At 57.1% G+C, this 538,483-nt stretch overlaps 49 protein-coding genes, 3 long non-coding RNA genes, 1 other non-coding gene and 1 pseudogene across 108 annotated transcripts in view; 23 read left to right on the forward strand and 31 right to left on the reverse strand.

Moving 5' to 3' along the window:
- The window catches only part of MRPL9 (mitochondrial ribosomal protein L9), a 4,069-nt gene extending 3,320 nt beyond the window's left edge, over window positions 1-749 (reverse strand). Inside the window, exons 1-2 of the mRNA XM_055697152.1 lie at window positions 594-749; window positions 1-33 (exon numbers count right to left, since the gene is read on the reverse strand). The exon at window positions 1-33 is cut by the window's left edge and continues 127 nt beyond it. Of these exons, the coding sequence (XP_055553127.1) occupies window positions 1-33; window positions 594-674 (114 nt within the window). The 5' untranslated portion in view covers window positions 675-749. The remainder of the gene's footprint in view (window positions 34-593) is intronic.
- A 384-nt stretch (window positions 750-1,133) lies between these two features.
- Window positions 1,134-5,399, reverse strand: TDRKH (tudor and KH domain containing). Its single transcript, XM_055697265.1, has 13 exons — window positions 5,295-5,399; window positions 4,875-5,010; window positions 4,476-4,582; window positions 4,174-4,363; window positions 3,830-3,969; window positions 3,473-3,758; window positions 2,952-3,118; window positions 2,683-2,855; window positions 2,373-2,437; window positions 2,136-2,287; window positions 1,894-2,013; window positions 1,676-1,772; window positions 1,134-1,444 (listed from the first exon to the last, which is right to left on the reverse strand). Exons 2-13 carry the CDS (start codon window positions 4,996-4,998, stop codon window positions 1,389-1,391), a joined length of 1,677 nt encoding a protein of 558 aa, XP_055553240.1. The 5' UTR covers window positions 4,999-5,010; window positions 5,295-5,399; the 3' UTR covers window positions 1,134-1,388.
- A 355-nt stretch (window positions 5,400-5,754) lies between these two features.
- On the reverse strand, window positions 5,755-10,666 carry RORC (RAR related orphan receptor C). 6 transcript variants are annotated; one of them, XM_055697277.1, is made up of 10 exons: window positions 10,098-10,661; window positions 9,655-9,779; window positions 9,002-9,370; window positions 8,640-8,761; window positions 8,389-8,521; window positions 7,783-7,953; window positions 7,600-7,710; window positions 6,907-7,016; window positions 6,161-6,763; window positions 5,755-6,106 (listed from the first exon to the last, which is right to left on the reverse strand). In XM_055697277.1, the coding sequence occupies exons 2-9, from the start codon at window positions 9,665-9,667 to the stop codon at window positions 6,605-6,607; spliced, it is 1,188 nt and encodes a 395-aa protein (XP_055553252.1). In that variant the 5' UTR covers window positions 9,668-9,779; window positions 10,098-10,661; the 3' UTR covers window positions 5,755-6,106; window positions 6,161-6,604. The 6 variants fall into 6 exon arrangements, with proteins under 6 accessions (XP_055553252.1, XP_055553253.1, XP_055553254.1 ...); XM_055697278.1 differs by having other exon boundaries at window positions 7,783-7,890; window positions 10,098-10,657; XM_055697279.1 differs by having other exon boundaries at window positions 7,783-7,890; window positions 9,655-9,796; window positions 10,098-10,181.
- Window positions 10,667-18,077: 7,411 nt separating this feature from the next.
- S100A10 (S100 calcium binding protein A10) lies at window positions 18,078-20,255 on the reverse strand. The gene is made up of 3 exons (XM_055696540.1): window positions 20,075-20,255; window positions 18,738-18,877; window positions 18,078-18,434 (listed from the first exon to the last, which is right to left on the reverse strand). The coding sequence occupies exons 2-3, from the start codon at window positions 18,867-18,869 to the stop codon at window positions 18,273-18,275; spliced, it is 294 nt and encodes a 97-aa protein (XP_055552515.1). The 5' UTR covers window positions 18,870-18,877; window positions 20,075-20,255; the 3' UTR covers window positions 18,078-18,272.
- Window positions 20,256-20,769: 514 nt separating this feature from the next.
- On the forward strand, window positions 20,770-22,192 carry LOC129734213 (translation initiation factor IF-2-like). Of its 2 annotated transcripts, none has more exons than XM_055696538.1 (2): window positions 20,770-21,330; window positions 21,812-22,192. In XM_055696538.1, exons 1-2 carry the CDS (start codon window positions 20,936-20,938, stop codon window positions 21,936-21,938), a joined length of 522 nt encoding a protein of 173 aa, XP_055552513.1. In that variant the 5' UTR covers window positions 20,770-20,935; the 3' UTR covers window positions 21,939-22,192. The 2 variants fall into 2 exon arrangements, with proteins under 2 accessions (XP_055552513.1, XP_055552514.1); XM_055696539.1 differs by having other exon boundaries at window positions 20,770-21,326.
- On the forward strand, window positions 21,382-34,163 carry DEDD (death effector domain containing). 3 transcript variants are annotated; one of them, XM_014282715.3, is made up of 6 exons: window positions 21,382-22,536; window positions 27,300-27,511; window positions 27,968-28,346; window positions 31,686-31,793; window positions 32,340-32,486; window positions 32,571-34,163. In XM_014282715.3, exons 3-6 carry the CDS (start codon window positions 28,022-28,024, stop codon window positions 32,945-32,947), a joined length of 957 nt encoding a protein of 318 aa, XP_014138190.1. In that variant the 5' UTR covers window positions 21,382-22,536; window positions 27,300-27,511; window positions 27,968-28,021; the 3' UTR covers window positions 32,948-34,163. The 3 variants fall into 3 exon arrangements, with proteins under 3 accessions (XP_014138190.1, XP_055552511.1, XP_014138189.1); XM_055696536.1 differs by lacking the exon at window positions 27,300-27,511 and having other exon boundaries at window positions 21,382-21,946; XM_014282714.3 differs by lacking the exon at window positions 27,300-27,511 and having other exon boundaries at window positions 21,383-22,536.
- LOC129734214 (uncharacterized) lies at window positions 30,582-32,655 on the reverse strand. The gene is made up of 2 exons (XR_008729882.1): window positions 32,550-32,655; window positions 30,582-30,790 (listed from the first exon to the last, which is right to left on the reverse strand). It is a non-coding gene; the product is annotated as an uncharacterized LOC129734214 (long non-coding RNA).
- Window positions 34,066-36,561, reverse strand: NIT1 (nitrilase 1). Its single transcript, XM_055696537.1, has 6 exons — window positions 36,451-36,561; window positions 35,517-35,958; window positions 35,315-35,418; window positions 35,107-35,240; window positions 34,838-34,963; window positions 34,066-34,641 (listed from the first exon to the last, which is right to left on the reverse strand). Exons 2-6 carry the CDS (start codon window positions 35,753-35,755, stop codon window positions 34,363-34,365), a joined length of 882 nt encoding a protein of 293 aa, XP_055552512.1. The 5' UTR covers window positions 35,756-35,958; window positions 36,451-36,561; the 3' UTR covers window positions 34,066-34,362.
- Window positions 36,562-36,607: 46 nt separating this feature from the next.
- On the forward strand, window positions 36,608-37,663 carry PFDN2 (prefoldin subunit 2). The gene is made up of 4 exons (XM_055696943.1): window positions 36,608-36,706; window positions 37,017-37,105; window positions 37,190-37,313; window positions 37,410-37,663. The coding sequence occupies exons 1-4, from the start codon at window positions 36,641-36,643 to the stop codon at window positions 37,587-37,589; spliced, it is 459 nt and encodes a 152-aa protein (XP_055552918.1). The 5' UTR covers window positions 36,608-36,640; the 3' UTR covers window positions 37,590-37,663.
- A 761-nt stretch (window positions 37,664-38,424) lies between these two features.
- On the forward strand, window positions 38,425-42,936 carry LOC102060150 (V-type proton ATPase catalytic subunit A-like). Its single transcript, XM_055697002.1, has 14 exons — window positions 38,425-38,515; window positions 38,711-38,839; window positions 39,176-39,390; window positions 39,492-39,629; window positions 39,720-39,871; window positions 40,458-40,620; window positions 40,694-40,802; window positions 41,021-41,143; window positions 41,254-41,368; window positions 41,444-41,507; window positions 41,576-41,779; window positions 42,372-42,466; window positions 42,533-42,704; window positions 42,775-42,936. Exons 1-14 carry the CDS (start codon window positions 38,434-38,436, stop codon window positions 42,865-42,867), a joined length of 1,854 nt encoding a protein of 617 aa, XP_055552977.1. The 5' UTR covers window positions 38,425-38,433; the 3' UTR covers window positions 42,868-42,936.
- A 695-nt stretch (window positions 42,937-43,631) lies between these two features.
- On the forward strand, window positions 43,632-58,283 carry NECTIN4 (nectin cell adhesion molecule 4). Of its 2 annotated transcripts, none has more exons than XM_055697149.1 (9): window positions 43,632-43,686; window positions 52,754-53,107; window positions 53,735-54,025; window positions 54,582-54,696; window positions 55,321-55,484; window positions 56,268-56,415; window positions 56,496-56,574; window positions 56,834-56,923; window positions 57,189-58,283. In XM_055697149.1, the coding sequence occupies exons 1-9, from the start codon at window positions 43,635-43,637 to the stop codon at window positions 57,447-57,449; spliced, it is 1,554 nt and encodes a 517-aa protein (XP_055553124.1). In that variant the 5' UTR covers window positions 43,632-43,634; the 3' UTR covers window positions 57,450-58,283. The 2 variants fall into 2 exon arrangements, with proteins under 2 accessions (XP_055553124.1, XP_055553123.1); XM_055697148.1 differs by lacking the exon at window positions 43,632-43,686 and adding an exon at window positions 49,296-49,573.
- Window positions 47,951-48,861, forward strand: LOC129734303 (lens fiber membrane intrinsic protein-like). The gene is made up of 3 exons (XM_055697150.1): window positions 47,951-48,139; window positions 48,306-48,440; window positions 48,607-48,861. Exons 1-3 carry the CDS (start codon window positions 48,025-48,027, stop codon window positions 48,672-48,674), a joined length of 318 nt encoding a protein of 105 aa, XP_055553125.1. The 5' UTR covers window positions 47,951-48,024; the 3' UTR covers window positions 48,675-48,861.
- A 247-nt stretch (window positions 58,284-58,530) lies between the features above and the next one.
- ARHGAP30 (Rho GTPase activating protein 30) lies at window positions 58,531-64,923 on the forward strand. 2 transcript variants are annotated; one of them, XM_055697145.1, is made up of 12 exons: window positions 58,531-58,864; window positions 59,332-59,434; window positions 60,581-60,725; window positions 60,818-60,900; window positions 60,981-61,088; window positions 61,176-61,303; window positions 61,390-61,543; window positions 61,758-61,858; window positions 61,970-62,047; window positions 62,294-62,761; window positions 62,851-63,053; window positions 63,369-64,923. In XM_055697145.1, the coding sequence occupies exons 1-12, from the start codon at window positions 58,756-58,758 to the stop codon at window positions 64,842-64,844; spliced, it is 3,156 nt and encodes a 1,051-aa protein (XP_055553120.1). In that variant the 5' UTR covers window positions 58,531-58,755; the 3' UTR covers window positions 64,845-64,923. The 2 variants fall into 2 exon arrangements, with proteins under 2 accessions (XP_055553120.1, XP_055553122.1); XM_055697147.1 differs by lacking the exon at window positions 58,531-58,864 and having other exon boundaries at window positions 60,585-60,725.
- Window positions 64,924-65,238: 315 nt separating this feature from the next.
- USF1 (upstream transcription factor 1) lies at window positions 65,239-69,964 on the forward strand. Of its 2 annotated transcripts, none has more exons than XM_055697191.1 (11): window positions 65,239-65,392; window positions 66,343-66,412; window positions 66,627-66,676; window positions 66,935-67,053; window positions 67,296-67,397; window positions 67,476-67,668; window positions 67,767-67,854; window positions 68,089-68,147; window positions 68,881-68,975; window positions 69,071-69,199; window positions 69,288-69,964. In XM_055697191.1, the coding sequence occupies exons 2-11, from the start codon at window positions 66,405-66,407 to the stop codon at window positions 69,375-69,377; spliced, it is 933 nt and encodes a 310-aa protein (XP_055553166.1). In that variant the 5' UTR covers window positions 65,239-65,392; window positions 66,343-66,404; the 3' UTR covers window positions 69,378-69,964. The 2 variants fall into 2 exon arrangements, with proteins under 2 accessions (XP_055553166.1, XP_055553167.1); XM_055697192.1 differs by having other exon boundaries at window positions 66,941-67,053.
- A 722-nt stretch (window positions 69,965-70,686) lies between these two features.
- On the forward strand, window positions 70,687-75,391 carry F11R (F11 receptor). Its single transcript, XM_055697187.1, has 10 exons — window positions 70,687-70,824; window positions 72,829-72,885; window positions 73,185-73,298; window positions 73,392-73,535; window positions 73,717-73,919; window positions 73,997-74,099; window positions 74,554-74,658; window positions 74,742-74,751; window positions 74,945-74,993; window positions 75,286-75,391. Exons 1-10 carry the CDS (start codon window positions 70,752-70,754, stop codon window positions 75,319-75,321), a joined length of 894 nt encoding a protein of 297 aa, XP_055553162.1. The 5' UTR covers window positions 70,687-70,751; the 3' UTR covers window positions 75,322-75,391.
- A 194-nt stretch (window positions 75,392-75,585) lies between these two features.
- Window positions 75,586-83,203, reverse strand: KCNJ10 (potassium inwardly rectifying channel subfamily J member 10). The gene is made up of 2 exons (XM_055697186.1): window positions 83,067-83,203; window positions 75,586-78,182 (listed from the first exon to the last, which is right to left on the reverse strand). Exon 2 carries the CDS (start codon window positions 78,180-78,182, stop codon window positions 77,040-77,042), a length of 1,143 nt encoding a protein of 380 aa, XP_055553161.1. The 5' UTR covers window positions 83,067-83,203; the 3' UTR covers window positions 75,586-77,039.
- A 1,326-nt stretch (window positions 83,204-84,529) lies between these two features.
- KCNJ9 (potassium inwardly rectifying channel subfamily J member 9) lies at window positions 84,530-87,394 on the forward strand. The gene is made up of 3 exons (XM_055697184.1): window positions 84,530-84,665; window positions 85,600-86,495; window positions 87,016-87,394. Exons 2-3 carry the CDS (start codon window positions 85,613-85,615, stop codon window positions 87,330-87,332), a joined length of 1,200 nt encoding a protein of 399 aa, XP_055553159.1. The 5' UTR covers window positions 84,530-84,665; window positions 85,600-85,612; the 3' UTR covers window positions 87,333-87,394.
- A 4,837-nt stretch (window positions 87,395-92,231) lies between these two features.
- On the forward strand, window positions 92,232-99,773 carry LOC102059303 (sodium/potassium-transporting ATPase subunit alpha-2). Its single transcript, XM_055697282.1, is given in 23 exon segments — window positions 92,232-92,311; window positions 92,403-92,507; window positions 92,590-92,649; window positions 92,999-93,055; window positions 93,058-93,204; window positions 93,684-93,797; window positions 93,892-94,026; window positions 94,196-94,313; window positions 94,394-94,662; window positions 94,866-95,064; window positions 95,322-95,431; window positions 95,546-95,680; window positions 95,764-95,953; window positions 96,492-96,667; window positions 96,790-96,926; window positions 97,001-97,151; window positions 97,554-97,722; window positions 97,806-97,960; window positions 98,042-98,165; window positions 98,645-98,790; window positions 99,252-99,382; window positions 99,463-99,564; window positions 99,641-99,773. Coding segments are annotated over 23 exon segments (3,081 nt in total). The 5' UTR covers window positions 92,232-92,257; the 3' UTR covers window positions 99,738-99,773.
- Window positions 99,774-102,292: 2,519 nt separating this feature from the next.
- On the forward strand, window positions 102,293-107,032 carry CASQ1 (calsequestrin 1). The gene is given in 12 exon segments (XM_055697200.1): window positions 102,293-102,532; window positions 103,289-103,373; window positions 103,699-103,799; window positions 104,031-104,142; window positions 104,693-104,766; window positions 104,848-104,893; window positions 104,896-104,977; window positions 105,934-105,979; window positions 106,107-106,161; window positions 106,249-106,349; window positions 106,455-106,529; window positions 106,738-107,032. Coding segments are annotated over 12 exon segments (1,176 nt in total). The 3' UTR covers window positions 106,897-107,032.
- A 676-nt stretch (window positions 107,033-107,708) lies between these two features.
- PEA15 (proliferation and apoptosis adaptor protein 15) lies at window positions 107,709-111,848 on the forward strand. The gene is given in 5 exon segments (XM_055696526.1): window positions 107,709-107,828; window positions 110,614-110,787; window positions 111,388-111,426; window positions 111,429-111,542; window positions 111,656-111,848. Coding segments are annotated over 4 exon segments (390 nt in total). The 5' UTR covers window positions 107,709-107,828; window positions 110,614-110,615; the 3' UTR covers window positions 111,721-111,848.
- A 1,388-nt stretch (window positions 111,849-113,236) lies between these two features.
- DCAF8 (DDB1 and CUL4 associated factor 8) lies at window positions 113,237-128,940 on the reverse strand. 5 transcript variants are annotated; one of them, XM_055696513.1, is made up of 15 exons: window positions 128,791-128,940; window positions 127,919-127,980; window positions 127,013-127,132; window positions 122,809-122,879; window positions 122,053-122,726; window positions 121,214-121,354; window positions 120,783-120,877; window positions 119,020-119,130; window positions 117,508-117,580; window positions 116,703-116,760; window positions 116,398-116,505; window positions 115,791-115,921; window positions 114,373-114,492; window positions 114,157-114,273; window positions 113,237-114,050 (listed from the first exon to the last, which is right to left on the reverse strand). In XM_055696513.1, exons 4-15 carry the CDS (start codon window positions 122,855-122,857, stop codon window positions 113,937-113,939), a joined length of 1,791 nt encoding a protein of 596 aa, XP_055552488.1. In that variant the 5' UTR covers window positions 122,858-122,879; window positions 127,013-127,132; window positions 127,919-127,980; window positions 128,791-128,940; the 3' UTR covers window positions 113,237-113,936. The 5 variants fall into 5 exon arrangements, with proteins under 5 accessions (XP_055552488.1, XP_055552493.1, XP_055552489.1 ...); XM_055696518.1 differs by having other exon boundaries at window positions 128,787-128,847; XM_055696514.1 differs by lacking the exon at window positions 127,013-127,132.
- Window positions 128,941-129,206: 266 nt separating this feature from the next.
- PEX19 (peroxisomal biogenesis factor 19) lies at window positions 129,207-131,896 on the reverse strand. Its single transcript, XM_055696525.1, has 8 exons — window positions 131,715-131,896; window positions 131,206-131,297; window positions 130,937-131,102; window positions 130,285-130,370; window positions 130,041-130,202; window positions 129,783-129,959; window positions 129,645-129,689; window positions 129,207-129,546 (listed from the first exon to the last, which is right to left on the reverse strand). Exons 1-8 carry the CDS (start codon window positions 131,767-131,769, stop codon window positions 129,484-129,486), a joined length of 846 nt encoding a protein of 281 aa, XP_055552500.1. The 5' UTR covers window positions 131,770-131,896; the 3' UTR covers window positions 129,207-129,483.
- Window positions 131,897-132,009: 113 nt separating this feature from the next.
- On the forward strand, window positions 132,010-136,906 carry LOC102058614 (Fc receptor-like protein 3). Of its 6 annotated transcripts, none has more exons than XM_055696522.1 (10): window positions 132,010-132,406; window positions 133,271-133,519; window positions 133,807-134,053; window positions 134,152-134,436; window positions 134,664-134,933; window positions 135,042-135,350; window positions 135,449-135,529; window positions 135,929-135,950; window positions 136,041-136,174; window positions 136,261-136,906. In XM_055696522.1, exons 2-10 carry the CDS (start codon window positions 133,427-133,429, stop codon window positions 136,395-136,397), a joined length of 1,578 nt encoding a protein of 525 aa, XP_055552497.1. In that variant the 5' UTR covers window positions 132,010-132,406; window positions 133,271-133,426; the 3' UTR covers window positions 136,398-136,906. The 6 variants fall into 6 exon arrangements, 4 of the variants coding, with proteins under 4 accessions (XP_055552497.1, XP_055552494.1, XP_055552495.1 ...); XM_055696519.1 differs by having other exon boundaries at window positions 132,011-132,406; window positions 133,790-134,053; XM_055696520.1 differs by having other exon boundaries at window positions 132,013-132,406; window positions 133,790-134,053; window positions 136,041-136,168.
- Window positions 136,907-137,211: 305 nt separating this feature from the next.
- FCER1G (Fc epsilon receptor Ig) lies at window positions 137,212-139,174 on the reverse strand. Its single transcript, XM_014282723.3, has 5 exons — window positions 138,985-139,174; window positions 138,526-138,617; window positions 138,300-138,341; window positions 137,954-137,974; window positions 137,212-137,563 (listed from the first exon to the last, which is right to left on the reverse strand). Exons 1-5 carry the CDS (start codon window positions 139,040-139,042, stop codon window positions 137,507-137,509), a joined length of 270 nt encoding a protein of 89 aa, XP_014138198.1. The 5' UTR covers window positions 139,043-139,174; the 3' UTR covers window positions 137,212-137,506.
- Window positions 139,175-139,608: 434 nt separating this feature from the next.
- NDUFS2 (NADH:ubiquinone oxidoreductase core subunit S2) lies at window positions 139,609-145,451 on the reverse strand. The gene is made up of 14 exons (XM_055696523.1): window positions 145,341-145,451; window positions 145,122-145,225; window positions 144,085-144,275; window positions 143,266-143,386; window positions 142,959-143,071; window positions 142,774-142,848; window positions 142,533-142,610; window positions 142,213-142,298; window positions 141,730-141,849; window positions 141,453-141,582; window positions 140,777-140,872; window positions 140,455-140,538; window positions 139,879-139,936; window positions 139,609-139,776 (listed from the first exon to the last, which is right to left on the reverse strand). The coding sequence occupies exons 1-14, from the start codon at window positions 145,442-145,444 to the stop codon at window positions 139,739-139,741; spliced, it is 1,398 nt and encodes a 465-aa protein (XP_055552498.1). The 5' UTR covers window positions 145,445-145,451; the 3' UTR covers window positions 139,609-139,738.
- A 2,686-nt stretch (window positions 145,452-148,137) lies between these two features.
- On the forward strand, window positions 148,138-152,569 carry ADAMTS4 (ADAM metallopeptidase with thrombospondin type 1 motif 4). The gene is made up of 9 exons (XM_055697058.1): window positions 148,138-148,306; window positions 149,648-149,971; window positions 150,159-150,291; window positions 150,388-150,558; window positions 150,649-150,935; window positions 151,015-151,201; window positions 151,317-151,492; window positions 151,564-151,739; window positions 151,828-152,569. The coding sequence occupies exons 1-9, from the start codon at window positions 148,175-148,177 to the stop codon at window positions 152,237-152,239; spliced, it is 1,998 nt and encodes a 665-aa protein (XP_055553033.1). The 5' UTR covers window positions 148,138-148,174; the 3' UTR covers window positions 152,240-152,569.
- A 103-nt stretch (window positions 152,570-152,672) lies between these two features.
- Window positions 152,673-155,479, reverse strand: LOC114016777 (uncharacterized). The gene is given in 9 exon segments (XM_055697202.1): window positions 152,673-153,237; window positions 153,313-153,442; window positions 153,521-153,593; window positions 153,784-153,898; window positions 154,075-154,175; window positions 154,276-154,346; window positions 154,481-154,539; window positions 154,693-154,718; window positions 154,720-155,479. Coding segments are annotated over 9 exon segments (1,263 nt in total). The 5' UTR covers window positions 155,241-155,479; the 3' UTR covers window positions 152,673-153,070.
- Window positions 155,480-155,589: 110 nt separating this feature from the next.
- Window positions 155,590-158,257, forward strand: B4GALT3 (beta-1,4-galactosyltransferase 3). The gene is made up of 6 exons (XM_055697061.1): window positions 155,590-156,055; window positions 156,291-156,526; window positions 156,621-156,811; window positions 156,893-157,015; window positions 157,200-157,304; window positions 157,382-158,257. The coding sequence occupies exons 1-6, from the start codon at window positions 155,800-155,802 to the stop codon at window positions 157,872-157,874; spliced, it is 1,404 nt and encodes a 467-aa protein (XP_055553036.1). The 5' UTR covers window positions 155,590-155,799; the 3' UTR covers window positions 157,875-158,257.
- Window positions 158,167-161,080, reverse strand: PPOX (protoporphyrinogen oxidase). 2 transcript variants are annotated; one of them, XM_055697060.1, is made up of 12 exons: window positions 160,925-161,080; window positions 160,710-160,844; window positions 160,146-160,261; window positions 159,937-160,069; window positions 159,707-159,851; window positions 159,429-159,619; window positions 159,279-159,339; window positions 159,086-159,204; window positions 158,877-158,990; window positions 158,643-158,792; window positions 158,518-158,560; window positions 158,167-158,440 (listed from the first exon to the last, which is right to left on the reverse strand). In XM_055697060.1, the coding sequence occupies exons 1-12, from the start codon at window positions 161,009-161,011 to the stop codon at window positions 158,304-158,306; spliced, it is 1,431 nt and encodes a 476-aa protein (XP_055553035.1). In that variant the 5' UTR covers window positions 161,012-161,080; the 3' UTR covers window positions 158,167-158,303. The 2 variants fall into 2 exon arrangements, with proteins under 2 accessions (XP_055553035.1, XP_055553034.1); XM_055697059.1 differs by having other exon boundaries at window positions 158,167-158,560.
- A 305-nt stretch (window positions 161,081-161,385) lies between these two features.
- On the reverse strand, window positions 161,386-166,541 carry USP21 (ubiquitin specific peptidase 21). Of its 4 annotated transcripts, none has more exons than XM_055697032.1 (13): window positions 166,437-166,541; window positions 164,640-165,453; window positions 163,634-163,693; window positions 163,257-163,380; window positions 163,048-163,159; window positions 162,823-162,960; window positions 162,680-162,744; window positions 162,480-162,583; window positions 162,318-162,404; window positions 162,159-162,237; window positions 161,910-162,017; window positions 161,722-161,832; window positions 161,386-161,605 (listed from the first exon to the last, which is right to left on the reverse strand). In XM_055697032.1, exons 1-13 carry the CDS (start codon window positions 166,520-166,522, stop codon window positions 161,451-161,453), a joined length of 2,043 nt encoding a protein of 680 aa, XP_055553007.1. In that variant the 5' UTR covers window positions 166,523-166,541; the 3' UTR covers window positions 161,386-161,450. The 4 variants fall into 4 exon arrangements, with proteins under 4 accessions (XP_055553007.1, XP_055553006.1, XP_055553011.1 ...); XM_055697031.1 differs by having other exon boundaries at window positions 161,387-161,620; XM_055697036.1 differs by having other exon boundaries at window positions 161,394-161,605; window positions 161,722-161,836.
- A 219-nt stretch (window positions 166,542-166,760) lies between these two features.
- On the reverse strand, window positions 166,761-167,878 carry UFC1 (ubiquitin-fold modifier conjugating enzyme 1). Of its 3 annotated transcripts, none has more exons than XM_055697045.1 (6): window positions 167,714-167,874; window positions 167,530-167,597; window positions 167,342-167,405; window positions 167,189-167,265; window positions 167,031-167,121; window positions 166,761-166,956 (listed from the first exon to the last, which is right to left on the reverse strand). In XM_055697045.1, the coding sequence occupies exons 1-6, from the start codon at window positions 167,834-167,836 to the stop codon at window positions 166,885-166,887; spliced, it is 495 nt and encodes a 164-aa protein (XP_055553020.1). In that variant the 5' UTR covers window positions 167,837-167,874; the 3' UTR covers window positions 166,761-166,884. The 3 variants fall into 3 exon arrangements, with proteins under 3 accessions (XP_055553020.1, XP_055553018.1, XP_055553021.1); XM_055697046.1 differs by having other exon boundaries at window positions 166,775-166,956; window positions 167,388-167,405; window positions 167,677-167,878; XM_055697043.1 differs by lacking the exon at window positions 167,031-167,121.
- Window positions 167,879-168,128: 250 nt separating this feature from the next.
- LOC106631391 (apolipoprotein A-II-like) lies at window positions 168,129-168,627 on the reverse strand. The gene is made up of 2 exons (XM_014282686.3): window positions 168,379-168,627; window positions 168,129-168,299 (listed from the first exon to the last, which is right to left on the reverse strand). The coding sequence occupies exons 1-2, from the start codon at window positions 168,579-168,581 to the stop codon at window positions 168,182-168,184; spliced, it is 321 nt and encodes a 106-aa protein (XP_014138161.2). The 5' UTR covers window positions 168,582-168,627; the 3' UTR covers window positions 168,129-168,181.
- A 1,611-nt stretch (window positions 168,628-170,238) lies between these two features.
- TOMM40L (translocase of outer mitochondrial membrane 40 like) lies at window positions 170,239-172,845 on the forward strand. Of its 3 annotated transcripts, none has more exons than XM_055697038.1 (9): window positions 170,239-170,509; window positions 170,775-170,842; window positions 170,950-171,042; window positions 171,244-171,355; window positions 171,459-171,564; window positions 171,639-171,761; window positions 171,883-171,959; window positions 172,156-172,258; window positions 172,331-172,845. In XM_055697038.1, exons 1-9 carry the CDS (start codon window positions 170,254-170,256, stop codon window positions 172,344-172,346), a joined length of 954 nt encoding a protein of 317 aa, XP_055553013.1. In that variant the 5' UTR covers window positions 170,239-170,253; the 3' UTR covers window positions 172,347-172,845. The 3 variants fall into 3 exon arrangements, with proteins under 3 accessions (XP_055553013.1, XP_055553012.1, XP_055553014.1); XM_055697037.1 differs by having other exon boundaries at window positions 171,244-171,345; XM_055697039.1 differs by lacking the exon at window positions 171,639-171,761 and having other exon boundaries at window positions 171,244-171,345.
- Window positions 172,821-175,661, reverse strand: NR1I3 (nuclear receptor subfamily 1 group I member 3). Of its 4 annotated transcripts, none has more exons than XM_055697041.1 (9): window positions 175,578-175,661; window positions 175,117-175,350; window positions 174,535-174,665; window positions 174,018-174,190; window positions 173,728-173,936; window positions 173,507-173,652; window positions 173,305-173,421; window positions 173,120-173,225; window positions 172,821-173,044 (listed from the first exon to the last, which is right to left on the reverse strand). In XM_055697041.1, the coding sequence occupies exons 2-9, from the start codon at window positions 175,287-175,289 to the stop codon at window positions 172,915-172,917; spliced, it is 1,185 nt and encodes a 394-aa protein (XP_055553016.1). In that variant the 5' UTR covers window positions 175,290-175,350; window positions 175,578-175,661; the 3' UTR covers window positions 172,821-172,914. The 4 variants fall into 4 exon arrangements, with proteins under 4 accessions (XP_055553016.1, XP_055553017.1, XP_027666072.1 ...); XM_055697042.1 differs by having other exon boundaries at window positions 175,165-175,350; window positions 175,558-175,641; XM_027810271.2 differs by having other exon boundaries at window positions 174,018-174,067; window positions 175,558-175,641.
- Window positions 175,662-176,239: 578 nt separating this feature from the next.
- Window positions 176,240-177,668, forward strand: PCP4L1 (Purkinje cell protein 4 like 1). The gene is made up of 3 exons (XM_055696929.1): window positions 176,240-176,317; window positions 176,538-176,592; window positions 176,947-177,668. The coding sequence occupies exons 1-3, from the start codon at window positions 176,309-176,311 to the stop codon at window positions 177,081-177,083; spliced, it is 201 nt and encodes a 66-aa protein (XP_055552904.1). The 5' UTR covers window positions 176,240-176,308; the 3' UTR covers window positions 177,084-177,668.
- Window positions 177,669-179,106: 1,438 nt separating this feature from the next.
- On the reverse strand, window positions 179,107-205,095 carry MPZ (myelin protein zero). Its single transcript, XM_055696506.1, is given in 7 exon segments — window positions 179,107-180,111; window positions 180,262-180,322; window positions 180,435-180,570; window positions 180,652-180,865; window positions 180,959-181,125; window positions 181,683-181,801; window positions 205,085-205,095. Coding segments are annotated over 6 exon segments (948 nt in total). The 5' UTR covers window positions 181,750-181,801; window positions 205,085-205,095; the 3' UTR covers window positions 179,107-179,808.
- On the forward strand, window positions 182,859-193,943 carry SDHC (succinate dehydrogenase complex subunit C). The gene is made up of 6 exons (XM_055696509.1): window positions 182,859-182,991; window positions 186,867-186,923; window positions 187,738-187,839; window positions 188,635-188,696; window positions 190,874-191,037; window positions 192,970-193,943. The coding sequence occupies exons 1-6, from the start codon at window positions 182,972-182,974 to the stop codon at window positions 193,072-193,074; spliced, it is 510 nt and encodes a 169-aa protein (XP_055552484.1). The 5' UTR covers window positions 182,859-182,971; the 3' UTR covers window positions 193,075-193,943.
- VSIG8 (V-set and immunoglobulin domain containing 8) lies at window positions 198,378-201,814 on the reverse strand. Of its 4 annotated transcripts, none has more exons than XM_055696505.1 (7): window positions 201,709-201,814; window positions 201,092-201,267; window positions 200,472-200,673; window positions 200,198-200,362; window positions 199,891-200,013; window positions 199,593-199,728; window positions 198,378-199,130 (listed from the first exon to the last, which is right to left on the reverse strand). In XM_055696505.1, exons 1-7 carry the CDS (start codon window positions 201,755-201,757, stop codon window positions 198,959-198,961), a joined length of 1,023 nt encoding a protein of 340 aa, XP_055552480.1. In that variant the 5' UTR covers window positions 201,758-201,814; the 3' UTR covers window positions 198,378-198,958. The 4 variants fall into 4 exon arrangements, with proteins under 4 accessions (XP_055552480.1, XP_055552479.1, XP_055552476.1 ...); XM_055696504.1 differs by having other exon boundaries at window positions 199,593-199,746; XM_055696501.1 differs by lacking the exon at window positions 201,709-201,814 and having other exon boundaries at window positions 199,593-199,746; window positions 201,092-201,433.
- Window positions 204,369-213,357, reverse strand: CFAP45 (cilia and flagella associated protein 45). 2 transcript variants are annotated; one of them, XM_055696499.1, is made up of 11 exons: window positions 213,000-213,357; window positions 209,864-210,000; window positions 207,693-207,834; window positions 207,027-207,197; window positions 206,587-206,765; window positions 206,229-206,358; window positions 205,794-205,940; window positions 205,589-205,702; window positions 205,134-205,327; window positions 204,684-204,908; window positions 204,369-204,502 (listed from the first exon to the last, which is right to left on the reverse strand). In XM_055696499.1, the coding sequence occupies exons 1-11, from the start codon at window positions 213,333-213,335 to the stop codon at window positions 204,379-204,381; spliced, it is 1,899 nt and encodes a 632-aa protein (XP_055552474.1). In that variant the 5' UTR covers window positions 213,336-213,357; the 3' UTR covers window positions 204,369-204,378. The 2 variants fall into 2 exon arrangements, with proteins under 2 accessions (XP_055552474.1, XP_055552475.1); XM_055696500.1 differs by lacking the exon at window positions 213,000-213,357 and adding an exon at window positions 212,105-212,970.
- A 166-nt stretch (window positions 213,358-213,523) lies between these two features.
- TAGLN2 (transgelin 2) lies at window positions 213,524-217,216 on the reverse strand. The gene is made up of 5 exons (XM_055696508.1): window positions 217,058-217,216; window positions 214,508-214,708; window positions 214,259-214,433; window positions 214,077-214,179; window positions 213,524-214,001 (listed from the first exon to the last, which is right to left on the reverse strand). Exons 2-5 carry the CDS (start codon window positions 214,685-214,687, stop codon window positions 213,860-213,862), a joined length of 600 nt encoding a protein of 199 aa, XP_055552483.1. The 5' UTR covers window positions 214,688-214,708; window positions 217,058-217,216; the 3' UTR covers window positions 213,524-213,859.
- A 2,156-nt stretch (window positions 217,217-219,372) lies between these two features.
- IGSF9 (immunoglobulin superfamily member 9) lies at window positions 219,373-231,481 on the reverse strand. Of its 3 annotated transcripts, none has more exons than XM_055696497.1 (20): window positions 231,164-231,481; window positions 230,782-230,973; window positions 226,715-226,867; window positions 226,425-226,576; window positions 226,083-226,200; window positions 225,764-225,905; window positions 225,414-225,559; window positions 225,089-225,231; window positions 224,871-225,011; window positions 224,592-224,708; window positions 224,073-224,151; window positions 223,810-223,933; window positions 223,541-223,716; window positions 223,170-223,420; window positions 222,942-223,026; window positions 222,312-222,482; window positions 222,042-222,087; window positions 220,258-221,637; window positions 219,814-219,959; window positions 219,373-219,646 (listed from the first exon to the last, which is right to left on the reverse strand). In XM_055696497.1, the coding sequence occupies exons 1-20, from the start codon at window positions 231,219-231,221 to the stop codon at window positions 219,444-219,446; spliced, it is 4,023 nt and encodes a 1,340-aa protein (XP_055552472.1). In that variant the 5' UTR covers window positions 231,222-231,481; the 3' UTR covers window positions 219,373-219,443. The 3 variants fall into 3 exon arrangements, with proteins under 3 accessions (XP_055552472.1, XP_055552471.1, XP_055552473.1); XM_055696496.1 differs by having other exon boundaries at window positions 224,073-224,223; window positions 231,164-231,480; XM_055696498.1 differs by lacking the exon at window positions 220,258-221,637 and having other exon boundaries at window positions 224,073-224,223; window positions 231,164-231,479.
- Window positions 231,482-233,619: 2,138 nt separating this feature from the next.
- DUSP23 (dual specificity phosphatase 23) lies at window positions 233,620-235,126 on the reverse strand. Of its 3 annotated transcripts, none has more exons than XM_055696510.1 (4): window positions 235,037-235,126; window positions 234,362-234,634; window positions 233,964-234,145; window positions 233,620-233,794 (listed from the first exon to the last, which is right to left on the reverse strand). In XM_055696510.1, the coding sequence occupies exons 2-4, from the start codon at window positions 234,629-234,631 to the stop codon at window positions 233,770-233,772; spliced, it is 477 nt and encodes a 158-aa protein (XP_055552485.1). In that variant the 5' UTR covers window positions 234,632-234,634; window positions 235,037-235,126; the 3' UTR covers window positions 233,620-233,769. The 3 variants fall into 3 exon arrangements, with proteins under 3 accessions (XP_055552485.1, XP_055552486.1, XP_055552487.1); XM_055696511.1 differs by lacking the exon at window positions 235,037-235,126 and adding an exon at window positions 234,936-234,960; XM_055696512.1 differs by lacking the exon at window positions 233,620-233,794 and having other exon boundaries at window positions 233,960-234,145.
- A 277-nt stretch (window positions 235,127-235,403) lies between these two features.
- On the reverse strand, window positions 235,404-237,703 carry LOC129734207 (serum amyloid P-component-like). The gene is given in 7 exon segments (XM_055696507.1): window positions 235,404-235,744; window positions 235,746-235,854; window positions 235,857-235,923; window positions 235,926-235,978; window positions 235,981-236,205; window positions 236,785-236,874; window positions 237,413-237,703. Coding segments are annotated over 6 exon segments (687 nt in total). The 5' UTR covers window positions 236,816-236,874; window positions 237,413-237,703; the 3' UTR covers window positions 235,404-235,542.
- Window positions 237,704-238,021: 318 nt separating this feature from the next.
- LOC102056224 (serum amyloid P-component) lies at window positions 238,022-239,072 on the reverse strand. Its single transcript, XM_005442589.2, has 2 exons — window positions 239,009-239,072; window positions 238,022-238,760 (listed from the first exon to the last, which is right to left on the reverse strand). The coding sequence occupies exons 1-2, from the start codon at window positions 239,070-239,072 to the stop codon at window positions 238,141-238,143; spliced, it is 684 nt and encodes a 227-aa protein (XP_005442646.1). The 3' UTR covers window positions 238,022-238,140.
- Window positions 239,073-242,371: 3,299 nt separating this feature from the next.
- CADM3 (cell adhesion molecule 3) lies at window positions 242,372-267,969 on the reverse strand. 9 transcript variants are annotated; one of them, XM_055697083.1, is made up of 12 exons: window positions 267,752-267,861; window positions 265,883-266,125; window positions 253,537-253,677; window positions 253,190-253,342; window positions 252,834-252,971; window positions 252,425-252,595; window positions 251,722-251,812; window positions 251,158-251,327; window positions 249,049-249,171; window positions 247,811-247,936; window positions 247,251-247,309; window positions 242,372-246,749 (listed from the first exon to the last, which is right to left on the reverse strand). In XM_055697083.1, exons 2-12 carry the CDS (start codon window positions 266,010-266,012, stop codon window positions 246,738-246,740), a joined length of 1,314 nt encoding a protein of 437 aa, XP_055553058.1. In that variant the 5' UTR covers window positions 266,013-266,125; window positions 267,752-267,861; the 3' UTR covers window positions 242,372-246,737. The 9 variants fall into 9 exon arrangements, 8 of the variants coding, with proteins under 8 accessions (XP_055553058.1, XP_055553054.1, XP_055553056.1 ...); XM_055697079.1 differs by having other exon boundaries at window positions 247,244-247,309; window positions 267,752-267,860; XR_008729948.1 differs by having other exon boundaries at window positions 246,667-246,749; window positions 247,244-247,634; window positions 267,752-267,865.
- Window positions 267,970-273,277: 5,308 nt separating this feature from the next.
- LOC114016775 (uncharacterized) lies at window positions 273,278-292,285 on the forward strand. Its single transcript, XR_003561439.2, has 4 exons — window positions 273,278-273,403; window positions 288,456-288,542; window positions 289,684-289,865; window positions 292,193-292,285. It is a non-coding gene; the product is annotated as an uncharacterized LOC114016775 (long non-coding RNA).
- A 56,049-nt stretch (window positions 292,286-348,334) lies between these two features.
- On the reverse strand, window positions 348,335-366,631 carry LOC106631396 (uncharacterized). 9 transcript variants are annotated; one of them, XR_008729881.1, is made up of 9 exons: window positions 366,541-366,631; window positions 365,738-365,789; window positions 365,078-365,276; window positions 364,588-364,707; window positions 362,303-362,360; window positions 362,011-362,117; window positions 359,355-359,499; window positions 351,011-355,730; window positions 348,335-350,211 (listed from the first exon to the last, which is right to left on the reverse strand). It is a non-coding gene; the product is annotated as an uncharacterized LOC106631396 (long non-coding RNA). The 9 variants fall into 9 exon arrangements; XR_008729876.1 differs by lacking the exon at window positions 362,011-362,117 and having other exon boundaries at window positions 351,011-355,706; window positions 359,359-359,499; XR_008729874.1 differs by lacking the exon at window positions 362,011-362,117 and having other exon boundaries at window positions 359,359-359,499.
- Window positions 353,658-353,731, forward strand: TRNAR-UCU (transfer RNA arginine (anticodon UCU)). The gene has a single exon. It is a non-coding gene; the product is annotated as a tRNA-Arg (tRNA).
- A 13,723-nt stretch (window positions 366,632-380,354) lies between the features above and the next one.
- LOC129734318 (olfactory receptor 14C36-like) lies at window positions 380,355-381,365 on the forward strand. Its single transcript, XM_055697203.1, has one exon. The coding sequence runs from the start codon at window positions 380,355-380,357 to the stop codon at window positions 381,363-381,365; it is 1,011 nt and encodes a 336-aa protein (XP_055553178.1).
- A 12,738-nt stretch (window positions 381,366-394,103) lies between these two features.
- LOC129734319 (olfactory receptor 14C36-like) lies at window positions 394,104-395,090 on the reverse strand. The gene has a single exon (XM_055697204.1). The coding sequence runs from the start codon at window positions 395,040-395,042 to the stop codon at window positions 394,104-394,106; it is 939 nt and encodes a 312-aa protein (XP_055553179.1). The 5' UTR covers window positions 395,043-395,090.
- Window positions 395,091-412,409: 17,319 nt separating this feature from the next.
- Window positions 412,410-413,345, reverse strand: LOC129734345 (olfactory receptor 14C36-like). Its single transcript, XM_055697270.1, has one exon. The coding sequence runs from the start codon at window positions 413,343-413,345 to the stop codon at window positions 412,410-412,412; it is 936 nt and encodes a 311-aa protein (XP_055553245.1).
- A 39,501-nt stretch (window positions 413,346-452,846) lies between these two features.
- Window positions 452,847-453,803, forward strand: LOC102050001 (olfactory receptor 14C36-like). The gene has a single exon (XM_027811212.2). It carries the CDS (start codon window positions 452,868-452,870, stop codon window positions 453,801-453,803), a length of 936 nt encoding a protein of 311 aa, XP_027667013.2. The 5' UTR covers window positions 452,847-452,867.
- Window positions 453,804-486,300: 32,497 nt separating this feature from the next.
- On the reverse strand, window positions 486,301-487,341 carry LOC129734320 (olfactory receptor 14C36-like). The gene has a single exon (XM_055697205.1). It carries the CDS (start codon window positions 487,309-487,311, stop codon window positions 486,301-486,303), a length of 1,011 nt encoding a protein of 336 aa, XP_055553180.1. The 5' UTR covers window positions 487,312-487,341.
- A 17,341-nt stretch (window positions 487,342-504,682) lies between these two features.
- Window positions 504,683-505,616, reverse strand: LOC129734291 (olfactory receptor 14C36-like; annotated as a pseudogene).
- Window positions 505,617-538,483: the final 32,867 nt, after the last annotated feature.

The raw sequence follows: 538,483 nt of genomic DNA on the forward strand, positions 1-538,483 counted from the left end.
GACCTGCCACCACCGCTCCACCACCACCGTCCCCTGGCCCGGGAGGCAGGGATGAGCCAGGGCCGAGCAGCTCCGGAGCTTCCCGGCCGTGAGCCCGACTCCACGCTGGGCAGGAGCGACCAAGGCGAGGGGAGACTTCCCCCCGCTACTGCAAACTTGGCGGCCACCCCAGCTGTCCCCACCCGGCACCAGAGCCACCCCTCCTGCAGGGACGAGGGGGCTGCCCCCTCCAAAACCTCCCCGGGTAACCCCCAGCCCCCCCGCCGCCCCCCCGTGTTTTATTAAGCGCTCCCTACACCCATGAATCCTACACCCCCCGCCACCCCCCGCTCCAGACACCCATCGCCCCTGTGCGGCCCCCCTGCTCCTCAGCCCCCCGCTCCCCGCACCGGCACCCCCGCACCCCCCAGACCCCTCGATACCCCCCCACTCCCCTCACCGACGCTCCCGTAACCCCCAGACACGCCCCACTCCCCTCACCGACGCTCCCGTACTCCCCCAGGGCCCCAAGCGCGTACCCAGGTACCCGGACAGCCCCGGCAGCCCCCCGCAGAAGCCCCCAAGGCCCCCGGTGCCCCCCCCCCGGCCCTCACCCGGCTGTGGCTGAGGCTCAGGGCCCGGCTCGCCGCCCACACCAGGCGGCCGCAGCCCCCCGCCGCCCCCCGGCCCAACATGGCCGCCCCCGCCGCTCTCCCGGCGGCGCCCGAGGACCCCGCGGCCGAGGACCCCGCGGGGCTGCCCACAGCGCGCCTGCGCCCTGCACCGGGCTGCCCGCGGCGCGCCGGGCCCCAGCGCGCACCGGAGGCTGCCCCGCGGCGCGCCCGCCCCAGCCCGCCCGGCAGGGAGCCCGGCAGCCCCCCCGGCGGGCAGCCCCCCCGGCGGGCGGCCCCGACCCCGCGCCCCGGGCTGTGTACCCAGCACGGGAGCGACCCCGAGCCGGTGACTCCCTCCCCCGCGCCGAGCTGGGGTTTTTCCCCGGTCCCAGCGCTCCCCCGACTGGTCCCAGTTCACTGGCCAGCCCCCACTGCTTCCCCGTGGGAGCACAGGGGTAACGCCCCCCGGGGCTGGGGGGGTCCCTGGGGAGCATGGCGGGGGGGCTCTCAGGAAACCAGGGCACGGAACCGACAGGGAGCTCCAAAACCTTCCATTTTATTGAACCGGGACACCAACGTGGTTCCTGCCCCTCGCCACGAAACTGGGCTGGGGCGAAAACAATCCAACTGCAACCAGAGGGAGCCAGCTACCGGGAGCGCGGCCAGCCGGGAACTCCCGGAGAGAAGAGATACAACCGGCAGCAGCAGCCGTGCCATGCGTCCACGAGCAGAGACCCCTGTCTTCCCACTCTGCCCTCCCATGGGTCTCTGCCCGGACAATCGTGCTCACCGGTGTCACCGGGAGCTCCTCTCCATCACGCCGCTATTCTCGCCGCTGCCGGAGGCACCGTCTGCATGGAGCAGGGGGTCAGTGCCCGGTTTGGGGGACACCATCCCACCCCGGGGAGCCTCACAGCCTCCGGGCAGCGGTGCAGTGCCAGAGGGAACTGACAGCTCCACGCCACGGGGGCCAAAAGGGGTGCGAGACCCCCCAGAGGCCCCGGACCAGGTGTTACCAGCGTAACCAGGTGCATTCCCACCCGGCACCTCCTCTGGCACAAGGGGTCCGTGCCCAGGCTTACTGGAAAGGCTGACGCAGGACAGGGTCAGGGGCGTCTCGCCGGGACTTTTCCGGGACTCCGACAGGAGGCTTTCGAGGGAGATGCAGGTGACGCTGTCCTGTACCGGGAAGAGCTGGATTAACCGTCCCCAGCGCACCATTCGGGGATCCAGGGCTGGCTCCCTCCAGGGAAGCTGGGTGGGAGAACAAGCCATGCTCTCCGGTCCCGTGTCTGCTCACCGGCGTCTCGGCCGCAGCCTCCTGTGCTGGCTGTGAGGGGATGTCCTCCGCCACCTCTTCCTCCTGGGGACAGGGGACGGCATAGCCCAGCCGCACCAGCTCTGCTCCCACATCCAGGTTCTGCATGGAAACGAGATGGGGCCGGAGAAGCCGGCAGCTCAGGAGAGCCGGACAGGTGGGGAAGCGCCAAGGAGGGGGCCGGGGCACCTCTGAAGGAGGCAGGGAAAGCGACAGGAGCTCACCTCTCCATGGTGGACAGCGTAGAGCCTGACATTCGGCCAGGTGCCCAGCCCAGACTGGACGTAACTGGAAAGCTTTGCCACCACAGGTTTCCACGTGGCACAGTGGGTGAGCCGGTCGAACTCATCCAGGGCTGCTTCTGCCCAGCCATCTCCTGCAGGAGACGGGCCACTGGGTGAGGTGGGTGCCAGCCGTGGGGAAGGGGCACAGCCAAATGCGGACCCCCTCCCCGGACTCACCAGCAGGCATGATCCCAGCCAGGCTGCACTCGATGGCCTGGAAGGGAAGGCTCAGGAAGTCGCTCCTGGCAGGGAGAGAAAACCACAATGATGTCACGCCGCCAGCCCGCCTCAGCCGCAATCCCGGCTCCTCGGGGCTTTCCGCAGCGCTTTACACCACAACCACTTCACAAAACACCAAAGGGCCTCACCGAATTCCTCTGGTGCCACAGCTGTGAGCCCTACCGCAGCCATGCTGCCAGCTTCCCCGGGAAACGTTAAACCACAGCCCCACTGTCCCCCCGAAACCACCAGCAATAGCCACGCTCACCGCAGGGCTCGCAGCGCCTCGCAGGGGGCCTCCCCGTTGTCCCCAAAATCCACATAGTAAAGGTCAAAGTTGCCGTTCTCCAGAGTGCCCAGGACGCGGGCCCGGTACCAGTCTCTGCCATCCATGTAGGGAGCAGCCACAATGTCCCCTGCTTGGACAGCCGGGAGCTCTGCCTGGGGAGGGGGGGACAGGGCAGGTGACATCCCTGGGATAACGGGAACCCACCGGGGGTGGGGGGAACACGAGGCTGGTGCCCCGTGGGGTCTCACCACACGGTCACTGCTCTGGTAGTACTGCCGCATCTCGGTGGTCAGCTTGTCCAGCTGCAGGCTGCGGTGGCCGATGATCTGGATCCAGAAGTGGTTGGGGTTTTCAGCGGCCGAGACATAAACTTCCAGGTATTCATCAGCGTGGAAGCTGAAGTCAGGGCTGGGAACTAGGGGAGAGGGGTGGTGAGAGCCAGGCAGGGCAGCCGCGGGGGCCCCCAGTCTCCCACAGAGATGGGGAGAATGCGAGACAAGTCGAGAGCAGAAACCAACCCGCAGAGACGCATCTCGGACCATTCACAGGGTAGACGACCCCCGTGAGAGCCCAGGAGGCAGCTAAGCTGGCCTCGGCTCCAGCCACAGAGCAGGGACAGAGGGACCAAGGCCAGGGGACACACCCGCAGGCAGCCCGGGGTGAGCCAGTACCATTCAGGTGGCTCCCGACGCTCTGCAGGCTGAGCAAATATGCTCCCCGGCGCAGTTTTCCGGTTGCACCCAGGGGACGACGCAAACGCTTCTCTTACTCTCAAATTTTGGCACTGCTGCGTCAGGCCCTGCCACCAGCTCCTGCAGCTCCTTGCTCTCATCCTTCAGCTTCTCTGCCTCCTCGAAGGGAGCCTGGCCCAGGAGGGAGGTTTCACCCCAGGACAAGCCCTCATCCTCTTCCGTGTGCTCTGGCACCCTGGGTGGGAGCGGCTCCTGCTCCCGCCGGATGCCCAGGGGCTGCTTGCGCTGGCACCGCATCACTGTCGACTGTGCCAGCTCCTTGTGGAAAGCATTGTCTTCCATCAGCTTCTCCATGATGAGTTTCTTGCGGGGAAAGAGAAGAGCATTGGGCTCGGGGGCCGAGCCATCCCCCAGTCCCTCTGCCTCCCGCTCACCTTGGCGGCTGCCACCTCCTTCCGCGTCCCCAAGAGTTGGATGACCCTGACTGGGGCCAGGCCGGTGTCGGCCTCACGTTCACAGAGCACCTTGGCACCCGACCTGTGGCAGATGCCCCGCACAGTCTCACCACCCCGGCCTGTGGGAGACAGAGCCCCGGGAAACTGAGGCAGAGCAGACTCAGAGCAGGAGCCAGCCTCCGTCCCAGAACCAGAGCAGCTTTCCTGCCCCGACACACTCGCACCATTGGGCCTTTGGACAGCAATTTGCCACTGCAGGCACTGACCGGGTAAATCTGTGACACCGCCCACCACCCCTGCCTCCCCAGGGTGGGCAGAGGTACCGATAATCCTGCCAACGGCTCTCTGGGGCACGCAGAGCTGCTCCGACACCGGGGTGCTCTCTGCCACGATCTGGTGGATGGCGGCTTTTGCCTGGCAGACTTGGCTGGGGGAGCCCGAGATCAGCAGCGCCGTCTCCTCATTCTCATCCTCTCCCTCCACATCGATGTAAGCCCCTGTCTCTTGGCTCAGCTGCGGGAACAGGGCAGGGGGACAGCCCCCAGCTGCCACTTACTGGGGCTCCCAGTAAACTCGGCCTTTCCCCGTCATCCCCACAAGCCAGGTGGCCTCTGGCATCGCTCACCTTTTTGATGGTGGCTCCCTTCCGGCCGATGATGGATTTCACAGCCGCCCGGGGGACTCGCATCTCGATTTCCAGTTCCTCGTCTCCCACGAAGACCAGCCGCTCCTCTGAGGGAAAGCAGCGGAGCGATGGCAGTGGCCCCCCACAGCCCCAGCCACCCGCGCAGGGCGAGCGAAACCCTCGGGGGGCTACATACAGCACAAGGGGAATTCAAAGTGGATAAAGCTACTCCAACAGCCTCTCCAGCCCCAGGGAAGGGGCCCACAGCAGCTCTGAAAATCCCAGGGGTGTTCCCGAGCGCCTGGGGAAGGCGAGGGGAGGGTGGGTGCGTGGGAGGCGGCTGAACACTCAAGCCCACGCGTGAGGGGGCGCGAAGGGCACGGGGGCTGCGGTACCCACCACGGCTCTCCCGGTACCGGCGGTACAGGATGTAGAGGACGGCGGCACCGGCCGGGACCCCCAGGACCACCGCAACCTTCTGCAGGGTCGTCAGGTGGCTCCAGTAGCCCCGCTCCGCCGCCATCTTCCCCGCGGCCTGAGGACGGAGAGGTTTCACCGGGAGCCTCCCCCCACCAGGCCCCTGCGTGAGGCGGGGGGGGGCCCAGGCCGCGGCCCCCCAGCCCCGAGGCACCCTCCGCCGCCTCAGCCCGGCTCCCAGCCGCCGCAGGAGGCTCGGCCAGCCGCCGAGCAGGCGCCCAGGCTCAGCCCCGGCCCCGCCGGAACAGGCCGCGGCTCCCGGCGCCCCGGGACAGAAGCCGCGGCGGCGGGTGGGCGCTGACCCCCGCGGTCGCACCGCCTCCCGGGGCGGCCTCAAGCTACCTGGGAAGCCCGGTCGCAGCGGCGCAGCCCCCGGGCCCCAGCGCCCGGCGGGTCCGGCTCTCGGTGTCGGTCTCGGTGCCGCCCCGGTTCCCCCCAGCCCCGCCGCCCCCCGCGCCCAGCGCCGCCGGCCCCGCCCCTCCCGCCGCCCTCCAATCGTAGCGCCGCCCCTCCCCGCCCCACCAATCACCACCCGCGGGCGGTGGCCAATCGCCGGGTTGCCTCCACGGGAGGGGGCGGGAGGAGAGGGGTGAGGGGGCGGGGCATAGCTCCGGCCTGGGAATAAAGAGACTAATCCGCGCCGCGCGGCGGCCGGCTGGAGCCAGTCAGCGAGCAGCGGAGGGGCTCGAGCCTGCCCCGAGCGGTGAGTGACGGGCGGGGGGGGCTCCGCCCCGCCGCACAATGCCCCGCGTGGGCCCGGAATCCCCGGGACACCCGGCACGGAGCCCACGGACGCGCCGTCCCCAGCAATGCCTTTATTCGCCTCGGTACAGCCGTCCCGCCGCTCGCCCCCGCCGCCCCACCGTCGCGCGGCGCACGCGTGGCTGCCTGGGCCGTGGGGGGGCCCGGGGATGGGGGCGGGGCCACGGGCTGGGGTGGGGGGCGCCCCCGCGTGACGGGGCACCCACGTGGGATGGCGTGTCACCGTGCAATGAAGGCCACTGGGTAACAGACCCTCCTGGGGGGACAGAGCCGGGGGACGGAGCATCACTGGATGACGGGGTGCCACCGGGTGATGGATCCTCCATGGGTGACAGACCATCACCAGGTGACAAGATCTGGCTGGGTGACAGAGTGTCACTGGGTGTTGGATCCTCCATGGGTGACAGACCATCACTGGGTGACAGACTGTCAGCAGGTAACAAAACCCCACTGGGTGACAGACCATCACCAGGTGACAAGATCTGGCTGGGTGACAGAGTGTCACTGGGTGTTGGATCCTCCATGGGTGACAGACCATCACTGGGTGACAGACTGTCAGCAGGTAACAAAACCCCACTGGGTGACAGACCATCACCAGGTGACAAAATCCCACCAGGTGACAAGAACGTCACCAGGTGATGGATCCTCCATGGGTGACAGACCGTCACTGGGTGATGGGGTGTCACCGGCTGATGGATCTTCCATGGGTGACGGAGCATCAGTGGGTGACAGACCATCACCAGGTGACTAGATCTTGCCAGGTGACAGACCATCACTGGGTGTTGGGGTGTCACCGGGTGATGGATCCCCACGGGTGCCAGGGCCCCTCGGGGTGCGGGTGCCGGCCCGGCCGCGGCAGCACCCCGGTGCGGGGGGTCCCAGGCAGGGGCTCAGCGGGCAGCACCGGGGGTCTCGGCTTCGCCAGCGAAGAGCTCGCGGTAGAGCGGCGGGAAGGCGACGTGCAGCGCGGCGGGGCACAGGCGGCGGAAGGCCTGGAGCTGCTCCACGTGCTGCGAGCACAGCGCCCGCAGGTGCCCGGCCGGCGGCAGCTGCCCGGGGACACAGGCCGTCACACGCCTGCTGGGCGATGCCACGTGCTGCACACGTGGGGGGCCGCGCGCGAGGCACCCACCCACCCTGTCCCTCGCTGTGCCCCCCACCCCCATCCCCCGCCGCGCCCCCCGTGCCGCACCCTGGCCAGCAGCCCCTCGCGGCGTGTGCGGCGCAGCAGCAGGCGGAAGGCGACGTCCAGGCGTCCCTGCAGCCGTGCCACCTTCGCCGGCTCCTGCAGCCACGGGCGGCCTCGGGACAGGGACAGGGGAGGGTGACGTGGGGACGGGGGAGATGGGGGGTGGCATGGGGATGGGTCTGGGTTGGGCTTGGGGACAGGGGTAGCACTGGCATGGGGACGGGGACTGTGTGGGGACAGGGATGGGGAAGCAACAGGACAGGGACGGAATATAATGAAGACAGGGATGGGATGGAGATGGGGACGGGGACAGGGATGGGATGGGATTGTCATGGGGACAGGGATGGCGGTGGACAAGGATGGGGACAGGAATGGGGACAGAGGCAGGACTGGGATGGGATGTGGACAGGGATGGGGGGGCATCGGCACGGGGACAGGGATGGGGATGGACAAGGATGGAGACAGACAGGACAGGGATGGGGTGGGATTGGCCTGGGGACAGGGTGGGAACCACACCGGGACAGGTCCAGGAACAGGGCCAGGGAGCAGGGCAGGAGAGGCTCAGGGTGGGGACACCACGGGGACAGGGTGGGGGACAGCAGAGGCCGGCTCAGGACACCCCAGCACCCATTTTAGGACGAAACACCAGGGGTTTGGGCAGACCCTCGCTAGGGCTGGGGGGGGCGGGGGGCTCACTGGCGTTGATGAGGACGAGGGCGCTGAAGAAGGCCACCTCGCTCTCCGAGACGTGCAGAGCGCAGAGGCTCTGGGCGAAATCGAAGATGGAGCCGATGAGCTCGTGGCAGCCTGGGGGGAGTCCTCGTCACCACGTGTCCCCCCCACACCCCCCGTGTGTCCCCCCCCCGTCCCCAGCCCTACCCAGGGATCGGAAGAGCTCGGTGCTGGCGTACTTGCCCTCGAAGAAGACAGTCCGGTTGTCGGAGTTGAAGGCTCGGCACATGCGCACCAGCACCACCTCCATGGCACCTGCCACCGCCCGGCAGCGGGACGGGGACGGTGGCACCGGGGACGCAGGGGCCCACGGTGCCACTGCTGCAGGTTGGGTCGGTGCCCCCGCAGCACCAGCCCTGGGGTTTGTCACCTCCCCGGTGGGGTTGGGGTGGCCCTTGGGGACTGTCATCTCCCAGGTGGGACCCGTGGGACTGTCACCTCCCTGATGGGACCAGAGCGTCCCATGGCCTGGGGACACCGGGGCGGGGGAGATGGGGCAGCAGGGACTGTGGGGCTGGGGACGTGGTGGCCCTGGGGCTGGGGACAAGGGGACACAGTGGACCCGGGGCTGGGAACAGGGGACAAGATGAGCCGAAGTCTGGGGACAGGGGGACATGGTGGCCCCAGGGCTGAGGACAAGGGGACATGGTGGCCCTGGGGAGGAGGACAAAGGAATGAGAGGAGCCCAGGGCAGAGGACAAGGGGGGCATGGTGGCCCTGCGGCTGGGGACAGGGGACGTGGTGGCCCCGTACCCGCTTTGAGGAGGACGATCTGGTCGTTCTGGCAGAGGTCCATGAAGCCACGCAGGCGTTTGGCGAACTCCACCACGTACTGGATGGCCTCGGTGATGCGCCCGGCACAGCACTGCCACATCTCCTCCATCGACTGTGGGACCGGCCGTCACCCCCGCCACCCCCAGAAGGTCCCCATGGCTCCGCATCGGAACCCCCAGCATCGTCCGGGTGCCCTGGGGACACCCCTGTCCTCTCCCCGGTGGCCTCACCTTCTTCTGGTAGGCGCAGACCTCCTCGCGGGAGAAGATGTCCCAGCGCCGGAGCTGCAGGTCCTCGGCACGGAGCTGGCACGTCTCCCGGTACGACTTGAGGACATTCTGGGTGAGGTGCTCTGCAGGGGACAGGGGCTTGGGGATGGGGCAGGCAGCCCCTCCCGCATCCCCCATGGGCAAGGTCCCACCGCCATCCAGCACCCATGGGTGGTGGAGCCCAGCCCTGCTATCCAGCACCCATGGGTGATGGAGCCCATTCCCACCACCATCCAGCACCCATGGGTGATGGAGCCAGGTCCCACCACTGAGCACCCATGGGTGACAGACCCAGACCCCACACATGGCACCCAGTGACTCACCGATCTCCAGGCCGGAGGATGTGGGTGACTCCAGGAGGCTGCTGACATCGGGGTGGGGGTAGAAGTCAGGGTCGTCCCTGTCCCCCTCCCCGTCCCTGTCCTTGTCCGGGCTCTGCTCGGCCCCCTCTGGCCGCCCCAGCTCTGCCTCCACCATGGGACCAGCCCGGCCATCCGTGGCACCGTGACGGGTGCCGGGGCACCCCGGGGTGCTGGCAGGGGTCAGCGGGTGGCCCCGGCGCCCCATCACCTCTGGGGGGCTGGCAGCCGCCCCCTCAGCCGCCCGCTCCTGCTGCCGCTGCTCCAGCTGCTGCTGAACCTCGGCGTGCAGCCGCTCCCGCTGCTTCTTGGACATGCGGCCGAACTTGACGGCTGCGGGGCGAGACGGCGGGACACACGTGCCACACACGTGCCACACGTGCTAGCACCAGTCCGGCTCCCCACCACCCACATAGCTGCGGCCATGGGGCTTTCTGCCCCCCGAGCCCACCGCGGCAGCCCCCCACAGTCCCTCCCGGGGACACGGTGGCCCCCCGAGACGCCCCCTGCTCCCTGTGTGTCCCCTGGCGTGGCAGCCACAGCCCCCACGGGTGGGAGCGGGGCTGTGCTGGGGTGCACCCTGTGTGGGGAGGGGCCTGCGGGCGGTGGGCACCCACCGTCGCGGGACATGCCGAGGCGCAGGCACTTCTGCAGGCGGCAGTGCTGGCAGCGGTTGCGGCTGGCCCGGTCGATGGGGCAGTTCTGCTGGCGGCTGCAAGCGTAGCTCAGGCTGCTCTGCTGGCTGCGCCGGAAAAATCCCTGCACTGGGGGTCACCGCCATGCCGGCGCTCCCTGGCACTCACCGGAACCCCCCAGCACCCCCCGGTGCTCCCTGGCACCCACCCGAACCCACCGGCACCCCTTGGTACCCACCGGCACCCACCCGTGCCCACGAGCATCCCTTGGTACCCACCAGCGCCCACCAGCACCCATCAGCACCCCCTGGCGCTCCCTGGCACCCACCAGTGCCCTCCCCAGCACCCACCAGTGCCCCCCTGGCGCTCCCCAGCACCCATCGGCACCCACTGGCACCCACTGGACCCCCTGTGCTGCCGCCCACCTTGCAGCCCTCGCAGGTGATGACGCCGTAGTGGATCCCCGAGGATTTGTCCCCACAGATCTTGCAGGGGATCACCTCGATGTGGGCTGTGGGGGGAGGGGCGGCTTGGGCACCCACCTGGGGTTCAGTGGGGGCTCACAGTCCCCCCGGGCCCATGTGGCACCCACAGGACCGGCCATGCTGCCTGCAGCCTGGTGTGGCACTCATGGGACCAGGTGTCCCCTATGGCCTCCTGCGTCCCCTCTGCCTTCACATGGCACATGCAGGCCCGTGCGCCCTGGTGGGCTCTGCTCACACGTCCCCCGTGGGAGACTGTCCCCTCGGTGGGCTCTGCTCACACGTCCCCCGTGGGACACTGTCCCCTCGGTGGGCTCTGCTCACACGTCCCCCGTGGGACACTGTCCCCTCGGTGGGCTCTGCTCACACGTCCCCCGTGGGAGACTGTCCCCTCGGTGGGCTCTGCTCACACGTCCCCCGTGGGAGACTGTCCCCTCGGTGGGCTCTGCTCACACGTCCCCCGTGGGACACTGTCCCCTCGGTGGGCTCTGCTCACACGTCCCCCGTGGGACACTGTCCCCTCGGTGGGCTCTGCTCACACGTCCCCCGTGGGAGACTGTCCCCTCGGTGGGCTCTGCTCACACGTCCCCCGTGGGAGACTGTCCCCTCGGTGGGCTCTGCTTACATGTCCCCCGTGGGACACTGTCCCCTCGGTGGGCTCTGCTCACACGTCCCCCGTGGGAGACTGTCCCCGATGGCCTCACGTGGCACCACACGGGCCCATGTGGCCGCTGTGGGCTGACGTGTCCCCTGTGAGGTCCCGTCCCCCACAAGCCCACACGTCACCCTGCGGGCTCCCGTGTCCCCACTGGGCTCCCACGTCACCCCACGAGCCCCGCGGGACAGCGTGTGCCACCCACACTCTCACCAGGACCCCACGAGCTCCTGTGTCCCCTGCAGGCACCGGCGTCCCCCATGGACCCACACGTCACCCAGGGGCTCGTGTGCCCCCAGGGGCTCACCCGGTCCCTATGGATTTACATGTCCCTCGTGGGCCCCCGTGGCACCCCGTGGGCTCCAACGTCCCCACAGGGCTGGGTGCCCCCCAGGAGCCGTGGGTGCCCCCCGGGTGTCCCCCCGTGGCCGCCACGTGGGTTGGGCCCCACCAGGCACCGGGGCTGCCGAAACCACAGCGGCAGCGAGCACCGGCAAAGCCACAACTGGGACACGGCCCCACCTTGCAGGAAGGCGCCCGCTGCACCGGCACAGCCCAGCATGGCACCGGCATGGCCCTGGCATGACACCGGTGCAGACCAGCATGGCACCAGCACAGCCCGGCACAGCACCAGCATGGCTCTGGCATGACACCAGTGCAGCCCAGCATGGGACTGGTGCAGCCTGACTCAGCACAAGTACAGCCCAGCACAGCACTGGCACAGCCCGGCATGGCACCAGCATGGCCCTGGCATAACACCAGTGCAGCCCGGCACAGCACCCGTGTGGCCCTGGCATGACACCAGTGCAGCCCAGCACAGCACTGGTGCAGCGCAGCATGGCACTGGTGCAGCCTGGCACAGCACCAGTACAGCCTGGCACAGCACCAGTACAGTTCAGCATGGCACTGGTGCAGCCCAGCATGGCACCGGTGTGGTCCTGGCATGACACCAGTACAGCCTGACATGGCATCGGTACAGCCCAGCATGGCACCAGTACAGCCCAGCATGGCACCAGTACAGCCCAGCATAGCACCAGCACAGCACCGCTGCACCCTGGGTGGGCCAGGGACCATGGGGTGCAGTCACAGGGATGGGAGCACCAGAGTGGTGAAAGTGGGGGACACCGGGGGTGGGGAATGGCTGAGCACAGGGGGACACCAGAGCCAGGGGGAGACACCGGAGCTGGGGGGACACCGGAGCTGGGGGGACACCGGAGCTGGGGGGACACCGGAGCTGGGGGGCCAGGGCAGCAGAGGGACACCAGAGCAGGGGGACGGTGTGGGGGGGACACTACAGCCAGGGTGACCCCAGCCCCGGAGCTGCCCCACAGCCCCCCAGAGACACGTCCCACCCCCCCACTTGTCACCCCCCCCCCCCGTGCACGCACATGCACATCCGTGCGCTGTTCCATGTGCTTGTGCACACTCAGATGCACCTGAGCCAGCTCCTGCCTGCTCGGAAGCGCTTGCACACTCACACCCATGGATGGGCACGCTTGTGCACATGCGCATGTGGTCATTCAAGCACAGGGATGCCTGGGGGGCTGATTGCACGCTTGGGCATGCTTGGGCACGTGTGGGTACACGCACACACCCGCAGCCGCACATTTGGGCACACCTGCCTGTGCTTGTGCACATTTGCAAAGTGTTGTGCAAAGCTGTGAACGCTCGCGCTTGCCCATGCTGGCTGCTGCACGCTTGCCCATGCTTGCGCACATTCACGCCTTCTTGCACACGGTCACAATCGCTAGTGCACACCCTTGTGAGCTTGCACACGCTAGTGCACACCTGCGCCTGCTCACGCACGCTCAAGGGTCTCGCACGAGCTGGTGCATGTCTGCCGGAGCTCCTGCGTGGCCTCGCACCCTCGCCTGTCTGCCCGCAGCTGCTGCATCAGGTGTGCACACGCGTGCACACGCGTGCCCACGCCCGCACACCTCTTCCTCTAGGGGCCAAATTCGCTTTGTCGGCTTTTTCCACCCGCCCCAGTTGTGGGGCCCGGCGGCCGCCCGCGCATCCGGCGGCCGGGCACCGGGGACCCCCGCAGTGGCGGCCGGGGGGGGGGGGGGGCCGGGAATTCGGCGCTTTGAGTCACCCCCGGCCCCGGCACCCACATTAGTCAACGGTGCCGGCGCCGGCGGCTGCCAGGAAGCACCGGTTTCGGTGCTGGTGCTGCTCCTGCCGGGAACCGGTGGCAAGAGGTCGCCGAGGTCTTGCCTGGCCCCACGCCTCCCCGCCGGCACCCGCCGCTCCCACGGCACCTGCCAGCACCACCGGCACCCGCCAGCACCACCAGCGCTATGGGTACCCACCAGTACCTGTCATCTCCACCAACATCCACCAGCACCCACCAGCACCCATCATCCCCACCAGCACCCCACTAGCACCCACCGGCACCCATCATCCCCACTAGCACCCACCAGCACCCATCATCCCCATCAGCACTCACCAGCACCAAGAGCACCCACCAGCACCCACCTGCCCCACAAGCCCCAGGGACACCCACTGATACCCATCATCCCCACCAGCACCCATCATGCCCACCAGCATCCCTCAGCACCCACCAGCATCCCTCAGCACGCACCAGCTCCACCGGTACCCACCAGCACCCATCATTCCCATCAGCACCCATCATCTCCACCAGCATCCCTCAGCACCCACCAGCATCCCTCAGCACACACCAGCTCCACCAGTACCCACCAGCACCCATCATCTCCACCAGCATCCCTCAGCAAGCACCAGCTGCACCAGCGCCCACCAGTAGCCACCAGCCCCACAGGGACCTGGAGGCACCCACCAGCCCCCCCAGCACCCCACAGGGACCCACCAGCCCCAGGGCACCCATGGGCCCCCACCAGCCCCATGGGCACCAGCCCCGGGGACACCCACTGGCACCCTCAGCCCCCCCAGAACCCACAGGGATCTCCTGGCACCCATCGGCACCCACCATCCCCAGGGTGGGGGCACAGCCTGGCACTCCCAACCCTCCTGGCACAGTGTCATGGCAAAACACGCCACGCCACGGGCTGACACGTCACGGCACAGGCCAACATGCCATGACGCAGAGGGGAAGGAGGGGACCCCAGCCACAGCACCCAAGGGTGCTGGCACCCCTGTCTCCGTTTCCCCAGTGCCAAAGTGGGGGGGTTGCGGGGAAGGGGGGGGGGGGGGGGGGCGCTGGAGTGGGGCCACCTGTGTGTCCCTGTCTGTGTCCCCGTCTGTGTCCCCATCGGTGTCACCTGCGCCAGCCCTTCGCAGCTGCCAGCCCCCACCACATCTGAGCGCCAGCACCCAGCCCGCAGGTGCGCGGGGGCACCCATGGGTGCTGGGGGGCACCCGCACCCCCTGCCACGGGCGCTTGCAACCACAGGTGCAGACACGGGGGTGGGAAACGGGGCTGCCCAGCACTGCGGCACTGCCGAGACACACAGCAACATGCAATAACACGTATGCATGCCCTGCAACATGCAGGCACATCACACTGCAAGCACAGCCACCTGGAGCCGTGTACAACACCTGCACATGCTGCACCACCCTGCGACATGGGCGCATACACCATAACATGTGTGCATGTGCTGCTACAGACCATAACACACGTATACATGCAGCAACATGCTGTAACATGTGTGCATGCATAGCAACCCACCGTGACATGCATGCACAGACCCTGTAGATTGTGCAGATGCAGTTACAGAGCCGTCATTACACGTGTACCCCAAAACATGCCTGCACACACCACAACACACGTGGCTGTGCTGGAACATGTGCCAACACACCTGTGTGAGCTGTACAACATGTGTGATGCTGCACCATGCTGACACACGCAGCCCCTGTGCCCCAGCAGCTCCCAGTGCTCTCTCTCTCACACACACACACGTGTGGGCAATCTCGTGTGCAGTCACACACGTGTCCACATACCTCTGTGTGCTCTCACGGGTGTGCACGGGTACAGTTGCACACGCGCCTGCCTGCACCCTGCCTTGGCACCCACACACATGCACACACACGGACCAACATGCTCACACACACATGCACATGCACCCAGCCGTGCCCACACATGTGCACACACACACGCACACCCGTGTGCTCCCACACCTTTACACATCCACCTGCTTGCATGTGCACCCGTGCCCACACACAGCCCTGTCCCCCCACATCCCCGCACACACACACACGCATCCCCTGCTTGCACACACGCATGGATCCTCCTGAGCACCCCTGCCCTTGCACACCCACTCCTGCCTGCTCCCCCTGCTTGCACGCCTGCTCCACACACCACCTCACCCTTGCACATGCACACACACTCCTACAGGCTCCTACACGCCTGCACGCACACGCGTCTGCTCTCACGAGCTTCCACTGACCGCACACGCACACTCGTGTGCTCCCATGGCCTTGCACACACGTGTGCACACCCCAGCGCACTTCCATGGCCTTGCACACACGTGTGCACACCCCAGCGCACTTCCATGGCCTTGCACACACGCATGCACACCCCAGCATGTTCCCAGCTGCACGCATACCCACTCCCACGTGTGCACACATCTGCTCTCACATGCTCCTACACTCTTGCACGCTCCCACACGTGTGTGCATAGCACACGGGCACTCCCGCCAGCTCCCACCCTTGCACACACATGTGCCCCCTCCCACCCTCTGCCACGCGCAGCCCCCACTGCCCTGGCCATCCCAGGCAGCCCCCCGCCAGCTCCCCCCCTTGCACACGTACGTGCCCCCCACGAGCCCCCGTGCCGGGCCCTACCTCGCATGGCGGCGGCGGCGGCGCGGGTGGCGCGGGCGAGCGTTATAAGGGCGCCTGGGCCCCCCCGGCATCCTGCCCCCCCCCCCGGCATCCTGCCCCCCCGGCCCCACGCACTGGAAATTTCCAACTTTCCACAGCGCAGCTGGGGGGGAAACTGAGGCACGGAGGGGTAGCGCAAGGAGTGGGGTGGCCGGGGGTGCCCCCCCCGACCCCCTGACCCTGGTGAGGTGCAGTGGGGGTCTGGGCGGGCACTGTCACCCTCATCCCCAACCCCCAAGGGGGCTCCAGTACCCCCAGGCCCTGCAGGACCCTGACATTCCCAGCTGTGGGGTGCAGCCATGGGACCCCGACGTGCCCGGGTGTGGGGTGCTGCTGTGGGACCCCCCGGCACCCTGATGTGCCCACCTTTGGGCACAGCTGTGGGACCCCCCAGCACCCTGGTGTGCCCACCTTTGGGGCGCAGCAGTGTCACATCGACACATCCACCTCTGAGGTGCAGCCGTGGGACCCCGTGGGACCCCAGTGTGCCCACCTTTGGGCACAACCGCAGGACCCCGAGGTGCCCGGGTGCGGGGCACAGCTGTGGTCCCCCCGCCCCAGGTGCCATTGGGGGTTTGGGCGCTGCCAGGCCAGGGGCAAACCTGACCCCCCCGCTGTGGCCACTCGGGTGCAGGGGTCCCCAGGTCCCCCTGCCCGGCCCTGCGCCCCCAGTGTCCCTTGTGACCCCCCCCCGTGTCCAGTGTGTCCCATGTCCCCCCACAGTGTCCCTTGCCCCCGGCCCCCAGCTGCCCCCAAGGAGGCGCCTGGCCCCACCCCGGCCCCGCTGTTGTAATGGTGTGACACCCGGTCACTGCGGTCACAGGTGACATCACACCCACTCTCGGGGGGGGGGGGGTGTCAGTGATGATGTCACACCTGGTCGCTGCTGCTGGGCAGTGATGTCACACGCTGTCACCGGCCCTGGTGGTGATGTCGCACCCTGTCAGTGCCGCCAGGCTGGAAGCCAGCAGTGACATCACCCCAGCAGTGACGTCACCCCAACAGTGACGTCACCCCAACGGTGGCGGCACTTACAACAGTGACGTCATCACAGGAGTGACGTCATCACAGCAGTGATGTCACTCCCAGCCGAGGGTGGGACAGTGACATCACTCCTGACGCCCCCACCCTGGGACCCCAGCAGGGTCAAGGACAGGGGGACCAGAGGTCAGTCCGCTCCCGACGCCCGGCCCAGGAGCGCCCCCCGACCCCCACAACCCCCGCCCCCCGCTGCCGCGAGGCCCGGGCGCCGCCAGGGGGCAGTGCGGCCACCGCGGCCACTCTCACGTCACCGCCGGGGCGGGGCCTCCGCGGACCCCCATGGACCCCCTACAGCCCCCATGGACCCCCTACAGCCCCTATGGACCCCCTACAGCCCCGCCGGACCCCCTACAGCCCCTATGGACCCCCTACAGCCCCGCCGGACCCCCTACAGCCCCTATGGACCCCCTACAGCCCCGCCGGACCCCCTACAGCCCCGCCGGACCCCCTAGAGCCATGCGGACCCCGCCCCGTGCGGCCCTATACAGCCCCGCCGGCCACCCCCGCGGGTCGATGCTACCCCCTATAGCCCCTACACACCCATAGGCAGCTTCACACACCCCTACACAGCCCCTATGGCCCCCCTATAGATACGGATACCCCCCTACAGACCCCCCCACAGCTCTATAAAGCCCCGTACAGCATCTATACGCCCCTATGCAGCCCTGCGCAGCCCCTACAGATGCCCTGTATGCCCCTATGCCACCCCATACAGCCCCTATAGGCCCCCATATGTCTCCTGTGGTCCCCCATACGGCCCCTACACACCCCTATGCAGCCCCGTACAGCCCTGATGTCCCCGTGCAGCTCTGCGGCCCTATAGCCACCTCACGCGTACGTATATAGCCCTGGGAGGACACCTACACGTGCCTATACAGCCCTCTGCAGGCCTTACGCCACCCCGCCCGCCCCGTATGGCTGCTTGCGGCACTCGCAGGTCACCTATACATCAACGTACACCCCTGCAGGGGTCCTATGGGCCTCCACACCCTATAGACCTCTGTACAGCCCTATACCCCAACGTACCCTATAGACCTCCGTACAGACTCCTATACCCCCCCGGGGGCTGCTGCAGGCCCCTCTACAGCCCTGGGCGGCCCCTATAGGAGCCCAGTGCCCTCCCTATACAGCCCCCCCAGCAGCTCTGGATGCCCCCAGCCCCCCTATGGCCCCACCCACCCCTACACCCCCCTACACCAAGTTGGGGGACCCACCTCACCCACCAGCGGCAGCGTTAGGCAGCTTGAGGGGGCTGGGATCACCCCATGGGCAGGGCTCGGGTGGGCAGGGGGCTGGGGACCCCAGGGGGCTGGGGACCCTGGGGTGACCCCAAGGTGACCATGGTGGGGCTGGGAACCCCAGGGTGACAGGAACCTTGGAGTAACCGCAGGGGGCTGGGGACCCCCAGGAACGAGACAGCTCCAGCGTTAATACAAAACACCTTTATTGGGGTGGGGGGCAGCAGGGAGTGGCAGGGCAGCGCCCATGGGTGTCAGAGCAGCACCCAGGGCAGGGGTAGCACCCACGGGTGGGAGCAGCACCCATAGGGAGGCAGCAGCACCCACGGGTGGGGGAGCAGCACCCGCGGGGGGGGGGGGGGGCAGCACCCACGGGTGCTGCTCTCACTTCCTGCCCTTCTGCTTCATGTGCAGGACAAAGTAGTCGTTGCAGGCGATGGTGAGCCCGGCCACCAGCGAGAAGAAGCCCTGGAAGCCCACCTTGCCGTCCCGGCACTGGTCCAGGTCCTTCATGATCTTGTCCAGGGCCATCGGGTCCTGCTGGTTCTGCGGCACAGCCCCCGCCTCAGCACCCCGCACCAGGGGGGCTAGGGGTGACCCCGGGGTGCTGGGGAGCCCGATCCCGGGGTGCTATAGTGCGTGCTCCCAATCCTGGGGTGCTATAGCGCGCGATGCTGGCGCGCTATGGGGTGTGATCCCAGGGTGCTGGGGGGCCCAGTCCCGTGGTTCTATAGGGTGTGACCCTGGGGTGTATAGGGCCCGATCCTGGGGTGCTGGGGGGCCCAATTCCCGGTGCTATAGCGCCCAATCCCGGGGCGCCGGGGGGCCCGAGACCCGACCCCACCTCACCTCCAGGAAGCCGGGGAACTCCTTCTCCATCAGCGCCCGCAGGTCCTCCTTGCCCAGGTGGTTCTTGTCACCCGCGTACTTGTGGAAGGTGAACATGAGGGTCTCCATGGCGTGCTCCATCTGGGACGGCATGGTGGGGGCTGCGGGGGCACACACAGCTCAGGCCCGCCGTGCCCGCGGGCTGAGGCTGGCACCGCTCATCCCATGTGTGAGCGGTTTTCCAGCCACCAGGAATGACTCAGCTCCAGCTGCAGCCGCGGGTGGGGCTGGGGGACACACACACACACACACACATGTCCCGCAGGCGTGTCCCGTGTGTGTCGCCCCCCCCCCCCCCGGCTATGGGGTGCCCTAGGGAACCCCAGTGAGTCACGGGGGGGGGCATTGCGCAAAGCCCCCGGTCCCCGCCCGCGGCGGAGCACGCCCTGCCTCAGTTTCCCCGTGTGTGTGTGGGGTCACAGGGGGGGGCAGCCCCATAGCAGGCTCCCCCCCACCAGGGGTTACCCCCCCCCCCCCAATTGCTGGAGGGAGGGGTGCTGGGGCCTGGCAATGATGGAGGGTGATGGCAGCATGGGGACACGCCTGCCCCCCCTCCCCTCGATGTTTCCCCCAAGGGCTCTGGTTGGGGGGTTTTGGGGGGGGGGGGGTTGGGGGGAGTTGGGGGGGGGGGGCGGTGCCACACCCTGGCGCAGCCACTCGCCGCCGAAACAGGAACTGGCTCAGCCTGTGGCTTCGCCTCCCAAAAACTGGGGGGACCCCGAGGGGGGTGGCAGAGCTGCCCCCCCCCTCCTATTCAGCACCGGGATCACCAGCAGCCCTGCCCCAGCACCCCAGCCTGCACTTTGCCCCTCCCCCTCCCGGCAGGATGCGGCCCCCCAAGGCACAGGGGCATCTCTGGGGGAGACACATATCCCCCCCAACGTTCCAGGGGTGCTAAGGAGGGGGGAGCAGGACATGGGGAGGGGACAGGGGCCCCCATGACAGGGACATGGCCCCGGGGCCCCCTCCCTGGCGGTGCAGGGCTGCGCTCCCCCCCGGGGGGGCAGGAGGGGTGTACCCCTAACGGGAGGGGCAGGAGCGGGGTCCTCCACGCAGGGGGGATGCCTGGGGGAGCCCCCCTCTAAATGAGGAGTGCAGGATGAGCCCCCCACAAAAACGGGTGCGGGACACCCTGCAGGGTGGTGTCTCGGGGGGGAGCGGGGCAGCCTGGGGGTCCCCGGGGGGGTCAGGACGGGGGATCCCCGGGGGGGGCTGGCAGCCCGGGGGATGCCCCGGGGGGTGGGGGGGGCAGCCCGGGGGATCCCCGGGGGGTGGGGGGGGCAGCCCGGGGTACTCACGGCGCGGTGCGCAGCGGGCAGCGGCGGGGCGGGCAGTGGCGGGGCGCGGCGCCGCCCGGGATAGGCACGGCGGGGGCGGGCCGGGGGGGCTCGGGGGGGCCGGGGCGGCCCCGCTGACTCACCCGCTCCCGCCCGGCCGCGTTAACCCCTTCCCTCCGCCGGCTGTCCCGCCCTGCCCCCCCGGACCCCCCGCCCGGACCACCCGGGATCCCGCCCTGCCCCCCCCCCCCCCCCCCCCCCCCGTGACACCCCGGACCCCCGTCCTGTCCCACCGGGACCCCCATTCTCACCTACGGGATCCTCCCCGGGACCCCCCCGGATCCCCGCACCTCCCCCTCCCCCGCACTCCACCCTGCCGCCAGCTCGGCGCGTGCCGGCTAATTACAGACTAATTGGGTGCCGCGACCGGGCCCCCCCCCGCCCCAGTCCCCTACTCCAAAGCGGTGCAGAGAAGGAGGGCGGCGGGGACCCCCACCACCCATGGGGTCCTCCACCGGGTGCCTCTTCCTGGGGAGGGACCCCCCCGGACCCCCCTCCCCGTCCCCAGGGGACGCCCTCAGCCCCTCCAACCGACCCCCGCCAAGCACCTCCCCTTCCTCATGGCCCCTCCAAGAATCCCCAGGGCCCCCCAGAATCAAGACACCCCCCCCCCCTCAGCCCCAGGAAGACCCCAAGGCCCCCCCGCAGCACCGCGCCCTCTTCCTGTCACTTTGCCCACAGCCAAGATGGCGGCGCCCCTCATGGCCCGCAATCGGCGCGAAGCCGCGGGGGACGGACCCCGCCTGCCCTCTCACAAGATGGCGGCCGCGGCCCCACGTCTCCTAAGGGCGTGGCGGCCTTGCCAGCTTGCCCTCAGCCAACATGGCGGCCGCTCGCCCACGCTCCCGAGGGGCGCTGAAGCCGGCGGCCGGTGACCCGGATGAGCCCGCCCCGCTGCCCTCACACAAGAAGGCGCCGCGGTGCCCGGCTTTCCCAATAGGAGTGAAGGTGGAGAGGTGCGCGTGTCCCGGATGTGGGCGGGGCCGCGGCCCCGGATGTTGCGTCACGCTGGAGCCGCGGCGGCTGCCTGCGAGCGGGGAGCGGAGCGGACGGAGCCAACATGGCGGTGCCGAGCCTGGGGCGGCCGTGAGGGGCAGGCCGCGGCGCCCTCAGCCCGGGCAGCCCCGCAGTGCCAGCGGGGCCCGCACAGCGCAGCGGCGGCCGAGCCGGCGGGCATGGCGGGGGCGGCGTAAGGGAGGCCTCGGTGGTCCCTGTGGGTGAGGGGCCGGGCCCAGGCTATCCTCCCCCCCCCCCCCCCCCCCCCCCCCCCCGCCACCTCAGCGCGGCCCGGTACCGGGCAGGGGCAGCACAGGAGCAGGCCTCGGGCGCTCGGGGGATGGGGGCCTAGGGGGGCCCGCAGTGCCGTGCGCGGGGCCGAGCCGCTCCTCGTGGAGCCCCCTGCTCGGGCCGGCGGCCCCTCGCCGCCCTCCCCGCCCCTGCCGGCCCCGGGGCCGTGCAGGGCAGGACGGGGCCGGCCCCCAGCGGCGGCTGCCGGACTTTGGACCGGGAGGCTGCGAAGAGCCGGGCGCCCCCCCGGCTGCGGGGGGCCGGGGCCGCTGCGGCATGGGCCGGTAGCGTGGGGAGCAGAGCCGAGCGGGGCCTTCGCTGCCTTCGGGCAGCCCTGTCGGCTGATCCCGCGCTGTATTTTTCGGGAGCTTGAAGTTTAACAGCTGGGAGAGCCCAATTTTTATTTTTCAGTGTTCAACAGGGACGCAGGGCACCGCGGAGGCCGCGACGAGCCTGGCTTCTTGAGCAGGCTCCCCCGGGAGATACCCTAGTCCTAGGGAGCTGGTGGGGAGGAGACGAGCGCTGTCATTGTGAGTGAAGGCGAAGGTATGGGCTGAATTCTCAGAGAGTAACCCAGTTCAGATGACCTTCTCTTGGCTTTTTTTATTAAGGTTTATCACTTAACCCGGTCCCGTTTCTGGAGGAGGTGCTACACTAAAAAGGCCAATCGAGGTTTAATGTGTTCTGAGCACCCTGCCTGCTGCCTGGGTTTGTGAGGGCGGCGTTCAGTCCAGCTGGGAAGAAGGGAACAGGGGAGTTAGTTCTTCAGGAATGGTATTTTTAAAAAGAGAATGACCTAGGGAGTGCAGGGTGAGTTCTGGACTTTACTTTTCCTCCTCCCTGTGTCAATAAATTATTGAGTAGGGGGGGAAAAAAAAAAGGTTTTTTTGGGGAAAAAAATTAGGTGGCTTCTGGCAAGTCGACCAGCTTTAACACTGACCACCGATACCCGACGCTGGAAGTTTGGCTTCCGTGCTACAAGAGCCATACGTGACACTCTGTAGGAGCTTCCGCGGTTTTATTGGGTAGTTTATTTAAAAAGTCAAGGAGAAAAGGGGATAGAAGATTTAAAAACACTCTCTTGGCTGCTGTTCAAATCCTGGATATAAGCAAGACCAGAAGAGCTCCTCGCTAAGGTGGGTGTTCCTGTACGTGTATTTATTTTTTTTTTTCTAATGCACTAATGATTCACCCATGCCTCCTCTCCCGTAAGGAGCTGCTTGTGGGAGCCTCGTGTTGTTGAGACGGATCAGGAAAGGCTCAGTCCTCTGCACGCGGAGTCCGGCCTTGCTGATTTGTATCTCGGGTCGGATGGGCGCCTGCCTGTGTTAATAACTGTGTGGTTGGGCTAATTGTCCTGACTCAGAAAAGTTTGGGAAGCTTGGCTGCAGGTAAATCCTGATCAGGTGTCTTTTTGGTGTTGGTGATGGAAAGGGCGAGATTGGTAAAGCCGGGTGCGATCCAGGGCTCCGGCAGGCACTGCCTGGCTGACGTCGGTGCCGGCACATCCCCTGCCTGCGCTCCTGTTTCCATGGCTTGAGCGTTGCGTGCGGTTACGTGCCAGCGTAGGGGAGGCTCGGGGAGAGCAGCTTTGGGATTTTAGGTAGGATTTTGCTCTTTCCCCGCCCCACTGGCACGCGGTGGCTCAGGTGCCAGTCCCAGGGGGCAATGTTTGGCTCGGCACCCCAGTAGTAACCCGAGGGAGTTGTTCTTGTGGGGTCCATTTGCTGGTCAGCACAGGCGTTAGTGGCATTGGAAATTAGATGGGGAGATGAGTTGAAGTGAAAAGCAGTTTCTGCACTTAAAAATAAAAATCCCTCTCCCCTGGCTAAACCCATGCACCAAAAAAAAAACCAACCCCAAAAAGCCAAACCCCGGTCCTACCCCAGCACAGCTGCTAGCAGAACTGTGCGTCTGGCTCGTTCTCGTGGGCTTATGAATACTTTGTCCGGTGACGCAGCGTGGCTGAGCACTTCCTCCTCCTCTTCCTCCGGCCTTCCCTGCTGTGGGGTGGCTGGGGATGGCTGGGCATGCTCATCTTCTGCCGGTGAAACCAAATGTATTTTGCTGGACTGGGACTGGTGGGTTTGCTGTAATTGGTGGTGGACTTAGGATTTTTGTGTGCCTTATAGGTGTTATTGTACCAGCTCTGTCCCCTTGCCAGTGCTGACACAAAGTGCTGCAGGGGGGAGGTAAAAAAAAAAAAATTCTGAAGAGGACAATTAGGGATTAATCTTACTTCTCTGCTCCCTTTGATCAGTTCATCCTCTGCACAGCAGGAACCGTTTCTCCACTTTTCTCATTAATCTGTCTTGTCCTGTAACGATTTTGTCTGCTGAGTTTACCTGTCCCGTGGGCGTGATGCTTTGGGATGACGAGTAGGCTGGGACAGGCACTGGGGCAGCCGCACCATGGGCAATCTCCCATCCATCTGCCTTCCCAGGGATTGGGAAGATTTGCTGACCATGTGGCTGGGTATTTGGTCCCACGAAAAAGCAGCAGCCAAGTGGCCTTGGCACACGGCTCCCGAGCTCGTGGCCCATCCAGTGCTGTCCCAGGCTCCCAGGAGAGGAGCCAGCTGCAGGTGGAGGTTTGGGGCCAGGGCTGCCGTCCCGACGGTGGGATCCGTGCCCTCCACTCGCTGTGCATGCACGGCTAGCTGCGGGGTGGCTGAGCTCTTTCCCGAGGAAGGAGAGGAGAAGAAATGCATGCTCGGCGTGATGCTCAACTGCAGAAGCTGTTGGGAGGAGAGCTGGGGCAGCCGGAATGACTCCAGACTAATTGCTCTTTGCAAAGGCAGTTTCAGGTTGATGGCGTCTGAAGAGGAGAGGAAGAAATCTGGCTAACTGCTGCCAGGGCAGTGAAAGCAAAGCGTTGGGCTGTTTGTTTCTGTTTGCGTTTCCCTCTCTTTGGAAATCCAGCGTGTTGGGAAAGTTGGTGTTTGGGGTCTGATTCTGCCTTGGGCCTCGGGTGTCTGCCAAGGCTCCTTGGTGCTGTTCAGCCGGCTCTGCCACAGCCAGGCCTCACCGAGTCGAGCAGGATCAGGTCTGGTCTGCAGTGAAAACGCGACTAGGTGTCTCCCTCGCAGCGCACCAGACAGGGCTGGGATAGGGCTGTTCCAGAAAACTCGTCTCAAAGCCAATTTTTGACTTGAAGCTGGTATTTGTGACTCCCGCGCCCGCCTGGGCAGGACTGCGCTGTGAGGCGGTGGGTTTCTGTGGTACTCAGCCGAACTCCAGTGGCAAAAATCCCCACCACCCGCGTGGGTGAAGTCAAATGTCCGAGTAAGGCTTGGATTGATTAGCTGCGGTAGGCACCAAAAGCTGGTTTTTCCTGTTCACCTTCAATTATTTTCATGATCTTGGAGCGCTGAGGGAAGTCTCCTCCTGAGGAAAATCCACTCCTAGCGGGTGCGATCTGCTGCTGCCGAGGGTGGGCAGGGGTCTCTGCGGACGCATGTGTGGGGTCTTGTCACTTCTGCCACAGTGCCGTCGGCTAGCCGGAATACCGGCAGCTCCTCGCCCTCTGCCCGGAGATCGTTCCTGCTCCCTGCGCTCACAAGGGGGCTGTTACTTGAGTAAAATCAAAGGATTTCAGGTTTTTTTAATGTATGTGTGCAGCAAAGCGCTCCAGCCTTCCGATCCTGTGGGTTTAAGGCGGGAAGAGAGCCAAAGGCGAGGGGAAGCAGGGATCTCTTCCAAGTAGCGGCTGCTGGAATCCCCTGCTTGAAAATAAATTTAACAGCTTTTTGTGGCTTTGGGTGGTACAGCTATAAGGAACTGCCCCCCGGGACTCAGCACTTCCCCACACACATGAAGCCCGTCTCTGCTCGGTCTCTTCTTGTTGTGTTTAGGCAGCACAATGTCAAATTGCGCTTTTTTTTTTTTTTTTTTTTTTTGCTTTTTTTCCCCCTCCTCCCTGGAATTAAAAATGCAGTGTAATTCCAGGGTGGTTGCTACTAAACAATCAAAAGATAGCATCTGCCGAATTTCTGCCTTGGGTTTCTGCAGTTGGGTGCTGGGTGAACCCGCGTGCGGAACAACGAGCCGCTGGGAATGAAGCTGTTATAAAAGCGGGTCCTGGAGTACGGCGCCGGGCGCTGGTTCCTGCCCAGGTTTGGGTGGTTCCTCCCGGTTTCTCAGTGTCGGGCAGGTGGAACAGGTGCTGCCTTTGGGGACAGAGGTCGGGTTTCTGGCCATGATGCTGTAAATATCCAGGCAATTAGCTGATAAGTGGGTGTGTGGGTTTAAGTTCATGGGTTTTTATCTTGGGGCTGCTTACAGGATGCTGGGAAGAAAGCAGAGACATTGCTTTGCACCCCGTGTCCTCATTTCTTGTGTGTTTTACTCTGTGCAGGAATATTTGTAGCTGCCGCTGCAGAACCCCAGGTCAGAGCGTGTGCGCAGCCCCTACAAAACCCGGCCACAGGCACGAGCTGAGCGGGGCTGGCTGCTGCTCGAGCCACGGGCTGTAAAACCAGCGGCACGTGGCTTCGTTTACCAGTCAACACCAGTGCCACGGCACCAAAACCGGTCTGGACGTGGCCGAGGAGTGCTGGGCACTTCACTGGCAGCAAACACTTTGGTTGCTGTTGGTGTTTTTTTTCCATTCACGACAGCGATCGTCAAGACTAAGGATGGTTTGTCTTACTGGTTTTTTTTTTATGCTTTTATTCTGTGTTCACGCAATTGCTGCGTGCTGCCTGCTGGTTGTCTGTTGGATGCAGCCGCAGCTCCCGGTAAAGGCCTCTCCATCTGCCTTTTGCAAGGTTTACAAGACCGGAGAAATCTCTTTGCTCTCTGGGATGTGCTGGACTGCAGCCCAGCATGCTCCGACTTCCCAGTGGAGATGGTGTGGCTTGGCTGCTGGGGCAGGGGGAGCGGCTGGAGAAGAACCAGGGTGCTTCATGCTGATTTTTCTCCCCTCTGTCTGGCACGGAGATGGCTGCAGGCTGTTCGTACCAAGAAATAGCTTCAGCAGAGTCTGCATTTACACGACTTTTCTACTTGGTATAGGGAAGCTACGTAGTATGTGGTGCCGTCTCCTCTGTGGCCAGAGTAGTCAGACTGTTTTCAGAGCAGCAGTCACTCAACACGTTTTTAATTGAAGCTATTTGCATTTTAACGATAGGAATTGAAAAACCTTCCATGGGGTTCTGGTGGCCGCTGGAGCAGAGATGGGCCCCGTCGAGGTCGAGGGCTCCCTGTTCCTCCGCGTGCCTGGGGCCAGAGCGTGAGTCACTGGCCGTGCCGGGAATAGACGGGAGATTCCTGCTGGTATCCCGTGTTTACGGGCGCCGCCGCCTCTGTTTTGGGAACTGTAACTAAGGCGGGCTGCTCCGCTGGGTGAGCTCGCTGGAGGGGTCAGGGGGCCGGGGGTCAGTGCCGCACGGAGCAGAGCGCCGTGGGCTTCAGGGCTGGAGCCTGCCTGGAAAACCGCAGGGGTGGGCTCGGACTGCAACCTTGGCGCTGCAGCCCCCAGTCCCGCGGGGGGGAGGGCTCTGGAGCCGTTAACCTGGGAGGGCCGTGGTTCCAGGGCATCCCCCGCAGCGTGTGCCAGCACACCGGGGTGCCCAGGGCAGGTGCCTCTTTGCCACCCAGAGCCCGAGGTGGGCTGCGGGGGTTGAAATATACCTGGGGGGGTCCAAAGCTCCCCCAGGCAGCTCTGTGGGAGCTCCCGGCAGGCAGTGAGTGCACTTTACTCCTAACCCGAGTGACTGGCATTGCCGAACGGCTTGTCACCGGCTCCCGGCGTGTCTGGCAGCTGACTCTGTGCAGTGGCACGGTGCCATCCCCAGGCGTGGGACACCTTAATGTCACCTGCTTCACTGTGACACCACTCGATCCCCAAAGGAGGCTGGCCACGGGCTGTGATTCCTACGGGTTCCTCCTCTTTTCAGCTGGGTGTGCGGCTCCGTGTGGCTCCCAGTGAAGAAACGAAGGTGTCGGTGCCGCTGAAGGAGAGCCGGGCGATGGCAGAGCTACAAGGAACTTCCCCAGGGGGGGCCGTAACCGGGCAAGAAACCTGCTGAGGCGAGGAGGGTGAGCCCCGAGTCAGCTGCTGAAGCCAGTCTGACAAGGCTCGCTCGTCTCCGACTTTGAAGCTGAACAGGTCGGGGGCCTGCTGGGTGGCTGATTTCCTTCTCCCTTGATCTTTCAGCACGATACTGGTGGCTGCGCCGAATGGCTTCATGCAGTCAGTGCCCACCGGTGCAGTGGCAGAGGGTTTTGCTGGGGCTGCCGAGCTGCCTGCGCAGCTTTTCCAGGCGATGTGGGGACTCGTTTTGCTGGGGTGGAGGACATCGGTCCTTGCCTGCTTCACAGTCTGGAGCCCTGTGGCTTGCAGGTGTCTCTGCCAGACGGTGTTTGGGTTCATGAGTTAACGTGGCAGGGCCCTGTGCCTTTAGTCTGGTACCCAGCCCTTGATTTTTGGTGTAAGATGCTCCAGTGGAGGAGAGGACGAGTTGCTGCCAGACATGGAGATGTGGTGGAGGGATGCAGAGTGGTGTTTTTTATCAAGTATCAGCAAGGAAGGGATTAAATGCTGTTGGCCATCTCTGTCTTCTAGGGTTGCAGCGCTGAGAGGAGGCACCGGCTCGGCACGTGCCGGCAGCGGTGGAAGATGGCCACCTTCAAACGGAGCCGAGCGCAAGCCTGGCCAGAGGAACGGGGCGACCGGGAGCACGGGCTGTACAGCTTGCACCGCATGTTCGACATCGTGGGCACCCACCTGACCCACCGGGATGTGCGGGTGCTCTCCTTCCTCTTCGTGGACGTGATTGATGATTATGAGAGGGGGATGATCCGCAGCGGCCGGGACTTCTTGCTGGCGCTGGAGCGGCAGGGCCGCTGCGATGAGACCAACTTCCGACAGGTGCTGCAGTTGCTGCGGATCATCACTCGCCACGACCTGCTGCCGTACGTCACCCTCAAGAGGCGACGGGCTGGTAAGTGGCGCCGCTGGCAGCCTGGCCCACTTTGTTATTCAGCCGCCTCCTGTTTCTCCTCACTGATGCCCTGGAGTTGCAGCGGTTAAAGGGCTCTGAGGCTTGTCAAGACAAACGGCTGCCAGAATAGCAGGGAGATGCAGGCAGAGAAGGCAAAGGGGGATTTTGTAGGGTTTTAGCAAACGCCCACACATTGTTTCGCGGGGGGGGTTTAAACCTCACTTGGTTTCTGGCCAGCGCTGAGGTCTCGTCCTTTCTTTAGCAGCAGGGACTTGGGCTTCCTGCTGCCTGCTGTGCAGTTCCACGACTCCCAGCTCTTCCCAGCTCCCTGCCTGCGACTCCCAGCTCCCGCTGCTGGTCTGGAGTTTTTAGGGAAATGATCCTTTCAGCCCGAATTCCAGCCTGGGGTGGAGTGCCATGGGTGATCCCAGGGCTGTGTCAGGAGCAAGGAGCTGGGTGGGTCCAGGGAGACTCAGGGCTGCTGCGCTTGACATGCTGATGGCTTCAGGGCAGACCCACTCACCCTCTCGGGGCCAAGGCAAGTTTGGGAAGGTGACCTGTGTCCTCCCTGAACTGTTGCTCTCAGTCCTGTGGTGTGCAGGATGCAGAGAGGCTGGAGTGAGAAATGTCCAAATTCAGATGGTTTTTTCCTCACCCATTTTTTTATTGGGATGCCCCAAACCCTTCATTTTTGGCTGCCTCGTTTCCCCTGGTTCTCTCCTGGCTTAGCGTTTGGCTGAGGCCCTAGCAGTGACCTGGCCCTTTGGTAATCTGGTGTTTTGGTTGCTTCGTGGAGCTGTCAGGCTGAGCTGACCCCCTGCCCTCCACCAGCTCCGGCCTGCACCTTTTGTGTTGTGTTTTTTTTGTTTCTTTTTTTGTTTTTTTTTTTTTTTTTTACCAGAACCCTCAATTTACAGTTCAAAGAACATAAGCCAGATCAACCAGAACCAGAGGAGTTGTGAAGGAGAGAGCACTTGTTGCAGGGGCTGTGTAAGGCGGCCGCTCCAGCAGGATTCAACCTCTGAAATTTGCATCTTTGCTTTAAATTAGGATAATTGGGCTTTCTTGGCAGTTTCAGGCTGCTGAGTCTCTTTGGTTTCTGCTCACACCATGGGCAATGGTGCTGTTCCCTGCCAGCGCTTGGGAAAGCGGTGAGCGCAAGTAGAGGCAGGCATTCAGAGCTCCCCGTTTTTGGGGGCGAGAGGAGGAACGGCAGCGCTGCTGTGAACAAACCCTTTGAGCTGGGAGCATGATCCGGGGCTGCCTGTGGTTCTGTCCTGCTGGGGGGAAGCTGGAGCAGGTGGCTTGGAAATTAACAGGTGTTTGTGTTTGGTTGGTTTTTTTTTATTGCTCAGTTGCTTCTTCACCAGCATCGGGCCAGGGAGGGGATGGGGACGCTCCTTTTGGTAGCAGCTGCTGCCTTGTGCCACCCCAAAATGCCAGAAATTTCCAGCCCTGGTGGAGCCTGAGCACGGGGCAGCCCTGCCCGCACCTACCCCCGCACCCGTGCAGGCTCAGACCAGATGCCGTGAGGATTTTCCCATTCTCCAGCCCCTCCTGGGAGCCTGCTTTCTGCCCTGTGCGCCACTCGTGGATGTGTCTGTGCCAGGGATGGACCCCAGGCTGTTCCCTGCTGTCGCTGCCCGCTTGGCCGCACCGCGGAGCCCCTCGCAGGGCAGTGGCACCGCGGCTCGGCCTGGGCAGGGGTGTAGGAGGCTGTTTGCCGGTGTCGCCTTCCAGCGCTCTTCCCCTGCACCAAGCCAAGAAAAACCAGAGGAAAAGGGAAAGCAGCGGGTGGGTGCATTACGCAGACCACTTATGTGGTGCCTGCACTGGGGGAGTTTTCCAGTGATGTGGATTCCATGGGGCACGTGGGTGACCCGTGGCTCCGTGTCCCCAGGTTTGTGTAGGGTTTGGGGCCTTCGCAGGAGTATTTTTGTTCTTCTTGAGCAGCTTTTTGCTTGTTGGGTGCAGAAATCCAACCTGGAGGGGCCCTTGGCTGCTGTACCTCGGCCAGCTGAAGCTAGGTGAGCCCTCCCCATGTCAGGTTTTGGCGTTTTCAGAGTGTGAGGGATGGATTGATGTTAAAACGTGGTACCCGTGTGGTCGGGGAGCTGGAGGTTGATGTTCTCGTCTCCGTTGTGCGAGGAGCGATGCTCTGTACCTGTGAGATCTTGTTCTTGTGATGTCTCCAGCTGCGCTTGGGTGGAAATGGTTTAATTAAGTGTGCAAAAATAGCATTTCAGAAAGCTTTATTAAGAAAGGCACCTTACATGTGGTTTATAATGTGCAGCGCTTTGCATTCAAAGAGGAGGGATCGATCGGTTAAAGGAAGTCTCCTCCAGACTTAACGAGTTGATGCTTGTTTCTGGTTCCCATGTCCTTCCAGGCCCCACAGCAGCCAGGAGGTCTCGTCTCCTTCTGCCTCATTCTTATTCATGGCTCTGAAAAGGAGTGAAACTCTGTCCCAGCTTAGCTCTGCGCAGCCAGTGCTGGCTGGACAAAGGCGGAGAGCAAGGGGGGGGGGCCGGGGAGACCCACAGCCTTGGCCAGCTTCGGTCCGGCGGGGATGGGAGGGACCCTGCCCAGGGATCTGAGCTCACCAAACAGGACAGAAACAACCCACAGAAAATGTCCCAGCCCTCAAAGGCAGCCTTGTTTCACCCTGTAATCTTTGCTCAGCGGCTGCTTCTGCTCAGCAGCCTGGCTCGGTACAAACCCCTGTGTCCTGCCAGTGTGTTACTTAAAAGCTTTGATTTGCAAAAGCTGTATAAATAATGTAGGCTCAACGTTTCGGGTATACACCAGTTTATCCTAAAGTGCTTCAAGCAGCTGGGTCTGTCCCGTGGCTCTGCTCCGCAGGGATACGGAGGAGGGGGAGCAGTGGCTGCACCCCCAGACCTTTGGTCAGGCCAACACGAGCCACAGGAGCTCATGTGGGACCACGGGACAGATTCAGGGCTGGTCTGAGTGATCACTGGGTGCTGAGTGGCAGCAGCATTGGAAGCGCTGCCTGCCTTGGCCGGGGTTTCTCCCGGGGGGATTGCATGTGTGCGATGCTGGCGGTCTGCTCTGAGTCCGGGTGTTGGGATTATCTATGGAAACGGCCTTTCCTGTGCTGCGGGTGGGAAGTCTTGGCTCCCAAACGGAGATTTTCCAACAGGACTGGCTGGAGAAACGGCTGCTGGACGTGCAGCTGAGCGGGGGGGGTGCAGAGCAGCTGAAATGTGCGTCAGCACTGGGGGAGATCCGCCCTGGCCTCTCCAAAGGCACCCCTGTTTGTGTCCCAGCCCCCCCGACGCCTCCTCAAGGAACCCCTGTGTCCCCTCTCTCTTCCAGTGTGTCCAGATCTGGTGGACAAGTACCTGGAGGAGACATCCATTCGCTACGTGACGCCCCGGGCTCACAGCGAGGTGGAACACGGGCTCGGCCACCCCCATAAATCAGGTCGGTGCCACTGCCAGGCTGTGGGGTTTGGTCTGGGGGGATCCAGGCTGTGGGAATTCATCGGGACCGTCCTGTTTTCTCCTTGTCTGCTCCCACTGGGAGTACAGGGACTTGCCTCTGGCTGCTGGTGACTGTTGTGTCACTGCTGAAGTGACATCTGACCCTCCTGCTGCAGGCCCTGTAGTTTGGGGGACGATCAAGCACAGAGCTTGACACCCCATAACCATGGTGCTGCGGGGAGACTGTTGGGTCTTGGGGTGTAATTTGGGGGTCCCTTCTCAGGGCTTGCACGGGTGCCAGGTGCCCCTTGGGACAAATGCCCCAGGATGGGGGGGCAACTTGGAGGTGCCGGTGCCGTGGGAAGGGGGGGAGGGCTGGACCCTGGTGTGGGGGATGGAGCAGAAGCACCCAAGTGCAGATTTGGAGCGTGAGCAGCCCCAGGAGCTTCGGCAGGGCCAGGGATGGGGAATGGCTCCTCCGAGGTGACCCCGGGCAGGGTGCCGGGGGGGATCAGTGTCCCCTAAGCCCCCTCCTCTCCCTGTGCAGTGCCTCCCCACCACCCCGTGGTCTGCTGCTCCTCCGCGGGACCCCAGATCTGTACCAAGAGGCCCGGCCGCAGCAGGACCCTCCTCAGCAGCCAGCGCAAGAGGAGGAAGTCGGCGACGCCGGACCCGAAGGAGAAGCAGACCTGTGGTAAGAGCCTCTGAGGGGGGGGGGGGTGCCTGGGGGGTCCTGGCCCCTCACCGGAGCACTCACCGCCCTCCCTGCTTCCCTCAGACATCCGCCTGCGAGTCCGAGCCGAGTACTGCCAGCACGAGACGGCGCTTCAGGGCAACGTCTTCTCCAACAAGCAGGACCCCTTGGAGCGTCAGTTCGAGCGCTTCAACCAGGCCAACACCATCCTGAAGTCCCGGGACCTGGGCTCCATCATCTGTGACATAAAATTCTCAGAGCTCACCTACCTCGACGCGTTCTGGCGCGATTACATCAACGGCTCTTTGCTGGAAGCCCTCAAGGGCGTCTTCATCACGGACTCACTCAAACAAGCCGTGGGCCACGAAGCCATTAAACTGCTGGTCAATGTGGACGAGGAGGATTACGAGGTCGGGCGCCAGAAACTCCTGAGGAACTTGATGCTGCAGACGGCTCCCTGATGCCTGACGGCTGCTCGGTGGGATCCAAGCTTTCACCTTCTCCTTATGTTTTTTTCTTTTTTTTTTTTTCTAAAAGAAAAGGAAAAGATGATTGAAACCCCCGCCCGGTACTACGTAACTCTGGGTTCGGAGCCGGGCTGGAGCCGCGGGGAGCACCGGAGGCTTACGTGATTCCTCACCCCTATCCTGTCCCGTCACCTCCTCTCTTGCTTTGTTTTCCTTTTTTTCCTCTTTTATTTTATATCCATTAAAAACAGAAAAAGGCAAAAATCCCGCCTGGGGCACCTCCGTGATGGGGCTGGGTGAGCTGGGGGGCGCTTGGCAGAGGTTTGTACCAGAGTGGGCTTGGCCCCGTGGTGCCTGTGTGAGGGCGGCTTTGCCCCCCTCCTGCCCCTGTGTCACTGTCTGGGGGGGGGGGGGGGGGGGTCTCAGCGTGCCCAGGGATGCCCCTTGGGCAGTGTCCCCCCCATTTCTCCCTCAAGTAATGTCCCCCTTGCCTCAGCGGGTTTCTCAGGAGTAAAACCACCCCAGTGGCATCCCCTGGACCATGTGCCTTCGTGTGCCCCTCCCCTGCAGGGGCCGGGGGGGAGGACCAGCGCCGAGGGATGCCCCGAAATCTGTTGTTGGTTGTCGGTTCCCGCCGCAGCTGCCTGGCTCTGTCCCTCCCCTCTCCAGTTGGCAACTGGGATAAACTGGGATAAGGGGGCAGGTTGGGGCATCCTGATCTGCCTGTTGCTGGCAGCAGGCAGCCCAGCCTCTGCCTGCACATGCTGAAGGGTGGCCAGCAGCGTGTGGTCTTTGGTGGCCACCTGCCCTGCGCCCTGGCTCCCTGTCCCGGGGGAGCCCCCAAAATGGCTGTTCACCCCCCCGCAAACTGCTGCCTGTGGCTCCCCAGTGTGTGTGGGGGGTGTGGATGGTTTGGTTTTGTTGTTTTTTTTTTTTTTCTAGCTCCATCCTGGTTTTGTGGTTTTTCTCCCTGTCCCTGCTCAGCTGCTGGGGGGTGCAGACCCCTCCCAGGGTGTGGGGCAGCCCCCCAGGACTCATGGTGTGTGTGGCCCCTCCCTGGGGCACACAGCCCCCCCACCCCTCTGCTTACGGATGATTCTGGCACAACTTGGTGTAATTTCTGTGACTTCTGTATTTTTTAAACTTCAATATAACGGTCATATTCCCTGTGTAGCTTTCGGGTTTCTTGAAATAAACATCTACCACAGCACCTGGCTCCTTCTTTCCATGCTGGGGGGGCACCCTGCCCCCCCCCCCAAGAGTGCAATGGGCACCCAGAATGCCAAGGGGACACCCAGCTGTGGCACGGGAGAGCCCTGAGCACATCACGCTGCTGTGTTTTGGGGAGAAACTGCCTGAAATGGAGTAAATCTGACCCTGCTACAGATTCCACTGTGGCAGGGAGGGGCTCATGGTGCCGGCACCAACCCTGCGGCCGCCACGGTGCCGTAGAGGTCGGGCCGGCGGTGACCGTGCACTGGGATCTCCCGGCGGATGCGGTGCAGGTAGTCGAGGTCTATCTCAGCGTAGCAGAGCCCGGGTCCCTCGTGGCACTGGGCCACCACAGCACCCCAGGGGTCCACCACCAGCGCGTGGCCGTAGGATGTCCGGCGCTCGTGGTTTTTCCCAGTCTGGGCGGCTGCCACCACGTAGCACTGGCTCTCGATGGCCCGGGCCCGCAGCAGCACCTGTAGGGGGACGTGGGGCTTGGACGGGGCCACTACAGCGGGGCTGGCTGTGCCACCTGGCCCTTAAATACCAAAACAAGAGGGGTTTTATCTTAAATTTGCCCCTCTCAGCTGCAGGATTTGTCCCTGCCAGCTTGGGGCTGCAGGCAGCTGGCGTGAGGGCTCAGCCACAGTGTGTCCCCCGCCCCACGCTCACCTCCCAGTGCGCCGAGCCCGTGGGAACAGTGAAGGCCGAGGGGTAGGTGAGGATCTCGGCACCAGCACGCCGCAGCGCCAGCGAGATCTCAGGGAAACGCAGGTCGTAGCAGATGGAGAGGCCGAGCTGGTGGGGACGAGGAGGGGACGTCAGTGAGGATGCAGTGCCCAGCCCTGGCAGAGGTTAGGGGACAGTGGAGGGGTCACTGTGCTGGAGCCAGGGGAGCCCCCCACCCCACAGGGACCCCAGAGGTGCCGTCTGTCCCCTACCTTCCCCGCTGGCGTGCTGACTGGGGCCACAATCTCGGTGCCAGGGTTGGTGAAGCTGCTCTCCTTCATGGTGACACGTCCCTCCAGCTCCACATCACACAGGTGGGTCTTCCTGTAAGCGGCCACAAGGCGACCTGGGGACAAGGGGGTGTGAGGGGGGCACATCCACGGAGGCCTGGGACCTGCGGTCAGCTGCGGGGGCCCTCACCTGTGGGGTCCAGCAGCACGTGGCAGTTGTAGATGCGCTGCGTGGTCAGCCAGTCCTGGCCGCGCTCGTGGAAGCCACCCAGGGACAGCCACACGCCACAGTCCCTGGGGACAGGGACCCAGGGTCACCTGGCTCTGCTGGGGATCATGCAGCCAGTGCCCCAGCGTGTGGGATGAGCACAGGGGGGTGTCCCCGCGGGTACCTGGCCAGCCCGGCATAGCGTCCCATGATGTCCCCATCCAACCCCTCGGCCAGGCTGAGGGTCTCTGCCATGTTGGAGCCGATGTAGTCGAAGCCTTCAGGGAGGAAGACGAGGCAGGCGCCACGCCTCGCCGCCTGCCGCACCAGCCCAGCGCAGGCCTCGAAGTTCTGCTCCTTGTCGGGCGTGGAGGTGACCTGGCCCACGGCCACCAGCGGCTTCAGCCCTGGGGGACCCGCCATGGCGGCGGGGGGGGCAGCTGCAGCACAGCGCAGTCAGTCCCAGAGCTGCGGGCAGCCCCCAGGGACCGCGGGCAGCCCCCCGGGGCCAGCACGGGTCACCCCCCGCGTGCCCGGGGTACCTGCCCGGGGTGCTGGTGCTGCGCAGGCATCCCAGGGGGGCCGGGAGCAGGCGGCGCAGCAGGGGCTGGGGCAACACTCTCAACCTGGGGCAGGGGTCCCCGGGGTGGGGAAGGGGATGTCACGGCCGCTGCCTGGGCCCTGTGCCGGGGGGACACAGCCCTGGGGGGGCCCATGGCTGAGGAGACAGCACCGGCCGGCCCCCACACAGGTGCCTGGGGCGGGGGGCTGTGACCTGCCACCCCCTCCTGCGCCCCGCCCCCCAGCCCCCAGCCCCCAGCAGCACCCAGGGCAGACCCCAAGTGCCCCCCCAGCACCCCCCAGGCAGCCCCCCTGCACCCCCAGCTCTGCCCCAGTTCAGACCCCAAACTGCCCCAGCACCCCCAAACCGCCCCCGCTCCGCCCCACGCCAGACCCGCCTCCCCCCAGGCCCCTTCAGCCCCCCTCAACGGCCCAATTCGGCCCAAAACTCGCCCCCGCACACCCCAATACGTCTCCTGCGCCCCCAGCTGCCCCCCAGCCCCTGCACGCCGCTCCCGGACCCCCCCTGGACCTCCCAGACGCCCCCCGAGCCATACATGACCCGCGGAGGCACCGAGGGGATGCGGGCAAAGTCCCCTCCAGCCGCGCCCTCAGCAAAGATGGCGCCGGTATCGCCTCACCGGGAAGCACCGCTGCCCTCAGCAAAGATGGCGCCAGGCCGGGCCCCGCCCCGTTTCCGGCCAGGCCCGGAAGGGGCGGGTCTATGGCGCGGGAAGGTGGGGGAAGATGGCGGACAGCACGAAGGGGCGGCCGGCGGCAGCGCCTGGTGGGAAGGCGCTGACAGCGGAGCAGGTCCGGGCCGGGAAGCGGTGGGGGGCCCGGGCCTGGGGCCTTGGGAACTGGGGGGGCGCCCGGGCAGGGCCCTGGCAGGTGTGTGGGGGATCCCTGGCACCAGAGGGCCTGGGCAGGGCCTTGGCTGCGGGGGGGTCCCCTGGCCTGGGGGGGGTGGCTTGGGCAGTGCCTTGGCAGCGGGGGGGTGTTCCCGGGTACCAGGGAGGTGCCAGGCACCAGGGAGGTCCGAGGCAGGCCCCTGCAGTGGGGAGGGGGGGTGTCACTGCCACCGGGGGGGGTCCCAGCCCCGTCACCGTCCCTGTCTGCACAGGTGGTGGCCCGGTTCAACCGCCTGCGGCAGGAGCAGCGGGGCCTGGCCTCGAAGGCGGCCGAGCTGGAGCTGGAGCTGAACGAGCACAGGTGGGGTGGGGTGGGGTGGGGAGGGGGCCGGGTGGGGTCTGGGCCGCCAGCGCCTTTGCCACCTCACTCTCCTCTTCCTCCCAGCCTGGTCATCGAGACGCTGCGGGAGGTGGACCCCACACGTAAGTGTTACCGCATGGTGGGCGGCATCTTGGTGGAGCGCACAGTCAAGGAGGTGCTGCCAGCCCTGGAGAACAACAAGGAGCAGGTGAGGGGCGGCCCCGGGCCCCCCGGCCCCCCCAGCCCCTTCCCTGTGCTTCTTCCTGACCCCGCTTCCCCCTTGCACATTCCTGCTTTTCCTCAGATCAGCAAAATCATCGAGACGCTGAACCAGCAGCTGCAGGCGAAGGGCCGGGAGCTGAACGAGTTTCGGGAGAAGCACAACATTCGCTTGGTGGGGGAGGACGACCCTAAGCAGCCCCCCAAGGAGGGGGCCGAGGGGGCGGGGGCCAAGGGCAGCTCAGCCGGTGTCCTGGTCTCCTAGCTCCCCTGCTCACCCCGCTGTCCTTTAGTGTTGCTTGTGTCATGTTTTTGTTAAATAAATGTCTTTTTTCTTTCCTTTGGTCACGGGCCAAGCATGGGCACGAGGGTGGCTGCTGCTTCCCAGGCTCCGGCCTGGAGGGGGTGGGGGGGCAGGAAAGGGGAGTGCGGCCCCAGGGGAGGCCAGAACAGGGCCAGACCCTCGGCTTGGCTCGCCACAGGGTGACCCAGTGACACTGGTCCCCTCCCTGGAGGAAAGTGGCACATCGGGCAGGGGCAAGTGGTGGCTTGTGCTGGCCTTGGCTGCTGTTTTCTTGCTCTGGCCACTGAAAATGCTCCGTGCTGATTCCCTGGGGGTGGGGGCCACCAGCCTGGCTTGGGTGGGGGCACCCCCTGGTCCCCCCGCCAGCAGCCATGGGATCGCAGCCAGTGCTGGAGCTGCTGCCACAGCCTCGTGCAGGGCTTCAGGGGAGGAGAAACACACACACCCCAGCGCCTGAAACTCTGCAGCAGGCTAGAACTGGGGTGATGGGTGTCACAGAGGGGGCACAACCTGAAAGGCAAGGACAGGGGATGCAGCAAGGAGGCAGGGACCCCAGCGCATGCAGCCAAGGGGGCGGCCCGGTGGTTGGCACCGGGGAGGGAGGGTGTCACTGTCACCCTGAGCGAGGCAGAGGTCGGTGTGTGCCGGTGTGTGCCGGCGTGTGGCACCTGGGGCGCGGTGGGGGATGGGAGGGGACGCGGGGTTGTTGACTGTACACAGCGTCACCCGCTGCCAGGCCTGGCCGGTTCCCCGCGGCTGCCGGCCCCATATAATGCGGGTGACACCGGGGCTGGCAGGAGATGCCATGGAGGGGGCCAGGGGACCACGGCTGGCGGAGGCCGAGCGGGAGAGTCTGCTGGGCTTCGTCCATGGAGTCTCGGGGCCCGGTACCGCTGCAGGGACAGGGGGACCCCAACAGCCGCCTTGTCCCCAAAGCAGGGCCTGGGGAGGGGACAGGGGACCTCCAAGGGCAGGCTGTGGAGGGGGGATTGAGGACCCCCGGGGCAGGCTGTGGGGAGGGGCCCAGGACCCCGGTGGGGAGGTTGGGGCCAGGTGGGGATGATGGTGACGTGTCCCCGCAGTGGTGACGGCCACCCGCATGGCGGGGGCGGCCATGTACGAGCTGGTGCGTGTGGGGCACGCGGAGCTGGTGGGGGAGATCATCCGGCTGGAGGGGGACATGGCCACGCTCCAGGTGTACGAGGAGACCTGTATCCTGCCAGCACTGCCTCCCCCGGCCCCGCCACCTCCTGTCCTCCCCTGGCCCTCCCATCCCCCTCCCCACCTACCCCTGGCCCTCTGGTCCCCCCGCCCTGTCCCTGCCATCGTCCCCTGTCACCTCCCTGGCCCCCCCAGCCCTCCTGGCCCTTCCCTGCCCCCCTACTCTGTCCTGTTCCCTCTGTCCCCTGCCATGTCCCATCCCCTCGCTGTCCCCTCCATTCCCTCGTCCCTCCATCCTGTCCTGGCCCCCCTGTCCCCTCCCTGTCCCCTCTGGTGCCCGTCTCTGTCCCTGCCTGGCTGGTGGCCTTTCCTGAGCGCGGGGGCAGCGGGGGTGCAGGTGGGGGACCCGGTGCTGCGCACAGGGAAGCCGCTCTCAGTGGAGCTGGGGCCCGGCATCCTGGGCTCCATCTTCGACGGGATCCAGCGCCCGCTGCGGGACATCGCCCAGCTCACCCGCAGCATCTACATCCCGCGGGGCACCAGCGTCCCCGCGCTGCCGCGCCACCTCTCCTGGGACTTCGTCCCCAGCAAGGACATCCGGGTGCGTGTCCCCACGTGCATCCCAGGGATGCAGGGACACCCCTTCTCCCAGCACCGCCGCTGGGATCCCGCATCCTCATGGCCACCCTCGCCCCACACCAGGTTGGGAGCCACATCACCGGCGGTGACATCTACGGGACGGTGGCTGAGAACTCACTCATCCAGCACAAGATCATGGTGCCACCGCGCAGCCGGGGCACCGTCACCTACATCGCGCCCCCCGGGCACTACGGGGTCTCGGTAAGGTGGGTGGTGGGTGCCATGTGGTGGGTGTCGGGGTGGTGGGTGTCCCCTGTCACCGCTGCCTGTCCTGTCCCTTGTGTCCCGCAGGATGTGGTGCTGGAGCTGGACTTCCAGGGCAGCGCGGAGAGGCTGAGCATGCTACAGGTCTGGCCTGTCAGACAGACCCGGCCCGTGGCCGAGAAGCTGCCAGCAAATCACCCACTGCTGACGGGCCAGCGGGTGCTGGACGCCCTCTTCCCGTAGGCACCGGGACACGGGCAGGAGTGGGGGGCAGGAGTGGGGGACAGAGACAGGGACAAGGATGGGGACAGGGACAGGGACGGAGATAGAGCTGGAGGTGGGAACTGGGGACAGGGAGAGGGGATGGGGACAGGGATGGGGACGGAGATAGAGCTGGAGGGGGGAACTGGGGACAGGGAGGGGGACAGGGACAGGGTTGGGGACAGGGGTAGGGATGGAGGTAGAGCTGGAGATGGGGACTGGGACAGGGAGGGGGACACGGGATGGTGATGTGGGACAGGGATGGAAGTGGGGATGGGGCTGGAGATGAGAATAAGGGACAAGGATGGGGGACTGGCACAGGGCTAGGAACACAGGTGGGGTTGGGGCTGGGGACAGGGGTGGGGACAGCCCTGCTGTGGAAAAAGGGGATGGGGGGGGACACTGGTGCAGTCACACTCACTGCAGACAGTCCTCAGGAGGGACAGAGACAGGGATGGGGACGGGGGTCCCTCCTGCCTCCATGGGGATGTAGTGGGCAGGGGGAGGGACCGTCCCCCTCCACAGCTGTCGGTCTCAGCTGTCCCCACGCGTCCCCATCCCCAGGTGCGTGCAGGGTGGCACTACGGCCATCCCGGGTGCCTTTGGCTGTGGCAAAACCGTCATCTCCCAGTCCCTGTCCAAGTACTCCAACAGCGACGTCATCGTCTACGTGGGCTGCGGCGAGCGCGGCAACGAGATGTCTGAGGTCCTGCGGGACTTCCCCGAGGTGGGGACGGGCGGCACAGTGCTGGGGTGACACGGGGCCAGTGGCTGGGTGGTGATGGCGGTGTCGCCCCCAGCTCACCATGGAGGTGGACGGGAGGACAGAGACCATCATGAAGCGCACGACGCTGGTGGCCAACACCTCCAACATGCCGGTGGCTGCCCGTGAAGCCTCTATCTACACCGGTGAGCCGGGGACCACCATGGCAAGGGGGTTGGTGGCACGTGTGAGCGTGCACGGGCACGTGTGAGTGTGCACGGGCTTGTGTGAGCGTGCACACATGTGCACGCGTGCCGCGAGGCTGCTCGTGTACCTGGCCACGTGGCACAGGTGGGCACGCGCAGGCAGCCACGAGCTCACCGGGGTGCACGGCGAGCGTGCGAGCCATGTGCTGCCGGCGCAGGCATCACGCTTTCCGAGTATTTCCGCGACATGGGCTACCACGTCAGCATGATGGCCGACTCCACGTCCCGCTGGGCCGAGGCGCTGCGTGAGATCTCGGGGCGCTTGGCTGAGATGCCGGCGGGTGAGCTCCAGTGCCAGGGTGCGGCGGGAGGAACCCCTCGCCCCTCTCCCAGCCCTGAGGCCACGGTGAGGGGCTCTGCTCCCCCCCCGGTGATGCCACGCTTCCCACAGACAGCGGCTACCCGGCGTACCTGGGCGCCCGTCTGGCCTCCTTCTACGAGCGCGCGGGGCGAGCGCGGTGCCTGGGGTCCCCGGCCCGCCAGGGCAGTGTCAGCATCATTGGCGCGTGAGTGCGGGGGGCTGGCAGGGGGGACCCCCGCCTAGGCACCCCACTGAGCCCCCCGCTCGCTGTCCCCTGCAGCGTGTCCCCGCCAGGAGGGGACTTCTCAGACCCTGTCACCTCGGCCACGCTGAGCATCGTGCAGGTGACTGGTGCACACTGGGGTTCCCCCCATCCCAGCGCGGCCCCCCCTGACCCCCCGTGTCCCCCCAGGTGTTCTGGGGGCTGGACAAGAAGCTGGCGCAGCGCAAGCACTTCCCCTCCGTCAACTGGCTGATCAGCTACAGCCGGTACCTGCGGGCGCTGGAGCCCCACTACGAGGGGCTGCACCCCGAGTTCCCTGCCCTGCGCCGCCGCGCCAGGGAGATCCTGCAGGAGGAGGAGGAGCTGGCCGAGATCGTCCAGCTGGTCGGCAAGGTGGGACGCGGTGTCCCAGGGTGGGGACAGGCTGGGATGTGGGATGGGGATATGGGATTGGGACAGGGGACAGGGATGGGGGATATGGGATAAGATTGGATGGAGCTATGGGATGGAGATGGAGTGGAGATACGGGACAGGCGTGGGATGGGGATGTGGGACGGAGGTGGGATGGGGATATGGGATGTGGGATGGAGATGGGATGGGGATATGGGATGTGGGATGGAGATATGGGATGGAGATGGGATGGGGATATGGGATGTGGGATGGAGATATGGGATGGAGATGGGATGAGGATATGGGATGGAGGATAGGCGATGAGGATGGGATGAGATGGGGTATGGGATATGGGATGGAGGATTTGGGATGGAATTGTAGGGACAGGGATGGGGATATGGGACGGGGATGTGATGTGATGGGTGTGGGATGGGGGATATGGCTGGAATTCTGTTGGGGGTGGAGATGAGGATGGGGATACGGGATGGGAGGGGGTAGGGACATAATGGATAGGCATGGGGAAGTGGATGGGGATATGGGATATGGAATGGGATGGGAATGGGGATAGGAACACCCCGGACCCGCCCCCCTGCAGGCGTCCCTCGCTGAGGCTGACAAGGTGACGCTGGAGGTGGCCAAGCTCCTCAAGGATGACTTCCTCCAGCAGAACGGCTACTCCTCCTACGACAGGTACCACCAGCCCCCCAGCCCCAAAGCCCCAGCCCTGACCCTCCCTGACCCCCACTCACCCCCCAGGTTCTGCCCCTTCTACAAGACCGTGGGGATGCTGCACAACATGGTCACCTTCTATGAGCTGGCACGGCATGCTGTGGAGGCCACCGCGCCGGGCGAGCGCCGCGTCACCTGGGCCACCATCCGCGAGAGCCTGGGGGACATCCTCTACAAGCTGAGCGCCATGAAGTTCAAGGTGGGTGTCAGGGGGGGGCTGTGACCCCCGGTGGTGGTGGGTGATGCCACCGCGTGCCACATGTCCCCAGGACCCCGTGAAGGATGGAGAAGCCAACATCACGGCAGCCTTCGCCCAGCTCAATGAGGAGATGCAGACGGCTTTCCGCAACCTGGAGGACTGAGGCGGGGGCAGGAAAGGTGGGGGTGCGGGATGGGGGGATCCCCCTGGGACCCCCCAGCCACCCAGTAAAGGGCCTGAGGCATTGCTCATTCTCCAGGTGTGGTTTCCCTGTGGTGAATGGGAGCATCGGGTGTCCCCCTGTCCCCCCCCACCTGCCGGGTGCTGGCACCAGATCCTTGCCGGGGGGGGCCCGGGGGGGGGGGGGGGGCGGCTTTTCCTGCTCCAGCCTGGGAAGGACAGAGGAGGAAAGCCGAGGCGGTTGAGGGGGGCAGCACCTTTGGGCCCTGGGGGGATTTTTGGGGGGGTTGGCACGATGGTTTGGGGGTTCAGCTGCCCCCTGGCAAGGAGCCACCTTTCCCCCGGCTGAGACCTGGGGGATTTGGTGCATGTGTGGGGCACTCTGGGTGGGCAGTGGTGGGACTTGGGGGTGACGGTGATCCCCCCAGGCCAGAACTGCTGTGACAAGGGGGGGACACAACACAGGGACTCGGGGAGGGGAGGATGCACAGTGGGTGCATTTGGGGGCCACCGAGGCAGATATCGGGACGGTGCCGTCCGCCACGTGGCAGGATTGGTCCCTCTTGGGGCAGTAGGGGGGTCCCTATTTGTGTCCCCCCGCCGGAGCTGGCAGAGTCTCTCCGGGTTCGCCCCACGCCCCGGGGGGGTCCTGTGTCGTGTGTCGTCCCCCCCCCCCCGGTGCCGCCCTCGTCCGCCTCCTCCTCTGCCCCGTCCCGCCCCCGCCCCCCCCGCCGGAGCCGCCGCCCCGAGATGTGGGTCCTGCTGCTGCCCCTGGGGCTGGGCTCGGCCCTGCTGCCCCCCGGTGGGTCCCGCTCGGAGGGTCCGGGGGTGCTGGGGGGGCCCGAGGGGGCTGGAGGGGCCGGGGTCCGGGAGGCGCAGGCGGGCCGGGACGTGCCGGGGGTCCGGAGGGGTGCCGGGGGATGCCGGGGGGTGTTGGGGGGTCCGGGGTGTGCCGGGGGTCCGGAGGCGTGGGCGGGCCGGGAGGTGCCGGGAGTCCAGGGGGTGCCGGGGGTCCGGGGGGTGCCGAGGGGTGTCGGGGCACCGGCAGCAGCGGGGGGCTGCGGGAGACGGCGGGGCTGGGGGCCGGGGGAAGAGATGTCCCCGTCCCGGTCCCGGTCCCTTCCCACGCCCGTGTCCCCGTCCCCGTCCCGGTCCCTTTCCACGCCCGTGTCCCTGTCCCGGTCCCTTCCCACGCCCGTGTCCCCGTCCCCGTCCCGTTCCCTTTCCACGCCTGTGTCCCTGTCCCGGTCCCTTCCCACGCCCGTGTCCCCGTCCCGGTCCCGGTCCCTTCCCACGCCCGTGTCCCCGTCCCGGTCCCTGTCTCGGTCCCTTCCGCGAGCCGTGCCGGTAACGGCCCCGGGGGTCCCACAGCGGCGAGTCCCCGGCCCCCGCAGCAGGGTCCCCACGGCCACGGGACGGTGGCGGTCCTCGGGTCCCCCCTCTGGCCGCACCACGGGCGGGTGCCGGTGCCACTGACACACACCCCCCCCCCTCCTTGTCCCCAGGCCCCCCGGCGCCGCCCCCCCGCCGCGGGGACACCCCCGAGGGCTGCCGGCCGTGCCGCAGCCCCCACCGGGGCCGGGCGCAGGCCAACGGCACGCTGGGCGCCGCCGTCACCCTGGGGTGCCCGGTGGCAGGAGCCCCCCTGGGCCGGCTGCTGGCCACGCACTGGCGCTTCGAGGGGGCGCCCGGGGGGGCCGGGGCCGCCGTCTGCAGCCGCCCCCGCGGCCGCCCCCGCTGCGACCCCCGGTACGGCGGGCGCGCCGAGCTGCCGGCGGCCGGGGGGGGCGCGGGGGGGCTGGTGCTGCGGCGCCTGCGGGACGGGGACGCCGGGACCTACAGCTGCCTGCTGGTGGGCGAGCGGGACTGCGCCTGCGGCGAGGTGGAGCTGCGGCTGGGCGGCGGTGAGCCCCTCACCCTGGCGTCGGGGCGGGGGGGGGCGGGGGGAGCCCCTCACCCTGGCGTCGGGGCGGGGGGGGGCGCGGGGGGCCCCTCACCCTGGCGTCGGGGCGGGGGGGGGGCGGGGGGAGCCCCTCACCCTGGCGTCGGGGCGGGGGGGGGCGCGGGGAGCCCCTCACCCTGGCGTCGGGGCAGGGGGGGGCGCGGGGAGCCCCTCACCCTGCCTTCAAGTAGAAGGGAACCCCTCACCCTGGCATCGGGGCGGGTGGGGGGCGTGGGGAGCCCCTCACCTCGGCCTTGGGGCGGCGGTGAGCCCCTCACCCTGGCGTCGGGGCGGGGGGGGCGCGGGGGGAGCCCCTCACCCTGGCGTCGGGGCGGGGGGGAGGGACGGAGGGAGCCCCTCACCCTGCCTTCAAGTAGAAGGGAACCCCTCACCCTGGCATCGGGGCGGGTGGGGGGCGTGGGGAGCCCCTCACCTCGGCCTTGGGGCGGGGGGAGCCCCTCACCCTGCTGGGGGGACGGCGGGAACTCCTCACCCCGGTCTTAGGGCAGGGGGGAGCCCCTCACCCTGGCATTGGGGATGGGGGGAGCCCCTCACCCTGCCCTTGGGGTGGGGGGGACAGTGGGAGCCCCTCATTCCGCTCTCAGGGCAGCGGGAGCCCCTTGCTCTGGTGTTGGGGATGGCGGGAGCCCCTCACCCGCCCGCGGGGCGGTGGGAGCCCCTCACCCTGGTGTCAGCCCAGTGGCAACCCCCCCCCTTTCCACAGGTGCCCGCTGCAGCCCCTCCTGCTCCGGGTCCCCCCCCCTCAGCGACTTTGGCCTCAGCCTCCTCCTGCTGCTGCCGCTGGCCCACAGCCTGTGAGCCGGGGAGCGCGTGTGCCTGTGCACACGTGTGCGCACGTGTGTGTGTGCCTGTGAGCCTGTGAGTGTGCATGTGAGCGTGCGGGGGTGGGTGAGGCTGCGGGGGTTGCGCGCACAGGCACAGGCGTGAGTGTGTGTGTGCACACGCATGTGCGCAGGGACGTGCATCTGTGTGTGCATGGGGTGTGTGTGCAAAGGGTGTGCACATGTGTGCAGGGGTGTGCACACACATGTGGGGGGGGTGCTGAGGGTTTGTGCCTCAGCGCGTGCACAGGGACGCTGTGTGCAGCACATGTGCCCCCCTGTGTGTGCCACCCAGATGGTGGCACCAGCGGACAGCCCCAGCTGGCACCTCCTTCGCCACCCCCCAGGCCTCACACTCCCCGTGTCTCCAGTGGCCCTGTCCCCAGTGTCCCCAGTGCCCCTGCCCTGGTGTCCCCAGTGTCTCCCATGTCCACAGTGTCCTTCTCCCTGGTTTTCCCCCCCAACCCCAGTGTCCCCCATGTCCCCAGTGTCCCCATCCCTGGTCTCCCCAGTGTCTGCCATGTTCCCGATGTCCCCCATGTCTTTAGTGTCCTGTCCCCAGTGTCCCTGTCCCCTATCTCCCCAGTGTCCCCAGTGTCCTGTCCCCAGCACAGCCAGTGCTGCCCATGGTGTCCCCTGGCTGCTGGAGGGGACCCAGGGTGGGACCCCAGCTGTGCCTCTTGCCCCCCCGTGGTGCCACCCCGGGGGCTGACGCTGGCGGGGACAAACTTCTGCTGTGTCAGCACCTGGGTGGCAGCAGCACCCAGAGCTTTCCCCGCATTGTGTCCCCAACAATGGCAGTGCCACGTGCACCCGCGGCCTTGAACCCCCCCCCCCCCCCCAGAGGCCCCTGTCCCCACCCCAGAGGGACAGAGGGACAGGAGGCCATGGGACACCCAGCTGGCGGGTGCTGAAGGCAGGTGAGTGGCCAGGGGTGGGTGCCGGGGAGGGGGGGTGTATGTCCCCAGTGTCCCCACCCACCTTCCAGAGGTGCCACCCCTGGGTGTCCCCTGGAGAAGCCACCCGTGTCCCCCAAGGTGCCACCCCACGAGTGCTCTGATGTCCCCAGAGGTGCCATCCCCGGCTCCCCCCACATCCCCCAGAGATGTCCCCATGGGTGTCCCTTGCATCGCCTCGTGCTGCCGCCTCCGGGTCCCTTCATGTCCCCATGGGTGTCCCCTGCATCCCCTGGTGCTGCCACCCTCAGGTCCCCCCACACTCCCCAGACATGTCCCCATGGGTGTCCCCTGGTGCTGCCACCCCCAGGTTTCCCCATGTCTCCCACAGATGTCCCCACAATTGTCCCCTGTGCCCCCTGGTGCTGCCACCCCCAGGTCCCCCCACCTCCCCCAGACATATCCCCATGATTGTCCCCTGCGTCCCCCGGTGCTGCCACCCCCGGGTCCCCCCCCCGAGGTGGCAGCAGTCCCCACAGCCCCTCCCCGGCACAGGGGGATGCCGGCGGGCGGGGGGCTGCTGTGTGGGGCCAGCGGTCTGGCCCTACTCCTGGCCGCCACCGCCACCCACTTCTGGCTGCAGCGCCGGGCGCCCGGTGGCACCGCCAGCCTCGGGCTGTGGCGCACCTGCCTCGGGGGGCACTGCCGCCCCCACCCCAGCACCCCAGGTAGGCACCGGCTGGGGTGAGCTGTGCCCGGTCTCTGTGGGGTGGGATGGGGGGGCATCAGTGCGCTGAGCGGTGCCCGGTCTCTGTGGGGTGGGATGGGGGGGCATCAGTGTGCTGAGCGGTGCCCGGTCTCTGTGGGGTGGGATGGGGGGGCATCAGTGCGCTGAGCGGTGCCCGGTCTGTGTGGGGTGGGATGGGGGGGCATCAGTGCGCTGTGCCCGGTCTGTGTGGGGTGGGATGGGGGGGCATCAGTGCGCTGAGCTGTGCCCAGTCTCTGTGGGGTGGGATGGGGGGGCATCAGTGCGCTGTGCCCAGTCTCTGTGGGGTGGGATGGGGGGGCATCAGTGCGCTGAGCGGTGCCCGGTCTCTGTGGGGTGGGATGGGGGGGCATCAGTGTGCTGAGCTGTGCCCGGTCTGTGTGGGGTGGGATGGGGGGGCATCAGTGTGCTGAGCGGTGCCCGGTCTGTGTGGGGTGGGATGGGGGGGCATCAGTGCGCTGAGCGGTGCCTGGTCTCTGTGGGGTGGGAGGAGGGGGAGGCATCGCTGCGCTGTGCCCAGTCTGTGTGGGGTGGGATGGGGGGGGGGGGGATCACTGTGCTGAGCTGTGCCCGGACTCTGCGGGCAGGGTGTGGGGCAGTGTCCTGGGCATGCACTCGCCCAGGGTCCTCTGTCCCCCCAAGTGTCCCCAACACCGGTGTCCCCCCAGCCTTATGGGAAGCCACGCGGGTGCTGATGCTGCTCTCGGTGCTCGCCGCCGCTGCCGGCCTCGCCTTGGGGCTCTCTGTTGTGGCCAGTGGTGCCCGGCGGGCGCGTGCCCGGGGGGCCGGTGTCACCCTGCTCCTGGCTGGTAAGTGGGGACAGGCTGGGGGGCAGCGGGTTGGGGCACACGAGCCTCGGGGACTGTCCCCAGGGGAGTAACCGGTGCGCTGAGCTGTGCCCGGTCTCTTCCTGCCCGGCTGGGGCCTCGCAGGCTGGGCTGGCCCGTGCCACCGACCCGTCCCCTCTGCCCGCAGGTCTGCTGGCACTGCTGGGGCTGGCGGTGTACACGGCCGGCACGCTGAGCCTCCTGGGGCCGACCCGTGCCACCTGGCGCTTCTCCTGGTCCTACATCCTGGGCTGGGTCGCAGTCGTCCTCACCGGCTCAGCAGGTACTGGTGCCCGCCAGGCCTGGCCACCGCTGCGCTGAGCTGTGCCCGGTCTCTGCAGGGCTGGGCCGGGCCTGGCCACACACCACGGGCACCCACGGGTGGGGGGCAGCAGGGAGGGCCCCCAGGCCCACACTGAGCTGCCCCACAGCCTTCTCTCTCCCCCCAGGGCTTTTCCACCTCTGTGCTGCTGCCAAGGACCCGTCTCCAGAGAGCTCCGAAGCGGCGGGTGCCTGAGGGCACCTGGGGGGGCCCCGCTGCCACCCCCCCTCCTCCCCGCAGGAGCCGGGTCGGGGCACGCCGGGGTGCGGGGCACTGCTGTGCTGAGTTGTGTCGGGTCTCTGCAGGGCTGAGCTCCCCCTGCTCTCCTGCCCCCACCCGTTTTGTCCCCTTTACTACCCCCTGAATCCTGCTGTGCCAATAAACTGCCATGCTCCCCCTCGCGGGATGCCCTGTGGGATTTGGGGACCCCAGATTTTTCGGGGGGGGGGGGGGTGGGTCGGTGCCAGCTCCCAGCTGCCTCCAGCTCAGGGTTTGGGGGGAAACAGGAATGCTTGTGGGGTTTCATCCTGGGGGGGGGGGGGGGGTGGTGTCAGAGTAGGAGGGGTCTAGGGGTTAATGGGAGACCGCGAGGGGCATGAGGGTGACGGGGAGGCACGGGGGCGGGGGATGGCCGTCACCGGGAGCCACCCGGGAGCCGCTGCCCGACGCGGGGCGGGGGGTGTGCCCCACCGCTGACATCGCCACTTTAAGGCCGCGCCCTCGGCCCCGCCCCTGCCCCGACCTGCCGGACCGGTCCGCCCCGCCCGGCCCCGCCCCGCCCGCCCCCGGCCCCGCCCCGCCCCGTGTTGGCTCGGAGCGGTGCAACACCGGCCCCTCCGCCGCGCTCGGCCCGGAGCCGCCCGGTTCGGCCCGGTTCGGCCCGGAGCGGCCCGGTGCAGCCCGGCAAAGTTCTGCCCGGTCCGGCCCGGTGCAGCCCGGTTCCGCCCGGTCCGGCCCGGTTCCGCCCGGTTCGGCACGGATGGTGCTGGCCGGGGGCCGAGCAGCGCCGTGACCCGCAGGTGTCCGCATGGCCCCCCGCGGGATGCGGCCCGGGACGCCCTTCCTCCTCCTCTTCCTTCTCCTCCTCGCTACCGGTAAGGCACGGCCGGCACCGGGCAGGGGCCGGGCGGACCGGGGCGGGGGGGAGCAGGACCGCGGGGTGGGGAACCGGCCCCAGCTGCTCCGGGCTGGGGGGGGTGGGGGGGGGCGGGGGCGGCCGGGGGCACCGGCAGTCCCGGGGCGGGGGGAGCGGGCAGGGCCGCGGGAAGCGGGGCGCACACGCGTGTGCACTGGTGGAGCGGGGGGGAGTGTGTGCGTGTGTGTGTGCGCACACGCGTGTGTGTGTGCGCGCACACGCGTGTGTGCGTGTGTGTGTGTGCGCGCACACGCGTGTGTGCGTGTGTGTGTGTGTGCGCACACGCGTGTGTGTACGTGTGTGCTTTCGCGTGTGCACCTGTGGCTCCGCGCACCTGTGTCTGCGCGTCCGTGTGCGCGTCCGTGTGCCCGGCCGGGGTCGCGCCGTGCCGGGGGTTGCGCCGTGGGCGCCGCACACGCGTGTGCGTGCACCCTTGTGCGTGTCCGTGTGCGCGCACCTCTACGTCCGCGTGCCCCCCCCCACGGGGAAGCTAGGCGGGGGACCCTTCTGGGTACACGCGACACGCACACACGACACCGTGGGAACTCGGTACAGCCCACTGGGGACAGTGCGGGGACACCGGGCTGCCTGGGGGGGTCCGCGCTCCCTCCCACGCTTTGGGGGGTGGGCTAGCACCCCCCCACCGAGCTGTGCCGCGCTGGGTGCCGCACCCAAGGGGGCGGGGGGGGGGGGGGGTGTCAGCTGCCGGCCTCACCCCCGGTGCCGTGCCTCAGTTTCCCCAGTGGTGCAGGAACCGTGGGAACGGGCTGGGTGACGTCACCGCAGGGGGTGCTGCCCCCTCCCCCCACCTCGGGGGGGTCGGGGGCACGGAGCAGCATCGTGCCCATCGCTGGGTGTCAGGCTTATGGGCCCCCCGGGTGTGTGTGCGTGCACACGCGTGTGCACTGCGCGTGGGGCAAGGACGCGCGTGTGACCCCTTTGCGGGGGGGGTGTGTGTGTGTGTGTCCGTGAATGCGCGTGTCCTGGGGGGGCTGCACACGCGCGCGTGCGTTCACGAGGGGCACAAGCGTGCACACGCGTGTGTGTCTGTGTGTGCGTCTGTGTGTGCGCACAGCCGCAGGTGCCAAGGGGCAACGCGGGGCCGCGCACACGCGTGGGCGTGTAGCCCCCGGGACCCCCGCCCCCCGGGACCCCCGCCTCCCCGATGCTGATCCCGCGGGCGCGAGCCCGGCCGGGGCGTGGGGGCCGCGGGATCCGGTTGAGCCGGTTCCCGGCTCCGTTCCCACGCGCTCGGCCCGGTTGGGCGGGGACGCCCCGCGGCGGGGGCCACCCGCCAGCCCCGACGGCAACGGCCCCCACCCCGCCGGGACCCCCGGCCCCCCGTCGCCACGCAGGGGGAAACTGAGGCAGGGCAGGAGCAGCGCGGCTGTGACTCACGGGCCGGGCAGCGCCGCAATTATTTAATTAATCCGGCGACTAATCGGGGGGGGGGAGTGGGGTGGTGGTATGTAATTAGGCCGGGCACGGCGGGGGGCTCGGTGGGGAGGCCCCGGGGCCGGCGGGGGCGGGAGCCCTCCGCAAGCCGCGGCAGCGCCCGGCATCCGCGCCAGCCGGTTGTTCTGGCCGCGCCGGCCCAGCCGCTTCCCCCGGCGTCGCCGAGCGGCTGGGTGGGCCCCAGCCCCGCCCCGACACCCGCCACCTTGCACGCGCGGCCAGCACACGGGAGCGCGCCCGGGAACGTGTGAGCGCGTCAGAGCGAGCATGAGCTGCCCTGAGTGTGTCTGCGTGTGTGCAAGTGTGCACAAGTGTGCCCGAGCACAGGTGAGTGTGGGGTGCATGTGCCTGCCTGTGGGTGCCTGAGTGAGTGTAAGAGCATGCACAAGCGTGTGTGGATGTTAGCGTGTGTGTGCGAGCATGCACAAGTGCACACGTATGTCTGCAAGTGTGTCTGTGCCCGTGTGAGCGTGCCCAAGTGTGTGTGAGCGTGTCTCTGCTGGCACAAGGATGCCCCATCATACATGAGCATGTTTAAGCATGCCTGAGCGTGCAGGAGTGTGCACAACTGTGTCCAGGGATGTGCAAGTGTGCTCAAGCATGATGGGCATGCGTGAGCACACCCAAGCATGCATGGGTGCTTATGGGCACACGAGTGTGTGTGAGCATGTCCAAGCACACATGAATGCATCCAAAGGTGTACACGCATGCATAAGAGTGTACGAGTGTGCTTTGGCAGGCAGGAGCGTGCTCAAGTGTGCATGAGCATGCCTGTAAATGTGCAAGCTTGCCTAAGCAGACATGAGCACATGTGAGCATGCCCAAGTGTGCCAGAGTGTGTCCAGGTGTGTGTGAGCACGCATAAATGTGCTGAAGCGTGTGTGAGCTCATCCAGGTGTGCATGAGTGTGCGGAAGCTTGCCTGAGTGTGCATGAGCATGCGCAAGCACACCCAAGTGCACCCCGGTGTGCATCAGCATGTATATGAGAATGTCAGAGCACACAAGTGCGCACGAGTGTGCAGGTGCACCCAAGCTTATATGAGCGTGCCCAAGCGTATGCGACTGTACCTGAGTGTGTGAGTGTACTCAGGCATGCAGGCACAAGCGTCCCCAAGTGTATGTGAGAGCACCTGGAGAAACACACGGCCATGTGGAAGCACAAGGGTACGCGTGCCGGAGTGTGCGCAAGTGTGCCCAAGCATGCCTGTGTGCATGTCAGTCCACCCAAGTGTGTGCAAGCGCAAGCGTGCGTAAGTGGGGTTAAGGGTACCCAAACTTGTGTGAGTGTGCCTGAAGAAACGTGTGGATATGTGCAAGCACAAGCATGTTCTGAGTGTGCCAAAGTGTGCACAAGCATCCCCAAGCATGGCTGGATGTATACGAGTGCACTCAAGCACATGTGAGTGTGTGCAAGCACAAGTGTGTGCAAGCCTGCCCAAGTGTGGACGTGTGCAAGCACAGGCGTGCTGGAGTGTTCCTGCATGGGTGTCGGTGCCAGCACAGGTGTGCACAAGCGTGCCTGAGTGTTCCTGCACAGATGTGAGTGCAAGCGTGTGCCCAAGTGTTCCTGCGTGGATGTGAGTGCCAGCACAAGTGTGCGCCAGCACGAGTGTGCCCGGGGAGCGCGCGGCGGCGGCACAAGTGTGCCGAGCGAGCGCACGGTGCCAACCTGGGTGCCCGCAGGCTGCCGCTCCGGGGTGGTGGAGGTGGAGCGCAGCGTGACGGCGGTGCTGGGCCAGGACGTGGTGCTGCCGTGCCGGTACCGGGCGCAGGAGCAGGAGCAGGTGGTGCAGGTGACCTGGCTGAAGCGGGGCCCGACGGGGGAGGGCGCCGAGGTGGCCGTGCTCAACCAGCAGCACGGGGAGCACGTGCTGGAGCCCTACGCTGGGCGGGTGCTGCGGCGGGCGGGCGGCGCGCTGGAGGACGGTGCCATCATCCTGAGGAACGCTGTGCAGGGGGACGAGGGCGATTACGAGTGTCACCTCATCACCTTCCCCCTGGGCAACTTTGAGGGGCGGCTCACCCTCAAGGTGCTGGGTGAGTGCCCGGGGAGGGGGTGGTGGGCAAGGGGCAGCAGGCATGGGGCGGGGGGTGATGAGGATGGGATGATGGTTGTAGGGCAGCAGACAAATGGTGATGGGCACGGGTGGTGGGCAAGGGGCAGCAGGCACAGGGTGGTGGGGAGTGGGCAGTGGGGTGGCGGGCAAGGGGTGGTTGGTATGGGTGCTGGGCATGGGGTGGTGTGCAATGGGCAGCAGGCACAGGGTGATGGGTGGTGGGCAAGGGGTGGGTGGCATGGGTGATGGGTGCAGGGTGGTGGGCATGGGGCGATGGGCTGGTGGGCAAGGGGAGCTGGGTATGGGGCGGTGGGCAATGGGCACAGGGTGGTGGGCAAGGGGCAGCAGGCATGGGACGGTGGGTGGTGGGCATGGGGTGATGGGGCAGTGGGCAAGCAGTGTTCGGCACGGGGTGGTGGGTGATGGGCGTGGGGCAGCGGGGGTGGCGGTACAGAGCGGTGGGGTGATGGCTGTGGGGCGGTGAGCAATGCCTGACGGGCACGGCGGGTCTGCAGTACCAGGCGCCCATCGGCTGTGCTGGGGACGGGGTTTCGGGCCAGTGGCTCTGGTGTCACCAGTGCGGGTCTGACGCCGGTGCCGCCTGCAGTGCCTCCGCTGCCCATCCTGAACCCGGGGCCACCACTGGAGGAGGGGCAGGGCCGGACGCTGGCGGCCTCGTGCACGGCGGAGGGCAACCCAGTGCCATCGGTGCGCTGGGAGACGGAGGTGCGGGGCACCAACGCCACGCGCCGCTCGGCGCACGCCCGCTCCGCCTCCGTCACCAGCGAGTTCTTCCTGGTGCCTGGGCGCAGCATGAATGGCAAGAGCCTGACCTGCGTGGTGGCCCACCCCGGGCTGCGCCACGAGAAGAGGATCACCCACCTCCTCAGCGTCGCCTGTGCGGCACCGGGGCACGGGGGGTGTCGAGGGATGCGGGGGGGGCATTGGGGACATGGAGGGCACTGGGGACATGGGCAGCGTTAAAAGATGTGGAGGACATGGGGGATGCAGTGGGCGTTGGGGACATGATGGGTGTGGGGGGCATTGAGGGAAATGGGGGACGCGGGGAGAGGCGAAGGATGTGGGCGTGTTGGGGACATGGAGAGCGTGCGGAAGGTTGGGGGACACGGGGCATTGGGGACAATGGGCATGGGGGACATTGAGGGATGTGGAAGACATGGGGGGCGTTGGAGACATGGAGATCATGGGGGGCACCGGGGACACTGGGGACAGGGAGGGCTTTGAAGGTCACAATGGGCCTCGGGGAGGTGGAGGGTGTTGGGGACATGAAGAGCATGGGGAGTGGGGACTGTGGGTGGCGTGGGGACATGGAGGGCAGTGGGGCACATTGCATGGAGGACTTTAGGGACATTGGGGAGATGAAAGGCCCAGGGAGCGCGCTGAGGCCATGGGAGCTGTCCCTGCTTGTCCCCTCACTGTCCCCTTGTCCCCAGACCTGTCGGACGCCTCTGTGCTGGGGCACACGGAGGAGTGGCAGGAGGGCATGGAGGGGGCCACGCTGACCTGCCTGGGGGATGGCAACCCCCCGCCCGCCTACAACTGGACACGGTGAGGCCACCAGCCCTGCTGTCCCTCCTATGCACTTGGTGTCCCTGCCGTGTCCCCGTGTGCCTCTATCCCTGCCAGGCATCCAGAGCATGTTCGTGTCCCTCCTGTGTCCCCTGCCCATGTCCCTGCCGCATGCCCTGCCCGTGTCCCTGCTGTGTCCCCCCTGCCCATGCTGGTGTGTCCCCTGCCACATCCCCTGCCTGTGCCTATGTCCTTGCCATGTCCCATGTCCCTGCTGTGTCTCCCCTGCCCACGCTAGTGTCCCCTGCCATGTTCCCTGCCTGTGCCTGTGTCCCTGCCATGTTCCCTGCCTGTGCCCCTGTCCTGGTCACATCCCATGTCCCTGCTGTGTCCCCCCTGCCTGTGCTCATGTCCCTGCCATGTTGCCCCGTGTCCCTGCCGTGCCCCCCCCGCCACGTCCCCACCCGTGTCCCTGCCCAGGCGTGCCTGTGCCGAGGGCCGCGGCGGCGGCGAGCGCGGCAGGTGGTGCCATGCCCGGGCAGGCCCTGCCAGGGCCGGGGCAGGGCGTCAGCCGTGGGAACTGGCAGCCCCGGCTTTGATGGCGGCGGCGCTGCTGCCGCCCGCCCGGGCATGCCGGGGGCTGATGGTGCTGTCGTGCCGCAGGCTGAACGCCCCGCTGCCCGCTGGCGTGCGGGTGAAGGGGGACACCCTCGTCTTCCAGCGGCCCCTCGCTGCCGCTGACGCTGGGGATTACGTCTGCCGCGTCTCCAACCGTGTGGCCACCAAGGAGGCGCGAGCCAACGTCAGCATCAAGAGCAGGGTGGCAGGTGGGCACCTGGGGGGCGCCGGGGTGGGTGCACTGGTGGCGGGTGGGCATTGGGGTGGGGGTCCCAGGGTGGTGCCGGTGGGAGCCTGGGGGGTGGGGGGTGCCGTTTGGTGCAGCTTGCGCCAATCTGTCTGTCCATCCCAGGGCTCTCCTCCACCTGCCTGCCCTTCCTGCCACCCGCTTGTCCGTCTGTCCCCCCCCAGGTTCTTCCTACACCCATCCATTCACCTGTCCTTCCCCAGGTGCTCCTCTGCCTCTTCACCCATTTGTCCGTCTGTCTGCCTGCCCATCCATCCTTCTGTCTGTTCTCTTGGCTGTCCAGCCGTGCACCCACCCCACCCACTCTGCCCACCCAACTCTCCCTCCATTTCTTCATCCATCCACCCATCTGCCCACCTGTCTGTCCATCCATCCATCCCTCCTCCCCCTTTCGTGTCTCATTCTCCATTTGTTCGTCCGCTGTGTGCCCGTCCATACACTCATCTGTCCCCTCAGCCACCCGTCTGTCTACTCATCCGTCTACTCATCCACCCACCCATTTACTCATCTGTCTACTCATCCATCCATGTACCCATCCATCTGCCCATCCATCCCTCTGGCACCTCTGTCCATCCATCTTTCCACCCATTGTTCATCTAACCACCCATCCACCCATGGACCCATCCGTCCATCCACATACTCATGCATTTACCCACCCATCCACATACTCCTATTTCCGTCTATCCACCCCCCATCTTCTTGTCCCCCCCCGCCATGCCTTCCCACCCCACGGGTGTCCCCGCAGACAACGAGGTGCGCAGGGTGGACCTGGTCTCAGCCTCGGTGGTGGTGGTGGGCGTCATCGCCGCTGTCCTGCTCTGCGTCCTCGTCGTTGTCGTTGTTGTCATGACCCTCTACCACAAGCGCAAGACCAAGCGCATCTCCGAGAAGTAGTAAGAGGCAGGGAGAGGGGCAGGGGGTGGGGGGGGACATGGGGGACCTGTGCTGAGCGTGTCCCTCACTGTGTCCCCAGCGAGGAGGAGCTGACGCTCACCCGGGAGAATTCCATCCGCCGCCTGCACTCCAGCCACAGCACCGACACACGCACCCAGGTGGGGTGCCCAAGGGAGGGGGTCTTGGGGTGTCCTGGGTGGTGGGGTGCCCGGGGTGGTGGGCAGTGGGGTGCCCAAGGTGGTAGGTCTTGGCGTGCCCTGGGTGTTGGGGTGCCTGGGGTGAAGGATGCTGGAATGCCCCAGGTGCCGGGTGTTGGGGTGCCCTGGGTGCTGGGTGTAGGGGTGTTGCAGGAGGACCGGGGAGTGGGAGGCATGGGGGCCCGGCTGTGGGGGGCTGGGTCTCATGGGGCTGTTTCAGCTGGAGGAGACGCTGCAGCTGCGTGCGGAGAGCCGGCAAGGCAGCCTGCGTGGGGACAGCCTGCGCGGCACCAGCATCTGCTCCGCCATGGTGAGTGCCACAGGGGGGTGGGGGTCCAGCTCAGCCCCACACCCAGCCCAGGGCTGTGGCTCCCGGAGTGTCCCCTCCACTGCTGGCATGCTCCCGACACACCCCTGTGCTGGGTGTGTGAAGCCCTCCCGCCTGCAGGCACCTTTGCGTGCCCGTGCGCTGAGCCCTCGTGCACCTCCCTATGCCCCACGGCAGCGCCCCGTCCCCATGAGGGTCCCTGGGGGGTTCGTCCGTCCGCAGTGACGCCTGTCCCTTGTCCCTGCAGAGCGAAGAGCCCGAAGGGCGCAGCTACTCGACGCTCTCGACAGTGCGGGAGATCGAGACGCAGACAGAGGTGCCGGCAGCACCGCTGCTGCCCACCCTGGCAGGGAAGGAGCCGAAGGAGGAGGAGGAGGATGGTGGCGGCAGTGGCGGGGACGACCCCATCAAGCAGGCCATGACCCACTTTGTGCAGGAGAACGGGATGCTGCAGGCCAAGCCCACCACCAATGGCATCTACATCAATGGCCGCGGGCACCTGGTGTGAGCCGGGCAGGGCCGGGGGGGACACCCAAGGGACCCCCGTTCCCCCCTGTGGCTCCCCCGGCTCTGCCTGCCCACCGGGCTGGCTCCGGTCCCCGAGCGTCACCCTGCTGCTGGCACGGGGTCAGGGACATGCACCGTGCCCCAGGACAGGGCTCCGGTCCCCGAGCGTCACCCTGCTGCTGGCACGGGGTCGGGGATATGCATCGTGCCCCAGGATGGCTCCAGTCCCCGAGCGTCGCCCTGCTGCTGGCACAGGGTTGGGGACATGCACGTGTCACCTTGCTGCTGACGTGGGATTAGGGACATGCACCGTGCCCCAGGGCGGGGCTCCAGTCCCCAGGTGTCACCCTGCTGCTGGCACAAAAGTGGGGACGTTCACTGGTGGCTGGCCAGAGGAGGTGACGGCAGCATCCAGGACCCACGGGTGTGGGGACACCCCAAGGACAGGAGAGGGGCAGGAGCCCCCCGGCTGGGATCGTTCGGACTCTGGGTCGGCTCCTTCCTGCGCGGTGCTGGGGACACGCGGCTGTCCCCGGCTCAGGATGTGGTTTGCCGGTGGCACTTGGGACGCTTGTGTCCCCTCTCCCCACCCCCCGGCCCTGAAAAAAACCCCAAACCCCCATCGTTGTCCCCCACGCTGCTGAGGGGACCCCCCCTGGGGCCGGGGCCCCCAGGCGTGGGGCTGGCAGTGGGGGTCCCCGGGGGTGCTGCAACCGATGTGTACATACCTGTATAGGACAGGGGGCCCCCCCACCCCCCCGCTGCTGCCTGGCCGCGCTTGTAAATAAACCCCCGCGCGGGACCCTGGGGCCCTGTGTCAAGTGCGTCTGGTCTCAGCTGGTGCACGCTGCAGGCACACGCGTGTGCAAGGACAGCCACACCTGGGCACTCCACACATGTACGCGGCGGGCGCGTGGGTGAGCCATGTGCGAGTGCCCGCACAAGCGTGTCAACGTGCGCACAGCCTCATGTGAGCGTGCCTGAGCAAGCGCACACGAGCGTGCCCCGGCTCGCACAAGCGTGCGGAAGCGCACACGAGCGTGCCCCAGCTTGCACAAGCGTGCGGAAGCGCGCAGGAGCGTGCCGCCTGCGCCCTGCCCTGCGGTTTCGACGCGCCGAGGAGCAGGAAGCGGCCTCGAAGGCGGCCACCGCCTTCCTGCTGCCGCTGGCGGACGCCCCAGGCCTCGAGGCTGTGCCGGGGCCCCCCGGGCTGCCGCGCTCCCCCCCGGGGGCTGCTTCCGTGGGCCTTGGGGTGCTCGGGCCATGGGCAGGGCCTGACCCCGCTGCCGGGGGTCCGCGCCGCCTCCATGTCGCTGGCGCTGAAGGCCCGGCAGAAGGCGAGGCGCAAGGGCGGCACCAAGGAGCGGGTCTTCGGCTGCGACCTCCTGGAGCATCTCCAGCAGTCAGGGCAGGACGGTAAGCGCCCACCGCCCGCGCCCCGCCGCCCGCTGAGCCCCCCAGCCAGGGGTCGTGCCCGTGGCTGCCAGAAGGCAGGAGGGTGCCCAGCGGTGCCGCAGGGAAAGGACCGGGGTGACTCACCCCACAGAGTTGCATCACCAGCCGTTGAGCAAGCGCTGCAGCCGGGGCGCCCGGCGAGGCCCCTCCGAGATCTGGGGGGTCCTGGTGTCTCCGCACGGCTCCAATCTGGGAGCCCCACTGCGACCCCGAGGGGACAGAGGGGTGGCCACAGCCCTGGGGACTCAGTGGCTCCAGTCTGCCGGGATGTGCCTGGTGTGGGGACCGGCCACCCCAGGGAGACCCCGTCACCAGGTCCCTGGGGGGTGGGTGGCCCTGCTCTACTCTGACGCCCTCGACTCCCGACAGGAGTGGAGCTGGGGCTGGGGGGAGGTGGGCGGTGGCGGACCTGGGGTCCCATCCTGCAGTGCCCCAGGTGCTGAGGAGCTGCACCAAGTTCGTGGAGCAGCATGGGGTGGTGGACGGCATCTACCGCCTCTCGGGCGTCTCCTCCAACATCCAGCGGCTGCGGTGAGCGCGGTGGGGCGGGGATGGGAGGGGGCTGGACGGGATGGAGATGGGAGCAGGTGGGATGGGGATGGAAACCAGACAGGATCAAACAGGAGGGAGATGGCTGGAAGAGAGGGATGGGATGGAGATGGGAGCAGACAGGGTGGAGGTGGATGCTGCTGGGACATGGGAAGGGAGGGAGGTGGGGAGGGGACAGAGCTGGGACCAGGTGGGATGGAGATTGGGAAGAGGACAGGAGGGAGGTGGGACCAGAAAGGGTGGAAATGAGGATGAGATGAGATGGGACCGGGATGGGCTGGACGTGAGATCGGTGGGATGGAGGCGGGACAGAGCCAGGGCGGGATGAGATGGGACCAGACAGGAACAGGACAGGAGGGCGATGGGGTGGGACAAGGCTGGGACCACGCAGGAGGGACAACTGGGACGGGGACCGGACCAGCCAGGCAACAGGGACAGGAGGGGGAGGATGGGCCACAGCCTGTGCAGAAGCCGACCCCGGCGCTGAGTCGGCTGGATCCAGCCCCTCGGCCCCTCGGGCGCTCCGCAGCCCCTTCCTTCCCCATCCTGCCCCCCCGCAGCTCCCAGCTCCATCCTGCCCTCGCCACTTCAGCCCTTCTTCCACTTGCTCCTTTTCTTCCTTTCCCCGCGCGCCCCCCCCCCCCCCCATTTATTTTCTTTTTAATTCTTTCTTTCTTTTTGTCTTTCATTCTTTCCACATTTGGTTCAGGTGTTTTTCACTCCTTTGCTCTCTCGGTTCTTCCCTCGAGTGCTTCTTTCCTCCCCTTTTCCCATGTCCCCAAGAACCCCAGCACTGCCAGTGTCCCCAGGGTCTGCAACGTCCCCAACACCCCCACATCCCCGGTATCCTCGTACCCCCTGTGCTCCCCACCTCCTCGTGTCCCTGGCACCCGCAGCATCCCCCAGTCCCCAGCAGCAGGACCTGGCTGACGAGCCCACCCCTTGGGGCTGCGTCGGGTCCCACCACGGTCCTTGTGCATCCCCCCAGCCCTGTGGGGACCGGCCCAGACACCCTCCCCACCGCCACGGGGACACGTCCCAGCCCACCCTAGTGGAAATCCCCCAAGCAGGGCCGGGGAGGGATCCACGTAGCCGCCCCCCATGCCAAGCCGGCCACCTCGCTCGCAGGCAGGAGTTCGACAGCGACCGCTGCCCCGACCTGCAGAAGGACGTCTACCTGCAGGACATCCACTGCGTCAGCTCCCTCTGCAAGGCGTACTTCCGCGAGCTCCCCAACCCCCTCCTCACCTACCAGCTCTATGACAAATTTTCCGTGAGTGTCCCGCCCCTGCCCTGGTGCTGCTACCTGTCCCCAACCCCAGAAGGTGGCTGGCACTTGTCACCTCATCCTCGTCCCCCGGGCAGGACGCGGTGGCTATCCAGATGGAGGAGGCTCGCCTGGTGAAGATCAAGGAGGTGCTGAAGGAGCTGCCGGTGCCCCACTACAGGTAAGGGGGTGCGGGGGGGAACCCCAAAGCCAGTGTCCCCCGTGGGCACCACTGTCCCTGATGCACCCTGGTGCCCGCAGGACGCTGGAGTTCCTGATGAGGCACCTCCTGCACATGGCGTCCTACAGCAGCCAGACCAACATGCACGCCAGGAACCTGGCTATCGTCTGGGCGCCCAACCTGCTGCGGTGAGCGCTGGGGCACGGGGGGTGATGAGCATCCCCCCTTTCCTTGGGGGGAGCCTGAGAGAGACCCCCCTGGTGTCCCCGCGGCAGGTCAAAGGACATTGAGGCGACAGGGTTCAACGGCACGGCAGCATTCATGGAGGTGCGGGTCCAGTCCATTGTGGTGGAGTTCATCCTCACCCACGTCGAGCAGCTCTTCGGGGACGCGCCTCTCCGTGGTATGTCCTGGCCTGGGCTGGGGGGACACACGTGGCAACGGGGGGCCCCCGGTGCGAGCCTAACGCCCTGTCCTGGTGGCCCGCAGGTGGCGAGTCCTCCCGGCGATCCCTGCTGCTAGGCGGGGGGGGGCCGGGGGATGGGCAGCCCCCACCGTACCATGTGCCGGCCGTGCTCAGCCAGGGCGATGGGCCCCCCCCGATCCGGCCCTACCACACCATCATTGAGCTCAGCGACCACAGGTGGGACCTGCCGCCACCCCCTCCCCAGGGACCCCACGGCGACCCCCACGGCCTGGGCGGTGCACGCGTGTTCTTACACACACAAGCGTGGGCACACGCTCTCTTGCACTTATGCCTGTAGGCGTGCACGAGCTCTTGCATGTGTCCAAAGGCACCGCGTGTGCTCCTTGCACGCACGTGTGCCCGCCGCCCCTGACACCCTGGGGTCCCACAGGAGGAAGGGGTCCCTCAAGGCCAAGAAGTGGAGGTCCATCTTCAACCTGGGCCGCTCCAGCCACGAGGCCAAGCGCAAGCTGGTGAAGACAGAGGAGAAAGGTGGGGACCCCCGGTGCATTCCCACCACAGGGGCCAGAGGGAAGGACCCCACGCTCAGGGGACGATGTGTCCCCAAACCCAAACTCCCCTTCTCCTGTCCCCCACCCTCAGATGACAAGTGCGGTAAAGTGAGCTTGCGGCCAGCCAAGAGCATGGACTCGCTCAGCTCCGTCCCCTTCGCCAGTGACGGTAAGAGGGGTGCGCGGCGGTGCTCCGTGGGAACTGTCCCTGTCCCCAAGGCGGGATCATCAGGACAGGCCTGGGGATGGAGGGGACACGGATGGGGACGGAGGGCACAGCACAGGGATGGAGAGGGCAGAGCGGGGATGGTCCCCCAGCTCAGCAGCTCCCATGGTGCTGACCAGCCAGGTCCCCGGTGTGGGGAGGTCTGGGGACAGGGGCCACCTCCATGCCCTGACTCTTCCTCCCCGCCAGGTGCAGATGACCCTCGGCTGAGCAAGAAGCGGTCAGTGAAGCAGCCGCTGCAGCGCCGGGAGAGCTTCGACACCTGCCCGTCGCCACGGGAGAGCTGCCCCGAGCTGGATGAGAGTCTGGAGGACCAGCTGAAGGGGAAGGAGGAGCAGTGGGGCCCTGAGTCGGAGGGTGAAAGCAGCACCAAGTCAGAGCCCACCACCCCCAAAGCCGGCCAGGCCTCACTGGTGGCCCCCGGCCGCTCACCCAAGACCACCCGCAGCCGTGCTGAGAAGTGTGCGGGGGTCCACATCTCTGGCCCCTTCTCCGTCACCGTCCCCTTCCACATCACCTCCAACCTCTCCCGCCTGACGCGGGGGCTGCCGTGCCCAGTGCTGGCCCAGGCGGCCGTGGGCAGAGAGCTGCCCGCCAGCCCCCCGCCGCCCCCCCGCTGCTCAGCTGGGGAGCCCGAGGCACCGGAGCACCACAGTGGTGAGAAGCAGCCCCTGGGAGCAGCCGCTGCGGGACCCCTGGGGCGCCGGGGGGACACTGGGCTCAGTCCCCTCTGTCTCCTTCCACAGGGGAGGAGAAGGCGGACGCAGAGGAGACCCGGCTCTCCCTGGAGCTGCGGGACTCCTTCGCCTTCCTGGACAGCCAGGAGACGTGGCTGGAGGGCGTCGGGGACATGGAGCCAGCGGCACGGTCCCTGCTGTCGGACACTGGCCCCGGGGACGGCTCGGGGTTCCCGGCCATAGAGGAGGGGATGGAGAGCGCGTTCATGAACGTGAGCCGACAGCGCCGTCGCCACGCTTTGGGGGCGGGGTGGGAGGGCTGGGGGCAGGCAGAGGGTCACCCGTCTGTCCCTGTCAGGGTGGGGACAGAGGGGGTGCAGTGGGGATGGAGGGGACAGGGCTGGGCTGGGGTATGGTGGGGAGGGGGTGGGGATGTGGGATATGGTGTTGGATGATGGGGAACAGGGTGGCAACACCCCCTCCCGCCCCAGCGTGGGATCTCGGGGCCATGCAGTGCTCCACACCCAGGTGGGGCTGGGGGGGGTCTCCGGCGTGGCCGTCACCATCCCGCCCATCCCCGTCCCCAGCCAGGGGAGCCCCCTGTGGAGCAGCCTGCCAGCTACCTCTCCATCGAGGAGTGCATGGATGAGGAGATGTTCTTCATGGCTCCCAGCGGCTCCGACGCCGAGGACCCTGCCGGGGATACTGACTCGGATGACATGTTCCTCAGCGCCCATGATGACCTCAGCCCGCTGGTGGTGTCACTGGAGCCCCTCGACCAGCTGCCAGGCGAGGGTACGGCCCCAGAGACCGCATCACCGCCCCAACCCGGTGCTGACAGCACCGTCGTGCCACAGGACAAGTCTCCAGCGCCGGGGCCGGCAGGGACATGCCCCGTGGAGGAGGATGCTCCGGGTGAGGGGGAGCACCCCGGGGACCCTGCTGGGGTGCCAGCAGAGGTGGGGGCACCAGGCACCGGGCAGCCCCCAGGGGAGGGGAGTGGAGGGGAGGGGGCTGCGGACAGTGGCTCCAGCCCCAGCAGAACTGACTCCAACACTGAAGCCAGCCTGGAGGGGGAGGCCGGAGGAGTTGGCAGCCATGTGGGAGCAGGGCTGGTTCCCGACACATCGGCTGGGGAAGTCGAAGAGGATGGAGCTGGCTCTGGTCCCCCCACCTCAGAGGAGCCTGAGGAGGACAAACCCCAGCTTTTTCCGGCGTCCCCTCCAACCTCCTCCCTAGAGGAGCCCCCCGAGGAGCCAGAGCAGCCCCCATGCCCGGGGCCTGTCCCTGAGGCTCTCCCACTGCCTGCAGCCAGCGCGGCAGGGACCAGTGCCACCCCGGGGGGCAGCCCCAGGTCCCCCTCGCTCTCCGCCTCGGCCCCGGAGCTGTGCGGCACCCCCCCTGAGGGCCCACAGCTGAGCCAGGCCGAGCCCCCCGGGGGGCTGGGGCACGCTGAGCCCGCGGCTGTGCTGCGCCGCGACGGCAGCGCCCCGGTGCGCCTGGCTGCCCGCACGGTCAGGGTGCAGCAGGCCCGCTCCGTGCCCGTCGTGCCACCCAAGCCGCAGTTTGCCAAGGTCCCCCCTGCCCTGCAGCCCTGCGCGCCCCTGACCGATGGCGCAGCCCTGGCCACGGCGGGGGATGCAGCCCCCCTGCCCCAGCGGCTCCCCAGCCCCACGGCGCCGGAGGGGTCCCCCCAGCAGCCCGGGGCTGGCAAAGCAGCGGCGGGGGCAAGGAGAGCAGGCTGGCGGGGGGGCGGCAGCATCTCATTTGACGCGGCGGTGGCCATGGCTGCCGAGCAGCAGCTCGCCCAGGCGCCGGTGAGGAGGATCCAGACCTACGGCGGGGGGGAGCTGGTGCCTGCCGCCCCCAAGGCCCTGCCCTTCCACCAGGCCCCCCTGAGGCCACGGCTCCTGCGGCCCCTCAGCTGCATGGCGGCCCCTGAGGGCGAGGCGCCAGGGAGGAGCCGGCTGGGCCTGGCCCGGCCGGCAGCGCAGGTGGAGGGGGCGGCGCTGTCGCAGCTGCAACAGCCGGTGGGCACTGAGGGGGCAGCGGGTGAGCGCTGAGCTCTGGGGAAGGGCGGCGGGTAGGCGTCCGTGCTCCTGCCGGGGAGGGGGGCACGGGGTTAATAAAGGCAACGATGGGCTTCGTGTACTGCTGTGACCTCCTTCAATGCAACATGGCAGCGCCCAGAGCGAGCCCGGGCAGGGCGGGGGGTTCCTTCCCCCGAGGCGGCGGCGAGCCGGGCCGCTTTTGGCGAGCGGGGTGTGAGGAGCGGGGCGCGATGCCCGCCCCCAAAATGGCGCTGCCCTCATCCAAGATGGCGCCGGGCAGAAGCGCCGCGCTTCGCCGTCTAAGATGGCGCCCGCGAGGCCGGCACGCACTGAGATGGCGCCGGCGGGGAGGGGCGGGGAGGCCGTGCCCGGCGCCAAGATGGCGGCGGCGGCGGCGCACTGCGCTACGCGGCGCCCCTGCCCAAGATGGCGGCGGGGGTGGATGCGGGGCGCGCTTCCGCCCGGGCCCGTCATGGCGGGGCGGCGGCGCCGTGCGCATGTGCGGAGCTCCATGGCGAGACAAGGGGCCGAGCGCGCGCAGGGCGGCCCGGCGCAGCGAGGTAACGGCGGGGGCGGCGGGGCCGGGGCCGGGGGCTGCGTGGGGCCGGGGGCGGCGACAAGGGCCGGGCCGGGCAGCCTCCCCCCTTTCCCCCGCCCGCGGGTCGCGGGGCTCGGGCGCGGTGGCGGCCGTCGGTGGGCGCGGGCCCGGCCGCGGCCCCCGGGCCCATCCGCCGCTGCCCCCGGCGGGGCGCGGGCCCCCCCTCTCCCTCCCCCGGGCCCCGGTATCCGCCGCCTCCCGCCGCCCTCCCCCGGGCCTGTCACCGCGGCCGGGCCCTGCCCGGCCTGTCAGCCGCGCTGCTGCCGGCCCGGCCCGGCCCTGTCACCCCCGGGAGGGCCGGCCCGCCGCGCCCCCGCACCTGACACCCCCGTTTCCCGGCCCGGCGCGGGGGTACCGAGTGCCGGGGGAGCCGCGCCCGCCGTGGGGGGGGACCCGGTGCCGTGGCTGGGCGGAGGGTACGCGGGGCCGAACCCCGCGGCGGGCTTGGGGCGGCGGCGGCGGCGGGGGGGGAGCGCCGCCGCCGCTGTCGGTGCCCCCGGTCCCGGCTGCCGCGGCGGCCGCCGCCGGGTGACAAAGGACCGGGGGGAGCCGGGTGGCGGCGGCCGCCCTCGGGGTCCCCGGCACAGGCCGAGCCCCAGCGTCCCCGGAGAGCGGGGTGGCCGGTGCCTGCGGGGACAGCCGTGTCACCCGCGGGGCGGGACCGGGGCGGGGGCGCCCGAGCGCGGCGGCCGGTGTGCGGCTGTGGGGCCGGGACTGCCGAGACCACCGGGACCCGGCCTCGCCTGCATGCCTGCCCCGGGGCCCGGTCCTCGCTCCCGGGCGCCAGTGACAGCGGGGGGATGTCCCTCCCGGGCTGGCGCCGGTTCCGCTGCGGCGCAGAGCGGCAGGTCCCGGGCAGGAGGAGGAGGAGGGGAGGCTGGGGCGCGTCCCTGAGCCCCCCTCTCCCCGCAGGGCTGTGAAGGCCGGGAGGCTTCATCTGCGACTGCCCCGCTGATGCCTGTCGGAGCGGAGCGATGAAGGGGTGAGTGCCGGCATGCCGGGGGCACCGCGACCGTGCCGGACCCGCCGATCTGCTCGCCGGCGCCCGCCTCACGTCTGGGCTTTACCACGGTGACGGGGCCGGCCGGGCTGACGCCGGGCTGGTGCTGCTGAGGGGGCTGGGGGATGGCCGGGTGGTCCTGGCTCCGCGGCGGTGGGGGACCCCAGCCCTCACCCACCTCCCCTCGCCCTTGTAGGCAGCAGAAAGCAGCCGAGACAGAAGAGGGAACGGTGCAAATCCAGGAAGGTGAGTGGGGACCCCTCTCCACGCTGGGGGGGCTTTGGGGCTCAGGCTGCCCCACAAGGAAGCCCGAAGCCCCAGCTGGGCCCAGTTCAGACCCAGCAACTGGCGCCTTGTGGCTGGAGGCACGTGCTGTGACAACGCCGCACCCTGTTCTTGCCCCTGGGAGAGGGTATGGCGCTGAGGTCCCTCGGCAGCGTGGGGAGCCCTGGCCCTGGCCCCTTCCCGTCATGGGCTTCCCGCCCCCCCTCTTCTTGCCTTAAGGTGCAGTGGCCACAGGTGAGGATCCCACCAGCGTCGCCATTGCCAGCATCCAGTCCGCGGCCACCTTCCCTGACCCCAACATCAAGTATGTCTTTCGCACAGAGAACGGCGGGACGCAGGTACGCAGACCCTCCAGCTGGGCTCCCTCTGGACGGAATGCCGAGGGGCTGGGAGGCTTTTTGGGGTCCAAGTGGGTTTCAGCTCTGCTGGAGCGCCCGCTGGTGTCGCAGCCAGAGGGGGTGCGGGGAGGGAAGCGCCAGGGCTTGGTCCGGCACTGGGTGGGTTGGATGCCGGGGTTGGTCCTGGGCAGGCTGAGCCGCTGCCTCGCCGCCCGTTCCCGCAGCCGCGGCTCTCTCGGTAGGTGATGTACAGGGTGATCCAAGTGGCCGACGGACAGCTGGACGGACAGACAGAGGGCACCAGCGCCATCAGCGGCTACCCCGCCACCCAGTCCATGACTCAGGTGGGTGCTGGTGCCAGATGGGAGCAGGACCATCGCCTTGGCTGGACGCGAGCACCCGCTGTTGTCCCTCCCCTCCAGGCTGTCATCCAGGGCGCCTTCACCAGTGAGGATGCGGTGGAGACTGAGGCCACGGCCACCGAGACTCATTACACCTATTTCCCCACCACGGCCGTGGCTGACACCAGCACCTCTGCCGGCGCGGGGACCACAGCCACCGCTGTTGTCACCACGCAGAACTCGGAGGCCCTCCTGGGGCAGCCCACCCCCACAGGTACGGCCATCGCGGGGAGGGGCGTCATGTCCCTGTTCCTCGTGGGGCCTGTCAGGGTGCTCCCCACCTGATCCCCTCTCTCATTTGGGGCCGTTCAGGGCAATTCTTCGTGATGATGTCACCCCAGGAGGTGCTGCAGGGCGGAGTGCAGAGGTCCATCGCCCCCCGCGCCCACCCCTACTCCCCGTGAGTACCGGACCCCTCCCCAGCCCCCCTGAGCACCGGCGTGTCACAGCTGCCCTTTGCTGTGCCAGCACCGGTGCAACCAAAAGGAGGGATGTTCTGGTGGTCCAGCAGTGGGTCACCCCCACCTGCTGTGGGAGCAGGAGTGAGGCCTCCCCCGTGCTGGCACAGGGAGGCTGGCACGCAGCCGGATCCCTGCCGGTGTCACCGGGACCGACGCTGCTGCTCTTCCCACAGGAAGTCGGAGGCGCCACGGGCCACCCGGGATGAGAAGCGCCGGGCGCAGCACAACGAAGGTGTGGGCAGCAGGGTGGGGGGGATCATCCCGTCCTTGGTGCGGGGTGGGGGGGGCTGTGGCGTGCAGCAGCGTGGGGAGCTGAGCCATCCCTGGGTTAACGCTGTCTGTTCCCACCTCCTAGATGGAAAAGATCTTAAGGACGTTTCATAAAGCTCTTGTCAGTTAAGGGTAAAAACCTTTTTGGGGAGAGCTGTAATTAGCAGCAGCAGGGGAAGCCAGAGCTCGCAGGATTAAGCTCAAACCTCGGGGAGCTCGAGCACACCCAGGTAAGGCACCCAGGCGGCCCCTGGCTCCGCCATCCCGGGCCAGGAGGAGACGGCACAGGCGGCCCTGGAAGTGCTGGGCAGCGTTCTCCCTCCTCCGGCTTCAGAAACGGCTCCTCGGAGATGCCGAAACGGGGTGTCAGCCCGGTTTTACCAAAAAAACTGGCGGTCCTGTCCTTGCCCCCCAGGCGTGGGCAGAGCTCGGGCCGTTTGGGTGCTTTCCCAGGGGGCTGGTGCTGGGGGGGGGTGAGCCGGGCAGGATCCGTCCCTGCCCACCACGCCTGCCCCTTTCCTGGGGGGGCCGGGCTCGGCGCAGTCAGGGATGGTGGCCCCCAGCCCCACAGAGGAGGGAGCTGGTTTGGAGCAGGGGGGGGTGCTGGGCTGAGGATCTGGGGCCCTGGCATGAGGCTCGGGTGCCTGCTGGGGGTCTTGCGATGGTGCTGATGCTCCCCCCGCTCCGCCTCGCAGTGGAGCGCCGGCGCAGGGACAAGATCAACAACTGGATCGTGCAGCTCTCCAAGATCATCCCCGACTGCTCCATGGAGAACACCAAGTCGGGACAGGTAGGTGACCCCCTGGGGGGCTGCGGGGCTTGGGAGAGGCTCGAGGGGTGCCAGTGCCCCCTGGCCTCACCTGCCTGCCGTGTTCCCCCGCCCAGAGCAAGGGTGGGATCCTCTCCAAAGCCTGCGACTACATCCAGGAGCTGCGGCAGAGCAACCACCGCCTCTCCGAGGAGCTGCAGGGCCTCGACCAGCTCCAGATGGACAACGAGGTGTTGCGGCAGCAGGTGAGGCGTGGGGGGGGGGTCCCTTTCGGGGGTGCTGGGGGGTTTCTGTGCTCGCCCTTGTCCCCCCAGCACCTGTGTCCTGCGTCAGGTGGAGGATCTGAAGAACAAGAACCTGATCCTGCGGGCGCAGCTCCGCCAGCACGGCGTGGAGATAGTCATCAAGAATGATAGCCACTGACGGGGACGGCGGGGATGGGGCCTGGCGGGGGGCCGGGGGTCACCCCCCCTACGCCTAACCCCCCCTGCCTAACCCCCCCGGCAGCGAGCACCTCCCCGGCGTGACATGAGGACCCTCCCATTTGGTTTGTGCCCCCCGCCCCGTCCCCACCACCACCTCTCCCATCCCAACCCTTTGCCCCCACCCTGTGTCCCTGGGGGTCCCCGTGCTCCCCCCGGTCCCGTCCCCCGTTCCCCCCCCCCCCCCCCAGCGCTTCGTGCACACGCTCTCGGCCAGGCGGGCGCCGGCCCCGCTGCCCCCCCAGCACTGCCTCAGTCTCCTGGCCCCCCACCTGCGCCCACGACGCCCCCTGCTCCCACGGGGCCCACCCTCCCCGGGGGACTGTCCCCTCGGGGGGGGGGGCTGTGGCGACTCTTGCCCCTCCCTGCCGGCCTCGGGCACCCGCTGGGGGTGCGGGGGGTCCTGGGGTGCTGTGGCCCCCCCCTCCCTGCCCGCTGTGGCTGGCCCGGCCTAGTGGGGCCAGACTTTTTTTTAAAACTATGACTTTAAAAAGCGAAAATAAATAAAAATAGTGATTTGTTTTTCCAGGTCCTACAATTTATTCCCCCTCCTTTCCCCCACTCCAGCACCCCAGGCCCCCCCCAGGCGTTGTGGGGGCTCCCAGCAACCCCAAATCTGCCCTTTCCCCCCCCCCCAGCCACCTTGCAGCACCCAAGGGACCCTCTGCCATGGGGCCGGGGGCACCCAGAGACCCCCGGCCCCTTCTGCCTCGGGGCCCTCTATTCCCGGCTGAGCCCCCCCCCCCCCGGGATGGGACTTCGTGTCCCTGCGGTGTCACTGGCGTCATGTCACCGTGGTGTGACAGCGCGGTGCCACGATGGCTCCGTGGGAGCAGGGGAGCGTGGGGGGTGCGGAGGTGTGCTGGGAACATTGGGGCCGTACTGGGAGCCCGTCGGGGCCCGAGGAGGCCGCGGGTCCCGTCGCTATGGCAACGCCCGGGTCCCGCCCGAGGGCCGCCGTGAAGGACGCAAAGCGCGCCCATTGGCCAGAAGTTAAAGTGCTTCCCCTGATTGGCCGGTGAGCCTCGCTTTCTCCACACCTGTCGCGCGCGCGGCCACTTCGCCTCAGCCAATCGAGGCGGCGTTGCGGGGCCGAGCCGGCCAGTCGCTGGAGCGGGCCCGGCCCTTTGGCCGAGTTGACAGGCGGCGCGGCCAATGGGGCAGGGGCAGGGGCGGTGTCGCCCAGCACCTGGCGGAGGGGCAGTCCCAGGTTGGCCCAGCCCCCGTGGGCGGGCCGGGTGGGCGGGGCCCACCTGGGCGGGGCGGGGCCACACCTGGGCCGGGCGGGGCGCGCAGTGCGGCGGCGGTGGCGGTCATGGCGGGAGCGGCGCGGCGGGACGGCCCCGGGCCCCGGGCCCCGGTCCTGCTGGTGCTCGGTGCGGCGGCCGGTGAGTGCCCGGGGGGGGCGGGCGGCCACGAGGTGCCTGGACAACGGGGCAGTGGCGGTACCGGGGGGCCGCGGGTCGCTCTGGGGGCGCCGGGGCGGTTGCGGTACCGGTACCGGGGGGCCGCGGGTCGGTGTCCGGAGACGGCGGTGGGCTGCCTGGAAAGGGTCCCGGTACCGGGCGGTGGTAGCCCCGGAGCCAGCGCCGTGTGTCCCGCTTTGTTCCCGGGCGGGGAGCAGGTCACGGAGGGGCCCCGGTGCCGCCGTACACCGCGATAACGGGCTATTAATAACACGGCCGTGCCCGCCCGCCTCCCGCGGGACCTCTGGCCCCGGAGCGGCGGGGGGGCCGTTAGAGCCCGGAGCCGCCGCTGCCCCGTTATTTACGGTTCGTGGTTGATTTTATGGGTGCACAAGTTTTTCACCACCCGGGTCACCCCACCGGGGAGGGGTCGCCGGCCCCGAGACCCCCCAAAGGCCCCCGTGGCCGTGACGCCCGGTTGAGCCCGATGGGCGGGCAGGAGCTGGCCCCTGCTTTTGGCCAGACATGGGGCAAGAGCTGTGCTGGTGTCACCGACTCCATCCTGGCACCTCTGTTCCCACCGACCCATCATCGCTTGTCCCCGACACCTGGTAATTTGGGAGGGGGGGGGCTTCAGGGTACCGGCGGCTCGGCGGGGCCAGGGGTACGGATGCAGCCGCTTCCCGGAAACCCGCTGTGGGAAAACATCCCGGCCGAGGGCTGACGGCTTTCTTTGTGTCACGGGCTCCGGTGAACCCCCGCCGGCGGTGGTGGGGTGTCCCGGTCCCACTCCCCACAGGGCAGGCATCGGGACATGCCCCCCGCCCCAGGTTAAGGAGCAGCCGGGGTCACCGACGGCCGAAGTTACAGGGTTCATCATCGTAGGCTCACGGGCTGGGCTGGTGGTGGCCTTCCTGTCGGCCCTGACGTCCCTCCATTGTGCTGGAACAATCCTGGAGTGGGCTGGGGTTAACCCCATCCCAGCTGATTCGGACCTGGAGCTGGCAGCGCCTGTGTCCTGGTGGCAGCACCCACCCCGGCAGCCTGTCCAGCTCCCCCCAGCACCCCCACGATGATCTCACGAAGCTGCTGGGATGGCACCTTTCCGCTGTTTCTGCCCCAAATCCGCCCAGACAACCCCCAGATCCTTTTCCCCTCCTTGCTGCGCTGTGGTGTGGTCCCGTGGCACGGCTGTGTGGGGGTCCGATGGCATTCCCAGCTAGCGCTGTGCCACTGCACCGGCCATCAGGAGTGGTGCCAGGCCCCGCGCTGGGAAGCGCTCTTTGCCTGCGGACACCAGATGCCCCGTTCCCCCACCATTTTCCCTCCAAAATCGCTATTTCTGCCCCTACCCACCCAGGTTTCGCTTGGCAGCGGTTTGCGGTGCAAAGGTGCAGGTGGGTTGGGGACAAGGCCGTGCCACTTCCCGGTCGCCTTCCCCCGTGACGTGACTCACCGGCCGGCGTCACTGCCTTCCCCAGGCCCAGAACTGGGAGCCGGGGTGGCCAGGCTGGGAAGCGCCGGCTTTGAGCGGCCTTGAGGACCAACAGCACCAGCCCGTGCTGCCACTGCCATGGCCTGGCAGTGGTGACAGCTGCCGGGAAGGGCAGGAGACACGCGTGTGTGGGCTGTGACGGGGCATGTGCGGAGAAGCGGGGGTGTCTCTGTGTGTGTGCGCAGAGGGCAGGGAGTTGCGAAACGTCCTGGCCAGTTTCTTGCGAAACCAGGCAGAAACCGGGCAGGGCAGGAGGTGACGTGACAGCACAAGCAGCACCAGGAGCAGGCAGGACAAGATTTTCCGGCTCCCAGGGCCGTGACATGCTGGGCAGCACAGCACAACATGCCATCACCCCTGCCAGGGGAACGTCACCGCTGCCTTGGGGCTCCTGGTGACCTCCCTGACCCAGCCACAGCTTCCCCTGCTTCCTTCTATGCCATCGCTGGGGCCCCTCTGGATTTCTTAATGGTGTCCTTTCCCCCCTGCAGTGTCCCTGGTCGGAGCCCAGGTCACCTCTGAGAACAGAGAAGTGCCTGAACATAAGCGTGAGTGCCCAGCTCCGGCCCCAGCACCCCCCAGCTCGCTGACGGTCCCCCCTGCCCCGATATACCAGTGGGCCATGGCCAAGCTGCGGCCCCTGGCACCTCAGCACTGCAAATGGGCTTCACCCCGGGGTCCCCAGCCTCCTGGGGAGCACAACACCTGAGGCTGGGGGTGGATTTCCCGTGTGGGGCTGGACCAGGGAGGGTTTGGGGCTTCCCGGATTGCCGCCCACGGTGGGATGCAAGCGTGCTGCTGCTCCAGCGCGCTGGCATGCACCCACAGTGCCGCTCTCCCCCGGCAGCTGCTGACATCCCCTGCTCAGCGTATCGGTTCGGCTTGAGCAACCCCCGCATCGAGTGGAAGTTCCAGAAGGGCTCCTCGCTGGTGCTTTTCTACTATGGGGGGGAGCTGACAGGTATGTCCCCGGGGACCCCCCGGTGTGGGGCATCCCACCCATCGGTCCGTCTGTCGGGGCCGGTTCCCAGCCCTGTCTCCGCTTTCTTGGCAGACTCGTACAAGAACCGGGTCCAGTTCTCGCCCAACGTCATCCACTTCAGCACGGTGACACGGGAGGACACAGGGAAGTACATCTGCGAGGTGGTGGGGAGCGGCAACCAGATCGCCAAGTCGGAGGTGAACCTCATCGTCCAAGGTGCGGCCGCCCCCTGAGCCCCCTGCCCTCCCTGGCCCCCGTGTGGCTCGGCTGCCCCAGGACCCGTTTCTCGTCCCCGTAGCTGAGCCCATCCTTGTCCCTGCCATCACGTGGGGACAGCCAGCCACGGGGAGGATGCTGGCACCGCTGTGCCGTGCCCTGACGCCATGCTCTCCTGCAGTGCCGCCTGCCAAGCCGGTGGCCCATGTCCCCACCTCGGCCACCATCGGCAGCAAGGCCGTGCTGCGCTGTACCGAGACGGATGGCTCGCCGCCCCCCACCTTCCGCTGGTACAAGGACAGCATGCTGATGCCTCCCAACCCCAAAACCAGCCCGACCTTCAGGAACTCCTCCTATACCCTGGACCCCGCCACGGGGGAGCTGGTGAGTGCCGGGTGCTTCAGATGTGGGGACCCCCAGCCTTCCCCCCCCCCCTCACTCATCTCTCTGCTACCATCTAGATCTTTGAGCCTCTCAGTGGCTTCGATACTGGCGACTACTACTGTGAGGCAACGAACAACGTGGGATCCCCGCAGAAATCGGCCGTTGTCCACATGGAAGCCAGTAAGGAACAGCAGCAGAGACCGGTGCCACGGGTGTCCCCCCATCTGGCCCCAGTGTGGGGCTTTTTCAAGCTCCGCTTGGGCTGCTTCTGGCACAGGTCATGCTCTGGGGGGTGCCAGTGCAGGGCGATGCTGCCCTTCCAGGTTCGAAGACATTAATTAGCTGTGACGTTAATGATACTGCTGTAGTCTCCAACAGCCCGGGGTTAAAGAAGCCCTCGGAGCGATGCTGGGGGGTGGGAAGGGGGAAAGCCGCCCTTGGGGTGCGTAAAACTCGACCAGGCAGCCCGATCCCCCTCTGAACCAGATCCAGCTTTGCTGCGGCCCCACTTGGAGCGGAGGCTGGGCTGGGGGCTCGCTCCGGCCTCTTTCACGCTGGGATTTCTGCGGGATCCAAGCTGGGGATTTCCGTGCCGGCGTCGGCCACCCTCCAGCGTCCTGGTCCCTCTTTCCAGGTGAAGTCAACGTGGGCGGCATCGTGGCTGCAGTCGTGGTGCTGCTGATGGTGCTGGCGCTCATGGCCTTCGGCATCTGGTTTGCCTACAGCCGCGGCTTCTTCAGTGAGTACCGTGCCAGCCGCCTGGAGCCGCTCGCCCCGGTGCCCCCCGCCCCTCCCTAAGCCCCCTGTTCTGTTTTATTTCAGAGAGAAAAGAGTAAGTGAAGCTGTAATGCTGCTGCCTCCCTTCCGGCTGCCTCTTCTTCCTCTGCCAGCGGGGACGGGTGGTCTCTCCCTCCACCAGCCCCTGCCCGCGGGCTGGGAAGGTGCCTGCGGTGTCACCGGGTGCCCGGGGTGGGGACGAGGGGGACTCTGGGCAGTGTGACATCTACCACCCTTGCCTTCCGCAGCACCGCCGGCAAGAAGGTGATTTACAGCCAGCCCTCGCACCGCAGCGAAGTGAGTACGGGGTGGGACGGGTGGGTGGTGACAGTGCCACCAGGCTGTGTCACCTCCCAGCAGGGTGTGCAAAGCTGGGTGCCCAAAGGGGGTGAACGGAGACCCCAGTGCCCCCATGGCTTGGCAGGTGCCACCCCTGTCCCCAGCATCCTTTGTCCCTGTCCTGCTTGGAGCAAGCCAGGCTCCTTGGGGACTGTGACCTCCCTGGGGACAGTGGCACAGCCAGCCAGCTGCTCCCCGCTTGTGGCCCTCATTGCACCCACCACCATTAATGTCCCCCTTCTCCCCACAGGGAGAATTCAAGCAGACGTCCTCCTTCCTGGTGTGAGGCTCCCGCGCCGCCAGCTCTTGTAAATGTTCCCCAATTACTGTAGCTACACCGTGATTTTTAACTTTTTTTGTTGTTGTTGTTTTTTAAGTATCACCCAGTGCCTTTGCAGTCACTTCAGATGTTTTGGGGGGGGGGGTCAGGCTCCTGTCCCCTCCCCAGCAGGACCCGGGTCCTGGCTGTGCCCCCACAGAGGGACTGCTGCCCTTTGGGGATGTCACCGTGTCCCTGGGGGAAGTTTCTCAGCCACGTCCTCAGAGGGGACAGGTTTGCAATGGGGGCTGGTATAACCCTACACCCCCTGGCCGTTCCGGGGGGTGGGAGCACATCTCCCCCAGTGCCAACCCCAGCTGCCCAGTGGTCCCAGTTGCCGCCCAGTATGGGGGCGGGGGGGGGGGGCCGGACTGAGTCCGCGGGTGACGGCTGCGGGTAGTTGCTGCTGGAAATAAACCTGTGTCTTTGTACCAAGCACCTGGTGCCCTTTGCTGGGGGGGAGCACAGGCTGGGGACGGCTCTGCCCCCCCCCCACCTGCTGCTGGGGGCTGAGGGGGACCCTGGGGTGACACAGAGCCCCCGCGGCGCTGGCGCAGGCAGCAGAGCCCTTCCCCACCATCAACGTAACCTTTATTTAGTAACTGCTTCGCCTTTTCTCCCTCCAAATTGAGGATGAGACCCCACAGCGCCGTGGCGACAGCGGGACTTCAGCGAGCCAGTCTTTCCGGGGGGGGGAACCTTCCTTCCCCGTTATATATATATAGATTAGTCGCACTATATATATATATATATGTATGTGTATGTATCACCTGGCCTCAGCACGGTGAGGGGGGGCAGCCGGGGCCGCACGTTAATAGCAGAGCTCTATGTTAGCAGCAGCGACGGGCTCGAGTGGGGCTGGGGGGATGCCCGGCCCGGGGGGACGCAGCACCGCAGCCGTGTCCGATTATCGGTGACGCCCCGGTGCGACCCGCCCCCCCCCCCCCCCGCCACGGCCTGGAGCAGGGGGTCAGCGCAGGGAGGAGGGCCTGGCTCTGGGGGGTGGGGGGTGTGGAGGACAGGGGGGTGGGGGGGCTTCTCCTGCCTCAGTTTCCCTTGTTGAGTGTGCGGTGACCCTGGACATGGGGGTGCCCCCGTGGCCCCCGGTGGTTTGGGTGCTGGGGGGAGGGTGCCAGGGGCGGATGGCTGGGGAGGGGGTTGGCATCCCTGGCCTGAGCCTTCCCAGGGATGGGGGGGTCCCATGAGCAAGGGGAGAGGTCCCCCGAGGTCAGAGCCTCCCGCTCCCCAGCCCAAGTGTGCAGTGAGCGGCTCGGGTCTCGGCTCCAGCCCACCAGGGTGGGATCGGGCAGCGGGACAGCTCCCGGCTGGCGAGAAGTGGGGGCTGGGGGTGGCCGTGGCCCCCCTAGGACAGCATCTCCAGGCAGGATTGTGTCCTGCAGCGGGGCTGGGGGTCTCTGGCTGGTGTTAGAGCATGAGGTGAGGGGGCACAAGGACAGCCCTGTCCCCAGGTGGGCGGCTGGGGGGACAGACAGCCACCTGCGGGTGGGCAAGCACCCACAGGGCTCCCCGAGGGAGCTGCCCCGTGCCACGAGGAAAATGGCCCAGGAGGATGGGATGGGGGAAGAGCCGGTAGCACCTCCAGGGTGGGTGGCACCTCCGGGGCTGGTGGCACCCCTGGGCCCTGGTGGCACCTCTGGTGGTGCTGGCGGCATGCTGGTGGGCACTCAAACATTGCTGATGCGGACACTCAGGGGTGCTCCCTCCCGCTCCCGCTCCGCTGCCTCCCGCAGCGACTCCTCCAGCTTCACCTTCTCGGGGTCCCCAAACCGGACGGTCTCGTGGAGACAACAGGGCGCCGTCACCTTCACCACCTGGTCGAAGAGGCTGAAGTCGGCCACGTACTTGCCGCTGGCTGAGAGGGAGATGGCCGGGGTGAACTCGTAGCCCCAGAGGATCTCCTCGGGCAGGTAGGAGGTGCGGACCTGGCACGTGGCGCTGGTGGACTCCACCGTGCCACTGAGGATGACCACCAGCTCAAAGTCGCCTTCACCCGTCCGTAGGGCCATGTCCCGGAAGGGGCTGGCGTCATCCACCACGTGGTAGAAGGTGAGGGGCAGGATGAGGAAGGGGCTGTCGGAGGAGGTGTCCACCTGAAAGTCCACGTTGACCTGGTTGAGGCGGACGCTCTCGCCCTCCTTGGTGAGATGGGTCTGCAGGAGCTTGCCCGTCACCTGGCAGCCAATGAGGAGGCTCTTGCGCATGTTGGCCACGCGGATCATCAGGCAGGTCTTGCCATTGTGTTGGGCCACCACCGCATTCTGGCTGAACTTGATGGTCTCAGCGCGTTTCTTGGGCCGGGCGATCTTGGCCAGGAAGGTGCCAGTGATGAAGATCTCCATGATGGTGGTGAGGACCAGCTGGGTGATGAGCAGGACGATGGCGAGGGGACACTCCTCGCTGATGTAGCGGAAGCCATAGCCAATGGTGGTCTGGGACTCCAGGGAGAAGAGGAAGGCGCCGGTGAGGGTGTGCACCTGCATGACGCACGGCGTGTGGTTGGCCGGTGGGTCGAACTCCAGCAGGTCCCCGTGGACCACAGCCACCAGGTACCAGATGACACCAAAGGCGAACCAGGTGCCGGCAAAGGTGGCGGAGAAGAGGACCAGCTTGTACCGCCACTGCATGTCGATGAAGGTGGTCCACAGGTCCTTGAGGTACAGGAAGCGCTTGTCGGCGATGTGCTCCATCCGCACATTGCTGCGGCCATCCTTGGTCATCACCCGGCGCCGGCGCAGCCCCGAGCCGATGAGCGGGCGGCTGTCGGTCTGCGTGGTCTGGCTGTAGTACACCTTGGTGGCAGATGTCATCTGGGAGAGGTGATGGGGGGTCGTGAGTCAGTGGGTGGAGGGAGGGAGGCGTGGGTGTAGAGGAGGGATGGGTGGGGAGATGGGTGGAGAGGATGGAGGGATGGATTGAGAGGAGGGATGGGTAGGAACATGGATGAAGAAGAGGGATGGAGAGGATGGATGGGTGGGAAGACGGAGAAGACAGGATGGATGGAGAGGATGGGCGGATGGAGAGGATGGATGGATGGATGGTGTGTGCAGAAGGATGGGCGGCTGTACCTGAGGGATGGGTGGAGGGACAGGATGGACGGGGGCGAGGACGGCGTTAGCTCGTTGGGCAGGTGGGACGGAGCTGAGGCCAGTGGAGAGGAAGGACACGGGGGATACGGATAGGTGTGTGGGTGCACTGGAGTGTGGGTGGGTGGGAGCACTGGGAGGAACCCCCCCTTCCACCCCTCCCCAGGGCTCCCACCAGCTGTGCTGCCTCCCACCATGGCAGCAGGCAGGGGCCGAGGCCGGGAGGATTCATCTCACGTCACAGGGGCACTGGGGGGGCTCACACAGAGCCCCCACACACTGTCCCCAGGCAGTGCAGGGACATGGGGCATGTAGGGGACCCAAGGTGACCTGACGGACTGGTGGCACTTCAGTAGTGGCAGGGGCTGCTAATGCTCCCACCTCTCCTGCAGCCTCCATCTGTCCGTCTGTCCAGCCTTCCACCAGCCATCTGGTTGTCTGTCCCTCTCTGTCCCCTACTGATTAACCCGCCCACCCCCCTGTCTGTCCGTCTGTCCTCCCGCCTCACCACAGACCATCGTCTCACCCCTCCCACTGTCCATCCACGCACCCATCCCTCCAGACTCAACCCACCTGCCTGCCCATCGCTCCTCCCCAGCTGTCTGTCCATCCACCCGCTGATCCCTTTATCCACCCGCGTACACGGATCCATGCACCTGCCTGTCCACCCCTGCGTGTGTCTGTCTGTCCAGCCGTCCCTCTGGCCATCCTGCCACCCGTGCAAGCTCTCACCCACCTGTCCCCCATCCCTGCAGAGGCACATCCACACAGCTGGCTGGCTGTCCGTCCATCCATCCATCCGTGCACCCACCCACCCACCCACCTGTCCGTCCTCCGTCTGCGTGTTCGTCCCTCTGCGAACTTGTCCCCTCTGTCCCCTGGCAGCTCCTCCCGCGCCCCCTGTCCCGTCCCGGGGAGGGGACCCAGGCGCCCTGGCCAGGCGGGAGGAAGAGGAAGGAGGATGAATGGGAGGTGACAGGGACAAACGGCTGGTGGCAGCGCCAGGCGCGTTTCCGTCCCCGTCCCTGTCCCCAGCCCCTGCCAGCCCCGGCCACCGCCGCCGGCACTGAAAGGGCCTTTCAGCCCACGCCAGCGTTTGGCCTTGCCATGGTTTCCGCCACGGATGCGGCAGGGCAGCGTGCCGGGGACACCGGGGACACGGTGGCACCATGGGGGGTCTCCTTGGAGCCTGGTGTCCCTCTGCTCGCCAAAGCCAGGGGATACAGGTGGCACTGCCACTGTCCCACCGGCGCTGTGTGCCCTCGTGGTGAAAGGCACTGCAGAGGGGACGGTGACACTGGGAACGCCAAGGTCACAGACCTGTCCCATGTCAGCTGAGCTGCTGGGGGTCTCCAGAGCAACCATGTGTCCCCAGAGCCACCATATCCCCACAGACACTGCGTGTTCTTGGAGCTGCTGGAGGCCCCCAGAGCCTCTGTGTGTCCCCAGAGCCACCACGTCCCCAGACCTCTGCCTATGCCAGGCAGTGACGGGGACTGGCACATCCCCAGGGGCACAGTGGTTCCTTCAGCCCCTTGGGGTCGCTGCACCCCCCAAAGTCCTTCTGCTCCTCTGGGGTCCCTTTGCCCACCTCCCTGGGGTCCCTGCACCCTCCCTGGGGTCCGGGCACCCCTCTGTGGGGGTTTTCCACCCCCAGGGTCCCTCCATCCATCTTTGGGGGTCTCTTCACCCCCCCGGGGTCCCCACACCCCACTTTGGGAGTCTCTGTGCATGCCAGGGTCCCTTGCACCACTTCTGGGGGGTCCTGACCCCCCTCTTCAGGGACCTCGCGCCCCTCCTTGGGGTCACTGCATCCCATAAAGCCCCCGTCAGTGGCCGCGTGCCCCTGTGCCCCCCGGCCAGGTTCCCGTGCTGGGACACGGGTTGTGACAAGCCGGCGCTTGTTCCCGGCTCAGGGACGGTGCCCGCGGGCAGAGCTGCTGCCGCCACAGCCGGGCCGGTTACCCATTAACCCCCCTCGCCCCCGTGCCTCGGTTTCCCCCCGGGGATGCTCGGCGCTGGGGCTGAACGCAGGGGTCCAGCCCTGCCTGGGGGGTCCGGTGTGGGATGGGGGGGACACGGGGGGACGTCCCCCCCTCGCCATGTCCTGCTGGCACCGCCAGCCCTGGCACCATTCCTGTGCCCGCACGGTGCCAGCCATGACCGGGCTTCCTGCCAGCAGCATCCCCCCCACACATCCCAAAACTGGGGCGCTGGGCTCCATGGTACTGGTGGCCACCGGGAATGGGGGAGATGGCACCCCATCCTCACAGTGGGGTCGGGGCAATGGGGGGCCGTGGCGTGGGGCAGGTCCCGTGGGGCTGGGGGTGTGGGGCGGCGGCGCAGGGCTGGCGGGGGGGTGGGGGGGGGACGGGGACAGTGGGGCCATTGTGAGCCCCGGAGCAGAGGCCTCAATGGAGCTGGCGGGGCACAAAGGCGCTTTGACGAAGCCCTTCGTTAGCATGCAGGGCCCTGCGTGCCCCGCAGCCAGCACAGCCCCCGGTGGGGGTCCCGGGGGGCCCCCTGCCACCCACCCTGCTGCACCGGCGGCCACTGGGCCCCGGATGCCTGGATCCCCCCTGCCACCCCCTCCTTGCCCAGCGGACCCCCCCGCATCCTCCCCTGCACCCTGCTATGGAGGCTGGACCAGTCTGAGCCCAAACTGGGGGCTGGTGGGGGGCCCTCCGGGGGATGACCGTCCCCGCACCCTTCACGCTGCCACCCACACCCGGGAAACGCTGGAGGAGGCATGAGCCGCAGCCCCCGCCCTGGCCATCGAGGTGATGAGGACCCCCATCCCTCCCCACAGATTGGGGGGATGCCAAAATGATGGGTTTTGATTCCCCACCCCCCTCACACCCAGTGCTGCCCAGCCCTTGGCAGCCATCAGCGGAGCTCGCAAACTGGGGCAAAAAAAGCCCCTTTTACCCGTTTTTCGAGCTGCCCCCCCAGCACGCCCGACGGGTCCATGGGCGTGGGGCTCCCACGGGACCCCCGCAGCCATGGGGCAGATCAGGGGGGCTGGAGGTGGCGGCGGGGCGTCCCCACAGCCACTCAGCTCCCCGGGGGGCGGCTGGCGCCGGCGTGGCGCAGCCCTCGGTAGCCATCGAAGAAGCCATCCACTGCACCAGCCCCGGTAACTGCAGCGCCGGTAATCCCGGTAAACCCTAGCCCAGTTAACCCCGGCCCGGCTAACCCTGTGCCTTGGTAACCTGCCAGCCCAGGCAGCCCACAGCCCGTCTCACCCCCAGCCCAGTTAACCCCCACTGGTTATCCCACAGCCTGGTCAACCCACAGCTGGGCTAATCCACAGGCAGGTTACCTTGCAACCAGGATAACCTGCACCCCGGGTAACCCACGGCCCAGCTATACCAGCATGGCTAATCCAGCCCAACTAACCCACAGCCCAGCTAATCCAGCCCAGCTAATCCAAACCAGCTAACCCACAGCCCAGCTAATCCAGCGTGGCTCATCTGTGGCTCCACTAATCCACATCCCAGCTAATCCAGTGTGATAACCCACAGCCCAGTTAAACCCACAGCCTGGTTCACCCACAGCCCAGTTAACCCACAGCCTGGTTCACCCACAGCCCAGTTAATCCACAGCCTGGTTCACCTGCAGTCCAGTTAACCCACAGCCTGGTTAACCCACAGCCCAGTTAACCCACAGCCCAGCCAGGGTCACTAACCCAGAGCCTGGAGGTGCCCCTTGCCCACCACAGGGGCCTGGGGAGGGGGATGCTCCAGCCCCCTCCCCCCCAACGCCCTTCAAACACCCTGTCCCTGTGGACCCGAGCCCACGGAGGGGCTGGGGGGAGCTGAACATCCCCAGCGCCAGACTGAGACCACCCAGCATCGTTACACCGGTGAGGGGACCCAGGAAGAAGGAGGTGTCGGGGGGGGGGCGGCTATTTGGGGGTGACATCCTGGGGTGGGGAAGGGGCCACCCCCGGGGCCTCAGGCCTCATACCCTGGGCTGTGGGGACATCTCAGGGCTCAGGGACAGGTGGCCCTGGAGATACCTGGCAGGGGAAAGTGGGGTGAGCACAGCTGGGGGCTGCAGTGCCCCTTCATCCACTGTCCCTGCGGGTCCCAGGGGAGAGAAGGGGGACACCCACAGGGAGCAGGGACATGGGAATACGTGACATCGGGACTTGGGGACATGGAGATACAGGGATATGGGGACTTGAGAACGTGCAGAATGGGGACACAGGGGCATGGGATACATGGGGACACAGGGATGTCATGATATGGGGATACAGGGACATGGGGCTATGGGGACATGGGGACATGAGATGCAGGGCTGGGGTGTACCTGGGACTATGGGAACATGGGACACAGGGGCACGGGGCTATAGGGGATGCAGGGAGATGATGGGGACACAGGGATGCAGAGCGATACGGGACACAGGGACGTGGGGCTGCGGGGGACACAGTTCTATAGGGACGTGGGGCTGCACACATGTGGGGTTACAGGGTCCTGGTACTGGGGACTGCGGGGACCCGGGGAACAATGCAGGTCCAGCAGTGCCGGCAGGTGCTCGCAGCCCTCGGGGCACCACGGAGGGAAACAGGGGACCCCCGGGACCCCCCCCCCCGGCCGCCCTTACCTTGCTCGGGGAGGGCCCCAGGGCACCCGGGGTCCCGGCCTCGCTCAGCCCGGCCGCCGCCGGCTCCCCATGGGCTTTATGGCTCGGCGGGGCCGGCAGCGGCGGGACGGGACGGGCCCCCCCGCCTGCCCCCCCCCCGCCCCCCCACCCCCCCGGCCCGGGCCGCCTCGCCGGGGCCCGGCTGGCACCGATTGGCGGGGCCGGGGAGGGGGCCCGGGGCGGGGAGGAGCCGCCGGGGGCGGGACGGGGGTTAATGGGGTGGAAAACGAGCCGGCCCGCACCGGGTCACGTTACCGGCCACGGGGGGGGGGGGGGGGGGGGGGGGAGGGCGCGGGGACCCCGCCCGCAGCCACCGGCATCGGGCAGAGTCCCCCGCCCCGTCCCAGCAGCACCCACCTGGGTGGTCCCCGGGCATCTCCCGGCACCCCCCTTCCCCGCCCCGGAGCATCCGTGTGCGAGCGAGCGTGGGGTGACAGGGGCCCCGTGTGCACGGACACGCACACGCGGTGACCCCCCCGCACCCCCGTGGGGGCAGCGCCAGCCCCGGGGCTGCCACCGATGGGGCGCAGCGCGGGGTGCGGGGTGCGGGGCCGTGGGAGCGTGGGCCGTGCCCCCCCCCCGCACAAGGCCCCGCTGTTCCCGGGCCGGGGCCGGTTCCCCGGGGCCGCGGCACAAAGCGCCTTTGTCCGCCCGGGGGGGCCGGGGGGGCAGGGCTGCGCGGGGTTCCCGGAGGCGGCCTCAGGCACCGGGGGAGGACCTGGCCAGCGATGGGGGTGGCTAGTGTCGCAGAGCCCGGGCTAGTGATGGGGGTCCTGGCCAGGGCAGGGAGGCTCTGGGCTACCGATGGGAGGGCATGGGCTAGTGAAGAGGGGTCCTGGGCTACTGATGGGGAGTCCTAGGCTAGCGATGGGGGGGGCCTGGACTAGTGGAGGGGGACGGGGCTAGTGATGGGGACCCGGGGCTAGTGATGGCGGGGGCCTAGACTCGTTACGGAGACACCGGGCTAGTGAGGGGGGGGGCCTCTGGGCTAGTGATGGGGAACCGTGGGCTAGTGAGGGGGGCTCTGGGCTGGCGGGGAGGGTGGGACCTCGTGTGCACCCCCACCCGCCGTGCCCTGTGTCACCCCCCACTGCGCCCCATGTCACGCGTGCCCCCCCCCCAGCCCGCAGCGCACAGGTGTGCGCACCTGCCCCCCCCCGCGCCCCTGCACACACGTGTTCACACGCTGGTGTGTACGTGTGGGGGTGTGTGCGCTTCCACACGCGTGTGCACCGCACCGCCGCCTTCCGGGTCCCCGCCCGGGGCGGGGGGTCACGCGTGGGGGGCCGGGGGGGGGCGGGGGCCGGGGGCGGGCGGGGCCGGGGGGGGGCGGGCGCTGGTCGGTATTTTTAGCCGCGCGCTCCCGGGGCGCAGCCGTTGCCGGGGAACGGCGGGAGCGCGAGGGGGGGGGAAGAACGGGGAAGGGTGCGGGGGGGTTGATCCGGGAGCGGGCCGGGCCGGGCGGGAGCGGACCGGACCGGCGCTGTGCTCGCCCTGCGCCATGCGCGCAGCGCACCGGGGCTGCGCGGCCCGGCGGGAGCGGCGGCCGCGGGGCGAGCGGTGAGTGCGGGGAGGGGACAGGGGACGGACACGGGCACGCACACAGCCTGGGGGGGGGGTGGGCCTGCTGTCCTCCCATCGCCCCTGCTCCCCTCCCCGCCACAGCACGCGGGGGTGGCACCGGGATCCCCCCCCCCCCCGCCCGCCGCACACACGCGCTCCGCGGGTGGGGGGTGTTGGGGGCACGCGGGGGCCCGGCCTGCCTGGACGGGGCTCCCCCTGCACAGACCGCTGGGGATGCGCCCCCCCCCCCCCCCCGGCAACGTTCTGCCCCCAGGCTGGGGGGGGGATCCATCCCCACGAACCCGTGTGGGAGTGGGGTGCCCCACACTGGATGGGGGGGGGCACAGTGGGGTGCTGCAAGGTCCCCCCAGGCTGGGGGGGGGAGGCCATAGGTGGAGGAGGAGGAGGGGTATGCATGTGTGCGTGTGCAAGGAGGAGCTGTGTGCGTGTGCGAGGCCTGGCAGGCGTGCATGCGTGTGTGCATGCAGCCCAGCCCATGTGCATGCGTGTGCCACCAGGGGCCTGGTGCGTGTGCGCAGCGTCGTTGCACACCCTGTCTTGGGGACACGGGAGCGTGCATGGAGCCCCTCGGGGGACACACCTGGGCCTGCACATGCTGCATGCAGACGTGTGCGTGTCCCCAGGGGTTGTGCGCTTGTGTGCATGTCTGCTTATGCGTGTGCGCCAGGTGTGCGTGCTCTGGTGCTGCATGCACACGTGACTGCACGCGTGTGCATCTGCAGGCATCCGTGTGCAGGTGTGTGCTCCTGGGTGCTCCTGTGCCTCAGTTTACACCACGCTCTCACTGGGGCCCCGGGGGGGGACCCGGGCATCTGGGCAGGCCCCCCACAGCTGGTGCCATCATCCCTTCCCAGTCTCCCCAGTCTGGGGGGAGTAAGTGGCACCATTAACCCCTTCCCTCCCCCCCCAGCCTCTGAGGGGTGATGGCGCAGGACAACGCCGCCTTTTGTGGGGTCCCTGGGGAGGCAAAACCCCCCCTGGTGCCCCCTCGACGGTGGGGGGCCAGCGCCCGCAAACGCCAGCGTTACGTGGAGAAGGACGGCAAGTGCAACGTGCAGCATGGGAACGTGCGGGAGACCTACCGCTACCTCACCGACATCTTCACCACCCTGGTGGACCTCAAGTGGCGCTTCAGCCTCCTCGTCTTCATCCTTGCTTATGCCGTCACCTGGCTCTTCTTCGGCCTCATCTGGTGGTTCATTGCCTACTGCCGGGGGGACCTGGACCACTTGGAGGACCACGCCTGGACTCCCTGCGTCAACAACCTCAACGGCTTCGTCTCTGCTTTCCTCTTCTCCATTGAGACAGAGACCACCATCGGCTATGGCCACCGTGTCATCACTGACAAGTGTCCTGAGGGCATCGTGCTGCTGCTGCTCCAGGCCATCCTGGGCTCCATGGTCAATGCCTTCATGGTGGGCTGCATGTTCGTGAAGATCTCCCAGCCCAACAAACGGGCCGAGACCTTGGTCTTCTCCTCCCACGCCGTGGTCTCCCTGCGGGATGACCGCCTTTGCCTGATGTTCCGCGTGGGCGACCTGCGGGACTCGCACATTGTGGAGGCCTCCATCCGTGCCAAGCTCATCAAGTCCAAGCAGACGCAGGAGGGCGAGTTCATCCCGCTGGACCAGACCGACCTGAGTGTGGGCTTCGAGACGGGCGACGACCGCCTCTTCCTCGTCTCGCCCCTCATCATCAGCCACGAGATTGACGAGCGCAGCCCCTTCTGGGACGTCTCGCGGCACCAGCTGGAGAAGGACGATTTCGAGATTGTCGTCATCCTCGAGGGGATGGTGGAGGCCACAGGTAATGGGGATGCCACCAGCGGCTGAGGGGTGGGGGGCGGGAGGTACTTGGGGACACCTCATTTCTGTGGGGACACCTCATCTCCATGAGGATACCTCCATGGGGACACTTCACCTCCATGGGGACATCTCACCTGCATGGGGACATCTCACCCCTGTGACCCACAGTGTGTTCCTGCCTGGTCCTGGCTGGGAGGTGACCCCCCAATCCACCCTCAACCCCAAGTTCAGCCTGGACATGGGTGTCCATCCCCCCCCAATAACCCCACTGCAGGATGGGGGAGGGGGGAGCCTTCGCCCAGCCTGGCCCCGCGAGGGGACCCTGATGGCTGTGACAGCCCCAGTGCCCCAGCCTCTCATTGAGGCGTCCCAGGATGGGGGTGCCCCTCGCAGTGGGTGCTGCACAGCCTCCCCGGCCGGGGTCAGGGCGCACCTTGCACCTCCCCATTGCCGGGGGCACCCTGCCTGTGCACCCCCGACCCCGGGCTGGGCAGGGGGTGCCCAACAGCTGCCCGGCACAGGGATGACGTGCCAGGCTCGGAGCTCATACCTGGCGGACGAGGTGCTGTGGGGTCACCGCTTCACCCCGCTGCTGAGCCTGGAGGAGGGCTTCTACGAGGTGGACTACGGGGGCTTCCACCAGACCGTGCCGGTGCCCACCCCGGCCTGCAGCGCCCGGCAGCTGGCGGCGGCGGCTGCCCGCCGTGATGCCCATCTCTACTGGTCCATCCCCAGTCGCCTGGACCAGCCTCTGGAGGAGGCGGCGGTGGCGGCAGGGGGGGACCCCGACACTCCCTGGGAGAGCAATGGCACCCTGGCCAGCCCCGAGGCGCGATGATGGGCTGCAGGGGTGCTGAGTGCCCTGCTGCCCCCCGCCGCACTTGCTTTTAATAAACCACCCGCCCCTTCTGATGGTGGTGGTCGTCTTGGGGTGCGGGGTCTTGAATTTGGGGCATGTGCCTGGGTTTGGGGGTGCCAATCCCGTGCCCGCGGGGGAATTCCGAGTGAGACAGGGGCTGGGGGCTGGCAGGAGGGACAGAGGGGACAGTGAGGAGTGGCACCGCGCACCCTGTGCTTCCCCCCCCCACTGTATTGCGAGCCCCGAAGCTCTGCAGACACGCAGACCCCCAGGGTGGGCAGGGGGCTCTCCACGGACACGGGGACCCCCGGGGTGCGCAGGTGGCACCAAGACCCCCGGGACACCAAGGGCGTGGGGTCACTAAGGCGGCCAGGGGGTGAATGCAGAGCCACGAGCCCCCCCTGCCCCCCCCAGCAGCAGGGGGGTGTGCTTGGGGAAGCGGGCGGGGCCGAGCCGGGGCTGAGCGATCCCCCCGCCCCCCGCCCCGCCCCCAGCCCGGCCGGCGGCCGCCCACGACGCGGGTGAGGCGGGGGAGCGTGGAGCTGTGCCCGCACCCCAGACACCGTGCGTGGGTCCCCGCGCCCCCCCCATCCGGAGCGGGGCGGAGCCCGGCCCCCCCCGGGGCTCCCGGGTCCCCACGGGTGTGTGTGCACACGCGGGTTGGCAGGGGGCGGGGGGTGTGTGTGTGCGCGCACACGCGTGTTGCCGTGAGCGGCGGGACACACACACACAGACACACACAGAGACACACGGACACACACACACACAGACACGCGAACACACACACAGACACACACACACAGAGACACACGGACACACACACACACAGACACGCGAACACACACAGACACAGACACACACACACAGACACAGACACACGGACACACGGACACACACACGGACACACGGACACACACACACACAGAGACACACGGACACACACACACACACGGAGACACGCGAACACACACAGACACACACACAGACACACACACACAGACACACACACACACACAGAGCCCCCCCGTCCCCCGTGTCCCCATGTCCCCCCGGCTGCCACATTCCTCCCGCCCACGGCAGCAGCTGCGCAGGGTGGGGGCGGCGGGGCACGGTCCTCGGGGGGGGGGGGGGGGGGGGGGCACACGCATGTGCATGGCGCCAGCCCCCCCACCCCCCACCCCCCGCTGGGGTACCCGCCACCGCTACCCCCTCCGGCAGGGAACCGGGGCAACTGGGAGGCCGGGGCTGCAGCGGGGGGCGGCGGGGCGGACCCCCGGGACCCCCGTGGGGCCGGGGTGGGGGCGCGGCACGTGGCGCCTGCTCCCGCGTCATCTGTTTGCTCAGCTTGGGGGACAGCGGGGGGGGGGACAGCGGGGGGCACAGGCCGGGTAAACACCCCCCAACCGGCCTCGGCATGCCCGGCCCCTGCTGGGGGATGGGACGATGGGGGGGCTGGGATAAACTGGGGGGCGCGGGGGTGCTGGGGGATATTGGGGCAGACTGGGGGGACTGGGATGGATTGGGGGCACTAGAAGGAACAGGGGGACAGGGATGGACTGTGGGCACTAGGACAGACTGGGGGCACTGGGATAGACTGTGGGGACTGAAGGTGTTGAAGGATTTTGGGGCAGATTGGGGGGACTGGAATAGACTGGAGGCACTGGGAGGTACTGGGGCAGACGGGAGACGGGCAGAGAGAGAGGTGCTGGTGCAGATGTGTGGGAACTGGGAGAGACTGGGGTGGACTGCAATGGGTGGGGAGGTGCTGGGGGAGATGGCAGACTAGGCAGTAGTGGGACAGACTGGAGGGGCACTGGGACAGACTGGGGCAGGCTGGGAGGTACTGAGACAGATGGGGTGCTGGCATGGACTGGGGGGGACTGGTCCAGACTGGGGATACTGGGTTATACTGGGAGCGTGAAGCTGGACCAGGGGGCCTGGTGCAACAGACTGGGACGTGGAGATGCTGGGTGCACTGGTGCAAACTAGTGGCACAGGCGTAGAGGGGCTGTGGGCCCCACAGCCATTGCCCCCCCCCCCCCCCCCAGTGCCCTTGGGCTGCCCTTGAAGGTTGCCATGGCGACTAAGCCGGACCCTGGGGGGCCGGGGGGAGAGCGTGTGAGGGGGTGCGTGTTACTGGGAGGGGGCCCTGGAGCAGGACTGGGGGCACTGGGGCTGCGGGGCAGGGCTGGGGGGCACCAGGGTGGGCATGGGGGGTGTCAGGACGTGTCCCCAGGCACAGCCAGTCCCCGGGCACAGCCGCATCCCCGGGCACAGCCGGTCCCCGGCACAGTTGTCCCTGGTCACAGCCCCCCCCCCGGTACAGCCCCCCCGGGCCCTGGCCTTTCCCTGGCTAATTTTAGCCACCCCGCGTTCCCGCTTGCTGCCCGGTGGCACCAGCGTCCCCGTCAGGGCAGCAGCATACGGGGAGAACTGGGGACATGCTGGGGTGGGGATCAGCACCCCCTCCAAACTGTCCCCCTGGCGCCACCCCCTGCTCTGGAAGGGGGGGGGGGGGCCTTCAGGGAGGGACCCAGGTGTCCGAGCAGCCCGTGACCCCCCCGCTGCCACCCACGCCGTGGGGTCTGCGTGGGGCACCCGGACGTCAGGGTCCCCCGCCACCCCCCAGCAGGTGGGGGGGGGTCAGAAAGGGGCACCCCCCGGCCCGGACACCTGGGTTCCCAGCGCTCAGCCGGGACCCCCCACTGCCCCGGCCGGCTGGGTCCCACGCGGGGGGTGTCGTGGAACGGGAGGGACTCGGAGACCCCCAGCACGGCCGGGGGGGGGGGGGCGGGAAGAGCCCACCCCCCATAACCAGGGCAACCGGGGCGGGGGGTCCGGGGGCCCGGCCAGGAGGGGCCGGGGGGGGGCAGGCCCGGCCAGGGGGCGGGGGGCGGGAGCGGGGGGGGCCGGCCCGGGCGGGGCCGGGAGGGTTTTTCTCGGCCGCCGCCGCCGCCGCCGCCCCCGAGTGCCCCGGGCCGAGAGCAGCGACGGCAGCGCCATGGGCAGAGGGGTGAGTAGGGGCGGCCCGGGGCGCCCGCTGCCCCCCCCCCCACGCCCACGCGGGGCGCACACCCACGCGGGGCACACCCCCCCTCCCCCACATACATACCCCCCGGAGCGCCCACCCCTGCGGGCACCCGCTTGCTGCCACCCGGCACCTGGCCCTGGCGCCCACCCGTATCACCCACCTGCTGGCAGCCGGCACCTGCCCGGACGGGACCCCCCCCAGGGCGCCCACCCAGCCGCTGCCACCTGTGGGTGCTGTCCCCATCAGGTGCTGCCCCCCGCACCCCACCCCAGGGTCCCATGGCCACTCTCCCCTCCTCGGTGCCACTGGCACCCACGTGCCCCCTCACCGGGGTCCCACTGTTCCCCCGTGACCCCCGACAGGGGTGGGCGGCTGCCCAAACGTCTGAGTCCCCCCCCTCGCTTCGGGGAAGGAATTTGGGGGGGGGGGGCGGGGCGGTCCCCCATGGTGGGGAAACTGAGGCACGGAGCCGGGGTGCCCCCGTGGAGGATCCCCCCGCGCCTGTCCCCCACTCGTGCCCGTGCCCCCGTGCCCGTGGCCCCGGCTGCTCCGCGCCAGGGTCCCGGTGCCGTGGCAACGGCCGCGGGGGGGCCCCGAGCCGAGGCTGGCACCTCGCCCAGCCCCCCCCGTCCCACCGGGCCCCCCTGTCCCGCCTGGCACAGCCGGGACCCCCCACGCCGGGACCCTCCGTTCCTTGGGCACCCATGCAAAAGTGGGGAGACGCCAGAGGACGTGGGACAGCGGGTGTCGTCGTGTCCCCCCTCCCCGTGGGTGTCCCCAGATGGGTGTCCCTCCGGGCAGTCTGTCCTCAAGGAAACGCCGGGGTGGGGGAGGGCGGGGGGATGCACATACACACCACCCCCCCACCCCGCCCTGTGCCACCCTCCTGCCCCCCCGAATCCCGGGATGCCCCTTCAGCCCACCCCCAAAGCCAGAGTGGCCCCGCGTGGAGGGCTGGGGCGCCCCGTGTCCTGGGGGAGCGGGCAGCAGAGCCCCCCCCCGCCTGGGAGTGCCCCGTGGGGGGGTGTGTGGAGATGGGCACCCCCGTGTCCCCGTCCCCGCGGTAACACGACCCCTCTGCTCCCGGCCGTTGTTCTTGGCACCGGGGCCGTTTTCCATGACCGCATCGGCCCCCCCCCGGCCCCCCCGGCCCCACGCTGGGGCACCCGCCACCCCCCCGGCCCCTTCCTGCTCCTGCCAACCTCTGTCCCGGCCAGCAGAGCTGCCGCCAACGTGCCACCGGGCCCTGCCAGCCCTGGGGGACCCCCTGCCGCCAGCCGCGCGGGGGCGGGGGGGGGGGGGGAGCTGTGTCACCCCCCCCCCAGGGAGAGTGGGCAGGGAGTGTGTCCCCCGCCTGCCTCTCCCCAACACCTCGGTGCTGGCGGTGTGTTCTTCTGCCTGGCTTGTGGGGACCCCCACGGCCACAGGGACCCCCCAACAGTCACAGTGCCATTCCCATGGCCCTGGGGACCCCCCCCCTCCTGGCCACAGTGCCACCCCTACAGCCCCAGGGACAGTGCCACCCCCATGGCCACAGGGCCACTGCTGTGGCCACAGTGACTCCGCCGTGGCCACAGTGACACCTCCACTGCCACACTAACACCCCTGTGACCACAGTGACACAGCCCCCCCGCCCATGGCCCTAGGGACACCCCTACGACTGCAGTGAACACCCCCCACCCCCACCCCCCAGTCCTGGCGACACCCCCACAGCCACAGTGCCACCCTCACCTTTGCTGCCACCCCCCCCCCATGGTGTTCTCCCCCACCCTGGGACACCTCCCCCACTCCCTGCCTGTGGTGCCCCCCATGCCCACGCTGCCACCGGTGCCTGCAGTCCCCCCCGTGCCCATGGTGACGCCCCGTACCCTCGATGATGCCTGTGGCCACGGTGACCCCCATGCTGGCGGTGACATCCATGCCCATGGTAATGCCCGTGCCCACGGCGAGGGCTGTGCCGCCGGCAGTGCCAGCCACACCGGCGGTGCCAGCGTGCCCACGGGGTCCTGCGCCCACAGGCCGGCCGGGAGTACTCACCCGCTGCCACCACCTCCGAGAATGGCGGTGGCAAGAGGAAGCAGAAGGAGAAGGAGCTGGATGAGCTGAAGAAGGAGGTCAACTTGGTGAGGAGGGGACCAGGGGGATGCAAGGGACAGCTGACAGTGCCACCCCAGCCAGGGTGACATGGTGATGTGTGCCCGACAGGATGACCACAAGCTGTCCCTGGATGAGCTGGGCAGGAAGTACCAGGTGGACCTGTCCCGGGTGAGATGTCCCCATGTCCCACCCTCGATGCCATCACCAGCATCCCACATCCCTCCCATGGGTGACACCCAGCTGTGTCCCATCACCTCTCAGCATCCCTGTCTCCATGGGTGACACCCAACTGTGTCCCCTGCCCCCTCCCAGCTCCCTGTCCCCATGAGTGACCCCTGGCCATATACCCTGTCCCCTGCTGTCCCTGTGGGTCCCCCCAGCCATGACCCCCGTAGCCCCACATGCTCTGGCCATGGCACCCTGCTCTGCTGGACCCACAGGTTGTCCCTTGCCCAGGACCTCTGTGTCCCCCAGTGTTCCCCCCAGCCCTGGGTGTCAGCGTGTCCCCGCTCCGCAGGGCCTGACCAACGCACGGGCAGCCGAGATCCTGGTGCAGGACGGCCCCAATGCCCTGACACCCCCCCCCCCACCACGCCTGAGTGGGTCAAGTTCTGCCGGCAGCTCTTCGGGGGCTTCTCCATCCTCCTCTGGATTGGGGCCATCCTCTGTTTCCTGGCGTACGGCATCCAGGCTGCCATGGAGGACGAGCCCTCCAACGACAACGTGAGGGCACCCCGGGGGGCACGGGCACTGGCGGGGATGGGCATCACGGGGATACAGGTGGTGTGGGGGTGCACGAGCATGGTGGGGGGCATAGGCGCTGTGGGGGCACCCTGAAGGACACGTGCATTGCTGGGCATGGGCACCATGGGGACATAGGCACTGGAAGGGCATGGGCACCCTTGGCAGGGGCATAAGCACCCGGGGCAGGCGGGGCGGGGGGGCACAGGCATCATGGGGACAGGGGTGTTGTGGGGCTGATGAGCGGTCTGGGGTGCATGGGTGACGTAAGGAGAACAGGCATTCTGGGGGCTCGGGGGTCCCCGCCACCATGTGCCAGCTCTTGCAGGGTCTGGATGTGGGGGGCAAGTGGGTCAGGCTGGCACAGGGGTCCCCTCCCTAGCACCCTGCCCTGGGGCGCCTGGGGGGGTCCCACTCCTCACCTCAGGGTGCTGGGTGCTGAGGTGTCACCTGGGTCCCAGCTGTACCTGGGGGTGGTGCTGGCTGCTGTCGTCATCGTCACCGGCTGCTTCTCCTACTACCAAGAGGCCAAAAGCTCCAAAATCATGGACTCCTTCAAGAACATGGTGCCCCAGGTAGGAGCCCTGGGTGGGCACCCGGCTTGGTATGGGGGTCCCGGGTGGCGTGGGGGTGCCTGGGCATCCCTCAGGGTGCACTGTGCCCTGGCAGCAAGCACTGGTGATCCGCGAGGGTGAGAAGATCCAGATCAACGCAGAGAACGTGGTGGTGGGCGACCTGGTGGAGGTGAAGGGGGGGGACCGGGTGCCCGCTGATATGCGCATCATCTCCTCCCATGGCTGCAAGGTGAGCAGGCACCAGGACTAGCATGGGGTGGGCACTGGTGGTGATGTGGGGTGGGCACCACAGGTAGCACAGGGTGGGCACCAGGGCTGGCATGGGGACAGCCAGGCTGGCCCAAGTGCAGCTGAGCCTGGTGGTGCCCGCCGGCACCCACCCATGCCTGCGGTGCCAGGTGGACAACTCGTCGCTGACGGGGGAGTCAGAGCCACAGACTCGCTCACCCGAGTTCACCCATGAGAACCCGCTGGAGACCCGCAACATCTGCTTCTTCTCCACCAACTGCGTAGAAGGTGGGTCAGCGGGGGGTCCCTGCCCATGCCGGGGGTCCCTGGTGCCCCCTGGGGCTGCATCACCCTCCCTGTCCTGCCAGGCACCGCCCGTGGCATCGTCATCTCCACGGGGGACCGGACAGTGATGGGGCGCATCGCCTCGCTGGCCTCGGGGCTGGAGGTGGGGCGCACGCCCATCGCCATGGAGATCGAGCACTTCATCCGCCTCATCACTGGTGTTGCCGTCTTCCTCGGCCTCTCCTTCTTCATCCTCTCCCTCATCCTGGGCTACACCTGGCTGGAGGCCGTCATCTTTCTCATCGGCATCATTGTGGCTAATGTCCCTGAGGGGCTGCTGGCCACTGTCACTGTAAGGGCCACCAGGGGAGCAAAAGGGGTGGCATGGGGTGTGTGTGTGGGGCACTGGTTTCACTGGGAGGGAGGTGGTGAGCACTGGTTCTGCTGGGCCGATGCTGGTGCACCCAGCCATGTGTGGTGCCTGGTGCTTGCTGACACCTGTGGGTGCCCTCCGAGTGCCATGGGTGCCCACTGAGCCCGGCGGTGCCCCCCCAGGTGTGCCTGACGCTGACGGCCAAACGCATGGCACGGAAGAACTGCCTGGTGAAGAACCTGGAGGCGGTGGAGACGCTGGGCTCCACCTCCACCATCTGCTCTGACAAGACCGGGACCCTCACCCAGAACCGCATGACCGTCGCCCACATGTGGTTTGACAACCAGATCCACGAGGCTGATACCACTGAGGACCAGTCGGGTGGGTGACCGGCACCCTGACCGCCGGCACTCTGACCCCCTGAGCACCCCGACCCCAGGAGCACCCCCTTTTCTTACCCCTGCACCCAGATGTCACTGCCCTGGCACCCCTTTCCCCTGGGCACCCCCTTTGCCTTCAGCACCCCCTTCCCAGGGCACCTCCTTCCTTGGATCCCCAGGGCCCCTTGGGAGCACAGGAGGTGTCCCCAGAAAAGATGAGGGGGCCCAGCACAGCTGATGGGGCCGGGTGTCCCGCAGGTGCCACCTTTGACAAGCGCTCGCCCACGTGGGCAGCACTGGCACGCATCGCTGGGCTCTGCAACCGCGCCGTCTTCAAGCCGGGCCAGGAAAACATCTCCATTTCCAAGGTAGGTGATGCTGATCCCCCAGAACACCCTGAATCCTGCTGAGAGCCAGGGTGGTGCCCACCCTGGTGCCCCCCTTGGCACCGGCATCACTCTGAGCATCCCTCCTCACACCAGCGGGACACGGCAGGCGATGCCTCGGAGTCAGCGCTGCTGAAGTGCATCCAGCTTTCCTGCGGCTCTGTGAAGAAGATGCGGGACAAGAACCCCAAAGTCACCGAGATCCCTTTCAACTCCACCAACAAGTACCAGGTTTGCCAGGCTGCTGGTGGTGGTGGCGACCCCGGGGCAGTGGTCAGTGCCGCCTGGTGCCAGTGTGCCCGCCGTGCCTGCAGCTCTCCATCCACGAGCGGGAGGAGGATCCCCAGGGGTACCTGCTGGTGATGAAGGGGGCCCCCGAGCGCATCCTGGACCGGTGCTCCCGCATCCTGATGCAGGGCCAGGAGGTGCCACTGGACCAGGAGATGCGAGAGGCTTTCCAGAACGCCTACCTGGAGCTGGGGGGGCTAGGCGAGCGGGTGCTGGGTGAGGACGGGGGGGTGCAGGGAATGGGGCAGGGGTGGGCACTTGGGGGCACAAGTGCATGGTGGGCATGGGGTGGAGGCACATGGGGGCACAGGGAGGGGTGATGGATGCAGGGGGTGGGGTGGGAGATGTGACGGAAAGGGGATGTGAAGGGTGTGCGAACAAAGGGACATGGGGACACGGCCCTGCAGAGGACAGGGACATGGCAGGGGTGTGGGCATAGGGACACGGGTGCGGGATGATAGAATGTGGGGACACAGACATCATGGAGGGACAGGACACGCAGAGGCTGGGGGACGTGAGGCATGGAGACCACAGGGTGGGACCATGGGGACACAGGGGACATGGGAGGCATGGAATGGGGTCACCGGTGAAGGGGACAGGGGAGGGGGATGAGCGCTGGGGGGATGTGGGGGGCGCACAAGGGATGGGGGGGCAAAGATGGCACCGGGGGGTCGTGGCGAGGATGAGGGGTACCGGGTGAGGGAAGGGGATGCCCGTGGGTGCCCGCACCTTGTCATGTGCCGGCGACCGCCAGGTTTCTGCCACCTCTACCTGCCCCCGGACAAGTTCCCCCGTGGGTTCAGGTTTGACGCCGATGAGGTCAACTTCCCCACCAGCAATCTCTGCTTCGTGGGCCTGATGTCCATGATCGACCCGCCCCGTGCTGCTGTCCCCGATGCTGTCGGCAAGTGCCGCAGCGCCGGCATCAAGGTGGGACCCCCAGCCCCCAGCTCCCCCAGCACCAAGGTCAGACCTCCCGTGCCCCCTCTGACCCCTGCTAAGCTCTCCCCTGAGCAGGGGTCATCCCTCTGTATATGTGCCCCCCCCACAAGGTGATCATGGTGACGGGGGACCACCCCATCACGGCCAAGGCCATTGCCAAGGGGGTGGGCATCATCTCGGAGGGCAACGAGACAGTGGAGGACATCGCTGCTCGCCTCAACATCCCCGTCAGCCAGGTCAACCCCCGGTAAGTGCCGGTGCTGGGCGGGGGTGGGGTCCCGGGGGGGTCCAGTGGCCCCTGCTGAGGCTGCGGTGCGGCAGGGAGGCGAAGGCTTGTGTGGTGCATGGCTCCGACCTGAAGGACATGACATCGGAGCAGCTGGATGAGATCCTGAAGAACCACACCGAGATCGTCTTCGCCCGCACGTCCCCCCAGCAGAAACTCATCATTGTGGAGGGCTGCCAGCGCCAGGTGTCCCTGTCCCTGTCCCCGTGTCCCCTGCTGCCCCTGTGCCCCATGGTGTCCCCTTCCCTGTGCTTCCCCATGCCCTGTCCCCACCCCTTGTGGTGCCCACAGCCCTGTGCCTTGTCCCCTTCCCTGTGCCCCGTGGTGTCCCTTTCCCTCTACCCCAAGGTACCCTGCTGTCCCCATGCACCGTGGTGTCGCCATCCACACTCACCATGGTACCACCACCCCTGTGCCCCATTGTGTCCCCGTCCCTGTGCCCCACAGTGCTGCCATCCCCGTGCCTTGCAGTGTCCCCATGCTCTGTGGTGCCCCATCCCTGTGCCCCATGGTGTCCCCATGCCCCACAACACCCCCCTCCCCATGCCCTGTCCCCGTTCCTGCAGTGCCTGACCCCCCCATCCCCAGGGTGCCATCGTGGCAGTGACAGGGGACGGGGTGAACGACTCCCCCGCACTGAAGAAGGCCGACATCGGCATTGCCATGGGCATTGCTGGCTCCGACGTCTCCAAGCAGGCAGCCGACATGATCCTCCTCGATGACAATTTTGCCTCCATCGTCACTGGCGTGGAGGAAGGTCAGTGCTGGCCCCTCCGTTGCCCTCCAACCCCCAGACAGGTGCCCCCCGTCCCCGTCACCCACCGCCCCCCATCCCCACAGGGCGCCTGATCTTTGACAACCTGAAGAAGTCCATCGCCTACACCCTGACCAGCAACATCCCCGAGATCACCCCCTTCCTCCTCTTCATTATCGCCAACATCCCCCTGCCCCTGGGCACCGTCACCATCCTCTGCATCGACCTGGGCACCGACATGGTGAGCATGGGGGGACAGCAGGGGGTGATGGGTTTGGGGGTGGGGGGGTGACAGTGGCTGACAGCCCTCCCCACCACCCAGGTGCCCGCCATCTCCCTGGCGTACGAGGCAGCCGAGAGCGACATCATGAAGCGCCAGCCCAGGAACCCCCGGACCGACAAGCTGGTGAACGAGCGGCTCATCAGCATGGCCTACGGGCAGATCGGTGAGGAGGGGGATGCCAGGCTCCCCTGGGTGGCCGTGGGGGCAACGGGTGCCCCTAGGACCCACCGGTGACAACAGGCACTCACTAGAAACACCAGGGGACATGCCCCCAGCTGGCACCGTGGCCACTGGGTGACACCAGGGCTCCCAGTGGCACGCCAGGGCACCCACTGGGGCACCCACTAGTGACACTGGAGGAGCCCATCTCTGATCCCAGGGGTGCCGGTCCTGCTGGTGACAGTCCCTGCTCTGGGGGTGCTGATCCTGGGATGTGGATCCCTGAGCCTGGGGTGCTGATCCCTGCTCTGAGGGTGCCCATGCTGACTGTAGGGGTCCCAGTCCCCGATCCCAGGGTGCTGATCTGTGATCCCCGATCCTGGGGGTGCTGATCCCCAATTCTGGGGTGCCAGTTGGCAATCCCGGGATGCCGATCCTGGATCCAGAGTGCCGGTTGGTGATCCTGGGGTGCTGATCTCACAGGGATGATCCAGGCACTGGGTGGTTTCTTCACCTACTTTGTGATCCTGGCGGAGAATGGGTTCCTTCCTGGCACGCTGGTGGGCATCCGCCTGGCCTGGGACGACCGCTCTACCAATGACCTGGAGGACTCCTACGGCCAGGAGTGGGTGAGTGGGCCCCTTGCACGCCCCTTGCACGCTCTTCGCACGCCCACCCGGCTCTGCTTTGCAGAGCCTGCAGAGTGGCTGCGCGTGTGCAAACCTACGCCTCAGCTCGTGCAAAGGCTTGGCAGGAGTGTGCATGTGTGTACACATGTGTCTGTGGCGTGTTTGCACGTGCCCTCACAGCCCTCTCTGACTGTGCATCCCTGTGCGCTCCTGTTAGTGCACCTGCCTTTGCACGGCTGTTGCTTGTGTGCACGCGCTCGCACGCACTTGGCAAGTGTGCCCTCCCGTGCTTGTGCTCGTGCAGAGCCCTTGCACACACATCCTTCTGCACATCCCCCTTACACACCGTTCGTGCCCCTGCCCCCACATGGTGTGTGTTCACATGTGCCCTCCCACGTGCCAGCGTGCACTGGGGGGCACGTGCGGCTGCGCTGAGGCCGTGCCCCCCCCCCCCCCCCCAGACCTACGAGCAGCGGAAGGTGGTGGAGTTCACCTGCCACACCGCCTTCTTCGCCAGCATCGTGGTGGTGCAATGGGCCGACCTCATCATCTGCAAGACCCGCCGCAACTCTGTCTTCCAGCAGGGCATGAAGTGGGTGCCCCCTCGTGCCCCCCCCAGCACCCATGGGTGCTCCCTGCCCCCTGCCTTGCACCCACGCAGCTTTCCCACAGGAACAAGATCCTGATCTTCGGGTTGCTGGAGGAGACGGCGCTGGCGGCGTTCCTCTCCTACTGCCCCGGCATGGGGGTGGCCCTGCGCATGTACCCCCTCAAGTGAGTCGGTGGGGGGTACCCTGGCCCTGCCCCCCCCGCCATGGGTGCCCCCCCCACTAACGCTGCCCACCCACAGGGTCACCTGGTGGTTCTGCGCCTTCCCCTACAGCCTCCTCATCTTCGCTTACGATGAGGTGCGCAAGCTCATCCTGCGCCGCTACCCCCGGCGGTGAGTGAGACCCCCCCCACCGGCAAACGCCCCCCCGGATGTTTTTCCCCCCAGGATGGGCATTGCTCTCCCCCTGAAACCCCCCAGTATGGGCTTTGCCCCCCCTAAATCCCCCCTTTTTGAACACGCCAAAGTCATCACGGCCCCCCTGCAAGTGGTCACTGTCCCCCCGCAACTAGCACAGCCCCTTGAGTCCTCCCTCTGGCCCCCTCTGCCCGCCCACCCTCCCCTCCCAGAGCAGGGGCTGCCCCCAAAACCACCCTCTGGGCTGGGGCACCGGCACCCCTGGGGGCTGGGGGGAGACCCAGGGAAGGGGGGGGGGGCACCCAAGAGGCATGCAGAGCCCCCACAGGGGTTGGGGGGCACCCAGGGAAGTGGGAAGCCCCCATGGGAGAAAGGGATACCTAGGAGATGTGGGAGGCACCCAAGAGGGGTGGGAAGCATGCAGGGGGTGGGGGGGACACCCAGGGGGTGGGGGCACCCCCATCTCGCTTTCCTCCCCCCACCAACGCCTCCCTTCTTGCAGGCTGGGTGGAGAAGGAGACCTACTATTAGACGGCCGCATGGTCCCCCGACCCCCCTCACCCCAGTCCTGCACCCCCTGTACTAACCCCGGGGGCTGACGCTGCTGGGCATGGCAGGGGGGAGCCAGGAGTGTGGGAGGGGCACCCACTGCCCACCCCCCCCACCCCCCCGGGGCACGCAGACACCCCCCACCATCTTCAGAGCAATAAAACGGTTTAACCCCGTTGTGCTGTTGTCTGTACGGGGGGGGGGGGGGGGGGAGCACTGTGGCGGGGCGTGGGGACCAAGGTGGGGACAGGATGAGGGGCACAGGGGGAGGGATGGAGCCTGGCTTCCCTGCCCTGTCTCCATGTCCCCCATGTCCTCTGGGGTCCCTCAGTACCCCATGTCCCTCCCTTGTTACCCAATGCCCCCCCCATGATTCCCCCTTGTCACACACCCCCCCCCCGATGCTCTCATGTCCCTACGTCTGCAAGCGTAGGGGTGCCTGCCGCCCCCCCCACCCCATGCCCACCCACCCCCCCAGTGCAAGGCACATCCTCCTGGGTCCCCGTGGCGGGGGGCTGGGGGTGCCCCGGCCCTGCTGAGTCAGCAGTGGGGGGCAGGGCGCGGGGTCCGGCCGCTCGGGTTTCGCCGACGGTTTCGGTGTCACTGGGGGATTAAAGCAGAGGAGTCAGGGTCACCCGAAACCAAACCGGGGCTGGGGACAGGGACACCCCCTGTGCCCTCTGGCACCCCTGTTGTGAGGGTCCCAGGCACGCTGTAACCCCAGCGTAGGGGTCCTGGGCACCCCAATTCCCGGCACACAGGAGTCCTGGGCACCCATGGCCGTGAGAATGGGGGTCCCGGGCACCCACAGCCCTGAGTACGGGGAGTCCCGGGCACCCACTGCCCTGGGGGTGCTGGCTCCCGTGGCTTCTTGGCTTGAGGGGAGAAGCCCCCCATCCTTGGGGGTGGCCATGAGTGGTCTGGTCCCCCCAGCCCGGGGGGGATCCACTTCCCAGTGGTCAGCAGAGCGGGTGGTCACCTAATCCCAGGGGATGGAGGTGACAAAATACCGCGTGTCCCCCTCCCTGACTGAGCCAGGCAGCTGGGGGCTGGGGAGCTGGGGGGGTCCCCGCCGACACCAGCCCACAGCTGGGCCCCCTCGGCCCTGGGCTGGGGGGCTGTGTGCCCAGCCCCCCATCCTGGTGCCCACTGGGCCAGCTTTGCTGTGCCCCTGTCCCCAGCTGGGGGTCTCGGGGAGATGGGGACCCCAAGGCTGGTGTGAGAACTGGCCACCCGGGGGCCCCCAGCACCCACTGGGGACTGACCCCCCCAGGCCCCCCATCCCTGTGGTGTCCCCGGGGCCCAGCGCTGGTGACCCCAGCCTCGGCTCCTTATTTTTAGCTCCTGGCCCCCCCCTGCCCTGCCGGCTCCTCTTTCCTTGCTTAATATAGAGCTGGAGCGGGGGCTGGCGGGGGGGGTGGGGAATGGGGCTGAGCCCCCCTCTGCCGGGGAGAGGGGGATGGAATGGGGGGGGTGCAGGGGTGGTCAGGGCCCTTCTGTCCCCTCTTTGTGCCTTCGGCCACTTTGGGGCTGGGAGGGGGCCGTGTCTGTGTGTCCCTGGCTGTGTCTGTCTGTCCCCTCCTGGCAGGGTTGGAAGGGGCCGTGTCTGTCCATGTGTTCCCCCCCCCGGGGGCCGTGTCAGTCCGTCCTCCCCGGGTCCGGGCAGGGGCTGTGTGTCCAGGGGCAGCTGGTGCCAGCCAGGCTCTGTCTGTCCATCTGTCCGTCCCCCATCCAGACGGGAAGCGTCATCTGGCTCTCCCCCTCCGGCCGCTGTCCATCCCAGGGGCTGGCCGTCCGTCCGTCCGTCCGTCCCCTGGTGCTGTCTGTCCGCTCCCTGCCTGTGTGTCCATCATCCGTGAGTCCCATCCCCGTCGGTCTGTCTGTCCATCCCGCCCTGCAGGTCCGTGTCTGTCCGTGGGTCCCGTCCACCCACTCACAGCCTCGTCCGTGTGTTCGTCCCCATCCGTGGCTCTGCCTGGTGACCCCATGGGGGCCTGGGGGTGGGTGCTGGTGCTGCTGGTGCTGGGGGCTGGGGGGCCGGGGGGGGCCGGGGAGGGTCTGGACTTCCCCACCTACGACGGCCTGGACCGGGTGTTGCCCGTCACCCTGAAGAACTACAAGGCGATGCTGAAGCGGTTCCCGGTGCTGGCCCTGTTCCACCATGGCCCCGGGCAGGGTGGCCGGGCCGCCCAGCGCCACCGCGAGATGGAGGAGCTCATCCTGGAGGTGGGCACGGGGCACGGGGGGCGGCAGGGGGACCCTGCGTGGCGCTGGGGACACTGCATGGACCAGGAGATGCTGGTGGGATGGGCAACTACACCCATATGGCAGTGGGGACACTGGTGGGGACCAGGGCATGATGGTGGGACAGGCACTGGCATTGGGGCGCCATCACCTATGTGGCACTGGGGACACTGGTGGGGACCAGGGAATGATGGTGGGGCAGGCACTGGCATTGGGGCGCCATCACCTACATGGCACTGGGGGTACTGGTGGGGAGCAGGGGACACCAGTGGGATCAGGGGACAGTGGTGCCACAGACAGCAGTGCTGAGGACACTGGTGGGGACTGGGGGACACTGGAAAGACAGGCACTGGCACTGGGGCACCAGCACCTGTGTGGCACTGGGGCCACTGTGGAGGGCAGGACAGCCTCACTGGGAGGAGACAGGGGCTGGGCGTAACAGGGCTTGGGGCACCCCCACTTATCTTTGCCCTCTCTGCACTTGGGCTGTGGGGAAGCAGCTCCTGCCCCCCCCCCCCCCCCCCCCCCAAAATAGAGCCCAGCCTGCTGCCAGTGTAACCGGCTGTGGGGACCCGGCTGCAGGGCAGGGGGACACCTGCCTCCATGAGTGGGCACCGTGGGGGGAATGGATGGAGGGGGGGCGGGCAAAGCCATGCTGGGGACCTTGGGGAACCCTTGGCTGGGGGGGGACAGCACAGGGCTGGTGGCAGGGTGCCCACAGCACAGTGTCCCCCCCAGCTGGCAGCCCAGGTGCTGGAGGACAAGGGGGTGGGCTTTGGCCTCGTCGACTCTGAGAAGGATGCAGCTGTGGCCAAAAAGCTGGGTAAGGCTGACCTCCCCGCCCCGCCCCCCCCTCACTGAGACCCCTCAGGCACAGTGACAGCCCCCCTGATCCCCCTGCCTGGCACAGGTCCCCCCTGAATCCCCCACAATGAGGCACAAGGACACCCCTGGACCCCCCCACCTGGCACGGGGACCCCTGTATCCCCCAGCCTGAGACAGGGACCCCCCTGTGTCTCCAGCCAGCCACAGGAGCCCCAGGAACCCGAAACCAGGCATGGGACCCCCCCAGCTGCTCCCAGTCAGGCACAGGGTTCCACCAGGACCCCCAAATCTGGCACAAGCTGAGCCCCCCCATTCCCCCCCAGGCCTGACGGAGGAGGACAGCATCTACGTGTTCAAGGAAGACGAGGTGATCGAGTATGATGGGGAGCTGGCGGCGGACACACTGGTGGAGTTCCTGCTGGATGTAAGAGCTCCCTCCCCCTGCTCAGGAATCCCCATCTCCAACCACTGTGCACACCCACCCCCCACCCCCCACCCCACCGTGATATCTCAGGAGGGAACCCAGGCATCTGGGCCCCCAACCCTCCCTTTGCATGGCTAGGGAAGGACCTGGGTGTCCTGTCCCCCCCACCCCAGCTGTCTCTGAACAAGGGGGGTCCCTGGGGACCCCGGTGCTGCCCCCCTACTCCCCCAGGTGCTGGAGGACCCGGTGGAGTTCATTGAGGGCGACCACGAGCTCCAGGCCTTTGAGAACATTGAGGATGACCCCAAACTCATCGGCTACTTCAAGAACGAGGACTCAGAGCGTATGTGGGGCTGGGGCAGCCCCTCTGTATTTCTCCCGTGCCCCCCCCCCCCCCCCCCCCATCCTTCCTGTTTTCCCTGGCACCCCAGCCACAGCCCCAGTCCCCAGTCCCCAACGCATTCTTCTAACCACCCATTTACTTATCCCTCCCTCCATCCTTCCCTTCTTCCATCTCTCAGTCCCTCCGTCCCTGCATCCCTCTGTCCTTCCTTCTGTCCATCCCTCCCTGCATCCCTCCATCCCTCCGTCTTTCCATCCTTGCATCCCTCTGTCCCTGCATCCCTCCATCCCTCCGTCTTTCCATCCCTCCATCCCTCCGTCCCTGCATCCCTCTGTCCATCTTTTTGTCCATCTGTCATTCCCTGCATCCCTCTGTCCATCCCTCTACGAGGGCACCAGGGACTGACTCTGGACATGTTTGGGATTTGCTGGTTCCTTCTGGAGCCGGAGCCACTGGATGGAGCTGGGCTGGGGGTGCTGGTGCTGGCATGGGCCCAGTACCCGGTGTCGGTACCTGATGCCGGTGCCAGGACCCATCCCTGCTCCCCCAGACTTCAAGGCTTTCGAGGAGGCGGCAGAGGAGTTTCACCCCTACATCTCCTTCTTCGCCACCTTCGACAGCAAGGTAGGGGCGAGGGTCCCAGGGGTGTGGGGTCACCTGGTGCCAGCACCCATGGGTGGCTCAGGGACCCCAGCCTCACCCCAGGTCGCCAAGAAGCTGACCCTGAAGCTGAACGAGATCGACTTCTACGAGCCTTCATGGAGGAGCCACTGACCATCCCCGAGCGGCCCAACAGCAAGGAGGAGATCGTGGCATTCGTGGAGGAGCACAAGCGGTGGGGGGCCCAGCACCCCCTGCCCTGCCTCGGTTTCCCCAGCGGGGGATGCTGGGGGGCTGGGGGGAGCTGGTTGCCATGGGGACGTGGTTGCCATGGGAGGTGGTTGCCATGGGGACACGGTTGTCATGGGAGCTGGTTGCCATGAGGAGCTGGTTGCCATGGGAGCTGGTTGCCATGGGGAAGTGGTTGCCATGGGCAGATGGCTGACAAGGGGGGATACTTGCCACAGGAGACCGTTGCCATGGGGAAGCGGCTGCCATGGCAAGGTGGTTGCCGGGGGGGGGGGTGGTTGCCAGGGGAGGTGGTTGCCATGGTAACGAGTTGCCATGGGGAGGTGACTGCCAGGTCAGCCGCAGCCTCAGGGATGGGGGATTCCCGGGGTGCAGGGCGGCCCCCCACTCCCCCCTATGCCCTCCCCTTGCCCTGGCAGCCCCCCTTCCCCAACACCACTTTGCTGGCGGTGGCCCCTGGGGTGACACGAGTTTACAAGGCCCCAGCAGCCGGGGGGGTTGGTTGGGGGTGCCTGCCCCTAGGGGTGTTGCCGGTGGGCTGTGGGGCAGCCATAGTCCCCCGGGGGCCGGGGGTCCCATGGGGGTGGGCAGGGCAGGGTTAAGGACTTGGCTCTGCCGGGATGTTCCCGCAGCCTTAATCCCCCCCCCCGGATCAACCTGCCCCCCCCGCCGCGGCCTCAATCCCTGGGAGATGGGGGCACCCTCCACAGCCCCCCCGACGTGCCAGCAGTGTCGGGGGGGGGAACTCAGCCCCGGCCCTGTGCCCACCCACCCAGGGCCAGCCCCCCCTGTTCTGCCTCCAGGTGCTGCACCCCTGTCTGAGCAGCCCCCCCCAGCCGCACAGCAGAGCTCGGGGAGGGTGGGGGGGTGTGTGTGGGGGGGTGGCCAGCTCTGGGGAGGTGGGTCTGGGGATGCCCTTCACCACGACCCCCCATCTCACAGGGCCACTCTGCGCAAACTCAAACCCAAGAGCATGTATGAGACCTGGGTGAGTGCATGGGAAGAGGCACAGAGGGGTTCTGCCCCCCACATTGCCTCGACCACCCCTCAGGGAGCCCCCCACCCTGGGGTCCCACCCCCCCCCCCACTGGTGACACCGATCTGTGTCCCCCAAGGAGGATGACATGGATGGGATCCACATTGTGGCCTTCGCAGAGGAGGATGATCCGGGTGAGGGAGGGGGCCAGCAGAGCTGGGGGTGTGTCAGGGGGTCCACGGGGGGTCCCAGCACGCCTCACCCTGCCCCATCCTGCCCAGATGGGTTTGAGTTCCTGGAGATCCTGAAGGATGTGGCCCGAGACAACACGGAGAACCCTGACCTCAGCATCCTCTGGATCGACCCGGAGGATTTCCCACTGGTACCGCTGCCCCCCCCCCCCCCCCGGGGGGCACACACCCCACCACGACGCCCCTGTCACTGTTGGGTGGGCCTGGGAGCGCTGACCCATGTTCCCCCCCACCAGCTCATCCCTTACTGGGAGAAAACCTTCAACATCGACCTGTCCAGGCCCCAGATTGGGGTGGTCAACGTTACTGACGTGAGTGTCCCCCCCGGAGCCCCCCACGGGGGCTGAGTACCGATGGGCTCATCACACGGGTGGGCCTCAACAGCAGCCCCTGGGAGGAGGGGTCCCAGCCTGTCTGGTCCCCTGGGGGTCCCACACCTCAGGGCCGGGAGTCCCCTGCCCCCTCCCAGGCAGGTGCCCCCCTCAGCCTGTCCCCCAGCCCCCATGCCGGTGTCCCTAGGCTGACAGCGTGTGGCTGGAGATGGTGGACGAGGACGACCTGCCCGGCATGGAGGAGCTGGAGGAGTGGATCGAGGACGTGCTGGCAGGAGAGATCAACACTGAGGACGACAATGACGACAATGACGAGGACGATGATGACGATGACGACGACGACTAGGCCTGGTGCTGGGCCTCCACTCCAGTCCCATCCCTGTGCAAGCCATTAAAGTCCCCGGAGAGCCAGGCTGTGTCACTGGGGGGGACGACACAGGGAGGCTGGAGATGCTCCAGGCACAGGCAAGATCCCCGTGTGAGATCCCTCATGCAAGATTTGCTCTTGTCACCCTCCCCGTACACAATCCGCCATGAAGCATCTGGAGGGATCAATGCCTAAAAGCGCCCCCCCCCCCCCCCCCCCCCGGGAAACCCCCCATGTGAGATCTGGGGAATCTCCCGGTTTGAATCTCCCCTGTGGAAAGCCCTGTGCAGGATCTCCCCAGCTCGAGACCCCTCCCCATGATGCAAGCCCCGTCCCACATGAGCTCCCCTAGGAGATCCCCCGTGTCTGATCTCCACCGTGAGATCCCTGTGCGCTCTGTGCTGGAGAGATCACCCGTGCCAGATCCCCCATGTGAGATCCCCCATGTGAGATCCCCGTGCAAGATTCCCCCATGCAAGATCCCCATGCAAGATCCCCGTGTGAGATCCTGTGCCACGCGCCGGAGGGGAATTTCCCCGGAGCTTCCTGGGAGGGGACAGTGACACACACGGAGGACTTGGACACTCGTGGGTGCCCCCCCCACCGCGGCTCTTCCCTGGGGCGGCGGCCAGGTGTCCCTGGGGGGGACCCCAAAGAGACGGGGGGGGGACACAGGGGACCCCGCCCTCCGGGACGGTGCGTGGGTGCCCCCCACGGGTGTCCGCGCCGGCCCTCGCCCACCCACGGTCCTCGCAGGGCGGAGCCTCCCGCCCCGGCCCCGCCCCGCCCCCCCGCCCCGCTAAGTCCCGCCCCCCGCCACACGCCCCGCCCCGCTGCTCAGAGCGGCAGCGCCGAGACACCGAGCGGTCGCACCGGCACAGCCACCGCCACCGGCACCGCCCCGCCGGCCGGTAAGTGTGGGGCTGCGCGGGGAACGGAGCCCCGACCGACCACCGGCACCGGCACTGGCACCGGATGGAGGCGGCCGCCTCCATCCGGTGCCGGTGGTCGGTTCCTTCAGCCGGGCAGGGGGCCGCGGTGGTAGATCCCTCCCCGGTCCTAAATACATCCCCCCCGGTAATACACCCCCTCCCCCCCCCCTCCGGTAGAGGCCTCTGCCTATGATGCCCCTCCTCCGGCACATCCCGCCGCGGCCAGGAAGGGGTTAACGGTCCCGGTGTTACCGGCGGTGCCACGACCACCACCCCCCAAAACCCGACCGGTGCCGCCCCCTCCCCCCCCCCCCGGTGCCGCCCGCCCCTTCCACTTCCCCTTTCGCTCTCCTGGGGGGGCCCGAACCCGTGACCCGCGGAGGAGGGGGAGGCTGGGCCCGCCGGTCCACGCGTTTCCACCCGGTCCCGGTCCCCACCCGGTCCCGGTGCCCCTTCCCCACCCGCTCCCCGCGGTGCCAGCGGGTCCCCCATCCCCACCCGAGACCCGCCGTGTCCCCCGTGGCTGCCACCGGGTCCCCATGGGGCACGGGGTCCCCCCACCCGTGCCGCGTCCTCACGGTGCCGCCCAGTGCTCCTAGTGCCGCCCAGTACCAGCGGAGCACCGCGATGCCACCCATTTCCCGGGACAGGGTGTCGTCCGCCCCCCCCTCCCCCCCGCGGGTGGGTGCCCTGGGGAGGGGTGTGTGCGCGCGCGTGGCCGGATCCCACAGGGACACGAGTGGGAAGGGGCGCGTGAGGGTGGTCACGCGCCCCGGGGCCAGGCTGGGCCCCACTGGGCCGAAACTGGGGCCAAACTGGGCCGTGGCGGCGACGGAGCCGCCTCTTCCGCCCCGCGGCCCCGGGATGGGGAGGGCTGGGGAGGGGGGGCCACGACTCATCGTCCCCCACCCCCACCGCATTCGGCCCACGGAGCTGCCGCACGGCCCCGCGTGGGGAGCCTTTGGCGCGGGAGGGGCGGTAGACACGCACCCAGATGTGCCCCAGATGTGGGATGCGCGGCCCCGGGGATGCTGCTCCGGCCGTGGGCAGGGAAGGCCCCCCCGGCACACGGGTGGCCCCCCCGGGACAGGGTGGTCACCCCGGGCGGGATGCTGCTGCTGCCCACGCCGCAGGATGGTGCCTCTGGGCACGGGGGGGGGTCCCACGCAGCAGTGGGGTGCCGACGGGGCGGTGTCCGCGGGGCCGCTCCGTGTCCGTTGGGGCCAGGGTCGTGACTCGGTTTCCCGGGGGGGGGCCGGGGGCGGCTGCGCGGCTCCCCGCGCCACAGAGGCCCCTTGTGCCCCGGGCTGCGGGGGGCGGGGCGGGGGGGTCCCTTCTTCCTGTCCCGAGATCACCACCCACCACCAAAATCACGGTGGGGGGGCAGTGATCGGAGGAGCCCCCCCGCTGCCCCCCCCCCCCCCCCCCACCCCGCACCTGGCCGGAGCGGGGGAGACAAAGGCGGGAAGGAACAGACCCACCCGTGTCCTGCCCCCCCCGCCCCTGTCCTGGTCCCCCCCGCGGCGGGATTACGCGCCCCCCCCAGCGCCCCCCGCCTGCTCTTGTGAATGGGCCCCGTGGGGCCACGCCCCTCGTGCATATTCATGAGGCGCTTTGCATGGGAAGCGTGAATGAGGGGGGTCGGGGTGGGTCCTGGTCATCCGCCTCCGGGGGGCGTTGGGGGACCCAGGAGTCCGGGGCTGGGAACGGGCAGAGGGCCACGGCGGGGGTTGGGGGGGTCCCTGCCCCCATCCCCCCCCCCCCCCCCCCCCGCCCCCCTGCCCGGAAGGACCCAGGCGTCCGGGCCAAGGGCTGAGTCATCGGCTGCCTTAAAGGGGCCGGACGGGGCTGGGACACGCGTGTGCGCCGTGGGGGGGCACGCGGGAGCGTGTGAGTGTGACTCTGTGTGTGCGCGTGTGAGTGTGTGACCGTGTGTGGATGTGGGCGCACGTGTGGGTGCGGGTGCAGGGTGGGGGTGGGCGCCTGCGTGGGCAGGTGTCTGCGTGGGGGGGGTGTGTGTTTACGAGCGTGCGTGGGGGTGTGTGTGTGTGCAGGGTGCGCATGTGTGCACGTGCCGGGGGTGAGCAGCCTGGTGGGTGGCGGCGTGTCTGTGTGTCCCCCCCGCCCCCGTGCCTGTGTGGCCCCGTGTGGGGTGCCCAGCTCCGACCCCCCCAGCACCCATGGGTGCTGCCACCAGGGAGGGATGTGGGGCAGCTGGATGCTGTGATCGCCCCAGCAGCTGCATCCCTGGGGTGGCAGCGGTCACCATGGTAACTGAGGAGCAACAGGAGATGGGGGACAGGGCGTGACCCCCCACCCCTCCCTTCCCCACCCGGAGCTGGGGGACCCCCACCCCAGGGTGCCACTGCAAGGTTGTGTGCGAGGGGGGGCTGTGCTGGGCCAAGGGGGTCAGACTGTGCGGGGGGGGGTCAGTGCCAGGGCAGGGTGCATGTGAGAGGGGGGGCACTGCCAAGCCAGGCTGCGTGTGCCAGCAGCGCTGTGCAGTGCCGGGGGGGGGAAGGCTGTGCAAGGCCAGGGTGTTTGTGCGAGGCCCCCACCCTCAGGGGGGGGCCACATGCAGCAGAGCAGCCGCCACCAGCGCCCGGCAGGTCCCGCCGTCCCCAGTCCCTGTCACATCCCGTGAGCGTCACATGAGTCACGGGCCAGCGGAGCCCGGCTGGCGCCTGGGGGGGGGGGGGGGGGGGGGGGGGGGGGGGGGGGCAGCGGCTGAGGCTGGGCAGCTCGTGACACGGGTGGTGCCCAGCCATGGCCGAGTACCGCAGCTTGCTGGAGGAGCTGGCCCAGAACATCACGGCCGAGGACCTGGAGCAGCTGAAGTCAGCCTGCAAGGAGGACATCCCCAGTGAGGAGAGCGAGGCCATCGCCACCAGCCACCACTGGTTCGCCTTCCTTGAGAAGCACAGCAAACAGGACAGAGGTGAGACGCCCCCCAGGTGCCCTGCACCCCCCCATCCTTGTCCCTGGCCCTCCCCTGGTCCCCCAGCCCCGGCCGCTGGCCTGATCCTGGTCTGTCCCCTGGTGCGGTCCCCATCCTGATCCCTGTTGCCGTCCCTGTCCCCTCTTCTGGTCTCTGGCTCTGTCACCTGTCCCCTGGGGTGGAGGACACCATCCCTGTGCCCTGGGTCCCTGTCCCCTGTCCTGGTCCCCATCCCAGTCCGTGACCTCCCCAGCCCTGGCCCTCCCCTCTTCCCCATCCTGGTCCCCATCACCAGTCCCTTACACTGCTTGCCCTGGTCCCCCTCCCTGTCCCCATCCCGGGTCCCTGTCCCCACTCCTCATCTCTGTCACCTGCTGCTGGCCTGGCTCCTGGTCCCTGTCCCCTGCCTTGGTCCCCACCCTGGTTCCTCTCATGTGCCCCAGTTTCCATCCCAGCGCTTGTTCCTGTCCTTTGTCCCCTCTTCCTGTCCCCAGGGATTGTCATCCCTGTCCCCCCACTCCCACCCTCTGTCCTGGTCTCTCCCAGTCCCTGTGCCCCCACCCCCGTCCTCGGGTCCAGCACGTGTCCCCGTCCCCGCAGACAACCTGTCCTACATCGAGCACATCTTTGAGATCTCGCGCCGCCCGACCTGCTGACCATGGTGGTGCAGTACCGCACCCAGGTCCTCAAGATCTCCGAGGAGGACGAGGTGGACACCAAGCTCACCCGCATCCCCAGCGCCAAGAAGTACAAGGGTGAGCACCCCCCACCCCGGGGCAGGGCCAGTGTCCCTCTGGCTGGGGGAGGGGACACAGGGAGAGGCCCCGCTGACCCCCGCCCCACTGACCCCCGCCCCGTGTCTTGGCAGACATCATCCGGCAGCCCTCAGAAGAGGAGATCATCAAATTGGCCCCCCCACCCAAGAAAGCCTGAGGAGGGGTGAGGAGGAGGAGGAGGAAGGCTGTGTCCCCCCATCCCCGTCCCCCGTCCCCCTGCCACCTCTCCGGCCCCTGGGGCGCGGGCAGGTGGGGGGGGGCCAGCATGGTCACTAACAAGTCTTAATGCCCCCCCCCCCCGAGGCTGGGGCTGGGGGCTGGGGCGGCTCTGCGTGTGCGTGTGTGTGCACGTGTGAGTGTGCGTGTGTTTGGGGCAGGGGGGGCGCTTTGCTATTCCCAGGGACCCCCCACAAGCCCTCACTGGGAGGGGGGACAGCAGGAACAGGGGACCACTATCTCCCCACACCAGTTCAATTTGTGGCTGGGAAGGTGACAGGCACCGGGACCACCCCCCACCTCAGTGCTGGGGGGGGACAGGGCTGGGGACAGGGACCCAAGTGAGCGGCGCAGGGGGGTGCAGGGATGAAGGACAGGCACGTCAGGAGGGAAGCGAGCAGCAGGGCTGAGCAGGGGGGGGTGTCTTTGCTGACCACCCCCCCCAGACAGGCTGGAAGATGGTGTGAGTTTGTCAGACCTCAGCCCCCGTGGAGGGTGGGGGCACATCTGCAGTGTCCCCCTCCCAGGGGCTGCGGTGGGTAGGGGGATAAGGAGGTGACATGGTTGGGGGGCAAGGCAGTGGGAGCCTCTGTGCAAGGTGGTGATGCTCAAGGGGGGGACCCCCGAACTCCCCAGGTATTGGGGAAATTTCTCTTGAAAGGGCTGCTCCCCCCCAAATCCCCCACTTTAGTTGGCGGGGGCAGAACTGACAGTCCCCCAAAACCAGCCAGACTGATTTGGGGGGGGGGGGTGGGTGTATCCTTCCAGCCTCCCCCAGTGCCACACTGGGAGGGAGGGTGTACTGGACTGGGAAAACAGCACAGCCCCCATTTAGTGTGTGTGTGGAGCGGGTAGGGATGTCTTTGGGGTTCAGCTCTAGCTACTAACTGGGGGGGGGGGGGAAGGGGCTAGCGAGGGGGGGCACTGGAGAGAGTATATGTTAATATATTTTATTTAATAAAAGCTAAAACCCGCAGAGCGCCTGTGTGCAGCCACCGGCTCTTGTGTGTGTGTCCCCTCCCCCCCCCGCCTTTTATTGTCTCCAGGCCTGGGACCACATTCATTTCCCCCCCCCCCCCAAAAAAAAAAACCCTGTGTTTTTTGTTGAAAAATGACTGTTTGGGACACACCCCCCCCCTCCAGTGAGCTCTTGAGAGGGGGGGAATGGGGACGGGTGACACAGTGTTGTCCCCCAGCCCCAGGGGGGGCCCCCCCGCTCCCTCTCCCCCCCCCATCTCCCCCGACCGTGCTGACTGTGTACAGATCTCTCATAAACAGATGGAGATGAAAGCTGCTCTGGAGGGTTGCGTGGCTCTGTGAGGAGGGGGGCGTTTTGGTGAAAACGCGGCAGAAAGGGAGAAAATACAGCCCTCCAGAAGGGGGGCAGGGGGGCAGGGCTTGGGGACACACTGGCCCTGGAGCTGGGGACATGGGGAAGGGGACACGCAGCCCTCCGCCTCTGTCTGTTGGTTTTTATTGCATTTATATATAATATATATTCAAACTTTTACAATAATTTTAACTTGATAACATCCAAGTTCGATTTGGTTTTAATACATACAAAATTAGGCCTCTAACAGTGATGGGGGAGCCCTCACCGCTGCTCCCCCCCAGAAGAGATCTCCTTAAAAGTAACAGAAAATTAAAGGACCTTCCCGGCTCCTGGGGGCTCCGGCCGCTGCCCCGGGAGGGCCGGGGGAGGCGGGGGCGGAGAAGGGCCAAACCAAGTGCAAATCACTGATATGTACAAACTAGACAAGCATCTCTCTGCAAACACCCCCGGGGTGGGGGGGGGAGTGGGGGACACATGCCCCCCGGGGGGGCCGGAGCCCCCGGGGAAGGGGGAGCCCTGAAGAGCACGAGGGCTGGCACAGGGGAGGAGGTGGGGGGCCAGGTCCCTCCCTAGAAGAGCAGGAGAGGGGACCAGGGGGTCACGTTAGTACAAAATTCCCCCGGCAGCCCCATCTCTGCATGTGTCCTGGGGAGGGGAGGGACCCCTGGGCCATGGCTGTGCCACCTCCAGTGGGCTGGGGGGGGCTGCAAGGATGAGGAGGGAGGGAAGTGGGGAGGGAGGGGTCCTTAACAAGTCAATACAAAGCTCAAAGTGTTAGTAGGGATGATGCGTGCCCAGAGCCCCCCTACCCCAGCGAGGGGGGCTCACGACGGCATGCACTGCACCCGGTCCGGCCCTTCTTCCTCATCGTCCGAGGTGTCAGAGGAGCTGGGAGACTCGTCCGAGTCACCGTCCGGCGCTCCTGGCTCTCTTCGGCGCTGCCGGGGAGGTGGGGGAGGCAGAGAAATGCGGTGAAGGGGTTGGGGGAGCAGCAGGAAAAGCGGGGGGACGTATCACACATGTGGAGGGGACCCCAGCACCTACCCGGTGGTGGCGTCTCTGTCGCAGGTGGTGCATGAGGAACCAGAGCATGTGGCTGTCGAACATGTCGGTGTGGTGGAGGCTGTCCTCGTCCCGCTCCAGTTTGTTCTTCTTGATCACCTGGGGCCAGTGGATGCAGGGGGGTCAGGTGGCTGGGGGGCCAGGGGGCCGAGGCTTGCAGCCCCCTAACTGCCCCCCACCTCGCTCTCTGGATCTCACCTCCTTGAGGCCAGCCAGCTCGGTGGGATTCTCCGCTGTGGGTGCCCAAATCTTGACATCGTGGTCGAGGCCACTGGTGGCCAAGACGGGGAGGTGGGGATGGGGCTCCAGGCAGTTCACCTGGGGGTAACAAGGTGGGGGGTGTCACCCTGAACAGGGCACTGGGACCAACCCTGGCACCCACAAGCCTTCTGGTGACCCTCCAGCCCATCACCCTGGCCTCAGGTCAGGGTCTCCCTGTGGGACACTCCAGCAGGGAGAGGGGCTGCCTCCTCTCCAGCATCACCATGCTCTGGGAAAGGGGGACATGCCACCTCCCACAAGCAAACCCCAAAACGCAGGGTGTCCCTGAGAGGCAATGCGTGCAGCGCAAGTGGGGAACCCCAGCCCTAGCAGCAAACCCAAGCGGGAAGGGGCCACATCCACCCCAGGGCACTGAAGCCTGGCTTCAGCTTTCAGGGAGGTCCTGGGGCTGGATCTGGCCCCACACCGGCTCTGCTGACTGGGGGGTGGCGGTGCCAGCAGCCGCCAGGAGCTGGCACAGGGCCACGGCCACCCGGACAAAAGGCGACTGTGGGGCCAGTGGAGGAGTGGCACAGCGGGGACCGGCTCGGCCGGCAGCGGGAGGGAGCAGCGGGCACGACTCTGCCACCCATCCCCACGCCAGCGAGGCACCTGCCATCCCCTCGACACCCACCCGAAACCTGTCCCCGACCCAGGAGCCACTGGCATGTCCCATCCCTCCCAGCCCTGCACCCACGGGGGACAGGTACCCACTTGCCGGGGCGGCACGTGAGACCGAGCGTCTGCCGGCTCCGAGCCAAAACCAGGCACGCATCCCCTGCCAGCGCCGGCAGCCGCTCGGGACCTGACCGCTGTCGGCTGGAGCCTGGGAAATCCAGCGCAGGGCTGGCCCCACGGCAGCCGCGTCCCTTTCCTGGACGCGCTGGGTGAGGATGCAGCTGCACGCCCAGCAGGGAACGGGGCCTGGAACCGGCCCGCGAACACACAGCTCTCCCCACCGACCCATGCCGACAGGGGGAAGGGTAGGGGGCTGCCCCATCCCGGTCAGCAGCAGCTCCCATGTCCCCACCCCTCCTTCGGTGACAAGCACCCCGTGGGCAGCCAGGTGAAACCCCCGTGGGATTCTGCACGCCAGGAGACCGCTGAGGTGCGTGGCCCTGGCCGCCTTGCCTCAGCCCGACATCCCCGCTGCCACCCCCTGGGCAGGAGCAGCACAGAGAACCCCACACGTGGGCCATGGGGTGCCCGCAGGGACCCTGCTTGGCTCATAGTAAAAAATGCACAAAAACGGTGGCAAATTTGTGCAGGCACGTGGGATTGGCTTGAGCTGGTGGGGACAGATCCTGCCGGCCCACGGGGCAGAGGAGCGGGGCAGCACGGCCACAGGGACTCACCACTCCTCCCTTGTCACCCTCCATGAACTGCACGATCTGGCAGGACGATTTCTCCCACAGGAAGATGTGGCCGCAATCGCTGCCGCTCACCACAAACTCGCTTTTCGGGCCATAAAAATTGACGCCTTTCACTGAAAGGAGAGAAACAAGCAGCCCGAGGCTGTCAGGAGCCGGGCAGCGCTCCCTGCCATGAATTCACTTCCTGCCTGGCAGCCAGCGAGTTTCCAGGGTTACCGGTGTGGATCTCTTCCGTCCCCAGACACATAATAGCTCATTCTTTGCAAGCCCGAGAGTTTGTGTTAAGGGTCTTTGAGAGGAAGATGAAGAACTGGGAGCAGCAGAAACAAGCTAAAAGCAGGCAGTTATTCTTCCGGGTTGCTCTGGGGACGGCCCCCCACCTCCTGACGGCCCTGAAGCCTGGTCGCAGGTGCAATGAGGGGAAGCCACGCTCCACGGCCCCCCAGGGTGCAGGCAGCGAGCTCAGCCCTCCTCGCTGCTGGCAAAGGGGACATGGTGGCAGCAGGAGCTCGACAGAGACTTGGGGAGAGCCTCCGAACCCCCTGCTGTGGGGTGATCTGCTCCAGCACCCATCCCAGCTGGTCCTTACCAGTGGCATTATTGCGATGTCCCTTGTATCTCTTGATGTACTCCGCTCCGTCACTGTGAGAGGAGTTGAAGAGATAGATATCTTCATCGTTGTAGCTGGCCAACAGCTCTGGGGTAGGATGGAAGAGACGGGCATTAGCAGGGGGTACACAGAGGCAATTGTGCTGCAAGCCCCCCCCGGGCACTCCGTCCCACCGTGCTGCAGTCCCGGACACCCGTGACTTGCCCATCACCTCTGCGGGTTCCCGGCAGGCGCGGGATGCCGCAGTGCCTGTACGGCCCCCAGCCCGCAGGATGGTCACTCACCCGAGCCGTCGTGGCTGTAGACGAGACAAGTGATGTTGGCTTTGGACTCACTGTTCACCTAGGGGAAGCACAGACAGCTCTGCTCCCACCTCCTCCCACACCTACGCCAGCCACGTGCCCGCCCGGAGAGCTCGGCGCGCAAGTGACTGTTCTGCAAGGGCTGTAAAGTCAGAGCGTAACATCGCTGCCTCTTCCTACGCCAAGATGGGACTTTACGGACAGCGGAGGACTTGGGTCAAGACAAAAAAAAAAACCAAAGCCCAGGCAGTTTGTTCACCCACTGGAGCTGTTTTCCAGGCAGGAAGCCTGCGAGAGGCTTGGCCAGCGAGCGCTTCTCGGCTGCTCCTACTTGGGGCTCCCAGGGGAGTGCTCTGCGGATCCGGGTGGAGAGGCCGGCCCAGGCCCCATCCCAGGCTCTCTCACTCCAAAATGAAACAAGCACCGCTGGCACCAGCCCGGGGCGAAGACCGGTCCCACTGGCGAGGCTGGCACAGGCAGCGCCGCTGCCAGCAGGAGACCCGGCTGCCTGTCACTCACCCAGCAGCAGGCACAGTTCCCCCCTCCCTCAGTTTACCCACCCTGCCCGCACCAGGCTCAGCTTTGCTCAGTGCCGGCACACAGGGCATGCGAGTCGCAGCGCTGCGGCAGAGCTGCCACCCACGCAGGTGGCCAAGAGCAGACGGCCACCATGGGATGTCCTCTGCCGGTCCGCCCACCCACCACCTCTCCCACACCACGTCCTCACGGGGAAGGGACCCCCAGTGCTGCCCATCACACTGGTACGCCACAAAATTGAGCCGCTTACCAAGTGGTGAGGACAGAACTTCTTTAGTACACCGTTGTTCTCATTCTCATCTATTTTCCGCTGGTCGTAAATCCTGGGGGAAGGATGGCAGGCATTTGGCACTCGCTCGAGACACGAGGGATGCTGAGCCGACAGGCGTGGAGGGCCAGCGCTGCCCGCCTCTGCGGGTCAGGGTAGGAGAGCGGCGGAGCGGCAGCTCTCCCCAGCTACGCTCCGAAACAGTGACCCGCCCTGACGCGGGCCGAAGGCTCTGTTCCTCGCCAAGGGATCTGCAGAGCTGTGAGCAGCCCGGACTGGCAGAAGTCTCGGCCAAAGCAGCTTAATGTCACCTCTTATCATGTTGGAGGCGTTGCTCAGTGGCGCGTGACAATGGCAAAGCCTGCGACCTGCATTCGGGGCTCTGTCAGCCTGCAGACTGCTCTGCGAGGAGGGCGCGACTGCCACCATGCCTGTCCCTTGGCTGGCTTGGGCTCCTCAGGGTCCCCAGCCTCCCCCAGCCTCCCCGATGCGCGAGCCCACCAGGAGCTGCCCAGTGCTAGGGAAGCCAAGGAGAGAGGAGGCACTTGGATAGGGGCAGAGGGCAGAGCGAGCAGCAGCATGTGGGAAGGGGGGGAGGCTGTTTCAAGCAACGATCCTGGGCTCTTCTGAAAGCTACCAAACTAGCGAGACACTGGCGCTGCTGTCTGAGCAGTCTGCGAGCCCATGTGTTAAGTGTTTCCACGCCTGGCACCCCAGGAGCTGCTGCCTGCACGCCCGCCAGACACCTGCATGGTTGGCTCTCTGGGGCGCCAATGCCGCACAAGTGATCCCGCAGTGGAGCTGCAGCATCCCTCCCGCTCCCCAGGAGCGGCCCCTACGCATCCCCAGGGAGCCAAGCGATGCCGTGGCTCTGCTCACTCTCAGGGAGCTGGAAAGTGGGCAGGCCTGGTGCATGCACAGTTTGCCTCTGCCCAAAAGAGATGCCACACGATTTGCACCTTAAAATCCACCGGCTACGGCGCAGCTCTGCACTGACGCAGGAAGCCGAGAGGCCAGACACACGGACACAGTCCGGTCCCACGCCAGGGGCTGCCCTGAACATTTTGAAGGCCAGGGTGGCTTGCATTTGTCACTTAAAGAGCTCAGTCCTGCCAAAACCAAGACCATCCCGAGTCTTAATCTCATCTCCAGTGCCCACTGGGGACTGCCCGCCGGTGGGGAGCTGAGAGGAGGTTTATCAGAAGCTTGTTAAGAGCACTGCTAATTCCTGAGAGAAGGATCTCCCAGCTTTGGGGCAGGCTGGACAGTGGATCCCAGGGATAAACCTCAAAGGACCCAAATCCTCCTCTATTAATCCCCCTTGCGTTCCTGCCGTTATGGGAGAACAGGCTTTGGAGACATTAATGATTGAAGCCACATGCATTTCTGCAGGGAAAATCAGATTTCAAAGCTCATGGGGGGAGCAACTGAACCCCCACAGGGATGTTCAGTTCCACTCTGGGGGCTCAATCTGGGCCCCCAGCACAGACTCACCGGACAAACTGATCTCTGCCTCCCACAGCAAACTGGTAGGTGTTGGCTGGGTTCACATAGATGGTATACAGACCCACTTTCTTCTCCTTTTCCTTTGTCACAACCAGTTTCCTTTAAGAGATGAGGAATAATAATAAAAAAAATAAAAAAATCCACCTCCAATTCAAAACAGGGTCCAGATGGGAAAAGCAGGAGCTGCGCGAGTCTCTTACTCACTCCCAGAAAAAAAAAAAAAAAACCAACCACAACACACTAACAACAAAAAAACCCACCACCCAACCATTTCAGCCTCCCAGCTGAAGCGAGCACATGTTCCGTCTGCGACTCAAACGGCAGAGTGAAATCATTCCCTGGCATTTTCCTCCAAAACGTCTGAAGGGTTTCAGGGCCTGAACCCGAGCCCGAAGGTGCCGGACAGGCAGCGGCAAAGGCAGAATCAGATTAACTCCAGAGCAGAAATGCTTTGCCGTTATTCTTCCCCATGTAATAAGGCCCAGATTTAACGAAATCTGACACACACACCATCCCCCCCTCCCCCAGGAGCTCAATATTCGGCTTTGCAGACGCGAATACAAACTGAGGCAGCATCCTCACGAAGGAACAGCCAGCTCAAAAGCTTGTCTTTCTTCTAATTATACCGTTCGGCTTAATGAAAGATGGGAGCTGCCTACAGTCTGCCTGCAAACCCTGCCTCCAGAGCGGTTTCACACTCACAGGGTGACAATTCCCTGCGAGCATCAAACCGAAACAGCAGCGTGGATCCTCACGAAGAAAGAGGGGGAACAGACCCACGCCAGCCCACTGACCAACAGACTCCTCTCCAAATGGACCCAGCAAACGGCGGGGGAAGCGGGGACGAGGATTAAATGCGGCTGTTTTGAAACAGCCCGACAGTTTTTGTCCTGGTTATGAAACAGATGGGTTTAAGGCTGTAGACAAAAGCACTCGCATGTACAAATAAAATCAAACCACTGGGCGACGAGTGCCAAAGCCCTCAGTCTTAAGCAGGATCATCTTCAAAATAATATGCCGCTATATTGGAAAAGTACCACGATACCAAAACCAGGCGTCTGTTTGAACACCTGCCATGGATTTATTTTGGAAGCTTGTCAGAAACGACAGATCTCTCAGCGATACGGGTTAAGATCCGGCACGCACCACCCGGCTGCTTGCTAATTATTGTTTTTCAATTAACTGCAATAGCACTCATGCAATGAGTGAGTCGGGCCAACGGCGAGCTCCGAGCTGCTGCCAGCGTGGAGAGATTTCAGTGCCGTGACTAATCAGCCACTTCACTGCGCAGAAGGAGCGCAGGACCCTCGGCACTGCCCCCGGGATGGGTAAGCAGGTGCCGGTCAGGCTGGCACACCCGCCGCACAGGTATTATTTCCGTTTCCTATTAGAACAGGGCCCCATCTGGGGCGGGGGGACAAGGGTTCAAATGCACTTGTCTAATTAGCAGGGTTCATACCCGTGCCCTCATGCAAAACAGCCATCCCGGGACCAGCCACCAAAAAGCTCTCTGGTCCCACCCTGCACCTCAGGGAAGACAACACTGCTTGAAAGCCAAAACCCATCTGTTTTTCCCACTTTATGCCAACTGAACAGGCATGTGCTGTCATAAAAATGCAGCAGCACAAGCAGGACCCTCAGCCCTACACAGCCGAGCACCGTGTGCTTGCAGGGGAGCCCCCTCGAGACCCCGGATCTCCCTCCAGAGCTTCCCTGGTTCTGGCAACAGGAGCAGGTAGAGAAATACTCACGAGGCGGGCCGGTCTTGTCTCAGATCAATGGTGAAGACTACAGCATCTTCACCTGCTGATAGGAAAGTGCACGGAGAATCCGGTTCTAGGGCCAGCTGGAAGATAAATACTCAGGCATTGGTTCCCTTTTCACCCAACAAAGTGGCCAGACCCCTTTCTCCCAGTAAACCGTTGGCTGTTGACAGGAGCTGATGCAGCACCAAGCCCTCTACACCCTGCAGCCGCGTGCTCACATCACTGCTTCGCAAGGCAGAGACCCTCCTCATCACCCTTAGAGGTCACAGCGATTTTAAAGCATATAAGAATCAGTCCCTCCACAGCAGTGGCTCTGCCTTCACTATTTCTGGCAGCCGGTGAGCCAGGACAGCTCTTGGGCATTTCGGGGGTCCCCAGCTGCTGCCCACCCCCTCCGCAGGCTGGTCTGGGCTCACCTTGTGCGACGCTCCTTTGTGCTGTGCCACACGCTTGGTGTTTTTGCAGCACTGAGTGGCGGAGAGCTCGGCCACCCGGACCTGGCCGTCCCGAGCACACATAGCCAGAGTGGAGTCGCCACTGTTGGGGAGGAACTTGGCCTGGAAGAGAGCAAGCAGAGGGGCAACTTTCAGTGCCAGGGCAGGGGCTTGCGTACACATGGATGGGAACGGGAGAGAAGTCAAGGCAGCACCCCTGTCAGACCCCAACGAGCCCCACATGCTCAGATCTGCAGGCAGCGACTGCAAAGCCCCAGCTCAATGGGCCGAGCTCTCCAAGCAACCATCCGGGCCCTTTTGGTAAGCACAGAGAGCTGGGACCCAGTGGAGGTGCTGGTGGTGCCAGCATCCCTCCAAGTGCAGGCTGTGCCATGTTGGCAAACAGACCAGCCCTCCAGGCCCCTCTGGCTGTGGCGGAGCCGTTGCTCATGTGCCGGGCTGCCTGCCATGGCACAGCCTCCGCTGAGCCCATGTTCAGCGGGCTCGGAGGAGCAGCAAGGAGAAGCTCCGCAGGGCACGGGGGCATCTCACCGTGCAGTCCCCAGCCAGGGCTCCACAAGATCTGAGGGTGCACCGGTGGGTTCCAGCGGTTAGCTACCACCACACAGTGGCTGGACTCCAACCACAGCGCTTAGCTTTCACAACACTTTTCTCCTGCCCCGCACAGCATCTTCTGGCTGAAATGACGTGCTTCTGCAGCAGGTACCTGCCCACCACAGAGGCTCTTCTATCACCCCCAGCCCAGAAAGACCAGAGCATGACAAGAGTCACCTGCCAGGATCTCCCCACACCCTCCTCACCTGGAAGACATTGCTTTTGTGGCCGCTCTCGAACTCCAGCACTGGCTGCCTCCTGACCCAGTCCCACACCACCACTTTGAGGTCATCGCTGCCGCTGGCCAGCCACGTGCCGCGCTGGTTAAAGTGCAGGGTGTTGACGCAGCCCGTGTGGCCCTCCAGGCCATGCTGGAGGCGGAAGCGTTGCACAAAGACCCTGGCCCCGCAGGCGTCGTAGACAAAGCGGGCACTGGAGCCCAGCTCCCTTTCCCGGAGGGCATGGACCGCCTGCCAGCGGGGCTGGGGCAGCGCCGTAGTCTCCGAGGACACCCAGTCCTCCAGGGCCTGCTCGTCATCAGAGGAGTCTTGGTCGTGGTTGGCACGCTTGCGCTGGGCACGGCGGTGGGACCGCTGCTCCTCCTCTTCATCATCCTCCTCTTCCTCCTCCGAGTGTGACCGGTCGAGGGCACGGTTCTCCTCATTTATGGAGTAGTGGCCCGTGTCGTCCATGCTGTCCGAGTCCTTCTCTTCTCCCGAGCTCTCTGTGTCAGTGTCCCGACTCTCCGTGCTGGTGCGGTTGGGCCCCACATCATCTCCCGTGAGGCTCAGGCTGAGGTCAGACGCCTCCACCTCGATGCCAGAGGAGGTTTCTCGGCCCTCCTCAGCTGACATCTCCTCTGGGCTGCTGGACAAGCTGCCTGCGTAGCGCAGACAACGCCGTGAGCCTCTCCAGCAGGAGACCCCAGGCGCAGGGAGACTGGTCCCCACCAGTACCCTTACCATTCACTATGTCTGTCTTTCCATCCATGCTGCTTCCTTTGTCTGACATCACGTTTTCCAGAGTGCTCACCCTGCATGTGAGAGAAGGAGAGAGCAGAAGCTGGAGCATCCCTGCCACAGCCAGTCTGCTGAGACAGGGACATGCTGGCCTGTCCCCATGTTGGTGGAGCCACACACACCCCCACGGCATCACGGGTTGGTCTGGAGAGCACTGCTCTCCACGGGAAAGCGCAATCAATCAGCAGAGGAAGCGGCGCGCACACAGCTACGGCTCAGTGACCACAGTCGATGCATGGCACCAAAAGCTCATCAGCTATTGCTGAGGGCAGAGCGAACGGTAACGTCCCTCGGTCTCCACCACGGCACCCACAGCTGGGTAACGAGGCCACTTGCTGCCATCGCCTGAACTCCTCTCCAGTTTCTAATTTGCTCAGACGTTGTTGACTTAGCAGGGAAGCAGATCAGCAACACATCACGCTGTCCGTCCTCCCGCCTGCGGGATGGCTGCCGGCCCCCACCGCCTGCACCCGGCCCCCGCTTCACCTCTCGCCATTAAAACAGGTGCTTCCCGCTCGCAATCCCAGCCAGGCTGAGTGGGAGGAGGCAGCACAGGCTCCAGCGATCGCTATGGCAAGGCAGCTGCACAACACATGGCCCTGGCTCATGGCAGGCAGGGAGACAGGAGCGGGGCTCGGATCACAGGCAGACAAGGAAAGGTGGCTGGGGAGGCAGCAAGTCACAGTATCGAGAAACTTTTTGGCACCTGTAGACAGCCAGTTAAAAACTGCTCAAGAGGTTTTTTTAACCCCAGCAACAGATTTTTCAACACCTTCCCACACGCAAAATCCTGCCAGATTTGCAGAGGGGCTGTTTTCCTTCACACCACGGACAGGACAGCAGCCCTGGAGGACTGGCCAGCCCAGCTGGCATCCCCCAAGAGCAAGCTTTGGCCTTTGGGACCCCCAACGACCCTGCTGCTCCAGGGGAGCAGGCAAGAGCAAAGCCACGCAATGAGGCCAGGAGCTTCCCAGCATTTCCAGTTGCTCCAGAAGAGGTTCACCAATTCCTCACAAGTGCATGGAAAACCACAGGCCAGCACGTTTTTGGCTCCCGGGCATTTTCCAGGCCTTGCTTTGGAGAACCATCTGCTGCAGGGAGAGGCGGCACAGGCTGCAGGAGCAGTGACGGCCCCGCTGCACCCAGGGATAATGTCCAAAGCGGCCCCAGCTTCCACAGGGCTGTGGCTGCAAAAACAGAGCTGCCTCTGTGCCTGGGGGCTGCAACCCCCCCCAGGACCATGGTACCCATCGCCCACCTGCCGACAAAGCTGCCTTGCTGGGTGACACCAAGACACGGGAAGAAAACACGCCAAGTCACGAGCAGCAGAGGTTTTGCCAAGGTGGAGGGGAAAAAAAAGTTATTTGTGCTTTGCTCGTTCTCTACTTTCCTTCTATTTTTAGTCAGACTTTTTCATACTTGGTTTAGTTGTTTGCTCTTAACCAGTGTCAGCGAGTCTGCTAAAAGTTCCCCATCGACATGCAAGGAAAAGCCGAAGCCAGCATATCATTAACTCCGATTATGGCAAACACTCTGGAGACTAATCCTCGTTAGATGGGGAATTAACACCAGCAGAGCCCCAAAGAGCCGAAGAAGGTGAAAGGCTCTGCGCAGGCTGGGTCTGTCACTGCCAGTCCGAGCCTGGGCAGGGCTCCCCTCTAAGAAAGGGGTGATTTCGGAGGCAAGCCAGGCTCGCTGAAGCTGCCGACCCACAAGTACGGCTGCAGGGCGACGGCGGAGCAGGGGCCGCCGCCACCGCCTGAAGGCACTGCAGGGCTGCCAGAGGAAGGCCTGGGCAGCCGGGCTGGCTCCGGCTGGAGCGTGAGAAAAGCTCTTACAGCGTAGGAGCGTTTATAAGGAAACAAAGTTTATGCAACTGAAAACACCATCGAGCTTCAGCCAACGGCAGCCACTTGCTCAATAACACGAGTAGTAGCGCAGAAGAAAAAGATAAAAGTGTTTTCTGCAGCTTCAGTTTTAGTGATCCCCCAGCAGAGCATCACGTTAGACCCACTGATAGTGTGGAGAGGGGGGAGGAAAGGGCTGAAAAGCAAAGCGGGAGATGAGAGCTGCCCCCAGAGCCTCAGCCCTCCACGTGCCAGACCTCTCCTCTGTGCCAGTGGCCAGACACGGTGCTGAGCCCATCCCTCAGCACATGAAAGCTTCATGGCAGCGGAGCGGCAGGGAGGAGAGCGGGTGTTCAGCTCCCACAAAGCGCCACGGCTCAGCCCTGCGAGGGGATTACAGATTACTTACTCGCCACCGTGGCAGGGGCGACTCATGCTCGCTCAGCCACCGAGTCGTGACGCCACCGACAGCGCCCCACGCCCGCTCAGGTCTGTCCCTGGGGGCTGCGGGCAGGACTAGTTTTAATTTACTGCTCTAAGCAGCAAGGCAACTCTGTCCCTCCTATGGCACCTGTCCTGCCAGATAACTAAGGAACAGGCTCAAAACACCGCAGAGCTCCGCTACAGCTTAACTCCTCGCCACTCAAGACATTGGGAGATCGAGAAGTCCCTCAACAGGTTGATTGTCACCAGTTATCATGCCTTCGAAGGCATTATTAATCCAAGGGGCTGGGAGAGCCTTTGCACGTACAAAAGGAACTGGGTCTGGACTTTGTTCTTCTGTAGTTATTTTCCTCTGCCAAATTACCTATTCAGATTGTCATTAACACCCTTTCACCGCAGCCTTTTCATGAAGGTGAAGAACAAGAAACACTCTTTCAGAGGAAAGGAATCCATTACCGAATAATTAGCCTGACTTCATGCCTCATCCACCCACACTGGAGGACCGTAACCTTGTTAAAAATTAGGCAAATTGAGGAAAAAAAAAAAAGCCCACAGCTGCCTCGGCAGAGCTCATGGCAGGGACAGATGTGGCCTCTGCTACTGCCACGGACGTCATGGGGGACACTGGGATCCCCAGCCATCTTCTATGCCCAGGAGCATGACACCAGGCTGTGCTGGCTGCCTGGCACCGATGCATAGCCAGGCCGGGCACTTGGCTCCAGCAGCTCTGCATCAGCCTCCCCAGCCACCCACCAGCTCTGCAGGCAGGCACGGAAGCCGTTCATGTGGCAGGGAGAATAAAGCGTGCATCGACCAGCAGCCCCATGGCACGGCACGGCACGCTGTCCACCTTTGAGGGCTCGAGCAGGGACCAGCCAGCATCGAGCGGGCACGGGGATCCCCGCATTCGAGTTACCAGCGGCTGGAAACACGGACGGCACCAAAGGTATCGCTTCCACCTCCCCAAATCAAGGAGCGCTGGCTGAGGGAAGCAGTGAGACACCGCTCGGTGCGGACCAGAGGGAGCTGGGATGTGGTCAGCCTTTCAGAGAGCCCCAAGCCCTTGCACAGAGATTTGAGCCTGTCACCGAGCCATGCTGGGTCTCCCTGCCAAGGCAGCAATGCCTTAGGGCACACAGCCAGAGCCAGCGAACCCAGCACAGCTCCAGGGCACTGCATGGAGCAAACATGGGTTTTGCAGTTCCCTGAAGTCAACATCTGGACAGGATCAGCACTCCCAGCTTCACATGCTCAAAGCCTAACTCTTCAGCACCCTTGCAAGGGCCCTAAAAATATCCCTCCACGTGCCACAGCCTCTCAGCTGCCTCCACAGCCACCAGGATTGAGCTGTGGGTGCTGCCACAGCATGCCAGGCTCACACTGCTGTGCCTTCCTGCTGCCTCACCAGGCTCAAAGCCCCCAAACTGGCACAATACCAGTCAGCAACTCCAGAAGATGGTCCTTTCCATCCCAAGCTACTACCCAATCTGTACCACCACGAGCTGGCAGGGCACAGGCCATGCTACACGTGGCAGCCAGCTCCAGCCCCTTCCTGCCGCCCAAGATCTGCCATCCACACACCCTGGCACTTAGTGCCTCTCCACAGCATCCACAGGACTCATCCATGTGCCGTGGCATCGTGAGCCCAGCTACTTTACAGCTGGAATCGTAGCGCTCATAGCTGCATTGTCCGTGAACAATTCGTCATTAAAATATTTACACAGCTACATAAACCCCCGAACAGGCAGGCTCCACAGGCACTTGGGCAACTGGGCCATGTTCAGGCTACGTAAAGCAGAGAAGCAATGGGCCAGAAGCAAGCATAGGGCGTTTTCAAGCCACTGAGAGCCCCTCACCTTGGTTTCCAATGCCCTGGCACACTGAGAGTTTGCAGGACACTACGGCGTGGCCTCGTGTCTGTGTTTACACCAGGTCCCTCCCGCACACTTGTTGTGCTGCACTTGGCTGAGCCTCTGCTATTTAAGGAAAGTTTTCTCATCAGATCTGGACAGCGGCAACCTCGTTTGTACGCTGCAGAGGAGCCCTCCTTCCCCCTGAGATGGTGTTGGGGATTTTTAAACCTCTGGTTAAACCTCCTGTGACGAGTGGGTTTCCACCATGAATGCCCCTCACAGGGCAGAGGCCAGCCGGGCGCCGCTGGTTTGCCGAGATGTGGGCAGACACCCATCAGCACGTCACATCTGAGAGAGCCTCGGTTAATTACAAACCTACCCAGGAGCCCAGCAGGTCCTAGTGATGATGCTGATTAAGCAGCTTCCCATTTGCAACTACATGGAGGTCTGCAATCCCCATCTCTGAGCATCCTGGGCACAGCAATAGCTCTTCTGGGGATGTGGCACCCACCTCCCTGCTGCTTTTCCCAACCATCCCACAGCACAGCCATGGGGGATGGAATGAACCTGCTCCCAGGATGGGCAGGGCCTAATTAACTGTGGCTAACAAGCACTGGCCGCCTCGATACACAGCACCGCCCCTTCCCTATCCAGCACCAGGGAGGACAAGGCTCCCAGCTCCTCAGGGAAGTGCAGCGGTCCTGAGGCTGAGGAAAGCCAGCCAGCAGGAGAAATCCTACAGGCGCAAAGCGGGGAGCAGCTGGAGCAGGCCAAGACCACGCCACCAACATAAATAATTTGGCGTCACAACAGAGACCAAGGTAGATGAAGCCCTAACCTCCACCTCTGCAGCACACAGGATGGACGGACATGAGGCAAGTGTCACCGGACCTGGGGTGTGCCACTCACCTGTGCAGCAGTGGTGACGTGGGCAGCGAGCGCTGAGGCCGGGGCTGGAAGTTCACTGGCAGCTGACAGAAACAACAGGTTAAAGCCCGGCAGCACAGGGTCTGGCAGGGATCCCCCCCTCCCCGGGACTGTCCTGGAAGGCAGAGCGTGAGGAATGCCCAAGGACAAGGAGGTTTAGACCTGGAAGGGGCAGAAGGGACCCTCAGCTGAGCTTCCCCCTGTGAGTAAGGCAGTGGGACTAGCTCTAGGGCTGGCAGGGACCCTCAGTACCTCCTCAAGGCACCGTGACACCACAGGGAAGGAGCCCAGGGGACAGGCAGGGACCCTCAGTAGCCCCCCAAAGCAGGGCAACACCTTGCGGATGGCAGGCGATGGCCCTGGGGATGGCAGGGGTACCCTCAGCATCCCCCCCAAAGACACGATGACACCATGGAGGTGACAAAGACCAGCCCCGGGTGCAGAAGTGACCCCCAGCCCCTCCCTAAAGCACAATGTCCCCACAGGGGCCGCAGGGACAGTGCTGGGAGCAGCAGGAACACCCTCCTCAAAGGCACAGCGACCCTCTGGGCACAGCTGGGACCCCCCCACAGCGCCCCCCCCAAAGGCGCAGGGACCCTCCGGTACCCGATGACCCCACGGGGGTATCAAGGCTCCCCCAGCCGTTCCCAAAGGCCTGGTACACGGGCGGGGGCGACAGGAGGCCCCAGGCTGGGCCCCCCCCGGAGGAGTCGGCCCGGCCCAGCCCGGCCCCGAGTGGGCCCCGCCCCCGGCCCCGCCGCCCGGCTGTTGGGGGAGGGGAGGGCCGCCGGGTCGGGGAGCTAGAACCGCCGGTCAGGGCGGGGAGGGGGAGGGAGGGGAGGCCTCGCACCGACCCGACTCCCGGCAGCTCCCGGCCGTCGCTCAGGCGCGGGCCCCGCGGCCGCCGGCTGCTCCTCCGCCGCCGGCTCCGGGCCCAGTCGCCGCCATCTTAGTGCACCGCCTCCGCGGGACGCTTTACGGCGCCGCGCCGCCGCTTTACGGCAGCGGCCGCTGCGCGACACCGCGCGACAGCGCCGCCCCCTCCCCGCCGTCGCCATGGCAGCGGCGACCCCGACCCCCGCGTCACGGTAGGGTCGCCCTGGGCCCCTGCGCCGTGTCGCTGCAGGGTCTCCTTGTGCCCCCCATGTCACTGCAGGGTCTCCTTGTGCCCCCTCCCCCGCTGCGTTACTCGGGGTCCCCCCACGTTCCCCCCCCTCAGCAGGGTGCCGCCGGCCGCCCCTGCCTCAGTTTCCCCAGGCGGGAGCCACGGTAGTTGCCAACACCTTTATTGGAGACATCGGGGGGACATACGTGCCCCCAGGCCGGGGGTCCCTGCGTCCCCCACCCCCTGGCCCACCCCCCGGTGCCGGATGGCAGAGCTGCCACGTCCAGCCCCGCTCCTCCGCGCTGTGGCCCCAGCTCTGCTCGGCATCCTCATCCTCATCCTCATCCTCGTCGGGGGCCTCAATTAGTCTGTAACGAGGCAGGGGCTGCCCCTGGCAGTGCAGCGCTGGGGGGCCGTGGGCACCCCTGTCCCATTGCTGGCGCTACATGAGGCAGCACTGCTCGCCGCCCGCCGCGCCCGGCAGCTCCAGGTTGAAGCCAGGGGGCTGTGGGGAGGAGGGGGGAGTGAGCTGGGGGACCCAGGGGTCTGGGGGGGGTCCGGGTGGGGCCCCCGCCCCCCCAAGGGGCTCCCGGTGACACTCACCGACTCCCCGGCCAGCTCCTTGGGTGGATGTCCCAGGTCCTGCAGCTGAGGGGGAGACACAGGGGGTTAAGCGTGGCATTGGAGGGGGGTGCAGCTGGCACTGGGGAGGTCAGGGGTGTCTGTCCCCTCACTACTCACCTGCTGCATGAGGTCGAGGAGGGTCTCGAAGCGTGCCCGCCGCTCCTCCTCGCCCTCGCCTGGCTGCTCACCCTCCAGCTGCCGGCAGATGCGGCCCATCACGCCATGCTGCGCCCGGTACCGCTCGTACTGCTCAGCTGGCAGCGCCTCAGCGTGCTGCCGCAGCCACTCGGGGTACTGTGTGGGGACGGTGGCAGGTCACGCCAGGACTGCCACGTGTGTCCCATGCCCTGGCACTGCCAGACACCCCCCACACACCTTCTCGGTGATTTCCTTGAGCGAGGGGTAGAGCACATCCTTGGAGAGCAGGCTCTGCATGATGCTCTGCATGACAGGCAGGACACTGCCCTCGCCGTCGCCTTCCTCCAGCCCCAGCCCCTCCAGCGCCTTCGCCAGCTCCTCCTCTGAGGCCGAGGAGCTCTGCAAGGACATGGTCAGCACCCCCCTGGGATGGGGTCACCGCCGGGGGGACCTCGCTTGGCTGGCGGGAGGGCGGCTGTACCTGCAGGTCGGTGGCGTTCTTGGCTAGGCCGCTCAGCGTCTCCTTCAAGCAGGAGGTGAACTCCTGCTGTGACGTCGCATCACTGCCTGCAGGGACCAGGAGATGCTGGCTGGGGAGGGGGGGAGCCCGAGCACCCTGTGCCACCCCGCACGACAAGGTCTTGTCTTGGGGACCCTGCTCCCAAATGGGGGTCCTGAGAGCCTGCAGGACCGAGGTATCCCCTGAAAGCCCCCCAAATCTTCCCCCCATCCTGCTCCACCACGGCAGTGGCTGGCGGAGCTTGGTGAGCCCTGGCACTGCACCGCCAGCGAGGTGCCAGCCAGCCCCAAGCTGAACCAAACCACCTCGCATGGTGGGAACCCCTCCACCGCCAGTGCCCCCAGAACCCCATCCCACCCTGGGCCGGCACACGCTGCTTGCTCTGCCGTGACCTCGGATCTCTGGCTGCCGGCAAGAGGTTGCTGGGGCCGATTCGGGTGCTGCCACGCTGCTGGCACAGCAAGGTCTCAGCAGGCTGCAACACGCCAACCCTGGCGCAACCGAGCCAGCAGCCAGGGAGGGCGGCCGCCGCTTTGCCGTCTTGTTAAACCCACTGGCAACAGCGCTGAGGGGTTGCGCCCGGCGGGGCCGCCCGCGTGCCGGCCCCACTCACCCACTCTGCCCGCCGCTTCCGACAGCTTCTGGAACTGCTCCACCAGGTGCGGCTCCTCCCGGGCCAGCTCCTGCATGGCCTGCTCGAACTCGGCCGCCGCCTGCGAGGCCAGCTCCCCCTCAAACAGCTCCTGGAAGAACCTCTCCTGCGAGGCGAAGAGGGAGGCCTGGGGAGAGGGGCACGGTCAGCCCCCCCCACCGCGTGTCAGTGTGTCCCCCCTCCCTGCGAGCTGGGGCGAGGGCGGCGGGCGCATCCTGGCAGCGGCGCACCTTGGCGGCGGCGCTGAGCGAGGGCTGCGCCCCGGCGGGGGGCGGCGGGGGGGGGGCGGCGGGCCTGGCCTTCTCGAAGTCGTCCAAGGCACCTGGGGAGGGGCTGGGCTGAGGGGGGCCGCCGGGCACCGCTGGCCCAGGGACCCCCCATCCCCGGAGTAGCTCCTGGCACCCCACAATGACCCCCACCCTGTGGCACAGGCTGGCCCCCCCTGCCTTGCTCTGCCCCACGGACCCCAATGCCAGCCCCGTCTTGGGGGGGCTGCCCTGAGACCCTCACACTGCTGTGCCCCAGTAACCACCCCAAAGACCCCCTGCCCCACTGCACCCCCCCAATAAGTGCACCCCAAAGACCCCCTGCCCCACTGCACCCCAATGACCCCCTGCCCCACTGCACCCCCCAATAAGTGCACCCCAAAGACCCCCTGCCCCACTGCACCCCCCAATAAGTGCACCCCAAAGAACCCCTGCCCCACTGCACCCCACAGACCCCCGGCCCCCTCTCTTACTGTCGAGCAGCTCCTCCAGCTCCGGGTCGGGGCCCGGGCCCGGCTCCGCCGCCATCTTGGCGCCGGGTCCGCCTCCGCCGGGAGGCCCCGCCTCCTGCCAGCGAGCCCCGCCCCGCGCGGCGCCGTTCCCCACTGCGTCCGCCAGGCGGCGCCGCAGCGCCCGGGGCGTGGCGTGAGGCCCCTCAGTCGGGGCGGCGCGACCACCCCGTACCGCGGAGCCGGGGCAGCCCACGGGGTCCCGGCCCTGGGGTCCCGGTCCCTCGGGTCCCAGCCCTCGGGATCCCGGCCCTCTGGGAGTCCCAGCCCACGGGATGCTGATTCCTGAGGTCCCAGCCCCTCGCGGGTCCCAGCCCCTCGGGGGTCCCGGCCCCTCGGGGGTCCCAGTCCGTCGGGGGCTCCAGCCAGGGGGGTCTCAGCCCTTCATGGGTGCAGATCGCCCACAGGGCCACTTGTGCCCTGTGTCCTTGGTGGGTCCCAGTGCCCAGGGGGCCCCTTGGGCGACGGGGTCAGAGGCCCCTGCGGAACCCGGCTGGCCCCGGTCCCTGCTACACCGCACCAGCCACGTGTGCCCTGGGGCTGGGGCAAAGGCGTGGGGACGCGGAAGCAGCGTTCCTTCCCCTTTCCCCAAAAAGCCGCTATGCAAAGGGCTGGCAGCCACGGCATGGCCAGGAGCCTGGTGGTGCTCCTCTGGGGTGAGTGCTCGGGCACGGGCCGTGGGGCTGGCAGGGGACCTGATGCCATGGGGATGGGCGCCTGGATCCCTCCCTGTTTCGGGAAGCAGTGGGTTGAGGCAGAATCCAGTGGCACTGGCCAGCCCGTGGCAGGGAGCGCGGGGTGGCTGCGGGGTCCCCTGAGGTCCCCAATGCCAGCAGAGCCAGCCCACGGGGCTGCACGCCCAGCATGCCCAGCATGCCCAGCATGCCCAGCACTGTGGGCTGGGGTGGCCAGTGGGAACAGGGCGGTGGGGATGGCAATGCGGGGACAGGCGTTACAGGGGTGGAGGTGTGGGGACTGACACCATGTGGCTGGGGTGCCTGTGGGGGCGGGGACATGGGGATGGGGCTGTGGAGATGGGGACATAGAGATGAGCACTGTAGGGATGGGGACATGGGGACGAGCACTGTGGGGATGGGGACAGGTGCCATAGGAATGGGACCATGGGGATGGGGCCATGGAGATGGGGCTGTGGAGGGGGCAGACACGTCCCTGTGACCTGTGCCAGCTCGGGGTAGCCATGGCACACAGATGTGATGCATGGGTGGCTCTGATGCAGACATGTCCCCTGGGCTCTGCTGGGTGCCCTGGGGGACCATTCCCATGGCCTTTCCCATGGGTGCCAGTGACCCCATAGGGACAGCTTGGGGACAGCCCCCACAGCCCTGTCCCCTGAGTGCTGGTGTCCCCGTGGCAGCAGTCCCCACCCAGCCCCTCTTCCCTTCTCCCTTCCAGCCCAAGCCCTCGGCCTCGCTGGTGAGTCCTCGCTGCCGGTCCCCGACCCTGCTGTCCCCAGGCACCCCGGGTGGCCTGGCAGCCTGGCATCCCCTGTCACCCCGCAGGCACCCAGCTCAGCCAGCTCACGCTGGATCCTCCCTGGACGCCGGTGTTCCAGACTGAGACGGTGATGCTGACTTGCCGGGGCTCCAGTATGCCTGGCCCCACTTACTGGTACATCAACAATATGCTGTGGTGGCAGGAAGGATCTGACCGCATCCATGCCTCCAAAGACTACCCTGGCAGCGGCAGCTACCAGTGCCGCGGACCCGGTGCTGAGCTCAGCCCCCCCATCACCCTCAGCTTCTCAAATGGTGAGGGGCAGGATTGGTGCTCTCGACACCTGCAGGTGTCCCCAGGGCTCTGGGTGGGCTCCATTTCACAGCCTCTTGCCCCTCATGTGACAGGAGCCCATCCTGTGCACCCAGGTGCATCCGTGTGCACACTGGCTGCATCGCTTGCGCATCACTGGGTGCAATCCCCGTGCATGCTGGTGCATCCCCCTGCACACCAATGCCTCCCCATGCAATGGGAGCCCACTGGCTGCATCCCTGTGCACCAGCTGCCACAGCCTTCTCTTGCAGACTGGCTGATACTGCAGGTGCCGGCGCGGACGCTGCTGGAAGGGGACAGGCTGCAGCTGCGCTGCCGGGGCTGGAAGGACAAGCACATCAGCCAGGTGCAGTTCTTCCATGAGCGGGATGTGCTGAAGGATCCCACCCTGGGGGCTGAGCTGTACCTGCAACCCCTGCAGCTGCACCACAGCGGGCACTACCACTGCCAGGCTGTGGTGCAGTACTTATTAGTAGGGTGGCAGAAATCGGCACCGGTAATGGTGGCAGTGCAAGGTGAGCACCCACTCCCCTCACCCACCCAGTGTGGTGCAGCCTCCCTGCCCCTACCTAGCAGGCTCGGGGTCACCGTCGCCCCCCCGGCTCCTTCCCAGAGCTCTTCTCGGTGCCAGTGCTGCGCCTGGAGGGCCCGGCTGAGATCACCGAGGGAAGCCCCCTGGCCCTGAACTGCTCCAGCCACTCCAGCCCCCTGCGGCCCCCTGCCCACCTCCAGTACATCTTCTACAAGGACAGGGTGGTAGTTGGGGGGCCCCAGGGCTCCCCCCAACTCCAGCTGCTGGCTGTGGGGCTGTCTCACTCAGGGAACTACTACTGCGAAGTGTGGGCAGAGACAGCCAGCGTGTGGAAACACAGCGCCCCGGTCACTGTCACCGTGTACAGTGAGTGTGCAGGAGGGATGGGGGTGTACCGGGCCTGGGTAGCCCCCCCAGGTCCCCCCATCCCTTCCCAGGTCCCTCCATCTCTCACCACATCCTTCTGTCCCTCCCTGGGGTCCCCCCACCCCTGCCTGGGTCTCCACTCGCTCTTCTGGCCCCCCCATCCCTCCCTGGGGTCCCCCCTCTCCACGGGTTGCGGTCCCCTGTGCCTGCCCATCTCCTCCCCGCAGGGGTCCCAGTCTCAGGGGTGTCCCTGGTGGCGCAGCCCCCCGGCGGGCAGGTGGTGGAGGGCGACCGCCTGGCGCTGAACTGCTCGGTGGCCGTGGGGACGGGGCCCCTCTCCTTCTCCTGGCACCGGCAGGGCTCAGCCACACCGCTGGCCGTGGGCCCCCGCTACGAGCTCCACGCCGTGGGGCGCCAGGATAGCGGCCGCTACCACTGCTCCGTCACCGATGGCAGCACCACAGCCGACAGCCCGCCGCTGCGGGTCACCGTCCTGGGTGAGCAGGACCCTCCGGCTTGGGGTGCCCCCCACCCGCAGCATCGGCTGGTCCCACGCCGGGGAGCAGCCGCTGCTCTGACCCCGGCACTGTCCCCCTGCCTGGCAGTGCCGGTGGCCGGTGCTGCCATCGCGATGGCAAGGACGGAGCCGTCCGTGCTGGCGGGTGAAAACCTCAACCTGAGCTGCTCGGTGCGGGCAGGCACCGCACCCGTGAACTTCACCTGGCTGCGGGACAGGCAGGAGCTGGGCTGGGGGCCCCTTCTGTCCCTGGGGGCCGTGGGGCCTGAGCATGCCGGCACCTACGAGTGCCTGGCCACCAACAGCCTGGGCACCCACCGCGTCTTCTGGGCGCGCAGCCCGGTGCTCACCCTCTCGGTGGTGCTGCCGGGACAGGGATGGCAGCATCAGGGCACAGGTGGGGGTCGCCCTCATCCCCCCCCTCCCCGGGTCCCTGTGGGGGTCCAGCCCCCCGGCGTCGGGGCTGACACAGGCTCATCTCCGCTCTGTCCCCAGCCATGGCCACGGGGCTCAGCGTGCCCCTCCTGCTCCTGCTCGCTGCCGTGGGCTGGCAGCTCCGGCGCCGGCATCGTGCAGGTGGGTCACCTGCGCTGGGGGCTGGGGGTCAGTGGTCCTGGGTGGGGTGAAAGACTCCCGCACCAGCTGGAGGAGGTGGATGGGGCTGCACCCCGTGTCCCCCGTCTTGGCTGGGGCTGAGCCCCCCAGTGCTCTTAGCTCCGGGGTGCTGGGGGGTAGTTTGGGGGTGCTCCCTGCTGGCAGCCCGCGTTCCCCCATCTCATCTGGGTGTGCAGGGCTGAGCCCCTGGTACTGCCAGCCTGGGGTGCCAGAGGTCTAGGGGTCTGGGGGGGGGTCGCCTCTCCTTCCTGGCCATGCAGGGCTGAGCCCCAGGGCCCTTGGCTTGGGATCCCGGGGGTCCCTCACCACTGTCACCCCGGGAACCCCCAGGGCCATTAATGCCCCTCTCTTGCCTTGCAGCCACCAGGAGAAGCCAGGGCAGGTGAGTGAGTGGGCAAGGGGGTCCAGCTGCAAAGCCCCTTCCCCCAGGGCTGGGACAGCCCCCTCCCCAGACACCCCATTGTCCCCGCAGGGACCCCACTGCCCCCCCGGAGCCTGAGGGTCACCTGCCAGAGCCCGCAGCCCACCCCAGGGTGCTGAAGAACAAGGAGGTGGAGGACGAGGAGGTGCTGTACACCCATGTTGTGGTCACCAAGCAGGGTGAGTGTGAGTACAGTGAGTAAGGGGACAGGGGACGCCACCCGCGTGTGCCACCACCCACAGCCTGCGCCCCTGAACCGATTCTCTTCCAGGCACATCAGCATCTCGGCCCCCCTGGGGCTCCCCCCATCCCCCACCCCCGTGGGAGCCACCTGTCACGTACGCGGTGCTGCCGGGTCCCCATGCGCAGCCACAACTCCCAAGTGACATCTACGAGAACATCCCGTGACACCAGGGACGCCGCCCCTGCACTGGTGCATGCTGGTGTCCCCACCAGTGGGCACCCACGGGTGTGTCCCCCCCCACATACCCTGGGAAAACCCCTGGACACAAACCCCACGGCTGCCATGGGGCGCCCACTCGGCTCGGGGCCCGATCCGGATCAGCAGAGCCCAACTCAAGTTGGGGGGGGGGGGGGATCCTGTGTGGGGCTACACAGTGACCCCAGTGCTCCCCCTTCCCCCTCCCAGCACCCTCAGGGGCTCCCCGTTCCCCCTCCCAGTCCTCCCCCTTCCTGCCAAGACTCCCCAGTGCTGCCAGCAATCCCCTGCTCCCCCTGCAGCGGGACCCCCAAAGCCTGAGGAGCCCCCAGGGCCCCCCCCAGGCTCAGAGGTGCTGGGTTCTTGCTACTGGTCCCCTCCCCACCGAGGGTGCTGGGGGATTCTTTGCAGGGCCACAGCAGGGCACAGGAGCAGTTCCCATGGTATTGCCCCCAAAATACAGGTTTTTTTAGTTAAATGGGGAAATGGTGGGGTTTTTCTTCCACAGAAGCATCTCCTCTGCCCAGAAACACACAGCAGCTGCGGCTGGGCACTGGTTTTACCATCTCCAGCCCCACCGTCCCCCTGTCCCCATGGCTCTATCCCCATCAGATGGTGCCACCATCCCCAAGGGGTCCCTGTCCCCAGCAGGACACGGTGCCACTGTCCCTGTCGAGCACCCAGCCCTGCTGGCAGCTGCCATCATCACTGTCCCCACGCCGTGTCCACCCCCACCAGCAGCCGGTGCCATCGTCACCGTGCCATTACAACACACCCTCCTGCTCTGTTTACACTGGTGCTGCTTTACTGGGTGAGGGGACACAGCACCATGTGCCCCAGGCAGCTCCAGCCCCACACTGGCTCAGGAGGTCCCAGCACAGCAGCAGTGCTCAGGCTGTGCCAGTGCCTGGTCGGGAGGCAGTTCAGGGCCAAACCCAGCCATTTCCAGGGGGGAAAAGCTCCAGTTCTCCATCACAGTCCTGGGGGAGGGAATGGGGGGGGGGCCATAGGGGCGTCCCCAGCTGCTGGGGGGGGATAGGGCAACGAGGAACGTCTGTGGCGCGGCAGCAGGACACAGTCAGGAATGTTTCATCTGGAGGGTTTCATACATCTCCTGGCTCTCACCGCTGAGCCCCTGCATGGGAGAGGGGGTTACGGGGTGCTCACCCCCACCTCACGATGGCCACCCCCCTGCAGGCTGTCACCCCACTATGGGGGCTTCCCACCCAACATCTGCCCCAGGGAAGGGCCCTGGGCTGTTACGGAGTGGGGGGCTGCACCCAAGGTGGGTGCTCCCAGGGGGGGAGTGGGGGACAGGGCACCCTCCCCCAGGTAACAGCGCACATGGGATACAGCACCAGGGTGAGGCGTCCCTACGGGGCGGGACACCCAGTGGGATACAGGCACCCCAGGGGACACGGCACCCCACCAGGGGACATGGCACCCCACCAGGGGACACGGCCGTAGGTAGGGCCCCCCCCAGGACAGGACCCCCCCAGAATGCATCACCCCCAGGCTGACTTACTGCATAGACAGCTTCTTCCTTCTGCTCCAGGAAAGAGAAAGAGAAAGAGAAAGAGCTGAGGGGGGCCAGGATGAGGGACATGGACACACAGACACCCCTGTCCTGCTCTGCCCTCCCCCCCCCCCCCCCTCTAATCCCTGGCAAAGTGGGGGGAAGCCATGAGGTTTCCTGGATTTCTTCCCCTCCCAGCCCCAAGACCACCAGAGCCCTCCCCTCAGCCAATTCCCCTTTGCTTTCCCCTTCCATGGCTACAGCATCAGCTAGGGTGGGTGCTGGCTGAGGGGGCCCGTCCCTCCCAGGGTACCCCAGCCCCAAACCACCCAGAGTCCTGGCTGCCCTTTGCTACCTCCTTGCCGGCTCCCCGCTGCGATGCTCGGTGAACCAGGAACTGCAGGGGGGCGAAGGGATTGCCCGAAATAAAAAATAAACAAACAAAAGAAATAAGAGGAAAAAGCCTCAGCGTAGGTGGGGAAGCCCTGGGAGCTCTGGCCTCCTGGGGGTCCCCCCCCAAAAAACAGGGTGTGCCAGGGGTTTAGCTGGTCCCTGAGATGAGGCCGGATCCTGGCACTCACCTTCAGGCGGCAATAGAGGACGGTGAGTACAATGCCATAGAGGAAGAGGATGGCATCCAGGACATAGCAGATCTCCGGCTCCATCAGGGCCTCTGGGGACAATGGGAGGGTGGGAGGGTGTCCCGGGTCAGCATGGCCCCAGGATGGGTCCCGCACCCATCCTGGCTGCTGAGAGCTCAGCTCCGCCACCTCCAAGCATCACCACTTTCTGCATGCTGCCAACAGCAGAGGGTCCCGGGGGATCCCAGGTGGCACCAACACCCCCTTGGATGGTGTCGGAGAGCACTGGAGCCCACCAGGACCTTCCCTGGGGCGCCCCTCCCTAACACAAGTACCCTGGGAGGGGCCTTCGATGGATCCTGACTCACACCAAACGGCGAGTACGCGGTTGAGAGCGCCAGCCCAATGGCCATGCACCCACCCAGCTGCTCCCTATCCCCGCAGGACCCCCATCCCCACCTGTGGCTGGGGTCCACAGCAGCAGCAGGGCAGTGGCGAGCAGCAGGCGGGTGCCCATCCCTCCACGAGGCCCCGCGCGAGGTCCGGCCGGTCGGGGCTATCGTGCCGCAATCAGCAACTGCGGAGCCAGCGCCACCGCCACCCCCTCCCCGGCCGGCTCGCACCGCCTCTGCTGGCTTCCCCCCTCCTCTGGCCCTGGGGAACTGGCCCGCGCAGCCGTCCCCGCTTCCCACAATGGGCGGTGGGGATGTTGCTCAAGGGCCCAGCGAGCTGTCCCCGCGGTCCCCACGTGCCACCCGCCGTCCCTGTGCCCAGCCCACCCTGGCCCTGGTGGTACCGCAGCTCCCTCAGCCCTGCTGCGGTCAGCCACAGGGGCTGCAGGAGCACCCACCAGCCCCGGGGTGGACGAAGGCTGTCGGAGAAAGCCTGCAGGAATCAGCAGCACCCAAACCTGGGCTGCTGCAGGTGAAACTCTGTGGGTCCCCCCGGGCTCCTCCCGGCCATGGAGGGGCCTGCCACCACGGGAAGGGGAAGCTCTTGACCACAAGCCTCACATGGGAAAGGGAGGAGGGTTTCACCAGGCTTTGGCTGGATAAGGGAAGAGGCAGAGATGGGGCACTGGCCTGGAAGGACCCAGTTTAGTCTTTATTTGACTCAGATGAAGAAGGGTGCACGCGGAGGGGGGGGGGCAAGGGGGACCCTTCCGCCCAGAGCAGCACACACAGCAGGAGATGGGCACAGTGGGGCTGGCACCTCACCGATCCACCTCCCCGAAGACGATGTCCTGTGTGCCTGCAGGAGGGAAAGAGGGGTCATAGCATGACCAGCCCCCCACAATGGGGCAGAAGCCCCCCCGGTAGCCATGGGAGCCCCCAGTCCAAAGAGGGAACATACCAATAATGGCCACGACATCTGCCAGCATGTGGCCCTGCGACATCCGATCCAGACCCGCCTGAAGCAGAGCACAAGGGACCCCCATCAGTCCACAGCCCCCTCTCCAGAGCCCCCCAAGCACCCACCACCCTGGCCCCAGGCCTGCCCAGGCAGGCAGGGACAGCTCCGCTTCCCGGGTTTGCAAAACAATAGTGACCACACAGGGCCTGGTGGGGCTCACTGCTTCCGGAGCGAGCGGGTGCTGTGGTGGCAGAGGGCCCACCCCCCCCCCACCCTCGCCCGTGGTGGATGGGCAGACAGGGGAGGGGGTGCTGCCCCAGCCAGCGTGACCCGCTGGGGAGGAGCTGGGGGAAGTGGTCAGTTATCAGCAGAAAAAGGAAACCAGCTCTAACGGCAGAGGCACGAGAGGCGAGCTGGAGTCACAGCAGACGTGCTGGGGCTGCGGCGGAGCAAGCCCAGCAAGGAGAGCGGGAAAGAGCACTCATCCCAGGCTGCACTTGTCCCCTCCAGCCCAAATCCCACCCGCACCGCAGGTACCAGCATGGTGATGCCACCAGCCACCCCAGCCTCTCCTACCAGGTGAGCGAATCCAGGTGCTTTGATCTTGCAGCGGTAGGGGCGGCTGCTGCCGTCTGAGACAAGATAGACACCAAATTCGCCCTGCAAGGACACAGGAATGGGGTTGGTGACATGGTGACGCTGCTGGGGGGCTGAGGCTCTGCATCCCAGCCGCACTGTCCAGCCCTCAAACATCAGTCTGGTACAAGAGCAGAGTCTTGGGGACAGGACAGCCCACCCAGTCAGTGACACAAGCAGCACGACGTCCCCAGAGAGTGGCACGGGACACCTTTCACCACAACAGAGCCCACTGTCCCCGTAACGCTATGAGAAGTTGCACCTTGGGGGCCTCAATAGCTGTGTAGGTGGCTCCAGGGGGCACCTGGTAGCCCTCCGTGTAGAGCTTGAAGTGATGGATCAGGGACTCCATGGACGTCTGTGGAGAGAGGAGGGCGCAGTCACCAAGGGCGAGCAGCCCTGTGCAGGCAAGAAACGCTGCCCATCTCCTGCCTGCGCCTCGGCGGCTGGTGACAGAGCGCAAAGCGTGGGAACCAGGGTGGTGGCCACGTTCATATGGCCACTGGCCATAACAAGCATGTGGAATGACGAGGCAGGGCACTGCCAGATCTCTTCCATGCCCGCTTCTGCTCTGCCAGCACCTGCCCTCACCAGAGTGGCTTTTTGGCCAAGCTGGGCTGGGCAAGGAAGAGCCAGGGCAGGGAGATTCCCTTCTGCTGCACGGGGCCAGGCTGCTGCAGAGCTCAGGCGCAGCTTCAGCAGGCAGCGAACCCTCCCGGCACAAAGCCGTGCTCCCTGCCCAGATGCTGCCAGACCCGGCAGGGACAGCACACAGCAGGCCAGGCAGTCCCCAGCTGAGCCGGGGAACAGACGCAGCAGCAAATAACATCAGCAAAAGCCTCAGCGGAAGCATCTGACATGCCCAACAGCGTTTCCTGCTCGCCAGCACCAACACGCAGCCAGCAGCGAGGCCCGGTGCGGGAAGGCAGCGTGTTTACCTTCATTTCTGCCCGCTTCGGAGGGGAGACTTTGGCATCATCTACTTTGATCTCCCCCTCAGGCATCTTGTTGAGGCACTGGAGGATGATACGGAGGGACTGTCGCATCTCTTCCACACGGCACAAGTACCTGTGGGACCCCCACGCTGCTCAGGACCCCACGCCCAGCATAGTGGGCGCCCCATGGGGAAGCCGCAGCCTCATCACAGCCCCACAGTGGAGGTGTGACCCTGCCAAGGCCTCCCGCAGCCCCCGGCAGAGACAGCACGTGGTTTACCTGTCATAGCAGTCGCCCCGGGAGCCGATGGGGACGTCGAACTCCACCTGGTCATAGACGTCGTAGGGCTGGGTCTTGCGCAGATCCCAGTGGATCCCCGAGCCCCGGAGCATCACCCCACTAGGTGGAGGGAGGTGGGTGAGCAGCCCCACGCCAGCTCCCGGCCCTCCCCACACCCCAAAATGGACCCCGACACAGGGGAAAAAAGCAGCCACATATCCCCCGCCTGCACACTCCCCACAGCCCTGAGCAGCAGCCACAGGATGGTGGCTCAGGGACATCAGGCGAGTAAAGCCAGGCAGGACACAGTGTCACAGCTCTTGCCAAGCTGTGGTCGCCGGAGAGCTGCCATCAGGCCCTGAGGCAGCTCCAATCAGCCACGGGGACGCCTGCAGTCAGGGCTGAGACCTTCAGACACAGCTGGGCAGGGGCAGGAGGCTGATCCACCCCCTGCCAGGCATCCCTGGGAGCCACTGGACCCACCTGAACCCATAGTTGAGAGCCTCCTCTGCCGTTATCACCCCAATGTCAATGGTGCGGTTCTTCCAGATGCGGTTGTTTGTGAGCATCTGCAGGCAGCAAGGTGTTAGTCACCCGTCCCTCGCACCGGCTGCCCTCCCCAGCTGCACACCCCCTTTCCTGACCTGTGTCACCTTGTCACTACTGCCACAGGAGGAATAACCCCGCGCTGCCCGTGCCCAGAGGATAGGCAACGCAAGACTCCAGCCCTCAGAGTGCTGGGAAATGGGGACTGTCCCTCTCTCCCAGGTTTCAAGCATAAGTCTGGCTCCCATCCTGCTCACCTCCTCCACCTCATCTATCCGCATGGAGAAATTCTTCACAAACTCATAGATGTCATCCATCAGCCCCAGGGGCAAGTCCTGCACAGGAAGAGAGGGACGTCAGCCCACACACAGCCAGCGGCACTGGGGACACGGGCAGGGAGGCAGGGGAAGGGTGGTCATCCATCCAGGGACACCTCGCACATCCCCGCCAGATGGGAAGGGCTCTGCAGGAGCCACGGTACAGCACAGCCACCCTTACCTGGTGCACCCCACCGGGGCGGATGTAGGCGGCGTGCATCCGTGCCCCTGAGACCCGCTCGTAGAACTCAAACATCTGTGAGGACAGAGGAGAGCCCACTGCTCCACGGCATGGCCCCGCGGGCAGCACCGAGCCACAGATTTGCCCCTATGCCAATCCCCCGGTGTGGCTGTGCTGCACTTTACCTTCTCCCTCTCCTCAAACATCCAGAAAAAGGGGGTCATGGCCCCAATATCCAGTGCGTGTGTGGTCACAGCCATGATGTGGTTGAGCAGCCGGGTTATCTCTGCGAAAAGGACTGGGGGCAGAGAGGGCACAGGTGGCTGAGCACCTCGGGCCTTGTGCCCCCTCCTTGGGGAGAGCAAACAGGGGCTGAGCCCCTAGAAAGCCGAGAGCTATGAGCTCTCAGCAGGGCAGGCAGGAGTGCCTGCCTCTGGGATGGGAGCTGGAGCCTCACAGAAACAGTGTGGGGACGTGCAGGTACGCCCTCACCTCGGATCCACTGAGCCCGCAGGGGCGGGCGGATGTTGAGCAGCTTCTCTACGGCCAGGGAATAGGCCTGCTCGTTGCACATCATGGAGACATAGTCGAGACGGTCAAAGTAGGGCAGTGCCTGCCAAAAGAAATGTCCCTGAGTGGCAGCAGCTGGCACCTGCAGCCGGGTAGCAAACACCCAGGACTGATGGAGAGCACTCAGAAGCTTCACCGCAGCTGGGGAGTGCTGGGACGCAGCCACCAGGCGCAGTGTCCTCCCAGTTCAGGGAGCACCAAGCACGACAGCAGCTGTAAACGCAGCCCAGAAGCTCCAGCTCCAGGCTGGAGTGGACACATGGACAGCCCTGCCTTGGGATAAGGCATGAAGGAAGACAGAAAACATCCCTCTGCCAGTTTTCACAGACACTGCAAGGGCCCCAGTCCCTTGTGCATCCTCAGCTGAAAACTGTCACTGCCACACAGCTGAGCGTGGGTGCTGTCCTGAGCTGCCGCAGCCAGCCAAGGCAGTGCCCCCCCGACCAGTCCTGAGCTATTTCAAGCTCCATTTCTCCTGCCAACAGAAAGATTAAAATCCAATCAGGATAATAAATCAGTGGGGCTTGTTTACAAACCCTGCTGCAAAACCCAACAGGCAAATAATCCCTTCCCAGTGCACCAAGGAAACTGCCGATGCATCCAATCAGACAGCTGCAGACAGATGGACACCAGCAACCCCTCAGCTCCTAGTTTTCTCACCCCAAAAGAACACCCCTGTCTCTCCCCAGACAGACACCAGCCCCTGGGATGGGGAAGCGTTGGGAGCCCACTGTACCTTACCTGGAGGTACGTCTTGTACTCTATGAGCTTCTCAGTGCCTCGGTGCAGGAGGCCAATGTGGGGGTCACACTTCTTCACCGTCTCCCCGCTCAGCTCCATGACCAGCCGCAGGACCCCATGGGCAGCCGGGTGCTGAGGCCCAAAGTTTATGGTCAAACTTGAGACTTTCTTGTGAGCCAGAGGGTCCCTGTCTGCTCAGGGAGCAAAGAGGAGAGTCAGACAGGGAGGAACATCCACCCCCAGAGGCACCACTGCCCCCAAGAGTGCTCGGCCTTTCCCAGCAGCACAGGCACGCAGAGCGGATGCTGGACAGACGTTCAAGCCGAGCTCAGCGCTTGGCCGGACATCAGGAACACAGCGTCCCGACCGCCAGCTCCAGTCTCAGCTCAACGCAAGACCCCTGGGCCAGGTCCAAGGGCCTCCTGGGAGGCTCAGCCTGCGCTGACCGCTCTCCCCGGAGCGCAAGAAGCCAGGGAGGAGCCGGGGCTGCAGCAGAGACCAGGCACGGGGAGTTTTGCAGAACCAGCAAGGAGAAGCAAGGAAGGAGAAGCTCAAAGCCCGTCACAGGAGCCCCTTGCAGCAGCTTAGGGGGGCACAGGTGGGGCTAAAGCTCCCAGCGGACTCGCCCCCTACACCCACATCCCTTGAAACCTGGGCACCCACGGGACACGCCGGAGAACAAGGCAGACCTGAGCCCCACTGAGTCCTTGCAGGGCACTCCCCAGCCCCACGTAAGCCCCACTGGGCCCTGAGCACACCCCACGCAGACCCGAGCACCCACAGGGCATCCGAGGAACGCCGGTCCGGCTCTGGAGCCCACTGAGCCCCCCCGAAGGCCCCCAACACCCCTCCAGGGCTCACCCGCGGCCCCTGACACCCTTCCAGAGCCTCCAGATCCCCTCCAGGCCACCCGAAGGGCTTCAGAGCACCCCCAGAGCCTCGGCTCGCTGCCCCGGGCCCACCCAGGGCCTCAGCCTCTCTCCCCAGGTTTTCCCCCGGGCCCAAGAGCCCCGGCCTCCCCCGCCAGGGCCCCTCACCGTTCCAGGGCGGCGGCACCCACTTCTCCGTCTCCTTGCTGGGGTACATGACGGCGCCGGCGTACTGCTGGGCCCACTCCACATCGGGCTGCCACTGGTGCGCCCTGCGGGACGGGGACAGGCCGTGAGGGGGGGGGGGGGGGGGGGGGCCGGCCCTGCCGCCCCCAGCCCCGGCCTCCCGCCGCCGCCCCCGGCCCCCCGGCTCCCCGCCGCTCTCACCGGGCCGGGGCCAGCCCCAGCCGCGCCGCTGCCCGCAGCCCCGAAGGTGCCCGCAGCCGCCCGAGCGCCCGCAGCGCCGCCATCTTGCCCTTGGCACTGCGCATGCGCCGCCCCCCCCGCGCCGCTGCCAGGGGGCGGGGCCGGGCGCCATGCTTGGGGAGGGCAGGCGAAGCCCGCAGCGCCGCCATATTGGCTGCGGGGGGCCCCGCCGGCGCTGGTATTAAAGGCAACAGGAAACGGCCGTGGGCGTTGCCGCCATCTTTGTGTCGGGCAGAGGCTGATGCGGGGCGGGGTGGCCTCGTGGGAGGGGACGGAGGGCACTGCGGCGGGCACGGGCACGTGGACGGAGGGGATGGAGGGGGCAGAGGGGACGGGGTGAGCAGTATGTGGCGGGCGAAAGAGGAGCACGGTGTCTTGGCGTGATGGCGGGGGGACGTGTGTCCCCAGACCCCCCTGCTCAGGGGCCGCTGCAGCTGGGGGTGGCCCCTGCCGCCTTCTGTGACACCCACAGTGTCCCCGTGCGGGTGCTGGGGGGACAGGTACCGGGCTGCCATGAGGATGCTGGGTGGGGGTGACCAAAATAGTCCCGCATCCACCCGCGCCAAGCACACCCCCACCCCCGCCGTTGGGGAGTTCCCAGACTCTGGCATCTGGACTTGGCCCCCCTGCCAGGGGACACGGGGACCATCCCGCTGTGCCAGGACCCCCCATGTCCCCTGTGCCCTCCCCCCCCGTGTCCCCACAGCCGTGGGGTCGTGCTGGTTCCCGTGGCCTTCTCCTGCATCACTGTCCCCAGTGACGTCAGCAGCCAAACCCACGTCAAGGCTGTTCCTGAGGTCACGCAGCGCAGCGTGAGTCATGGCGGCTGTGCAGGCTGATGCTGCCCAGATGTTGCCCACTGGCTGCCCCCCCTGCCCCTGGCACGGGGCCACCCTGCTGGGGCTGGGTCCAGCCTTGGGCAGGGGAGCTGGGCCAGGACGAGCCCCTGATGCTGAGCCCTTGCCAGCACCCAGGGGTGCCCCATGGCTCAGACAGCAGGCCTGTGGGGGATGCTGGAGCTGGGGATACTGAAGCTGGAGAGATGCTGGAGCTGGGGATACTGAAGTTGGGGGGATGCTGGAGCAGGGGCTGCTGGAACTGGGAGATGCTGGAGCTGGGGATACTGAAGTTGGGGGGATGCTGGAGCAGGGGCTGCTGGAACTGGGAGATGCTGGAGCTGGGGATACTGAAGTTGGGGGGATGCTGGAGCAGGGGCTGCTGGAACTGGGAGATGCTGGAGCTGGGGATACTGAAGTTGGGGGGATGCTGGAGCAGGGGCTGCTGGAACTGGGAGATGCTGGAGCTGGGGATACTGAAGTTGGGGGGATGCTGGAGCAGGGGCTGCTGGAACTGGGAGATGCTGGAGCTGGGGATACTGGAACTGGGGGGATGCTGGAGCCATCAGATGACAGAGAGGGTGGATTCTGCATGTGGCTGAAGGTGGCGGATGTTGGCCAGAGCAGATGTCAGACCCTGGGGATGCCAGCTGTGCCGGATGCCAGAGGCAGCAGATGCTGCAGCCCGTGGGATGCTGGCTCCGGTGGATGCTGGCTGTGGCAGATGCTGGAGCCTGGCGGATACTGCACGTGCTGGCTGCTGGCCACGCAGGTGCCAAGGCCATGGCGAGCTCTCGGTGGGCTCCACGTTCCCATGGCGGCACTGTTCCCGCACACGGGTGGGTGCTGGGCAGGTGCCGTCCCAGCCAGGCCCGGCTGCGGTGCTGGCGAGGTCCCGTGGGTGCAGCCCAGCACTGCTGGGGCACCAGCACAGAGGCTCTTTGTGCGGCAGCGCCGAGTGCCACCGGCTCCCTTTGTGCCAGGCCGCGTCACCCTGTTGTTCTCCTTGGGGACGGCGGGGATGGCACCGGCACCAGCACCCCTATGGCAGCACCCAGGGGACCCCCAGACAGGAGTGCTAAGGGGTGCTGGGGCAGGGAGGGCAGCTGGGCCCTGCCCCCTCGTTCCGAGAAGGGAGGAAGCAGGATGTGGCCCATGTCCTGCCCAGCTGGGCTGGGGGCCAGGAGGTGACTCCGGTGTGACACACGGGTGGCCCTGCTGGGAAGTGCGGACATGGGGAGGGGACAGGCGGGCTGGCACCGGAAGGCTGGGATGAGGGGACAGGAAGGGATGGGGGGCATAGGGATGAATGAAGAGGATGAGGATGGATGGGGCAGGAGTGGATGAAGAGCATGAGGAAGGATGGAAGAGACAGGATGGGAAAGGATGGAGGGGATGGGCAGGGATGGAGGGGACAAGGTGGGATGAGGAGGATAAAGAGGGATGAAAGGGACCAGTAAGGATAAAGGGGACAGAGCAGTGGGGTGTTAGGGGGCAGCGGGTGCTGCAGGGTGGGAGAGCACCCTGGGGTGCCCCCAGCCCCGTGCCCACCCTGGGCACACCAAGGCTGCCCCCAGCAGACACCTGCACTGCCCCTGGCCCCTGCTGCCCTGCGGGTGCCCTGCAGCAGTTCCGGAGAGAGGGTCCCGGTGAGGGGACCCCAGCAATGGGGTCCTGGTGAGGGGGTCCCTGTGCAGGTGAGGGCGTCTTGGTGCAGGTGGTCCCAGTGAGGGGGATCCCAGCGAGGGTGTGTCGGTGAGGGGGATCCCCCGGCTCGGGCCAGCTCCCTGGGGACCCTGCTCTGCCTTCCCGGAACGACGGGGGGGGGGGGGGGGGGGGGCCGGGGCTCCCTGCCGCGCTCCGCCCGCCCGGGGCCGCCTCTCTCGCCCGTTAAAAGGAGGCGGCGGGGGCAGAGCCGGCGGGGACCTGTTGTCGCGGCGCTGTCGCGGTGCCCGGGCCATGCGCCGCGCGCTCCTGGCGCTCCTGGTAGCCGCCGCCGCCGGTGCCGCGCGTGGACCCGCCTGTCCCGTAACGGCACCGGACGAAGCCGGGGCACGGTCCCGCGTGGGGCCGGCCCCGAGGAGAGCCAAGGTACGGCTGGGCCGGGACACGGCAGACCGGGATGGAGCGGGACTGACCGGGATGGGATGGGATGGACGGGGACACACCGGACGGGGACTGACCGGGACGGGCTGGGATGGACGGAGATGGGACGCACCGGACCGGAGTGGAGCGGGACTGACCGGGATGGGCTGGGATGGAGAGAGATGGAACACACCGGACTGGAGTGGACTGGGACTGACTGGGATGGGATGGGATGGACTGGGACACTCCGGACCGGTACTGACTGGGATAAGCTGGGATGGACAGAGATGGGACACACCGGACCAGAGTGGACCGGGACTGACTGGGATGGGATGGACTGGGACCAGGATAGGCTGGGATGGACCGGGACGGACCAGACCGGGACGGACCGGGACTGACTGGGATGGGATGGACCGGGACGGACCGGGACTGACTGGGATGGGATGGACTGGGACCAGGATAGGCTGGGATGGACCGGGACGGACCGGGACTGACTGGGATGGGATGGACTGGGACCAGGATAGGCTGGGATGGACCGGGATGGACCAGACCGGGACGGACCGGGACTGACTGGGATGGGATGGACCGGGACGGACCGGGACTGACTGGGATGGGGTGGACTGGGACCAGGATAGGCTGGGATGGACCGGGACGGACCAGACCGGGACGGACCGGGACTGACTGGGATGGGATGGACTGGGACCAGGATAGGCTGGGATGGACCGGGACGGACCAGACCGGGATGGACCGGGACTGACTGGGATGGGATGGACCGGGACGGACCGGGACTGACTGGGATGGACTGGGACCAGGATAGGCTGGGATGGACCGGGACGGACCAGACCGGGACGGACCGGGACTGACTGGGATGGGATGGACCGGGACGGACCGGGACTGACTGGGATGGACTGGGACCAGGATAGGCTGGGATGGACCGGGACGGACCAGACCGGGACGGACCGGGACTGACTGGGATGGGATGGACCGGGACGGACCGGGACTGACTGGGATGGGATGGACCGGGACGGACCGAACAGTGGTGGGCTGGGACCGGGATGGACCGAGACATAGCGGACCAAGACGGACCGGGACCGGGATGGGCGGGCTCTGGGATACTTCGAGCCGAGATGGGCCGGGCCAGGGGCGGGCCGGGGCGGGCTTCCCCTCCGCCTCCAGGGGCGCGGCCGGGACCCGCCCCGAGGGGGCGACCGGGGCCGCGGGCGGCCGGACTGGGACACGCTGGTGCAGGGCCCAGAGACACCGGGGTGTGCCGGGCTGGCACGGGCACGGTGCTGGGGGGCACGGGCTGGCGCCGGTGCCCTGCCCCAGCGCCCCTCTTCCCGACAGCGCTTCGCCTCGGTGCCGCGGTACGTGGAGATGCTGGTGGTGGCGGACGAGTCGATGGCCCAGTTCCACGGCGCGGGGCTCCACCGGTACCTGCTGACGGTGCTGGCGGCGGCCGCCCGGTCCTTCCGGCACGGCAGCCTGGGCAACGCGGTGGAGCTGCGGGTGACGCGGCTGGTGGTGCTGGGCCAGGGCACCCCAGGGCCCCCCACCACCTCCAACGCTGCCCAGATGCTCCGCAACTTCTGCCAGTGGCAGAGGGGGCTCAATGTCCCCGACGAGGACAGTCCCCTCCACTTTGACACCGCCATCCTTTTCACCCGGCAGGTGTGTGTGGGGTGAAAGCTGGGGGGTTATTGTGGGGGTACTGCAGGGCTCTTTGGGGTCCCTGCAGGGTGGTCGTGAGCTGGCAGGGTCCCTGGGTGCCCCTCAGATGGGCCCACCCCAGAGAGTTTGGGTGCTGGCTGGGCTTGGGGTGCCCTGGAGCACCTCCCCATGCTCTGCCTGCCCCCAGGACCTGTGCGGGGCAGCCACCTGCGACACGCTGGGCATGGCTGACGTGGGCACCATCTGTGACCCCGAGCGGAGCTGTGCCATTGTGGAAGACGATGGGCTACAGTCGGCATTCACAGTCGCCCATGAGCTGGGTGAGCAGCGGGGGCCAGCATGGGGGGGACACACACAGCACACCTACTGCCACCCATGAGCCCCTCCAGGGCTGACACCACTGTCCCTCGGCACAGGCCACATCTTCAACATGCTGCACGACACCTCCCAGCCCTGCCAGGAGCTGAATAGCCGCTCTGGAGCCACGCGCCACATGATGGCCCCTGTCCTCTCCTCGCTGGATCCCGGTGAGGTGTGGTCCCCCTGCAGCACCCACTTCATCACTGACTTCTTGGACAATGGCCACGGTACGACCCAGCACAGGGGATCCTGGTGCAGCCACATCCCATCTCGGTGCTCTCAGGGACCCCTGGTGTAGCAGTGCCATGTCCCCGCAGGTCACTGCCTCCTGGACAAGCCCCTGGAGTGGCTGCAGCTGCCCTCAGCGCTGCCGGGCAGCACCTACCCAGTGCTGCAGCAATGCCAGCTCACCTTCGGGCCCCACTCGCGGCACTGCGGTGACCTGCAGCCGCCCTGCGCCTCGCTGTGGTGCACCGGCCACGTCAGTGGCCGCTCTGTCTGCCAGACGAAGCATTTCCCCTGGGCCGATGGCACACCGTGCGCGCCGGGCAGGGTCTGCATGGATGGGCTCTGCGTTGGCACTGGCCGCCTGCAGGAGCTCACCGTGAGTCCCGGAGAGGCGGCGGGGTGGGCACTCACCCACCAGCTCAGGTTTGACACTCCCTGTTGTTTTCTGGCTGCAGACACCTGTGGACGGTGGTTGGGGGCCATGGGGGCCATGGGGCAGGTGTTCACGGACCTGCGGTGGTGGCGTCCAGCTCTCCCACCGCAACTGCACCGCGCCGGCACCTCGCCATGGTGGCCGGTACTGTGAGGGGAAGCGCACCCGCTTCCAGTCCTGCAACGTGGAGGAGTGTCCCGGCAGCACCCGTGAGTGGGGCTGGCCAGGGGTGGGGAGCAGGGGTTGCACCGGTCCCCGGTGCAGGTTATGGGGGCAGGCTGGGGGCTGCTGCCGGTGCCGACTGTGCCACACTGCTGCCGGCAGCCCTCACCTTCCGGGAAGAGCAATGTGCCGCCTACAACCATCGCCCTGACCTCGTCAAGGGGCTCCCAGCCCCCCTGGACTGGGTGCCGCGCTACAGTGGCGTCTCTGAGCGGGACCAGTGCAAGCTGACCTGCCAGTCCCAAACCCTGGGCTACTACCATGTGCTGCAGCCAAGGGTGAGTGTTCCCCTGTCCGCCAGGCACCCCAGGGTGCCGCCGGCAGGCGCTGAGGCTGTGCCATGCCACAGGTGGCCGACGGGACGCCCTGCTCCCCTGAGAGCACGGGGGTGTGTGTGCAGGGCCGCTGCATCCCTGCTGGCTGCGACCGCGTCATTGGCTCCAAGAAGAAGTTCGATAAATGCATGATGTGCGGTGGCGATGGCTCCAGCTGCACCAAAGTCTATGGCTCCTTCACCAAACCCCGGTAAGCACCCCAACGGTGGCGGTGGGACTGGGGGCATGCCACCTGCCGGCTGCCATCATCTCCCCTCCAACCTCACTGTGCCCCACAGCTATGGCTACAACGACGTGGTGACCATCCCGGCAGGTGCCACGCACCTCCTGGTCCGGCAGATCTCGGCGCAAGGCGGTGAGGATGTCTTCCTGGCACTGAGGCAGCCGGCTGGCAACTCCCTCCTCAACGGTGGCTATGTCCTTGTGCCTTCCCCGACTGACGTGGTGCTGGCGGGTGGTGCGACCCTGCGCTACAGCGGGGCCACGGCAGCCACCGAGATGCTGGCAGGCCGGGGGCCGCTGCGTGAGCCCCTGGTGCTGCAGGCACTGGTGGTGGATGAGCGGCGCCCACCAAGATTGAAATACAGCTTCTTTCTGCCCCGGGCGCAGAGAAGCCCATCAGCAGCCTGGGAGAGGCAGAAAGCCGAGATCCTGGAGATCCTCAGGAACCACCGGCACAAGCAGCAGTGACACAAGCCCATCGGGGCTGTGGCTCGGCCAGGGAGCGATCCCAGCGGCACCGCAGCTCCTATTTATTTGGTTATTTATTGTCCATTGGCAGCCAGGACACTGTCCATGGAACGGCATCGGGCAGCCCCTCAGCAGAGCTCCAGGGGCTTGTGCCACGCAGGGGACAAACCCCGGTGCAGGTAACCGCATCTACCTCAGCCCTTGCATGGGCAGAGTGGGGTGGCCCCCTGGGCAGGCCCCAGGGGTCCCCGCCCTGGCTGCAGTCCCCCCTGGCACAGCCACTCAGCTGTGATTTATTGCATTGCTGTTATTTAAAGCTATTTATGGAGCTGACTAGCGTGGCGTGTGGTGATCAGTGCAGCGGTACCAGGCACAGCAACAACGCTCGGGAGCAGCTGTGGCTGCATTGACCCTCCCTTACTGCTCCCAGCATCTTTCCCCCACAGGGTGCTACTAGCAGCACCCCCGCTCCCCAAGAACAGGGGACCACCAGCCTTGCCCAGAATGGGACTTTATTGGGTGCTGCTGCATGCAGCCTCTTGGGGCAGCTGCAGCTCTGTACCTGTCTCTTGAGGCGGCAGCTGGAGCCGTGGGTAAGGCAGCGTCCAGCCATGCTGTCAGCCTGCCCCTAGACATCCTGGGGTAGAAAATCCCACACCTCTGCACCCCAGGGATGGTGGGGCTAGGCATCCGCTCTGCCAGGGAGCCCCAGGACCCCACCGCTGCACTGGATCAGTGCTGCCAGGTGGGTGCCCAGGCTTTGGGGGCAAGATTCACCCCCGGAGGGATGGCAGAGGGCTCACTGCCAGGCACCGAGGTGCTGAAACGCCATCACGGCTCTGGATCCCGGTGTGAAGCCACTGTCAGCATGTTTCCAGCATCCTCCCACGTGCTGGGCGCGGGGAGGTCAGAGTAGGGGATGGGCAGCGGGCTGTACCCAAGGTCTGTGCCCAGCGGGGGGCTGCGGCTCCAGGGGAAGAGCCAGCAGAGCACAAAGCCTGGCCGGAGGGAAGGGGAGAAGCATGAGCCATGCTGGGATACCTGGCCCGACAGGCCTTCCCAGCCCCACGCACCCTGCCCGAACACCTCCTGCAGCAGCACCAGTTTGGGTTTTGGGGGGCACAGCTCCTCCTGGTTTGTCTCCTTCAGTCCCTGGTTACAGATCTGCTCCAGGGGAGTCTCATCCATGATGATCAACATAACCTGGGGTGACAGGGACATCACCGTCAACATGCTGCCACCCCCACTTGCCCCAGTGCCCCATGCCGCTGCCCCACTAACCTAGTCATAAAACACAGCAGCGACGAAAGCCCCAAAGAGGAGAGACTCCAGCAGCAGGACGATGCAGTGAGCTCTGGGAGGGTGGCCACGGGTGAGAGTAAGACCATTGGCTGGGGCCAACGTGGGGCAGCCCAGAGCCCGTTCCCACTGCTCCCAAGGCAGGCCCAGGGTCCCACCACGGTGCCACCACCCAGGCCCTCCCCTCTCAATGCAAGTTCCTCTACACAGGAGAGAGACAGGACCCCCGTGCTAACCCTACTTACGTTCGGACGTGGTTGCTTGCCATGTCTCCTCCTGCCGCCATCCCTGCTGGACTCCTGCCTGCCGGTCCCAGCCAGGCAGCCAGCACCAGCCCTGTGGCGTAGAGACTGGCGAGCCCTGGCACAGAACAAGCAGTGAGCTGGCAGATAGTGAGCATCCCCCCTACACACACTGCATCCCCTGGAGCTGCCTATTGCCATGGGGCTGGGCACCCCAACAGCCCCAGAGCCTGGCCAGGGACCCAGGAGTGGGGCTGCCCCATGGGGAACAGGGACCTCCATGTGACCACTCACCCGTGTAGAAGAGGAACTGGATGAAGTATTTCTGGTTTAACTCCCTGATGCAGTTGTTGATCCTATGGGTGGACAGATGGGTGACAGGGGTCTTACTGTCCCTGGTCCCATCTCAGAGCACACTCCAGTGCCCAGGGACGGAAATGACCCATGGCAGAGCCCCTTGGACTTGCAGTGTGGGGCCATACCAGAGGTGCCTACCAGGGGCAGTGGTGGGCACGGGGCGGGCGGTATGCCTCGCAGCAATTGCACACTGTCCAGTCCTCCTGGCTCTGCTGGGACGGCACTCAGCAGGGACCAGCTACCAGGGCTGCTCCCAGCAGTCACAACGCAGCCCCTCACCCCCATCTCACCCCACCGGGTCCCCTGGCCACCCCCTCAGCGCCCTGGTCTCACTCGCTCAGGCTTTCGCCCCACTGTGCAGGACAGAGAAGTCGACGGTGGTGTTGGGGAGGGGAACCACACCTGGGGACGGACGGGGCAGGGGGTGACACGTGAGACCCCACCTCACCGGGCCGCCACAGCCCAGCTGCCCCCGGGCAGGGGCTGGGCACCCGCTCCCCGCCATGGCAGTCGGCCGGTGCCGCGGGGGACACCCGGTGGCGGGGGGGCGCTCACCAGGGTCGGCGAGGCCGGCGCGCGCGGCAGGCCAGCAGCAGAAGCACGATGAGGTTGAAGGCGGCAGCGTGGAACGGGCACCAGGACGCGGGGAGGTGGGGGCGCGGGTCAGGGCGGCACCACGGGGGCCCGACCAGGACGAGAACCCTCCCCCGGCCCAACACCTTCCACACTCCCGGGAGACCCCTCGGGTCCCCCCCCGCCCGCTCCTCCGGGGCCCGGCGGCACCTGCCGCGCAGGGCGGTCTGCGGCAGGACGTGCGCCAGCACGGCGTAGTCGGCGTAGCCCGCACCGAAGTAGCTGAGCAGCGGGCAGAGGGCGCCGCACGCCTCCCGCCCGCAGCGCCCACCGCCGCCATGGCGCCCCCGCCGGAAGTGGCGCGGAGCTGCTCCCAATCGGAGCGCGACCCCGTGGTGACGTTGCAATAGGGGCGGGACAACACGCGGAAAAAGGGGGGGGAGGGGGGGCCCGATGGCGTGTGCAGTTGCCGCGGCGACGGAGCGCGGGCGGAGCTTGCCTTGGGCACGCCCCTTGCGGGGTGTGTCCATATTGAGGCCCCGCCCGCTTCCGGAGGGTTGGGCTCCCCCGGGTCCTGCCGCCCGTCACTCCGTATTCCCACCCGGGACCCCGCCCCCCGCCTGAGCACCCTCTGAGCGCCTCGGCACCCCGCCGGGCCCCCACTCGCTCCCCTCCAGGCACCTGCGACCGCGTGTCCCCTTGGCACCCCCAGCCTGCCCCAGGAGCCCCGGTGCCCCCGCCCCGGCCCGATCTGACCGGGAGGAGACCCTGCCCCTGCCCCCGCCCCCACCCGCTGCAGCCGCTGCGCGGGGCAGGCACCCGCTCCCGAGCGGCCCCTTTAACACCCACTACGTCCGGGGCTCCGCCCCCTACGCCCCGCCCGCTCGCTCTCTCTGTTCCAAGATGGCGGCGGCGGCCGGGCGGGGCTGAGGCGCTCCCGCCGCCCGCAGGTACCGGAGGGTCCGGCAGGGCACCGGGCCCGACCGTGACCCCGATCCCGCTGCGCCCGCGATGCGGCCCGGCGCCCCCAGCCGCCCGCGGTGATCCGGGCCCGCGACGATCCGGGCCCCCGCCGGGCCGGGCCCCGCCATGCTGCGGCGGCTGCTGGAGCGGCCCTGCACCCTGGCGCTGCTCGTCGGCTGCCAGTTCGCCTTCGTCGCCTACTTCTCCCTGGGCGGGTTCCGCAACCTCACCTCCCTCTTCGGCCGCGCCGCCGGGCCCGTCTTCGACTACTCGCGCACCCAGGACGTGTACGCCAACCTGAGCCGGCTGCTGCCGCGCCAGCCCGCCCGCCCCGACCCCGCGCAGCCCCTGCCCTTCTGCCCCCAGCGCTCGCCTCTGCTCGGTGAGTCACCCGCCGCGATGGGGCAGCCACAGCGGCCGGGGGCGGCGCGCCGGGGGGGCGGCGGGGCACGGAACGGCAGTGCCCCCGGGGAAGGAACCGGTTCCGCGGCTCCCAGCCCGGACCGACCGGCTGGACCGGGCTGGGGCGGTGGCGAGCGGCCCCGGGGACCCGCGCACCCCTGCGGCGGGCGCCGCCCCCACCGCCCCACGCCAGCCTCCTGCCTTCCCCCGTGCAGTCGGGCCACTGACTGTGAGCTTCAGCCGGGTGCCCACGCTGGAGCAGATCCAGATGAAGAACCCGGCGGTGCGGGAGGGCGGCCGGTACCAACCTGCCACCTGTGAGCCCCGGTCCCGCACCGCCGTCATCATCCCCCACCGCAACCGCGAGACCCACCTGGGCCACCTCCTCTACTACCTGCACCCCTTCCTGCAGCGCCAGCAGCTGCAGTACGGCATCTACGTCGTGCACCAGGTGAGTCCGGTGGGTGCCAGGGGCTTTACCGTGTGTTGGGGCCTGTGCTGGGCTTGTGCCGAGGGTCACAGCTGCCAGCCCCCTCTCCCCGCAGGCAGGCAACTCCACCTTCAACCGTGCCAAGCTGCTGAACGTGGGGGTGAAGGAGGCGCTGAAGGACGAGGAGTGGGACTGCCTCTTCCTCCATGATGTCGACCTCATCCCTGAGAACGACCATAACCTCTACACCTGCGATCCCTGGAACCCCAAACATGTCTCCATTGCCATGAATAAATTCGGGTACAGGTGGGTGATCACAGCTGGGGGCGAGCCAGGAGCGAGGGGATGGCCCTGGCCCTGGCTCAGTATCTGCCCCCTCTCTTGCAGCCTGCCGTACCCCCAGTACTTCGGGGGGGTCTCAGCTCTCACCCCTGACCAGTACATGAAGATCAATGGTTTCCCCAACGAATACTGGGGCTGGGGCGGTGAGGACGATGACATCGCCACCAGGTAGGACAGCGCAGGGATCTGCCAGTCTTACCCTTCCCCATGTTTGTCCCCTGCTGGGAGGCACTGGCCACTCACTGGGCCCTGGGCTGGCATCACTGTGCAGGACAAGCTGCCCCACCAGCGGGGACACAGGCAGTGTCCCTGTGCCCTGGCACCCTTGGGTGACGTGGTGGCTTGTCTGCAGGGTGCGCCTGGCTGGCATGAAGATTGCCCGCCCGCCCATCTCCATCGGCCACTACAAGATGGTGAAGCACAAGAGTGACAAAGGCAACGAGGAGAACCCCCACAGGTCAGGGGGCTGGCAGGGGGCGTGGGGGTCCCACGGGCAGCTTGGCCGTGACATTCCCCTTCCCTTGTACCTTCCAGGTTCGACCTGCTGATCCGCACACAGCGGATGTGGACACAGGATGGGATGAACTCCCTCACCTATGTACTGCTGGCCAAGCACCTCCACCCGCTCTACACCAACCTCACAGTGGACATTGGGATGGACCCTCGTGCTGGGAGGGGCCGCAGGGGGCCAGTACCGGGCCACGAGGGACAGAGGTACCGCAGCAGCACCAGCCTTTTCCGGGAAGAGATGCTGCGCAAGCTGCCCCGGGATGCTGCAGGGTGGGGGGGCAAGGAGATATCCCTGTCCCCCCAGCTGCCCACAGCCACCCTGCAGCAGCCACTGGCAGGTAATGGCACCCAGGGTGGCACCAGCTCCCCACCGGCACCAGGGATCACCCAGCACAGCCCCGAGGCTGCTGGGGAGGGTGATGCACACCTGGGGGGCAGTGCAGGCATGGCTGTGGCACAGGAGGAGACCCTGCCTGCCCATGGGGACAACCAGAGCCTGCTGCAGGGTGCCCACTAGCCACTGGCTACTGTGGACCCCACATGGACTCTTGCTTGCTGTGACCCAGCACCAGGGTGCACAGGGTGGAGGAGCTGCAGCCAGGCTGGTCGTGCTGTGGCCTTGCTGGAGAGACTCAGGGGAGTGAGCCCTAGTGCCAATCACATAGGGAGCTGCTGGCCATGGGGCCGGTGCCTGGTGCTGGGGGGCACCCCCCAGGAAGGGTTGCAGGCAGAGCTGGGGTGAACCAGGGGCTTGCCTGGCCCCATCTCCCTGAGGGCCATGGGTGCCCAAAGATGGTCACAGGCTGTGCTGCCAGCACACGGTTATTTATTCTATTTATGAGCTGCTCCCTGGACCTTTATAAGGGTTTTTCAATAAAAAAGAAACCACTTTGTCCTATGGCCATGGGACTGCCTGGCGCCAGAGGGGACCCAGGGATGCTGGGGGTCAGTGCAGCTGCCCCAGCAGACGCCCAACAGCTGCTTTGGCACTGGCAATGCAGTCGTTGACCGAGACGCCAGTGTAGGAGGCCCCAATGAGGCTGAGGGGCAGCTGCTGCTCTGCCAGGAAGCGGCCGATGCGCTCTGCAGGGATGGGGATGGGTGGTGGGTGCCTCTGTGGGGTCCAGGGGAGGACCCCCTGTGCCCCAGCTTCCTCTTACCTATGCGCTGCCAGTGGCCCAGTGTGTACTGGGGAATGCAGGCCTGGGGGGCAGAGCAGCTGGTGAGCCCAGTGGGAGCCCCTGGAGCCCACCCCAACACCAGCCCCCCCAGTGCCATCACCCACCTGGTGCACCTTAACAATGGAGCGGGTCGGGGCTGGCTCCAGGCCCAGCTGCTCCCGCACTGCTGCCTGTGCCCGCTGCAGCAGCAGCGCTGGCGCCACCGCCGCCGGATCCCCAAAGCTCTGTCTGAACCAGGCACCTCCCAGCATCACCTACATGGCACCAGCAGCATCATGAGCCCCCCCCAGGCTCTGGATCATCCCTGTCCCCCACAACATTCATCCCCAGCCACTCACCGTCAGCCGCACCGAGGTGGCTCCTGTGCCGTTGTGCTGGGGGAAGGCCACCGAGTCGTAGACGATACCCAGAAGGGAGGCATCCTCGGAGGAGGGCACCAAGTGCCCAAAGCCCTGGGCAGAAGCAGCAGTGGGAGTGGGATGGGGTGACCCGTGGGTGCTGGGGTCACCCGTACATGTTGGGGCACACCTGTGGGTGCTGCTCTTACCGTGACAGGCAATGTGATGCCCTCGTACTGCAGGTTCACCACAGCCACAGACACAGCTGGGATGCGCCGCAGCTCCTGTGCCAGTGGCTCAGCCTCGGCTGGCAGCACCTCTGCCAGGGCTGAGAGGAGAGGGGACATCACGGGGGGGATGCCACCATCCTCCCTGCCCTGGTGCAACCCAGGGCACACCTACCTGCGGCCGGGAGGGCACTGACCACATGGTCAGCTGTCACGGTGCTGTCTGCCAGGATGAGCTGTGGGAGTGAGGAAAGCAGTGTGCCAGGGGGAGGCACTGTGAAGGGGACCCAAGCGTCCTGCCACCCCACCCACACCAGGGCCCTACCTGCCAGTGGCCACTGGGGTGCCAGCGCAGGCGGCGCAGGGGTGCATGGCAGTGCAGCTCAACCCCACGTGGGCGCAGGAAGGCCGCCAGCGCCTCGGCCAGGCTCTCCATCCCACCCCGCAGTGACCACTGGCTCCAGTGCTCGGCCCGCGCCCGCTGGCTCAGCCTTGACTCAGCCCCACGCTCCTTCCCTGCAGATGACAATGCTGGTGTCCCCTCGTGTCATAGAGGTGGCACCAGGGCGTCCCCACCTTGTGTCCCCCAAGTCCGGCGCTCACTGGAGCCCAGCGCCAGCCCCAGCAGGACAGATCGCCGGTGCCGCTCGGCCTTGAAAAGCGTGGGGAAACAGGAGCGGATGCTCAGTGCTCGGCAGTCCCCAGCAAACACACCCCGGCACAGGCTGTCCACAGCAATGTCGGCCACCTGTGGGGACATGGCAGGATGAGGCTGGTCCCCGCCTGGCCCCTGCCAGGCCCCGATAAGGCTATCACTCTGTGCAGACACCCACCTCCTGGCCGAAGCGGCGATGAACAAAGGCGTACACGCTCTCATCAGGCTCCGTCCCGGCTGGTGCCAGCAGGTCCCGCACCCCGCTCCAGAGTAGTGCCCGCGAGAAGGGGGGCACTGGCCACAGCAGGCCCCTGTAGACACCGAGGGCTCAGGGGAGGGTGGCCCACACACAGGTGGCACCGGGTTGGCACTGGGGCAGGCACCTACTGCAGGCCTGAGGGCAGTTTGTGCAGGGCTCCGCCGGTGTAGAGGAATCGGTTCCTAGAAGCCGGGTGGTCTCCAGGGACAGGCAGGACGTCACCCTCCAGGCCGAGCTCAGAGACCTGCAGGGACGTGGCAGGGACGAGCACGGCAGAGGGCACAGGACCTGCCCCAGGGTGCCCTCAGCCAGGCCCCAGCACCCAGGCAGGAACCCCCAGACCCTTGCACCCACCCAGGGACCACCTACAGACCCCAGCACCCAGGGACGCCTGTCCCCCAGCACCCTACGCCAGGGCCACCCCTGGACCACTGCACCCTGGGAACCCTGTGCCCTCGTGCTCCCAGACACCCCCAACCACCCAGGGAAATCCCACAGACCCCAGGAGCCACCAAGCCCCCCCACCCCCAGACTCCATCACCCTAGACCAACCCAGGGACACTCCAGCCCCCAGGAGGCACTCAGGGACCCCTGACTCCAGCACCTCGCTCAAACACCCCCCACCAGACCCCAGCACCCTGGAACCCCCTGGCACCCCGAACCACGCGCCAGGAACCCTCAGCTCCCCCTACCATGTGCAGGGTGTCGGTGCCCACCACGCCCCCGGGGCGGATGCCCCGGGGCCCGTGCTCGAACACGGCCCCGTCGGCGGTGCGGGTGCTTTGCAGCCACCCCCCTAGGCGGGCGCCGGCCTCTAGCAGCAGCACCTGGGGGACGCCACGGTCACCACGGGGACACCGCGGCCGGGGTCCCGGCCCCCCCGGGGGACTGCCGGCCCCGCGCTCACCTTGGGCGGGCGGGCGCCGCGGGCCAAGTGGTAGCAGGCGGCCAGGCCGCTGATGCCGCCCCCCACGACGGCCACTGTGGGCGGCATGAGGGAGCTGAGCTGGGCCGAGCCGACCCCCGGGCGCGGCAAGCCTCGCCCCTTCTCGCCGATAATAAGGAAGAGGGCGGGGACAGCGCGACGGCGCGCCAATGGCACTACGCTGTCCCCTGACGGACAGGCGCGGGGCCCGCCCGCCGCCCTGCTACGGCGGCCGGGCCGGGCCAAGGGGCGTCGCAGAACGGCCAGCAGTGAGCCCACCCCTTCTGCCACTAGCCCCGCCCCAAAAAGTATTACCCCGCCCCTTACTCCATAGTCCCGCCCCCTGTTTCAGCCCCGCCCCTCCCTCAACCACCCCCCCCAGCAGAGCACCGGGCCCTGGCCAGGGCCAACCCTTCACACCTCCGACCTTCACCTTTTTAGCTTTTTTTTTAATAAATTTATTCACAAAAGCCACGCCCGGGGCAGCAGCCACCCCCGCCCTCTGTCTTCATGCCACCCCGGGGGCTCGGGGGCCGCAGCCCTGGCCCAGGGAGGGGGCAGCCCCGCACTTCAAGGTCCGAGGGGGCTCAGGGCCTCCTGCCGGGGGGCTCCTCCAGCTCATAGAAGAGGACGTAGCCCTCGCTGGACGGCACCTGGTTCTCACTGATGGGTGAGACGCTGCGGCGGCACCCTCAGCCTGTGCCCACCCCAGCTGGGCAGGGGGGCACAGGGCCCAGGCGAGGGGGTGGTGTGGGGGTGGTGTGGTGGGGGTCACCTACCGGGAGTCATTGTAGACACGCCAGCCAGCCGGGTCCCGGCAGAAGGCGGTGTAGTGGCCATAGTGGACACTGCCCGAGTGGTTGCAGAGGGCGTAGAGACTGTAGACAGGGCTGCCTGCAGCAGGAGGCTGGGCTCAGCGCTGCCCCCCCACCGCAGCCCCCCACCGCAGCCCCCCGCCACACCTCACCTGCCTTCTCGCTGGCAAACTCCCGCAGGTTGAGCTGCTGCAGCGGGAAGTCCACGAAGACGGAGCACTTCTTGATGGAGTAGCGGGTGGTGGAGAACCGGTTCAGGTCTGGGTACCGTCAAGGGAAATGTGGCCCCAGGTGGCTGGAAGGACAGCAGCCCCCTCTGGTCAATGCCCCCCCCCCTCCCCCCCAAGCATCAGCAGCTCCGGGGGTCCCAGGCTCCCCACCCTCTGGTCCGTAAAGGATACGAAGCACCAAGATGCGGGGGAAGCGCTGGATGGTCAGCTTCTTCGTGCTCCGCGTCCGCTGCCGGCACTTGTCGCAGACCTGCCGGCAGCACGGCACCAGTGAGAGGGGGCTGGCGGTGCCGAGCCAGGGGTGCCGAGCCACCGGCTGCAGCCTCTTACCGGGGCATTCTCCGAGTCCAGCTCCTCCTCCTTGGTGAAGAGGCTGAAGCAGTCATGGAGTGAGACCTTCCCCCCAGCAAAGCTTTTCTGCAGAGGGAGAGAGTCAGGTGGCGGGGACCAGGGAGCAGCTGGGGGGGCCGGGGGGCTCTGCCCTGTCCCTACCTTTGGGATGGGCAGGGAGAGATCGCAGAAGACCTCAAAGGTGGTGGAGCGGTAGCCGCAAGCCTGGCACTTGAGGCAGCTCTTCAGTTGCCCCACAAAGAGGTCTGGGGGTGAGGTAGGGTGTGAGGCTGGGCAGAGAGGGAAACCTGGAGGGTTTTGGGGGTCTGGGGAAGGTGTCACCCCTGCCCAGCGGTGCTCACCCACAATCTTACTGTCCTCCCTCTCCAGGTATCGCTTCCACATCTGATTGGCGCGTTCGTCGTCGCTGCAGGGAGAGGTGGCGGGTTGGGCTGCATACTGTGGCCACCCACCCAGGACCCCTGGGGACCCCTCTGCCCCTCACCTCAACATCTCAGGGTCCTCCAACGCGGGGGTCCGCCGGGTGTCTGAGAGGATGCTGGGGGTTCTGCGACCCTTGCGGTTGATCTCCACATGCAGCCGATCCATGAAGAACTTGAGGAACTCCTGTGCATCCTGCTGACTGCAGGGGGAAAGAGCCATCGTGCCCACCACTGCCTCCAGCCCCCCAGTTGCCAGGGGTGCCCCAGGGCAGAGGGTGAAGCCTCACCTGTATCCGGTGAAGGAGGGGACGTATTTCTGAAAGACAGCCTTGAAACGCCCGGGGTTGACAGCCTCAGAGGAGTCAGGGTGCCAGAGGGCAGCGATCACATCAGCGAAGGCTGCGGGGACGGGGACGCACGGGGTGTCAGTACCAGCAGGGTTTGCGTAAGACACGGGACGGGGGGTGGGTGTAGGTGTGAGAAGTCCCCATCCCACCTTCGGTGAGCTCCTGGGGGGCACGGGAGCCAGGAGGCTGCTCCTGTTGGAAGTCCCGGCGCAGGCAGTAGTCCCGCAGAGGCTTGGTGCTGCTCAGGCACTGCAGCACGGCGTTCATGAAGCACTGCCGAGAGAGCAGCAGGGATGCAGTGACACCTTGGAGGGGGGCCGCTGGGCCTCAGCATGTCCCCCACCATCCTCTGCACTGCTGCATGTGCTCTGCTGTGCCACAGGGACCACCGAGGGGCTGGGGGATCTCCAGGGACACAACAGCCCTTGTGGGAGGGAACCGCTTCGCTACAGCTGCTGCAAGCCCGTGGTCCCCTGCACACCCCAGGACCGTGGGACAGGGGGGCTTGGGGGACGCGGGTGCTTACCGTGTTGCCCAGGTTCCTGAGGCCGACGTGGCCCGAGCCCAGCAGCAAGGTGTGGTGGGTCTGTGGGGACACGAAGGGACAGGAGTGAGACCTGTCCCCACGGAGCAGATACCTCCAGCCGCCCCTCAGCTTCTTACAGCTGGCCAGCCCCCCCCCCGGCCACAGAGGCTTCACCTCACCACGGACGAGCAGCAGCCCCATGACAGCCGTGTGTATCACCGACTCGGAGATGTCGGTGCCATGGCCCTGCAGCTCCCGCTTGGTGAGCAAGGTGCGGTGCAACTTGCGTGGCAGCTCCACCAGCATGGCTCCCTGCAGCCCTGGCATGGCTCTGGCACCGCCTGGGTGCCAGGACGGACTGCGGCACCAGCATTGCTGGGCCCCCTCCACCTCCCTAAGCCACAGCTCATTAGCTGATCCGATTTCCCCTGGCTATTCTGGGCCTTGCTGGAGGCTCATCTCGGGGGGATTAATTAGCAGGAGAGCCACCTTGGGGACAGTGGGCATCCAGAGAACTGGGAGCAGAGGCAAACACACCCACCTGCTCTGCACCATGCCGACAAGGTGCAGAAGAGCGGTGCAGGGAGCAAGGTGGCTCAGCAGGGCCAAGGGGCAGCCCTGTGCCACTGGTGGGGAATGCGCCTTGGGGACCAAGCCATGTCACCGTCCCCCACCAGCACAGGCCCAGCCCCGGGATTTCAAGGTACCTAATCCTGACACGTGGCTCAAGACGAGTGGAGGCCAGGGCCCAGCTACTCCGTGGGGCGAAGGTGGATGTGGAAACAGGCACTGTACTGGCCAGCACCCCTGGAGCCAAGGCAACTCCACCCTTTTGCAGCTGGGGTTCCCCCAGGAGGAATGGAGCAGGGAGAGGTGAGACTGGCACCACCATCCCACCCCAGTGCTATCACCGACCCCGACAGAAGCGAAGCTGCTGCCCTGCAACCAGGAGCAACATGAGGGCCAGGGCATGTCCTGCTGGTGGGACAAATCGTGAGGCTCTTACGGCTGCCGCCTTCTCCTCGGTCCTGCCGGGTGCCGGGACTCTGCCCAGGGCGGGGCTGCCGGGTGCTGGAACGTTGGGGCTGTGGGCGTACGGGGGGTCGGGGGCAGTACGAGTCCTTGGGCAGCCCTCAGGCCGGACAGACAGCAGCGGGGTGGCCGGCTTCCCATCCAGCCCTGAAGAGACGTTGACCCTCCGGAGAGAGGAGCTCCTCTTGAGAGCCAGCGAGCCAGCACTCAGCTGATGGCTACAGTCCCTCAGCACCAGCCGGCTCAGCACTGCCGCCACGTCCTCAGCACGGCCACCACCACCACCACCACCACCCTGGCTCAGGTCCCCGATGCTGATGGATTTTGAGCGGGCCAGGTTGCTTCGCCGGCGTTCTGCTTCGCGCCCCGCCAGCGAGGCCCCAGCAGGCAGGGAGAAGGAGGCGCTGCCCAGCACAGCACCTGCCTGGGGAGAACCAGGCACACGCACCGCATGGTCTGCCTTCATGGGCCCCCGCCGGCATGCCGAGCTGCGGACAGCCTCCCCCCGTTTTGAGGCCCGACCCCGGTCCAGCTCCAACTTCTTGCCGCGGTCGTCCAGCGAGCCAGGCCGGGGTGGCAGGAGGCGAAGCTTGGGTGCCGGGGAGAGCCCGTTGGCAGCGGTGGCAGAGGCCAGGGAGGCAGCATGGCGCTCCTGGCTCAGGGCCCGGTGCCCGCTGGGCAGCTTCGTGGCAGCCTTGGGCTGTGAGGTGATGACAGCATGGTCCCTGGCCCGGCCGATGCGGTGCTCCGAGGCTTGGGGCATCGTGGGGACAGCCAAGAGGGGAGCCCTGCAGGGAGAGGGATGGGCTGATACCCACGGCATCAAGCCGGTGTGCAGGGGCACCGGGGCATGCACCCACCTCTCTTGCCGCGCCTCCTCCCGCCAGCACTGCTCACAGCCCGCCGTGGCCAGCGGCCGGCCGGAGAGTCCCGTCGGCAGGGGCCCTGCGGCACAAGGAGAGATGCTCCAGGTCACCGGACGGGACCAGGGGGTGGCACACGGTCCCGGCGAGACCCCACAAACCCCCCTCATACAGCTGCCGCGGCACCGACGGGAGGCAAGCGCTGTGCTGGCGGGTGAGTCGCAGAGGTGCCTGGCACCACCGGGATCGGGGCCCTCCTGCCTTCCTGCTCCGCGTTCTGCCGAGATCCCGCTCGGAGCGGCCGGGCAGCCACTCCCCGGCTCCTGCTCCGCAGGGGCACCTGGCACCGTCGCGGGCTGGGGGGGGGGGGGCGCAGGCCCTGCGCAGGGCCCGCCGGTTCCCAGCGCCGGCCGGGGAGGGGCTGGGCCGCGGCGGCTGCACCCGGAGAAGGGCTGGAGTGGCCCCCGGGGGAGCTCCGAGCCGCTGAGCACCCGCCAGCCCGGCTCCAGCGGGTGGACCCGGCGGGAGGGTCCGCGGTGCGGCCGCGGGGGCTGCGGCACGGCGGGAGCCCCCAGCCTGCGCGAAGGGCTCCGCGGGGCCAGCCGCGACAGTGGCGAAAGCCCCCCGCCCCGCCCGGCCTCTGCCCCTCGCCCTCCCCTCCATCCCGGGCACCGCGCTGCAGAGCCCCGCGTCCCACCCCCTGCGCGGTACCGGGGGGCACTGCGGGGGAAGGGGGGGGGGGGGGGGGGGGGGGCGGGGGGGCGGCGGGCGGGCGATCCCCCCCCCTCTCGGCCTTGCTGCCCGCCCCTCGCCCCAGCCCCGCAGAGCCCCTCCCCTACCTGCCCCCCCCCCCCCATCCCCCCGCTGCCCCCCACCCCCGCGGGGCCACCGCCCGCCGCCACTGTTACCTCCCGCGGGCCGCCATGGCAACAACTCCCGCAGCACCCGCCGCCATCTTTGCGCCTCCCGCCCTTCGCCCCGCCCCCGGCAGCATCGCGCGCCGCACTGCGCCTGCGCCGCCGCAGCGCCACGCCCCCCGCCCCGCGCCACCGCGTCGCTATGGAGACCGCGCGGCGTCCCCCGCCGCTCTTAAAGGAGCCGCCGCACCCCGTCTTCTTAAAGAAACAGCGCGTTCCGGTGAAGTGTTACTGTAGGGTCGCGCTGGGCGGCTGGACCCCCGAGGTCTGGGGGTACCCCCGCTAGGACCCCCAGAGCAGCAGGCAAGGGCAAGGCTGGAACTGAAGAGTTTATTGAGGAGCAGCAGCGAAGTGGCAGAGGGGCAGTGGGCGCAGCTGGGGTGGGGGTGGGGGGCGGGCGCGGTGCTGCACCGCACCAGCGCTCCCCTCCAGCCACCGCTCACTTCTCCTTGTGCTGGATGATGCCTTTGGCGACGAGGTCGGGGATCTCCACAGCCAGCCACGGGCCCAGCTGTGGGGAAAGAGGGTGAGCAGCCCCACAGGGACCACCCCCCAAACGGGGACACCCCCCCCCCCGCGACTCACCCCCAGCGCCATCAGATGGGCCAAACCGAATTTGGGGACGTTCCTAGCCCAGAGGGGCTTGAAGTGGTCGCTGAGGCAGATCTTGCCGCCCCTGCAGGGAGGAGGCAGCTGTCAGCTCCCCCCCGGCCCTCCTCGGGGCGGCAGCGCCCTTCACCCACCTGTACATCTTGGCTGTCTTCCCGTCCAGCTCGGGGATGGCAATCTCGGGGGCGGTGGAGGGGTAGGTCACCGGGATCTGGGGTGGGCAGACGGGGGTCAGCGGCCCCTCAAGCCCCCCGGCCCCGCGGCCCCCTGACCCCTACCCCACTCACATCAAACTCGATGGCAAACTCATACTTGAGCAGCTCATGGACGTACCAGCACTTCCCGAACCACCTGCAACACACGCGGGAGCGGCCCCCGCCCCCCTCAGTCCCGGGACCTCCTCCGCACACTGAGGCGGCCCGGGGGCGGCGGGAGGCCCGGTCCGTGCCCCACCCTACCGGCCCCGTTCACCCACCGGGTGCCCTCGGCGTTGGACTCTAGACGGAACCAGTCGTTGTCGGCGCGCTTGTTGTTCTCTACGTACTGGGGGGCGAGCGGGGGTGAGCGGAGGGAACCGGGGGAGAAGCCGGGGGGGGTGGGGGGTGGGAACCGGGGGACACACCGGGGGAGCCTGACCGGCGGGGCTTGGCCCGGCACACCTGGATGAGGGCGCGGTACTCCTCCTTCAGGCGCGGCGCCCAGCCCTCCCGGTCCCGCGGTCCCGCCGACGTCCGCAACAGCGGCAGCTCCGCCACCGCCCGCCGCGCCGCCTCCTCCGCCATCTCCCCGCCGCCGGAAGCGGCCCATCTTGGCTCGGGGCGGAAGTGACGACAGCGGAAGCGCTGGCCCCGCGCCGCCATCTTGCTTGGGGGCGCGACGCGCGGCGACAAGGGCGTGTAGCAGGTTGGCGCCGCCATCTTTATTAGGGGCACGCCCGGGGCGCGAAGCTGCTTTGGCGTCTTTACCTGTAGTGCTAGCAGCACTGAGTTTGTGGGGTCTCAGCCGCTCCCGCACCTCCTCCTTCCCTCCCTCCCTCCCTCCCTCCCCTGGGCTTTCCCCCAGCACCAAGGACGCGGCAGCTCCAAGACTTTATTGTCACAGGGGTATGGGGGTTGCCGTGGCAGGGCTCAGGGCTGCCCCTCACCCTTGCCCAGGTCCAGCAGTGGTAAGAAGAGGCTGAGGACGTTGCTCTGCAGCTCCTGGGCCAGTGGGGCCAGCTGCTTGTTAGCCCGGTCCAGGTAGGCCCTGGTGGAGAGACAGGCCATGAAGGGGGTGCCAAGGGGCAGCTGAGGGGAGGCCCCATGCCCACTGCTGCCCCCCATACTCAGCCTGGCTGTGCAGCTCCTCTGCCTGCAGCTTCTGCGGCAGGTCTTTGGTCATGAAGCTGGAGAGAGACAGGAAATAGCGGCTGAAGAAGTCATCGATGGCCGCAGGGACAGCCTCCTCATCCGGAGTCTCGCGCCTCACCAGAGCGGCCTGGAGGTGGCAGGCGCAGAGCAGCACCAGGGCGGCCACCAGCACCTTCATCTCGGCAGGGCTGGGGGTCCTGTGGGGCTGGATCAGCGGTGGCTGGCGTGTCCCATGGCTCTACCATCCCCTTCTGCCCTGCAGCAGCTTCCCACCCCCCTGCTGCTGCTGCAGCATCCCCATCGTGCCCCATCCCACCCCATGGAACCTCGGTCCCCCTCCTGCCCTGCAGCACTGCCCCATCCCTGCCCCACAGCTCCAGTATCCCCACCCTATGGCCATGGGCCTGTCCCAGCCCCACTGGCATCACCCTGCCCCACTCCTGTCCCATCCCACCCCACGGCATTATCCACCCTGCCCCATTCCAGCCCCACAGCCTTGTCCTGCCCAGGCGCTGGGTGCCAGATAACACTCACCTCACAGGACTGTGGGGGTGCCCTCTCGGGGACTGCTTATATTCCCCGGGCCAGCTCCCGCCCCTGGGCCAGGGAGGCCATGCCGGCCCCTGCCACAGCCTGGGTAAACACGGTGGGGGTAAGGGTCACTGCAGGGGGCAGCCCCTCCTTGTCCTCACCAAGGGTGGCCCTGCACCCTGGGGCCCTGTCCCCCTGGGCAGGACATGGATAGTGGGTGACAATGGCCCAGGGGTTTTGGCTGCGGGGGAGACATGGGAGCTGGGGCTGCCACCATGGGGGCTTGGCTGATGTCCCTGTGGTGTGTGGTGGTCCCATGGCACTTGGTTGCTCTGTGGCATGTTGGAGCCCTGTGGCAAGTGGTAGCCCCGTGGCACATTGCAGTCCCACAACATGCTGTACCCATACAGCATAGCGGGACCTCCAAAGCAGTCCTACCTGCCCCCAGCCTCAGGCCCCCTCATGCTCCAGCTGCAGCACTCACCACCCCTCTGCCCCAGTCCTGTGGGTTCAGGTGGCTGCTCCACTCTGGGGTCCTGGTTTGGTGGGGGCGGCCTGGGGGGCTGCGCACCAGCCTGCCCCGGCATCTGTGGGGCAAAGGTTGTCACCTGCCTTATCGCTGACCCTTGGCTGCCAACGTGACAGTGTGACTCAGCATGGGGCAGTGGGGGGCTGTCCCTGCTGACTCCTGGTGGCAGCACCCATGGGGGGGGAACCTGGGGACACCCCACCACGGGGCCCAGCCAGGGGCCAGCTGTGGCGCTGTTTGGGCACACACGGCCAAAGGGCACCTGTGTGGCACCAGGGACAAAAGCTCTTCATTCCCTGGGCTCACCCGTGGGGCCACTGGGGCCCCTTTCCCTCTGAGCCCCTGCCTACACCAGCTGTTTCCAGGAAAGCTGCAGGTGACGGCAGCAGGGACAGGGGACACAGGGAAGGTCCAGGGACACAGGGCAGAGGGCAAGGAGTGGGATGCAGGACTGAGGATGTAGAGCAAGCAGGGGGACGGGATGTGTGTGGGAGGGGGCACAGGGAGGGGCCGCGGGAGGCAAATGGAGGGGAATTGAGGCACAGCTAGCAGGGTCTGGGGGCGCAAGGAGGGGATGTGGGACATGAAGGGGTGCAGGGAGGAGGGACAGAGAGGACACAGGAACGGAACGGGAGGGGGGAAACAAGGTGAGGGGGACACACAGGACGCGGCGGGGTGGGCGCGGGGCTGCACCGGCGTGGCGGAACGCGGCAGCACCGGAACAGCACTGCGCGGGGCCGGGGCTCCGGGGGGGCTCGGTGGCTGCGGCCCCGCCCCGCCGGCTCAGCCAATGGGCGGCGAGTGCTGCCCGCCCCAGCAATGGCGGCGGCGGCCTCGGGCGGGCGCGTCCTCGCGAAGCCGCTTCCGGCAGCGGCGGTGCCCGCGCCCGCGATGGCGGCGCCCGGCGGCGACGAGGGGCGCGGGCGGCCGTAGAGCCGGGCCGGGCATGGGCAACGCGCTGGGCCCCGCCGCGCCCCGGGCCCCGCGCCGAGGGGAGCCGCTCGGGAGCCCCGGCAGCTTCGATGAGCTGCACCGGCAGTGCAAAGGTGGGGCTGGGAGGCCAGCGGCGCCCAGGGGGTGGCGGGGCCAGGCCCTCGGGTGGCCCCGGCGGCGGTGGGGGGTCCTGGCGGCGTGGGTGGACGGGCTGGCAGCGGGGGGCACGGCGGTGCCGGTGGGGAGGGGCGTGGGTGGCCTTCGGGGCGGTGGGCTGGTAGCGGAGGCTGGCCCCAGGGCGGGGGGCTGCCTGGGGGGTCTGGCCGCGGAGCGGGGAGCTGGCAGCGGGGCCCCCGCTCAGGCCCCTCTTTCCCGCAGAGGTTTTCCCGCAGCAAATGGAGGGGGTGAAGCTGATCGTCACCAAGACCCTGAGCAGCCACTTCCAGGTCAGGGGCACCACAGGGACTTGCGGGGGGGGAGGACTGTGCTGCGGGGGGAGCGGCTGCCCCCGCCCCCGGCTGCCCCCCGGTTCCCTGACATCCCGTCCCCGCAGGTGACGCACACGGTTCACATGAGCACCCTTGGCCCCTCCAGCTACCACTTCAATGCCACTTTCGTGGGGGACCGCCAGCTCGGCCCCACCGAGGTGAGATCCTGCACCCTGGAGTGAGGGGTGCCCTCAGGGTGGCTGCATGGCCCCAAGATGGGGGGTGAGGTGGCACGGGGGTGTTATGAGGGTGGGTGGGGGTTATCTCAGGGCAAGGGGGCCCCACCCTGCAGCTCAAGTCAGGATCACGGGAGGCAGGGGGTTCCTGTCTCCCCAGCTGACGCCCTGCCTCGTCCCCAGGCCTTCCCCACGCTGATTGGGGACATGGACAACAGCGGCAGCCTCAATGCCCAAGTGCTGCACCTTGTGGCCGAGCGCATCCGCACCAAAGCTGTCTTCCAGGTGGGGCCAGGTGGGAGATGACCCCGCAGTAGTGGGTGCTGGAGGGTCTCTGGCACCCCTAGCCGGCGGCAGGGGCGATGGCAGTACCTGCCGCGGTGCCTGTCCCTTCACAGACTCACCAGACCAAGTTCGTGACGTGGCAGTTCGACGGCGAGTACCGGGGGGACGACTGCACCGCTACCCTCACGCTGGGCAACCCCGATCTCCTTGGCGAGTCTGGTGAGCAGGGTATTCCCCCCTCTGGCTGCCAGGCCCGGGGGGGCTGTGTGCTGAGGGCCGTACTGTCCCCACAGTGATCCTGGTGGCCCATTTCCTCCAGAGCATCACCTCCCGCCTTGTCCTGGGTGGGGAGATGGTTTACCACCGGCGGCCAGGGGAGGAGGGAGCCATCCTCACGCTGGCGGGCAAATACACGGGTATGCAGGCGTCCTGCGCTTGAGGGGGCTGCAGACACAGCCCTGGGGGTCCTGCCTGTCGTGCTGGCCCCGGCGGGATGCCCCGGCTCCCCTCGCCCTCTGCTTTACTTCTCTCTTCCAGCTCTAAAGTGGGTGGCAACGCTGAACGTGGGGTATGGTGGTGCCCATGCCAGCTACTACCACCGAGCCAACGAGCAGGTGAGTGTCCCCTGTGTGTCCCTCTCCCCTGTGTGTCCCTCTCCCCTGTGTGTCCCTCTCCCCTGTGTGTCCCTCTCCCCTGTGTGTCCCTCTCCCCTGTGTGTCCCTCTCCCCTGTGTGTCCCTCTCCCCTGTGTGTCCCTCTCCCCTGTGTGTCCCTCTCTCTGCCCCAGGGCCTCAGGTTTTCCTCCCCCCAGGTGCAGGTTGGGGTGGAGCTGGAGGCCAACACCCGGCTGCAGGATACCACCTTCGCCTTTGGCTACCAGCTCAACCTGCCACAGGCCAACATGGTCTTCAGAGGTGAGCGAGGAGCCGTACCGGCACCTGGCAGCCCCAGCGCTGGCCAGGCCCTCATCCTGTTCACCCTCGCAGGGCTCCTGGACAGTAATTGGAGCGTTGGGGGCGTTCTGGAGAAGAAGCTGCCCCCCCTGCCCGTCACCCTGGCTCTGGGTGCCTTCCTGAACCACTGGAAGAACCGTTTCCACTGCGGCTTCAGCGTCATTGTGGGCTGAGGGACCGCAGGGGTGGGCGGCACGTGCCACCGTCCTGCTCAGGGAGCTGCTGTGCGCGGCACCAGCTGGGCCCTGCATTTGTGCCAGGGTGTCAGGGGAGCCGATGGTGTGGAGACCTGGTCCCTTGTGGCCGGGGGACACTGTGTGACAGCACGTGGCTTGTGTTAGCACCTTTGGGCTGAGGAGCAGCTGCTGCTTGGGGCCTGGGGGCCTCCATGGGCCCTGGCGCTCACCTGTGCCGCCCTCCTCGCCCCAGCACCATGCTTCCCTCTGCTCCCACCCCTGCTCTGCCTCGGTTTCCCTCCAGCGGCGCAGGGGGTGGCTCTGGGCGCACACATCTGCAGAGCCTGGAAAAATAAAGGAGCTTTACTCTGCCCTGTAAAGTGCAGTGATAGCTGTTGAGCTGCGGTGCCCACAGCTGGGGGCTGGAACATGTTGCGGGCTCTAGCTGATGATTTCGGAGAGCAGCGGCGTCATGGAGGACAGGTCCTGGATGTGGAGTATCTGCCGCGTGTTCTCCACCTTCAGCGTCTGCAGCTCAGTCAGCAGCAGCAGCAGCTTTGCATAGAGAAACCTGGGAGGTGGGGACGGGATGCCTGGCTCAGACCCAGAGGGGACCGAGGCCGTGCCCACCCTCCCCTGCACGTACCTGCCCTCAGGCATGGGGTGCTGGTGGTCGATGTAGCTCTTGAGTGTCAGGGCCACCTTCTCCTGGAACTGATCGATGAAGTCCCGCTGGGTGATGCCGGCGTGGTCTGGGGGCGCAGGGTGAGTGGGTACCTGTCAGCAGGGCCAAGGGGACGCCCCACTGCTGCGGCCCCCCGCAGTCCCTACCTGGTGAGAAGAGCAGCATGGCCTGGAGCAGGACGTACTCTGCCTCGTGCAGATGCAGCTTCTTCAGGCTAATGTGGAACTTGAGCAGTGGCTCCAGGTAGATCTGCTGAAAGCCGGCTGGGGGGAGTGTGGCGGTGACAGGTGAGCTGGGATGGGGACATGGCTTACCCCTGCTCCCCGGTGCTGCCGCGCTCCACCTCACCCAGGGCTCCGTCCTGGATGGTGTAGCAGTGCTGCCCGCACTCCCAGGCATTGGTCTCTGCGTTGAAGACAGTGTTGAACTGGATCTGGCAGATGTCCAGGGTGGCCCCTTTCAGCAGCGAGATCTGGTCATCGATGGGCAAGCTCCTGCCGGGGGGTGAGGGGAGGCATCAGGGCCAGGGTGGCAGCGGGGGGCCCCTGCCCATGCTCCCCCTTGCAGACCTGAAGGCTGGGATCTCCTTGGCAAAGTTGATGACTTGCTGGATCATGAAAGTGCTGAGGTCGGCAAAGTGGGGCAGCATGGAGAAGACATCAGGCAGCACTTCGTCGTCCAGGCAGTCTGGCTGCAGGGACGGTGGCCATGCAGCAGGGCCACCTGGCTCCGGTGGGCTCTGTGGCTGCGGGCTGGGAACGTAGAGTCGCACAGCAGGCTGCGGTGAAGGCAGCCAGGGTGTCAGCGCCGTGCTGGGGCACCTGCAGGGACAGCCGGGTTCCAGGGGCTCCCCACTCACCCAGTAGTGTGTGAACTGGGAGAAGCTGGAGTCGAAGGTGTGCTGGTGGGCTGCGATGAGGATGCCGATGAGCTCCTGCTGCTCCGCCGTCAGCCCCACCGGCTGCTCCCGCGCCAGCCGCCGCTGGCCCCACAGTGCCCGCCGCCGCCGCAGAGCCTCCTCGGACATGATCACTGCCGCCCCACCGCCACCGTCACCCCCAGCCCAGCGACCAGAGTCACTGGTGGCAGGGGGCGCCGGGTGCTCGGAGATGCCAGCACCTCATGATCCACTCTCCCCGAGGTGGTCCCCCTTGTCCCCTCTCTCCTGTGCCCCCCTGCTGTCACTTCTAAGCCTCTGTCCCTTGCTGTCCCCTTGCCCCTGGGCTGCCCCATCCCCTCTGCCCCCATGTCCTCCCCTGCCACTCCACCTAGGCTGGTCACCTCTGCCCCATGTCCTCACCCTGTCCTCCCACCCAGTCTTCCGTGTCCCCCTCCTCCTCCCCAGGTCTCCCCTGTGTCCCCGCCACCGCACTCACTGTCCTTCCGCATGCCCACATCGAGGCACTTCTGGAGGCGGCAGGCCTGGCACTGCCGCCGCTTCGCCTTGGTGATGGGGCAGCTCTGGGTGAAGGGGCAGGTGAAGCGGATGCCCTTGTTGATGGAGCGCCTGGAGGGACATGGGCCCAGCCATGAGGCCACAGGGACTGTCACTCTGTCCCCGGGGGGTGGGCAGCAGGGGCTGGGGGACAGGATGTCCTAGGGCAGGGGCCACCTCCAGCCCCCCGGACCCCATCACCACTGTGCCCTGGAGAAGCCAGGTGGCCTGAGCATGGGGTGGCAGCTGTTGTCCTGTCTTGTCCTACCCAGTCCCTGTCCATGGGACCATCTTGTTCCATCCCACCCTGCTGTGTCTTGTCCCAGCCCATTTGTCCCAGCCCGTCGTGTCCCATTTCAGTCCATCTTGTCACATCCCATCCTGTCCCGTCCCATCCCGTCTTGTCCCTCCCCATCCTGTCCTGCCCCATCCCATCTTGTCCCCTTCCTCAGCCTCATCCCACCTCGTCCCTCATCCGGTGCTGCAGAGCAGCCGTGGATCCCCCCGCGGTGGCAGCCCCCACCTGAAGAAGCCCTTGCAGCCCTCACACGTCATGACGTGGAAGTGATACCCGGTGGCACGGTCCCCGCACACGGCACAGACTTTCTCCTCCCTGGGCTCCGCGTCCTCCCCCTCGGGGCCCTGGGGTCCCAGCAGCGGGCAGGGGCTTCTGTCCGCATCTGAGGTGCTTGACATCAATGTGGCCAGGGACGCGGGTGATGGCACCCGAGCAGGGCAACCACAGCAAGGACGGAGCCTGCAGGCCAGGGTGAGTGTGCGGGGTGTGAGCATGTGCACACGCATGTGTGTACACACGGTGCAGCTCCCGCTTGAGCAACACCTGGCACTGTGCCCCGCAGGGCAGCTGCTGCCCCGGCACCGGCTCCTGCGCCCCGTCCCCTACACGTCCCCCAAAAGCACAGTGTCCCACCCACCCCACAGCGTGCTGTCCTCATGCACCCACCTGCCGCTGTGGCCCCTCACCTCGGCCACCACCGAGCCACCACCTGGCACCCTGAAGGTGACCGGTGCCCCTTGGTGCCAGTGCTGGGACCTGGTGTCTGCTGGCGTAGCTGGTGCCCGGTGCTGGCTGCCACAGAGCGCGGGGCCAGCTGGCCCCTGCCCGTCCCCACCGCCGCCTGGCCAGAGCCTGTGGAGTTTGAACCTTGAACTTGAGCGAGGCTGCAGCAGGCGGGGACAGGCAGCATGGGAGGGGCAAGTGGGGACAGGCAGGTGTGGGCATGGCGGGCACAGGGGACAGGCAGACATGGAGGGGACAGGCAGGGGACAGACAGACATGGGGCCTGGCAGGCAGGGGACATGCACATGGCTGCTGGGGGGGTGTCTGAGCAGTGGGGAGACCACGGTGGCAGCCATCCCGCCATTGGTGACCCTGGAGGAAGGTCCCTGTCCCCAGCCACTGCAGTGACACCTGGTCCCAGGACCCTGGGCAGCTCCTGTTGCCCCCCCCGCATGTCCCCCTCCACAGCACCTCAGGGGGGTGGCAGCAGCCATGGCCCCCCCTGTCCCCTTGGGTGCAGCTCCGCGGGGCGTCAAGGCTCGGGGAGTGGGGTGACACGCGGGGGGGCGGGTTCCCACCCGGCCCCGCCCCCGCGCCCCATTGGCTTCCCGTGGCCGTCACTCAGCTGCGCCCCTATAAAAGCGGTGGCGCGCGCGGGGGACCGCACACCGGGAGCGGCGGCACCGGAGCGGCCATGAGCGAGGTGAGGGGCCGGTGCCGAGCAGAAAAAGGGCTTTTTCCTTTTTTTTTTTAGCAACGGGCCAGGAGAGGAGCTGCCCGGGGCGGAGGGGGGGGGCTGGAGGCGGGGGGAGACGCTGGTGGCCGTGGGGGGTCCCCAGCAAAATGGAGTCCGTAATCCTCCGTGGTGCGGGTTTGCTGCCAAGGACCCCGTGTCACCCCCGGGCACCCCCTTCTCTCCACAGCGCAGCCCCCATGAGTCCCCCTCTCTGGCGGAGGCCCCCGGCAGGCAGCAGGAAGGTGAGGACCCCTGACACCGGTGGGGTGCACCCCGCAGGATGCCCTGGCACCGGTGTCACCTCTGTCCCATGCCCTCCAGGGATCCCCGGTGGCTGGGACCCCACTAGCTGCTCCTGTCCCCAGAGCCTCTGGAATCTGTGTCCGTGGAGGGGGGTGTGTGTGTGACACCTGGATGGATGCGGGGACCTGCTCTGTCCTTCCCCTGTCCCTTGGCAGGGTGGCAGGGTGCCACCCTGGGTGCTGGGTGAGTGGGGGGTCAGGGTGCTCACTGGATGCTGGGGTGAGCCTGGGGATGCCAGGCTGTAACCAGGGCAGCCCCTGTCCTGTCCCCCCCCCCCCCCCCCCCCCCCTCAGCCAAAGCTGGTGACCCCAAGAAGGAGGAGGAAGAGATCGACATTGACCTGAGCGCGCCCGAGACGGAGAAAGCTGCACTCGCCATCCAGGGCAAATTCCGCCGCTTCCAGAAGCGGAAGAAGGAGTCGGGGCCCTGAGCTGCTCTGGGGTCCTGGGACTCCCTGCCTGCGACGGGCACCCTGCTCTTGCACGTGGGCATGGTCCCATCTTGACCTCTGCCATGCTGGGGCTGCCCCATCCTCTGCGAGCGGGGCTAGGGGGGGCTCAGCCCTTCCCTACCCCTCGCCCACCCCTGAGCCAGGACCCTGGGTGAAGCTGGGGAGCCATCGTGGGGGGAACACAACCAAGTCCTGTGCCCCCTGGAGTGGAGGTGGCCCTTGTGTGAAGGGGTGGCATAAAAATGCCCTTTTTCCTGAGGCAGCCTCCTTTTCCCTGTCCATGGCGATGATGCTGGCTGCTGGGGACACTAAGGGCAGGGGGAACGGGACTGCTGTCCCCTGAGCAAGGGAAGTCCCTGTCCTGTCCCAGGAGGTGCAACACTGCAGGGGTGATGGGTCTTACTGCAGGCTGCAGCCCACCGCAGGAAACCGGGGCTCCCCCTGCACAGTGCTCCCCATCCTCGCACTGTCCCCTCCTCACGCTTCTGTCATTGTCACCATCCCCTGTCCCCTCCTCTGGGGGGGCTTTTAGCATGTGTAAAAAATAAACCATTGAGAAGAGGAGCTGGGGTGGTCTGTGATCTGTGGGAGGCAGTGTGGGGGACAGTCCCTTGCTGGCTGGGACCCCCAGGTCCCCCTTCTCCCCAGGGGAGCAGGTGCAACCCCCTGATAGAAGCAGCCCCAGGGATCTTGGGGGCTGGGCTGTCCCTGCCTGAGGGGTGTGGGTGGCCCCCAGATAAGGGTGGAAGGTTCCCCTGTAGGGATGGGGCCCTTCAGCCAGTGCTTTGGGAATGGCACCCATCACCACTGGGACCTCCTGTCACCCTCCAGTTTGGGGTTTTTCCCATGAAATCCCGCTTAATTTATCAACCGCTGGGTCTCAGCCCCTGGAGCTGTGGCCTCATTTCTCATCATGCTGCTCTGTGCAGTGGCAATGAAAGAGGCTGCTGCCTGCTCCTCTTCCTCAGGGGACGAAGGCTTTGCAGTGCCATGGCCCTCCAGGCATCAAAGTTTTGCTCAGGGCTGGCTTTGGCAGTGGTCCCCAACCCCAGCTCCTGCTGCGGCACCACCAAGAGCAGCCACAGGAGGTACCAGCTGATGATGAGAAAGTGCTTTGGGGTGGTTAAACTAAAGCCATTTGGGGGATTTGCAGTGGGATTTCTGTGCGCTCAGATGTGAGGCACCTGTGAGGGCTGGTCCCTGTGGCGCCTGAGGCTGCGGGCGGACCGGGGACAGTGGGACCCGGTGCAGAGCTGTGGCATGTTGGCAGAAATAGCTCCCTGGAAAGAAAAACAGCACCGGTGGCCAAGGGAAAGGCAGGGCCCAGGGGACGTCCTGAGAGCGCTGGGGTTAGGTTCAGCCCCACTTGCTCTGCAGACTTATTAGGGAAAAGACAATTATAGCCCCGGTGATGGTGCAGAGCTGGATGGTGCAGCAGCGGGATGGGGCTGTGCGCTGGCACCAAGTCCTGGGGCAGGAATGCTCTGGCTCCACTCCAGCACGGAGTCAGCCCAGTGCTCCAACTGCCTCCCCACCCCCAGTGCCAGAGCTGTGGTCCATCCATGAGCCCCACTGCCAGGACGATGACAGTCACTGCTGGGTGAACAGTGGACCCCTGCCCGCCCCAGAGAGACTCCTGCCCACTCCATGGCCGTGCCTGGTGCTGTGCACCCAGGGCAGGACTTGAGGCTTGGCCTCTGTGTTAATTGGAGTGAGCTTTAATTAACAGCTGATGGGGATGAGGGGGAAGGTGGCCCTAGGGTGGGGTGTGGCCATAATGGGTGGCCTCAGGGACAGCCCCCACTGGCTGAGGGGGTCCTGGGGTGCCACAAGGTCACCCTTGAGACATCACCTCACCCCTGGGAAACTGTAGCACAGCAGCAGCAATGCCCCTTTCCCTATGGGAGCTGGTGAGTCTCCGTGCAATGAGTTCAAAGTGCTCAGCCCCCAGCCCGCCCCCCCTCAAACAGGGAACAGCGATGAGCCAGGGCAGACGCTGGGCTCCTGGAGATGTGAGTTTTATTAATGGCGCCATGGGGATGACGGGGACATGGACAGGGCGTAGAAAAACACATTGGGGAGCGGCGCCCGGCTCCAGGGTGATGGGCACCGGCAGGTCCTTCAGCCCAGACGAAGCCTCTCCTCCTCCACGAGGCTCCGGCCGATGCAGGGGGCTGGGGGTTACAGGGTGGGAGGGTTAATGCGGGATGGGAGCAGTATGGAGGGGACAGGGCGGGAGCCACCCCACGACATCATTTGGGCTCAGTCGCAGGGAGAGACGAGAAAACGGCCAGAAAAGGAACAACAACAGGGGCCGAGAAACCCTCCTGGAGACTGGTTTTGGGGGGGTGGTGTGTGATGGGGAGAGATGGGTGCAGCACGGTTCCGCAGGGACCCTGCAGGTCCCTGGGGAGGGGGGACCGAGGCAGCCCAGGGGGGACAGAGCCAGAGTTCAGTTGTTGCATCTTCAAATAGAAAAATTACATCAGTGCCCAGGGCTGGGCAGGGCAGCGGTTGCGCAGAGGAAGGTACCAACCAAGGGGCTTTGGGACAGGGTTGGGGGACGCCGGGGCATCCCCGAGGCCAGGGGACCCAGGGCGAGGACCACACCCTGCTCCTCGCTGGGTCCCATGCCATGGGGTGGCTGCTTCCCGGAGCTGGGGGGGCCATGTCCTGGCCCCCCTGCTCCGCTGGTGGCTGGGTGTCAGGTCCCCGAGTTTGGCTTGATGATGTGCATCAGGGCGCTCTTGAGGCTGCCCTTGCTGGGGGAGCGGACGGCAGGTGAGGGGCGGGTGGCCTCAGCGGCCTCCCCCCGCAGCTCCATCTCGATGGTCATGACGACTTTGGGGGGCCGGGTGGCCCCGGCGTCCGCTCCCGCGGTACCTTCCCTGCCCGCTAACCGCTATTTCTTATCCTTGCGGGAGTCCCCTGGGGCTCCCTTGGCTTTCTTCTCGCTCACTGCCTTGGTGCTGCGGCTGTGGTCCAGCATGGCGTAGAGCACGGGTGCCTGTGGGGAGGGGGCAGTGTCAGTGCTGCGGCACCCCCTGACTATGAGGGCTTTGCCCCACAGCCTCTCCTCCCACCCCAAAAGGTGGGAGAGGGAATTGCCCCCACCCCAGCCAGGCTGTTTTGCCCCCCCTAACCCCTTGGTGCTCACCTGCCGGCTGCGCTTGGATGCGTCCTTAGCTGATCGCTGCAGCTTCCCCTTCTCCATGGCACTGCAGTTGGGATGGAAAGGCAAACAGGCAGCTCAGAAAGGCCAACCCCCCCAGCCCCACCCGACAGCCCCGTTTTTGGGTGGTTTTGTCCCAGTTGGGCGGTGGGGCTCACCTCAGCCGTCGCTGCAGGGCTGCCTGCCGCCGCAGCCAGCAGTAGCGGATCAGATAGACGAGGGCCACCACCACGACCACCAGCAGCAGAGCCCCACCAATGATGGAGCCCAGCACGATACCGTAGCGGGTGGGCACTGCGGGGACACCAGTGCCCTGTCAGCCCCCCTGGCCAGAGCTGGGAAATGGAGGTGAGGAGGGGACTGCCAGCACCATACCTTTCTCAAAGACGTAGAGTGTGACTTGGGAGGACTTGCCCACGATGTCAGGGGGGTTCTTGACGTCGCAGGTGAAGGTGCCATTGTCGGTGTAGTCCAGGTTGTGGATGACGATGGAGCCGTCCTTGCGGTGGGGGTTGCCCACCCACTCCATCCGCTCCTTGAAGCTGCCCACGTCATCGATGTAGGGCTGGCCCTTGGCATAGTGGAATATCTAGCGATGGGGACAGACACACGGACATCAGGGTCACAGTGGCTCTGGCCACGGCAGGGCAGCCCCCAGCCCCAAAGTGGAGTGGGTGCTTACGGAGATGCTGTCACGGGAGCCCTCAGCTTGGAAGTGCCATGTGATGGAGATGTCCTCGGAGATCCACTCACTGGACCAGAAGCTGCAGGAGAGGGTGACGTGGGAGCCAACGGTGCCGTGCACCTCCCGCTGCGTGTACACGTGGATGGATGATGTCGGGGATGGCCCTGCCAGGGGGCACAAACTCGTCAGCCCCACAGGGGACCCTGGCATGGGGACGGTGCGCATCACTGGGGCCACCGGCCAGTCTGTGCCCCCATGCTGGCCCCATGCTCAGCCCCATGCTGTCACCAAAGGGCTTTTGGTAGCCCCAAAGAAAGCACAAGGGCTGGTGGGGGACAGTGGCTTTTTGTGCCCCCGTGGATGCCTTTGCAGGGAGCCTACACCCTGGTGTCCCCATGGCTGGCTCAAAGGCGACCGTGTCCCACTGCCTGGGGACACCAGCAGGGCTGGGTCCAGCACCCAGCACCTGTCACCTGTCCCCAAGGAGGTGGCTATTGCTGGGACTTGCCTTGCAGCCTGGCGACAGGGACCAGGGCATGCCAGCAGATACGGTCCCACAGTATTGCCACTGCCAGTCCCAAAAGCAGATGTGTGGGTGGCCACCAGTCCCATGGCCACCTCCCAGGGGTTTGGAGCCCCCTGGTACCCCCCCCCCCCCAGCATCCAGGATGAGGACTTTCAGACCAGCAGTCCTGGTCCCCTGTCCCTGTCCCCAGCTTACCCAGTGCCCAGAGGAGCCCAGCAAGGAGGAGGAGGAGGCTGCCGCTGCCCCTGGCACCCTGTGACATGGTGGCTGCCTGTCACCAGCCGGCTCCGAGCCTCATGGAGGGCTGGCGGTGCACGGGGCCCGGCGGTGTGCTGAAGGGTGCCGGTGGGACGGGGGCTGAGGTTTAAGAGCAGGCAGCCCCGAACGATGCCGGCGGTGCTCCGGCCTTGGGCCAATGGGCGCCGGGCAGCCGGGGCGGTGGGGGGCCAGGGGGTGCTGGCTGCCCTGTGCTGAAAGGGGGCATTTAGTTTGGCCATGGGCGAGGAGGGGGAAGCATGTGGTGGGGGTGCTGGGCACACAGCGCCCTTTGTCCAGCCACATTCCCGCTCGAAGCGGAGGCGGCTCAGCAGGAATGTGGCTGGAGCCAGAGGGCACTGGCACATGGCTGCGGTGCACAGTTGGTCCCAGGGATGGACCCACCCGGCAGGGCTTGGGGGTCTCACGGTGCCAGAGCTGCAGGCTGCCAGCATGTCCCCTCCGGTGCCAGCTGCCTGCACCCCCAGGCGCAGCCCCCGGCTCCAGTGCTGCAGGGGGGGGCTCCCCAGCCAGCACTGCCAGCTCCGGCCCAGCATGCTCCTAGCAGCCTCTGCTCCAGCTCCATTTTGGGGTGAAAACACAGCTTTGAGGGGCCAGTGATGGACCAAGGCCTACCCCTCCCTGTGGGGCGAAGAGCCAGGGACCACCAAAGTGCCACTTTTCACACCGTGGCCTCCTGGCTGTTTTACCACCAGCTGAGGAGCAGGTTGTGTTTTTTGGGGAAAAGCTCCGAAGTGGGGTTTTCCTCAGGCGGCTTTTGGTGCAGACAGCTTGCGCTGGGGAGGGGGGGACAGGGATGGGGCTGGGACCAGGGCCTGGGCCGGGGTTGGGGACTGGGTTGGGGGCAGGGATGTGGATGTGGATGTGGATGAGGATGGGGATGGGGCCAGGACATGCCCAGGAGCTGCGAGATTTCCCTGCTTTGATGTCGTGCAGCTGCGGGCAAAAGGTCCCGGTGGGCTGGGAAGCCCGTGCCCGTGCCCTTGCCCTAGCAGCGCTGGGGGGGGGCAGGGGGGGACCGGCAGCTCTGGGGATAACGGGGAGCTGGGGGTAACAGCTCTGCAGGGCAACGGGAACCCCCGGCGGGGTGGAACGAGCAGCGGGGGGGTAACGGGCAGCCGCTGGGGGGAACCGGGACTAACGGGCACCCCCGGGCGACAGCGCCGGAAGTGCGTCACGGCCGCTTCCGGCGATCGGGGCGCTCCAAGATGGCGGCGCTGGCGTTGAGGTGACTTCCGGGGGGGGCCGAGCCGGGCGCCGTGGTGGGACTCGTGGCCCCCGGAGCGGCTGCGCGGCGCCGTAGGTGGACGGGTCGGCTGTCCCATCCCGGCGGGGCCGGGTGGCGCCGCTCGGCCGTGCCGCGGTGCTGCTGGCGGGGACAGCCCGGCAGGGAGGGGCGTCACGGGGCCGGGGGCGTCACGGGGCCGGGGGCGTCACGGGGCCGGGGGCGCCCCGGAGCCGCGCACGGAGCCCCGGTTGGCCCAGGCTGGGACACGGGCTCCTGCCCCCGGCCAGGCCGTGGGGAAAGGCCCCCGGTGCGGGAACGGGCCGCGCCGCCCCACCCACGCCAGCCCCAGGGCCCGGTCCCTCCCGGTCCCGTCCCTGCGCTCGGGCGCAGCCGTTTCCCTGCGGCTCCGGAGCGCCGGTGCAGTGTGGCTTGTCCCTCGATGTGTTCGGGGCGGAGGACGGGGCCCACGACCCCGCGCTTGCCGCCCCCCGCCCTGCTGGCAGCCGGTGAGGCCTCTGCCTCGGCCGCAGCGAGCCCCCGGGGCGCGGGTGCTGAGGTGCGGGCCTGGGGCAGAGCAGGAGCCTGGACGCCCCCGGGCTGCGGCGGCCGTACCGAGGCCTGAGCGCTCGGTGGGCTGCGGGCCAGGCTGGCGGTTTGCTGGGCCAGGGAAAGGCAGCCCTGTGCCTTCCTGCACCCTGTGTGCAGCCTCTGCCCAGCCCTCGCTCCTGTGGCTTTGATGGCCTTGACTGGGTGGACAAAGCCCATGTTAGCACCCAGCCAGGGCTGGGGGGTGTCCCCTGCCTCACAGGGCAGCCCACCAGCTTTTAGGAGTGCTGCCTCACAGCAGCTCCCCTGCCTCACAGGAGTCCCACCAGCTGAGTAGGAGCTCAGTGGGCCCCTGCGGGAGTGTGCTCTGCTATGCCTGTGGTGCTGAGCAGCAGGGGGGAAGGGTATTGTGTTTGCTTGGCCTGAAGGTGCCTCTTCCCATCTACCACCCCCACTGCAAAGTTTTGTGCTTTCTTGAGGCTGTGAGCATCCCCCTTCCCAGCCACTGTTTCTGACGTTCTCCTCTTTGATATCAGCCTGGAGATGGCATTTGGGATTTCATTCTCTTAAAATATTCTCTTTCTAGCAGCAGTTGGAGCTGTCACGCTTTTGTGGAAAGCTCTTTGTTGCGTGTGCGGGTTTGTTTAAAGGCAGGATCTGCCGGCAGCGGGAGAGGCGGGGGGCTCCCATACCAGGCGCCCCGCAGCTGCTGCTTGAAAAAGAAGAGAGAAGGCACTTGTTCTGGTTTGGAGCCTGCACCTGATAACTTCATCTCATGTCTGCATCTGCTTGTCAGATAAAAAAGCATATATAATCACTTCTCATTTGCTTTCTCCATGGCAAAATCTGAGTGATTTTTATAGACCTGTCTTGCAGGATAAATGTTAATGATGTCTATCGATGTGACACTGAGCTGATGCTGTCCCCCGCTACTCCCAAAATTCTCCTCTTGAGCTAAGGAGCTGTGTGGTTGGGTGTGTGCAGCTGGGTGTTTATGAATCTCTCTCGTTTGAGTTGCTGCTTTACACTTGTCCTTCTCCAGCCCTGTGCGAGCAGCTGGGCTCTGTGAAGTCCCCAAAAAGTAGTACTGTCTGGTGGCCCCCCTAGTCTTTGCATCCTCTTTGGGCGTGGGGCAGGGTGGGAGCTGGCTGGGATGCTGTGGGAAGCTCTCGGCTGGGGTCCAGAGGATCCTCTTTTAGGGCTAATTCTTTTTAAAAAAACATGTTTATCAGTGATCTGGAAGAAAATGCAAGTTAATGGAGGAAGAGCTGGGAAAGATGCAATAACTTAGGGAATGATAAATAATTAAGAGGACAGGTTCTTGGTACAGAGTGACCTTGATTGCTTAGCTGGAGGGCTGTGTTTTGTAAGCAGTAGGCGTTCCACTGAAGCAAGATGTAATGCTTTGCATCTTACAAAAAATATTAAAATTGAGCCAAGAAGATGGGGAGTTCTTGCTGGGGAGTTTAGCTTTGAAAAAATGCAAACACGTTGTGGATTTTATTCTTGTTTTGAATTGTGTGAGATTCAAAGCCAGCCTTCCCTCTTCCATTGCCTCAGTCCTGAGGAGAGGTATGGAGTGGCTTCTGTGCAGAGAGAGATTAAACAGATCGGGCCTTTTAACCTGGAAAAGAGGACTGAAGGGGGGCGTGAGTGAGGTGTATAAATCATTAATGGTCTGTGGGTAGAGATTTATTGTTCACCTCCTTTCCCCTGCCCAGGAACTGGGAGATGGTGGCTGGCCCATCTGGTCTGGGGGGCTTGGGACAAGCAGGGAGCAGGTTCTCTGTGTCTGACTAAGCTGTGAGAATTTGTGTGGAAAGCTGGCGGGGGTCTGGAGGTGGCAATGTGATTTCATGGTGGAAAAGGCCACTTGTTATGGACCGAAACCCTCTGGCTTGGGAAGTGCATGAGCTGTGCAGGGTGCTCCCCCTGCGCAGTTTCCTGAGACTTTTCTTTGGGGATCCATTGTCAGATGCTTTTGGTTGTGATGGTGGGCTTGGTGGAGGTTTGGCTGGGCTCAGCCCCTGCTGTGTCCTCATGAAGCTCTCGACCAGCTGTCAGGCTGTGCTTCAGAGAGGGTGCTGATAGACTCAAGACAGTTCAAAGAGGGTTTTCTAGTGGAAATGTTGCACTGCAGCATGGAGTGGATTCTGCATTGCCAAAAATTCATGCACCCAGCCGGGATGCCTTCCTAAAAACCTGCTGTGTTTCAAGTCTAGCCTTTGAACACAAGGGAGGAATTTGAAAGGAAACGTCCTAATGATCATTTACACAGGAACTTGGAGTGGTTAATAATAATGACTTTTGTTTTGCATTTACACCTGGCGAAGAGCTGACCTCCAGATGTTTTTCCTTCCACGTCCTTGAGACTGGCTGCAAGACAACTGAAGAGCAGCAGAGCTTCGTTTATCTACTGCTGTTAATGAAACAGCAGGAGATGCTGGTACAGATGCTTGTGCATTTGAGAAGATTAATTAGTGTTTGTCGCTGTGCTGCAGATGAGCATGTCAGACGTTATTGCACACCTTGTTCTCGTCGTCCTCCTGACGAAGGAAAGGCAGCGGTGCCTGTTATGCTTTGTCCTGGAGAGCAGCAGGCACTGCAGATTCCAGCCCGCATCTGCAGACACTCGAGCTGCCCTGGGCTGGGGGCCTGTTCCTTCCCATCCTGGAGAGATGCCATTGAATGTCAGAGTTGCAGTTGCTACAATTGCTCTGCAGAGAGCGGCTCCCACTCCTTTGGGCACCACAAAATCCCTTTTCACCTCCTGCCCCAAGCCTCGGTGCAGCTGAAATGCTGCCTGCGCTGGACTGTGACAGAGACCTCCCATCTTGCCGGTGCTTGGAGCTTAACGAATGGCAGTGGTGAAATGCTGTGATGAGGCTGAGTGTTTGGAGGAAGGGGAGGCGATGTCTTCATCTCGAATGCACGGAGAGCAGTGGCCTGGACTAGCTCTTCCCTTGTAGCTCGGCAGATGTGCCTGGTGCCACCCGCCCTGATAATTGCTGTAGTGAGAGTGAAAAATGAACTGCCTCCGTGTAGCTGTGAGCTTAGAGTGCTGTTTATGTCTGACTTACAAAGTGTTATAGCTGAGCAGACTAATTACAGGGTGTCATAAAGAACGAACCCCTGGGCAGAATCTACAGACTCTAGTATAGTAGATCTCAGTGTAGGTGAGAGAAGATTTGTTGAGGAACAGCCCAGATTCTCTCATATAAAGATTGATTTTAAGATACGAAGTGGCGGATCCCCTGCCCAGCTGCATCTTGCTGGCATTTGCAGGTGTTTATTTGGCACTCACAAAGCCTTTCTGTCTTCTCTTGCAGATGTGTTGGTCAGCGGTGCCTGCTGGCTCGGCTTGGTCCCAGCCTTTCTGTGAGACAGTGAGTCCAGGATTTTATTGAGAGTAACAGGATTAAGTTCTTCCCCAAGGGATCCCATCTGAGGCTTTGGTGTGCTCCATCGGCTTAGTAATTCTAGTCAATCAGTGCCATGTGTTGGCTGGGCATCTACCACCTCACGCCACCGTGAAAGCACAGCCTATTTATGAGGGGGCTGGGGCTTGTGGATGAGGATGAATGGAGAGCCTGGCTGGCTGCTGAGGGGGGCCTGGGTCTCTCACGGGGGCAGCAGTACCCCTGTCACCCCTCTGTGCTGCTCTGCATGACAGCGTTGCACCTGAGGAGAGCTGGGAGCCACAGAAACTCTCTTGTTCCTGTGCCTCCTGCTGCTGGGCTTAAGGAGAAATAGTTATTTTCTGCTAAATTGGGCTGTAAGTGTAATTGCTGTGTAATCTTGGGATTGTTAAATTACAAGCTCTTTATTTGGTACAGTGTGCAATTACTGTGGCAGTAAAGAGCAGGTTGCATGTTATCAGTATTATATAACGTGTTATCTGATATCCTGATTTGGGTGGTGCTGGGGGTGGGGGATGGGGGGTGGCTCAGCTCTGCTGGCTGGGTGGATTCCAGTGCAGCAGCTTCCCATCCTGCATGTTGTTGTTATTCACTCGGGAGAGCTGGCAGCAATCCTCTCCTCACCTGGCTCCACGCACAGCTGGGGCCTTCTTTGTGCTGCTGTAGTCAAGGTCAGCCAGGAGCTCATGTCCTGCAGGATGGAAAGCTGCTGCCCGGTGGAGCAGGCAGTGGTAAACCACTGTCCATCTCCCTGCACCTCCTGTATCCTCTTCTTTTGCAGTGTAGTCCCGATGGGAACAACAGCCAAGGAGGAGATGGCCCGCTTCTGGGAAAAGAACACCAAGTCCAATCGTCCCTTGTCCCCTCACATCACCATTTACAAGTAAGAGCCTCTTGGCCTCCTCAGCTTCTCACTGGCACACTCTAGGCTCTGGCATGCAGCAGCTCCATAGCTGGAGGCACCCTTAGGTGGGAGGGCTGTGGACGTCTCCACTGTCACTTCAGACAGAGGACGGGAAGACCCTCTGCATTGTGCTGTGATCTGTCTGAGCTGTGCGTGGGGAATCACAGTCTCCCCCACAGAGCTGGTGACACTCGCTGTTTTCGGACGGGGTGTTGCAGAGGGGTACAGTGTCCCTCAGAGCCATGCCTCGGGGTGCTTGGGCAGGGCAGCATTTTGTTGAAAGGCAGCTGCCTCCGCAGAGAGCAGTTGCGTAGAATGGCGTGTCCCACTGTGGAGCTGGCGGTCGCCAAGGGCAGACACAGGAGGCCAACTCTGGGCTCTGGTTCCCTCCTCAGAGAGCTGACTGCTTCTTTGGGGCCACCTCTGTCACTTTTCCAGGTTCTCTCATTTATGCCCAAACCCTGCTGTTATTCCTAAACTGCAGGAGCCTTACAGTCTTCTCCTGCTTCATCTCCCTTTAAGCTTTCTCAGCAGACGCCCTTCTCCTTCTCAAACCCGTGCCAGTGGCATTTGCCATTCCCAAGCTGCCTCTGCAAATTCCCCCATCTCTCCCCTTTTGCTCTGGCTGGATTCCTTGAATAACTCTGAGTGCAGAAATACCCGCCCAGCAGCACAGAGCTGTCTAGGAATAGACGGACTGTGCTTTGTCCTGCAGCCTCAGAGGTCTTCCTGGTGCTGTGCCCTGTTTTGCTGACAAGGTTGGTTGTTTTGCAGGTGGTCCCTGCCCATGGCGATGTCCATCACGCACCGGGGCACTGGCGTTGCGCTGAGCTTAGGTGCGTGCATCTCCCACCCGCTCGTGGCGACGGAGGGCGAGGGCTGCAGAAGGGAACACCCCTCTGATTCAGAGATGTGACTCCAGATGGTTTTCTCCCCTCTGTCCCCAGCTTCAGCAACAGGTTTTCTTCTGGGAAACCTGCGCTTTGTTCTCTGCCTTTCTCCATCCCCTAAATATCTCCCTGTCCCCATTTCTCTGTCCCTGAGTCCTCTTGGGGTGCGAGTGGCTCCAGTCCTGCAGAGGCAGCGATGCTCCCCTGTATGTAAAAGCCTTTGAAGCCTTTGCAGCACTTAGCTTGGCCTGGCTGCTTTCTTCTGGGCCTCCCCCAGTCTGGAAAAAGGCTGACCAGCTGCTCTAGTTCTCAGCCCTTCTCTTCCGTGGCGGTTTTTTGCTGGTTTATCCTTACAGGAGACACTGTGTGAGGGAAAGGCAGATGGGCAGGCAGAGCTGGGAGAATTTTGTTAGCACAGGTGGGGTTTTTCAGCTTCCTGGGAGTGGCTGCTGTGTTCCCTGAGATGCCAGTGGGGGAGAAGGCAGCACCAGCAGCAAAACTCCCCCCAGCTGTTTTGACCCTCCAGTTATGTTTGCATGGTTTGACTAAGTGATAGCACATCTAACTGTGAGAGGCCGTTTTATTTCCATTAATGCCCTCTCATGGCAGCAGGAAGGTGCTTCTCTGGTAGCTCCCTGTTGCATGGGGGGAGGCGGGTTGGTGTTTGCAGAAGATCAGAGTGTGAAGGGACTCAGAAAAGATGTGCAGAACTGAGGACTTATGCTCACTCGACAGAGTGAGAGGGAGCAGCGAGGGCTGCAGCCTGCCCTCAGCCAGGCCTCCCGTGAGGGCCTGGGAGTTGGGCTTCAAGAGAAGGGCACCCACGTTCCCTCCTGCTCCTATACAGTGCAGCCCTGGTGAGAGCTTGGCTTTGCTGCTCCCAGGCCAGCCACCTTACGCCCAGCTCTGCCTCATGAAGAGTGGCATGAATCCTCTGCAGGAGAGCAGCTGACAGCTGCCCACTCTGAGCGCAGCAAGGTGACTTTGCCTGCATGCACACTGTGAGCCCAGCTGGCTCCTGGGGTGGCTGTGTGCTTGCTCCGTGCCCAAATCCAGAGCATTGCGTGGCAGCTGTGCTGGCATCACCCCACTTTGGGATCTTATCACCAGGAGCTTGGGACGTGCCTGGCCCATGGGCTGCAGTCCCCATCCAGCTTGCTCTCAGGTGGGCCAAACTGGCAGGTTCACTGTTGCCTTTCCGCTCTGATGTACCACCTGCCGGCGGGGGAATCGTCCCCTTCTTAGGCTGATCGAGCAGGAAGGAACATCACTTTGTCATCCACAGCTCAGCAGCCAGAAGGAGGGAGAAGTGTTCAACTCCTCTCTGTCAAGGCCTTAATTTACAGGAGCCTCTGACTTCCTGTGCTTCTTGCAAGGCGAACACAAAGGCCATTGAGGAGATAAGTGGCTGAGTGAGGAAGCAGCTGGTTGACTTGTGCTGCCAGCACTGGCCCCAGCCAAGGCGCTCAAGCTAGCGTGCTGCAGTGTAATCAGGCGCTATTGAGCGGAGGGTGAATCGCGACTTGGCTGACTGCTGGCTGCAATCGTTCCCATTCTTTTGGCACCATCTGGATATACCCTCTTGGCGTAGAAATGGGGAGGAGAAGCTGCTACAGCTCCTGCAGTTAGCACAGCCACACATGTCAGACTGCCTCTTTGCTGGTTCCCTCGCTGGTCCCCACTGAAGCAGCCTGGCTAGATTGCTGCCCATGTTGGTGGCTGGCAGCAGAAGGCTTTCTGTCCCGAGATGGGATTTTTGCTGAAGAGCTGCCACCTTATGTTTTCCAAACTTAATTGTCCTTTAACCTCAGATTTGGGCTGGTTTGGCTGTAATTGCATGAGCTCACACCAGTTTGGGTGTTGTATGAGTAATGCAGGACCCAGGTTCAAGGCGTTGTTGCCCCAGTTTGAGTCCTCAGCACCCCCCGCAGGGTATGTTTTCACAGTGCTGCCAGATGGGCAAACCCTTCTCCCTCCTCCTTCCTCTACAGGCCTTCAGTGAGCTGATGGTGATTCAGGCCATGTCACCAAACCAGAGACACAAAGGTGGCCTGGGGCTCTGCAGGCAGTGAGGGGTTGGAAACGCTTATGCTGGCTTGACGTGCAGGCTTTGTCTTTCTCAGGAGTCTCCCTCTTTGGTCTGGCTGCCCTCCTGCTCCCAGAACAATTTCCCCACTACCTGGCCATGGTGAAGTCGCTCAGCCTGGGGCCTGCTCTGATCTACTCTGCTAAGTTCGCTCTGACTTTTCCCTTCTCCTACCACACCTGGAATGGAATCCGACACCTTGTGAGTAGCTTCCACGGGGGCCAGGGGTGTAAGGGAAGGGAAGCATCTGCTGGCTGCGGGAGCGCTGGCTGCAGTGTCCAGGAAGGTGTCCTTGGAAATGGGAATTACTCACCTCAAGTGCTTCAGAACCTCGGCGCTATTTTTGGGTACATTTAAATTGCAAAGAGCATTGCTATGCTGGTACTTCACAGGCTGGCACAGCTGGGTGAAGCATCCCCCCATGTCTCCTTGGCTGTGGGAGATGGACGAGAAGCAGCAAGAGCAGTGTTACAGCCAGGGGACACGTCCACGGAGCTGCGGGCTCAAGCCTTGCAGAGGTGCCATCCATTGCTCATTATCTCACCCTTGTCACACAGCCATTGTGCTGTGATCTTCCAAGAGCTTTAATGATCACAGAAGATGTGTGGCAGAGGATTGGAGACAGTGTTGCCTGCGCAGAAACTAACCTGTGACATTTGCCCTGGGCTGAAGTGAGGAACAAGCAGCTCCATTCAGCTGAGCTTCCTGTGTTTGATGGAGGGGGAGCCGGAATGCTGAGAGTTTCTTGCTGGGAACAGGACAAAACGTGCTGCTTTTTGTAGTTGATTGTGGTTTCTGTAGCTCCAGATAGGTTAGGTTCTACGGGAGCAAATTGCAAAGGCAGCTGGCCCAGAGCATGACATGATCCTTCTGCTCTGGGCGGGGGGAGCATCACATGCGGAGCCATGCTGCAGATGTGAGCTCACGCTGCAGGCAGTGATGGCTCCCAGTGTTTCCAGTGTGGAAACACGGGGCTTGAGCACTGTTGGATGTTTTATCTCATACCCGAGAGCAGCCATTCTGAGGTGCCTGTGTCCGAGTGCCAGGAGGCTGAGCCGTTGGGGTGAACAACAGCCATGTGCTGCGAGAGGAGCCCCCTCTGTGGGTCCTCGGGGCAGATGGTGGCCAGCCAGCAGTGCTGCCAGTGCTCGTTATCTGCTTGTTAAGCACCTGCCCTCAGATGAGATCTTGGAGCATGGGGCTTGTAGCTGGCTGAGCCCTGCTCGCTCACGGAGATGCTGTTGGGCGAAGGGAGCAGCCATAAGCGGCTGCTGGTTCAGAGCGTCGTGAGTTGAATGCGTGCTGAAGTCTCTGACTGCACGTATATAACAGGATGCCAATTAAACTGTCTGAGCAGGAAACCTGCGGCGTTGGCCCTCAGCTGCACGCGGCAGCACAACCTGTTGATGACAGAAGGGCAGTCAGCAGGGAGCAAGTTTGTTTTAGTGCCTCTGCCCCAGGTGCTTCATGCTTAGAGCCCTGGGGGCTTGTTGGCAGGCTGGGAGGAGGTGTGCATCCCCCAGGCTGCCCTCAGCCACCCCACTTTCACTTGGCCAGTCAGGTGGGAGGTCCAAACCCGCCTACGATACCTGGGAACCAAGGACACCCAGCTCCAGAGTGCTGTTCCAGCATCCCTCCCTGCCATCCGGGCTCAGTCTGGGCTCCACGGCTCACAGTGTACCCAGGCCCATATGCAGAGGTGTGGGGGGCTGAGGCTCATCCCCACCCGCTCGGATGTTAGCACTGCCTTAGATCTGCAGCTCGCGCCGTGCTTTATAACCTATTTCTGTCAGCAGGAGAGAAGCAAGAGGAGAGCAGCTGCCACTTTTGAAGTGAACATGGTGTGCTGTGGCTGCTGGGGATTAAGGAGAGCTCATGGGTGGCTTTCCTGATAGATGCTGGGGTTTGGTAGCGAGAAAGCTTCATCTGGCACAGTGCACACATGCCTGCACCCAGGGAGACCCATGCCCGCCTGTTGACCCGCAGCAATGGATGCTTGTAGTTCCCTTCAGTCTGTACCTGGTGATCTAATGGCTGGTTTTAGGGTAGTCTCGCATGCGTCTGACACATCCCCATCAGGGACCGTCCCAGCCCTCTTGAAATTAACCCTGCTGTGTCTCTTCTCTCCTGCAGGCATGGGACATGGGGAAGGGGTTCAAGATCCCCCAGGTCAACCAGTCTGGGGTGCTGGTCCTGATCTTGACCCTGCTCTCCTCTGCGGGCCTCGCGGCGATGTGAAGGTACCTCCCCACTGATGGCCTCCCTGTTTTTTGGAAGATTTGCTCCATCCTGGCCCACCTCAAGATGTGTGTGGAGAGGGAGGCGGGAGGACAGGTTCTCTAGTAACTACAAATCTTTGGGGAAGGTGGTGCTTCCCCTCCTCACAAATCTCATGGATGATCAAGAGCTGCTTTACATTAGCCCGGGTGATGTGCTAACCTCTGAGTGGTGGGGGGGACAGGCTGGGCTGTCTCCTGCCATGCCAACATGCCCCAGCAGCCACAGAAAGCCAGGCACAAATTAACAGCCGATCCTGGCATGTTCAGTTGCTCGCAGAGAGCTGCCTGGCTTCTTCCAGGCAAACTCCAGGGCATTTCTTTTCTCTGCTCTGTCCCCAGGCTTGAGACAATGCTGAATCTGTGTCCCTGCAGGTCCGAGTGGGCTTGGGGATGGCTGGTTGTGTATGTGTAGGCCCAGCGCAGGACAAGCATCTCCATTGAGGCAGCCTGTGCCAGGGCAGGGAGAGCAGGCGGTGCTGCCAACGCTGGCACCCATGAGGGGAATGGGTGATTGGTGCCCTCCAAGTGCCACACTGGCCGCAGGACTCTGCACTTTCTGAGCCCAGCAGTAAGCAACCAGCTGGGGTGGGGTGCTCAGACCTGCAGAGGTTCAATCTCTACTCGTTATCCTTGAAGATGATGACAGTCAGCTTTGGGGCCCTGGAGCCCCTGCCAGTGAAAAACATCCGATTTTCCCGTTAGGCAGTTGCTCTGTCCCTGGGGCAATGGGAGGGACGTGGTTTTCTAGTCGCATGTTGCCACCAGCTCATTGCAGCACTTGCCACTTGTCCACCTTTGCAATAAAGCAGCCTTCATCCTTCACACTGAGCCACTGAGTTTGGCGTCTGTGCTCAATGCATCACCGAGGCGAGGTCGGCCAGGAAGGGGTGTTTTGCTCTGAGATCCAGGGAGCTGCCACTTCCCAGAGTATCCCAGCAATGGAAAAACAAACTGTTTCCAGCCTTTAGAGGCAGGTGTAGTGCCTGACCTTTGGAGCTAGCAGGTATGGGGTTGACTTCTCTGAAATGCTGCCAGCCTGGCAGAAAGGCATTTCCTACCTGGAGTGTGATTGGTTGTGCTGGTACAAACACCTGAGCGAGGTCCAGGAGTTTTTTGCTCCAATTGGCCAATTTTTTGCATTTGCCACTGGGAGCAAAGCTTTGCAAGAGGATGCTCCCCGTCAGGAGCTTTGTCCTGCATTTCTGTCCCAGCAAAGGTCTTGGCTCTGTTTCAGGAAAGATCCTCCTTCCCATTCATATCACCAACCAGCAAAATGTCGGCTTTATGGGGAACGTCTGCTCTCCTCATCAGGCTTTGATGGAGACCCGAAGTGACAGGAGGGGAGCCAGTCCAATTACATGCTCCAAGCTCCCTTGCACAGGCCAGGCTTGTTTCCATGCGACTGCTTTTACTTCCACCACCAATCTGAGCCCCATCCCTCCTGCTCGCTCAGCTCCTCTCCCTGCCTGCTGTACCTAGCAAATCTGCCACTCCTTTAATTAGCAGAAGGCATCACAACCCTGAGGGGACATGCAACCTCAGAGATGAGAAATCATGAAGGAGGAAAAACTGTCTGCTGTCAGCGTGGCAGAGGGAGACAACTTACTGCTGAATCCTGTTCGGTGCAGCCGCATGCCCCAGCAGGATTGAGCTGCTCCTGGGCGAAAAAAAATACGTTTTAGCTTTAAACCAATTACTTCCTACAGTTGCTAAAATGGCTTTTATTTAGAACCCACTTCTGCTTGCTAATGAGCTATTCTGTTGTGTGTGCCAGCTGCTAACGAAGTTAGACTTCACTGCGTCTCTTGGCTGCGCTTTGCAGACTTTACTGCTTATCTCTACGTGGCTCACCTTCTGTGAGCCAGCAGCATGGCCCTGTGGCTGGGGCAGATGGGGCGCGAAGCCAGGACTGCTGCTCTTCCCCTGATGACAGCGGTTAAGGAATGGATGAGACCAGCCCGTAGCGGTGGGCTTTCTGCTGCTCAGCGCGGGGGGAGGCCCGCTGAGCTGTGAGCAGCTCCAGGCCTGTGGCTGGTCCCACATTTCCAGCACGAGACTCTGCTAAACAGGGTGGGCTGAGATACAAGCCAGGGAGGGCACCGTGCCTGACACTGAAGCACCGCCCCGCCCGGACCTACCTGGGGCTCTGCCCTGATCTCCTGAAACCAAACACCGGGATTGATTTTTGTTTATTATTTTTTATTTTTAAGCCTGTATTTTTCCAGTTGCCATGAAAACACAAGCATGGGCCACAGGGTGCTGTCCCACTCTTGGCCTCACTCTGGGGTCTTTCACGTGTTCCCCTTCCTGACCCTTAGGGGTGAAAACCTGCAGTGCTTCCTCTGGGACCAGCTTCTCCCCATCCTGCAGGAGGTGATGCCCTGAGCCTGGGGGATCTGCCCCGCTCCCCCCCGGGCTCAGCAGAGCCCCCCTGTCGGCAGCGGAGCCCTGCGGTGGGGTGGCTTGCCGAGGACTAGCCTCCCTTGGAGCAGGGTGGATCAAGGCTGGGATTTTGGGCGAGCTGGCATCCCTGCATCAGAGGTCTGTCACAGCAAGCTGGTGGGAACACGGGGTTTGTCCCTCAGGCTTGGCCTGCTGGCAGCAAGGCTACCGCACAGCTTGGGGCTCCAGGGACATGTCCGTCTTCAGCCAGACCTCTGTGCAGCCGGGAGAGCGGTGCCGTGGCTCCTGCTCCAGGGCCAGACAGCTCCTGCGGTGTCCAAAGAGGCCCAGCAGGCTGGACGCCCAGCCTCCCTTGGGAGTGCTCCTTGGCGGTTCGCTTGCCTGACCGAGGCTCTTAGGGCTGCGCAAGGCAGAAGTGTGCTGTGCTCGTGGTGCAAAGAAGGGGACGGGGGGCAGTGGGGGAAGGGGGGCGAACGGACCGGGCAGAAATGCTGGATCAGGGCGGGGGGGGGTGGTGTGTCTGGAGCAGCCCCCTCTGCTGTGGAGGGGTTTGCTGCAGGGCTGGGCTTTGTGCTGGGCTCACCGCGGCACTTGGGGCTGGTCACCCTGGGGACGAGGCACCGTTGCTGCAGACCCTAGGGAAAAGCAGGGAGTGGAAAAGGGGTGTTGGGGCGTCCGGGAATCCCTCTGCATCAGGACGGCCCCTGTTCTGGGATGCTTTTCTCTGGGAGTGGCGGCTTGTGAGCTCCTCCTGCCGGCACAGCGGCGGTGGCCCCGGCACCTTCCCGCAGCAGGGGGACGAGCCCGGGTATGGGGGGAAGCGGGGGGGTCCCGTCCCGAGAACAAGGGCAAACGGCGGCCCAAGCACTGGACGCTGCCTCTTTGTACAAAACACCCCCGAAATCTGCACATGGCCGGTCCCCAGCCCTGGAAACCCTCTCCCAGCGTTTGCTTCCTGCAGCGCAGGGACCACCGTGACTTGCTTGTGACAGACCCCACTGGGGGTGGGCATGGGAGCCCCAGTGGGCACCATGCCAGTCCCCCGGGAAGGGGCACCTACCTGCTCCCGTGATCTCCGTCCCGATGCTGCTGCGGCGCAGTCAGGGCCGTGGGTCCTGGAGCTGCTGTAGCCGAGTGGGAGGTCAGGTCAGCCTGGCCGGGGAGGCCTCGGTGGCACGTCCCAGGTGCCCACGATGTGCCCCACGGGGAGGCCTGGGAGGAAGAGGAGGGGCAGAGTGGGCCCTGGTGAGGGTGTTGGGGCCTCCAGGGAGCCCCCACTGCTACCCCCGTAGCACCTCTCCACCTGAGAGCGGGGCACGGGGGGGAGCAGGTGCCCCTGGTCATCGGTGACAGCGCGGAGCCCTCCCACAGCAAGGGCGGCTGGGGAGGGTGGGGTGGGTGTATGGCCGGGTGTCCTGGGGAGGGGTCTAGGCCACAGCTGAGGGGGGTCCCAGGGGGTGACGGAGGTGCAGGCTGGGGTTGGGGGGGTCCCAGGGGTCCCGGGTGGTTGGGGCCAGGGCTGAGGGGTGGTCGCAGGGGGTCTCAGGCGTGCAGGCTGGAGTTGGGGGGGGGTCCCGGTGGCCCAAGCCAGGGCTGAGGGGGGTCCCTGGTGGTCGGGGCTGGGGCTGAGCGGGGTCCCAGGGGGTCCCGGAGGTGCAGGCTGGGGTTGGAGGGGTCCCAGGGGCCGGGCCCGGGGCGGGCAGCCCGGGGGTCTCCGCCGGCTGGGCTGGGCCGGGCCCGCCACGCTTCCGCAGGGGGAGGGGCCGCCGCGGGCCGCGCGCGCCGTCTCATGGCAACCCCAACTCGTGACCTGGGGCCGCGCGCGCCCCCTGGCGGCCGCGACGGGCGCTGCCGGGGCCCGGGCCCGGGGGCGGGACCCGTGACGTCACGGCACCTGCCCTGCGGCGGGTGCCGGTGCCGGTGCCGGTGCCGGTGCACGGCGGGCGGGAGGGGCCCGGGCTGGGGCCGGAGGGGCGGCGGGGCCAGGGCAGGGGCCGGTCAGGGGGCTCAGGCCGCGCCGGCTCTGGCCGAGGTGGGGCTGGGGTCGGGCTTAGGGGTCAAGGTCAGAGACGGGGGTTGGAGCTGTGGCGGGCCAGGACTGCCGGCGGGGCAGAGGACCAGGCTCGGCCAGGGCAGCCCCCCGCCCACGGGCCCTCCCCCACTAGCAGCTCTGGGGCAGGTGTGGGGCTCGAGTCAGCGGTAGCGATGGGGGCGAGCACCCGCGGGAGGGTTACCATGGGGGTCAGAACTGACGCGAGGCTTGGGGTCATCGCTAGGTAAGGTGAGGGTTAGTGTGGGGTGTCGGGGTCACTGTGGAGGTCGCGGCAGCCTCTGGGTGAGTCAGGCTGGGGTCAGGTTCAGGCTTATGGGCTGCACTGGCACAGGGTCAGGGTTAAGGCTGGGGTGCAGGCACCCTGGTATGGGCACCTGTGCTGTTTGGGACCACCCTCGCCCCCTGCTCGAAGCTCTGACCCCCACCTGCTGGGGGGGGCCGGGGGCTGCGGCAGCTGCATCCTGGCTCCTGCCAGACCTGCCAGCAGCCATGGCTCCCCAGCATGTACCAGCTTGTCCGGCATGGGGCACTCGTGGCCACGTGGCAGCGTGCCCTGGCAGCAGCCCCAGAAAGCACCCATGGGTGCTGCGGGGTTGTGTCAGCAGCATCCGCACAGGGACACCAGGATAGGTACTGCTGGGAACGTGCCAGGTGCCACCACTGTGGCGTTACAGGACCCATCCCGGGATGAGCTTCCCTCCGTCACGCCGGTGAATCGGTGCTGACGATTCCCTCGGACCTTCCCAAACACGATGCTGGTGCCAGCAGCTGCCTCCTCCCCGGGCTGCCCAGCTGGGGATGGGTGAGACATGACAGGACAGCACTGTATTCACTTTAATTTATTTCTTTTCGTTTTTTCTTGTTCCAAACTGCAAATCCTGGTGCCAATGGCATCTCATCTCGAATAACACCCAATTGCTGAAGCCAATGTGGGGGCGCTGGCAGCGCCGGGCCAGAGGCAGGAGGCTGCTGGGCAGCCAGTTTGGGCGATTCGGGGCTGCCGCGTCCCTGCTTGACACCGAGGGGACGGGCTGGAGAGAAATAAATATTGCTGCGCTAGCAAGGGATGCCTCCGGGAGCAGGGCTGGGAGCTGCCCTGAAAGCCGGGCTGTGGCTGGTGGGGGTGGGGGACACATACAAAAAAAGGGGCCAAAAAAAAAAAAGAAAACCAACAAGACTGATGAACCCAAACGAAGTTTGCTTGAAGCCGGGGCTGTTTCAGGGGGGAGGAGAGAGCTGGATTCCTGACTTCAATTTGCACGGCGAGCCCTGGCGGCACAGCCCTGCGCCGCTTGGTGCCGGACCCCGGCGGTGCTGCTGGCTCTGGGCTGGTGGTCGCTCCCCCAGTGGAGCCGAATCGGGGGTGGACACGGGGCCGGTGTGGGGGTTACAATGCTGGGCAGGTGACTTGGTGCCGCATGCCTTCATTGCACATGAGAGCGGCCGCCCGCTCATCACCGTCGCTGTGCTGGCACTGCATGTAGCTGATGCCATGGGGCGAGTAGCTGTGGTGAGTGCAGACGTTGCAGGCGCGGGTCATGGTGCCACCTGTGCTGCTCCTGCAGGCAGAGGGGAACCCCAGCAGCTCCCATCAGTGCTCAGCAGTGCCTGGTGGCACCCCTCGGTGCTCATGGATGCTCAGCAGTGCCCCATTGTCACCCTGCTGGTTTCTATCACTGCCATCCAGTGCCTGGTGGCACTCACCAGCATCTGTTGGTGCCCATCAGCTCCCTATGGCACCCATCAGTACCTGATGGCACCTACCAGTGCTCACTGGGTCCATGAGTACCTTGCAGTTCCTAGTGGTACCTATCAGCACCCAGTGCCGCCCATTGGTGCCCATCCGTGCCTGTTAGTTCCCAGCATTTTCTGGTGGTACCCATAGGTGACCCGCAGTGGCCATTAGCGCCAGCAGTGCCCACAGGTGCCCATAGGTCCCCAGTAATGCCCAGTGATGCCCATCAGTGGCCCATGGCACCCACCAGTGCCCACTGGCCCTGTGTCCATCCTGTGCCCCTCACCTGCAGTCACTGCAGGTCCGCTGGCACTCCTTCCGACGGTAGCGGCAGATCAGCGCCCAGATGAGGAGCCCAAGCAGGCTGAGGAGCAGGAGGGAACCCAGGATGGAGCCCACGATGATGCCTGCCTGCCTTCCTCCTGCCGCGGGAGCACAGCCTGTCACTGCCGGCTTCCCTGCCGGCTGCCCACTGGTCACCATGCCCCTGGTGGCACCCTGGCATGCAAAGCCAGTCCCCAGTGGCACCCTGGCACGCAGAGCCAGCCCCTGCCTGTGCAGACCCCCTCAGCTGTGGCACTTACTTGGTGAAGGGCTGAGGTTGAGCTGGCACACAGAGTAGCCCACACGGTTGGTGACGCGGCACTGGTAGATGCCGGCATGCACCTCCGACAGGCTGCGGATTAACAGGTCGCCAGGAGCTCGTCCTGCAGCATGGAGAGACAGCCCGGTCAGCCCAACCCTATCGGCACCCGCACTCTGGACACGGGTGCACAGCGACATGGGTGCGTACAGACATGGACACCCACCAACACATGCACTCACACCTCACCCAGGAGCATCCCCCACACCCAGCAGAGCCCCCCCCCCCAGGTAAGCACCAGCACCCACCTTGGATGGTGCCTGAGGGCAGGCGTCCCCCGCCGTAGCCATCAGCCAGCTTGGCCCACTGGTAGGCAAGCGGGGAGGTGCCCCCCCGGCTGTAGCACCGCAGCAGGATGCTGCTCCCTTCTATCAGCTCCCCCTCGGTCCAGCACTGTGGGGTGACTGGCTTCTCTGCAGGGAGAGGGACATCTTCACTGCTAGGGCCACTGGGGGGGTCACCTGGGGTGCCCAGAAGGGGGCACATGGGAGCAGGGTGGGTGGGTGGCGGGGGGGGACTCACCTTGCACAGTGACGATGACCTCGTGCACAGCCACGGTGTTTTTCTTCACCCGGCACTGGTAGGTGCCAGTGTCGGAGACCTGCAGGTCAGCCAGGCGGATGGAGGCGTCGTACTGGCTGGGGTCATTTTGCACAAAAGCCACCCGGTCCTGGAGCCCCGAGCCACTGCCGTAGTTGACGTGGTGGTCCTGGTAGGACAGGAACTGGGGGGGGCAAGCAGAGAGACTGGGCAGGGCTGGTCCGGGCGGGGGGACCCGGGGCTGTCAGCTTGGGAGGGAAATGCACCGCCCGGCACCCGCCTCTGCCTGTTCCTTCCCTGCCCTACCAGACCCTGCTTAGTCCTTCCCTGACCCGCCTGGTCCTTCCCAGCCCAGCACGCCCAGACCCTGCTGGCTCTGCCTGCCCTGCCCAGACCTTCCCCTCCCCTGCCAGACTTTGCCTGTCCTGCCTGCTCTGCTGGGCTTTGGTCCTTCCAAACCCTGGCTGCTCTGCCAGCTCCTTCCTTGCCCTGCCAGACCTTGCCTGTCCTGCCTGCTCAGCTGGGCTCCATCTGGTCCATCCCAGCCATGCCTGCCCTGCCTGCATGGTGGGACAGCAGTTGCTGGGGCAAGTGACACTCACCACATTCTCGGGGCCAGTCCGCTCGGGTGTGATCTGGATCCACTCGATGCCCACACCCTGGGGACCGTTGTCTTCAGGCTCGAGGACATAGGGGCAGCCCAGTTTCACTGAGTCGCCCTTGGCCAGGTACAGCACCTCCCGGCCCTTGCTGTTGATCCTGACGGCCAGGAGCAGAGCTGGGGAGAGAACAGCACCCATTGCACCAGCTAGGGAGCACACAGGCACCCCAAACCTGTGCCCCAGTGCACCCTGACCCCACACCTGACAGCACCCAGCCTGTGGGGAGCAGGAATAGGGCAGGGACCTGTCTGTCAGGATCAGGCACCCACAGGGGCTGGGCATCCTGGTGGGCTTGAGCACCCATCAGGGCTGGCACCGTCTGGGTCCTGTGAAGCTGTGTTGGGGACAAAGGGACATGGCAGGGTCAATGCCACCTGCCTGGCTCTGGCCAACAGGGGTGGGTGTTGGGGCAGGAGCAGTCCTGGCTGCAGGTGCTCTGCTGACCATGGGGTGCATCCAGCACCCTGGGGTGCCCCGTGGCTGGGCAGGGACTCCCTCCATCCTCGGTGACATTGCTGCAGGAGTGGGTCCAAGTGCAGGGATCCATCAACGCCTACCTGGCATGAGACCCAGGAGCAGGAGCAGGCTGGCGCCGTGCCCTGCCATGACGCTGCAGCCGTGCCGTGCCAGTGAGGAGGAGCGGGAGCGGAGGCTCCGAGGCGACAAGGCAGCCAGCCCGTGCGGGGCTGCTTTTACATGCTGGGCTGGGGCGCTCCTCCCTGTGGGGTGGATGCCTTTGGGATGACTGAGTGGCTCCAAGCTGTGCGTGAGTGATGCCGCCCTGCTCCACTCCCTACCCGGTAATTAAGCATCGCCATGGTATGGGCTACCATCGAGCCAGACCCAGGCTGGGGGCCACTGCAGGCAGTGCAGGCAGGGAGCACCAGCACACCCAGGGGCATCTGGAGCAGCGATCCAGGGGGCCGTGGACACCACAGCACCCAGTGGCTGGTACGCTAGTGTGGGTACTGATGGGATGAGTGTGCCTGGTGGGACTCTGCAGTCCTGGGTGCCTGGGACTCTGCGGGAGCAGCCCAAGCATGGCTGAGCACCACAGCTACATGGAAGTGCCAGCTTCGCCCCATGCAGGTCCCAAAAAGATTTTGGTCTTGGAGCAGGACTTGGGGCATTTGGAAGAGCTTAAAGGTGTGGTTTGACCATGAGCTTAAGCTCTTGCAGATCCCTCCTCTGGTCCTGCCCCCTCAGCAAACGAGCATGTGGGAACTGCAGCACCCACCAAGCCTGTGCCGGTGGCACTGCTGAAATGCAGTGCAGAGACCTGGCTGGTGCTCCAGGCCATGGCACACTGCACAGGGACACTGTGGCATGGCAACAAGAGGGGCAGCACATCCTGGACCACGCTCAGCACAGCGCAGGGGACAAGCAGTGTGGCTGGAGGAGCCTGGGACAGACAAAGGGGAGGAACAGAGTGGCTGAAACCGGCTGGAATCTGAGGGCAAGAGTTGGGGACAGGGATGCTCAGCAGGGATGCAGGAGTTTGGGATGGGGATGTTTAGCTGTGGGTGCTGGGTGCCACACCGGGGATGCTCAGCTGGTAGACAGCCCTAGCTATGGGCACTCTTCATGCCTGCATCCATTGGAGGGGGTGAGCCCCCACACCGGGCTGCTCTGGTGCTGTGGGCCAGGTCAGGGCCCATGTCCAGCTCACCTGTGCCCTGCCCTGCAGCACTGCTTGGCCATGCTAGTGCTTTCCACACCTTTCCACACCACGACTGCCCCAGCCGGCTGGGCAACACCACCCAGCCGGTCCCAAACAGTACCCGGGGCCAAGAGCTGCTCCATTTACTGGCCCCAAGCTGAGCTCACTGCTGCCAGTTAACCCTTACTGGCCCTGTGCTGGGAACTGGGGCCGAGTCTGGCACGTGTTTTGCCGCGTCTGTGATTTCAGGGCCCCCTGTGCACGGTCTGGCCCCAGGGCAGCACCGAGGCGTTGAGGGATGCCGCCTGCCGGGGCTGCTCCCGCGTGGCAGGGTCTGTTCCTGCCATGACGGGGCTGTGGCTCACTGTGGCTCGGGGCTCCTTCCTGGCGTGGTGCTGGCTCCCCAGCCTGACTCCTGCATTCCTTGGTGCAAGGAGGTCTAACTCATGCACAAAGGGTGGGGAAGCCACTCCACCCTGGCTGGTGGCCCACCGGTGGTCACAGCGCCCTGCAGCTGGTGTGGTGGCTTTGAAACCCTCCAGGCTGAGCCTGGCCTAGAACAAGGCTGTGGCTGCCTGGCCAAGGTGGTGACCGAGAGCAGCACGGCCGGCGCGTGGCCGCTGGGGACTGGGGATGGACAGCCCAGCCTAGCAGAGAGCACTGCACATGCTTTGTGGGCCAGGCACCAGTGCCGAGGCCCCAGGGGCCCCGGAGAGCTTGGCAGCCCTGGGGGCTTCCTCAGGGTTGGGGTCAGGTCTGAGGTGGCAGATGCAGGCAGAGCCGGTGACACGATTCAGCCCCTGCCCCAGAAGGGACAGCGCAGCCCCACAGCACCTGGCTCCATCACACCACGGGGACGAGGACAAGGAAGGGATAACAAAAGGCTATGGCATTTTTTCCTCGCTATTTACCCAACCCAAGAGACTCAGTGTTCACAGCAGAGTCCTCCGAGCTGTCCCCCTGCCCTGGGCAGTCTCACCTTTGCCAGCTCTCCTTATTTTTCAGCTGCTCTGACAATTAATCAGAGCCACTCCTACAGGATCCCAGCCCTCTGAAACTGCCAGTCTCTATCCAAATGGATTTTAAATGTTTGCATCATGCTTCGGTCTCTTTGCTTTGCCCCTGAAGAAGGCCACTGCCGCAGGGCCTGGAGGTGACACCTCGGTGAGAAGGTGGCACTGCCACGGCTGATGCAGCTGTGGGCAGCCAGGGCTGTGCGTGTAGAAAAGAGCTTGCCTGGCTCATGGGGACCCCACCTGAGCCACCCCGCGCAGGCTGAGAGCACCCCTGCCGGTTCGGTGATACCAAGCTGCACTGAGGCCTGGGGATGCTCCTGGCCCCTCTAAGGACATGGGCCACCTCTGACAGCTTTCTGCCAGTGGATGTGGGGAGGTGGGCAAGGGGCAACCTCCATCCCAGGAGTGGACAGTGAGCCTTTGGGCTACTCCACTCCCAAGGGCAGCTCCTGGCCCGCAAACCTGAGACGAGAGAAGGTCGAAAGATACCATCTGCTCCACAAACATCTTTGTTCCTCTGTAGAAAATTTAGCCTTAGAAAATGGGAACCCCTAAGTTGCTGGGGAACATGAGCTCTGCTCCTTGTGGGACTGAGCCTGGCCAGGGGCTGCGCTTGCTCGGCTCAGGGCCCTTCGCTCCACCTGGGCGCAGTACTTCTCAGGGATGCCAGAGGCTCTGTGGAGGAAAAAAAATCATCAGGCACCCTGTGCTACACCGGAGCCAAGCTTTAGGACTGTGGCCCCGGAGTGGATCTTGTTTGATGAGGATGCAAAGGAACCTGTGAGGTGGGAAGTCAGGAAGGACTTTGGGACATGCAGTGAACCAGGGAAGTAAATGGCTGCTGGCAGCACATCACCTGAGCTCCCGCATCTTCTGCTGCTTGAACTGGGTGATACGCTGGCTGCGCTGGTGGGCCTCCTCCTCAAGCCGCTGGCACTCCTCAAAGGCAGCCACCCGCTCCTGTGCCAGCTGCTGCTGACGCTCCCGCATCTGGCGCTGGATATCACTAGCATAGGCAAGCTGCAGACCTGCCCTCCGTGCTTCCTCTGCCTTCTCCTTCTCCATCTGCTCCTTCTGGGCCCTGCAAGAGAGCTCAGGGCAGATGAAAGGCCCCACTCCAGCCCTGGCACGTGCCAATACCTGCCTGCAGGGCCTTGGCCAGCACCAGACCCACCGGCTGCGCTGACTTGTTGCTGGGAGCCCCCACGGCAGCCCCCCTACCGCCATGTCACCCATCCTTTGGCCCTATTTTGCAAGGCAGGGCCCAGCCGTCTCGCCAGCGAGCTCCTAGCACCATCCTCCTCACCTGAGGAACTTCTCAAACTCGTGGCGGTCCCGCTGCACGTGCATGGCCATGCTGTGCTCCCGCTGGGCAATCTGCTCCAGGCGGCTCTGCTTCAGCATCTGGTTCATCTCAGCCCTTCTCTGTGCCACCTCCTTCTCCTTGCGCCGCCACTCTCGCTCAGCAGCCTCTTGGCTGCGCTTGGCCCTCAGTGCGTCCTGCCAAAGGGGGACAGTGGTGACCCGGAGGGGTTGTGGAGGATTTAACCTCAGGGGGAGCTATGGGAGCACTTGACTGGGGTTTTGCCTCTCTCCCCTTGCCATGGCCAGCATTGCTTTAGAACCTCACCTAGCTCCAGGTGCTGGTCCAGACCTGCAACACCCCAGTAGACCTATCACATCCAGGGGAGCTTCCACTTTGCTGGGGCGGTGGCAAGTGAGCCAGCATGGGAGCACGTGGCATGTCAACAAGCCGCTCACCTGCTCTGCCTGATGGTCCCGGGCCCTCTCGTGCATGGCTCTCAATTGTGCCATCTCCTTCTCCTTCTCCCAACGGATCCTCTCCTGCTCAGCTTCAACCTCAGCCTCACGCTCCTGCAATGGACAGAGCCTTGTGGCTGCTCCCTGTGGCACCTCTGCTGCCTGATGAACCTATGCCAGTGCCACATGCACTCAATCCCATTACCATTTTCTGCCTCTGGTACTCGAGCACCCGCTTGTCTGCCATCCTCTCCAGCTCCCGCTGCTCCTCCTTGCATCTCTGGTTCTCATCGTTGATGCGTTTAATCTCAGCCTGGATCTTCTTCTGTTGCTCCTGTCTTCGCTCCAAGTCCTGAAAGAGGGTCAGAGGGTGACAGGGTAAAGCGCTGCAGCACAAAGCTCTCCCGCTGCTCCTCCCCATGTGCCTTTCTGAGGGCCCAGAAGCACGCTTGGGGCAAGGGAAGGCTCAGCAGCTCAGGTCACTTTCTGAGGATGGCTTAGCTTCTGCCCCAGAGCTTTAATTCTGCCAGGTGTTGTCTCCACACACCAAGCCTGACTTAGCCAGCACTGGGTCGCCCTTCCGACAACGTGAAAACCTAACTCCAGTCTCCCCTGCTCCCTGGCACCTCGCTGGTCGCACCTGCAGGTCCTCCGTCTTCAGCTTCTCCAGGTACTCCAGCAGCTGCTGTGCCTCCTGCTCCCGTTGCTTGGCTCTCAGAGCCCGCTCCTCTGCATTCTGCTCCATCTGTTTCACAAGCTCCTGCCTCCCTCTGGAAAGAAGAAAGCAGAAGGGTTCCCTCTGGCTCTGTCACACTCCCAGAAGCAGAAATGCTGGCACAGACATCAGGTGGTGTGTCTGCTGCCTCATGCTGCCCAGTCCATCCGCAGTGACCGGGAGCTGCGGAGTGAAGCCAGCAGCCGGAGGATACCCTAGCTTTGGCACAAGGCCTGGGAAGGGGACAGATGCCTCTGCAGGGAAGAGGGGCCCTTCTGCAAACCTGATCAGCTCCTGCTTCCTCTTGCGCTCCAGTTCCTCCTGCATCTCATCAGCCTTTTTCCTCTCCACCTCCATCATCTTGGCCAGGCGCTTGTCTTCTTCCTCCAGCTCTTTTGTGATGAGCTGCTTCTCGAGGATCTGCGTGTCACGGATCATGTGGCACTTGGCACCAAGGATCAGCTGTGGGGACAGCAGGTCTCCCTGGTCTCTGAGCCAGAGCTGGCAGCAGCAGCAGGGACAGACACACAGATGAGGAGGGGGGAAAGGGGAGAAGAGGAAGACCCTGGGTAGCAGCAAGTGGAGCGGGGTTTAGGTCTAGAGTAGCTAGGTGAAGTTCACGGGGGCTCTCAGCAGTCTGTCCACACAGGCAGCTCAGGCAGGTCTTGATGCAGGCAGGAGGCCCTGTGGGGCTGGGTGATGTATGGGAGCCTCTGGTCCTACCTCATTGAACTCCTTGATCTCATCTTCCTGCTCCATGCGCATCCTGCTTGCCCGCTGCAGCAGGTGCTGGGCCCGCTCCCGTGCTGCTTCCTCCAGCTCACTCGGCTTCCCTGTCTGCTGCTGCAGGATGGCCTTCTGCTTCGCCGCACTTTTGCGTGCGCTCACCGCCTCCTGAAGGGACAGGTAGGGCTGCTGAAAGCCAGACACCCTCCTGGGGCAGCCCTGCAAGGCTGAGCCTGCCCGAGGGTGCTGTGGGGCTGTCTGACTCACGAGGGGCACACTCCAGCACTGCCAGGGTCACCATGGGCTGGGGGAACAATCAGTGTGGGACTGCTGGATGCAACCAGCGTGGGATTTCTTCCCCATCCACAGACCAGTCAAACCCAAGGGAACCTGCACGGCCATTCCTGGGCTGTGGATCAGTGGAGACCCAAGAAGCGCAGCCATGCTGCCTCCCCTGCACGCTGCCCTGGCGGCAATGGGCACACCAAAATGAGGGCAAAGAAGGGATGAAGGTGGTGGCCCCTGAGCAGAGCTCCAGGGACAGCCCCAGCTGTCGCATCTCTGACCTACAAAGTTGGCTCTACCTGGATGCATCCACCTCCACCCACAGCCTGAGACCTGTCGGCAAGCAGGGAAAGAAGGAGCAGGAGGGGAAATGCCTACGAGAACGGCTTCCTTCTCCGCTTTGAGGGCTGCCAGCTTGGCCTCACGCTGCTCCGTGGTCAGGACTCGAGCTGCTGCTTTAATGCGCTGGAAATCCTCCTGACCGATAATAAGGGATGCTACTGGCTTCTCTGCAGGGATGCTGTTGGTATGGGGAAGAGGGCACAGAGAGAAAGCAGTCAGTGGCATGGAGTCTCCAACAGCTCCCTCCATTCCCTGCCCTCCCTGGGCTGCCCACACTGGGGGCAGCAGGAGCGGCTCCACAACCAGGAGTCACCTGAGAGCAATGCAGGAAGCACCTGAGCTGTGGGGACCTGACTCTCCTGGACAGAGGGGAGGAAGAAACAGAAAGTGCAGTGAAAGTGGCATTGTGCTGTGATGCAGGGGGAGAGGATCTTCAGCAGGGTAGCCAGGGACCTCCCAGGAAAACCCCAAAATATTCAGCATGGCCCTGGTCAGCCCCAATAAAAAATGCTGAAAGTATTTCAGTCCGACTCGGCCTTCCCAGCACTCATTTGGGGAAAATTCTGACCACTGCCCTCACTCCTTTTCCAGCGGGACATGATTCTCATCCCTGGCCCCCCAGACTGACTATCGCTGCTCTTGCTTGTCCAGACAAAATGTTCTGTCTGGACAGATTTTGGGGAGCAGGAGCTGCCTTTTCACTCTGTTTAATGACACTCAACTTGCTTAGGCTCCAGATCTGCACAGCACAGCTTGACTTTGGCTCTGCTGCCCCAGGAATCCACCCGGCACGAGACAATGAAACACCACACTGCCCCAAACATGGAGCACCGTCTCCCCTCCCAGCACTGGCAGGTGTCCCTCCAGCCATCACCCTGGCTTTGTGGACACTGCAGAGCCACAAACTCTGCCCGTGACTCATGCTGTGGTTTAGAGGAAATCACCAAAGCTCTTGGTGCCCCCATTTCCCCACTTGTAAAAATGTGGATAATAATACAGGGCTGTTTTCCAGAGGAGTTGTAAGGAGTTAATTACTCTTTGTATTACTCAGATACCATGGTGACGCGTGTGGTGTAGGAGCGTATATTAACAAAATACATAGAGCACTTTGAAGATGTTCAGGGCTAAGAATTTACTCATTACTATTGTGTGTCACCTTTCATCCACCCTTGTGAATATGAACAGATACCTGCATAATGATCGTTCAAGAGCTGCATCACAGCATCGGATTCCAGGACGCTTTAAAGAATGGTTAATGGTCACAACGGCACTAGTAAATGTAATGATACAGTGGCCACTGCTTTAGTCGCCCCAGTGTTTGGGTGACCAGCCTGGGATGTCTAGGGCCTGATTTTCAGGAATTAAACCGGCATGAATGGTTTCCATCAGCTTCAGCTGGAGCTGCAGCCACGCGACACATCTGCAAATTGGCCCTCAGCTTCAGCAGCAGGGGCAAATAAGAACATGAACATATAAAACCAGGTACCAGCGTCAAAAGCCTGAACCAGTGCCGCTGTGCCATTTCACTCTCCACAAAACCCAAACTCAAGCCATCCGCAGGGCGGGTGTCACGTTTTACGGGGTGTAAGAGCATTACACAGAGGTTGAAAACAGGAAGCAAAGATGAATCTTGCACCAAACGACAACTACAAGGAAAATTTAGGGAGGTTAAAATGAAGCTAAATTGGAGCTGGCCAGGATAATGGCCCTATTGTCTATGTGCTGGAGGCTTTTAATGAAGTGTAGTAATTAGGGCCAGAGTTCTTGCAGTTCAGTCTTGTTTATAAAACTTCCCTGTAGAGAAACACACAGCTGCCACTGTGCAGGGGCTGTGGGTGATGCTCCACTACCTTTCTCACACGGGGCTTTTGGGTAACAGGGCACAGGAGGCAGCATCTGATATGTGACGGAGGCAGGTGCCACCCTGTGGGGCTGTTCAGCCCAGAAGGAGCTTTTCTGTCTTCTGAGAAGGTTTTATTTTGCTAATTACTGGTTCTTACAATGATTCAGTGCCTCTTGTCAAATGCCTAGTGCTTGCTGGCTTCATTGCTGCCCAAGCCAGGCATATCAGAGCACTGCTGCCCGTCCCTCCTCCTCTAAGATGTCCTGGCTAGTGGCAGGACAAGCTCTGTGCACTGGGATGGTGCTGTGGCAGACACACAGGACCCCAAAATCTCTTCAGAGCTGCTACTCAGGCACAGACTTACATGAGGTCACGGATTAAGTCCTTGGTGATGAGACGGGTGGTCTCAGGCTTGTGCCCACCAGTGGGTGACACTTTTGGGGCAGTCTGCACATCCTGAAGGATCACAACAGGGCTGCTGAAGCACGGCTGCTGCAGGCTCTACAAGAAAGGATGGCGTTTACTCTGGCTTTCCTGCCACCAGCCCATGCCTGGCTCTCTGCCCCCGGCTCCTAGACACAGAAGTGCTCTGGCACGAGAGGCCGCAGGTTCCCCTGAGCTCTGACAAAGCCTCTCACACCACCAAGACCACTGACATCAGGGCATGGGAAGGGTTTTTCCCTGGCAGCCCCAGTTCTGAAGGCCTGATGAGGACAGCAGGAAAACCAAAAATACCCCTGCAGCACTGGTTTTACTATAAAAATCTGGGTGTTAGTCTCTCACCCGGATGTGAAGCAAACATGAGCTGCCAGCTGCTTGCTCAGGGCGAGACTTCACAAATGCTCAAGCATCACCTCAGCTACCTTGAGCTGATGGCAGCTGGCCCCTGCCCCACTCCTCACCATGGCCACTGGCACCTCTGTCCTGCTGAGCCCCACGGACTCAGGAAAAACTGGGTGGAAACCAACACAGGCTGATCCAAACTCAGTGGGAGCTGGGAGGGGGGTCCTGGGGAAGGAGAAGCAGGGGCAGCTTGAGGGCTGGCCTTGCAGGACGATCAACCCACAGACAGCACTGGGCAAAAACCAGTCCTCCCAGTACAGCCTGAACTGGTTCGGGTCCCTTTGCCTGAGCCGTGGCTGCCACCTAGTGAAGTGTCACCTAGCTGTGGGGTGACTTGGGACGCTCTGCATCCCCCAGGCAGGGTGGGCACTGGCTGCCCCCAGAGGGGTGGGAGCAGGTGAGGGGTGTCCCAAACACGCATGGTGCCCCCTCCACCACCCCCCACCCCCACCCCCCGCCTCTGATCAGGCCACAGAGTCTTTGATAACAGGGGCGGGCATCCTGTCCACCCCAGGGTGAAGGTGGACAACCCGAAGCGTTTCGGAGCAACTCTGCAGAACAAACCTCCAGCAGCTGAGCAGGACAGTCCCCAGCCAGGAGATGGGAGCCCAGCAGGGCAGTTTGGCTTCCCAAGCCCAGGGGCGCTTCCCCGAGCCCAACCACAGTGTAGGCGTTCCCAGCGAAATCCTCACCCGGGTCGGGGAACCACAAGAGCTAATCTAAGGTACACACAGATGTGTGGTTTCCCTTGGACTTCTATTTACTAGTTCAGCTTTAAAATCTTAAGCGACTGCTGAAACAGATCCTACAGCTGGCCAGGCACTGAGCAGCTCCCTGGGAACTTGCTGCAGGCAATATTTCCATTTCACAGGTCTGCATTATTTCTATTTTACAGGTCTGAGGGCCCTGAAGTACAGGGTCTCTCGCAGCCCAGCATGGCAGATGCTGGAGCAGCTTCTGAATCACTGTGGGCCCAAAGCGTGAGCTGTTGAATTAAAAGCTTTAGCACTGAAACACCCAAGCAAACAAAGGTGATAGTGTTACTCACTGCAGCAAGGCCACACATCCCCAAAGCCAGGAGAACTCCTTGGACTAGACTTGGATTAGGCTCAGGGAATTCAATTAACACCCAGATGAGCGTCATGACATTTTTATCTAACTGCCTTGAAGGCCTCCAAGGAAATGGATCATAAACCTGCCCAGGGCTCCTTGGCTCGCAGGGCGTCCGAGGCACACGGACCCGGCAGTCCCAGGGCAGGCTGCTTGCTGGGAGTGCTCCCGACCGCCTGCCCCACGAGGCAAACCATCCGCACAGCCTCCAGTTGGGAGCGGAGGTAATCTTCGTTACACATTTCCTTCCTCTCCTCTGAAAAGCCAAAGGGATTTGGCAAGTCTCTTTGAACATATTTGTTTCAAGTGAACAGGCCCAGGAGAGGAAACGACAGCCACAAACGCCCCCTGCCACAGAGGAACAAGCCCCTTGAACACAGCGCGGCTCCCTCATGGCAGCCCCAGCAGAGACCCCCAGTGTTTCATCAGCCCAAGAGACAGTGAGCGTGAGATAGGCCAGAGTCCAGCGGTGTCTAACCTGGCCCGTATGTCATAACCTGTGTCAAAGACGACACGAAGGGTGGGGAGAGCCAACAGCTGGAGCCACGAACTCAGCCTGCCACAGGGAGAGCACCTGGGAGTCGATAAAGGAGGTGGAGGAAGCAGCAGCAGGGGAAAGACACACAAAACGTCACCCTTCCCTGGAAAATACCATCACCCGCCTCAGTGACAGTGGCTGTGGCTCTCCTGTGGGAGCTGGGGACAGCTGAGGGACGAGCATGGAGGAAGCGAGTCTTTTCCTTACAAGACCGGAGAGGAAAGAGCTGTTGCTCTCTGTTTATCCCCTCTCTCAGTGGCCAGGGCATCCAGCCAGAAGGTCAGAGACCTGCTGCAATTCTGCCTCGTCTCCAAGGGGACTGATTTCGTAGCTCACTGATGAAAGCCTAAATATGCTGGCAATGATCTCTCTGGAAGCTTCCAGCCCCTGCTCCAAGGGCTCTCTGTCCCACATGAAATAACCACTGTCTAATGCACAGACCCCGTAAGGCCGGCTCCTCTCCTTTACCAGGGCGTCTCACCTCCCAAGCTTCTTTTGTCTCACTAATTAACTAATTGCTCCGTGAAAAGTGGATGCCTGTGGCATCAAGGAGGACAGTTACGCACAGCCCCCGGTCTGGTGGCCCTGGCACGCTCCCAGGAGGCACGGGTGGGGGTGGCACGCTCCCAGAAGGAACCGCATGTTGGGAACCCGCAGTGGGGCGAGGAATTCAGGGCGCAGAGGTGGCAGGGCCCAGGCAGGGCTGGCCAAGGGTGTGACAGCATCCCTCACCCGGCAGGTATGGAAAACAGAACATGGAGGCAACGTGGTGGAGAAGCGCCTCCAGTGAGCAAGCCAGCATGAGCTGGGGGGCTGAGGCCCTGGGAGCCCCCTGCCTGGGGCGTGCCTGGGGAGCACCGGGCAGGGCCCCAGCGCCACGGTGCGCTGGGTGGGACAGAGCTGGCTCCGGCCTGGTGAGGTCCCGGGCACCCCGACCCCCTCCGTGGCCCTGCGCAGTGCAGGGGGTCGGGCAGCCGGCGGTGGCCCCACGGTATCCCGGCCGCCTTACCTGGCGCTCCCTGAGCAGCATCCCACCCGCCGCGGTGCTCCGGGCCGTCCCGTCCCGGCGGCGCGGCTGGCTGGGGGCCCGGCGGGGCAGGGGGGCCGGGCCCGGTGCACCGGAGCTGGCCGTGCTCACCATCCCGCTCCGCTCGTCAACCGCCGCTCGTCGCCATGGCAACCGCGCCCCCCCCCCCCCCCCCCGCGCTCCCCTGGAAACGGGGGCGGGGCGCTCCCGAGCGCGCGCAGGGGGCGGGGCCGAAGGCCGCGCTCGGCTGCGGAGGGGGCGCTCTATGGTGCGGGGCGCGTGCCCGGGCACGCCCCGCACGCACACCCGCGGCCTCATGCGCGTTCACGCCGGCCCCGCCCTTCCCCGCCGGCCCCGCCCCTCCCCGGGGCACGGCTGCCGCCATGCCGTGATGCAACGCAGGGGGGGTCCCCACCCCGGGGTGCCCCCTCGCCCAGAGGCCCTGTACCCTGGCGGGAGCCCCCGGCTTAGCCCAGCCCCCTCCCCGCATCAGGACCCTCCAGGCGTAGAAAGAAGAGCCGTTTATTGTGGCACGGGGGGGTGCCCCCCCCCCGGCAGCAGGGCTGGGGGGGCACCACGGCCCCAAGGCACTGGGGGTGTGTGGGTGCAGTGTCATGGGGGGGCAGCGCAGCAGCTCCCCGCCTGCACCCAGCCAAATAATAATAAAAAGAAGACTTTGGTCCCGGAAATACTGGCAGGGGGGCAAGTGCCCAGGCCAGGGGGCACCCGGCTGGTCCCCGTGGCAGGTGTTAAGGCAGTTTGGGGGCCAGCCCTGGGGTGCCCCTGGCAGGCAGGGCCCGGGGCAGCTGCGCCGGGGGCAGCTGGGGGGTCGGCGCAGGCGCTTAGAGGATCTGGCGGGGCATGCCGTAGCCCGTCATGCCGGCCTGCGAGGCGCCCCGGTTGGTGCCCATCTGCAGCCCGATGACGCTCTGCCCCTCCTTCAGCTTGTCCTCAGAGAAGACGCGACGGTTCTCCTGCGACTTCCTGCAGGCACGACAGGTGTCAGCGTCCCTGTGGGACCCCGCTGCCCAGCACACCCCCACAGCACCCATGACCTACTTGGGGAACCAGTTGGGGTCTCCCACGAAGAGCCCGTCGCCCTTGGCCACAGCCAGGCTGCCCAGGTTCATCAGGGTCCTTTGCACGCACGCCATGTTCTTCCCTGCAAGGCCCCAGGCAGGCTCAGCTCCATCTCCGTCCCGCCCCTACCCTGACCCCGCTGCGCCCACCCAACCACTCACCTTCCCAGAGGTCCACGGTCTGGAAGATGTCTGTGGCAGCAATGCCGTAGCGCTCAGCCGCCTGCAGAAACTGCGAGATCTGCTCCATCTGCTTGAAGGCCATGGCGGATGCCTGGATCTTGGCCACTGGCCCCTGGCCCCGTGGGTGCAGGCTGTTGATGAGCCGACACAGCACCTGGCCATGGGGGGAGCCGCGGGTCAGGGGGTGCAGAGCAGCCCCCTGCCCCAGCCGGCCCCGGGGGTACTCACGGTGCCGTCCTTCAGCCACTGCTGGAAGCCATCCCTGCCAGGTGCCGGCTGCGCGACATCCCCGCCACACTGCGCCACGATCCACCGCACCAGAATCTGCTCCAGCTCGGGGTCGTACTGCCGGTCGATCTTCTGCTGCACCTCCCGGCTGAGGCCGTATGACGGTCCCCGGTTTGCCATGCTGACGGTGTGCGGGGGTGTCTGCAGAGATCGGACCCCTGTCAGCAGCTCCACACTGGGGTGTCCAGCACAGGACCACAGTGTGACAGAGCCCCTCGAAACAGTGGGTTCCACCGTGTCCACAGCGGGTGACACTGTGGCTGCTCCCCAGCAGCGTGGCAAAGCCCCATCCTGCCTAGCCAGGCTGCCTGGATGTCCGGCTCACAGCCTTATCACCCGTGCCAGGCACTGCCTGGGCTCTGCCCTGCCCTGCCTGCTTCCTGCCCAGCCAGCCAGGAGCGGGCGCTGGGCCTGTGCCCACCCAAGGGTGACAGGGAAATTTGGCCCTGGACAGGGTGGGCAGAATGGTGGCTCTTCCATGCCAGGCCAGGGCCAGACCCCTGCCCCGAGCATCCCTGTCCCCTCAGGCTCAGCCCCACCAAGCGCATGTACATTTGGCAGGCACTCGGTGCCAGTCGAAGCTTGTTGCAAAGCTCACCCGTTTGCTCGGGCTGCGTGCCAGACCTGGGACTGGCTCGGGAGCACAGGGCCTGGGGTTGCCATCAGCAGCACCTCTACCCAGGCAGGAGAGCTGGACCTCGCGGGCCTGGTGGCCAGGCACTGCCCTGGGCCAAGGTACCACAGGAGCGGTGCCATCTGCACTGGGGAGGATGGGGGTTGTGCAAGGTGCCCATGTGGGGCACAAGCAGAGCAGCACTGCCCTGCCCACACAGCTGGGGTGCTCCAAGCTCTGGGGCAGTCTGGACCCCCTCTGACACGGAGGGTACACTGTGCTGCCCGGGCCGTGCATCATCTCCCGCACACAGTCCTGCACCCCCAGAGTTTGGGGGGGCACCCTGGCACGTAGAAACAGGAGCGTGTGCTGCTCGCCCCAGGGATCCAGGGGCCCTTACCAGCCACGGCTCCCACGTCCCAGCTGGGGACATGCTGCAGCTGCTGGCCTGGGGCAGCCCAGCCCGAACCTGGGGGGACCAAGGTCAGTTTGGGACAGAGCTCAACCCTGTCACACACCTGCCTTCAAGCCCCGGGGCTCCTGTCACCGGGAACCTGGCTCACCAGGACGGGAGGAAAATCAGCCCCAAGCCCCTGGGGAAGCTGGTGGCAGCCGCTGGCAGCGGTTTGAAGCCTCAGCACCAGAGCCACCCCCCAACCGCAGGCTGTCCAGGGCCAGCCAGGCATCCCCCCCGAAAGCCGTGGGGCTCCCTGGGGCAAGGGCTAGGGTGTAGGCAGCCCCCGCAGGGCGGGAGCCGCTTCCCCGGGGTGTGGGGAGCTCCCGGCCGGGGGCCAAGCCGGTTGGGAAACAAAGAGGAGCTGAAATTGGTGCAGACAGGGCTGATTCCCCGACACAGCTGGGGCTTGCCCAGACGGGAGGGGAGGGCCGGCCCCAGCCCAGCTGTGACACTGCCAGGCTGGGGACCGAACCAGAGGGGGCCGCACGCAGCCCGGCTGAGGCACGGCCACCGCGGCCAGCCCACGGCAGCCCCGGGGACGGGACCATGCCCCGGCCAGCTGGGAGGGGATCCCAGCTGGAATGGTGCCACCCTGGTGTCCCCAGAGACAGCCTGGGGAACCATAGGTCTCCTGGGGCCAGCAGGGAGGGGGCTATAACCAGCCTAAGCTGGGACCAAGCCACCCTGGAGACCCCATAGACCCCCTCAGTGCAGCGGGGGGGGGGACCCCAGCCAGCCAAGGGCCACCCTGGGGACCCCCGAGACGCTCCGAAGGCAGCAGGGAGGGGACTGTTCCCCAGGCACAGCCACTCTGGGGCCCCCATAGACCCCCGGGGCCAGCGAAGGGGGGGACCCCTGCCTGGGACACAGCTGCCCAGGGGACCCCACAACCAGCCCCGGATCAGCGGGGAGGTGACCATACAGAGACCAGGGCAACCGTGGGGACCACGCGGGCAGCGGGGGGGCAGCGGGGAGGGGACCGGACGCAGCCTGGCCGGGACGCGGCCACCCCGGGGTCAGCGAGGAGGGGACCGGGGTTCGGGCGAGGCACAGCCCCGGCGCCGGGGACCGCCGCGCCAGCTCCGACGGATCCGCAGCCCCGGGACGGACGCGCCCCCAGGGCGCCGGGAGCGGCGCGGACGGAAGCCGCACCCGGATCCCGCTTCCCGGGCGCGGCCGCGTGTGCCGGTGGCTCCGCGGGCGCGGCGCCCGGCACTGCCCGGAGCCGTTACCCCGGCCTGGCGGGGCAGGGGGCACCTCGGGGGACCGGTCCCGCGCCGTGCCCCCGGGTCAGCGCGGCCTCGGCCATTTTAGTGCAGAGTGGCCGGTCCCGTCTCGGTCCCCACCCCGATCCCGATCCCCACCTGCCGCGCGTGCCCGCGGGCGCTGCCCGGTGCCCGCCGCCCGCGCCCCGCCCTACCTGCGGCGCCGATCCCGCGGTCCCGGGGCGGCAGTGGCGGATGCCGCCGCCCGCGCCCTTTTCACGGCTGATGTCAGCGCGGCCGGGGGCGGCCCGGTACCGCCCGCTCCCGGGGCGGGTCCGCCGGGCCGGGGCTAGGGCCGTGCCGCCACCGCGTCCCGGGCAGCCCCGCCCGGCAGCTCCGCGGGGAGAGGGGGGAGCGGGGCAGGGGGCTGTGTTGGAGCCAAGGCAGCGGCGGTGGCAGGGGGACACGAGGGGTTTGGTAGGCGCAAGGCTGCCGTGGTGGCAGGACAAGGGTTGTGGTGGGGCCAGGGTGGCTGTGGCAGGGCCAGGGTGGCTGTGGTGGCTGAGGTGAGGACAGGGTGGCCGTTGTGTTTGAGGGACATGCAGGTTTTGGTGAGGATGGGGTCACTGTAGTGGCAGGGGGACATGGGCGGTGTGGTGACCATGGTGGAGACAGAGCCTGGCATGGTGGCAGCAGGGGACAAGGCTGTGATGGGGACAGGGCCCAGCTGTGGTAGCAGGGGCCCCAGTCCCCACAGTGGAAGGGGATGTGGGGGGTGTCAGGGCCTTGCTGTGGTGGTGGGGACCATCAGGGCCTGGCCATAGTGGCAGAAGGGGCTGCAGGCTCCACAGGGACGCAGCCTCCCCAGCACCCATGGCATCTCCAGTGGCGCAGGGAGGGACAATGGTGCTTGCACAAGTCCCATCTCCATGGGAAGTGCAACCAAAACAACAAACAAAAACCTCGGCCTGAAGTCACCATTCGCCTCCGGAATGGGTGGCAGAGCCACTGCTGTGGCATCCCCACAACTCCACCCACCCCTCAGCACCCAAAATCTATCCTGGGCTCAGCACATGCCCTTCTGAGCCAGCTGAGTCTTCTGGAGCTTGGCTGCAAGGACACCATCACGGTGGGGACCAGCCTTAGCGTTGTCAAACCCCGTCCCCCCCCCCTCCCCCCCGCGGTAGCCACAGCCCCTCCTGCAGCCATGGGTGCCACGCAGCGGGTTGCGCACTGTCTGCTGCACCCCCCTCCAGGTCACAAGTGTCCTTCGGGGATTTCTAGTGGCTTCAGTGACATGGGTGCACGGCTGGGGGACACGCAGATGAGCTTGAGAGAGCGGGCGGCACATGACATGGGGAACCAGGGCAACCCATGGGACAGAGGTGACAAGCTCAGGTGGTGACATGAAGGTAGGGTTAGGATGACAGGATGAGGGTGACAGAGTGGCAAGACCTGGGATAACAGCTTTAAGAGTGACACAGAGAGGTAGGGAAATGGTGACAGGACCCTGGAGAGACTCAGCCAGGGAACATGGGGGCTGGGGGTGGGCAACAGGTTGGTTTGAGGACAGGGGCCCTGGGGGCAGCCTCAGGTGATAATGGGGGAAGGCCCCCAGGGGCGGCACAAGGCAGGACCTGGGAGGGGCACGTCTGGGGACAATACGGAGGTGAGGAGGTGGTACAGGGCAGCATGCTCGGAGGATGGAGCCAGGGCGACAGTGTGGTGGGTGACACAGGGGAAGGACAGGACATGTGGGACAGGGGTGGGATGGATGCAGGGGACATGGGGGACCCTGGCGACACAGGGCAGGATGAGGGGGACGCCGCAAGATCAGACCAGAGGCCACGATGTGATGTGGTGCAGGTCTGGGGGCACAGAGCCGGGGGTGACCCTAGAGGGCAGGATGGGGCAGGGGGAGGTGGCAGGACAGACCGGGGCAACACACAGGCAGGACCCGCGGGGAGATGGGCGAGGTCCGGGACACAGCCCGGGGGTGACCCGGTGTGACCCGTAACAGAGCCCCCGGTCGACCCCCGGAACACCCCGGGGCGGGGGGTGACGTAGTGCGCTTTGGGCCCCACCCCATGACGCGCTCCCTCGGCGTGACCATATAAGGGAACGAGGCGCGCAGGCCCCGCCCCGCAGGGAACCGCCGCCAGACCACGCCCCGCCCGCGGCCCGGGGAGACGATGACACCGTGCGGGGAGGGCTGGGGCGGGCGAGGCACACACCAGGGCGACAGAGCAAGGACCGTCCGGGGGGGCCACCGGGAACGAAAGCACGAGGGCAGGGCAGACGGCGGGGGGGGCAGCAGGTGGGGGGGGAATGGAGCAGGATTAAGGGGAGATGGGACGCGGCGGGGGGGCTCCCCCGGGGGAGTAGGGAGCACGAGGACGGAGGAGCTGCGAGGGGAAGCTGCAGGACCCTGGAGGGGCTGGGGGCTTGGGTGCGGCGAGTCAGGGGGTGGTGGGTGCCCCGGGGTGGGAGGGATGGTGGGCACCGTCGCCCCTCCCAAACAGGAGCTGGGTGCTGCTCTCACGCGGCTTTATTCCACCCCAACATCCTTCTCTCCCAGCCCGGGTGGTCTCAGGGGGTCCCCTAGAGCAGCGTGGCCAGCTCGAAGCGCTCGGCACCGCACCCTCGGGCACCCAGCTGCTGCTGTCGCTGCTGGGCCGCCTCCCTGCGACGCCGGAACTCTGCCAGCTCCTGGCACAGGGCCGTTCCATACTCCACGGGGCTGCCCGCCGACACCAGCGCCTCCGCCGACACCGAGCTCACCGGGGAGGAGCCGCCGCCAGGCTCTGCAAGGAGACAGGCACCATCCAACCCGGCTACATCACGCGCCTGCAGTGCCCAGGGAACACGGGTGCCAAAGGGCCCTGCCACCCCTCTCTCCCAGTCACCTCACCCCAGAAAGGGTAGGGGACAGCCCCACGAGCCCATGGTGGTCAGGGGGTGCCGCACTCACTCTGCCGCTCCAAGTCACGCAGAGCGATGGTGGAGACGGGCCGTGCTGGGTTCCCACCGCGGTAGAGCTGCAGTGCCTCCAGAATGTCCGACTCCAGGGCAAACTCCGCATCCCACTCGTAGTTCTCATCCACCGAGGTGTTCCTCCTGTGGGTACGGGTGTCAGGACAGCCCCCCCACTAGCATCCAGAGGGGGGAAAACAGGCAGCAGGGGCGAGGGCAGGCAGGGATGCTGTGGGGAGAGCTGGGGTGGTGGTGCCCAGGGGCAGGGACAGGGGGATCCCGTAACGGGCCAGCCCCAGGGAGAAGCAGCTGGGGCATGGCCAGGGGCCGGGAGGCAGTCAGGTGGCTCCATACTGGAACACCCTGGCCGAGCCCCATGGGACAGGCCGAGAGCTGCCCTGGCATGAGCCAGCTCGTCCCCAGCCTCCTGTCTGCAGCTCACCTCTTTCCAGCGCCGCCAAGGGCTGGATCCATCCTTGCCCTGCCCTCCTCTGGTGCTGAGCCTCCACTGTGCCAACTGCCCCTGTCCCCCATGGGGGTGCCCAGGCAGTTGCCCCCCAGCGATGGTGCCAGCGAGGGGGGCCTCAGGAAGGAGGCACTGCCCCGGCCACTGCTCTGGCTGGTCAAACTGCCCCGCACCAACTTCTCCAGGGCAGCAGTATCTGGTGGCCTGCCTGGTGCCCAGCCGGGCTCTGCAGTGCTGGCCAAGGGCATGGCCTCAGTCCTGCCACTGCCAGAGGGGAGGTGGTGAGCCAGCTGGGGCGGGGGTTGCAGGCTGGCCCCAGGGCTGGGGGAGCCAGGCCAAGCAGCAGTGCCGGGCAGCGAGGCCTTGGCAGGACCCACGGGCAGCCTAGGGGGCTGGAGGAAAGCAGTGGCTGCGGGGGAGGTGGCGTTGGCACACATGTCAGTGCAGTCCGGGCACAGTGTCTGTCTCATGTGCTGCGGGGAGCCCCCAGCCCCTGGCAGGGCAGGTGGCAGGCTGCTGGCAGGCTCCTGGGGGCTGCTGGCATGGCCAGGCTCTGCTGGCTCCTCTGGGGGCGTCCAGTCGCCATCGACGCACATTTCCTTGAAGAAGGGCAGGCTTAGGTACTGGAGGATCCCGCTCTGGGCCAGGGAGCCGGCTGACGGCTGGCTGCACCCGAGGCTGGGGGGGGCTGGGGTGTTGAGGGGCAGTCGGGGTGAACCCTCGAGGGGTAGAGAGTCCCACAGGGCGCTGGCAGTGCTCTGGCAGGGCCCGGTGCTGTCGGAGCTGTCACGCAGCTCCTCCATGGTGCTGTAAGGCAGAGTTGAGGCAGAGGCCACAGGGCTGATGTTGATGATGCACAGTGCTGCAGCCTCATCCACTGGGCTGCTGCTGCCATAGCCAAAGTAGCGGCCTTGGCGGTAGCTGGCAGCCCAGGCTCCTTGGCGGGCCTGCCCCGTGGGCCGGGGGCGCAGTGAGACCCCCTTACAGCAGATGGGCTCCTTTTCCTCCACTGTGGGCAGCTGGAGGTAGGGCTCGGGCTGTGGCCCTGCGGGGTCCTGCTGGGGGTATGGCTCTGGCTCGGCATAGGGCAGCTCCCCAATGCCACTCTCCTGTGGCTGTGCGTTGGTCTCCACCACGAAGCGCCCATCGGGGCCACGGCAAATCCGCTCCAGGGGCATGTGCTCCCTGACGTGGCTCTCATACACAGTGTACTGGGAGCCAGACCCAGCGATGCTGAGACCCAGGCTGGTGCCAGCCTTCTCACCCCACAGCAGCATCCGGTGCAGGCTCCGGTAGGATGATGAGTGCAGCTTCAGCTTCATGGTGCTGTCTGGGCTACCAGAGCCAGGAGAATTACTGTAAGGAAGAAGGGAGCTGCTGCAGTATTCCCATCCCATCTCCAGGCTTGTCCAGCTGCTCCCCGTGCCGGGAGAGCTTGTGCCAGGCATCTGGCAGCAGGTTCCATGACCCTGCACCACCGCTGTGGGCTTGACAGACCTGCTCCTGCTCCTTCTGCTCCTTTCTTCAGCCAAAACTCCCTGGAGGAAGCATGCCGGGGAGCCCCACTACACAGCACGCCCTGACCGTAGCACCCCGCTCCTAATGCCTCTCTGCAGCCAGCCCTCAGCCAGTGGCAATGGGGGATGCCCCCCAGCCTGTCCCTCCACCCCCAGCCAGCAGTGAATGAACAATGGGGAGGACAGCCAGACAGGGAGGGAGTGGGAGGGGGAAGGAGTGTGGCATGGCATGGCATGACTTACTGTGGAGGTGGAAGCTTCTTGCTGGGGGAGAAGACGAGTGGTGGATCTGGAAGGTCATGAGAACACAAGGGGATCACACAGCGAGCAACTCAAGTGATGGTGAGATGGCAGCACCCACTCAGCCCTACTACCGTCCCTGGTGAGCCCCCCAGCCCTGGGCTGGCCTGTCCCTGCCCTGGGCACTGGCTTCTGCTGCCCTGCACCCTGGCACTTTGAGCTCTCCGGGAGTCCCGGGATCCAGGCACCTGCACCCAGCCAGCTGGCTCCTACCTTGCCTTCGCTTCTGGATGCGGGCGGCACGCCGGCGGTTCATGATGCAGGCAGCCATGGTGCTGAAGATGACAGCCACGCTAAGGAAGCAGATCCCCCCGATGACCCCAGCCAGCACCGGCTGTGGCAGGAGCTCTGGCAGCTGGGTGCGAGACGGATACACCTCCATGCCTGGGTCAAACAGGAGACGCCATCAGAAGCTTGGCTACCTGCAGAGCACGCCAGCATAGGGGGCACAGCCTCTCTTGTGTCGCTGGCACCACAGGGATAAACAGCAAAGCCTCGGCTCTCCCACCCCTCAGGGCAGACCTGCCTTTGGGCAGACCCGTGCCCTCTGCTGTGCTGGGCACCAGGAGCAGGGGTGCTCCACACAGAGCTCTCCTGCTACCTGGTCCAGGAGACTGAAGTCACAGCACATCCACATGTGGAGTTGGGTGTTCCCACAGCATTAGCTTTGGGGGTCCTGCTCTGGGTTCTGCATCCCCTGATCTAGCGGCAGGGACACTTGGGAGTGGGAGCAGCATGAAGGGGTTTCCGTTCAGGAAGATCCTAGCCATGCCGAGCACTTTACCCCCCTTGGTTTCTGTCCCCAGTGCAAGAAGAGTGAGCAGGTAGCAGCCCAGGCCTCACCTGCTGTGGAGATGTTCACCGTGTTGCTGGGATTGCTGATGTAGCTGCCAGCAAAGGCCACCAGTCGGAACTCATAGAAGGCGTCCTGGGGGAGCAGAGGACCATTAGCCTTGATGGCAGTGGCCAGCCAAGCCTCAGCTCACACAGCTGCAGAGCTAAGTGGCTCTGCAGCATTGCAGAGTGCTCTGGCTCTGGGTAACAGGCTCACAGCCAGGGTCAGATTCTCACCTTGATAAGTCCTGGCACCAGGACCTGGGTCTTCGTGCTGGGGATGGAGCGGTCCAGCACCTCCCAGCCACCCTTGTCCTGCCGCAGCTCCAGTGCATAGCCGCTTAGCGCCACCGAGAACTGAGCCGGGGGCTCCCACTGCAGCAGGACCCCACGCACAGTCTCGTTGGCGGTCAGAGCCTGCGGCGGGGACAGGAAGACGCGCATGGTCATGGCTGGTGGGTCTGGAGGCACTGTGGTCACTGGGAAGCCTGAGGAGAAAGGGGGATGCTGGCGTGGGGGGACAGCAGGGCCAAACCAGGAGCCTCCCAGGTGCTTAAGGCCTTTGGGGGGCCAGGGCTGCTCTAGGGAGTGCACAGGCCCCCTCTCACCTCTGGGCACGGAGGTGACAATCTGGCTGAAGGGACCGCTGCCCAGCTTGTTCTGAGCCAGGACGCTGAACTGGTAGCTCATGTCTGGCTGCAGATGCTCCACCAACAGGTGCTGAGCCCCCACTGGCACTGAGAGCGACACCCAGTCATGATGAGCCCGGGGCGGATGCTTCACCCTGAGGAGATGTGGGACCCATGAGTCCAGAGCCAAGGGCCCCAGGTAGAGTGGAGGCTGTGTGGGACACCAGACTCTGCCTGTGGGCACTCACAGTGGTGTGTACCAGACGCTGAACCTCTGGAAATAGCCTCCATCAAACCCTGGCTCCCAGGAGATGTTGGCTGCCAGCAGAAGCGGGAGCACAGAGACATTGGTGACAGCATGAGGACTGGTACCTAGTGGGGGAAGCAGAGAGATGTGTCAGACTGGGTGGCTTGGACAAGTTGTGCAGGGGCATTTCCACCCCTTCCAGCACAGCAGGGGCCAGTGTTGTCCACCCCAGGGCAGCCCAGCACCTACGGACTGGCGACTCACCCAGTACATGGACAGAGGTGGCAGTGCTGACGCTGGCCACCTGGTTGGTGGCCGTGCACTCCCAGACCCCGTGCTGCTCCTTGACAAGTGGGCGGAAGACGAGGCTGTTGTTCCCATCCACCTGGGCACCACTCTTCCCCATGCTGCCCATCTGCATGGCAAAGCACCAACACACTGACAGTGGGTGACCACCCAGCCTACCCCATCGCAGGGCCAGGATGGCTGCTCTGCAGTGACCCTGCAACACCAGGGCCCTGGGAAAAATGGGACTTGATGTGATACACCACCCTGAGGCTGGTTTAGAAACCAAGGGGCAGGATTTTGCCCTGTTTTCTTAGAAGGCAAAGACAAAACAAGCAAAGTGCCCTGGGACCCTTCTCCTGCAGGAACCAGGAGAGATGTGACCCTGCAGCATCGGTGAGGGACACAGGGACTGCCCTAGGAGGGATGCCCCAGAGCTCAAAGCAGTATCTGCCTCCCAGGAGGGTGCAGCTGGTTCCCCCAAGCGGTGGATCCTACCTTCAGCCAGGTGATGGTGGGTGGGGGATCCCCATGGGCTGTACAGGGGATCACCAGCTCCCGGCCCACCTCCTGGAAGTATTCCTCCTTGGGGCGCACCGTGAAGGTGGGGGGGTCCTGGAAGACAGGGATGCACAGTGTAGGGCTTGGCAGCAGGCGGGACATGGCACAGACCCGCAGCAGGGCAGGCTGACAGGCACACAATGCAGGCAGGCTGCTCGGCATGGCAGGGTGGGAGCAGCCTGGGCTCGGGCAGCATGCACACCCCCACAGCCGCACCTTGAGCAAGACACGCATCGGCTGGGACTCGCCGGCTGTGCCGTAGCTGTTGTATGGGGTACATGTGTACACTCCCAGCACATCGTCGTTCCCCGTTGCAATGACAATGGAGCCGTCTGATCTTGCAGACCAGCCAGGGAGCTGGGAGAAGGGGACGTGGGGTCAGGATGAGGGGCTTGAGAGGGTGGGAAGGCAGGGGCAGGTGCAAACAGCGGTACCTTGTCCAGCTCCAGTGGCTGCCCGTCCCTTGTCCAGCTGACAGAGAGCAGCGGGGGGTTGGCCCTGGTGGGGCAGCGGATCACACCCTGCATCCCCTTGGGCAAGTAGGTCTCTGGGAGCATGGTGGTCACCTGTGCTGGATCTGTGAGGACAAGCAGGGTGCCAGGGCCTGCATGGGGGCGGCTGGGAGCCCGGGTCCCTGTGGCAGCTGAAGAGGCAATCCCTTCCCACCATGGCCATCAGGGACCCCCGTGGGCTGGCCCAGCAGGGCCTTTCTGAGGTGATAGCACGGCCCAGGCTAGTGAGGGGCTGCAGGGCTCTTACACAGCACTGTGACAAAGGCTGAGGCAGAAGGCGGCTTCCACAGCCCATTGCTGGGGATGCAGGTGTATTTGCCAGCATCGTCTGGGGTCGTTTGCTGGAGCAAGAGACTCCCGTCCACCAGGATGCGGACCCGAGCCTGGAGATGACTGCAAGGGAATCAGGGGGTGGTGGTGAGTGGTGCAGCTGGGACCATCCCCACTGCCCTGAGATGAGCAAACACCCCCGCCATGCACCCAGCTGGTCCATGTGCGCCAATCCAGGCTTTGCAGGGCCACATCAGCCCTTTCCAGCCCCAGCACTGCTGGTAGGAGCCTGCAGCCGCCTCGGTGCCATCCCCATCCTTGAAGTACCTGAGGTGGAAGACGTTGCTGCTGCCCTGGAACCAGGTGTAGGTGAGGTTTCCTGGGTATGCCTCAGCCTGGCACGCCAGAAAGGCATCTTGGGAGATGTTGACGGTGATGTTCTGGGGTGGCACCACAATGACGGGTGGACCTGTGTGGAGCAGAGGGGATGCTGAGGGCTGGGGACAGGGGACAGCCCCCATTGCTCCCAGAGCCCATCATACCCGCACCTGCCCCAAAATCAACCTGTAATGCGGCTTCCTCTGTGTCCTGCAACACCCAGTGGGGTGGCCCACAGGGCCATGGCTGGGTGAGCACCTGCTCTTACCCTGCACAAGAACGCGGGTGGTGTGGGTGATGGTACCCTCCTTGCTGGAAGCATGGCAGGTGTAGGTGCCTGCGCTGGCGCGCTCCACAATGGCGATGCTCAGCGTCCCATTCCTTACCTGCAACAGCACCAAGCACATGGCATGGCCACCAAGGGACATGACACTCTCAGGAAATGATGCTGTGACCAGGGTTGGTGGAGGTGCCACCATGGTGGGGATGGCTGCCTGCTCTCCAGCCAAGCAGAGCTGTATCGCTCTGCATGCCTGGCTGCCCCACAAGACCTGGCCGAGGGGGGGGACACACACCACAGTGGGGATAACTGCTGGTTTGCTGTCCTCACCTGCACTGTGTCCTCGCTCTGGACAGCCAGGTCGCTCCTCTTCCAGATGACAACAGGCTGGGGGTTGCCAACAGCTCTGCAGGTAAGGCTCAGTGTGTCCCGGTCCCGCACCTCCACAAATGCCGGGGGGGTCTCCAGGAAGGTGGGAGGTGCTGTAAAGACAAGGCCAGACCCTTACACCCAGGTCCAGCTCAACTGGTCTTGGAAGACCAGTGGATCTAGCACCAGCCCTGAGAGATCTTGGAGGGTGTCAGGCAGAGAGAAACAACAGAGGGTGGGATCAACAGTACCATTGACGGTGAGATGGATCCAGGTGCCGTTCTGGAAGTCTGCGTCGGTGCTGTGCCGGTCGAGGAAGAGCACACGGCACTCATACCAGCCTTGGTCCTCGGCACGCAGGAGGTCAATGCGCAGCGAGGCGCCTTCCTCGATCCGCACACGACCTGCACACCCAGGAATGACTGTCACAGCCAGCACTGCTGGTTCAGGGAGAGCCACCCACCCCCGCAGCATCCGCCCCTGCTGTGGGCTCAGAGACTTCCATGCGGAGTGGGGCCGACTGCCCCACTTGGCAACAGCAGGGTCTGCCTGGGCTTCTTCCACCTCAGCTGGCGCCACAGGGGGCTGAGAATGGCTGTGGGGCAAAAGCTGGGGCAGCCATGCTGTGGTGGAGCTTGGTCACACCGACATTTAGTGCTACATGCGCTGCCGCTGCTGGGGAAACAGGAGAGGAGAGACTTGGTGGCAGCCTCTGCACCTGCCCCCCATGCAGGGTGGCCTTGGCAGGGACCCCTCAGCAAGGCAGATCAGTGCACCTTGAGCATCATTCTCATCAGCTGGGCAAGAGAGCTGGTCCCACTCCTACCTCTGCCTCCCCCTGGAGCTGCCAGCCTGTCTGCAAAATCCTTCCCCCTCACCTTTCAGGGACCCTCCCCCCCCAGCCTCGGCCGCCCTTTCCCCCAGGACCTCCCCCAGCAGCCTCACCGTTAGGAGCCCTGCTAAGCCCTGGGCACCTCTGCACTGTCCCCCGTCCCTGCAGCACAGGGCAGGGGTAAGGCTGAACCCCTTGCCTGCCTCACAGGGATGAGCCTTACAGACCCCTTCGTGGGGCACGGCGGTGGGGGACTCTCCTGGGCTGTGGGGCCATCACCCCAAGCAGGCAGCAGCCCTGTGCCCCATGGCCTCTTTGATGAGGAGGAGGATAACGGCGCAAAGCCACAGCGAGCACTGCTCTTTAATCCCCTGGGCTATTATCAGAGCCATAATCGGCTCAGGCGTGCCGCAGGCAATTGGCTCAGCCCCGGTCAGGGTGCGCAGCCAGCGGCGCCCACTGCCATGGCATCCCCGGGGCTACGTGCCCCCAACCCTGTTACAGGTACTGATGGCCCAGAGAGCTGCGCCAGGCCAGAGATGTGGGATTAGCCCCAGGTGTCCCATTGCTCGGGGTGGCTTTGCTTCCAGCATGCCACAGCGCTGGCAGCACCACAGGCAGCCCTTGGCACTGCTGCAGCCCGCAACACTCCCACCGACATCCCAGAGCTCCCCGGGACCAGCAGCTTCCTGAAGCACTTCCAGCAAAGTAAGTTTTGCCAAACCTTGCCATCAGCTCTACCCAGGAGCTCAGTGCCACAGGCAGTCCCCACACGCCGCCCAACCCACTGGAGCCCAGGCCAGGCCCTGCAGAGGTGTGACTGGCAGCAGGAGGCTGCATCCTGCCGAATGAGCCTGGCAAGGAGGAAGAGCAGCAGCGACGGGACCCGGGCAGGCTGGTTTGGGCACAGAGGCTGGGCAGTTGAGGGACAGGATCACATACGATCCTGTGCAACCCTTTAAAACCCAGCATACAAACAGGTGCAAACCCTTCCCAACAATGCCCAGAGCTTCTTCCGACCACCTGCTGCATCTCCCAGCCCTCCTGCTTCTCCCCATGGCCAGCCCAGACCCACCGCATATCCTGTGGCAGGAGGTGCGGGGACGGATGGACATATCTGGGTGCCTCCAGCAGCATCCCTCACTCAGAGCACAAAGCAACACTCCAGACAAACCCCCGACCACGCGGGGGGTGTGGCATGAGCAGCGACAGGGGTGGGAGCAACGGCAAAACACCCGACAAGGGGTCCTTCCACTCCTCACCCCAGAGCCAGCTCCCACGTCAAGCCCTGGGAAACCCCATCCCTGCCTGCAGCCACCAGCTCACAGCCCCAGGATCCAGAGAGGAGGAGCAGGATGCTGAACAAAGGTCCCTTTGGAAGGGATCAGAGTGCCCTGGGGACGATCCCCAGCCTCCCCCTAATCCCCTGTGCTGGCCCCAGCCCCCTCCTCCTCTTCCACCACCCTGCTGATAACAAAACCTCCACTGCCCTCCAGATCAGCATCCCTCAGTGCCTGGCAACCATCATTCAGAGGGACACAAAGGGGGCTGCAGCCCCAGTTGCTGTGCTTGTTGCCACCAGGGACATGGTGACCAAGCAGGCAGCCAGGCCAGGGACCACCAGCCCTGCTCCAGCCCAGCTGATGGCACTGGACAGCCGCCTATACCACCACAGGGAACAGTGGTATCTGGGGGAGAGCTGACCCCATTCCCCACCGAGTGACCTGAGGGCTCCCAAAGAGGCAGCTTCAGCCCACCCCATCCCCAGGATGCTCCAAATTGCCCCACAAGGGACGCCGGTGACAGTGGGGGCTCCCTGGTCCCTCTGGGTGACAGTTCATCAGCCCCACCTGGGAAGGGCTGGAAGCAGAGGCTGCCCTCACCCTTACGCTGTGCCCACAGCCCCTGCCCTTTCCTCCATCCCTTCCCAGAGGATTGTAAACAAGCCATCCTGCTGCTATGGCGACAGCCACTAGCCCCCCCTGCCCACCCACCTCAGCCTCATTACAGCAACCAGACTCCTCAGCACACCCCTTCCCCCACAGGCACTGATCCTGGAGCAGCCCATCCTGCTCCCACATCCCGGAGGGCTGTGCTGGCAGCAGGGACAAGGGGGAGGGCTGAGGGTAGTGCAGGCAGGATGCTGCCAGCCCCTTTCTGGGTCATCTGAGCTCCGGCGGCTGAGGGGCCCCAGGATGCCGGGCTCAGGTAACAAGAAAAGCAGGTGCCTTGCCATCACCGGCTGGTTTGTTGTCACCAACGGTCCCACAGAGCCAGCTCAGGGCTGGCTGCAAAGGTGTCCCCTGGGCAAGGCTGGCAGCAGGGAGAGACCCAAGTGTGCCCCAAAATCGATCTCCCCCTGCCCAGCCTGGGAGGAGGCAGCACAGCTCTGCTTGTGGCCAGGCAGTATAGGGGCTGGCTCAAACCTCAGCCTGCTGTGTGTTTTTTAGGCAAGGGCCAGTTTCAGCAGCGAGGGCAGGCATGATCCAGCACTCCAGCCATTCTCGTGCCATCCCATGGGAGGTCTGGAGGGAGGATTTCAGTGCGTTGCTGCCACAGGCTGTCAGGGCCGGGCTCAGCCCAAAATGCTGGCCAGCTGCCAGCCCTTCACCTCCGCCCTGGCTTCCTTGTCCTCGAGGAACGCTCCTGTTGTCTTCATCTCTGTGCTTGCAGGGATCCCTCTCACAGGGATCCCTCAACGTCTGCCACCGCTTCACTTTAAATATCCTGTAAAGAGGAGAATATCCCCCTCCCACGCCGCAGCCCTTCACCCAGCACAGCTTTGCTCCAATTAGCAGCTTCACCAAAATCCCCTCCCCAGGCTCAATCTTCAAGCAACCTGCATGAGCCACAGCAGTGCCTGGGTCCCTGCAGCCTCTGGCACAGGGCGCTCCACCATCACCAGCCCTGGTCCAGAACAGCAGAGCAGGCAGGAGAGCCAGGGCAGCGTGGCAGGGCAGTGTCTTGATGGCACAGCCCAGGCAGGTGGGCTCTCAGCTATCCTGTTCCCAAGCAGGTGGTGCTGCGGGAGGCCCCAGCAGCCAGAGGCCACAGTGATGGAAGTGATGGCTGGCGTGCCGGGAGCTGCCTGTCTGGGGAGCTTCTCCCACTCTCCACCACAGTAGCGATCCCTCCTGCCGTTGAGGTGGGCCAGGGGCTGTGTTTCCCCATCCCTACTGGCCCCCACTCCAGCCACGCCTGCAGGCAGCCTCCCTGGCCCCACTGCATTCCCTCCTGGCGCCTGGGGCCGGCGGGGGAGCCCTGTGCTTCCCCACTGCCCCAGGAGCGTGATTAATGCAGTCTGACAGCAGCAGCCCTCGGCTGGGGCCCGGCCAAGGAAAGCGGGGTTGGGGGACACCAGAGGGGGTGGGGGCACCAGAGCCAGCCCAGCCGGCCTCGCCCGCTGCCGCCCGCACACCCCAGCCCCCAGTCTGGGGCCGGGGGGACCCTCGGGACCCTGCAACCACCCACCGCCACGGGACTCACCGACGTACTCCGGGTCCACCCGCGGCGAGTAGAGCCCGAACTTGATGAAGATGGGGAGGACGAAGCCGAAGCGGACCCACTCGATCACGTAGAGCGGGGGACGGGCCGCGTGGGCGTCCAGGAGGTCGCAGCCCAGCACTGTGCTCTCCCCAACCCGCCCCACCGCGGCCCGCGACTCGCTCTGGCCGCTGCCTGCCGGGACCAAGGCGGGAGGGGTGAGCCTCGCCGGCGGGACGGAACCGCCACCGGCCCCACGTGCGCTGGCCCCGCCGCCACCCGCCCTCACGGGGACTCGGCCCCGGCCGGACCGGTCCCGCTGGCAGTGCGGCCGCCCCCGCCCCGCCTCAACCACTCCGCCGCGGGCGGCACGGCGGCCCCTTACCCTCAGAGCCGGCGCCGGCGAGCAGGCTGAGGACAGCGGCGCGCAGCCACCACCGCATAGCCCAGGTCTCCCCTCAGACGGCTCCCGCGGGACGGGGCGGGCGGGCAGGCAGCGTCGTAACCGAGCGGCGACGGGTCGCCGGGGGCCAGCCGCTGGTCACTGGCGCCTCAGGGCCCGCGAACCGGCGGGCTCCGCCGGGCTGCCCACGGCGCACCGGCCCCGGGCGGGGGGCGCTGGCGGCTCCGCGTCCCGCCGCTCCTCATGCCCGTCCCGCGGAGGCTCGGCTCGGCCCGGCTCTCCCCGGCGCTCCGTCCGCCACCGTCGGGCGGCCGCAAACAAACCCTCTGCGCCGGGAGGGGCCACCCCGGGCCACGCCCTCCGCCGCGCCCCCGCCGCGCGTTGCCACGGGAACAGCCAATCGGAAGCCCGGTGCCGGGCGCCCTGGCCGCGGCCAATGGCGGAGCGGGACCGCCGGGGCCACGGGGGCTGCTGGGAGATGTCGTTCTGGCGGGAGCGCAGGGAGGCACGAGTGGGACAGGGAGGCGGCAGGCGCGCGGGACATCGCCGCGGGGCACGGGGGCGCGATCCCCCGGGACACGGGACGTGTGCGGGACACGGGGATCTGTGACCCCAGCGTGCCCGCACACTGCCTGGCTGGGAGAATCGGAAATGAGGGGCGCCCACCCAGGGCTGCTGCAGGCTGAGCCCCGTGCCAAGCGTGCCAAGCCCGTTCCAGCCATAGCGCGCCATGTCACACCGTGCCGTGCCGAGGTGTGCGGTGCCATGCACACAGCCGTGTAGCAGGGAGGCAGCACACGTGTGGGTCTGGGGTAGCCCCGTGACTGCCGTCGTGCCAGGGCTCCCCACCTGCCCTTCCCTATCCCAGCCATCTCCTCTCTAATCCCATCCTAAATGTGTCCGTAGCACGGGGACGGCCACCGCTGTGGTGTCCCCATCCCACCAGGCTGAGCCGGAGCTGGGCTGCCCGCCAGGCTGGGGGCTCTGGAAGGCCTCCTGGGACAGAGACTGATCAGGGAGGGGACATCCCCCGCGCCCTGTTGCCATGATGGAACCTGGCATTGAGGGTCAAGTGTGGCTGTGCGGGATCATGTGTGCGGTGCTGGGCCCTGCACTGCGGCACTGCTGAGTCTCAGGAGCAGCGCTGAGCACTGGGTTGGGGATACTGGGGCAAAGCCTCCTGTTCCAGCCCCCCTTCCCTGGGGCAGGGCGATCCACAGTCCCCACCGTCGGCCCAGCCTGGCCTGGCCCGGCCCGGCCCCCTGAGCCTGCGAGACTATTAAGGACAGAGCTAAAGTAAGAGGAGTTAAAGTAAATAATTCTGTGGTTAAGCTGCTTTCCTGCATCTCATGGTCTCATGTGAGTCCTGTGGCTCCCATGGGCTTACGCACTGTGGCTGGATGGTGCTGCCCCATCTGAATCATGCCTGTGCCCCTTGTCCCTGTCCTGCCACACAGGGTTGTGCCCCCCTCAGCCACTTGTGCCCCATGCAAGGGGTACAGGTAGAGTCAAGCATCCCCAGATGGCCCTGCATCCTGACGAGGTGTCACAGCCCACTGGAGTCATGGCATCACTCATGGGACATGGGTGCTTCTTGAATCCCCACTAGGGAAGGGCCGTGAGGCACTGGGCAGAGCTGCGGGCTGCTTTCTACCCCCTGGTTTTTGGGGTGCCCTGCACTCTGGGATGAAGACGCCCCCTGGTCACCTCCTTCATCCCCACTGGTCACACCCAGGCCCTGCAGGAGAAGTCGGGTCCAGGAGAGGTGGACACTGGGGTGCTACAGTTGCCCCGAGACAGTCAGTTGCCCCCAGCCACAGCTCTGAGTGGGGCACAGCGGTTTTGCCAGCCAGTGGTGCCCAGTGCCACCACCCTGATGCTTTGTTTCCAAGGGAAGATGACAACATTTTGGTGTTTCAGAGCGGTGTTTGGGGGCTGTGGAGCTGCCTTGGCAGAAATGATAGCCCCGCCAGCCCAGGCGCTTGTGCCCAGTGAGCGCCAGGCACTGGCCATGTGCCACACACCCAGGAACAGGGACGGTGACACTTCTTGCACTTAGGATTTAAATGCCACCAAGGTTAGGAACAGCTGAGAAGAGATTTTCAGGATTGGGCTTTTGGACAGAGATGCCTAAATTCCATCTAAGCTACCCTTTAAGCATCAACGTCCCGGGCCGGCCCTCATGCACTGACACGGCTGCCACCCTCCACGTGGCATCACCGCTTTGGCGGGTGAGCAGCTCTAGGACATGCCTGCCAGCACCCAAAGTGCAGCCACTTGTGCTCCCCAAGGGCTGAGGCTGGGCAGAGACCCAAGAGCCAGGACCCCCACTCCCTGGGGTGTGGCTGCTGCTGGAGCTGGGCAGTGCAGCAGGGTCTCAGGGGGCCTGGCAGAACCGTGAGTGTGTGTGCTGACCGCTGGTTCCCCACACACAGACCTAGAGAGAAGCCACAGGAGAGGTGTTTAATGCGAGAGGGGACAGATGGCAGCACCTCAGGGCTGGGAAAGGCCCCCCACCATTTCTGAGCAACCGTCTCCATCAACGACCACCTCATCCATGCTGCCCCCAGGGAGAGAGATGGTCATGCTCACACCTTGCTGTCCTCTTCAGTGCTGTGGTGGGGCAGATGCCACAGGTAAGCTGGGCTTTGGGAGCCGCAGCTCTCCTCCCACTCACTGCACCTGGCACACCACTGGCTGTGGCCCCAGTGCGGCACGGGGAGCCGCTCTGTGCAGGAGAGTGACATGGAGACAGGACTCCCGGCTGCAGCGCTGCACCTACCGAATGTGCTGGTAGAACTGGATCACGGCTTGCTCCTGCTCCCGCGTCTCGATGGAGCCAGGTCGCAGTCGCCGGATCTCCCGGATGGCGTCGCTGCCATTCATCTTCTGTGCCTTCACCAGGTAGCAGGCCAGCATGGTGCCCGTCCGGCCATGCCCCAGCATGCAGTGCACTGCCACAGCCTGGCCACCAGCACCGCACCATCAGGAGGGATGCAGGTGTCGCTGCTGCAGCCCCTGGCACTGCCCCTTGGCACTACAGGCACCGTCTCCCTTGGCAGTAGCCCCTTGGTGTAACCACTTCCTGGGTGCCACCTCCTCCCCGCTGCGGTGCCACCCCCCGCAGCGCTGCCTCCCTGGTGTGATGCGTCCCCACCATACCTCACGTCCCCACCATACCTCACCGCAGGCATTGGCCTCCTCCACCAGCTGCAGGAAGCTCTGGATCTGCCTGGGCGTCGGGGGGCTGAAGTCGGGCACACGGAGCCGGTGGAGCTGGATGTCAGGACAGCAGCCGTGGTGCGGGGGCGCCCGCTCTGACAGCGACACCAGGTGCCGCACGCCCTGGCCCAGCAGGAACCGGTAGTGCCCCGGCTGCCGTGGCATGGCCAGGCCTGCCAGCCGCCCCTCCGCCACCCACGAGAAGTTGGGGGGCTCGGACGCCCCCATCACCTGCGGAGACAGGCACCGTGGGCCTCTGCTGCCACATTCCCTGGGGACAGGGCGGCTCTGGGGACGCCAGCTGGGCCACGCCCCTGGCGGATCACTGCCAGGACACCGGGGACACCCGGGTCAGCTCCCCCACACCCCCCCCGGACCTCCCTGACCAGGCCTCTGGACCCCCTCAACAGCCGCCCCCAGAAGAACGTGGCGCCCAGAGCCGCCCGCTCAGGCCCCCCGAGATCCCCGGGCAGCCCTTGCAACCAGGCCCGCCCCCACCGCGGCACCAGCCAGACTCCCCCGTAAGCCGCACCGCCCGCGCCCGGCCCCCGTGGCCTGTCCCAGGCAAGGCCCCGGCCCGGCCCGGTCGAGCCCCGCAGACCGCTCGCCCCGGGCCCGCCCGCCCCGCCGTACCGGGGAGGCCGCGCGGCGGCAGCGCGGAGCGTGGCCGGGGCCGGGAAGCGGCTGCAGGGGGCGGAGGCGCGGGCGGGCGCAGAGCGTCAGACCCGAGCGGGGCTGCACCCCCGGGGGATCCCGGACACGGGGCTGCCCCTCTCGGCCCCCCAGGCCTTGCCCCTGCCCAGGCCCCCTCCCCGCAGCGGGACTGGCGGCAGCGCGTGCCCCCCAGCGCTGGGCGGCCGGGCTCTGTCCCCCGACTGTGGGCCCCAGTGTCCCCGGGACGGAGCAGGGCCCCCGTGCTGGCGGGAGCCTTCCCCTGCTCCCACTCCCCCCACCCCGGCAAGTTTCCTGCGCCCGCATTAATTACCTGAGCCATGCCGAGCTTTGGTGGGCCTCGGGCTGCCCACCATTGCTGCATTTCAAACCCATTTCTTCATTTATGTGATGCCAGGTGGCGGGGGGTGGGTGGGGGTGGTGTTTACACAGCAGGGAAGGTGGGGGGCACACAGCCCCCGTGGCAATCACGGCTCGGCCAGCGCTTGCCAGCCAGCAGGAGCGAGAGCGCGGGGAGGCACCAGCGCCGTGCCCAGTACCAGGTGCCAGGGCCTTGGGCACACCTGGCCCACGACTGCGCAGGGGAAGTGTCTCCAGCCAAAGATGGGGGTTTTGCTGGGGCCATTCTGCATGGCACCGTCACCCCTGAGGTGGGAGATTCCTGCGTTCCGTGTACACATCCTGCATTTCCCCCATGGAAGGCTGCTGGGCATCAAAGCTGCCCCTGAAGGCATCCTGCTCCTGCTCCTGCCCCAGCATGATGGCCACCGCTGTCCCCACTTCTGCAGCCCCTCACAGGTCCAGGGCCTCCCACTGAGCCAAAACCCAGCGATGCTGGTGGCTGACCCCACCAGCTGGTGCAGATATGCTCGCTCACCATGATCCCCATGGGGACACGGAAGGTAACAAACTTGCCCCCACGTAGAATTGGTACTCTGTGAGCTTGGGCTTGAGGAGGAGGATCCCGTCCTGCGCCTTGGTGGTGCAGAAGAGGCTGTAGGGCTGGGTTAGGTCGGTGTAGGACCACAGGTGCACAGTGACGTTCTGCAGCGGCTGCTTGGGCTTTGCCCTCACCAGCACGTGGGAGTCATTGGTCTCTTGGGGAAACACGAACACTTTGTGCTCCAGGTCTGGGAGAGGTGAGAAAGAAGTGGCTGCTCCTGCCATGGCAAAGGCATCTGGCCAAATCCCCCAAGGGGAAACAGGGCTGCAGCCTGCCGGTGAGGAAGCCACCACCAACCTGGAGGTGGCCTCCAGCATCACACCCAGAGGTGGATTCCACCTCCAAGACCGGCCGCGTGTGGGCTGTGATACGGTGAGGATGAGCTGCAGGAAGGAGGGGGAGAGTCCTTGTCCCCAGCCACCCCCTTGGCCCCTTCCCTAACATCTGTCCATAGGTTGTAGGTGACCACGGCAGTGGGTCTTGTTGGAGGAGGGGAAGAGGAGGATGTTGCTGGGGCCTTTCTACAGGGAGTCATGAATTCCTTCCTTCTCCCACAGGAACACCTTGGGGCTGAGCCAGCCGGGTGTCACTCAGGTAGGTGGACACCCTGGGGCGGCCATGTCATTGGGTGGGGGGACACAGAGGGACCATGGCGCTCCCTCCCAGCCCCTTCTCCTCCCATTGCCTACGGGGCCAGAGATGCAGCAACTGCCTGTCCAATGCTGGTGCTGTGCCAGAAGCTGCAGGAGGGTGGGGAGTGCCTTACCTGGGGTCCCTGTGACCTTGCAGAAGAGCATCAGCTGCTGGTAGAGAGTGGGTGCTGACAGGTGAGCCTGGATCTAGGCAGTCACTTTTTCTGCAGCACCCAGATGAGAGTGCCAGGCTGGACAGCGGGGTCTCCCTGTTCCCACCTCTGTGGCCTGGCTGTTCCAGGCTGTGGGAGCCCCACATCCCTGCTGCCACCCCTAACACAGCTGTGTGACATTCCTCGTGGTGCCTGGCATTGTGTCCCTGCTGTCCCCCACTGCTGCCCCGACTTAGGGTGCCCCTTTTAGCCCTTTTGCTACACTGCCATCGCACCTCCTCAGCCCACCCCTATGCACCCTGCTGCACCCCCAGCACACGGTGCTGTGCTCATTGCACCCCTCTGCAGAGTTCTGGGTGCCTTCTCCATCCATGGCTACTGCCTGACCCCCATGCCTCCTCCTTGCACCTCCTGTACCCCTCACTGCACCCACTGCACCCCTCTGCAGTGCTCAGGGTGCCCCGCTGCTCCCGACTGCCACCACCACCGCGTGTCCCCCTATGCCCACTGCGCCCGTTGCTCCCCACTGTACCTTCTGCTCTCCCTGTGAGACCCAGAGCGGGTCACGGCACAACCCCCCTGCACCTACCTCACAGGGTAGCAAGGTCAGAAAGCACCACAAGGGCGAGGAGGCAGAGCCATGGCTGCCCCTTCGCACTGCTGAGCCTGGCCGCTGGCCCCTCTGTGGCGAGAGGGAACTGCAGAGCCACTGTGCTGCGGCCCTGGGGCTGCCCAGCCTCTGTGCCGGTGTGAGCATGGCTATGCAATGGTGATGTTTCCCCGTGACCTTCGTCCCCAAGTGCCTGGGGACACTGACCTATGGGGCTGTTTGGCAGTCTGGTGAGGGGCTCAGAGCCAGCTCTGCCCGGGAGCCTGCAGACCTGGCAGGGAGCCTGGGGATGGTGGGTGTGCATGGGGACAGGCATCAGGGATGGGTCCTGCATCCCCTGGGGCCTGCCCAGCCCTGATCACTTCTGCTGTTCTACGTGTGGTTGGGCAGTGCTGGAGCCAGTGGATCTGCACCCTGCCCGTGCAGGAGCCAGCCAGAGGGCAGCTCGGGGAGGGTGTGGGAAGGGAAAGGGTGCCCCAGGCATCAGTGATGGGTCAGTGGCAGCTGCTGGTACTCAGGGGGACCCTGTCAGGCTGAATGGTGTCCCCAGCCTTCCACAGCTCCATCTGACCCCAGCTCTGACCGGAACTCCATGGCTGGGGCATGCAGACAGCATCTTCTTGGCAGGCTGTAGAGGTGAAAGGTTGATGGGATGGGGAGGGGAGTGTCGGGGCTGAGGCCGCCCCAGCCCCGGATCCAGCCGGTTCTCATGGCCCCAGTGCCTCCCGGAGCCGGGGTTTCACCACCACATCGCCCTTCACTTCGTAGCTCAGGCTCCTCCAGCCTAAGATGGAGGGTGGCAGGCGCAGGGACTGGTAGGCAGCTCGCATCTTGTCTGGGGACAGCCCCACGTCCCACAAGTAGACATCGGCCAGCTCACCCGAGAAGGAGTTGTAGACGTCGAAGCCACCCCCGAAGGCATCCTGCTCCTGCCCCAGTAAGATGGCCGCCTCTGCCCCCACCGTGTAGCCCCGCTGCAGCCCCTTGCGGGGCCAGGGCTTCCCGTTGAGCCAAAACTCAGCAATGCCGGTGGCTGATTCCCAGCTGGTGCAGATGTGCTCCCAGTCCCTGTGGCCCTCGGGGACACGGAAGGTGACAAACTTGCCCCCCACGTAGAACCGGTACTCACTGGGCTTGGGCTTGAGGACGAGGATCTCATTGTCCTGCGCCTTGGTGGCGTAGGAGAAGAGGCTGTAGGGCCGGGTTAGATCGGTGTAGGACCGCAGGCACACCGTGAAGTTCTGCAGTGGCTGCCCGAGCTTGGGCCTCAGCACCACATAGGCGTCACTGGGGTCCTTCCGGAAGATGAACACCTTCCGATACAGGTCTGGGGGACGAGAGAGGGGATGCGGTGGGAGTTTGGATTGTCCTGCAGTCCCCTCTGAATGCCTCTGAGACTTCCTCCAGCCCCCCTGGGTGACCCCACCACCCTGATGTCCCCTTTGCTGACCCCAGCTTTGCTCCAGCCTCCTCCAGACCTGCTGACTGGGCTCTGGCATGGAGCAGAGGGCTTGGAGAGCTGCTGCCAGACCCTCCCCCGACCTGCCCTGCCCTGTGCCCCAGTGCTGCCCCTACCTTCCTGGGCCACGATCCCTGAGAGTCCGGCCAGGATGGCAAGCCAGAGCTGCAGCTGGCCCATGGTCCCGGGCGCTGTGGTCAGTGCCGAAAGAGATGTCGCCTTGGTGCAGGGCTGCTGCCCACTGGGTTTATGAGCTGGAGGGTGGGAGGGGAAATGCTTCCCCCCAGTCCTGTCCCTCGCAGCCTGGCATGCCTGGGAGGAGCGATTTCATGCTGTCACATGGCGGTGCCGCAAGGCCCTGGGTCACCCGCCTGCACAGGCCTCCGCTTGGGGCTGTGCCCCGGCCACGTGCCCACTCGGGCGGTGGGGGCACCCCGACCATGTGGCTTAACCTTGGTCTTCTTGTCTCACCCCCATGGGCAAATCCCTGGTGGGAGCCAGCCGGTGTGATCCTAGCTCACCCAAGAGGCACAGGGGAAGCTGTGCTGGCTCCCTCACCCCGACCCATGGCTTGGGCATGTCCCCAGGCTCTGTTCACCCCGTCCTGGGCAAAGGGATGGGGCCCTAAGCCGGAGCCGTGGGCACCAGGTGGCAGAAGAAACGGCAGCAAAGCCGAATGGCTGAGGGTCTTGCATTGCCCGTGGGTGTCTGTGCTCTGGGCATCCCCTGAGGGTGTCCATGTGTCCTGCAGGCAGATGGGGCCTGTGCACCCGTGCGCTGTGCACCCTGCCCGGGTGCAGCCTGGTTGGGAAGGAGGAGGATTTCGGCTGCTCTGCGCTCAGTGGTGATGGCACTGGGTTGGGCTGTTGGGCTGCTGGGCAAGGGGTCTGGGCTGGGGGTGTGGGGCTGTTGCAAGGATACACTGTGGGGGTCGTGGATGGCAGGGCAACAGCAGGGTGCTCTTGGCCATGGGTGGCCACCCCCTTTTTGCAGGACAACGTGGGCTCACTCCCTACCAAGTCAGTCCCTCAGTTTTCCAGGGATGAATCCCCAGGTCCCGCAGGACTTGGCTCAGCCAGGGCAGCTCCTTGTGTGCTGCTGTGCCATGCCCTGGACCCTGCGGGTAGGCAGATTCTGGCCCGGCCGTGGGCTTGTGCCCCTACATTGCCCCCACTCCAGCTCTCCATCCACACCCATTCTGCATCACATGTGCCTTGTGACCACACGTGTCTGTTCCTCGTGGACCATGGCTCAGATGCCTCCAGCGCTGGATGTAAATTACCCCACTTCCCACTAATAGACTGCAGAGCTTTGTTATGAACTTTTCCTGTTAATTTGGAGGCCGGAGGAGCATGTGCCTCCCACTTCCCATCCCTTGGCCCATGAGAGCCTGGCCAGAGACAATGGATGTCATGCCCCATGCCCCCTGCACCTCCCAGCTCCTGCCATTAAACAAGCTTGGCAAGTGGCTCTGAGATGTATATATTGTATATAATTCCCACTGCCTGATCTTGAATGTGACGCTTCTCTTGGCTTGTCAGGAGGGAGTGAAAAATCCCCTGTTGCTTCACATTGTTGCTGATTTTCCCATCTGCTGGAATTGCCCTGTGGAGCTGGGGAGCCCAGGACTGAGCCTCGGGGATCCCCACAGGCATGCGGAAGCCTGAGTCTGCTGTCATTGTAGGAGAGGTTGCCCATGATCTCCAGCAGGCCCAGGGAGTTACTACTCCCCAGGGCACTGGGGCTCTGCAAATGAGGCAGGTGGGCATCAGGCGGTGATGCATCTGCCTGACTGCGGGTGCCTGCATCCCACGGCATCGCTTGAGACATTCCCTCTGATGGGCTGCTGCTCCCTGCCACAGAGCTGCTGCCCTGCTGGTGATTCACACACAGACTCGGTGCAGGTTGAGCAGGGCAATTTATCAGGGTGGGCCATGCTGTGGGGAGAAGGGAGGCTGCCTGCAGCTGATCCGTTGGTGCAGGATTGTCCCTGGGCTGGCCCCGCTGTGCATGAAAAGCACAGATTTTCTCACAGCCTCCAAGGAGGGTTGCAGGCCCGCACTGGGTGCAAATCCCACCAAGCCACCTGCAAATGAGCCTGTGAGCTGTGGACCTGCTCACCACCCCATGGTCCTAGCCCTCACGGCCAGCAGGATGGGAAACTGCTGGGGAGAAGCAGCCAGGGAGGGGTGAGGTACTCACCACTGGGATGCAGTTGCCCGTGATGTGTGTCCCAGGATGGCACCTGCTCCTCTGTCTTTGGCGTTTCCACTAGTGCTGTGCGTGGCAGCCAATGCCCAGCCATGCATGCTCACTGCTGGGTGCTGTGCCCAGTGGTCCACGCTCTCCGATCAGTGCCACACACTGCAATGCATGCTCTCCAAGAGCTACGTTGCATGGTAGCACCCACTCCACTTGCTCTTCCTCAGGCTCTGCTCTTCCCAGTCAAAACGGAGGCGAAGGACTGCAGCAAAGTGGTAAGAGCTGCTTCATTAACAGCAGCCTTCTGGCCTGGACACCCCCTTCACCCAAAGGAAACAAGTGGGCCACTGCTGCTGGTAAAGCCAGTGAGCTGCCCGTGCAAGCCTGCCATTTCTTGAGCAGGAAACAATCATTTCTTGGCAGAACACCTTAAATTAACGAGGAATTGTATTTACTAGCACCCCAGCTGTGTGGATGTTCCTGTTGCTGGCCCAGGCATGCGTGGCTTTTCATCCCAGGGGTGTCAGCTGTGGGCAAGCGTGGCTCCAGGGTGTGGGGTGCATGTCGTGGGTGCAGAATGTGGGCGGCCGGCAAGGGGTCCCTGCAGCAGCACAGCCTGGGCACGTGGTACTTCCCAGCTCCCACACAGCAAAGAAATCCACAGCTCTTCCTTGGGATGCCCTGTTGGAGGCCAAATCCTGTGGGGTCACCCTGCAGCACTGGGGCAGGGCCATGGGCTCCCTGGGCTGCAGCAGGCAGCAAGGCCAGCTTGGCAGGGGACTGGGGGGCCGATGTGCCTGGTGGGAGCATCCCTGGAAGGCAGTGGTGCTGAGGGACAGGGCTCAGGGGGTTTGAACTGAGTGTTACTGTTGTCATTTGGGTGGTGGTTGGGGGGAGAAGCTGGTCGTTTGGGAGGAGCGAAGGGTCAGAGGCTGGGTGTCTGTGATGGGGGTCTGGGCAGCTATGCGGCAAGGGGATTTGGGGGTGAAAGGCCTGAGAGTCTGCACGCGGGATCCAGGGACAGGTGGCTGACAGACTGTGGTTTGAGGGGGGGCAGGAGTCAAGGGTGTGAGGGGGCTGAGCTATGCCTCTGTGGGCTGCACGGTAGGCTCAGCTGCATCCCTGCCATGCTGTGCAGCAGGGCGAGCTGCATCCCACCGCCTGTCCCCTCCCCTGGCCTCGGTGCCCCTCACCCTGGCGAGGGTCACGGCCACAACATCTCCCAGGCCAAGGCAGCGCCTGGCATGTGCAGCCAGAAGCAGAGACACGCAGGCAGGTAATGTGTGTAATCCAGATATATTTATAGGATTATTTTCCGAGATTAGCACAGGATATTAGAAAGGTTATAAAGTCACATCGACGTTCGTTGTCTCCCTTTTATGTACATACAAGAACACAGCACAACAACACAGACCATCCTCTGCCCTGCCCCGCTGCCGCCCCATGGCGTCTCCAGAGCTCCCTACAAATATGGCTTTCGTGTCTATTGAGAGTTCAGTGCCAGCTGGGAAGTGGCCGGAGCCTTGCTGGGGCTGGTGAGTGGGAGTGAACGAGCCTTGCTGCAAATGAGGGCCACAGGGTCCTGGATCCTCCCTGCTCTCCCTCATGCTGGCCCTGGCTGTGTCCCAGTCTGGATGCTGTGGGCCCAGCACAGGTGACTGTGGTAGCACAGGGTGGACATGCAGGCAGGGGACCTCCAGCTCCCTGGCCAACAAGGACTGCCCTCCTGCTCTCAAAGGGGCCACCAAGGCCTCACCTCTCCTAGCCACATGGTGACACTGCCCAGCTTTGCTGGGCACCAGCAGAGAGGGACAGGAGCCTAGTGGCTGGCCCCTCTCCTCTGTGACAGCATGTCCCTCATGTCACCGCCCCAGCAGCACCACCTGTCCCACTGCTTCTTCCCTCTGCAGTGCAGCGCATCTATCATCAGCCACAGCAGGGATGCCATGTACCCTGCTGCCTCCCCGTGTTGCTGACGGTGTAGGGTATCACCCCACGTGAACATCAAGGTGGAGCTTCTCACCCCTTCACACAACCCGCACCACCTAGTGTACTGAGGTGGGGTACCCCACCCTTCTTGACAGGCCTGACCCCGCGTACCACAGCGCTGCGCACACGTACAGCAGGACACGGCCCAGAGCCAGCACCCACGGTGTACCCAGTCACCTCCACCTCACAGCGCCCTAATGCACCTACATTGGTGCAGCTCATGACTGACACCTGCCATGTCCCTGCTCACGGCTGTGTACCTGTTCCTCTGCACACCCGTGGCATGGTGTATTCACCACCCCAAAAGGCACAACACACAGCATACCCCACCATGCTCCTGGACTCCCAAAACGTCATTTCCTACCCCACCTCACACCCATGACGTGACCTATTCGTCAGGGCCTCAAACTCACAAAGTGGTTTCTCCATCATGCTCGTGACACGGTGTGTCCCATCCCACCTTCCACTGGCAGCACAGCGGGTGCACCATCACTGCACCCTTCCCATGCTGTGACGTGCCCCATCGTAGCCTCATGGCTGTGTCCCCCATGCTCATCCCACAGCACCTCTCTCTTCACACATGTGACATGGTGCATCTGTCATGCACCTGTGCTGCATCCAAAGGTCCACGGCCCTTGTGCCCATGGCAGCAGGCCCACTGCTCCCTTGCATCTGCCCTTTGATGAGCCCTTTGGTTCTTGCTTACAGACGCAGCCTCACGTTCATGCTCCCACTGCTTCCAGGACCTGCGGCCGTAACTCAGCCTCTCATCATGGCTGCCGCAGGACAATAGGCCCCCCCAGGGTGAGACCGTGCCCATCCTTTGCTGACAGCTGCCACAGGCAACAGGTCTTGCCCTGATGCCCTGCCTGTGCCTGGTCCTCCCCATGCTGCATCCTGCCATGTCCCATAGCATGCAGCATCTCAAAAAGGCCCAATCCAGACTTCTCTCACCAGGGCCAAGCAGCGACCACCTGCACCAGCCCCTGAAGCAGCAGTGCTGGGGAGAAACCAGCCACGGCCGCGCCCACGCTGCCTCGAAGGGGCACAAACTGCCCTGTCTGACCTCGGCTCCCACTTGCCTTTCCCTAGGGACCAGTTAATCCCCTTTCCTCCCAGACCCTGGGTCAGGGCTTTCTTTGTAATGCAGACTTACAATGAGATTAAACCGTACGTGAGAAGACATCCTTGCATTTTTATTTGAAGGAATTAAGTCTATTTGATAGTGGATGTTAAAGATCTTCAGCAAAGCATCAGGTCACACGTTCATACACGCTCAGTGTGCAGCAGAGCAGTTAACAGCACTGACATCTGCAGTGTTATCTCCGGCAGCAATGCTTGCATCCATTGAAACAAGCTCAGACCTACTGTTGGGGCTCCAGGCCAACATCCTCCTCCAAAAAGATGGGAAAGGAAGCATGACATTGAGAATACTGCAGGTTTTCTTCACCATGCATGACAAAGGCTCTTTCAAGGCGCTAACACCATGTTGCCTGCTTGCTCCTGACACCTGATTTAGCCATGGTGAACCTAGTCACATCTGTGCACATGCCACAAACGCACTGCTCGCTCACAGCCTGTGTCTGCCACCGAGCCATGCCTCTTCTTCCTTGCCTGTTTGACCCCAGCCCCCTTTAGCCCTGCTCACTCTGCGATGGCTTCCCTGTGGGCATCCTCCATGGGGTTGCAGGGTCTGAACAGGAGCGACACTGCCTCTACCAGCCCCATAGGCACAGGACACAAGCTCTTCCTCTACCTCCACAATGAGCCTACCCATGCCACCAAGGGCTTTTGTTCTTTTCCGAAAGGCTCTGCTTCCTCCCAAAAGGTTCTCCTCCTCTAGACAACCCAAAATTGAAGGGGTGCCCAGATGAAGGGTGGCTCTTGCAAATCCCTTGTGTCCAGACCAAGAGATGCCGGGATCCTGGGAAGCTGAAAAACCTCATCCCAAGGGTGACAGATGTGGCCCAGCTCCTTGCGGGGGGTGTGGGGTGTCCCACAGATGCTGAAACGCATAGCCCCCTGCACCACACCCTGTGGGTGTGTGGTTGGGGTGGGCCAAGCAGATCCTGGAGACTATTTGGGAAGCTGGGAAAAGCTTCTTGTTTTTGTCTTGGAAGAAAGAGCGAAACAGTAGGGGGTAGGGCAAGCCCCCCCAAAGCTTCTTGGTGACCCCTGAAGTACCGAGACACTAAATGCAGGCATTTGTTGGCCTGCTTGACCCCATACTTGGAGCCAAGGGAGAAATGGCCTTTTCCAAGCCCACACCTGCCCTGGGAAGGCGGACAGACAGCTCCCAGCAGTAGACCCCGGTGGAGCCCCGCTCCTTGGCCAGAGGAATCCCAGGCCTTGTGTCGCTCTGGGCTGCTTGCACTGGGGAGGTTCTCTCCAGCTCAGCTCCCATGCTGCCACCAGCTGCATCAGCTCTGGTTGAAGCCACCCTCAGGTCTAAAACACCTTTCCAGAGGCTCCACCGGCCCCAGAGCTAGCCTGGCAAAAAGGGCAGTGGCAATGGCCACAGGGCCCACCGGTTCTCCCAGGCGCTCCTAACACAGGCGGCCTCCTGCACTGAACATCTCAATAGATGGTTTAAATCAACATTTCCAATCTGAAAATTTGTAAAGTTGGGGCTTTTTCTCTGGACTTTCCCCCAGACCTCTGCCCTCCCCCCTCCCGCTGGGGTGGGACCAGGGAGCTGCAGTGCTTGGCAGCTCCCAGTCTCTCTGGGGGCCTCAGTTGTTCCCACCCTGGAAGCTCACCCCTGCTTCACACATCTACTGTACGAGGACAGTTCTCCTCCTGAACGGACACTGTTCGACAAGAACCACCAAGGATAAAATCAGGGCAGGGGCCTGGGGTCCCTCCCTGCTCGACCCCAGCTGCATGCCAAGACCTTGGAGGCAGAGATGCTGCCCACTGGCATCCTGCTCCTGTCCCACCAGCTGCACTCCCCACCCCAGCTGGAGCTGGGGCCATCACACAGCAGCCAAGGCTGAGGGGAGCAACACGAATATGGGTCCCAGCTCTCAGTGGGAGGCACAGGGTGAGCGTTCATGACAGAGGGGCCACCCAGCTGCCCCGAGCTTGCACCAGAGCCTGGAGCTGATTTTATCCTTGGATATCAAAGAAACCAAAATGGAGAGAAACAAAGGAAAGAGCTACATCAACCCCAGCCCAACATCCCAACCAAGGGCCCAAAGCAAAGAGCAGCCACAAAACCAAAGCAAAGGTCCAAAGGAAGAAGGAAAGTCGCTCACTCACTGGTTGGTCTGTGTTTTGCGCGAGCGCCGGTTGCAGGGATGGAGGTGCAAGCAAGCAAACGGGGCCGGGGCTTTTGCTGTTCATAGTAATAATGTTTTGTACAAGTTCAAGAAGAAGCATCATGTCTCAGGCCGGTCGCTCTCTGCTCTCTGTCCTGCCATCCCTCTGTCCGTCCATCTGCTCGTGCTGGGCACGAGAAAAATCTGTTGGGTTGAGTGGGGTTTGTGGTCTGGTTTCTGTTTCCATTGGGGTCTGTTAGCTCCATTTATCACTCTCTCCGATGCCCCTAGATGAAATACTCCTTCTTGTCATCGCCACCAGCTTGGCCACCCTCTGCATTGATGATGGCTGTGTCAGCGTCTGGGGCATCGTCTGACCCCTTGGCCTCGTGGGTCAGGTAGGTACCTGGGTGGGGAGAGGGGATCAGCATCACGCAGGGGTCTGCCAGCACCCTGCTCCCACACAAGCAGGGGGATTTGGCCTGCCTGGAGGGGCCCCAGTGGCAGAGCCTGAAGGCTGGCTGGAAAACACAGGTGAGGCAAGTCCTTTGGGTTTGGCCTGAAATGGAAAAGTCACTGGTTTCCCCGGGACAAGCCTTGCCTGGACTGCTGGAGGCTTTTGCAGTCATCTCTAGCCAGAGGATGAAACTGCCTCCCCCTCTGCAGGCAGCAGCCCTTGCCTGCGTTTCCAGGTACACGTCATGCCCTCCCCACTGTCGGCTCCTTCCCTCCCTGCATTCGCATCCTTGTTCCCCCCTCATAAAACTGGAAGGTTTCTCTGCAAAACTGCCATCTGCAAGGAGGCTTCAGCTCATGGCTGCCCCTGGAGCCAGCACGGCACGGGGCAGAGGCAGCAGCTCTGCTGGACTCGGAGGGCAGGGGCAGGGGGCTCTTACTCACACATCACCTTTGCTGAGTTTTGCCGATGTCTGGATGTGACCATCTCCCCGTGTCTTATGCACATACCTGTCGGGCGGATGAAAAGTCCAGGGATGGGGAGATGGAAATGGTGGAGGGCAAGGAGGAAGAGGAAGGCAGAGGGCTGGAGGGCTGGTGAGGAGGGGAGGGAAAGGGAAGAGGTGGGGTCAGGCACAGACAGGGGCAGTGGCACGGGCAATCCTGGGGCACTGGGTACCAAACCATGAAGGAGAGATGGAGATAAGGGGTAGGAGCTGCTTCCACCTGGTGCTGTCCGTCTCCAAGGACTCACAGGGACATCTCCAACGCGGGGTAGGTGCCAGCACAGCATCCCCCAACCCAAGACAGCTGACACTGGCTGCGCTGGGTTTCTCTGGACACAAAGCAGGTCTGCAGGATAGGGAGCTGCCTCTCTTCCCCATGCTACCCACTCTCTTTGGGTACACAGCCCTGCTCCCAGAGACCCACCAAGGGGGGGAGCAGACCCTGCGCTGCCTGCTCCAATACAGCACAGGGGTCTTGGCTCCATACAGGTCCCCTACCCCGTACCTTTGTGTCTGATCAGGTAGTGTCCCAAAACGATGAGAAGACTGAGCAGTAGGAAGACAATAACAGCAACCACCCCGCCAATCACCGCATGGTATGTGCTGGAGGTCGAGGGCACCGGGCTGGCATCTGCCCAGATGGCAAAAGGAGAGAAAAGAGAGAGAAGATGACACTGCAGACCCTGCTGCATGGCAGAGGCTGCCAGCTGTTCCATGGACTGCTCAGGGCTGCTGGTGGGTGCCTTGGCAGGCCTGATCCTGCTTGGCTCTGTGCAGTCAGCTTGATCCTGCTGCAGACGACAGCTGTTGAGGTGGGAGCAAGAAAAAGGCAGGCAGCAGGGCAAGCAAGGAGGGGAAAGCAACATCCATCAGTGCTGGCCCCTGGGGGGAGCAAGCTGAGAGAAGCCCCAATGGCTGTGCTGGGCACCCTGCCTAGGTGAGAAGGCAGCCAAGAAGAGCTGTGACAAGGCAAACCCATCTCTTTGCCTGGCTGCCTGTGATGTGTCCCAGGGAGCAGCACTGGCAACACGCTCTGTTGCAGCTTGCGGTACCTCTGCCTTCAGGCACAGCCACAATCCCACCACCCCATCCCTCACGGTGGGATTTTTGCCCCTGAATGGGTGGCTGAGCACACAGCACAGGCAGGCTTGGCTCACTCTTCCCCCACGCCGTGCCAGCAGGAAAGTGATGTGCAGGCTGGCATGGCCACATACTGCACCCCAAGGCCAGTCCCAAATCAGTCACATCTTGTACAGTCTGTGCTGGGATCCCACATTAGGCCTGGTACACAGGGACAAATCCTACTTCCACTCCACTCTCACTGTGCCCCATCAGCTCAGGGAGCACAGCATCAGAGAAATGTTCAGAGGAAGTGTCTAGACAGGGTGGGGAGGGAAAGACAACAGGGGAGGCAACAGGACAGTGGCGACATCTCATGTGGACACAAGGCACAGGCTGCAGCCACAGCCTGCCAGGCAGAGTTGGAAGGAGCATTATGCAGCCCAGGTTCCGGGACCTCGGCTCTTTCTGTTGTGTACCACCACTGCAAATTGCTGAGACGGCAGCTGCTGAGTCCAAACATGCCAACAAGCAGCTGCACAGGAACTGGAAACTGGCTGAGCACCTGGGGTACGCCAAGGGTGTCCCTGGCCAAGGGCTGGACCACCATCTGCCTGTGGAGCTTCTTCTGCTGGGCTGGGGAGCAGTGGGTCCATAAAGAGAGAGAAAAGGAGCTTACAGTACCTTGGATGGGAGCTGGAGTGAAGGATGAAGCGGTGGCCATGGAAGCATGAGAGATGGACTGGGAAGGGCCTGGCGGAGGGGCTGGAGTGGAGTGAACATGTGGGGTGGGGAGCTGGGAAAAATCTGGGGAGGACAACAAAAACACAGGGACACAAATCAACCCTAGGAGGTGTCAGTGAGGCATGACATAGCCCATCGGAGGGGACCCCAGCTCCCCCCAGCCTGGTGGGATCTATTCTCAGCAGCTCCTTCCACAACTCCCTTTCCTTGGCTGTGGGCCCTCCTCCTGCCACCATCCTCTGGGACACATTGCTGTGAACATCTGCCCCCACCTCCTACCTTGCCAGCACTCCTTGTCACCCCTTCCTCTGGTGAGGGACTCCACTGGGCCCCTCCTGCTTGGGAGCCCTGGCAATGCAGTGGCCACAGCATCACCCACCGTGAGGTGCCACCTATGCTTTCTTATGCACACCCTCGAGGACTGCTCCGTCCCTGCTCTCCCCCACTGCTGAACAAAGTGGCCACTGTGGCAGACAGGCTTGAGGGATCCACCAGGCAAAACAGCTGCTCCAGTGATGGTGCCCAACACCCGAGTGGCTCCGGGGGAAAAAAAGGAGGGGGAATTTGACAAGGGGAACCAAGCCTAGATGTGGAGCTCATCTGCCAGGGGCTGTGACATTAAGCATGTGAGGGACACCGGTGTTCCGGGTGCCATGTGCTTGTGGACCGTATCAAGCACCCCAGATGCTGTTGTGAGCTTCTGGATGGGCGCTGAGCACCCTGGGGACTGCTGTGCTCCTGGATAGGTGTGAAGGGCTCTGGGTGCTGCCGTTTGCTCACTGCCAGGCTCAGGAAGCAACTCCCTGTGCAGACAGACCCCACAACCAGGTGGACAGCAGGGACAAAAGGGGTGATGAAGGAACAACTGCACAGTGGGTTAGGCATTTAGGGGCTTACCCTGGGCAGGCAGAGGGGGCCGACTCAGGGGAACAGGGTGCCCAAGGTGCCATTGCTACCATGCACTCCCTTCTACCCTCAGCCACACTGGAGGGGAAGGATGCTAAGAGTGCCCAAAACGGGAGGGCAGGGAAAGGGGATGGGGAAAGGAAGAGCTGGAGCATGAAGTGCTGGAAGAGAAAAATGGCAAGGTATTTGGCAGAGGAGGATAACCCCAAACTGAAAGGCAAAAATGCAGGGTAAGACTCCTATGGACACAGGAAAGCTGCCAGGCAAGGGGCCGGTCGCTGAGCACAGGAGCTGGAGCAGCACCGCCACTGGGCTGGAGAAGCACTTGCAGCCCCACACCACACACAGCTCTGCTCCATGTGCGACATGGTGCTGGGACATAGCAGGGCACAAGGACAGCAAACACGCAGCAGAGCGCAGCTGGGGCAGGGAAGGCAGCGAGGGGATTGAACGATGTGGAGAGGTGGCGGGTGCTGCCCTCTCCCACACGATGATGGGTGTTGCGTGGGGATATGCTCTGAGGACACAGGATGCAACGCAAGCCCGTAGCTCCAGTGGCTCAGGGCAAGCCATGGGGCCCATCTCCAGAAGCTTGGGGCAAGGCTGCCAGGGCACCTCGTGGTTCAGAGGGGTCAGCAGCACCATCTGGAAATCCCTCTTTGGCTTGTGGTGGTGACATGCAGACACTTCCTACCTGTGGCAGGGCCAGAAGCACTGGCCTTTCCTCCAGTCCCAGCGAGTCCACCAGAGTCCTGCCTGCAGCCCCTGCAGTTCCCCCAGCATAGCCATTGGAAGCAACAGGGACTGAGCTCAGCCTGGGCCATGCCACATCCCTGCCCCAACACCCCCAAACTGCTCTTTGCGCTTCTCAGCCCAGGCAGCAGCCCTGCACAGTGTAGGGAAGGACACAAGCACTGGATGTGGCTGGAGGACCTGGGGATGCAGCACTCCGTCAGTGAGTGTGCCAGGACCCAGCTGCATGCACGCACCCACCCTGCACCACAAAGCCCTCATCCCACCACAGCCCTCCCTGCACCCATGCACTTATTCACAAGGAGACACAGCTGGGCTGGAGGCAGGTTTGCCAACCAGAAGCTGCCAGGAGAAGCTAGGTGATGCTGGGTGCCCTGCAGCCCTGCTTACCGCTAACATCGAGGTTGTACTTGGCCACAACACTGCCCATGGAGCTGGTGGCTGTGCAGACGTAAGTGCCACTGTCGCTCTTGTTGAGGAAGGGGAAGATGAGGACACTGTCGGAGCTCAGCTGCAGGGGCACGTCACTGCCCTCCTTCTCCCACAGGAACTCCCGGGGGCTGCAGAGCAGGATGGTGGTGAGGTGCTGCTGCCCTGCCCAGCACCCTGGGTGGGCTGGGGCAGAGCAGAGTCTGTGGCTGGCCAGTGGAGAGGGGCAATGAAGGTGTGGGAGTATGGAGGCAGGAGGGACATACCCCATTTAGAGATAAGCTGGGATGGATATGTTGCTCCAGGGAGAGGACAGGGGCTTTATCTGCTCTCCATGGGGTGCCCAACCCTGCCTGGCATCAACACAAGGCCAGTGCCTGGCCCTGAGCCCACACAGTGCTACCTCAATGCTCTGCCCAGGCTCTGGGGAGGGCTAAGTGGTGGTTTTGGGAGCGTGGCAACAGGAGGACAAGTTAGCCAGGGCCTGGCAGGGCTGAGCAGGAGGAAGGCAAGAGAGGGCCTTACATGGGGTTGCCCTGCCCATCGCACTGCAGCTGGAGCTTCTCGCCTTCCCGTGGATACTGGGGATGCGGCTCGATCTTCGCTGTTGGCTTGTCTGAAAAAGGAGGAGAGGCAGAGTTGGGTGACTGCCTGTCCCTGCCCCACACTGTGCTGGGGCCTGCTGGCACCACAAAACCCTGCTGCTGCACCCTGCCTTGGCCCCAGCTCTGCATGTGCAGAGGTGCAGTGTGATCATCGTATCTGCGGGTGGCAGGGTGCACTGGGGTGGGAGTCAGCACTCTGGGGGTGCACAGTGCAGCTCCCCCAGCCCTCCCCCTGTCATCGTGGAGGACATGCAAGACAAGGGGAATGGGGACAGGCAGGACATGGGAGATGGTGCACACAGGTAGCAGCAGATGGCATAGACAGCTCTCAAGGAGATGGGGTCGGGCAGGGGACAGGAACAGGCAGAGGAAGCCAAGGCCATGCATGAGGGGAAGTGTCACTGTGCCGTGGCCCTACGCGTGACAGGACTGCTGGGCATGCAGGCTGATGAGCTCGTATGCATGTATGAGTGACAGCTGTATGGACGTGTAAGTGTAGGGCCACGCGTGGGATGTCTGCTGAACTGCAGTGATGTTGAAAACGCCTCCATCTCTCCCACACCTCCATCGCCCTGTCCCCTTCACTATGTGGCCCTGTCCAATCATCCCCACATGCCACGTACAGTGAACCTGCAGCTTCTGCGTGGTCGACCTCTCAGAGTTCTGCAGGGACTCATGGTCCACAGTGCAAGTCACCTCAGCTTCATTGTCCTCCTTGGTGACACGGAACTCCACCCGACTGCTCACTGTGAAGGTCTTTCCATTGGGGTCCTCCACCACCTCGGTGCCTTCATCTGTGGGAACAAGGGACCATTAAGAGCTGATGGACACAGCACCCCAGCAGAGGCATAAGGCTGACACACATGCTGAACAGGGGACACCCTGTCCCCCTCCCTTTGTTGGCAGTAGCATAGCATGCCAGGGTGGTCCAGCACTGGACACATCTGCAGCCTCTGGTGCCCCACCTGCCTCCATGGTGTTCCCCAGCCACCCTAGTCCCTCAGGGCAGAGCCCCACTGCTTGAGCACGCACCCTTCAGCTCCTTGTTGCCCTTCTTCCACCGGAGCTGGGCTGCGGGCTTGCTGCCAGAGGACCGGCAGGTCAGCCGGGCTATCTTCTCCTCATCAATGGGCTGCTCATGGCCGAAGATTTGGGGTTTCTGGGGGATTCCTGGTAGAGGAGGCGGCAAGAAATACAACAGCCTATTAGCTGTGTGTGTGCTGCCACCCACAGACAGATGTACATGCAGAAACACGTCAATAAACACAGCATGTACGAGTTAACAGGTAGGGATACGGGACTAGCAGAGATGAACAGCTATATGGACAGCATCTAGCAGGCAGGGCAGTAGCAGGCAGATCGGGAGCAGGCTGCCACTGATGACTTACCCAGCACAGTGACCAGAGCCTTTGCAGTCCGTACAGGCATGGTGAAGATGGAGCAGGTGTATTCCCCCTCATCCGACAGCACTACATCACTGATGCTGATGGTCAGTTCATTGGGTGTGGACCTCTCCAGCTGGATCCTGTTATCGCGCAGGGCTGGGGGAAAAGGGACAACAGGGTGACTGACAGGCTCAGTACCACCCACCACTCTCCTCCGCTAACTCGTATTTTGCCTGGTGGCATCAGTATAGGGGCACCACTGGCCCTGGTCCACTTTCTCTCTGCCCCGCCATCACTCCAGTCCTGGAGCTAGCTCCTCTCCCCAAGGAAGCCTTCTCCTGTGCATGTACCTCGTTTCTCCCCGAAGTAGAGGGTCTGCTGGGCAGGGTTGGACCACTGCAACGAGGAGTCATCAGGATCCTCCACCTGGCACTTTAGCACCACTGTACCACCGGCCACCACAGTCTCATCTGACGTTGTGGGCTGGCTCTCTGGACACAGACAGGAGAGGTTAGCAGAGGTCCTGGGCATCGCTTCTCCCCAGGTGTGCACAAACATCACTGAGCAAGCAAGGGAAGGGAAGGAGGAACACAGTGGATTCCCCAAAACCCTTGGAACAAATAGGGCTCCAGTGCTGGGCTGAATCCAGCTTGCCTGGGAAAACCACATTTTTTCCAGCTGACCCCAAGCCCCAGATGGCCAGGCTACACAGACTGGGGTAGGGGGAGTGGGTCACGCTGGCGCAGCTGCTCTGGGTGGCAGCATGGAGGAGCATGGGGAGGAGGAGGAGATGTTGCCAGATGTCTGGCTGGATCCAGGGAGACCATCAGTGCAAGCATATGTCAACATACTTGTGTGTCTGTCTGGGAGCATCTGTACAGCCCCTTGAGCATGGATGTGTGCTCACACACACGTGCTTGTGGGTGTGTGTCTCTAGGGACAAGGAGTTTCTATTGCACAGGCAGCACACTTGGAGCAGAGCCATCCTACACACCCTGGGGACAACAGGGTCCTGCCCACAGGCACAGGTGTCAGCCTGGATCTCACACTGCTATCCCATTCCCCAGCAGGGAACATCCCCCTACAGTTGCAGAAGCAAGGTTCAGCAGGCAGGATCTGTCCTGCTGCCCAACCTGCAGCACCTGCTGGGACAGGAGCTCCGGGGATGCTGCTGTCCCTACGCAGTAGCTCCGTGCCAACCTGCAGAGACATCAGTGTCAGGCCTGGCTCCAGCCACAGCCCCTGGAAGAGCCAAGCAAGCTGCTGCCCATCAGGCATGAGCAGATCCAGGCAGGGGTATACCAGGAGGCAGCAGGAGAGCCTGATAGCACAGACACCAGCTGAAGTCACCTGGGGAGGCAGCAAGCTCTGCTTCACCACCCTGGCAGTGCCAGCAAGCTGGGGCTTGCACCAATGGTGCCTCTGTGCCAAGCACACCATGCAATGGGATGCTCCACTGGCCATCTCCACAGCTGCCTCCAGCAAAAACATCCATGGTCCATTGAGTGCAGCCTGTGGGGTGCAATCAGTGGCCTTCTCTCCATGTCATTCCTTAAGGGGATTTTCTCTTGCTCACACTTCTCCTGCACTACACAGGGAAAAGGGGGATGCTGGCTCTCCCAGTGCACCCTCCTCACCCAGCTGGGTCCACAGGCAGCCACACAGACAAGAGGGAGGAACACAGATGCTGCTACTATTTGCACTTTGCTCACGTGCTGGATGTGGGGCTCCACAAGGTGTCATTTTTTTATGCCACCCCAAGTTACTCATGTTTAGGCAGGGAGCTGGCCTCAGGACCCCCAAGCCTTGGGTGACACTGCTTGTGTACCCACACAGTCCTGATTTCACAGGCTTGTTTTCCTGTGTGATATTCACTGCCTGGAAGAAGCTCTAGTTATTGGAAAGAGAGGGGTGGAAGCAGCTGTGGCTGGATTTCCCCTTTTTCCACTCCAAATGGTGAAGGGAAATATCTCCTCTTGCTCACACTGCAAATTCCCCAAAGCTATTGCAGGGTGCAGGAAGCAGTGAAGAGGTTTTGGAGGAGGACAGGAGGATGAGGCTGCCAGGCATCCTAGGGACCACTTGGCTCCCGTTAAACTCCAGGAAAGCAAGCCCAGGCTGCAAAGTGTAAATCCCTGCCCACTTCCAACAGCCACGATTACCACAGATGCACCAAGTTGCGATTAAAAAGATTCCCAGCATAAACACGCTCTCTCTCCAGCCCCTGGAAACTCCCCATCACTTACACTAAAGTTTCATGCTTGCTATTGAAGTTTTACTCCTCTCCATCTGCCTGGGTTTGATGGCTGGTCCTCAGCTGTCGCTAGACCCCTGTCCAGCGAGCTGAAGGGCCTCTGGTTCACATCTTCCCTGCAGACATTTACAGGTGGTGACCAAACGTTCCCTATGCACCAGCCAGCCAGAGCTCTCGAGCCTTGCTCTACAGCCTGTTCCCAGCTGCTGATCACAACCCAGGTCCTTCACTGACATGTCTCCAGCTTGCTCAATACCCAGGTACAGTGGGAGCTCTGGTGAGGACCACCAAGACCTCTGATGCTGGGGAGGGCACTGGGGAAGCAGAGACATCCTCCCTTCTACTGTGAGGGGCACACCTCTGCCACTTCACACGCTGGGGTCTGCAGCTCAGCCAGGAATCAAGGCCACAGCTCTCTGTCTGCTTCTCCTGACTAGGAGATCTGCTTGTCAGCTTGTTTTAATTTGGTTAATGATGCCTTTGTCCTGCCAGTACCATAATTAGGGGATTAGGCAGTTGCAAGCCACTGTTGTCCAAACTCAAAACCACTCCAACTCAGATGCAGTTGAGGACAGGGTCTAAAACCTACACAGAACAGACCCAATCTCTTAATTAACACAATTACCATCACCTGCCACAGCACTGGCCTCATTAAGGTATTAGTGTGGGGAGAGGTTAAACAGAGCAAGGTGTGTTTCCCCTGGGTAGAGGCCAAGCAATACCACCCCCCCCCACCCCCCCGCCAGGTGACACAGGGCACCACGCAGACCCATTGAAGCTTTAGCTTGGCCTCTCTGAAGACCTCCCTCCTCCCTCCCTGGCTCACAGCTGTACAGCCAAGGACCACCAAGATGGGTCTCCAACCCCACCAAAGGCCACGCTTCTGTGAGAGCTGCCGAGCAATGCCTGGCTCTCCTGCCAGCGTTCGTGTCAGCATCTCGCGTGGGGCTGTGTCCACAGCCCCATGCTGGCCCCCGTAGCAGAGCCTCTCTGGGCTGCCATACTGCACCCTCCAGCACGACCTAGATACTGGGCTCGCCTCCGCACTGTGCGCCCGACAGCTTGGAGGAACAGATGGGCACGGCTGGGCCCCTGCGCCAGTGCAGCTTGATTTAATTAAAAACTGCCATGGCTGTAACCTGCTGGCCCTTGACAGAATAGGGGCAGAGCCACCACAGGAGCTGCCCGTGGGACAGAAGAGGAGGCAGCAGGGCCCTAGGAGCAGCAAGTGTCACCACAGGGAGCTCCACCTGCTCCTGCCACGGCCCGCAAGGAACAAGGCATGGTCTGTGGGGTCCCTGTCCCCCGGCAGCCTCACTGCCACCCTCACGGGCAATACCGCTCTGGCAGGTGGGCACAAGGGACAGAGCTGCCATCCCGCGGCTGGGGACAGCAGCACTCCGAGCAGGAAGATGCCTCACGCACCATGACTACTTCCAAATCCAGCAGCTCCAGCCTCGGCGGGGCCCAGTGCATCCTTCTGATCAGATCCTGGGGGTTCTCAACGAAGATGAAGGGCAGCTTAGACCACCCTGCAACAGCCCTTGAACAACATCGTGGGGGGTGCAAGCACATGAGAAAGCCCATGGCCCCAGGGGCCCAGCCCCCTGTGAGGCCCTGGGCAGCATCCCAGGTGCTTGGAGGCACAAGGGGGAACAGAGTGAGGATGGCAAGCTGGCTGCAGCAAAAGCTGTCCTGTCCTCCTGGAGTGCTGGTTACAACAGCCCCCACGAGCCCAGGGACAGGTGCTGGACACTGAGGGAAGCATCCGCCCTCGCTGCGCTAGTGACTGTTGCCAGCACAGAGTCACCACCACCTGACAGCCCGGGCTGGCACAGTCCCCTCATTCTCCTTCTGCAACACTGCACAACAGTCAAAGCAGCCCCTGGGGCTGCCCCTGCCGGAGGGGCTGCGCAGCCCAAGTCCCAGCATGCTGGCAGGGCTCGGCACTGGGCTGCACTGGAGGACAGCTTCTGCTCTCCTGCTGGGGTAAAGGAGGTGAATGCACGGCCCCAGGGATGCCAGCATTGCTCTGCAGGGATAAGGCACCTGAATCCAGCTCTCCCCACGCTCTGCTGGGCTTGAGCAGGTACGGCCAGCCCAGGACCACATCTGCCTGCATGGCCAACAGCCCTCCCATGCTCAGTGCTCTCCTCTCCAGGAGGGGAAGCAGACCCCTCAGATCTACCCCTCCCCAGGGGCCACTCAAGCTTCACCGGCCACCTCAGGCCCCTGCCATCATCCTGCAAAAAGATGAAAAGTTATTTTGCAGATGACAGGCCAGCAGCAAGGTCTCCTGGCAGGCAGAGGACCCAGTTCTCCCTCCACAGGATCCTCCTGGAGAAGGCCATCCATACACACCACAGGCAGGGATGGCAATGCCTTAGTTACTGCCTCTGACCCGGGGACAGGCTGAGCAACCTCAGCCACCCCAGGAAACACCATAGCAAAGGCTTCACCAGGCCCCATTTTTGGCCAAGAGCTGCCACCCGTGTTTGTTTCTGATCCCACATGGCACAGTGAAATTAAGACTCTAGAAAATTCAATGTTTCATTAATTAAACCTGTGCACTTTTGCAGGGGTGCTACATTCATTATTTGTGAAGGGGAAAATTATGCACACTTCTCCCCCCCCCCCCCCCCCCGGTTCCCCAAGCCCAGCAGCAGGACCTGCTGGCACACACATCCCTTTCTCAAAGGTCTGCAGCTAAGCTGCTGCCAGCCCCAGAACACTCCCGTGCACAGACACATGAATCCTCTGCAGCACCACATCTCTGGGGGCTTTTGCAACAAAATGCCATGCCATGCCACCTGCCTTCCCAGAGCTATTTCACCTGGAGCAGCCTGGACCCTCTCATAGGCACACCCACCACAGATGCACCTGAGCCTGCCCCCCCAGGCTGTGAAAGCCTTGCTGTTTCAGCAGAAGCAGCCCCTCAGGAAAACACCCACTGCTCAAATCCCTCAAACACCTCCAGTCTGCAGCCACTGCCCAAAACCCAACACTTGTCATTTTCCTCATTCTTTTCTATTTAGTCTAGTTTCATCATCATAAAGATCCAATTTATCTCTGTTGACACAGACATTTTCTAAGGCAAGTTATCTCCTCTCCAAGGACTGTATTTTAATAATTCACTCAGCAGTCATGAACTGCAAAGCTCCATTTCCAGCCGCAGGCACCCTTCCCGTGCAGTGACACTGGAGCAGCCTGGCCAAGGTGGCAGTTTTGAACTCTGTGCATTGCAAACCCAGCCAAGCGGGCTCAGACATCTGCTGTGCAAGCTTGCTTGCAAGCTGATTTGAGCAGTGTGTGAATCCACAGTCTGGGATACCCAAAGCTCAACTTCCAGGCTCCTCCTCACTGGCAGCCGACTTGCTCCAGATTGTTAGAGGGGGAAACCTGCTCTTGTTTCAGTGCATCTGCTCAACACCACCCTGTGCTCCTCTTCCCTGCATGCCTGCCCATAGAAGCCAGCCTCACCAGCATGCTTCAGCCCTCAGACAGAGGATGCATCCCTCCAGGAGCCACAGGGTAAGGGGCCCTTCATGCAACACCTCCAAGGCCGGCTCCTTTTCCAGTCCTGCGGCATTTAGACACCTCTCATGGCTGCAAGGCTTTACACCAAGTGCTGTCACCAAGAAGCAAACTAGCAAGATGGGATGGCTCTGTGCCAGACAAGCAAGTGTGATGCAGAGGAGAATAGGGGCAGCAGGAAGTAAAGGGAGCAGACAGAGCCAGGCTGACAGTCAAAAAGTGGTGGTGGAAGGGATGCAAGAGGCCAGGCTGACCTAGGAGAGGACATCCCTGCATACCGTCACCCAGCTGCTGTCTCAGCAAGCAGAAGTATCCCACTCTCAGGCTGGGCAGGTGACTCTCCCCAGCACAGCAAGGTCAGAGGGGCTGTAGCATCCAGGCACTTCAGGAAGTTTCCCAGGTTTTCCTCACCCTCATAGGGAAAAATCCATCCAGTATCCCCACTCGCACTCTCTGGAGCCGAAACCTCCCTCTGGCCCCTGTCAGCTCCCATCCTTGTATCTCTAGTCCACAGCAGCCATCCTCTGACCCTTCCTTCCCACAAAGGAAAGATTTGATCTCAGGGTGACAAACGACTGTCTCATTAACACAAATGCTCACTGGAAGTGGGACACACAACCACTATGAGTCTGCTCTGAACTCCAGATTTCCTTAGACAGGGATGCTGTGATGATACATCACTCTTCAACAGCTGGCTCTTCAACAGCCAAGCCCTCTGCTTTGGGGGCTTGTGATGTGGGGTGAAAGATCCAGAGATTAATGGGGGGAGTGACAAGGGAACCTGCCATCCAAGCTCCCAATGTGATAGGACCTTGATCCTTGTGCACCAGGTGGTCAGTTGAGTCCAGGGGCTTCATGCCTTCAGGCATGGTCCACATGAAAAACATTGACTTCCCACCCTAAACACCAAGCTCTGTACTATTTCTCTGAAAGCAGATGTGTACATGAGCATTCTCTGGGCAGCGGCAAAGCAAGGGAACTCAGCTCCTCACCACAGTCTGCTCTGAACCCTGGATCTTTGCCAGCTTCTCCAAAGACCATGCTAGAGACTTTGGTCACAGGCTGCAGGACCCCGTCAATGGTCTCCAGCAGCCCTGAGCAGCAGGGTCCTGGTCCAAGGGGCACCAACACTTGGCCCCCGAGTACCGCCAGCAAACTGCAGAGCTGCATCCTCCTCCCAGGGTGGGGGACCGCAGTCACCTCCCTGACAGACTCTGCCCAGGGGTGCAGTGAAAACTGACAGCTGCCTGTGACACCTGACCAGGGTTAAGCAACTGAAACGTGGCCAGCAATTAGCAATCAAGCAGCAGCCAAGACAGAGAAGCAACTGAAGAGAGACTGGTTGCATGCAGGTGCTGCTGAAGCTCTCTGCTCACAGGATGCCCTCCTCCTCCAGCCCTGGCTGACGCCTTTTAGAGCAAGCTGACTGAACCCCTCCTGCATGCCTTTGCGTACATCCTCACCACACTCCTTCCTCTGATGCCACATATCAGAGCAGAGCTGGAGAGCAGCCTCTCCTCTGGGACCAGCAGGACCCTGCTTTCTGCCCTATCAAACGACACAGCCTGGTCCCTGCCAGGCATCCGCTGCTCCTCCAGTTGCCCCAGGGCTGGACGAGCCCCCCCAGAGAGCTGGGATGGGGGTTGGGGGACAAGGGAGCTGGGGAGCCCCTCTGATGGCAGCAGCAGCTCCTGCCTGCAGCTTTGGCAGCTGCACAAATGCAGGCCACTGCTGGCGGCTCACTGTCATGTTTGCACATTCACACCAGTGTGGTGGCCAATTAGCTCAGCAAAAGGCATCATCATCATCAGGGAATCCCAGCACCAAGCACCGTGATCACCTCCTTCTGAGGCCACAGGCAGCCAGCTCCAGGGCTAAGAGGATCTGTTGACATCACAGCCTGCAAGTCACTGGCCAAAGCCCAAAGCTTCAGCCTGCCCATGGAGAGCAGAGACCCCAGCTCAGGCACCTGCAAGCCTGCTGAGGACAGGCAAGTCCTTGGAGGAGGCGGGGCAGAGACAAAGAGGGGAAAATCCCCATTCTGGGCCACCACAAATCACCCAAGCACTGTGACAGCCAATCTCAGCATCAGACCTTCCCTGGGACCCTCCAAAACAGGACTAATTCCCTTGCAAACAAGCAGCAAGCCCCCCCAGGACCTTCCCATCCCAGGCCTCTCTCCAGCACAGAGCAGCAGGGAGCAGAGCCAGGCAGGGTGACCCCTCTCCCAGGGCCCTCCTCCAGTTTGACAGCAAACAGCTGATAACTACTTTTTTGAGCATGTTTCTTAGCTCCTACCCTAAGGCCAATCTCCAACATGACTGTTGCCAAGGGAACAAGCTCTTTGCTTTGACAGTTCTGTTTTAAGGATCTCCTGCCTGCCCAGTGAGATGTCTCAGAAATGGTTGCTTTGGATGCCCTGGTACATTTCTCATTGCTTTGCAGGCATCCAAGCACTTTCAGTAGAGCTCTGCCCAAGCTGGCATGAGAAATTGTCATTCCCAACTGTCCGAGGATCAAACATACAAGCTTGTGCAAGAGAATATTTGTAATGTAAGAAATGGGGAAACCCCTTCTAGGGGACAGCGTGCCTGCCAATGAGCACCACGCACTAACACCTCCTCCTGACTTCCCAGAAAGACAGGAGAGAAGAGTAATTTCAGAAGATTAAAATGCAGGTTCAAACCCAGTGGTCTTTCAGGTGACTGTGGCGGATACTCTGTTGTGCCCAGCTGTAGCAGAGGGTCCCCACACCCCAATGGATGCCCAGGGAGAACAGAGCACTCTGCTCTGGCTGCGACCAGGTCATCTCCACTGCTGCATGGTCTGTCCCTTTCAGAGATGAAGTCCCAAGACAAAAAAAACCCAAAAGCCAGAAACCAGAGCTGGTGAGGTGTTGAGAGGCAAAACAAAGCCGCCCAGGAAAGTGCCATGATGGTGACCTGCTCCTGTGTTCATCTGCTCAGGGTGAGGGTGCTTAAAGACAAGCTCAGAGCAGAGCCCTGCAGCACACAGCCAAGGTAGGAGCACCATCGCCAGCATGCTGCACCACTCAGCCCATCTTCCCATGGCTTCCACCGCACATCAGACCAGCAGACTGCAAGCCTGATAGCAGCAGAAAGGAGCACAAGGAACTGTTGCCCTGGGCACAGTGCCAGCACAGGCACCAAACACATCCCACCTCTGGAAAACAGGTCCCCAAGGTACATGGGGCAACAGGGTCCCAACGAGTCCTGTCTTCTGGCAGTCAGCCCTGCACTTGTCTCCAGACTGAGAAAGCGAACCCAGCTCCTGTGCAGCAGCAGGTAGCCCAAGAAGTCTGCTGGTCTCTGTGCTGCTGGCCACTCCGACCATAAGTGTCGGAACTAGCTTTCCCTGGAAACAACAAACTGAAAGCAGCAGCAAAAGCAGTGGTGTGGAAAAGCTAGTGCTCCACATTGGGCTTGCCAATAAATACATCTGAAGCATTGTAAGGTGAGGAAGAGCATCTGTAGATGGAGTGCTGCCTGGAGCGTTACCTGAGGAAGGGGCAAGTCCCCTTGAGCAGGGCTCCGCAGTAGCAAGGGGAAGCTCACAGCTCTGCTGCTCCACAGCCACAGGCAAACTCCAGGGTCACTTGGAAAGATGCTGCCATCTGGTTCCACAGCAAGCACTGCTGCCCTCCAGCATGTCTGTGTGACACCGGGGAGCATCCGCAATCCCTGAGCGGTGGGAGCTGCAGTGTCCGATGCCTGCCCATGTGTACACCAGTCCCTGTGCCCTCAGCCTGCATTACAGCAGAGGCAGAGCTTGACGCCAGGCAGGTGACTGGAATGGTTAAGTACATTCCTGCCCAGCCCTCATCACACATCTCAGCTTCTCCACCTCCCTCCGCTGCTACTGACTGCTTGGTTTAGGTAGCCTTGTCTGGGTTAGTGCTTCTGGCTGCAGGGCTGCCCAAACACAACACATGGCATTACTGCATCCAGCTCCTCTCCTTCCCCCTCAGCCAGCGCAGCCCACCCTCTGCCACAGCGACCGCACAGCCCAGCCCCGGCTGTGACTGCAGCAGAGGGGCTGAGACTGCCCTGGGTGAAAGCAGAACCTCTTTCAGAGCAGGATGGAGAGCCTTGTCCCCGAACTGCCCTCACAGGTGGAGAGAGGAGCCGGGGCACCAGGGAGATCACTTACACCTCACCATCACTGCATGATGAAGGCCCTGCTGCTGCATTGCTTCATGGCTGCAGGTGCCTGGCCAAGAGCAGAGGGGAGAGAACTGGACCAGATGGTTCAAGCTGAGCTGACCCAGTAATTCAGAGGAGGAGGATCAGATCTGGCTACGTGGGTGTTACAGCACTGGCATCACCTTTCAAGGTCCCATGGAGTCACTGAAGAGCCAAGCAACAAGGAGGCAATTCAATCTGTGCAGACACAGCATCAGACAACCTGCATGACCAAGCCATTGCCTGGGCTGTAAAAGGAGCCCTGAGAGCACTTCAGGTGGACACAAGGCTGGGCACTAGGGGTACCACACCAAATGCTGATGCGGGGAGCAAAGCACTTCCCAGCAGGCATCTGCACAAGCAGACCATGCTTTGCAGTGGCTTTAACACAGCAGCAAACTGGTGGAACCCAGGAGAACACGCCCAGCAGCACGCAAGCAGAGCCCATAAAGCTCCAAGACCACCATGCTGCCACCAGCAAAGGCACTTTGAACACATGTTCACATCCTGAACCACCTCCTCCCTCATGCTGCTCCTCTCCTTCAAGGATCTGAATGGTCATGCAACACCCTGGATTGGGGTAAAGCTATGTTAATACGAACCTAGTGGAAACAAACAAGAACATTAGCTTTAATGCCGATTCCTCCATCTGGCTAGGTGCCTGGCTATGCCAGCACCAGGGTGACTACCCAGATGTAGACACCTCCAGTTACTCCAGCAATTCCAACACCCCGGCAAGGCAAGAATATCAAGCAGAGAAAGAAGAGGCAGTGCCTAGCATGCAGGAGACCTCACAAGTGGGGAACCCTGGGCAAGTAGGGTGCTTCCCTCCATTTCCTTCCAGAGGTCAGGGTACCCACTCTTGGGAGGCACTGAACTCATGCTTCAGCAGCAACACCCCAGTCTGTTGAGGATTCCTCCTCTGGCCAGCAGACGAAACTACCATGCTCCCAGCGAACACCCCAGCCTCAGTGTTGCAGATCATGCCAAAACCTAAGCCATTATCAGGACAGTGGCAAAATTCCTGTCCCACAGCAGCAGTGCCAGCATGTCCTCTCACCGTCTGGGTATGCGGCAGGGCAGCTCTGCAGCACTTGATCCCATGTATTGTCTTAAAATCCAGCACTGCCTGTTGAGCCTAACACATTGTGCCAGACAGCTGAGTGGTGGCTTTCGTGCTCCCCGTCCGGCTCCCTCCGCCCAGCTGCTCGCACAGGGATGCTCTCTTCTGGCTGACATGCTGATCCCAGCTGCATCGTTGCTGTGAGAACAGCTCGCTTCCCCCAGGCAGCGGATCAGAGTCATCCAAAATCAGGCCATCCAGGTATCGAGTGATGCAGATTAGTTGTACTCCCTCTTCTCATGCTCTTCTCATGCCTGCACACCACCACTGCCTCATCAGGGATGTCACTGCTTCCTCTACTCTAGTGCCAAGGGCTTGTGCTGGCACAGAAAGAGACTTGTAGCATATGGTGAGCCCTAATGACATGTGAGAACAGGGCATTTGCACACATTAGTTGGGTAAAAGCACTGCTGTAAGCAGCAATCAAAGGATTATGTTAGATTCAGACAACTGCCCGGCTTCTACCATCCCACTTCTGCACACCAGGGCTCCCTGCCACCTGCCTGGAGCTGATGCTACAGGCTGGAGGTCATGCACAGCCTCCCACAACCTGGATCCCAACCAGTGCTGACACCTCTCCAAAGGTTCTCCTGAGGGAGCAGGACTACAGGACCCGCAACCATCATCTGCTCCAAGGCTAGAGATGGCAAGAGCCCAAACCTCTCCCCCAGCCCTGTGCTCCTACCACTAGACACCATTCCCACACAGACAGGGCAGGTGACTTGTTACAGAAGGGACACCAGCTGGAAGCACAGGGCATTCCCCCAAGACAGAGAGAGCTCCTCCCACATGGCCTGGCTGAGCAGACACCTCCACCAGCTTCAGAAAGATGAAGCCAACTCCCAGGAAGGGGATAGCTTCCTGAACCTGCCTCTCTGCAAGCACCAGGCAGGCTTCAGACACATCAAGATGGTCTCCAGGCTCTCCTCAGCCAACAGGGATGCATGGGCTCAAGCCATCTAACCAGCCTCGGCATCTACAGGAGGTGACAGAGCAGCCCTGGCCTCTATACCTGGTCAGGCAGACACAGCCCTAAGACCCTCAACACTGAAGCTTCTCCTGGCAAAAGAAGCACACACAATGAGTGGACTGGTACAGCAGGAGGTAACTGGATGAGAGACCTGAGCTCAGGTCCCTGCTGCACCACAGAAGCTGCCCAGCCTCCCCCCTCACTGCCACAGGATGGTGGCGCTCCTTGTGCAATGCCAGTGCCACAGCAGGATGAGGTTGCTACCAAGCACAGGCAAAAAAAAGCCCCTAGAAGTCTGGTTTTGGCATGTTGTGGCTTCCTACGGGACAACAGTAGGGTACTGTTCAAACAAAAAGGGTTACACAACTCCCGAGTGGAATAATTCTCACAGCAAGGACAACCACGCATCCAGCCCAAACACTTAGAAATCTGCCGACAGCAGCACAACACCAGCCAAGCGCACTGACACAGTGCCTAGGTGGCTTCAAGGGGCTCTGCTGGGCCCCACCGCAGCTGGAGCTTCGAAATCCAGAGTGCTGGAGGAGCATTTCTTCAAGGAGAGGAGACAACTACTCCATCCCTGCCCAAAGAAGGGTGCTGCAGAGGGGCTCACCTGGCTGGAGAGCCACAAGGATAAGGCAGCAACTGTGAAGACATGCCAGCAGCTTCTTTTCAAGCATCTTCCAGCCATCTGTCTCCTCTGCTCCCAAAGGTTTTTTGAGGGTCTGTTTGTCTCGCTGCATCAGACAGACAATGGCAAGCCTGGCAGCTCATGGCCAGTGCTGGGTCACAGAAGCAGGCCAGCCTTGGAAGAAATCTTGCAGTGTCATCATCCACGCTATATCCAGCCCTAGGACTACACACAACTTCAGGTCACTGCCACCCCTCCTCACGTGAGTGCTTGCTGGACTGCTCAGCCACCCTCTCCTGCCCAGCTCCAACCCACATGCTGAGCATTGCCATGCACAGGATGCCAGGACATCTGTGTGCCGTAGGACTGAGCATCACCCACACCCAAGTGACTCTTTCAGGCTCCTGTAGGAGGACCATGGCTGTAACCAGAATAAATCCTGGGATTCGTGGATGGGAATGCAGCCACCAACCTGCACCACCCCCGGACAGGCCATGGGGGAGGCGGGTGGGAGGCTGGCTCCTTGTTCCAGCACAGGCAGCCCAAGCTGTGGGCAGGAGGCTGCTGGCTTCACATCTCTCACCCTCTGTACCATGCTTCTTCTGCCACGCCACCCTTGGGACCCTCGATCCAGGGTCACGTACTGATGTCAGAATCACCTCCCTGCTTCCAATGAGCCATGGGCCAGGGATTCAGACAGCAATTGGACCCTCTCTGGCTGCCAATCTCTGCAACACCCCCCCCTCCGAACGAGAACGTGCAGCATGGGGACAGAGGCCCAGCCCCAGACAGCTGCTGCATCTCCCCATCCAAATGCACACAGCAATTTTATCACAACCAGCGACACCCGACACGGCAGGCACAGCTGCCAGTAGCCCACTGGGAATTACAGGCCCTAAGCAGCAAGCGCTGGCAATCCAGCAAGGACTCCGCAGCCGAAGGGTTATGGAAAACAAGGTACTGCCACTGACGAGCCCTTAACAAAATGACAATTGCTTCGTGGCACCCCACCAGCAGCTGCCTGGCACAGGATGGGCTGTCCACCGCGGGGGCGCGGGTCGGGTAAGCCCCTTTGTCTGCAGGGCTGCCGCTCCATCCCAGTGCCATGCCTCCACACGGAGGACCCTCCCGCCGCCATGCCAGCGGCACAGGGTGGGCAGCGGCCACCCCTCCCAAGCCCACCGCCCGCGGGAAGGGAGGGCCGACCGGGCAGCTCCCACCCAGGGCTCCAGCTCCGCCGGGGGACAGGGGGGACTCGCCCCACCCTGAGGAGGTCACCCCCACCCCCCGGGGGCTTCATTGCCCTTCCCCCCCCACCCCAGGATCGCCACCAACGCCCGCCATCCCGCTGGGGGGAGGGGGCGGCTCTGCCCCACCGGGGACTCTCCATCCGCCGGGGCCCCCTCCCCGCGGCTCCACCCGCCCCGCCGCGGGCAGCGCCGGGAGGGGCCGGGCTCCGCCACCGCCCGCCGGGGCCTGTCTGGAACCTTCCGCCGCCCCGGCCCCGCCCCGGGCGGTACGCGGCGACAGGGGGACACAGGGGGACACAGCGGGCAACACCGGCGCCGCTGTGACCTTGAGCCCCGCCGGCCGCCCGGGGCCGCATCCACCCGGGGCCAGCGGCGGCGCGGGCGGGCCCCGAGGGCAGGGCCGGGGCGGGCGGCACCTGTCGGTCCCCGCCGCGCCTGACCCACATAACGGCGCAGCCCGGTCCCGCCGCCCCCCGCACCTGTCGCGCGCGGCCGGTGTCCCCCCCTCCCCCCAGGGAGGGGCGCGCCACGCCGGTCCCCGCCGCGAGGGGCTGAGTGATGGTGGGGAGCGGGCTCGCCCGGCCCCGGTACCGCCACTCACCGTCACGGGAGAGGTTTCCCCGGGCGGCGCTGAGGCAGGCGAGGAGCAGCAGGAAGCCGAGGGGCAGCATGGTGGCAGCAAGCGCCCGCGGGGCCGGGGCGAGCCGAGCCGCAGCGCGGAGGCAGCAGCACCGGGCGCAGCGCTGCTCTCCGGTCTGGAGCCGGCGGTGCGGCAGCGCCGGGGATTAAATAGAGCGCGAGGAACAGACCATTCGGGCGGGAGGGGGGGCGGGGGGGCCGCGCCGATGCCGCCCCGCTCAGCCCCCCTGTAAACATGCCCGCTCCGGCCGCCGCCCCCCCCCGCGTCCCGAGGCGCGGTGGTGCGCTCCACACGCGCGGCTCCCCGCGGGAGGCAGGTGGGCGCGGGCGGTGGCGGTCCCCGTGGGCCCCGTCCCGCCCCCAAGGCTGCAGGCGCCCGGTCCGAGCGGAGCCGCGGTTTGTCGGTGTGGCGGTGGCGGTCTCGGTCCTGGGCTGAGGGGTCCCACCCTGCGGGGCGGTCCCGCACCCGGCCCTGCCGCGAAGCGCTTCGCAGCCCCGTGCTTCGCAGCCTTGCCCGGCTCAGAGAGGAGCCCTCCCCGGGCTCGGCGGGCCCGAGCGCGCCGTCGGGGCCGAGCTCTGGCCGCGCCGGAGTCCACCGCATCTTGCGTGCCTCAGCGAGGTGCCCGGTGCGGGCCTGGGACAGCCGCTGTGCTGCCATGGCTCTGCCCCACGGCTGGGGAGCACCGCCACCCGGGCGGTGTGCCCAGGGCTGTGTGCCCAGGGCTGTGTCCCCAGGCTGGGCCAGGGTGCACGCCTGGCTGGGACCCCCCGTGTGGTGACTCTTCCAGTGGGGCTGGGATCTGTGGTCTGCAAAGCAGGCGGCAGAGCTCCGGGCTGAGTGATGGGTGGCTGGCGCTGGCCGCGGGCTGGAGGCGAGGTTGCCTGCCACCAGGTATTACTGCTTGCTGCGGTAGCTGGCCTTGCCCAGGTTGGGATCGCTCTCCTCTGGGCCACGTGCTCAGCATATGTCAATTCGCAAAGCAACTCCCGTGGCTCCTGCAGCTGAAGGCCTGGCCTTGGCTTTCCTCTCACTCCCGCGGCCAGCCTGTTGAGCGCGGATGAGCAGGCAGCATGCAGCTTGATCCGTGGAGGACAATCTCAGTGGTTTGTGGGATCAGAAGGGCTACAGCTGAAATGCTGGTGTGTGACCCATGCTCATCAGGGTGGCTCGGCCTGTCTCTGGTCTTCAGGGTTTAAGAACTTTGTTTCTGTCTCTGCAGCAGCCCACATACAGCCTGGACTCATGACTGGTCCCCGCTCAGACTTGTGGCTGAATCGCATTGGGATGAAGTCTGCATTTGTTCCAGTCCTTGGCTGCCAGTCCCCAGAAGTCAGTGTCCAGTCCTTGCTATCCCATGGCATCTCCCAGGCAACTCCTTTATCTGCTGTTACCCATCCATGTTATCATCCATTAGAAGATAACACCAGAGTGCTTCCTCATGCCAGCCCAAATATTTCTAGCTTGGACTCCCCCCTGCAGCCCTGGAGGAGAAATTAACCCCTTTTGCTTTAGTAGGTCTGAAACAAATGTGTACATTAATTTCACACATCACTGTAAACTCCTCCTCACGTGCTTTTATGCTGAGCTTTTCCGCACCCTGATGCTCTCCTGCACAAATGCTGTGCAAGAGGGATGTCTCCATTAGTCATAATTTCTGTGGGAAGGGGCTGTGGGAGGAACAGCTTTCTGGTGGTCAGATTGGATTGCTGCTCTGCCTCAGTTTTCACCCTGTGTTTGCATGTGGCCCTAAAGGTGATGCTGCTTGTGTTATGGCCTCACCCAGCTGACCTTAGAGGAGCTGCAGCTGGCACCAGCTGTGACTTCAGTGCTCAGGATCCAAGGGCACAGCCCGTGGGGCAGATCTGGGGACAGTGTGGGCCAAGTGAGGCCATGGGAGGCCTCTCTTTAGCTGGAGAAGGGGCTGCCTTTGGAAAATAGCTCTGGCAAGCTGGAGGATGTGAGAGCAGCTTGCCCAAGGTCTTCCCCCAGGAGCAGAGTGTGTGCAGGCACGGCTTCTCTCTGAGGCATGAGTGTGGCCTCGTGCATGAGGGAGGCTCCAGTGGGAGGGTGAGATGGGGGTGGGGAAGCTGGAGAGGGTCTCGTAGGATGGCTTATGGAAGGCGATGACACTGGGTTGGGCCCTGGGAAGGTGTGGGTGGCTCCTGGCACTGCACGTGGCAGTCGGGGGTGGGGGGGGGGGTGGGAAGTTTCCTCTGGAGAGGAGGTACTTGGGTGACACTGCAAGTCTCTCAGGGCCTTTTGTCATCCCCCAGCCTCTCCTCAGATGTCTTTGCTGGAGGAGGATGTTCAGGAGTGTAGTGTCCCTCAGGGCTGTGCTTCGATTCCCTCCTTGGTTGAGGAGGGGGGCTGGGAGGGCATGCCGCCTGCCTGTTGCAGCACTGGCTACAGCGTGGCAGGGCTTCATCAGGGGAGATAATCGCAGTGCATGGAGTCCTTCTCCCCCTCCCAGAGCCCCTCCCTTCCCCAGCCTGTGGCCCCCATCTGTCCCCTCTCCCTGCCGAATTAGTAGCTCCAGGTGGTACTTTTAAACTTTTTTTTGTCTCCTGAAAGGCAGGTGTGTTGCAGAGAGCCTGGCTGCCAGCAGACGGCTGTCCCCTGCCTCTGCGGGTGCAGCGCCCACGCTTTCCATCACACAGGCAGCTCCTGAGAGGTGATGGCCGGTGAAGGGCAGGGCGGATGGGTGCAGAGGAAGAGGGGGCATTCAGTGTGCAGCAGGTGCTTGCCATAACAAATTCCTGTGATTCAGCCCCAGAGCATCTGCCACTGCCAGGGACCGAATGTAAACAGGGAGCCGAGGGGGCTGATGTCATGCAGCCACCTCTGCCAGGGTGTCCTGGTGCTCCTGAGAACTGGAGTTGCTCTGCACAGATTCACTCTGCCATGCCCGGGAAGGATGGTACTCCTCAGCTTCGCTTTGCCTGAGATCCCCTCCGAAGTCCCTGCTGGCCTAAATCTTTCTGGTTCTCTCTTGCTGATGATGACACAGGGCTGCAAAGCGGGGTGTTACATTCAAAGCAGTGTTGGCCTCCAGGTCTCCTTGTTCTCTGGGAGTATGTGCCTTTCTTGAACTGGGTTATTTGAGTCCTCCAGACCCTCCTACATGTGCCAGCAGTGGTCTGGCAGCATCCTTCAGTGAAGTGTAAAGGACCGTGCAAAGTATGAGCATACAGGCAGCGGGTGCGGGACTGTTTTTTTTTTCAGTTATGCCTCTTAGGTATAGCACTAAGTATAGCACTGGGCAGAAGCAACCAAATCTCACTCACTTCCCACTGATATCAGTTTAAGAGCTGCCAGCCTTGGTCATCTGTGAAAACATTCCAGCCCCATGTCCTGGCTGCAGCTAATATTAATGTACAGAGGAAGAATAAACCAGCCTAGTGTAAACTTTCCACCCAGGACCAGCAGGAATGTAGAGCTAAAACACTTTCCAAAATACCTTAGCAATGTCAGTTATAACTTCTGCCCTTGCCCCCCCCCCCCCCCAATCTAAAAAAAATCCATTCTGTCTGACCACTCTCTTATCACTCTTATTACATCTCTGGAGGTTATCCTTTCTGATTAGCTGAATTTGGCCTTTTCTGGTGTCTTGCCACCTGCCTCCTGACTTTTAGGATCAGACCAGAAGCTCCTGCCTTTCCTTGGTAGTCCCTCTAAAGGATACTGCCTCTGGAAGTGAGGTTGGAGAATGGAGTGAGAATGATGCCTTCTAAATCATCAAATGGACTTGAAAATGGTAATGTTTCCTAGCCGGTGTTTGCCCAAGCCATGGACAATATCACCTTGGAGGTTCTGCAAAGGCACAGAAATCTCCAGGGAAGGTGGAGAGGAAGATGGAAGGAGAAGAGTCATTTCACATCTCTGTGATATCCTCATCTACCATAATTGCTTCCTTTAACCTCTGACAGTCTAATGGCCCCATGTTTTCCTGATGGCTTTTTGACATGTTTGTTTTTATACCTTTACTGATTTGCTCCTCAAAACCCCTTTAGGCTTTGCTTAATTAGCCTCACACTGATTTTTAGCATTTGCTTCTATTTAGTGTCACTTGCTGCTGTTTGGTCCTGGCTTCCCCGTGCAATGCTGAATTGAACAGCACTAGGGCTGCTATAATGCAGCATCTCAGCTACTATTGCTTTATGAAGTCACCCCTGTGTGCCACTTAAAACTAAGTCAAGAACAGCCTCCCCACTTCTTCCTGCTCCTCTCCTTGCTCCAAGTGAATGATTGCACAGAGCAGTGTGTCGAACGTGGAGATAGTCTGTCTCTGAACTGTGACCCATTGTGCCGCATGTTTGTATGTGGGTGGTTCAAGTCGCTTACTATCATCCGCTGTCACCGTGCCTTTGCTGGAGTCTCATGCCATTTTGATCCGTCTCATCAAAGAAGTGAGCCTGCCACTTCTCTGCAGCCATCTGGGCAGGGAGATAGAGTCTTGCAGGGATGTGGTTGCATCTGGGCATTCAACTGCTTCTCTTTGCAGCTTGCTTGAGCTATCCTGCAGAGCTTGCAGCCAGATGTTTTGGTATTTCTTTGACTTCTGTAACTCATTTTATATCAAGATCAAGGTCCAGGCAATTCACCTGCATTTGTGTACTGCCTGGATATTTGTAATGCTTGTTACAGACCAGTGCAAGCTTTTATCAAACTCATTAACCTGCAACCAAGCTGATTTTACAGAAATACCCTGTACAGAAATATCTTGTCCTTGATTTGCTTCTGTTAAGGCTTCGGTTGTTACTCCCGAGTCACAGTGCTGTGAGTCAGATCACAGCTCTCCTGTGCAGCAGGAACCAGAACCTGACGGCCATGCTTGGGGATTCCTCCCAGAGCTTGTGTTTCGTATGTTTGGGGGCTATCTCATTTGAAATAATTTTCATCAAAACAGGATTTATTCATGGTTGACTGCAGCGAGCCCAGAGCAGCAGAGAAGAGAGGAGTGGGGAGTGAATACAAGACCCCAGATGTGACAGGGTTGTAGGGTGGGTTCAACCTGCCTTCCACCAGCTGTTGTGTTGCAGCAAGCCCTCAACATCTCATTTATCCAACTCTCAGATGTTTCAGCATTGACCTTTGTTTCTCTAACTTCTAGACCTCATGCTTTATTCAAAGTGCAAAGTCTTAGAATGACCTGTATCGTGGTCTGGCTACATTCAGAATTTGTACCAAAAGCAGAAGTGTCTCTGATGTGCTGTGCAGATGACAAAATGGTTGGAGGGTAGGGCTGGTGATTTGCTAAGCTGGAACAAAATATGTACTTTAATAAGGCTGAATGTAGCCTTAGCTGTTGAGGAACAAAGGATGGATGGCACTGTTCTGAGACACAGTGACCGGAGAAGACTTGGAGGTCACTGGAGTATCAGATAACCTTTATCTACTTTAACTGTTGAATTTCTAAGAGCATTAAGGGCTTACTTAGCCATGGTACCTAAGTGTCTCAGCAAAAAATCCTGCTCTGTTAACAGGTCTTCCAGTCTGGAGGACAGCAGTAACTGGAGCAGGATCCAGAGGCCGGCAGCTGGCAGAGGACAGCTGGGATTTGGAATAAGGTCCTGACCATTGGAGTGACTTCCTGAGGCAGATTAACCCACTCAGGTAATTTTTAAATTACAGGTGGACTTTTCCCATAGTCTATTCACGTTCAGCAGGAATTCAGAGAGCTATCATGGCTGCGCTGCACAGGCTGATGGCCAAAATCCAAATGGCCGTTTCTAATCTACTCTGTGCGGGCTTGGTGACATTTATTAGCTTCTGGCTTGCAGCACAGCTCTGAGCTGACTTCAAATCCTGGCTGGTGGTTTGTGCTTCGTGGGTTGTGCCTGCTACTTCTGCAAGCACTGGTAGGACAGGTACAGCACAGCCTTGAGTCTTCTCTGAGATCTCCCTGTATTCTCTGTTATGGTTTGAACAGTGGCTTTGCCTAGCTTTGGTGTAGAAAATGTTGCATATAGTGTACGAATTTATTCTGGAGGATTTTGTTTTTGCAGTGGAATGAAATTCTCCCCAATTAATGATGTATTGAGTATAAATGGACATGATGTCAAAACAATGCATTTAAATAGCTACAAACAAAACAATACAAAATGCCAGTCACAAAGAAAATGTTCTTTGAAAAACTGGCATAAAAATTAACAGGAAAAGACAAATCCAACAGAGCTTTCTTCTTGGTAACTTCAGAGCAGAATTCAAAAACTCACTTATAAGAAGGTAACACCAGCTCCAGAAACTCCTCTGTTACTGAGAACTAGTCAGTCATCTGAGCATGTAATAAGTGAAATTAATTGTTGGTTACAGTGGTTTAATCCATGAAACATTGACATGTTATAGATCCAGGTTTGCAATCCTTTGCTACTGAAAATGAGATTTTTATTATTGCAGGGAAATGCCTTGAACAACTGGACACAGTTTGAGGCTGGAGAAGCTGCTTCTGTTTGGGGGAGAAAATGAGTTTTAGACACCATAAATGACAATCTATGCAGCAACCTGTGAAAGACCTTACAAGGGAAGAAGTAACTTGATTTATTCCAGAGTAATACACAGAACCTGGATCAATATATCACTATCAAAGATATGCTTTTTTTAATACTAACTGTAATGCACTAAAATTCAACATCCTTGTGACGGGAAAGAGCCAGAAAAGTTGACTGCAGCAGCAGGAATTTGAAAAAGTCTTTAAATGACATAAAAAGAGGAAGCCATTTAAAGGAAATTAAAGGGAACACCTAAATAGGTAAAATCCTTGGCTTTGCCATAGGCAATATTTAAAGCCACTGTGTGAAGGTCTTGAGTCAATGGTCCTCATTCCCTGCTGTCACAGATGTACTGCATGGTGTTGAGGGGTGGGGGGGTGGGTCGGGGGGAACATCTGGAGCAGCTGTTGGGGCTGTGGGAGCGGGTGGACAACCTGAATGGGCAGAACTTGCTCTGTGGCGAGGGACCAGGAGATTCTGAGGGGACTGGGGAGCCAACACACAGCCAGGCTTTGGCAGCAAAGAACCTTTGCGGAGCTGCAGGAGGGTCCCAAGTTCCTTGGAAACCAGGAAGCCACCCAAAGTTGCTGAATGGAAGTTGAAGGACAAGTTGACTCTGCAGGGACACTGGTCTGAGTTTCCCCTGTTTCAAGAGACATTTTGTTCTCATTTGTATTCTGATGCTATATATATTTAGAGGTTAAAAGTCTTCATATGAGGCAAATTTTCAGGAAGACATCCAGGCAGCTTTGTCCTGGGGTGTGCACATGAGGAGCAGTAAGGATGCACAAAGAAAACAGAGCCATTGTGCAGCAGCGAGTTCCTTGTGTTGCTGCTCGCTGCAGTGGTGTCCCAGGAAGGTTCCCTTATCTGCTGTGCAGAGAGAGACAGGGCTGAGGGACTCTGTCAAACTGAAGTGTTGGCAAAGAAGAGGTTTTGGAGCAGATCAATACATTTCCCAGGCTGACTGCAGTCACCCAGTGGTGCTGGAGGCGTGCAGTAGTGAAGCTGTTTAGCTACTGACGGGCTTGTGCTTTAAGGCCTAAACCAGTCTTTGAGGGATGCAGGAATGTGATGTCCATGAGTGAAAGGAGTCCTGGACTCGTTTAGGAAGCAGAGTTAGTGTTGAAACAGCCTCAAATTGTTAAAACCAACATAGAATAATTTTATTAGATGGTTGAATTAATACAGTGTAATGGGGGGAAGAGTTTTATTTGGCTCTTAGAGAAGAAATTCAAAGCTCAGAAGTGTATCCAAGCTCTCTGAAGGTGTGAGCAAGCTGGTGGGCTAGGGCGATGTATGGTTGGTACACTTGTACGCAGAGGTTTGCATCTTTCGAGTGAGTTCCCACATCAGTGACCTACAAGAAAACTAACTTTTCAAGGGGTGAAGAGGCAGGCCCATAGATTAATAGCTGTTTACAGGAGTATTGAGCCCATTTTCACAGCAGCGGTGGATGCCAGTGGCAGTGTACAGAGGTCCATGCTGGTATTTATGCTGATCAGTGCATTCATAGAGGATGCAGAGAAGACTGTGAATAGTGAGCTGGCGAATTTGTAGGGAAAAAAATGATTCAGGAGAGCCAAATCTAGGGCTGAATGCAAGGAGCTGAAGAGGGTCCCATGGTGCTCATGCATAAAATGGCAGATTACGTTCAATTCAAGAACATGTGAAGCTGAATTCAGAGGAAAGAGAGTGGTATGTACAGGGTGTCAATAGTATCTGTGGCAGATGGCAGTAGAGCTGACTGGAGGAGGTACAGAAATTCCGGCAAGGAGGCCAGAGCTGGCTTCTCTATAAAGGGTGGTTTACAGGGCAGCACCCAGCTTGGGGTGGAGCGAATTGAAGGGAATGTAGCAGACATCTGTGGTAGAAAGAGAGAGAGAGAGAAATGCTTTGCCATTTCCCACTGTGTAAGAAGTGGGTGCATGAATGGATGTGATCCGTTCACATCTCTTTATGAATCCACCTTCACATGATGCTGAGGCTTGAAAGCAGAGTGTGTTCAAAATGGGATTAGATGAGTCTGCAGCAAAAATCATGGTCCAGAAAGTTCAGTTTGGGATGGAGACTTCTACATTTCCAGTGATGAGTGAGTTGAAACAGCCTGGTGTGTCCTGTCTGTGGGTGAAGGACTGGCACAAATTCAGTTACATGAAATCATCGTCATGAATCCAGGCATGGATGGGGCACAGTAGCTGGTGGGACTGGAGCGAATGCAGAAAGGTTGCTCAGCATGTCTGTATGGAAGGCCTCTCTACTTGCTGCTGCCAGTGCAAGTGGTCCCCAAAGCCGTATCTCATTGGGATTGGGAATAATGCTGGTTGCTCTGCTTGGTTTTCTGTGTTTCACAGCTTCTCTTGGCTCTGGCCCCTGAAGGCTATGGTGGCATTTCCTACATGAGTAGAGAATCAGTCCTTGAGTGTGAGGGCAGGAACCCTCTCCACGGGGCCTGGGCTCATGCCTCTAGTCTAGTGACAAAGGGGAAAGTAACAAGAATATGACATGTTTTTTCTTGAATGACTGAGTCTGTGACACAAGACAAACGTCAAGCCACTGAACAGGCAAATCCATATCTCAGTTTTGCTTTCCTGTGAAATGAGATGTTTTTTTTTTACATGTCAGCTCTGCTTGTTATAACATCTTCTGCATGGTTAAAGCAGCTACGTCCCCAGCAGTGTGGTTACAGTGTCCTCAGCAAACTTGCCAGAAAAGTAAGACAACAGGGAACTGTCTGGGGACAAAGGTTCTCAGACTTCTCCACTTTTATGAGTCGAAATGACCAAGTGCCCCAGTCCTGGTGATGCTGGTGGCCAGAGTGCTGCCTTGCCAGAGGACAGTACTGTCTCACACTGCAGAGAAATGGCATGTGTGCAAGCTCTGCCCTGTATCTGAGCTGTTGACTCAAGGTTGCCTCCTGCCCAAGTTACAGGCTGGAGCTCTGGAAACAGTAGATCGTAGCATATTACAGATCATCAGCATGATGAACGTCTGCCAGTTTTGCTCTGTGGAAAGTAAGTTCTGCCCTGCAAACCAGAGTGGTATCTCTTGGCCGGATTATAATCTGGGCTGTTGAAAATATAGAAATGTATTAATGCTGTATGTTAAAGCTTCTGTAGGGCATTTGAATTCCTTTGCTGCACAGTCTGATTAAGAGCTAGGCTCAGTCGCACAGCCTGGGAGAAAGTTATGCAGCAGATTGTAGTTCAGGTATATTCTAGATCTCCAAGAACCTTTGGAAATGGGGGAGTGGATTGGCAGGTCTAAATGGCATGTTGGAATCCCAGGCAAGGCAGAAATTCCCTGGGGCACCCTAAGCTGAGTGATGATGTTTGACAGAGGGCTGTAAACTGAAGGAAGTGTGCAGGCTAACCATCCCAGGAAAAACTAGAGAAACCCTGTGGAAAGAAAGGCTGGACCGACAGGCCAATGGTGGTACTGCATCCCTGTGTTGGGTATGCATCACTGAGTTCCTGGCCCCAGTGACAGGCTGGAAGAATATGAGAAACAGCTAAAAAAGAAGACAGTAGAATTTCCTCAAATATATCAGAAACAAGAAGTGTGCCAAGGAGTTGACAGAGCCGGCACACGATCAGAGTATAAAAGGAGCAATTTTTAAAGATGAGCCCATTGCAGAGAAGCTGAAGCCATTATTTGCATTATTGTTGAATACAGAAGAAAACATGGAGATTACCATGCTGTAATTAACCTTTTTGGGGACTTATCAGAGGATATGTTCAAAACTGGAGTGGAGATTATGGATCCAGTTGATGAAATGGGCAGTGATAAACCATCTGGGCTGGTTGTCTTGCTTCAGACATCTTAAGAAAGCCAAGAATGAGACTGCTGAGTTAGAAATGGTGATGTGCAAGTGCTTTCTCAAACCATCTTTGCATCTAAAAGCTGAAGTATGGAAAATTTGAAAAGGAGCTCCAGAAAAGATCTGATTGATTTTCCTTTACCCCATAATACCACAGAATGGTATTTGTAGGTGAATCATGGGGGTAGAGGGAGCGGGGTTCTGGTATGGCAGATGGACAAGAACAATTTATTTAAGAGACTGTACTGGGATTCCCAAAATGCTTTCAACAGCATCCTTCACTAAAGGCTATGAGGAAAATAAGCAGCCATAGGATAAGAAGAAATGTGCTGGAAAGTATAAATAATTGGTTGAAAGGTCAGAAATAAAGTGGGAGTAAAGTCTGTCCTTCTCAGTGGTGGAGACCTGCAGAGACTGTGGGCTCAAGGAGAGACTGGGCAAGTTAATGCAGGAGAGATGAGCTGAGTGTTGCAAATACATAGAAAACACATCTGGCTCAAGGTACTGGGGAGGCATTGTGAAAGGTATCACACGTGCCTGCCTCATTCTCACTGTCTCTGTGCATTTGCCTGTGACCACAGCTGGAATGAGACTAGCAAGTCAGAGAGACTTCTGATCTGATGCAGTACAGCTACTCCTGCCTTGTTTTGGTGCCCTAATTATCAATGACCACAAGTGTTAGTGGGTGGGTAGGGGGGTGGAATTGCTGCAGGACTATTTTCTCATGTATCATACAGAGAAAAAACAGTGGATCAGTAAAAGGGAAATGGTAGCAACTGTTCAGTTGTATGGAGTCTGGTTGGTGAATTGGACTTGCTAAGAACAATGTGTTCATTTTAGCATGGGTAATTGTAAAACAACATTCGGAAAAACAGCACTCACATTTCCACAGCAGGTACTATTGTTTGGAAGAAGACACAGAAGAAAGCTAAGGATCCTGAAGTATAAATGACAAGCACGAGCTTGAGGTGTGAGCTGGTGGCTGAGGATAGAAGGATATTTATGCAAGGAAACCCTGAGTAAGAGCAGAAAGAGGAATTGTCTTTTTGTTCATCCCTATCATACGAATGCTGCATACAGGTAAAGTACTTCCGCGTTTAAAAAGTCTGTTTAGAAACGGCAGAGAAAACAGCCACAAGTAAAATTTAGAGGCTAAAAAGTCTGCTTTTGAGAGAAAGTTCCAAGAGCTCAAAGTGCATTATAAAAGAGACCAAAAAATGATCTGATTTTCATCCGCAGTTCACTGCAAGTGTGGAAGATTTCTTACAGTGGAAGAGAGAATAATCTCAGCTAGATACTGAGTGAGGTCAAGCAGCTGAAGTGAAGCATAGATTCAAACAAGAAAGAGGGTGCAAAATAAGAGCTGTGCAGAGGATTAACCATTGGGATGTTGTGAAGGCTTCTCTGCCATTTAGGATCTTTGCTCCTAAAAAATGTGTAGCCTTCCAGCTGGGAGGGGTGGGCTGTGCTTGGGTGGTCCCTGGCTCAAGTCATTGAGGGTCTGGACTTGGGGCTAAATTATGAGCTTGGTCCTTTGGAGCTCTAGTACCCAGGAATGTGTCAGTAATTCTTGCTGGTGGTCTCAATTTTACTCTGCTATCATGAATGCAGGCTTAGCAGATACCCAGCTGTCCTGAAATTGGTGGGATTAGGGTGGTTCTCTCTCCCTTAGCCTTGGGCTGATCTCATCCTTAGCCATCAGGAATCGCTCTGTGAGTGATAAATGCCAAACAGTTTGCAGAAAAGGCATTTCTTGGAATAGAAACCCCCTCTCCTCTCTCTCATCCCTCCTCTCTGCTCCTTTCAGCTCACATTTTGCCAGAATTCTGCTCTGGCCACAGTTAATGTGTGTGAAATTCAAATGCAAAGAATTTTTTTGAGGAATATAGGCTGTGAAATCAGGCTTATAAATGAGCGCAAACTACACCCTTAACTGTGGAGTCCTTAGATTGGCTTAGAAGGCTGCTAATCCCCATCTGCCATAGAGGTGAATGGCCTGAGGAGGCTTGGAGTGTTCCCATTACAGCTGAGTTTTGTGCTGTCATGTGTTGTAGCGCTGAAATAATTTGCTTCTCCTGTATTAATTACTCGTGCGTCTACCCAACATGTCTAATCCGCTCCTTCACATGAAAAATCCCCCTTGTCCTTGACCATCCCATGTCTTTCTGGAAATATCTGGGCTCACCTAGAACCAGGCTGAGGTCCAGGGTGGTAGACTTCAGCCTGGTCAGTAAGGTGCTTTTCTCTTACCCCTACTGCTTGCTGGTTCCTTGACTCAGGAAGCCAGAGACCTGCAGGGCAGGGGGCTGCGTCAGGAGCATGTTCTGTTTTCAGTGGTTTCACGGTTCTCTACTGCAGTGTATGACTCCTGTGTGAGGTCTCTGCTCCAGGAGGCAGCCACAGCAGGTTGCACCAACCATTCCTGTGTTTAACTCCCTCCAAACTTCTCTGCATGATGCTGAATTTGAAACTGGCATGTACAGCTCAGGAAAGAGCCCCCAGAGCCATTGGTGGTTCTCTGCAATCATCAGCTCTGTATGCAGCAGCAGCTGCCAAAAAACCAACAGCTTATTGGGCATCCTCATGGAGACACCAGGCATAATTTTGCATCTCTCTTTGTGTAGCTCTGCTCTCTGCACCTCAAGTTAGAGGTGCAGAGAAGCAGCTAAAATGGTCAAGGGGATGAAACAGCCGCCTTACGAGACCAAAAAGACCTGGACTCCAGTTTGCAGAGTAGAAGGTGGTAGGGGGGATGTGGCTGAGGTTCATAAAATCATGGAGTTGGTGAGTAAGATGAAGGCAGAGCTGTTATTCATCAAATCCCACAGTACTAGAACTATGTGCACTTGATGAATCTAGGAGTGCAGTTTAAGGCAGATAAAAGAAAGTTCATCTTTACACAGCAGCAGCTAAAAGTGAGGAAGTTGCTGCTGAAGGAGGCAGTAACAGCAGGCTCAGAAAACTTCAGAGGCAACAGGTCCATCAGCAGAGACTGAAGGCAGCAGTCAGGGACATCTCCTCTAACATCCCTGATACAACAGCTGTGGATACTGGGGAAGAGCAAGGAGGATGCCTACAGAGTGGCCAGGCTTGTGTGCATCCTAAAGAGCAAATCCTTTTACTTCTGCCAGAGGCAGAGTCCTAGGCTAGGTGAACATCTCTGATGGACATGGAGGAGCTCCGAAGGTTGGAGCTGTAAGGCACAGAAGGGCTGGCGCAGCCACTCTGTTTAGTTTGCTTTCAGGGTTGTGCTAGCCTCAGCTGAGGGATCAGGCAGAGTATGTGCCTCTCAGAGGGTGTTGTGAGCAGAGTTGCAACTGGCAGCCCGAGAAAGGGGAACTCTGCAGCTGCTGTGGCACTGCCCTGGAAAGCCATTTCTCCTTTTGTACCAAAGGACTTGCAAGTATTTCTGTCATGGGACTGCTCAGACACTGTCACGGAGGAAAAGCAAGATTTGTTTGAAATACTGTGCTTTTAACAAAATACCCTGGCCCCAAGATGAGGACAAACATTGTTTTCTTGTTGGAGCAGACACAGCTGGGAAGCTAGAACCAAAATACTCACCAGTGAATACAACTTCGGATTCTTGCTTTTTGAAAGTTGATTTTAAGGCTACCTTTTTAGATGTTAAACTTCTGTGGGGAAATAAAATCGTTTGGGAGAGCTACGGCAGTTTCCCGTACTGCGTTTCAGTGTGAGCTGCTCTGTGCTGGAGGGAAAGACTTACCCGCTCAGCCCCGAGCAGCATCCTCGCTCTGGTCTTCTGGGACCTCACAGCACTGTGAGGATTTGGCCTGTCTCCAGAGCTGAAATCAGCTATGTAGGCAGCAAGTGTGCATGTGTGTGCATTTGAGTGGGATGTTCTTCGGCTCCCACATTTGGCTTCTCTGGGTAGATTTATGCTGCAAAATGTTTCTTTAATACATTTGCCAAGCATGTCCCAGGATGGTAGACCATTACCTGTAGCCTTCCCCTGTGCACGCAACAGCAGCCAGCAAAAAAAGGCCTTTTCACCACAGCTCATGGTGTTTGAGATGGCTCCTTCACTGTGCTGGCAGCAGCTCTCTGCTGCTAGTATAATGGCCTTTTCTGGGATTTTGCTGGGATAACCCATCACTCCTCTGTGGGCAACACTACAGAGAGAGGCTGAAAGCAAAGAGAGAGGACACAGAGAGGAGGGAGTACATCAGGAACTGCATTTGCTTTGTAGATTTTACTGCTTTTTAATGTGTCCCTGCAAGCAGGAGTCTCTGCCCCTCCTTCAGACCCCACGGACCTGCTGTCCTCAGGAGCTGGCCGGAGTGGGTTTGTGGTTGTAAGGTGACATGGTCTGAGAAATTACTCCTGCAATTACTGCAAAATCACTATTTTTTGCCACTTATTTTTCATATTTGCCAGTTCCCCGCAGGGGAGGGTCTTTGTGGCATATCTACCGCTGTTCCAAGGGCAGTGCAGGACCAGCTCTTCCATTCACAGCACTGTTCTGGCCCAGCTTGAGCACCAGTGCCTACAGCATTTGCTCGCTCCATCTTTGTCCGTATCACCATTGCCTACCCAGTTCTTCCCGGTAAGATGCTCTCTAAAGCATGTGGTATGAATCAGCCTTTACAGCTTGCTACCACCTGGCAGACTGCAAGGGGTGCAGGGTCTAGGGAGAGGACTGGGCTCTCTGTCGGCTCGTTCTCTGACACTGGTGAGTGCAAGAGCTTTTTATTCCGTATTGTGGTCCCCACAGTCTATGTGGCCCACAACAGCAAGTTTGGCCATTGTTAATGATGCTATTGTCACTACCTGAACTATGTATAACTCACACTTTAAATTGCATCTCGTATCTGCTACATTCTGCATTGAACTGCACATCAGGGATTGCATAAAACCAAGGGAGAACAGCACATGTGCGTGTGCATACGTGTGCCTGTGCACACTGCAGAAACCTGAGGTGGAAATGTGATGCAGAATCCTGTCGCGATAACTTGCCCTCTATACGGGAGGGAGCAAGAGGGGGTGTGTTTGATTGCCTAAGTAGAAAGGCTGCACGGGCAGCCTTTGTTTCGGAAGTTATGTAAGGAGATTTTGCGTGCTGCTTAAGTGTTTGGCTGACTGCTTTGTCCTAATAGAAGTGCTTGCACATTCTCCCATTGCACAAGCTCTCAGGAGACGTCTGGGAGTTCGGGATGCAGTGCCGAGCTGGAGAGTGTAGGCCTGCTATTGACTGATGATGGTGGAAAGACAGGGTTCCCATCTGCGTGTTGACTCTGGCTGGGTGAGCCTGCTAGCCCAGCACTGGGAGCTCCTGGGGATGGACCTTTCTTCTTGAAGATAAGACCTTCCTGGGATAACTCAGGTCTGGTCCATAGCTATAGCTGACATGATGAACATGTCAGGACACGTTCATCAAAGATTGTGCTTTTACTCAATACCCACCTCTGGAGCTCCTGAGGCTTTGGACAAGTGCCCCTCCTCCCTGGAGGATGCCTGGTAACTGCTTTTCTTTCCTGAACTGTCATCCCTGCACTGTCCAAAATCTAACCATTGCTGCTGAACACATCAAGGACAAAAGGCAGAGTTATGAATCCGCTCTAGCACAGAGATAAGACTCAGTATAATTAGAAACTTTTTATGTGGAGAAATTAATCAAAGCCTCTTCTACTCTTGGGACATTTTAACTCTTCACAGCTTCTATTATTAGTTGTAGAACCATTTTTTCCTCAGTTTTTCAAGCTAGAGAACCTGCAATAAGAAAGAAGTCTACACTGAACTGATGCCGCTGAGCTCCTTGACCCCATCAATAAGTGAGTGATGGTGGAGCATGGCACACATCTAGGGACATCTCTGGGCTGTCATGTGGAGCACTGGAAAGCAACTCTAAGACTGCAAAGCAAATATGTCATTTGGCCTTGTGGGTGGTCAGGGCTTTCAGTCCTGATAACCAGCTACAGCACTTTGACAGTCAAGGAACCAAACTGGGAGCACTGGATTTTATTAGTTTCCCAATAATATTCCTGTTGTCTTTATTGCAGAAGGCCAGGGGTTTGCATTGACCAGACAGCGTGGAGTCTCAGGTCTTTGGGCTTCAGCTGGTTTTAGCTGCATTTAACAGTTGCCTGTTGGTCAGTAACTGTTGCCCAACCTGTCGCAGATTGAGCTCTGTGAACACATGTTAAAGGACTGGTGAACCAAGGCATTGCTGTGTAGCAAACAACAGTCCCTTAAGTTAAGTGAAGCTGGAGGAGGCTACTGGGCAACTTCCAAACTTCAGCTGGGAACCAGCAAGAAGGCAGCGTTAGCAAAACACATGAAAATGAATCCAAGTGTGTGCAAGACTGAGGAAGAAGAAATCGCTACTGTGAATGGCAGACTCTTCTTGGCAATGACTTCAGGGTGCTGATGACTTGTCGTAACCCTGTTCTGCTTGAGGAAGACTTGACCTTTCCCCTGTGTGGAGTTACCAGTGGCAAATTGTGCCTGACCAATTTGATTGCCTTGTGTGACAAGACAACGGACAAGAGCAATGGATAGTGCATGCCTTGGCTTTAGCAAGGTTTTTAACATGGTCTCTCAATTTACAAGATATAGGACTCCAGTGGAAAACTGGCTAGACTAGCAACTCACAGAGTTGCAGTCAGCAATACGAAGTCCAACTGGTGGCCAGCTACTAGTGGTTTCCTTTTGGGACCCTGCATCCCCTCTACTCCAGCACTGGTGAGGCCACATCTAGTATTCCATTTTGGGCTCCCCAGTTGAAGAGATAGATCAGCATACTGGAGAAAGTCCTGAGGAGGGCCACAAAGATAGCTGGGGGTTTAAGCATACAGCAGATGAGGAGAGGCTACGAGAAGGCGAAGGGGGATCTCACTGCTGTTTCCTGCTACCTAATAGATAGTCACAGAGAGGAAACCAGAATCTTGAAAGACAACAGGTAACAATCATAATTTGGAACAGCAGAACTTCTGGTTGGTCATAAGGGAACAGTCTTCCCCATGAGGGTGGTGGAACAGTGGGGCAGGGGCCAAAGAGGTGGTAGGATCTCCATCTGAGGAGGTATTCCACACTTGATTGCAGAAGGCCTTGAGTGATGTAATTCAGCCAGGAGGGCAGCTCTGATCAGTGGTTGAATAAGAGACCTCCAGGGTCCACACCAACCAAAACCTTTTTGTGATTATTGTATTGGCACACTTCAGTGGAGAGTATAGCAGAACATGACACATCCCTCTTGTTTTTGAAAGCTCAGATACTCAATAAAAACCTTACCCTGTTATGACCATCTTGGGAGGGTTAAGACAAGAACAGAGATCTTAGGAAATACCAGAAATAAGATAACTTTGTCTTTGCCTGTGGCAAACAAACTGTACTATTCATGCTCTGATTTCCTGGACAACTTGGTTTTCTTCTGAGAACACCTGCTGCACTCAGAGCACCATATAGTGAGTGACGGGGGTCTAGCTGGGCAGGACCACAGCTGCATGAGCAGCATGAGTGCTGAACAAAGTTCAGTGCTGCTGCATGTCCAAGGAATGTCTTCAAGAAAGGCATGTCTGGGAGCCAGGCTGAAAGGGGAGAATACGTCTCATGTCATAGGGCACTGTGAGAATTCATAACCTCCCTGATATTTCTGAGAATTACTTCTCTGGCTGATGAGTGCAACAGATAAATGCAAGAGGAAGCAAAAGATTCCCTATTCAGAGTAGGGTTTGATGTGTTGTAAACAAGCCCTGAGGCTGTACACTGACTGATGAAGATACAAACTGCACTGAACAGTGCAGGAACGCAGCACAAAACAATGTAATGTGTAGCTGTCCGGAAAAGGCTAGTTAATCTGCCTGGAAATAAAGATGTGGAGCACAGACAGTGCACCATGTCAGCGTGAAATTGGTGAGGACTGCAGGTGCTGAGCTCCACGAAGGAGCCAGTGCAGCTGAATGAAAGGTGCATGGGGCAGAATGGACAGAGACTGCTCAGAGCAAACTGGCTGCAAAGTCCTGGCCTGGGAGGCAGGCTTGGGACCTGGGAAAGAGTGGGGTCAGTGAGACAGACCCACCCAGGAACTGCAACTGCTGAGCACTTCATTGGCACAAGGGTACTCAGAAATGCTGCAAATGGAGGCATCATGCAGGAGTGGTTCCTCCAATCTGAGCTGCAAGCATCAGGGAGTTTTGATGCATTATCAAAAGAATCTGTCGTGCCTGGGAAATGCAGCAGTGGTGGTTTGGGTGTGACCCTGCCTTGAAAGAAGTCTGGGAGGGATGGTCATCCTTTATATGCTGTATTCAAACCTAGAAAAATAAGGGAACAAATACTGATACAAGCACATGGGCCCCGTCTGGCTGTTGCGACAGAGGTTATACCTGTCCAGGGCTCATCCTTCTCCACAGGACCATGGGAGACTGCTGTGCTCCAGGGCTGACTGGAGAGCACTGACTCTCCTTGGAAAGTGGAAATCACCGTTGTTTTTTCTACGTTTTGTCAGGTTGTGGAAAGATGCTTCAAGTTTATGCCAGGCCACTGTGTGAGTTGCTCTCTGTATCTGTGCTGCCTGCCGCCGCCACCCCCCCTCCCCGTTCCCCTTCTGCATCAGGGAATAACACAGAAATGTGTTAGACCGAGGACAGACCCACTGAGTTTCCTTATTCATTTGGTAAGGCCTGGTAGTACACCTGTACTGAATGAGATTAATTAGCTGTTAATCTTTCCTAGTTCTTCTGTATCAGCCCTCCTAGGACTTCTGGATATGGTCTCGGATGCCAGGACTGTCTGCTGCCGGTGCTGCACAGCTCCGCTGGTACTCTGAACAGTGCTGAAGGTTCATACCAGCAGCAGATGCTGACCATCCAGGCGCAGGTTATTGTTTATATCAGCTAAATTACCCAGTGACCCAGGCCTGCTCCCTGCTGCACTGCCCAGCAGTCCTACCTATTTACCATTTAACTCTGAAACTGCAATAACGAGATTACTTGATATAAAGCAAAGCTTCACCAGCTTTCCTGCTCTGGCTCTCCTCCTCATGTTCTACACAGAGGGCTCTCTCCCAGGAGGAGTCAGCAGTGGATTTGCTGCTAGAGATTGCGCTTGCTCTGGCTTTACCTCTATCCTTCAAAGAGAATCACTGCAAGGAAGGAAGAGCTGTTAGTTTAATCAGACTGTTTATCCCTTCAAAGTGAGCAGTTCACTTGGAATAAGTAGGGGAGCTCAGTGGGCTCAGCTAACAGCAGCTTATCCTGCCAATTTGTGCTTCCAGAGACAGCTGCTTCCTTCTCCTGAAGGTGCAGGGCATGTGGTGGATGAGAGGTACTCTTGGTCCAAACAAACAGGACAGGGGTGTAGCTGTTGTCAGTGCAAAAATGCAGTTATAGAGGAGCCTGGAGCTGTGAGAGCATGTGGGAGAAATGTATTAACAGGCTGGGCTAGGCAATGAGCATCTGTGGGATTGACATCCATCAGGTTTTATGGACTGGGACTCGTGGGCTCTCACGGGGAAGGGGCTGTAAGGGGCTGCAGCAGTGAGATCAGCTGCAGTGGGCAAGCTGTGTCTGGTGCCTCTGGTCTGACAGAAGTGGGTTTTGGAGAAGGGCTCGTGGCTCTGTCATGCACAAGGACAGATTACACTCATATTTACTCTCCCAACAAGAGATCAACTCTTTCTGCTTGGGAACATGGTGTGAGTGGTAGGCTAAGCAGGAGTGAGTGAGTGAGTGAGTGATGTGGCCAGCCTTGTTCACAACAGCACCTGTACTTTGTCCTGTACTAGCAGAGCCCTGATCATCCCCTCCCTAATTCCTGTCTGTATGACTGAGCAAAAAACCCCAAAAAACTCTTGGTGGATGGTGATTTGGCTGCAGCTGGATTTACCCAGGGTTTTGAGAATATGAAAAGGGGCCAGTATGCCAACCTCACCCTGCTCCAAGTGCTCCTGAGTGCAAAGATGGCAGATCTTGCTAGAGCAGAAGTGTATAATACAGCCTGTGCCATCTTGTGCTGCTCTTTGACCCATAGCCCCAAAGACTGGGTCAGCTTTCTCTGGATGTGTCCTAATGCGTGGATAAAACAGGATTTTAACTCTTACCTGCTACCAGTTACTCAAGGCCTGTGAGGGAGGTTATTCTGCTGGATTAGAGCAAATGGACTGAGCAGCTAGGGATACATCCAGACAACAGCTGCTACCTGGTAGAGGAGAAAAATGTGGAAGTTTGATAATCAAGGGTAAGGTTGGGGAAGGCAGTAGGACCTGCCTCAAGGGAGGCACTTGGTCAGCCTGTCTTCCTTGCCCTGTAGTGATGGAGTCAAGGTGCTGCAGTTAAGTTGCTGATGCTGGCACCTGCACAGGTTCTTGTATATTAACTGCACTGTTGTTCTGTTGCAGGCATGTGTGAAAAATTACCCTGCTGAAACTACACTAATCACAGCATATATACTTGCAAGCACAGGATGCAAACTGTGACCCTGCCAGGTATGGGCATGCTGCAATTCTCTCACACTTGATTATGACTATCTAGTGTATGCACAATAGCACCACCAGTGAACCCCATTTATATTATGCTGGCACTTTAGTGTATTAGGTGCTGCACAAAGAAGCAAAAATGCTCCTTTCCCAAAAGCAGCAGCTCAGAGGCCAAGTGTGGGACTGGGGCTCTGGGCGCATCTGTAACTTGCTCTCTGTGTCTCTTTGGATTTTATGCAATTTGTGCTATACAGAACATTAACGCAAATGTGTTGATCAAATCTCTGTGACTAACTAGAAATTGAGATTTTATTTCTCCCTTCTATCCAGTAAGAGGTAATAGACACCATGCCCAAAGCTTATTAGGGATCCAGCTTGCACCTGTATAACCCTTGGTGTGTTCCTGAAGAGTGTGTGTTGATGATGAACTTCTGATTTTTTATAAACCTCCTATTTACAAACTAATTCTTGAGCACAGACACAGGCTGATCTGAGAAAGCAGCACTGACACATACCTTTAAAATCCATTATATTTTTGGTAAATCTACTGCTCTCTCTGGCCTCGGTATTAGGAAAGACTCCATGTCAGAAAGCCTATCAATGGTAAAATTAAGAAATGAAACCATTATCCCTTTTATTATCTGAGATTGTTTGCAGTTACTACCATCCTTTTAACTTGAGGTCTGAACTAGTGGGCAGGTATTTACCCCTAGGCAGGGTGCCACCACCTTCCTCACCAGATATCTTATTGCATGCTTGTGGAAGAGTTGTGACAGAAACAAGGCATGTCCTGCGGGAGGGTCACCCGGTGAGTGCTGGGTATAGCTCTTGGGGCAGACTCTGGATGGGGAGAGCTTTGCTGGTGGCTGTTGGATTTGTCATTCATCTGTCATTAACCAACAGCTTTTGAAGGCCATAGCAAGAACCTGGGCAGGGGACAGTGTGGTAATCTAGCACCTGCTCTTGCTAGCAGTGATGTCCTTGTGTTTTCTTTGCTCTGCCTGGGCTTGCTGAGAAGCCTGGACAGGGTCTCATCTAGCAAAGCAGTTGTCCATTTGTTGATGTTTCCATGTGAATTACCCACTGCCTGTGGTCGCAAGATCCTGGAGTTTCATCTGGCCATATTCCCTGGCACCTTTTTTTGTTCCAGGAGAATAAATTTCCACCGGTGCCTGTAACTGCATTAATTACTGAGCATACCTGGAGGAGCTTGTGTGAGCTGACCAGTTCTTCCCTGAGGCCATCTGGGAATCAGAAACAAGGCTGCCTGGAGTCCCTGTGCCCTGAAAAGCTGGATTCCCTAGGAGCGTGCCTAATCAGAGCAACGGGAAGGTGAGATAAACGTGTGCAATATCCCAGAGCTTTGATATTTGCCCAGGAAATGGGATACCTGCAGGCCTCTTTCTGCCTATGGGAGATGTGAACATCCATCTGGCACTGCATCATGCCATGTGAACATGCCCACAGGTAACTCTGAAGTTTGTTCAGTCCCCGCTGAGAACATGCCTGGCCCAGACATGGATACCATTCAGTGCTGAATGCTCTAGCATCAAGTCAAGCTCGTGTACTAATGTATACAGATGGAGAAACCCATGGCTGGCTCTGCTAAATGACACTGCGGGGCTGTTAGCAACTGCTTCTTCCTGTAAAACTCAGAGCCTGAAAGACTAGGGGTACCTGGTTGCAGTGCTGGAAGCAGCAGCTGTGTATCACATTCTCACAGGCCCCTGCCAGTCCCTACTTGTGAAGGTGACACAAGAAAACACTTCAAAGCTACCCTGGTGGAGCTCCCAGTAACCTGGTGTGGTATGCCTGTATGGGGTGAGGTGGGGTTTGCTTGCCTAGACAGAGATGTCCAGGGATGTGAGAGATTCTGGAGTACATAAGAATTCACTCCAGGGGTGGAGGTTGTGACACAGGACCTACTGGAGTCCCATGCCCTTCTGGAATGACAGCTGGAGACAAAGGTGGGTCTCCAGGGCATCTCAAATGGCACCAGAGACCTGCGTGGGCAACTGAATCCTTATTCTGGTTGTAAAGCAGACACTAGCTTCACTTGAATCTCTCTCCAGACCTTGCCCTGTTTGCTCACCTTAATACCAGTCTCTAAGTACTATCTTGGATTCCCCAAGGTGCCCCACCTGGACAAGTCTCCCATGGACCCTGTGTTTGATCTGTCAGCATTGTGTGGATGTCTGGAATACCTCGAGGTATCCAAAGCAGCACTGTGAGTCAACATGTACAGTTGAATCCTGTTCCATTGACTGTCGTAGGAAGCTGTACATCCTGCTCCCTTGTAGGCAAACAGACTGGAGCTGAACCTCCCAATGGGCTCTCCCTGGCTGGATGTGATCTCTGGTTCTAAATGGAGTCTGAGGTGGCAGCTGAGATGGTGGTGCTGGCACTGGGTATGTCCGTGATCAGGCGAGATGTATCTTAGAGATGAGATTTAGGACTGTGTCTGTTTTACTTGCTTGTATCCATTCGAGAGCTGTGTCTTGCAGGGTGCTTTGGTCACCTCCTGGTGCTAGCATGTTTTCAGTGCAAGTTGAGACCTGTGGGTTGTGATGCTTCCAGTTCATTTTACAGGGGTGATGTTGATTTTACCATTTGAGTTTCCTGGTCATAATGTCATGTGGGACAAATGATACACTCTTCACATTCAATTATAATTAAATTATTAATTTATCTATCACCCAGATTCATCATTCTATCAAGATAAAAAGGTTATGCTGATAAAGTATATTTTCTGTGAACTCCTGTAAAGCAGCCAGCTATTCCCTGCCCGACTGACAGGCCTGTAATTACTCAAGTCTTCTCATTTACCTTTCTAAATGTACAAAGAATTACCATTTTTTTCCTGTCTGCTGGACCTCCTGGCTCTGTTCTCGCTTCCTTACTTCTAGCCATAGGTCTGCCTTGGCCAACTCTCATACTAGCAGACCCAGGCGGTCTGCACAGCTTTTTGTCTTTGGTCAGGGCAGGAGCTCTTGGTTATCTCCAAGATTTCTTCCTGTAAGGGAGTCATGTTTCTGCCTGTCCTGAAAGGTGGGAAGCCACCCCTGGGTTTGTTCTTCCTTTTCTGTGAAGCAAGGTGTGACCTCCTTACTGATAGCAGTATTTGCAAGGAGATCTGGGTCACTAGATCAGTCTAAAGGGAGCTTGCAATGATTTTGTGGCATCTTTTGTTGAGGAGAAAACAGGTCTTTGATCTCACAATGATCTTGTGAAGTCTGAGAAGTTTTCCAACCCTGCACACAGGCAGAGTGTGGTGTCCATCCATGCTAATGAGGTGATACTCCCTGGCTGGTGCTCACACATCAGTCCTTCTGGCAAGCCTACCTCAGTTTCTCTTGTGCATTGTGCATGGCCACTCCTCATGTTTTGGTCTGGCCAGCTCCTTGGGTGTTTTCTCGGTTATGATCTGGGGAAGCAAGAAGCCTGGAATGGGAAATCTGGGAATCCAGCTCACAGTCTCAGGCTCTCTTGGATCAAATTTTTCTCCCTGCAAGCTTAGTGAACCCTTTGCTAGGATTAACAAGCAAACCCAGGTCCGTGCCCAAGTCCCAACCCACGTGTATCTTTGGCTGCTGACTCTTCTCACCTCACTTACTGTGTGTGTGATCCTTGATCCTCTGACCTGCCTCTTTCCCAAGTAGCTCCATGGAGATCTGCTGCTGAATGGAGACCCTCTCTGCGCTTGCCACTAGTGGACATGCAACCAAGGAATCAGAGCAGCACAAATGGCAAGTTTAACCAACTCATTACCCTTCAGTATACCACAAATAGAACAATTGGCTTTAGACCCCTCTCAAAACCTCTGCTGTCTTCCTGACAGAAGGGTCACAGCGTTTAATGCTGTGTGCATAAGCATTAGGCAGCACTGGGGAACTGGAAACCACAAATACTTTCTCCTCAGGCAAACACGATAAATGTGTTTTTACATAAAAATGGAATTGGGGAAAAGATAATGAGTGTAAAATACCAACTCTAGAGGCTCTGATATGAAGGGAAGCACGGAGTATCGGGAACAGATGGATTTGAAAGCTTGAAAGACTCATCAGAGCAGTTCCAGCTGCCTGAACTCATAAGGCAAAAAGGAAAAGATGGCCAGAAAACATCACCAGCCTTAAGACATGGGCAGTTGTGGTGTTGGCAGGAGTTTTACCCGACATGCTTCTGCAGCATCCTAGAAGGAATTAGCAGCTATTTGACTAATGGGGTCTGGTTGATAGTGGATATTTGGATTTACAAAAAGTGTGGGAAAAGCCCTTCTATGACAGCTCTGAAAGGAATTTAGTGGTCAGAGCTTAAGGGGACAGTACTTGCAGGGACTAATGGCCTGTTAAAGGGTGGAGACCAAAGACTAGAACACGTGTTTGGCTTTCATGGAGAAGGGGAAATAAGTGTTCAGTGGTGTGAAGATCCGTGTTGGAGCTGGCAGTGCTCAACATATTCACAAGAAAAGGAGATAATTGTGAGTGGCAGTATTTTTCATTAGTGCAATATTGTTTAGGATAGTAAAATCTAAAGCTGTCTGTGCAGCCCTGTGCCAGCTCCGATGTCCTTGGCTACTCTAAAAAGAGACCCTGCAGGTCTTATGGCTGTTTGTTGTTCTTGGCCTCACTCGATGCCCTGGCATCCAGTGCCCCAAATTTAGCATCACAGAACAAAAAGTCACTGTAAGGAGATCTGTAAGGAGACAAGGACCTGTAGGAAACAGAGTCCTCGCCACGTGTATTTGGCTTTGCTAGGGTGCCTCACGTTTGCTCCAGAGAAAATTTGCCAGGACCGATATTCAGCAGTAGCTGCAGAATTGGCTCAGGGTGTCTTTAAATACACTGATATGCACCAGATGCTCAATTAAAAAAAATAAAAGTCTTTAAGGCTATTTAAATTTGTGCTGAGGGTAGCATGCAGCATCTGGGTCTACTGGTCTGTGAACAGATCCAGAGCTGGCCCTGTAGCCTTCGATAGGCCTCTTGCACTGCCACCATAACCATAAATGTTAACAATTCTCTCTCTCTAGGGGATAGAGTAATTTTTTTTTGTATTGCATTTCATATTTAATACACCTTAAAGGCTAAGAAGTATGTCAGCACCTTAATACTGCAATGTACTCTAGGACTAAATGTGATAGATACCATGAATGATACTTGGACTGCATCCCAGTCCGCACCCTGCACCTTTTCCCTGTGTGTTTTAGGGAATTTATTCCCAGGATCTTAAAGATGAAGAATGCCTCTTAAACAAGAGGCACAAGAATGTCTTTGAAATGGGTTGCAGGTTTAACGTTTGGGAGGAATGCTTAATTTGGACTCCCTAAGATATCTGTGATCAGATAAATGGTGAGGGGCTGAAGCAAGAAGGGACACAAATGCTTGACCAAAAGTTTGAGAAAGCTTAAAAAAAAAATCTCCTCAAACCAGCAAAATAGACAAATTTGAGAGGGGAAAAAAAAAGTCAAGAAACCAAACAAGAGGGTCCCATTCAGTGACATATGAATTTGCCAAAACTGCAATAAATAGACAGGCAGATCTGAAGTGTGAAGTGTGGAGGTGTACTCCCGCTTGTAATTATACAGAAACAAACACACGTTGTCATCTTTGTGGGGGAAAGGGTCCTTACAAAATGCCTAGCATCCACCTTGTTGCTGAGATTAATACAATGGATATTTACATGTTAATGCAACACATCTTTTCTCAGACCATTGTAATGTCATTAAAAATAAGTAAATGCATTCAAAGGATTATTGAAAGGAAAATTACTAGTAGTGGATAAAAAGAAGCCCTGAAAAAAATATCCAGGAAAATGGAGGTGAGAGGTGATGGGCACGAGTAGCATTAAGGGAAGGTTGAACTAGAAATAAGAAAAAAAGTTTCTATGCAGAGGAGCAGTCAGGAGATCATTCTTTCCAGATGTTTGTTCAACCCCATCTTATAAACACGTCTATATGCTCCAGTGCAGCATGGTTGTATTGGTATGGTATCTACCTTCGTTCATACTATTTTAGAAGTGTTATCAAGCTATTTGCTCCCTAATCTGTGTTTCTGAAATGGACTGTTCTTACATAGGCTCTGGGCACGTGTCCTCCCTAAATTGCAGCCTGTTGTTTTCAGACTGTTTCTCCCAACTTGTCAAGGTTATTTCGAATTCTAATCCTGGCTTGATCTAAGTTGATCCACCTGCAGATTTAATAAGAAAAGTCTTTAGGCTGTCATGAAAGTCAGGTATGAAACACTGAATAACACTGGGCCACGGTCAGAATTCATCTTGATATCTTTTCCTGTTTTAAGCTAAAAACATCTCCCAAGTGATTTTTTTGTAATAGTAGATGGTTTTGCACTTGTCCTAGAGAAGCTTAACTTAAATGACTTTCTCTACCTCATCTATAGGAATGTCATACAAGATGGTGTCAAAAGCTGTGTAGAAATCTCTGGACATGGCATCTTCTCTGGGATGTTGGGAGGATTCTTAGAGAAAACTGCTGAATGCTCTGGACTTGCAAGTCTGGAAGCCTTCTGTGATGAAAATCGTCAAACCCAGCGAATATGACAATTAACTTCCTAATCTGTTACTTCCTTTCCTTCTATCACTGAAGACGTCACACTTCTTCCACCAGGCTCCCTTTTGAGTAAAGGCTGTAGCAAAGAGCCACGTGCTTGTGACTGCTGCCTCTCGACACCATTTGTGCATGTTGGGGTGCTGGAGCACCCCTTGCCATCACCCTCTGTGTGCTGCCAGTCCTTTACAGAGCAGCTGGGGGTGCCTCTCAAGTCCTCTGAGGTGGTGGTCTCCTTTGGAGCCCAGACCCTCTGACTTTGTGCTTAATTCCCTGTGTTGTTCTTAACTGTCCATCCCAAGTAACCTGATGTATTTTTCCTTTCTTTTCCCTTCTGTCCTATGCTTGATGTCAGTGCAAAGTTTCTAGTTTTGAAAAGCTGGTCTTTTACTAAATTCCTCCTGCTGCCTCCTCATCAGAATAGTTTTCAGTTGTTGCTATTTCTTTAGGTAACCATGAGTTCTCTTCAGTATCTGTGTAGATTTCTGTTCCATGGGCTCTTCCTCACCAATTTTTAGCAGTTTATAAAGCAGCTGTTTGGGTTGCTTTTTTTCTTGTTTTTCGTCCCTTTTGGCCAGAACCATCTAGAAAAACTTCAACGTTAGGGTTTTTGTTTGTCTGCTTTACCTTTTGGGTAAGAACTGTTCTGCCAATGCAGTCATAAAACTTGCCAGGCAATGAGTGATTTACAAGATCCCTGTCAAGCAATTCTGAGTAGCTAAAATCCCTTGCTGCCACCAAATACTGGGTTTTGGATGATATTGTGAACCACTCATTAAAATGGCTGGTCTATTTTCTCTTCCTAGCTGAATTTCTGTATGCCTCTGCTCTAGTAGCACATGTTTTTCCTTCTTTAAGTCTTACCCAGAGACTATTTCCTCCTGCAGTTTCATACTCGGTGAATATAGCTATGCTCTTGAGATCCTCCTTTTTCTCCTAGTTCACCCTTCCTGAACAAGCTATACAGTTGGATATTAATATTCCAGACATAAGTTATCCCAACAAGCCTGTTAGGCCAATTAAATCAGAATTTTGCTTTGTATGAAGAATTTGAGCTCCTCCTGTTTGTTCTGTTTCTAATGTTTATATACACAGATTTCTAAGACATTAAACACATTGTCCACTATTGGCCTTGTCCTCTTATGAACTATAAATTGTTCAAAAGCCATCCTGAAATCAGTGTGGTTTCTTGCTTGTCAAAGGTTATTTCAGAACATTACTTCTCTGGTAATTCAACACTGCAGGGCTGCAGCTTGGGGATGGGATGTGGGTACCATGCTTGTGCTCACTTGTAGCTCCCTGGGGCAGGAGCTCAGCTGGGCTTGGCCTGTTCCTGGGACAGTGGCTTGAAGTGGCTGAAACCAAGCTGTAATTCCAGAAGAGGATTCTGTTACATAAGACAATTTTAGCTTAAACTGTAAAACTCAGCAGATGCTGAAGCTGAGAAGTCTGGCTTGTCCAAACACAAATGTTTACTGCTGTCATCCCAGGGCTGCTCTAACAACCAGTAGGAGTGTTAGAAATGAGCAGGCTGAAACTGCATCAGAAACTAACCAAAGTGTATGAGCGTGGTGATGAATGGGCAGGCTGCTCTCCTGTCTCGGCGAAGCATACCTCAGACAGTGCAGACTGGTCCTGCTGGTGTGATGGGCATGTCAGGCTTGGGCTGCACTGCAGCATCACTCCCTGCCCTCCTGCCTCCAGCCCCATGCACTGTGGCCACTGCTGTGGGCTGTTCCAGGGATGTGGAACAGGTGGTCTTGTGTCCATCCTCCAGCGATGGGTCTCGAGTGGCCCTGGGTGCTGGTGTGAAGCACTGCAGCCACCCAGAAGATCTGATCTGTGACTGGTCAGCTTTGGGTTAAGCTGCCTGTTCACAGGTATGCAGGGATTGGCATCTCCGTGGGTGCTGGATGCGATGCCTTGACTTCTTTTACAGTCACTGGAGACTGAAAAGTATTTCAGCTTGCTCTGGGCACCTCTTATTTGACAGGTGAATTGCTCTGGTTGAAAGAAATGTGAAGGAAGAGCTGGCCAGAGCTTTGTGGTGATCTATTTTGATCTGCTCTTGCAGCGAGCTTTCTAAAGGAACAAAATGCTTTTAAACTGTAAATAAGCCAGGGTTTATTATAATATGAGCTAAAATACTTAACAGAGATCTCAGAGACAAATCAGATCAAACAGGACTAAAAAAGGGTTTATTTAACTCTCCCCTGCCCATTCGCAGAAGGGAGTATTGCCTCCAGGCTTGTGTTTCGTCATTTTACTTTCCGAGGTGCAGAAAACTCTGTGTGGTCTCCTTTGAGGCTGGGGGCATTTCTTCCTCTTCCAAGAGTGTCTGCTCCCCACATGCTCTCGTGGTGCAGATGTCCCAGCACATCCTGCCGCATCTGCTGAGCCTAGCCAGCTCTGAATTCCCTGTGTCACTATGGACAGAACCTCAATGAAGATTTGTCTGTGAGGATGGTGGGAAAGGATGTTTCATCCCTGCATCTTAACAGGCTGCTGCAAAATGTTCCTGGTTCCCAAAGGGAGAGACCAGAGATGCTCCAGAAAAAAAGGTCTTAGACTTCTTTGAGGTACCCGTGCATGGAGAAGAGGAGAAGGAGCTTTCACAGGCCTTCAGCGAGGTTCAGTGGCTCTCCCTTGTGCCTATTGTGCATGCAGGGTGTTTGCTTCCCCTAGATGATCCAGCTAGACACTGCTTTCCCAGATCCATATCCAAGAAGGGCAAGGAGGGTCTGGGGAGCTGCAGGCTGGTCAGCTTCACCTCCTGGTGGACCTTTTCAGGCACATAAAGGACAAGAAATGTCTGGGAACAGCCAGGAGGGATTTACCAAACATGCCTGACCAACCCAGTTGCCTCCTATGATGTGCTGTCTGGCTGCATGGAAAAAGGCGAAGCAGTGTGTAGAGGAATTATAGAGGAATTAAAGCAGGTTAATTAACATTGATAATATACAGCTGTGGGCTTGCTTCAGGGGCAGTGGGGTGGATAATGTGCAGCTGTGGCTGGTTCCTGCTAAGTAGTTAAATAGCTGTAAGGGGTATGGAAGGGGAGCTTTGGATGAAGAGAGACCCAGAAGAAACAGAGGGAGGAATGAGAGTGCCCTGGATGTAGGAGAGGCAAGAAGAGGTGCCTGGAGAAGGAAGAGGCTGAATGCAGCAGAGAGAAGCAGCAGGGTGGACTGGACTGAAGAGGATGGAGAAACAGCATGGACAGTAGGTGAACTTTTGAAACCTTGTGGGGGATCAGTGGCTGTGCTGGGCAAGGCGTGGGAGCCACTTATTGAAGTTAACCTGGTATGTGATGGTAAAAGCCTTGTTGCAGCCAGCTTTTAGTGTTGTGACAGCAGTGGATATTGTTTATATTTATTTTTAGCAAGGCTTCTGATGTCACAAACTATCCTTATAGCCATACTGGGTAGGTATGGGCAGGTTGAATGTATGGTAAGATGGGTGGAAAGTTTGTCTAGCTGTTGTGCTTAAGGAATACTAGTCCACACTGCTTCTCCTGTCTGTCCCAGCACGGGTACCTGCAAGCTGCCTGCTGATGCTGGCATTTCCTCTTTCCAAAAAATGACTTGGGCCCTCATGAGAGGGCTGCCTTTGCCAGACAGCTCAGACTCACCAGCATCCATGCCAGCCTGCTGGGAGTCCCTTTAAGAGACCCAGCCCTGCCTCAGGTGCCTCTTCTCCATGGCTGTTCTTAGAGCTGCTGGTGGTACTTTGCTAAGGACACTTGGGTATCCCACCTCCAGGCCATGCCCAGCTCCTCCTCATGGTGAGCTCCAGCCTCTTATTTCCTCTGTGGGCTTTTCCCTTTCACCACAGAAAATGGTGCATCTCTCCAGAGTCTGTGGTGTTTCTGCCAAGGGTATGCAGATTAACTCGCTCATGGATGCAGCTTCCCCAGAAAACCATGGCAGAGCAGCCTCCACTGTACCTGAGGTCTGGTCCTGCTGCCTGGAGAGCCCAGGAGCACCCTTGGCTGTCTTCTCAGCACCACAGCTTGGCTTTTCCTTGATGCCTCTGCCAGATGATGGAAAGAGGATGACTGGAAGCAGGGAAGACCTAGAGGAAGAGGCCCTCCAGGAGTGTGCAGAAGATCCAGGGGCTATGGTAACTCAAGGTGACCAAGGCATCACTGTGAATGCGTTTGCATTGTGCCAAGCTGTCTATGCAAATAAGGTCCCCTCATGCTGGGAGGGAGAAGCCCTGTGGTGTTTGGTGGATGGTGAGCCAGCAGTGAAGAGGCTGTGCGGTCCTCTGCTGTGTGAGGAGTTTTATGTAAGCTCTGAATAATAACAGAGCTGTTAAATGACTTCTCAGGGTTGAATGCAAAAAAAAAAAAACCAAACCCAACAAAAAACCCAAAGCAATCATCCTGGCAGACACAACACGAACTTGAGTGAGGCAAAGGCAAAGTGCTGTGAAGGAAGGACCTTTTTGGTGACTCGAGCTCTTGTCTTCCCCGCCAGTGGTCAGAGGCACAGCTGTGACGAGAGTCTGTGAGCACCAACCTCTCTCAAAGGCTGGAGCTCATGCCTGGCCTCTGCTCTGCTTTAGGGACTTGTAAATTGTCACTACAAAAGTGCTGTTGGAAGGGGGAGCTCACAATGGCCCTGTCTTCCTTTCAGTGTGTGCAATGGGGTGGGGGGCAAATGATGGCCTGCAAGGCACCAGGGCCACTGTGAGGATGGGAAGAGTTAAGCCAAGGGCACTGGTGCTCCTTGTGGTATGCTCCTCTAGGACAGAGCGAGCCTTTTTCCCACGAATGTGTGATATGTAAAAGCACAACTCCTCCCTGAGAAGAACCTGCTTAAGACTTCTGTGGGTGTGCAACTTTTGCCCAACAAGGGGGTAAACACAATTTTCATGCTTCCAACTCGCTGAGCCACCAGTCACGGCACCCTGGGTGCAACCCCTTGTCCCTGGAGGTATGTAGGCAGTCTGCCTCCCCTGCCAGGCTGTGCTGAAGGAGGCATGGCTGAGGCTCACCAGGTCACCAAGCTCAGAGCTCTCCCTTCCATCCTGTGGGAAAACTCTGCTGTCTCCCTGCAGGTATAGAGGCCAAATGCCAGCTCTAGTGAGCTAAGCATTGTGAAGGTATTGTCACTGGATGGCCATCATCTCTAGATGGGTTTGGTTTAGGCGAAATCATGCTCTCCCAAACTGTTCCTGGATGGGCACAGGGAGGTTTTGCTGGGTGGGGACTGTGCTCAGGAGCAATTTGTGTGTTGAGCTCACGTGTAGAGGCTGAAGACAGTTTGATAGTCTGGGTATGGGCTGGATGACGCCAGCTGACATTAGTGCTGGAGAACAGTCCTGGGCACATTTAATTTACTAGTATACAGAGACATCCTGGCTGGACAAGCTGTAGAGCTGGGCTGGTGAAGGGCTTGGTGCCAGGTGTGGGAATGGTGCTTGCTGTAAAGAACAAGATGTGCTCACAGCTGGAGGACTCACGGGAGAATTGTGTGGTCAGCACTGGTTCCTTAGACATGGGCTCCTCCATATGTAGGCAAGCAGCTGACAGATTCACAGGGATGGTTTGTGCACAGGGACACACAAAGGAGTAGGCTCTTGTTGTATATGTGGCTTCAAGCATTTGTGTCCTTTAGGACACAAGTTCAGTGTCCTTGGCTGTGCCTGATGGAGCATGCAATCTTGTGCTTGGCTCAGCTCTGGGTCTGAACATGCCATGGAGATGCTGCTTGAAGAGTGCTGCTGTCTCCAAGCTGAGCAGAGACAAGCAGGGGACTGGTTTGGTCCAGGGATGGTCCCATGAGCTCAGCATTGCTGGCTCGAGGGCAGCTTCTGGTGCTTGGCTGCTTCTCTGCGATGGGTTGAAGCCATGTGAGCTCCTCCCTGATTCCGGGAAGAGGATGGTGCCGTTGCAGCTGTTTGTTCTTGGGAACTGACAGTCCCAGGAAAGCTGCCAAATCTCCAGCTGATGGATGAGCCCCTCTCAGAGGCTGAAAACATTTCAGACAAATAGTGGAGCTCTTTAGGGAGCTGCATGTGAGGATAATTCAGAGTGAGGGGGCAGAATTGAAAATGGGGGTGCTGTAAAGTGTGGTTACAAAAATGGGGACTTCCATGCACATGAAGAGGCAAAGCTGTGTTGGGGAGAGAGTCCAGGAAACTTGAATTACTGGCCTGAGACAAGGAAAATATGGAAGGAGTTAACACACAGTGAAGATGTGAGCTCTTGATATGATGGGGAGCCAATGTGCCTTAAGAATAGGTGTTAAAATGAGCACATTCAGAATGATCAGAATGAAATGATTCCTGTCACAGATGAAGATCTAGGGAACTCCTAGCTGCAGTGTGCCATTAAACTCAGTGACTTGGAAGTTAAACATCATCTTCTTTTGGCACTGTTTGTGGGTCGCTACTTCCAGCAAACCCTTCTCAGCTGAAAGGTGCTTTAAAGGGAAGCCAAATTACCCTGGGTCCTATGTGGATTGGCCTTTCTTGGGTATCATGCTTAGAGAGAGAGCAACAGGAGAGCACAAAACAAATGGCAAAAACAGATTGCAAAGGCTGCTGGCCAAGATTACCAAATGCAGGCAAGTCAATCTCTGCCTCATAGTGCTCATGTGGGTCTCTTGTAGTCTTTGGAGATGTTTCCTGGCCATCTCCAGCCATCAGCAATGCAAGCAGCTCTTGGTGACTTGTTGGTCTCTCAATCAGGCTGATGCTCTGGTGTGTTATCCAATGTGTGTGCTCAGTCAGTTATCCCACTTGCAGGGAAGCATCACCATCCAGCACCACCAAACAAAATGATATCCATCCAGGAATGGAAGCACAAGCTGCACAAGCTATTAGACTACATGTCAAGGGCTCCAGTGTGAGGCACAGGGGCTCTTCCAAGCCCTCTGGACTGCAGGCTCCTGCAGACAAAGGAGATGTGCCTTTTTTGAAAGTCTGTGTATCATGTGTGGGATATTTTGGGCTTTTTATCTGGATCGATCTAGGATTTTATCTGGATTTATCTAGGGCCGAGTCCTTTGCTGTAGCCAACAAAGTGGTCCACAGGCTGCTTAGCACAGGAAATTTTTTTAGCTTCTACACAAGTTTGCTGACAGTTTACTGGAGGAGCAGTACAGCATGGCTTTTTCTTTGTGTCCTTACCTGTGCTGCTACTTTAGCCCACCATGCAATCAACCTGCATCTGGTTGCATGTCCCTGTGAGGTGGTCCTCTAACAAAGTCTCTGTGCTGGTGAGGGGCCTGCTCTCCTCCAGCTGAAGTTTCCATCTCTCTCTTCCCCTGCAGTGGTCCCTGCAGGGTGGGGAGCAGCCTGGCATGATGTCCAGCAGATGTTTGGCCCAGGTTAGCTCTACCCATGCTCAGCCAGCTCGCATGCAAACTGCTTAGCTGAGCCTGATGTTCCCTCGCTTATTCCGCAAAGTAGCGTGCATCTCCAGGGAGCAAATCATGCCTGCTTGCCTGAGCAGGTTGAACGTGTCCTGGGTTTTTTTGATGACCATAACTGTGCTTATGAAAATGTGCATAGAAAGCAAGACACAAACATGTCTATCCCCTGTCATTTATGCCCTGATGGCCTCAAGACCCTGAAGTGCCCATGTTGAAAGAACAAGCTGGGGTGCTGTGCAGCTGAGCTGGCTGGGGAGCGCAATGGGATGCTGCTAATGGCATCAGGAGGTCTTTGGGCTGGGGCCATGTCCCTCCCAGAGAGGAGTCGGAGTCACACAAGAAGCCAGTTTTGCTGCCAGTCTGGTAGGCAAACGGGTCCATCTAACTGCAGCCCAGCAAAGCAAGTGCAGTGGCCCAGGCACAGCCAGGCTCTGTGTCCTGCCTGCCTAGGGCTGGCACATGCAGGCTGAGGTGACTGCTTATGGGGCTGCTCCTGCCTCCCAGGCAGGTCTTCTCAGCTTCAGAGCAACCTTAAAACTCCTCCAGTTGCTCCTGCCTCCCTGTGCTGTGCTAAGGTGTGACATATCGTTCTTTTTCAGGCATCACCTAAGGACGAGATGAAGGCATGAGGGATGCGAAAGCTGTGGGATGGATTCAGCCCTTGTGTATGGACAGCAATGGGTAAGTGTGGATAGCAATTGTGTCTACATGAGACCTGAGCTCCCCTAGAACTTACTGGGGCTGGAGAGCAAATCACTCCCTAGGGTCTGTACTGTCCTTGCTGGAGACACCTGCTCAGTTGTAGGCACCTCCTTGTAGATACCTAAAAGGAGATGTCTGCAACCTGGGGCTGAGCAGATGAAGCAGGTGTGGACAGTCTTGTACTCTGTGGCTGGGAGCAGGCATGGGTTGTGGCTGTGGGGCAACATAGCAAGGTGGGGGTGGCAGCCCCTGGCAAGGAGCGAACTGTTGGTCCCAGCTGGTACTAGCTGTGTGTCCCATCCTGACAACAGTGCTGCAGGGCATAGGATGTGCTGCTTCCTGGTCACAGCAGGGCAGATGGCTTTTTAGCTGGAAATGATGCATGGGTCAAAAACTGACAAGCAAAATGGCCCTTCATCCATGGAGATGGATGGAGATGTGGTGAAAGTGGACCTAATCTAACATCTAGTCAGAGGTAAGTATTCAAGGTCTTTACACTATGTTCCTCCTTGTGTGCTCTACCTTGGGATCCACTGGGGACGCAAGGCTTGTTCTCACTCCCTGGCAGTACTCTAAAACTGTTCAGAGCTTGTGGCCTTGTGGGACATGGACTATGGCTTGGATATCTCATCCCTAGTATTTTCAGTCCTTGTTTATGTGCTTCCTATTTAACAAGTAGTTCTGCAGCTAATTACTGATGGGACTATTTATAGCAGCTCAGTTCTCCCTAATAGGTCTGTTTGCTCCTCCTGGCCCGTATGCTCCTTTGATATAAATCGAGAGTCAGAGAGGTTTTAAAGCTGGAAGATACAGTATGCAATACAAGATACCAGGGAAGGGGATGAATCCTTCTTGACCCAGGGTTTTGCTGTCCTCTGCTACATTACACCTTCTTTTGCAGATTCTGCCAAGGTTATGGGAGGCAGCGTAACCTCAGAGCCATGCCAGACCTGACTGTGCCTTGCTATGGGGCAAGATATGGGACTGGAGAGACAATTATCTCAGGGCCCTAGCGTGGCCAGAAGAGGAGTCTGGATCATTGCCAGCAGCGAAACCAAGAGCTCCAGGGATGCATGTGAGCGTAGTAATGAGACCTGCATGGAATATAGGGAAGTCTGTGTGGATTGGAGAAGGGGGAGGTGAGTGGATGAGCTGTGCAAGAGGCCAGCACACCTCCAGACATGCAGTGTGAGCAGCATTGCTGGAGGCCTGGGCAATCTCACCTCTGAGGGAGCTCTGTAGCAGCAAGGGACCGAAGCTGAGGACAGGGGCAACAGTGAGTATTTCTGCAATCACTTTGCATTTCTCTGGCTGTTAAAGCAGCAGCATTTCCTTACACTACCTCTGCTTAGGCAGGGGCTGGTTCCCATCACTTGTGCATCCCTTTTGCTATCAAACTGGAAGCCAGAGCTGCACTGTGGTTCTGCTGTAGGCTAACGAGAGATGCGAGCTTTGGTTTCCAAAGTTTTCCTGGTTTTGTAAACAACCAGAAGGGAATACTTGACTTAGCATGGGGGTTAGCTGAGGACACTGTGGATGCTACCAGTCTGCATGAATTTGAAAAGCAGCTGAGCAAATTAATGGATAAAAAATGCATCAAGGACCATTAAACCTGAAGATACCATCTTAGGCTTGGGAAATCCCTGAGCCACAGGTCACTGGGGGATGAGAAAACATGCCAAAGATGCTTACCCTGTTCTTGCAGCCTTTCCTTGCTGTCTGCTGTTGGAAATGGTGATAGGCATACCAGAGATGGCTGTCTTTAAATTCTTCAAGTCAGTTACTAATCCCCATGAGCCACTACTGCTTCAAGACCAGAATTTTGTCTCTGCAGGAGCCCCTGTTGTGCTCGGTTTGCCTCTAGCCTGCTTTTTCCACTGTTGCTGTGAACCCCCTTCTCCCCTATCAGATTGAAAACAAGAATAAGCCTGAGTGTTTGAGAGAAGAGAGCATGTTATCTGGGCTTGGCTTCCAACAAGGGGCACAAATTCCAACAGACTGGAGTGGGTTTCCGGAGAGTTTGTCTCTGTTCCCACTGCCTCCTGTAAGTTGATCCCTTCTGCACAGTACGTGCAAACTTATACCCCACTTTGCTGGAGGTGGGCAACCAAAATTATTGACCCCGTTTGAAAACAGCAAAGTTATCAAAGGAAGTGTGACTCAAATGATGCACTTTAACATATTCTAGCATGTTCATCTTTACCACGTTTAAAGAGCTGGAATAGCAGATTTGTTTCATCCCTGAAGAAGATGCTTGTTTCTGAAGTTATTTCCACAAATTAGGAGCATATGATGCTCTATCAGTAATGATAATTAAGTGTTCTTATACTGAATTGCAAACTTAGCTGTTCTGTGGAACTACTTGCAGGAGAAAGAATTACAGAGCACACTAAAAGTTAGTGGCTTTGGCTCATTAGTGACAGAAGATTAAATAGTGAATGTACTTGAAACATTTGGTACTGTTTCCTGAAAGATAAATCATTAGCATAATCTGGTTCAGCTTGAAAATAACAGCAGGTCTGGTTGAGGTCTGTCGGCAGGCTGCAAACCCATGTGCAATGAGCTGGAGCTGTGCAGGGACAAAGCTTGTTGCAGCTCGGGAAAGTGAGAGCGGTGCACGGTGGTGTTGGCTGGGGGATGTCCCTGAGCACTGAAGGCAATGGGAGGCAGAGTCCTGGAAATCTTCATGCAAACAGCTCACTGTTGCCTGCAGTATCTGTTGGTTAACCAGGTTTGCTCAGATCGCTGTTTCCCAGATTGCTCTGAGTGCACAGAGACTTTTTGCCTCTCCACCTTCCCTTGGCTAGGAAGGATGCCTTCATATGCCAAGAGTCAGGAAGATTACTGCTGAAAGATAAATGCTGTTGGTCCTGTGGCAGCCAGTGCTGAGAATAAGGCTGTTCAATTAGCGATGAAAACAAACCTCTCTTCACCCCCAAAATGGCAAAGCTTTTGAAACTTGACTCTGGGTTTGATGCTAAGGTCTGTGGTTGCTGAAGATGGTGTTGGACAGAGCCCTGGGGAAAAAGCGCTGCTTTTCACACTGCTCTGGTTTCTGAACACAGGCTCTACAGCAATCCAGTGTTGATAAAATAGCAGCCAGATCATTAAGGATCTCAGCTGGTGTTACCTGCCTCTCTCCAGTTGTCTTGCGTGTTTCTTCCTTGTTCTGTATTCCCATGCTGAGTTTTTAAAAGCTCTGTGAAGATGGGGTGATGCTTTCAAGTCCATTATCATTAGCACTGGAGTAAATGAGCAGGCAGGAGCTGTAAAAGTTGCCAGAGAGAAGTGTGGTGGTGCAGGGACTGTGCAGCCCTTTTGGACTGGACAGTAATCCAAGCAACTGAATTGCTTTGGTGCAGGCTGTCACAGCCCCTAGAGCAGTCCTGGAGCTGGGCATCTGTTGCATGCACAGCAGTGAATCCCCAGTTTGTGACTGCTGCCCCTTTCCCCTACTTTCACCTCCTTACCCTGAGCATCCCCCATGGTCCGGGTCTGGATGGTACTGAACTGGGCAACCTCTTCGCCCCCTCCTTGGGGTTGGGCCATCCATACTAGCTGGGTCTGACTGCAGGGAAAACAGATCAGTTGTGAGAAAAGGCTGCAAGAAACTTCTGGTAGGTAGCTTTCCCTCCATACACCCGTTGCACCTGCATTTAAGCTCAAGCCCTTGACTGATCTATACTGCAGGTTTTCCTGTGTCTAGCCCCATACTCAGCCAGCCCTGACCCTAACCTTCTTGGTTTGCTGTTCTTGCTTGGGCTGTTGTGAGAGCATGCCCCTTGCTAGTGTTGCTGCTGCCCTCGCTTGCCTTGTCTTCACCCCTGGCTCCTGGGTTGCCTCCTGTTGAGAAGCCACCCAGACCTGCTGCTTGCCCATAGCCCATGTCATGCAGGCTCAACAGTCACGGTCCAGCCCCCGGCAGATGACTGTGCAGCTCTGCTCTGAACCTCTGGGTGTTCAAAGTATCAGATGAGCTCACACAGACTTTTGAGAGAATTGTCTATTCTGTGGGTTGCTTCCCCCCACCCTTACCATGGCACATCTTAAGGGGCAAGGAGAAGTGTGGGCTTATGAGTGCTCCTCAAGGGGTGGTGGGCTGAAGGTGACCAGGACAGCGGTGGGGAAGGAAGTAGGGCTGGTGTGAGCGTGGCAGGGTGAGAGAGGGATGTGCTTCCCCCACGTTTCTGGTGTTTCCCTTTGAGGAAAGGGATGCTGCTCTAGCTAGCTGTGAGCTTGCCGCATCCCTTCCCCCTGGCTCCTGCCCAGTCCCTGCTCCTCCATCATCTCTAATTCCTCTGCCTGGCTGCAGGCAATCTGCAGTATTTCTGCTGGATGTGTGCAGGGCCAGTGGCTGGGCTTGTGCCAGCAGCCTCACCCTGCTCAGACCAGACAGCATCAAGGCTTTGCACTGTCATTTAAGTCAGGGTCTGATGGCAATGTGACTCAGCTGGCATCAGAGCCGCAGCATCAGGCAAAGCCATAAAGACCAGGGTGAACTGCAGCTCTGCTGCCTCCAAGGTGTGATGCTGGGGTGAGATGGGAGCATTGTCCTCCCCTGCTCTTCCCAGGAGCCTGTGAAAAGAACTGATTTGTCCTGCAGTGATAAAGTATCTCATCTTTTCTGCATGTCTAGGGAAAAGGCTGAGGATAATCTCCTGCTCTGTGCAGGTCCTCTTGGCCCAACTCTAGCAGCTGTTTGCAGTGCTTGTGGTGTGGCAGCATGAAGGAGAGACCAAAGGCATGCTTCCTGGGATGAGCTTGCTCTGCTGCTCAATCCTCTCATTAAGCAGTGTCTCATATACTGCCCTGCTTTTCCACAGCTCTCCAGGGAACAGCTCAGGGCAGAGCCTTGCCTTGGCTCCAGGCTCCTGCACATGCAGTTCTAGTTAGACACAGAGTCACTGGAATGAGCTCTGTGAAAACAGAATCTGCTCTCGATTCAAGTCCCAACTTTGTTTCAGGACAAGCCTTGGTTTCATAACTGACCTTGTGCCCTTGCTGCTGTGCAAAGAAAACTGAATGCCGCAAACTTGCGGAGCACCCCAGTGTGCTTCAGCTTACCCCATGGCATGGGCAACCTCTGCTGGGTGCATGGCCCCTTGGGGCCTCGCTTGCACCAGGCAATGCTGCTGGAGTGGGGCTGATGCTTCTTGAAGTGTCATCACCTGTGTCTGCACCTCCTGCTTGTGGCAGGAGGGAAGCCAGAGCATCTGGGGACAGGGTGAGAGAGGTAGAGACATCAGTGGAGAAGCAGCAGGACACTAGATGATGCTGTGATGGCATAGAGGTGTGCTGACCCTGCTGCCGCCCAACACTCAGTGTTGCTCTGCTCCACTGGAGCCTTGCTGTCCTTGTCTGTCCATCTTGGGTGGGAAATGAAATGGGTTTGCATGATGAACGTTGCCATATCATCAAATCATCCCAGCCTAAAATTAGCCCTTAATGCAGGAAGGGGAAGGGCTTTGCAATGTGGAGCTGAATCAATAACAGCTTTTCTCAATCTTGCCATACTCCCCGTGGCTGTCCTTAGCAGAAGGAGTGACACACTGTGCCTGCACCCCCCCCTTTGTTTAAGCAATGTTACTATTTGGCTGATGATGTTGAACCTGAGATCAATACTTACCAGGTTTCATAGTCTTTTGTATGACAGGGAAAAAAATGCCATTCCTGCTGTCCAGAAACAGACAGAAAGATTTGGTGGTGAAGGAGAGAAGATAAGATATAGTTCTGGCTCAGGTGCTAATAAACCAATGATAACTGTGAGATAAGGGAAGAGGAGGAGGCACAGGCTCTGGCTCACTTCAGTGCCCCTCGTGCCTTCTGGACTCCTGTCCCAGCACTTTGAACAACAGCCCCCCCCTGTAGGATGGGGCTGAGGAAATAATCATCCTGCAGCCTTGCTGCCCATTGAACTCTCACTTGGCTGGGTGTTGCTCAGTGTGTTTGTGAGTCCTCATGAAAGATTTATGCTCCTCCTTAGAAGCGCTCTCCTTAAGCAACTCCTAGTAAGACAAGAGGTAAAGCCCTTCAAGGAGTGTGAGCTTTCTCCTATAAGTGGGAGAGGAATTACTATTGTAGCCTGCAAAGAAATGATTTCTACAACGCGAGTGCTGGGACAGGGCTCTCTCCCTTGCAGCCTGACTCCTGTCTGAGAGAGCTCTAGCTTCTCCTCGCACTGGCATGAGGTCTTCAGGGCTGGGGAGACATGCCAGAGCCTTGCGCTCCAGGAGGGAAATGTATGAAATAGCAAATGGAGAAGGATAAGCAGATGGTGATGGTGGGGAGGAGACCCTAGGCTGAAATCACTAGCTCAGCCATAGAACAGCTCACTGGGCCAGGGGGTGCAATCTTTTCCCAGGTCTCCCCTGCCAAGACTGTATCTGGAGGCAGCAAAGGAAAGAGATGCTAATCCTGGAGAAGTGCCAAGCCCTGGTTCATGGTGCCCTCACTTGCCTTGCAGCCATCATTTGAAGCACAGAGGTTTGCTATTTGTAATGAAATACAACATGTACAGGAGGGTTTTTCTCACCTTCTTCCTTCTCCCTGTGCAGGTTTGTGAGGCCTGGACTTCAGCCAGAACGTCCTGGAGACAGACACAAGACTTCCTGCATCCTTTCTGGTACATAGCAATTGCAGAGAGCAGGAGGGGCAGCTAAGCAGGTAGGTCACCAGGGCCTGTGGGGTCGGGAGGCCCAGTGTTGGGAAGTCTGGGGGTCTTGCCAGCATGCTTGGGAATGAATGTTGGATATGATGTCTGTCCTCAGCTGTGTGTGTCCTGGGCAAGCAGCTCTGCTTTAGTCCTGTCCAATTTATTCCTGTACAAGACATGTAAACGCACAGCCTGTGCTATTTAAATGGTGGGAAGAGGGAAAGTCTCTTTGAATATTTATGTTAGAGACTATGAAATTTAATCAGCAATATTAACAAGTGAGGAACCCTGCTGAGATTCCCAGTGAATAAGAAGGTTTTGACAGAGAAAACGAATAACCTGACAGTAACCAAGAGGGAATCTAGAGTAAAATTGCTTCAAAGGCAGTTAGCTCTCTGCCACATCTTTTTAGACTTTTACTTTACGGTGCCTTTAAATGAAAGACTCCTGGGAACAGCGGTAGCTGGTTTCACAGTCCTGACTTCCCTGTATGGAGAGTGCACACATGAAGGTGCATACTGTGTGTATGTTGCCGTGTTCTGGGTGTGCAGAGTGCCTCTGCCTCATGGCTTGCATGCCAGTGTGTTTTGCTGGATGCTGTACTTCAGGCTCTGCACCGCAGGTGTCAGGATTTTCAGAGCAGTGCAGCAAGTCACTGTACCACTTGCTGCCACGTTTGACTTTCTCCACACGCGCTGTGTGCTTCAGGTGTGCATAGGGTATTAGTAGGTGCCACTTTTCATGAGCCACATGGAGGATGAAGAGTATGTGTGGCTTGAGTATTGCACAACTGGGTGTTACAGTACGGAGCTGGGTGCATCGCCTGCAGACCTAAACCTGCTGTTAGCTTTGAGGTGGAGGAGCAGCAGCACAGGTTGGGAGTTGTTCACTTCTGGTATGCTTTTACCATGGTGAAACAGTAGATAAGGCTGGACTGTGCCAGCATACGTGAGTACCAGACAAACTAAGGCTCACAGTGCAAACATCAGAGAACTGATGGTGTCTGCCACAGTTTCAGCAGCAAAGGTACTAACTTCCTGGGTAAGCATGCAGATTTTCAGATGCATGTTGTCCATCACTGCCAGAGCTTGAGGGAACAGCACAGCACATCTATAAGCTATGCCTCCAGGCCTATGAGGAATTAATTTTCCTAGGTGCTTTCCAATGGTAGCCACAGAAAGGTTACAAAACAGGTGATGCAGGTTGACATGCTGGAGAAGCAGACATCTCCAAACTCATGTGAATGGAGCTGCCTCCTGGCTAGAAGATTGCTTTTTGTATAGTTACCAGGACAAGTACATAATAGCTCCTGACATCTCCATTTAACCAAGGGAATTGCATCCTGTGCAAGAGACCAAGCAGAAATTTTCTTCTCAGATCTGGCAAGATGAAACCTGAGCCGAGGCTTTCCCTGTGCATAATGATCAGCATAGGGTAGAATCACCCTTCACTGTTGCTCATCCCATTCTCAATGTCTCCATAAAATGTTTCTTCTTCAGCAGAACAGCAGGTTTGCCTGAATTTTCACAGCATTAACACTGCCATGATGATGTTTTTACCCTTGTGCAGGATACATGCTTGCTCTGCATGTCAGAGTATCTTAGCAATGACAGCATAATCCAGGAGTACCAAATGGCTTCATCTCCAAGAAGTGAACCGTGGGCTTCACCTTTACCCTGGAGAGGCTTATTAACAAATATGTAAAAGAATAAAAATTGGGCTGAATGCTTGTCTGCATCATAGACTTTTAAATAGCCTTTAACTCAATCTGCTACTCGGACCTGAACATCAAATGGCTACAAATGGAACTGGTGGGAAAACACAACCTCATTAAATCTATGCACCATCCATCTCAGGCTGGATGCAAACAAACCACATGCAGATAGGACTTCAAGCAAAATAAAAAAGGAATAACAAAGAGATGCAGTCTCAGCCCAGCAAAGGTCATCATCTCTGGTACATCAATTACTCCTTATCCCTACTGGAGCAGTCTGACTCAACCACATGGGATTCTTGGGTCACCATCATTTTTGTTTTTTCCAGGTTATTTCAGGAAAAGCCCCAAAACAACCAAACCAGTATATTTTTTTATTACAGAGGCAGAGAGATTAAACATATCCTAAATTATACATACATGGGGCTCATTACAAACACATCAGGGAGCTTTGGGCTGGCTATAAAAACATTGCAAGGGAAAGCTTTGCAAGTTTGTATGCAGTAAAGAAACCATTGGATAGATTAAAAAAAAAACAAAACAGTAAAGCTGCTGCTAAAACTACTTTAGTGGTAGAACCCTAGTCCTTCCCCTATTTGGAACTGAAGGCTGCTGTCTAACTTTAGTAGTAGCCAGACTGAGTGAACTAAAACCAGAGAGAAACATTGCTTATACCAGCTTGTGAGAAGTCCCTCTCTGGGCTTAGAAGCTGGGTTCGAGTGGAAGCTCAGTAGTCCAAACTCCTCCGTACCTCCTACTGTTGAATTCAGCCAGCAAAGCAAACAGCTCTGTATAAAAGGTTGAAAAATCTTTGATATATTAAAATGTGGATAAAAGAGGGTACTGGAAAAGGCAGTCCCACAGTGCCCTGACATAGAACTGTCTCAGATACCTGCCTAGATTTGGCTAGCAGACACTGAGTCACCACAACTTGCAAAACTAGAGCAGATCACCAAATATAGACAGATATGATTTTAACATCAAAAAGTATCCTTTTTTACACTCTTTCATTATGGTTTTACTATTTTATGTAATCTGGTGTGATTTCATGTCTGGATACTTGTTTAGCAAAAGGTGAATACCTACAGGCATCTGTTATTTGTTACATCCCAAACAATATACAAAATTTCTGCACAGATGTAACTGAGGATTGGGAATACAGGTGAGACACTTTGATCCTTGGAAGGGCTGAATGTATGGAAAGCCTGATAAAGGTATCAGTAAGTAAATCCCAAATAGCTGAGAGCTGTTTTCGGCAATCACAGAGGATAACTCTGCAGAAAGAAAGAATTACTAGCTCTGGGGCAGAAGGATGATCCAGCAGAGGATGCTGTAGAGGTTCATCCATGAATCTTTGCTGGGTGAAGCTTAAATAGCTTTGACACTGGCTTGTGTAGTTGGATGCATTTTTTTTTTTTTGACTTTGGCATGCCAGTAACCAGGCTGAATGATGTACATCTCCCTGCTCATGTATTACTGTTACAGGAAGAAGTTTCTTCATGACTCGTTCCTATTTTATTCCTCTGACTGCTTGTGAAAAAACACAGCAGAGAGGTGAAGGCTCTTGCATTTTGCATTGGAGGAGGGATCCATCTTGCTAAAAGTAGACGATGTAAATGTAGATGCCTTAAATTTCCTTCAGAATTGGAAGCTCTGCAGAGACATTCTGTTTACAAATGGGGAAACCTGTGATCACTCACCCAGATGAGGTTGTCTTATGTGTGTGCTGGGTGTTCGAACACCCTGCTGCAGCCAACAGAGATGTAATCAGTGCAGCCGCTGCAATCTGAAGGGTGGTTCAGCCCAACAAACGCAACGTCTGGTTTGGCTTAACCTGATTTTTGTCCACTGCTGAGGGGTGAGGATTCAGGGCCTGACTGAGTTTCATTAGCTAAAGCATTTAGAGCCATTTGAAATAATCTAGAGTATCCAAGACATCCCCAAAAACTGTATGGACAGGACTTCCCAGAGACCTTCTGGACAAGCTGCTGGAAGGAGGTATCATTGCTCACAGTGCCAGACACTAGACAGACAGGTCTTCTTTTGTACCTATGTTATGTGCAATGATCCATGTTCCACACTGTCTTGGGCCTTGATTCAGTTGAGCAGTCCACTCGGTGGAAGGCTCTGGAGTCTGCAGCTGATGTCCACCCCTTGTCAATACTGTGAATAGACCTTGGGGTGCGATTTGTTCATAGTAATGTTGATGTTTGGGACTCAGCTGCCCCTGCTGAAGCTTTTGGTGATGAGATGTTCTGGAGTATTCTGTCTGGTCTACAGCGATCTCAGAAGGTGCACAGTGCATCTCCTGTGGTATGCCAGCACTTCTAACAACAGACCAACTGCTGTTAGAACACAGTGTGTTCTGCTGAAACCCTGGTGGCAGATCAATAACCACAACAACTTGCCTTACTGACTTGAATCTCATGCTTCAGAGCCCAATAGAAATTCTGGAGAACATGGACTTGTGGTACTGCAACAGCATCAGCAACGAACTGTGTCCAAAATGAAAAAAAGAGGTTTATTTCAAAATTCATGCTCCAAGCAAGTGCATGCTCTGTCATGGTACATCTGAGCTTGAGATACTGTAAAAGATAAGGATTGATTCCTCCTTTCAGAATGTCTGTCAGTCACAACTGCCACCAGCCTCTGAAGTGGAGCACACCATCTCTTTCTGCTTTCTCAGCAGTGCAGCTCCCACCCTTGGATGGGAGTCAATCCATCCAGAAAGGTTTTTTTCTGTCTTGGTGGTGGTTTCCCTTGTCATTTGAAAGAGGCTGGATTAGTATGAGCTGCACGTTTCCCTAGTCCACAGGACCAGTAAACTCTCCGCTTAAACCCCAGAGCTAATGAGTTACTAATTCCTCCTCATGAGTCACTTTTTGGAGCCTGTTTCCTTTCTCTTTTCTGAAGCTGCTTTCTAATGGACAGCTGTGGAAAATCCACTAGACCTGATGTCTGACCCCATTCAGATCACACATTGGAGCGGACATGGGGCTGACATGTGCATTGCCCCAGGAGTGTGCTGGTTACTATGCTCTCTGAGCAGTGCGTGGGACCTGGGCTTCATTGCATTAGCAATCCAGCTCAGTTGTAGAGTGAATGCTGACTCTGCTGCCTTATAAAACATCTGAGTATGTGTGTACATATTGCTGGGAGTGATCCTGCTGCAGAGTGTCCCCCGTGCTTTTTTTCTCCAATGTGTTAAACACTGTCTTGTTTCCTAATAGCCTGGAGCCTTGGGTTGATGGATGCTACTGTTCTGCTCCCCTCCCTGCTTTTCATTAAGTTCCCCAAAAGCATTGCAAAGAGATGCCAAGGTGCAAAGTCTATTAACAGAGGATCATGCAAGGTGGACTGAGACATATAGTTTGACTATTTATGACTCTTCCTGAGGTCAAGTGCTTCTTGAATGCATGTTCTGTAGTGCATCAACACAAACACATACATACCGCTCCACAAGTTCCTACTGTCATGGTGCAGTAAAGGTGTGGAGTTATGATGGGTGCATGGGAAAGAGGTCAATGCATGTTCCATGTAGGCTCCAGTTCTCACCATGAACCGTCTTCCTGCACAGACTTTCCTCTATCACATGTTACTAACATAATTTAAGCCCAGGGCTGCAGAAAGGACAAAGGATTTACATGGGGAGCATCCCTGTCTCTGGCCTGGGAGCCCAGGCTGGCTGGCCAAACAGTGCTGTTTGGCCTCAAAAATGTATCAGGGGATGCATGTAGCCACTTGACTTTGTCCCTTTTGGAAACCTCTGCTGAGATTGACAGCCTGACGGTTGAGTGAAGTAGTTGTCTGTTTGGAGGAATTATAGGAGATTATTTATTTATTTATTTCTACCAGGAATATGAGCACTGGCACAGACTTGCTCCCACACGGAAGTGGTTAACTTGGCAGTATCAGTGGAGGAAACCCAAGCACTGTAATAGGTATTCCTGTTCTGCATTTTAAAAACAGCAGGAAGATGTTTCTTGCTAACAGAGATAATGAAATACTTTTTCCTCCACAAGTAAGGAGGCAGGATGTGAAGTGGCAATTGTTGAAGATGAACTTCTTTCACCTCCCCTCTTCATTAGATAGCTTAAACCCAGCACTAGTAAAAGGATCAGCTGGGGAGTTCTCCCAGCAATTAACACTGAACTGCTTTAAAGATCTGTCCCAGTCCATCTGCATTCCTGCACACTTCCAGTCCTCCTCACCTTCCTTGTACTCGTCAGCCGTTAGCAGTCTCTCTGGTGTATAGATGTGATTACATTTCTGTAACTAATCTGGCAGTATGTGTTCAAACTCAGTCTGCTGGAGCTCTGAGAGCACCACAGTCACACCTTCACACAGCAGCAGATGGCATGGATTCATGGCCACTGTGGTGACACAGGGACCTCCACGTTGGTCTCAGCCCCAAGCAGTCCAAGCAATTTTCCTTCTGGATGGTGGCATAGGTCCAGGTATCCAGATGAACCGAGGATTTAAGGTTTAGATACTTGCTGCCATCAGCTCTGACCCCATTTCATACCACAAGATGTGGCAGGGAATTACATTCAATGAGACATCCCCATGAGACTTGTGAAGACTGGAAAGGGATCCTTGTGACTCCATCTGGGCTCCTTTTACTGGATCTATTCCTGAGTGGCCTCTGCCTAGCACAGCACTGCTCAAATAATGTGAGAGTTGGACCCTCCTGAAAACGCTGGGTGACACCATGGGTGTGGGCAGCAGCTATCCTGCCTCTGGGGATGAGCTGGGAGAGCAGTCATACAGCCCTCTTCAGAGGAACTGTTCTAGCCCTGAAGGATCAATACCCAAGTTTTCTGCTGGTCTCTAAAATGGGGGATACATTGCAGGAAGGGATGCTGAAGTGTTGATACATTGCACATATGAAGCATTTTTATTTGGAAACAAGTTAAAAGGAGCCCTGAAGGCTGCGTGATGCGGGCTAAACTGCCTGCCTGGCTATGATCTGTGTCAGGACAGTGCAGGACCTTGGTGTCAGATTGGGGCTGCTGGTTTGCAGAGTGGGTTTGAAAATGCATGTGGTAGCAATGCACTAATTTCATTTTCACATACAGATCTAGCCACAGCATCAGTGCCCTAAGCACACTGAAGCCTCTACAACACTCTCACACCCCCCCACAGGGGCTGGGCTGCCAGGGTTTAAGACAAACTCTAATATGACACAGGTGTGTAACCTGGGATCAGCTTGCTGGGAAAATAGATAAGCTGTGGGAAGGAGCTCCTACCTTTTGCTGAGGAGCTGCAGTGAGGTTCAGATGCTTGCCCTTGGTCCCTGCCTGAGCTCTGCTGCAGGTATACCTGTGCCTGGCCATGCACCTTGCTGGTTTGCTTCACTTCTTGGACTGAGCTGGACTTGTCTGATGATCCCTGGGGCTGTGGCTGACCCTGGAAACTTGCTCCAGGTCTGATCTGATGTTCTTGTTTAGAATTACACCTGTTTGTGAGGATGCCATCCTGGCGGCCCCCTCTAACTGTGGAGGCAGCATCTGTGGGCAAAGGGCTGGGCACATCTTTCCTTGTGGGTGGGCTGACCTGTGAGCAGTGCCCTGCCTACACGGGAGGAGGTGCGGGGAGAGAGGCCATGAGCATCCCTCCTGCATTACAGTTTTCCTGGTTGAGCTTTGCATGGATGTCCCTTAGCAACCCCATTGATTCCTAAGTGTGCCTATATTCTAACTTCCTTCGCTGAAGCTCTTCAGGAGAGGTCTGTTACTGAGAGATTGTCTCTTATAACCAGGTGACTGTGCTTCTCCAGCTGGCTCTTGTGTCCCAGAAGGAGAAGTGTGTAGTGGGGCAAGGTCTCCAGGATGTGACTCTGGGAGAGGGGGAAGCCAGCTCGTGTGAGGAGCCTGGTAGAATGCCCCAGTGCTCATGGGTGAGGTGTGCAGGACTGAACCCAGCCCAGGGTACCTGAGGTACTAAAGCGAGCTGGTAACCTCATGATGCTGTGGCCAAGTCGTGTCCAAGGGATGTTTGTTCTGGCAGGTCGCTGCAGGTGTCCGCCTGCCTAGTGCCAACAGCCTTACAATAACTTTTCTGTATGTAATGGCCTCTGAGGATTGCTCCTCTATAGGTAACACTCATCAATCAATGATGTCCCTTTAAAAACATTAAAACCTCCTGTGGTTTTGGTGCCTGGGGCAATAGCCTGTTTCCCTAAGCAGTGTGAATCCTCTGTGTTGTGGGGGATCTTTGAATTTTCTACACTGGGTCACTTAGTAAAAAACAAACAAACAAACTCCCCATCTGCCTATCTATTTGAGATTGTTTGAACCCTGTTACTTGAAAAGTATGGAATTCCCCAGCCCAAAGATGTTTTAGAAAATTTAAATGGATTTATGTTTATCATTTCAATCTCTGAAAATATATTCAGTGTGGCACAGAAATGAACAATTGTCACGATTCCTTGCAAGGCAGTCCCAGGGCTGCTGTAACATTGTCACCTCTGTGATGCTGCATGGCATTAACATCTTACCGACAATGCAAACCACACTGATACCGCGACTTTTGTTATAGCCAAGGGGAAACGAGCCACAGCAACCTCACCAGTTGACTCCTGGTACCCCATGCTTTCAGAGCAATGCTGAGGTCAGGTTAGCGTTAAAGTTTTCTGAAACGTCGGGGAGAGATTTTCACCAGTCTGAGAGAGGAAAAGGCCTTGGATTAAGCTCATCTAGTGCACCTGTGGGGAAGCACAACTGCCTCTAGGCACTGCATTTCTTATTTGTTGATCTGAGCCTTGCATTTACTCACCATTATTTGTTTAGATAAGTGTAGCTGTGCCCAGAGGGAGCAGGTTTTGGAAAACTGTGAGATGTTGACAACTGATTATTCGTCCTTCATCAATAGATATTCTTAGACTAATTCCAAAATTACCCAATTTGCTAATTAATTAATGTACTGTGCTTTGCTGGACATATGGCAGAGAGCACTTGGAGAACTGCTTTTGGCCTCTTTTTCACCATTTACCTCTCAAAGGACTCCCCTGCTTTTTGCTTTGTTGAAGTTGTCTCAGAGCACTCAGCCCTTCGATGGTGGTGGTTTTCAACAGTTTCCACCATGGAAAGCAGCTCTCCTTACTTCTGGTTGCTTTTCTCCCCCCTGTCCATGCTCTTCTGCTTTCTAGAGGTGGTGGCTGCTCTGTGGGTACCTGATGTGGTCTGGCTGGTGCAAACCCTTGGAGCAGGACACCTGAATCACAGCTGCTTGTCAGGACCTGAAAGATGTGCCTGGCCCAAGCAGCAGTCTAAGTCTAACAGCTCTGGGGGTGCTGTCACCAGAGGCTGGTCAAAATAAAATGGTTGTCTACAGACAGGGGTTTTTTTTTCTGTTTGTTTCAATCTTAAGGGTTGAGGAAATACAGCAAAGAGCCTTCAGTCTCCTCACCAGTACTGTTCAGCTTATCCAGGCCAGGAGACTGTTGCATTTTATATACAGTGTTTTTCTGAATCAAATTGTACACTCATCAGAAAATGGACCTTGCTGTTTGATGTATGTTGAAAAGTGCCATGTACGTTTGTTGTGCTGTATAAATAGAATATAATAATGCTGAGACTCAAGGACTCCCATGGAGTCATTCAGAAGAGAGGCAGAGGGCCAGTGAATGAATTTGGACAAGATTCAGAAAAGGGAAAGATACTTTTTTTTTAACAGAAAAAACAAGAAAAAGCCTTTCGTGCCACAGAAACAGGTCCTGAGCTGCCAAAAGACTGGACTAAGCAATAAACCAGATCCTGCAGTTGGTGCATGGGGAGAGGCATGTACTGGGTAGGATTTTTCTGCCTTAAAATGTTTGTGTGTCTGTGTGTGTGGCTCAGGGCTGCTTTTGGGGTGGAGGGTGCAGGTTTGTTTCTACCTGAAACTGACATCTGTGTTGGGGGAGAAGGAGGACTGGCTCACATGGGCATCAGCCACTAACTCAGTGAGCTGTTTCCAGTTAGTGATGGTTTAAAGGTGTTGAGAGCTCAGCTCACTGGGATCTGTGTGCTTTCATCCAAGAATACAGTATCCCCTCATGCCATCTGGCCATCAACAGAGGGACAGAGACCATAAAAAGCAGTGAGGTGCTCTGGTGATCCTCCCACTCTGGCACTGGAAACAGTCCAACCATGCCTGAACCTGTAGCACGGCACCTTCTGCCATGGGTAGCTGTGTGCTCTCTGAGGGAACTGGTGACATGCTGGGAGCAAGAACAGCTCCACTTGCTCCAGCTGACCCTGCTTCGAGCAGGGAGGCTGGACTAGGTGGTCCTCAGTAGAGACCTGCTAACCTTTGCTTTTCTGGCTTTGTGTGTTGCTGTAGGGATTAGAGCAAAAACAAGTATGAGGGTCAACAAGAGACAGGAGAGGAGGGGATGAGCAGATGGCAGCTCTAACCCTTGCATGGGGAGCACACCTTCAGATGGAAGCCATGTGCTAGGGAGGAGGGGGACAGTGGTAACCTGTAAGACTGACAGTGACCCTGCTATAGGAGGGAAAGCTGTCAAAGTCATGCCCCTAAGGACCAGGCTTTCAATAGGGCACTGCATAGTTCTTGCGTGCCTGGTGATGTCTTCTGAGAGTCTGACATTAGTTCTCTGTGCTGAAGACTTGCATTTTCAGCACTGAGCTGTTTGCACACTTGGGCTCTAGGTGCCCTCTCACTTCACATGAGCCCCTTTCTGTGGCTTAGATGCAGCAACAGTGAAATCTATGCCGATGGGGCATGTTAATGCAAAAATTCCCTTCCTGTTTGCACCTCTTCCTGGAGCAAATCCAAGGCTGCTGCAAACACAAAGGAATTCATTGCTCTCTGGCTGTCTGCAGACAGCAAACCAAGAGCAATGTTTGACAGTGAGGAATAATTACCTTGCCAGCTTTGCTTTATCCACATTTCAAATTCAGAAGGGAGATAAAGTCACATTATGAATGGCTCAGGCAAGGAGCCCATCAAGAAAGGCATCTAGTGCAACTGGAAGCTCTGTCATCCTAGGAGAGTTGTGCCTGTGGCAGCCAGGTGGAGGGATGAGAGGCACTGCAAATGCCATCTCCCCCTAGCCCCCCAGGGTGTCCTCTGCATCTGGTCCTCTCTCTCTAGGGGCCTGATTTGGTGACAAATAGCCCTGTGATGCTTGAGATGCCCAACCAAAGTCTGGCATCATGAATCCTGCCCAGCCTAAGGAACAGCATCCTGAAGTGAAGCCTGTGCCAATTTATTTTGCTCATCCTTCCCGCCTCTTTAATTAAATTAGCTTGAACATGAAGGGTTGCCTGACCCTTATTGGGTTAAATGAGCCAGTCTCCATGGTAACCTCCTTCTCATAAGGTCTGATGCCTTGCTGTCTCTCCTCCAAACCCTTCCACATTCCTCATATCTGATCCCTCTTTGTACATGGTTTTTAGGGGCACAAAGTTAGGTTTGCATCTGGGCTGGGCCACTATTTCAGTGCTATTTCCTAATGCTGCAGGAGCTGTACCACACTTTGGAGCGAGGCAGCTTTTCTCAGGCTGATGGGACGACGACTTGAGATGGCTAATCTTGTAGCGACCTCAGGGTCTGCTTCCTCTAAAGCTGCACAATGGTTTCCATTCAGATAATTTTTTAGTGTGGATCAAAATTTACAGAAAGTATTGCTCTGTGGTAATCCTCTGCCGGGGGGTGGGGGGGTGGGGTAGGGGGTGGGATGGGGGGCAAGGAAGCCATCTAGAACCTTGAAAAGGAACAGTCTGTCTGTTTCCAGGTGTCATAAATAAACAGCATAATTTGTTTCTGAGTGCACATGCCTTGGAGTTGAAATTTAAAGTGCTGATCCAGACCAAGCCAAGGACAGAGACCATAAACCTGAAAGTGTCACCAGACTGATGGGCATGCAAAGTGCCTGGAGATGCTGAGGTGAGATGGGACAAAAGACTTGGTGCTTGCTTAGAGTGTAGACCCGTGCTTGTGCAAGAAGTCCCCTTATGCCTCCGCTGCTTCGTGTCCACTATCACATCGTTTTCTTACACAAAGAAAGTTGCCTCTGGCCTTCTGCCTCTACGCTGTAAGGTTTGGGACAGATTTTTTCTTTTGGTGGCCAATCAATTCAAATGCTAGTGTAGTGGCTAGCAAAATTTTCAAGTAGTGGAGGCCAGAGCTCCTTCCTTTGTGTCCAATGTTGGCTTTCTCAAAGAAAGCAAATAAAAAGCTAAGAAACATCGTAGTAGAACAGCTTCCAGGCACTGTTGCATCTGTAGGATTTAGCATGACAAGGAAAGGAGGCAATGCAAGGAAAAGGTTGGGGAGTTACTTGACTGCGTGCACTATTTATGTACCTAGCAAAGAATATGAGTGGAGGAATATTTAATATAACAGGCAGAGATGTACTAAGACTCGGGGATGAAAGATTTTAAGCAATTTCAAGCTCAAAATATGGTTCAGACATTTAACAAGGAGGGGAATCTATCAGGAGAACATATCCTAAAGGAAGCAATACATTTGCTATCTTTTTGCATCTTTAAATTACATTTGGGAATGGAGTTAATTTAAGATTCATTTAAGCTATTTTAGATGCCTACTTCAGGATGACATGACCTGCACCCATTACCTCCACTGACAGTAAAGGGAGCTATGGGTGCCTGGATAAAATGCAGGTGGCTGTATTTTAAGCATCTATAAACAGCCAATTGAATCCCTCCCTGGGGTGTCTCTCTAAAATAACTGCTTCAGAGGAACCATGATAAATGCCTGATTTAAGAGTGACTTGGGAAGCTTCTCTAGGCCTGGATTATGCAGCCAGTCCCAGAGCAGGGATGAGAGTTGTCTGGGTTTAAAATTACAAATTCAACGGCAAAATGAAGTGTGCACACCCAGCCTCAGTTTCAGTCATGTCTTACCCACAGGCATAGATATCTGACCATTTTCTCCAGTTACCGTACTGTTCCTCAGATGAGCCAATCTGTGATTAAGTGTTTCAGTAGTATTAGGCAGATACACCCTGTCTTTCATTACACTGAATGCCAGACAGGGCTTTTGAAAATTGTCTACATGTAAAGTGTTTGATGAGCTATGCTTTCACAATACATTGCAAAAAAAAAAAAAAGATATAACGATGTAGAAAAACAGGGACATGCATGATTGCCGTTGCCTTCCTTTGATCAGCATTTATGTGCAATCATCCTTTTTGAAAAGCATGTGTCTGGCCAGCCTCACCTAGGGCTGCCCCAAACCCTGCACCTGGGCTTGGGAGCCTGTTTCACCTCAATATTGCAAGTTGTTAAGGGGACAAAATGAGTTTGTACATTGGGGTGTTGCTGAAAAATGGTGTCTATAAAAAGCATGATCGCACCCTCTTACACCAGTGAGGACATTTGAAGTCATTGTGTGGTCAGCAAGGTCAGGAAGGCAATCTCTACATTAGCTCATGTCCTATTTAGTGTGTAAATTGTGGCATGGTGTCTCTGTTCCAGAACATTGGGAGTCTTATGTCATTTTTCCAGAATAGAGAGGGGAGACCTCTCTCTTTCCCCATCAAAGCCAGAGTGGGCCGCAACTGCTTTTTTTAGTCTGGATGGATGAAGCCATCTTACAAGGCTTAGAGCAGCAAAGGTCCACAATAAATCCAGTCTCATTTGCACCATGTGGGAAAACTTCACAAAGGCTGTACGCTCTGTGGTTCACCTCTGATGATAGCGTAGTTGTCCTTCGACATCCACAGTGTATTCTCTTTTCTTGTTGAAATTGCAGTCTTGAATGATAAAAGCTTTAGTGTGATTTGATGAATTTCCATAGGCACTTGCCTGGGCATCACATGACTGAGCAACTGGAACACCAGCAGTACTACTGTAAGCCCAGTGAACTGCTAGGTCTCAGTGTAATTATGAATGAGGAATCACCATGAGATGAATACATTTCTAGTGGGATGACTTCAGTGGGATCTCCAGTTCTGAGCTCTCATGCTCCAGCCCCCCTCTCGCTGCATTTCTCCCACCTGTTGTTGCTGCAAAAAAAAGCCTTGTGCTGTGTCTCACCTTTGTGCTTGAGGAAAGGCACAGCCCGGCTCAAGCTGCAATGCTCTTGTCTTCCAGTTTTCAGGGCTATCTGGCAGCAAGCATCTCAGCCACAGAGCTGAAGGAGGAGTGGCTGGTGAAGAGAGGTGCTAGTGAGAGGGTAAAAGAGCCACTTTCTTCAGCTTTCCCCTACTTCTGCACAGAGAAAGGCTGGTATGTGTCCCATGGGGGTAAGCATCTTGGGGACATCTCAGGAAGGATGTAGGGTGGCAGACACATGGGGTCTGAGGAGACACAGCAAGAGGAGAGAGGAAGAAATGCATATGAGAGAGTGGGAAGAGCAACGAGACTGCAGAAAAGGATGGTGGAAACTGGGTGAACCTGGCAAAGGAGGGTGGGTGTGTGGGAAGGTGAGAAGCTTGAGGAAGTGCCCCTTAAAGCGAGCATGGGTGCAGCAAGGGAAGAAGAGATGGGCTGGTGGATAACACAGCAGCAGTAAGAGGTGGAGGCTGGACTCCCCCCAGCCCCTTCTGAAGCCCTGTATTGGGATGCAAGGGTGAACTCACCTCCAGGCTGGGGGAGATGGGCTGTTGCATGTCTGGGATGCTAGCATGGGGATGGCTTAATCATCTTCCCTGTGAGAGATGCAGAAACCCTGGCAGGAGATGTTGTCTTCCTCTGCACCAGCGCAGCTATTCTTACACTCTTTCATGTGGGGTTTCATTATGCCCTGCTCTTGCTGCAAAGGGTGAACAGGTGAGAATGAGGAATATATTGCTGCTAAAACATGCCCCGGCCATCTGGCAGCATCCTGGCCTGGCCCCCCTTCTTTCCGCTTAAGAATGAGTTAGTTGCCACCCACTCCCCGCTACCCAGGGCCAGCCCTCAGTGCTTGGAATGCTCTTTCCACCTCTGCTGCCGAAGAGGAAATCTCTGCCTTTGCTCATAATCTAGACAGGTGTTTGAAGGAGATGGGCAAAAGCAACATTGGGTGTGACGAGGCAAAAATTAGAGGAAAAAACTGAAGAAATGTAAGGCAAAGAAAGCACTGATGATGCAATTTAACAGAAATAGAGATGATGAAACTGCCAGTGAAGAGAAGATACCGTCCATACAGGCTCTTATCCAGCTGCTGCAATACAGAAAGCAGCCTGAGGAAGCAGGGCATGAAGAGCACTGGACTCAATGAAGGTCAGTATTTCTCAGTTCTGTATTTCCACACATTACTTCTGAGCCCAGCCCACACTTTTGTTTGGCCACAGCTGTTCAAATACAGGATTCCCTTTATGCAAATCTTCAAGATGCATTGAAGAGAGCTTTCATCTTTCTCCCACCCACCCCCTTTCCCCCCAACTCCCCAGAGAAGAGCACAAGAAATGGGACACACAGAAAGTGGTCCTGCCTGGCTGTCATCACCTTCTAGCACTCTCTTGTGGTGTCACAGTTATTTATTTGCACACTACGACTTTGAGCTGGCCTCACACGAAGGTACTGGTGATGGTAGCGTGCTCCTTTTATTATTGCTATGCGTGTGTTCCTCCAGTATCCTTGTGTCAGGTGGAAGCACCCCATGCCATGGCTGTGCAATGAACATGGTGCTTGTGGCCTTCAGAAGGCATCTACGTGGTTTCTATCTGCTGCGGGACTCTGAAACTGGGAAACTGCCTTAGCACTTGCACTTCTGTCTTGGGTTTTAATTAGTTCCTGTCATAGAAATACAGCTCTGTGGCTGTTTCTCCAGACCTGTTCTGGGGCTGACATCTAAACCAACTCAAGCTTCTTATCTTCATCATGGGTTTTGGTCCCCTGAAGACTGCCTCCTTGGTTCTCCAAACAAAACGCCCACAACTCCCCCTTTTTCTTTGACTCACAGCTTTTGCCATCCTGGGGTTTTTAATTTTTTTTTTTTTTGTATTGTCAGTGTGGCTGAGTCACAAGTGAGAAATACCAGCCTTGTTCACCCCTGCCACTGGAGGCTGGAGTCCTTCTCTGATCCTTTCCCAGGCAAGACTTTCCCTTGTTGTCCCTGTCCACAGCTGGGGAAGATGCCCTGGTAAATCCCCCTCAATACATGCCTCCATTTTCATACTATATATGTACTTCTTCATTTCAATTAATTATTATAGACTAGGATAATTAGAAGCTGCTGGTCACTGTCTCTGGATATTTTGCTGGTGTCTTGCAGCAGAGCTATTTCTTGCATTCCTAAGGGAGACGACAGATTTCTTATATTTCTGTTAATCTTTGATGAGCAGCTGCAGTTTGTGTCACGGATCTTAACAGAAGAGCAGAGCTGATGCCACTGAACTTACCCTGACAGGTTAACTGTGTTACAAGCATCCAGAAGACCTCATAAAATGGTGTTGCCTTTGGCTGGATCTTGTTCCTTTAGTTTGCTTACAAGGACATCTTGTGTGGCAGTGACAGAGACCTCACTGAAGTGGTGATTTATCACAGCAGTGTCTCTCCCTCTATCTATATTTTTTGTCAGAAGAGAAATTAGACTGGGAGTTTTGGCCCATGTGTCCAGAGGGCACAAGATGCTGTTTGAGGGAGTTACAGGTGTGTCAGAAACTTCTCTAAAAGACATTTCTCTCCAAGTACAGGGCCTGTTCTCAGGTGTTTAATCAGCATGCCTGGCCTCTGGTAAGTGCACAGCTGCCCACACAGCGAGCTTCTGTCTCATATCAGTGCAAAAGGGTATTTCTTGATTTCCTGAAGGCAGCAAAATGTTCTCCTTCCCTTGGGACTCTTCTGAGGTAGGCTAAATTAAAACTTTTGGTACACAAATAAGAGACATACTGTCCTCTTACTAGAAGATATCCGGTTGCACAGATTCTCATCCTCAAAAGATGCTGCAGGTAGCTACCCAAAATTAGGTCCTTCGCATATGCTAAGTACAGTGCTTTGTTAGTCATGTTGTTATATACTGTTAGTTCCCTCAAAAGCCATTCCTGAAGCCTGAACTTGAGGCTTAAACAGCTCATAATTATGCTAAAGCTCTGGCTAGTGATCAAGTTAGGCTTATCTTTGCATAGATGACTTGCAGGTGTCTGCATGCAGAAAAAGTGGGTTTATGCCTTCACTTGCACTCATCCATTGAAGAGTCATCCCCACCTGTGCCCTGCACATCTGTAACAGTCAAGAGAGATATGCAGGGGGTGTTGAGTCCTGCCATCCCGAGGTGAAGTACAATACAATGAAAGGATCCCAGCACTGGGGGCAGATATGCATATCTGCTCTGTTGATGATTGATGTTAGGTTGTGTGAGCCCCACGCTGGTAACCACATGTACTGCCTGATAGTTAGAAAAGATAGTGGTGACTTACAGTATTCGGTCTTGGGCTGTGCATAGAGGTAATGATCCAATGGTTAAACTTAATGGTTAAACTTTTTAACAGTCTGTGTATGAGCAGTGTGGCTGTGCTTCATCTCTGATGTAACTTCTGGCAGAAGTACTGATGGGTTCTTCTCAAGACTTCTCCAGAGGGCTGTGGTCTTTCTGTCTCATCCTTTTTCTGAGTTCAATGCTTAGGAAAAGCCAGTTGCCACTTGGGCTGCAGGGATGCTGTTATTTCAATGACACTCAGGTTTACTTCTGAGTAAGGAGAGAGAGAGAGAGAGTGGGGGTGTGTGGGTGTGTGTGTGGGTGTGTGTTGGAGGTTGTTCAGAGGATGGGGAGGGTTGGTGAGGTTCCCTGGACCCCAGTGACTCCAGTCAGAGGCATGTGTCCCTTGATCTGCGTGCATCTTATCATCCCTCTACCTCTTCCAGTTGCCTCTTTCCCAAGACAGACATTGTCACGTTGGTGTTCTCTGCTCCCAAATGCTCATCCATCTCTCCTTTTTTTTTGTTTTATTTTTTTTTACATTTATTTGCCTTCACAAAAGATGTAAGAAGAAATATGGGTAAAAATGAGCAAACTCAAGGTGAAAGCTGGAAACTATGCATTGAATTTCCAGCACATCCTCACTCCATAGCTCAGAGAGCCCTGAGGTTATGCGAGTGTGGTGGGTACATTTTTGTGGTGTCCCCTGTGAGCGTGGGAGAGACTACCCTGTTCTGTCTGTCAGCTGCATGTTCCCTCTGAGCTTGCAGTACCAATTGAATAGCAGCAGTCTGGCAGAAGCAGAAAGAATGGTACCACTCAGACCTCCAGCTTTTGTTGTGGTGGGAATGTCTCAGGTACTCTCAGGCATTTGGAGTCAGGCTAACTGCTGATTCTCCAGCAAGTGAATCTAGCTGTGCTTGTCTAAATGAGGGTATGTCCAAGGGTGCTGTGTGTCAGTCAGTAGGACCTGTTGAATCATCTCCCTTGGTAGTCAGACGCATCCATCTCATTAGCTGAACCACACCTAAAATTATACAAGCTAAATCTCACTCCAAGCTACGCTTAGTGAACAGTTGCTCCCACTGAAGGGCATGCGAGTGATATCAGCAGAGTGCCAGGGACAAAGACTGAGATGTTTGGTCCATGCACTATTCACAAAAAAGCCCAATCTTCAGTGTTCAGATCCTCCTCCCTCTTCCTCACCTGGTCCTTGACTCCCCACCCTCCCTATCCTACACTTCTCCATCCACTCTGCTAACCTCACATGCCCCCTCCTTGGCTGATTGTATCCACAGGTGCCCTAAAGTCTCTTCCCCTCTCCTGTATACGGTGTAGTATATGGCACATCTTGGACAGACCCACCTCTCCTAGTATGAGATGTTTCTGCTCTCAGGGATTCTACATATGAATCTGTTGCTTCAAGAAAAGAGGCAGATCCCTTGCTCCTCTCTGTTCCTCTCTCACCTGGACATAGAAAAAGAAGCACAGCCCAGCACATCCTACCAGCACTGTTTGCTCCTTGAAGACCAAACCCACAGCCACATGCGCTGGGCAGACAGAAGTCTCCCCTAAGCAAGGGTGGTGTTTTGAACCATAAAGCTCAGAGCCATTCACGGTGCAGCAGCACAGCAGAAGGCTGAAAGGGCCAAGTGCAACCACAAGATCTGGTGAGGACCCAAGAAATGGAGACAAAGAACTTGGACCCATCTGCTAACATGAAGTCATCTTATCACCTGATCGCAAAGCCAGGGAGCTAGGAGAGCATTTGAATGGCTGCTGCTGCTGCTGCAGTGATAAATTAGATCACTTTGAGAGCACTTTAGAACTGGACAGAAAATTTAGTTGCTCTCCTGCCAATTTCATCCTGTAAGTGGAATTAATGCTAGCTTTAGCTGCACTCTTCAGCCGTGAGCAAGTGTCCCTTGTGCACTGTCTCCAAGGGATTTTGTTCTCTGGAAACTGTGTGTATCTGAACCAGCAGGAATCAGGCAGGGGAGAGACCTTGTTGCATGCACAGCACGAAAGGGAGCACCATGGGAACAGGAGCCCGTTTTGGCCTTAGTGCCTCAGACAGCTTGGACCTGGGTTTGAAAAGCAAGGTTTGAGACCACCTATGAGGCAGTGGCTTGTAGCTGGGGTTTTTTTGTTTGTTTGTTTGGGGTTTTTTCTTCTTTTTTTTCCCCTAGAAGGTGGGTGAAGAGACTCTACCTGGGAAGGAGGTTCAGAAAGTTCAAGGGGAGATCAGACCCTGGAAGCAGCAGCCATGCTCCATCAGAAGAGGGGTAAGTGAATGTTCCCCACCACAACAGGATTTGTAAAGCCCAAGCTGACACTTAGTAAAAAAAAAAAAAAACAAACACAGACCAAACCACCCCTCATTCTGTCTCCAAATGACACAAGATCTGGACGCGATTGGATTTGCTGGCTTGCAATGCACAGGAGACCTGATGTTAGAAAGATGCCTCCAGCTTTGACATCTATGAAGCATAGCAGCAGGAGAGCTCCAGGGAGGTGGCACACACCAGGCAGTCCCTGACACACCCTCCCTCCCGTCACATCACCCGTGTTGGGGCGCTCAGGCCAAGTTTTGTCCCTGAAACGATGAAGTAGGCAGAATCAGGGAAGAGGGACAGGTCAAAATAGCTGGGGTTCCCAGGCATGGAGACTATTCTGCAAGGAGTAAGGAGACCATTGGCTTGAGCTGGAGCCCAAGAAACACATCTCCATCCTGACACTGGAAGAAGAAAGTGCAGAAAGGGACACAGAGCTCCTAAAGTACAAAGCACTGGGAGGCAGTCTAGATTTATGAGACTGGGTGTACAAGTGTAATGCCGGTTGCTGTTCCTGGCAAGATGCAAGAACAGAAGTTCCCAGATGATCTACAAAACACATGGGATATTGTTTTAAAAAGTAACCTTAACAGGTCTCAGTCTGTTTAAATCAACCTTTTTTTTCTTTCAAGGGAGAAACCCCCTTTTTTGGCAGAGGATTCCTACCTAGCACTTGGTAAAGCTTTCAAGAAGAATCCTGCTTGCCTTCCATATTGCAGGCTCAGAAGCTGTTCTGTGAGCAGCCTGGTGAGGGACAAGGACAAGGTGGTGCTGTGGCCCCTCTGCAAGAAGTCTGCCTGACCCCTTTTTCTGCTTGTGTACAAGACTTGGCATGTAATGGAGCTGCAAGGAATTTTGTAAATCTGTTTCCTGCTTTGTATCGAGGAACATGTCTGTCTTTTCCTGGAATACATCAGTTTTCATTCTCAGCTTGTCCCTGGGAGCAATGTCAGCCTTGTCTCTGAAAAACACAGGGTGGATCTGTGGCACGTGATGGTGAAGGCTTGCTTCTTTCCATCCAGGTGCTGAGATTTCTCCCATCAACAGAGAGGGTCAGATGGTTCAGGGGGATGTCCAGCAGATGAGTAGCAGCCAAGGAAGCCTGCTTGCCCACTGGCTTCGAAAGGATTGTGGGGGATTTGCTCAGAGCTTCTCCACCACGTTTGATCCCACCTTACACATCAAGCCAAACAGTGTGTTCCTTCATCAGTGAAGGCTAATAAGAGAGCCTGTGGCTCTTTGCAGCTGATACAAGTTTAGGGGTCTCAGAAATTGGTGTGTTTTCCACTGCCCAGTGGGAGACAGCGAGTGGCACCAGTGACTGGGACAAGATAAGACCCTCCAGTGGCTTCAGCCTTGTCTAGTCCACTCCGTGAACCAGAGTGAAGCAGGTTTGGGCAACCCCACTGGTATGAGCAGGACCCTGGTATCTCAAGGTTAGTGGCATCTGACTGGAGCACTTCCCAAACACGGTACAGGCAGGAGCTGGTCCTCTCTACCACAGGACAGAGTGTGCAGTCTCCTGTGTTAGCCTATGGAACTGTCCTCCTACAGATGCTAACGCAATGTGAAGCCTGTTCCAGACTTTTGCTAAAAACCTCTGCCTAATTTATAGTCTAAATGTATTCATCAGCTCATTTGGTTTTGCTCAGAAACATTTTTCACATTTGATATTTGAAGGATCCTATGTATAAGGCACCTGCTTAACTTCAGGCAGTGTAAGAAGCATCAGTACATTTGATAATTAAATGTTTGCTGCCACCTAATTGTCCCTTATTAAACATATACTTTGAGCCGAAAGCCTGTCTACTGGCACTCTCCCCAGAGGGCTGAGCTTCAAAGAGAGCTGGGGAAGATTTTCTTTTCTTAAAGCACAGTATATATTTAAAATGGAGCCGTCTCCAAAACTGTCAGGAAAAAGATAAGAAAATTGAAAGAACAGCAAACCCAGTGGGCTAATTATAATCAGTCAAATATAAAAAAAACAGATTGCAGCAAGCTGATAAAATACAACAGCAATAACACTGAAAGAGCTAGCACTTACCTAGAAACACCAGAGCACTCGGATGAGCATTCTCAGCTCTAATCACAATTTTTGTCTGCAGACCTGAAAATCTGGCCTCTTTGTGCTGGCAGGATAATACGAATCTGTATCCAGAGATCAGCTGCAGTCATCAGCTTGACTTCAGCCTAAAACCTGAAGAGATCTGGCCTCATGAATGAGTTTCCAGCCACCTGTGTGCCTCAGGCTGGCTCTTCCCTGGATTTGAAGATCCACCTCTGGGCTTTTCTCTGTTTTGAGCGCTGTCCCCTGTAGGGTTGGATACAACCCGCCTGCCTTTGCTGCTGCTCAGCTCTGCATCTTGCCCACTTGCAAAAATCCCAGGGGGAATGCAGAGTGTTGAATGAACTCTATGTGCTGGCAATGCTGCAGCCACCTGGTGGGTTTGTGTTTCTCCATCACACATTGCTGAGCAAACAGTTGCGTTTACACAGACTTTCGGCAAGGGAAGCGGTGTTTTCTCAGCTATAAATACAAATGCATTCAAGGCAGTTAAGATTTTTTTTAAAAGCACTAGCAGCCTGTGTGTGCAAGCAACTCTATTTTCAGCTGCACTAACTAAGAAAGCTTTTGTAGTACTTTTAGTTGAACCTTCTCGTTGTATTTTCTCCTTAATTTTTAGCCTCCCTTGAGAAAAAGGTTTCTGCACAAATATGGGGGGTGTGATTGGGGAAGATCATTAGAGTGATTCATAGAGGGCAAATTAAGCCCTGGTTATAGGGTCAATGGGGTGTCTGCAGGACTTCCTAAGATTCCACATAAAGGATGTGAATGAGCAGTCAGCAATGCTGGGACATGTTGCTCCAGGAAAGGGGATGCATCTGCTTGAATTTCAGCATCCAGACCTTGGAGTTCAGTGTCTGAGCAACGCAGGGCAGTGGAGAGCAAGGGGCATCTTCTGAAGGTGAGTCAGCTTGTGCTGGGGCTACTGCTGTGTGAGTCATTCCTGTTTCTTGCCACTGGCTATAAAGGGACCCAAACCCAATGAGCTTGTTGGAGACATCTCCTATGGGGTTGTCTAAATTTGAATAGATTACTCTCACCAGTGGACTTGACAGAGATGAGGGCTCAGCAGAGCTTCCGCATCCCTATGGGGGGGTGGGGGGGGTGGGGTGGAGGGGGTGTGGGTGGTGGCAGCAAGAGGCATTGAAGCTCTAAAATTGGCCCTGTGCAGACTGGGAATTGCAGTGCTTCTGAGGATGGGCACTGTGAAACAATGGAATTAGCACACCTGTATTGGATAATTTAACATGCCTGGGACCACTCTGAGGTACAGAGGCTAAACTGTAATGGTGAGGTTTGTATCTAGGCCATTAAACTCTCTTCAGAATAGGATGCCCCCAACCAGAGTCTCCTCAAAGCAGTCCTCTCCCCTGTGCCTGGAAATCATTTGAGAGCTGGCTTGCACAGCATGGCATGGCATGGTCAAAAATATGCTGAAAACTGTTGAAATGCTGTAGTACTAAGAATGACAGGGTCTCTGTGCCAAGGAACAGCGGACACTCCTTAAATTACTAGTGTCAAGGCTGCACTTCAAGTAGCGAAGGGACTGGCATTTGCCAGGCTGGGAGCTGTGCACTCCCTCTAGTACCCAAAACACAAGTGTCATCTCCATCATAACTTTTAAAAGGCCCAACTTCTGGGAGTATCTGGGGGGATTAGATTCACAGTTTGGGGCTCTGCTTGAAACATTTTGGTTGCAATAAGCCCTTCTTGTAAGAGGATTCCCAAATGGAGACCTCAAGCTCTTCTTCCTACTCGCTTTCCCTTCCCTCACAAAGGAGCGTTTTGCTGCCCTCCGAAGGCGAGCAGAAAAGGCGCCGGACCGTTTGTAAATATGCTTTCGGGTCTCCGGGTGGAGAGGGAAAAATCGCCGTGTAATGTTTGAGGGCTCCACCGGCCCTCACAGCAGCCAGGAGAGTACCATGGGCATTTTTACCTTTGCCTCGATGCATCCCCCTTGCAGGCATCCCCAGGATCTCCAGCCTACCTGGAGCGATTGCACATCACAAAGCTAAAACCTGGCAGTGACAACACGCAGCTGGGATGTGACTGAACCTACCAAACTCATTTTGGGGTGGAAAAATCCAGCTTCCTCTGCCTATAGTGAACGATGTGATAAAGCTGTTCCCTGGATGTCTGCCCCTGCTGTGCTCTGAGAATGAGACTGAAGCATCATATTGATTTGAGAAAAGGCCAGATAAGGGCTTTATCTGGGATGTCTCGGTCTGAGAAGGGAAATTGAAACATGTTTATGTCTGGACATGCCATCCTAGTCTTCAGGGGCTGCCTGCCTGGCTCCTCAACCAGCTTGCACTGTTATCGGTCCTGCTTTGCTGTCGTGTTCCTTAGGTGACAATCTATTCCAGCTGCAAAAGAAGAAGAAAGCATTGCTTATCAGTTCAGACCTGTTGCGTCATGCCTCTGTTCAAGGGACTTCCCATTGCTTTGGCAATTCCAGTAGTAAGGGACGTTGCAATGACACATTCTGAGGCTATTCAACTTGTATTAAATGCTAGGTGGTGAATGGCTGGGAGGCTGATGCTCTCCAAAAGGTCTTTAGGAAAAATGAGTGGATAGTTCTAGGCACTAACAGACACTGCTGCACCTCTGACATCTGGACTCTGGCAGCAGGATGAGAAACTCCAGGGAAAGGTGGATGAATGCAGGAAAATGACCCTGTTGTAAGAGCCAAGATACCGCCCTCCAGCACTGGAGGTGAGCTGGGTTCCTGCAGAGATATTAGGCATGAAATACAAGATCATGCAGTCTGGCCACAAATGTAAAACAAGCCATAGAATTTTACAGATTTATTAATAAGCCCATGTATTGGCTTTATGTGGCAAGGTTTTTGTAGTGGGGGAGCTGCAGGGGTAACTTCTGTGAGAAGATGCCAGAAGCTGCCTCTGTGTTGGACAGAGTCAATTCTAGCTGGCTGCAAGATAAATGCACTGCTGGTCAAAGCTGCTGGTAGTGCCTCTGTGATAACGTATTTAAGACGGGGGGAAAAAAAGCTGCTGTGCAACACCACTGGAAGGGAGGAGTGAGAATATGTGAGCAAACCAAATCTGCAGGCACCAAGGTCAGTGAAGAAGGAGGGGGAGGAGGTGCTCTAGGTGCTGGAGCAGAGGTTCCCCAGCAGCCCATGGCGAAGACCATGGTGAGACAGGCTGTCCCCCTCATCACATGGAGGTCCACAGTGGAGCAGATATCCACCTGTAGCCCATGGAGGACCCTGTGCCAGAGCAGGGGGATGTTTCTGAAGGAGGCTGTGACCCGTGGGCAGTCTGTGCTGGAGCAGCTCCTGGTAGGACCTGTGGCCCCATGGGGAGAGGATCTGGGGCAGGGTTGCTGGCAGGGCTTGTGACCATGCAGGGGACCCAGGCTGGAGCAGGCTGTTCCTGAAGGGCTGCACCCTGTGGAAGGGACCCACAGTGGAGCAGTTCGTGAAGAACTGCAGCCTGTGGGAAGGACCCACGTTGGAGAAGTTTGTGAAGGACTGTCTCCTGTGTGTGGGACCACATGCTGGAGCAGAGGAAGAGCTCGAGGAGGAAGGAGTGGCAAAGACAATCTGTTATGAATCCTCCATTCCGTCTCCCTCTCCCTGTGCTGCTTGTGAGGAGGAGGTAGAGAAGCTGGGAGTGAAGTTGAGCCTGGGAAGAATGATTGCACTGATGGAGCAGGATTGTTCAGACTGATACTTATCCATCTGAAATCTTTCAAAGATGCCAGAAAAGATGATTTCTCATATGTCAAGTTGCCAGGAACTCCAGCATATTGCTTGTGAGTTGGGATGTAGCTTGTCAGTGATCTGCTGTTGGGACATTACCTTTCACTCCAGCTCCAAAACAGAAATAGACTATTCAAGCAGCAACTACAACATCCCTGTGTTATCAACATGTTTTGGTCACAAATCCAGAACATAGCCCCATACCAGCTGCTGTGAAGAAAATTAACTCTATCCCAGCCAAAACCAGTAGACTGGAAAAGGCTTGAAGAAACAAGATCTAACTTCTTAGTAAGTGTCTGTAAGTTACTGTCATTTCATTGCTTTGCAATACTGGCAGCAGTTTAGGTCAGAAACATCTTTTCCCTATGCAAAAAAACCTTCAAACTCTGCCTTTGAGTCTTTTCCAAGAGAGGTAGTGGGGAAAGAAGAGATCCCTTTGCCTAAAAAATAACCTTTGTTTTTCTGTTTTATCTCCGATCTCTGAAAAATGACTGCATTTGTGAATGCTCCCTGATAAGGTATCTCTTTTTTTGACACTTTGAAATCTGTTCTTACATCTGTTAGCTTTTAATAGTTAAAAGTTCATGTGCTGACCAGGATAAATGAGTTTTGTCCCTCCAGGTGTTTCTAGACTAAGCACCAGCTACTCTTCAGGTCCTTGGGGAGCCCCTCTGGTCCTTGGCACTGAAAGGGCTGGGAGGTGCGAGCTCCCTTCACTTTATTATTTTCTCTGGATTAGAGGCATTTTTATACCAACAGAGGAGTGATGTTGGAGATGGCTATGCCTCATGCTCCTGGGAGGCTTTCCTTGTGCTACATCCCTTTCAGACTGATGCCTTGTACAGACATAAAAGGGGTTACACAGCCTGTTAGGAAGAAACCTTTTGTGAAGTTGCACTAATCTCCAGTTTTCCTGTGACAGTGATATAGACAGACAAGTAAGAACTCATATCTTAACACACTCATTTCAGAATCTCCAGCCCCTGTGCAACAATTTTATTTGGCAAACTTTGAGGAGAGCCCTGTTTCAGGTGCCAGTCACGTATGCAAAAAAGCTGCTATCTCATACTTTCAGTGAAGCCAGAATCAGACTCTGTCTGGCCAGAAGTGCTTTTTGATGGCTGCTGGCTGCAACGGAGACACCATCTCACTTTAACAGCTGGAAGCTGAAGCAAGATTGGCAAAAAGTTGCATGGCTTTACCAGGGAAGCTAATGAGCTATGTGGAAAATGACCTTATGTGTTCAGTTCATCATCTGGAGGTAAGAGTTTGCTGTCTTTTGGGAAGTGCTCCGATTTAATTTTTGATGGCTGAGTATGGTTTAGGAGTCTCTGAAGGAGGTGCTGCAGCCCATGTTACTGTCAGACTTTATACTTTTAATCCATTCTGACTAAAAAAATCTGCCACTAAGAGACAGTTAATGCATTGGAAGTGATGAATGTGTTCAGAGCACCTTCATATTCCTGGAGGACAAAGCAGACAGGAACTCCTTGCAAGCTCTCAGGATCCCAGCTCAGTTGGCAGACCTAGAGCTGCTCGTGCTACAGCTTCATCTGAGATAAGGGCTTGCCACCCAACGAGGTCAAGGAGGAACCCATGAGGCCAGAGTGGGGGAGCAGCCAGCAGCTACAGTGACCTTGCCATGAGTTAAAGGAGTAATTAGGCGTTGCCATTATACCTTTTAGATCCATCAAGTTTCATCTCAGTCAGAAAATACCTCCATTCTCTGGGAAAATGGTACTTGCTTTAGTCTAGAGCCTTCTAGATCTACCACACACAGCTGGATGTGTGTCTAAGCCTCCACATCATCCCAAGATATAACTGCTCTAGCCCAATAACCCTACTGCCACAATGTTGTTTTAACTGTGAGTTACGATGTTGTCCTCTGAAGCCATTTGGTTCTCCTCTGTTACATCATAATTGTTCAAAGTACTGGCTAATTTGTCTATTATTATGGGATTTGTCAATTCCCTTGTTGCTGATTTGACATGCTGTGCTCAGCTCTGGCTGTTCTCGGTCTCTGCTTTCTGGCAGTTTGCCAGAGCTGATGGAGTCTGTGCAAGGCACAAAAAGGATTTTCAGCTGGCCTTTGCCTGAGACCTCCCTTGGTATGTTTTCCACCTGATTGATGCTGTCTCTGGATCTTCATGACTGAAAAACTCCTTCTTTAAATAGGCTCCTGGTCCTCTCTGGGGTGATGTGCACAGCAGTGGATCTGTTCGGATTTTTTTGTTCAGGCTTTTGAGAGCAAATTCCCATCAGAAAACCCCACGCCCATCATTTATGACAAAGCTCTATAGTCCCCTGCCAGGCAGCATGGTTCTGCATCATCCAGTGACAAGCCAGCCCTTTGCCTTGTAAGAGATTATTACTGCCTTAGGAGATAGAGCAGTAATCAACTATCTCAAGGCTTGAGTCTCTGGCATGTGGGTCAGGTTTAACTGCCTGGCTCCTTTTGGTGATTTTGTAGAAGATCACCAGTTCCACACTGACTTGTAATATCTCACAGACTCCTAGATCCCATCGGTCCCTACAGTACTGTTCGTGCCTTGCGTAGACCTTCCATGGTACTGATGTGGATCAAGTGCATGGGGATTAGAGTTGAAGGGATGTGGCAGAAAAGGCTATTTCTGTCCTGGCTCAGCTCAGCGATATGTTGAGAGTCTGATGCCAAGTTGTTACATATTGTCTTGGCTGATGATTGGTGGTTGTACAGGGAACAGGCACTAGCAGAGTTAATTGATGTAGATTATTATTTTTAATAAGGTAGTAACCTGTGTCGTATGCATGTGCTTTGGGCAAGGATTGTGCACTGCAAGGCACAGCCTGATGTGAACTCATTTCAGAGCTGGCTGTTGCTGGAGATAGACGTATGCATCCATCTCCCTTCCTCATCTGCTGCTCACCCTCCTATTGTGCGAGTCCCCACTGGTGTATTTGAGACTCACCTTAGCTACAGGCACAGTGGGGAAACACAGGCAACTGCTGGACAGAGCATCCAGGAGCTGATTTCAGAGGGGCTTCTAGTGCCACGGTGAAAAAAGGCACACCTGACACCACTCACACCAGCAACCCCACCCCCAGTCCCCCTCACCCCCAACACCCACTGCCAAATCTTAGGCACACGCAAGCCCTCAGGATACGATGGACATGACAAAAACCTCTTAAGCCTATGCTGCAGTGGGGAAAAAAATGCAAATGCTTAATGGCAATGAGCTCAGGACTTGCCTGGCCTGAAGATGCAGCATCCTGGCAGCATTAGCATGAGCTCCTGATGTACAGCACCAGTCACCGCCCCAGAAGGGACTGTTTGTTGGTTTTTGGGTTTTTTTCCCCTCAGCTCCTTACCCTGTGGTGCCTCCTCTTGCCCCCATCTCCTAGGACATGGCAGGCTTTCACCATGCAGGTCACAGATGGTACTCAGTACCTCATTCTGTCTATGAGCTGCTCCCTCACTTATTGAGCAAAGCCTTTTCACATGGCGAAAAGACACTATTTTGCCTTAATGCCACCATTAAGGGCTTGGCAGAGATGCTCAGTCATGCACTACCAAGGGAAGATGTGATAACGGGCTGTCCATGAGGACTGAGGAGTCTAGGAACCTGCTTCCTAGAAAATGCCCTGGTATTTCCACTGAAGAGGACTGTGAGCTGACTGTGAGGCTTGTGACATCTCTACCCACACCACAAAGGTGGAGCATTGCTTCCTCTCTGAAACGGCCAAGCCCTACTGCTTCAGGACAGCAAACCTGCATGCACCAGAAATGATGACAAATGTGGCATAGAGAGAATCAGGTCAATGAAACCAGAATGTGCCAAAGGGAATGACAAAGACACTGGGTGAGCTGCACGCCCCCCATGCTGCTGGGCAGCAGGCTTATCTTTCTGCACTTTGAAGCTGGTCTCAAATGCCACTGGTTCTTCTAATCAGCACCAAAGCTGGTGCCCTTGTGATCAGCCACCAATAGCAGACGTTGATAGAAATGTTTCAGTCTCAGCGCAGAGGTTGTTTTCCTGCTGCAGTGCAGAACAACTGTTTTCCACTGGAGTTTGATCAAGGCTAGCCCAGACAGTGCTGCTGCTTCCCATGAGCAGGCTGTTGATCTCCAGTAAATTTTAGAAGTTTCCAAAATTTACAATTTCTCATACACTACTTTATTAGGTCGTTCTGCTAATGATAAATAAGGAAAAAAAAAGAAAAATAAAAAGAAAAGGAAAAAAGAAAGAAAAGGACTTAGAGAGGAACTTGAAGTAAAAAGCTGTGAAGTTGCCTCATTTTGAAGACTGCATAATTCATTGAATCTTGGAGACAGAAAGGCTGGCGACGTGTAAGGCTGGAAAGCTTTGGTTTGTAGAATAAACTCATCCTTAGAAGTCAGAAGTCAGGGTGGGTTACAAGAGCAGGCTCCAGCTGTGCACTGTGACCCCAATGTGCTCCTGTCCAATAGCTGAAGCTTCCAAGGTCAGGCATTGTAGCCATGCCCTGAGAGCTGTGCAATAATGCTGCCCGTGTTTGCACCCAGCCCCTGCTGCTCATGTGCTGTTCTGTGGTTTTCCTGACATTCTTCTCCCTGTTCCTTTGTTTCTGTTTTTGTCTGAGCTTTCGTATGTGAATGTTTGAGCTTGTTCATCTGTTTCAGCTGAAAAACTCCACATGCTCCAGCAAAATGCTAATAAGAAGCATTAGCTGTAGCTAATTGAGCTGCTTCTATGATCCTCCATAATTATGTCCTGATACAGCACCTACTCTGAGAAAGGCTGTATAAGAAAGGCAGAATGGATGCCAGTGATAATCAGATACAAGACCTGGGAAAAGCATTTAATTTTCTTACCCAAATTAAGATATTTTGGATTGATTACCTCACTAAATATTTGCTGTTGAGAGTGAACTAAGCTGCTGCTGGTGGTGACAGCAAAGGGAATGATGGGTGCTCAATTATTTACAGTCTTGCTTGGCTAGCTGAGTGCGCGCCAGGAATGCAGAAAGAGCCGTCGCTGGAAATCTCATCGGAGATTTTTCATTGGGAGTAAAAAGCAAGCAATGACAAGGGGGAATGTTCTCCTGAGTCAGAATGCTGAAACTTGTCCAGTGATAAATTGAGCTGTCACCAGAGCTTGATTATCACATCCAGAGCATGCCTTCCCCCAATCTTTCCCCAAACTCCTTGAGTTTGCAGACAAGAACCATATAATCGGGTTGGCAGAGACCTTTGAGGTCAGCAGGTGCCATTGCTTGCAGTGCCTTTAGAAATCACTGTTAATAAATGCACTAGCTTTGTCCTAACCTAGCTTGTAGGTCTTTTATTGGTGCAGCCCTTAGTTGGGTTAGATGTATTGCACACTCAGCATGTGTGGCTGACTCCCTTGCTGGCTGAGCAGTCAAGGCCTTGTCCATCCTGATCTTCCATGGATCTCTATAACTCACAGAGGTAGAGACAGATCCTAACAATCAGAACCAGATTTATAAGCTGTGCAGAGATGATGCAAATTGTCACAACATTTTATGAGTGTTGTCCAGGAGAACTGCAATCATAAACCATACAACAAGCTTGCAAGTGAAGCAAAATCCATGTGTTCTTCAAAATGGGAGGAGAATTTTGCAACAGTAGACATTAATAAGCTATGAAATACGGGTTGCTGTTTAGGAAGCTAAAGTATCAATGACAAGCTATACAGCCAAGCAGAGCTAGCAGTGTGAATGGTTTTATACAGAGATATATAGATATAGATACACAGACACAGATATAAAAAAGAAAAGGAATCCTTGCAGTGGCATTACATATCTCTGGTTGCAGATGCTAAAACTGTTGTTAAGGATCTAGAAAATCTTAGATGAGTTGAAGCCATATATTTAGGAAGAAGCAGTATAATGTCATCTTACACTCACTGCAAAATAGGAATCGCATGAACCCCAGGCTGCAGTTTGGGAGGCCTATGGGGAGATCATTCCCCTTTCCACTGAACTGGGGCAGGCGAGTAATGGTCTAGACTGTTAAAAGCTGCTTATCAGGACAATGTCCTGTGAGGATGTGGACTTCTTCCCATCTGTCTTTGTAGGTGCCTGATTGCACTGGCCCATGCCAGCTCCAGCTCTGCAGTCAAGCCTGGACCTGGGACTGCCACTGAGACCTGAGCAACAAAAACGTGAACTGCTTCATGCTGCTACAGACATTGCTCACGTTTATTCATCCCATTATAGTGTTTCTATTTGTTCAATTGCAACAGTAACTCTAGGCAAGATGCCAAAAAGCATCTGCTAATATTACACATATAATTATGACAATGATACAATTGCAAGTTCACCTTCACTTGCTGTTATGAGATGGTGCTAATTTGTCTGATAAAGGGAACTATGATGACATACTCTACATGCAAGCTTATTTTAGGCCTTATTTAAAGCATAAGTTACTGAAGGGATCAACATGTTAATATGTATATGTATTTTCCACTAACAGACTTCCATCCTGATCAGCTGGAGAGAGGAACAACGAGGACATTGGTGCTGTTTGTGTTTGTGGAGTACTGTGTTTTCTTCCTGTGTTGATTACTGTGGCTGGCTGTTTGTGCATGTTTGTGTACACACCTGTTGTCAATACACGCTCAGTCTCACCCCTGGTGCATCTCAGGCACAGAGCCTTGCCTCTATCAGGCTACACGATACAGCAAATCCTAACTCACACTCACGTTCTTCTCAGATGTTCGTGCTGGGCTTGGGGAATACAAGGCACAGTGAAGAGCAAAGGATCAGATGGGTGCATGTCCTCTGAGACCTTAGGAAATGAATGTTTCTCATGGATAAACTTTGCTTGCCCCTGCAGGACTGTCTGTGGGTCAGTTTGCACCTACTCCCTGTGCCCTTAAAGAACTTCTGTAAACTGCCCTGAAAAGGGTTTCAGAGGTGCTGTCCATCTGTGAAAAACCCTACCTTACTGCAATGTTGGACTATGCAGGCATGAAGCACCTTCACCTATGCTGAGCCATTTCTGCATGCCTTCAGCTGCCTGATCCAGCTTGCCCCTGGCTAAGGAGGTATACCTCACACTTTTGGTCCTGAATCTACCAGGACAACCTCTCCAAAGTATTGGCTCCTGAGCCCAAAGCCTTGCTCAGTCTCCTTTCTTTAACACACATCATTTTGAAAAGATCAGATGGGACCTCTCCAACAAAGTTTGGTGACATATCCCTTTATTTGGATTGAAGAAATGGCCCAGTGAGGTCCTTGGTCTGCAGATGTGAAGACAGAAGTTGGTAGCACACTACTATGTGGGCACCCATACAGTGCTCAGGTCAGATGAAAGGTCCAGGAGGTCACAGCTGAACTTGGTTTTTATCCCACCACAATGCTAGCACCTTGAAATGCACTAATAGGCCTTAATGACCCTGACCTGCCTCACCCCACACCATCTGCTCCCGTGCCCACCAGTCCTATTTCAGCTCAGCCAGGGGCACCAAGTCCCTGACTGAGTTACATCAGAGAATGCCGATTTCTTGCTCAGCCCCCAGCTACCTTTCCCCAGGGTGTCCAAGCATTCTGAGGATACCCTAAACAGCTGATGCAGTAGTTGGATCTGATGTTGTCTTAGTGCATGAGCTCCCATGGCCAGGTAGGTTAAGTGGAGGACCAGCACCCCTATACCTCTCCATTGCATGAAGAAACGGTCTTGCTGTAGGAAAACTTTGCAGTGACTGTCTCCACGGATCTTGTGACAACCCTATGTTATTTTGCCAAGCTGTCTTCTGTTTGGCTTGCCCTGAACACTTTTTTTTCCTGCTCTACTATAGGCTCTCAGACCTCCTGCTTTGCTATCAAGGAGAAACGTGGAATAACAGTGGCACCAAGTGGGCATATGTGAGAACGAAGCAACTAAAGCACAGCCTCAGGGGACGGATGTTGGAGAGGGAATTGTGACTAAGTAAGACTCACCATAAAGCTTTTTGTGGTCAGGGCATCCCACAATATGATCTAGTACTGGTGGAAGTCCAGCCCTGAACAGTTGGTTGTGGACCTCCAAAGACTCTTCCTCCAACATGGCTCTGGCATACCAGGAAAGGTAAAGGGGATGTAAAAGAGCAGTTCAACCTCTTCTGACACAGCATCATCTACAGATGATCAATCATCTACAGATTTCCCACTAGCAGCAGAAAGGACAGAGCCCTAGTAAAATGGGGACTGGTAGAGGGAACACCCAGCACCCATGCAGATTCTTGCGGTCTCTTTTCCACCCACGAGTCCTGGCAGGGCAACAGCAGGCAGCTGATGCAAACCAGCCACAACAGATTTTGGACACCTGTGAGCACTCCCTTTCCAGTCTCTTTAGCTTCAGCATGTAAGTACAACACCTTTCTCCTGAAGCTGGTGTCTTCCAAGAGTAATTTCATTTGCTACTTTTAGCTTCCAAGTAGGGGGTCTTTCTCCTCTCCTCCAGCCATTCCTGTTCACTATCAGCAGGGTTGTGCCTATTTCTGCCAGTCAGATAAACGCTCAGGGCTTGTTTCAGCCTCCTGAAGATCTCTGAGCCCACTGCTGTACTGCAGCAATGAGTTTCGCAGGTTAAACCCACATGAAGTGTTTGCAGTGTGTTGCCACTACCACTTAACAACATGTCTCCCTGTTGTTTTCTGCATCAGAAATCTGCTGGCTACTCTCTGAATCCTTTTGGCAGAGGGATGACTGAAGGCAGCTGCTATACTTGCATCCACAGTGCTGCCTAACAGTTTGCTTTCATGGTACTTGGAAATGGAGACATTGCTCACCTGGGACCTGGCCACAGTGCAATTTGGGACTTAAAAGATGCATTCAGCTCATATGGAGGGAGAAGGAATTTTTCATGCTGTCCCTGTTACTGCAACAGCTGCACTCAAAGTGAGCCATCAGGCCTGGGAAGATGCTGAGCTGTGGATGCTCCTCAGGGAAACAGCAGGTTGACACCTCTCCAAGGGAAAGGATGGGATGAGCCACATAGCTTTGCCCTAGGTTTTGGTCCTCTCTGCTCCTCCCCTGCCCTCCCCCTTAAGAGGCATCTTCCATCCTGATGTCTAACCTCCAGTAGCATCATTAAGTAGCCTGCGTTGGTCTGGAAATCATCTAGCCAACACACACCCCCACCCCCCAAAGCAGGTGCTCCTCGCCAGGCTTTTAACTACTATTGACTGGGAGGGTGCCGAGTCTGATGTGGGGAGGCACTGCTGCAGCTGCAGGTGAGTTGACCCAGTTGATAAAGAGCTTCTTCCATCCCACAGATGCTTTCTTTCCACACTCCTGTGAAAGTGCTGGTAGGAATCACCTGTGAGCCTCTTCACAGTAGCATGGTAGGATGGAGCTACCTGGCTGTAGCAAGTAACATGAGCCATTGGGAGACTGAGCCCAGAGGAAGTGAGGTTAGCATCTAAGATGGGAGGAAGTGGGAATGGAAGGGAGAAGACAAGGTATTAGATCAGCTAGGCAGGACTGTGAAAGTCATAGAGTCACAGAACAGTTTTGGTTGGAAGGGATCTTAAAGATCACCTAGTCCTTGCTACGTCGAGTGCCAGAAGTTCCCCTGAGTGACTGGGAACATTAAAGGGAGAAAAGAAAAAGCTAAAGAAATGCTAAAATGCACTTTCTGACTCAGAAGGTCCCTAAAAAACAATTAGACAAATGACACTCTATATTTGCTGGGATTTACAGACTTTTTTCAACAGCTGTTGGCAGCAGCGAGACCCTGTGCACCAATCCTGGCATTTCCACATATTGAAACAAACTGTTTTGAGTTTACCAGTACACACAGTGACCCACCTGTAGGTTCATCCTCTCCACTACCCAGCACCCTCCAGCCTTCATGCCCTCCACAAGCTTTATAAGGGGTTAGTCAGGTTTTACATTTGAATAACTGATAGAAAAGTTAAATCCTGAAAGATTAAAATTAACCACTGTGAAGTGTTGACAGAATAAAGTGTGAAACCAAAAATCTTGTATTTGTAATTACTCTTTGCTTAATTTTCTCCCATTTTTGATGCATTCTGGTGTCTTGATGTAAATGTTGTGCATTTCCACATCAAAAGCCTTACTTGTTACAGGCATGCAGCCTTGCAGGGTGTAATTCAGATCCCCTTCCCATATCTGTGCGCGTGTGCATGTGAGTGGAGAGCTAAAGGAATGGGGCAGAGAACAGGGTTTTTACAGGCAAGGATGAAATGCAGCTGACATCAGCAGGCTGTGAGAGAGAGGGAAAAAACTGGACTTAATCACCTTCAGAAACAAACTTACAATCTGATAAAAATGATTCCCAGTTAGTTAGAGATAATACAGCTAATTTGCATGAGAGGTGTGATAGGGACAGGCTTGTGACTAAGAATCCTATCAAGACTCCAGAAATACTGGCTTCATATAAGCTTTCCTCTTTGCTTTTCAGTGTTCCGGGAATTAGTGAAACTTGAATCCTCTTGATGTTTTGTTGGCCAGCTATTTATTATCTTTTGGATGTGATTGATCTGGATGTGCTGACAAAAAGCTGCTTGTCTTTAGCAGCATCTTTGATGCCATCTTTGTTGTGCTGGGTGGAATATAAAAACATTTCTTCATCATCCTCTGGTATACGTGCATCATGCAAAGCAGAAGTAGCTGCACTTTTCTGGCTAATTTAATTTTTTTTCTTTCTCACTTGTATTGGAAATAGAAGCCTTTTCTGTAACTATCTTGTTCTACCTGGATAGAGATGCGTATATACATTTAATTTCCATGTAGGCCTCTAAATTAAAGGAACTTTTCTGTGAGGAATTAGGAGGAAGAACAGGACTCCCAGCCTCCCACCTGTAGAGGCAGAGGAACTATCTGCAGGCAGATTTGAGAGCTGTAATGCTGAAGAGGGATAGGGGCTATGAAGATGAGACATGGCCACTTGGTCCTTTCTGCTTAGGCAGAGCTCAGCGATGCAGCTGACAGCCATGAACTGGATCTGCAGAGGCAGCTTGGTCCTGCTGTCTGACTAAACCTCCTTAGAGGCTGCCCTTTCCCTATGTGTTAGACACCTCTTAAAAAAAGAGAGAGAAATAACACAAGAACCATAAATTAAAGCAAAAACTAGCTCAAGGCCATAACAGAGGGTGTTGTTTATGCATTTTGCTTCTTGTTATGCCCCAGCATTTCTTCCACCTGCCTGTTATGCGTCTGCATGGCAAACCCCGTTAGTCACTGGTTTGTGGGAAGCTGTGGAGCAGCTCCGTGGCTTCCATGTCAGCATCGAGCAGCAACTCCCTCGTGTCTCTGGCCACAGCTGCAGCCCCGCCAGAACGAGGGGCTTTCCACGTTGCGTTTTGCTCGTTTTGTCTTTGTCACTTTTCCCTTCCAGTGGAGGAAAAATAACCACAACCCACCCCAAACCCCAACAAACAGATTCCTGCGAGGAAACTGCCTTCGAGGGGCTGCCTGCGTGCTGGGACCCCGGCTGGCAGCTGCGGGAGGGGCTGTGTTGTCCCTGCGGGGTGCGACACGGCGGCGGCGGCCTTTCTGCTCTTCCTGCCCTTCCCTTCGTGCCCTCCCCACCGTGCGGAGCCCCGGCCGCCGCCACTCCCATGGAGACTCGGGCAGCCGGGCCGCCCCGGGCGGAAAGGGCAGTCCGCGAGGGGACAAAGGGAGAGCGGGGAGGGGTGGGGAAGCGCCGGAAAAGGGGGAGGGATCCAAGGGGAAGAGGCCTGAGGCGGCCTGAGAGACCCCCAGGACCCCCGGCCCGGTCATAGGGAGCCCTCTGGAGCGAGCAAGAAAAGCGTGGCCGGGGCTGGCTCTGGAGAGACCCGAGTTGGCCGGAGCGGTGTCCGGGCGGGTGTGCAGGGGACACAGGCAGCAAGAAAATACCAGGTTGCTGGAGGGAAAAGAGAGCTGAAAGCAAGAGCTGGGAGCAGCAGAGGTGGCTGCAGTTCCTGCAGAGGTGGCACAGGTGAATCCATCAGGCTGAGTGACAAATGTAAGTGATAGACAGGATTTGGGTTTCCAGAGAAATCCTCGTGAGTGCGGGGTGGGGTTTTGTTTTGTTTGTTTTTTGTTTGTTTGGTTTGTTTGTTTCTGTTCTTTTAAAGAGAAAAGAGACGAAACCTGAAGCACTGTGGTTAGGAAGAGCCAGAGGGTGGAGGGATTTGGCAGAGCTCGGGCAAGCCAGTTGCAGAGCACTGGCTGCTCTGCGGAGCGGAGGTGCCGGGGAGGTGGCACTTCCATGGTGTGCCCCAGGAGTGGCTGGGAGTGATCAGTCGCACGTGGAGAAATCAGACAGTGTGCCCGTGCTGTCCCAACAGAGTCAGGTATCCACGGTAAACTGAGGCACAGTGCCTCCACTGCAATTCATGAAGCACAGGGGTAAGATGGCAATTTGCAGCTAATTAAGTCATTTTAGGGGTAAAATACTATTTTTTTTTTTGTAAGCAAAAATAACATGATGCTTTGTTAGAATTAGGTAGATGAACATTCCTTGGAAGAAATGAGACATTCCAGTCCCTTGACTCTAAAATCTGCCCTGAATATATGTCATGGATGGCTCTGCCCTGCCTGGGGACATCAAACTCCCATCACACCTAAAAGCTTTTTGGGTCTTGTGATGCTAGCAGCTTGCGTAGATTGCTAATACCAGTTTTCTGTGAAGACTAAAGAAAGAGGGACTGGTTTTGCCTTCTGGATGCTTCAGGTCATTGTTCTATAGACTCTGGAGCAGAGATTTCTTAGAAACACCATCTTGCGGATGAAATTTGGTTGTCTGTGTGTAATACCTGTGTGCATGGAAGATGGCATGTATTGATGGCTAACAGTGGGAGCGCACCTAACCTGCTTTCTAGCAGACTGTTTCTAAAGGTGTGTTGTCATAATCTCTGCTAGTTTGGATCACCCCACGATGCATCTGTTTTACAGGCTGAGGAAGATTAGGGTCAGAGCGTCCTCCCTGCTTAAGCATGTGCCTGAGAAGTGTGTTATTGATGTTGCCACTAATATAATCATATTAAGTTTTGGAAAGTCCTTGTAGGTTAATGAGGTGGAGGATTTTATTCTTGGGTTTTTTGTGGTAGATGTTTCCAGGCCTGGGGTCTGGAAGGTCCCATCTCCTCTGTTTGGGGGGCTGTGGTACCACCAATTGCACGGTTGGGAGGAAAGATGTTGTTGTTGTCCCATGTGTTGATTGCACGGCTGGGAGGAAAGATGTTGTTGTTGTCCCATGTGTCGTCCGTCCGTCCCTGTCCCTGTGCCCGTCCCCCCCCCCCCCCCCCAAGTTTCTGACTTGATCTCCATGTGTTGGATTGACCTTGGCTGGACACCAGGTACCCACCAAGCCACTCTTTCACTCCCCTTAGTAGGACAAGGGAGAAGAAAAGATGTAAAAAACCTTGTCATTCAAGATAAAGGCAGTTTAATAAAGCAATAGCAAATGTGTGCATGGAAGCAAAGGGAAACAACAGGTGTCATTCTCTACTTCCCATCAGCAGGCAATATTCGGTCACTTCCCGGGAAGCAGGACTTCAGTATGCACAGCAGCTGCTCTGGAAGACAAACGTCATAAATACCAAATGCCCTCTCTTCCTTCTCCTTTGTCCCCTCCCAAGACCTTGCCCACCCCAGCCTACTGGTGAGGGGGTGGAATGTTGGAGACAGCCTTGATGCTGTGTGAGGACTGTTCAGCAGTAGCCAAAACACTGACGTGTTCTCACCACCTTTCTAGCTACCAATACAAAGCACAGCACTATGAGGGCTGCTGTGGGGCTCAGGCAGAGCCAATACACTGCATCTGCTGATGTGAGGTAGCATCTCCAATGGCTGTTGAGCTCCGCACCAGCTGTTTGCTGCTTTGCATGTGGCTTCGCTCCTGAGTACAGTGTTGGCTTTGTTCCTAGTGCCCAAGTGAGAGCCAAAATGAGGTGTTCCACAGTTAGACCAAGCCATTAGGGATAGGGTACCAGTCAGATCTCATTGCCATTAGTTGTCCCTGAAGAGCTGGTGGTGTGGATGGCCAAAGGGACTTATGCATGGTCTCTGGCCCCTGCTAAGATGGCAGCAAAGATGACCTTGGCCACCCCAGGTGCTGCTAGGCTGGAGCTCAGCCCTTCTGGGTGTGCCAGATAGAACATAGTGTTTCCTCTGCAGTGCCCTGAGCTGGGAGCATGGTCTATGTTGCCCACCTGGCTTGGAGTGTCCCTCCCTCCTGCAGCCATTTTGAGGATCCCAGCTGAGGACACATTCTCAACCTCTTGGGTAAATCCACCCTTGCTGGACATCCGTGTTGTTCCAGGTATTCCCTAGCTACTTGCTTCTGACTGCTTGCTCAAGATCCCCATCAGGGATATGCAGCTGTGGGTGGTGACATGACAAGGGAGACCCAGGTAATATTCCTAACTTCCAGCATCTGGTCTTGGCCAGCTTGCTGTGCTCCATCCAAAAAACAGGCCAGAGGGGAACACTGTGGTCAATGACTTCTAAATCAAGTGCTCTGTAGGCAAAAGGTGTTAGATTTGGGGTTTCTACTAGGGCCTTCCTTTTCTATCATTGCCTTGGCATCTTTTAGTCTGTGTTTATGCTCAACTTTGTCTGTGTGGCATCAGTCTCTCAGTCCTGCAGTGATTTTCACAACACCAATTACAAGTATGGGCCATAAGGTATCTTTGCTTGGGCCCTCATATGGGCTGGTGTCAGTTTTAGTTTTCCACTTTGTAGATGGGATCCAACCTGCTCCTCAGAAGTGTCAGCTCCTCACTCTCCTTTTTGTACCCTGGTGATTATTACTTCAGCCCCCTGACAGGAGCTAGTCATGCCCTCGTGCTTCACCTATTTTATCTGGGATGCAAAAATAACTCTGGTGGGGACTAACTCCCAGCAAAATATAAATCAACCAGTTGTATATATCTTAGTCAGATACTAAGATGACAGTTGAGCTGCTTTTTGAAAGAGCATCCCCTGTAATTCAACTGTAAGCTTGCAGAAAATCAGCCACTTGCTGAGTTGTGCCGTTGCCCAGCAAGCTTAAGCACAGCCACCAATGCCAGCCCATGGCACCGAAGGCAAAAGCTTCCAAAACTGACTCTGTATCTCATGATGACAAGTGCATTTTGCTCCCCCTGATAATGAGTCACTGATGAACATCTTTAGATGAGCCCAGTCACAGTCCTGCAGACAAAGTGAGGCTCACAAAGGCACTGGAGGGTTTGAAGACACGTGTGATGTGATGGTCAAATCAAGGGCAAAGGTACCTGCCTGTGATCTGGTGCTTCTGATGTGGCTGGCAAAAAAAGAAAAGAGCAATAAAGAAGGCTCTATACGTTTAGGAAAAAGACAAGAATGCATCTTGCAAATTGTAAGGATTTGGAGAAAACCCTTCCCCATTATGAACACCCAGGTTAAGGGGCTTCATGGCCTGCAAGCACGCAGCTTCTAAAGCTTTATCCTTTGCTTGGTGCGACGGGCTCTCTGGTAACTCTGGCCGGAGGTTTTATTAGGTAATAGGGTAGATGTATCTACTATAAAACCTTTAGCCATGGATACCACAAAACAGACCCAGCTCTGATATGGATTTTCTGCTGCTGTTTACATAGGTGTACAAAGAGATTTTTGAATCTCTTAGCACTGACGATACTGCCCTAGAGCAACTTACTGTGAGGTTTTATCTTACTGCTCAAGTTAATTAACACGTGCTTCATCAGCCATCTTACTGCTTAAGTCTTTGTCTTGCAAAATGCCTTTCCCAGCTGTTTATAAGGTAGTACATTATCTTGATTCACCCTGGTCGACTGCATCCTTGCTCACGGTTCATGTCCAGCAGCAAATTATTTGATGCTGGAAGGTGATCAGGGATGAGCTGGGGGCCAATTTGAACCTTGTTTGGACCCCCTGCAATTTTTTCATTCCCATCACACTTCTATGTGCTGGAGATACTCACATTATAAATGCCGCCCTCACTGTATCTAAAGAGGGATATTGCTTTTGTCTCACAACATGCTGCCCAGCTTACTGAATTTCTTTGTCATCTCTTCCCACAGAAATGTGTGTATTGGCATCCCCCAGCACCCAAAATAACCTACCTGCGTCTATGCGGTTCACTCCAGTCTCTGCTTTCCAAGTATGTCATGTATGGGGATAACGGAGAGACAGTCAGTTCCTTGGGGAAGACTGGCCAAATTATTAAACATACAAAGGCTTCTGGCAGGTGGCCTGAGGACTTGAAAGTTGCACATTGCTTTCTAGCATTCACTGGGGAGCATTTGGTACTGTGTGGCCCGTGGCCATGTCCTTGTGCCAGCACAGGCAAGTGCTGGGATGAGGACAGGGAGAAGGCAAGAGGGCTCTGGTGGCACTACTAGCAGTGCTGCTGATCAGGGCATGCTCTTTGGGGGTGCAGCCTGTGGCACATCCATTTCCCTGCAGTGAGTGGTTTTCCCCATACCTTCGTGGCTGGAAATGTGTCATGTTCACCAGGACCCGCTCAAACTCCTGGACCTTTTCTGTTTCTGGTGTAATTAGGGCTGATTGGAGCAGGCTGTCCTCCAAATGTTGAATGCTGGTTGGCTGGTAAATATTTGGGCATGTGTGCTGCTGGGCTACGTGTTACCCAAAGACATACGAGAGCACAGGGAAAGGCAGGTTGCAGAGCTGCAACAAGGCCGCAGTCCAGCTCCAGTCAGGGGGAATGGGGGTTCTTTTGAAACTCATCTGCCCTCCGACTCCCATAATGCAGGTGCCCATAAAGCCACAGTCATTCTTCTGAGGTTTGCGCAATTTAATACTTCATCTCCAGAGTTTCTACTTGCTGGCAAAACTATTAGTGACTTCAAAATAGGCACTGCTTTTGAGGTGCAGCTTCCCAAAATTATGTTAAAAGGAGCTGGTGTGACGACACCACCTTCTTTCCATGAGGAATGCACATAGTGCAGCTACAGGCTGTGTGAGATTTTTTTCTTTCTTTCTGTTCTATATTGGTGCTTTATAACTTTGTCTAAGATTTATTACATGTAATTTTTTTAAGCACAACCTTTGTTCACCCTCTAGATAGGTGTTTTCTAGGCTTTGAGTTTTTTCAATGTACTGGTGGGATTACAGCGCTTACACTGGCACTATAGTTGGTTCACAAAGTAATTTATTTCAAGAGTTACTGATTTACTGGGTATCTATTACAGCAGGAGGGGTTTTGTCTGATAGAAGTTAAATGCCTTCTTTCTTTCCCACCACTTCTAGCTGGATTTTACTTGTCAAGACAACTGTAAACCTTACCAAGGCCCCAGAGCATCAGTAAAAGGAAAACCGATTTCTTTGGGTTTGCTTTAGATGTGCTGAGGTTGTAAGTGCTGTGTCTCTTCTCAATAGCGCCATGTGACTTCACAACCCGATTTGTGTAAAAGTTCTTCGCTAGCCAAGGAGGGAGACAAAGATGCTTATCATAGAATTCCCAAGGGAATTTGTTCCTTTATATTTTACCTATGTGCATAGTGGTGCCCCAGGCTAATGCATGGAGGACACAGATACAGCAGAAAGCAGGGATTATATATGTGACAGTACACTTCTATAGAGCAATCACATTTTTTCATGTTAAGGGGTGGGCTAATCGGTTACTGTTGCTTGTATAAGCAGTATGTACTTGTCCCTTGGAGGGTCAGTATGTGCTTGTCCTGTGTAGGTGCTACACACATATGGTCAGTGGCATGATGATCTTCATTGGCCTCAATGGCTGTCCCGCACAGGTAGTTAGTGGCAGGGTTTATTCTGGACTCTGGTCCATTGCAGTTCTGGCCGTGGTTATATGCCTGGTTCCTTTGAAAGGTGAATTATCTATTGTTTTATTTTTGGTATGGAGTGTTCTCAGCTGTAAGAGCTGGCTTAGGTTGGGTCTTCAGGTCACACTGACCCCGAGGTACAAGCTTGTAGTTTCAGGGAGTGTTCATTCTTCTGAGCAAGTTGTATTGCAGTTAGCATGTCTCCTTTCATGTTTGTACCTAATTAAGAGCATGTCTGGGAGTAAAAAATACTCTTAAAATTCCTGCAGTTTAGAAATGCAAAATGTGTTTGTTCACAGCAAGGAATTGTGTCACTGGGTTCATAGCCACTGAGCTATTGGATGTAAAAGGATATTTCCTGTTGGTTTGATTTCATTTTATTTTTTTTCCAATGGAAGATGCACATAGAGAAACATAAACCCCATGATTGACAGCTTGCTTAAAATAAACCCACGATAGCTGCTTTTTCTTTTATTCCTCTGCTCAAACCACAGGTTTCTGCATTTTTTGTCATGACAGAGCTTTCTTCCTTATTGTCAGCGTTCAGTGTTGTAAGCTAAATCTTCTTTTATCTTTATCTCTCTTGGCTTCTGCAGTGAGGATGCTGTGATGGTGCTAAGGGAGTTGCAGCAATTGACTCTACTCCAGGATTTAGCTCTGCCCTCAGTCGAGCTAGAGATGCTGCAGAGAGGTTGCCAGAGATGCAGATACAAGCCTGCATCCAGGTTTTTGCTGCATCCCTGCTGCTGAGAGAGATACAGATCATACCCAGAATTATTGCCAATCACTGTGGAAGAAGGGGATGCCTAGAGATGGTGATTTGTAAGGGAGTTTGAGCTGGGCAGCAGATTTTCATGCTGCCTCAGCACCATGCCATGAAAATAAGGTGTTGAGACCCCTCCAGTGATGCAGGAGGTGGGGGATTTTTCAGTTCTGGTGCCGATGTTGTGCTTATGGTGAGGTCTCTGTGGCGCAATGGACGAGCGCGCTGGACTTCTAATCCAGAGGTTCCGGGTTCGAGTCCCGGCAGAGATGATCTCCAGCCAGTTGTCTCTTTTCTTTTAATGCATATTCCTTTATAGGTCCCAGTCTGTTCACCCCTGAGGGCTTCAAATGGGATGATAATGACTTTTCACGACACCCTCTCTACAGCTGATGCATGTAACAGTTGTGTGTTCCCCTTCTATGGCATTTCTCTTTCATCTTATTCCCCTTTCCTCGTATCTTTTGGTATCTCCTGAATATCTAGGTGTTTTAACCCCACTTGTTCCCCCAATACTGCTCATGGGTCCCATCTTTGACACCTTCTTAAAAGAAATACTGTGCTTTTCAGTAGAAATCAGGTGGTTAGGCAGTAGTTTAGAGCCTTCTGTTGATATTTCCTGTGATAAATGTGGTCATCGTTTTTCAAATGTGTGCCAAAAAAATGTTGGTCTACATTCTGAACTTCTACCTTACAGAAATTCTTTGAAAATGCTCTTATTTTTCATGTTTTTACTTAGAAGGTTCATGCTTGGTGGTAACCACCTCCACATTGCCATGGGGTTTTATCTTCCTAAGTAGCAAACTGACTCTTCTTTTTCTTTCACAGATGTTCTAAGTTATTAGTATGTAACGTCCTGTGATGTCATTGTTATCGGGAGTGAGGAAGAGAAGAAGGTTGCTACAGGTGAGTGCAGCAGTGCTTGGTAGGTGAATGGGTTTCAGTGGGGGCTACTGGAGGGCTTTTCCAGGCTGCTGCGGCTGCTAGTCATGGTGGAGAAGTGCTGAAAGCTGGAGGAAGGGTGCTCGACCTGGATGTATCATATACTCTTCAGAGAGAAATTTCTGTGTGGCGTGTTGGAGATATTTGATGTACACTCAGCTCTGGAGAGCCAGGCATGCTGCTTGGACTAGTGAAGCTTATGAATAAACATAGAAGATGTCCTTGGATCTGCCAGGTCCAACTCACATCTGGGTCATTGTAGGAACTGCTGATTTGTCTCCTCGGAGCTTCCGGTGTTGCTCTGCTTTAGAGAAGTGGAGAACACTAGAGAGCTCACCAGAAGGGGACTTCTCCTTTCCTCAGCTGATACCTCAGTAACCTGGGTACCATTTGCCATTGGTAGTGGTGGTGGGGAAAGGTCCTTCTGAAGACGTGTTCATAGAATGCCTTTGAGACATCTGCATTAGGATGAGAAAAAATAATGTACTAGGAACGCTTTCTTCCCTTCCTGGTCTATGGTTAGGTAACTCTCTCCCACATATAGGGTATGTCAAGGGTGGCAACCTAAAACAGGGCTGACCTAGGTAGCAGCATCTGCCTGGTTGCCTCTTTCAGATCCAAGATAAAGGGAAGCTTGGCTCTATTACTGGGCCACTTCTTCGCAGCTGCATGACCTTCATTGGCCATTGGCTGTTCTCCTGGCCCTTGTCTATTGAGAAGCAGCTTTCTTTGGGTTTTGAGGTGCAGTGCAAAATATAAGTTGACCAAGTTAATGCACCTTTCTTCCTTGGTGTCTCCTCATTAGATTCTGCCCTCAGGTGTCATGTTTGTCAGTGACTGCCTGTGCTCACACATATCTCCACAGGGACCCAGATCTCCATCCCTTTGTCTGTGCTTCCAGCCGCTTGTATACCTCCCTGGAGAGGTTACCTTCAGTGCTCAAGCCTTATTCCACAATTAGGGCATGTCATGATTTCAATTCGGCAGAAAAATGTTCTCATTTGGGTAACCCAACGCTCTCCTCCTGAACCTTTCAGGCTATGAGCATGCTGCATTATATCATTGCATGCTTGCCAGCACCACATACACTCCCATTGACCGGACTTCTCTGGTGGAAAAACAGTCCATCTCTATCACAGTAGCTGGCAAGCTTGGCTTGTTTCTTTTTCTTCTTTTTGTGTCTGTGCAAATGCTAGAGCTCAGCCTGTTTGGAAGACTAGACACTGGTGGTGTTTGAAGTTCTGCAGCCTAGTTCCATCAGTTCATCGTGACATGGTGTCATGCCCATGACATCCGGGGAGTGTCCTGAAAGGGCAGGAGGAGGTTGTTCTGAGAAAGAGAAAATATGTGGACAGTGAGCATGGGTGTCACACACACAAAGTAAAACTTGGTAGGAATAAGGGGAGAAAGGATAGGTTCTGCAGAGATCTCTTGTAGCCTTCAACAAATGGAGAATGAAATAATGTGCATTTTCTTTTTAGGACAGAGGCAGCTACATGACTGTGATCCTGGTCTAGCTGCTGTAACACCACAAAGGGTCGGGATTCGTCTTCCACCATATGAGTATATCTGGAAGGTGCCAGGGCCTCCATCAGGCTTCGTGAAAGCCTGGCCAAGTCCCCAGGGTTATGTGGACAGCGCCAGGGTGCCTGGCGGGGTTCAGGAGAGCCCAGCTAAAGCCCCAGGGTTTCTGGAGGGTGCCACGAAAGAAAAAAATCTCTCATTTTTATATATATTGAAAATTAAAATTAATTTATATAAAGAAAAGGATTTTGAAATAAGACTGTTTATCTACTATATTATCTAAAGCACTTATGAGTCTTTTATGAGGGAATTAAAAATAGAAGAAAGTCTGAATAGAGCTATCTACACTTACTATGTGTTACACAGGTAAGTCTAAGTAGATATTATATATAAACGTAAATAGATACCCAAGTCTAAGCAGGTATTTACACTTGTAACTACACATAGAGCTAGGCCTAAACATATCTAGTCTGAATAACTATTCTACACAATATGTGTTAATCTATAATTGCAAGTGTAAACAGAGGTAAGTCTAAATAGATACATGGGAGACCATGTGGGATCAGAACGGCCCTGCCCCTAGTGACAAGCCCAACCTCTAGAGACCTGGGATGTAGCAGGGTGTTATGGGGCATTAAGGGATATAGGGGGGTGGTTACAGGGGATTATGGGATCTAGGGGGTTGTTATGGGGCATTACAGAATATAGGAGGATATTACAGGGCATTCTGGGATATAGGGGGATGTTAGTGGAAATGATGTCATATAGGAGGTTATTATGGCCCCCTATATCCCAGAATGCCCTGTAACACCCCTCTATGTCCCAACATCCCCCCTAACACCCCCCCTTAAATCCCATAATCCCCTATAACAGCCCCCCTATATCCCTTAATGCCCCATAACACCCCCCCTCTATCTTGTAGTGCCCTGTAACACCCCTGGTTATCCCATAATCCCCTATAATGGCCTCCTATACCCCATAATCCATGACCGATAACACACTTTGTCAGAATTCTGCATTTTTCTGAAATGTCCACAGGTGCAAGAATTACAAAGAATTAGAACATTGGGATTCAGAGGCAGACAAAGAGGTGGAAAAAGTAAAAGTTTAAAACTAGGGAGCAGAAGCCAGCCAGTGATGGACAAAGGCAAATCTGCAATGTGCTCGAGGACAGAAAGGGAGGAATTTCAAAAAGAGAGGGACCAGGGGCTGTACAGAAAGAGGCAAAGAAGGGGGTGATAGCAATGGGCCACAGGGCAGTGAGGAAAGAATGAAAAAGTAGGGGCAGGAAGCCAGACAGTGATGGAGAAAGGGTGGGAAAAAGACCCTGCTCCCTTGCCCCACCTTCCATCCCTGCCACGTACTCTGTATCGCTTCATTCTGCTAACATCTCACTTTCCTGTCACAGGGAATGGCTGTGAACTCAAGGGGTTAAATTGTGCAACAGCTCATAATGGCTTACTTGTACAAGGAAAAACCTCGTATGAGCTTTCCCTAAGCCACATATTGACACCACTTGCTTTTTCCTACTCGAAAAGTACAGTCCTGCAAGGTCTCTTCTATTTAAAAAAAAAAAAAATTAATGTTTCCAAATGCAAACAGAGCAAATGCACCCCTATTTCCCACAGCAAAACAGGATGCATCTCTGGGGAGGGCACAAGACTGGAATCCTGTGATGCTGCAGCTGTTCCGCTGCAGAAAAAGAAGGTTCAGAGGCTGCTCCAGCTTCTGAGCTTCCACAACAGCAGCTTTGGGCTCCCTGACCACAGCTGCCAAGGAGTAAGAGAGCTCTCAGAGAAGGTCTGGCAGCTCCTGGCTGGTGTTTGCACAGCACACAATACAGTCCCGCCTGCATTTCCGTCCTTGTGCCAGCTGGGTCTGCAGAAGGGACACCTGAAAGAGGAAAGACCAAGCTCAGACAAGCCAATGCTGTTGGAACTGTCTGCAGCTCCACAGTACTGGCTAATACAACAGCCCAACATTCTTGTGGAAGCTGAGTAAGCTCGGTTTTGCTTAACTAACAACTACAAAGTCATTCTCCTGAAAGCAAGCGGTGGAGTCATAGTGTACTACATAGTGTGTGGGTTAGTGTCCCATAACCCAGGGGAAAAGCATGTCTGACATCCTGCTCTTGTGTCTGAGCCCCAGCAACTAGCAAACTAGTTGTCCAATATAAAAGCTGAAGGGCAAATCTCGCGTTTCCCCTGTTCCAGCCCTATAGTCCTGCTACTTCCTTTTCTATTTGGTGAGCACAAGGACCGTTGAGCTGACTGGACTGACCAAATAGTGAGTCTCCCCTTCAAAAAGACTGTTACTATAGTCATAGAGCAAACACCCTAAAAATCATTCTTCTTGTTCCCTTGTACGGGGAAACAGTTAAAGAGCCATATAGATCTGTGCTAGAAAACCTAGGACATCTACTTACAGGTAGTACAGTAAAACTCTTAGTGATTCAAAACCATCCTTCCAAAACACAAGCTGAGGAAAAACTTGTGCTGTTTTTGACTCTCTTACTGTACTTACGTACTTTCAGCAGCACGTTGCTGGAGATAGAATAGAAGAGTTAATGTCTTCTGGAAGAATACAGTGCCCAAAAGAGACACAAACCCAGCATCACTAAACTTGCACCCGAATCCAGAATGTCAACTGTGTCCTCAGCAGGGTCAAAACAGTTTTGCAAATGCATGAAATTTATAACTATTACATATATTGTTGTGATGACTTCATGAAAATAAAAGGCATACCCACTGACTAATGTTCACTCTGATTGAATACTTATTTCCATTGAATTTTAAACTCGTTGGGGGGAAAAACTTGGGAAAACAACTTTTTTCTTGAAAGCATCCCTTTAGCAAGCATTGTGACCGCTCCTTGAATGGTTTTCAGTTCATCACTTCCCCTAAAGAATTCCTCAGTTAAGCTCATTTTATTATGCATGTGTGAAATAATTTTTTTTCTAGCCTGAAGTTTTCTTTTAACTTAAACGTAGATAGCTTAAATTGATATCACCTAGGCTCTCTTATCTTTATGCTACTCTTTTCCAATAGCCATGATGTTTTGTTCACCTCTCAGATGGGCGAAGTGTGTGGTTGTAGAATGGCAGTGCTTTTTTGTCTGTGGGGCACAAAAAAAAGGGTGTACTAGAACCCCACTGTTACAGATCTGAATGTTAAAGCTTGATCTGTTCAGGCATTCCTGCTTGGCTGCAATTAATCCTGGCCACAGAAAGGAAATTCTGAAGTCCATGCGTAGGTGATATTCAGGTCAGTTGAGTAGCTTAGTAGCAGGCTACTTCTAGATCTAACAAGAAAAAAAGTTAACAGAATAGTGATTTGAAAAAAAAAAAAAAAAAAAAGTGTGTGTGTGTGAAACACCAGAATACAGTAATATTATCCAGAAATCCTGTTTCCTGTTTTTTTTGCATCTCACCTACATTCTCATTGTTTCTTCACTCCTTTCCTGTTTGCATAGGTGAAATGGATCAGCACTTCATCTGATAAGTTGTTTCTCTTCCCTTCCTCCTGAAGGGGAGGCAACTCCCTGAAACTCTTGGACTTTTTCATTTTGGCGATACCTTGATGGAGCAGATAAGAGATAAGGAGCATTAGATGTGGGAGCTGGAGCAGTATCAGAAGACCGAAGCCTATTAAGTCTTTAGCAGGAGAGCACAGGACAGACAAAAAGGCAAATGACACAGACAAGGTATTGAATGGGACAAATATATGGGCCTAGAACAACAGAGGATTCCCAGCTGGTTGTGCAGACTGACACTCGTTTACAGCCTTTGATTTAAAGGCTTGTTAAAACGTGAATGCTCATCTTGGGGAGCTCATCTTTGGGCATGAAACAGAACATTTTGCTTCCTGCAGATCCAGGTTTCAAAAATGTTACATATAGCAATATACACTAGAAACCATAATTTTCATCAGCAGTGACCAAACCATTGTTAATTTTTCTCCATTGTTCTGTTATTGGTTGTTAAAGAAAATGTGTTTTGAATTAAGAAATGCGAAGTGCTGAAGCAGCTAAGTGGCAGAACCAGGCCTCGTCCCTAGCGTAGCTCTAATCCAAGCCTGGTTTAAAACCAAGTCCAGTTAATCGGTGGGAGAACAGAGAAGCAACAGATGATCAATTTGTGCACACAGGTGCTCTCAGAAGCACAGGTGTTTCTAGAAAAATTGGTATACGTGAATAGGAATTGCTTGTTCAAAGACTAAGTGTGCTTGAAGGAGTGTGTGAGTTAAAGCAGGCAGAAAGAAGATCAAGATCTGAAGCAGAGCCTGGAACCGAACAGATCAATCACCTAGGACAGAGTCATGCAATGGATTTGCAGAACTGACAGGACCAAGGAAACTCCTAAAACCTTCAGACATTGACTATGATCTACTAAGCATATATAAGCTGTGCTGCATCCCTTGGTTCTCTGCCAGTCACTGGGATGGTGGCCCAGCTCTGAGTTGTGACTCAGACAAGCCCAGTGGTACCCACGTCTATGTGAATTTCTCCTTTAACACCACCAGTCACTGGGGCTTATCTGCAAGACCCCACCATACACCCCCCGCCCCTGCACCTTGTGCCATGGGTTCCCCGTGCTGCTGTCTCTCCCTAGGTAATGGGGTGGGGGCATGGACAGAAAGAACCACCCGACTGTTAAAGCTGTCAGACGCAAAGGATTTAACCGTTCGAGCCACGTGGGTGCTTTTTGGTACGGAGGTAGCGGGTAATAGTGGCTGGGCTGCGAGCGGGCCAAGGGCAGAGCGAAGGGAACCCTGCAGCCGCAGCGAGCAGCTCGCGTGGTCGGGCGGCGAGAACTGGGCCGAGATCCCGGCCCGCGCTCAGCACAGGGTCGGCGGAGCGCTGCTGCCACCTGGCGACCAAAAGCGGACACTGCAGCCCCGGTGCCGCGCATGCGCGGTGGCGCCTCCCCCTCGCTGCTGCCGGCCGTTGGCCGCTGCCGTCCCCCGAGCACGTTGCCAGCGCGCGCTCGGCACGGGAGTATGGAGCTGCAGCGCCGCCGCAGCCCCGGGACAAACGCGGCCTGCGCCTCTCCACAGTTTCAATTCCCCCTCGCTCGGCAACGCCACGGTTCTGCCTTTGCGCGGCTCGAACCTGCGCACCCCGGCGCCGGGCCGCTTCTGCGCATGCGCGGGTCCAGCCCCCTACGCACCGGCGTCAGGCCGGCTCTGCGCGCGCGCTGCCCTAGGGTTGCCAGTCACGCCACTCCGCATGCGCCATGAACGGCCTCACAGCGTGCCGGCCGAGCGGCACTTGGGGGTACCGGCGGGTGAAAATATGGACAGAAGCCAGCAACCTGTGCTCGCAGGGTTGAAAGCTGACCATATCCTGGGCTGCATCCAACGAAGCCTGACCAGCAGGTCGAGGGAAGCGATTCTGCCCCTCTGCTCTCGTGAGACCAGCTTGGAGCGCTGCATCCGGCTCCAGAGTCCTTGGCAGAGCAGGTCCAGAGGAGAGCCACAAAAGTGATCAGACGGCTGGAGCACCTCTCCTAAGAGAGGCTGAGAGAATTGGGGTTGTTCAGCCTGGAGAAGAGACACTGGGGAGACCTTATTGTGGCCTTTCAGTACTTAAAGGGGGCTTATAAGAAAGATGGGGACAAACATTTTAGTGGGGCCTGTAGCAATAGGACAAGGCTTAGTGGTTTTAAACTGAAAGAGGGTAGATTCAGACTAGATAGTGAGAAGAAATTTTTTATGATGAGGGTGGTGAAACACCAAGAGAGGTTGCCCAGAGAGGTGGCAGATGCCCCGTGCCTGGGAACATTCAAGGTCAGGTTGGACAGGGCTGTAAGCAACCTGATCTAGTTGAAGATGTCCCTGCTTCCTGCAGGGGGGCTGGACTAGGGCACCTTTAAAGGTCCCTTCCAACACAAACCATTCTACGATTCTGTAAACTACCACTGTCATTCCAGCCACTGTGTATTTATATATACTTGAGGAAGTCGAAGTCCTTCACAACTGAAATTTTACTGTGAAAGTTCTGAATTGCCTTGAAATTCTCAAGAGCTTTTCTCCAAAATATCCCTTCCAGAGATACTGATATTCAGGTCCTGGACTGAACACCATACCTGAGGTTGTTTTACAGCAGGGCAGCAAGGTTTTGTAGAACAAGTGAGGCTGAGAGACTGCCCAGACACATTCTCCTCCATGTTCTCCCACATGCATGTGGCAGCACCTTCAGAAAACTCTTCTATTTGTTCCTGATAGTTCTAAACATCTCTAATAAAATTTCACCAATGTTCTCCCTCCTGAAGCACTGCTGCTGTTACCACAGATAGCAATGCAAAGATGTTCAAAGGAAATGGTCTGAAACACTTGGAAGCTAAAGGTCACAATAAGCAGGAAAAGAAAATACTTTACCATGTACATGGGACTGTTGGAAACTTTTTGCCAGTGCAAAGTGGGAATTTCCAGCTACCTGCAGGAGACAGTAATCTTTCATTAAAAGGCTTGAATCTACATAAATAAAGCAGTCATACCAGCAGTTGGATTTTCAAATCTTTGTTTGAATAAGATAGACAATAAGCAGCTCATTGTCATGGGTGATAATACCAGCAAATACTGTCCTAAGAGAGATATGAATTTCCCCTCTTCCTCACAGGCAGTCACGTGGAAAGCCATCATCACATACCGATGCTGACAATAACTGTTCTATGCAGAGTATTTCAGTGGACATAAAAATGGGAAGAAGGTGGAATTAAGACTACTGGGAAGGAACTAACTGCTGCTGTAGGAAGTACAAAAAGGTATGACAGAAACGGAGTGGAGACAGTAACTGAGAGGGTCAGCCGGCAGGGTAAAAAAACACTTAATGCAATAAACAATAGTGGTCCTATGTATGAAAACAAGCTGTGTTCAAAAATAAAGCACTAAACTTACCACAAACACACACACCCCCAAAAAACCCCCACCAAAACCTCCAAAATCCCCCAAAAGACAAAGGTAATTAGTATTTTAACCTTGAATATGAAAAGGATATAGATATTAGATGTCAGTCCTCCCTGACACTTGCTAGCAATCATACACACCCTCCCCTGGAAGATTTCAATGCATCAAGTTCACACGCTACATTACACCTTTGAATGTCCGTGCAAACCTATTGCATATGTTAACTGCGGACCTGATGAGAATGGAGATGCGCAAAAGTCCAAGTGCCTAACAATGGCCCCCAGAAATTTCCTAGTGACACCCACCCTTGGACCCTTGCTACCCACAGCACTCCCCTTTGAATCTTTCACTGGGGTGGTGGCCCAGCTCCGAGTCGTGGCTAAAGCAAGCCCAGTGGTAACCATGTCTGCGTGCATTTTTCCTTTACCAGTCAATATTGCTATAGTTGCCATTTAAATAACCGACTGAACATCAATTGTTACTAACTGATAATCATAGAGTTTCATGAAGATGGGTGTATACTTCCAATCTAACTTGCCACATGTGTGGTGGAAATCAAACTAGCCATATACTTTTTCCAGACAGCAGAAGAAATTGCTTGCTGCATGCAATACAATTTGATTGCTTTCAAAATGCCTCTCCTGGATGAGACTGTTTTCTCCCTGCAAGTTTCTCTTCCTCTCCCTTGATAATATAAGGAGCGAGAGCAACCGGTTCAGACCGAGTAATCCCAGTGGAGGCTGTCAACACAAGTAAGGCAGGAGGCCTACATGTGGTAACAGAGAATTGGGTACAGAAAAGCGGGGTTTGACCCCATACATTACATTCATCATGCCACAGCCTCTGAATACAGAAAGGCTGCTAAGTGACACCAACAGTAAGAACACTATCACCACACTTCTGTAACAACAGGAGAAGCTCTTGTACCTGCCCACTGTTCAGCTCTTGGCTTAGTTTAACCTTTCAGCTTTTAAGAACAGAAAAGTTAAATCTGAGTTACAACAAATCAGCAAATTTAGTTCATGCCAATACACAGAACTACACTATCTCCCAGAACAGATAATAAGGACCTCACGTTTTAGAAACTCAAAGTCGGGACAGTATTACCGTTACATTGCAACACTACCAGAATCGTTCCTGGTTTGTATTGAAGTACAACAGTAAGTCATAACATGTAAAAAGATGCAGAGGAGAGGTTTATGTAGCCAAGGACCACTTAACTCCAACTTGTAATTGATAAATCAACTGAAATCTATTAAACGGTTATGCATCAACACACACAAAGCAAACTTAGCAAGACACAAGTTTAGGCTTAAGGGTCAAGTCAGCGGAGCCTTCCCTGGAGCGAGGCTCCTTCCTCTAACCAGCTCAACCCATTGTCAGCCTCCTAGGATTTAAAGATGCAACCAAAGTCAAGTTTTGCCAGAGCAGCTGCTTGATTTCTAGTAGGAAAAGCCTGTTCACTCAGCAGCTTTGCTCCTGAAATGCATCAATTGAGTCCTTGTCCCAATTTCAGAGGGACTAGGCAAAGACTTGCCTCACAAAAGTACAGAGTATAATATATATATACACACACACAGGAGCTTGTCTGATCTGCCAGTGTAGTAGATTTGTGTCCTATAAACTCTTCAAGAGTTTGTGGTGTTTAAAACACTGTGAATCCAGCTGTCCCTTGCTCCCACAAATCTCATAGCAGGCATACGGTGATGGAAAGGCTATGAGAGCATCCATCCAAGAATGGCAGAATAGCATCTTACCATGTCTCTCAGCTTCTGAAGTCACACGATTGGCAGCTTTATCCAAGCATTGTTTAAACGGCTTGTGCTTTACGTCCTGCTGCTGCTCTCCTCTTACATCCATGGCACTGACGCTCAAATCTGAAAGCAGTGAGCAAGCAAAGCGGTTTATCAACACACATTTGTTATGGGCTGCAGCAAGCTGAGGAAGTGAAAAGACAAGAATCTTTCGGACAGCAGGGTGAGCACGTGCCAAACTGGGAGAGCGTGTACAGCTAGGGTCAAGTGACCGACAGAGAATAAAATGCACAGTGCAGCACGCTAAATGGCCCTCCCAGGTATGGGGTTTGGTTTGGTGTTCAAGAATGACCGTTTCCAACTTCCAAGAAAGCATTACCCTGAAAGGTAGACGCGCTTAAGGTAAAAAGCCGAAAGCAAACCCCTCAAAGCCCAGAACCATTTACAGGAACACAGGAGTTAAGCCTAAAATTGGTTGAAAGCTGCCTCCTACCTCTTCCCCCACCACCTTTCCCCCTTCAACATCAGCACATTTCCTTATGATCCCTTTTCACAAAAAGATGGAGGCCTGTGGTATCAGCTTGGTACCGAAGCACCACGATGCACTTGCTGGCTACGTGCTCTCTTAGAAGGCTGACAGCTTCTCCGCACACAACAGCTGAGGCTTCCAGTCTCTCTGGCCTTCCCACGCCCTGTGAAACATGAGGAAGGCAAAGACCGATAACATCTTGGGGGGGTCAGGAGGAAGTCAAGATGCACTACATTCAGAGCCCAACGCATTACCCAAAGGAATTACTACAACAGAACAAGAGGCAGGAATGATTGGTAGACAGGCAGATAACATGCATGGCAGCAATACCCAGTCAGACTTGCAGGACTTCCAGTCACTTCATCCCGCAACTTTGTTTTGAATTTAGTTAAAAGGTAATCAGATTCTTAATGCTCATTCTGCTTTTATAAATTCTGGAGAAAGGCTAACACGTGGCATTGGCATTACAGTCCAATTATTGCCCAAGCAGCAGCGCAGCACTCGGAAGCAGCAGGCACACGGAGCCTTGTGGGCCCTTGGCAAGTACTAAAAGTTATCCCTCCGTAGTCAGCAGTCCGACTTACAAGCACAAGGCACACGTGGAAAAGTAACATCTAGACTGACCTTCAGTTTAGACCCCTTGATTTGTCAACGTACATTGTCATTCTGGATGAACCTAGGTACAAAGAAAAAACAAGAGCCCCATTTCACTGGGAAGCAAATCCAAAGGCCTCTTCCCCTCGGCTGCTCCGGCCCAGGAGCTGACTGTCACGACACAGGATCAGCGAGACACCTGAGCTGCTGCCTCCCACCCCTCCCCAGTAGTTAAACGCTTGCCCTTTGCAATACTTTTTAGAGAAATCAGCAGTCAGGGGCGAGGGGTGGCGATTCCACCGCCGGCTTGCTTTTCCTTCCCTTGCCCGCTCGCAGGGGCTGAAGAGGCTCCTGAGCCGCCCCCCGCCACGGCGTTACCGCCGGCCCCAAGGCAGCCCCTGCGGCCCCAGCCCGCTGCCACGGCCCCGGCCAGCGGCTGGGGGAAAAACAAAGCCCCGCGCAGAGCTGCGGCGGCTGCCCGGGCAGCCCGGAGGCGGCGGGGGGGCGGCAGGGCGCCGCGGGCCGACCCCCCTCCCGGGCCCCGCCGCCGCTCCTCGCCTCCTCGCTGAGGTAGCGGCGCAGCTCCGAGAAAAAAAAAAGGCAGCCCCGTGAGGAGCCCGCTGACCACCGTCACTGCCGGGGAGACGAGAACCGGCGGCAGCCCCGCCGGTCCCGGGCCGGGCCGCCCGCCTCAGCCCGCCCGCCGCCGGCACCAGGCGCTCCCTGCCGCGGCCGAGCGCCCGCCAGCCACGTCCCCCCCGGCCGGCCGCTGCCCGACGGCCGCGCCCGGGCTCGCCCACCGGCCCCCGGCCGCCCGCAGCCCGCCCGCTCACCCAGCGCCGCCGCACGTCCCGGCCCGAACGGCTTCCGGGCTCCCGGCGCGCCGCGCGGGCCGGCGATGAACCCGCCTCCCGGGGCCGCGTGCGCAGCCGGAAACCCCGCCCCGAGGCGTCAAGCCGATCCTGCGAATTGGGATGGGGCGCTGGCCCTCCGTTTGGCTGGAGCGCTGCTGTCATCTAGCGAAAAAAAACCCGGGTACTGCAGCCAATCTAACAGACTGCACAGTTTATTATAGGAATGGCATAAAAAATAACAAATGCTGAGGAAGAAAAACAGCTGAGCAGATTTTTCTGAATTATGGTGACTGAATTGGATGAAAGGAGGAAGCAACAATGCCATTTAGCAGACCCTCGGTATCACCAAGTACTCTTACAGAATGAGGCCTTCCCACTTGGCTAGCACTAGCTAGGATAAATACTGGTAACAATTGGTTGCTGTTTCTGTCTCCTAAAGTCTGCTCTGAGGACTAAGCGATACATTCCTCCTCTGTGAATATCATTAACGGTATCTGGCTTCGCTTTCCTTTGGTTGTTCCTGTGTTTTTTTAAAAATTGTATTTGCGTATGTGAAGTGGGAAAGATATGATGCTTACTTTTTAGATTAATTGCCATGGCTGAAGTTGAAAAGTCCAGAAAAATGTAAGCTGGCTGAAGAAATGGATTGACCTCAAAGCTGTGTCTATCTCCAAACAAGAGAAATCTTGTTTCTCCTGATGAGCAAGGATCATTGTTAAATAGCCATCACATTACCACATCACCAACATATAATGCCTAATGTTATGTGTTTGTATATGTAACAAAATCATACGTGCATTTATTTCTTGTTTGACAATGCTGTCTGTGGAGGGGTTCTCTGTGCTGTAGTTCAGAGACCTGTAACTTAGGCTTAATTTAGACCTGAATACACCACTTAGAAATGAATCCAGTTTTGATGCAAAAGCAAAGGGGACAGATGTTCTACTTCTTCTAGAAGTTGTTTCAGTGGCTAACTGCCTTCACTTAGATCTCAGTTTCACTTTTTTAAAAAATGTGAATGTTTTAGTGTTCAACAATAGGTTCTTCACATATGTCTTTTGCATAAATGTCAGTTCCTGTTAAAATCAATTTATAAAATACTACACCATCTAACTTAAGATGATCTCTTACCTTTCATACAAACTTGAAAGATGCAGATTTGAAACTCTTGCATTGTACAACCTGTTTTCCCAAGCTCAACTTTTATGCCTCTTCTCTGTGTTACATACCGTTTTCCAAGAACTTAAGATTCTGAGAACTGAACTAAGCATAATATTCCAGCATCTGTCTCATTAATGACATGAAATAATGTCTCAATTCCTGTTCATTACTATACCATACATAGATTAAAGGATGAAGTTACTCCCTTTCTTTATGACATCACACCAATCTCCCCACCATTACACCTAAAGCCTCTTCAGTCATTGCTTTCCACAGATACAGTTCCCACATACGAGACAATGGGCTCCACTTCATCATCCTGATCGGGTTTTGGAGTACTGCAGTAACGCATGTTTTATTTGAATAGGCTTTACCTGACTGCTCAACTCAACATTTATCACTGTCAAACATCTCACAACTTGCAGGTTTGTAGCTGTTGCATTCGCTTCCATATAATCAGGAGAACTACCGAATAATGTGTGACATCGAATTTACGTAATTTCCTTATAAACACTGAAGTTTCATGAACCATTTTGTAGACGTGCTAGCTGATACTCCAATAAACCCTCATTACTTAGTGTTACAAAGCACTAGTCTTTCAATGAGAATAATTTAGGTACTGCGTAGACAATACCTTGGAGGTGGGGCATATACATGACGCTTTGCTATCCTTACCAATTACCATTTTTCTGAGAGTACTAAATTTCTCTGGGAGGAACGTATTTTCTATAAGAGAATTTTCATTCCTATTAGCTACATTCCCAGACTTAGTTTTCAGTTTCAGACCGAACTAATCAGAACTAATTTTTTTAAAAAAAAGATAAAAATGTGGAGTCATCTTTAAGAACTCTACCTAGAAGTACACAGCTTTCATTATTTCTTTGAGTAACTTCTGCAAATCTCCATTGCCCAGAGTTCAACAGGCAGTAGCCCTTCCTATAGATGGCGAAAGGTGGGGATTGCAGATGCAGCATTGCCTTAGCAAACGAAGGCATCCAAATAAAACAACAAAACTGATTTATCAAGTTATAAATAAAAACCGTAGTCCTTAACATAAGACATCAGTAGATCTGCATAGCAAACTTTGCTTTCTACAAGGAGTATGGTCTAAGCACTTCCTGAAACAGGAACAGCAGCGGCATATTTACTTAAGACTTACCAAGGAAACTAACACACTTGGAACGGGTATGGACAAACAGCTGCTGTTCTTTACTGTTCTCCTGGTAAGAAGCGGTATGAATGATTTTCTATAGTCTTACACTTAGCCAACCAAAATTCTCCTTAATAACCTTGCCACGTGACCTGGATACTTGAGGTTTTCCTGACTAAGAACAAGGTATAAAGATAATGGGAAAACCATGACTTTAATTGGTAACCCGGTTAAAATCTAAGGATGCATTTTGATTATGGAGGAATTACTTTAACATTATGAAGATAGTAAGAGCACAAGCTATGAAAACTTGCAACAATTTGAGCCATCTCGCCTGCTACGGAGTAAGCAAGAACAGGGAAAATGAAAAGCAAATTTTCTCTGACGAGCTCAAGTCTTCCTGGCTGAAACGATATATTAGTAATTTATGCTAAGAAAGAAATTCTAACAAAGAGCACAAGAAAAGTTGATTAGTCTTTCCTGCCTGTTAACCCCAGAGAAAAAACACAGTTAATGAATGTAAAGGAACACCTATGAAGGGACAGTTGAAACAGTAATTTTTCATACAACCATGACAGAAACCATAGTTCTCATTGTCATACCTAGCTGTTGAAGCTAAGAGCGTGGACAGAACAGAGACAGCACTCTTTGTGAAAGATCAGCAATATTCCCTGATGGCAGCTAACATTAACAAGTTTTTAAATCAATTTAAGTACCATTTTTCAGGGCTCAAAACCACCTCATTATTGCTGTGGTGTAAATACCAAACTGAGAAACAGAAAAGGTTTGAAGCACAATGCCGGGATATAGGAGGGTTTCTTACACCTCTCACAGATGCTGACCACCAACAGGCCAAACTACGTGAACCTGGAATGACAATTCTCAAGTGAAACAACTGCAATAGGTGCATCTGACTATGCAATCCAATTAATTCAAGAAACAGTACCCACACATATGAAGAAATGGGTAGTTTCCCAAAATGCTGTTTGCTGTCAAGAGTGATCCAGCCAACACCAACAACACAGTGCAAACCAGATGTACTAAGCTACCCTTTGAATTGAGGGCACCTCAATGATTGTTTACTAATAGTTAAGACAAAAGATAGTTAGAAATGGTCTATGAACAGAAAGATCCCAGTCTTGAAAGCACAGTATCTTTATCACAGACACACGCAATCATGGGCAGGGTTGGAAGTATTTAGAAAAAAAAAGGAAAAAAAAGAAAAAAAGAGAGAGAGACAAGTAAAAAGACTGGTAGAATACAGTGTAAAGCAAAAAGAAATCCCACTAAAACATGAACATGTAAGCCTAGTGCCACGGAAAAGTAACGTACAGGAATATCCTTTACACAAAACCTCAACGGGTGTAGACATTTTCTTTTCACTGATACGTTCCTATTTCTGCCTCTTTGCTGCTGCTTGTCAGGGACAAGATGCCAGGAAGGAATTCTGTTGGTATTTCTCACACTGCCCCGGTAGCCAGCTGAAAGGCACCACAAAAGTGGGTCTACCTGCTTTCTGGGCTTGTTACCGAAATCTCGGAATGAAAAACTTATCGACACCAATGTGATGTAGATAAGCAGACACTTCTTTATTAACGGCCGGGTGCGTGAGCGAGTCCTCTCACGATCAACGCACGCCAGGTCTCAAAATTAGACACCATATATAGAACTTATTCATGCATATTCATTAAGTATTCATGAATAACCATGATATTTCCCATAAATCATTAACATATTCTCCTCCTATATCCGATTCTGTGCAGTAGAGCTTAGAAAGGTCTAGAAATGGGTCTGGGGTACGATTTGGGTAGGTGGTATATGAGTCGCTGGTCGCGATCTCCCCCTGCCGGAATTACCTTTTACTAAAGTTCACGATTTCTTGCCAGGTAACTACAAGCTGTTCCAGTCGACTCTCCCCGGTTTCCATTAATCTCATATTCTGACATTTCAATACACTTCTACATACAGAAGACTGGTCAAATACAAAAAAACCTTTCAACCCTAGAGTTATTACCTAAGTTTTAACAATGGTTCCAGCCCCTTCTTCTAGCCTTGATACAGGATGTACAAAAGATCTCATAGCAGCTTTTACTGTGCAACTATAAGTTTCATTAAAAATATTTCTTATCCTTCTATTTTTCAATTTTACAAAATGATTTTATAAAATCAATTAATCAATCAAATAAAGTCAATCAATCTTAACTTATTAACAAATCGATAACAGGCTGAGATGGGGAACCGCTGACTTTTGTAATCGGCTGGAGACAAACTGTTCCAAGGCACACCCCATGCACAACTCCACCGGAGAAGGTGACAGAAAGGAATTCGTTTGGTAGTTCTCACACTGCCCCAGTAGCCAAATGAAAGGCACCACAAAAGTTGTTCTACCTGATTTCTGGGCTGAGATGGTGAATCGGTGACTTTTGGACTCGGCTGGAGACAAACTGTTCCAAGGCACACCCCATGCACAACTCCACCGGGGAAAGTGCCAGAAAGGAATTCTGTTGGTAGTTCTCACACTGCCCCGGTAGGCAGCTGAAAGGCACCACAAAAGTTGTTCTACCTGCTTTTTGGGCTGAGATGGGGAACCGCTGACTTTTGGACTCGACTTGAGACAAACTGTTGCAAGGCACACCCCATGCACAACTCCACCGGGGAAGGTGCCAGGAAGGAATTCGTTTGGTAGTTCTCACACTGCCCCAGTAGCCAGCTGAAAGGCACCACAAAAGTGGGGCTACCTGCTTTCTGGGCTGAGATGGTGAATCGGTGACTTTTGTAGTCAGCTGGTGACAAACTGTTCCAAGGCACACCCCATGCACAAGTCCACCGGGGAAGGTGCCAGAAAGGAGTTCTGTTGGTAGTTCTTACACTGCCCCGGTAGCCAGCTGAAAGGCACCACAAAAGTTGTTCTACCTGCTTTCTGGGCTGAGATGGGGAACCGCTGACTTTTGGACTCGACTGGAGACAAACTGTTCCAAGGCACACCCCATGCACAACTCCACCGGGGAAGGTGCCAGGAAGGAATTCGTTTGGTAGTTCTCACACTTCGCCGGTAGCCAGCTGAAAGGCACCACAAAAGTTGTTCTACCTGATTTCTGGGCTGAGATTTCTGGGCCGAGGGAACTTTGCTGTAGGTTGGGTAGCTTCCCATCAGATAGATGGGGGGTCAGCGGGAGAATGGAATAACTGGGCTGATGAGTTAGCAAGGCTAGCTCCTGTACAGAAGGACCAGACTGTAGAAGACTGGGAACGCCTGTTAGAATGGTTGCATGTAAAACGCAAACACACAGGAGCTAAAGATCTGTATCATGAAGCCCCTTGCCTGAGGCTGGCCCGTCACCAGAGATATGTGTAAAACCTGTATATCAGCCTGCAAACAATGTCGAAGACGACTTGAAAAGCACCCTTTAGAGGATGACCCTCTGCATTTGAGGGAGGGTAAAGGCTTGTGGGATGCCTGGCAGGTGAATTTTATTGGCCCCTTTAAGAGATCGGGAGGAAAACTTTTTGTGCTGGTGGGAGTGGAAATAACATCAGGACTAGTCCAAGTAGAAGCCTTTAACAGGGCTACGGGGGAGAGCACGGTGAAAGCGCTGCATGAATGGTTTGGAACTTTTCCAAAGCCACAAGAAATACAATCTGATAACGGTTCTCACTTTACTGCCAGAATTGTACAGGATTGGGCACGAAGCAAAGGGATTAAATGGGTATTTCATACCCCGTATTATCTGCAAGCTAATGGAACTGTAGAAAGGACCAATGGTCTCTTAAAATGACTTTTGAAACCTCATGAGGGAAATTGGGATGTCCGCTTGTGGGAAGCTGTTAAAGCTGTAAATGATAGAAGGGGGGTAAACGGATGCCCCAAAATAACCGCTTTTTGCCCAACGGCTCCTTCCTTGATTCCTTCATTAAAGGGACCAAATGATTTAAAGAACCCAGCTCACTTCTCAGGACAACCCATTCTGGTGGCACTTCCTACTGTGGGAAACGTACCACTGGTACTGAAAACCCCACTGCATGCATGTGCTTGGGAAGCCTTTGATGCCCTGGGAAAGGCACATAAGAGAAACACCCGCAGGATAATCCCATCATCTTAACTCTTTTTTGCCTCAGGGAGGCAAGCTCTGTTGTTTTATTTTTACAGGAGAACTCCGAGGGACACTGAGAACATGAACTATAAATAGATGAAAATTCATAGCCCTAAATTTTAAAATGACTAATAGTAAAATTGGACTGGTACTACTTGTTTGTGTTTTCCCACTTATGCATAACCAAAAGGGTGCTGAATGGCCTTGGTCTAAATCTATTGTCGGGTATACTGCTTTTACAGGGCAGTATCCAAAGAATCACTTTCTAAATTTGGCCACTGTAGTACTGTATGATGATAAGGCCTATTCCCCACTTGAATGGGAGTGGGATAGGAAAGACTGGATCAGAACTCTAACTGGAATAATTGGAGAAAAGGTTATGGTAGGATGCAGAAAAGTGGAAGGACTTCTCTATGTAAAGGCCTCTTTAATTACCGTCTCTGGCAATCTTTTGGATCCAAATTTAACAACCAGGATTCACCCCGGTATTTCAGCAAAACTTTGTCATGCTGCTGGGTGGGAATGTGATAAGCAAGAATCCCTTATTATGTGCTGTCGCCAAAAGCACGTCGGCAATTATACCACCCTTGATCCATGTACCAACAACGTTAAGATCTCTAAGTCTTGTAAAAATGACAAGACTGACTGTTGGTACAACCTCACCTTGACGAGACCTGTCTATGTGGTGTGTAGTTGGCGAAGCAATCCGGCAAACCGATCAGATCTATTGAGTCTGACCTTCAAATTCAAAATAAATGCTGTAACTAAAACCCCAGTGATGCTTGTTGCAATAGTCACACACCATGGCATGGACACGACCCTCACGCTGAATGACAAAAATAAAGTTTTACCCCCTTTTATGGTGGCTCAGGGTGACAACATCTCCATACGATGCAGATTAATTACTGAATCCCTTATTGTGCCAACAAACAGCTATGAAATTGAACCCCATGGTTCTATTTTGTCATGTAAAAACCAAAGCCAAGAGTGTTGGCTGAATTTGACTGCAATGCAGTACCCCTATAAGATTATGTGTGGCATAAACAACACGGAATACTGGGGGGAACTCAGAATAGATGTCATTACACCTACCACTCAACCAATGGCTGTACCCAATCCAAAACTTTTTGAAATTGGACCATATATAGTCAGAAATACAGGTCAACAACAAAAGTTGTTTAATCCAAAATGGTCTCTTAAACGAGTTGAGTTGTTGATGCAAATTAATGTTTCAGGTATTCAGCCAGCCTGCTCTCCTTTCCTAAAACCCTCTTATGAGGGAGGGATAACCTGGCTGCGGAGACAGACACCTTTGGGAAACGGACTCGGAGAGACCTCACTGGTGTTTTGGGAACAGGATTGGGGTTTCTGAATGGCATTGACTCAGATATATTAATGACCAAATCGGCAACTACAGCTAATGATCTGGCAGGATTGCAACAACCTTTACATCTTCCCTATTGGCTCTGGGAACTAACCAGTGGCAGTTAACAGATGTGTTACCAAAATGGGAAAAGGTGAATATGGAAGATCACAAATTGATTGTAGATACACTTGGTATAATCCAAAATAACCTTTCTCTGGCTCTTAGTTGTATCCAGGCTCAATTATGGATACAATCAGTGGCTGCCTCGATTATTAGAGAAGGTGAAGGAGGCACTTTTCCCACTGAAATTCGGAAAGTAGTCTGGGACCGTGCCACGGATTTTGAGAGGAAACTCCAATCCTGGTGGAATTTGGTAAACTCTGCTTATAACCCCACCACAAACATTGCCACCGCTTTTGTACTGACGATGTCACATGCGTCAATAAATGTAATCTACCCCATTATTGCCTTAGGATTGAACCAGAAGGGAACCACACTCTATCCTTTCGAGCACAGAGTATGGGCCCAAAAGGTGGATGAGAAATGGCAAACTGTAGATTTGGAACCTTGTATCGTGCAGGAACAACAAGGATTTGTCTGTGAAGGCAACACAATCAGAGCTCAGGACATTTGTTTAGACACTACACAGAGAATCTGCCATTTTGAGATTCGTCCTGACGATAACCCTGAAACAGTGCTTGTATATATTGGCAAGGGTTGTGCATGTTTGAGAACTGCTTGTAATTCTGTATCTGTAGATACGGTGATTGTAGATACTAAGAATCATTCCAATTCTTGCGTTTGCAATTTTATGAACATCACTGGATATGACTTCTCCTATTTAGCCCCAGGCACATCCCACCAGCTCTTGAAATCTAATTATACACTAATTCACGATTTGCAGCCTGTATCCATTGGAATGAATCTCACCTTGGTAAAACAACTGTTACAGCATCAAGACTTGATCAAGATTCTGGCAAAGGTTAGAGAAAACGGACAGAAAACCTTGATAACTGTCCATCACAATGTGGAAGAAATACACCGTGTCTTGAGAAGAGTGAGAAAAGGTGCAGAACACGGATGGTGGGACACACTTTTCGGATGGTCACTGACTGCTACTGGCATCTTGAGCAAGTTGTGTCACCCTATTGTCATCCTTTTGATATTGGTCTTGATTGGTCTTGTTTTGTCAATGATATTGTATGTCTTAAATTGGAGAATGGTAAAGCAATTGACGTATCTGACATCTGTAATCAATGCACGTATCTTGTTGAATATCCCTTCCAATGTGGACATCCCTAAATCTACTGACACAAGGAAAATTGTATAAGACCTAAACAGATTTATGTTTAGTCATTTTTATGAATACCATTTGATTGTTTTGAACTGTTTGAAAGAAAGAGGATTATTTTCCCCTTCTTTTCCTGTCTGTCATTTTCTTTTCCCCTTTTCTTTCCCTGCCCTTTTTTACCCCTCTCAGAGGATTATATCGCTGCCACGTGGTCCTGATAACAATGTTGAGCCACGGGGTGGTGTAAGAGTCGGTCTAAAGAGAACAATATGGTCTCAACATTGCCAACAGAGACCTGGAGATGGAATGTGGTCCTCATGGACACCAAGACACAAAGACCCTGGGAAAGAGAACTGCACGGTACGAGGAGTACTATGCCATCCCCTCCCACCTGGGATTGAATAAGGCCGCATAACAGCTGTCCAGAAGATGGATCACAACTGTGGTCATAACAAGGATCACGACGATCGGAAGGACCGGCGGCGGGACACTGCCTGGACCTGGGACCATAGAGACGCCTTAGACCCGTGGTGGTAGCTATAATGCTCTTTCCTTTTCTTTTTACTTTTCCTTTTATTCACTTTCTGTCTTTCTACCTATCGCACGCCGCTTTACGGGCAAACAATAAATTTGTGCTGTTTGATTGAAGCATAACCCCTTGGCGTGGTCGCCTTGATTTTTTGTGCTTCGAGATCGTGGTTAATGAACCATCAAGAGTCCACTGAGTGGACTGTGACTTGTGGTTTCATCTAGAAATTCTATGAAAAAACACCCTCTCATCTCCTCCAGGTTCAACAGGCAAGGTGACAGGTTAGATCCCATCAGCACCCATCTACCTGGATGCCTCCAGGCAGAGAACCAGGCACTGATCATGTATGTCAGAGACTGATGATCCAGCTGATTTAATAAATATCTACTTCTCTACTCATGCAGGCCCGAAATATCCTAATGTGGGCACCAGAATATTGTGGATGAGGGTTTTGAAAGCTATGCTCCCTTCCACTGAAAGACGACCACTGCTCTGTCTAAGTCCAGCAATCCTGTCCTTTCCTCACAGAAAGCAGAGAGGATGTCCAGGCACAATCTCTCCTGGTCAACCCACTCACCTCATTCATACACCATGAAATATTACACTAGTGGTCAGTCTCTGGGAATTTTACTTCCCCTGCTCAACCCTTGGCCCTGCGTGCCATGGGTGGGTGCTGCCAGCCCTGCAAGAGCTCTCCCCGTCTCCATGGCCTTTCCCAGAGGATGGAGAGTGGCCTCCCTGTGACAGCAGCCTGCTCGCTCAGCCCCCTGGGATACCGCCCCTCTGCTCCCACGGACTGCTCAAGGTTGCCGGAGGTCAAGGCACTTGATCCCCTCCCACTGCTGCTGCTTCTCCTCCAGAGTCCTGCCTGCAGCCACAGAGGCCTGGGAGAACTGGCCGGGGAAGGCGGAGGAGAAGAGGGCAGAGACAACCTCAGCTGTACCCACACCTGCCCTTGCTCAAGTCAGCAGCGGCCACACAGTATCTCTGTGTCTTCTGTGACTGCTCCTGAAGGAGGGAACACTCCTTCGGGTGCCCTGGAATTGCCTCACCGGTCTAAACCGTGTGGTGGATGCCTGGGCTGTTGGAGGCTGCTGTCCTTGCCGAGCAGCCGTGCTGAGCTCTGCCACCTGCCTTGGCACTTGGTTCCCTCAGGGTCACAGCTCTGTCTGCAACAGGACGGGCTGCAGCTGCCTCTGCGTGGGCCCCTGGCTGAGGGCACTGCTGACCATCTGGGCTGAAGCCCCCCAGCTGTGGCACCAGCCCAGCTCTGCCTGGCCATAAGGCAACCTGGTACCAAGTGTCCCCGAGCCCGGGGGTGCAAAGGCTTTGCTTCAGAGCAGAGACATGGCCTGGGCAAAGGAGAGCTGAGTCTTGAGCCCTCGGACTGTGCAATGAAGTGCTGAAATGGGCTCTGCAGGGCTTACTGAAGCACTGAAGACATCCTCCCTGCCCCTGCCTGCAGAACCACCAGACACACACATACACACACGCTCCTTTAGGAGTACTTGGATCCTTTGCTGCAGTTTTCCTGGTGTCCTCTCTAGTAATGGGTTAACAAAAGTTGATACTCCTGCAGAAAACTTTTTCTAGTAGGAGAATTGCCACTGCTGGAAATAAGTGTGTCCCCCCAGGAGAGGCAAGGCCCGTGAGGGATTGCCTCATCCTGCTGCCCAGCAGGTTCCCCTGCAGCCCCAGGGACACCTGGAGGGAGCCCAGAGGGGCAGGGGAGGGAGGCAGGGAGAGCTCAAAAGCAGCCCTTGGTGGGGGGCTGCTGAGAGCTCCCTGCTGGAGAAATCTGCAGAGCCCTGGAGCCGGTAAGTGTGTGGCTGCAGGGCAATGCCTCTGCAGTTCCTAGCCGGGTCTGCAGCAGCTGGGGCCCCCCCAGCCTGTGGGACCGTGTGGGAGCCTTTTGCTGTGGAGGAGGCCAGTGTGCTGCAGAGCAGGGCTTCCCTGCTGCAGCGTGGGAGGGCCAGGGCATGTGGGCTGCCTTGTGCCAGGGCCGGCTGCAGGGCTGTGAAGGTGGCTGTGCAGGCAGGGGTGCCCAGGGCTGTCCTTGCCAGCAGGGTCCCTGCAGCCCAGGGGGCTGTGTGCTGGGGCAGGGGCTCTGCCGCCTGCCAGGGGCAGCTCTCAGCCTGCTGGGGGCTCCCGACAGCTCTGGGGGCGTATGGACCGACCCCTGATAGGGAAGGATCTCTCTGCTGTTGAGAGTGTGCCGCAAGGGTGAGCGCTGCTTAGAAGTATAGGTTACCCTCAGAATATGTCTGGATGAGACTTTTCGTATCGAAGGTCAGCGCAGGGATTGCTATGATAAATCCAGGGCTCTCCTCAATCTGTGTTTTCAGTTTTCTCTTGTTGGGGGCAGGAGAGGGGAGGCAGAAATGTTAATGGAGATCTCGAGTTTGAAGATGTCCCTGAGACTGCCAGCTGTAACTCTGAGTGATGAGGAGGTCTGCCAGGAGCCTCCTGAAGTGCCCTCAGCCACTCCTCCGCCTATGAACAGCAGCAGCAGCACCTTTGCTGGAGCCATCGGGGTCGTTCTGAGCTGCCCTTTTCCCCCTGCGGGCAGGACCCTGTGCCCAGCCAGTGCCCTTCAGAGAGGCACGTTTGTGCGGGGCCAGTGCACAGAGGCAGAGATGTGGTCTGTGAGCACTGACAGGGAAAGACCTGGCACAGGGAGATACCTCCCACAATGAAAGTCTCCTGGCATCCAGGATGTTGCAAGGACTGATAGGAAACTTCAGACAGAATTGTTGTGGAAGGGAGAATCAGCGAGCTCTCTCTGACCATGTGCAGTGCAGACCCCTTTCTCTGAGGCATCCCCCTGGCCTGCTCTCCCCCCAGCAAAGCCTCTGCCCTCAGGGCTGGGGGTCCCGAGGCGTGAGCCACCCCCTCTGCAGCCAGAGCTCCAGCAGAACCGCGGTGCAGCTCTGCAGCCACGTGCCCCGGTCCCTCTGCAGAGCACAGGGGCTGAGAGCAGCTGCCCGGCAGTGTTGGTGTGTGGGAGGTGGCGAGCAGAGCTGGGCAAGGGCAACGCTGCCCTCAGTGCCTGGCTCGCTCGCCCTGGACACTCTTACCTAGACCATCAGTGCAATTTTACTTCTTTCTCTGCCGTTTTGGGTTAGTTTTATTCTCTAGCTCTTGCTGTCAGGCTCTCTGGGGATGGGTGTTTCAGCTGCAGAGTCACACTCTGACCTTGTGGGTCCTCTCCTGCAGGTGTGTCCATGGGAACAAGTGTCCCAGCTTTCCTCTCAGCTGTGGGGCTGTGGGCAATGCCCTATGTGGGGCTGGGCAATGGGCTGGTTCTCCCTGAACCTGATGCTCTTGTTAGGGCACTTGGCTACCTCCTTGAAGTTCCCTTCCAAGCAGCGAGTTGCCCTCCAGAATGGAAACCTGTCCCCTCGCACCCATTAGTGATCTGAAAGGCCCACATAGAAGCGTAGAGTTTCTGTGATGGAGAAAACACTGTTGGGGTGGGTGAAATGAGCTGTGTATCCTTTGCTGTGGGTGGGATGCTGAGTTCTGATGAAAGTCTACAACCTTTACTGGTCTGTGGTGGGTCAGTCCGTTCTCAGCAGTGCCTTGTGGTATTTCAGGGTAACATGGGAGTGTGGCCACCATTCATCTCAGGAAGGTGCAAGCCCACAGAAACTGGGAACCAGAAGGACAGACCGCCTCCCCTCACTGTGCACTCACCCACAGGCAATCCTCTTGCCTCACAGACCTCACTCTGTTCCCCCGGAGGGCAGCAAAAATGCTCTGCTTTTCTGACATCTGAAAATACTCAACAGGAGAGATGGGGGGGAGCTGTGAAAAAAACTAAAGCTCTCTTACAATGCCTTCACCCTTCCCGTTCCTTAGCACTGGCGCTGCAGACGCTGACCAGCCCTTCTGCGTTGGCACTGGTTTCAGAGGACAAAGTTAAACACCAGGACTGGTCCCTGCCCCCACCCACTGCTGCAGAGTGGGGCTGGCTGGTCAAGAGCCCTTGGGCAGATGCCCTGCTCTTCATCACCCACACGGCCAGCACCAAGCAGGGCTGCAGCCACACAGCTGCAGGAAGGTCTCCGAGAAAAGAGAGGGATGTCTGTGTGTGACGGGGGGATGGTCTGTGGGAAATGGCTTTGATTTTGCTTGCAGAAGTCTCCCCTAAATTATCACTGTCTTTTTCTCCTGTGACAGGACCATATGCCCAGAGGCAGCACATGTCCAACAGCAGCTCCATCTCCCAGTTCCTCCTCCTGGCATTGGCAGACACGCGGGAGCTGCAGCTCTTGCACTTCTGGCTCTCCCTGGGCATCTACCTGGCTGCCCTCATGGCCAACGGACTCATCATCACTGCCATAGTCTGCGACCACCACCTGCACACCCCCATGTACTTCTTCCTCCTCAACCTCTCCCTCCTCGACCTGGGATCCATCTCCACCACTCTCCCCAAAGCCATGGCCAACTCCCTCTGGGACACCAGGGACATCTCCTACTCAGGATGTGCTGCACAGCTCTTCCTGATTGTCTTTTTCCTTTCAGCGGAGTGTTCTCTCCTCACCGTCATGGCCTATGACCGCTACGTGGCCATCTGCCAGCCCCTGCACTACGGGACCCTGCTGGGCAGCAGAGCTTGTGTCCACATGGCAGCAGCTGCCTGGGGCAGTGGGTTTGTCAACTCCCTCCTACAGACAGCAAATACTTTTTCACTGCCACTCTGCCAAGGCAATGCCCTGGGACAGGTCTTCTGTGAAATCCCACAGATCCTCAAGCTCTCCTGCTCACACACCTACCTCAGGGAAGTGGGGCTTATTGTGATTAGTTCCTGTTTAGTCTGTGGATGTTTCATTTTCATTGTTCTGTCCTATGTGCAGATCTTCAGGGCTGTGCTGAGGATCCCCTCTGAGCAGGGACGGCACAAAGCCTTTTCCACGTGCCTCCCTCACCTGGCCGTGATCTCCCTCTTTCTCAGCACTGCCATATTTGCCCACCTGAAGCCCCCCTCCATCTCCTCCCCATCCCTGGACCTGGTGGTGGCAGTCCTGTACTCGGTGGTGCCTCCAGCAGTGAACCCCCTCATCTACAGCATGAGGAACCAGGAGCTGAAGGACGCACTGAAGAAGCTGATGCAGTCAGGTGTATCTCAGAAGCAACAAATTATCCATGTCCCTTCACAAGGCATTTCCACTTCATTTCTGGAAACTCCAGTGGGTTTAGCATTCTGTTTGTGACAATCCTGTTTTTCTAGAAATGTCTGAATCTGTTGCACGTGGGAACCCAGCCTGTCTGACCTGGTGTTCTTTGTACATATGCATGGGTGGACAATTAACCTTGACTCCTGGCTCACATCTCTGTAATAAAAGGAGGATTTCTCTGTTCCGATGTTTGGACTTTTGGCACTAATTCCAAAGCGAAGCTCAGGAACAAGCTGCAGGAATTGTTTCCTGAACAACGTCTCTGATCTTGGGTTCCCCATGGCTCAGGGGAGAAGGGCATGGGGCAACGCGTTAGGGCATGGGCCTGTGTTGAGCCTTGGCGTGTGGGGGCCCAGTGCCCATGGGAATGGTGGGTGACCAAGAGGGATGTGCCTGGGACCATCTCCCTGGGCTTTCAGGCACCGCTGCCCTGCACAGCAGCACCGCCTGCTCAGGGCCATGCCTGAGACCACATCCCTGGGCAAGAGCAGGTGTCTCTGTGGATGCCCCAGCTGGGGCAGGCTGCTGTGTCCCTGGTGCAGCAGGAGGTGCCTGGGGAGCCCCCAGGCCAGCAGCCTGGTGCTGGGGACAGGGACTGGCCCCGAGGGGCTGCCAGGAGTGGGCAAGCAGGGTCCCTGTGAGAGAGGAGCAGCAGACAGAGGGAGGCAATGGCCTCTGTGTCCTCATGCCATGGCTGGTGCCAGCCCTGGGGCTGACTGGCAGGAGGAGACCCCTCTCTGCCCACCAGCATCTCCTGTGCCCTTGTGATGGTCTATGGCCATGGGGTGAGTGCCCAGAGCTCTGCAGCCCCCTTTGGGTGGGCAATTGCATGGGGCCAGCCCCGCGTGGGCTGCTGTGTCTGCCTGGGCTGGGGAGAGGGCAGGGGAGGTGGGCAGAGCTGGGGGGGGGGGCTGGGCTGGGAAGGGCCAGGGAGAGGGAAACACCAGTGAGAGCTCAGCTGTGTGGGTGTGCAGCGTGGGGGCACACAGCAGGGTGGTCCTGGTGCAGACCCAGGGGTCATGGTGAAGCAAGCAAGGCACCAAAGGAGCGGGACTGAGGGGCCAGATCTGTGCCGTGTTCCCTGCACACCCTCAGAAAGCTGCAGAAGGGAAATTTTCCCCACAAATTCCCAAACACTGCTCATTTCCAAGCCTGGTCATATACCCCAGCCCTCATTAGGGACCACTGCTGCATGGTCACCTCTGTCCTCCTCCGTTGCCCAGTGATACCCAACTCCATCACCATTTCTAAATATAAAGGGAGCCACTTTCCTACTGACACTTGTTACACACAAGTCCCATAGCTCTTGCCACATTGGTCTCTCAGGGAAGGCCATTGTCAGAGACCTCCAACAAGATCATGTTCTCATGGCATGGTGTTCTAACCAATATTGATTGAGATCCCACCAGCTGGCCTGGGTCCAGCGCTCCAGTCTTTCATTCAGAACAATTTCTCAAATAATACTCTTGCTCTCTCAGCCTCTCTTTGTCCATAATGTGTTCCATGTCCCAACTATCCTTCTGGCCTCTGCAGGACTTCTCTGATGTGTCAGGGTCTTTCATGTGCTGGGAGCCCCATTGTGGGCTCAGCAGTCCTGATGTGGTCCTGTGGTGGGTTAACCTTGGCCAGTGGTGAGACAAACATTCAGCTGCTCATTCGCTGCACTGACTCAACAGGACAAAGGAAGAAAATAAACCAGCAATGCTCATGGCCAAAGATAAAGACAAAGAGATCTCTTAATGATTCTTTTCATGTCCAGAGATGTGAGGTCTTGGCAAAGATTAATTTATTGCCAATTAAAAAAATGTTTGGTTTGTGAGATACTATGGCAGGAGAAACAATGGGTGAGATAATCTGGTTTATTCTGGGGGAATCAGTCTCCTTGGTGTTGACAGGACAGGTAAGCAAGGATGCCAAGAGTCCAGGGGCTTGTGGGCAAGTTCCTCAGACCAAACAGGTTGCCCACTCTGATGCTCACCTGCACCTGGGTCTCCCCAAAGACAACAATCTGCTCAGGGATTTGAAGACCAGTGCCACCTTGGTTGTAGTCACTGTGAAGTTGTGGAGTCCCCGATGCCCAGGTAAGTGGGGAAGGAGAGCAGCAGAGCACAGCCCTGGGGCAGAAGGGAAGGAGAACCTGGCCTGCTGAGGGCACTGGCAGGTGGGATCCCATGGGGGCAGGGCCCTGAGAGCATCCCTAGGCCTTCCTGGCCCTGACCAGCCTCACCTGGGGCCTCCACCCAAAGCTTTGTCCATGGCTCCGGGAGCCCATTGAAGCCAGGCAGGAGATTCAGCCCCAGCACAACCTGTGCTGTAGGTGTGCGGGTCTCCAGGCACAACCACAGGAACAGCCTGGCCTGTCTATGGACCTTGTTGGTTCTGAATTTCAGGCTCACTTCCCAGCTTCATTCTGAATGGGGTGGCCAATGAAATGACTCCATGGCCCTCCAAGTCCTGGGGACATTCTGTTGCCTCCCTTCCTTCCTGAACTCCCTCCCACATACACACCTTCCTTGTTGTAATGGGCTGTCTCCGGCCAAAAGCCCAGCAGCCACCCAGCCGCTCCCTCCCTCCTTCCCTCCCCAGTCAGGGCCCAAAAATGAACACAGTCATGGACAGGGGGTCTAACGAGGGATGAGCATGGGGACACAAACACTTCCCGCGCTCCCTTGGCAAGGCACCTCTTCAGACGCTCCAGGGCACTGGTGGCTGCCTCTGCTACCAGGTCACGGGCTGGGATTGTGTTTTGCCTTCTGTCCCCCAGCACCACCAGGGCCTTTTCTGCACAGACACTGCCCAGCCAGGCAGGTCCCAGGCCCTGCAGCTGCAGGGTGTTAGTCCACCCGAGGGAGGTGCAGGCTCTGCCCTTGGTCCTTCCTGCATCTGTGCAGCTCCTGACAGGGCGGCCACCCCACCTGCCAGGGTTCCCCTCCATGGCATCCCTAGGGCACAGGGATGGTCCTCTCAGTTTGGTGCCACCGACAGACACTGTGAGAGTTGCCTCCACTGGATTATCTTTCCAGCTCTTAAACTGTAAGCAGGAGAGTCCCCTGTGGTGCCCACACTGCCCCAGTATGTCCCAGTGGCCTCCAGGTGGGGTGTGAGCCCTTCCCCACTGCTCTCTCAGCCTGACCATCCAGCTGGTGTTTTACTCATCTCTTTCTGTTCACACCCAGAGTGTCATGGCATCGCTTGGGCAGAACACTGAGGGAGACCATGGGAAGACATTTGTAAAGCTGAGGGAAATGTCATCCACTGTGGAGCTCCTCACGCACAACTGCAGGCTGTCAGGTTGGCGAGGCAGGATTTACCCTTGGAAAATCCACCTGGACAGTTACCCGCTCAGGTGCCAGAAATGTCAGCCAAGAGGACTCTAACTGGTGGCACACCCCTCACCACTGGGGGTCTGTGCAGCCTGTGGTTCCCCGAGCTAAAGGCTGAAGGTGAAGAAGGAGGACAGCGCTCTTGCTTCAGTTCATTGCTTCCTGTGCTCCTGCCTTGTACCACAGTGAGTTCTTGGAAACCTTGCCATAGGCAACGCAAGGCTCTTACATCCTCCCACAAAAGCCCTCCATTCTCCAGGGTGGACCAGCCCAGCTCCCTCAGCCTGATCTAACAGGGCACGTGCTCCAGCCTTGACCATCTCTGTGATTCTTTACTGAAATGGCTCCAGCGTGCCAATGTCTCTCTGCTATTGCGGAGCACCAAAGCTAGACAAGTACTCTAGATGTGGTGAAACAAGTGGGAAGCAGAGGGAGGGAATGACTTGCCGTGGCTGTGCTCCTGGTCATACAGCCCAGGAGGCTGTTGGTCACCTTTCCTGATGGCTCCTAGTTTGCCGAATGCAAACCAAGGACCCAGCCAGGCAGTCCCTGCCCTGTGTCATCGCAGGGCCTCGGTCCACTTTAGGGGCAGGACTTTCAATTTGTCCTTCTTGGGTATCACGAGATTCATGGGTGCTTCCAGTCAAGAGGAAGTTCCTCCAGTCTCTATGACCTTCCAGTGGGGATGGAGAATGGCCTCACTGGGACATCGGCCTGCTCACACAGCTCCCTGGGATGCCGCCCCTCCACCTCCCTGGAGTGGGAAGCATTGAATTTGGTCAAATGACTCCTGACATGATCCCCATCCACACTTGGCTGGTTCCCTCCAGAGTCCTGCCTTCAGGCACAAAGCTTTGGGACACGATGCTGGGGAAGACTAAGGCAACGAGGACCTGGAGGATGTTCAGTTTTATCTAGACCTGCTCTTACTAAGCTCAGCAGTGGCCACACAGGGGCTTCGTTTATTTCTTAAACTGTTCTGCAAGTAGTGACAGATCCTCTTGATGCCCTTGAACATCTTGCAAGACCCCATACTAAGCAGGCTTTGGCTTCCCTGAAGACATCCCTATTTCTAAATTCCTCTTTGAGCCCTTGCATCCACCTCCAGGATGCTTCCTTTTCTCTCTGGAGATTCTTGAGGAATTCCTTCTTTAGCCAAGGATCTCTCTAGGCATGTCTGCTTGATTTCCTGCTCCTCGGTATGGACAGTTCTGCTTGGAAAATGCTTTCCTGAATGACCAGCCGTACACAGCTCTGCTGTCCTTGAGTGCTGCTGCCCATGGGACTACCACTACAAGTCCCCTGAAGAGGCTAAAGTCTTCTCCCCCTATTTCATGAGCACTACAGCCGGGGCTGACACTGGTTTTCACATCCCTCAGCAGCACTGCCTTTTTGGCAAGGACCAGATTCAGGTGAGCGTCACCTTTGTTGGCCTGACACCTGTGCAAAGAATTTGTCTCAAGAGACCCCCGACACCAGCTGGACAGGGTGTATCCTGCTGTGCTCCCCTTCCAGAAGGCGTCAGGGTCATGAAGTCCCCAATAAGAGCTGGGATCATGGACCTGCAGACTTCCTTGGCTTGCTTAGATAAGCCTTTCTCCACTGCCGTACCCTGAGTGCGGGTGCTGTGTCTCCCACCAGGATGGCACACTAACCGGCCTCTCGCTGACACTCTCCTGCAAGGGCTCACCCAACCTGCTGCACACCCCGGAGAGGAGATCCGCACGTGCAACAAGTGCCTGCACACGGAGGGCATCCCCTCCTCAGCTTCCTGGCCTGTCCCTCGTGAAAAGCCCACACCTTTCCCTGCCACACCACTGTGACCTGCCCCACCACACCTCATGATTTATTTCATCAATATCATGATTTACTCCATCAATATCCAGCACGATGACAGCATGTGGAAGTCCAGCTCCTCCTGCCTGAGCCCCAGTCCCAAGCCATCGGTGCGCTTCTGGGCTGCAGCACCTCAGCCGTAGCGCTGGGGCCAAGCTCAGGCTTCTCTCGGGCAAAGCTGGTACCAAGCGCCCCCAAGCCAGCGTGTGCCCGTGCTGTGCTGGAGACCAGAGACCCGCTGGAGTGGGTGGCGGTGGCAATCTAAGTGCACCAGCAGAGGAAGCCCTGCCCTCTGCAAGGCCAGAAAAGCAGTGCTGGTCTCTGCAGCCCTGGCAGAAGAAGGCTTGGCTAGCTGCAGTGCTGCTGAGGCCCCTGAAGGCCTGTGGGGGAGGGGAGGCTGACCTCCAGGAGGACATGGTGCTGCTGAAAATGTGCTTCAGTTTGCATATGCTGTGATCCAGGAACACTGTGAGAACCATGCACTGGTTCTTTGATGGTATCTTCACGGGGCTGAGCGAAGGATTGTTGGAATAAGTACCAGTGGAGTGTGGGAGTAGCCAGGTGATTGGAACCCCCACTGTGATGGGCTTCCTGTTCATGGACCAGCTGGATGAACTTGGGTCAGACGTACTGCAGGGCTGGCATTCAGTTGCTGGTTGACAGAAACCAAATCTACCTGAGGTGCCACCTGGGCTTCCTCAAAGGAACCATATTCCTGACAATAAAGATTTGGATGCCCACGTTTTTATGTTGCAGAAGGAAGCCGAGCTACAGCAGATACCAGAAGCAGTTACAAATGCTGCAATACCTCTTGTATGGGCTTCAGGAACACCAGGGCAACCCCAAGCAGGGGAACCAGTAATCATCCAGTGGAAGCCAAATGGCAGACCAGCAAGTCAAAAGCTGTACCCAGTTAAACTACAAGTCAGGAAAGGGTTGCAGTCCTTAATTGAACAAATCACAGATTTGGGGTTACTAAGAGAATGCCAATCAGAACATAACACTCCAGTATTACCTGTCAGGAAGCCAAATTCAGAAGAATACAAACTGGTGCAAGATTCAAGAGCTATAAATCCAACTGTGCAAGATGTCCATGAGGCAGTAGCACACCCGTATGCCCTCCTGACCACCCTGAAGGAGAATGAGGAATGGTTTACTGTATGAGATGGAAGATGCGTTCTTCTGCCTTGTGCTGGCTGCTGCCAGTCACCAGTCGGTTGGTTTCAAATGGGAAAGCCCTGAAACTGGTCGAGAAACCCAGCTGTGCAGGGCTGTATGACTGCAAGGAGTTAAAAATAGCCCTACAGTCTTTGGAAATCAATTAGCCAGTGAGTTGGAAAGCTGGCAAAAGAGGTAGGAAAATGTCGCCTTGCTGCAATAGGTAGGTGACATACTGCTAGCAACCAGTAGTAAAGAAGATTCTATAACAAGGACCTCCTAAACTTTGGGGGCTAGCAGGGTACAAAGTACCCTGGGAAAAGGCAGAGACCACCCCAGAAGAAGCAACCAATTGGGGATTTACAATTTGCCTGGGCCAGCAGAGTCTTGGAGCTGGAGGAAAAGGGCCATTTGTCAAATCCCAGAAGCCAAATGAAAACAAGAGCTCAGAGCATCCCTGGGAATGGCCGGGTGGTGTCACTTATGGATAACGAATTTGGGACTCATTGCCAAGCTTTTATATGAAGGTGTCGGAGGAAAGGGAAACCTCCTTGTCTGGACTCAGGAGTGCAGAGATGCCTTTACGGAATGGAAACGGACTGGAATGAGTGCTCCAGCTCTAGGCCTCCCAAATCTAGAAAACCCATTGGAACTCTTTGTGCATGAAAGGTGACACGTTGCCTTAGGAGTGTTGGCCCAGAGCCTGGAACCATGGAGCAGAGCCGTGGGGAGCTTTTCCAAACAGCTGGACAGTGTCAGTAAAGGACGGCCAACCTGTCCGCGCACGGTGGCAGCTACAGTATTACCGATGCAAGAGGCCCAGGAACTGACACCTGGGCAAAAATGACATGATCTCAGTGGAAAAGAAGAACCAACTCATGATTGTTTAAAGACAATGGCAGAGGTATATTCTAGCCGAGTGGAATTAAAAGGCACGCCAACAGAAAATGGAGACTGGGACTTATTTGTAGGTGGTAGTACTTTTGTGCGAAATGGGACCCAAAGAGCAGGACATGTGGTGGTAACTATCAGAGAGAGAAGAGAAGCCAAAGCCCTCTCATCTGACACGTGGGCCCAAGAGGCAGAACTCACAGCCTTACTAAGGGCACTGGGATTATTATGAACAGACAAGGCTTTTTTAATGTATGGACATATTTGAAATTTGCCTTTGGAATAGACCATGCCGATGGGGCTGTTGGAAAGAAAGAAAGAAAGAGGACTCTGAACCTCTCAAGGATCCCCCGTCAAATTATGAGGCAAAGACCCAACCATCATTTCAGGTGACCAGTTGACCCAGGGTGCTGGCAATTATGCATTGTAAAGTGCAGCACCTTGGAGATAGCTCGGTGCATATAGGACAGCAAGTGGCAGATCAAGCAAGGAAAGAAGCAGCTGAAAGTCAAATATTGCTAGTCCTGCCAGAGAAACGGCAGAAAGTAGGGCCTAAGAGCCCACAGGATCCACCAGAAAACAATCAGTTGGCTAATATACTGAAGCAACCCCAAATCACGGATGATGGGTGACTCCTTCGCATCAACTAACATTTACAGAGGAAATTATGTGTGAATTGGTTAAAAGGAAGCACCACGAAACTCTCTGGGGAATTGAGAGTTTGGTAGAAGCCTTGAAAGGGCAAGTTCTAAATGTACCATGACTGGGAAAACAAAAAGCAGAGAGAAGAAGCCTGAGTTGTACCTGAAGAATAACCCTCACCTACCCCAATGATCTTTCCCAGGGCTGACAAAGCCCAGGGGATTACTGGCAATTAGACTTTTTCCAAGTTACTGCAGCAAAATGGGTATCCGTACCTTTTAGTCATGGCAGATGCTTTTTCAGGCTGGCTGGAAGCTTTCCCTTGTCGCACCAATAAGAAATACCGTAAGTGTAAGTTCAGAGATTATGCTGAGATTGGGGTACCCATAGGACTTTCTTTGGGTAGGGGTCGACACTTGGTAGTAGAAGCCCTTCACCTTTTAGCTAAACTAGGAGGGGTAAAATGGGATCTCCACACTCCATGGAGACCTCAATCAAGCGGGAAAGTAGAAAGAATGAAGCAAAGCCTGAAAAGACAGATGAGTAAAATCTGACAAGAACCTCAGAGAGAGCAGTCAGATGCTTTTCCCTCAGCATTGCTACAGATACAGGATCCAGCGTAAACGGAAGGAGAGACTTAGTCCTTTGGAAAGGATACATGGTAAACCTTGCCAGGTGACAGAAATGGGAGTGAATCCCAAAATAATAGAAGGGAAACATGGCTTAAAAGAGTATGTTCAGTCTCTAGGAAAGGTCCTGTCCTCTCTCCAGAGGTATGTCACTGTGAGCGCAGATCTGTCCCTGGACGTGCCTGTACATCACTACCGACCCGGAGATTGTGTGTATCTTAGAACGTGGTTGGATGAACCGTTGAAGAGAAGTGAAAGGACCTTTCCAGATTTTGCTCAGCACCTACGCTGCTGTCAAGCCTGAAGGAGTCACTCCATGGACGTGCCATAGCAGGGTTTAAGCAGCCACATCACCAGAATGGACTGTCAAGCAAGAAAAACCTTTATGCTTGAAACTACCTCCAGAATCATGAAGTTCTAGGTTCGGTATCTTGCATTATTGCCAGACAGCATATAAGTGAATGACTGAAATGCGACCCCAGATAAGACTGGGCTGTCTACAGGGAAGCTGGAGCCTGCTACTTGTCTCTCCTTTGTAGATATATGTTGAAACATGTTTTACAGATGTATAGAATTTGGCCTGTGATGTGGTATGCTAAATCCTCAGCTTGGGTGGGATCAGGAGGAGTCATGGACATGGAATACTCATTTGAAAATTGTTGAAGAATCGATAAATGCTGTTAGGAGGAGTGATTGTTGGGTAGGTACCCATTTCCCTGAATGTCCTCATGCAGGAATGCCTGTAGCTGGTATCCCCATCCCACTGGGGACTAGTGGGAGTAACTGTGGCTAAGACCAAAATACACTCATTGGAACGAGACTGACCTCCAGACCTGGACAACACTGAATCCACACTCAGTGTGAAGTGTGTTACTAAAATGAAGCCGAGACACACCAAAATGGAACTCTGGTCTTTGTGGGGCCCTACCCACATTGTGATTGCTCAATGCATTTCATGAAGCTGTCAGAACTAACTAGCAGTAGGTACTGGAACGTTCCACAGGGCACTGGGTGGTGCTGGATATGTGCCCTGTAGCACAAAAAGCGTTACCACCAAGGTGGTCGGGTAGATGTACACGGGGAGGGATTTTTCCTGTTATGACTGACTGAGACACTGGAGAACAGTCGGTGGGGAACAACTTACCTGCGGAGATACAGGCAGAATCAACCACCCCTTACAGAGAGACCCACTGGGTTTCACTCTTCTGCTGGGTGGTTTATTCCTTGGCGAGGGGCTGCTGAACTGGGGAAGGCAGTGACAAAGAGATCCACAGGAAAGGAAGAGATGGCCAAGGACACTGCAGGTGCCATAAACTGCACACATAAACAGGCAATGGCCGTACGCAAGGGGACAACCCTTGGGTTCTCTTGGTGACTTCCAGCCTTGCCCGTGCCCTTTGCCTTCCGTCTCACGTTGTCCTACGCTGTCCCACGGCTGCTGCTTTTCCCCGGCAGGCCGCAGGCACCCATCTGGCTTCCCCACCTTGCTCTCGCCCTGCCCTTGCCACACATGCACTGATGTCTGCCCACCCTCACACGCTGTTCCTGCAAACACAGACATGGACTGATCTCATATTCCTTCTGGACGACGTCTCCCACCACAGCACAAGCCCCTGAGTGACATTTCCTCCTCCTGACCTCCAGTCTCCACTTTCCCAGCTGCACTGGGTGGCAGTGCTTCTCCCTCCTGCTCTTCCCTACCTCCAAGGAAAGCTCCACCACCTGGGAAACCACCCTTCAGGCGGGCATCCCGACCCATCCCCCTCCTTGTGGCCTTTCCCCTGACCATGCCACGGCCTCATCATGCTCTTCCAAGGCTGCGAGCCTTTCAGCTTCTCGCATAGACACGAGCAAGCGGTGTGCCTGCTGCGGTGCTGTCATGTTCTCAGGCAGCAGCGACGTGACAAGCAAGAAAGAAGCCCCTTGGTTCTGCTGGCCTGCCCGAGACACTGGCAGATGGAGCTTAACAGCACGTGTCCCAGCCATGAGTCAGGGGCTGCCCTACGCGCTGTGTCAGGCAGAGGTGACCTCACCGCCCCTTTCCCAGGCACATTGCTGCTGGTGGCCTGTCCCCTCCGCAGGCAGAACTGGCCTCACTGCCCCCGCCACAGCCATTGGCTTCCTGCTGGAATGTGAGTCCCTGAGACACAACTCACCACGAGATACCGTCCTCAGCCGTCACCCTCCCCGTGGCCCAGCACCCAGCAGATAAAGGGAAGCTTCTGTCAGCCAATTTATCTCATGGATTTCCTACCTACCATTTGGCTGAGAGAACATTCCCCAGAGGAACTGCTTTGTTTCTACTGGACCATGTTTTGTCTCTGCTTCTGCGCCTCTGTTTTCCCTTCTTCCCCCCGCTATCCCATCCCAACTGAGCTCTCCAGGGAAGTGAGTCAATGAGTCCTAGAATATCTCAGGTTGGGAGAGGCCCCTGTAAATGCCCTTGTCCAGCTGTCCTGCTCAAGGCAGGGTGAACTGGATGGCATCGCTCAAGGGCTCTGCCCACTTTGGCATCATCCACAGGAGGGTCTGAAAAGCCACTTTGTCAACTTGTACTGGGAGACAATAAAGACATTCAACACAGTTGGCCCAACTGCTTGCACTGGAAGATGCCACTAGTCAGTGGCCACCAGGAGGACTTGACCACTGGTGACATTTGGTCTTGAGCCCCTGTGGCGTATGATGCACCGACTCTGGGAGAGGATCGAAGGCACAAAGACACCTGAAGACACCTCGAAGACACTTTATTAATCAATAATCAAGCAAGCCTTTTATACCTTTGCAGGGGGCTGACGTGTCAGCCTGTAATTGTGCTCAGCAATTTTCCACTCTGGGCTCTTTTTTTATTACAGACACAGCAGCTCAGCAACTCCCTTTATCTACAAGGCCACAAGCTCTGCAGACCACTCTCTATCTTTCTCCTCTTGCTCCCATGGCTTCCTTCCAACAAGCATAACTGTGTCTCTCTCCCAAGGTCGGGTTTCGCTCCCTGACGCTGTTGAGCTAGCTCGAGACATAGCCACAAGCCCCCAGCCAACTTCCCCCCACAGTATCCTCCATTTCTTCACTCCCGAAGTCACCCATCTGCCTATACAGAAAGTGCAGGAGAAAAAGTCAAAACCCTTGCAAAGGTCCAGGTACAAACCATCCCCTTCTTGCCTCAATACGTATGGGTGCAGCAAGCCCTTTGATGTCCCACAATTACCTGGAAATGGCTGCAGGAATATTTCCACCGTCATTTCCCCAGACACTAAGGTGAGGATGACCAGCCTGTATTTCTCCCAATTGTCCTTCTTGCTTTTCCTGAACAAAGGCTGGATGTCTGCCTTTTGCCAGGACCCCAGAACCTCCCTGATTGCTCGGACACATTTGAGGGCACCATCCAGAAAGGGTGCCGTGATCAGACCGAGGCCCTTGCAATGAGCCTGCCCAAGGCGGGTGAGATGAATCTCCCTGGGACAGTGGCCTTTGTTCCTGCAGTCACACACAGGAACGGCCGGGCCCTGGGAGGTGTCCCCGCCTCAGCTGGCCTCATGCACTGCTGGCGTGGTTGTACCCCAGCCTCACGCACACAGGGGTGCTCAGAGGCACGAGCCCGTCCCTGGCACGTGCGGAGGCAGAGCACTGCAGCAGGCACAGTGACTGCCTGGCCTCCTGCTGCCCCTGCCAGAGGCTGGCAGCACCTCAGCTCGGGGGTGTCGCGCCCTGCTCGGCACCTCGCGGAGATGGCCCTCGTCATGAGCAACGGGCACGGGGACCTCGGTTCAAGGAAGCACGTTGCAGTGCTGCATTCAGGTGGTCTCCACCAATCCAGAACATTTGATGGAGGTCAGCACCGTCACAGAGTGCCCGTTGCCTGCCCCTGCCTGCGCTCACAGGACTGCCCGCAGCACGGCGGTGACCAAGCTGCCAGAGCCCTCAGGCCTTACACCAAGGCATGGGGTCAGAAGGAGAGTGTGGAAGTGGAAGAAGGACAGCACTTGAGAGCCAAGGGCTGGTGTTCCCTGGTACTGCTGCCATGCCAGGAACCTTTTCCCCTCCGTCTGTGGACAGAGGAACTGTCCCTGCAGCTCCAGAAAGGCCTTGGAAGGAAGAATCCCAGCCAAAATATAGTTTCCTAATGGCCCTTTGGCTTTGTTAGATGAGGAGAGAGCAGGGCACCTTCAGAAAAGAAAATCACAGAAGGAATTAGAATGGGGATGACAACTTTATCAGAACTGAAATACCACAAGTAACTACAAAAAATTCAGAAGAGAGTCAGGGTCTGTGATGAACTACATTATAAATGCTATTCATCATTTTAATGCTTTAGAAGAACATCCAGCTATCAGTTTGCACATTGCACCCTTCAGCTCCTGGTTCCTCATGCTGTAGATGAGGGGGTTCACTGCTGGAGGCACCACCGAGTACAGAACTGCCACCACCAGGTCCAGCGATGGGGAGGAGATGGAGCGGGGTTTCAGGTAGGCAAACGTGGCAGTACTGACAAAGAGGGAAACCACGGCCAGGTGAGGAAGGCACGTGGAAAAGGCTTTGTGCCGTCCCTGCTCAGAGGGGATCCTCAGCACAGCCCTGAAGATCTGCATGTAAGACAGAATAATGAAAATGAAACACCCAATCACTACTAAGACACTAGCCACAATAAGCCCCACTTCCCTGAGGTAGGTGTGTGAGCAGGAGAGCTTGAGGATCTGTGGGATTTCACAGAAGAACTGTCCCAGGGCATTGCCTTGGCAGAGCGGCAGTGACAGTGTATTGGCCGTGTGCAGCGCAGCATAGAGAAAGCCACTGGCCCAGGCAGCTGCTGCCATGTGGACACAAGCTCTGCTGCCCAGCAGGGTCCCGTAGTGCAGGGGCTGGCAGATGGCCACGTAGCGGTCATAGGCCATGACGGTGAGGAGAGAACACTCTGCTGAAAGGAAAAAGACAATCAGGAAGAGCTGTGCAGCACATCCTGAGTAGGAGATGTCCCTGGTGTCCCAGAGGGAGTTGGCCATGGCTTTGGGGAGAGTGGTGGAGATGGAGCCTAGGTCGAGGAGGGAGAGGTTGAGGAGGAAGAAGTACATGGGGGTTTGCAGGTGGTGGTCGCACACTACTGTGATGATGATGAGGCCATTGGCCATGAGGGCAGCCAGGTAGATGCCCAGGGAGAGCCAGAAGTGCAAGAGCTGCAGCTCCCGCGTGTCTGCCAATGCCAGGAGGAGGAACTGGGTGATGGAGCTGCTGTTGGACATGTGCTGCCTCTGGGCATATGGTCCTGTCACAGGAGAAAAAGACAGTGATAATTTAGGGGAGACTTCTGCAAGCAAAATCAAAGCCATTTCCCACAGACCATCCCCCCGTCACACACAGACATCCCTCTCTTTTCTCGGAGACCTTCCTGCAGCTGTGTGGCTGCAGCCCTGCTTGGTGCTGGCCGTGTGGGTGATGAAGAGCAGGGCATCTGCCCACGGGCTCTTGACCAGCCAGCCCCACTCTGCAGCAGTGGGTGGGGGCAGGGACCAGTCCTGGTGTTTAACTTTGTCCTCTGAAACCAGTGCCAACGCAGAAGGGCTGGTCAGCGTCTGCAGCGCCAGTGCTAAGGAACGGGAAGGGTGAAGGCATTGTAAGAGAGCTTTAGTTTTTTTCACAGCTCCCCCCCATCTCTCCTGTTGAGTATTTTCAGATGTCAGAAAAGCAGAGCATTTTTGCTGCCCTCCGGGGGAACAGAGTGAGGTCTGTGAGGCAAGAGGATTGCCTGTGGGTGAGTGCACAGTGAGGGGAGGCGGTCTGTCCTTCTGGTTCCCAGTTTCTGTGGGCTTGCACCTTCCTGAGATGAATGGTGGCCACACTCCCATGTTACCCTGAAATACCACAAGGCACTGCTGAGAACGGACTGACCCACCACAGACCAGTAAAGGTTGTAGACTTTCATCAGAACTCAGCATCCCACCCACAGCAAAGGATACACAGCTCATTTCACCCACCCCAACAGTGTTTTCTCCATCACAGAAACTCTACGCTTCTATGTGGGCCTTTCAGATCACTAATGGGTGCGAGGGGACAGGTTTCCATTCTGGAGGGCAACTCGCTGCTTGGAAGGGAACTTCAAGGAGGTAGCCAAGTGCCCTAACAAGAGCATCAGGTTCAGGGAGAACCAGCCCATTGCCCAGCCCCACATAGGGCATTGCCCACAGCCCCACAGCTGAGAGGAAAGCTGGGACACTTGTTCCCATGGACACACCTGCAGGAGAGGACCCACAAGGTCAGAGTGTGACTCTGCAGCTGAAACACCCATCCCCAGAGAGCCTGACAGCAAGAGCTAGAGAATAAAACTAACCCAAAACGGCAGAGAAAGAAGTAAAATTGCACTGATGGTCTAGGTAAGAGTGTCCAGGGCGAGCGAGCCAGGCACTGAGGGCAGCGTTGCCCTTGCCCAGCTCTGCTCGCCACCTCCCACACACCAACACTGCCGGGCAGCTGCTCTCAGCCCCTGTGCTCTGCAGAGGGACCGGGGCACGTGGCTGCAGAGCTGCACCGCGGCTCTGCTGGAGCTCTGGCTGCAGAGGGGGTGGCTCACGCCTCGGGACCCCCAGCCCTGAGGGCAGAGGCTTTGCTGGGGGGAGAGCAGGCCAGGGGGATGCCTCAGAGAAAGGGGTCTGCACTGCACATGGTCAGAGAGAGCTCGCTGATTCTCCCTTCCACAACAATTCTGTCTGAAGTTTCCTATCAGTCCTTGCAACATCCTGGATGCCAGGAGACTTTCATTGTGGGAGGTATCTCCCTGTGCCAGGTCTTTCCCTGTCAGTGCTCACAGACCACATCTCTGCCTCTGTGCACTGGCCCCGCACAAACGTGCCTCTCTGAAGGGCACTGGCTGGGCACAGGGTCCTGCCTGCAGGGGGAAAAGGGCAGCTCAGAACGACCCCGATGGCTCCAGCAAAGGTGCTGCTGCTGCTGTTCATAGGCGGAGGAGTGGCTGAGGGCACTTCAGGAGGCTCCTGGCAGACCTCCTCATCACTCAGAGTTACAGCTGGCAGTCTCAGGGACATCTTCAAACTCGAGATCTCCATTAACATTTCTGCCTCCCCTCTCCTGCCCCCAACAAGAGAAAACTGAAAACACAGATTGAGGAGAGCCCTGGATTTATCATAGCAATCCCTGCGCTGACCTTCAATACGAAAAGTCTCATCCAGACATATTCTGAGGGTAACCTATACTTCTAAGCAGCGCTCACCCTTGCGGCACACTCTCAACAGCAGAGAGATCCTTCCCTATCAGGGGTCGGTCCATACGCCCCCAGAGCTGTCGGGAGCCCCCAGCAGGCTGAGAGCTGCCCCTGGCAGGCGGCAGAGCCCCTGCCCCAGCACACAGCCCCCTGGGCTGCAGGGACCCTGCTGGCAAGGACAGCCCTGGGCACCCCTGCCTGCACAGCCACCTTCACAGCCCTGCAGCCGGCCCTGGCACAAGGCAGCCCACATGCCCTGGCCCTCCCACGCTGCAGCAGGGAAGCCCTGCTCTGCAGCACACTGGCCTCCTCCACAGCAAAAGGCTCCCACACGGTCCCACAGGCTGGGGTGGGGCCAGCTGCTGCAGACCCGGCTAGGAACTGCAGAGGCATTGCCCTGCAGCCACACACTTACCGGCTCCAGGGCTCTGCAGATTTCTCCAGCAGGGAGCTCTCAGCAGCCCCCCACCAAGGGCTGCTTTTGAGCTCTCCCTACCTCCCTCCTCTGCCCCTCTGGGCTCCCTCCAGGTGTCCCTGGGGCTGCAGGGGAACCTGCTGGGCAGCAGGATGAGGCAATCCCTCACGGGCCTTGCCTCTCCTGGGGGGACACACTTATTTCCAGCAGTGGCAATTCTCTTACTAGAAAAAGTTTTCTGCAGGAGTATCAACTTTTGTTAACCCATTACTAGAGAGGACACCAGGAAAACTGCAGCAAAGGATCCAAGTACTCCTAAAAGAGCGTGTGTGTATGTGTGTGTCTGGTGGTTCTGCAGGCAGGGGCAGGGAGGATGTCTTCAGTGCTTCAGTAAGCCCTGCAGAGCCCATTTCAGCACTTCATTGCACAGTCCGAGGGCTCAAGACTCAGCTCTCCTTTGCCCAGGCCATGTCTCTGCTCTGAAGCAAAGCCTTTGCACCCACGGGCTCGGGGACACTTGGTACCAGGTTGCCTTATGGCCAGGCAGAGCTGGGCTGGTGCCACAGCTGGGGGGCTTCAGCCCAGATGTGCAGCAGTGCTTTCATGTTACGACAAGGGGTTTCCTCAGACTCTTGGTTTTTAATGAGCCTGGCAGTTTCCAAAGACAGACGAGACCCTTGTGTCTGACCAAGCTGCCCACGACCTGTGCTTTGGCAGCCCACTGTATCCAAGGGTGACTCTACCAACCTATCCAGGAACCCCGCTGACAGCATCATTGAGTCAGAGCCCTTAAACACCTACTCACATCTCCAGAGACTTATAGGAAATGAGCTTCAGCTGAAGATTTTTATTATGCAAGTTTGTGACAGAGTAAGGTTCAAAGAATGCCAGTAATGGTAGGCTGACTGCAAAACACGCTTAAAGCAACACACCGAGCAACAGCTACCGTGAGTTAGTGCTAGCATAAAGTTCTTACCCTATAGGCGTCCCTAGGGGGAACGACAGGTTCAGCCCATCCACTGATCCCAGAAGTTCCCATGGAGTCTCCACTCACTTATCCCCTCATTGTCCACTTTGACACTTCATAGCACGTTGCTTATTCATTTACCTACATGGGATAGGTTACAAGTTTCTCACTCGTGAGGTACGTTAGTGCTCACCCTCAGGCAGCACCACGGAAGGCTTTCACTGACTGCACACGCTCCCCAAGCGGGGTTTTGCCCGCGTTTGAGGGCTGTTTGACATGGAGGTTGCAATCTGTCACTACCACAGTTACCTTTGTCTTACTGTTGACTGGGGGTTTTTTGGTTTGTGTTTTTAGGTTTTTTGGGGTTTGGTTTTGTTTTTGTTTTTTTTTTTTATATGTATGAGGGTTGAAAGACCTTACCAGCTTGTCTTTGGCTGTGGCCAGAACTTCCTTGCTTGAATGCTGCTTCCTTTGGCAATGGTGTTCTTTCCACCCCTTGTTCTATGTCACTCATCCTTCCCAAGGTGACTCCCTTGGTCAGAAGTCCCTTCATTCACAGAGAGTGGGTCCTCACTTGACCTCACTTTGTTCACAGAGGTGTTTATCAGATAGTGAACCACTGAATCATTGTGGTAATTGAGGAGTTTAGAACACCCGCCACCTCCGGACTTATTTCAGTCCTGGCCCAGTTCATTGTATTGACATTTTGGTGGAGCTTGAGTGACTCCAGTCATTCATATTGTTGTTACTGTTTGGTATCCTGTGCCCAGGGAGGTGTAGTAGGACCTTGGAGGTGGGTAACTTTGGCATGGAGGTGTGCATTGGTATTACAAGGAGATTATTTCATCTGAGGAAAGTCCTATCGCCTCAATGGTTGGCTCAGCAGTGGACAGCCTCTCGTAGCTTCTTATGTGACATCAGCTGTGTGGTACCATCAAGTTCCCCTTCCTGCAGGGAGCACAGCAGAGCTTGGCTGTGGGGTCTCCACTTGCTCCACCCTCCATTACTCCCATCAGCAGGTGCTGAGATGGCAGGGTGTGTTGCTTAGGGAGCTGTGGTAGAGTAGATTCCGTCCATGACAACCATCCTAAAAGGGATGCAGTTATTTTAGCCTAGAAATCTTTCTATACTGCTAGGCTTCTGTTGGGTCCCAGTTTTCCCTAATTCCAAAGTAATGAGTAATTTTCCCAGAGGCAATTGAAACAGTAGACACAGAAAAAAGTCCCCTCAACCCCACTCTGTAGTGGGGTGAACTGGGAGTGACAATGCTGGAAAGCCCTTTGATGCCATGAGAACGTTTAATCTTTGATCACCCCAAGTTCCTCTTTCCCCCTTGCCATAAGGCAGGACAGACACCTGCAGAGCCCACAGCATAGTCCCTTGCTCCCTGCTCAGCCAGACCAACCACAGCTCATGAGAGGGACATCCAAAGGTCTTCCAAAAATCAGAAAGGCCTTTTCAGTGTGGTTTTGATGAGGAAAGCTTGAGGGTTTGTTCAGAGAAATCTCCCCTAACTTGTCACAGTCTTTTCCCTATTGGATAGGTCCCCATTCCCAGAGGCAGCAAATGCCCAGTGGCACCTTCATCGCCCAGTTCCTCCTCCTGGCATATGGAGACCCATGGGAGCTGCAGCTCTTGCACTTCTGGCTCTTCCTGAGCACCTGTCCTGGTTTCAACTGGGATAGAGTTAATTTTCTTCTTCAGTATATGATCTGTTTGGGCTATGATGTGAGAACAATGCTGAGAGCACACTCATGTTTTTAGTTGTTGCTGGGCGATGTTTATACTAAGTCAAGGACTTTTTGGTTCCTCGGGCACTGCCAGCGAGAGGGCTGGAGGGGCACGGGATATTGGGAGGGGACACAGCCAGGACAGGTGACCCAGGGTAGCCAAAGAGGTATTCCATGCCATATGACGTCATGCTGAGTATATAAACTGGGGGAAGAGAAGGAAGTTGGGAACATCTGGCATTATGGCGTTTGTCTTCCCGAGTAACCATGGCACGTGATGGAGCCCTGCTGCCCTGGGGATGGCCGAACACCTGCCTGCCCATGGGAAGTGGGGAATGAATTCCTTGCTTTGTTTGCTTGTGCCCGCGGCTTTTTGCTTTGCCTATTAAGTTGTACTTATCTCAATCCTTGCGTTTTACATTCCTTCCCAATTTTCATCCCGATCCCTCTGGGTGAGGGAGGGGTGAGCAAGTGACTGCGTGGTGCTTGGTTGCCGGCCAGGGTTAAACCACGACAGCACCGACCTGGCTGCCCTCATAACCAACAGCCTCGTCATCACTGCCGTCATCACCTCAACACCCGCATGTATTTCTTCCTCCTCAACCTCTCCCTCCTCGACCCGTGTTCCATCTCCACCACTCTCCCCAAAGCCCCAGAGGACCTTTGGTGCAGCTGAACCTCATGTCCAGGAAGGACAAAGTGCTTTGGAATGTGTCCTTGGCAATGGTACCTGTGATCCAGGAACACTGTGAAAATCATTGGTCTGTTCCTCAACTGCCTCAGCACAGGGATGATAATCAACGGTGCTGGCTAACTGGGGAGGCCCCAGAAGACTGGGGGTTAGTCAAAGTGGTGCCCACCTGCAAGATGGGCAGGAAGGAGGATCTGGAGAACTACAAGCCTGTAAACCCAATCCTTGTGTCAGAGAAGGTCATGGACGACAACTAGGTTGCTCAGGCAATTGTTGTCCTTGTTGAAGCCATGCTGGCTGTGCTGAATTACCTCCCTGTTCACCGTCGGCCTTAGCACAGCTTCTAGGAGGATCTTTTCCATGATCTTCCCAGGCACGGAGCTGATGCTGACAGGTGGCCAGCTCCCAGGGTTCCTCTTTCTACCCTTTTGAAGGATGCGTGCAATGTCTCTCTTTTTCTAGTCACCAAGAACTTCACCTGAGTGACTTGACATTTCCAATAGCATGGAGGGTGGCTTGGCGACTCCATCAGCCAGCTCCCTCAGGACTCAGGCATTCATCTAGTCAGGTCCCACAGACTTACTCATGTTCAGGTTCCCCATGTCTGTTGTTACTGGTTTGCCAGTTGTGTTTGTTGGGGGTGCACATTTAATTTGTCCTTCATTCTCTAAGTGACATGCCTAGACCAGTCCTTCTTCTCCTTCTTCTTTGAGTCCCGTGCCATGTTCAGATCCAGCCACACTTTGTCCCTCCTGACACATCCCTACGTAACTGGGCAGCATCCCTATACCCTTTGCAGGATCCATGGCCCTCCTTCCACATCCTCTGCAATTCCTGGATGGACCTCTTCAATCGGGTACATCTGACAGTTGACGGGATGTGTCAGGAAGACTCTCAGAGTTTCTGTAATGCAGAGGAGAAGGAGATGCTCCAGAGGAGGGCTTCCTTGCCACACCATCAGGGGAGAAGGCATGGCGGCTCTCTGCTCCCAGGCACAGCTGCAGGGGTGTGAAGTTGCTGTGTGTGGAACAAGGGGTGCCCAAGGCCGGCTGGGCCGAGTGGGTGGTGGGAGACTAGAATTCATGTTGCTGGTTTGGAGCAGGCACTGAGAACCCAGCTCTCGTTAGCACTTTTCTGAGCTGCTCCTTTGGCCCTGCACACACCAGGATGGCCCTGGGCAGTGCCGTGCTGCCAGGAGGGTGCAGAAGGGCAGAGCTGAGCACAGAGCGGGTGGGATGGCTATGTGAGTCCTGAGTAGCTCGGAGGCATGGGGCCAGAGAAGCAGCTCCTGGCAGGGACAGCTCCAGGCAGCAGAGACGTGGGCAGGCAGCAAGAGGGAGCTGCTCCCAGAAACACTGTGGGAGGGGGGATTCAGGCATCTCCCTGCCATCCCCTGCAGGGCAGGCACCTTCCCTGGAGAAAGCCCCTGCTCTTCTTTACCATCAGCATAGCCTCTGCACTTAGAGCCATGGGCTCGGTCGCCTTCTCCGTGGCCTCACCCCAGAAGGGGAGAAATCACCAAATACCCTCCCAGCTGCCCCATCCTGCCTCCACTGGTAGCAGCGCTGCAGCGTTTGTCCATCTTCCCCCCTTCTGTCTCTGCTCCTCGTGCTCTTATCACTCAACTTGGATGCGGCGTGGGACTCAGAAGCACTTGAGAGACCAGCCTGAGGGGTCTTGCCATACAGGTTAGCCTATGGCAGTAAGGTCTCCCAATCGCCTCCTGATACCTAAGCTCCCAGAAGTCCAAAAGAGACACCTCTCACTTCAGGACAGCCCACCTTCAGGAGCTGGGTGGCTGCAGGCTGCGCTCCAGAAGGGCACAACTCTCCGGTGGCATCGCTGTGTGATCAGGGAGCCCCATGGAGAAGACACCCCAGGAATGCTGCTGGGTAGCTGTGCACAGGCAGCTGCAATGTGCCCTCTGTGTCCCTGGCTGCAGGGGCAGAGCGGAGATCCTTCTCAGGTATGATGAGGCAGCACGAGGAGTTTGCAGATCGGTACTTGGAAACTGGATGCCTCTGCTCTCAGCAGCGTCCAGTTCCTTCTCTGGGAAGCACTGGGGGTGATAGTCCTGCAGGTCAAGGAGCTGCCAGCACAGGGCAGCTGAAACCAGGGCGGGTGGACAGACTGGCTGTCCTCAGTCCGCACAAAGGGACTGTCTCTTTGCCTCTCAGGGCCCACCTGATGGCACCTGGAGTGCAGCAGGAATGGCAGTGCCAAAACCACTCCTCAGCTGTGGTGGGGCAACCGGAACAAAATACACCGAGAAAAATCCCCTCAACTCCGCTCCATAGTTGGGTGAACACGGGGTGGCAATGCTGTGAAGCCCTTTGATGCCCTGAGTGTATTTAATCCTAGATCACGCCACGTTCCTATTTCGCTACTGCTGTAGGGAAGGACTGACTCCTGCAGAGCCCACAGCAGAGTCTCCTACTCCCTGGAGCACCCTCAGCAAAAACCAACTCATGAGAGATCTAGTAAAGGTCTTCGGGAAAGCAGAGAGGCCTTTTCAGTGGGGTTCCTCTGAGAAATATGTTAGGTTTTGCTCAGCAAAGTCTTGCCTAACCCTTTTCCCTCTCAGACAATCTCTATGCCCGGAGGCACCAGATGCCAAGTGGCGACTCCTTAACCCAGTTCCTCCTCCTGGCATTGGCAGACACGCGGGAGCTGCAGGTCATGCACTTCTGGCTCTCCTGGGCATCTCCCTGGCTGCCCTCATGGCCAACAGCCTCATCGTCACCACTGTACTGTGCAATCACCTCCTCCACACCCCCATGTGCTTCATCCTCATAACCTCTACCTCCTCGACCTGGGCTCCATCCCCACCATTCTCCCCAAAGCCATGCTCAGTTTTCTGTACGACCAGAGCCATCTCTTACTGAAGATTTGCTGCCCAGCACTTACTGATTCTCTTTTTCATTTCAGCAGAGTGTTTTCTTCTCACTGTGATGGCTTATGACTGCTTATGAGATTTGCCATCTACCTCGCAAACCTGACAGCCTGCAGTTGTGCGTGAGGAGCTCCACAGTGGATGTCATTTCCCTCAGCTTTACAAAACTCTGGCCATGGTCTCCCTCAGCGTTGTTCTACCCAAGCGATGCCATGACACTCTGGGTGCAAACAGAAAGAGATGAGTAAAACACCAGCTGGATGGTCAGGCTGAGAGAGCAGTGGGGAAGGGCTCACACCCCACCTGGAGGCCACTGGGACATACTGGGGCAGTGTGGGCACCACAGGGGACTCTCCTGCTTACAGTTTAAGAGCTGTAAAGATAATCCAGTGGAGGCAACTCTCACAGTGTCTGTCGGTGGCACCAAACTGAGAGGACCATCCCTGTGCCCTAGGGATGCCATGGAGGGGAACCCTGGCAGGTGGGGTGGCCGCCCTGTCAGGAGCTGCACAGATGCAGGAAGGACCAAGGGCAGAGCCTGCACCTCCCTCGGGTGGACTAACACCCTGCAGCTGCAGGGCCTGGGACCTGCCTGGCTGGGCAGTGTCTGTGCAGAAAAGGCCCTGGTGGTGCTGGGGGACAGAAGGCAAAACACAATCCCAGCCCGTGACCTGGTAGCAGAGGCAGCCAGCCGTGCCCTGGAGCGAATGAAGAGGTGCCTTGCCAAGAGAGTGAGGGAAATTATTTTTTCCACGTTATCATCACTCATAACACCACATGTAGACCGCTGTGTTAATATTTTGGCCTTGACTGGGGAGGGAAGAGGGGAGGAAGCGGCTGGGTGGCTGCTGGGCTTTTGGCCAGTGACAAGCCATTACAGCAAGGAAGGTGTGTATGTGGGAGGGAGTTCAGGAAGGAAGGGAGGCAGCAGAATGTCCCCAGGACTTGGAGGGCCATGGAGTCATTTCATTGGCCACCCCATTCAGAATGAAGCTGGGAAGTGAGCCTGAAATTCAGAACCAACAAGGTCCATAGACAGGCCAGGCTGTTCCTGTGGTTGTGCCTGGAGACCCGCACACCTACAGCACAGGTTGTGCTGGGGCTGAATCTCCTGCCTGGCTTCAATGGGCTCCCGAAGCCATGGACAAAGCTTTGGGTGGAGGCCCCAGGTGAGGCTGGTCAGGGCCAGGAAGGCCTAGGGATGCTCTCAGAGCCCTGCCCCCATGGGATCCCACCTGCTAGTGTCCTCAGCAGGCCAGGTTCTCCTTCCCTCCTGTCCTGGGCTGTGCTCTGCTGCTCTCCATCCACACATGCCTGGGCATCAGGGACACCACAACTGCACACTACTAGAAGCAAGGTGGCACTGGTCTTCAAATCCCTGAGCAGATTGTTGTCTTTGGGGAGACCCAGGTGCAGATGAGCATCAGAGTGGGTGGCCTGGTTGGTCTGGGGGACTCTCCCACAAAGACCTGGGCTCCTGGCATCCTTGCTTACCTGTGCAGTGATCACCAAGGAGACTGATTCCCCCAGAAGAGACAGGCTCTGTGATCCACAGGTTTCCTCAGGTCATTTCAAGAAGACATTGTTCATGCCTCACCCTGACTGTATGACCTGTCGCTCTGTCCTGGCTCGGGCTGGCATGGAGTGCATTTTCTTCACAGCAGCCCTTCTGGTGCTGTGCTTTGCATCTCTTCCTAAGGCAGCGCTGACCACACACCAGTGTTTTGGTCACCGCTGCAGAGTAATCACCAAGGCTTCTCTTTCTCACACTCTGCCTGCGCTACAAGGAGACTGGGGGGATGCAAGGAGCTTGGGCAGCTGACCCCCAGTGACCACAGGGATATTGCATATCCCAGGACGTTGTGCTCATCAATAACAGCTCAGGGAAAGGAGGATGAAAAGAGGACATTTGTGATCATGGTATTTGTCTTCCCGTGTCACTGACAGATTGCTGAAGAGCAGCTTTTCTGGAGATGGCTGAACCCCTGCTGCCCATGGCAAGGAGTGAGCGAATTGCTCATGTTGCTCTCCTTGCACACAAAGCTTTTGCTTCTCCTGTTGAACTGTTATTTTCCTGACCTGTGAGTTTTCTTCTGATCCTCTCCCCCATCACGCTGGGCATGTAAGGGGTCAGTGAGCAACAGATGCTGGGCATTTGCGTGCTGGCCAGTGTCAAACCACAACTAATTCCTCCCTCAGTGCCACCCTGGCTGCTCTCCCCTTTGATCCACACTCAAGCTCTCACCCAACCTCATTGCCTGTCCAATACAAGAGCTCCATGTATCTGAGCTGCCCTGAAATCGCACAGAGCGTCCCCCTCCCCTCATCTTTCCCGTAGGTCTCCCCCACAGACCTTGTGTCTCCATCCCCTACCAAAGGCGTGGGAGCTGCCCTGCCCCTCCTCAGCGCTTACGCCACTGATGTCACAGCTCTGTGGTGGCACTGCGGGCTCCTGCAGCCCGCGCCCCAGGCGGTGGGCTCTGGGGCCCATGTGGGCTGCAGCACCTCAGGGGTGGCACCAGGGCCAAGGGCAGGCTTGTCACACGGACACCGGTACCCAGGGATGGGAGCCCTTGTGTGGGAGGGGTTTGCTGCCCAGCAGAGGATGCTGGAGCGGGTGGCAGGGGGCAGCAGAAGGATGAAGGACGTTCCCACCACGAGAGCAAGGGCTGCAGTCCCCGAGGCCAGAGGGCAACAGGCCTGGGCTGCGCAGCCCTGGCAGGAGAGGGCTTTGCTCTCCCAGGTGACTCTGTAGCACCCTGCGGCCTGTGCCAGAGCTGAAGCTCATCTTCAGGATGGGCAGGATGCTGCTGCTGGTTCTGAGCAAGCCCCTGGGGGAGGCCAGCCCGTGATCCAGCCCTCCTGGGGCTATCCTGCTGGTGGCAGGCTGGCCAGAGAGCAGCTCTGCAGAGAAGGACCTTTGAGTGCCAGAGGACAAGCAGCTGAGCAGGAGCCATCGATGCACCCTCATGGCAAAGGCCAACGGCCCCCTGGGCTGCATTAGGAAAAGCATCGCTGGCTGATGGGGGGAGGTGACCCTTCCCCTCCTCTCAGCACTGCTGAGGCCACATCTGGCGTGCCGTGTCCAGGGCTGGGCTTCCCAGAGCAAGGGAGTTGTTGACCTACTAAAGTTCTGCAAAAGGCCACCAAGCTTCTTGAAGGGACTGGAACGTGGCTCCCAGGAAGACAGGGTGAGAGATCTACAACTGTTCAGTCTGGAGAAGAAAAGGCTCTGAGAGTCTTATTAATGTATGCAGCATTCCATGCGAGCCAAGGTTACACTTTTTGAACTGAGGATGTTCAACCACTGCAGGTAGTTGCCAAGAGTGGTTATGGAATGTTCACCCCTTGACATATTCCAAAGCTACCGAGCCAAGGCCTTGTACAACCGGCTTGAGCTGGCTGCACGTTTTAAACTAATTGGTTCTGGAAGCTAAGCCTTGCATACTAGGCAATCCCTGATTGGTGGTTAACTACCATCAATTAACCGCAAGGTGTTACCTTTCCTTGGCGCCAAGCTTGGTGCCATCAGTCTCCCACTCCCCTGTGCTCTGTAAACATGCCTCATCATGTTAATTGTTGTCTAGACAAGCTCGAGCACATTCCCCTCAGCTAACTGATTGCCGCGCATGGTCCTAGTTTCCAGACCGCTCCTGCATCTCCCCCTTCCTGTTGCACAAAAGAACCCCTGAAACGGAGCAAAAACATGGCACAAGTAATAGAACAAATAAAAAACCAACTAAGACATATTATCAATGTCAAAATAACCCACTGTCTTTGTTCCGTACAGTTTTACACTTTCCCCTTTTTGTTTTTGAACAGCTAGTACCAGGTTTGCCATGTTCTGCAGGGCCCTTGCAAACATGACAGCGACCAAGGCAATAGCAAACAAACAATACTGCCAATTGAGTGAATGGATGCCAAAAAAAGGCTGAAATTTTCTCAGATTTTGTTAACATGTTGCTGCAATGGGGCGCCTAAAATCCACACAGCGCATACCATCAAAATCCTCACAGCCATGTCCCTGAACAAACAACAAAAAGCAGTGGCAATTTTGACTCACATTCTTAACTGACTACCAAACAAGGTGATTTAACTCTTTAATGCTTTCCCTGCTGTTACTCTGGATAAGAGAAGAACCGCTGCGACACGTTCCCATCATAGCCTCCTACTGCATTAGCATCTACAGAAAGACAATTATCGACATTCAAAGTGTAAACAATATCAGCTTCTTTTGGATTAACATTATACATAGACGGACGGGCACACCATACAAGAACTGGTTCAGTCAAAAAGTTCGAAACATCGCATGCCTTCTCTGAACATACCTCTGGGGTCATTCCCCTCATTCCCTCTCTTTTTTTATGCAAAGAGAAACACTTTTACCATAACAGAGAAGCCCCTATTTACATCTCTGAGCCCGGACACAAACCACAGCTGTATGCTCCACCAGGCTCAGGGCAGAAATTGTTCATGTAGTTACTTAGCTCTATATCACTACAAGTATGCAGACACCTATTAAACACTAAATAACCATGTTTATCTTTCCTAGTCTCCTTCACAATACCCAGCTGTTCTCTCATCTCTTGTTAGGTCAAATATTCTCATTTTCCTCTCCTACCTCTCTCTTCAGACATTCTCTATCCTCCTTTTTTTTGCTTGTTAATTGCGACAAGGCAAAGGTTGTGTGTAGCTGGGTGACCATGACCTGATTTATGTTACAATCAACTAAACACTGAATACAGGAAAAAAAGGTATGGGAGACGTAAGGCAAACATCAATAAGGTGGTTAAAGATAATTATAATAAATCCTGTAATACTTTTGAGTCATGGCCCAAAGTTTCCCAGCCGTGAGAAGAGACCAACGGCATCCCACCCCTGGCTCTGCTGCAGATCTTTGTTTTAAGGCTTTTGAGTTTTGTATACTTTTGTAAATTAATTCACAGTGGTCACTCAGATTCACGTAACACATCCTACCAAAGTCTTCACACTTGTGTCCCTGTGCTAGTAATAAAAATCAATAGCAACTCGGTTCTGTAGCAACATATGATGGACAGAATCAACATCTGTTAATACGCCAGAAAAAAAAATTCGTATTTTTAGTATTACTTTGTTTAGCAAGCTAGCAGCCTAATTTACTAAGCAAGTTAAGAGCGTGTACTATTCTTACAGAAGAGATTAGAGAAGCAAAAATGTGTTATGCTGCATTCCAGAACTCAGCCTGAGAATTACAGTCTGCTGTGAGTTCTGCGTTACAATCATTTGACACATGTTGGGGTTGCGATTGTGAAAGTTGCCCGTTTACAATTTTCATTGACATTATCACAGCTAGTTGTTTTAAAAGCAACCCTTGAGCTTCCTGAAGTTCGACTTGTTGCAAAATATTCTGAAGCCAATCAATCAAGTTAGTATTAAAGTTAGTGACTCTCTAGGACCCTGCAAGACTGTGGCAAGACTCCCGCACCCTGACTGCTTTAATAGCCATCTCATTCATTTGCAAACAGTTGTCCCTGGCATACCTTGCCTGAGTCACAGAATCGGCACAGTTAATTGCTCCAGCTATCTGCTCATAGTTAACAGCAATTCCCCGATTAAGGTTTTCAGTCAAGGCCACTACAGGTAGCTCACAAAAATCAAATAACCACATCATATACTGTATCAGTTAGTACCATACAAAGCAGTAACTTCCAATCATGCAGTGTGAGTGTATAAGGCTCTGCCATCACTTCAAGAAGGGACATAGCAAATGCATTATAAATCCTCCCTTCCCCCACTGCTTTGCTTAACCCTTTAACAGCCTCGTATTGCACAGGCTGCCACTCTGCAGGTTGATTTGTCTGACAAAATACTGAACATGCACTAGCAACTCCCCAAACCCATCACTGAACTGATTCCCACTTGCATTCCTGCCACCAATCCCTCACACTCCCTTTCACCCTCCCCAAAAATACAATCAATGCATCAGGAGAGACAAGGGGATGGGGGAAAGGTCTAGCTCTTTTCCAGATCTATAGGACCTGGATCAAAAGGTTTATCAGTGTCAATAAAATCATTGTCCGAGTTGTCCTGTTCCCGTGCTTGGTCCTGTGTTGTGAGGGTCGCTGCAATCAGTGACAGAAGCTTTGGGGGCAGAGGAGGTGTGGACAGAATCGCCATCGCTGACGGTGTCTTGAGAAGAGTCACGCTGTCGGTGGAATTTACAGCTTCCTCTGGTTTAGCACCGCTAGTAGAATTAGTCCACACTTGGCAAAGAGTAGTCAGAATTTGCCACCAAGATGTTAAATGCATTCCCGACACGGAGTTCCCCTCCGCGGCAGCATCATACAATTGGCTGCTGTCTGTACACACTTTCATTCTTTCAAAGTCTCTAAAGTTTCTTGGCTGCTCACCTGTCTCGATGAATACAGGTGTTATCCTCGGGGTTTAGGTTGTCCGCCTGGTCCAGCCAGCAAGACGATCGTTCAGCCAAGACGTCTCCTCCAGAACGCAGCCCTCTTCCACAAGCTGTCTTTTTGTACAGACCAGTTCCGTCCTTATTGTTCCAAGGCTTGGGAACACCACCATAGGGGTCACCATTTGAGGAGACTGAGGCACGGACTCCGGGATCTGACTAGAAGACCCTTTATGAGTCCATATACGTCTCTTTCTGGGGACGAAGCCTGATTCCCCGTTACGGATTTCCCACAGCTCACCTCTCACCTCCGGAGGGATTTCAGGCCGGCTCCTGCTTCCTTTCAGCAGATCATTCAGAGTTCTGTGGGATTCGTTGCATGTCGCTCAGATAGGCGATTCGAGAGCCCTTCACGTTAGATCCTTAAACGCATCACGTCGGGGTCACCAATTTGCGGCGAATGAAGAGACAGGACGCAGCTTGATGCAAGCAAATGTCAATTTATTGTACAGAAGCACGCGTTTTTATATACTTTCAGAAGCTGCGCGTTTTAAACTAATTGGTTCTTGAAGCTAAGCCTTGCATACTAGGCAATCCCTGATTGGTGGTTAACTACCATCAATTAACCGCAAGGTGTTACCTTTCCTTGGCGCCAAGCTTGGTGCCATCCATCTCCCACTCCCCTGTGCTCTGCAAGCATGCCTCATCATGTTAATTGTTGTCTAGACAAGCTCGAGCGCATTCCCCTCAGCTAACTGATTGCCGCGCATGGTCCTAGTTTCCAGACCACTCCTGCAGCTGGCCGTGCCTGTCCTAGCGGGTTTCCCTGGGTGATCTCCAGAGGTCCCTTCCAATGTCAACGTTCTCTGTCATTCTCTGAGTTTCAAGGACACAAGCAAGACAGAATGAAATGAACAATGCATACCCTTGACCGCAAAGATAGCAGGGTCTATGGAGAGGACCCACGCTGGAGCAGGGCAGAAGTGTGACGAGGAAGGAGCAGCAGCGGTTTCCTGTGCCATCAACCCTCTTCAACATCCCCCCTACACCTCTCAGGGTGTGCTTGTGTAGGTGAATTGGGATCAATGGAGTAATTTAGCCCTGGGAGAAACTGGGGAATGGTCTTCAATGTTTTGGTCATTGTTTCTCACAATCAACATCTTGTTTTAATTGGCAATGAATGAAATTGATCTTTGGCAAGACAACACATCTTTGGCTATGACAGGGATCGGTAAGTAGTCTCTCTGCCTGTACCTTGACCCAGGAGCATCACTGGTTTATTTTCTCCCTTTGTCCTGTTGAGTCAGGGGAGCAGATGAACAGCTGGGTGGCTGGCTGGGTGCTGGCCATGGTTAACCCTCCACAGGACCACATCAGGACTGCTGAGCCCACAGTGGGGCTCCCCCGCACAAGAAAGACCCTGACCGACTGGAGCAAGTCCTGCAGAAGCCAGAAGGATGGTTGGGACCTGGAGCATGTTATGGACAAGGAGAGGCTGAGAAACTGGGGTTTATTTGAGATAACATCGAGAGTGAAAGACTGGACCCAGGCCAGTTGGTGGGATCTCCGTCAGTGGTTTACTTCACTATTTGTCAAAGCAAAGCCGTGAGGACATGATCTATTTGGAGATGTCTGACCACAGCCTTGGCTGAGTGGCCAACTGTGGCAAGAGCTATGGGACTTGTGTGTAACCAGTGACAGTAGGAAAGTGGCTCCATTTACATTTAGAGTTGCAATGGAGTTGGGTATCACTGAGCCACTAAGGATGACAGAGCTGACCATGCAGCAAATGTTCCTCGTAGCGACTGGGGTGTACAACAAGCAAAGGAAACGACTGATGCTTAGGACATCTTGGGGCACCTGGGGCAGCTTCCCCTGGGTATCCAGGGAACATGGCACTGAGCAGAGCCCTGTGTCCCACCCGATTACTGCCTTGCTTCCTTCACCGTGACCCAAGGATTTGCACCAGGACACCCTGCCGTGTGCCCCCACCCTGTTATTTGCCCCAACTTTGCACACTCACACAGCTGAGCTCTACACTGGTGCTTTACTCTCTGGGGAACTTGATAGATATCTTCACTACACAAGCCCCTTAAATTACAGAGATGTGACACAGGAGTCCAGCTGCACCATCCTGGATGCAAACGTACAAAAGCCTCTGGGTCAGGCAGGCTGGGTTCATTCCTTTGAGGAAGTGGAGTGCATGCAAACATTCTAGGAGAAACACAATTGTGACATTAAAAGTGCTAAATGCACAGGATGTTCCAGAGATGACCAGGAAATGCCTTGTGAGGAGATTCAGGCAGTTCAGTGCTGCTGAGAGACACCTGACTGCATCAGCTTCTTCAGTGCGTCCTTCAGCTCCTGGTTCCTCATGCTGTAGATGAGGGGGTTCACTGCTGGAGGCACCACCGAGTACAGAACTGCCACCACCAGGTCCAGGGATGGGGAGGAGATGGAGCGGGGTTTCAGGTGGGCAAACGTGGCAGTGCTGAGAAAGAGGGAGACCACGGCCAGGTGAGGGAGGCACGTGGAAAAGGCTTTGTGCCGTCCCTGCTCAGAGGGGATCCTCAGCACAGCCCTGAAGATCTGCACATAGGACAGCACAATGAAAACAAAACATCCACAGACTAAACAGGAACTAACCACAATAAGCCCCACTTCCCTGAGGTAGGTGTGTGAGCAGGAGAGCTTGAGGATCTGTGGGATTTCACAGAAGACCTGTCCCAGGGCATTGCCTTGGCAGAGCGGCAGTGACAGTGTATTGGCCGTGTGCAGCGCAGCATTGAGAAACCCACTGGCCCAGGCAGCTGCTGCCATGCGGACACAAGCTCTGCTGCCCAGCAGGGTCCCGTAGTGCAGGGGCTGGCAGATGGCCACGTAGCGGTCATAGGCCATGACGGTGAGGAGAGAACACTCCGCTGAAAGGAAAAAGACAATCAGGAAGAGCTGTGCAGCACATCCTGAGTAGGAGATGTCCCTGGTGTCCCAGAGGGAGTTGGCCATGGCTTTGGGGAGAGTGGTGGAGATGGAGCCCAGGTCGATGAGAGAGAGGTTGAGTAGGAAGAAGTACATGGGGGTGTGCAGGTGGTGGTCGCAGACTATGGCAGTGATGATGAGGCCATTGGCCATGAGGGCAGCCAGGTAGATGCCCAGGGAGAGCCAGAAGTGCAAGAGCTGCAGCTCCCGCGTGTCTGCCAATGCCAGGAGGAGGAACTGGGAGATGGAGCTGCTGTTGGACATCTGCTGCCTCTGGGCATGGGAACCTGCTCAAGGAGGAAAAGTAGTGACAAGTCAGGCAATTCTTCTGTTAAGGCAAGTGAAAGCCGTTTCTCCTAGATGCACCCCCGGTGCCCCATGTCCCCCCTCTGCCGTTCCTAGGAGAGCTCCCTTCCGAGCCGTGGCTGGAGCTGTGCTGAGTGCTGGCCGAGTGTGCTGTGAGGAGCAGGGCTGTGCCCGCTGGCTGCCCAGCAGTGAGCCCTGCTCTGCAGCAGGGGCTTCATGGGAACCGTGGGGGCAGGGGCCAATCCTGGCCTTGCACTGGCTCAGCCCAAACTGCTCCCAGCGCAGAAGGGCCTGTCAGCATCGGCTCTGCCCGTGCAGAGCAACGGCCATGGCCAGAGTCAGGTCAGGAGGGCTTTGTGCTGTGCTCAGGGAGAGCAGAGTGAGTGCTGAGAGGCAAGGGGACTGTCTGTGCCTTAGGGCAGAGGCAGGGACTCTGCTCTCTCCATCCCCCTCCTTCCCAGCTGCCCGGCAATTGCTCCTTTCTTAGATGGAGAGTGATCACACTGCCATGTTACCCTGACAAGCAGCCAGGCACTGCTGAGAGCAGAGGGATCCACTGCAGAGAACAGAATGCCTCATCCCTTACCGAAGGCTCAGCACCACACTGCTATCCAAGGACACCGAGGGCTCACTGTGTGCCCTGGCAGGCACATACATCTTGGGTGGACACCCGAAGTAGGTGGTCAAGTGTCTTGACCATGGCAAGTTCTTGCAGGAGAGTCAGCTCCTTCCCCAGCCTCACAGACTGCATTGCCCACAGCATCATCGGTTAGGGGAAAGCTGGGACACCTCCTTGCTGAGGACATGTCTGCACAGGAGGACCCACAAGGTCTGCGCCTGAGCCGGCAGCTGAAACCCCTCTTGCCAGAGAGCCTGTCTGCAATGCCAATAGCATCTGAGCAAGGCCAGGAGAGAGACAAAGGGACACGCGGGAACTCCTTCCCCTTCCCCAGCCCGGCACACCACCTCCCACACAGCAGCAGTGCAGGGCAGTCACCCTCAGGCTGTGCTCAGCGAGAAATGGCACCGTGGCAGCAGGAGAGATGCACTTCATCCCTTCTGCTGCTCTGCTGGACCAGGAGCTGTTGAAACACATGGAACCAACGGTCTAAAGGCTGTGCTGGGTGGGAGAGGAGAGCAGAGGTGTGTTGCTCAGGGAAGGCACCTGCACGGCAGACCATGGCCAGGAGGTGCCCCTATCTGCCCTGCATCAGGGTCCCCCTCAGCATCTCCCCCCCTCCCTGCCCAGGGCTCTGCTGCCTGCAGCTGTCCCTGCCAGCAGCTCTTTCTCTGGCCCCAGGGCTCTTCCCTGCCAGCGCTCACAGAGCCCAGCTCAGCCCCTCTGTGCTTTTGATTGTGTCCTTGACAATGGACATCCCGTGATGCAGGGACACTTTGAAAATCATTGGTCTGTTTCTCTATTGCCTCACCACAGGGGTGACTTTCAACAGTGCTGGCTAACTGGGGAGGTCCAAGAAGGCTGAATGTTAGTCAAGTGCTGCCCACCTACAAGAAGGGTAGGAGGGAGGTTCGGGATAACCAGGAGGTCAGGACCAGCCAGCATGGATGTATGAAAGGCAGGTCCTGCGTGATGAATCTGATCTCCTGCTGGGACAAAATGACCTGCCTAGTGGATGAGGGAAAGGCTGTGGATGCTGTCTACCTGGACCTTAGGAAAGCCTTTTGGCTGCATCTCCCACTGCATTCTCCTGGAGAAACTGGCTGCTCATGGCTTCGGTGGGTGTTCTCCATGCTGGTTTTGAGCTGGCTGGACAGCCAGGCCCCAAGAGGGGGAGTAAATGGAGTGAATTCAGGTGACAACAGCCCATAAGGAGTGGTGTTCCCCAGGGCTCAGTGTGGGGGCCAGTCCTGCTTCAGAACTTTATTAATGATCTGGCTTGAGTGCACCCTCAGTGAGTTTGCATACAACACCAAATTGAGTGGCAGTGTTGATCTCCATGAGGGCAGTAAACCTCTGCAGAGGGATCTGCACGGGTTGGACCATTTGGATGAGTCCAGTTGTATGAAGTTCAACCAGGAGAAGTGCCAGTTCTGTACGTGGGTCACAACAGCCCCCCACAACGCTACAGGCTTGGGCCAGAGTGGCTGGAAGGCAGCCTGGTGGGGAAGTACCCTGAGGGTGCAGGTTGACAGATGGTTGAGCATGAGCCAGCAGTGTGCCCGGGTGGCCAAGAAGGCCCATATCATCGTGTCTGCTATCAGAAACAGTGTGGCCAGCAGGACCAGGGCAGTGATGGACCCCCTGTACTCGGCACTGCTGAAGCCACACCGTGAACACTGTGTTTCCATTTTGGGCCACTCACTTCAACAGTAATGTTGAGGTGTTTTAGTAATGTCCAGAGAAGGGCAACAAAGGTGGTGAAGGGTCTGGAGCCCTGCACTGTTGAAGAGCACCTGAGGGGACTTAGGTTGTACAGTGTGGAGAAGAGGAACCACAGGGGGGATCTTTCTGCCTGAAAGGATGTTGTAGACTTGAAAGGTTGGGTTGTAGACCTGAAAGGTGGGGTAGGTCTCTTCTCCCAGGTAAGAAGTGACAGAACAAGAGGAATATGCCTCAATTTACACCAAGAGAGCTTTAGATGGGATATGAGGAAAAACATCTTCACTGCAAGGATGGTCAAGCATTGGAACAGGCTGCCCAGGGAGCTGGTGGAATCACCAGCCCTGGAGGTGTTTCAAAAGTACATAGATGCAGAGCTTCGGGACATGATTTAGTGATGGGATTGGCCGTCCTGTGGTAACGGTTGGATTTGATTCTCTTTAAGGTCTTTTTCAACCTAAATGATTCTCTGTTCCTATGCCTCTATGATATTGCAAGCCTAGCTAGACCAGTTACTGAGCAAGTTGCTCTAGCTGACCCTGCCTCAGTTGGAGGGCTGGATTCGATGATCTCCAGCGGTCAGTCCAACCTGGAAAAAAAAGCCATATATATGAAAGATCATATATCATGTGTATGTCAACACAACTACGGAAGTTCATGTGAAGAATGTTTCTCCACTCAAATGGCTTGTGGGAAATGCACTTGAAAAATCTGAACGAAACAAGGCTGCTTTTCTGTGGCCAGGTCATGGGTTAGAATGAGGGTGACAGAGGGGTGTGTTATGAGGAGGACAGCTGATTCTCAGGAACTCCTCATGCAGGAGGACATGCCTGGCTGTGAAGGGGCCTGTGAGGTCAGTTCTGTCTCTGGAGGTGGCAGGCTGGCAACAGGAACATGGCTGGGAAAGTCCTTCTGCCAAGCTACAGCATAGGACCTCTCCAGGAAAAGGGCTGGGGTACAGGCTGTCATGTCCATTTTGCCTGTGGACATGAGAGGACAGCAGCAGTCATGTGGCTTGGTCACGTCTCTGGGAGAAGCTGAAAGGCCAGCAGCAGCCATGTGGTTTAGAAGACCATGTGGAGGTGACTTCATTTTTTTGAGGGGAAAGACCACCAAAAATAGCTTTTGAGTTAGGTTCCCTGCTTGGAGGGCAGTTCCTGCGGTGGTAAAGCTTTCCTGGGTAGTGGGAAAAAAGAGGAGAGGGGAAAAGATTTCACAAAGTGTAATGTTGCAAATGGAGAGTGGCTATCGGGAGGAAGAACTTTCACCCTAGGGGTCCTGCTGCGGTGCAAGAGCTCAGCCAGAGGGAGCCTGGATCAGCCCATGGCTTTGTGTTTCAAGGAACAGCCGGTGAGAGTGGAGGTACCTCAGCGAAGGTATGGCAATGTTGGGGTGAGAGCAAGGCAGGGCAGCGAGATGGTGCCTACAGCCTGCAGGGAAACAGGGGCAGGGCTCCAACCATGTAGGACAGCCTGTGGTGAAGAGGGCAGAGGGCACTGTCAAGGCTGGAAGGCACCAGTAGAACCCAGGTCTGTGTCCCCTTGGCTGTGGCAGCTGTCTCTGCCTCTGAGGGCCATGACAAGACATGATGTCCTCATGGCACGGGGGCATCGTTGCCTCCTTGCAGCCCCATGGGGAAGCTGGAAGTTGCTGTGCCATTGCTGTCCTTCACTGGGCATTGGATGCCCACCTTCCATGGTCCCCAGGAAGAGCCCTGAGCCCTCTGTGAGGGACAGCACCCACCTCCCCACAGGCTGCAGGTCACACCTTGGCCTTTCTGCTTCATCAAGCAAGCCAAGGCTTTGCTCAGCAGCAGAGCTGCCTGCACAGCGCCTTTGCCTTCCTGCACTCACAGCCTCCAAGGATGGGCTCTAACAAGGCCATGGGGAGGCTTTCTCAGGCATGGCCCTCAGTGGGGCCCATTAACGCTTCCAGGGACTGTGGGCTTTGCTCCGGACTTGGTGTTCTTGAGAGGTTTCTTCAGGCTCCTCTGAACACCTGAAGTCCAGAGCACCACAGACACCCTGGGCTCATGACGAGGGAGAACGCCCTGACGAGCCCTGTCTCCTCCATCAGGGACATCTGGTCTTCAAGTTTGGCTCCTACGCTTAATGAGATAAGTTTCAGCCGTACAGTGAAAGAGAAAGGCAGGTAATGAGCACTTTGGGGAAATGATAGAAGGCTTTTCCAATTACTATTGATGCACAGTGTCTCCTGAGGAGGTGCGGACAAGTAGGAAAAGCAGTCCCTGGAGCTAATAACTGCGTGGACAGCCTTGCTCCCCAGCTCTCCAGCCTCAATATTTTTGTCTTCAGCCCCATGAGACTTACATCACTTTACATCAGATCTTCAACCAACTCTGCAGCTGAATATAGCAAATTCTTGGCTATAATTATTGCCTGCTTTCCTTAGAGAACAGGGTGTAAGCAGGAATAAAAGAGGTATTAATTATCGTGTGTGTGTGTGTGTGGGGGGAGTGGGATAGAAATTAATAAATAAAAAATACATTTCTCAGCTGTATAATTGTAAGTTCAAGCAAATCCCCATGAAGTCTGTTGCCACTACTGAAGAGTTGCCCATAGGGAATATTAGAGACACTACTGAAAGACAGTCCAAATTTTCCTCTCTGAACCTTAAAGCACAAGCTACATAGGTAAAATGGATTGGAGCGATCAAAGAGAAAGAGGAGAAAGGCATCTGGAGATGAACTTCTTAATCCATAGCTGTAAATCAGGAAACCAGGACGTCAGGCTATTCCAAATGTCTTCAATTTCATAGAAGGTGCAAACGTTCTGGAACTCACGACAAATAATAGGATGTGTTCAAATTTTTTTTACACATATATCTGTAGAATTTCTCCCACTTTGATCTACGTAGATGCAACAACTGGTATTAAGAACAGCACAGACTCTGCCTTCAGACGCCACCTTCATATCTAACGCCATTCCATTTTGCACAGCTATAGGGGCTATTTCTCACACTTCTTCCTGCAAAGCCTTCATGGCACCTGCAGGGTCCTTGGCCATCTCTTCCATTGCTGTGCATCTCTTTATCACTGCCTTCTCCAATTCAGGAACCGCTAACCAAGGAGTAACCGAGGCCACAAGCAGGCTGATGATCTGGGCTATCATTATGACACCCATTACATCTGAGAAGCTCATAGGCCACTAGGAGGCACGTGGCCATGAAGGCGAGCTTGAGGTCCCTGGAGTGTCCAGTTCCCTTGGGGGATTGGCCATCAGCAGCCCAGCTGGTTATGGCTGCAGTAAGAAAGGCACTTGGACTCTGAGACAAAGTGTCATTTCAATTGGCCTTGGCTAGAGCCAACTCTCTACACACAGAGACAATCGTGTCAGCTGTATGCCGTCCCTTCCGAGGCCGGGAACACGGAGTTTCCAGCGTTGGGAGGGTGGTGCAGCAAGTTGTGCAGATCCTGCCTGCAGAAGGGTTATCCCACACTGCTCCTGTCAGCTCTTGAAGTGTTTTCTGCCAGGGAAACCCATTCTAGTCATCACTTCTCGTGTTCTAAGAGGAGATGTTCACTTGGGAGTTGGTAACTGCAGTCCCAGGTAAAGGTAGGGGCGTGGGGTTGGCCATTCACCAGCAGCTTCCTGCAGATTTCTTCTTCCAATATGGCTTGTTCTGCAACCCAGGGGCACACTCAGCACAGCTCAGCCTGAAGGCCAAGAGGTACATGGAGCACAGCACAGGCCTGCTCAGGTTTTCTGTGACACTCATCACTAACTCCTCGATGTGCAAAGGGCTTCTGCTCAGATTCTCTCAACCTCCTGATGAAGGTTAGAAGGAGAACGACATCTCCTTTAGACCGCTAGAGAAAGGGAACTTTACTTGAAGGCCTTGGTTGAAGGGAAAGTGGCAGATGATCTGCAGGAGCGGGCTGGAAATTAGGACCATGCGTGGCAATCAGTTAGCTGAAGGGAATGTGCTAGAGCTTGTAGGTCACTAACCCTGGGAAGACAAGGAGTGTGAATAGACACAACAATTAACATGATGAGCCATGCTGAGAGAGCATAGGGGAGTGGGGGACGGATGCCGTGAAGGAAGGGTAACACCCTGCTGTTAATTGCTGGTAGTTAACCATCAATCGGGGACTGCCTAGTATGCAAGGCTTAGCTTCAGGAACCAATCTGTTTAAAACGCGCAGCTTCTGAAAGTGTATATAAACTCGTGCTTCTGTACAATAAATTGGCATTTGCTTGTATCACCCTGCGTCCCGTCTCTCCATCGCAGCAATGATCCCTGACCAACATGGCACAAATGCTTTGCTGGACTTGTTTTGAACAGAAAGACAAGGCAGGAATGGTGAAAAATGTGGACAGCACCTTTCTGTCAAGTATGGGTGACGCTGGTAAAGTAGAAATCAAGGGCAAGTCAACAAGACAAACTGTAGCAGGGCTGAGTAGAGAGGAGAGATCACCTCCACCAACCCTTGGGCAGTGCTCTTCCTAATGCAGCCCAGGATGCCATGGGCCTTATTTGAAAGGTGCAAAGCCAGGAGAAGAGGAGGCTTTGGGGACACCTAATAACAGCCTTCCCATATCTTCTTGGGCCATATCAGCAAGAAAAGGCAGCCAGGTTCTTGCCTGTTGTGCGTGATGGGAGGATGAGAGCCAATGGGCATCAGCTGAAGCAAGGGAAGACAATGTCCTTCCCCATGAAGACAGTCAAGCAGTGGAGCAGATGTCCCACAGAGCTTGTGCCATGTCCATCCTTGGAGCTTTTCAAGCCCCACTTGAAGGAAAGCGTGAGCTACTTGCTTCAACCCCATAACTGATCGTTCTCTAAGCAGCATGTAGGCCTGGACACCTCCTGAGGTCCCTTCCAGCATGAATGATTCTGGATCTCCATCCACCACGGATCTTGCCTTCGTGATGGCAGGGAAATCACTCAGGTTTCCAGCGGCTGTTGAAGCCAATCAGAAAGTTGGTCAGATGACCTGCGATGTTCTTTTCCCACTCCAAGCTTTGCTGCTCAGATGCAGGGCTGCTTGGCTGGTTCCTATGGATTCCTATTCTTCACCCTTTCCTAACTTTTCCCTCCTTTCCCACGCACAATTGCTTCTCCTTGACCACCCCTGTATCCTCCCATGCAAGCAGCTCACCTCTCCTTTCCCTTTCCTCCCTGGCCATTGGCTGTCCTCCTTTGGTGATTCTTGGAGGTTTTCACCATAGGTGGCCACCCAGACAAGGGATTCATCATCCCCCTTGACTCAGCATCATCCCCCTTGACACAGCACTGTTGTGGCCACATCCAGGTTATCTGTGCCTGGGCTTTGAGGTTTCTCATTCTGGAGGAATGGGGGAAAAGTGGAGAGGCTGTGGAGGATACCTGCCTGGATTGAGTTTGGTGCCTGTGGAGAGAGACTGAAGGTCCTGGGCTTCTTGATACTGGCAAAGTGGAGCCTCAGGGCACCACAGTAACAGCATGCACCTGCTTGAAGGGGGGTGTCAGAGATAAGGGAGTGATTCCTGATAGTGACAGGAAGAGAAAACCTCCGCAAAGTGCTGCTTGGAAGGGTAAGATTGGATGTGAGGAAAAAGAAATGTCCCTCTGAGGGTTGCCCTCTGATGCCAGAGTTCACCCAGAGGGAGCCTGGATCGTTCCATGGCTTTGAGTTTCAAGGAGCAAGCAGGGATGAGGGGAGAAACTGCAGAAAAGGCAAAGAAATGCAGGTGTGAGGGCTGGGTGGGAAAGCAAGGAAGATGCCAACCCCCAGAGTGGAAAGAGGTGCCACATGGACAGTGTAGGGCAACTTGCAGTGGAGATGGCCCAGGGCTGCAGCGAGGCTGAATGGCCCCACAGGGGGCTGAGGCTTCTGTCCCCCTGGCAATGGCAGCTGCCTCTCCCACCAAGGCCTGTGACATAGAACTTGATTTGGAGGGTCTTATGTTCTGCCCTCCAAGAGCCTGGGGGTCAGGGCTTGGTCTTTCTGCTTCATAAAAAAATCCAAATGTGTTTTGCAGCATTACAGCCACTGACACAGTACCTTTGCCTGCCTGCAGGTCTGGCCTCTAATTAGCTACTCTAACGAGTCCATGGGGACGCTTTGTCAGCAATGGCCCTCAGTGGGACCCATCAATGTTTGAAGGTATTTTCAGTGTTGCTTCTGACTTACATTCCTTCAGTGGTTGGTTCAGTCTGCTCTCAGTAGCTCAGGTTCATGGCAGGAGCCCCCAAGGCCCTAATGAGGTATTTGCCTTTTCTCATTTCCTTCAAGTCTTGAAGACCTGTGTAGCTAATTGAATCTGTTCCATTCATGTAGATAAGAGAGAGGATTTCAAAGTGCACTTCAAAATAATTATTTTTCATTTCATAGGTTGTATTTTGCTACTTTTTAGGCTAGAGGGGAGGTTCTAGCAGCAATCTCCAAGTGATAATGATGCAGAGGGTCTCCTCATCAGGTCTGGACTGGTAGGAAATGCAGTCGCTTGAGGTCTGACACCAGATGGACAACCTTGCTCTGAATGTCCCCAAGACCACCCTTTTTCTCATTGTCCCCTGGGACTCACATCCCTTCTCCTTACGTCAGACTTCTCCCCTCAATTCTGCAGGTGGGTGCTGCAGCTCCTTTGCACCATCCCCACCTGTTTGCCTTAGAGGACAGGCTGCACACAGGTGCAGAAGAATTATTCAAATCTGCAAGCAATGTGAAGAATGATCAAATGTCATAAATAAGCCAACACCCTCCACAAGCAGGTGCCATGTCCAAGCTGTCTCTGATGAGGTGCCTTTCTGCAAGGGACACTCTCATGAGAAATCTTTTAGGTGCTAGATACAGAAATATAGATCTAAAGACAAGGGAAGAGTTGGGTAAGGAGACAGTTTGGCTGTGGGGAGACATGCAAGCTTTTCCTTCCTGAAGTAAAAACAGCAGCACAGGTGAGACGTACCTAAAAGACCAAAGAATAAAGGGAGGAGAAAACAGGTGAATAACTGAAAGAGCCTTTGCTGAGACAGTCTGCTGAAAAGATGACTTCAGAAGTCGTCACTGTCTCCTGCTCAGGTACATATATGTTAAAGATGAGAGAAAATAGGGGCGTGGTATAACTAATAACAATGGTGAAGTTCTGGTATAAAATCAGTATTTCCTTGAAGTATCGCTTTTGAAAGCTCCTTGAATTGGCAGAGGTCACTTGTGAGAAAGGACAAGTAAGTGTTGCAACTGTCTTGGAAGGAGTCCGTAAGTGCAGCTCGGGGAACCACAGGCTGCACAGACCCCCAGTGGTGAGGGGTGTGCCACCAGTTAGAGTCCTCTTGGGTGACATTTCTGGCACCTGAGCGGGTAACTGTCCAGGTGGATTTCCCAAGGGTAACTCCTGCCTTGCCAACCTGACAGCCTGCAGTTGTGCGTGAGGAGCTCCACAGTGGATGTCATTTCCCTCAGCTTCAGCAAAACTCTTGTCATGGTCTTCATCAGCGTTCTTCTGCCCAAGCGAGGCCATGACACTCTGGGTGCGAACAGAAAGAGATGAGTAAAACACCAGCTGGATGGTCAGGCTGAGAGAGCAGTGGGGAAGGGCTCACACCCCACCTGGAGGCCACTGGGACATACTGGGGCAGTGTGGGCTGAAGAGGGTCTCAATCAGAAAGTCAGCCAAGTAACGACAATCACACCAATGTGGCTACATATCGTCCTACTTTATTTAGCAACTTTGTCATATTTATACTTCTAACACACTGTTCACGCGGCAGCTGCCTGACAGTCATTGGTTGTCGGTTACGTATTCATGTTACTTGTTGATTGGTTGTCATGCTGCAAGCGCCTAATAAGGATGTGCTAACTTAGCGGTTTTCATATCTTGCTTGGCACCCGGCCTTGTTCTTGTACAATGCTCATTATTCTTTATTCTGCCTATTCAAGGACAGTACAAGATCTTCAAAGTAACTTTGTAATCTGCAGGCCAGGGTTGTCCAACTCCTGCAAGGGGACAGTATGCCCTTGTTCTGCCAAGAATTCCCCTACACATCCCCCTTTTTCTTTCTGGATAACCCAGGCTCTATCAACGATTGATTCTAAATCTTTCTTCAAACAGGAGAAAATACAACAAAAGATAACAAGCACAGCAAAGATAATAACAAAAATTTAATCCCTTCCATCAATAAGGTTTTCGACCAGCCAGTGATTCCCCATCCCTTAAGCCAATCGTCATAAGGATTTTCAGTAAAACTGAGTTTCTTCATATTATCTTGTAGTTGGGAAAGCTTTCTGTGAATGGACTCAGAATGATCAGCGAGATTCATACAGCACTTTCCCTCAAAACCCTCACAGCCGTGTCCTTGTGCTAATAACAGAAAATCAATGGCAGCTCGATTTTGTATTAAAGCATGTCGTATACTGTCGACATCAGTGGTGAGTCATCTAATACTCTGGAGGTAATGTTAACTTGTTCTCTGTCCAACAAGCCAACTGTCTCAACTGAGTGAGAGCCTTGGCAGAAGCAACTTGTGGTGTAAAGAGTGATGCTAAAATGACAGATGGACGTTCCCACAACTCAACATCATCTGTACATTCAGGTCCCAATTGGTATACACTACGTCTGATGCGTTTAAACTTGTTACTTATGTTAAGCATTTGATGGATACCAGGGGCAAATAATGTTAGTTTGCCAAAGCAGCATGGTCCTCCCGGTGCCCTTGCAGGTACGGCGGGCCAGGCACCATCTCCACAAACGCGGAATACTGCCCGAGGCAACATCTTTGCTTTTTCATTTGTCTCACCAGACCATGAAACAGGCCAAGTCCAATCGTTACAGTAACCGGTGATGTTATAATGCCAGGGGGACCCAGGGGCAATCCAAGGATTATCATTTCTTGTTTTGTGGATCCTAAAATTACCTGAGTCAATGTCTTTCTTGTAAAACCCCCAAAATAAACAGTAGTTTCCCAGCATAGATCCTAAGATGTCAAGCTCCTGAGGTTCCATGCCGGTAACATTCCGGCCCTGAGCAATTTGGAACGCTTGAGCCCCCGAGGGGTTTCTTGGAATACCAAGTGATTGGCACCAATCGGCTTGCACAGACCCACTGTTGATGGTGCAAAAGTCATTTGCTGCTTGGTCGAGGTAGTCGGAGTATATTTTACCTGTTGTCCAGTGCCCAAACTCCTTCATATGGTTTAAAGGGACCCCAATCAAACAGGTACGAAATGGGTCAGATGGGGTAGCTAACGGTAAGTAAAATGAATCTTGCCCTGTCTTGTTGGCCCAGGTAACCCACATGTGCATTTGTGGTTGGACAGGAACCCATGCTGTTCCTTGTGAGGGCATGCTGATGACTCCTATCAGCCCTACAATCAGGTCAAACAATTCCATTATCTCGCAATCTTGTTCCCAACTGACAAAACAAGCACCACAAGCCAAGAGCTTGTCTTTTCTTTGTAGCTAAAACAACAGTTAAGTTTTTTGTCAAGGCCCACCAAGAGATAGCTTCTATTCTGCTGTCAATACTTTCTGGCATCCATATTTCTGGAAAATGTTGACTTGGCTTAGGGTTCAAAAATTCCCTACAAGTATTTTCAAAAGTAATATTAGCAAAGCTCTTTTGACAATCTAAGTACAAAGCATAATCATTTCGCAAGCGGCTACAACCTATAACAAAATTCTGTCTACAGTTACCACAACTTAATATTATTGCTGCTCGTTCCCTATAGTTTTCACAAACAGCATTCTTCGTATTACAAGTTTTTTTCAACGCAGCATTACAAGCTCGTGACCCACATGATTGTCTTCTCGCTGCTGTCAACAGCACGTCTTCTATGGTGGATGGGACTGGCCCAAGTTCTGCACAGAGTTTGTTAAAGACTGGCTGGAGATAAAGCTGTCACCTATATTTTCTCCGTTCTTCTGGAGTTGACATGCAGGGCGGACAAATCTGCTAGGGACCCATAGAGGTCCTTTATGTGTGGAAACACAAAAATACCCTCTACCGATGAACAACACTGGACTGGGTCCTTCCCAGTTGCCTGTAGTCATGTTCTTATAATGAACCTGTAACCCAGGCATGGCCTGTGTTTGACTTCCCTGAATAGCCTGATGATGTATAACAACGGGGGCCCTTCTCTTCCTTCTGTCAGGGACAAATAATTCAATTATTTGTTATTAAACAACACCTTGTTTAATCGCTTGGTTACATCAGTCTTTTCTGGCGTCTTTCATGTCACTTAGCTGTTGTCCATGTGGCATCACACTCCATTTGATTGGTCCCAGAGTGGCGCCCACACACTGCTCCCCCCTTGTGCGGGCATCCTGCTTTCTCTCATCTTTCTGTCCAACTCTCTTATCTCTCTGTGAATACAGTTCTTTATCTCTCTTGGCCTTGCATATGTCCTTCACAACACCTGCAGCTTGTTACGGCTTCGGCCTGCTTGGCCTGCTATTACAACAGTTACTTGGTCTGGATTGCTCATTATATGTCTGTTGTCTTCCAGCCACTCCACAAATCCCCTTTTTGTTTTTGAGTGATCCAGACCCCTTTTATCATTCAGTCCATCATTCTCATAAAGCAATTCCACACACAACCCAATATCATTAAAAAGATTACAATGGCAATTAATACCGTTATCCCGTGCAGAAACAAATCTTTTAACCCTCCAGTAATTCCTAAACTCTGTAGCCAGTCCGTTAACCTGTTCTCAATCTTTATGGCTTGTACTTTTTTTTTAACTCAGCAAGCTGCTTATGAATAGAGTTCGAGTGATCAGTCAAATTCATACAACACTTCCCTTAGCGCTGTCCACTATAGGCTATTGTCTACTGTTCATGCTGTTTCCTTATCTTCTACAGGTGACATCACATTCCTCCTTTGTTCTGTCTCATCCTAGTTTCTTCTCATACTCCCTCAAAGTTATTTAACTCTTTGCTGCAGGATCAAAGCTGCATATCGTCAAAGCAAGGCCAAAGCTGCACTTTATCTACGTTAAAGCAACCCACTGTCTCTGTTCTGTACAATTCTACAATTCCCCCTTTCTGTTTTTGAACAGCTAGTACCAGGTTTGTCATGCTCTGCAGGGCCCTTGCAAACAGGACGGCAACCAAGGCAACAGCAAACAAACAATACTGCCAACTGTGTGAATGGATGCCAAAAAGGCTGACGTTTTCTCAGATTTTGATAGCATGTTGCTGCAGTGGGGCACCTAAAATCCATTCAGCACATACCATCAAAATCCTTAGAGCCATGCCCTTGAGCCAACAACAAAAAGCCAGAAGTTGCTCTGTTTTGTATGTCATAGCGGCAAATTTGACTCAGATTCTTAACTGCCTACCAAACAAGGTGATTTAACTCTTTAATGCTTTCCCTGCTGTTACTTCGGGTAAGAGAAGAACCGCTGCAATACGTTCCCATCAATTCCAATAATCAACTGCATCATTACATGATTCATCCAAAGTTATATTGTGTTTGAGTGCATTATGCTTATCAACATGTTCACGTGTTGATTTATGTGGGTGTCATGGTCCCGTCATAGCCTCCTACTGAACTAGCATCTACATAAAGACAACTATCGACATTCCAAGTGCAAACAATATCAACTTCTTTTGGATTAACTTTATACAGAGGTAATCAATTATCCCAAATATCAAGGCTTTCAGTAAGATTCTTCATTCCCTACATACATTCACTTTTTGCAACAATGTCTGCAAAGTCAGTTTCAAGGAAGGGCACACCAAACAAGGACTGGTTCTGTAAGGAGACCCACACATCAGTTGTTGGGTTGACTGGCGGCAGCAGTGCTCCCACGATCCGGCACGCTAATCTCAGGCCGCACACAGCGAGCAGGTATCCATGGCGGACCTTCATCTGTAGAGACACAAGCATAACCTCTCCCCCAAGTTAACATCCATGCGGTCCTGACCACTGCGCGGTACAAGGGTCTTTTGTGCCTACTAAGACGCCTTTGTGCTTTGGCTGCTTATTACCAACTGACACAAAGTCAAAATGGGAGACACCGCATGGTCGGCAGAGATTTTCAAAAAGTTCAAAACATCAGCATGCTTTCTCTGAACGTGCCTCTGGGGTCATTCCCTTCATTCCCTCTTTTTTTTTATGTAACCAGAGAGACTTTCCCATAACAGAGAAGCCCTTATTTACATCTCTGAGCCTGGACACAAACCGCAGCTGCATGCACCACCAGGCTCAGGGCAGAAATCATTCAGCAGTTACATAGCTGTATATCACTACACGCATGCAGACACATATTTATCACTAGATAACCGTGTTCATCTTAACTACTCTCCTTCACAATACCCAGCTGTTCTCTCATCTCTTGTTAGGTCAAACATTCTCATTTTCCTCTCCTACATCTCTCTCCAGACATTCTCTATCCTCCTCTTTTTTGCTTGTTAATTCCAAAGAGGCAAAGGTTGTGTGTAGCTGGGTGACCATGACCTGATTTATGTTACAATCAACTAAACACTGAATACAGGAAAAAAGGCACGGGAGTTATAAGGCAAACATCAATAAGGTGATTAAAGATAATTATAATAAATCCTGTAATACTTTTGATCCATGGCCTAAAGTTTCCCAGCCGTGAGAAGACACCAAAGGCATCCCACCACTGGCTCTGCTGCAGATATTTGTTTAAGGCTTTTGAGTTTTGTTTGCTTTTGTGGATTGATTCAGAGTGGTCGCTCAGATTCACATAACATATCCTATCAAAGTCTTCACACTCTTGTCCCCATGCTAATAATAAAAATCAATAGCAACTCGGTTCTGTAGCAAGATATGACGGGCAGAACTGACATCTGTTAATAAGCCAGAAAAAATAATATACTTGTAGTATTACTTTCTTTAGCAAGCTAGCAATCAGTGACAGGAGCTTTCGGGGCAGAGGAGGTGTGGACGGAATCGCCATCGTTGGTGGTGTGTTGAGAAGAGTCTCGCTGTTGGTGGAATTTACAGCCTCCTCTGGTTTAGCACTCGTGCTGTTGGTGGAATTTACAGCTTCCTCTGGTTTGGCACCGTTAGTAGAATTAGTCCACACTTGGTGAAGAGTAGTCAGAATTTGCCACCAAGGTGCTAAATGGATTCCTGTCTCGGAGTCCCCTTCCGTGGCAGCATCATACAATCGTCTGCTGACCACTTTCATTTCTTTTAAAGTCTCTAAAATCAACCTCCACATTGTGGAGAATATTGCACTTTCTTCAGAGCCTGACCTAATGTCCTCCCACAGTGCCGCGCTGGTCTTATACCAAGCTGTTAACGCAAAAGCCGCGCTCACTGAGGGGATCAGCCCTCGCTGCTGAGCCCATGACAGCAACTTCCTCAGGCTTCCCTCATCACAAGATAACCCTCTCTGAGAGAGGATATGTTGGAGGAGCTTCACCACTGCCGCTTCCTCTTTGCTCAGCGTGGACCCCATCTCCTCCCCGACCGCTCCCCTGATCGGGGCGAGATTCCAACGGCTGTGCGCACGCATCTTCCCATGCAATGGGGCAGCACCTGCTACGGCCAGCTTCTTCTGCCCCCTCTTGTCCACCTCTGTGCTCCAGCAAGCATGGACAAGAGGGTCCCTGTTCGGGCGCCACTTGTTGATGCAGTAGGCTCAGACACAACTTATATGACCAATGTGATCAAGTTAGTGCCACGTTATTAATAGACTCACACCAATTTATACTCTACAGCTAAAAATGCACACACTACGCACGCTTTGTTATGTAAAAGGTGATCGGTTAAAACTGCTCGTTCACACGCTCCCACCTCCCAAGTTGTTGGTCCCAGTGCGGTGCCAACACGCTGCTCCCCCCTTGTGCAGGCATCCTGTTTTTATCTGTCCAACTCTCTTACCTCTCTGTGAATACACAGTTTCTTTGTCTCCCTTGGCCTTGCACATGTCCTTCACAACACCTGCAGCTTGTTAGAGCTGCGGCCTGTTATTACAATCAAGTTACTTGGTCTGGATTGCTCATAATATGCCCGTTTTCTTCCAGCCACTCCACATTTTTGAGTCTGTTTTGACTTGCATCACCACAACTGGTGACCCCAACGTGCTGATGTGACCCAATAAGGGGTATCATAAGGAGACCCTGAGACGGTGCCGACATGACCCCAGTAAGGGGTGTCAGGAGCAGATCCTGAGATTGTGACCAGCGGGTTGCTGGGAAGATGGAGCCTGGTGAAGCAGAATAGCGCAGTGGAGCGGCTGCAAGATCCCAGGAGAACGTGACACCAGAAATGTGAGCCAACAGGGACAGCATGGGGACTAATTTAAGGAAGATACCATGGTGCTGTCAGTGTTGAAGTTAGTGTTACAGCAGCGTGGAACTACTTTAGATGGGCTCTGGTTAAGATGTATGTTATTGTGGGCCAAGAGACAAGGAGTAGAAGCATCCACCATGACTGCTTTTAGTGTGTCGACCTGGGAGAATTTAGGATTGACACTGTTAGAAGCTGCGGCGAAAGGGGACAAAGAGGTGTCGTGGCTTTTGGCTACATGGGCACTGCTTAGTGATGCTGTGGGGGGCTTGAAAAGTCAGCAAGACGTCAGTGGGGGTGTATCAGCCAGACCTCCCCTGGATCACCCTTCAGTCAACAGACAAGAGGGTGAGGTCGTGGGGGAGGGGGAGAATCCATGCCCCTTACCAGTCACCACTCCTCAGTGTCCCAAAGCCCCCAGATCTGCCCAATGGCATCGACCTATGTTCGGTAGTGATTCCGAGGATGAGGACGGCAAGCAGAAACCTCGGCGGACTGATCCCTGCCCCCCTGAGTCCCACCGACATTTATGGCAGCCCACACTCCCTCCTCCCACAGCTGCTTCTCCCCTCCCGCCTGCCCCCTCTGCTCCTCCCCTGCCTACGCAGGGTGGAAATGCCAAAAATCGGGAATCATGTCCAGCTACGACAAGGTTATCAGTCAGAGGCAGCGATGAATGTGGTGGTGGTAGAAATCCAGTATCCAACGTAATGGTAATGCCACGTGGCCCTCGGCAATTTTGGCAGGCTGTAAAAGACGGGGTACAGAAAGAGGGAAACTGGAATTTAGTAGGACATACAGGTAGACCGCTCCTTGATGTTACTACTCCTTCCACTGTTGCACTGCATGCATGTCCTGTTATAACAGGAGACGTGGCTGCTGGTAATCCCAAGGTTCATACAGCACCTGCTTGGAAAATAGTGCAGGACTTGCAAAAACCTGTTTCTCAGTACGGGGTGAATTCGTCGGTTACAAAGCAATTCTTACATTTGCTTACCATGGACACTTGGACTCCTTTCGATATTTCTCAGGTGGCGCAGATCATTTTCCAACCTGTGCCACTGTCAGTCTCCCACGGCACATGGCGGGCAGCGGTGGAACAGCAAGGGCTGCAGAATATGAACCTTCCACAGGATGATCCCCGGGTTGCTAATGGGCCTGACGTGTTGATGGGTACTGGGCAGTATGCCAGCCCTCAACATCAGGCTCAGTGGTCCACCCTAGTGTTAGATCAAGTCCAAAATAACCAAGTCCATGTTGGTGTTTGTGATATAGACTTTACGGATCAAATATGTGCCTTAGTGTCTACACCTGTGCCTCCTGTTATGATTCCAAAAAATACACGCCTTGCTCAGCTTGTGCCTTTTGAGAGTTTTGTTCCCCAGACAGAACCTAGACAGCAGGGTGATGAAGGATTCACCTCCACTGGAATACCTCAAGTGTCTTGGACACAAGAACCATCTCCACAAGGACCCAACATGACCTGCACTCTGGCGTTGTCGGGAGGCACTCCGGCACAAGTGAAGTTGAGCGGTCTTCTGGATACCGGAGCAGACGCAACTGTCATATCAAGCAAGGACTGGCCACCTCAATGGCCTTTGGTAAATAACGCAGCGGGAGATGTAGGTCGGGGGGGCGTGACTACAAGCTACTTGTCTGTAAAACCTATACAGATCAAAACACAAGAAGGACAGACTGCCTCCGTCCGGCCATACGTTACTACCACAGCACTCACTCTGTGGGGCCGAGATTGTCTAGGACAGTGGGGAGTTTGGATCACCACGGATTTTTAACTGGGGCCGCTGTACTGCAGGCAGTGAAACAGCCTCCCCTTGGTCTGCTTGGCTGACCGACAGACCAGTATGGGTAGGTCAGTGGCCCCTGCCCCAGGAAAAGCTGTGTGCCCGGCATGAATTACTTAAGGAAAAATTAAACACGGGCCACACTGAAGAGTCACATAGCCCGTGGAACAGCCCTGTATTTGTGATGAAAATGATTTCAGGGAAATGGCGATTGCTGCATGACCTGCGTAAAGTCAATGCAGTGATGGCCCCTGTGGGGGCCTTGCAGCCGGGATTGCCGTCTGCCACCGTGATACCAATGGAGTGGGACATTGTAGTTATTGATCTGAAAGACTGGGGTTTTTACCATTCCTTTAGATCCAGAAGACAAAGCCAAGTTTGCCTTTACAGTAGCAACTAGAAATAACTCTGAGCCCACAAAAAGCTACTACTGGACCATGCTGCCGCAAGGCACGAGAAACTCACCAAGCATTTGTCCGTGGTTTGTAGCCCAAGCCCTGAGCTCAGTGACAGACAAATACCAAGATGTTTACGGTTATCATGGCATGGATGACATTTTGCTAGCAGCACCATCAAAAGAGCTGCTGGAGACAGTTGAGAAGGATGCCAGGCACAGTTTAGCAGAGTTTGGGTTGATGGTAGCTCTTGAAAAAGTTCAGAGACAAGAGCCCTGGAAATATCTGCGCATAAATGTGCTGAAGAGAACCATGTCTCCACAAGCTATCAGACTGAAACTGGACGTAAAGACCTTGAATGATGTCCAAAAGCTTTCAGGAATGCTGAATTGGCTACAGCCTTATTTAGGCCTTAGTAATGAACAAATGCCACCTCTGTTGGAACTTTGAAAAGGAGACACAGATCTTTTAGCCCCAAGGCCTTTAACGCCTGCAGCCTTGGCACTTGTGAAAGAAGTCAAACAGCTGATCTCTGCACGACCTGTATAGATATCACGTTTCCTTTAAGTGGTTTTCTTTTAAAGGACCAATCTTCTCCTTATGCTGTGTTGGCCCAGTGGAACCAGGCTTGGGAAGATCCACTGCATGTACTTGAATGGTTGGTTTTGCCTTTGCAGTCTAAGAAAAACAAAAGGGTTTTTTCTCAGTCCCCATGCCTGCAGGTTGGTCTCTCCTTCCAAAGCAAAGCTCAGGAACAGGCTGCAGGAATTGCCCCCAGAAGACCATGCTGCTGGGCTTGGGTTCCCCATGGCTCAGGGGAGGAGGGCATGGGGCAACGCGTTAGGGCATGGGCCTGTGTTGAGCCTTGGCGTGTGGGGGCCCAGTGCCCATGGGAATGGTGGGTGACCAAGAGGGATGTGCCTGGGACCATCTCCCTGGGCTTTCAGGCACCGCTGCCCTGCACAGCAGCACCGCCTGCTCAGGGCCATGCCTGAGACCACATCCGTGGGCAAGAGCAGGTGTCTCTGTGTATGCCCCAGCTGGGGCAGGCTGCTGTGTCCCTGGTGCAGCAGGAGGTGCCTGGGGAGCCCCCAGGCCAGCAGCCTGGTGCTAGGGACAGGGACTGGCCCCGAGGGGCTGCCAGGAGTGGGCAATCAGGGTCCCTGTGAGAGAGGAGCAGCAGACAGAGGGAGGCAATGGCCTCTGTGTCCTCATGCCATGGCTGGTGCCAGCCCTGGGGCTGACTGGCAGGAGGAGACCCCTCTCTGCCCACCAGCATCTCCTGTGCCCTTGTGATGGTCTATGGCCATGGGGTGAGTGCCCAGAGCTCTGCAGCCCCCTTTGGGTGGGCAATTGCATGGGGCCAGCCCCGCGTGGGCTGCTGTGTCTGCCTGGGCTGGGGAGAGGGCAGGGGAGGTGGGCAGAGCTCTGGGGGCTGTGGGGGGGCTGGGCTGGGAAGGGCCAGGGAGAGGGAAACACCAGTGAGAGCTCAGCTGTGTGGGTGTGCAGGGTGGGGGCACACAGCAGGGTGGTCCTGGTGCAGATCTGGGAGTCAATGGCAAAGGAAGCAAGGCACCAGGAGAGCAAGACTGAGGTTCCTGCTCTGTGCCATGTTCTTTGGAACCTAAGGAGTCTGCCCCAGGGAAATTTTCCCCCAACAAGTCCCAAACACTGCTCATTTCCATGTCTGGTTATAGAACTCAACCTCTATGAGGGTCGTTTGCTGCATGGTCACCTCTGTCCTCCTCTGTGCTTCAGTGATACCCAACCTCATCACCATTTTCAAGAAAAAGAGAATCAATTTCCTACTGTTCCTTGTTACACACAAGTCCCATAGCTCTTGCCACAGTTGGTCACTCCCCCAAGGTGGTGGTCAGACACCTTCAGCCAGATCAGGTGCTCATGACCTCATTTTGACAAATATTGAGGCAGGCTTTGAATGAGATCCCACCAACTGGCCTGGGTCTAGAACGTTAGTCTTGAACTCTAAACAGCTTCTCAAAAACTCCCAAATCTCTCTCAGCCTTTCATTGTCCATAATGTCCTCCAGGTTCCAGCCATCATTCTGGACTGTGCAGGAATTGCTCCAATCTGGCAGGGTCTCTCTTGTGCTGGGAAGCCCCATTGTGGGCTCAGCAGTCCTGATGTGGTCCTGTGGTCCGTTAACCTTGGCCACTCCCAACCAGCCCCACGCTGCTCATCCACTTGCCTGACTCAACAGGACAAAAGAAGAAATTATACCAGCAATGTTCATGGGTCATGGCCAAAGATGAGTCACCATGTCAAAATTCAATCTAATTTATTGCCAATTAAAAAATACATGGATTTTGAGAAACCAGGACTGAAACATAAAGACCATTCCCCTGACAGTTTCTCCAAGGGCCAAATTACTCCATTGTTCCCAATTCATCTACACACCAACACCCTGAGAGGTGCAAGGGTGCTGCGATGGAGAGACAGGACACTGCTTGATGCAAGCAAATGTTGATTTATTGTATACAATCATGAGTTTATATATGTTACCAGAGGCCGCGTGCTTTAAACAGATTGGTTCCTTAAGCTAAGCATTACATACTAGGCAATCCCTGTTTGGTTAACTACAAACAAAGGACACTTTAAGTAAGTTTTTACAGTCATCAATTAACAACAAAGTGTTACTTCTCCCTGGCTCCATCTGTTCCTCATCTCCTTACCTTTTCTCGGCCTGACTCATCTTGTTGGTTGTCATCTATTCACCCTCCTTATCCTCCCAACGTTTGTGGCCTACAAGCTGGAGCACGTTCCTTTCAGCTAACTGATTGTTACTTATGGTCCTGATTTCCAGGCCCCCTCCTACATCTCCCCCTTCTTGTTTTTGAGCAATCCAAATCCCGTTTGTTTTAAACATGCATTCGATCAAGTTACTCATCACTCCTTGTAAGCGTTGAAACAAACAAGGAACACATAATACTACAACCAACAATACTGTCAATACCATCAATGCTCCTTTGATTATGGTTTGTAACCAGCCCCCTAACCCAAGGCTTGAAAGCCAGTCAGAAAAAGGATCATGTCCTTCAGTAACATGCTTCATATTCTTGCGCAGTGCTGCTAATTTCTGAGCTATGCTTTTTGAGTGATCAGACAAATTCATACAACACATTCCTTAACGATGTTCACTACAGGCTACTCTCTACTGTTCGTGCTGATTCCTTATCTTCTACAGGTGACATCACATTCCTCCTTTGTTCTGTCTCATCTTAGTTTCTTCTCATACTCCCTCAAAGTTATTTAACTCTTTGCTGCAGGATCAAAGCTGCACATCGTCAAAGCAAGGCCAAAGCTGCACTTTATCTATGTCAAAACAAACCACTGTCTCTGTTCTGTACAATTCTACAATTCCCCCTTTTTGTTTTTGAACAGCTAGTACCAGGTTTGCCGTGTTCTGCGGGGCGCTGGATAACATGACAGCAACCAAGGCAATAGCAAACAAACAGTACTGCACATTGAGTGAATGGATGCCAAAAAGGCTGACATTTCCTCAGATTTTGATAACATGTTGCTGCAGTGGGGCGCCTAAAATCCACACAGCACGTACCATCAAAATCCTCACAGCCATGTCCTTGAGCCAACAACAAAAGCCAATAGTTGCTCTGTTTTGTATGTCATAGTGGCAAATTTGACTCACATTCTTAACTGCCTACCAAACAAGGTGATTTAACTCTTTAATGCTTTCCCTGTTGTTACTCTGGATAAGAGAAGAACCGCTGCAATACATTCCCATCATAGCCTCCTACTACATTAGCATCTACATAAAGACAACTATCGACATTCCAAGTGCAAACAATATCAACTTCTTTTGGATTAACATTACACAGAGGTAATCAATTGTCCCAAATATCAAGGCTTTCAGTAAGATTCTTCATTCCCCACATACATTCACTTTTTTGCAACAATGTCTGCAAGTCAGTTTCAAGGAAGGGCACACCAAAGAAGGACTGGTTCAGTCAAAATGTTCAAAACGTAGCATGCTTTCTCTGAACGTGCCTCTGGGGTCATTCCCTTCATTCCCTCTTTTTTTTTTATGCAACCAGAGAGACTTTCCCATAACAGAGAAGCCCTTATTTACATCTCTGAGCCTGGACACAAACCGCAGCTGCATGCACCACCAGGCTCAGGGCAGAAATCATTCAGCAGTTACATAGCTGTATATCACTACATGCATGCAGACACCTATTTATCACTAGATAACCGTGTTTATCTTTCCTACTCTCCTTCACAATGCCCAGCTGTTCTCTCATCTCTTGTTAGGTCAAATATTCTCCAGCTTCCTCTCCTACATCTCTCTCCAGACATTCTCTATCCTCCTCTTTTTTGCTTGTTAATTCCAAAGAGGCAAAGGTTGTGTGTAGCTGGGTGACCATGACCTGATTTATGTTACAATCAACTAAACACTGAATACAGGAAAAAAAGGTATGGGAGTTGTAAGGCAAACATCAATAAGGTGATTAAAGATAATTATAATAAATCCTGTAATACTTTTGAGTCATGGCCCAAAGTTTCCCAGCCGTGAGAAGAGACCACCGGCATCCCGCCCCTGGCTCTGCTGCAGATTTTTGTTTAAGGCTTTTAAGTTTTGTATGCTTTTGTGGATTGATTCAGAGTGGTCACTCAGATTCACATAGCACATCCTATCAAAGTCTTCACACTCGTGTCCCTGTTTTAATACTAAAAGTTAATAGCAACTCGGTTCTGTAGCAAGATATGATGGACAGAATCAACATCTGTTAAGAAGCCAGAAAAAAAAAAAAAGAAAAAAAAAGAATAGTATTTGTGGTATTACTTTTTTTAGCAAGCTAGCAGCCTAATTTACTAAGCAAGTTAAGAGTGTGTACTATTCTACAGAAGAGATTACAGAAGCAAAAAAATGTGTTATGCTGCATGGCAGAGCACAACCTGAGAGTTACAGTCAGCTGTGAGTTCTGCGTTATAATCATTTTGACACGTTGGCATTGTGATTGTGAAAGTTGCCATTTACAATTTTCATTGGCATTATCATAGCTGGTTGTTTAAAAAAGCAACCCTTGAGCTTCCTCATGCTCGACTTGTTGCAAAATATTCTGAAGCCGATCAATAAAGTTAGTACATGACTCTTTAGGACCCTGCAAGACTGTGGCGAATGACTCGCTAGAGGCTCGCCCAGGCTCCCCCATCCTGACTGCCTTAATAGCCATCTCCTTCATCTGCAAATAGTTGTCCCTGGGATACCTTGCCTGGGTCACAGAATCAGCACAACTATTTTCTCCAGCCAACTGCTCACAGTTAACAGCAATTCCCCAATTAAGGTTTTCAATCAAGGCCACTACAGGTAGCTCACAAAAATCAGATAACCCCATCATAAACTGTGTCAGAGTTAGTACCATACAAAGCAATGACTTCCAGTCATGCAGTGTGAGTGTATAAGGCTCTGCCATCACTTCAAGAAGGGACATGGCAAAGGTATTATGAATCCTCCCTTCCCCCACTGCTTTAACTCTTTAACAGCCTCGTATTGCACAGGCTGCCACTCTCGAGGTTGCTTTATCTGACAAAATACTGAACATGCCCTAGCGACTTCCAAAACCCCTCGCTTAAGCACTTCCCACTTGCATTCCTGCCACCAATCCCTCAGACCCCCTTTCACCCTCCCCGAAAGTACAGTCAATAAATCGGGAGAGGCGGGGGGTGGGGGGGGTGGGGGGAAGGTCTAATTCCTTGTCCAGATCTATAGGACCTGGATCAAAAGGTTTATCAGTGTCAATAAAATCATTGTCCGAGTTGTCCTGTTCCTGCGCTTGGTCCTGTGTTGTGAGGGTCGCTGCAATCAGTGACAGGAGCTTTGGGGGCAGAGGAGGTGTGGACAGAATCGCCATCGCTGACGGTGTCTTGAGAAGAGTCTCGCTGTTGGTGGAATTTACAGCTTCCTGTGGTCTGGCTCCGTTAGTAGAATTAGTCCATACTTGGCAAAGAGTAGTTGGAATTTGCCACCAAGGTGCTAAATGCATTCCCGATGCAGAGTCCCCCTCTGCGGCAGCATCATACAATTTTCTGTTGAACACTTTCATTTCTTTGAAAGTCTCTAAAGTTTTTTGGCTGCTCACCTGTCTCGATGCATACAGGTGTTATCCTCAGGGTTTAGGTTGTCTGCCTGGTCCAGCCAGCAAGACGATCGTTCAGCCAAGACGTCTCCTCTGGAACGCAGCCCTCTTCCACGAGCTGTCTTTTTTATCGACCAGTTCCGTCCTTATTCTTCCAAGGCTTGGGAACACCACCATAGGGGTCACCATTTGAGGAGACTGAGGCATGGGCTCCCGGATCTGACTAGAAGACCCTTTATGAGTCCATATACATCCCTCATAGGGGAAGACAGTTGATTCCCATGTTTCCCACAGCTCACCTCTCAGTTCCAGAGGGACTTCAGTTGCCGGTTCCTGCTTCCTTTCAGCAGCTCATTCAACGTTCTGTGGGACTTGCAGCCTGCCGCTCAGCCTGGCGGTTCATAAACCCATCACGTCGGGGTCACCAGTTTGCTGCGATGGATAGACAGGACGCTGTTTGATGCTTCCCCTTGGCACCATCTGTTCTTCATCTTCTTATCTTTTCTCGGCCAGACTCATCCTGTTGGTTGTTATCTATTCACCCTCCTTATCCTCCCAGGGTTTGTAGCCATCCCCCCAAGGTTTGTGGCCTACAAGCTCCAGCATGTTCCTTTCAGCTAACTGGTTGTTACTTATGGTCCTGATTTCCAGGCCCCCTCCTACAGAGGGGCGATAGTGAAGAGGGGGTGATGGCACAGAACATCTCTGTTGCTCCTTGCTCCTCACACATTTCCTCTGCTCCAGCTTGGTTTCTCTCTATGGACCCCACCATCTTTGTGGTCAAAGGTGTATGTGTTACATTTCTTTCTGTCTTTACTTTACTCTTTGATGATACCAGAATGACAGAGAATCGAGTTTGGAAGAGACCTCTGGAGATCATCCAGTGCAATCCTCAGATGAGGCAAGCTCAGCTTGAGCAGGTTGTTCAAGACCTTGTCTAGGTGCGTTTGGAATATCTCCGGGGATGGACATTCCACAGCTGCTCCTGGCAATCATTTCCAGTGATTGATCACCCTCAGAGTCCAAAATAATTTCCTTGGGTTCAGATGGAGTTTTATCTATATTAATGTGACTTTCAAAAGGCTCTTCTTCTGCAAATGGAACTGTCTATGTCTCTCACGCCTTCTTCCTTTGACAGAAGCCCCAGTCACTTCACCAGCTTGTTGGCCATTTGCAGAACTTGTTTTAGTAGGTCAACAACTCCCTTGCTCTGGGAAGCCCAGCCCTGGACATGGCTCCAGATGTGGCCTCAGCAGTGCTGAGAGGAGGGGAAGGGTCACCTCCCCCCATCAGCCAGCGATGCTTTTCCTAATGCAGCCCAGGGGGCCATTGGCCTTTGCCATGAGGGTGCATCGATGGCTCCTGCTCAGCTGCTTGTCCTCTAGCACCCAAAGGTCCTTCTCTGCAGAGCTGCTCTCTGGCCAGCCTGCCACCAGCAGGATAGCCCCAGGAGGGCTGGATCACGGGCTGGCCTCCTCCAGGGGCTTGCTCAGCACCAGCAGCAGCATCTTGCCCATCTTGGAGACGAGCTTCAGCTCTGGCACAGGCCGCAGGGTGCTACAGAGTCACCTGGGAGAGCAAAGCCCTCTCCTGCCAGGGCTGTGCAGCCCAGGCCTGTTGCCCTCTGGCCTCGGGGACTGCAGCCCTTGCTCTCGTGGTGGGAACGTCCTTCATCCTTCTGCTGCCCCCTGCCACCCGCTCCAGCATCCTCTGCTGGGCAGCAAACCCCTCCCACACAAGGGCTCCCATCCCTGGGTACCGGTGTCCGTGTGACAAGCCTGCCCTTGGCCCTGGTGCCACCCCTGAGGTGCTGCAGCCCACATGGGCCCCAGAGCCCACCGCCTGGGGCGCGGGCAGCAGGAGCCCCCTGTGCCACCACAGAGCTGTGACATCAGTGGCGTAAGCGCTGAGGAGGGGCAGGGCAGCTCCCACGCCTTTGGTAGGGGATGGAGACACAAGGTCTGTAGGGGAGACCTACGGGAAAGACGAGGGGAGGGGGACGCTCTGTGCGATTTCAGGGCAGCTCAGATACATGGAGCTCTTGTATTGGACAGGCAATGAGGTTGGGTGAGAGCTTGAGTGTGGATCAAAGGGGAGAGCAGCCAGGGTGGCACTGAGGGAGGAATTAGTTGTGGTTTGACACTGGCCAGCACGCAAATGCCCAGCATCTGTTGCTCACTGACCCCTTACATGCCCAGCGTGATGGGGGAGAGGATCAGAAGAAAACTCACAGGTCAGGAAAATAACAGTTCAACAGGAGAAGCAAAAGCTTTGTGTGCAAGGACAGGAACATGAGCAATTCGCTCACTCCTTGCCATGGGCAGCAGGGGTTCAGCCATCCCCAGAAAAGCTGCTCTTCAGCACATCTGTCAGTGACACGGGAAGACAAATACCATGATCACAAATGTCCTCTTTTCATCCTCCTTTCCCCGAGCTGTTATTGATGAGCACAACGCCCTGGGATATGCAATATCCCTGTGGTCACTGGGGGTCAGCCGCCCAAGCTCCTTGCATCCCCCCAGTCTCCTTGTAGCGCAGGCAGAGTGTGAGAAAGAGAAGCCTTGGTGATTACTCTGCAGCGGTGACCAAAACACTGGTGTGTGGTCAGCACTGCCTTGGGAAGAGATGCAAAGCACAGCACCAGAAGGGCTGCTGTGAAGAAAATGCACTCCATGCCAGCCCGAGCCAGGACAGAGCGACAGGTCATACAGTCAGGGTGAGGCAGGAACAATGTCTTCTTGAAATGACCTGAGGAAACCTGTGGATCACAGAGCCTGTCTCTTCTGGGGGAATCAGTCTCCTTGGTGATCACTGCACAGGCAAGCAAGGATGCCAGGAGCCCAGGTCTTTGTGGGAGAGTCCCCCAGACCAACCAGGCCACCCACTCTGATGCTCACCTGCACCTGGGACTCCACAAAGACGACAAGCTGCTCAGGGATTTGAAGACCAGTGCCACCTTGCTTCTAGTAGTGTGCAGTTGTGGTGTCCCTGATGCCCAGGCATGTGTGGATGGAGAGCAGCAGAGCACAGCCCAGGACAGGAGGGAAGGAGAACCTGGCCTGCTGAGGGCACTGGCAGGTGGGATCCCATGGGGGCAGGGCCCTGAGAGCATCCCTAGGCCTTCCTGGCCCTGACCAGCCTCACCTGGGGCCTCCACCCAAAGCTTTGTCCATGGCTTCGGGAGGCCATTGAAGCCAGGCAGGAGATTCAGCCCCAGCACAACCTGTGCTGTAGGTGTGCGGGTCTCCAGGCACAACCATAGGCACAGCCTGGCCTGTCCATGGACCCTGTTCCTTTGGCCTTGCAGGCTCACTTCCCAGGTTTATTCCAAATGGGCTGTCCAGTGAAATGACACTATGACCCTCCAAGTCCCAGGCTTCTCTGCTTCCTTTATTCACATCAATTGGTCAGTTGTTTGGAGGAGAGGTAGGAAAAGCACATGAGATTGCTGGGTGTCAAGAACTGAAAGTGGGAAGCAAAACTGTTACCTTCGCCTCTTTTCTTAAAGGTCTTCATTCTTCCACAGCAACCAGAAAGCACTGAGATTCCTCTACCTCCCCCATTTCTAGCAAAGAAGTAGAGAGCTTCCAAGCAGAGCTTTTTTTCCATTTTGTTTACAGCTTCAAGCACCCCATGCTCTGGAGATAAATCATTGCATCACCTCTGGCCAAGAACGTCCTTGTTTCCACATCTGATGACTGCCTATCACACTCCTGCCACACAACATAGTTCCAATACTGGATTCATCTTCCTGGCAATGTCCTCACTGTGACCGGCAGGTGCTCCCGAGTCCTCCCCTTGTGCAGGCTGAACAAGGCTCTTGCCCTCCGTTTCCCCTCCTGGGAAAGTGTTCCACCCCTGAGCCTCTCAGTGACTCTTCACTGAACTCACTCCCAGTCATACACACCTTCCTTGCTGTAATGGGTTCTCTCTGGGGCCATTGAGAAACTTCTTCTCTCCTTCCCTCCCCAGTCAAGGCCAAAATATTAACACAGCGGTCTACATGTGGTGTTATGAGTGATGATAATGTGGAAAAAATAATTTCCCTCACTCTCTTGGCAAGGCACCTCTTCATTCGCTCCAGGGCACGGCTGGCTGCCTCTGCTACCAGGTCACGGGCTGGGATTGTGTTTTGCCTTCTGTCCCCCAGCACCACCAGGGCCTTTTCTGCACAGACACTGCCCAGCCAGGCAGGTCCCAGGCCCTGCAGCTGCAGGGTGTTAGTCCACCCGAGGGAGGTGCAGGCTCTGCCCTTGGTCCTTCCTGCATCTGTGCAGCTCCTGACAGGGCGGCCACCCCACCTGCCAGGGTTCCCCTCCATGGCATCCCTAGGGCACAGGGATGGTCCTCTCAGTTTGGTGCCACCGACAGACACTGTGAGAGTTGCCTCCACTGGATTATCTTTACAGCTCTTAAACTGTAAGCAGGAGAGTCCCCTGTGGTGCCCACACTGCCCCAGTATGTCCCAGTGGCCTCCAGGTGGGGTGTGAGCCCTTCCCCACTGCTCTCTCAGCCTGACCATCCAGCTGGTGTTTTACTCATCTCTTTCTGTTTGCACCCAGAGTGTCATGGCCTCACTTGGGCAGAAGAACACTGATGAAGACCATGGCCAGAGTTTTGTAAAGCTGAGGGAAATGACATCCACTGTGGAGCTCCTCACGCACAACTGCAGGCTGTCCGGTTGGCGAGGCAGGAGTTACCCTTGGGAAATCCACCTGGACAGTTACCCGCTCAGGTGCCAGCGATGTCAGCCAAGGGGACTCTAACTGATGGCACACCCCTCACCACTGGGGGTCCGTGCAGCCTGTGGTTATTTGAGTGGCTTTTCTGGACTCTTCATAAATGTTTGTAACACCTGCTCATCCATCCTCTCTCACAGGAGACCTCTGCCTATAAAAGGAGGTTTCCAAAGGGATATTCCTAAGAAATACCAATTTTCCTCCAGAATGTCACTACCACTAATCCTTTATACCATCTGTCCTTAATTTCTCTCATCTTCTACATATTTGCACCTGACTAGGAGACAATAACCACTTCTAGAGGATGTCTTTTCAGCAGACTGTCTCGACAATGTCTTTTTCCATTATCCTTCAGGTTTCTCCTCCTTTTTTTCTTTGGTCCTACAGGTACCTCTCACCTCTGCAGCTCGTTTCAGCTTCCAGGAGAAAAAGTATATGTCTTCCCACAGCCCATCTGTCCCCTATAACCAGATATTTCCTTGTGATTAGATCTATCTTTCCGTATCTGCTACCCTAAAAGATTTCTCATAAGAGTGTCCCTTGCAGAAAGGCACCTCATCAGAGACAGCTTGGACATGACATATTCTTGTGGAGTGTGTTTTCCTATTGATGACACTTGATCATTCTTCACAGTGCTTGCAGATAGAAAACAATTTTCTTCACCAGTGTGCAGCCAGTCCTCTAAGGCAAACAGGTGGGGATGGTGCAAAGGAGCTGCAGCACCCACCTGCAGAATTGAGGGGAGAAGTCTGACGTAAGGAGAAGGGATGTGAGTCCCAGGGGACAATGAGAAAAAGGGTGGTCTTGGGGACATTCAGAGCAAGGTTGTCCATCTGGTGTTAGACCTCAAGCGACTGCATTTCCTACCAGTCCAGACCTGATGAGGAGACCCTCTGCATCATTATCACTTGGAGATTGCTGCTAGAACCTCCCCTCTAGCCTAAAAAGTAGCAAAATACAACCTATGAAATGAAAAATAATTATTTTGAAGTGCACTTTGAAATCCTCTCTCTTATCTACATGAATGGAACAGATTCAATTAGCTACACAGGTCTTCAAGACTTGAAGGAAATGAGAAAAGGCAAATACCTCATTAGGGCCTTGGGGGCTCCTGCCATGAACCTGAGCTACTGAGAGCAGACTGAACCAACCACTGAAGGAATGTAAGTCAGAAGCAACACTGAAAATACCTTCAAACATTGATGGGTCCCGCTGAGGGCCATTGCTGACAAAGCGTCCCCATGGACTCGTTAGAGTAGCTAATTAGAGGCCAGACCTGCAGGCAGGCAAAGGTACTGTGTCAGTGGCTGTAATGCTGCAAAACACATTTGGATTTTTTTATGAAGCAGAAAGACCAAGCCCTGACCCCCAGGCTCTTGGAGGGCAGAACATAAGACCCTCCAAATCAAGTTCTATGTCACAGGCCTTGGTGGGAGAGGCAGCTGCCATTGCCAGGGGGACAGAGGCCTCAGCCCCCTGTGGGGCCATTCAGCCTCGCTGCAGCCCTGGGCCGTCTCCACTGCAAGTTGCCCTACACTGTCCATGTGGCACCTCTTTCCTCTCTGGGGGTTGACTCTTCCTTGCTTTCCTACCCAGCATTCACATCCACATTTCTCTGCCTTTTCTGGAGTTTCTCCCCTCATCCCTGCTTGTTCCTTGAAACTCAAAGCCGTGGGACGATCCAGGCTCCCTCTGGGTGAACTCTGGCATCAGAGGGCAAACCTCAGAGAATACCAGTTGTTGCGTATACGTAGATCAAAGTGGGAGAAATTCTAGAGATACAAAAAAAATTTGGAAGCATCCTAATATTTGTCATGAGTCCCAGGAAGTTCACACCTTCTATGAAATTGAAGAAAATATGCTGATGTCCTGGTTTCCTGATTTACAGCTATTGGTTAAAAAGTTCATCTCCAGATGCCTTTCTCCTCTTTCTCTTTGATCACTCCAACCCATTCTACCTATGTAGCTTCTGCTTTAAGGTTCAGAGTGGAAAAATTGGACTGTCTTTCAGTAGTGTCTCTAATATTCCCTATGGGCAACTCTTCAGTTGTCGCAATAGACCTCATGGGGATTTGCTTGAACTTACAATACGACAGCTGAGAAATTTATTTTTATTTATTAATTTCTAACCCACTCCCCCAACACACACCCTGATAAGCAATCCCTCTTTTATTCCTGTTTACACCCTCTTCTCTAAAGGAAAGCAGCCAATATTTACTGCCAAGCACTTCCTATATTCACCTGCAGAGCTGGTTGGAGAAGTCAGATGTCAAGTGATGGAAGTGCCATGGGGCTGAGGAGATAAACAGTGGGGCTGGGGAGGTGAGAAGTCAGGCTGTCCACGCAGTGTTTAGCTCCAGGGACTGCTTTTCCAACCTCTGCACAACTCCTCAGGAGGCATGCTGCATCAGTTGCCATTAGAAAAGTCTTCTATCACTTCTCCATAGTGGTCATTACCTGCCTTCCTCTTTAACTATACTTCTGAAACTTATTAAGTGTTCAAGCCTTGAAGACCAGATGTCCCTGATGGAGGAGACAGGGCTCGTCAGGGCGTTCTCCCTCGTCATGAGCCCAGGGTGTCTTTGCTGCTGTGGACTTCAGGTGTTCAGAGGAGCCTGAAGAAACCTCTCAAGAACACCAAGTCCGGAGCAAAGCCCACAGTCCCTGGAAGCGTTAATGGGCCCCACTGAGGGCCATGCCTGAGAAAGCCTCCCCATGGCCTTGTTAGAGCCCGTCCTTGGGGGCTGTGAGTGCAGGAAGGCAAAGGCGCTGTGCAGGCAGCTCTGCTACTGAGCAAAGCCTTGGCTTGCTTGATGAAGCAGAAAGGCCAAGCCGTGACCTGCAGCCTGTGGGGAGGTGGGTGCTGTCCCTCACAGAGGGCTCAGGGCTCTTCCTGGGGACCATGGAAGGTGGGCATCCAATGCCCAGTGAAGGACAGCAATGGCACAGCAACTTCCAGCTTCCCCATGGGGCCGCAAGGAGGCAACGATGCCCCGTGCCGTGAGGACATCATGTCTTGACATGACCCTCAGAGGCAGAGACAGCTGCCACAGCCAAGGGGACACAGACCTGGGTTCTACTGGTGCCTTCCAGCCTTGACAGTGCCCTCTGCCCTCTTCACCACAGGCTGTCCTACATGGTTGGAGCCCTGCTCCTGTTGCCCTGCAGGCTGTAGGCACCATCTCGCTGCCCTGCCTTGCTCTCACCCCAACATTGCCATACCTTCACTGAGGTACCTCCACTCTCACCGGCTGTTCCTTGAAACACAAAGCCATGGGCTGATCCAGGCTCCCTCTGGCTGAGCTCTTGCACCGCAGCAGGACCCTTGCAGTGACAGTTCCTCCTCCCGATAGCCACTCTCCATTTGCAACATTACACTTTGTGAAATCTTTTCCCCTCTCCTCTTTTTTCCCACTACCCAGGAAAGCTTTACCACCTCAGGAACTGCCCTCCAAGCAGGGAACCTAACTCAAAAGCTATTTTTGGTGGTCTTTCCCCTCAAAAAAGTGAAGTCACCTCCACATGGTCTTCTAAACCACATGGCTGCTGCTGGCCTTTCAGCTTCTCCCAGAGACGTGACCAAGCCACATGCCTGCTGCTGTCCTCTCATGTCCACAGGCAAAATGGACATGACAGCCTGTACCCCAGCCCTTTTCCTGGAGAGGTCCTATGCTGTAGCTTGGCAGAAGGACTTTCCCAGCCATGTTCCTGTTGCCGGCCTGTCACCTCCAGAGACAGAACTGACCTCACAGGCCCCTTCACAGCCAGGCACATCCTCCTGCATGAGGAGTTCCTGAGAATCAGCTGTCCTCCTCATAGCATACCCCTCTGTCACCCTCATTCTAACCCATGACCTGGCCACAGAAAAGCAGCCTTGTTTCGTTCAGATTTCTCAAATGCATTTCCCACAGGCCATTTCTATGGAGAAATATTCTTCACATGAACTTCCCTAGTTGTGTTGACATTTTTTATATATGCTCTTATAGCTCTATGGCTTCTTTTTCCAGGTTGGACTGACTTCTGGAGACCATTGTATCCAGCCCTCCAACTGAAGCAGGGTGACCTAGACCAGCTTGCTCAGCCACGTGTCTAGGTAGGCTTGCAATAAATCACGGAAGCATAAGAACAGAGAATCATTTAGGTTGGAAAAGACCTTAAAGGCCATCAAATTCAACCATTACCTCAGGACAGCCAATTCCGTCACTGAATCATGTCCCGAAGCACTGTGTCTATGTATTTCTGAAACATCTCCAGGGCTGGTGATTCCACCAGCTCCCTGGGCAGCCTGTTCCAATGCTTGACCATCCTTGCAGTGAAGATGTTTTTCCTCATATCCAATCTAAAGCTCTCCTCTCTAACTAGAGGCTATTTCCTCTTGTTCTGTGACTTGTTATGTGGCAGAAGAGACCTACCCCCGCTCATCTACAACCTCCTTTCAGGTAACTCTAGAGAGCAGTAAGATCCCTCCTGAGTCTCCTCTTCTCCAGAGTAAAACCACTTTTCAAAAGAAAACCGTCTTTTCAGACACTCTTCAACAGACCAGGGCTCCAAACCCTTCACCAGCTTTGTTGCCCTTCTTGGACATGATCCTCAGCGTTTCTCTTGCAGTGAGGGGCCCAAAATGGAAACACAGTGTTCAAGGTGTGGCTTCAGCAGTGCCGAGTACAGGGGGTCCATCACTGCCCTGGTCCTGCTGGCCACACTGTTTTTGATAGCAGACACGATGATATTGGCCTTCTTGGCCACCCGGGCACACTGCTGGCTCTTGCTCAACCATCTGCCAACCTGCACCCTCAGGGTACTTCCCCACCAGCCTGCCTTCCAGCTACTCTGGCCCAAGCCTGTAGCGTTGTGGGGGGCTGTTGTGACCCACGTACAGAACTGGCACTTCTCCTGGTTGAACTTCATACAGTTGGACACATCCAAATGGTCCAACCCATGCAGATCCCTCTGCAGAGCCTTCCTGCCTTCAAGGACATCAGCACTGCTACCCCACTTGATGTTGTACACAAACTCACTGAGGGTGCACTCAATCCAGACCATTGATGAAGTTCTGAAGCAGGACTGGCCCCAGCACTGAGCCCTGGGGAACACCACTCCTTATGGGCTGTTGTCACCTGGATGTCACTCCATTTACTACCCCTCTTGGGGCTTGGCTGTCCAGCCAGCTTTAACCCAGCATGGAGAACACCCACCAAAGCCATGAGCAGCCAGTTTCTCCAGGAGAATGCAGTGGGAGATGCAGCCAAAAGGCTTTCCTAAGGTCCAGGTAGACAGCATCCACAGCCTTTCCCTCATCCACTCGGCAGGTCACCTTGTCCCAGCAGGAGATCAGATTCATCAGGCAGGACCTGCCTTTCATAAACCCATACTGGCTGGTCCTGACCTCCTGGTTTTCCTGTGGCTCCTGTGTGATGATGCTCAGGACGATCTGCTCCACAACCTTCCCTGGCACTAAGATCAGTTTGACAGGCCTGTAGTTATCCCGATCCTCCCTCCTACCCTTCTTGTAGGTGGGCAGCACTTGACTAGCATTCAGCCTTCTTGGGCCTCCCCAGTTAGCCAGCACTGTGGAAAGTCACCCCTGTGGTGAGGCAATAGAGAAATAGACCAATGATTTTCAAAGTGTTCCTGCATCACGGGATGTCCATTGTCAAGGACACATTCAAAAGCACCTTGTCCTTTCTGGGTATAAGGTTCACCGGAACCACATGTCCACTGGGGCTGCAGAGGCATCACAGGCAGCAATGCCTTCTCCTACAGCACTGCACAGTCCAGCCCTGCGTGTCTCTGGTCCCAAGGACAGCATGGATTGCTCTCCTTAGGGACATCTCATTTCACCTTCACAGTGACCTCTGCCCACCACCCCAGCATGCTCTGCAGCAAAATATTTTGCTTGCGTGTGACCTTGGACACTTGGTACCCATTATTATTTTTGTAGTTACATGTCTGAGCTTGGCCCAGGTGACACAGGTGTGGTTCAGGGTAACTGCTCTGAAATAACCTAAATCAGGGAGAGGAAGGGGAAAAGTCTTATTTAAGCAGCATGAGGAAGCCTTAGGATCAATAACCTCACATCTTCTTGGGGAATTTAGAGATCCTGTGGGTTTACATGGCAAGGGTTTGGGAGTGGTTTGGAGGTGTTTGTAGGGCTGGCAGAGGTGAGAAGAGATCAAGAGCTGACTCCATGACCATAACAGCGACTTTCATTTGACTCCAAAATGGACCAGCCCCTGCCCAAACCTGAGCCAATAAGCAATCGCAGTGGCACCTCTGTGATACCCTATGGCAGAAAGGACAAAGCAGAAAGGGAGAGGAGTGAGAATGATGTGAGAGAACAACCCTACAGACATCAAGGTGAGTGAAGAAGGAGGGGAGCAGCGAGACAGAGGCTTGGTGGGATCCTGCAAGCCAGTGGTCAAGTAACCACCTACTGACAGTCACAGGGCAGCACAGTGACAATGCTCCTTTATGTGTCTGTAGGTTGTTTACATCAGTATTCTAGCACAGCTGCCAGATGGGCCAACAGCTGTGATGCTCCCCTGGATCTGAAACCCTGCATCATTCGTGTCCACCTTGGTACTAGGAGCAAAGCAATGGTGGAGTCTCGTCTCCCAGGGGCAGTGAGGCAGGAGAGCAGCAGAGTGCAGCCCCCAGGTCATACACTGGCAGGCTGTGGCCTGTGCAGAAGGAGGGAACACTCCTTCGGGTGCCCTGGAATTGCCTCACCGGTCTAAACCGCGTGGTGGATGCCTGGGCTGTTGGAGGCTGCTGTCCTTGCCGAGCAGCTGTGCTGAGCTCTGCCACCTGCCTTGGCACTTGGTTCCCTCAGTGTCACAGCTCTGTCTGCAACAGGACGGGCTGCAGCTGCCTCTGCGTGGGCCCCTGGCTGAGGGCACTGCTGCACATCTGGGCTGAAGCCCCCCAGCTGTGGCACCAGCCCAGCTCTGCCTGGCCATAAGGCAACCTGGTACCAAGTGTCCCCGAGCCCGGGGGTGCAAAGGCTTTGCTTCAGAGCAGAGACATGGCCTGGGCAAAGGAGAGCTGAGTCTTGAGCCCTCGGACTGTGCAATGAAGTGCTGAAATGGGCTCTGCAGGGCTTACTGAAGCACTGAAGACATCCTCCCTGCCCCTGCCTGCAGAACCACCAGACACACACATGCACACACGCTCTTTTAGGAGTACTTGGATCCTTTGCTGCAGTTTTCCTGGTGTCCTCTCTAGTAATGGGTTAACAAAAGTTGATACTCCTGCAGAAAACTTTTTCTAGTAGGAGAATTGCCACTGCTGGAAATAAGTGTGTCCCCCCAGGAGAGGCAAGGCCCGTGAGGGATTGCCTCACCCTGCTGCCCAGCAGGTTCCCCTGCAGCCCCAGGGACAGCTGGAGGGAGCCCAGAGGGGCAGAGGAGGGAGGCAGGGAGAGCTCAAAAGCAGCCCTTGGTGGGGGGCTGCTGAGAGCTCCCTGCTGGAGAAATCTGCAGAGCCCTGGAGCCGGTAAGTGTGTGGCTGCAGGGCAATGCCTCTGCAGTTCCTAGCCGGGTCTGCAGCAGCTGGCCCCACCCCAGCCTGTGGGACCGTGTGGGAGCCTTTTGCTGTGGAGGAGGCCAGTGTGCTGCAGAGCAGGGCTTCCCTGCTGCAGCGTGGGAGGGCCAGGGCATGTGGGCTGCCTTGTGCCAGGGCCGGCTGCAGGGCTGTGAAGGTGGCTGTGCAGGCAGGGGTGCCCAGGGCTGTCCTTGCCAGCAGGGTCCCTGCAGCCCAGGGGGCTGTGTGCTGGGGCAGGGGCTCTGCCGCCTGCCAGGGGCAGCTCTCAGCCTGCTGGGGGCTCCCGACAGCTCTGGGGGCGTATGGACCGACCCCTGATAGGGAAGGATCTCTCTGCTGTTGAGAGTGTGCCGCAAGGGTGAGCGCTGCTTAGAAGTATAGGTTACCCTCAGAATATGTCTGGATGAGACTTTTCGTATCGAAGGTCAGCGCAGGGATTGCTATGATAAATCCAGGGCTCTCCTCAATCTTTGTTTTCAGTTTTCTGTTGTTGGGGGCAGGAGAGGGGAGGCAGAAATGTTAATGGAGATCTCGAGTTTGAAGATGTCCCTGAGACTGCCAGCTGTAACTCTGAGTGATGAGGAGGTCTGCCAGGAGCCTCCTGAAGTGCCCTCAGCCACTCCTCCGCCTATGAACAGCAGCAGCAGCACCTTTGCTGGAGCCATCAGGGTCGTTCTGAGCTGCCCTTTTCCCCCTGCGGACAGGACCCTGTGCCCAGCCAGTGCCCTTCAGAGAGGCACGTTTGTGCGGGGCCAGTGCACAGAGGCAGAGATGTGGTCTGTGAGCACTGACAGGGAAAGACCTGGCACAGGGAGATACCTCCCACAAGGAAAATCTCCTGGCATCCGGGATATTGCAAGGACTGATAGGAAACTTCAGACAGAATTGTTGTTGAAGGGAGAATCAGAAAGCTCTCTCTGACCATGTGCAGTGCAGACCCCTTTCTCTGAGGCATCCCCCTGGCCTGCTCTCCCCCCAGCAAAGCCTCTGCCCTCAGGGCTGGGGGTCCCGAGGCGTGAGCCACCCCCTCTGCAGCCAGAGCTCCAGCAGAGCCGCGGTGCAGCTCTGCAGCCACGTGCCCCGGTCCCTCTGCAGAGCACAGGGGCTGAGAGCAGCTGCCCGGCAGTGTTGGTGTGTGGGAGGTGGCGAGCAGAGCTGGGTAAGGGCAACGCTGCCCTCAGTGCCTGGCTCGCTCGCCCTGGACACTCTTACCTAGACCATCAGTGCAATTTTACTTCTTTCTCTGCCGTTTTGGGTTAGTTTTATTCTCTAGCTCTTGCTGTCAGGCTCTCTGGGGATGGGTGTTTCAGCTGCAGAGTCACACTCTGACCTTGTGGGTCCTCTCCTGCAGGTGTGTCCATGGGAACAAGTGTCCCAGCTTTCCTCTCAGCTGTGGGGCTGTGGGCAATGCCCTATGTGGGGCTGGGCAATGGGCTGGTTCTCCCTGAACCTGATGCTCTTGTTAGGGCACTTGGCTACCTCCTTGAAGTTCCCTTCCAAGCAGCGAGTTGCCCTCCAGAGTGGAAACCTGTCCCTTCACACCCAATAGTGATCTGAAAGCCCCACATAGAAGCGTAGAGTTTCTGTGATGGAGAAAACACTTGGGGTGGGTGAAATGAGCTGTGTATCCTTTGCTGTGGGTGGGATGCTGAGTTCTGATGAAAGCCTACAACCTTTACTGGTCTGTGGTGGGTCAGTCCGTTCTCAGCAGTGCCTTGTGGTGTTTCAGGGTAACATGGGAGTGTGGCCACCATTCATCTCAGGAAGGTGCAAGCCCATAGAAACTGGGAACCAGAAGGACAGACCACCTCCCCTCACTGGGCACTCACCCACAGGCAATCCTCTTGCCTCACAGACCTCACTCTGTTCCACCGGAGGGCAGCAAAAATGCTCTGCTTTTCTGACATCTGAAAATACTCAACAGGAGAGATGGGGGGGAGCTGTGAAAAAAACTCAAGCTCTCTTACAATGCCTTCACCCTTCCCGTTCCTTAGCACTGGCGCTGCAGACGCTGACCAGCCCTTCTGCGTTGGCACTGGTTTCAGAGGACAAAGTTAAACACCAGGACTGGTCCCTGCCCCCACCCACTGCTGCAGAGTGGGGCTGGCTGGTCAAGAGCCCGTGGGCAGATGCCCTGCTCTTCATCACCCACACGGCCAGCACCAAGCAGGGCTGCAGCCACACAGCTGCAGGAAGGTCTCCGAGAAAAGAGAGGGATGTCTGTGTGTGACGGGGGGATGGTCTGTGGGAAATGGCTTTGATTTTGCTTGCAGAAGTCTCCCCTAAATTAGCACTGTCTTTTTCTCCTGTGACAGGACCATATGCCCAGAGGCAGCACATGTCCAACAGCAGCTCCATCACCCAGTTCCTCCTCCTGGCATTGGCAGACACGCGGGAGCTGCAGCTCTTGCACTTCTGGCTCTCCCTGGGCATCTACCTGGCTGCCCTCATGGCCAACGGACTCATCATCACCGCCATAGTCTGCGACCACCACCTGCACACCCCCATGTACTTCTTCCTCCTCAGCCTCTCCCTCCTCGACCTGGGATCCATATCCACTATTGTCCCCAAAGCCATGGCCAACTCCCTCTGGGACACCAGGGACATCTCCTACGCAGGATGTGCTGCACAGCTCTTCCTGATTGTCTTTTTCCTTTCAGCGGAGTGTTCTCTCCTCACCGTCATGGCCTATGACCGCTACGTGGCCATCTGCCAGCCCCTGCACTACGGGACCCTGCTGGGCAGCAGAGCTTGTGTCCACATGGCAGCAGCTGCCTGGGCCAGTGGGTTTCTCTATGCTGCGCTGCACACGGCCAATACACTGTCACTGCCGCTCTGCCAAGGCAATGCCCTGGGACAGGTCTTCTGTGAAATCCCACAGATCCTCAGGCTCTCCTGCTCACACACCTACCTCAGGGAAGTGGGGCTTATTGTGGCTAGTTCCTGTTTAGTCTGTGGATGTTTCGTTTTCATTGTTCTGTCCTACGTTCAGATCTTCAGGGCTGTGCTGAGGATCCCCTCTGAGCAGGGACGGCACAAAGCCTTTTCCACGTGCCTCCCTCACCTGGCCGTGGTCTCCCTCTTTCTCAGCACTGCCATGTTTGCCCACCTGAAGCCCCCCTCCATCTCCTCCCCATCCCTGGACCTGGTGGTGGCAGTCCTGTACTCGGTGGTGCCTCCAGCAGTGAACCCCCTCATCTACAGCATGAGGAACCAGGAGCTGAAGGACGCACTGAAGAAGCTGATGCAGTCAGGTGTATCTCAGCAGCACTGAACTGCCTGAATCTCCTCACAAGGCATTTGCAGGTCATCTCTGGAACTTCCTGTGCATTTAGCGCTTTTAATGTCACAATTGTGTTTCTCCTAGAATGTTTGCATGCACTCCACTTCCTCAATAGCATGAACCCAGCCTGCCTGACCAGCCTGGCTTTTGTACGTTTGCATCCAGGATGGTGCAGCTGGACTCCTGTGTCACATCTCTGTAATTTAAGGGGCTTGTGTAGTGGAGACATCTATCAACTTCCCAGGAGAGTAAAGCACCAGTGTAGAGCTCAGCTGTGTGAGTGTGCAAAGTTGGGGCAAATAACAGGGTGGGGGCACGCGGCAGGGTGTCCTGGTGCAAATCCTTGGGTCACGGTGAAGGAAGCAAGGCAGTGATCGGGTGGGACACTGTCACAACGGAGGGAAGACACAGTCACTCAATATGAGTGATCAGCAGACTTCGTTTATTGTCTCTTACAGTCACCTTTTATGCCTTCTTATAATTAGCTCATACATATTACAAAAGTTAAGCTCATTATTGGTTAGTTGCCTAAATACCAAGTCCGCCCCTAGTTTCTCTTCTGCAGTTATCTGTTCCCACCTGCAACATTCTTTTCCCACCGAAATCTTCCTGTTATTGTGTAACAAGGACAGCCAAAGACAGTGTATTTTGCTTTACTTCAGATAAGCTGAGAGCGATGTGCATTTTTGTCCAGCCAGCTGGACTATGTCTATGTGACCCTTTTCAGCTAGCCAGTTATCCACAGGACACAGGGCTCTGCTCAGTGCCATGTTCCCTGGATACCCAGGGGAAGCTGCCCCAGGTGCCCCAAGATGTCCTAAGCATCAGTCGTTTCCTTTGCTTGTTGTACACCCCAGTCGCTACGAGGAACATTTGCTGCATGGTCAGCTCTGTCATCCTTAGTGGCTCAGTGATACCCAACTCCATTGCAACTCTAAATGTAAATGGAGCCACTTTCCTACTGTCACTGGTTACACACAAGTCCCATAGCTCTTGCCACAGTTGGCCGCTCAGCCAAGGCTGTGGTCAGACACCTCCAGCCAGATCATGTCCTCACGGCTTTGCTTTGACAAATAGTGAAGTAAACCACTGACTGTAGTAATCCCACCAACTGGCCTGGGTCCAGTCTTTCACTCTCGATGTTATCTCAAATAAACCCCAGTTTCTCAGCCTCTCCTTGTCCATAACATGATCCAGGTCCCAACCATCCTTATGGCTCCTGCAGGACTTGCTCCAGTCGGTCAGGGTCTTTCTTGTGCGGGGGAGCCCCACTGTGGGCTCAGCAGTCCTGATGTGGTCCTGTGGAGGGTTAACCACAGCACCCAGCCAGCCACCCAGCTGCTCATCTGCTCCCCTGACTCAACAGGAAAAAAGCAGAAATTATACCAGCAATGTTCATGGGTCATGGCCAAAATGTGTCATATTAAAATTCAATTTAATTTATTGCCAATTAAAAAATACATGGACTGTGAGAAACCAGGACTGAAACATAAAGACCATTCCCTTGACAGTTTCTCCAAGGGCCAAATTACTCCATTGTTCCCAATTCATCTACACACCAACACCCTGAGAGGTGTAAGGGTGCTGCGATGGAGAGACAGGACACTGCTTGATGCAAGCAAATGTTGATTTATTGTATACAATCATGAGTTTATATATGTTACCAGAGGCCGCGTGCTTTAAACAGATTGGTTCCTTAAGCTAAGCATTACATACTAGGCAATCCCTGTTTGGTTAACTACAAACAAAGGACACTTTAAGTAAGTTTTTACAGTCATCAATTAACAGCAAAGTGTTACTTCTCCCTGGCTCCATCTGTTCCTCATCTCCTTACCTTTTCTCGGCCTGACTCATCTTGTTGGTTGTCATCTATTCACCCTCCTTATCCTCCCAACGTTTGTGGCCTACAAGCTGGAGCACGTTCCTTTCAGCTAACTGATTGTTACTTATGGTCCTGATTTCCAGGCCCCCTCCTACACCTCCCCCTTCTTGTTTTTGAGCAATCCAAATCCCGTTTGTTTTAAACATGCATTCGATCAAGTTACTCATCACTCCTTGTAAGCGTTGAAACAAACAAGGAACACATAATACTACAACCAACAATACTGTCAATACCATCAATGCTCCTTTGATTATGGTTTGTAACCAGCCCCCTAACCCAAGGCTTGAAAGCCAGTCAGAAAAAGGATCATGTCCTTCAGTAACATGCTTCATATTCTTGCGCAGTGCTGCTAATTTCTGAGCTATGCTTTTTGAGTGATCAGACAAATTCATACAACACATTCCTTAACGATGTTCACTACAGGCTACTCTCTACTGTTCGTGCTGTTTCCTTATCTTCTACAGGTGGCATCACATCCATCCCTTGTTCTGTCTCATCCTAGTTTCTTCTCATACTCCCTCAAAGTTATTTAACTCTTTGCTGCAGGATCAAAGCTGCACATCGTCAAAGCAAGGCCAAAGCTGCACTTTATCTATGTCAAAACAAACCACTGTCTCTGTTCTGTACAATTCTACAATTCCCCCTTTTTGTTTTTGAACAGCTAGTACCAGGTTTGCCGTGTTCTGCGGGGCCCTTGCAAACATGACAGCAACCAAGGCAATAGCAAACAAACAGTACTGCACATTGAGTGAATGGATGCCAAAAAGGCTGACATTTCCTCAGATTTTGATAACATGTTCCTGCAGTGGGGCGCCTAAAATCCACACAGCACGTACCATCAAAATCCTCACAGCCATGTCCTTGAGCCAACAACAAAAGCCAATAGTTGCTCTGTTTTGTATGTCATAGTGGCAAATTTGACTCACATTCTTAACTGCCTACCAAACAAGGTGATTTAACTCTTTAATGCTTTCCCTGCTGTTACTCTGGATAAGAGAAGAACCGCTGCAATACATTCCCATCATAGCCTCCTACTACATTAGCATCTACATAAAGACAACTATCGACATTCCAAGTGCAAACAATATCAACTTCTTTTGGATTAACATTACACAAAGGTAATCAATTGTCCCAAATATCAAGGCTTTCAGTAAGATTCTTCATTCCCCACATACATTCACTTTTTTGCAACAATGTCTGCAAGTCAGTTTCAAGGAAGGGCACACCAAAGAAGGACTGGTTCAGTCAAAACGTTCAAAACATAGCATGCTTTCTCTGAACGTGCCTCTGGGGTCATTCCCTTCATTCCCTCTCTTTTTTTATGCAACCAGAGAGACTTTCCCATAACAGAGAAGCCCTTATTTACATCTCTGAGCCTGGACACAAACCGCAGCTGCATGCACCACCAGGCTCAGGGCAGAAATCATTCAGCAGTTACATAGCTGTATATCACTACACGCATGCAGACACCTATTTATCACTAGATAACCGTGTTTATCTTTCCTATTCTCCTTCACAATGCCCAGCTGTTCTCTCATCTCTTGTTAGGTCAAACATTCTCATTTTCCTCTCCTATATCTCTCTCCAGACATTCTCTATCCTCCTCTTTTTTGCTTGTTAATTCCAAAGAGGCAAAGGTTGTGTGTAGCTGGGTGACCATGACCTGATTTATGTTATAATCAATTAAACACTGAATACAGGAAAAAAGGCATGGGAGATATAAGGCAAACATCAATAAGGTGGTTAAAGATAATTATAATAAATCCTGTAATACTTTTGATCCATGGCCCAAAGTTTCCCAGCCACGAGAAGAGACCAATGGCATCCCGCCCCTGGCTCTGCTGCAGATTTTTGTTTAAGGCTTTTGAGTTTTGTATGCTTTTGTGGATTGATTCAGAGTGGTCACTCAGATTCACATAGCACATCCTATCAAAGTCTTCACACTCGTGTCCCTGTTTTAATACTAAAAGTTAATAGCAACTCGGTTCTGTAGCAAGATATGATGGACAGAATCAACATCTGTTAAGAAGCCAGAAAAAAAAAAAAAAGAAAAAAAAAGAATAGTATTGGTGGTATTACTTTTTTTAGCAAGCTAGCAGCCTAATTTACTAAGCAAGTTAAGAGTGTGTACTATTCTACAGAAGAGATTAGAGAAGCAAAAAAATGTGTTATGCTGCATTGCAGAGCACAACCTGAGAGTTACAGTCAGCTGTGAGCTCTGCGTTATAATCATTTTGACACATGTTGGCATTGTGATTGTGAAAGTTGCCATTTACAGTTTTCATTGGCATTATCATAGCTGGTTGTTTAAAAAAGCAACCCTTGAGCTTCCTCATGCTCGACTTGTTGCAAAATATTCTGAAGCTGATCAATAAAGTTAGTACATGACTCTTTAGGACCCTGCAAGACTGTGGCGAGTGACTCGCTAGAGGCTCGCCCAGACTCCCCCATCCTGACTGCCTTAATAGCCATCTCCTTCATCTGCAAATAGTTGTCCCTGGGATACCTTGCCTGGGTCACAGAATCAGCACAACTATTTTCTCCAGCCAACTGCTCACAGTTAACAGCAATTCCCCAATTAAGGTTTTCAATCAAGGCCACTACAGGTAGCTCACAAAAATCAGATAACCCCATCATAAACTGTGTCAGAGTTAGTACCATACAAAGCAATGACTTCCAGTCATGCAGTGTGAGTGTATAAGGCTCTGCCATCACTTCAAGAAGGGACATAGCAAAGGTATTATGAATCCTCCCTTCCCCCACTGCTTTAACTCTTTAACAGCCTCGTATTGCACAGGCTGCCACTCTCGAGGTTGCTTTATCTGACAAAATACTGAACATGCCCTAGCGACTTCCAAAACCCCTCGCTTAAGCACTTCCCACTTGCATTCCTGCCACCAATCCCTCAGACCCCCTTTCACCCTCCCCGAAAGTCCAGCCAATAAATCGGGAGAGGCGGTGGGGGGTGGAGGGGGGAAGGTCTAATTCCTTGTCCAGATCTATAGGACCTGGATCAAAAGCTTTATCAGTGTCAATGGCATCATTGTCCGAGTTGTCCTGTTCCTGCGCTTGGTCCTGTGTTGTGAGGGTCGCTGCAATCAGTGACAGGAGCTTTGGGGGCAGAGGAGGTGTGGACAGAATCGCCATCGCTGACGGTGTGTTGAGAAGAGTCTTGCTGTCGGTGGAATTTACAGCTTCCTGTGGTCTGGCTCCGTTAGTAGAATTAGTCCATACTTGGCAAAGAGTAGTTGGAATTTGCCACCAAGGTGCTAAATGCATTCCCGATGCAGAGTCCCCCTCTGCGGCAGCATCATACAATTTTCTGCTGAACACTTTCATTTCTTTGAAAGTCTCTAAAGTTTTTTGGCTGCTCACCTGTCTCGATGCATACAGGTGTTATCCTCAGGGTTTAGGTTGTCTGCCTGGTCCAGCCAGCAAGACGATCGTTCAGCCAAGACGTCTCCTCCAGAACGCAGCCCTCTTCCACAAGCTGTCTTTTTTATCGACCAGTTCCGTCCTTATTCTTCCAAGGCTTGGGAACACCACCATAGGGGTCACCATTTGAGGAGACTGAGGCACGGACTCCCGGATCTGACTAGAAGACCCTTTATGAGTCCATATACATCCCTCATAGGGGAAGACACTTGATTCCCATGTTTCCCACAGCTCACCTCTCAGTTCCAGAGGGACTTCAGTTGCCGGTTCCTGCTTCCTTTCAGCAGCTCATTCAACATTCTGTGGGACTTGCAGCCTGCCGCTCAGCCTGGCGGTTCATAAACCCATCACGTCGGGGTCACCGGGTTGCTGCAATGGATAGACGGGATGCTGTTTGATGCTAGCAAATGCCGACTTATTGTACAGAAGCACGAGTTTATTTATGTTATCAGAGGTCGCGTGCTTTAAACAGTTTAGTTCCTTAAGATAAGCATTACATACCATGCAATCCCTATTTGGTTAACTACAAACAAAGGACACTTTAAGTAAGTTTTACACTCATCAATTAACAGCAAACTGTTACTTCCACTTGGCACCATCTGTTCCTCATCTTCTTACCTTTTCTCGGCCAGACTCATCCTGTTGGTTGTTATCTATTCACCCTCCTTATCCTCCCAGGGTTTGTAGCCATCCCCCCAAGGTTCGTGGCCTACAAGCTCCAGCACGTTCCTTTCAGCTAACTGATTGTTACTTATGGTCCAGATTTCGAAGGGCCCCTCCTACACAGAGGCGATAGTGAAGAGGGGGTGATGGCACAGAACATCTCTGTTGCTCCAGTCTGGCAGGGTTTTCTTGTGCTGGGGCGCTCCATTGTTGGCTCAGCAGTCCTGATATGGTCCTGTGGTGGGTTAACCACGGCCAGCACCCAGCCAGCCACCCAGCTCTTCATCTGCTCCCCGACTCAGCAGGACAAAGGGAGAAAAAAAACCAGCAATGCTCCTAGGTCAAGGTACAGGCAGAGAGACTACTTACCAATCCCTGTCATAGCCAAACATGTGTTGTCTTGCCAAAGATCAATTTCATTCATTGCCAATTAAAACAGATGTTGATTGTGAGAAACAATGACCAAAACATTGAAGACCATTCCCAAGTTTCTCCCAGGGCCAAATTACTCCATTGATCCCAATTCACCTACACAAGCACACCCTGAGAGGTGTAGGGGGGATGTTGAAGAGGGTTGATGGCACAGGAAACCTCTGCTGCTCCTTCCTCATCACACTTCTGCCCTGCTCCAGCGTGGGTCCTCTCCATAGACCCTGCCATCTTTGCGGTCAAGGGTATGCATTGTTCATTTCATTCTGTCTTGCTTGTGTCCTTGAAACTCAGAGAATGACAGAGAACGTTGACATTGGAAGGGACCTCTGGAGATCATCCAGTGAAACCCCCTAGGAGAGGCACGGCCAGCTCAAGCCGGTGGTACAGGGCCTTGGCTCGGTAGGTTTGGAATATGTCAAGGGGTGGACATTCCATAACCACTCTTGGCAACTACCTGCAGTGGTTGAACATCCTCAGTTCAAAAAGTGTTACCTTGGCTCACGTGGAGCTCTCAGAGCCTTTTCTTCTCCAGACTGACCAGAGTTAGATCTCTCACCCTGTCTTCCTGGGAGCCATGTTCCAGTCCCTTCAAGAAGCTTGGTGGCCTTTTGCAGGACTTTAGTAGGTCAACAACTCCCTTGCTCTGGGAAGCCCAGCCCTGGACATGGCTCCAGATGTGGCCTCAGCAGTGCTGAGAGGAGGGGAAGGGTCACCTCCCCCCATCAGCCAGCGATGCTTTTCCTAATGCAGCCCAGGGGGCCGTTGGCCTTTGCCATGAGGGTGCATCGATGGCTCCTGCTCAGCTGCTTGTCCTCTGGCACCCAAAGGTCCTTCTCTGCAGAGCTGCTCTCTGGCCAGCCTGCCACCAGCAGGATAGCCCCAGGAGGGCTGGATCACGGGCTGGCCTCCTCCAGGGGCTTGCTCAGCACCAGCAGCAGCATCTTGCCCATCCTGGAGATGAGCTTCAGCTCTGGCACAGGCCGCAGGGTGCTACAGAGTCACCTGGGAGAGCAAAGCCCTCTCCTGCCAGGGCTGCGCAGCCCAGGCCTGTTGCCCTCTGGCCTCGGGGACTGCAGCCCTTGCTCTCATGGTGGGAACGTCCTTCATCCTTCTGCTGCCCCCTGCCACCCGCTCCAGCATCCTCTGCTGGGCAGCAAACCCCTCCCACACAAGGGCTCCCATCCCTGGGTACCGGTGTCCGTGTGACAAGCCTGCCCTTGGCCCTGGTGCCACACCTGAGGTGCTGCAGCCCACATGGGCCCCAGAGCCCACCGCCTGGGGCGTGGGCAGCAGGAGCCCCCTGTGCCACCACAGAGCTGTGACATCAGTGGCGTAAGCGCTGAGGAGGGGCAGGGCAGCTCCCACGCCTTTGGTAGGGGATGGAGACACAAGGTCTGTAGGGGAGACCTACGGGAAAGATGAGGGGAGGGGGACGCTCTGTGTGAGGTCAGGGCAGCTCAGATACATGGAGCTCTTGTATTGGACAGGCAATGAGGTTGGGTGAGAGCTTGAGTGTGGATCAAAGGGGAGAGCAGCCAGGGTGGCACTGAGGGAGGAATTAGTTGTGGTTTGACACTGGCCAGCACGCAAATGCCCAGCATCTGTTGTTCACTGACCCCTTACATGCCCAGCGTGATGGGGGAGAGGATCAGAGGAAAACTCACAGGTCAGGAAAATAACAGTTCAACAGGAGAAGCAAAAGCTTTGTGTGCAAGGAGAGCAACATGAGCAATTCGCTCACTCCTTGCCATGGGCAGCAGGGGTTCAGCCATCCCCAGAAAAGCTGCTCTTCAGCACATCTGTCAGTGACACGGGAAGACAAATGCCATGACCACAAATGTCCTCTTTTCATCCTCCTTTCCCCGAGCTGTTATTGATGAGCACAACGTCCTGGGATATGCAATATCCCTGTGGTCACTGGGGGTCAGCCGCCCAAGCTCCTTGCATCCCCCCAGTCTCCTTGTAGCGCAGGCAGAGTGTGAGAAAGAGAAGCCTTGGTGATTACTCTGCAGCGGTGACCAAAACACTGGTGTGTGGTCAGCGCTGCCTTGGGAAGAGATGCAAAGCACAGCACCAGAAGGGCTGCTGTGAAGAAAATGCACTCCATGCCAGCCCGAGCCAGGACAGAGCGACAGGTCATACAGTCAGGGTGAGGCATGAACAATGTCTTCTTGAAATGACCTGAGGAAACCTGTGGATCACAGAGCCTGTCTCTTCTGGGGGAATCAGTCTCCTTGGTGATCACTGCACAGGTAAGCAAGGATGCCAGGAGCCCAGGTCTTTGTGGGAGAGTTCCCCAGACCAACCAGGCCACCCACTCTGATGCTCATCTGCACCTGGGACTCCACAAAGAGGACAATCTGCTCAGGGATTTGAAGACCAGGGCCACCTTGCTTCTAGTAGTGTGCAGTTGTGGTGTCCCTGATGCCCAGGCATGTGTGGATGGAGAGCAGCAGAGCACAGCCCAGGACAGGAGGGAAGGAGAACCTGGCCTGCTGAGGGCACTGGCAGGTGGGATCCCATGGGGGCAGGGCCCTGAGAGCATCCCTAGGCCTTCCTGGCCCTGACCAGCCTCACCTGGGGCCTCCACCCAAAGCTTTGTCCATGGCTCCAGGAGCCCATTGAAGCCAGGCAGGAGATTCAGCCCCAGCACAACCTGTGCTGTAGGTGTGCGGGTCTCCAGGCACAACCACAGGAACAGCCTGGCCTGTCTATGGACCTTGTTGGTTCTGAATTTCAGGCTCACTTCCCAGCTTCATTCTGAATGGGGTGGCCAATGAAATGACTCCATTACCCCCAAGTCCTGGGGACATTCTGCTGCCTTCCTTCTTTCCTCTAACTCCCTCCGAATTATGCACACCTTCCTTGTTGTAATGGCTTGTCTCTGGCCAAAAGCCCAGCAGCCACCCAGCCGCTCCCTCCCCCCTTCCCTCCACAGTCAAGTCCAAAATATTAACACAGCGGTCTACATGTGGTGTTATGAGTGATGATAATGTGGAAAAAAAATAATTTCCCTCACTGTATTGTCAAGGCACCTCTTCATTTGCTCCAGGGCACGGCTGGCTGCCTCTGCTACCAGGTCACGGGCTGGGATTGTGTTTTGCCTTCTGTCCCCCAGCACCACCAGGGCCTTTTCTGCACAGACACTGCCCAGCCAGGCAGGTCCCAGGCCCTGCAGCTGCAGGGTGTTAGTCCACCCGAGGGAGGTGCAGGCTCTGCCCTTGGTCCTTCCTGCATCTGTGCAGCTCCTGACAGGGCGGCCACCCCACCTGCCAGGGTTCCCCTCCATGGCATCCCTAGGGCACAGGGATGGTCCTCTCAGTTTGGTGCCACCGACAGACACTGTGAGAGTTGCCTCCACTGGATTATCTTTCCAGCTCTTAAACTGTAAGCAGGAGAGTCCCCTGTGGTGCCCACACTGCCCCAGTATGTCCCAGTGGCCTCCAGGTGGGGTGTGAGCCCTTCCCCACTGCTCTCTCAGCCTGACCATCCAGCTGGTGTTTTACTCATCTCTTTCTGTTTGCACCCAGAGTGTCATGGCCTCACTTGGGCAGAAGAACACTGATGAAGACCATGGCCAGAGTTTTGTAAAGCTGAGGGAAATGACATCCACTGTGGAGCTCCTCACGCACAACTGCAGGCTGTTCCACGTGCCTCCCTCACCTGGCCGTGGTCTCCCTCTTTCTCAGCACTGGCATGTTTGCCCACCTGAAGCCCCCCTCCATCTCCTCCCCATCCCTGGACCTAGTGGTGGCAGTTCTGTACTTGGTGGTGCCTCCAGCAGTGAACCCCCTCATCTACAGCATGAGGAACCAGGAGCTGAAGGACGCACTGAAGAAGCTGATGCAGTCAGGTGTATCTCAGCAGCACTGAACTGCCTGTATCTCCTCACAAGGCATTTGCAGGTCATCTCTGGAACTTCCTGTGCATTTAGCATTTAATCTGTGACAATCCTGTTTGTTTTGCAATGCCTGCATGGAGTCCACTTCCTCAAGGCAGGAACCTAGCCTGTTTGACCCAGAGGCCTTTATCCGTGTGCTTTGGGGGATGGTGCAGCTAGACTCCTGTGTCACATCTATGTAATAAAAGAGTTTTTTCCCAGTACTGATATCTGGGAAGTGCCTGGTAGAGGAAAATACCAGTGTAGATTTAAGCTGGGTGAGTCTGCATGGTGTGGGCACACAGCAGGTCGGGGCACACAGCAGGTGTGCAGATCTAGGGGTCATGGTGAAGGAACCAAGGCAATTAAGGAGAAGCACTGAGGGGCCTGCTCTGTGCCATATCCCCTGGACACACCACACAAGCTGCCCCAGATTCCCCAAGAGGTCCCTAACACCACTCCTTTCCCTTCTTTGTCTTACACCCCAGCCCCCATCAGGAACATCTGTTGCATGGTCACCTCTGTCCTACTCCAGGGCTCAGTGAGACCCAGATCCATTCCTATTTTAAATGTAAAGGCAGCCACTTTCAATATAAAGGCAGCCTTGTTCGCACTGACACTTGTTACACACAAGTCCCATAGCTCTTGTCACAGTTGGTGTGGTGACGCAAGTCGAGACAGACTCAAAACCACTGTATATGCGTGGGTGAGTTCAGGCAATATGGCTAAAATGGCATTTATTGTTTTAACATATTGCTTATATATCTTAGACAGTACATGTGTCAGATGCTGATAGGCTTTATGTCTTCTCCTTGCTTGCTGTTTGCTGTTGCTGTAGGTGCCCGTATGCTGCGGTTTTAAGTTCTGGTTTTTTCACATCCTGTTTACATGCCTGACATTTTTGTAGATGTCTTAAAGGTACGCGACTAAGCCTTCAAAGTCAACTAACTCATTAGCAGACCGACTGCAGACCCCAACAATTCCCCTATTTTGTTTTTGAACAGCTGTGTGCTGTTTGCGGCAGGTGTGCTGTGCGCTGCAGGGCCCTTGGCAAATACGACACAAACTAGGCAATAGCAAACAAACAATACCGCCAACTGAGTGAATTGATGCCAAAAAACCCCTGACAGTTTCTCAGGTTTTGGTAACATGTTGCTGCAATGTGGCACCTAAATCCATGCAGTACACGCCATCAAGATCCTCACAGCCATGTCCTGAGTCAACAACAAAAACTCAATAGCTGCTCTGTTTTGTAAAATCGCATGTGGTGGCAAATCATCAGCTAACAATCCCAAAACACTAGAGGTTTGATTTGCATTCTTAACTACCTAACAAATAAGGTGATTTAACTCTTTTAATGCTTTCCCTGCTGCTGCTCCGGGTAAGAGAAGAGCTGCTGCAATACGTTCCCATCAGTTCCATGACTCAACTACACCATTGCATGTTTCATCCAAAGCTATACTGTGTTTAAACACATTATGCTTATCAGCATGAGCACATATTGATTTATGTGGGTGCCATGGTGCCATCATGGCCTCCCGGTACATTAGCATCTACATAAAAACAACTATCAGCATTCAATGTGCCAACAACATCAATTTCTTGTGGGTTACCATTATACAGAGTTAACCTATTATCCCAAATACCAAGGTTTTCAGTAAGATCCTTCATTACTCAAAGTCTTTGATGAAATCGTACATTCGGCTTTTGTGCAATAATGTCTGTTAACACACGTTGCAAGTCAGTTTTGAGGAAGGGCACACCAACCAGGCATGCGTGGGAGGGTTGACTGCCTTGCACCAGAGACACACCAAACCGGGATGGGTTCAGTTGCTGTGCTAAGGAGACCACACATCAGTTGTTGGGTTGACTGGTGGCAGCCGTGCTCCCACGATCCAGCACGCTAATCTCAGGCCGCACACAGCGAGCTGGTATCCATTGCAGACCTTCATCTGTAAAGACACAAGCATAACCTCTCCCCCAAGTTAACATCCATGCGGTCCTGACCACTGCGCGGTACAAGGGTCTTTTGTGCCTACTAAGACGCCTTTGTGCTTTGGCTGCTTATTACCAAGTGACACAAAGTGCCGCACAATGGGAGGCACCGCATGGTTGGCAGAGATTTTCAAAAAGTTCAAAACACAGCATGCTTTCTCTGAACGTGCCTCTGGGGTCATTTCCTTCATTCCCCCTTCTTGTGTTTCAAGCAGGCATTTGAGAGTATTGTTCATGCGTTCAACGATGGCTTGGCCCGCGGGGGAATGGGGAATACCAAATTTGTGGGAGATCCCCCACCGGGAAAGGAACTGAGTGATGGACTTGGAGCTATAGGCAGGTCCATTGTCCGTTCTGATTTCAAGGGGGACACCGAGCACAGACAAAGCACGTTGCCAGTGCCAAATGACCTCACGACTGGTCTCACCTGTGTGGGCAGTAGCAATCATTGCAGCAGAATATGTGCCTATTGTAACATGGACATATTTTTGTCTGCCAAACTCGTTGTAATGACTGACATCTGTTTGCCAAAGTTTTAAAGCTTGAAGGCCTCTAGGACTGACTCCAAGACTGGGTATGGAGGTAACATTTGGACAGTCTGGACAGGCTGCAACAATGCTGCATGCAGCAGCCTGAGAGAGACGCTTTTGGCCAAGTTGATGATACCAGGATTGCCAAATACGATGATAAAATTGGTGGGCTAACACGGCCTGCTGGTGGGCATCAGGAACAGGCAGTGACAGAGCCACAGAAACTAGAGCATCAGCTCTAGCATTGCCTTCAATTAGAGAACGGGTAGGGAAGAACAGCTGTAAAATGCATAACATAAAATGGAGAGCGGCGTTTCCAAATTCCTTCCCAACCTAAAGTCTAAGCTGCTAAAAGTTTGGGATGGTTGACATGGCCAAGGACAGTGATATCCAACTTGGGAAGGAGGGCTGCCACATAGGCTGAATCAGTAACAAGATTAAGAGTGCCTGGGAAGAACTGAAATGCCAAGGCCGCAGCTTGTAACTCTTCAACTTCCAGGGTTCCTTCCAAATATACAATTTGGGAATGCCATTGCCCGTCCTGCTTCCAAGCAGCAGTGGCTTTTCATGGTTTTCCAGACCTGTCCGTAAACACTGTGTCACCTTTGACTGGGCATCTCTGATTTAGCTGCCGTGGCTGCAAAGTTACATCTACAGTCATTTTCAAAAGTGGATGAGGTGGATGATGGTGCTGAACTTGCCCTTGAAAACTGGCAAGAGCCACTTGAAGGGCAGTAGCGTTTGACAGCGCCCATTCAAAATTGAATTGTTGTACAGGGATAATCACAGCTGTTGGATCCACTGCGGTCAACTCTAAACATCTTTTTCAGATTCTTATGATCAAGTTGACAAAATTGGACCATCCAACAGAATTTTTCTTAGACTGCAAAGGCAAATCCAACCATACTGCAACAACCGACTTGGCTTTGTCTGCTTTGTCTTCTGGATCTAAAGGAATGGTGAACATACAGCCTTTCAGATCAATAACTACAATGTCCCACTCCATTGGTATCACGGTGGCAGACGGCAATCCCGGCTGCAAGGCCCCCACGGGGGCCATCACTGCATTGACTTTACGCAGGTCATGCAGCAATCGCCATTTCCCTGAAATCATTTTCATCACAAATACAGGGCTGTTCCACGGGCTATGTGACTCTTCAGTGTGGCCCGTGTTTAATTTTTCCTTAAGTAATTCATGCCGGGCACACAGCTTTTCCTGGGGCAGGGGCCACTGACCTACCCATACTGGTCTGTCGGTCAGCCAAGTAGACCAAGGGGAGGCTGTTTCACTGCCTGCAGTACAGCGGCCCCAGTTAAAAATCCGTGGTGATCCAAACTCCCCACTGTCCTAGACAATCTCGGCCCCACAGAGTGAGTGCTGTGGTAGTAACGTATGGCCGGACGGAGGCAGTCTGTCCTTCTTGTGTTTTGATCTGTATAGGTTTTACAGACAAGTAGCTTGTAGTCACGCCCCCCTGACCTACATCTCCCGCTGCGTTATTTACCAAAGGCCATTGAGGTGGCCAGTCCTTGCTTGATATGACAGTTGCATCTGCTCCGGTATCCAGAAGACCGCTCAACTTCACTTGTGCCGGAGTGCCTCCCGACAACGCCAGAGTGCAGGTCATGTTGGGTCCTTGTGGAGATGGTTCTTGTGTCCAAGACACTTGAGGTATTCCAATGGAGGTGAATCCTTCATTGACCCGTCATCTAGGCTCTGTTTGGGGAACAAAACTCTCAAAAGGCACAAGCTGAGCAAGGCGTGTATTTTTTGGAATCATAACAGGAGGCACAGGTGTAGAAACTAAGGCACATATTTGATCCGTAAAGTCTATATCACAAACACCAACATGGACTTGGTTATTTTGGACTTGATCTAACACTAGGGTGGACCACTGAGCCTGATGTTGAGGGCTGGCATACTGCCCAGTACCCATCAACACGTCAGGCCCATTACCAACCCGGGGATCATCCTGTGGAAGGTTCATATTCTGCAGCCCTTGCTGTTCCACCGCTGCCGCCATGTGCCGTGGGAGACTGATAGTGGCACAGGTTGGAAAATGATCTGCGCCACCTGAGAAATATCGAAACGAGTCCAAGTGTCCATGGTAAGCAAATGTAACAATTGCTTTGTAACCGACGAATTCACCCCGTACTGAGAAACAGGTTTTTGCAAGTCCTGCACTATTTTCCAAGCAGGTGCTGTATGAACCTTGGGATTACCAGCAGCCACGTCTCCTGTTATAACAGGACATGCATGCAGTGCAACAGTGGAAGGAGTAGTAACATCAAGGAGCGGTCTACCTGTATGTCCTACTAAATTCCAGTTTCCCTCTTTCTGTACCCCATCTTTTACAGCCTGCCAAAATTGCCGAGGGCCACGTGGCATTACCATTACGTTGGATACTGGATTTCTACCACCACCACATTCATCGCTGCCTCTGACTGATAACCTTGTCGTAGCTGGACATGATTCCCGATTTTTGGCATTTCCACCCTGCGTAGGCAGGGGAGGAGCAGAGGGGGCAGGCGGGAGGGGAGAAGCAGCTGTGGGAGGAGGGAGTGTGGGCTGCCATAAATGTCGGTGGGACTCAGGGGGGCAGGGATCAGTCCGCCGAGGTTTCTGCTTGCCGTCCTCATCCTCGGAATCACTACCGGACATAGGTCGATGCCATTGGGCAGATCTGGGGGCTTTGGGACATTGAGGAGTGGTGACTGGTAAGGGGCACGGATTCTCCCCCTCCCCCACGACCTCACCCTCTTGTCTGTTGACTGAAGGGTGATCCAGGGGAGGTCTGGCTGATACACCCCCACTGACGTCTTGCTGACTTTTCAAGCCCCCCACAGCATCACTAAGCAGTGCCCATGTAGCCAAAAGCCACGACACCTCTTTGTCCCCTTTCGCCACAGCTTCTAACAGTGTCGATCCCAAATTCTCCCAGGTCGACACACTAAAAGCAGTCATGGTGGATGCTTCTACTCCTTGTCTCTTGGCCCACAATAACATACATCTTAACCACAGCCCATCTAAAGTAGTTCCACGCTGCTGTAACATTTAACTTCCACATGACAGCACCATGGTATCTTCCTTAAATTTGTCCCCATGATGTCCCTGGTGGCTCACCTTTCTGGTGTCACGGTCTCCCAGGACCTTGCAGCCGTCCCGTTGCGCTATTCCACTTCACCAGGATCCATCTCCCCACCAACCCGCTGGTCACAGTCTCACGGTCTCCTTATGATACCCCTTATTGGGGTCACATCAGCACGTTGAGGTAACCAATTGTGGCGACGCAAGTCGAGTCAGACCCAAAATGTGGAGTGGCTGGAAGAAAACGGGCATATTATGAGCAACCCAGACCGAATAACTTGGTTGTAATAACAGGCCGCAGCTCTAACAAGCTGCAGGTGTTGTGAAGGACATGTGCAAGGCCAAGGGAGACAAAGAAACTGTGTATTCACAGAGAGGTAAGAGAGTTGGACAGAAAGATGATAAAAACAGGATGCCTGCACAAGGGGGGAGCAGCGTGTGGGCACCGCACTGGGACCAACAACTTGGGAGGTGGGAGCGTGTGAACGAGCAGTTTTAACCGATCACCTTTTACATAACAAAGCGTGCGTAGTGTGTGCATTTTTAGCTGTAGAGTATAAATTGGTGTGAGTCTATTAATAACGTGGCACTAACTTGATCACATTGGTCGTATAAGTTGTGTCTGAGCCTTCTGCATCAACAAGTGGCGCCCGAACAGGGACCCTCTTGTCCATGCTTGCTGGAGCACAGAGGTGGACAAGAGGGGGCAGAAGAAGCTGGCCGTAGCAGGTGCTGCCCCATTGCATGGGAAGATGCGTGCGCACAGCCGTTGGAATCTCGCCCCGATCAGGGGAGCGGTCGGGGAGGAGATGGGGTCCACGCTGAGCAAAGAGGAAGCGGCAGTGGTGAAGCTCCTCCAACATATCCTCTCTCAGAGAGGGTTATCTTGTGATGAGGGAAGCCTGAAGAGGTTGCTGTCGTGGGCTCGGCAGCGTGGATTAATCCGATCCGTGAGTGCAGCCTCTGAACTAGACACTTAGGAAAAGGTTGGCGCAGCACTGTGGGAGGACATTAGCTCAGGCTCTAAAGGCAGGGGGAAGCTCTCCACAGTGTGGAGGCTGATCCCAGAGACTCTGTGCGGCGAATGAAGAGACGGGACGCAGCTTGATGCAAGCAAATGTCAATTTATTGTACAGAAGCACGCGTTTTTATACACTTTCAGAAGCTGCGCGTTTTAAACTAATTGGTTCTTGAAGCTAAGCCTTGCATACTAGGCAATCCCTGACTGGTGGTTAACTACCAGCAATTAACAGCAAGGTGTTACCTTTCCTTGGCGCCATCCTTGGTGCCATCCGTCTCCCACTCCCCTGTGCTCTGCAAACATGCCTCATCATGTTAATTGTTGTCTAGACAAGCTCGAGCACATTCCCCTCAGCTAACTGATTGCCACGCATGGTCCTAGTTTCCAGACCGCTCCTGCAACTCTGAAAGAGATGAAAGCAGAATGACAAACTACCACATCTGCTTTTGCTGCCCTGTCGGCAGAAGTTGAAGGCGCTAGAGCAAAAGACTCTGCTACTGCTATGACATTCTCGGGAGCCTCGTTCCCAAAAGCCAAAAGAAAGGACAGGGATGCATGGTGTGTAGCAGCAGTGCGGCTAAAGCGCCAAGAGCCAAAGGAGATGAATCTGCCACCGCTTGAATCTCCCGGTCCATGTTGGAGAGAGAAATACCCGGAACGCGTGCATAACGTCTCGACAGAGGACAGCTTCTATCCACCTCTGCCTCTGTCCACGCCTCCATCACCCCAATCGGCATCTGCAGAACGTCACTGTGGATTGGAGAATGTACAGCTGCAAGATCTCATGAAAAAATTGGAGCAACTTGAGACATAGATGCTAGAATTGGCACAGCCTGCTCCTATAGCACTGCCACTATCTCCCTTCTCTATTAATCCTTTTTCACAGGGTGGAGGAGGGGAGAGTGGCTCTGGGGAGACATTAGCAGCGGGACCGTTACCACCGCTGGTTCCAATGGGAGGCATGGGGGGTAACTGTAATCCAACACGTCGATGGTGGGGAGTCATTTGGGATGCAATTATAGAGGGGCAATTTGGGCCGATGGCCTTTCCTGTGATAGTAACACCACAGGGTAACGAGTGGGAACCTTTAGACTGGAAAGTAATCAAAGAAGCGGAATTAGCAGTAACACAATATGGGTTTAAATCTCCATATACTAACTCAATAATTCAGCATATTTTCACAGCAAATTTATTAACTCCATATGATGTGCGTATGGTTGCACAAGCTTTGTTAACGGCTTCTCAGCAGATACAGTTTTTTCAACGCTGGCAGGCAGCGAGTCATGCTGCTGCGGCCACGCCACGTCAGCAGGGGGATCCGCTGTTTGGAGTGAATGCCCAAATGCTTTACAGGTGCCAGCCCCTTCGCTAACCCTTAGTGGCAAGTGGGATTCCAACCCAAGGTGTTACGATTAATGCAGGAACTAGCTCTGAAAACGATTTTTGCCCTCCATGATGACAAAATAGCACCAGCATTTATGGGGATAGAACAGGGACCTATAGAATCTTACCCAAAATTTATAGACAGACTGCATGCCGCTCTCATGATTAATCCTGATCTGAATGAGGATATGAAAGCAAAGTTTCTTGATATGCTTGCTTATGATAATGCTAATGAGAAAACTAAGAAAGCTTTAAGCCTCCTGCCGTGTGGGTCATCAGCTGTCCAGCTGTTGGAGGTGGCAGAAAGAATGATTGATCAGGAAAAAACTGCCTTTATGGCTGCCGCGGTAGGAGCTGCAGTGAAGCCGCTTGTGCAAGGTAAAAATAATAACGGGAGGCAAGCTAGGAGATGTTTTAATTGTGGCAGGATGGGACATATTAAATCACAATGTCATGTTCCAGGCTCACAGCAAAAGAAATGGTGTGTGCAGTGTTGGGAAGATAATCATAACACCAGTGATTGTCGGAAAAAAGGGGAACGAGACACGGAGCACGTCTCGCCCTTGTGGTACGACACAAGTCCAGGGTGCTTGGACCGCTGCTCCACCGCCACCTCCGGAAGCACCAGAGTGGACCTGACAAGAGCAGTAGCTATTACTCTTACCGACACCACAGTTCAATTGGTTGATTCAAATCTTGTGGGACCTTTGGGACATGGTGTGAGTGCCTTATTAATCGGATGTTCTTCAGTATCTAGGAAAGGTATTTTTGTAGTCCCAGGACCTATTGAAGGACGGATTAAAATAATGGTTTACACACTAACTCCCCCTATAACTATTAAGGAGCGATCAAAAATTGCTCAATTAATTCCTTTTGAAGCAGAAGTGCCTAACGCAGAACAAAAGACAAGGGCTGTAGAAGGTATCGGATCCACCGGTCAGCCTGGTGTTTTGCTAGCCATGGACATCAGTCGGGGAAAACCGGAGGAAGAAACATAACTGAGACACCCTAGTGGACAAGTGTGCAAATTGCAGATGATTATAGACAGTGGAGGTGATGTAACGATTGTACCTTTTCTTAAGTGGTCTAGGCGGTGGCCTCTAATGCCTGCGGGTACCGGCATTGTAGGGGTTGGTGGGACTCAAGCTACCTTTATCAGTAGAGACGTAATTGCATTTATGTTCTCTGATGGTAGGGTAGTAACTACATGTCCCTACATAATGCACCTGCCTGTGGCACTAATTGGAAGAGATCAGCTGAAAAACTGATGATCCAATTTGGATTGATCAGTGGCCGCTAAAGCAAGACCGGCTGCAGATTGTCAATAATTTGGTGCAGGAACAATTAGATGCTGGGCACATCGTGCCTTCAACTAGTCCATGGAACACCCCAGTTTTTACAGTCCCAAAGAAGTCTGGGAAATGGCAGCTGTTACATGACTACGAGCAACCAGTGCCGTTATGTGTGATATGGGCGCCTTACAACGCGGGCTACCCTCTCTGGTTATGCTGCCGGAGGATTGGGATTTGGTGATTATCGATTCAAAAGACTGTTTCTTTACAATTCCTTTACATCCACAGGATGCTGAAAGGTTTGCTTTTACAGTGCCATCGATAAATAAAGCAGAGCCAGCGAAAAGATATCACTGGGTGGTGTTGCCGCAGGGAATGAAAAACTCACCTACGACGTGTCAATTGTTTGTTGCCTGGGCTTTAGAACCCATTTGTGAGCAGTATCCTCATTTACTTATCTAGCCTTACATGGATGATATTTCGGTTGCAGGAAAACAGCTGGATTCTGAGCTGTTTTCTCAGCTGAATTTTATGTCAGCTCACGCATAGTCTTGGAAAAAGGGGGTTGAAGATAGCCCCAGAGAAAATTCAGAAGAAAGGGAGATGGTTGTACCTGGGCTGGATCATTACAAATGGAATGATTCGACCTCAGAAAGGGAAAATTAACACAGCAATAGAAACATTGTCTGATGTGCAAAAATGAATGGGAGATATCCAGTGGGTTCGTAATATCTGCGGAACTACGAACGATGATCTGAAACCATTGATGCCACTCCTGGGAACATCTGCACAGGCTCAGGAGCGCCGTCAATTGAATGAGGATCAGCAACAGGCGTTGCAGGTGATCACTAATAAGATAGTAACAACTTATGCTCACAGTCGACTAGACAAGCAAGCTCTTTCGTTGATGATAATTAACTCAGGAGGTGAGAGAGAACACCCATTAGGGATTATTATTATCCAGCTGGGAGAAGGGAAACTGCATTTACGAATTTTGAAATGGGTTTTTCTCCCTTTCCAGCCCAGGAAGACAGTGGTTACACACCCTGAATTGTTTTCACAGCTTATTATCAAAGGGAGGCAGCGAATTGCAGATATCTCAGGCCTCGAGCCGACTATTACATATGTACCTGTGTCTCAACTTTATTTGGACTGGCCGTTGTCTGCTTCAACAGAATTTCAAATAGCAGCTGCTGATTTTTTGGGAACTCTCACTAACACTTACCCTTCGGACAAACTTTTGCCATTGTTATCTCATCAGCGCATTGAACATTTGCCTTTGCGATCGGAGGTTCCTTTAAAAGGGATAACTGTTTTTACTGATGCTGGGTGAAAATCTCAGAAAGCTGCAGTCACCTGGAAAGCAGGAGAAACCTGGGAACATAAACTGCTCCCTGGGGTGACCGGAGACTCTTTACAGACTTTAGAACTCCGAGCTGTTACTTGGGCATTTCAGCACTGGTTTTGAGAACCCGTTAATGTAGTATCAGACTCATTATATGTTGTGGGCACGGTACAGCGTTTGGAACATAGTATGGTGAAACCTGTGAGAAATCCTGTATTGTTTACTCTGTTGTTACAATTGTTAACGCTTTTGAACCAGCATCGGGATGAATATTTTATTGTGCGTATTCGCAGTCATCAGAAATACGGAGGTCTCGCGTTAGGTAACGCTCGGGCTGAGCAGCTTGTCGCTCCAGCCTGGACAGGTCCTGTTGTTAAAACCTTTGAACAAGCTAGGTTATCACATGAGTTTTTTCACCAGTCAGCAAAAGTGTTGGCCAGGCAATTTCACATTCCTGTGGCTGATGCTAGGGAAATTGTACAGTCTTGTCCTGATTGTCAGAAGGCAGGAGCTGGCCTTGGTTTGGGGGTGAACCCTCGGGGACTCCGACCCCTACAATTTTGGCAGATGGATGTAACTCATATCCCAGAATTTGGCAGGCTTAAATATGTGCATGTTTCAATTGATACCTTTTCCCTAGCGCCCTGAGCAACGGCGCAAGCTGGTGAAACAGCACGGCATGTAATTAAACATATGCATGCTGCCATTATGGCACTTGGAGTGCCTGCACAAATCAAACCTGATAATGGCCCGGCCTACACTTCTTGGAACTTTACTCTTTTTTGTCAGCTTTGGGGTATATGTCCTATCGCAGGCATACCACACTTTCCCACGGGACAGGCCATTGTGGAATGAGTACATCAAACACTGAAAGCGCTATTGCAAAAACAAAAAGGGGAGAGGTACTGGGTCCGGCAGAGCATCTTGTAAAAGCGATATACGTATTGAACTATTTATGGTTTACAGGTGATAGAAATGAACCGCCAGTAATAATGCATAGTTTGTGTTTGAGATCTGGGGTAAACCAGTGTGGAAATAGTGTTTTTGGTCAATACAGAGATGTCGCTACAGGAGAATGGAAGGGACCTGCGGAACTAAAAATGACGGGGCAAGGACATGCTTGCGTTTTTACAGATACCCGTGTTAGATGGATTCCGAGTCGCTGGGTGAGGCCCTGGCAAGGGGATCTTAAGAATAAAGAAGTACAGGATCCGGTTGAAGTAGAGGATCAGGTTAAAGTAGAGGATCAGGTTTGATTTCTTATGTTTTACAGGGCATGGGTCAATATCACTGGTAGCCTTATGTCCTGAGGCACTTCAACGACACCAGCATCGACTGAACTTGGTCTTGACCCCATGTGAACGCAGCTGCCCAGCTCAGAACAGATCAAGAAAATCGACACAGCTTGTAGAGAGCGTGGTCTGAACTGTCAGCCTTGGGTTTTCATACATTGCACGTGGTGTGACAAGAAGACTTGGAGAGTCGCACGTGCATGTGATCGAGATAGTCTGTTTAAATGTCACTCATGTAATGATCGGGTTGTGTTTTGTTCTGAAGCGAGCGAGTTGTCTGACTTTCTAGGTGTGTTAGCATATTGGTAATGTGCTGTTAATATGGAAAGACAAGCGTGAATACTTTGAGAATAACAGTAGTTTTCTTGAGGTTTTAAGCTACATTAAGGACCTTGGGTGAAGGGTTTTTAGCAGAAATTAGTTTCAGGCTTTTAAGATGCTTAGCTTTGCAGTGTATTAATCAGAATAATAAGATAGTTGACAGGATTTGTAGAATTAGAATAAACGTTCCTCGAAGCTTGCAGGTGCATTGGAGCAGCTGGGAAAAGGAGGTAAAATGATGGCAACACCCCAGACGTAGAGCACAGCTATGTTGATTTGTTTTCCACCAGGTAGTGAGGGGATTTTTGACATTTTACCCAGAACGAATGTTTGGGTAACATGGGCAAATTCAGCTGGGGTAACAGATTTTTGTCTGAGCTTGCAACAAGCAGATAACCCTTTTTGAACCTGTGTGATTGGTATGCCTTTGCAGGAGAATGAAACCGACTTTGATGGGTATTGGAATCCACGGAGCGTAAACCTGGCTAACAGAGAAAGCGGTTCTTGTTTAAGCCCCAACAGCAGATATGTTTGGCCCTCTATGCGTGGCGCAGCTTGGCAGAAAGCGGTCATTGAAAATTTAAATCAATTACATCAGTTACCTTTACAGGAGTTAGACTTATTGGCTAGCATTGTGCCTGTCCAATATGATAATGTTACTGCAACCGCAGTGCCAGGTTGTAAAAGCATGTCACCACAGCTCCAACCAGTGAATGGTACAGGAGTGATCTGGTTTGATAAACCGCGGCATAGTTGGTTTACAAGGCAAGGGGAGCAGGGCCGGTATGTACGTTATCTAAATGTCACAGGGCATTCTCTTTGGAGTGACTTGAGAGCCGGAAGGTTACATGTAAGCACCACAGGGGGTTTTAAACTTCCTCCAGGAGTGTTTCTGGTTTGTGGAGATAGAGCATGGCCCCGTATTCCCATGTGACCTGTTGGTGTGCCTTGTTACCTTGGACGGTTAACGTTGTTTGCTCCTCACATGAAAGATTTATTCAATGTCAGTAGGGATCATGGGAGACCTATTTGAACTTTTGATGATACATGTAACGACAATGTACAGCTGCCATCAGTAGCACTGCTATAGCCACATCTATTTTTCTTCCAGGAGGAATGGCAGCCATGAATGCAAAAAATATACATAGCTTAGCATGCTGGGGTCAGAAACAATTTAATTTGACTTCATGAATGGTAAGTGAGCTACTTACTGATGTAGAGGGTGTTAGGCATACTACTTTGAAGAATCGAGCTGCCATAGATTTTTTATTGTTAGCACACGGACATGGTTGTGAAGATTTTGAAAGGGATGTGTTGTTCCAGTTTGTCTGATCACTCAAAAAGCATAACTCAGCAATTAGCAACACTGCACGACAATATGAAGCATGTTACTGAAGGACATGATGCTTTTTCTGACCGGCTCAATAGCCTCGGGCTAAGGGGATGGTTGCAGATTGTAGTTAAAGGAGCATTGGTAGTGGTAATAGTGTTCTTGATTTTGATATTGTTACTTCCCTGTTTGTTTCAATGTTTGCAACGCATAATGAATGGGTTAATTAAACAGATGTCCAGAATGGGGTCTGGATTGCTCAAAAACAAAAAGGGGGATTTCTGGAGTGGCTGGAAGAAAACGGGCATATTATGAGCAACCCAGACCGAATAACTTGGTTGTAATAACAGGCCGCAGCTCTAACCAGCTGCAGGTGTTGTGAAGGACATGTGCAAGGCCAAGGGAGACAAAGAAACTGTGTATTCACAGAGAGATAAGAGAGTTGGACAGAAAGATGATAAAAACAGGATGCCTGCACAAGGGGGGAGCAGCGTGTGGGCACCACACCGGGACCAACCATAGGGGAGGTGGAAGCGTGTGAACAAGTAGTATAACCGATCACCTTTTACATAACAAAGCGTGCGTAGTGTGAGTATTTTTAGCTGTAGAGTATAAATTGGTGTGAGTCTATTAATAACGTGGCACTAACTTGATCACATTGGTCATAAAAGTTGTGCCTGAGCCTACTGCGTCAACAACTACCATCTTCTCAATTCCCCAGGGAGTTTCGTGGTGCTTCCTTTTAACCAATTCACACATAATTTCCTCTGTAAATGTTAGTTGATGAGAAGGAGTCACCCGTCATCCGTGATTTGGGGTTGCTTCAGTATACTAGCCAACTGATTGTTTTCTGGTGGATCCTGTGGGCTCTTAGGCCCTAATTTCTGCCGTTTCTCTGGCAGGACTAGCAATATTTGACTTTCAGCTGCTTCTTTCCTTGCTTGATCTGCCACTTGCTGTCCTATATGCACCGAGCTATCTCCAAGGTGCTGCACTTTACAATGCATAATTGCCAGCACCCTGGGTCAACTGGTCACCTGAAATGATTGTTGGGTCTTTGCCTCATAATTTGACGGGGGATCCTTGAGACGTTCAGAGTCCTCTTTCTTTCTTTCTTTCTTTCCAACAGCCCCATCGGCATGGTCGTTTCCAAAGGCAAATTTCAAATATGTCCATGCATTAAAAAAGCCTTGTCTGTTGATAATAATCCCAGTGCCCTTAGTAAGGCTGTGAGTTCTGCCTCTTGGGCCCACGTGTCAGATGAGAGGGCTTTGGCTTCTCTTCTCTCTCTGATAGTTACCACCACATGTCCTGCTCTTTGGGTCCCATTTCGCACAAAAGTACTACCACCTACAAATAAGTCCCAGTCTCCATTTTCTGTTGGCGTGCCTTTTAATTCCACTCGGCTAGAATATACCTCTGCCATTGTCTTTAAACAATCATGAGTTGGTTCTTCTTTTCCACTGAGATCATGTCATTTTTGCCCAGGTGTCAGTTCCCGGGCCTCTTGCATCAGTAATACTGTAGCTGCCACCGTGCGCGGACAGGTTGGCCGTCCTTTACTGACACTGTCCAGCTGTTTGGAAAAGCTCCCCACGGCTCTGCTCCATGGTTCCAGGCTCTGGGCCAACACTCCTAAGGCAACGTGTCACCTTTCATGCACAAAGAGTTCCAATGGGTTTTCTAGATTTGGGAGGCCTAGAGCTGGAGCACTCATTCCAGTCCGTTTCCATTCCGTAAAGGCATCTCTGCACTCCTGAGTCCAGACAAGGAGGTTTCCCTTTCCTCCGACACCTTCATATAAAAGCTTGGCAATGAGTCCCAAATTCGTTATCCGTAAGTGACACCACCCGGCCATTCCCAGGGATGCTCTGAGCTCTTGTTTTCATTTGGGTTCTGGGATTTGACAAATGGCCCTCTTCCTCCAGCTCCAAGACTCTGCTGGCCCAGGCAGGTTGTAAATCCCCAATTGGTTGCTTCTTCTGGGGTGGTCTCTGCCTTTTCCCAGGGTACTTTGTACCCTGCTAGCCCCCAAAGTTTAGGAGGTCCTTGTTATAGAATCTTCTTTACTACTGGTTGCTAGCAGTATGTCACCTACCTATTGCAGCAAGGCGACATTTTCCTACCTCTTTTGCCAGCTTTCCAACTCACTGGCTAATTGATTTCCAAAGACTGTAGGGCTATTTTTAACTCCTTGCAGTCATACAGCCCTGCACAGCTGGGTTTCTCGACCAGTTTCAGGGCTTTCCCATTTGAAACCAACCGACTGGTGACTGGCAGCAGCCAGCACAAGGCAGAAGAGCGCATCTTCCATCTCATACAGTAAACCATTCCTCATTCTCCTTCAGGGTGGTCAGGAGGGCATACGGGTGTGCTACTGCCTCATGGACATCTTGCACAGTTGGATTTATAGCTCGTGAATCTTGCACCAGTTTGTATTCTTCTGAATTTGGCTTCCTGACAGGTAATACTGGAGTGTTATGTTCTGATTGGCATTCTCTTAGTAACCCCAAATCTGTGATTTGTTCAATTAAGGACTGCAACCCTTTCCTGACTTGTAGTTTAACTGGGTACAGCTTTTGACTTGCTGGTCTGCCATTTGGCTTCCACTGGATGATTACTGGTTCCCCTGCTTGGGGTTGCCCTGGTGTTCCTGAAGCCCATACAAGAGGTATTGCAGCATTTGTACCTGCTTCTGGTATCTGCTGTAGCTCGGCTTCCTTCTGCAACATAAAAACGTGGGCATCCAAATCTTTATTGTCAGGAATATGGTTCCTTTGAGGAAGCCCAGGTGGCACCTCAGGTAGCTTTGGTTTCTGTCAACCAGCAACTGAATGCCAGCCCTGCAGTGCGTCTGACCCAAGTTCATCCAGCTGGTCCATGAACAGGAAGCCCATCACAGTGGGGGTTCCAACCACCTGGCTACTCCCACACTCCACTGGTACTTATTCCAACAATCCTTTGCTCAGCCCCGTGAAGATACCATCAAAGAACCAGTGCATGGTTCTCACAGTGTTCCTGGATCACAGCATATGCAAACTGAAGCACATTTTCAGCAGCACCATGTCCTCCTGGAGGTCAGCCTCCCCTCCCCCACAGGCCTTCAGGGGCCTCAGCAGCACTGCAGCTAGCCAAGCCTTCTTCTGCCAGGGCTGCAGAGCCCAGCACTGCTTTTCTGGCCTTGCAGAGGGCAGGGCTTCCTCTGCTGGTGCACTTAGATTGCCACCGCCACCCACTCCAGCAGGTCTCTGGTCTCCAGCACAGCACGGGCACACGCTGGCTCGGGGGCGCTTGGTACCAGCTTTGCCCGAGAGAAGCCTGAGCTTGGCCCCAGCGCTACGGCTGAGGTGCTGCAGCCCAGAAGCGCACCGATGGCTTGGGACTGGGGCTCAGGCAGGAGGAGCTGGACTTCCACATGCTGTCATCGTGCTGGATATTGATGGAGTAAATCATGATATTGATGAAATAAATCATGAGGTGTGGTGGGACGGGTCACAGTGGTGCGGCAGGGAAAGGTGTGGGCTTTTCACGAGGGACAGGCCAGGAAGCTGAGGAGGGGATGCCCTCCGTGTGCAGGCACTTGTTGCACGTGCGGATCTCCTCTCCGGGGTGTGCAGCAGGTTGGGTGAGCCCTTGCAGGAGAGTGTCAGCGAGAGGCCGGTTAGTGTGCCATCCTGGTGGGAGACACAGCACCCGCACTCAGGGTACGGCAGTGGAGAAAGGCTTATCTAAGCAAGCCAAGGAAGTCTGCAGGTCCATGATCCCAGCTCTTATTGGGGACTTCATGACCCTGACGCCTTCTGGAAGGGGAGCACAGCAGGATACACCCTGTCCAGCTGGTGTCGGGGGTCTCTTGAGACAAATTCTTTGCACAGGTGTCAGGCCAACAAAGGTGACGCTCACCTGAATCTGGTCCTTGCCAAACAGGCAGTGCTGCTGAGGGATGTGAAAACCAGTGTCAGCCCCGGCTGTAGTGCTCATGAAATAGGGGGAGAAGACTTTAGCCTCTTCAGGGGACTTGTAGTGGTAGTCCCATGGGCAGCAGCACTCAAGGACAGCAGAGCTGTGTACGGCTGGTCATTCAGGAAAGCATTTTCCAAGCGGAACTGTCCATACCGAGGAGCAGGAAATCAAGCAGACATGCCTAGAGAGATCCTTGGCTAAAGAAGGAATTCCTCAAGAATCTCCAGAGAGAAAAGGAAGCATCCTGGAGGTGGATGCAAGGGCTCAAAGAGGCATTTAGAAATAGGGATGTCTTCAGGGAAGCCAAAGCCTGCTTAGTATGGGGTCTTGCAAGATGTTCAAGGGCATCAAGAGGATCTGTCACTACTTGCAGAACAGTTTAAGAAATAAACGAAGCCCCTGTGTGGCCACTGCTGAGCTTAGTAAGAGCAGGTCTAGATAAAACTGAACATCCTCCAGGTCCTCTTTGCCTTAGTCTTCCCCAGCATCGTGTCCCAAAGCTTTGTGCCTGAAGGCAGGACTCTGGAGGGAACCAGCCAAGTGTGGATGGGGATCATGTCAGGAGTCATTTGACCAAATTCAATGCTTCCCACTCCAGGGAGGTGGAAGGGCGGCATCCCAGGGAGCTGTGTGAGCAGGCCGATGTCCCAGTGAGGCCATTCTCCATCCCCACTGGAAGGTCACAGAGACTGGAGGAACTTCCTCTTGACTGGAAGCACCCATGAATCTCGTGATACCCAAGAAGGACAAATTCAAAGTCCTGCCCCTAAAGTGGACCGAGGCCCTGCGATGACACAGGGCAGGGACTGCCTGGCTGGGTCCTTGGTTTGCATTCGGCAAACTAGGAGCCATCAGGAAAGGTGACCAACAGCCTCCTGGGCTGTATGACCAGGAGCACAGCCACGGCAAGTCATTCCCCCCCTCTGCTTCCCACTTGTTTCACCACATCTAGAGTACTTGTCTAGCTTTGGTGCTCCGCAATAGCAGAGAGACATTGGCACGCTGGAGCCATTTCAGTAAAGAATCACAGAGATGGTCAAGGCTGGAGCACGTGCCCTGTTAGATCAGGCTGAGGGAGCTGGGCTGGTCCACCCTGGAGAATGGAGGGCTTTTGTGGGAGGATGTAAGAGCCTTGCGTTGCCTATGGCAAGGTTTCCAAGAACTCACTGTGGTACAAGGCAGGAGCACAGGAAGCAATGAACTGAAGCAAGAGCGCTGTCCTCCTTCTTCACCTTCAGCCTTTAGCTCGGGGAACCACAGGCTGCACGGACCCCCAGTGGTGAGGGGTGTGCCATCAGTTCGAGTCCTCTTGGGTGACATTTCTGGCACCTGAGCGGGTAACTATCCAGGTGGATTTTCCAAGGGTAAATCCTGCCGCGCAAACCTGACAGCCTGCAGTTGTGCGTGAGGAGCTCCACAGTGGATGTCATTTCCCTCAGCTTTACAAATGTCTTCCCATGGTCTCCCTCAGTGTTCTGCCCAAGCGAGGCCATGACACTCTGGGTGTGAACAGAAAGAGATGAGTAAAACACCAGCTGGATGGTCAGGCTGAGAGAGCAGTGGGGAAGGGCTCACACCCCACCTGGAGGCCACTGGGACATACTGGGGCAGTGTGGGCACCACAGGGGACTCTCCTGCTTACAGTTTAAGAGCTGTAAAGATAATCCAGTGGAGGCAACTCTCACAGTGTCTGTCGGTGGCACCAAACTGAGAGGACCATCCCTGTGCCCTAGGGATGCCATGGAGGGGAACCCTGGCAGGTGGGGTGGCTGCCCTGTCAGGAGCTGCACAGATGCAGGAAGGACCAAGGGCAGAGCCTGCACCTCCCTCGGGTGGACTAACACCCTGCAGCTGCAGGGCCTGGGACCTGCCTGGCTGGGCAGTGTCTGTGCAGAAAAGGCCCTGGTGGTGCTGGGGGACAGAAGGCAAAACACAATCCCAGCCCGTGACCTGGTAGCAGAGGCAGCCAGCCGTGCCCTGGAGCGTATGAAGAGGTGCCTTGCCAAGGGAGCGCGGGAAGTGATTGTGTCTCCGTGCTCATCCCTCGTTAGACCCCCTGTCCATGACTGTGTTCATTTTTGGGCCCTGACTGGGGAGGGAAGGAGGGAGGGAGCGGCTGGGTGGCTGCTGGGCTTTTGGCCAGAGACAGCCCATTACAACAAGGAAGGTGTGTATAATTTGGAGGGAGTTAGAGGAAAGAAGGAAGGCAGCAGAATGTCCCCAGGACTTGGAGGGCCATGGAGTCATTTCATTGGCCACCCCATTCAGAATGAAGCTGGGAAGTGAGCCTGAAATTCAGAACCAACAAGGTCCATAGACAGGCCAGGCTGTTCCTGTGGTTGTGCCTGGAGACCCGCACACCTACAGCACAGGTTGTGCTGGGGCTGAATCTCCTGCCTGGCTTCAATGGCCTCCCGAAGCCATGGACAAAGCTTTGGGTGGAGGCCCCAGGTGAGGCTGGTCAGGGCCAGGAAGGCCTAGGGATGCTCTCAGGGCCCTGCCCCCATGGGATCCCACCTGCCAGTGCCCTCAGCAGGCCAGGTTCTCCTTCCCTCCTGTCCTGGGCTGTGCTATGCTGCTCTCCTTCCCCACATGCCTGGGCATCAGGGACACCACAACTGCACACTACTAGAAGCAAGGTGGCCCTGGTCTTCAAATCCCTGAGCAGATTGTTGTCTTTGGGGAGACCCAGGTGCAGGTGAGCATCAGAGTGGGCAACCTGTTTGGTCTGAGGAACTTGCCCACAAGCCCCTGGACTCTTGGCATCCTTGCTTACCTGTCCTGTCAACACCAAGGAGACTGATTCCCCCAGAATAAACCAGATTATCTCACCCATTGTTTCTCCTGCCATAGTATCTCACAAACCAAATATTTTTTTAATTGGCAATAAATTAATCTTTGCCAAGACCTCACATCTCTGGACATGAAAAGAATCATTAAGAGATCTCTTTATCTTTGCCATGAGCATTGCTGGTTTATTTTTTTCCTTTGTCCTGTTGAGTCAGTGCAGCGAATGAGCAGCTGAATGTTTGTCTCACCACTGGCCAAGGTTAACCCACCACAGGACCACATCAGGACTGCTGAGCCCACAATGGGGCTCCCCAGCACAAGAGAGACCCTGACACATCACAGCAAGTCCTGCAGAGGCCAGAGGGATGGTTAGGACCTGGAGCATATTATGGGCAAAGGGAGGCTGAGAGAGCAAGAGTATTATTTGAGAAATTGTTCTGAATGAAAGACTGGAGCGCTGGACCCAGGCCAGCTGGTGGGATCTCAATCAATATTTGTTAGAACACCATGCCATGAGAACATGATCTTGTTGGAGGTGTCTGACAATGGCCTTCCCTGAGAGACCAATGTGGCAAGAGCTATGGGACTTGTGTGTAACAAGTGTCAGTAGGAAGGTGGCTCCCTTTATATTTAGAAATGGTGATGGAGTTGGGTATCACTGGGCAACGGAGGAGGACAGAGGTGACCATGCAGCAGTGGTCCCTAATGAGGGCTGGGGTATATGACCAGGCTTGGAAATGAGCAGTGTTTGGGAATTTGTGGGGAAAACTTCCCTTCTGCAGCTTTCTGAGGGTGTGCAGGGAACACGGCACAGATCTGGCCCCTCAGTCCCGCTCCTTTGGTGCCTTGCTGGCTTCACCATGACCCCTGGGTCTGCACCAGGACCACCCTGCTGTGTGCCCCCACGCTGCACACCCACACAGCTGAGCTCTCACTGGTGTTTCCCTCTCCCTGGCCCTTCCCAGCCCAGCCCCCCCTCCCCAGCTCTGCCCACCTCCCCTGCCCTCTCCCCAGCCCAGGCAGACACAGCAGCCCACGCGGGGCTGGCCCCATGCAATTGCCCACCCAAAGGGGGCTGCAGAGCTCTGGGCACTCACCCCATGGCCATAGACCATCACAAGGGCACAGGAGATGCTGGTGGGCAGAGAGGGGTCTCCTCCTGCCAGTCAGCCCCAGGGCTGGCACCAGCCATGGCATGAGGACACAGAGGCCATTGCCTCCCTCTGTCTGCTGCTCCTCTCTCACAGGGACCCTGCTTGCCCACTCCTGGCAGCCCCTCGGGGCCAGTCCCTGTCCCCAGCACCAGGCTGCTGGCCTGGGGGCTCCCCAGGCACCTCCTGCTGCACCAGGGACACAGCAGCCTGCCCCAGCTGGGGCATCCACAGAGACACCCGCTCTTACCCAGGGATGTGGTCTCAGGCATGGCCCTGAGCAGGCGGTGCTGCTGTGCAGGGCAGCGGTGCCTGAAAGCCCAGGGAGATGGTCCCAGGCACATCCCTCTTGGTCACCAACCATTCCCATGGGCACTGGGCCCCCACACGCCAAGGCTCAACACAGGCCCATGCCCTAACGCGTTGCCCCATGCCCTCCTCCCCTGAGCCATGGAGAACCCAAGATCAGAGATGTTGTTCAGGAAACAATTCCTGCAGCTTGTTCCTCAGCTTGGCTTTGGAATTAGTGCCAAAAGTCCAAACATTGGAACTGAGAAATCCTCCTTTTATTACAGAGATGTGAGCCAGGAGTCAAGGTTAATTGTCCACCCATGCATATGTACAAAGAACACCAGGTCAGACAGGCTGGGTTCCCACGTGCAACAGATTCAGACATTTCTAGAAAAACAGGATTGTCACAAATAGAATGCTAAACGCACTGGAGTTTCCAGAAATGAAGTGGAAATGCCTTGTGAAGGGACATGGATAATTTGTTGCTTCTGAGATACACCTAACTGCATCAGCTTCTTCAGTGCGTCCTTCAGCTCCTGGTTCCTCATGCTGTAGATGAGGGGGTTCACTGCTGGAGGCACCACCGAGTACAGGACTGCCACCACCAGGTCCAGGGATGGGGAGGAGATGGAGGGGGGCTTCAGGTGGGCAAATATGGCAGTGCTGAGAAAGAGGGAGACCACGGCCAGGTGAGGGAGGCACGTGGAAAAGGCTTTGTGCCGTCCCTGCTCAGAGGGGATCCTCAGCACAGCCCTGAAGATCTGCACATAGGACAGCACAATGAAAACGAAACATCCACAGACTAAACAGGAACTAATCACTAGAAGCCCCACTTCCCTGAGGTAGGTGTGTGAGCAGGAGAGCTTGAGGATCTGTGGGATTTCACAGAAGACCTGTCCCAGGGCATTGCCTTGGCAGAGCGGCAGTGACAGTGTATTGGCCGTGTGCAGCGCAGCATAGAGAAACCCACTGGCCCAGGCAGCTGCTGCCATGTGGACACAAGCTCTGCTGCCCAGCAGGGTCCCGTAGTGCAGGGGCTGGCAGATGGCCATGTAGCGGTCATAGGCCATGACGGTGAGGAGAGAACACTCTGCTGAAAGGAAAAAGACAATCAGGAAGAGCTGTGCAGCACATCCTGCGTAGGAGATGTCCCTGGTGTCCCAGAGGGAGTTGGCCATGGCTTTGGGGAGAGTGGTGGAGATGGAGCCCAGGTCGATGAGAGAGAGGTTGAGGAGGAAGAAGTACATGGGGGTTTGCAGGTGGTGGTCGCAGACTATGGCAGTGATGATGAGTCCGTTGGCCATGAGGGCAGCCAGGTAGATGCCCAGGGAGAGCCAGAAGTGCAAGAGCTGCAGCTCCCGCGTGTCTGCCAATGCCAGGAGGAGGAACTGGGTGATGGAGCTGCTGTTGGACATGTGCTGCCTCTGGGCATATGGTCCTGTCACAGGAGAAAAAGACAGTGCTAATTTAGGGGAGACTTCTGCAAGCAAAATCAAAGCCATTTCCCACAGACCATCCCCCCGTCACACACAGACATCCCTCTCTTTTCTCGGAGACCTTCCTGCAGCTGTGTGGCTGCAGCCCTGCTTGGTGCTGGCCGTGTGGGTGATGAAGAGCAGGGCATCTGCCCACGGGCTCTTGACCAGCCAGCCCCACTCTGCAGCAGTGGGTGGGGGCAGGGACCAGTCCTGGTGTTTAACTTTGTCCTCTGAAACCAGTGCCAACGCAGAAGGGCTGGTCAGCGTCTGCAGCGCCAGTGCTAAGGAACGGGAAGGGTGAAGGCATTGTAAGAGAGCTTGAGTTTTTTTCACAGCTCCCCCCCATCTCTCCTGTTGAGTATTTTCAGATGTCAGAAAAGCAGAGCATTTTTGCTGCCCTCCGGTGGAACAGAGTGAGGTCTGTGAGGCAAGAGGATTGCCTGTGGGTGAGTGCCCAGTGAGGGGAGGTGGTCTGTCCTTCTGGTTCCCAGTTTCTATGGGCTTGCACCTTCCTGAGATGAATGGTGGCCACACTCCCATGTTACCCTGAAACACCACAAGGCACTGCTGAGAACGGACTGACCCACCACAGACCAGTAAAGGTTGTAGGCTTTCATCAGAACTCAGCATCCCACCCACAGCAAAGGATACACAGCTCATTTCACCCACCCCAAGTGTTTTCTCCATCACAGAAACTCTACGCTTCTATGTGGGGCTTTCAGATCACTATTGGGTGTGAAGGGACAGGTTTCCATTCTGGAGGGCAACTCGCTGCTTGGAAGGGAACTTCAAGGAGGTAGCCAAGTGCCCTAACAAGAGCATCAGGTTCAGGGAGAACCAGCCCCTTGCCCAGCCCCACATAGGGCATTGCCCACAGCCCCACAGCTGAGAGGAAAGCTGGGACACTTGTTCCCATGGACACACCTGCAGGAGAGGACCCACAAGGTCAGAGTGTGACTCTGCAGCTGAAACACCCATCCCCAGAGAGCCTGACAGCAAGAGCTAGAGAATAAAACTAACCCAAAACGGCAGAGAAAGAAGTAAAATTGCACTGATGGTCTAGGTAAGAGTGTCCAGGGCGAGCGAGCCAGGCACTGAGGGCAGCGTTGCCCTTGCCCAGCTCTGCTCGCCACCTCCCACACACCAACACTGCCGGGCAGCTGCTCTCAGCCCCTGTGCTCTGCAGAGGGACCGGGGCACGTGGCTGCAGAGCTGCACCGCGGCTCTGCTGGAGCTCTGGCTGCAGAGGGGGTGGCTCACGCCTCGGGACCCCCAGCCCTGAGGGCAGAGGCTTTGCTGGGGGGAGAGCAGGCCAGGGGGATGCCTCAGAGAAAGGGGTCTGCACTGCACATGGTCAGAGAGAGCTTTCTGATTCTCCCTTCAACAACAATTCTGTCTGAAGTTTCCTATCAGTCCTTGCAATATCCTGGATGTCAGGAGACTTTCCTTGTGGGAGGTATCTCCCTGTGCCAGGTCTTTCCCTGTCAGTGCTCACAGACCACATCTCTGCCTCTGTGCACTGGCCCCGCACAAACGTGCCTCTCTGAAGGGCACTGGCTGGGCACAGGGTCCTGTCCGCAGGGGGAAAAGGGCAGCTCAGAACGACCCTGATGGCTCCAGCAAAGGTGCTGCTGCTGCTGTTCATAGGCGGAGGAGTGGCTGAGGGCACTTCAGGAGGCTCCTGGCAGACCTCCTCATCACTCAGAGTTACAGCTGGCAGTCTCAGGGACATCTTCAAACTCGAGATCTCCATTAACATTTCTGCCTCCCCTCTCCTGCCCCCAACAACAGAAAACTGAAAACAAAGATTGAGGAGAGCCCTGGATTTATCATAGCAATCCCTGCGCTGACCTTCGATACGAAAAGTCTCATCCAGACATATTCTGAGGGTAACCTATACTTCTAAGCAGCGCTCACCCTTGCGGCACACTCTCAACAGCAGAGAGATCCTTCCCTATCAGGGGTCGGTCCATACGCCCCCAGAGCTGTCGGGAGCCCCCAGCAGGCTGAGAGCTGCCCCTGGCAGGCGGCAGAGCCCCTGCCCCAGCACACAGCCCCCTGGGCTGCAGGGACCCTGCTGGCAAGGACAGCCCTGGGCACCCCTGCCTGCACAGCCACCTTCACAGCCCTGCAGCCGGCCCTGGCACAAGGCAGCCCACATGCCCTGGCCCTCCCACGCTGCAGCAGGGAAGCCCTGCTCTGCAGCACACTGGCCTCCTCCACAGCAAAAGGCTCCCACACGGTCCCACAGGCTGGGGGGGGCCCAGCTGCTGCAGACCCGGCTAGGAACTGCAGAGGCATTGCCCTGCAGCCACACACTTACCGGCTCCAGGGCTCTGCAGATTTCTCCAGCAGGGAGCTCTCAGCAGCCCCCCACCAAGGGCTGCTTTTGAGCTCTCCCTGCCTCCCTCCTCTGCCCCTCTGGGCTCCCTCCAGGTGTCCCTGGGGCTGCAGGGGAACCTGCTGGGCAGCAGGATGAGGCAATCCCTCACGGGCCTTGCCTCTCCTGGGGGGACACACTTATTTCCAGCAGTGGCAATTCCCTTACTAGAAAAAGTTTTCTGCAGGAGTATCAACTTTTGTTAACCCATTACTAGAGAGGACACCAGGAAAACTGCAGCGAAGGATCCAAGTACTCCTAAAGGAGCGTGTGTGTATGTGTGTGTCTGGTGGTTCTGCAGGCAGGGGCAGGGAGGATGTCTTCAGTGCTTCAGTAAGCCCTGCAGAGCCCATTTCAGCACTTCATTGCACAGTCCGAGGGCTCAAGACCCAGCTCTCCTTTGCCCAGGCCATGTCTCTGCTCTGAAGCAAAGCCTTTGCACCCCCGGGCTCGGGGACACTTGGTACCAGGTTGCCTTATGGCCAGGCAGAGCTGGGCTGGTGCCACAGCTGGGGGGCTTCAGCCCAGATGTGCAGCAGTGCTTTCATGTTACGACAAGGGGTTTCCTCAGACTCTTGGTTTTTAATGAGCCTGGCAGTTTCCAAAGACAGACGAGACCCTTGTGTCTGACCAAGCTGCCCACGACCTGTGCTTTGGCAGCCCACTGTATCCAAGGGTGACTCTACCAACCTATCCAGGAACCCCGCTGACAGCATCATTGAGTCAGAGCCCTTAAACACCTACTCACATCTCCAGAGACTTATAGGAAATGAGCTTCAGCTGAAGATTTTTATTATGCAAGTTTGTGACAGAGTAAGGTTCAAAGAATGCCAGTAATGGTAGGCTGACTGCAAAACACGCTTAAAGCAACACACTGAGCAACAGCTACCGTGAGTTAGTGCTAGCATAAAGTTCTTACCCTATAGGCGTCCCTAGGGGGAACGACAGGTTCAGCCCATCCACTGATCCCAGAAGTTCCCATGGAGTCTCCACTCACTTATCCCCTCATTGTCCACTTTGACACTTCATAGCACGTTGCTTATTCATTTACCTACATGGGATAGGTTACAAGTTTCTCACTCGTGAGGTACGTTAGTGCTCACCCTCAGGCAGCACCACGGAAGGCTTTCACTGACTGCACACGCTCCCCAAGCGGGGTTTTGCCCGCGTTTGAGGGCTGTTTGACATGGAGGTTGCAATCTGTCACTACCACAGTTACCTTTGTCTTACTGTTGACTGGGGGTTTTTTGGTTTGTGTTTTTAGGTTTTTTGGGGTTTGGTTTTGTTTTTGTTTTTTTTTTTTTATATGTATGAGGGTTGAAAGACCTTACCAGCTTGTCTTTGGCTGTGGCCAGAACTTCCTTGCTTGAATGCTGCTTCCTTTGGCAATGGTGTTCTTTCCACCCCTTGTTCTATGTCACTCATCCTTCCCAAGGTGACTCCCTTGGTCAGAAGTCCCTTCATTCACAGAGAGTGGGTCCTCACTTGACCTCACTTTGTTCACAGAGGTGTTTATCAGATAGTGAACCACTGAATCATTGTGGTAATTGAGGAGTTTAGAACACCCGCCACCTCCGGACTTATTTCAGTCCTGGCCCAGTTCATTGTATTGACATTTTGGTGGAGCTTGAGTGACTCCAGTCATTCATATTGTTGTTACTGTTTGGTATCCTGTGCCCAGGGAGGTGTAGTAGGACCTTGGAGGTGGGTAACTTTGGCATGGAGGTGTGCATTGGTATTACAAGGAGATTATTTCATCTGAGGAAAGTCCTATCGCCTCAATGGTTGGCTCAGCAGTGGACAGCCTCTCGTAGCTTCTTATGTGACATCAGCTGTGTGGTACCATCAAGTTCCCCTTCCTGCAGGGAGCACAGCAGAGCTTGACTGTGGGGTCTCCACTTGCTCCACCCTCCATTACTCCCATCAGCAGGTGCTGAGATGGCAGGGTGTGTTGCTTAGGGAGCTGTGGTAGAGTAGATTCCGTCCATGACAACCATCCTAAAAGGGATGCAGTTATTTTAGCCTAGAAATCTTTCTATACTGCTAGGCTTCTGTTGGGTCCCAGTTTTCCCTAATTCCAAAGTAATGAGTAATTTTCCCAGAGGCAATTGAAACAGTAGACACAGAAAAAAGTCCCCTCAACCCCACTCTGTAGTGGGGTGAACTGGGAGTGACAATGCTGGAAAGCCCTTTGATGCCATGAGAACGTTTAATCTTTGATCACCCCAAGTTCCTCTTTCCCCCTTGCCATAAGGCAGGACAGACACCTGCAGAGCCCACAGCATAGTCCCTTGCTCCTTGGAACACCCTCAGCCAGACCAACCACAGCTCATGAGAGGGACATCCAAAGGTCTTCCAAAAATCAGAAAGGCCTTTTCAGTGTGGTTTTGATGAGGAAAGCTTGAGGGTTTGTTCAGAGAAATCTCCCCTAACTTGTCACAGTCTTTTCCCTATTGGATAGGTCCCCATTCCCAGAGGCAGCAAATGCCCAGTGGCACCTTCATCGCCCAGTTCCTCCTCCTGGCATATGGAGACCCATGGGAGCTGCAGCTCTTGCACTTCTGGCTCTTCCTGAGCACCTGTCCTGGTTTCAACTGGGATAGAGTTAATTTTCTTCTTCAGTATATGATCTGTTTGGGCTATGATGTGAGAACAATGCTGAGAGCACACTCATGTTTTTAGTTGTTGCTGGGCGATGTTTATACTAAGTCAAGGACTTTTTGGTTCCTCGGGCACTGCCAGCGAGAGGGCTGGAGGGGCACGGGATATTGGGAGGGGACACAGCCAGGACAGGTGACCCAGGGTAGCCAAAGAGGTATTCCATGCCATATGACGTCATGCTGAGTATATAAACTGGGGGAAGAGAAGGAAGTTGGGAACATCTGGCATTATGGCGTTTGTCTTCCCGAGTAACCATGGCACGTGATGGAGCCCTGCTGCCCTGGGGATGGCCGAACACCTGCCTGCCCATGGGAAGTGGGGAATGAATTCCTTGCTTTGTTTGCTTGTGCCCGCGGCTTTTTGCTTTGCCTATTAAGTTGTACTTATCTCAATACTTGCGTTTTACATTCCTTCCCGATTTTCATCCCGATCCCTCTGGGTGAGGGAGGGGTGAGCAAGTGACTGCGTGGTGCTTGGTTGCCGGCCAGGGTTAAACCACGACAGCACCGACCTGGCTGCCCTCATAACCAACAGCCTCGTCATCACTGCCGTCATCACCTCAACACCCGCATGTATTTCTTCCTCCTCAACCTCTCCCTCCTCGACCCGTGTTCCATCTCCACCACTCTCCCCAAAGCCCCAGAGGACCTTTGGTGCAGCTGAACCTCATGTCCAGGAAGGACAAAGTGCTTTGGAATGTGTCCTTGGCAATGCTACCTGTGATCCAGGAACACTGTGGAAATCATTGGTCTGTTCCTCAACTGCCTCAGCACAGGGATGATAATCAACGGTGCTGGCTAACTGGGGAGGCCCCAGAAGACTGGGGGTTAGTCAAAGTGGTGCCCACCTGCAAGATGGGCAGGAAGGAGGATCTGGAGAACTACAAGCCTGTAAACCCAATCCTTGTGTCAGAGAAGGTCATGGACGACAACTAGGTTGCTCAGGCAAGACCTGCCCTTGTTGAAGCCATGCTGGCTGTGCTGAATTACCTCCCTGCTCACCGTCGGCCTTAGCACAGCTTCTAGGAGGATCTTTTCCATGATCTTCCCAGGCACGGAGCTGATGCTGACAGGTGGCCAGCTCCCAGGGTTCCTCTTTCTACCCTTTTGAAGGATGCGTGCAATGTCTCTCTTTTTCCAGTCACCAAGAACTTCACCTGAGTGACTTGACATTTCCAATAGCATGGAGGGTGGCTTGGCGACTCCATCAGCCAGCTCCCTCAGGACTCAGGCATTCATCTAGTCAGGTCCCACAGACTTACTCATGTTCAGGTTCCCCATGTCTGTTGTTACTGGTTTGCCAGTTGTGTTTGTTGGGGGTGCACATTTAATTTGTCCTTCATTCTCTAAGTGACATGCCTAGACCAGTCCTTCTTCTCCTTCTTCTTTGAGTCCCGTGCCATGTTCAGATCCAGCCACACTTTGTCCCTCCTGACACATCCCTACGTAACTGGGCAGCATCCCTATACCCTTTGCAGGATCCATGGCCCTCCTTCCACATCCTCTGCAATTCCTGGATGGACCTCTTCAATCGGGTACATCTGACAGTTGACGGGATGTGTCAGGAAGACTCCCAGAGTTTCTGTAATGCAGAGGAGAAGGAGATGCTCCAGAGGAGGGCTTCCTTGCCACACCATCAGGGGAGAAGGCATGGCGGCTCTCTGCTCCCAGGCACAGCTGCAGGGGTGTGAAGTTGCTGTGTGTGGAACAAGGGGTGCCCAAGGCCGGCTGGGCCGAGTGGGTGGTGGGAGACTAGAATTCATGTTGCTGGTTTGGAGCAGGCACTGAGAACCCAGCTCTCGTTAGCACTTTTCTGAGCTGCTCCTTTGGCCCTGCACACACCAGGATGGCCCTGGGCAGTGCCGTGCTGCCAGGAGGGTGCAGAAGGGCAGAGCTGAGCACAGAGCGGGTGGGATGGCTATGTGAGTCCTGAGTAGCTCGGAGGCATGGGGCCAGAGAAGCAGCTCCAGGCAGGGACAGCTCCAGGCAGCAGAGACGTGGGCAGGCAGCAAGAGGGAGCTGCTCCCAGAAACACTGTGGGAGGGGGGATTCAGGCATCTCCCTGCCATCCCCTGCAGGGCAGGCACCTTCCCTGGAGAAAGCCCCTGCTCTTCTTTACCATCAGCATAGCCTCTGCACTTAGAGCCATGGGCTCGGTCGCCTTCTCCGTGGCCTCACCCCAGAAGGGGAGAAATCACCAAATACCCTCCCAGCTGCCCCATCCTGCCTCCACTGGTAGCAGCGCTGCAGCGTTTGTCCATCTTCCCCCCTTCTGTCTCTGCTCCTCGTGCTCTTATCACTCAACTTGGATGCGGCGTGGGACTCAGAAGCACTTGAGAGACCAGCCTGAGGGGTCTTGCCATACAGGTTAGCCTATGGCAGTAAGGTCTCCCAATCGCCTCCTGATACCTAAGCTCCCAGAAGTCCAAAAGAGACACCTCTCACTTCAGGACACCCCACCTTCAGGAGCTGGGTGGCTGCAGGCTGCGCTCCAGAAGGGCACAACTCTCCGGTGGCATCGCTGTGTGATCAGGGAGCCCCATGGAGAAGACACCCCAGGAATGCTGCTGGGTAGCTGTGCACAGGCAGCTGCAATGTGCCCTCTGTGTCCCTGGCTGCAGGGGCAGAGCGGAGATCCTTCTCAGGTATGATGAGGCAGCACGAGGAGTTTGCAGATCGGTACTTGGAAACTGGCTGCCTCTGCTCTCAGCAGCGTCCAGTTCCTTCTCTGGGAAGCACTGGGGGTGATAGTCCTGCAGGTCAAGGAGCTGCCAGCACAGGGCAGCTGAAACCAGGGCGGGTGGACAGACTGGCTGTCCTCAGTCCGCACAAAGGGACTGTCTCTTTGCCTCTCAGGGCCCACCTGATGGCACCTGGAGTGCAGCAGGAATGGCAGTGCCAAAACCACTCCTCAGCTGTGGTGGGGCAACCGGAACAAAATACACCGAGAAAAATCCCCTCAACTCCGCTCCATAGTTGGGTGAACACGGGGTGGCAATGCTGTGAAGCCCTTTGATGCCCTGAGTGTATTTAATCCTAGATCACGCCACGTTCCTATTTCGCTACTGCTGTAGGGAAGGACTGACTCCTGCAGAGCCCACAGCAGAGTCTCCTACTCCCTGGAGCACCCTCAGCAAAAACCAACTCATGAGAGATCTAGTAAAGGTCTTCGGAAAAGCAGAGAGGCCTTTTCAGTGGGGTTCCTCTGAGAAATATGTTAGGTTTTGCTCAGCAAAGTCTTGCCTAACCCTTTTCCCTCTCAGACAATCTCTATGCCAGGAAGCACCAGATGCCAAGTGGCAACTCCTTAACCCAGTTCCTCCTCCTGGCATTGGCAGACACGCGGGAGCTGCAGGTCTTGCACTTCTGGCTCTCCTGGGCATCTCCCTGGCTGCCCTCATGGCCAACAGCCTCATCGTCACCACTGTACTGTGCAATCACCTCCTCCACACCCCCATGTGCTTCATCCTCATAACCTCTACCTCCTCGACCTGGGCTCCATCCCCACCATTCTCCCCAAAGCCATGCTCAGTTTCCTGTACGACCAGAGCCATCTCTTACTGAGGATTTGCTGCCCAGCACTTACTGATTCTCTTTTTCATTTCAGCAGAGTATTTTCTTCTCACTGTGATGGCTTATGACTGCTTATGAGATTTGCCATCTACCTCGCAAACCTGACAGCCTGCAGTTGTGCGTGAGGAGCTCCACAGTGGATGTCATTTCCCTCAGCTTTACAAAACTCTGGCCATGGTCTCCCTCAGCGTTGTTCTACCCAAGCGATGCCATGACACTCTGGGTGCAAACAGAAAGAGATGGGTAAAACACCAGCTGGATGGTCAGGCTGAGAGAGCAGTGGGGAAGGGCTCACACCCCACCTGGAGGCCACTGGGACATACTGGGGCAGTGTGGGCACCACAGGGGACTCTCCTGATTACAGTTTAAGAGCTGTAAAGATAATCCAGTGGAGGCAACTCTCACAGTGTCTGTCGGTGGCACCAAACTGAGAGGACCATCCCTGTGCCCTAGGGATGCCATGGAGGGGAACCCTGGCAGGTGGGGTGGCCACCCTGTCAGGAGCTGCACAGATGCAGGAAGGACCAAGGGCAGAGCCTGCACCTCCCTCGGGTGGACTAACACCCTGCAGCTGCAGGGCCTGGGACCTGCCTGGCTGGGCAGTGTCTGTGCAGAAAAGGCCCTGGTGGTGCTGGGGGACAGAAGGCAAAACACAATCCCAGCCCGTGACCTGGTAGCAGAGGCAGCCAGCCGTGCCCTGGAGCGTATGAAGAGGTGCCTTGCCAAGGGAGCGCGGGAAGTGATTGTGTCTCCGTGCTCATCCCTCGTTAGACCCCCTGTCCATGACTGTGTTCATTTTTGGGCCCTGACTGGGGAGGGAAGGAGGGAGGGAGCGGCTGGGTGGCTGCTGGGCTTTTGGCCAGAGACAGCCCATTACAACAAGGAAGGTGTGTATAATTTGGAGGGAGTTAGAGGAAAGAAGGAAGGCAGCAGAATGTCCCCAGGACTTGGAGGGCCATGGAGTCATTTCATTGGCCACCCCATTCAGAATGAAGCTGGGAAGTGAGCCTGAAATTCAGAACCAACAAGGTCCATAGACAGGCCAGGCTGTTCCTGTGGTTGTGCCTGGAGACCCGCACACCTACAGCACAGGTTGTGCTGGGGCTGAATCTCCTGCCTGGCTTCAATGGCCTCCCGAAGCCATGGACAAAGCTTTGGGTGGAGGCCCCAGGTGAGGCTGGTCAGGGCCAGGAAGGCCTAGGGATGCTCTCAGGGCCCTGCCCCCATGGGATCCCACCTGCCAGTGCCCTCAGCAGGCCAGGTTCTCCTTCCCTCCTGTCCTGGGCTGTGCTCTGCTGCTCTCCATCCACACATGCCTGGGCATCAGGGACACCACAACTGCACACTACTAGAAGCAAGGTGGCCCTGGTCTTCAAATCCCTGAGCAGATTGTTGTCTTTGGGGAGACCCAGGTGCAGGTGAGCATCAGAGTGGGTGGCCTGGTTGGTCTGGGGGACTCTCCCACAAAGACCTGCACTCCTGGCATCCTTGCTTACCTGTGCAGTGATCACCAAGGAGACTGATTCCCCCAGAAGAGACAGGCTCTGTGATCCACAGCTTTCCTCAGGTCATTTCAAGAAGACATTGTTCATGCCTCACCCTGACTGTATGACCTGTCGCTCTGTCCTGGCTCGGGCTGGCATGGAGTGCATTTTCTTCACAGCAGCCCTTCTGGTGCTGTGCTTTGCATCTCTTCCCAAGGCAGCGCTGACCACACACCAGTGTTTTGGTCACCGCTGCAGAGTAATCACCAAGGCTTCTCTTTCTCACACTCTGCCTGTACTACAAGGAGACTGGGGGGATGCAAGGAGCTTGGGCAGCTGACCCCCAGTGACCACAGGGATATTGCATATCCCAGGACGTTGTGCTCATCAATAACAGCTCAGGGAAAGGAGGATGAAAAGAGGACATTTGTGATCATGGCATTTGTCTTCCCGTGTCACTGATAGATGTGCTGAAGAGCAGCTTTTCTGGAGATGGCTGAACCCCTGCTGCCCATGGCAAGGAGTGAGCGAATTGCTCATGTTGCTCTCCTTGCACACAAAGCTTTTGCTTCTCCTCTTGAACTGTTATTTTCCTGACCTGTGAGTTTTCTTCTGATCCTCTCCCCCATCACGCTGGGCATGGAAGGGGTCAGTGAGCAACAGATGCTGGGCATTTGCGTGCTGGCCAGTGTCAAACCACAACTAATTCCTCCCTCAGTGCCACCCTGGCTGCTCTCCCCTTTGATCCACACTCAAGCTCTCACCCAACCTCATTGCCTGTCCAATACAAGAGCTCCATGTATCTGAGCTGCCCTGACCTCACACAGAGCGTCCCCCTCCCCTCATCTTTCCCGTAGGTCTCCCCTACAGACCTTGTGTCTCCATCCCCTACCAAAGGCGTGGGAGCTGCCCTGCCCCTCCTCAGCGCTTACGCCACTGATGTCACAGCTCTGTGGTGGCACAGGGGGCTCCTGCTGCCCGCGCCCCAGGCGGTGGGCTCTGGGGCCCATGTGGGCTGCAGCACCTCAGGTGTGGCACCAGGGCCAAGGGCAGGCTTGTCACACGGACACCGGTACCCAGGGATGGGAGCCCTTGTGTGGGAGGGGTTTGCTGCCCAGCAGAGGATGCTGGAGCGGGTGGCAGGGGGCAGCAGAAGGATGAAGGACGTTCCCACCACGAGAGCAAGGGCTGCAGTCCCCGAGGCCAGAGGGCAACAGGCCTGGGCTGCGCAGCCCTGGCAGGAGAGGGCTTTGCTCTCCCAGGTGACTCTGTAGCACCCTGCGGCCTGTGCCAGAGCTGAAGCTCATCTTCAGGATGGGCAAGATGCTGCTGCTGGTGCTGAGCGAGCCCCTGGGGGAGGCCAGCCCGTGATCCAGCCCTCCTGGGGCTATCCTGCTGGTGGCAGGCTGGCCAGAGAGCAGCTCTGCAGAGAAGGACCTTTGAGTGCCAGAGGACAAGCAGCTGAGCAGGAGCCATCGATGCACCCTCATGGCAAAGGCCAACGGCCCCCTGGGCTGCATTAGGAAAAGCATCGCTGGCTGATGGGGGGAGGTGACCCTTCCCCTCCTCTCAGCACTGCTGAGGCCACATCTGGAGCCGTGTCCAGGGCTGGGCTTCCCAGAGCAAGGGAGTTGTTGACCTACTAAAGTCCTGCAAAAGGCCACCAAGCTTCTTGAAGGGACTGGAACATGGCTCCCAGGAAGACAGGGTGAGAGATCTACAACTGTTCAGTCTGGAGAAGAAAAGGCTCTGAGAGTCTTATTAATGTATGCAGCATTCCATGTGAGCCAAGGTTACACTTTTTGAACTGAGGATGTTCAACCACTGCAGGTAGTTGCCAAGAGTGGTTATGGAAAGTCCACCCCTTGACATATTCCAAACCTACCGAGCCAAGGCCTTGTACAACCGGCTTGAGCTGGCTGCACGTTTTAAACTAATTGGTTCTTGAAGCTAAGCCTTGCATACTAGGCAATCCCTGACTGGTGGTTAACTACCATCAATTAACCGCAAGGTGTTACCTTTCCTTGGCGCCAAGCTTGGTGCCATCAGTCTCCCACTCCCCTGTGCTCTGTAAACATGCCTCATCATGTTAATTGTTGTCTAGACAAGCTCGAGCACATTCCCCTCAGCTAACTGATTGCCACGCATGGTCCTAGTTTCCAGACCGCTCCTGCATCTCCCCCTTCCTGTTGCACAAAAGAACCCCTGAAAAGGAGCAAAAACAAGGCACAAGTAATAGAACAAATAAAAAACCAACTAAGACATATTATCAATGTCAAAATAACCCACTGTCTTTGTTCCGTACAGTTTTACACTTTCCCCTTTTTGTTTTTGAACAGCTAGTACCAGGTTTGCCATGTTCTGCGGGGCGCTGGATAACATGACAGCAACCAAGGCAATAGCAAACAAACAATACTGCCAATTGAGTGAATGGATGCCAAAAAAAGGCTGAAATTTTCTCAGATTTTGTTAACATGTTGCTGCAATGGGGCGCCTAAAATCCACACAGCGCATACCATCAAAATCCTCACAGCCATGTCCCTGAACAAACAACAAAAAGCAGTGGCAATTTTGACTCACATTCTTAACTGCCTACCAAACAAGGTGATTTAACTCTTTAATGCTTTCCCTGCTGTTACTCTGGATAAGAGAAGAACCGCTGCGACACGTTCCCATCATAGCCTCCTACTGCATTAGCATCTACAGAAAGACAATTATCGACAAAGTGTAAACAATATCAGCTTCTTTTGGATTAACATTATACATAGACGGACGGGCACACCATACAAGAACTGGTTCAGTCAAAAAGTTCGAAACATCGCATGCCTTCTCTGAACATACCTCTGGGGTCATTCCCCTCATTCCCTCTCTTTTTTTATGCAAAGAGAAACACTTTTACCATAACAGAGAAGCCCCTATTTACATCTCTGAGCCCGGACACAAACCACAGCTGTATGCTCCACCAGGCTCAGGGCAGGAATTGTTCATGTAGTTACTTAGCTCTATATCACTACAAGTATGCAGACACCTATTAAACACTAAATAACCATGTTTATCTTTCCTATTCTCCTTCACAATACCCAGCTGTTCTCTCATCTCTTGTTAGGTCAAATATTCTCATTTTCCTCTCCTACATCTCTCTCCAGACATTCTCTATCCTCCTTTTTTTTGCTTGTTAATTGCGACAAGGCAAAGGTTGTGTGTAGCTGGGTGACCATGACCTGATTTATGTTACAATCAACTAAACACTGAATACAGGAAAAAAAGGTATGGGAGACGTAAGGCAAACATCAATAAGGTGGTTAAAGATAATTATAATAAATCCTGTAATACTTTTGAGTCATGGCCCAAAGTTTCCCAGCCGTGAGAAGAGACCAACGGCATCCCACCCCTGGCTCTGCTGCAGATCTTTGTTTTAAGGCTTTTGAGTTTTGTATGCTTTTGTAAATTAATTCACAGTGGTCACTCAGATTCACGTAACACATCCTACCAAAGTCTTCACACTTGTGTCCCTGTGCTAATAATAAAAATCAATAGCAACTCGGTTCTGTAGCAACATATGATGGACAGAATCAACATCTGTTAATACGCCAGAAAAAAAAAATAGTATTTTTAGTATTACTTTGTTTAGCAAGCTAGCAGCCTAATTTACTAAGCAAGTTAAGAGCGTGTACTATTCTTACAGAAGAGATTAGAGAAGCAAAAATGTGTTATGCTGCATTCCAGAACTCAGCCTGAGAATTACAGTCTGCTGTGAGTTCTGCGTTACAATCATTTGACACATGTTGGGGTTGCGATTGTGAAAGTTGCCCGTTTACAATTTTCATTGACATTATCACAGCTAGTTGTTTTAAAAGCAACCCTTGAGCTTCCTGAAGTTCGACTTGTTGCAAAATATTCTGAAGCCAATCAATCAAGTTAGTATTAAAGTTAGTGACTCTCTAGGACCCTGCAAGACTGTGGCAAGACTCCCGCACCCTGACTGCTTTAATAGCCATCTCATTCATTTGCAAGCAGTTGTCCCTGGCATACCTTGCCTGAGTCACAGAATCGGCACAGTTAATTGCTCCAGCTATCTGCTCATAGTTAACAGCAATTCCCCGATTAAGGTTTTCAGTCAAGGCCACTACAGGTAGCTCACAAAAATCAAATAACCACATCATATACTGTATCAGTTAGTACCATACAAAGCAGTAACTTCCAATCATGCAGTGTGAGTGTATAAGGCTCTGCCATCACTTCAAGAAGGGACATAGCAAATGCATTATAAATCCTCCCTTCCCGCACTGCTTTGCTTAACCCTTTAACAGCCTCGTATTGCACAGGCTGCCACTCTGCAGGTTGATTTGTCTGACAAAATACTGAACATGCCCTAGCAACTCCCCAAACCCATCACTGAACTGATTCCCACTTGCATTCCTGCCACCAATCCCTCACACTCCCTTTCACCCTCCCCAAAAATACAATCAATGCATCGGGAGAGACAAGGGGATGGGGGAAAGGTCTAGCTCTTTTCCAGATCTATAGGACCTGGATCAAAAGGTTTATCAGTATCAATAAAATCATTGTCCGAGTTGTCCTGTTCCCGTGCTTGGTCCTGTGTTGTGAGGGTCGCTGCAATCAGTGACAGAAGCTTTGGGGGCAGAGGAGGTGTGGACAGAATCGCCATCGCTGACGGTGTCTTGAGAAGAGTCACGCTGTCGGTGGAATTTACAGCTTCCTCTGGTTTAGCACCGCTAGTAGAATTAGTCCACACTTGGCAAAGAGTAGTCAGAATTTGCCACCAAGATGTTAAATGCATTCCCGACACGGAGTTCCCCTCCGCGGCAGCATCATACAATTGGCTGCTGTCTGTACACACTTTCATTCTTTCAAAGTCTCTAAAGTTTCTTGGCTGCTCACCTGTCTCGATGAATACAGGTGTTATCCTCGGGGTTTAGGTTGTCCGCCTGGTCCAGCCAGCAAGACGATCGTTCAGCCAAGACGTCTCCTCCAGAACGCAGCCCTCTTCCACGAGCTGGCTTTTTGTACAGACCAGTTCCGTCCTTATTCTTCCAAGGCTTGGGAACACCACCATAGGGGTCACCATTTGAGGAGACTGAGGCACGGACTCCCGGATCTGACTAGAAGACCCTTTATGAGTCCATATACGTCTCTTTCTGGGGACGAAGCCTGATTCCCCGTTACGGATTTCCCACAGCTCACCTCTCAACTCCGGAGGGATTTCAGGCCGGCTCCTGCTTCCTTTCAGCAGATCATTCAGAGTTCTGTGGGATTCGCTGCATGTCGCTCAGATAGGCGATTCGAGAGCCCTTCACGTCAGATCCTTAAACGCATCACGTCGGGGTCACCAATTTGCGGCGAATGAAGAGACGGGACGCAGCTTGATGCAAGCAAATGTCAATTTATTGTACAGAAGCACGCGTTTTTATACACTTTCAGAAGCTGCGCGTTTTAAACTAATTGGTTCTTGAAGCTAAGCATTGCATACTAGGCAATCCCTGATTGGTGGTTAACTACCATCAATTAACCGCAAAGTGTTACCTTTCCTTGGCGCCAAGCTTGGTGCCATCCGTCTCCCACTCCCCTGTGCTCTGCAAACATGCCTCATCATGTTAATTGTTGTCTAGACAAGCTCGAGCACATTCCCCTCAGCTAACTGATTGCCGCGCATGGTCCTAGTTTCCAGACCACTCCTGCAGCTGGCCGTGCCTCTCCTAGCGGGTTTCCCTGGGTGATCTCCAGAGGTCCCTTCCAATGTCAACGTTCTCTGTCATTCTCTGAGTTTCAAGGACACAAGCAAGACAGAATGAAATGAACAATGCATACCCTTGACCGCAAAGATAGCAGGGTCTATGGAGAGGACCCACGCTGGAGCAGGGCAGAAGTGTGACGAGGAAGGAGCAGCAGCGGTTTCCTGTGCCATCAACCCTCTTCAACATCCCCCCTACACCTCTCAGGGTGTGCTTGTGTAGGTGAATTGGGATCAATGGAGTAATTTAGCCCTGGGAGAAACTGGGGAATGGTCTTCAATGTTTTGGTCATTGTTTCTCACAATCAACATCTTGTTTTAATTGGCAATGAATGAAATTGATCTTTGGCAAGACAACACATGTTTGGCTATGACAGGGATCGGTAAGTAGTCTCTCTGCCTGTACCTTGACCCAGGAGCATCACTGGTTTATTTTTTCCCTTTGTCCTGTTGAGTCAGGGGAGCAGATGAACAGCTGGGTGGCTGGCTGGGTGCTGGCCATGGTTAACCCTCCACAGGACCACATCAAGACTGCTGAGCCCACAGTGGGGCTCCCCCGCACAAGAAAGACCCTGACCGACTGGAGCAAGTCCTGCAGAAGCCAGAAGGATGGTTGGGACCTGGATCATGTTATGGACAAGGAGAGGCTGAGAAACTGGGGTTTATTTGAGATAACATGGAGAGTGAAAGACTGGACCCAGGCCAGTTGGTGGGATCTCCGTCAGTGGTTTGCTTCACTATTTGTCAAAGCAAAGCCGTGAGGACATGATCTATTTGGAGATGTCTGACCACAGCCTTGGCTGAGTGGCCAACTGTGGCAAGAGCTATGGGACTTGTGTGTAACCAGTGACAGTAGGAAAGTGGCTCCATTTACATTTAGAGTTGCAATGGAGTTGGGTATCACTGAGCCACTAAGGATGACAGAGCTGACCATGCAGCAAATGTTCCTCGTAGCGACTGGGGTGTACAACAAGCAAAGGAAACGACTGATGCTTAGGACATCTTGGGGCACCTGGGGCAGCTTCCCCTGGGTATCCAGGGAACATGGCACTGAGCAGAGCCCTGTGTCCCACCCGATTACTGCCTTGCTTCCTTCACCGTGACCCAAGGATTTGCACCAGGACACCCTGCCGTGTGCCCCCACCCTGTTATTTGCCCCAACTTTGCACACTCACACAGCTGAGCTCTACACTGGTGCTTTACTCTCTGGGGAACTTGATAGATATCTTCACTACACAAGCCCCTTAAATTACAGAGATGTGACACAGGAGTCCAGCTGCACCATCCTGGATGCAAACGTACAAAAGCCTCTGGGTCAGGCAGGCTGGGTTCATTCCTTTGAGGAAGTGGAGTGCATGCAAACATTCTAGGAGAAACACAATTGTGACATTAAAAGTGCTAAATGCACAGGATGTTCCAGAGATGACCAGGAAATGCCTTGTGAGGAGATTCAGGCAGTTCAGTGCTGCTGAGAGACACCTGACTGCATCAGCTTCTTCAGTGCGTCCTTCAGCTCCTGGTTCCTCATGCTGTAGATGAGGGGGTTCACTGCTGGAGGCACCACCAAGTAGAGAACTGCCACCACCAGGTCCAGGGATGGGGAGGAGATGGAGGGGGGCTTCAGGTGGGCAAACATGCCAGTGCTGAGAAAGGGAGATCACGGCCAGGTGAGGGAGGCACGTGGAAAAGGCTTTGTGCCGTCCCTGCTCAGAGGGGATCCTCAGCACAGCCCTGAAGATCTGCACATAGGACAGCACAATGAAAACGAAACACCCAAAGAATAAAGAGGCACCAGACACAATAAGCCCCACTTCCCTGAGGTAGGTGTGTGAGCAGGAGAGCTTGAGGATCTGTGGGATTTCACAGAAGACCTGTCCCAGGGCATTGCCTTGGCAGAGCGGCAGTGACAGTGTATTGGCCGTGTGCAGCGCAGCATAGAGAAACCCACTGGCCCAGGCAGCTGCTGCCATGTGGACACAAGCTCTGCTGCCCAGCAGGGTCCCGTAGTGCAGGGGCTGGCAGATGGCCATGTAGCGGTCATAGGCCATGACGGTGAGGAGAGAACACTCTGCTGAAAGGAAAAAGACAATCAGGAAGAGCTTTGCAGCACATCCTGAGTAGGAGATGTCCCTGGTGTCCCAGAGGGAGTTGGCCATGGCTTTGGGGAGAGTGGTGGAGATGGAGCCCAGGTCGATGAGAGAGAGGTTGAGGAGGAAGAAGTACATGGGGGTTTGCAGGTGGTGGTCGCAGACTATGGCAGTGATGATGAGGCCATTGGCCATGAGGGCAGCCAGGTAGATGCCCAGGGAGAGCCAGAAGTGCAAGAGCTGCAGCTCCCGCGTGTCTGCCAATGCCAGGAGGAGGAACTGGGTGATGGAGCTGCTGTTGGACATCTGCTGCCTCTGGGCATGGGAACCTGCTCAAGGAGGAAAAGTAGTGACAAGTCAGGCAATTCTTCTGTTAAGGCAAGTGAAAGCCGTTTCTCCTAGATGCGCCCCCGGTGCCCCATGTCCCCCTCTGCCGTTCCTAGGAGAGCTCCCTTCCGAGCCGTGGCTGGAGCTGTGCTGAGTGCTGGCCGAGTGTGCTGTGAGGAGCAGGGGCTGTGCCCGCTGGCTGCCCAGCAGTGAGCCCTGCTCTGCAGCAGGGGCTTCATGGGAACCGTGGGGGCAGGGGCCAGTCCTGGCCTTGCACTGGCTCAGCCCAAACTGCTCCCAGCGCAGAAGGGCCTGTCAGCATCGGCTCTGCCCGTGCAGAGCAACGGCCATGGCCAGAGTCAGGTCAGGAGGGGTTTGTGCTGTGCTCAGGGAGAGCAGAGTGAGTGCTGAGAGGCAAGGCCACTGTCTGTGCCTTAGGGCAGAGGCAGGGACTCTGCTCTCTCCATCCCTCTCCTTCCCAGCTGCCCGGCAATTGCTCCTTTCTTAGATGGAGAGTGATCACACTGCCATGTTACCCTGACAAGCAGCCAGGCACTGCTGAGAGCAGAGGGATCCACTGCAGAGAACAGAATGCCTCATCCCTTACCGAAGGCTCAGCACCACACTGCTATCCAAGGACACCCAGGGCTCACTGTGTGCCCTGGCAGGCACATACATCTTGGGTGGACACCCGAAGTAGGTGGTCAAGTGTCTTGACCATGGCAAGTTCTTGCAGGAGAGTCAGCTCCTTCCCCGGCCTCACAGACTGCATTGCCCACAGCATCACAGGTTTGGGGAAAGCTGGGACACCTCCTTGCTGAGGACATGTCTGCACAGGAGGACCCACAAGGTCTGCGCCTGAGCCAGCAGCTGAAACCCCTCTTGCCAGAGAGCCTGTCTGCAATGCCAATAGCATCTGAGCAAGGCCAGGAGAGAGACAAAGGGACACTCGGGAACTCCTTCCCCTTTCCCAGCCCGGCACACCACCTCCCACACAGCAGCAGTGCAGGGCAGTCACCCTCAGGCTGTGCTCAGCGAGAAATGGCACCGTGGCAGCAGGAGAGATGCACTTCATCCCTTCTGCTGCTCTGCTGGACCAGGAGCTGTTGAAACACATGGAACCAACGGTCTAAAGGCTGTGCTGGGTGGGAGAGGAGAGCAGAGGTGTGTTGCTCAGGGAAGGCACCTGCACGGCAGACCATGGCCAGGAGGTGCCCCTATCTGCCCTGCATCAGGGTCCCCCTCAGCATCTCCCCCCCTCCCTGCCCAGGGCTCTGCTGCCTGCAGCTGTCCCTGCCAGCAGCTCTTTCTCTGGCCCCAGGGCTCTTCCCTGCCAGCGCTCACAGAGCCCAGCTCAGCCCCTCTGTGCTTTTGATTGTGTCCTTGACAATGGACATCCCGTGATGCAGGGACACTTTGAAAATCATTGGTCTGTTTCTCTATTGCCTCACCACAGGGGTGACTTTCCACAGTGCTGGCTAACTGGGGAGGTCCAAGAAGGCTGAATGTTAGTCAAGTGCTGCCCACCTACAAGAAGGGTAGGAGGGAGGTTCGGGATAACCAGGAGGTCAGGACCAGCCAGCATGGATGTATGAAAGGCAGGTCCTGCGTGAGGAATCTGATCTCCTGCTGGGACAAAATGACCTGCCGAGTGGATGAGGGAAAGGCTGTGGATGCTGTCTACCTGGACCTTAGGAAAGCCTTTTGGCTGCATCTCCCACTGCATTCTCCTGGAGAAACTGGCTGCTCATGGCTTCGGTGGGTGTTCTCCATGCTGGTTTTGAGCTGGCTGGACAGCCAGGCCCCAAGAGGGGGAGTAAATGGAGTGAATTCAGGTGACAACAGCCCATAAGGAGTGGTGTTCCCCAGGGCTCAGTGCTGGGGCCAGTCCTGCTTCAGAACTTCATCAATGATCTGGCTTGAGTGCACCCTCAGTGAGTTTGCATACAACACCAAATTGAGTGGCAGTGTTGATCTCCATGAGGGCAGTAAACCTCTGCAGAGGGATCTGCACTGGTTGGATCATTTGGATGAGTCCAGTTGTATGAAGTTCAACCAGGAGAAGTGCCAGTTCTGTACGTGGGTCACAACAGCCCCCCACAACGCTACAGGCTTGGGCCAGAGTGGCTGGAAGGCAGCCTGGTGGGGAAGTACCCTGAGGGTGCAGGTTGACAGATGGTTGAGCATGAGCCAGCAGTGTGCCCGGGTGGCCAAGAAGGCCCATATCATCGTGTCTGCTATCAGAAACAGTGTGGCCAGCAGGACCAGGGCAGTGATGGACCCCCTGTACTCGGCACTGCTGAAGCCACACCTTGAACACTGTGTTTCCATTTTGGGCCGCTCACTTCAACAGTAATGTTGAGGTGGTTTAGTATGTCCAGAGAAGGGCAACAAAGGTGGTGAAGGGTCTGGAGCCCTGCACTGTTGAAGAGCACCTGAGGGGACTTAGGTTGTACAGTGTGGAGAAGAGGAACCACAGGGGGGATCTTTCTGCTTGAAAGGATGTTGTAGACTTGAAAGGTTGGGTTGTAGACCTGAAAGGTGGGGTAGGTCTCTTCTCCCAGGTAAGAAGTGACAGAACAAGAGGAATATGCCTCAATTTACACCAAGAGAGCTTTAGATTGGATATGAGGAAAAACATCTTCACTGCAAGGATGGTCAGGCATTGGAACAGGCTGCCCAGGGAGCTGGTGGAATCACCAGCCCTGGAGATGTTTCAGAAATACATAGACACAGTGCTTCGGGACATGGTTCAGTGACGGAATTGGCTGTCCTGAGGTAATGGTTGAATTTGATGGCCTTTAAGGTCTTTTCCAACATAAATGATTCTCTGTTCTTATGCTTCCGTGATTTATTGCAAGCCTACCTAGACACGTTGCTGAGCAAGCTGGTCTAGGTCACCCTGCTTCAGTTGGAGGGCTGGATACAATGGTCTCCAGAGGCCAGTCCAACCTGGAAAAAGAAGCCATAGAGCTATAAGAGCATATATAAAAAATGTCAACACAACTAGGGAAGTTCATGTGAAGAATATTTCTCCATAGAAATGGCCTGTGGGAAATGCATTTGAGAAATCTGAAAGAAACAAGGCTGCTTTTCTGTGGCCAGGTCATGGGTTAGAATGAGGGTGACAGAGGGGTGTGTTATGAGGAGGACAGCTGATTCTCAGGAACTCCTCATGCAGGAGGACATGCCTGGCTGTGAAGGGGCCTGTGAGGTCAGTTCTGTCTCTGGAGGTGGCAGGCCGGCAACAGGAACATGGCTGGGAAAGTCCTTCTGCCAAGCTACAGCATAGGACCTCTCCAGGAAAAGGGCTGGGGTACAGGCTGTCATGTCCATTTTGCCTGTGGACATGAGAGGACAGCAGCAGGCATGTGGCTTGGTCACGTCTCTGGGAGAAGCTGAAAGGCCAGCAGCAGCCATGTGGTTTAGAAGACCATGTGGAGGTGACTTCACTTTTTTGAGGGGAAAGACCACCAAAAATAGCTTTTGAGTTAGGTTCCCTGCTTGGAGGGCAGTTCCTGAGGTGGTAAAGCTTTTCTGGATAGTGGGAAAAAAGAGGAGAGGGGAAAAGATTTCACAAAGTGTAATGTTGCAAATGGAGAGTGGCTATCGGGAGGAAGAACTTTCACTCTAGGGGTCCTGCTGCGGTGCAAGAGCTCAGCCAGAGGGAGCCTGGATCAGCCCATGGCTTTGTGTTTCAAGGAACAGCCGGTGAGAGTGGAGGTACCTCAGCGAAGGTATGGCAGTGTTGGGGTGAGAGCAAGGCAGGGCAGCGAGATGGTGCCTACAGCCTGCAGGGAAACAGGGGCAGGGCTCCAACCATGTAGGACAGCCTGTGGTGAAGAGGGCAGAGGGCACTGTCAAGGCTGGAAGGCACCAGTAGAACCCAGGTCTGTGTCCCCTTGGCTGTGGCAGCTGTCTCTGCCTCTGAGGGTCATGTCAAGACATGATGTCCTCACGGCACGGGGGCATCGTTGCCTCCTTGCAGCCCCATGGGGAAGCTGGAAGTTGCTGTGCCATTGCTGTCCTTCACTGGGCATTGGATGCCCACCTTCCATGGTCCCCAGGAAGAGCCCTGAGCCCTCTGTGAGGGACAGCACCCACCTCCCCACAGGCTGCAGGTCACGCCTTGGCCTTTCTGCTTCATCAAGCAAGCCAAGGCTTTGCTCAGCAGCAGAGCTGCCTGCACAGCGCCTTTGCCTTCCTGCACTCACAGCCCCCAAGGACGGGCTCTAACAAGGCCATGGGGAGGCTTTCTCAGGCATGGCCCTCAGTGGGGCCCATTAACGCTTCCAGGGACTGTGGGCTTTGCTCCGGACTTGGTGTTCTTGAGAGGTTTCTTCAGGCTCCTCTGAACACCTGAAGTCCAGAGCACCACAGACACCCTGGGCTCATGACGAGGGAGAACGCCCTGACGAGCCCTGTCTCTTCCATCAGGGACATCTGGTCTTCAAGTTTGGCTCCTACGCTTAATGAGATAAGTTTCAGCCGTACAGTGAAAGAGAAAGGCAGGTAATGAGCACTTTGGGGAAATGATAGAAGGCTTTTCCAATTACTATTGATGCACAGTGTCTCCTGAGGAGGTGCGGACAAGTAGGAAAAGCAGTCCCTGGAGCTAATAACTGCGTGGACAGCCTTGCTCCCCAGCTCTCCAGCCTCAATATTTTTGTCTTCAGCCCCATGAGACTTACATCACTTTACATCAGATCTTCAACCAACTCTGCAGCTGAATATAGCAAATTCTTGGCTATAATTATTGCCTGCTTTCCTTAGAGAACAGGGTGTAAGCAGGAATAAAAGAGGGATTAATTATCGTGTGTGTGTGTGGGGGGGGAGTGGGATAGAAATTAATAAATAAAAAATACATTTCTCAGCTGTATAATTGTAAGTTCAAGCAAATCCCCATGAAGTCTATTGCCACTACTGAAGAGTTGCCCATAGGGAATATTAGAGACACTACTGAAAGACAGTCCAAATTTTCCTCTCTGAACCTTAAAGCACAAGCTACATAGGTAAAATGGATTGGAGCGATCAAAGAGAAAGAGGAGAAAGGCATCTGGAGATGAACTTCTTAATCCATAGCTGTAAATCAGGAAACCAGGACGCCAGGCTATTCCAAATGTCTTCAATTTCATAGAAGGTGCAAATGTTTTGGAACTCACGACAAATAATAGGATGTGTTCAAATTTTTTTTACACGTATATCTGTAGAATTTCTCCAACTTTGATCTACGTAGATGCAACAACTGGTATTAAGAACAGCACAGACTCTGCCTTCAGACGCCACCTTCATATCTAACGCCATTCCATTTTGCACAGCTCTAGGGGCTATTTCTCACACTTCTTCCTGCAAAGCCTTCATGGCACCTGCAGGGTCCTTGGCCATCTCTTCCATTGCTGTGCATCTCTTTATCACTGCCTTCTCCAATTCAGGAACCGCTAACCAAGGAGTAACCAAGGCCACAAGCAGGCTAATGATCTGGGCTATCATTATGACACCCATTACATCTGAGAAGCTCATAGGCCACTAGGAGGCACGTGGCCATGAAGGCGAGCTTGAGGTCCCTGGAGTGTCCAGTTCCCTTGGGGGATTGGCCATCAGCAGCCCAGCTGGTTATGGCTGCAGTAAGAAAGGCACTTGGACTCTGAGACAAAGTGTCATTTCAATTGGCCTTGGCTAGAGCCAACTCTCTACACACAGGGACAATCGTGTCAGCTGTATGCCGTCCCTTCCGAGGCCGGGAACACGGAGTTTCCAGCATTGGGAGAGTGGTGCAGCAAGTTGTGCAGATCCTGCCTGCAGAAGGGTTATCCCACACTGCTCCTGTCAGCTCTTGAAGTGTTTTCTGCCAGGGAAACCCATTCTAGTCATCACTTCTCGTGTTCTAAGAGGAGATGTTCACTTGGGAGTTGGTAATTGCAGCCTCAGACAGAGGTAAGGGCGTGCGGTTGGCCATTCACCAGCAGCTTCCTGCAGATTTCTTCTTCCAATATGGCTTATTCTGCAACCCAGGGGAACACTCAGCACAGCTCAGCCTGAAGGCCAAGAGGTACATGGAGCACAGCACAGGCCTGCTCAGGTTTTCTGTGACACTCATCACTAACTTCTCCATGTGCAAAGGGCTTCTGCTCAGATTCTCTCAACCTCCTGATGAAGGTTAGAAGGAGAACGACATCTCCTTTAGACCGCTAGAGAAAGGGAACTTTACTTGAAGGCCTTGGTTGAAGGGAAAGTGGCAGATGATCTGCAGGAGCGGGCTGGAAATTAGGACCATGCATGGCAATCAGTTAGCTGAAGGGAATGTGCTAGAGCTTGTAGGTCACTAACCCTGGGAAGACAAGGAGTGTGAATAGACACAACAATTAACATGATGAGCCATGCTGAGAGAGCATAGGGGAGTGGGGGACGGATGCCGTGAAGGAAGGGTAACACCCTGCTGTTAATTGCTGGTAGTTAACCATCAATCGGGGACTGCCTAGTATGCAAGGCTTAGCTTCAGGAACCAATCTGTTTAAAACGCGCAGCTTCAGGAACCAACTGTTTAAAACGTGCAGCTTCAAGAACCAATCTTTTTAAAATGCGCAGCTTCTGAAAGTGTATATAAACTCGTGCTTCTGTACAATAAATTGACATTTGCTTGTATCACCCTGCGTCCCGTCTCTCCATCGCAGCAATGATCCCTGACCAACATGGCACAAATGCTTTGCTGGACTTGTTTTGAACAGAAAGACAAGGCAGGAATGGTGAAAAATGTGGACAGCACCTTTCTGTCAAGTATGGGTGACGCTGGTAAAGTAGAAATCAAGGGCAAGTCAACAAGACAAACTGTAGCAGGGCTGAGTAGAGAGGAGAGATCACCTCCACCAACCCTTGGGCAGTGCTCTTCCTAATGCAGCCCAGGATGCCATGGGCCTTATTTGAAAGGTGCAAAGCCAGGAGAAGAGGAGGCTTTGGGGACACCTAATAACAGCCTTCCCATATCTTCTTGGGCCATATCAGCAAGAAAAGGCAGCCAGGTTCTTGCCTGTTGTGCGTGATGGGAGGATGAGAGCCAATGGGCATCAGCTGAAGCAAGGGAAGACAATGTCCTTCCCCATGAAGACAGTCAAGCAGTGGAGCAGATGTCCCACAGAGCTTGTGCCATGTCCATCCTTGGAGCTTTTCAAGCCCCACTTGAAGGAAAGCGTGAGCTACTTGCTTCAACCCCATAACTGATCGTTCTCTAAGCAGCATGTAGGCCTGGACACCTCCTGAGGTCCCTTCCAGCATGAATGATTCTGGATCTCCATCCACCACGGATCTTGCCTTCGTGATGGCAGGGAAATCACTCAGGTTTCCAGCGGCTGTTGAAGCCAATCAGAAAGTTGGTCAGATGACCTGCGATGTTCTTTTCCCACTCCAAGCTTTGCTGCTCAGATGCAGGGCTGCTTGGCTGGTTCCTATGGATTCCTATTCTTCACCCTTTCCTAACTTTTCCCTCCTTTCCCACGCACAATTGCTTCTCCTTGACCACCCCTGTATCCTCCCATGCAAGCAGCTCACCTCTCCTTTCCCTTTCCTCCCTGGCCATTGGCTGTCCTCCTTTGGTGATTCTTGGAGGTTTTCACCATAGGTGGCCACCCAGACAAGGGATTCATCATCCCCCTTGACTCAGCATCATCCCCCTTGACACAGCACTGTTGTGGCCACATCCAGGTTATCTGTGCCTGGGCTTTGAGGTTTCTCATTCTGGAGGAATGGGGGAAAAGTGGAGAGGCTGTGGAGGATACCTGCCTGGATTGAGTTTGGTGCCTGTGGAGAGAGACTGAAGGTCCTGGGCTTCTTGATACTGGCAAAGTGGAGCCTCAGGGCACCACAGTAACAGCATGCACCTGCTTGAAGGGGGGTGTCAGAGATAAGGGAGTGATTCCTGATAGCGACAGGAAGAGAAAACCTCCGCAAAGTGCTGCTTGGAAGGGTAAGATTGGATGTGAGGAAAAAGAAATGTCCCTCTGAGGGTTGCCCTCTGATGCCAGAGTTCACTCAGAGGGAGCCTGGATCGTCCCATGGCTTTGAGTTTCAAGGAGCAAGCAGGGATGAGGGGAGAAACTCCAGAAAAGGCAGAGAAATGCAGGTGTGAGGGCTGGGTGGGAAAGCAAGGAAGATGCCAGCCGCCAGAGTGGAAAGAGGTGCCACATGGACAGTGTAGGGCAACTTGCAGTGGAGATGGCCCAGGGCTGCAGCGAGGCTGAATGGCCCCACAGGGGGCTGAGGCCTCTGTCCCCCTGGCAATGGCAGCTGCCTCTCCCACCAAGGCCTGTGACATAGAACTTGATTTGGAGGGTCTTATGTTCTGCCCTCCAAGAGCCTGGGGGTCAGGGCTTGGTCTTTCTGCTTCATAAAAAAATCCAAATGTGTTTTGCAGCATTACAGCCACTGACACAGTACCTTTGCCTGCCTGCAGTTCTGGCCTCTAATTAGCTACTCTAACGAGTCCATGGGGACGCTTTGTCAGCAATGGCCCTCAGCGGGACCCATCAATGTTTGAAGGTATTTTCAGTGTTGCTTCTGACTTACATTCCTTCAGTGGTTGGTTCAGTCTGCTCTCAGTAGCTCAGGTTCATGGCAGGAGCCCCCAAGGCCCTAATGAGGTATTTGCCTTTTCTCATTTCCTTCAAGTCTTGAAGACCTGTGCAGCTAATTGAATCTGTTCCATTCATGTAGATAAGAGAGAGGATTTCAAAGTGCACTTCAAAATAATTATTTTTCATTTCATAGGTTGTATTTTGCTACTTTTTAGGCTAGAGGGGAGGTTCTAGCAGCAATCTCCAAGTGATAATGATGCAGAGGGTCTCCTCATCAGGTCTGGACTGGTAGGAAATGCAGTCGCTTGAGGTCTAACACCAGATGGACAACCTTGCTCTGAATGTCCCCAAGACCACCCTTTTTCTCATTGTCCCCTGGGACTCACATCCCTTCTCCTTACGTCAGACTTCTCCCCTCAATTCTGCAGGTGGGTGCTGCAGCTCCTTTGCACCATCCCCACCAATTTGCCTTAGAGGACAGGCTGCACACAGGTGCAGAAGAATTATTCAAATCTGCAAGCACTGTGAAGAATGATCAAATGTCATAAATAAGCCAACACCCTCCACAAGCAGGTGCCATGTCCAAGCTGTCTCTGATGAGGTGCCTTTCTGCAAGGGACACTCTCATGAGAAATCTTTTAGGTGCTAGATACAGAAATATAGATCTAAAGACAAGGGAAGAGTTGGGTAAGGAGACAGTTTGGCTGTGGGGAGACATGCAAGCTTTTCCTTCCTGAAGTAAAAACAGCAGCACAGGTGAGACGTACCTAAAAGACCAAAGAATAAAGGGAGGAGAAAACAGGTGAATAACTGAAAGAGCCTTTGCTGAGACAGTCTGCTGAAAAGATGACTTCAGAAGTCGTCACTGTCTCCTGCTCAGGTACAAATATGTTAAAGATGAGAGAAAATAGGGGCGTGGTATAACTAATACCAATGGTGAAGTTCTGGTATAAAATCAGTATTTCCTTGAAGTATCGCTTTTGAAAGCTCCTTGAATTGGCAGAGGTCACTTGTGAGAAAGGACAAGTAAGTGTTGCAACTGTCTTGGAAGGAGTCCGTAAGTGCAGCTCGGGGAACCACAGGCTGCACGGACCCCCAGTGGTGAGGGGTGTGCCACCAGTTAGAGTCGCCTTGGGTGACATTTCTGGCACCTGAGCGGGTAACTGTCCAGGTGGATTTTCCAAGGGTAAATCCTGACTCGCCAACCTGACAGCCTGCAGTTGTGCGTGAGGAGCTCCACAGTGGATGTCATTTCCCTCAGCTTCAGCAAAACTCTTGTCATGGTCTTCATCAGCGTTCTTCTGCCCAAGCGAGGCCATGACACTCTGGGTGCGAACAGAAAGAGATGAGTAAAACACCAGCGGGATGGTCAGGCTGAGAGAGCAGTGGGGAAGGGCTCACACCCCACCTGGAGGCCACTGGGACATACTGGGGCAGTGTGGGCTGAAGAGGGTCTCAATCAGAAAGTCAGCCAAGTAACGACAATCACACCAATGTGGCTACATATCGTCCTACTTTATTTAGCAACTTTGTCATATTTATACTTCTAATACACTGTTCACGCGGCAGCTGCCTGACAGTCATTGGTTGTCGGTTACGTATTCATGTTACTTGTTGATTGGTTGTCATGCTGCAAGCGCCTAATAAGGATGTGCTAACTTAGCGGTTTTCATATCTTGCTTGGCACCCGGCCTTGTTCTTGTACAATGCTCATTATTCTTTATTCTGCCTATTCAAGGACAGTACAAGATCTTCAAAGGAACTTTGTAATCTGCAGGCCAGGGTTGTCCAACTCCTGCAAGGGGACAGTATGCCCTTGTTCTGCCAAGAATTCCCCTACACATCCCCCTTTTTCTTTCTGGATAACCCAGGCTCTATCAACGATTGATTCTAAATCTTTCTTCAAACAGGAGAAAATACAACAAAAGATAACAAGCACAGCAAAGATAATAACAAAAATTTAATCCCTTCCATCAATAAGGTTTTCGACCAGCCAGTGATTCCCCATCCCGTAAGCCAATCGTCATAAGGATTTTCAGTAAAACTGAGTTTCTTCATATTATCTTGTAGTTGGGAAAGCTTTCTGTGAATGGACTCAGAATGATCAGCAAGATTCATACAGCACTTTCCCTCAAAACCCTCACAGCCGTGTCCTTGTGCTAATAACAGAAAATCAATGGCAGCTCGATTTTGTATTAAAGCATGTCGTATACTGTCGACATCAGTGGTGAGTCATCTAATACTCTGGAGGTAATGTTAACTTGTTCTCTGTCCAACAAGCCAACTGTCTCAACTGAGTGAGAGCCTTGGCAGAAGCAACTTGTGGTGTAAAGAGTGATGCTAAAATGACAGATGGACGTTCCCACAACTCAACATCATCTGTACATTCAGGTCCCAATTGGTATACACTACGTCTGATGCGTTTAAACTTGTTACTTATGTTAAGCATTTGATGGATACCAGGGGCAAATAATGTTAGTTTGCCAAAGTAGCATGTTCCTCCCTGTGCCCTTGCAGGTACGGCGGGCCAGGCACCATCTCCACAAACGAGGAATACTCCCCGAGGCAACATCTTTGCTTTTTCATTTGTCTCACCAGACCATGAAACAGGCCAAGTCCAATCGTTACAGTAACCGGTGATGTTATAATGCCAGGGGGACCCAGGGGCAATCCAAGGATTATCATTTCTTGTTTTGTGGATCCTAAAATTACCTGAGTCAATGTCTTTCTTGTAAAACCCCCAAAATAAACAGTAGTTTCCCAGCATAGATCCTAAGATGTCAAGCTCCTGAGGTTCCATGCCGGTAACATTCAGGCCCTGTGCAATTTGGAACGCTTGAGCCCCCGAGGGGTTTCTTGGAATACCAAGTGATTTGCACCAATCGGCTTGCACAGACCCACTGTTGATGGTGCAAAAGTCATTTGCTGCTTGGTCGAGGTAGTCGGAGTATATTTTACCTGTTGTCCAGTGCCCAAACTCCTTCATATGGTTTAAAGGGACCCCAATCAAACAGGTATGAAATGGGTCAGATGGGGTAGCTAACGGTAAGTAAAATGAATCTTGCCCTGTCTTGTTGGCCCAGGTAACCCACATGTTCATTTGTGGTTGGACAGGAACCCATGCTGTTCCTTGTGAGGGCATGCTGATGACTCCTATCAGCCCTACAATCAGGTCAAACAATTCCATTATCTCGCAATCTTGTTCCCAACTGACAAAACAAGCACCACAAGCCAAGAGCTTGTGTTTTCTTTGTAGCTAAAACAACAGTTAAGCTTTTTGTCAAGGCCCACCAAGAGATAGCTTCTATTCTGCTGTCAATACTTTCTGGCATCCATATTTCTGGAAAATGTTGACTTGGCTTAGGGTTCAAAAATTCCCTACAAGTATTTTCAAAAGTAATATTAGCAAAGCTCTTTTGACAATCTAAGTACAAAGCATAATCATTTCGCAAGCGGCTACAACCTATAACAAAATTCTGTCTACAGTTACCACAACTTAATATTGTTGCTGCTCGTTCCCTATAGTTTTCACAAACAGCATTCTTCGTATTACAAGTTTTTTTCAACGCAGCATTACAAGCTCGTGACCCACATGATTGTCTTCTCGCTGCTGTCAACAGCACGTCTTCTATGGTGGATGGGACTGGCCCAAGTTCTGCACAGAGTTTGTTAAATACTGGTTGGAGATAAAGCTGTCATCTATATTTTCTCCGTTCTTCTGGAGTTGACATGCAGGGCGGACAAATCTGCTAGGCACCCATAGAGGTCCTTTATCTGTGGAAACACAAAAACACCCTCTACCGATGAACAACACTGGACTGGGTCCTTCCCAGTTGCCTGTAGTCATGTTCTTATAATGAACCTGTAACCCAGGCATGGCCTGTGTTTGACTTCCCTGAATAGCCTGATGATGTATAACAACGGGGGCCCTTCTCTTCCTTCTGTCAGGGACAAATAATTCAATGTAAACAACACCTTGTTTAATCGCTTGGTTACATCAGTCTTTTCTGGCGTCTTTCATGTCACTTAGCTGTTGTCCATGTGGCATCACACTCCATTTGATTGGTCCCAGAGTGGCGCCCACACACTGCTCCCCCCTTGCGCGGGCATCCTGCTTTCTCTCATCTTTCTGTCCAACTCTCTTATCTCTCTGTGAATACAGTTCTTTATCTCTCTTGGCCTTGCGTATGTCTTTCACAACACCTGCAGCTTGTTACGGCTTCGGCCTGCTCGGCCTGCTATTACAACAGTTACTTGGTCTGGATTGCTCATTATATGTCTGTTGTCTTCCAGCCACTCCACAAATCCCCTTTTTGTTTTTGAGTGATCCAGACCCCTTTTATCATTCAGTCCATCATTCTCATAAAGCAATTCCACACACAACCCAATATCATTAAAAAGATTACAATGGCAATTAATACCGTTATCCCGTGCAGAAACAAATCTTTTAACCCTCCAGTAATTCCTAAACTCTGTAGCCAGTCCGTTAACCTGTTCTCAATCTTTATGGCTTGTACTTTTTTTTTAACTCAGCAAGCTGCTTATGAATAGAGTTCGAGTGATCAGTCAAATTCATACAACACTTCCCTTAGCGCTGTCCACTATAGGCTATTGTCTACTGTTCATGCTGTTTCCTTATCTTCTACAGGTGACATCACATTCCTCCTTTGTTCTGTCTCATCCTAGTTTCTTCTCATACTCCCTCAAAGTTATTTAACTCTTTGCTGCAGGATCAAAGCTGCACATCGTCAAAGCAAGGCCAAAGCTGCACTTTATCTACGTTAAAGCAACCCACTGTCTCTGTTCTGTACAATTCTACAATTCCCCCTTTCTGTTTTTGAACAGCTAGTACCAGGTTTGTCATGCTCTGCAGGGCCCTTGCAAACAGGACGGCAACCAAGGCAACAGCAAACAAACAATACTGCCAACTGTGTGAATGGATGCCAAAAAGGCTGACGTTTTCTCAGATTTTGATAGCATGTTGCTGCAGTGGGGCACCTAAAATCCATTCAGCACATACCATCAAAATCCTTAGAGCCATGCCCTTGAGCCAACAAGAAAAAGCCAGTAGTTGCTCTGTTTTGTATGTCATAGCGGCAAATTTGACTCAGATTCTTAACTGCCTACCAAACAAGGTGATTTAACTCTTTAATGCTTTCCCTGCTGTTACTTCGGGTAAGAGAAGAACCGCTGCAATACATTCCCATCAATTCCAATAATCAACTGCATCATTACATGATTCATCCAAAGTTATATTGTGTTTGAGTGCATTATGCTTATCAACATGTTCACGTGTTGATTTATGTGGGTGTCATGGTCCCGTCATAGCCTCCTACTGAACTAGCATCTACATAAAGACAACTATCGACATTCCAAGTGCAAACAATATCAACTTCTTTTGGATTAACTTTATACAGAGGTAATCAATTATCCCAAATATCAAGGCTTTCAGTAAGATTCTTCATTCCCCACATACATTCACTTTTTTGCAACAATGTCTGCAAGTCAGTTTCAAGGAAGGGCACACCAAACAAGGACTGGTTCTGTAAGGAGACCCACACATCAGTTGTTGGGTTGACTGGCGGCAGCAGTGCTCCCACGATCCGGCACGCTAATCTCAGGCCGCACACAGCGAGCAGGTATCCATGGCGGACCTTCATCTGTAGAGACACAAGCATAACCTCTCCCCCAAGTTAACATCCATGCGGTCCTGACCACTGCGCGGTACAAGGGTCTTTTGTGCCTACTAAGACGCCTTTGTGCTTTGGCTGCTTATTACCAACTGACACAAAGTCAAAATGGGAGACACCGCATGGTCGGCAGAGATTTTCAAAAAGTTCAAAACATCAGCATGCTTTCTCTGAACGTGCCTCTGGGGTCATTCCCTTCATTCCCTCTTTTTTTTTATGTAACCAGAGAGACTTTCCCATAACAGAGAAGCCCTTATTTACATCTCTGAGCCTGGACACAAACCGCAGCTGCATGCACCACCAGGCTCAGGGCAGAAATCATTCAGCAGTTACATAGCTGTATATCACTACACGCATGCAGACACATATTTATCACTAGATAACCATGTTCATCTTAACTACTCTCCTTCACAATACCTAGCTGTTCTCTCATCTCTTGTTAGGTCAAACATTCTCATTTTCCTCTCCTATATCTCTCTCCAGACATTCTCTATCCTCCTCTTTTTTGCTTGTTAATTCCAAAGAGGCAAAGGTTGTGTGTAGCTGGGTGACCATGACCTGATTTATGTTACAATCAACTAAACACTGAATACAGGAAAAAAGGCACGGGAGTTATAAGGCAAACATCAATAAGGTGATTAAAGATAATTATAATAAATCCTGTAATACTTTTGATCCATGGCCTAAAGTTTCCCAGCCGTGAGAAGACACCAAAGGCATCCCACCACTGGCTCTGCTGCAGATATTTGTTTAAGGCTTTTTAGTTTTGTATGCTTTTGTGGATTGATTCAGAGTGGTCGCTCAGATTCACATAGCACATCCTATCAAAGTCTTCACACTCTTGTCCCCATGCTAATAATAAAAATCAATAGCAACTCGGTTCTGTAGCAAGATATGACGGGCAGAACTGACATCTGTTAATAAGCCAGAAAAAATAATATACTTGTAGTATTACTTTCTTTAGCAAGCTAGCAATCAGTGACAGGAGCTTTCGGGGCAGAGGAGGTGTGGACGGAATCGCCATCGTTGGTGGTGTGTTGAGAAGAGTCTCGCTGTTGGTGGAATTTACAGCCTCCTCTGGTTTAGCACTCGTGCTGTTGGTGGAATTTACAGCTTCCTCTGGTTTGGCACCGTTAGTAGAATTAGTCCACACTTGGTGAAGAGTAGTCAGAATTTGCCACCAAGGTGCTAAATGGATTCCTGTCTCGGAGTCCCCTTCCGTGGCAGCATCATACAATCGTCTGCTGACCACTTTCATTTCTTTTAAAGTCTCTAAAATCAACCTCCACATTGTGGAGAATATTGCACTTTCTTCAGAGCCTGACCTAATGTCCTCCCACAGTGCCGCGCTGGTCTTATACCAAGCTGTTAACGCAAAAGCCGCGCTCACTGAGGGGATCAGCCCTCGCTGCCGAGCCCATGACAGCAACTTCCTCAGGCTTCCCTCATCACAAGATAACCCTCTCTGAGAGAGGATATGTTGGAGGAGCTTCACCACTGCCGCTTCTTCTTTGCTCAGCATGGCCCCCATCTCCTCCCCGACCGCTCACCTGATCGGGGCAAGATTCCAACGGCTGCGCACGCATCTTCCCAGGCACCGAGGCAGCACCTGCTACGGCCAGCTTCTTCTGCCCCCTCTGAGCCGCCTCTGCACTCCTGGAAGCATGGACAAGAGGGTCCCTGTTCGGGTGCCACTTGTTGATGCAGTAGGCTCAGACACAACTTATACGACCAATGTGATCAAGTTAGTGCCACGTTATTAATAGACTCACACCAATTTATACTCTACAGCTAAAAATGCACACACTACGCACGCTTTGTTATGTAAAAGGTGATCGGTTAAAACTGCTCGTTCACACGCTCCCACCTCCCAAGTTGTTGGTCCCAGTGCGGTGCCAACACACTGCTCCCCCCTTGTGCAGGCATCCTGTTTTTATCTGTCCAACTCTCTTACCTCTCTGTGAATACACAGTTTCTTTGTCTCCCTTGGCCTTGCACATGTCCTTCACAACACCTGCAGCTTGTTAGAGCTGCGGCCTGTTATTACAATCAAGTTACTTGGTCTGGATTGCTCATAATATGCCCGTTTTCTTCCAGCCACTCCACATTTTTGAGTCTGTTTTGACTTGCATCACCACAACTGGTGACCCCAACGTGCTGATGTGACCCAATAAGGGGTATCATAAGGAGACCCTGAGACGGTGCCGACATGACCCCAGTAAGGGGTGTCAGGAGCAGATCCTGAGATTGTGACCAGCGGGTTGCTGGGAAGATGGAGCCTGGTGAAGCAGAATAGCGCAGTGGAGCGGCTGCAAGATCCCAGGAGAACGTGACACCAGAAATGTGAGCCAACAGGGACAGCATGGGGACTAATTTAAGGAAGATACCATGGTGCTGTCAGTGTTGAAGTTAGTGTTACAGCAGCGTGGAACTACTTTAGATGGGCTGTGGTTAAGATGTATGTTATTGTGGGCCAAGAGACAAGGAGTAGAAGCGTCCACTGTGACTCCTCTTAGTGTGTCGACCTGGGAGAATTTGGGATCGACACTGTTAGAAGCTGCGGCGAAAGGGGACAAAGAGGTGTCGTGGCTTTTGGCTACATGGGCACTGCTTAGTGATGCTGGGACGGGGGCTTGAAAAGTCAGCAAGACGTCAGTGGGGGTGTATCAGCCAGACCTCCCCTGGATCACCCTTCAGTCAACAGACAAGAGGGTGAGGTCGTGGGGGAGGGGGAGAATCCGTGCCCCTTACCAGTCACCACTCCTCAGTGTCCCAAAGCCCCCAGATCTGCCCAATGGCATCGACCTATGTTCGGTAGTGATTCCGAGGATGAGGACGGCAAGCAGAAACCTCGGCGGACTGATCCCTGCCCCCCTGAGTCCCACCGACATTTATGGCAGCCCACACTCCCTCCTCCCACAGCTGCTTCTCCCCTCCCGCCTGCCCCCTCTGCTCCTCCCCTGCCTACGCAGGGTGGAAATGCCAAAAATCGGGAATCATGTCCAGCTACGACAAGGTTATCAGTCAGAGGCAGCGATGAATGTGGTGGTGGTAGAAATCCAGTATCCAACGTAATGGTAATGCCACGTGGCCCTCGGCAATTTTGGCAGGCTGTAAAAGACGGGGTACAGAAAGAGGGAAACTGGAATTTAGTAGGACATACAGGTAGACCGCTCCTTGATGTTACTACTCCTTCCACTGTTGCACTGCATGCATGTCCTGTTATAACAGGAGACGTGGCTGCTGGTAATCCCAAGGTTCATACAGCACCTGCTTGGAAAATAGTGCAGGACTTGCAAAAACCTGTTTCTCAGTACGGGGTGAATTCGTCGGTTACAAAGCAATTGTTACATTTGCTTACCATGGACACTTGGACTCCTTTCGATATTTCTCAGGTGGCGCAGATCATTTTCCAACCTGTGCCACTGTCAGTCTCCCACGGCACATGGCGGGCAGCGGTGGAACAGCAAGGGCTGCAGAATATGAACCTTCCACAGGATGATCCCCGGGTTGCTAATGGGCCTGACGTGTTGATGGGTACTGGGCAGTATGCCAGCCCTCAACATCAGGCTCAGTGGTCCACCCTAGTGTTAGATCAAGTCCAAAATAACCAAGTCCATGTTGGTGTTTGTGATATAGACTTTACGGATCAAATATGTGCCTTAGTGTCTACACCTGTGCCTCCTGTTATGATTCCAAAAAATACACGCCTTGCTCAGCTTGTGCCTTTTGAGAGTTTTGTTCCCCAGACAGAACCTAGACAGCAGGGTGATGAAGGATTCACCTCCACTGGAATACCTCAAGTGTCTTGGACACAAGAACCATCTCCACAAGGACCCAACATGACCTGCACTCTGGCGTTGTCGGGAGGCACTCCGGCACAAGTGAAGTTGAGCGGTCTTCTGGATACCGGAGCAGACGCAACTGTCATATCAAGCAAGGACTGGCCACCTCAATGGCCTTTGGTAAATAACGCAGCGGGAGATGTAGGTCGGGGGGGCGTGACTACAAGCTACTTGTCTGTAAAACCTATACAGATCAAAACACAAGAAGGACAGACTGCCTCCGTCCGGCCATACGTTACTACCACAGCACTCACTCTGTGGGGCCGAGATTGTCTAGGACAGTGGGGAGTTTGGATCACCACGGATTTTTAACTGGGGCCGCTGTACTGCAGGCAGTGAAACAGCCTCCCCTTGGTCTGCTTGGCTGACCGACAGACCAGTATGGGTAGGTCAGTGGCCCCTGCCCCAGGAAAAGCTGTGTGCCCGGCATGAATTACTTAAGGAAAAATTAAACACGGGCCACACTGAAGAGTCACATAGCCCGTGGAACAGCCCTGTATTTGTGATGAAAATGATTTCAGGGAAATGGCGATTGCTGCATGACCTGCGTAAAGTCAATGCAGTGATGGCCCCCGTGGGGGCCTTGCAGCCGGGATTGCCGTCTGCCACCATGATACCAATGGAGTGGGACATTGTAGTTATTGATCTGAAAGACTGTTTTTTTTACCATTCCTTTAGATCCAGAAGACAAAGCCAAGTTTGCCTTTACAGTAGCAACTAGAAATAACTCTGAGCCCACAAAAAGCTACCACTGGACTGTGCTGCCTCAAGGCACGAGAAACTCACCAAGCATTTGTCAGTGGTTTGTAGCCCAAGCCCTGAGCTCAGTGACAGACAAATACCAAGATGTTTATGGTTATCATGGCATGGATGACATTTTGCTAGCAGCACCATCAAAAGAGCTGCTGGAGACAGTTGAGAAGGATGCCAGGCACAGTTTAGCAGAGTTTGGGTTGATTGTAGCTCTTGAAAAAGTTCAGAGAAAAGAGCCCTGGAAATATCTGCGCATGAATGTGCTGAAGAGAACCATGTCTCCACAAGCTATCAGACTGAAACTGGATGTAAAGACCTTGAATGATGTCCAAAAGCTTTCAGGAATGCTGAATTGGCTACAGCCTTATTTAGGCCTTAGTAATGAACAAATGCCACCTCTGTTGGAACTTTGAAAAGGAGACACAGATCTTTTAGCCCCAAGGCCTTTAACGCCTGCAGCCTTGGCACTTGTGAAAGAAGTCAAACAGCTGATCTCTGCACGACCTGTATAGATATCACGTTTCCTTTAAGTGGTTTTCTTTTAAAGGAACAATCTTCTCCTTATGCTGTGTTGGCCCAGTGGAACCAGGCTTGGGAAGATCCACTGCATGTACTTGAATGGTTGGTTTTGCCTTTGCAGTCTAAGAAAAACAAAAGGGTTTTTTCTCAGCCCCCATGCCTGCAGGTTGGTCTCTCCTTCCAAAGCAAAGCTCAGGAACAGGCTGCAGGAATTGCCCCCAGAAGACCATGCTGCTGGGCTTGGGTTCCCCATGGCTCAGGGGAGGAGGGCATGGGGCAACACGTTAGGGCATGGGCCTGTGTTGAGCCTTGGCGTGTGGGGGCCCAGTGCCCATGGGAATGGTGGGTGACCAAGAGGGATGTGCCTGGGACCATCTCCCTGGGCTTTCAGGCACCGCTGCCCTGCACAGCAGCACCGCCTGCTCAGGGCCATGCCTGAGACCACATCCCTGGGCAAGAGCAGGTGTCTCTGTGGATGCCCCAGCTGGGGCAGGCTGCTGTGTCCCTGGTGCAGCAGGAGGTGCCTGGGGAGCCCCCAGGCCAGCAGCCTGGTGCTGGGGACAGGGACTGGCCCCGAGGGGCTGCCAGGAGTGGGCAATCAGGGTCCCTGTGAGAGAGGAGCAGCAGACAGAGGGAGGCAATGGCCTCTGTGTCCTCATGCCATGGCGGGTGCCAGCCCTGGGGCTGACTGGCAGGAGGAGACCTCTCTCTGCCCACCAGCATCTCCTGTGCCCTTGTGATGGTCTATGGCCATGGGGTGAGTGCCCAGAGCTCTGCAGCCCCCTTTGGGTGGGCAATTGCATGGGGCCAGCCCCGCGTGGGCTGCTGTGTCTGCCTGGGCTGGGGAGAGGGCAGGGGAGGTGGGCAGAGCTGTGGGGGGGCTGGGCTGGGAAGGGCCAGGGAGAGGGAAACACCAGTGAGAGCTCAGCTGTGTGGGTGTGCAGCGTGGGGGCACACAGCAGGGTGGTCCTGGTGCAGATCTGGGAGTCAATGACAAAGGAAGCAAGGCACCAGGAGAGCAAGACTGAGGTTCCTGCTCTGTGCCATGTTCTTTGGAACCTAAGGAGTCTGCCCCAGGGAAATTTTCCCCCCACAAGTCCCAAACACTGCTCATTTCCATGTCTGGTTATAGAACTCAGCCTCTATGAGGGTCGTTTGCTGCATGGTCACCTCTGTCCTCCTCTGTGCTTCAGTGATACCCAACCTCATCACCATTTTCAAGAAAAAGAGAATCAGTTTCCTACTGTTCCTTGTTACACACAAGTCCCATAGCTCTTGCCACAGTTGGTCACTCCCCCAAGGTGGTGGTCAGACACCTTCAGCCAGATCAGGTGCTCATGACCTCATTTTGACAAATATTGAGGCAGGCTTTGAAGGAGATCCCACCAACTGGCCTGGGTCTAGAACATTAGTCTTGAACTCTAAACAGCTTCTCAAAAACTCCCAAATCTCTCTCAGCCTTTCATTGTCCATAATGTCCTCCAGGTTCCAGCCATCATTCTGGACTGTGCAGGAATTGCTCCAATCTGGCAGGGTCTCTCTTGTGCTGGGAAGCCCCATTGTGGGCTCAGCAGTCCTGATGTGGTCCTGTGGTCCGTTAACCTTGGCCACTCCCAACCAGCCCCACGCTGCTCATCCACTTGCCTGACTCAACAGGACAAAAGAAGAAATTATACCAGCAATGTTCATGGGTCATGGCCAAAGATGAGTCACCATGTCAAAATTCAATCTAATTTATTGCCAATTAAAAAATACATGGATTTTGAGAAACCAGGACTGAAACATAAAGACCATTCCCTTGACAGTTTCTCCAAGGGCCAAATTACTCCATTGTTCCCAATTCATCTACACACCAACACCCTGAGAGGTGCAAGGGTGCTGCGATGGAGAGACAGGACACTGCTTGATGCAAGCAAATGTTGATTTATTGTATACAATCATGAGTTTATATATGTTACCAGAGGCCGCATGCTTTAAACAGATTGGTTCCTTAAGCTAAGCATTACATACTAGGCAATCCCTGTTTGGTTAACTACAAACAAAGGACACTTTAAGTAAGTTTTTACAGTCATCAATTAACAGCAAAGTGTTACTTCTCCCTGGCTCCATCTGTTCCTCATCTCCTTACCTTTTCTCGGCCTGACTCATCTTGTTGGTTGTCATCTATTCACCCTCCTTATCCTCCCAACGTTTGTGGCCTACAAGCTGGAGCACGTTCCTTTCAGCTAACTGATTGTTACTTATGGTCCTGATTTCCAGGCCCCCTCCTACATCTCCCCCTTCTTGTTTTTGAGCAATCCAAATCCCGTTTGTTTTAAACATGCATTCGATCAAGTTACTCATCACTCCTTGTAAGCGTTGAAACAAACAAGGAACACATAATACTACAACCAACAATACTGTCAATACCATCAATGCTCCTTTGATTATGGTTTGTAACCAGCCCCCTAACCCAAGGCTTGAAAGCCAGTCAGAAAAAGGATCATGTCCTTCAGTAACATGCTTCATATTCTTGCGCAGTGCTGCTAATTTCTGAGCTATGCTTTTTGAGTGATCAGACAAATTCATACAACACATTCCTTAACGATGTTCACTACAGGCTACTCTCTACTGTTCGTGCTGTTTCCTTATCTTCTACAGGTGACATCACATTCCTCCTTTGTTCTGTCTCATCCTAGTTTCTTCTCATACTCCCTCAAAGTTATTTAACTCTTTGCTGCAGGATCAAAGCTGCACATCGTCAAAGCAAGGCCAAAGCTGCACTTTATCTATGTCAAAACAAACCACTGTCTCTGTTCTGTACAATTCTACAATTCCCCCTTTTTGTTTTTGAACAGCTAGTACCAGGTTTGCCGTGTTCTGCGGGGCGCTGGATAACATGACAGCAACCAAGGCAATAGCAAACAAACAGTACTGCACATTGAGTGAATGGATGCCAAAAAGGCTGACATTTCCTCAGATTTTGATAACATGTTGCTGCAGTGGGGCGCCTAAAATCCACACAGCACGTACCATCAAAATCCTCACAGCCATGTCCTTGAGCCAACAACAAAAGCCAATAGTTGCTCTGTTTTGTATGTCATAGTGGCAAATTTGACTCACATTCTTAACTGCTTGCCAAACAAGGTGATTTAACTCTTTAATGCTTTCCCTGCTGTTACTCTGGATAAGAGAAGAACCGCTGCAATACATTCCCATCATAGCCTCCTACTGCATTAGCATCTACATAAAGACAACTATCGACATTCCAAGTGCAAACAATATCAACTTCTTTTGGATTAACATTACACAGAGGTAATCAATTGTCCCAAATATCAAGGCTTTCAGTAAGATTCTTCATTCCCCACATACATTCACTTTTTTGCAACAATGTCTGCAAGTCAGTTTCAAGGAAGGGCACACCAAAGAAGGACTGGTTCAGTCAAAATGTTCAAAACGTAGCATGCTTTCTCTGAACGTGCCTCTGGGGTCACTCCCTTCATTCCCTCTTTTTTTTATGCAACCAGAGAGACTTTCCCATAACAGAGAAGCCCTTATTTACATCTCTGAGCCTGGACACAAACCGCAGCTGCATGCACCACCAGGCTCAGGGCAGAAATCATTCAGCAGTTACATAGCTGTATATCACTACATGCATGCAGACACCTATTTATCACTAGATAACCGTGTTTATCTTTCCTACTCTCCTTCACAATGCCCAGCTGTTCTCTCATCTCTTGTTAGGTCAAATATTCTCCAGCTTCCTCTCCTACATCTCTCTCCAGACATTCTCTATCCTCCTCTTTTTTGCTTGTTAATTCCAAAGAGGCAAAGGTTGTGTGTAGCTGGGTGACCATGACCTGATTTATGTTACAATCAACTAAACACTGAATACAGGAAAAAAAGGTATGGGAGTTGTAAGGCAAACATCAATAAGGTGGTTAAAGATAATTATAATAAATCCTGTAATACTTTTGAGTCATGGCCCAAAGTTTCCCAGCCGTGAGAAGAGACCACCGGCATCCCGCCCCTGGCTCTGCTGCAGATTTTTGTTTAAGGCTTTTAAGTTTTGTATGCTTTTGTGGATTGATTCAGAGTGGTCACTCAGATTCACATAGCACATCCTATCAAAGTCTTCACACTCGTGTCCCTGTTTTAATACTAAAAGTTAATAGCAACTCGGTTCTGTAGCAAGATATGATGGACAGAATCAACATCTGTTAAGAAGCCAGAAAAAAAAAAAAGAATAAAAAAGAATAGTATTTGTGGTATTACTTTTTTTAGCAAGCTAGCAGCCTAATTTACTAAGCAAGTTAAGAGTGTGTACTATTCTACAGAAGAGATTAGAGAAGCAAAAAAATGTGTTATGCTGCATTGCAGAGCACAACCTGAGAGTTACAGTCAGCTGTGAGTTCTGCGTTATAATCATTTTGACACGTTGGCATTGTGATTGTGAAAGTTGCCATTTACAGTTTTCATTGGCATTATCATAGCTGGTTGTTTAAAAAAGCAACCCTTGAGCTTCCTCATGCTCGACTTGTTGCAAAATATTCTGAAGCCGATCAATAAAGTTAGTACATGACTCTTTAGGACCCTGCAAGACTGTGGCGAGTGACTCGCTAGAGGCTCGCCCAGACTCCCCCATCCTGACTGCCTTAATAGCCATCTCCTTCATCTGCAAATAGTTGTCCCTGGGATACCTTGCCTGGGTCACAGAATCAGCACAACTATTTTCTCCAGCCAACTGCTCACAGTTAACAGCAATTCCCCAATTAAGGTTTTCAATCAAGGCCACTACAGGTAGCTCACAAAAATCAGATAACCCCATCATAAACTGTGTCAGAGTTAGTACCATACAAAGCAATGACTTCCAGTCATGCAGTGTGAGTGTATAAGGCTCTGCCGTCACTTCAAGAAGGGACATGGCAAAGGTATTATGAATCCTCCCTTCCCCCACTGCTTTAACTCTTTAACAACCTCGTATTGCACAGGCTGCCACTCTCGAGGTTGCTTTATCTGACAAAATACTGAACATGCCATAGCGACTTCCAAAACCCCTCGCTTAAGCACTTCCCACTTGCATTCCTGCCACCAATCCCTCAGACCCCCTTTCACCCTCCCCGAAAGTACAGTCAATAAATCGGGAGAGGCGGGGGGGGCGGGGGGAAGGTCTAATTCCTTGTCCAGATCTATAGGACCTGGATCAAAAGCTTTATCAGTGTCAATGGCATCATTGTCCGAGTTGTCCTGTTCCTGCGCTTGGTCCTGTGTTGTGAGGGTCGCTGCAATCAGTGACAGGAGCTTTGGGGGCAGAGGAGGTGTGGACAGAATCGCCATCGCTGACGGTGTGTTGAGAAGAGTCTTGCTGTCGGTGGAATTTACAGCTTCCTGTGGTCTGGCTCCGTTAGTAGAATTAGTCCATACTTGGCAAAGAGTAGTTGGAATTTGCCACCAAGGTGCTAAATGCATTCCCGATGCAGAGTCCCCCTCTGCGGCAGCATCATACAATTTTCTGCTGAACACTTTCATTTCTTTGAAAGTCTCTAAAGTTTTTTGGCTGCTCACCTGTCTCGATGCATACAGGTGTTATCCTCGGGGTTTAGGTTGTCTGCCTGGTCCAGCCAGCAAGACGATCGTTCAGCCAAGACGTCTCCTCCAGAACGCAGCCCTCTTCCACAAGCTGTCTTTTTTATCGACCAGTTCCTTCCTTATTCTTCCAAGGCTTGGGAACACCACCATAGGGGTCACCATTTGAGGAGACTGAGGCACGGACTCCCGGATCTGACTAGAAGACCCTTTATGAGTCCATATACATCCCTCATAGGGGAAGACACTTGATTCCCATGTTTCCCACAGCTCACCTCTCAGTTCCAGAGGGACTTCAGTTGCCGGTTCCTGCTTCCTTTCAGCAGCTCATTCAACGTTCTGTGGGACTTGCAGCCTGCCGCTCAGCCTGGCGGTTCATAAACCCATCACGTCGGGGTCACCAGTTTGCTGCGATGGATAGACAGGACGCTGTTTGATGCTTCCCCTTGGCACCATCTGTTCTTCATCTTCTTATCTTTTCTCGGCCAGACTCATCCTGTTGGTTGTTATCTATTCACCCTCCTTATCCTCCCAGGGTTTGTAGCCATCCCCCCAAGGTTTGTGGCCTACAAGCTCCAGCATGTTCCTTTCAGCTAACTGGTTGTTACTTATGGTCCTGATTTCCAGGCCCCCTCCTACAGAGGGGCGATAGTGAAGAGGGGGTGATGGCACAGAACATCTCTGTTGCTCCTTGCTCCTCACACATTTCCTCTGCTCCAGCTTGGTTTCTCTCTATGGACCCCACCATCTTTGTGGTCAAAGGTGTATGTGTTACATTTCTTTCTGTCTTTACTTTACTCTTTGATGATACCAGAATGACAGAGAATCGAGTTTGGAAGAGACCTCTGGAGATCATCCAGTGCAATCCTCAGATGAGGCAAGCTCAGCTTGAGCAGGTTGTTCAAGACCTTGTCTAGGTGCGTTTGGAATATCTCCGGGGATGGACATTCCACAGCTGCTCCTGGCAATCATTTCCAGTGATTGATCACCCTCAGAGTCCAAAATAATTTCCTTGGGTTCAGATGGAGTTTTATCTATATTAATGTGACTTTCAAAAGGCTCTTCTTCTGCAAATGGAACTGTCTATGTCTCTCACGCCTTCTTCCTTTGACAGATGCCCCAGTCACTTCACCAGCTTGTTGGCCATTTGCAGAACTTGCTTTAGTAGGTCAACAACTCCCTTGCTCTGGGAAGCCCAGCCCTGGACATGGCTCCAGATGTGGCCTCAGCAGTGCTGAGAGGAGGGGAAGGGTCACCTCCCCCCATCAGCCAGCGATGCTTTTCCTAATGCAGCCCAGGGGGCCGTTGGCCTTTGCCATGAGGGTGCATCAATGGCTCCTGCTCAGCTGCTTGTCCTCTGGCACCCAAAGGTCCTTCTCTGCAGAGCTGCTCTCTGGCCAGCCTGCCACCAGCAGGATAGCCCCAGGAGGGCTGGATCACGGGCTGGCCTCCTCCAGGGGCTTGCTCAGCACCAGCAGCAGCATCTTGCCCATCCTGAAGATGAGCTTCAGCTCTGGCACAGGCCACAGGGTGCTACAGAGTCACCTGGGAGAGCAAAGCCCTCTCCTGCCACGGGTGCGCAGCCCAGGCCTGTTGCCCTCTGGCCTCGGGGACTGCAGCCCTTGCTCTCGTGGTGGGAACGTCCTTCATCCTTCTGCTGCCCCCTGCCACCCGCTCCAGCATCCTCTGCTGGGCAGCAAACCCCTCCCACACAAGGGCTCCCATCCCTGGGTACCGGTGTCCGTGTGACAAGCCTGCCCTTGGCCCTGGTGCCACCCCTGAGGTGCTGCAGCCCACATGGGCCCCAGAGCCCACCGCCTGGGGCGTGGGCAACAGGAGCCCCCTGTGCCACCACAGAGCTGTGACATCAGTGGCGTAAGCGCTGAGGAGGGGCAGGGCAGCTCCCACGCCTTTGGTAGGGGATGGAGACACAAGGTCTGTAGGGGAGACCTACGGGAAAGATGAGGGGAGGGGGGCGCTCTGTGCGATTTCAGGGCAGCTCAGATACATGGAGCTCTTGTATTGGACAGGCAATGAGGTTGGGTGAGAGCTTGAGTGTGGATCAAAGGGGAGAGCAGCCAGGGTGGCACTGAGGGAGGAATTAGTTGTGGTTTGACACTGGCCAGCACGCAAATGCCCAGCATCTGTTGCTCACTGACCCCTTCCATGCCCAGCGTGATGGGGGAGAGGATCAGAAGAAAACTCACAGGTCAGGAAAATAACGGTTCAACAGGAGAAGCAAAAGCTTTGTCTGCAAGGAGAGCAACATGAGCAATTCACTCACTCCTTGCCATGGGCAGCAGGGGTTCAGCCATCTCCAGAAAAGCTGCTCTTCAGCACATCTATCAGTGACACGGGAAGACAAATGCCATGACCACAAATGTCCTCTTTTCATCCTCCTTTCCCTGAGCTGTTATTGATGAGCACAACGCCCTGGGATATGCAATATCCCTGTGGTCACTGGGGGTCAGCTGCCCAAGCTCCTTGCATCCCCCCAGTCTCCTTGTAGCGCAGGCAGAATGTGAGAAAGAGAAGCCTTGGTGATTACTCTGCAGCGGTGACCAAAACACTGGTGTGTGGTCAGCGCTGCCTTGGGAAGAGATGCAAAGCACAGCACCAGAAGGGCTGCTGTGAAGAAAATGCACTCCATGCCAGCCCGAGCCAGGACAGAGCGACAGGTCATACAGTCAGGGTGAGGCAGGAACAATGTCTTCTTGAAATGACCTGAGGAAAGCTGTGGATCACAGAGCCTGTCTCTTCTGGGGGAATCAGTCTCCTTGGTGATCACTGCACAGGTAAGCAAGGATGCCAGGAGCCCAGGTCTTTGTGGGAGAGTCCCCCAGACCAACCAGGCCACCTACTCTGATGCTCACCTGCACCTGGGACTCCACAAAGACGACAAGCTGCTCAGGGATTTGAAGACCAGTGCCACCTTGCTTCTAGTAGTGTGCAGTTGTGGTGTCCCTGATGCCCAGGCATGTGTGGATGGAGAGCAGCAGAGCACAGCCCAGGACAGGAGGGAAGGAGAACCTGGCCTGCTGAGGGCACTGGCAGGTGGGATCCCATGGGGGCAGGGCCCTGAGAGCATCCCTAGGCCTTCCTGGCCCTGACCAGCCTCACCTGGGGCCTCCACCCAAAGCTTTGTCCATGGCTTCGGGAGGCCATTGAAGCCAGGCAGGAGATTCAGCCCCAGCACAACCTGTGCTGTAGGTGTGCGGGTCTCCAGGCATAACCATAGGCACAGCCTGGCCTGTCCATGGACCCTGTTCCTTTGGCCTTGCAGGCTCACTTCCCAGGTTTATTCCGAATGGGCTGTCCAGTGAAATGACACTATGACCCTCCAAGTCCCAGGCTTCTCTGCTTCCTTTATTCACATCAATTGGTCAGTTGTTTGGAGGAGAGGTAGGAAAAGCACATGAGATTGCTGGGTGTCAAGAACTGAAAGTGGGAAGCAAAACTGTTACCTTCGCCTCTTTTCTTAAAGGTCTTCATTCTTCCACAGCAACCAGAAAGCACTGAGATTCCTCTACCTCCCCCATTTCTAGCAAAGAAGTAGAGAGCTTCCAAGCAGAGCTTTTTTTCCATTTTGTTTACAGCTTCAAGCACCCCATGCTCTGGAGATAAATCATTGCATCACCTCTGGCCAAGAACGTCCTTGTTTCCACATCTGATGACTGCCTATCACACTCCTGCCACACAACATAGTTCCAATACTGGATTCATCTTCCTGGCAATGTCCTCACTGTGACCGGCAGGTGCTCCCGAGTCCTCCCCTTGTGCAGGCTGAACAAGGCTCTTGCCCTCCGTTTCCCCTCCTGGGAAAGTGTTCCACCCCTGAGCCTCTCAGTGACTCTTCACTGAACTCACTCCCAGTCATACACATCTTCCTTGCTGTAATGGGTTCTCTCTGGGGCCATTGAGAAACTTCTTCTCTCCTTCCCTCCCCAGTCAAGGCCAAAATATTAACACAGCAGTCTACATGTGGTGTTATGAGTGATGATAATGTGGAAAAAATAATTTCCCTCACTGTCTTGGCAAGGCACCTCTTCATATGCTCCAGGGCACGGCTGGCTGCCTCTGCTACCAGGTCACGGGCTGGGATTGTGTTTTGCCTTCTGTCCCCCAGCACCACCAGGGCCTTTTCTGCACAGACACTGCCCAGCCAGGCAGGTCCCAGGCCCTGCAGCTGCAGGGTGTTAGTCCACCCGAGGGAGGTGCAGGCTCTGCCCTTGGTCCTTCCTGCATCTGTGCAGCTCCTGACAGGGCAGCCACCCCACCTGCCAGGGTTCCCCTCCATGGCATCCCAAGGGCACAGGGATGGTCCTCTCAGTTTGGTGCCACCGACAGACACTGTGAGAGTTGCCTCCACTGGATTATCTTTACAGCTCTTAAATTGTAAGCAGGAGAGTCCCCTGTGGTGCCCACACTGCCCCAGTATGTCCCAGTGGCCTCTAGGTGGGGTGTGAGCCCTTCCCCACTGCTCTCTCAGCCTGACCATCCAGCTGGTGTTTTACTCATCTCTTTCTGTTTGCACCCAGAGTGTCATGGCCTCACTTGGGCAGAAGAACACTGATGAAGACCATGGGAAGACATTTGTAAAGCTGAGGGAAATGACATCCACTGTGGAGCTCCTCACGCACAACTGCAGGCTGTCAGGTTGGCGAGGCAGGATTTACCCTTGGAAAATCCACCTGGACAGTTACCCGCTCAGGTGCCAGCGATGTCAGCCAAGGGGACTCTAACTGATGGCACACCCCTCACCACTGGGGGTCCGTGCAGCCTGTGGTTATTTGAGTGGCTTTTCTGGACTCTTCATAAATGTTTGTAACACCTGCTCATCCATCCTCTCTCACAGGAGACCTCTGCCTATAAAAGGAGGTTTCCAAAGGGATATTCCTAAGAAATACCAATTTTCCTCCAGAATGTCACTACCACTAATCCTTTATACCATCTGTCCTTAATTTCTCTCATCTTCTACATATTTGCACCTGACTAGGAGACAATAACCACTTCTAGAGGATGTCTTTTCAGCAGACTGTCTCGACAATGTCTTTTTCCATTATCCTTCAGGTTTCTCCTCCTTTTTTTCTTTGGTCCTACAGGTACCTCTCACCTCTGCAGCTCGTTTCAGCTTCCAGGAGAAAAAGTATATGTCTTCCCACAGCCCATCTGTCCCCTATAACCAGATATTTCCTTGTGATTAGATCTATCTTTCCGTATCTGCTACCCTAAAAGATTTCTCATAAGAGTGTCCCTTGCAGAAAGGCACCTCATCAGAGACAGCTTGGACTTGACCTATTCTTGTGGAGTGTGTTTTCCTATTGATGACACTTGATCATTCTTCACAGTGCTTGCAGATAGAAAACAATTTTCTTCACCAGTGTGCAGCCAGTCCTCTAAGGCAAACAGGTGGGGATGGTGCAAAGGAGCTGCAGCACCCACCTGCAGAATTGAGGGGAGAAGTCTGACGTAAGGAGAAGGGATGTGAGTCCCAGGGGACAATGAGAAAAAGGGTGGTCTTGGGGACATTCAGAGCAAGGTTGTCCATCTGGTGTTAGACCTCAAGCGACTGCATTTCCTACCAGTCCAGACCTGATGAGGAGACCCTCTGCATCATTATCACTTGGAGATTGCTGCTAGAACCTCCCCTCTAGCCTAAAAAGTAGCAAAATACAACCTATGAAATGAAAAATAATTATTTTGAAGTGCACTTTGAAATCCTCTCTCTTATCTACATGAATGGAACAGATTCAATTAGCTGCACAGGTCTTCAAGACTTGAAGGAAATGAGAAAAGGCAAATACCTCATTAGGGCCTTGGGGGCTCCTGCCATGAACCTGAGCTACTGAGAGCAGACTGAACCAACCACTGAAGGAATGTAAGTCAGAAGCAACACTGAAAATACCTTCAAACATTGATGGGTCCCGCTGAGGGCCATTGCTGACAAAGCGTCCCCATGGACTCGTTAGAGTAGCTAATTAGAGGCCAGACCTGCAGGCAGGCAAAGGTACTGTGTCAGTGGCTGTAATGCTGCAAAACACATTTGGATTTTTTTATGAAGCAGAAAGACCAAGCCCTGACCCCCAGGCTCTTGGAGGGCAGAACATAAGACCCTCCAAATCAAGTTCTATGTCACAGGCCTTGGTGGGAGAGGCAGCTGCCATTGCCAGGGGGACAGAGGCCTCAGCCCGCTGTGGGGCCATTCAGCCTCGCTGCAGCCCTGGGCCGTCTCCACTGCAAGTTGCCCTACACTGTCCATGTGGCACCTCTTTCCACTCTGGGGGTTGACTCTTCCTTGCTTTCCTACCCAGCATTCACATCCACATTTCTCTGCCTTTTCTGGAGTTTCTCCCCTCATCCCTGCTTGTTCCTTGAAACTCAAAGCCGTGGGACGATCCAGGCTCCCTCTGGGTGAACTCTGGCATCAGAGGGCAAACCTCAGAGAATACCAGTTGTTGCGTATACGTAGATCAAAGTGGGAGAAATTCTAGAGATACAAAAAAAATTTGGAAGCATCCTAATATTTGTCATGAGTCCCAGGAAGTTCACACCTTCTATGAAATTGAAGAAAATATGCTGATGTCCTGGTTTCCTGATTTACAGCTATTGGTTAAAAAGTTCATCTCCAGATGCCTTTCTCCTCTTTCTCTTTGATCACTCCAACCCATTCTACCTATGTAGCTTCTGCTTTAAGGTTCAGAGTGGAAAAATTGGACTGTCTTTCAGTAGTGTCTCTAATATTCCCTATGGGCAACTCTTCAGTTGTCGCAATAGACCTCATGGGGATTTGCTTGAACTTACAATACGACAGCTGAGAAATTTATTTTTATTTATTAATTTCTAACCCACTCCCCCAACACACACCCTGATAAGCAATCCCTCTTTTATTCCTGTTTACACCCTCTTCTCTAAAGGAAAGCAGCCAATATTTACTGCCAAGCACTTCCTATATTCACCTGCAGAGCTGGTTGGAGAAGTCAGATGTCAAGTGATGGAAGTGCCATGGGGCTGAGGAGATAAACAGTGGGGCTGGGGAGGTGAGAAGTCAGGCTGTCCACGCAGTGTTTAGCTCCAGGGACTGCTTTTCCAACCTCTGCACAACTCCTCAGGAGGCATGCTGCATCAGTTGCCATTAGAAAAGTCTTCTATCACTTCTCCATAGTGGTCATTACCTGCCTTCCTCTTTAACTATACTTCTGAAACTTATTAAGTGTTCAAGCCTTGAAGTCCAGATGTCCCTGATGGAGGAGACAGGGCTCGTCAGGGCGTGCTCCCTCGTCATGAGCCCAGGGTGTCTTTGCTGCTGTGGACTTCAGGTGTTCAGAGGAGCCTGAAGAAACCTCTCAAGAACACCAAGTCCAGAGCAAAGCCCACAGTCCCTGGAAGCGTTAATGGGCCCCACTGAGGGCCATGCCTGAGAAAGCCTCCCCATGGCCTTGTTAGAGCCCGTCCTTGGGGGCTGTGAGTGCAGGAAGGCAAAGGCGCTGTGCAGGCAGCTCTGCTGCTGAGCAAAGCCTTGGCTTGCTTGATGAAGCAGAAAGGCCAAGCCGTGACCTGCAGCCTGTGGGGAGGTGGGTGCTGTCCCTCACAGAGGGCTCAGGGCTCTTCTGGGGACCATGGAAGGTGGGCATCCAATGCCCAGTGAAGGACAGCAATGGCACAGCAACTTCCAGCTTCCCCATGGGGCTGCAAGGAGGCAACGATGTCCCGTGCCTTGAGGACATCATGTCTTGACATGACCCTCAGAGACAGAGACAGCTGCCACAGCCAAGGGGACACAGACCTGGGTTCTACTGGTGCCTTCCAGCCTTGACAGTGCCCTCTGCCCTCTTCACCACAGGCTGTCCTACATGGTTGGAGCCCTGCCCCTGTTTCCCTGCAGGCTGTAGGCACCATCTCGCTACCCTGCC

Source organism: Falco cherrug, chromosome 19 (genome assembly GCF_023634085.1).
Source record: "Falco cherrug isolate bFalChe1 chromosome 19, bFalChe1.pri, whole genome shotgun sequence".
In the NCBI taxonomy this organism is placed as follows: Eukaryota; Metazoa; Chordata; class Aves; order Falconiformes; family Falconidae; genus Falco; species Falco cherrug.

Coding starts and splice junctions, on each gene's coding strand:
- TDRKH (XM_055697265.1), bottom strand. CDS start 4,998: ATGGCGGCGGAGCGGGGCTACTGGAGCCACCTGACGACCCTGCAGAAG. Junction 3,759..3,829: donor AGGAGGTGGCAGCCGCCAAG/GTGAGCGGGAGG, acceptor TTTCCCCGCAAG/AAACTCATCATGGAGAAGCT. Junction 1,445..1,675: donor GTCCTGCGTCAGCCTTTCCA/GTAAGCCTGGGC, acceptor TGCTCCATGCAG/ACGGTGCCTCCGGCAGCGGC.
- RORC (XM_055697274.1), bottom strand. Junction 7,711..7,782: donor CGAGCTCTTCCGATCCCTGG/GTAGGGCTGGGG, acceptor GACTCCCCCCAG/GCTGCCACGAGCTCATCGGC. Junction 6,764..6,906: donor GCGAGGGGCTGCTGGCCAGG/GTGCGGCACGGG, acceptor GTCCCCGGGCAG/CTGCCGCCGGCCGGGCACCT.
- S100A10 (XM_055696540.1), bottom strand. CDS start 18,869: ATGCCGTCCCAGATGGAGCACGCCATGGAGACCCTCATGTTCACCTTC. Junction 18,435..18,737: donor AGTTCCCCGGCTTCCTGGAG/GTGAGGTGGGGT, acceptor GCTGTGCCGCAG/AACCAGCAGGACCCGATGGC.
- LOC129734213 (XM_055696538.1), top strand. CDS start 20,936: ATGGCGGCCGCTCGCCCACGCTCCCGAGGGGCGCTGAAGCCGGCGGCC. Junction 21,331..21,811: donor GGCCTCGGTGGTCCCTGTGG/GTGAGGGGCCGG, acceptor TTTATTTTTCAG/TGTTCAACAGGGACGCAGGG.
- DEDD (XM_014282715.3), top strand. CDS start 28,022: ATGGCCACCTTCAAACGGAGCCGAGCGCAAGCCTGGCCAGAGGAACGG. Junction 31,794..32,339: donor CGGCCACCCCCATAAATCAG/GTCGGTGCCACT, acceptor CTCCCTGTGCAG/TGCCTCCCCACCACCCCGTG. Junction 32,487..32,570: donor GAAGGAGAAGCAGACCTGTG/GTAAGAGCCTCT, acceptor TGCTTCCCTCAG/ACATCCGCCTGCGAGTCCGA.
- NIT1 (XM_055696537.1), bottom strand. CDS start 35,755: ATGGCGGGTCCCCCAGGGCTGAAGCCGCTGGTGGCCGTGGGCCAGGTC. Junction 35,419..35,516: donor CGCTATGCCGGGCTGGCCAG/GTACCCGCGGGG, acceptor CCCTGTCCCCAG/GGACTGTGGCGTGTGGCTGT. Junction 35,241..35,314: donor CGTGCTGCTGGACCCCACAG/GTGAGGGCCCCC, acceptor CCTTGTCCCCAG/GTCGCCTTGTGGCCGCTTAC.
- PFDN2 (XM_055696943.1), top strand. CDS start 36,641: ATGGCGGACAGCACGAAGGGGCGGCCGGCGGCAGCGCCTGGTGGGAAG. Junction 36,707..37,016: donor AGGCGCTGACAGCGGAGCAG/GTCCGGGCCGGG, acceptor CTGTCTGCACAG/GTGGTGGCCCGGTTCAACCG. Junction 37,314..37,409: donor TGGAGAACAACAAGGAGCAG/GTGAGGGGCGGC, acceptor GCTTTTCCTCAG/ATCAGCAAAATCATCGAGAC.
- LOC102060150 (XM_055697002.1), top strand. CDS start 38,434: ATGGAGGGGGCCAGGGGACCACGGCTGGCGGAGGCCGAGCGGGAGAGT. Junction 38,840..39,175: donor CCAGGTGTACGAGGAGACCT/GTATCCTGCCAG, acceptor GCGCGGGGGCAG/CGGGGGTGCAGGTGGGGGAC. Junction 40,803..41,020: donor TGAAGCCTCTATCTACACCG/GTGAGCCGGGGA, acceptor CTGCCGGCGCAG/GCATCACGCTTTCCGAGTAT.
- LOC129734303 (XM_055697150.1), top strand. CDS start 48,025: ATGCTGCTCTCGGTGCTCGCCGCCGCTGCCGGCCTCGCCTTGGGGCTC. Junction 48,140..48,305: donor TGTCACCCTGCTCCTGGCTG/GTAAGTGGGGAC, acceptor CTCTGCCCGCAG/GTCTGCTGGCACTGCTGGGG. Junction 48,441..48,606: donor CGTCCTCACCGGCTCAGCAG/GTACTGGTGCCC, acceptor CTCTCCCCCCAG/GGCTTTTCCACCTCTGTGCT.
- NECTIN4 (XM_055697148.1), top strand. CDS start 49,507: ATGGCCCCCCGCGGGATGCGGCCCGGGACGCCCTTCCTCCTCCTCTTC. Junction 49,574..52,753: donor CCTTCTCCTCCTCGCTACCG/GTAAGGCACGGC, acceptor GGGTGCCCGCAG/GCTGCCGCTCCGGGGTGGTG. Junction 56,924..57,188: donor CCAGCATCTGCTCCGCCATG/GTGAGTGCCACA, acceptor TTGTCCCTGCAG/AGCGAAGAGCCCGAAGGGCG.
- ARHGAP30 (XM_055697145.1), top strand. CDS start 58,756: ATGTCGCTGGCGCTGAAGGCCCGGCAGAAGGCGAGGCGCAAGGGCGGC. Junction 61,304..61,389: donor CGGGGACGCGCCTCTCCGTG/GTATGTCCTGGC, acceptor GGTGGCCCGCAG/GTGGCGAGTCCTCCCGGCGA. Junction 62,048..62,293: donor CGTCCCCTTCGCCAGTGACG/GTAAGAGGGGTG, acceptor CCTCCCCGCCAG/GTGCAGATGACCCTCGGCTG.
- USF1 (XM_055697191.1), top strand. Junction 67,855..68,088: donor CGCGCCCACCCCTACTCCCC/GTGAGTACCGGA, acceptor CTCTTCCCACAG/GAAGTCGGAGGCGCCACGGG. Junction 68,148..68,880: donor CCGGGCGCAGCACAACGAAG/GTGTGGGCAGCA, acceptor TCCGCCTCGCAG/TGGAGCGCCGGCGCAGGGAC.
- F11R (XM_055697187.1), top strand. CDS start 70,752: ATGGCGGGAGCGGCGCGGCGGGACGGCCCCGGGCCCCGGGCCCCGGTC. Junction 70,825..72,828: donor GGTGCTCGGTGCGGCGGCCG/GTGAGTGCCCGG, acceptor TCCCCCCTGCAG/TGTCCCTGGTCGGAGCCCAG. Junction 72,886..73,184: donor AGAAGTGCCTGAACATAAGC/GTGAGTGCCCAG, acceptor CTCCCCCGGCAG/CTGCTGACATCCCCTGCTCA.
- KCNJ10 (XM_055697186.1), bottom strand. CDS start 78,182: ATGACATCTGCCACCAAGGTGTACTACAGCCAGACCACGCAGACCGAC.
- KCNJ9 (XM_055697184.1), top strand. CDS start 85,613: ATGGCGCAGGACAACGCCGCCTTTTGTGGGGTCCCTGGGGAGGCAAAA. Junction 86,496..87,015: donor GGGGATGGTGGAGGCCACAG/GTAATGGGGATG, acceptor TGCCCGGCACAG/GGATGACGTGCCAGGCTCGG.
- DCAF8 (XM_055696514.1), bottom strand. CDS start 122,857: ATGTCAGACAAAGGAAGCAGCATGGATGGAAAGACAGACATAGTGAAT. Junction 121,355..122,052: donor ACAAAAGCAATGTCTTCCAG/GTGAGGAGGGTG, acceptor GCTCTCTTCCAG/GCCAAGTTCCTCCCCAACAG. Junction 116,761..117,507: donor AGTTCTGTCCTCACCACTTG/GTAAGCGGCTCA, acceptor TGCTTCCCCTAG/GTGAACAGTGAGTCCAAAGC.
- PEX19 (XM_055696525.1), bottom strand. CDS start 131,769: ATGGCGGCGGAGCCGGGCCCGGGCCCCGACCCGGAGCTGGAGGAGCTG. Junction 131,103..131,205: donor CGCTCAGCGCCGCCGCCAAG/GTGCGCCGCTGC, acceptor CCCTCTCCCCAG/GCCTCCCTCTTCGCCTCGCA. Junction 129,960..130,040: donor TCAAGGAAATCACCGAGAAG/GTGTGTGGGGGG, acceptor GTCCCCACACAG/TACCCCGAGTGGCTGCGGCA.
- LOC102058614 (XM_055696519.1), top strand. CDS start 132,352: ATGCAAAGGGCTGGCAGCCACGGCATGGCCAGGAGCCTGGTGGTGCTC. Junction 133,520..133,789: donor CACCCTCAGCTTCTCAAATG/GTGAGGGGCAGG, acceptor CTTCTCTTGCAG/ACTGGCTGATACTGCAGGTG. Junction 134,437..134,663: donor GGTCACTGTCACCGTGTACA/GTGAGTGTGCAG, acceptor TCCTCCCCGCAG/GGGTCCCAGTCTCAGGGGTG.
- FCER1G (XM_014282723.3), bottom strand. CDS start 139,042: ATGGGCACCCGCCTGCTGCTCGCCACTGCCCTGCTGCTGCTGTGGACC. Junction 138,618..138,984: donor GCTGTGGACCCCAGCCACAG/GTGGGGATGGGG, acceptor CATTGTCCCCAG/AGGCCCTGATGGAGCCGGAG. Junction 138,342..138,525: donor TCCTCTATTGCCGCCTGAAG/GTGAGTGCCAGG, acceptor GCCCCCCTGCAG/TTCCTGGTTCACCGAGCATC.
- NDUFS2 (XM_055696523.1), bottom strand. CDS start 145,444: ATGCGCAGTGCCAAGGGCAAGATGGCGGCGCTGCGGGCGCTCGGGCGG. Junction 144,276..145,121: donor GGTGCCGCCGCCCTGGAACG/GTGAGGGGCCCT, acceptor CTCCCTGAGCAG/ACAGGGACCCTCTGGCTCAC. Junction 142,849..142,958: donor TGTTTGAGGAGAGGGAGAAG/GTAAAGTGCAGC, acceptor CTGTCCTCACAG/ATGTTTGAGTTCTACGAGCG.
- ADAMTS4 (XM_055697058.1), top strand. CDS start 148,175: ATGCGCCGCGCGCTCCTGGCGCTCCTGGTAGCCGCCGCCGCCGGTGCC. Junction 150,559..150,648: donor CTTCTTGGACAATGGCCACG/GTACGACCCAGC, acceptor ATGTCCCCGCAG/GTCACTGCCTCCTGGACAAG. Junction 150,936..151,014: donor GCCGCCTGCAGGAGCTCACC/GTGAGTCCCGGA, acceptor TTCTGGCTGCAG/ACACCTGTGGACGGTGGTTG.
- B4GALT3 (XM_055697061.1), top strand. CDS start 155,800: ATGCTGCGGCGGCTGCTGGAGCGGCCCTGCACCCTGGCGCTGCTCGTC. Junction 156,527..156,620: donor GCATCTACGTCGTGCACCAG/GTGAGTCCGGTG, acceptor CTCTCCCCGCAG/GCAGGCAACTCCACCTTCAA. Junction 157,305..157,381: donor AACGAGGAGAACCCCCACAG/GTCAGGGGGCTG, acceptor TGTACCTTCCAG/GTTCGACCTGCTGATCCGCA.
- PPOX (XM_055697059.1), bottom strand. CDS start 161,011: ATGCCGCCCACAGTGGCCGTCGTGGGGGGCGGCATCAGCGGCCTGGCC. Junction 159,852..159,936: donor ATCGCCGCTTCGGCCAGGAG/GTGGGTGTCTGC, acceptor ATGTCCCCACAG/GTGGCCGACATTGCTGTGGA. Junction 158,793..158,876: donor CCACCTCGGTGCGGCTGACG/GTGAGTGGCTGG, acceptor GGTGCCATGTAG/GTGATGCTGGGAGGTGCCTG.
- USP21 (XM_055697031.1), bottom strand. CDS start 166,522: ATGCTGCCGGGGGCGGGGCGAAGGGCGGGAGGCGCAAAGATGGCGGCG. Junction 162,961..163,047: donor CCCTCCTTCACCGGATACAG/GTGAGGCTTCAC, acceptor TTCCCCCTGCAG/TCAGCAGGATGCACAGGAGT. Junction 162,405..162,479: donor TCTCCCTGCCCATCCCAAAG/GTAGGGACAGGG, acceptor CTCCCTCTGCAG/AAAAGCTTTGCTGGGGGGAA.
- UFC1 (XM_055697043.1), bottom strand. CDS start 167,836: ATGGCGGAGGAGGCGGCGCGGCGGGCGGTGGCGGAGCTGCCGCTGTTG. Junction 167,406..167,529: donor TCCAACGCCGAGGGCACCCG/GTGGGTGAACGG, acceptor CGTGTGTTGCAG/GTGGTTCGGGAAGTGCTGGT. Junction 167,266..167,341: donor AGTTTGCCATCGAGTTTGAT/GTGAGTGGGGTA, acceptor TGCCCACCCCAG/ATCCCGGTGACCTACCCCTC.
- LOC106631391 (XM_014282686.3), bottom strand. CDS start 168,581: ATGAAGGTGCTGGTGGCCGCCCTGGTGCTGCTCTGCGCCTGCCACCTC. Junction 168,300..168,378: donor GAGCTGCACAGCCAGGCTGA/GTATGGGGGGCA, acceptor TCTCTCCACCAG/GGCCTACCTGGACCGGGCTA.
- TOMM40L (XM_055697037.1), top strand. CDS start 170,254: ATGGGCGGCGAGTGCTGCCCGCCCCAGCAATGGCGGCGGCGGCCTCGG. Junction 171,762..171,882: donor GCTGGCGGGCAAATACACGG/GTATGCAGGCGT, acceptor TCTCTCTTCCAG/CTCTAAAGTGGGTGGCAACG. Junction 171,960..172,155: donor ACCACCGAGCCAACGAGCAG/GTGAGTGTCCCC, acceptor TCCTCCCCCCAG/GTGCAGGTTGGGGTGGAGCT.
- NR1I3 (XM_055697041.1), bottom strand. CDS start 175,289: ATGTCAAGCACCTCAGATGCGGACAGAAGCCCCTGCCCGCTGCTGGGA. Junction 174,666..175,116: donor GGCTGCAAGGGCTTCTTCAG/GTGGGGGCTGCC, acceptor ATGTCCCTCCAG/GCGCTCCATCAACAAGGGCA. Junction 173,226..173,304: donor CATGCTGCTCTTCTCACCAG/GTAGGGACTGCG, acceptor CTGCGCCCCCAG/ACCACGCCGGCATCACCCAG.
- PCP4L1 (XM_055696929.1), top strand. Junction 176,593..176,946: donor CCCCGGCAGGCAGCAGGAAG/GTGAGGACCCCT, acceptor CCCCCCCCTCAG/CCAAAGCTGGTGACCCCAAG.
- SDHC (XM_055696509.1), top strand. CDS start 182,972: ATGGCGGCGCTGGCGTTGAG. Junction 186,924..187,737: donor CCCAGCCTTTCTGTGAGACA/GTGAGTCCAGGA, acceptor CTTCTTTTGCAG/TGTAGTCCCGATGGGAACAA. Junction 188,697..190,873: donor TGGCGTTGCGCTGAGCTTAG/GTGCGTGCATCT, acceptor TGTCTTTCTCAG/GAGTCTCCCTCTTTGGTCTG.
- VSIG8 (XM_055696501.1), bottom strand. CDS start 201,433: ATGCCCAGCCCCTGTGGGTGCCTGATCCTGACAGACAGGTCCCTGCCC. Junction 200,674..201,091: donor GGACTGGCCCCGAGAATGTG/GTGAGTGTCACT, acceptor TGCCCCCCCCAG/TTCCTGTCCTACCAGGACCA. Junction 199,747..199,890: donor CAACCTCAGCCCTTCACCAA/GTAAGTGCCACA, acceptor CGGCAGTGACAG/GCTGTGCTCCCGCGGCAGGA.
- CFAP45 (XM_055696499.1), bottom strand. CDS start 213,335: ATGAGGCCGCGGGTGTGCGTGCGGGGCGTGCCCGGGCACGCGCCCCGC. Junction 206,766..207,026: donor AGATCAAGGAGTTCAATGAG/GTAGGACCAGAG, acceptor CTGTCCCCACAG/CTGATCCTTGGTGCCAAGTG. Junction 205,941..206,228: donor TGAAGACGGAGGACCTGCAG/GTGCGACCAGCG, acceptor ACCCTCTTTCAG/GACTTGGAGCGAAGACAGGA.
- TAGLN2 (XM_055696508.1), bottom strand. CDS start 214,687: ATGGCAAACCGGGGACCGTCATACGGCCTCAGCCGGGAGGTGCAGCAG. Junction 214,180..214,258: donor GACCGTGGACCTCTGGGAAG/GTGAGTGGTTGG, acceptor GGGGCCTTGCAG/GGAAGAACATGGCGTGCGTG. Junction 214,002..214,076: donor GACCCCAACTGGTTCCCCAA/GTAGGTCATGGG, acceptor TCGTGCCTGCAG/GAAGTCGCAGGAGAACCGTC.
- IGSF9 (XM_055696496.1), bottom strand. CDS start 231,221: ATGCGGTGGTGGCTGCGCGCCGCTGTCCTCAGCCTGCTCGCCGGCGCC. Junction 225,232..225,413: donor AGCCTTTGTCACAGTGCTGT/GTAAGAGCCCTG, acceptor TTGTCCTCACAG/ATCCAGCACAGGTGACCACC. Junction 223,717..223,809: donor AGCGTCTGGTACACACCACT/GTGAGTGCCCAC, acceptor ACATCTCCTCAG/GGTGAAGCATCCGCCCCGGG.
- DUSP23 (XM_055696510.1), bottom strand. CDS start 234,631: ATGGGGGCGTCCGAGCCCCCCAACTTCTCGTGGGTGGCGGAGGGGCGG. Junction 234,146..234,361: donor AGGCCAATGCCTGCGGTGAG/GTATGGTGGGGA, acceptor GCTGGTGGCCAG/GCTGTGGCAGTGCACTGCAT. Junction 233,795..233,963: donor CAGTTCTACCAGCACATTCG/GTAGGTGCAGCG, acceptor GCCCCACCACAG/CACTGAAGAGGACAGCAAGG.
- LOC102056224 (XM_005442589.2), bottom strand. CDS start 239,072: ATGGGCCAGCTGCAGCTCTGGCTTGCCATCCTGGCCGGACTCTCAGGG. Junction 238,761..239,008: donor AGGGATCGTGGCCCAGGAAG/GTAGGGGCAGCA, acceptor CTCGTCCCCCAG/ACCTGTATCGGAAGGTGTTC.
- CADM3 (XM_055697077.1), bottom strand. CDS start 266,012: ATGCAGCGAGACAAACAGACCCTCAAAAAACCTTTGGGAGCAGAGGAG. Junction 253,678..265,882: donor CCTTGTGGCTCTCCAGCCAG/GTGAGCCCCTCT, acceptor GTCTGTGTCCAG/AGAGCCAGCCCACAACGTCA. Junction 251,328..251,721: donor GATGGGCAGGGCAACCCCAT/GTAAGGCCCTCT, acceptor CCTGCTCTGCAG/CCCCCGGGAGTTCCTGTGGG.
- LOC129734318 (XM_055697203.1), top strand. CDS start 380,355: ATGTCCAACAGCAGCTCCATCTCCCAGTTCCTCCTCCTGGCATTGGCA.
- LOC129734319 (XM_055697204.1), bottom strand. CDS start 395,042: ATGTCCAACAGCAGCTCCATCACCCAGTTCCTCCTCCTGGCATTGGCA.
- LOC129734345 (XM_055697270.1), bottom strand. CDS start 413,345: ATGTCCAACAGCAGCTCCATCTCCCAGTTCCTCCTCCTGGCATTGGCA.
- LOC102050001 (XM_027811212.2), top strand. CDS start 452,868: ATGTCCAACAGCAGCTCCATCACCCAGTTCCTCCTCCTGGCATTGGCA.
- LOC129734320 (XM_055697205.1), bottom strand. CDS start 487,311: ATGTCCAACAGCAGCTCCATCACCCAGTTCCTCCTCCTGGCATTGGCA.